This window comes from Aquarana catesbeiana, linkage group LG05, assembly GCF_042186555.1.
Source record: "Aquarana catesbeiana isolate 2022-GZ linkage group LG05, ASM4218655v1, whole genome shotgun sequence".
In the NCBI taxonomy this organism is placed as follows: Eukaryota; Metazoa; Chordata; class Amphibia; order Anura; family Ranidae; genus Aquarana; species Aquarana catesbeiana.
This window is the reverse complement of record NC_133328.1, coordinates 25,122,824-25,689,793: the sequence shown is the minus strand read 5'-3', so window position 1 is coordinate 25,689,793 and position 566,970 is coordinate 25,122,824. Positions and strand designations below refer to the sequence as shown.

Sequence of the window (566,970 nt, the reverse complement as noted above, 5' to 3'; positions counted from 1 at the left end):
GCGCTTGCAGTGCAAAGTGGATTTTCCTTTAGTAAATAACCCCCATTGACACTCTTGGGTGCAAAAGTGTGAATCGTCCCTTTCAGTGTGTGGCTGCACAAGCAATGTCTCGTTGGATCAGGAACAAACTCCAACAGACAGAAAAAATGCACATGATAATTTTTTACAACTCAGCACACCACAATGCATTTTATGTGTTTGTGGTTCGGTACGGTGCTCTCTGTATACTGCATTATAGATGCAATTTGCACCAGAACGCAAATCAAAAAAAAAAAAAAAGGAATAGATTTTTTTTTTTAAAAGGATATTTTACTAAGCAGCTCAAAAAGTGAAATTGAGATCTCACGTACACAGGGCTATTTTTTTTACCTCCCCTGAATGGCCTGCTCCTCCAAATGCAGCTTAAAAAACACACCTGAACCTGGCTAAAGCTTTGGGTTCCTGCATAGGCCTCTGTAGTTTTGTCCAGTAGATTCCACTGTGGGTGCAGGGTGGGTAAGAGCCAGGCTTAACTCTATGTAAACGATGAAAATGAGACAATACCCCAATCGCTGCACCCTATACAAAGCCGTCCGTTACATGATTAAAAGCAGCCTCAGCCAGCTCCATCTAAGCCACATCCCAACGCATTTCATCCCCTCCCCGGGGGCTTACTCAGAGAGGTCAAAGCTGTATTTTGTGTGCTTATTTGAGTTCATGTGTGTTCACGCATTTAGCGTTAATGCATTCTATTGGCCAGAATATTCATTTATTATTGTCATTAGAAGGTATTAATGCACAAATGTGCCTAAACACATCTAGCGTTAATGTACATTTATGCACATATTTTTCTGCCTAAATGCTCCTCTTTTGAACGCGCAAGTGTGCACATGTGTGTGTGTGTGTATGTGTGTGTGTGTTTGTGTGTGTGTGTGTATGTGTGTGTGTATGTGTGTGTGTATGTGTGTGTGTATGTGTGTGTGTGTGTGTGTGTATGTGTGTGTATATGTGTGTGTATATGTGTGTGTGTGTGTGTGTGTGTGTGTGTGTGTATGTGTGTGTGTATGTGTGTGTGTATGTGTATGTGTGTGTATATGTGTGTGTGTGTGTGTGTGTGTGTATGTGTGTTTGTGTATGTGTGTGTGTATGTGTGTGTGTATGTGTATGTGTGTGTATATGTGTGTGTGTGTGTGTGTGTGTGTGTGTGTGTGTGGGGGGGTTGCCTTTAAATGCTCCTGCTTCTCAACACCTGTAAATGCCTACGTGTGCATGTACACATAAGTTAACATAGAGGGACATTTATAGGTATAAAAAATCCCAAATGCCTTTAAAAGGAGCGTTTTTTGCTGTCCTGTCTGCAGGAGGCCTGAGAGTTTTGGTTTCGCCAATTTTTCGGCCAAATCAGTTTAGCTGGAATGACTCCGGTACTCACCTCTGGAGCCACCCTCAGAGCATGCGGGGAAACTTTAAAGTGGTTCTAAAGCTTAAACATTTGTTTTACCCTAATGAATTCCATGCATTAAGGTAAAAAATGTTTAGGCATCCCCCCCTCACCTCCCTCCTTTTACCTACCTGAGCCCTTATTCGATCCAGCGCTGTGCACGTCTTCTCACCTCTCACTTCCGGGTTTCATTGGCTTTGCTGGGGCACGGGGAGCCTTTAGCTCCTGCTGCTGTCAATCAAAGCCAGTGATGAAAGGGAGTGGGGGGCGGGGCCGAGTCCCGCTGTCTGTATTAACCGCTTCAGCCCTGAAAGGATTTGACCCCTTAATGACCAGGCCATTTTTTTGTGATACGACACTGCATCGCTTTAACTGACAATTGCGCGGTCGTGTGACGCTGTACCCAGACAAAATTGACCTCCTTTTTTCCCCACATAGAGCTTTGTTTTGGTGGTATTTGATCACCCCTGCGTTTTTTTTTTTTTTTGCGCTATAAACGAAAAAAGAGCAACAATTTAGAAAAAAAATGTATTTTTTGCTTTTTGCTATAATAAATATCCCCCCAAAGTTTTTTAAAAAACAAGTTGCTTCATCAGTTTAGGTCGATATGTATTCTTCTACATATTTGGTAAATAAAATTGCAATAAGTGTTTACTGATTGGTTTGTGCAAAAGTTATAGCGTCTACAAAATAGGGGATAGATTTATGGCATTTTTATTATTTTATTTTTTTTACTAGTAATGGCGGCGATCTGAGATTTTTAGCGGGACTGCGACATTGCGCCCAACAGATCCAAAACTTTTGACACTTTTTTGGGACCATTGACATTTATACAGTGATCAGTGCTTTAAAAAATGCACTGATTACTGTGTAAATAACACTGGCAGGGAAGGGGTCAACACTAGGGGGCGATCAAGGGGTTAAATGTGTTCCCTCATGTGTGTTTCTAACTGTGATACTGGGATGGGACCGACTGGAGGAGGAGGGAGATCGTTGTTCCTAATTACTAGGAACAGCAGATCTGTCTCTCCTCCCCTGTCAGAACAGGGATCTGTGTGTATACACACACAGATTCCCGTTCTGGCTCTCGTGCTCTCAATCGCGGGTGGGCGGCGGACATCGCGCCCGCTGGCCACGCACTTTGGGTCCCCCCCGCCGTGAGCTGGTCAGCAAGTGGTTAATAGATGGGGCAGCGGGGCTCAGGAGCGAGCCCGCATGAGTGCCCCCATGTGGAGCGGCTTCCCATGGGGGCACTGGACAGAGAGGAGGGGCCGGCAGGGGACCCGAGAAGAGGAGGTTTGGGGCAGGTAAATATAGAGATGTTTGTTATTTAAAAAAAAAAAAAAAAAAAATACCTTTACAATCTCTTTGATCGCAATTCACTCCAACCTTTTTCATTTATGTGTTTCTAGAATTGTTTTCTTTTTCAAAAATAATACAGTTTAAATCATGAAAGTGAAAACCCATCAGGGCTGTGTTGTATCTGTGTCAGTTTAGTATGTTTTTGTGTATATTACTTTGGTGTGTTATGTACAGTAAAGTATATGTTGATAGTTGTTTCTTCTATTGTGTTATGAAGATCCCTAATAAAAATGTAAACCTTAATAGGACACCATTCATTAGTTATTTCAATAAACAGCTCCACAGCCAGGGCCGGTCCTAGGGTCACAGACGCCTGGATGCAGAAATATTTCTGGCGCCCCCACGTGGGCGTGGTCATCTTACCAACTCCTCCCCTTTACAAATGTTTCTATGGCAATGACTCAAACACAGAGATGCTCCCCTAAAAAGTCTTCGTTACCCTGGGATCCTCCCATGATCTCTTAACAATAAAGCAAATACAGGAAGAGTGTACACTAATGAGACCTGGAGGGGAGTCTCTCTGATGCACACAGAGAGAGCTGTCTGTTAGAGAGTCTGTTAGAGAGAGCCCCCAGACATAATACAGGAGATGATCAGAGACTGCAGACATATTACAGGAGATGATCAGAGACTGCAGACATAGTACAGGAGATGATCAGAGACTGCAGACATAGTACAGGAGATGATCAGAGACTGCAGACATAGTACAGGAGATGATCAGAGACTGCAGACATAATACAGGAGATGATCAGAGACTGCAGACATAGTATAGGAGATGGTCAGAGAATGCAGACATATTACAGGAGATGGTCAGAGACTGGAGATATAATACAGGAATTGGTCAGAGACTGCAGACATGACACAAGAGATTGTCAGGGACTGCAGACGTTACAAGAGATGGTCAGAGACTGCAGACATAATACAGGAGATGGTCAGAGACTGGTCAGACTGCAGACATAGTACAGGAGATGATCAGAGAATACGAACATATTACAGTAGATGGTCAGAGACTGCAGACATACTACAGGAGACGGTCAGAGACTGAATACATCTTACAAGAGATGGTTGGAGACTGCAGACATAATACAAGAGATGATCAGAGACTGCAGACATGTTACAAGAGATGGTCAGAGACTGCAGACATAATACAAGAGATGATCAGAGACTGCAGACATGATACAAGAGATGGTCAGAGACTGCAGACATGATACAAGAGATGGTCAGAGACTGCAGACATAATACAAGAGATGATCAGAGACTGCAGACATGTTACAAGAGATGGTCAGAGACTGCAGACATAGTACAGGAGATGGTCAGAGACTGCAGACATAATACAAGAGATGGTCAGAGACTGCAGACGTTACAAGAGATGGTCAGAGACTACAGACATAGTACAGGAGACAGTCAGAGACTGGAGATATAATACAGGAATTGGTCAGAGACTCCCCAGGACAAACCACCCCGCCTACATTACTATAGACCCCCAGGACAAACCACCCCCCCTACATTAGTATAGACCCCCCAGGACAAACCCCTCCTCCTACATTAGTATAGACCCCCCAGGACAAACCACCCCCCCTACATTACTATAGACTCCCCAGGACAAACCCCTCCCCCTACATTAGTATAGACCCCCCAGGACAAACCCCTCCCCCTACATTAGTATAGACTCCCCAGGACAAACCACCCCCCTACATTACTATAGACCCCCCAGGACAAACCCCTCCCCCTACATTAGTATAGACCCCCCAAAACAAACCCCTCCGCCTACATTAGTATAGACCCCCCCAGGACAAACCACCCCCCCTACATTAGGTTAATTTAAAACACCCGGGCGGCAGCTGGAGAGGAGAGGACAGTGTGCAGCCGCGCCGCCCAGGTGGAGTGTGTCAGGCTTGGGCAGCATGTGTCAGGGAGGTCGGAGGAGGAGAACTGTCTGGAACACGTTGGGCACGGGCACGGGCAACCCCCCCCGTGACATCAGTCACGTCACTGCACGGCTGGTCTCTCACACAGAGACAGCCTCTCCGATCTAATTTCGCTCTCCTCCTCTGACGGGAGGGGGGATGGGCTTCGGCACTCGGCAGGTCGAGGCAGCGGCCAGCAGAGAGCCGTCTACGGACAAGAAAGAGGGAGGGGAGCACTCTGGCACTTCAGCGCCCCCACCTCTGTGGCGCCTGGGTGCACTGCACCCCGTGCACCGCGTCCAGGATCGGCCCTGTCCACAGCCATTGACAAAGAAAGCAAAAGCTGTATAAGCTAAGGATTTTATTAAAAAATCTAATGTTTAAAAACAACAATTATATGAATTTAAATGTATTTTATGTATTGTTTCTTTTTTTAAGTATACATAATCTGCTGCATTCAGATGAATTGTTGTCTACAATAGAACTTACAGTCTGATGTCCCTCTATGGCAGACGTCTCTTAACAAAGGGCCAATTTACAGTCCTTCAGAGTTTAGGAGGGCTGAAGTGTGGCCAGTAGGAGTGGAAAATGCCCCAGTGTCAGTAGGATTAGACAATGTCTCAGGCTTGGTGGTCAGTAGGAGGAGAAATAGTGCCCCATACTTGGTGTCAGTGGAAGAAATAGTGCCCCATTATTGGTATCAGTGGGAGGAATAGTGCCCAATCCTTGGTGGCAGTGGAATGAATAGTGCCCCATTATTGGTATCTGTGGGAAGAATAATGCCCCATCATTGGAATCAGTGGGAGGAATAGTACCCCATTATTGGTATCCGTGATAGGAATAGTGCCCCATCATTGGTGTCAGTGGAAGGAACAGTGCCCCACCACTGATTTCAGTGGTAGGAACAGTGCCCTATCATTAGTATCAGTGGGAGGAATAGTGCCCCATTATTGGTATCAGTGGGAGAAATAGTGCCCCATCCTTGGTGGCAGTGGAAGTAATAGTGCCCTATCATTGCTGCCAGTGGGAGGAATAGAGCTCTATCATTGGTGTTAGTGGGAGAAATAGTGCTCCATTGCTGGTGTCAGTGGAAGGAACAGTGCCCTATCATTGGTATCAATGGGAGGAATAGTGCCCCATCATTGGTATCAGTGGGAGGAATAGTGCCCCATCATTGGTATCAGTGAAAGGAATAGTGCCCCATCATTGGTATCAGTGGGAGAAATAGTGCCTCATCATTGGTATCAGTGGGAGGAATAGAACTCTATCATTGGTTTCAGTTGGGGTAATAGTGCCCCATCATTGGTGTTGGTGGGAAGAACAGTGCCCCATCATTGGTGTTGGTGGGAAGAACAGTGCCCCATCATTGGGGCCGTGGAAGGAATAGAGCTACATAATTGGTGTCAGTGGAAGAAATAGTGCAAAGGGCCTCAGCTTGAAGACCATTGTCCTATGGCTTTACAGGAGGCAGCACCAAACCCCTGATTGTAATACTTTTTCCATTTGTTTCCCTCTTCTGGCCAGCTCTGGACATGGAGCATAAGAACGGTAATGGAAAAGGGTCACATTTCTCTTCATATTAAAGAAAAGGTGAAATCTTGTCTCCTTCCTCTTATTTTGTTTTCTGTACAATTGAAGAGTAGCTCTGCAGATCACAGATGTCATGTTTCTTCCAAAACTCATTCATATCTAAGGTTTTAACAAAAATAATCACATGACATGGGGAGGAGCTTACACAAAAGGATGCACCTGGGCCGTTCAGGTATTCCTATCATCTGTACATGTCAATGAAAGCAGCAACTGTCAGTAACAATTATTGGGCAATGCAATTGTTCTTACACTATCAGAGCGATCTCCTGCATGACGGTGACGGTGATCTCCTGCTTGTCCGATCCCAGGAATATAGATAAAAATACCAAAAAAAATAGCGTGGATGTCCCCCCCCAAAATCCATACCAGACCCTTCAGGCCCCCAGGCACTATATACTATGAACAGCAGTATATATATTATACGGCCTGCCCTATATACTCTGCAGAAAACTGGGCCTTTGGTTTGGGGGAGCGCTTGGTTATATTGCTTTAAAACACTGTAAGACCTCACAGTTACTCTGGCACAGAAACGGGCCCTGCATAGAAATATTATATCAAAAATACTATATCAAAAATTGTAATTACATGCTCCTGTTAAACAGGGGCAGAAACATTGGGCCTTAGGTGTTGGTGGTGCCAGAACACTGTAACCCCCCCCCAGTTACTCTTGTTGGGTGCAGGAACAGTCCCTGCTGTTAAATATTATTTCAGAGGCTGCTTGCCCTCTTTTAGTGGCTTGTGAGCATCCGTCTCTTCTTGGAGGCCTTCCGGACATGATGGGTATATTTTTTTTAAACACCTCACTACACTGTATTGTATACTGTATACGAGACTGTGTATATGTGCATATTAATACACTCCCATGAGCATCATGGGAAATGTAGTTCCAAAACATCTGGGGTGCCGAGGTTTGCCATCACTGATATAGACAAAGTACACGTCGCACAGCAGGTCTTTCCTTTTAGTTTTCTTTCTCTTTGCCTTTTGTTTTTTCTCTCTCTCTCTCTCTCTCTCTCTCTCTCTCTCTCTCTCTCTCTCTCTATCTCTCTCTCTCTATCTCTCTCTCTCTCTCCCTCTCCCTCTCCCTCTCCCTCTCCCTCTCCCTCTCCCTCTCCCTCTCCCTCTCTCTCTCTCTCTCTCTCTCTCTCGGCCAAAGGCACCCTTATTAATTATGGCTCTCTAAGCAGAGCGCGCTGTGATTGGCCAAAGCATGCAGGTCAGGCGCATGCTTTGGCCAATCATTATACAGCAATGCGCTGTGATCTTGCAGTGCATTATGGGGTAGGACTTCAGCTACCTTCCCCCCAAATTTTGGGTCTCTGTGACCCCAGGTTGCCGAGCTATGACCCTCGGAGCTCGATGTTTTTTTTTTTTTTTTTTGTTCATGGCTCTGCCTCACCTGCCTCCCCTGACTGCACGTCCCTGGATCTAATCCCTCTCCGCTCCATCCAAAACCCCCAAAAAATGTAGCAGAATAAAACCCCAAACCTCCTACTGTAGCTGGTTATCAATATCATCCCTATATATTCTCTATAATATGCACAGTCAGACAACAAGTTCAAATCAGATCAAAGTCTCATCACACCCAGGCAGCAGTATTATCGGTGGAATGAAAGGACAGATACATTATCACAGAGATCTGTGGCTTTGGGAGCTTTCCAATAAATAAGATAAGAAGTTTAACGCTCCTTATAACATGTGACCAGTTGTGCAAATGTAACAAATTCAAAATTAGATCAATTAGATTGTAAGCTCTTATAAACAGGGGCCTCCTAACTCTCTTGCATTTTATTCTATTGTCTCCCTTTATATTGTAAAGCGCTGTGAAAACTGTTGGCGCTATATAAATCCTGTATAATAATAATAATTAAATATGTACCTATACAGTGGGCCCACCCTGCACTGCATGGGTTAAATGAATCCACAGGAATAAATAAAAAATGCTTCCTCCTCTTTGTGGGATCGCTCCGCCGCAGCTTCACTTTGCTGCACGACTGGTCACAGCTCTCTGATGTCATTGGGTACAATGCAGGGCCAACAGTCCTGCTTTGTACTGGAGGATTGCATGGGCACAACATGGAATGTCAGAGATCACAGGCTGCTGAGGGAGGGAGGAATAAGTTGTTTGTGGTTATCCCTTACCCCAACACTGTATCCTGGCCTAGGCCTAGGGCAGCACTTTGCAGGGGGGGAAGCACGGAAAGAGTTCCCGCCAGCTTGCGCTGTTATGCCCCGTACACACAGTCGGACATTGATCAGACATTCCGACAACAAAATCCATGGATTTTTTCTGATGGATATTGGTTCAAACTTGTCTTGCATAGACACAATCACACAAAGTTGTCGGAAAATCTGATGGTTCTGAACGCGGTGACGTAAAAAACACGTACGTCGGGACTATAAACGGGGCAGTAGCCAATAACTTTTGTCTCTTAATTTTTTCTGAGCATGCGTGGCACTTTGTGCGCCGGAATTGTCCACACGCGGTCGGATTTTGCTGTCGGAAAATTTTATAGCCTGCTCTCAAACTTTGTGTGTGCGAAATTCCGATGGAAAAAGTCCGATGGAGCCTACACACGGTCGGAATTTCCGACAACACGCTCCGATCGCACATATTCCGTCGGAAAGTCCGACCGTGTGTACAGGGCATTAGTGTAGCACCAATCTTATGGGGTGGACTGGGCTGAGAGGCAAATTAGTCTAGCGCCCCCATAAAGCGGCCGCACTGCTTCCAGTATGGGGGCGGCCGGCATTCCGCAACTGGGGGGGGGGGCGCTTCTAACTTTGACTGTCCTATCATCCTGGACCACAAACCTTCCTCGCTGTGCTATATGTTTTCTGCTGCACCATTGGCATGGTTATATCTTCTTAGTCCTCTCCATAAAATTATCAGAAAATTGTGCTTAAAGTGGAAGTTTGGGCAACACTTTTTTTTTTCATTTTGGATAGAGTAAAGGAGGGTTATAACCCCTGTCAGTTTATTTGTTACCATCCTTATTTCCCTTCACTTCCTGCCCTATAGCCAAACAGGAAGTGGAAAGGGAAATCTTTGAAAATTAAGGGAATCCATCCCCCCCCCCCAGGCCCTCAGAACTAGTGTCCCCACTCGAAAATTTCAGGGCGGGTCTTAAACAGCAAGGGGTGTGGCCTTGACGGGAAGGGGTGGGTCATATTTAAATTAGGGGGGTGCACGAGTTTAGTCAGGCCTAGGGCAGCACAAAACCTAAATACACTACTGCTTTATCCCCTTACCCATCCCCAGCCAAATGGACATTTAACCAGTGCAGTGTGGAGGGGAAACCTACGGCATGGGAACAATACCTGACTGACGGTCCTGGAAGCTGGAAATCACTGAAATAGACCCCACTACTCCAGTGATCTCCACTAGCTTCCATGACATCACTGCTCCACCTCGTCCAATCAGAGATACCTTGCATTCATTCAGAAAATGCTAAACATTCTCTGAATTGCACCCATATCAAGCAAGTAACCTCCTGTGTTCACATGTAGCAAGGCAGATCACTGTAGTAGTGCTGTCTGAATGGTGGTAGTAGTGGTGTCAGTGATTTCCAGAATCTAGAGGGATCCCACAAGTACGGTATATACATAGTAATATCCATCCTAGCTGGGGCAATTGTAACTATGTATAAAATATTGATACCTGGAATCCTATAATACATTGTATACATACAGGAAATATTATATATTACATACAGAATACATTATATAATACATTGTATTCATGTAGGATACATTACATAATACAGTACATCATATACATACAGGATACCGTATATCAGCCCTCAAAAATTCCACTCACCTGCTCGCGAGCGGAATTTGAGGACTGGCGAGGAAAGGCTGCCTGGGAGGGGGGGGCGAGCACCGCCGGCAGGTGGGGTTGAATGGGAGTCCTTCTCCCCGCGATCGCGGAGGGGAAGAGAGAGGGAGCCGCCCCGATGATCAGAGCACGGGGAGCACAGCGATAACAGCTTTCATTTAAATTGCCATGTGTTCCCTGCACTCGCTGTCGTATACAGCCCGCCCCCTAGCCAGGTACTTTGATAGACAGATCACCCGTCCAATCCCTGGAAGGGTGATCTGTCTACCAAAGTTCCCCAGCCAGGAGGCGGGCTGTATGTGACGGCGAGTGCGGGGAACACACGGCAATTGAAATGAAAGCTGTTATCGCTGTGTTCCCCATGCTCTGATCATCGGGGTGGCTCTCCTCTTCCTCTCCTCTATTTCCTTGCACAGGCAGGCTACATTGATGGGCACAGGCTCAGTGGCAGTGCATCCATAAAGGGCGCAGGAGCGCCGCCTCCTCTCTCCTGGCACTGCTCTATCACCATAGATATCTATGGTCGCCGCTGACACCCCCTATTCAGGTGTCTGGCCCTTTTTTGGGCGCCGGGCACCTGAATTACAGCGGCGGGGGTGTTTTTTGGAAGCACCTGATTAGAGTCGTAGGCTCTAATAGGCGCCCAAAAAGGTGAACAGCGGGCGCAGTGCTGTGCGGTCGCTGTTCACTCAGCTGTGTGTTAGCAAAGCGAAGGAATTCGCTTTGCTAAGACTGAACCACCTCTCAACCAATCAGGTGCTCGGGTCTGCACGTCGGCACGCTCAATTTATTTGGCACACTGTGCTCAAAAGGTTGCCTACCCCTGTTATACCATGTATTATATACTGTACTCTATATGTGTATGATGTATATGATTTTTTTTCAGTTTGTTTGCACCCCCCAAAAATTTTGAGCACCAGCCGCCACTGCACAGGCTGCATTGGTGGGCACATGTGAAGCGGCATTAATGGACACATGTGAAGCAGCATTGATGGACACAGGTAGGCTGTATTGTTGGGCACGGATAAAGTTGTTAGTATTTATTTTTATAACGTTATTCTACATAAAACATTTATGTGTCATTTCATGAGATAATTTTTTGAGGGCGTGTTTAGGGGGCGGAATTAGGGGCGGGCAGGGTCAGGGTTGGGTGGGGCAACTGGTGGCGAATAACCCTTGAGGCCTGGCTAATAGTTCAGGACTTGAAATTTTGAGCCCTGCATTATATAATACATCATATACATATAGAGTACAGTATATAATACATGGTATAACAGGGGTAGGCAACCTTTTGAGCACAGTGTGCCAAAGAAATTGAGCGTGCCAATTTTATAACAAAAAAATGTCAACTTCACACTCTCAATCTCGAAAAGGATTTTTTATAAAGTAAATGCTGTAAACTTTATAGTGAGAAATTAAAATCATGCACTTTCATGCCTCAGATCAGCCCCAATTCCTGCAACTCCACACCTCAGATCACTGTCCCCCCTGTTCATCTGCCCCACCACTGTAACCCCCTGTACTTCTGCCCCACCACTGTACCCCCCTGCTCATCTGTCCCACCAATGTACCAACCTGCTCTTCTGTCCCACCACTGTACCATCCTGCTTTTCTGTCCCCCTACTGTAACCCCCTGCTCATGTGTTCCACCGATGTACCTCCTTTCTCCTCTGCACCCCTTTGCACATCTGCCCCACCTCTGTACCCCACTGCTCCTCTGCCCCACCGCTATAACCCCCTGCTCATCTGTCCCACCAATGTACCTCCTTTCTCCTCTGCCCCAACACTGAACCCCCCCCTGCTCATCTGTCCCACCACTGTAACCCCCTGCTTTTCTGTCCCACCACTGAACCTCCTGCATATCTGTCCCACCACTGTAACCCCCTGCTAATCTGCCCCATCAATTTACCCCCCTTTCTCATCTACTCCGCCACTGTACCCCCACCTTCTCATCTGTCTTAACAATGAACCCATCTGCCCCACCACTGTAACCCGCTTTATCATCTGCCCCACCAATGTACCTCCTGCACATCTGTCTCACCTCTGTACCCCCCTGCTCTCCTGCCCCACCACTGTAAACCCCTGCTCATCTGTCCCACCAATACACCTCCTTTCACATCTGCCCCACTGCTCTACCCCCTACTTTTCTGTCCCACCACTGAACCCCCTTCTCATCTGCCCCAACACTAAACCCCCCTGCTCATCTGGCCCAACACTGAACCCCCTTCTCACCTCTTCCACCACTGTACCTCCCTGCACATCTGCCCCACCTCTGAACCCCTTCTGCTCATTTCCCTAGTGCTGTACCCTCTTCTCATCTATGATATGCAGAGTGGTGAAACACATCTACCTGTCCTGACACACTCATCCTGCTGATCCACCTCTTGCATCCAGCCCACGTGCTTGTATGGGATGTATGGGATGTATGTGATGTATGTGATGTATGTGATGTATGGGATGTATGGGATGTATGTGATGTATGGGATGTATGTGATGTATGGGATGTATGTGATGTATGGGATGTATGTGATGTATGGGATGTATGGGATGTATGGGATGTATGTAATGTATGGGATGTATGTGATGTATGGGATGTATCATACAAGCATCTGGAATGGATGCAAAATGATGAGCTCGGGTTAGGGGCATTTTCTGAAAGTGGTAGGCTTGTGTGCAGGATCATAAATTGGGCCCCCGCAGCTGAGAAAAGGTGCGGCGCTCTGCACCACAGGAAAAGTTGGGTGTGATTTTCATTGCGCTGAATACTGGCTGTGGCTTGAAGGGAGACAGAGTGCCAGGGTTCAGTAGTAAGTGACGCAAAGGTTCAGGAATAATTTCAACAAAGTTCCCCAAAGCTAAACAGTAATTCCACAAACTGTTACCTGATTGGGGTTTTCTCAATCACAGTGAAATCCCTTCTTTCTGAGATTGGTAGTGGCAACCAAGATAGTCATCTTCCTCCAGATGGTGAGCAGGGCTAGCAGGGCTGTGATTGGCTTTAGCAGTGGTCAATGACAGTCCTCCTCCTCCTGGAAACAGGGATAGCCCCCCCCCACCCCCTCTCTACCAGAACTGCACCCAATCTCTTACTCATCACAAAAGCTGACGATCGCAGCTACAGCAAAGTTAGAGGACCAAACAATGTTTCCTATCTTTTACAATGTGTGGGGGCGCAGTGCCTCCCCCTCAGTGCGGTGTGGGGAATTCTGAAATTGGAATGCATTATTGTCTCACCGACACTTCCCTGCACTGCTCTGCTAATGGGGAGGGTGTCAAGTGCTGGCAAAAGAGGCTTGGCGTGCCGCTTGCGCCATCAGTGGCGGGGGGTTGCCTACCCCTGTGGTATACATACAGGATACATTATATATTACATTGCATACATACAGGATACATTATATATTACATACAGGATACATTATATAATACATACAGGGTACATTATATATTACATCGTATACATACAGGATACATTATATAATACATTGTATACATACAGGATACACTATATATTACATACAGGATACATTATATAATACATACAGGATACATTATATATTACATTGTATACATGCAGGATACATTATATATTACATTGTATTCATACAGGATACATTATTAAAAACATACAGGATACATTATATAATACATTGTATACAAACAGGATACATTATATAATACATTGTATCTTTTCTCCATTCAAGAGGAGAAAGAGTACAAGAAAAGTATGACTTTTTTGTGTTTACAATTCTTCTCCTCTAGTAAGAAAAAAAAGTTACAATTCAGCCCCAATGTATCTTTTTCTCCTTGCTAGAGGAGAAGATTGTAAACAAAAAAAAGTTGTACAAAGAAAATAAATAAATAAACAAATACTGTAGAATAAAGATAAATTAGCTAGGACCGGGTTTGATGTAGGTGAAGGTTAGGGTCAGGGTTAAAGCCAAACGGTCATGGTTAGGGTCAAAGGTCAAAGAATCAGTGTGTCTTAGGTATCATAAAAAAAAGTGTTTTTTTCTATTTAGTAGCATAGATAGAATTGAAAAAAAAAGCAATACGAGCATTATTGTCTCTGGACCCTACTCTGGTACAAACCACAAATAACAACATACACATATGCGGTATTTCTGTAATCGTCAGAAGGAAAATTTATTTTGCGTTGTTATATGGTGGTGGGTAATGGTAATGGCAAGATATTTACAGCTAGATATTAAAAAATATCATTTTCATTATTTTGGACCAGTTTTACTTTGATAATAAAAAAAAAAAACCAGGAGACATCCAGGGCAGTCTTTAACGCAGGGCAAAAGGGGCAGCTGCCCTGGGCCCTGTCATTGCTGTGGGGCCCAAAGCAGCTGCCACTTAAGCCCTGCGCTGCCCGCAGTTTTTGCAGAGTAGCGGGGGGAGCCGATCCCCCCTGCTCTCCCAAGCGGCTACATTCATTATACAGGAGAGCGGGACAGCTGCGGGCTTCATGTGTTTGAGCCCGCTCGTCCCGCTTCTCCCTCTGTCAGGAGCTGCGGACCCTAGTGAATGACAGTGCGAGAGCGGCGCTCTGTGTTCCTCCCGCCCCCACCCCCGCCTGGCAGACCTGTGTAGCACACAGCCGAGTGAAGTTTTCTGGCTGTGTGCTGGGTCTGATAGGCTGGGACTGTGTTCGTTGCACCGCCGTGTGACCAGGTAAGAAAGAACAAGGTGGAGAGAAGGGGAAGAGGATTCATTTGTGCAGACTGCAGAGAATTGCTGGTACAGAGGTGGACATGGGGGGTACAGAAGTGAGAAGACATGGGGGGTACAGAGGTGGACATGGGGGGTACAGAAGTGAGAAGACATGGGGGGTACAGAGATGTACATGGGGGGTACAGAAGTGAGAAGACATGGGGGGTACAGAGGTGGACATGGGGGGTACAGAAGTGAGAAGACATGGGGGGTACAGAGGTGGACATGGGGGGTACAGAAGTGGACATGGGGGGTACAGAGATGAACATGGGGGGTACAGAGGTGGACATGGGGGGGTACAGAGATGGACATGGGGGGTACAGAGGTGGACATGGGGGTACAGAGGTGGACATGGGGGGGGTACAGAGGTGGACATGGGGGGGTACAGAGATAGACATGGGGGGTACAGAGATAGACATGGGGGGTACAGAGATGGACATGGGGGTACAGAGATGGACATGGGGGGTACAGAGGTGGACATGGGGGTACAGAGGTGGACATGGGGGTACAGAGGTGGACATGGGGGGTACAGAGGTGGACATGGGGGGGTACAGAGGTGGACATGGGGGGGTACAGAGGTGGACATGGGGGGTACAGAGGTGGACATGGGGGGGTACAGAGGTGGACATGGGGGGGTACAGAGATGGACATGGGGGTACAGAGGTGGACATGGGGGGTACAGAAGTGAGAAGACATAGTAGGTACAGAGGTGGACATGGGGGGTACAGAGATGGACATGGGGGGGTACAGAGATGGACATGGGGGTACAGAGGTGGACATGGGGGGGTACAGAGATGGACATGGGGGGGTACAGAGGTGGACATGGGGGGTACAGAGGTGGACATGGGGGGTACAGAAGTGAGAAGACATGGTAGGTACAGAGGTGGACATGGGGGGTACAGAGGTGGACATGGGGGTTACAGAGGTGGACATGGGGGTTACAGAGGTGGACATGGGGGGTACAGAGATGGACATGGGGGGTACAGAGATGGACATGGGGGTACAGAGATGGACATGGGGGGTACAGAGATGGACATGGGGGGTACAGAGATGGACATGGGGGTACAGAGATGGACATGGGGGGTACAGAGATGGACATGGGGGGTACGGAGGTGAACAGAGGCGGTGGGGGGGTACAGAGGTGAACATGGATGGGGGGTACTACAGAGGTGGATAGGGGGTACAAAGGTGGACATTGGGGGGGGTACAGAGGTGGACGGAAAGATATAGAAGTGAACGTGGATGGGGGTACAGAGCTGAACACAGAGGTGGATGTGGGGTACAAAGGTGGACGGAAAGATATAGAGGTGGACATGGGGGGGGGTACAGAGGTGGATGGGGGATACAGAAGTGAGCTGTGGATGGGGGGGGCAGAGGTAGACAGGGGATACAGAAGTGAGCTGTGGATGGGGGGGCAGAGGTAGACAGGGGATACAGAAGTGAGCTGTGGATGGGGGGGGCAGAGGTAGACAGGGGATACAGAAGTGAGCTGTGGATGGGGGGGCAGAGGTAGACAGGGGATACAGAAGTGAGCTGTGGATGGGGGGGGCAGAGGTAGACAGGGGATACAGAAGTGAGCTGTGGATGGGGGGGGCAGAGGTAGACAGGGGATACAGAAGTGAGCTGTGGATGGGGGGGGCAGAGGTAGACAGGGGATACAGAAGTGAGCTGTGGATGGGGGGGCAGAGGTAGACAGGGGATACAGAAGTGAGCTGTGGATGGGGGGGGCAGAGGTAGACAGGGGATACAGAAGTGAGCTGTGGATGGGGGGGCAGAGGTAGACAGGGGATACAGAAGTGAGCTGTGGATGGGGGGGGCAGAGGTAGACAGGGGATACAGAAGTGAGCTGTGGATGGGGGGGCAGAGGTAGACAGGGGATACAGAAGTGAGCTGTGGATGGGGGGGGCAGAGGTAGACAGGGGATACAGAAGTGAGCTGTGGATGGGGGGGGGGCAGAGGTAGACAGGGGATACAGAAGTGAGCTGTGGATAGAGGGGTACAGAGGTGAGCTGTGTATGGGGGGGGGACAGAGATAGACAGGGAATACAGAAGTGAGCTGTGGATGAGGAAGCAGAGGTAAGCAAAGTGATGTGCAGAGGTGACCAATAGATAGTTACTTTGCGGGAGGGAGGAGGATATGCAAGTACTGCCCCTTGTGCTGATTTTTTTCTGTGCCCTGTATGATACAAACACCTCAAAGTACACCCCCCCAATCCCTGTGTGTCATCCTGGACTCCTATCTCCCCCCTTCCCCCATTATCTTGAACTCCCCCATCTCTCCCCCCGCCAATCATCCTGGACTCCCATATCCCCCCCCCACCCATCACCCTGGACTTCTCTATCTCTTCTCCCCATCATTATTATTATTATACAGGATTTATATAGCGCCAACAGTTTGTGCAGTGCTTTACAACATGAGGGCAGACAGTACAAGTAGAATACAATGCAATACATAAGTTTACGTGTTTGTTTTGTTTTTTCGAATGTTGGGGTGGAGAGACAATTTGCATGGGGGGGCCCAAGAATTTTTTTTGCCCAGGGCCCAATCAATAGTAAAGACGGCCCTGGAGACATCCATCACCACTTACCACCAAATGAAAGACCAATGTGTCCTGAAAATAAACACCTTGATACACTAAGTAGTTGTGATGACATGTACCGTGTTACTAACACAAGTCAAAGTTGTAAAACTGGTTTCAGGCGTTAAGATTTGCTTTACCTTCGTCATGAAGCTATATGAGAGCCGACCTTAGTCTAGAAAAAACCTGCCCCCCCCCCTCCCCCATCCAGGCTTTTCCCTCTGTCTTTTGTCCCTTGCTAATGACAATCCTTGAAGTTTCCAAAATTGTTGATCCAGAAGAAGGCTGATCCAGGTGATATGGAGATGTTGGTGAAGTGTGGACAGGACTCCTGAGAGCAGCTCCATGACAGGGTCTTGTTGTATCTCCGTCAGTGAGTGGCCCTCAGGAGCCCCATACGCTGAATCTCCCCCATTCCTGTGTAGGACTTACCTCTCCTCCAGGCTGAGCTCCTACGACCCACACCAGCTGCCTTTTATACAGTTTGTACTATTCATAGCTGTGACATGTTAGCGTTCTTGGTTGCCGTGATGTTACTAAGATGTTCAATGTCTCACTGTACACAATCTATAGGAAACTTTTAAACAATGGTTAGAAGACAATGAGTGCCTACAGGGTCATCATCACTCACCTACTGTATATTAGTGACAGTGTAAAGAGTAGTCAGGACCTCGGTTACTCCCTTGTCACCTGATTATTTATTTCTACTTTGCAGTATGGTTGCCAACAAACTCATTTCCAGGAGCGGCCCTTGTTTTTTATGGATTTAACCATTTCAGTCAGTACTGGGACAGGTTCATCTAGGGGCAGAACTGCACCCCCCCCCCCCCCACTGGGTCGTAGAATGGGTTTACTGCCCTGTGTCTATTCTCTGCCCCGCTTGCTCTGCTGTGCCCAGGGCAGCTGCCCCTCCTGCCTACCCTTTGTCCTGGCTCTGATTTCAGCTGTATACCCCTTATGGATCAGAGCAATAATTGCATTTTTACTATAAAACTGTTTATTCTGCAATATCTTTGTCATTACTCAAAAGCCCCGTACACGCGATAAGATTTTCCGACAACAAAACCATGGATTTTTTTCCTCCAAAGGATGTTGGCTCAAGCTTGTCTTGCATACACACGGTCGCACAAATGTTGTCGGAAATGCGTGGAACTTTTGTGCAACGGAATTGTGTACACAGGATCGGAATTTCCGTCAACAAGTCTTGTTGTCGGAAAATTTGAGAACCTGCTCTCAAACATTTGTTGTCGGAAGATCCTATCGTGTGTACGGCCCAAAAGCGGTGTTAAACCCAAAAGCTAACATTTATTATATTGCAGCTTACCAATTCATAGATGTGCAGGCTGCATTCGGTTTGTTTTTAACCTCTTGGCGTTGACAGCACTCAAATATGCAGCCTCTCGGCGGGTGGGTCTTGGCGCCAGTGGCGGCTTGGCGGGGGGGGGGGGGGTCTTGCAGTCGGTCATCCAGCCCCGTACTTACCCCATCTAGGTTGCGGGCGGGCAGCGCTCCTACGAGCGACAGGCGGTGGCTTCTATCGGATCTTCGCCTCCTCTGCATCACAGCGGCTTCCACCATGCGTCTCCTCCTCCTCCTAGGCATCCAAAAGGATCGCCTATCCTTTCATCCAATCAGGTGACGGGTCTAAGGACCCGCTTCCTGATTGGCTGGGAGGAGGATTAGTGTGACAATAGCGAATATTTATTCGCTATTGTCACACAACTGGGTAGGCTCAGAGCGTAGCGCTCTGTGCCCTCGATCCCACCCTTTTTTTTAAGCCTATTAAAGCCTCTGGCTCTAAATCAGGTGCTTTAAAAAAAATACCCACCCCTCCATTGGAATCCATGCGTCCGGCTCCCTGCATGTATATTAGGGCACCCGTGCATCTCTAAAAGCTGGGCCACCACTGCTTGGCGGCCACACATTTGTGCGCAATATTGCAAAAACTCCTGGCACAGTTCCCGGCGGCAAATGGAAAGCTCCTGATCACTCCTTTTGATCAGGAGCTTTCCGATCATGGGACCGCCGTGACAGCCAATCATGGTAATTACATAAACCCCGCCCCGCCTCCCGGCATCCAAAACCCCTTAAAGGGTCCTGAGGTGCCGGCGCCAAGGGGTAAAGCTTTCTTTCCTTCATTTTCACCCAGGATTCTGGCCAGTAAGTCTGTTGTTTTTCAACAGAACAAGCTGTCCTGCAAATGTAGCAGTTAGGGAGTTGAGACAAACTATTTACCACAGGGATGCTTACAATACTTAGCTTTTATTTAAAACCTTTACTCCAAAGGGAATAAAAAAACGTTTGCTGTAACTGATTATAAAGTGTTAGCTGGAGTTTGGCTTCAATTTGTTAGCGTATCGAAATCTGCTAATACATCGAACACTAATACAGGAGGTGTGTGACTGGCCAGATCACCAGGTGAAAAGAGAGAGAAAAAAAGCCTAAAAATAAATAAATAAATAAAAAACAAATGCAGCCACCACATCTAATGATTGATAAGCTGAAATAAATACATTTTTGGGTTTGGGTTTAATTCTGCTTTAAAGTAATAATAGTAGTGGATTACATTCTATTAGCCATCGAGATTAATGCAGAAAGTTAGGATTTTTTGGATTTTAAGTGATACTCCCTAAATGGCTAACTAGTCCTGTTTTACCATTATCGCCGAGAGGTAAAGTGAAAGAAATCACAAATTTTGGGTTGTCACCAGAACAGGAATAGAGGAGAAATCTTCCAATAGGGACACCAGTTCTGGTGACAACCAGGGATTCAAGAGAAGCCACATCAAAGTAGTGCAGGAACCTTTTTAAAGTCGCAGAGATTTCAACGGCTTCCAGTGAAATACATGGGCTGCAGCTTGCCATGCAACTTTATGTGTCTTATAAGTTGCACAAGTGTGAATAGAGCCTAATGAAATAGGCTGAGGTTAGAAGCTGATTGGTTACTTTGCATGTGCACCAAATTCTGTGCTCCAATTTTAGTAAGCAGGTAAAATAAAACACTAATTATAGTTTTCTAGTTTTGATAGAATGGTGAAGGGTTACAGGCAGCCTCTGCTAAGTTTTTGGTCATACCTGCCCCCCACTGGAGATATTTTTCGTCACTTCCTGTCTTGGTGACCACTGTGACCAAAACAGCAGTCAAAGGGAATTCCCCATAGCCCACCATTGTCACCGTCAGGAATGCAGCCGTCGCTGGAGTCCATGTAGACACGAAGGGACTACAGGAGATCAGCGGCCCTAAGATGCAACAAAAAAAGGTGAAAAGGCAATTGGTTATGATACACAGTACCAGGCTCAGGCATGTACTGGCCATCGGGACTACCGGGAGATTCCCGGTGGGCCGATGGCTCAGTGGGCCAGTCAGGTGCGGTCCTGGAGCCGCTCCTCTCTGACAGTGCGTGATCGCAATTTCACTCCTGTCAGGAGGAGCAGCTTCCATCATATGCTGGAGAGAGCATTAGGCGTTATGCTCCCTCCAGCCTGCAGGGAGAGATAGACCAACGGCAGACTTTCCTTCCTCTCTCCCCTATCACTTGTTATCACATGACTGGAGAGAGGAACGAGAAGCTGCCTTCAAAATGGTGAGTACATGTGGGAGGGGGAGGAGAGGGAGGACACTGATGTGAAGGGCTGCTGATGGGGACTCTCTGATGGGGACTATGATGTGAAGTGGGCTGCTGGTGGGGACTGTGATGTGAAGTGAGCTGCTGGTGGGGACTGTGATGTGAAGTGAGCTGCTGGTGGGGACTGTGATGTGAAGTGAGCTGCTGGTGGGGACTGTGATGTGAAGGGAGCTGCTGGTGGGGACTGTGATGTGAAGGGAGCTGCTGGTGGGGACTGTGATGTGAAGTGGGCTGCTGGTGGGGACTGTGATGTGAAGGGAGCTGCTGTTGGGGACTCTCTAATGTAAGGGGGATTCTGTTGGGGACACTCTGATGTAAGGGGGATTCTGTTGGGGACACTCTGATGTAAGGGGGATTCTGTTGGGGACATTCTGATGTAAGGGGGGCGCTGTTGGGGACACTCTGATGTAAGGGGGGCGCTGTTGGGGACACGCTGATGTAAGGGGGACGCTGTTGGGAACACTCTGATGTAAGGGGGACGCTGTTGGGGACACTCTGATGTAAGGGGTGCGCTGTTGGGGACACTCTAATGTAAGGGGGATTCTGTTGGGGACACTCTGATGTAAGGGGGATTCTGTTGGGGACACTCTGATGTAAGGGGGACACTGTTGGGGACACTCTGATGTAAGGGGGATGCTGTTGGGGACACTCTGATGTAAGGGGGATGCTGTTGAGGACACTCTGATGTAAGACGGACGCTGTTGGGGACACTCTGATGTAAGGGGGCGCTGTTGGGGATACTCTGATGTAAGGGGGATGCTGTTGAGGACACTCTGATGTAAGGGGGACGCTGTTGAGGACACTCTGATGTAAGACGGACGCTGTTGGGGACACTCTGATGTAAGGGGGCGCTGTTGAGGACACTGATGTAAGGGGGACGCTGTTGGGGACACTCTGATGTAAGGGGGATGCTTTTGGGGACACTCTGATGTAAGGGGGATGCTGTTGGGGACTGTGATGTGAAGTGAGCTGCTGGTGGGGACTGTGATGTGAAGGGAGCTGCTGTTGGGGACTCTCTAATGTAAGGGGGATTCTGTTGGGGACACTCTGATGTAAGGGGGATTCTGTTGGGGACACTCTGATGTAAGGGGGGGTGCTGTTGGGGACACTCTGATGTAAGGGGGGCGCTGTTGGGGACACTCTGATGTAAGGGGGACGCTGTTGGGGACACTCTGATGTAAGGGCAATGCTGTTGGGGACACTCTGATGTAAGAGGGATGCTGTTGGGGACACTGATGTAAGGGGGATGCTGTTGGGGACACTCTGATGTAAGGGGGACGCTGTTGGGGACACTCTGATGTAAGGGGGTGCTGTTGGGGACACTCTGATGTAAGCGGGATGCTGTTGGGGACACTCTGATGTAAGGGGGCGCTGTTGGGGACACTCTGATGTAAGGGGGGCGCTGTTGGGGACACTCTGATGTAAGGGGGACGCTGTTGGGGACACTCTGATGTAAGGGGGATGCTGTTGGGGACACTCTGATGTAAGGGGGGCGCTGTTGGGGACACTCTGATGTAAGAGGGCGCTGTTGGGGACATTCTGATGTAAGGGGGCACTTTTGGGAACACTCTGATGTAAGGGGGGCGCTGTTGGGGACACTCTGATGTAAGGGGGCACTGTTGGGGACACTCAAAATTAAAGTGGGCCAGTCATGAGGAAGTCCAGGGCCAAATTTTTGTCCCAGTCCAGCCCTGACCAGGCTCAATGCCATTGTCACATGAACTATGCTAAAAATGAAATTTAATACAACGAAAGGAGAAATTCTTCTGGTCGAAATGAGAAGTCAAAGCCACAGGGACAGATCTTCATTAGGGATGAGCCCGATGTTTGAGTCCACCCGAACATCGGGTGTTCGCCTGTTCATCGTTCATTGTTCGCGGCAAATTGGAGCACTGCAGAACGCCCCATAATGCACTGTGAGATTGCAGTGGATTGATGTCTAATGATTGGCCAAAGCATTTACCTGACCTGCATGCATTGGCCAATGACAGCGCGCTCTGCTTCGAGAGCCATAATTGGCCAAAGGCAGGGTGCCTTTGGCCAATCATGGCTCAGGGGGACTAAGTCGACGCCCCACACTATATAAGGCTGCTTACATAGCGGTTGTGTATAGTGTGTGGACGGAGATAGATTAGGCAGGCAGGTTAGTTAGTGGCGTGCAGGCAGTGTATGTGATATATATATTCTATCTATCTATCTATCTATCTATCTATCTATCTGTCTGTCTGTCTGTCTGTCTGTCTGTCTGTCTGTCTGTCTGTCTGTCTATCTATCTATCTATCTATCTATCTATCTATCTATCTATCTATCTATCTATCTATCTATCTATCTATCTATCTATTCCGCATTTAGTGTGGACTAAATATTCAGTGTAGACTCCATATACAGTCAGTGCAGGCAGTCTAGTATATATAACACAGAGTATTGAAGTGGTTAGGGGAAACCCCGCACCACAATTTAAAAACAAAATGGTGTGGGGGTCCCCCCAAAATCCATACCAGGCCCTTCAGGTCTGGCATGGATTTTAAGGGGAACCTCACACCAAAATTAAAAGAAAATATGGCGTGGGGGCCCCCCAAAACCCATACCAGATCCTTATCCGAGCAAGCAGCCATGACAAGACAGCAAAGGGGGGGGGAACGAGCGAGCGCCCCCCTCCTGAACCATACCAGGCCACTTCACTTTAATATTGGGAGGGTGCCTTGGATTTCACCCCACAGCACCTTGTCCCTATGTTGATGGGGACAAGGGCCTCATCCCCACAACCCTTGTCCTGGTGGTTGTGGGGGTCTGCGGGCGGGGGGCTTATCAGAATCTGGAAGCCCCCTTTAACAAGGGGGCCCCCAGATCCCGGACCCCTCCATGTGAATGGGTACATTGTACCACTACCCTTTCACCAAAAAGTGTCAAAAGAGTAAAAACGACAGGATACAGTTTTGGACAATTCCTTTATTAAAAAATAAAATAAAAATAAGTGTCCTGTGATGTCCATCCATCTTCAATCACGGTGCCCGAAGGGCCTGGTATGGACTGGGCGGGGGGGGAACCGCATGCCATTTTTTAAAATGTTTTTTTATCTATATTGCTGGGAGCTAGCAATACATTACAGCTGCGAGCAATCTTAACCCAAAGGGTCTGGTATGGACTGGGGGGGACTGCACGCCATTTTTTTCAATGTTTTTTTATTATTATTGCCGGGATCCGACAATACATTACAGCCGCAAGCAGTGTTAAATGACTTTTTTTTCCTTTAGAAATGTCATTTTACTGTGGTACTGTAATAAACATCAGAAAGATGCTCTACTTTACAGGCAGACTAAGGAGACCCCCCCAGGCACGATATTTAAAGGAATATTTCATTTTTATTTTTTCACTTTAAGCATTATTAAAATCACTGCTCCTGAAAAAACGTCAGTTTTTAAAAAAATTTTTTTGCATTGATACATGTCCCCTGGGGCAGGACCCGGGTCCCCAAACACTTTTTATGACAATAACTTGCATATAAACCTTTAAAATTAGCACTTTTGATTTTTCAGGTTCGTGTCCCATAGACTTTAACAGTATTCGCACAAATTTTTTGCCTGTTCGCATGTCCTGGTGCGAACCGAATCGGGGTGTGTTCGGCTCATCCCTAATCTTCATTACCTGGGACTGTCCCTGGACTGATCCCAACTTTGATAGTACAGTAGGTAGGTGCTGTGTTTGTGACTGTCGCCTGCTGAAGGTCATTGTACTCTGAACATCGATCTTTGCCTGGGAATTATTACATTCTTTGTAAGAAGATCACAGGACAGGTAGAAGAAGACGCTACAACTTGAAGAGTTATGAAAAGAAGTGATACGCTCCAGGTGGAATAAAAGACACACTTCCGTCATCTCTCACTATATCAATGTATGATGTGGGAGAAATCCCTCCAAGTCATAAACACAGCTGTACACACATCCCAGGTCCTGAGCTGTTCCCTACCCATTTTGTGACAGCTTGGTACGACAACCCAGCCATAGGTGTATGTAAAGTCAAACCTTTTTTTTTAAAGTAGATAGAACATGAGGAAAGGTTGCGAGCACTGAACTTATTCTCTCTGGAGAAGAGACGCTTGAGAGGGGATATGATTTCAATATACAAATACCGTACTGGTGACCCCACAATAGGGATAAAACTTTTTTGAGGAAGGAAGTTTAACAAAACACGTGGCCAATCATTAAAATTAGAAGAAAAGAGGTTTAACCTTAAACTAGGTAGAGGGTTCTTTACTGTAAGAGCGGAAAGGATGTGGAATTCCCTTCCACAGGCGGTAGTCTCAGCGGGGAGAAACTATTAGATAAGCACCTGAACGACCGCAACATACAGGGATATACAATGTAATACTGACACATAATCACACACATGGGTTGGACTTGATGGACTTGTGTCTTTTTTCGACCTCACCTCGAATGTAACTATGTAACATGATATATTTAAGACTTAGGGGTGTATTTCCAAAACAAAATTCTCATAGCTGTTCATCCATCAAAGATGCGTGTATATTTACTGTGGGTGAATGGGGCAAAATTGAATGTTCTCAGGCTATATTCTCTGCAATTTGAATGTGTGAATACAGACAATACAGCATTATGGCCACTAGATGGCGGTGATTATCATATAAAATAAATATGCCCCTCAACGCCATCTAGCAGCTGTATTTTCCACATTTACACGTTCAAATTGTTGAGACTTGAGCATGAGAACATTAAATTTTGCCTCATTTGGACAGAGCAAATGTACATGCAGTTTTGAAGGAAGAACAGCTATGAAATTTTTTTAATAAATACACCCAGTAGGCTTAGTAACTTCCTCGCTACCTGATTATTTATTGCCATTTCGAGTATAATACGGCTCTCAGCTAACTGTCATTTCCAGGCATGGTCCTTGTTGTTATGGCTTTAACCACTTCAGCTCTCACACACACATACAGTGGGGACAGAAAGTATTCAGACCCCCTTAAATTTTTCACTCTTTGTTATATTGCAGCCATTTGCTAAACTCATTTAAGTTCATTTTTTTTCCTCATTAACGTACACACAGCACCCCATATTGACAGAAAAACACAGAATTGTTGACATTTTTGCAGATTTATTAAAAAAGAAAAACTGAAATATCACATGGTCCTAAGTATTCAGACCCTTTGCTCAGTATTTAGTAGAAGCCCCTTTTGATCTAATACAGCCATGAGTCTTTTTGGGAAAGATGCAACAAGTTTTTCACACCTGGATTTGGGGATCCTCTGCCATTCCTCCTTGCAGATCCTCTCCAGTTCTGTCAGGTTGGATGGTAAACGTTGGTGGACGGCCATTTTTAGGTCTCTCCAGAGATGCTCAATTGGGTTTAAGTCAGGGCTCTGGCTGGGCCATTCAAGAACAGGCACGGAGTTGTTGTGAAGCCACTCCTTCGTTATTTTAGCTGTGTGCTTAGGGTCATTGTCTTGTTGGAAGGTAAACCTTTGGCCCAGTCTGAGGTCCTGAGCACTCTGGAGAAGCTTTTCATCCAGGATATTCCTGTACTTGGCCGCATTCATCTTTCCCTCAATTGCAACCAGTCGTCCTGTCCCTGCAGCTAAAAAAAACACCCCCACAGCATGATGCTGCCACCACCATGCTTCACTGTTGGGTCTGTATTGGACAGGTAATGAGCAGTGCCTGGTTTTCTCCACACATACCGCTTAGAATTAAGGCCAAAAAGTTCTATCTTGGTCTCATCAGACCAGAGAATCTTATTTCTCACCATCTTGGAGTCCTTCGGGTGTTTTTTAGCAAACTCAATGCGGGCTTTCATGTGTCTTGCACTGAGGAGAGGTTTCCATCGGGCCACTCTGTCATAAAACCCCGACTGGTGGAGGGCTGCAGTGATGGTTGACTTCCTACAACTTTCTCCCATCTCCCGACTGCATCTCTGGAGCTCAGCCACAGTGATCTTTGGGTTCTTCTTTACCTCTCTCACCAAGGCTCTTCTCCCCCGATAGCTCAGTTTGACCGGACGGCCAGCTCTACGAAGGGTTCCGGTCGCCCCAAACGTCTTCCATTTAAGGATTATGGAGGCCACTGTGCTCTTAGGAAACTTAAGTGCAGCAGAATTTTTTTGTAATCTGTGCCTTGCCACAATTCTGTCTCTGAGCTCTTCAGGCAGTTCCTTTGACCTCATGATTCTCATTTGCTCTGACATGCACTGTGAGCTGTAAGGTCTTATATAGACAGGTGTGTGGCTTTCCTAATCAAGTCCAATCAGTATAATCAAACACAGCTGGACTCAAATGAAGGTGTAGAACCAGGGCCGTCTTTAATATTGACTGGACCCCGGGCAAAACATTTCTTGGGCCCCCCCATGCAGTTTTGCTCTCCACCTGCTATGAGACATACAATAAATAGCAGCTAGACTCAAAATCTGTTTACTAAATCAGATCAGACAGTGATTGTGATTGGTTGCCAGAGGTTACAGTGTATCATTACCACTCACTGACTGGTTGCTAGAGGTTACAGCAAACTTTTTGGCTCACTGATTAGTTGCTAGAGGTTACAGCACATGATTTTGGCTTGTTGAGTGGTTGCTAGAGATTACTGTACATCAATACTGCTCACTGATTGGTTACTGCACATCATTACTGCTTACTGATTGGTTGCTAGAGGTTACAGTACATCATTTCCTCACTGCCTGCACACCATGGACTGGGGAGGTGAGGGGGCCCATTAACAGACAGAAAACTCCTAGGGATCCTAGGACTCCTGAGATTAGTGGCAGTACTGGGGGGAGGGGAGGGTGTAATCAATGGCAATGGTTTTTTTTTTACCAACTACCAATATAAAGAGGTGTTTCAACAATGGCCACCAATGTAATAGGGGTTTACACTGACCACTAATGTAATAGGGGTTTACACTGACCACTAATGTAAAAGAAGCATTCACAGTAACCACCAATGTAAAGGGGACATTCACACTGGCCACTGGTGTGAATGAAAGGCCTCTACACCAATCACCAATGTAATGAGAAGATTTACATTGACCACCAATCTAACTGAGACATTTAGCCTGCGTTCACATTTGTGTGTGTTGGGAACACATGCAAAATTGCTTTCCTGACACCACAGAAACGTGCTGCCCTTTAGCAGATATACAGCAGTGCCATTATTTGTTAATGACACCCTTACGCATCTGCTGACATGTGCTTTGGCACCGTGTGATTTTGAAAAAGGGATAGGGACTTTCTTCCGCATTTGTAGCGCATAGAGCAGCCCATTGAAATGAATGGGCTGCCCTACACGTGACCTACATCTTTACCCTGTCGGTACACCTTTGCATCCTACAACCCCTGCTAACCTCTGCACCCCAAACCTCCCACATCCTCTCCACTCAAATCCCCCTCCCCTTTAACTCTACCTGCCTCCTCTGCTCATCTTTGCACCCACCTCCTTACATCCCCTCCTTGCTCACCTGTGCACCCCAAACTGTAATTCCTTCTTTGCCTACCTCTGCACACCCCACACTACCCTCCCCCCCCCCCCCCCCCCCCACCAATTTGCTTACCTTTGCAGAACAGGCTGATGGTAGGCTTAGTGAACACAGTTGTAGGCAGGACTTTCTAGCATGTCCCTTTACCTCCCCAGTGGGCAGTATTCAGTATAGGTGATGGTGGATATGACCTCAGGGGGGCATGATATACATATGACTACCACCTCTGTTTACATAGAATGCTGCCGGTCTGCCACTATTTACATATGAATGCTGCTGCTATTTATATATCAATACCGGTATTTACATGTAAACACAGGGTCTGCAGGTGAGTCATCTGTACACAACAATAGGGCAGAGCTGGGCAGCATTAGTAACAGAATTTCATACTGAGATATCAGGACAGAGCATGAGACTTAAACCTTAAGGGATGAGGGAATTTAAACTGGGATAGTTGGCAAGTATGAGGCAGCTGCTTTGGGCCCCTCAACAATGACAGGGTCCAGGGCAGCTGCCCCTTTTGCCCTGCCTTAAAGACGGCCCTGTGTAGAACCATCTCAAGGATGATCAGAAGAAATGGACAGCATATATATGAGTGTCACAGCAAAGGGTCTGAATACTTAGGACCATGTGATATTTCAGTTTTTCTTTTTTAATAAATCTACAAAAATGTCAACATTTCTGTGTTTTTCTGTCAATATGGGGTGCTGTGTGTACATTAATGAGGAAAAAAATGAACTTAAATGATTTTAGCAAATGGCTGCAATATAACAAAGAGTGAAAAATTTAAGGGGGTCTGAATACTTTCCGTCCCCACTGTATATACCGTATATATATAGATAGATTATACAGTGTGTATACATACACTGTATATATTGGAATATTTGTCATTACTTAAAACGGTAGTAAGCTTTTTTTTTTTTTTTTTTATGGCCCCCCTGAAGGTTTGTGCCATACTGTGCTACTATGCATATTATTACCTTTTAAACTGAACCCTCCTTCGCTGAGCTGTCTCCACTCCTGGCGCTTCTATCTTTGCCTGGTCTTGGTTCCAGGTTCGCACTCTCCGGCCATTTGAATGGCCAGGCCGTGATGACATCACTTCTGTGCTTGCGCACAGGAGTCACCATTGCGGCATGGCACTCTCTGCATCTTACATATAGTTACATAGAAGGTGAGGTTGAAAAAAGACACAAGTCCATCAAGTCCAACCTATGTGTGTGATTATATTATATATCTGAATGCAGAGCGTATTGCACATGAGCCGGTGATGTAATTGGCTGGAGCCGATGTGCATATCTACTAAATTATCCATTTCCAGGGGACCTTTAGGTCCCAAAACTTATTTTAAGCTTACCTGTAGGGCAGTGGTCTCTAAACTGTGGCCCTTTGCTTGTCTTTATCCGGTCCTTGGGGCACTAGTCCTCCCACTGACATTAACAATGGGGCATAATTCCTACCACTGACACCAGTGATGGGGCACTATTACTTCCACTGAAACCAGTGATGGGGCACTATTCCTCCCACTAACCAACATCAGGATATTTCTACTCCTATTGGCCACTGTTCGGCAGCCCCTCTAAAGTCTGAAGAATAATAAACTGGCCTTTTGTTTAGAAAGTGTGGAGACCCCTGCTGTAGGGGAAAGTTTCACTTTAGAATCTACTACCACTTTAACATAACAAGGGATTCTTTTCTTAATATTATATTTTTTATAGGACAAACAAGGCATTCTTTGGCAAGATTGTTGTGCAATTTTTTTTTTCTATGTGTAGTACCCTCTAGTGTGCTAGAATAGATTTTGTTTTTGTTAGAGTTAAAGCGGAGTTCCAGGCTTTTTTTTTTTTTTTTAATTAAAAGTCAGCAGCTACAAAAAGTTTAGCTGCTGACTTTTAATAAACAGACACTTACCTGTCTCACGGTCCAGCGATGCGGCCGCATGGAGCCTCGCTTCTCTCCCCCTCCTCTCCTGGGCGACTCCATTGATACTCTGGGCACCCGGCTGTGACAGCTTGCGGCTTCACTGCCGGGCGCACACTGCGCATGCGCGAGTCGCGCTGCGCTCTCCCAGTGGACAGGCAATCTTCGGGGACCTGTCACGTGTCACAGAAGATTGCCGAGAGGGAGGGGCCACCTAGGGGGAGAGGAGGAGACGCCTAGGCGGTCTGTAGCCGAAACCAGGAAGTGGGACAGGAAGTCCCCTTCAAAACTATGCACCCACTCCCCCCCAAAAAAAAATTACATGCCAAATGTGACATGTAAGGGGGCGAGGAATGCTTAAAGCTGAAGTTCCACTTTTGGGTGGAACTCCGCTTTAATACATTTTTCCTGGGTTGGGCAGAGATCCAGGGAGGGCTGGATGACTCACAAGCACCATCACTGAGACCCCCCCCCTACTTTTAGAACTTACTGGAAATTTCTAGAAGAATGGGAGGGGAAGAAAGGTGGAGCTGCCTGGAGTATTCATGAGGGCCCTGACCAATCCCCAACAGATGGGCTGGCAGGGGCAGGCCCCTCAAATACTCAGGGTCAGCCCAGCTGGGGGAGGAGAGTTCAGGTTGAAGCTGTTTCAGGTTGAAGTTTTAGGTTGTCGGAGGCCTTTGGGAGTAACCCCCTAGTCTGGGGGGGGTGAAATCAGGCCTTGGCTCCGGTGCGGGAGGAACCCTTCTCACGACACACGGATGGCTCCTGACTAGGGGGCATGGGAGCAAGGAGAGGACAGCAGCAGGACACTGCTGGGCAAATCTTCAGGGAGGAGGACAGCCAAGAGGGCTGGCGAGTGACACACAGTCGGGAGGACTGAGAGGCATGCCAGAGAGGACTGGGTGAGAGCGGTCTGGGATGGGTGCAGAGTAGGGTTGCCACTTTTTCTTCACGCCAAACCCGAACACATTAGCGGCGCACTGAACAAAAAAAATTTAGCATACACTATAGGATGGTAACAGACCTGGGGTACCTTTGGGCGCTCCAAAAAGAATAGTAATGAGGTGTGCATAGTGCCCCATCGCCCACCTCTCAGACCCTGTTCTGAGCCACATTCCTGTCTGAATAATGTGTCTGGGTTTCAGACAATCTGAAACCCGGACACATGATTCAAAACCTGAACTGTCTGGGTGAATCCCAGACAGGTGGCAACCCTAGTGCAGAGTCGGTCAGGAGGACTGTGGTGGAACGGACAGGAGAAAGTGACAGCTGCAGCCAGGTGGGGTGGCAGTGCCTGCAGAGGTGGTACTGGGAGCAGTAGCCACAGATAGGACAGCTGTGCACTAAGACTTTCTTTGCTACACCAAAGGTGTAAGGGGCATTTGCTACTGGTCTAGTTGAGCTTTTATTGAGCCTTTATTAGACCATCTCGGAGGGGGGCAATTGCCCCGTTGCCCCCCCTGGATCCACCCCTGCCATCCAAACAGTGTCAGCAGGTCCTGTGAGTTGCAAATCTATGAGCAAGAGTTGTGCTGGAGGAGTTGAAGGAGATCTGCAAGCAAGTTTGTGCAGGAGGCAGAGGAGCGTATATACTGTGTGTATATAGTTGTCCCTGGAAACCTTACTACACAGCTCAAGTGGGCATCCCATATTCCCTACCCCCATCCAAGTTTAATCCCCTAAATAAAACAAAAAAACAAAGCTGCTCAGACTGTTTCCTGACTCTGAAAATGCGGTGTTCCTGGCTGTGCAGGGTAGGGGAACCCATTCACCAGCGGCTCCTGCAGGGGTAGCGCTGCATATACAATCTATAGACAGAAAGACATAAAACAACTTTTTTTCTACTTTGATCAGTGTTAATTAAAAAAATAAAAATAAAATATTTCATCATCTAAATACCACATAGACCACCATAAAATCTGTGGTACTATAGATATGTGACAAGATTACAGTTTAACCCTTTCACTGCCAGTTTTGCACACGTGTTTAATCATTTTAGGCCTGAAGATTACTTAAAACCCTCAAACATTATACACCGATCAGCCATAACATTATGACCACCGACAGGTAATGGGAATATATCGTTACAATGGCATCTGAAAATTGGTGGGATATATTAGGCATCAAGTGAACATGTTGTCCATGAAGTTGAGGTGGTGAAAGGAGAAAAAAAAAATGGGCATCGCAGTTTGTTGAGTATGGGGCTGTGAAGCCCATGGTCGCCCATGTCCACAGCCAAAAGCTTCTACAATGGTCACATGAACATCAGAACTGGATTACGGAGCAATGGAAGAAGGTGGCCTGGTCCGATGAATCACATTTTCTTTTACATCATTTAGATGGCCGGGTGCGTGTGCGTCACTTACCTGGGGAAGAGATGGCACTAGGATGTGGTATAAGAAGACAAGCCGGCAGAGGCAGTGTGATGCTTAGGGCAATGTTTTGCTAGGAAACCTTGGGTCCTGCCATTCATGTGGATGTTACTTTGGTGTCCATGCCTCAATGGGTCAGGGCTGTTTTAGCAAAAGGGGGCCATACTCAATATTAGGTGGGTGTTCGTAAAGTCAGAAAGCAGACAACATGGAGAATAAAATAGTGATTGTTTCAACTTTTTATGTGACATGATACCTGCAATAAGGTTTGTCAAGCAAACATTTTCTGTCAATTTACACAGCACTTTACATATTTAGTATACATTCACATTAGTCACTGCCCTCAAGGAGTTTATAATCTAAAGTCCCTAATTTACATTCATACATACACATACTAGGGCCAATTTACCTTCCAGCGTGTCTTTGGAGTGTGGGAGGAAGCCAGAGTACCCAGAGGAAACCCACACAGGCACAGGGAGAACATGCAAACTCCAGGAGGTGACGCTTCGCGCCAGTGCCGATCCCCTCCCCCCCCAATAAAATGCAGCCTTACCAGTGCCAATTAAATGCAGCTACACCGGTGCTCATGAAATGCAGCCTTACCAGTGCCAATGAAATGCAGCCTGATCACACAGGGGCTGGGCTGGTGGTCCTGGGGTCTGGCTGCTAGGGTCTGGCTGCTGGAGGTGGGCTGCTGGTCCTGGGGTCTGGGGTCTGGCTGCTGGAGCTGGTCTGCTGGTCCTGGGGTCTGGCTGCTGGAGCCTGGGGTCTGGCTGCTGGGGCCAAGGGTCTGGCTGCTGAGGCCAAGGGTCTGGCTGCTGGAGCTGGGCTGCTGGTCCTGGGGTCTGGCTGCTGGGGTCCGGCTGCTGAGGCCAAGGGTCCGGCTGCTGGAGCTGGGCTGCTGGTCCTGGGGTCTGGCTGCTGGGACCTGGGGTCTGGCTGCTGGGGCCAAGGGTCTGGCTGCTGGTCCTGGAGCCTGGGGTCTGGCTGCAATGGGGCTGGTGAGGCATCCCAGTCAGCGAATTCAGTACAGACCCCTCTCCCGCAGTGCAGACCCCTCTCCCGCAGTACAGACTCCTCTCCCGTACTCCCACAGTTTAGACTCCTCTCCCATACTCCCGCAATGCAGACTCCTCTCCCGCAGTACAGACTCCTCTCCCACACTCCTGCAGTACAGACCCCCCTCCCGCAGTGCAGACCCCTCTCTTGCAGTGCAGACCCCTCTCCCGCACTGGCAGGTGGCACTGGTTGGCACTGGCAGGTGGCACTGGTTGGTGGCACTGGTTTGGAACTGACAGATGGCACTGGCAGGTGGCACTGGTTGGCATGTGGCACTGGTTTGGAACTGACAGATGGCACTAGTTGGCACTGGCAGGTGGCACTGGTTGGCACTGGCAGGTGGCACTGGCAGGTGGCCCTGGCACGTGGCACTAATTGGCAGTGGCAGGTGGCACTGATTGGCACTGACAGATGGCACTGGCAGGTGGCACTGATTGGCAGTGGCACTGGTTGGCACTGATTGGCAGTGGCACTGGCAGGTGGCACTGGTTTCGAACTGGCAACTGGCACTATTGGCACTGGCAGGTGGCACTGATTGGTGGTGGCACTGGTCAGCCTGCACCGAGGGATTCTGGAGCTGCGGCTGTCGGAACCACCCCAGGTCAGCCTTGTAAGTCTGCTAACTTATTTGCTAATGCTGGAAATGTGTTGGGGAGCTTGTTGGGGGTTACGGCTGGGAACGTGGAGCCACGCAGCGTGTAGCGGTGGGCCCCGCGTTCGGCCCGCAGGTGGTGGGCATTCCACCTGCCACGTCCGGTAGCACAACTAAGGGATTTGTTGGGGGGGCTGCGGGACCTAGTGCTGTGCTTCGCCAGGGGTAACGTGGGGACAACCCCGCAAGTGTCGCCCCTGTTGGTTACGGTGGTTTCCCCTTCTACAACGGGGTCAGTAGTATCCTCACCAGCGGAAGGGGCTGCAGTTGTGGAGTCAGGGGCCCAGGCTGGCTTGTCGCAGGAGGCCCTGGGAAAAGTAGATGTGGTGCGGATAGCCGACGCTGCAAAATATGAGGTCTATGTGTGTTTTTAAGGGCCGTTGGAGGGCCATTTGAAACAGGACATCCGGGATAAGATTTGCAAAGGTGAGAATGTAGAGGTCTTCTCCCTGCTGGCACTTGAAAAATTTTACCTGGATAGGGTTAAGCCCCTGGACACCTATGCCCGTACACACGGTCGGATTTTCCGACGGAAAATGTGTGATAGGACCTTGTTGTCGGAAATTCTGACCGTGTGTGGGCTCCATCACACATTTTCCATCGGATTTTCCGACACACAAAGTTGGAGAGCAGGATATAAAATTTTCCGACAACAAGATCCGTTGTCAGAAATTCCGATCGTGTGTACACAAATTCCGACGGACAAAGTGCCATGCATGCTCAGAATACATAAAGAGATGAAAGCTATTGGCCACTGCCCCGTTTATAGTCCCGACGTACGTGTTTTATGTCACCGCGTTCAGAATGATCGGATTTTCCGACAACTTTGTGTGACCGTGTGTATGCAAGACAAGTTTGAGCCAACATCCGTCGGAAAAAATCCTAGGATTTTGTTGTCGGAATGTCCGAACAAAGTCCGACCGTGTGTACGGGGCATAAGAAGGAAGATGAGGAAAGGCTGCGGTATAGGTTGATCCAGGTTGACTTTCGCCAATTGGCTGCATGCCTTTGCTATTATGGCAAGTGTCATAGGGGAGAAGAACCCTGAACACTGTTCAGCGCTCTTTTGTTGTATGGATGCGTATGGATGCCATGTATGGATGGCTCATATCGTGTATGGTGGATCCGCTTGGCTGCGATACGATGAACAGTTTCGTCAGCGCAGGGCGGTACCTCATGTTAATAAAGAAGGCTGCTATGGCCATTTGTACTCCATTTTCAAGTGTGGTCTCATTAATTGGAAATAATATTAAGAGGAGGGTTGAGTACTATGGTTGGGCAGACATAAGAAGGTTGGGAACATCTGATCTACACTAGTCAAGAGCCCTGTGCCGTAATCAGTGACTACTCAGCCATTGAAAGGACCAGAGACGCTGAACGGAAGGAAGACCGGGTGAAGGTGGAAGCCCTGTCAGCAGTGACACCACGTCGCTGGAGGGCTTCGATTTAAGGTAAGTATTTAACAATTTGCTAGTATGCAATGCGCACTAGCACATTATAACATTGCCTTGCAGGGAAAAAGGGTTTTTTTTAGTTTTTTGAGTTTGAGAGCACACCCTGTCCAGTTCCTCAGCTATGCTGGGAACTCAACCTGCTGTCCTCCAATGATCAGATTTGTCCTGACACTCACCTTCTCCGCACAGCCATTCACTGGGAAGGTCATTGTACTGTCATTGTAACCTCCCTTACTTCATCCAAAATGAAAAAAAGTTTTGCCTATAGTTCTACATTAACTGCTTGCCGACCAGCCACCTTTATTATACTGGAGCAGGTCGGCTCTCCTGCACTAATCGCCATAGCTGTACAGCGGTCCATGCATGGGAGATAGCGGGCGTGCGCGCGCCCGCTGCACACCGTGGGAGCGTGCCCCTGGGTCCGGCGGACTTGATGTCCACCGGTGACCCGCGATGGCGGTGTACAGAGGCAGAACGGGGATCTGCCAGTGTAAACAAGGCAGATCCCCGTTCTGCCAGATGACATATCAGAGGTCTTCTGTTCCCAGTGATCGGGAACAACGATCTCTGTCATGTACCAGTGAGCCCATCCCCCCTACAGTTAGAACACACCCAGGGAACACATTTAACCCATTGATCGCCCCCTAGTGTTAACCCTAGTGTTAATTATTTATACATTGATCAGTGCATTTTTATAGCACTGATCAATGTAATTAATGTCACTGGTCCCCAAAAAGTGTCGATTGGGGTCAGATTTGTCTGCCGCAGTGTCGCAATCTGCTAAAAATCACAGATCGCCGCCATTACCAGTAAAAACAATAAAAAAATAAATAAAAGTCCCTAAATCTATCCCATAGTTTGTAGACACTATAACTTTTGCGCAAACCAATCAATATACGCCTGTTGTGAATTTTTTTTTTACCATAAATATGTAGAAGAATATATATCAGCCTAAACTGATGAATCAATTAGTTTTTTTGTAAAAAAAAAAAATTGGATATGTATTATAGCAGAAAGTAAAAAAAAAAATGTTTTTTTTTTTTTCAAAATTGTTATTTTTTTTTGTTTATAGCGCAAAAAAAAAAAAAAAATGCAGAGGTGATCAAATACCTCCAAAAGAAAACTCTCTTTGTGGGAAAAAAAAGGACATCAATTTTGTTTGGGTATAACGTCGCACGGCCACGCAATTGATAGTTAAAGCGACACTATGCTATAAAGCTATGCATCATCTGCCTGTAATGATAAGAACAGAATAAAGTCACATTGTCATCTTTATTTTGTACTTGGAAAACATAATAATAGTAATTGAAACCAAAAAATACATTTTTTTTATAATACACTGTGCTTTAGCAAGTTAAATGTCATTCAGTACAGATTTATATTTACTATACTAAAAAGGAAACCTGATAAAACACAGAGGAGACATTTACAGACATTATGGCTGATCAAAATGATAAGCCAAGGTCATTGTCACGGGACAAATATTTCAAAACTGGGACTGTCCTGGTACTGATGACATTTTTATTGAACAAGGAAGATAGAATGTTTGTGTAGGTTGTTGTACTTTGCACACAAGTCTGCCTTGGAGGAATGTGCTACAACTTTTAGTATTATGAAAAGAAGTGATACGCTCCAGGTGTAATAAAAGAATGACACACCTCTGTCATCTCTCAATATATCAGTGCATCATGTAGGAGAAATCCCTACAACTCATAAACACAGCTGTACACACGTCTCAGGTGCTGAGCTGGTCCCATTTGGTGACAGTCCGGTAAAATAATCCAACCATGGGCCTGAAACACAAGGAATTTGAAAAGGCCGGCAAGAAAACTGGCCGCCAGATCTGGAGGATCGAGAAGATGGAATTGGTTGAAGTCCCAGAGCCTCTCCATGGCAGTTTCTTCGTGGGTGATGCCTATATAATACTAAATACGGTGGACATGACGCTGTATAAACTTTACAATCTGCATTTCTGGTTGGGTAAGTTTCAGAAAAAAAAATTGGCATAGATGACATTGCTGAGTTCAGTCAAGGCAACTGTTACATGCAAACTGGTGTTATTTTTGGGCCACATGTGAGCCTGTTTCTCCTATGCTGTGGATCCATAATTTGGGACTCTTATCCGTACACCTCTCTCTATGTGGGAGAGGACTTTGGACCGGGCTCACTCTTGGACTGGGTAGTGCGTATTATAATCTGTCACCTACTAGTCTACCAGTTGATAGGTTATAGATGCATTGTGGCTTAGTGATTAGTATGGTCCTTGTGCATCATTGGGTTCCTGGAATCCATTCCCACCAGGGCACTTTCTGTATGGAATTTGTGTATTGTCCTTAGAAGTTTAACTGAAAAACACTATAACATTTTTAATTTTAAGTTGTTTCATAGTTGATACAAAAGACTGGTGTGTATGTAATTTGTTTCTGCTCAATATTTTAATAAATGTTTTTTGACCCCTTTTTCTGGTACATGTTTTTGAGTTGTAGTTGGTAATATGAAATTAAATTGGTGTGGGCTTTGGTAGATCAACCAACCAAGGAGCAGCCTCCTTAGTCCAGGACAAACCAACCAAGGAGCAACCTCCTTGATCTAGGACTAGCCAACAAAAGAGCAACCTCCTTAGTCTATGATCAACCAACCAAGGAGCCACCTCCTTAGTCCAGGACCAGACAACCAAGGAGCAACCTCCTTAGTCTAGGACCAACCAACCAAGGAGTAAACTCCTTAGTCCAGGACTAACCAACCAAGGAGTAAACTCCCTAGTGCAGGACAAACCAACCAAGGAGCAACCTCCTTGGCTCAGGACTAGCCAACCAAGGAACAACTTCCTTACTCCAGGACCAACCAGCCAAGGAGCAACCTCCTTAGTTCAGGACAAACCAACCATGGAGCAACCTCCTTAGTCCAGCACCAACCAACCAAGGAGCAACCTCCTTAACCCAGGACAAACCAACCATGGAGCAACCTCCTTAGTCCAGGACCAACTAACTAAGGAGCAACCTCCTTAGTCCAGGACCAAACAACTAAGGAGCAACCTCCTTAGTCCAGGACCAACCAGCCAAAGAGCAACTTCCTTAGTCCAGACCCAACAGAATATTTTGCTCCTTTTTTCTGTCATCTTCTATAATTCTATGCCATTGTTATTTAGTTCAGGAATGTCAAACTCAAATCCAACAGCGGAATAAATCTTTAAAGCGCCTTGCACACAGGGCTTTCTACCAGCTGTGCATCCGTCCTGGTATTTTGGTGCACCCAAGAGGCACACATGCAGCATCCAGCCATGCTGCCTTCAGTCTGTCAAAGCCTATGGCAGGCTAAGGCTGGATGGGGCTGAACTTGGGTACCAGCGTCTAGGGCCCTATGCATTCAGCAGGTATTCAGGTTTTCTGCCTTCTGGGCAATTAAACCTGAACACATAGGGTCCCAAATTGCCAGGAGTGAAGCACAGCAGATAGACACTTCCCTGTGCAAGAGCACTTGTTCTGCCCCACTTTCCTGTATTTTTTATGTCTTGTATTGAACTTTATAAGATTATATATCTGTTGCTTGCTGATATGTGGCAGTTCTGGGCTACTACAACTTGTTTACTAATGTGATTTTGGTATCTTCCTCTATCTTCCTCTGTCCTCCCCTGCTGTTTAGTACTGGCTAGACCCTCCCCACTTTTTCCATGTTCCCTCAGTCAATGTTAGTTATTCACAGAGACAGGGCTTAGGAACATCATTGTCTTATTACACTTCAAAAGACTGGAAAACATCCTCTGTACTGCAATTAGCGGAAGTAAAATCGTGTTGGATTCTACTTCTGTGTCTTATTGAACAGTTGAGCTGCCTGTGGATGGTGCCAAGTTAGCAGGTGACAATACAGCCAAGACAGTCTTGTTTAACACAGGTAAATCAATGCATTAAGTAGCATTTCAAACAGAACAGGCCTAAAAGATTTATTATAATGTTTCTTTTGAGTTGGACATTCCCGGACTAAATAGTGATGGTATAAGATCATAAAAGAGTGACGGCAGAAAAAGACCAAATGGCCCATTGAGCCTGGCCTTTTTTGTTTTTCTTCTTTTTTTTTGGTTTTTGTTTTTAAAGCTGAAGGATGGGTAAAAAAAGTATTTTCCATGTAAAAATAAATTACGTATTGTTGGGTGTCTCATTACTGGCTGCTGCGTTTAGTAAAACTCTTTTTCTCATTTAGCCCGGGCACCACTCTAACTGCTGTTCTTCCGACACAGATGTTACAAGCTCAACTCCTCCATTCCAAAAATTCTTGTGCTCTTTTCACAGAATGCAAGGCATTCTGTGATTGGAGGAGGTGCTGATGAACATCACACTCTCCCCTCCTCCAATCATAGATAGCCTCACATTTTCTGGATAGAACACAAGATGGTCTGTGAATGGAGGTGTACCGTTAGTGACCCACTATGATCAATGTGGTATAGTAGAGCTGGGACACCGGCAGTTCATTGGTTACAGCGGTGCCCAAGCTGAATGAAAGTAGTTTTACTAAATGCAGCCATTAGTGGGGCATTCATAATTACATTTCAAATTCATTTATTTTTACCCCTGTCCTAAAGTGTATACACATACTTAATGTACATGCTGCGGTCCCAGTTTGCAATGTGAACAATATATCCACACAATGATGCTCTTTCAGAAAGTTTGAGTGATCCCCTAAATTACTAAAGATGCAGGCTCTCAGAATGCCATAGATCTATTCTCCAGGCTTCGTGAAATTATCTCAAAAATTGAAAATTGTATCAATACTTACCGTAATTTTTCTTTTGTTTAGAGCAACCAGAAACTGTCATTGGCAAAAAAAAAAAAATATATAATCAAATTGGTTGATTGATCAATCTATTATAATCAATTTATTATATTAACTGACCCAAATATTGATATTCTTATATCTAAATGTAATTTAGGAAGTGAATGCTCCCAGGATGAGAGCACAGCAGCAGCCATTTTTACCGTACAGATGGATGACCATCTTGGTGGATACGCAGTCCAGTATCGGGAACTTCAAGGTTATGAAAGCAACACTTTTCTTGGCTACTTTAAAAATGGAATAAAATATCAGGTATGACATAAATTAATAGACAATCCAGTCCAATATTTATATATATATATATATATATATATATATATATATTATTTATATAAAAAAAAAAAATATAACATAATTTTAAAAAGTATATATTATACATCTAGTAAATATATATATTATACATCTAGTAAATATAAACTTTACATTTAAATAACTATAAATATAAAACACTACATACAAATGTATGATATTTTTATATCCATCCAGCAGGTGGAGATTTAGGTTCCTTTTCACATGTTCATATTTTCCAGTCTCTTCTTAAAGAGGCCCTGTTACGATTCCAATTCAGGGCACAGTAAGAAGATGCTCATTAAAGTCCACCCAGCCCACTTATGTTCACCTTTACAGCACTTTTATGCTGCTTCTTATTCCATTGTACCATCCATCATATATGTACAAATGGCAGTTTCGGATTTCAGGCCATCTGCCAGTTTTCAGACCTAGCGATTGGCAGCAAAACCCAAGTACTGGATCAGGAATGGAAGTCGCATGATCACCAGCACTGGGTATTTTGCAGCAACTGCAATAGAAGATGTGCATGTGGTGTAAAAGAGCTATGTAGCGTTGTGAAGGTGTGTAAAACCAAGTTGTTGATTGGTTGTAGGAGAACCTGTCATTTTGCCCTGAGTGGGCTTCTGTTGACATGGTCAGGAAGAGCCTGCTTTGAGAGGAAATCTGTCCCTGGGCTTCCTTATCCCCAATGCACTGCTTTATTATAGATGGAAAGGAACGGAGTCCTCCAACAACACAGAATATTTTAGTAGATGAAGTATTTGAAATTCAAAATGTTGAGCTGTCTCCAAAACAGAATAATGTCATTGTTCCTCCATCAGTTCTTCTGTTTTTTTTTTCAACTACAATATACCTGATTAGCCTATACCTCGCTATTGTTCAGTTCTTGTTGTACTTTTTTATTGCTCTACTACGATCTTTCAATTGGGACATCTGTTCCAGAGACGACTGTCTAAAAGTTTTCCCTCACTTCGGAGATCTTCGGAAATCTCTCCCATGGGATACAGCTGGCAAAATAATTGATAGAGGCTATTACCATGAAAATAATTTTGGCATTATTCATACCATACTTTACTTATGAACATTGCCTAACCTTTTTTTTTTTTTTTTTTGGTTTGGATAGTTTAGAAGAGCTTTACCCAAATTCAAACATCTTTGATGCGCTTCCCCACTCTTGGCTTGCTCACAAGGAGTGGTGAAACGCGTCGATTTGGGAGAAGATAGCTCTGTATGCAGTCACTTAGCTAATTACTCAATAATTATATAAAGAAGAGTGAATATGGGGCGGTTGACTTACCTTTGCAATTCTTTAATTAGTGGAGGTTGGCTTATAAAACCCAATGGGCGGGAAAATTCTTCATGACTGTGAAAATAATTGAGTAAAATACCCTAATGTTATTTTTTTCTCAGGCAGGTGGAGTGGCCTCTGGATTCACCCATGTGGTCACCAATGATCTTTCCGCTAAGAGACTTCTACATGTTAAAGGTCGCCGGGTGGTCCGAGCTACAGAGGTGCCATTCAGTTGGTCCAGCTTTAATACGGGAGACTGCTTTATCATCGATGTTGGAGCTGTGAGTAGACAGACATATCAAAATAATTAGGTGACACATTTGAATATCATTCCAAAGTTTACAATTTCTGTTTTAAAGTGTAGCTCCACCTTTTGGGCACCATAAGACTATAAAAACTTCATCGGGTAAAACGTTTCTATTGCAGAGTGTATTTTTGTTGCTCTTAGTACAAGTTCCTTCTGCTTAAATAGCAGCTTTAAAAAGAAATTGTGTATGACTCGACTAGAAACTGTGTGCTAATGAAACCCCCGGCAATCTTCATAAACAACGGATTTCCCCGCTTACGCCAGAGTAATGGGTTGTGAGTGACATGTGAATGGTTTGCTCTACTTGGTGCAAAGCTCTGCGCCAACATTCTTTTTTGCAGAACTTCCCTTTTGTGCTCTGTACATTTTAAAACAGCCTTTCTTAAAGCGGGGTTCCACCCAAAAAAACAAAAATACCTCAAAAATTCTAAAAAACAAAAAACAAAAAAACATTTGGATATTTTTTTTTTTCACTTACCTCTAAATGCCTGTTGCTAGGTGGTCCCTCGTAGTCTGCTTCTTCGTTTGCCTGGGCTGGTGACATCACTTCCCCCTCGGCACAGGAAGGGCTCCGCTCTGCTCCCTCCCTCCTGTCAATCATCTGGGACCCATTACAGGTCCCAGGTGATTGAGCGGCCAATCACGGCACGTGGCGCCGCTCGCGCATGCGCAGTGAGTGCCAGGCTGTGAAGCCACAGCCCGGCGCCCACAGTTGAAATGCCGGCGCCGACAAGCAGAGGGGGGGGGACGAGCGGGGCTTCGATCCCCCGCATCGCTGGACCCTGGGACAGGTAAGTGTCCAATTAAAAGTCAGCAGCTGCAGTATTTGTAGCTGCTGACTTTTAATTTTCTTTTTTTTTTGACGGCCCCCCTGGGTGGAACTCCTCTTTAAGCAGGGTCCTGCGGAACCCTAGGTTTCCTCTATCAGTTGCTAGGGATTCAGTGAGCACTGAGCAATTTCTTCCTCTCAAAAATGTAACCATTCACACAATGATATTTTATATCTCATTGACATTGCTCCCAATGACCACCGAGGCAAGGATGGCATTCTTCAAAATAAAAGGGGAGTGGGAATGGGACCCAAGGTGTCTTTACCTTCAGTGAAGGAAAAGGAACAAACTGCGGTTTAACCTGATATAACTTTATTGGAACAATTAGTAGAAAAACATTTAAATCATTGAAAGGAAAGCATAAGCAATAGGAGATATTGCGTAAGGTAAACACTGACAACGTTGTCACTTAAAAACGCATGCCCATGAGCTCAGCCATATCCCAGTGATCCACACGTGGCAATCATCTCAAGTCATTAAGTGTGACTTAATATATTATGCTTACATGTGTTAAGGCGAGGTGAGTTCCAGGAAACCTTGGTAGCACAAGTCGGTACCCGTATTGTGCTTAACCACTTCAGCCCCGGAAGGATTTACCCCCTTCCTGACCAGAGCACTTTTTGCGATTCGGCACTGCGTCGCTTTAACTGACAATTGCGCGGTCGTGCGACGTGGCTCCGAAACAAAATTGACGTCCTTTTTTCCCACAAATAGAGCTTTCTTTTTGTGATATTTGATCATCTCTGCGATTTTTATTTTTTGCGCCATAAACAAAATAAGAGCGACAATTTAGAAAAAAAACGCATTATTTTTTACATTTTGGTATAATAATAATCCCCAAAAAATATATAAAAAAACATTTTTTTTCCTCAGTTTAGGCCGATCCCTATTCTTCTACATATTTTTGGTAAAAAAAAAATCGCAATAAGCGTTTATTGATTTGTTTGCGCAAAAGTTATAGCGTTTACAAAATAGGGGATAGTTTTATGGCATTTTTTTAATCATTTTTTTTTTACTAGTAATGGCGGCAATCAGCGATTTTTATTGTGACTGCGACGTTATGGCGGACATGTCGGACATTTTTGACACATTTTTGGGACCATTGTCATTTATACAGCAATCAGTGCTATAAAAATGCATTGATTCCTGTATAAATGACACTGGCAGTGAAGGGGTTAACCACTAGGGGGCGGGGAGGGGTTAAGTGTGTCCTAGGGGAGTGATTTCTAACTGTCAGGGGGGAGGGGCTGTGTGCGTGACGTCACTGATCTCTGCTCCGATGACAGGGAGCAGAGATCGAGTGACACTTGTCACTAAGCAGAACGGGGAGATGCTGTTTACAATGGCATCTCCCTGTTCGTCCTCTCTGTGAGGCGATCGCGGGTATGCCCGCGGCGATCGAGTTCACGGGACCCGCGAGCACACGGCGGCAAGTTCAAAGTAACATACGACGTTGTTACAGGAGCCGGTCGGGAACTGGTTAACCATGGACCTCCAGACTCCCTATATGCCTATAAAGCTGCTGCATTAAGTCTTTACAATGCTAAAGAAAGCATTGGTTATCTCAGACAAATAAATACAATTCTGGCTAGAATGTATTCCTGATAGTTAGTGAACAGGATAGGTTTTATTTCTGGATGTAGCACTGTCAATCATAGAGATAATAATAAAAAAAAAAAAAATGCAGCACGCTGTGATACAAGTATGCGACTTGAGTCAGGGAGAAACAATAGATCCACAACAAGCCTGTTAGTCATTCAGCACCATGTTTCCATGAAACATTAAAGATAGCACCGCATATAGTTTGGATAGGAAAATATAGGATGGCATTCTTCCCAATAACCACCATGTAAGGGGGCATTCTTCCAAATGACCGCCAATGTATGGGGGACATTTTTCTAAATGACCACCATGTAAGGGGACATTCTTCCCAATGACCACCATGTAAGGGGACATTCTTCCCAACAACCACCATGTAAGGGGGAGGACTTTCTTCCCAATGACCACCATGTAAGGGGCATTCTTACCAATTACTGCCAATGTAAGTGTGACATTTTTCCCAATGACCCCCAATGTAAGAGGGGCATTCTTCCAAATGACTGCCAATGTACGGGGGATTTTCTTAGTTAGTTTGGATAGGAAAATATAGGATGGCATTCTTCCCAATGACCACCATGTAAAGGGGCATTCTTGTAAATGACCGCCAATGTATGGGGGACATTTTTCTAAATGACCACCATGTAAGGGGACATTCTTCCCAATAACCACCATGTAAGGGGGGGGGACTTTCTTCCCAATGACCACCATGTAAGGGGCATTCTTCCCAATGACTGCCAATGTAAGTGTGACATTTTTCCTAATGACCCCCAATGTAAGAGGGGCATTCTTCCAAATAACTGCCAATGTACGGGGGGATTTTCTTCCAAATGACCACCACTGTAAGGGGGCATTCTTCCCAATGACTGCCAATGTGCAGGGGGCATTCTTCCAAATGACCACCAGTGTAAAAAGGGCATTCTTCCCAATGACCGCTAATGTAAGGGGGGCATTCATCTGAATGACCACCAATGTAATAGGGGCATTCTTCCCAATGACCGCCAAATGTACAGGGAACATTATTCCAAATGACTGCCAATGTACAGAGACATTCTTCCAAATGACCGCCAATGTAAGGGGGCATTCTTTCCAATGACTGCCAAGGTAAGAGGGGCATTCTTCCCAATGACTGCCAATCTAAGGGGGGCATTCTTCTAAATGACCGTCAATGTACATGGGACATTCTTCCAAATGACCACCAATGTAAGGGGGCATTCTTCCCAATGACTGACAATGCAAGGGGGGCATTCTTCCAAATGATCGAAAATGTACGGGGGGCATTCTTCCAAATGACCGCCCCAATGTAAGGGGGGCATTTTTCTCAATGACTGCCAATGTAAGGGTGGTATTCTTTCCAATGACCACCATATAAGGTGGACATTCTTCCCAATGACCACCAATGTAAAAGAGAAAATCTTCCCAATGACCACCTGTGTAAGGGGCATTCTTCCTATTGACCACCACACTAATGTACCTTGAGCTGTAGATATTTTAATTATTGTCAGATGTTCCCTGAGACCTAAAAGAGAATTCAAGTTTTCTCTGTGTTAAAAAGTTTGATAAAGGCTGGTCTAAAAGCTTCCTTCAGCAAGCTAGTAGTCATATTCAGCTGGGCTTGTTTTTTTTTACATAGTAGGTGAGGTTGAAAAAAAACACAAGTCCATCAAGTCCAACCCATGTGTGTGATTATATGTCAGTATTACATTGTATATCCCTGTATGTTGCGATCATTCAGGTACTTATCTAATAGTTTTTTGAAACTATCGATGCTCCCCGCTGAGACCACCGCCTGTGGAAGAGAATTCCACATCCTTGCCGCTCTTTTGTAATGTTTACATACCCCAGCATTTATAGCCACACAGTGTGCTGGTTACACCCACTTACGTTTACAGCCACCTTCAGGAATGTGTGCATTTGGAATATTGTGCTTTGACACAGTTAACTCAGTCACCTTAATCCAATCACCATGGAATGTTTCAAGGCTGATGTTGATTGCCCAAGATGGAATGGGTAAAACATTTGTGAAATGACCCTGTCACCATGGTACTAGGACGCTACGGCAGGTTTCATTCATCTGTGTTTTGGATTATGTCCCAGACTTCCCAATACCATGAAATTGGATTATGTATTTAGAGCAAGATGGTTTATTGGGTTTTGTTAGCTGGAAGACCTTATGGCCCATACTTAGAATTTTATTGACCCTTCATGTTTTTTTTTTTAGATGACATTTACCTGATGCCTCTATATTTTACTTTTATATTGGTCTCCTATACTCTTCAATCCCGAAATGACATTGTATACGTATTTCTTTGTTAAAACCTGTAAAAATTGCTTATAATACAATTACAAAAGAACAGGATGGTTTTACAAACTTTCACACTTCCCATTATGCTCTTGGCTAACCAGTATCTGCCTTGACATATTCCATGGAAATTGGATCAAGGTGACTGAGTAACTTGTGGGTCGTTGCAGTGTGGTGAGGCAGCAGAGAGCACACTAAGTTTGGTTACAATTAGCAAACTTGTATTGAAGGATCAGCTCAAAGATACAATAGCCCAATGGGAAGGCTTCGGCTGGAAACACTCAGTTCTGTGCCAAAGAGTGGAGCAGATTATGATGCACTGACTGCATCTGTACCAGAGGGCGGAATGTGGCTTGGCGAGTCTGAGCCCAATGGGGCAGGATTCCTAGGAAGGATAGCATGCCTCTATCCTGACCCTGGTTGTCCTTTCCACAACAGACAGGTAACCTCTCCCTGTCCACTCAGAAAAAGGTGTGCCAAGCCCGGGAGCCATGGTCCTAAATAGACTCTGCCTGACCCAAGATGGCTACCAGAGTCACATGGGGGAGCAGCATCCAACTGGATTACTTCCCCAGTGACCCAGGAAGCCCTAGAGGAATACGTTCCTCTTGACTTCCTCTCCCTCTGCAATGCCACTGCGGTTGAGTGCCACCTGCAGTGGAGAAAAGTGACTGCACCTGCCTACAAATTTATATGGCTATAATGGCTGGGGATTGTTCTGGACATCCAAATCTAATCGAAGAAGCCACTTGGATAAGTCATGAAACATCTTCAACATTACATAACAGGTCCAGCTGAATGTGGCCAACTACTACCCTGTTTCCCCTAAAATAAGACCTAGCGTGATTGTCAGTGATGGCTGCAATATAAACCCTACCCTCCAAATAAGCCCTTCCCTGTTTCCCCGAAAATAAGCCCTACCCTGAAAATAAGACCTACAAGGACTTTAACTAGGGCTTATTTGGGGGGTAGGGCTTATATTGAAGCCATCACCGACAATCACGCTAGGTCTTATTTTAGGGGAAACAGGGTACTAACTATAGCATGACCAGGATAAATAGGAACCTTCACATATTTTCCTCAACAAAACATATGTAGCGCTATGGACTGTTATCAGAAAGCTTCGTACCTTCCAGTGTTCTAAACATTATTTGTCCTCATGATTATTCGTGCAGCCACTGACCTCATATCTGTGTGCCGGCGGAGACAATTATGGGGCGTGTAGTCCTTTTTGAATCTGCTGCTGTGCATCCATGTACTCTAAAACTACAAATCCCAGGGATCCTTGCAATGGCCTGAAGGTTGCTGGGAGGAATGATAAAAGGAGCTTAGAAGTCTGCGCACGCTCTCTTCCTCCTGGGCCTGACGCAAGACGGACCTCTCTGTGTGACAGAGAGAGAGAGGTCGCGGCCTACCACACGGAATGCTACTTCCACCCCGAGGCCTGAGGGGCCTAGTCCTGCTACCCGCTGTCGGACATCTTGTCCCTAGCATCACTTACAGAGTCTACCCATCGGTGCGGACGTGTGGAGCAAGTCACTACAATAGGCCAAGACAGAGGATCCGTTGCCGGAGTGTTCCTGTCTAGAAGACTGCATATCGGTTTGGGTTGTTGGTGAGAGAACAAGCTGCTCAATCTTTATCTATTTACTACCACCATTACAGAACACGGTGCGCACACATCTCTACCCAAGAACACTTTACTGCATTGCTGGAACACTGTACTCAGATGCCTTAGGCCTTCACCACTTGGAATCCATTGCTTTCATCTGCAATCAAATGGATTACAGTTAACAAGCTCCAACTGGCTAGCGAAGAACAACAGGCCTGCCACGTGGAACTTTACCGCCATTACTCATAGGAAGCCTAGATATATATATATATATATGCTAACAATAATTTACAAAGCCATCCATAACTCGGCCCCCAGCTACATCACTAACCTAGTCCCAAAATACCAACCAAGCCGCTCTCTTCGGTCATCCCAAGACCTCCTACTCCTGCTCCCTTGTCAGCTCCCTTGTGAACAAGCAAACTATCGCTTGTGAAAAGTCTATCATTACCTGTATCTGTCTGACCCTTTTTTGACAATAAAGATGACATCAAGATAATTTGGAGTTCCAGTGTGCGACCAATTCCTTGTCTTGTTCGTCTTCCACGGTGGTGAGCCGAGGTCTGCACCTGTGATCCATCCTGCACCTGAGTTTGCCCGGAGCGGTGTGCTTCCCTCTGTTCTTTGCCCTTGTCACCCCCTCCCATGCTCGTCTCCAGGATTTATCCAGAGCTTCTCCCATCCTTTGGAACTCCCTACCCCAATCTGTCCGACTGTCCCCTAATCTATCCATCTTTAGGCAATCCCTGAAAATCCTTCTCTTCAAAGAAGCCTATCCTGCTTCTAACTAATACACTGTTTTACTTCCTCCATCAGCTCATCCCCCACAGCTATTACCTTCTGTATCAATTGACCCTTCCTTTTTAGATTGTAAGCTCTAACGAGCAGGGCCCTCTGATTCCTCTTGTACCAAATTGTAATGTAACTGTAATGTCTGCCCACATGTTGTAAAGCGCTGCGCAAACTGTTGGCGCTATATAAATCCTGTATTATAATAATAATAATAATAATAACACCAGCATGAGATTAGCTCTCCTGTTAAAATAGAATAAGCTGTCTAGATTACATCTGCCCACTTGTGTAGTTATCTGGAACATCCACTAGGAGGTGACTTTGGATCTGAATATAGTGCATCCTTGTGTACATAGCATTATATATTGTTTAAGCATTGTTGTGTCCTTGGGAGGAGTCTATCTGCTGAGTTGACGCTGTTATCGCGGCTCAGCGGATTTACTCCTCTCTTTGTAAAATAACCCTTTTTCCTATTTGGTTAAAGTAAAACATTTTGGAACCTTATACCACTGAGTTGCTTGATTCTTGCTCTATAGTATTAACAGGATGTCTGAATCCAGAGTGTCAGGTGGGTCGGAAGGTTCACTTGGTCATGGCCATGCAGATAATTCTCAGCAGTCCCCAAGGGGGGCGTGCTACCCTTACAAATTGTGAAGACATTTTCTTTGATTTGGCTCATTCTGCTGGCCAACTATGGACATTTTTGACTAAATGTACCTAGAGAGAGAAATGTAAGGCAAAGATGGTGTGAGGATGCCAAGAGGAATCAGAAGGCTCTTTTATAATTCAAGGAATATGAAAGTATCTCTCCATTATCTGGTTTGGTGTCGCTGTTCTTGATGTGAGGTGACCAGGAGTGGTGATGACTCAGTTTACACATTCTACTCTGTCCTGTCACGAGGTCAGCCTGTCACTGATAGATCGTTTCACTAAGCATGAGAGTAATAAACTTACCTCTATTGTTGATGATTAATGTGCTCATGGAGGAATTTTCATGCTTTACTTTCCCTTATTGAGGACAAAGTTATTTGCATAGGTTCACTCTAGATTCTTACTACGTGCATCAGAGATCATGTTGATTGATTTGCATAATTGCAAGCTTTTACCCAAGAAAACTTTTACAATTTCCTTATTCCTCAACTGCATATCTTGATTTGAAGGCCATGGAAGGGTTATGCCTGCTTATATATATTTAGTATCTTTAACCACTTCAGCCCCGGAAGAATTTACCCCCTTCCAGACCAGAGCACTTTTTGCTATTTGGCACTGCGCCTCTTTAACTGATAATTGCGCAGTCGTGCGACGTGGCTCCCAAACAAAATTGACATCCTTTTTTTTCCCCACAAATAGAGCTTTCTTTTGGTGGTATTTGATCACCTCTGCGGTTTTTATTTTTTGCGCTATAAACAAAAAAATAGCGACAATTTTGGAAAAAACGCATTATTTTTTACTTTTTGCTATAATAAATATCCCCAAAAAATATTTAAAAAACACATTTTTTTTCCTCAATTTAGGCCGATACATATTCTTCTACATATTTTTGGTAAAAAAATGGCAATAAGCGATTATTGATTGGTTTGCGCAAAAGTTATAGCGTCTACAAAATAGTGGATAGTTTTATGGCATTTTTATTGATAATTTTTTTTTTTTTTTTTTTTACTAGTAATGGCGGCGATCAGCGATTTTTATCGTGACGGCGACATTATGGCGGACACATCGGACAACTTTTGACACATTTTTGGGACCATTGGCATTAATACAGCGATCAATGCTAAAAAAAATTGCATTGATTACTGTAAAAATGTCACTGGCAGTGAAGGGGTTAACCACTAGGTGGCGCTGTAGGGGTTAAGTGTGTCCTAAGGGAGTAAATAGAAAAAAAATCCTGCGAGCCGCAATGTACCTTATGCTTAGATAATATCACTACTCAGCTGCATGTGTTGAACACGTCTCACATATCGTGCAAAATATTTTCTATTTTGCACGATATGTGAGACGTGTTCAAAAAAAAAAGAAAGAAAATAAAGAAAGCAAAAGAAAATACGCTGCACTAAAGTGTGCTATAATATACTAAATAAAAAATCAAAATGTGCGTGTGTCCATAAACATAAATGTAACTAATATAATAGATACCCCCATTGGGTGAACCATAAAAATATTGAATAATAAATATTATTATAGTGATAATAACATTAAACAAACTACTAAATAATAAACACAAATTAAAATAAAGTGTACATAAGCACACTAGGTGTAATATACATAATCCATTCAACCATACCCTAAGGTGCAGAATACATAATCAATAATCAATACAAACAGGTATGATAAAGTGAAGCAATACAAATATTATGGATTAAATGATTCCAAAAGTGCTTAGTGCCACACAATACACGTGAAAAAAAAAACAGTCCTCAATAAAACAATATAGTAAGTGATAAGTGAAATCTTGTAAATCGATAAAAAAGTGCTTTAGTGTCCAATGATGTTATATTCCAGCATCTATGGCAGATCCACAATCTCTCGCTGCATCCTGGCCCCTCCCCTACGCGTGTTCGGGGGGGGGGGGGGCATTAAATGGAGCATTAAAGCATTGAATGGGGCATTCACCAAACATTTACTGGTGATGAATGAATCCACCCAGAAGATTCCCCTGCAATGAATGTTTTGTGAAAGCCGTATGCCCTGTCTCCCTGGATTCATTACAAAAGATTCTTGGGTTGATTTACTATATTCACTTTTGATAAGAATTTTCACTTTCCTTAGTGAAACAAAGTGAAAATTCCCTTAAAGGAATACCCATTCAATTGCAAGGGAAAAAAAGAACAATGTTTGCAAATAATTGGATGATTGACTTCAGCTCAGTACTATTAACTCATTCTCTAAGCTAAGTGCAAAGAGAAATTACACTTAGGGGTTGATTTACTAAAGGCAAATAGACTGTGCACTTTGCAAAGTGCAATTGCACTCTGCAAGTGCAGTTGCTCCAGAAGCTTAGTAAATGAGGTAAACCTTCACTTTGCAAAGAATACCCAATCACATGCAAGGAAAATTAAAAAAACTGCATTTTTGCTTGCACATGATTGGATGATGGAACTTTTTCTCATTTACTAAGCTTTGGAGCAACTGCTCTTACAGAGTGCAACTGCACTTTGCAAAGTGCACAGTCTATTTGCCTTTAGTAAATCAACCCCTTAGCTTGGTGAATGAGGTGAAGTTGTGCTGACTTCAATCATCTGTAGGCTTGTGCGGTTCGTTTAGTTCCAAATCGAAATTCGATTTGGACATGTCACAATTTCCGAAATGCAATAGTAATGAATTTTAACGAATCCGAAATGATAAAACGAATTTGTGTCCGAAATTCTAATCAAATTTGAATCAAATTCGGTTAGAATTTGAAAATGCAATCAAATTTGAGATATAAACATATTGCTGACTATTGATGATGGGGGTTATTTACGAAAGGCAAATCCAATTTGCACTACAAGTGCAAAGTGCGCTTGAAATTGCACTGAAAGTGCACTTGGAAGTGCAGTCGCTGTAAATCTGAGGGTTAGATCTGAAATGAGGGGAAGCTCTGCTGATTTTATTATCCAATCATGTGCAAGCTAAAATGCTTTTTTTTTATTCTCCTTCTATGTCCCCCTCTACAGTGACTGCACTTTCAAGAGCACTTTCAGTGCAATTTCAAGTGCACTTTGCACTTGTAGTGCAAAGTGGATTTGCCTTTAGTATATAACTCCCTATGTGTATTAGGGGTTGATTTACTAAAGGGAAAAAGACTGTGCACTTTGCAAAGTGCAGTTGCCCTCTTCAAGAGCAGTTGCTCCAGAGCTTGGTAAATGAGCAGAAGTTCTGCTGACTTCTATCATCCAATCATGTGCAAGCAAAAATGCATTTTTTTTCATTTTCCTTGCACGGGATTGGGTGCTCTTTGCAAAGTGAAGCCTTACCTCATTTACTAAGCTCTGGAGCAATTGCACTTGCAGAGGGCAACTGCACTCTGCAAAGTGCACAGTTTTTTTGCCTTTAGTAAATCAACCCCTTATGCCCCGTACACACGGTCGGATTTTCCGATGGAAAATGTCCGATCGGAGCGTGTTGTCGGAAATTCCGACCGTGTGTTGACTCCATCGGACATTTTCCATCGGATTTTCCGGCACACAAAGTTGGAGAGCAGGAGATAAAATTTTCCGACAACAAAATCCGTTGTCGGAAATTCTGATCGTGTGTACACAAATCCGACGGACAAAGTGCCACGCATGCTCAGAATAAATAAAGAGATGAAAGCTATTGGCCACTGCCCCGTTTATAGTCTCGACGTACGTGTTTTACGTCACCGCGTTCAGAACGATCGGATTTTCCGACAACTTTGTGTAACCGTGTGTATGCAAGACAAGTTTGAGCCAACATCTGTCGGAAAAAATTCTAGGAATTTGTTGTCGAAATGTCCGAACAAAGTCCGACCGTGTGTACGGGGCATAAGTGTTGGAATATACGGTAGCTGTCTTTTAAAATTCTGATTTCTAAAAAAATGGAATAGAATAAAACAGAATAGAATAAAAAATAAAATAATAGAATATAAAATAATGGATTAGAGTAGAAAAGAATAGAATAAAAAAAAATAGAATTTAATTTTAATAGAATAGAATAAAAAGAATATAACTGTCTTCAGAATTTTGAAAAGAATTAAAAAAAATAAAACAGAATAGACTAGAATAGAGTAAAACAGAACAGAATAGAATAAAATGGAACAGAAAATAAAGAAATAAAATAAAAAGAATAAATTAGAAAATAAAAGGATAGAATAAAAATAAATATAAAATAAGATAAAATAGAATAAAATAAAATAGAAAGTATATAACCATCTTCTGAAATTCGTATTTCGAATAGAATAGAACCAGCTATTCTTCACAATGAATTCTCATAGATTTGATTTAAATACTTTGAATCCATTGGAAACATTTGAATCTGGTCGAAAATGAATAAACAAAACGAAACTAAACTAGTTTTGTTATGAATACAACTAAACAAAATGAGTAAATTAAACAAACTGATCTGAAACAAAACAATTTTTTTCAATCTGCACATGTCTAATTGATCATGTCCAAGCAAAAATCCTCTTTTTTTAAAATTTTCCTTGCATGTCATTGGGTATTCTTTGCGACCTAAATTTTCACAATTTTTTTTTTCACTTCATTCAGATATGCAAAAAAATTTGCTTTGCAAAGTAAAAAATTCACTTTGAAAGTGAACGTGCTCAACTCCTTTAGTAAATCAGGGTCAGCGTGTTGAAAAAGTTATTATTAAGTATAGAGCCTTTGTAACCCTCACGGTCTTTTGGTTCTCTTTTTGCAGGAAGTATACCAATGGTGCGGTGAAAAATGCAACAAGTATGAGCGCCTCAAAGCCTCACAGGTCGCCAATGGCATTCGAGACAATGAAAGGAAAGGCAGAGCTAAAGTCATTGTTGTGGAGGATGGGAGCGAGCCAAGCCCTGTGATAAAGGTAATTGGCTGCTGATAGCTATTCTGTTGGAGTGCTACCTAAAAATGTTACAGTAAGCCGTAAAAGTGAGTCCGAGGTACCATTTTTAAAATGCCAGAGAGACAGCGGCTGTTTCTCCCAGTGACGTTTTAACCACTTGCCGACCGCCGTTCGCCGATGTGCGTCCAAACTTTGGCGGCGAATATCGTTGTTATGGCAGCAGCTAGCTGCCATAACCCCGGTATCCCCGTTTTCGTGCGGCAGTCTGCTCTCAGATAAAAGTGGTCCCGGCGGCGGATTCGCCGCGAGATCACTTTTATCGGTGGCGGGAGAGGGGCAACCCCCTCCCGCCGCGATCCAGTGCCCTCCGCCGCTTACCGGAGCCGTCGGTAGCGGCGGAGGAGAACGCGTCTGTCCCCTTGTTGTGCCTGGAGACAAGTGAGGCTAAGATGGCGAGTAAGCACCCGTTATAAGTGCGAAACGCATCAGCTGATCTCTGTACACTTCTGCTGTAGTGTTTTGTATACTTTTGTGATCCAGCTTTTTACCAATAAAGGCACTTATCATCTGTCCGGTGTGCGGCTTCCAGATCTCTTCGTCTACTTCTGTAAGATGGCGCCCACTCGTCTCTATGACACTGCTGGGCGGAAGCGATGTCAAAACGCCTCTTAAAGGCACATTTTTTTCAGTGTCATTTTTTAAATTACTTTTTATTTTTTTTTATTGCATTTTAGTGTAAATATGAGATCTGATGTCTTTTTGACCCCAGATCTCATATTTAAGAGGTCCTGTCATGCTTTTTTTCTATTACAAGTTTACATTCCTTGTAATAGGAATCAAAGTGACACAATTTTTTTTTTCAAAACAGTGTAAAAATAAATAAAATTGTGTAAAATAAATAATAGAAATTAAACATTTAAAAAAAAAAAAATCCACTGTCCCGACGGGCTCGCGCGCAGAAGCGAACGCACACGTGAGTAGCGCCCGCATATGAAAACGGTGGTCAAACCACACATGTGAGGTATCACCGCGACCGGTAGAGTGAGCGCAATGATTCTAGCCCTAGATCTCCTCTGTAACGCAAAACATGCAACCTGTAGAATTTTTTTAAACGTCGCCTATGGAGATTTTTGAGGGTAAAAGTTTGACGCCATTCCACGATAGGGCGCAATTTTGAAGCGTAACATGTTGGGTATCAATTTACTTGGCGTAACATTATCTTTCACAATATAAAAAAAAATTAGGCTAACTTTACTGTTGTCTTATTTTTTTATTAAAAAAAAAGTGCGCTTATAAGGCCGCTGTGCAAATACAGTGCAAAAAAAAAGTATTGCATTGACTGCCATTTTATTCTCTAGGGTGTTAGAAAAAAAAAAACATATATAATGTTTGGGGGTTTCTAAGTAATTTTCTAGCAAAAAAACCTGTTTTAAACATGTAAACACCTAAAATCCAAAACGAGGCTGGTCCTTAAGTGGTTAAAAACTGACCTAAACTTATCAGCTCCCGCGGGCACCATGTGGCACTGGTACTGGCACCGCTACGGGTCAAGCCTCCCCCTGCAGTAGTAGCTTATTGCTATAGAGATCCATTGCTGGCTGATTGCAGACAGCAATAAATCACTTAGGGCCAGTTCACACCACATGCAGTCCAGTGCGTTTTTTTTCTGCATCAAAAATGCATGGAAAGTCAGTTATATGGTTTTCAACAGCATAGTTCACACCGGTGCTTGCAGTTCCAGAAAAAAAAGTAGAACATGCTGCCTTTTTTCTGCACTGGACTGTACTGGAACGTAAAATGCACCAAAAACGCACTGCAACACACTTGTCCTTATTTAAGGTTAAGAAAAAAGAGGGGGGGAGGAAGCACTGGACTGCATCAAAAACGCACCAAAAACGCATCAAAAATGCACTGGAACGCATCAAAAACACGCATGCAGAAAAGCACCTGGAACGCATCCGGACTGCGTTTCTATGGTGGGAACTAGCCCTAAAAGTGATCTGTTTTTGCAGAGCTGAATGGGGGTCTGGATCTGATATCCACTGACTGGATAAAACTCCCCATGATGGAAATAAAATGTAAAAAATAGAACAATAGATAAATACACAGTATGTGTAGCATCCTAATAAAAAAAAAAACATGCTAACTTTGAGTTTACCCATTCTGATATGTTACATAAAATTTGCATGAATGTGATATAATTTTAATCAACAGAATTTGCTGGCTATATGCAATAAATACATGGGGGGTGCAAATTACATACATGTTGTGTTGGGAAAAATGGCATTTATTTATTTGCGATAAAACAAAACAAGTAAATACACATATCTTTTATCTGTATATGTCCCGATAACAATGTATATATATATATATATATATATATATATATATATGTATATTTATATATATATATATATATATAAATATAAATATACATATATATATATATATATATATATATATATATATATATATATATATATATATATATATATATACATATATATTGAGACATATATATGTATATATATATATATATATATATATATATATGTGTATATACACGCTATATTACCAAAAGTATTGGTACACCTGCCTTCACACGCACATGAACTTTAAAGGCTGTCCACAAGGTTTAGGGGTGTGTCTATGGGAATGTTTGACCATTCTTCCAGAAGCTCATTTGTAAGGTCAGGCACTGATGTTGGACGAGAAGGCCTGGCTCGCAGTCTCCGCTCTAATTCATCCCAAAGGTGTTCTATTGAATTAAAGTCAGGACTCTGTGCAGGCCAATCAAGTTCCTTCACCCCAAAGTCGCTCATCTATGTCTTTATGGACCTTGCTTTGTGCACTTATCCAAATCATTTGGTGGAGGGGGATTATGGTGTAGGGTTGTTTTTCAGGGGTTGGGCTTGGCCCCTTAGTTCCAGTGAAGGGAACTCTTAAGGCGTCAGCATACCAAGACATTTTGGACAATTTCATGCTCCCAACTTTGTGGGAAGAGTTTGGGGATGGCCCCTTCCTGTTCCAACATGACTGCGCACCAGTGCACAAAGCAAGGTCCATAAAGACATGGATGAGCGAGTTTAGGTTGGAGGAACTTGTCTGGTCTGCACAGAGTCCTGACCTCAACCCGATAGAACACCTTTGGGATGAATTAGAGCGCACACTGTGAGACAGGCCTTCTCGTCCAACAACAGTACCTGACCTCACAAATGCGCTTCTGGAAGAACGGTCAAACATTCCCATAGACACACTCCTAAACCTTGTGGACGGCCTTCCCAGAAGAGTTGAAGCTGTTATAGCTGCAAAGGGCGGAGCCAACTCAATATTGAACCCTACAGACTAAGACTGGGAAGTTCATATGCGTGTAAAGGCAGGTGTCCCAATACTTTTGGTAATATAGTATATATATATATATATATATATATATATATATATATATATATATATATATATATATATATATATATATATATATATGTATATTAGTGTGAACTTGGAATGATAACAGGTAAAACGTGCGAAACTGAGACATTGCCAAAAACGAGAAAAAAAACCCACTATCGGACTCGAGGATTTAGGGAGGAAGGGGCCTTGGGACACAAGTGGTAAAATAAAATCTCACACAGAATTAAAATTTCTACTAACTAGACATAATATCAGGTTGTGTGTGCATTTTGAATATGGTAACAATCCCGGCACTGTAGGTGGGTATAGGCTTTGAATTGCTTGTAAAGACTAGTTGGTGTCCAGAACCCAGTTTAGAGGGGCCATAGATACCTCTGGCTGATCAAAAAAAAAGAAAATCTCCCGACTCCCACAATCGAGGTGGATGGAGGAATCCTCCCCGCTGTGCTATTGTGTTCTGAGAGTGGGACACCTCCATTGGCATAATACACTGATCAGCAATCACTGATGCAGCCGATTGAGAATGTTATTTGTTGATTTAAAATGGAAAATACCAAATTTGGTAACTAGATGGTGAGAATCGGTTGTATTGCCCGCTTGCACATTTTTACCTACAGGTGAGAGTATATTAAGGCTTACTTGTAGGTAAAATGAATATCTCCTAAACCTGTATGGTTTAGGAGATATTCACCTTGCATGCCACTGCTGGCGTCACCGGCGCATGCGCTCTGAAGGTCCAGCGGATGCTGCGGAAAGAGTCTCTCTGCTAGCCTGTGATTGGACGGTGAAAAGAGAAGTAGCATACCAATGAGCTCCTCTGCTTTTCCCCTCATCAGTGTGCCCAATGTTAGCATATGAGCACTGCAGCACAAATGATTGGCTCCATGAACTGCTTCTCTGTCCTCCAGTCTGAGCCCTGCTGTGCCTGGAGTTCAACTTTACAGGGCAGTGCCAGGACACCAGAATTTATATAAGGAGAGGTCAGCCATGGCATCTTATTCATTACTTTTGGTACATTTCCTTTAAGATAAGGTTACAGAAGTCTTCCCTGCATGTCCTCAGACATCCGGCTGCATGGAGTTTCACAATAGATAAATGACAATAAAAAGTTTGCTTCATAGTCTGGTGACCTTCTGAGTATAAATATGTCATCATAAGCCAAATACAGATAAATACAGGGACTTATCCCTGAGTCACAAGTTTGTACATGATGGAAATGTGATTGTGACTGCAGGTCTAATTCTGTTTTGTATATAACAATACAAACATAACCAAAAACTATAAGAAGTCAGATCATTACACAGCTTGACTGTAACCAGTTTAGGGCTCGTTTAGACTTGTGCTTGGAGGGCAATAAAAGCACCACCTAACCACCTCCTTAAACTGCAAAGGTAGCAGATAGGGGTGTTCACATGCTTTGCACATGTGGCAAAAATGATTCCCGTCACATTCAGCCGGCATTCATGCCGTTGTTCTGCAATGGTGGGGCATTTACAGGGTTTAAACAGCCGCCTGTCAAACGCCTCTGAAAAGTTTGTTCGAATTCGCAACGCTTATCAAAGGCATGAGGACTTACCCGCACATCTAAGCTTTAGAATTACAAGCTTCTAGTTTAAAGTGGTTGGAAACCCTTACATATACCCAGTGAAGTGACTGGCTTCAGGTGAGAAACAGAGATGAAAGAAATCCTCCTATATAAGTTGTACCTGTTTATTTGTAGCTCTCTCTTCTTTTCCTCTACCCTCTCTCCTCTCCTCCCCTTCCCCTATTTTCCCTTTCCCCTTTTCTTCTTCTCCTCATTCTTATTCTCCTCCTTGTCCTCATTCTGCTCCTTCTTCTCCTTCTCCTTCATCTTCACCTTCTCTTCCTTCTTCTTCATCTTCTCCTTCTCCTCCTTCTTCTCCTCCTTCTTCTCTTCCTTCTCCTCCTTCACCTGCTTCTCCTTCTCCTCCTCCTTCTCATTTTCATTCTCCTTCTCATTCTCCTGCTCCTTCTCCTCCTTCTCCTTCTCCTTCATCTTCTCCTTCTCCTCCTTCTTCTTCTCCTCCTTCACCTTCTTCTCCTTCACCTCCTCCTTCCCATTTTTATTCTCCTTCTCTTCCTTCTCCTCCTCCTCCTTCTCATTCTCCTCCTCCTTCTCCTTCATCTTCTCCTTCATCTTCTCCTTCTCCTCCTTCTTCTTCTCCTCCCCTTCTCCTTCTTCTTCCCCTCCTTCTCCTCCCCCTTCTCCATCTCCTTCTCCTCCTTCATCTTCACCTTCTCATCCTTCACCTTCTATTCCTTCTCTTTCTCCTCCTTCTCCTTCATCTTCACCTTCACCTTCTCATCCTTCTCCTTCTCCTCCCCCTTCTTCATCTTCTCCTCCTTCTCCTTCATCTTCACCTTCTCATCCTTCTCCTTCATCTTCTCCTCCTTCTCCTCCCCCTTCTCCTTCTCCTCCTTCTCCTCCTCTCCTTCTCCTCCTTCTCCTCCTTCTCCTCCTTCTCCTCCTCCTTCTCTTTTTTCTCCTTCTCCTCCTTCTCCTCCTTCTCCTCCTTCTCCCTCTTCTCCTCCTTCTCCTTCTCCTCCTTCTCCTCCTTCTCCTCCTTCTTCCTCTTCTCCTCCTTCTCCTCCTTCTCCTCCTTCTCCTCCTTCTTCCTCTTCTCCTCCTTCTCCTCCTTCTCCTTCTTCTCCTCCTCCTTCTCATTTTTCTCCTTCTCCTCCTTCTCCTTCTCCTCCTTCTCTTTCTCCTCCTTCTCCTCCTTCTCCTCCTTCTCCTTCTCCTCCTTCTCCTCCTCCTTCTCTTTTTTCTCCTTCTCCTTCCCCTCCTCCTCCTCCTTCTCCTACTCCTCCTCCTTCTCCTTGTCCTCCTTCTCCTCCTCCTTCTCCTTGTCTCTTGTCTGAGCTGTCAAACAGAGAGTGGAGAGCTAAAATGACATGCTGCACAGCTCAATGAGGGGACCATTGAGAGCTGATTGGAGGAAAGGGACCCCCTCCCCCTGCACACAGGGACAGAGCTGAGGCTTTCAATCCTAGGCTGTGTGCTGGAGCTCTGGGGCTCCCTCCCCTGTCAGAAGTGGCTCATGCTGATAATAGAGGAACCAGGCAGCAGACAGAAACAACACTTAGTGCTCTGGAATGAGACAAGTACACACTGTAGAGGGATATGCTTCATGTCTGAGGTTTAAATCACTTTAATTCCAACACATATCAGGAAATATATCTAATTTATTGATCTGGGGAGATTTCAGAAACATGCATATCATTTCTTTTATTTCCCTTGGTGTATCCAGAAAGTACAGATTGAAGACACGACATTGGGCGCACGCAGGCAATTTTGGTACTAAAATTACCAGCCACGTGATTGGTGTGCATATCCCGCCAAATCATATTTTTCTCTGGTTTTAACTGCTTTAGGACCAAAAGCTAGCACTCCAAATGTAAAACGCAATATTTTACCGAGGTCATTAATGCAAAAAGAGCTTCAAAGGACAGATAGATACAATGTTACAGCAATGTTTCATAGACACATAAAGGAGACCTCTATCTAACTATGTATCTTTCTGTCCTTTGGAACTCATTTTTTTTGCACTTATGACCTCAATAAAAATTGAGGTTTAACTCCACAGCCTGCAGTCTGTTTATATAAAACTTGTTGGACGAATATGACAATTATTCACCCATCTTTCACAATATTTTTCTTAAAGTGGTTGTAACCCTCAGACATGAAATATCAACAAAGCATATCCCTCTATAGTGTGTACTTGTCTCAGTCCAGAGCACTAAGTGTCATTTCTGTCTGCTGCCTCCTTCCTCTGCTATCTCCATGAATCTCTTCTGCCAAGTTTTCCTGACACCAAGAGAAAAATGGTGACAGGAGAGGGATCTCCAGCACACAGTCTGTGATTGACAGCCTCAGCCCTGTTCCTGTGTGCTGTGTGAAGGGGGGGAGGGGGGGCGAGACTCCTCCCCACAATCAGCTCTCACCAGGGCTGATTCAAGGATTTTTGACACCCTAGGCAAAACCTCATTTTGCCGCCCCCCCCTTGGCTTCACCATGACTCCACCCCCTTTTCCCTGCTCATGTAAACCCCACCTTTTTAATGAAGCGCCCATCAAATGCAGCCTCACCAGCGCCCATGAAATGCAGCCGCTGTGCCTCTGACACTATGTGGGAATGGAGCAGCGGCTGTCTGCTGACGCTGACACTTAGTTACTTGCTGCAGAGAGAAGAGAGTAGGAACACTAGTGGCCGGGCGCCCTATGCAGCAGGGCGCCCTAGGCGGCTGCCTAGTTTGCCTAGTGGTAGCACCGGCCCTGGCTCTCACTGAGCTCTGCAAAGTGTAACTTCAACTCCGTGTCACTTGCTTTCTGACAGCTCAAACAGGCCTTATAAATTCTGGACTTTGAACAGCTGTAGAGAAGAGAGGACTGTAGCTAAACAGGTACAACTTATGTAGAAGGATTTTTTTTCATCTCTTTGTATCACCGGAGGCCAGTCACTTCACTGGGTATACGCGAGGGTTTACAGCCACTTTAATACAGTGACTTGCTACGATCAGCTCCATCTAGTGGCCATATGCAGTATTTTTTCTTATTGCGGTATTTCAGAAAAAAAATCACATTATGACCACTAGATGGAGCTGATGATCATAGGAAATCACTGTATCAAGAGACAAATGATCAGAATTTGTCGAGGGTGGGTCAAATTTTTTGTGTAAAAAACTATATTTTATTATTTGCTCCCTTTTGGTTGGGTAAAGTTTAAGTAAAGGTTTTTTTTCCTTTGTTTTCTGTTTTTGTTAAAAAAAAAAAGATCTTATACTTACCTGGTCTGGGCAACAATATTTTATAGAGCGACCCCTTACCTCCTCTTCTGGAGTACCCCCACCAGTGCTGTCTGCAAGCCATATGCTGAGTTAGCACCTGTGCAGGCATGCTCCTGAGCCAGGCTGTGTGTATCCATAGACACACACAGCACAGCTTGGCCTGCCCTTCCCCCGCTCCCTCTTCACAGGACTTGACTGTTAATTGTGTGTAAAATAAAAACAAAAAATACAATCCTGCTGATCCTGCCAGAAATGTCATTTCTCTAATAGATTTATTCCTATGATTGTCATTTCCATTTAGTAGCCAAAAATGCAGTATATTCTTTTCATTGAGGAATTTAAAACAAACTGTACCACATTTTGGTCACTAGATGGCACTGACAATCAAAGGAATGAATCTATTAGGGAAATTACATCTGAAATTCGCGCAGCCTGTACTAACTATTCTGTTTGACATTCATCCAACATTTTTTTATAAATAGACCCCTAAGCGATGTCTTCAGCCCTGTCCAGTTCACCTCTGTGAACTACAGAAGATCCGTCCCATTTGTCATATAATAGTTTTCTTTTTTCTGGCACCCACTCTCATTTATTTTCACCTGGTGATCCTGCCAGTAACATATTTTCTGGCCTAGGGTGACAATGCTGTTCCTCTATAGATACAACACAGGGAGGGACTGTATCTATAATTGCATTACTGGCAGGATGACCAGATAAAAGGGAAAAAAAAAAAGCCTGTAAAAATAAAACGAATGCAGCCGCCACATCTAAGGACCCGTAAACTGCAATATAATATATATATATATACAGTATCTCACAAAAGTGAGTACACCCCTCACATTTTTGTAAATATTTTATTCTATCTTTTCATGTGACAACACTGAAGAAATTACACTTTCCTACAATGTAAAGTAGTGAGTGTACAGCTTGTATAACAGTGTAAATTTGCTGTCCCCTCAAAAGAACTCAACACACAGCCATGAATGTCTAAACCACTGGCAACAAAAGTGAGTACACCCCTAAGTGAAAATGTCCAAATTGGGCCCAAAGTGTCAATTATTTGTGTGGCCACCATTATTTTCCAGCACTGCCTTAACCCTCGTTGGCATGGAGTTCACCAGAGCTTCACAGGTTGCCACTGGAGTCCTCTTCCACTCCTCCATGACGACATCACAGAGCTGGTGGATGTTAGAGACCTTGCGCTCCTCCACTTTCCATTTGAGGATGTCCTACAGATGCTCAATAGGGTTTAGGTCTGGAGACATGCTTGGCCAGTCCATCACTTTTACCCTCAGCTTCTTTAGCAAGGCAGTGGTCGTCTTGGAGGTGTGTTTGGGGTCGTTATCATGTTGGAATACTGCCCTGCGGCCCAGTCTCTGAAGGGAGGGGATCATGCTCTGCTTCAGTATGTCACAGTACATGTTGGCATTCATGGTTCCCTCAATGAACTGTAGCTCCACAGTGCCGGCAGCACTCATGCAGCCCCAGACCATGACACTCCCACCACATGCTTGACTGTAGGCAAGAAACACTTGTCTTTGTACTCCTCACCTGGTTGCCGCCACACACGCTTGACACCATCTGAACCAAATAAGTTTAACTTGGTCTCATCAGACCACAGAACATGGTTCCAGTAATCCATGTCCTTAGTCTGCTTGTCTTCAGCAAACGGTTTGCAGGCTTTCTTGTGCATCATCATTAGAAGAGGCTTCCTTCTGGGATGACAGCCATGCAGATTAATTTGATGCAGTGTGCGGCGTATGGTCTGATCACTGACAGGCTGATCCCCCACCCCTTCAACCTCTGCAGCAATGCTGGCAGCACTCATATGTCTATTTCCCAAAGACAACCTCTGGATATGACGCTGAGCACGTGCACTCAACTTCTTTGGTTGACCATGGTGAGGCCTGTTCTGAGTGGAAACTGTCCACACCTAACACACCTGCTCCCCATTCACACCTGAGACCTTGTAACACTAACAAGTCACATGACACCGGGGATGGAAAATGGCTAATTGGGCCCAATTTGGACATTTTCACTTAGGGGTGTACTCACTTTTGTTGCCAGCATTTTAGACATTAATGGCTGTGTGTTGAGTTATTTTGAGGGGACAGCAAATTTACACTGTTATACAAGCTGTACACTCACTTCTTTACATTGTGTGTGTGTATTTTTTTCTTTTTACATACAATTTTCATACCTGCAGCTGTGTGATTTTACTGAGCAGAGACTTTATGGTCTCAAGGGTCAGCGACAATCCATATATTACTACAATGTTTCATCTATCTTATGTTCCCCTGGAAACAAATAATGTGTGAAATAATTTGAAACATGCAATCACTGCTCAGCGTAATTTCATGAATTCATAAACTATTAATCTCTTATCTAAATAGCTGGTCCAAAGTGCGATAAGGTTACTTTACACACACAAAGCAAAAATATTGGTAAGCACTGTCAATAGTTGAGAGGTCAAGAAAGGTTATAGGGAGATAGCAGGAGTTTGTACGCAGGTTACATGACAGGGGCAGTTCTTGAGATGTTTCTTCTGCCGGCAATATGTTGGGGCCTTCTAAAAAGTGTTGGTGCACTTAACGACAGTCCTAAAGAACCTGCATGCAGTTAAGGTTTCTTGTCAGGGTGGTATAGCCTTTTTCAGGGATGTAGTGTAAATGTGGAACAAGTACTGGGTAAAGGTGCATCAGATATAGCGGTAGTTCAGTATATCGGTGGTATGGGGTTGGTAGGGGTGCAGTGTAGGTGTGGGATAAATGTATAAAGAGGTGGAAGTACTTGGTGTCCTGTTCATAGCTAAAAGGGCTAAAAACCCTCACCAGTCATGGGGGTCCACAATGGAAGGGCCCCCTCAGTCCCTCCCCGAAGCCTCCAGTGAACAGCTGTAGTTGCGGGTGGTGGATGGATGCTCAAACCTTTCTTTAGCAGTGGAACATGTGTTGCTGGTGCAGCCACCAGTGTTCTCACCCCCCCCAGTCACAGGACCCAGTACCCTCCGGCCAGGCTCCCTGGGGTCCTGGTATGCAGAGGTCCTCTCTCTTCCTTGCTTAGGCAGTAAAAGCCTAGAACTTTCCCAGGCAGTGTACTGTAAATCCTCCTCCAGCATCTCCTGAGTCTCAGGGACTATCTGGATTTGTAGTTCAGAAAGTCAATTCCTGCGTTATAGAGATGCCGTTTTGGAATACATCTCCCATGATCCCAAGCGCTCTATGTTACAGTCTATGAGTCTTGCTTGTCTAGCTCTCCTGCTCCCTGATTGGTCCTATGCTTTGCTTCCAAAGGAGGAGTAAGCAAAGGAAAAGTCTCACACAGAGCCACAGCACAGCCAGCATGAGAAGAGGAATTTACACAGGCTGCTTTGGCTTCCAGCAAAACAGGGTAGGTGGGAAAGGCATAAGAATCGGCAGCTACATGGAACAGCTGGAAGCTGTCTACACTTGGGGTTTGTGTGGGCCACTCCGGTAGGTGGATGGGGTCTGCGAGGGATCAACCAGTCATTGTATTGGCCTGAGGCAGGATGGTGGGTGGGTCCTGGTGATAATGTGCTCCGAGCTGTGTCCTGGGGTCCCAGTGCCATCTTTGGATTACTTTTGCATGTACACTAACTCAATAAGCTAATCATTATGGTGGCATTTAGGGTTTAACATGAGACATGGTTGCATTCCCCAAGCCCCCCACCATCAAATGCCAGAATCACAGGGTGCTTCTGCTTTGTATTGAATTTGGCGCAGTGTGCATGGGTCTGCCCTCGCAGCGGTGTAACTCATTCACAGGGATCTGCAAATGGGAAGACTACAGTTCCCATCAGCCTCCATGGCAAAGAGATCCATAGACTCATAAACTGAGGCTTAGAGCTCCCTCTAGTGGCTACTGTAAACATTTCTACATTTAATACAATAACTAAAATATGGAAAATAAATTATAGAAAGTGTTTACTTGTTGGTATTTTTATTATCTCTGTTTTGCTCACAGTTTAAGCTATTGATATATATAGGCAAGAAACATTGTGTGAATATATAAGATCTTTTTGTTATCTCTTATTTCTTCTCTCTGATATGATGAAAATATCACCACGGCACGTTGGCCACTAAAATTGTCCACCATTTCTCTTTCTCAGTTCAGAATGCTGTAATTGTTTTGTCTCATAAATAAAATGAAATTCATGTATTCATAATCTAAGAATTTCAATTTCCCATCCAATGCAATGTGAAGGAGGTCAAAGTGTTGTAAACACATATAGGGGCTGAGTGATGTAATATGACTAAGCAGACTGAGGCCCTCTAGTGTTCAAAGAGCACAACTACAATACAAAGTATAAAGAATATAAAATATGCTGTTCTAATGCCATCTAGTGTTTAAATTTGTCATTGCACAACTAGACTGCAAGTAGAACATTGATGTACATCGATCTATTGACATATTATACAACATTTCATATATGAATATTATATTAAATAATAATATAATATAACATAACATAATATTAATATTAAGTATTATTATTACTCTTATGCCGTGTACACACGAGCGGACTTTTCGACCGGACTGGTCCGACGGTCTATCCGACGGACTTTCCGAACAAACGAACTTGCCTACACACGATCACACCAAAGTCCGATGGATTCGTATGTGATGACATACGACTGGACTAGAATAAGGAAGTTGATAGCCAGTAGCCAATAGCTGCCCTAGCGTCGGTTTTCGTCCGTCGGACTAGCATACAGACGAGCGGACTTTTCGACCGGACTCGAGTCCATCAGAAAGATTTTAAAACATGTTCCAAATCTAAAGTCCGTCAGATTTTCGACCAAAAAAGTCCGCTGCAGGTCCGATGAAGCCCACACACGGTCAAATTGTCTGTCGGACCAGTCCGGTCGAAAAGTCCGCTCGTGTGTACGCGGCATTATTAATATTATTACATAGCATTCATATAGTATATAGTGCCAACAGTGCTTTACATATTGCACATTTTGGGCATATTTATAAAGCATTAATCAAACATTCAGTAAACGTTCACCACAGGTATTTTAAATGACTGGTATTGATTCACCACCAGTGAATGTTTGGTGAAAATCACATTCGCTTATTTTTTAAATATGTGTGGGATCATTTGATATATATACAGTATCTCACAAAAGTGAGTACACCCCTCACATTTTTGTAAATATTTTATTCTATCTTTTCATGTGACAACACTGAAGAAATGACACTTTGCTACTATAATATCTTATACAGTACAGTAAAACCTTGGATTGCGAGCATAATTCATTCCGGAAGCATGCTTGTAATCCAAAGCACTGGTATATCAAAGCGAATTTCCCCATAAGAAATAATGGAAACTCGGATGATTTGTTCCACAACCATTTATTCATAAGTCCTTGAGTTTATAGTCCATATAAAAAAATTTTAAAGCAATGGAAGCCTCCACAAGGGGACTAGAAGCAAAATCCAACAGAAGCTACACTGTATAAAAGAGAAGAGAGGTGTCTCTAAGTGTAGCAATATGATTACATTTAATGAAGGTACAACATTTAGCAACTCACATGGTTGATGATTAAAAGTGGCATATCTAAGTATGCGGGCATCCGGGGTAAAGCTGTCCACATAGACCATCCTCTGCCCTGCCGGCTCTCACCGCTGTCAGTCTGCAATCATAACTGGGAAAACTACCCTACAGTAGAGTGATTTGAAAGCGAGGCTTGAAGCGCTTGTGGAAGGGATGACGTTGATGGCGGTGCAGAGAATGGTCTATGTGGACAGCTTTACCCCGGATGCCCGCATACTTAGATGTGCTTCTTTTAATCATCAACCATGTGAGTTGCTAAATGTTGTACTTTCATTAAATGCAACCATATTGCTACACTTAGAGGCGCTTCTCTTCTCTTTTATACTCAGCTTTGACATGACATTACTTGTATATCAAGACATTACTTGTATATCAAGACACAATTTGTTTAAAAATTTTGCTTGTCTTGCAAAACGCTCTCAAACCAAGGTTTTACTGTATATCCTATAAATGGGTCATATAATAAATGTCTTCTACATAGAGGCAATATATATTTGGGAAATTTTTACGGCTTTTATTGTTGTTATTATTAATGACATTTTTTTATTTTGTATCAGTATTTTGCATGTATTTATGGCCTGCTTCCAATTTTTCTTTGTTTTTGTCTGGATTTATAAATTCTACCTTACTCCCGGTGGCAAAGAATGTTCTTTCTTCTATTTTATTAAAGTGTTTTTCTAAGCTTTCTAAACCTTTTTTTTGTTTTGAATAGAGTAGGGAAGAATTAGACCCTCTGTCAAGTATTTATTGTTTTCTGAGCCTCCGTTGGGGAGATTCACCCTTCCTATCTGTATTGATGACCTCTAGTCTTTCAATAACGACATCTGTTCTGGGGATGATGGTCTAAGAGGGCTATTCTCTCCACCTTGGGAAATTTACTGTCACTTCCTGTTGCATCACTGGTACAGGAAATAAAGGGAAATTTCCCCAATGGTGCATAGATAGCAGAAATAAAACCCTGGCGGGAGTTTTTGCCCTTCCCTTCTTTATCCGAAACTAAAAAGGTCATTTTTCAGTTTATGTGCTTACAATGTCTTATTTATGATGAAGATTTTAGGTGCAAAACCCAAGCTGCCTGAAGGGGATGATGACACGGATCATGTGGCAGATGCCAGCAACAGGAAAAAAGCCAAGCTGCATATGGTGAGTTGAAAAGGGGTGTCAGGAATCAGAGGTAGGGATGGCCAGATCTGCATGGCTACACTCAGGAAACTGGGACCAGACTGTTTGTGCTTTAAGTGAGGTATATTTACAGTGAAACAAAATCCATCCAAACAGCAAACAGAAAAATAAGTGAACCAATAACCAAGTGACAGAATACCAAACTAATAACCAACAAACAGAAAGTCTAACAACTAACTACAGTAAAACCTTAGATTTTTTGAGCATAATTCATTCCGGAAACATGCTTGTAATCCAAAGCACTTGTATATCAAAGCGAATTTCCAAATAAGAAATAATGGAAACTTAGATGATTCGTTCCACAACCATTTATTCTTAAGTCCTTCAGTTTATTGTCCATGTAAAAAGATTATAGCAATGTGATAGGTTGGGGAACAAAGACAAGCAGGGAAAACTTAAGTTGCAGGGAGCAGATGGGAAGGGAAAACTGGGATCAGGAACAAGGGGGAGCAGGTTCAAGGCAACAGGATACAGTGTATAGCAAACAAGGCAGGAGCAGGAACAGGATAACAGCTATCAGTATCTGGCAGCAAGCAAAACACTTGAGCAAAGGGGGACTAATAGGGGAGGACCTAAATACCCTCCCAGCAGCAAGCATCAGGTGGAAACTGATTACTGGGATCAGCTGGCTGCTGGGAGACACCTGCTGGTGGACACTGGAACTACAACCCTCCGCCCAGGGAGCCACGGTGCCACCAGCCGGTGATCAAGGTCCTCAAAGGGGGATTTGCAGGATCCCGTCACCTACCTCTCCAATCCCCCCCCCCAAACACACACACACACATATAGGTTCAACCAATTACTTTTTGGTTAATATATCAATTGGTGTTGTGGCACCCTTGCCTATACTGGATACCCATCACTCTTTCTCATCTCATAAAGTTGGTAGGCATACACAAATATGTATTTTAATATTTACTATGCACAGGTGAGGTTGTGGAAGGTGCAAGCGTGATGTGGTGGTAGAAAACACACAGAGTCCAGGTGCAGTAACAAGAATATACTGTAACAGAATTCCACCAATACAAACAGGCCCAGCGGGAAAGCAACCTCACTGGGAGCACTCAGAATTTGTACCGGCAAAGTGGTAGTAGAGTGGTGGACCAGAGGTGCCAACAGCATCTGTTTTGAGGAGCGGAATGCAGCCTGGTTGGTCCGCACCCAAAGGCTTCCAGGAAGGATGGTGTGTCCTTGCGCTTTCCTTACTCCTCCAGACCCTTTCCCTGATGCTAGATACTGTCCATGACAGATGGCGGACCTGTCCCTAGTCTAGCCACTCGCAAAATTTACACCAAACCGGGGAACCATGGTCTTAAATAGACTCTGCCTGACCCAAGATAGCCACCAGAGTCACATGGGGTAGCAATTAATTGGATAGCTGCCTCCCTGTGACTAAGGAAACAATAGGGGAACTAGGTTCCGCTCGACTTCCTCCTCCACTTGTATACCGCTGCAGACGAGCGCAACCTGCAGTGGGGAAAATTAAATGCATCTTCCTACAGGGGGTGTTCTGGGAGGTGAGAGAGACTGTGGACAGAGGGTGGAGAAAAACTCAAGTTCAGCTTTAAATTCCGTACTCAGTGCCATGATCTTATTGTTAATCACAGCATATAACCAGCATTTTTATCTCACTTTCTCAGGTTTCTGATGCAAGCGGTTCCATGAAGATCACGGTGGCTTCAGAAGAGAGCCCCTTCTCCATGTCCACACTTCTGACAGAGGAATGCTTCATTCTAGATGCTGGAGACAAGATCTTCGTCTGGAAAGGTCAGTATACCAGAGATGGCCAAACTTGGGATTACTTTTTGGTCTGGTAATCGGCATGCATCCCAACAGGTCCCCTGCTATGGATAGTTTCCTTGGCTTCCAATGTAAGAAACCATTTGGTCATGGACCATCAAGAAAACTTCAGATCTCCAGCACTCCGATTACAAACAAAGACAATAGAATTACCACTAATGGTTCAGGGCCTCAGTGGGTCCTTTTTTAGAGGTGCAGGCTTGAAAGGAACACAATCATCTGGGGTACTGGTGAACTGAACTTATCTTGATGTATGTGATGCGCCATTGGTGACCTCACTGGCTGATTGGTATGGTTGTAAGAACGCACACTCGTTAACAATGGCAGTCCAGGCTTGGAGACCCATTTGAAAGCAATAGGTTTTTGAAATTGGACAGGCGAAGTGGAGGAGCTTAATGGTAGATTCCAAGCAGTATTGCTTCTCTTTTAAAGGGTCTGTCCCCCTAAAACTGATATTTCTCTAAGCACGTTTCCAAATTTCAGTGCGTCCTGCAAGTGAGTAACCAGGGCTTCTGAGAGACCAACCTTCATCCTGGCTCTCTCCAGCAAGGGGCCTTCTCCTTGGCACAGCTTCCCCCAGACCGAACAGGACAGCATCAACACACATCCATAGCTTCCCCTATCACCAGGCAGGCCAGCTCCAGGACCATTTTCAGTACACTTTGGGCCCAGACAGGCGGTTAGGCCTAACAGCAGAGCTCCTTATGGCAGCACCTCCCCAGGCCTCAGCCCAGGGAAAGAGAGAAAGCACATGGCCTGTTCCAAATATTTAAATCTTCCCCCAGCATGCACCAGTGGCCCAAACCTTCTACTGGATTGGCTGAAAGAAATATAAATATTTTTACTTGTTTATGAAATCTCCTACTATGGCCAGTGATATCAGTGACCACTATTGGTGACAGTGAGAAATCACAACCCCACTGAGTTTAGGGAAGTCCCAATGAAGAACTACACAATTAGTCTGGACTGACTACCACCCAGCTAAAAACTAAAATTAGGCCAGTAGCCCCTGTTTTGGAAAATGGGGCTACCTTTCAGTTTTTGGTAGAGGTTGAAGAGTTAAAAGTTAAGATATATGGAAGCTGTCCCATAAAATCATGAAGAGCCAGAAACGACCAATTGTATATATACCCAAAAGCTCTGTGAATTTAGCCTATATACCCACATTATTTAAAAAAGTTAAAAGATTAAAATAGAAATTAAACATTTAGAAAATATAAAAAATATTTTTTGCTGCACTTTAATTGCAGGTACTGTATATCAGGTAAAAAAAAAAAAGAAAAAATATGTAGCACCCTGGTCCTAAACAGGGCTGCTAATAAATCTAGTTGTGCTAGGTGGTAACTAGCCTGGCTAATTGGTAGGTTGATCCACTGATTCCTTTCTTAAAGTGGTGTTCCGGCCAAAATTATACTTTTTAAATAAAAATACCCCTATAATACACAAGCTTAATGTATTCTACTAAATTTAGTCTGTAAACTAAGATCTGTTTAGTTAGTTTATAGCAGTAGTTTGTTATTTTATAAACCTACAGCAGGCCGTGGCCATCTTAAGTGTGGGCATCTGAAGCCAGACTGTATTTCTTCCTGGATCTCATCCTTGCAGATCTCGCACATGCTCAGTGCAGCACAAGCAGGTTTCAGATCAGGTTTCCATAGCAATGGCAGTTTCAGAGGAAGTTGCCGCCCCTTCCCAGAAGGCATTGCAAACAGGAAATGATGCGATGGGCCGCGGCCAGGGAGGAGGAAGTGAAAAATTAATACAGCAAATATATAGTAAGTGCTGAGAAAAAAAATAAAAAAATATCCAATTTGTTTATAGTGCACAGTTTAGCGAGGGATGCTGAAGAGTTGTAAAAGTGGGTGGAACTCCACTTTAAGTCTGAGTTTGGGGTAGTCTCTCTCTTCTGTCAATAGGTGGCACTGTTGCTTTTGGCATTAGAATGATGTATTACCATAAGTTCAGGTAATGGGTAACTAGATTGTCTCAGCCAATCAGCAGGAGTTTCTTTAACCGCTGTGTATGCTGGGATAGGCTATTTATTTGGGAAGAGTCAGGTGACCGGGGTTCTTCCCGCCCGAGGCGGCAGGCTGGGTGGGTCTGTGTTGAGAATCTCCTTGTTGCTAGGCCTGAAGCCTGAGGCCTATCCAGGAGGCATGCTGGCTGCTAGGTCTGCTTAAGGCCTATCCAGCAGTTTGGGGTTCCGCAAAGGAGGAGCAGCCAAGGTAAGCTCAAAGCCTGAGGCAGAACCGCATGTGTTAGAGGCTCGGCCTGGGTGGAGCCTGATTGTTGTCGGAGGTAAAGGAGAAGCAGTTGTCACAAAGGGATGACCACTTCTGTTACCGGAGGCGAGTTTGGAAAGGATGAAGTTCTAAAGGAGTACCAGAGCAGACGTTTCACCAGCCGGGGACAGTGAAGTAGTGGGAAAGCTTCAGTGGAGACTCATCCAGGAATACAGCGGGTAGTTATGAGTAAAGCTTGAGGGAGTACGGCAGGTAGCTGTAAGTAAAGCTTGAAGATAAGTACAGCGGTTAGCTGTGGGCAGGGGCGTTGCTAGGTCTACAAAAGATCTGGGGCTAGATAGCAGTGTAGTAAAGAAAGTCATACGCTTGGGTGGGCATACACATGTATATAGAGTAATATACCTGTGTGTATATCCCCAGAGAGCCCCCCCACTTACATCAGGGTCCCCAGAGAGCCCCCCTTTACATCAGGGTCCCCAGAGAGCCCCCCCTTACATCAGGGTCCTAAGACAGCCCCCCTTTTCATCAGGGTCTCCAGAGGCCCTCCCCCTTTTTATCAGGGTCCCCAGAGACCCTCCCCCTTAAAATCAGGGTCCCCAGAGAACCTTCCCATTAGCATCAGGGTCCCCAGAGAGCCCCCCACTTACATCAGGGTCCCCAGAGAGCCTCCCCTCCCCTCCCCTTGGGGACACCTGCAGAGACTCGGGGCTATGGGCCCCAGATTAGGGGCTATAGCCCCAAAAGCCACCCCCTAGCAACGAAACTGGCTGTGGGAGAGGTTCGGGAATCCAGTGGTTGGCTGAGAGTCCAAGAAGTCTATTGAGAGACAGTGAGCTGAGCTTAAGGATCTACAGTGGGTAACTGTGAGTTAAACTGGAAGATCTACAGTGGGATACTGTGAGAGAAGTTGTTGCCATAGAAGACAGCAGTTGCTACAAGATACAGATTGCTGCATTCAGCTTAAAGGCCTCATTCTGTATTGCTGTCTGCCTAGTTCTATTTTTGTCTGTGGAGTTTACCTTAATTGCTATTGCATTTGCCTAATGGTGTCCTGTGCCCTAACCCTCTCTCCCCACCGTTCCTGTTAAGAGAAATAAAATCTCTTTGTTTATTTTACAAATAGTGACTGGCGCCCAATCTTTCCACTTTCCACCACACCCACTATGCCTAGTAACCCGAACCCTGAGGAGGAATGTCAGTTCTCCCTGGCTCTGGGGGGTCACCATCAGGCCCTTGGAAGTTGGGGAGACCGCTACAAATGATTAAAGCAAATGTATTGCTTTTCAAGAAACAAAAGTAATGCTCCTGCAAGTAGAAGCCTCCAGTAAAGTCTTTAGCACACAGCAAAGAGAGTCATCCCCCTACTTCACTTAGTGGTTTCTCCTGCCAGCCCCTACTTCACTATGAGGTGGAAGAAACCACATTGCATAGATGGGGGGGGGGGGGGCATTTGACACTCCCAGAAGTGCCAAATACTGAAAACTTTGCTGGAATACAGTGGAGTTCAGATTCAATTCAGGTATCAATATTTCTATTGCTGAAGCCACATTTTAAAATTTTTGGGAAAGTGAGTCACCTTAAAAAAAAAATAATGAAATGGTGTCTAATATAATAAATATTTTAATAATATTCTAGGCAAACATTCCAATAATGAGGAGAAGAAGACGGCACTGAAGACAGCTGAAAGTTTTATTAAGCAGATGAATTATTCCACCAATACACAGGTAACTACACTAGTCTATGAGGTTGGACATAGACATTGGAGAAAGTTGGACATGTGACCTCCTGATGTGACTGCCCCAATGTTCAGATGGCTCTATAACCACTTCAGCCCCGGAAGATTTGGCTGCTGAATGACCAGGCCATTTTTTGCGATTCGGCACTGCGTCGCTTTAACTGACATTTGCGCGGTCGTGCGACTCTGTACCCAAACGAAATTGACGTCCTTTTTTTCCCACAAATAGAGCTTTCTTTTGGTGGTATTTGATCGCTTCTGCGTTTTTTATTTTTTGTACTATAAATAAAAAAAAGAGCGACGCTTTTGAAAAAAACACAATATTTTGTACTTTTTGCTATAATAAATATCCCCATTTTTTTTCCAAAAAGCACATTTTTTCCGAGTTTAGGCCGATATGTATTCTTCTACATATTTTTGGTAAAAAAAAAAATCGCAATAAGCGTATATTGATTGGTTTGCGCAAAAGTTATAGCAACTACAAAATAGGGGATAGATTTATAGCATTTTTATTTATTGGTAAGCTGTAATATGTTATATTTTTGTTTTAGGGTTTAGATATAATTTATAAAGCACAGAGTAGAAAAAAAAATCAAGCAGTGAAAGTTGTAGAAAGGAACTTTAATTTGCATTCTCAGCATAACCTTTATGATTATTATGTCTCATTGGGTTTCAAGTCCTACTCTATAGAAGCCATGGTTTCCATACACTGCACTGATGAGCGCCAATAAAGCTGAAACAGCTGTATGAGTTTTGGAACCCATGGCTCTAAAGTATTGGTCCAACGGTCCCGGATGTCCATCTGGCTGATGGGGTGCAAAGGAATCATTTGCATGGCTCCGCCCACTGCCCCCAAAATGAGATTATATGTAAACCCTCACCTTTGTAAAACAACCTATTCAGTTTAAAATAGAAATGAACAGCAAAACATTTGTGTATAGATATAAAAAAACATTATAAATACCTTTTTTCCCCTCTGCTCTCAGCTGCATAAGGAGCTCAGAGAGGTAGGGGAGGAGAAACAGCAGCACACTGAGTTTACCAATAAATGGTTGTACAACAGGAGGGGGGAGGTGTGTCAGCACAATTCTGATCATTGGAGGAGAGCAGGCTGGGTTCTCAGCACAGCCAGAAAACTGACCACGCCGTGCTCTCAGGCCTAGTGTGGTCATTTTTTTATAGCAAAGCAGAGGGTCTGGCAGGAACACCGGGGATTTCACACAAAGGAAGCAATACAAAGAGAACAGGAGACTTTCTCATACAAGTACATACATGGTACAGCAGGCACATATCAGGAATATGGAATGACGGGGTGACATATTCTCAAAGATCGATCCTCTTATTTTTGGTATATGTGATGGAATGAGACCTGTGAATTCCTTCTATCCTAAGAAGACTTTACTGAGCTACCCATTTATTTCTTCATCTATTTATTTGCCCCAGATTATCATACTACCGGAGGGAGGGGAGACTCCGATGTTCAAGCAATACTTCAAGGACTGGAAGGACAAGGACCAAAGTCAGGGATTCGGGAAGGTGGCGACCACTGGAAGGATCGCAAAAGTAAAGCAGACTCCGTTCGATGCCAAAATTCTGCACCAATCTACGAAAATGTCCGCACAGTATAACATGATGGACGATGGGTCCGGAAAGGTGGAGGTAATCTTGGTTGCACGATCTGCAGCAAAAATGCAATTTATTTTTTGTTTTTTATAGATATAAAATATATAAATAAATACAGCTCTGTAATCACTAATATATCAGTGTAGCACCAGAGCCAGATCTAGCCTGTCTGATCTGGGGGGGGGGCAGTGAAAAAGTCTGGGGTCATAATGTCAACAGTGTGTGTGAATTATTGACAGTCTATCACACATTGTTACGACCTGAGAAACACTATTAAACAGAACCTGTGCCCCCTTATATCAGATGTCGCTATCAGAGCCCCCTTTATGTCATGACTACTCAACAAGTGCCCCCTTACATCAGGTGTCTCCATCAAGAGTGCCCCCTTACATCAGGTGTCTCCATCAAGAGTGCCCCCTTACATCAGGTGTCTCCATCAAGAGTGCCCCCTTACATCAGGTGTCTCCATCCAAAGTGCCCCCTTACATCAGGTGTCTCCATCAAGAGTGCCCCCTTACATCAGGTGTCTCCATCCAAAGTGCCCCCTTACATCAGGTGTCTCCATCAAGAGTTCCCCCTTACATCAGGTGGCTCCATCAATAGTTCCCCCGTACATCAGGTGTCTCCATCAAGAGTTCCCCCTTATATTAGGTGTCTCCATCAAGAGTGCCCTCTTACATCAGGTGTCTCCATCAAGAGTGCCCCCTTACATCAAGTGTCCCCATCAAGAGTGCCCCCTTACATCAGGTGTCTGCATCAAGAGTGTCCCCTTACATCAGGTGTCTCCATCAAGAGTGCCCCCATACATCAGGTGTCCCCATCAAGAGTGCCCTCTTACATCAGGTGTCTCCATCAAGAGTGCCCCCTTACATCATGTTTCCACATCAAGAGTGCCCCCTTACATCAGGTTTCCGCATCAAGAGTGCCCCCTTACATCAGGTGTCTCCATCAAAAGTGCCCCTTACATCAGGTGTCTCCATCAAGAGTGCCCCCTTACATCAGGTGTCTCCATCAAGAGTGCCCCCTTACATCAGGTGTCTCCATCAAGATTGCCCCCTTACATCAGGTGTCTCCATCAAGAGTGCCCCCTTACATCAAGTGTCTCCATCAAGAATTCCCCTTTACATCAGGTGTCCCCATCAAAGGTGCCCCCTTACATCAGGTGTCTCCATCAACAGTGCCCTCTTACATCAGGTATCCCCATCAAGAGTGCCCTCCTACATCAGGTGTCTCCATCAAGAGTGCCCCCTTACATCAGGTGTCTCCATCAAGAGTGCCTTCATACATCAGATGCCCCCATCAGAGTGCCCCTTACATCAGGTGTCCCCATCAGAGTGACCCCTTATATCAGGTGTCCCCATCCCCATCAAGAGTACCCCCTTACATCAAGTGTCCCCACCAAGAGTGCCTTCATACATCAGATGTCCCCATCAGAGTGCCTCCTTACATTAGGTGCCCCATCAGAGTGCCCCTTACATCCGATGTCCCCATCATCCCCATCAAGAGTGCCCCCTTACAACATGTGTCCCCATCAGAGTCCCCCTCTCCTCACAACTAACATCTGGGGGGGGGCACAGCCGACTCTAGCGACACCCTAGATCCGGCCCTATGTAGCACTCTCCTAGAGTAGTGTAGGCTGCTAGGCAAATTTAGTCTAGCTCCTCTGTAATCAGTGGAGCAGGGCTTGATTAGTCAGGCCTGCTCAGTGTCTCACAGGCTGCTGATCTGATTGCTTCCCCATGAATTTTAGAGGATTTCAAGAATCATGGTGGAAGGAAGAACAGAGGAAGCAGCCTAAATATATATGGGGACTCCAGCCAATTCCTGGGGAGGTGTGCCCAGTAGGTGGTTGGAGAATCCATGTAAAGTTACAGGCCTGAGACAAGAGAGTTCCCGGACCCAGTCCAGCCGGAGGAGAAACCTGTGAGTGGGCTCTGCCCCCAGGGCAGGGTTATTGGAGGTGCCATCTAGAGGAAATTGAGGTCCCAGCTGAGCCTTTATCTGAGGAGCCTATTTGCAAAGCCTAGTCCTGGATTCTGAATGGGTCTGTAGAAGCAGACTGGTGAGTACCAGGAGAAAGTTCAGGGAGGGGTGTCCAGCAGTCCTATGGTAGTGTGAGTCTACATCTCCCTCACTGAGAAGAGCACCTGGTGGATATTGGAAGGAGGCAACCGATGTTCCTTTGGCCGTATGAGTAGATGACCCCGGTGCTGGATGTTTTAATGACTGCGTGCAGTTTTGGTCTATTGGGAAAGTCCTAGTCACCTGTCATCATTAGTGACTCTGTGGGACATTTTTGTGAAGCTCAGTAAGACAGAGAAGAGTCTACAAAGAGTTCAGTTCATTAGTTTTGGGGTATCCCATGGTCCCTTTGCCCCATCCAAGTTCATCAGTATAATAAAAACCCAAAAAGACACCCCTAGACTGTTCCTTTTGAGCCACTGGAAGAGTGAAGAAGATGCTGCGTGCCTGGCTGTGTGTGCCCTAACTGGGGAAAGAGAGTCAATTCACCAGGGGTGCTCCTGAGGGGGTGCGCTACATCAGTATATGTAATGTTCAAATACAAGCTGTGCTAATGCCTGAATTTCATCTAGTATCAGCCTATTGCAGTCTCTGTACAGCAGAACTGGGAGACGGAGAAGCAGACATGGAGCCAATCAGTTCATGTGCTGACAAGAAGCCCACCGATAGGAGGAGAGAGCAGAGTGACCGAGAGATGAGTTCATCACTGTGCTGCTTCTCCTTTCACTGTCCAGTCACAGGCTGGGGATCACAAATCGTATTTGTCTGATTGAGAGATATAGACTTTATGAAATGTTTTTTTTATTACTAAGGGTATTCTTTGTTCTTTTGAAAGATCTGGCGCGTTGAAGCCACCGGAAGAGTCCCGGTAGAGCCCGAGGCCTATGGACAGTTCTATGGCAGGGACTGCTACATCATTTTGTACTCTGGAGCTAAAGGAACCGTCATTTATACATGGTGAGAGGAAAGAGAAATAACGTACAATGACTAGAGCTTCCAAAATGAGATCAATGGAACACACAGCAATACGGGAAACAAGGTCTAAAGCAAAATCTAGCAATATCACCCATATAAACCACACAAAAAATATAGCAGAAAAAAAATAACCACATTCATACAATCTGACGAGGAGGGAATGCTTTTATAAAGTCAAAATTTTCTTTTATTTCTTAATAAAACTCATCACTAAATGTTTTACAGTCCCTTTTGGCTTCAGGAGTTCCATGTTTTCCTCTACTTACGTCATTTAATTGTTCAGTGCTTATATTGTATTATTTAATTTGACCACTAGATGGCACTGGTGTTTTTCATTTAACCACAGTAAAAAGCATGGGGGGTCTCCAAACTTTTCAGTACAAATATTCTTACAAATAAGAATGAATAACATTGAATTTAATGGATATGTATTTTTTTAAGCTGCTTGATATGATTCAGAACAATAGAGAATGAACATCAGTAACTCAAAGCAAGGAGATTGCAAATAAAACACTACGCCTTTAGGTTGAACAAAAATATGTCTGTACTTCTTTCATCAGAGTCCCCCTTACATCAGGGTCCCCATCAGAGTCCCCCTTACATCAGGGTCCCCATCAGAGTCCCCCTTACATCAGGGTCCCCATCAGAGTCCCCCTTACATCAGGGTCCCTATCAGAGTCCCCCTTACATCAGGATCCCCATCAGAGTCCCCCTTACATCAGGGTCCCCATCAGATTCCCCCTTACATTAGGGTCCTCATCTTAGTCCCCCTTACATCAGGGTCCCTATCAGAGTCCCCCTTACATCAGGGTCCCCATCAGAGTCCCCCTTACATCAGGGTCCCCATCAGAGTCCCCCTTACTTCAGGGTCCCCATCAGAGTCCCCCTTACTTCAGGGTCCCCATCAGAGTGCCCCTTACATCAGGGTCCCCATCAGAGTCCCCCTTACATCAGGGTCCCCATCAGAGTCCCCCTTACATTAGGGTCCTCATCAGAGTCTCCCTTACATCAGGGTCCCTATCAGAGTCCCCCTTACATCAGGGTCCTCATCAGAGTCCCCCTTACATCAGGGTCCCTATCAGAGTCCCCCTTACATAGGGGTCCCCATCAGAGTCCCCCTTACATCAGGGTCTCCATCAGAGTCCCCCTTACAACAGGGTCCCTATCAGAGTTCCTCTTACAACAGGGTCCCTATCAGAGTTCCTCTTACATCAGGGTCCCCATCCGAGTCCCCCTTATATCAGGGTCACTACCAGAATACCCCCCCCCCACCCTTACATCAGGGTCCCTATCAGAGTCCCCCTTACATCAGGGTCACTACCAGAGTTCTCCCTTACTTTATGGTCCCCATGAGAGTCTCCCTTAAATCAGGGTCCCTATTAGACATGTGCACTGCCGAAAAATTCTTTTTTTTTCCTTTTCGTTTCATTCTTTTTTTTTTTTTTGTTTATCCTTATTTTATTCCTTTATTTATTCCATTATTCCTTATGATCGGCATTCGTTATTTCGGATAATTCGTAACTTCGGATAAATTCGTATTTGTTACGCTCACTAACAGCCAAATTTGAAAGAAAGTTCCAATACCTATAATTTAATAGTTTATAACTATTATTATAGTTTTATTATTATTATAAATAATAAATAATAACAATAAAAAAACTATAATAATGGTTAATCATTTAATTATAATAGAAATTACGAAAAACTAAATTATGCGAACGTTTTTCGTTCTTTCTGATTTTCGAATGTCCGTTCTTTTAGAAAATTTGTTTTGGAAAAAATTTGTCAAATAGTCTTTCGTTCATTCGGATGCTTCTGAATGAATGAATATGCTGAATTTTGACAAAAAATGAATTTGGAACTAAAAGAATTGCACATGTCTAGTCCCTATTCAAGCACCCCCCTTCCCCCACATCAGGATCACTACCAGAGCCCACCCCCCAGACATCAGGGTTCCCATGAGAGTCTCCCTTACATCAGGATCCCTATAAGAGTCCCCCTTAAAACAGAGTAACTACCAGAGTCCCCCATACACCAGTGTTCCTATTTAGGTCCCCCCACCCCCCACTTACAGTACATCAGGATCCCTATAAGAATCCCCCTAACCTCAGAGAAACTACCAGAGTCCCACTTACATCAGGGTCCCCATGAGTCTCCCTTATACCAGTGTCCCTATTTAAGTCCCCCCCATGAGAGTCATCCTTACATCAGAGTTCCTATTAAAGTCCTCCTTACATCAGGGTCACTACCAGAGTCCCCCCTTACATAAGGATCCCCATAAGAGTCTCCCTTTCATCAATGTCCCTATTCAAGCCTCCCCCCTCCCCCATGAGAGTCTTCTTCACAGAAGGGTTCCTATTAAAGTCCTCCGCTTACATCATGGTCACTACCAGAGTCCCCCCCCTTACATCAGTGTCAAAATCAGAGTCCCCCCCCCTTACGTCAGTGTCAAAATCAGAGCCCCCCCCCTTACGTCAGTGTCAATATCAGAATCCCCCCCCTTACTTACTGTTGGAGGGGGGAGGGACTGTGTATATCAGCTGAGGGCCAGGTAAAACCTTGTAGTGGGCCACATGCTGTAGTTTGGTGGCCCCTGAGCTATTAATAACGGTCAAACAAAAATAAATTCAGTTTTTCGTCAGAGTTCCCCTTTTAGATCAGGGTTCTCATCAGAGCCCCACTTTCATTAGGGTCCCCATCAGACTCACCATCAGAGCTCCCCCTTATTTTAGGATGCCCATTAGAGCCCCTCATACATCAGCGTCTCCATTGGAGTCCCCACTACATCACAGTCCCCCTTACTGTTGATTTGGAGTATCCTGTGCTGTGCCCGGGGGCCACACAGGTTTAATGATCTGAACATGTTGTGTGCTCTCTTCCTTTGCTGTGCTGTTATCAGTCAGCATCATTCCCAGCTCTCTGTGAACTACAGAGCACCTCCCCCTATGTTGCGGAGAGGAGGAGAGGGGTGATGTGTTCTGTAGTCTAAAACACGCAATGTACTAGGGTGACAACGTTGCCGCTATTTCCGCTTTTGGGGAGTGTAGGTCATTGCCATATTGTGTGCAGCATACTTGCAGATTATGGCACGCCTACCTACCTACCTACTTACCGGGGCGTCTTCCTCAAGCGATGTGGCATCTGCGACCCCCCTCGTCGCTCGAATGCCATCGCTAGCATTTTCTACTGGTCTACCTGCTTTGCCATTAGGCAGTTACTAATGAGGTAGTCCTTGTGTATGTATGCCGAATTACATCACCCTGGCACCTGGCTCCATTCCCAGCATCTGATAGCTTACTGTGCATGCACCACAGGCAATATACACAAAATAAAATACTGCTGGGAGCAAACAGAGGACTTTTTTTCTGGCAGAAGAGACTTTTTATGTCTCTTCTGCCAACATTCCTCTACCTTCCAGCAGTTGGTAATCTTTTGACTTCAGTTCTGCAAATAATGTTAGCAGAAAGTGCAGTATTTCATTTCTCCACTAGAGGTCACATGTGAGCACCCTTTTTTTTTATCCCAGATCTATGTGATGAGTTGGATTTAGTTCCTGAATGCAGAACGTTAGTGCCTTCAAATTATTCAGGTATATGTCTTTAAAAATCATCTAAGAAATTTAAAAACAGTAAAATAGTTTTAGGAATAATGTAAAGACATTTATTCAACCACAAGTACAACCATAATGTGCAGTTCAGCATTATATCCAACCAGAATTCATATTTTTATTGATCTGACTACAGTAAGCATACGTCTAATTGGTTGCCTCTACAGCTAGTATAATTAGAGATACTGATAATATTTTTAGCCTCCAGTTATAATGGAATATCCCCAACTACTTTGTAAACTGTCGATTTCCCTGCCATGAGAATAGAATAGAGGCTGCCATTGCTGATCTCTCCTTCCGGAAATGCTGACTGTCATGCTGATCCACTGGCTTCGATACTTTAGGTCAGCGGCCTGTATGAGCATGCAGATAAAAGTTTCTGATTTCGCTGACTGCATGCTTGTTCTAGATTTGGAAGCCAGAAACAGCCAATCAACTGATGTTTTCTCAAGGAGGCCAGAAGTAGGAGACCTTTTATTTTTTTCCTACACAAGTCTTTTTAAATAGGTTTTACTGGAAGATTGTAATTTCCTAAAATATAGCAACAGATAACCAGGAATATATGATACGTGTTAAGTGATCCTACTGTTTCTTCCCACAGGCAGGGAAATAAGGCCAGCAAAGATGAGATTACAATGTCCGCCTTCCTCACCGTACAACTGGACCGCTCTATGAAGGCCGGAGCAACACATGTTGGTAACTCAGGGAAATATTCTTTCTTTCTTTACTTTTAGTTTTCTTTCTCTTTCCCTTTTGTTTTCTTTCTTTCTTTCTTTCTTTCTTTCTTTCTTTCTTTCTTTCTTTCTTTCTTTCTTTCTTTCTTTCTTTCTTTCTTTCTTTCTTTCTCTCTCTTTCTCTTTTCTTTTTCTTTCTTTCTTTACTTCTAGTTTTCTTTATTTCTTTCCCTTTCGTTTTTCTTTTTCTTTATTTCTTTCTTTCTTTCTTGCTCTTTCGTTTCCTTATTTCCCATTTCCCATTTCGTTTTCTTTCTTTCTTTCTTTCTTTCTTTCTTTCTTTCTTTCTTTCTTTCTTTCTTTCTTTCTTTCTTTCTTTCTTTCTTTCTTTCTTTCTTTCTTTCTTTTTTTCTTTCCCTTTAATTTTCTTTCCTTTTAGTTTTCTTTTTTTCTTTCTTTCCCTTTCGTTTTCTTTCTCTCTTTCCCTTTTGTTTCCTTCTTTCTTTCTTTCTCTTTCTTTCTTTCCTTTTAGTTTTCTTTCTTTCCCTTTTGTTTTCTTTCTTGCCTTTTTTCTTATATATATATATATAATTATTATTCCATATATAATAGTTTAAAAAGAATGTATGTTCATGGCCACTAAAGTTCCAGTTCCCAGCAGAGCACCACATTCAGTTAACAGTTAGTTTGAATTCCATTTTGTTTTGATGAGTAATGAGAAAAGTTTCCATCCTTTACCTTCAATTTTTCTAAAAAGATGGTCCCCATTAAAGCACATTTTTAGAAGCTAGAAATGGTTTGACATGGCGGGACTTTAAAGACACAACACAAGCTTACAGTTAAAATTAAATGTTTTTGTACATCAAAAAAATCTCTCACTTAAAAACAGTTTACTATTCCCTATTAGATAAAAAAAAATAGTTGAAATGAAAAATAGTTTTTTTTTCCTCAGTTATTCCTTTCCGCAAGTTTGAAGAGTGTATACCAACAGGTAGAAGAGTAAAACCAGGGGGTAAGTCCCATCCAGGAAGCAGCGCCCCGGAAGACCCACACATGTAGAAATACACTATATTACCAAAAGTATTGGGACACCTGCCTTTACACGCACATGAACTTTAATGACATCCCAGTCTTATGCCCCATACACACGATCAGATTTTCCGATGGAAAATGTGTGATGTGTGACCTTGTTGTCGGAAATTCCAACCGTGTGTAGGCTCCATCACACATTTTCCATAGGAATTTCCGACACACAAAGTTTGAGAACAGGCTATAAAATTTTCCGGCATCGAAATCTGATCGGTTAAATTCCGATCGTGTGTACACAAATCCGACGCACAAAGTGCCATGCATGCTCAGAATAAATTAAGAGATGAAAGCTATTGGCTACTGCCCCGTTTATAGTCCCGGCGTACGTGTTTTATGTCATCGCGTTCAGAACGTTCTGATTTTCCGACAACTTTGTGTGACCGTGTGTATGCAAGACAAGTCTGAGCCAACATCCGTCGGAAAAAATCCATGGATTTTGTTGTCGGAATGTCCGATCAATGTCCGACCGTGTGTACAGGGCATTAGTCCGTAGGGTTCAATATTGAGTTGGCTCATCCTTTGCAGCTATAACAGCTTCAACTCCTCTGAGAAGGCTGTCCACAAGGTTTAGGAGTGTGTCTATGGGAATGTTCGAGTATCCAACATCAGAGCCTGACCTCACAAATGTGCTTCTGGAAGAATGGTCAAACATTCAGAAAAACACACTCCTAAACCTTGTGTACAGCCTTTACAGAAGAGTTGAAGCTGTTATATCTGTAAAGGGTGGGCCAACTCAATATTGAACCCTATGGACTAAGACTGGGATGCCATTAAAGTTCATGTGCGTGTAAAGGCAGGTGTCCCAATACTTTTGACAATATATTGTAATTGTGGATGAATCAAACTAGCGGTATTATAAAAGAACTTTATGTAAATAGAAATATCTGATGTAATACGATTCTCCCAATGTGCTTTCAAGAGCCCACATGTCAGAATCTCTATGGGACCACTCAGAGTCCTTATTAGAGTTGCCACCTCATCCCTTTAAACCCGAACACCTATTAATTACACAGGTTCTGTGACTGATTAAGGTGGTAATTAAACTCACTTATTGCCTTACCTGCATTCAGTTAGCCACAGAACCTGTGTAATTAATATGTGTTCGGGTTTAAAGGGATGAGGTGGCAACTCTATTAATTATACAGCCATTATATTATACATCTCTTCAATAGATGACACCATAGATCCTGTGTGGAAGTTATTCCTACCACCATTCTTGTGCCTTGTACTGGTGCCTGTCTGGCTGTCCTCTTGTTATGTTAACTTGTTTGGACCACCAACCATTTTTGTATGTATCTTACGTTTCGGAAGACCCGCAATCTTTGCCTCTATATTTGTATTCTCGTTTAATAAAAATACTATAACCCCTTTCGCCGAGCGTACGCAGATGTGCGTACTCAGCTTTCGGGGGTTATACCGGGATGATGCCCGCAGCTGCAGGCATCATCCCGGTACTGTTTTTTAGAGCCGGCAATCGGCTTTCCAGCGATAACAACCGATGCGGCTAATAGCCGCTCGGCTGTTATACCGGAGGAGCGGGAGGGGGGCCGGAGGAGCGGGAGGGGACCCCCCCCCATTAGCCTCTTCCCGGGCCTCCTGTTCCACCGGGAGGCCCGATCAACAATGAAGCCGTAAGCGGCTTCGTTCCAGTCTCCTAATTGTAAACACGGAAGCGACGTCATGACGTCACTTCCCGTTTACTCGGCTGCAAATGGCGCCGGTTATAAAAAAATATACAGTATTCTGAATCTCCGAAAACAGCGATCTAAATACTTTGAAGTCATAAAGAGTACCTGTCACCACCTATTTCTGTCACAAGGGATTTTTACGTCGCCTATGAAGATTTTTAGGTACCGTAGTTTGTCGCCATTCCACGAGTGCGTGCAATTATAAAGCGTGACATGTTTGGTATCTATTTACTTGGCATAACATCATCTTTCACAATATACAAAAAAATTGGGCTAACTTTACTGTTTGTTTTTTTTAAAATTCATGAAAGTGTCCCTTTTCCCAAACAGTTGCGTTTAAAATAGAGCGCTTTCTATTCATGGAAGCTATAGTACAGATTCTATGAATGGAGGAGGGGGTGGAAATAGTGGGGACTCTGTCACAGGCCCAGTGGCTCATATTAACCCTCACGCACCGGAAGATTACTAGTGTGAGGGTAATGGGGGGCAGAGGACTTCAGATTTCAACTAGGACAGCCAGCACCAGCACAAGGGACACTTCTTTTTCAATGTAAGTAATCTCCCTTGTGCTGATTTGTTTTTTTAAAAAAAAGTAACCAAACTTAGGCTTTACCATTAGAAAATCTAATTTTTTAAATAAAATTATAACCGTTTATCGCTAGCTTTACTGATAAAGAGTATAATAGGAGCATCCAGTTCCAGAAACTAACCCTGTAATATATTTCCTGTATAATAAACTGATGTCACTACCCTGCTTCACCCTCAGAGAATAGTTATTGATCACCGTGGTTCGTGTCGTCCCGTGATAAGATTGTTTACAATGAAGTAAAATGATGGGACAAAAGTAGTGACAGCAGATAGGGTAGCATTACTGTATTATAATTTGCTGTAACCGGGACAGATGGGTTATAGGTCAATAGTAAAATAAAGAGCTGTTATCTCAAACAAAACACCATTCACAAAGCTGCAGGAAGGATTTTACCATTGTTTGTTGTTTTATTTCATGATAATTTCCCAACCAAAATATTCTGTTTTTGTATTCGGTTTTCTTTGGGGGACAGGAAATGTATTATCAATGTTCGGGAATTACTTTCAATCCATGCCTACAAAACTGTATGGCAAGAATCCCTGGTTCTTAGCCCCATCCACCCCCTGTAGAGTAGGGTGACCAGACATCCCTGGTTTATGGGGTCAGTCCCCAGAAAAAAAATGTCCCTGATCACATCCCCGGTTAAAAGAATGTGTCCCAGAATTCTTTGCACCTTTAATAATGGTCCAGAGCAGCTGCAGGGTAATCCATGTTGGCAGCAATTCTGTGACCAGCCTGGAGCAGGAGGAGGGAAGGGAGGGGTGTGTCTTCTCCCGACTGTGTCCAGGGTTTTTGATGTCATATACCGATATTGCGGCTTGTCCAGACTTTGTTGCGGGATGTGACATATGGAGTATTTGCTGCCTTGCCCTTGTTTGTGATAGTGACCTGCAGTGCACACCTGGGCCTGCATTCTTGACCCAGAACAATGTAGGCTCAGGTGTAATTAAACCATACACATTTAAGTACAATTATTTATTAAAACAAAATGCACTCACATGTTATAGGGACAGAAATACAATGTGAGAAAGTTAAAAAAACTATAAAATAGGGAATGGCGCTTTTATAAAAAAGGTGTATGAGTACAGTGACTAATCTTTCTTGTTAAGGATATAAAGTGACAGGTGCTAGATATGTGCAAAAAACTGTGATCAATATGTGTATTATAATTAGAGGTCAATCACTATACCCCAATATGTGAGTGAAAAACACACAAAAAACAAGTGACATATGCATATAAATCCCATAGAGATTAATCCTTTACAATAAGGGTCTAAAGTGGCAGGTGCAAAGGTATAATAAATATGTGTAAAAAATATTATGTAAATCAATATGTAATTGAAAAAACAGCAATAGTTCACTTAACCAATCAATATACAGCCAGCTGTGTAATGTGTAAAGGCATATATAATGTGTTAATCTAGTAAAAACAAAGTAAAATGTCCATAAAGGTGACGTAATGTTCCATCCAATGTGTTAGAGAGCCTCTTTTGCAATAGGATATAGATGAAAAGTGCTAAAATTGGTGGCAACATTCCCCTTATGTGTTTGCACTCACCAAAGCGCCCTACCCCTGCAGGGGTGCGAGCGTAAAGTGTTGATCCCAAGGTACCGATATCCTTCTGGCTCCCAGCAACACGGCTCAGGGTCATCCACGTACAGGGAAGGAGGGGGAAGGAGACTCCACTATCTCCTGATTCAATGAAGTTCCCAACCAGGCATCCACATTATGTATTTCATAAAAAAGAAAAAGTAGTCCACATAGCGTAACTCCGTCTAACTCGTTTATTGAAAGTAAAAGAAGTATCCAAGAAATAGACGTTAAAAGTTTTAAAAAAGGGGAGAGGGAGCTCACAGGCTCTCGTGCTCTCCAAACAACACGGGGAAGCAACGCTACACTGAATCGCCGCTTGCGTTCTACCGGTCGTGTATCCGGATATGACGTAATGCGTGTCAAGATAGTCCCGCCTTATGCGTTTCGTCACACGGACGTCATCTGAGGCGCTCAGAGGATTTTTTTGTTAGTTCTGGATAGAGTGCAGAGGGCTTGTCAGATTTAGTGCTGTCTGTGCCCCCATTATGGAGATTCACCCTCTCTGTCTGTCCTGTTTACCATTATCATTGAAATTAAGAGTAAAAGAAAATGCCAAATTTTGGGTTGTCCCTAGAAGAGTAATAGAGAGGAAATATTCCAATGGGGACACTGGTTCTGGTGACCATGTTTGTCTATAGTACAGGAAGTGAAGGGAAATCTCTGCAATGGGACACAGGTGGCGAAAGAAACATCTGACAGGGGTTTAGCCCTCCCTTACTCTAAAATGAAAAAATGTTTTGTCTATAGTTCTACTTTAATCTTGGTCAAGGGGTCATCAGTGTCTAGCGTGAAAGATAGATCTTTGTCCCTGTTGAGGATTTTTCATTAATTCCTATCTGGTGAAACATGAGAGTAAGTCAAGGGAAACTCTCTAACAGAACCTTGGATAGCAGTAATGTAGCACCCCCTTACCTCCTAGAGGTTGTTAGGGATTCTTAGTGGTCTGGTGGGTTGATATGTCACCTGGAGGTTGGATTCTTAACTTTCTGAAAGTTGTGAGGAATTCAGCGCCAGTACTTTTGTAAGGGTTAACAGAGTTTATTTGATATGAAAAACCATGGAAGAGAAGGATACCCAAATAGGACCATACCAAGATTCCAAATCCTACTTACAGTCAATACAAAAAAGGACCTTTTATGCCAGACCAGAACTCCCTGGATAAGCCACCAGACTTCTTGCCATGTCCAAGCTCTTACTAAGTTGTTCGGGACACTCTTCCAGAAGATGAAGTTCTGCCCTGTTGCTCCAATCCAAGTTTCAGTTTCAACCCCCCTAGGAAAATCCTTCAAGTTTAAAGAACCTGAACTCAGGCCTTCCTTTTTCAAGCACGTGTGTCCTCCCCCAGGCAGCAAGTCTGCGAGGGTAAAGTCAATTAAACATACATCCTCACTGGCCAAAGCCTGAAAGAGAGAGCCCAAAGGATCTCCCAAATATCGGTATCATGCTCCAGCATACACCACTGTTTAAAAACCTCCTAGTTGTTGGCTAGGGAGATATACATTTTCCAAACTAATAATATTGGATATTTTGTACACAATCCCCAAATAGCAGGCAGAAGCAAACATTAACCTGAATCCAGGAAAAAGCCTACAGAAAGCAGAATTATCAATTCAGACTTAGGCTGACTGCAGCCCAGCAATACTAAATTTTATAATAGGGACACTCCTACTCAGGGCAGTGTTTCTCAACCTTTTTTCAGTCCAGGCACCCTGCACAATTATGGAGAATCTCAAGGCACCCCATTCTAAAATATAACAAAATGAAACAAATAGTTTTACATAATGCAGTAACATCTACAAAGCGATTTATGGGACACCCAACATTCAAAGCGATTTATTCTTCCAAAGCAAATACACTTTTACACACTCGTACTGACTAGTATTTCAAAGTTTCTCTTCTTCCTCAGTCTCTCTCCCTCATTTAGCTAATGTTACCCCAGTGCTGACAGAGAGGGGGCAGGGGAGGGCAAACAAGGATGCTGTGCAGGTGCCCGACATCCTCCTTATCAACTGATGACTTCACTGGTTGTGAGGACACCGGTGGTTGAAAGATAATGGAAGATATGGACGATATGGTGCACAATGAAAACCTGTGGCTTTGTGTAATTAAAAGGCAGGCTTCATTCACCCACCAGCTTATATATAATTCTGAGCAATTTTGTAGGCATTTTGCCAAGGCACCTCTGAAGAAACCCAAAGGCACCCCAGGGTGCATTGGCACCCCGGTTGAAAAAAGTTGGCTTAGGGCAAGGCCATTACAGTAAAAACGGACCAGCTGCATCCAAAAAAACAACTACAGAAGCTATCGCCCAACCCTCATTTTCCAGTGTGTTAACAGGAGAGAAAAGTAATCTAAAGGTGGTCTACTGTCTTGCCTGTACACCAGAACCCTATCATATTGTTATCTGTGCCCTATAGGTTCATGATTTAATATTTACCCTGCTGGAGTGAGGAATGACAGTATTGTCCACAATCTCACACAGGGTTTGCAACAACACTGACCTGTGGGCACTGCCAAAAAAAACAGAGCTCACTTTCCTGGTGTTCTGAGAAAGGGGCACTTTGTATTTTGGACTTTTTATTTAGGAAATAAAAAAAAAATAAAGAAAGAACACTTAGGAAGTTAAACATAAGCAAATTGATCTAGCACAGTGTTTCTCAACATTTTTTTTTTTAATAAAGGCACCCTTAAATTATAGACAATTTCAAGGCACCTTTTGAAAAAAGACAGTCCCGAGGCATCCCATTCTAAAATGTAAAAAACTATTCTAATAGTTTTATATAATGCAGCAACATCAACACATGTAGGACACCCAGTGTTAGAGGTGATTTTTTCTTCCAAAGCAAATTTCTGCACACTGGTATTGACTAGTATTCCAATGTTTCTCCTTTCCCTCAATTTCTTTCAGCTAATGTCACCCCAGTGCTGAGGAAGAGAGGCAGAGGAGGGTCAAACAAGGATGCTGTGGAGGCGACAGACCTCCTCATTATCAACTGAAGATATCATTGGTTGTTAGGATGCCAGTGTCTAGAAAGTCGTAATGGTGCATAATGAAAACCTATGGCTTTGTGTAACTAAAAGGAAGGTTTTATCCACCTGCTGGCTTGTTATACAGTTTTTGATCAATTTGTAGGCATTTTGCCAAGGCACCCCTGAACAAGCCTTAAGGCACCCCATGGAACCTGGGCACCCTGGTTGAAAAGGGCTTGTCACATGGTAAAAGAAAAAGGCTTGTCTAGCAGATTGCCTGCTGATCTATGCAAACTGGTCCAATATGGATCAAGCCTAGTTCTGAATGGATTTGTTTTTTTCTCAAAGTGAAATGTTGTTATGCTAACATTATCAGTAGGCTCATTCGTTCATTCTAATTGTTTTCTAGAACTGATTAAAGTGACAGGTGCCATTTGTGGTATTAACTCCAAAAAACAGATTACAATACTTCATTTTTATCCCTCATTTTCAGACTCGAGTTGTCCAAGGAAAGGAGCCTCCTCATTTGCTTGCTATATTCAAAGACAAACCCCTCATCATATACAAAGATGGAAGCTCAAGGAAAGGCAGCCAAGCTCCAGCTCCAGCAGTACGACTATTTCAAGTGCGGAAGAATTTGGGATCCATCACAAGGATCAATGAGGTAAAAAAAAAAACTTCTACATGGCATCAGTTTGATATCAATTTCAAGGTTCTGAGATCATTCAGAATTCAGTAGCAATAATTAACCTGCAGTTAACCTTCTGATATGCATTTGATCTAATTCAAGCAGGTTTGCATTTCTATAGAGCTAGGAATGCTATAAACATTTATGGAAATGCAAAACTCATTTGACGCAAACAAAAGTCAGTTGACACAGGCCCTACAGAAGATCAGGAGTAGAAAGGCAAATACCCAACATGCAAGAGTGGGGCATCACTAGAACAAAGGCGTCCCTAGGGGGGGGAGCAGAGGGGGCCCTGACCCCCCCCCCCCCCCAACATTATGCTGTGCCCCACCATGTGCCCCCCAATAAAAAAAAATTTTTTTTTTTTATACAAAAAATCAATGTCTAAGAGGGAGAGAGTCCCCAGTCAGCTCCTGCAGGTGATTCCTTCCCCCTCCCTCTGCTTGCTGACACTGCATAATGCGAGCGCTCACACAACCACGGCCGCCCGATCTGCTCCTTCCCCTGCATCCTCATTGGCAGGGAGAAGAGCGAGTTGCAGGAAGGACTCCACCAGGACTCTCAGTTACTGAAAAAACAGGCTGATTTCTCCATCCTTAGGACAGGAGAACCAGCCTGTAAATTCCAAGAGATGCCAGACCAGAGCAGTCAATAGCAGGGGCAGGACAGCAAGAGAAGGCTGGGGAACCCCACAGTGGCAGAACACCAGGGCCCGGAGGCAAGACAACCTTTGCAACCCTGATAGTTCTCCTACTGCTTTGGATCCTTATATTTTCTTGGTATGCTGGTGACATATATTTCTTGTTTTCTGCCACCCTGGGGGGGGCCCCAATATAGTAGGAAGGGAGCTCACTGCAGAACATGTGAAAGCGCCATTGTGGGGTCGTAGTAAAGGGCCCCAGGATATATATATATATATATATATATATATATATATATATATATATATATATATATATACATATATATATATATATATATAATTGCATTATATAGTTGCCCCCCTACTTTTGTCCTCTGTCCCCCCATGTGCCCCCCTTGGAGATGCCACTGCACTAGAAGCCCCTTAGATATGCTTACATGGTACTCCTCCCGTTGGTAGACTGTGGACCGGGAGCATCTACATATAGATCTGCCTTTGTTACATTTTTTACTGTGGAGGATCCCCTTGCTAAAAACCCTTTCGGAAACCCCTGCCAAAAATACTTATGCCGACATTTCACAGATTACATTAACATGCTCACTAAATTTTGGAATATATTAAATATAGGAATAATAATATGGCATACCTAGAATTTGTCACACTGGGCAGATCATCTTTTAAACCACCTACTCTATACTATAACATTTTCAGTACTAGTCTTGAAATTAAGTGAATAATAACAGAAAAGAAAAGCAGACAGTAAATATTGCGGTGTCTCCCCATAAAAGTCATTGGTATGGACATGCCACCTTGCATTGGTGGTCAGGGTAGTGTGACAGTTCAAAAGTACAAGAGTGCAGACTATGGGGCTCCAGAATATTGAGTTAGCGAGGAGAAGACTAGTACTCTGGTTTTCTACAGGCTGTGGTATTCCCAGATTGAGTTCTAGAGTCAGGAGACTTCGAAGAGCTTTGGACGGAAGAAGTCTGCAATCCAGTGTCCAGATCTTGAAGGAGACCTGCAGGCTGTGTGTGCAGGTGAGGTGTGCACTCCCGTTTTAAAGACAGGTTTGGGCAAAGCTCAGGGCTCCCTTTTGGAGGCAAGTGTGCTCTACATAGGAGACAGTACTCCATGCTAGAGACAGGATGTTTGAGTGAGTGAGAATGTTGAGGGAGCTAGAGAGAAGGAGGTCTTAGGAAAAAATCCAGATAAACATTTATTATGAAACAAAAAAAAAAAAACTCTAAACACAAATTTCCTGAATGTAAAACAAGCCATCCATCTGAGAAAAACAGTTCACTTGTTTGACTTTCTGTGTTGCAGGTTGATGCAATGCCAGCTCTTTAAATGCCAATGATGCTTTCGTCCTGAAACTACAAAATAACTCTGCCATGATGTGGATCGGAAAGGGTGCAAATGAGGAAGAGATAAAGGGAGCGGAATATCTGGTGAAATTTCTTAAGTGTAACACCACAAAAGTGCCTGAAGGGCAAGAGCCAGGTCAGTACAATTTAATAGTTGCAATCTATGAGCCTCAGGAACCTTAACGTGGTTCTAAAGGCTCAAAGTGTTTTACTTCATGCATTTTCCTTCATGCATTTTCCTTCATGCATTTTCAGTGCAGCAACCCCCCATCCCCCCCTCCCCAATACTCACCTGAGCCCCATCGCGATCCAGCGATGTGCACGAGAGATTTGGCTCTCACTCCTCACAGCAAATGAGGAGAGAAAAGGTCCAGGGCTGAGCCACGGCTCTGTGTGGAATGGACACGCAGAGCCATGGCTCGGAAGCGAACCTGCTTGGGTGCCCCCAGTGCAAGTTGCTTGCACTGGGGGCACTGGGCAGGAAGGAGGGGCCAGGAGCATCGGGGGGGGGACTTGAGGCACTGCACAGAGCAGGTAACTATGACATGTTTGTTATTTTAAAAATAAAAAAAATAAAGCCTTTAATATCACTTTAATGTCTCTGTCTATAGCCAAGTAGTTTATTTGAACATACTCCTCTGAGTTTGTTATATAAGCAGACTGTATGGTTATTCTTGATCTCTACAGATGCGTTCTGGAAAAGTCTGGGGGGTAAAAAGGACTATCAAACTTCTCCTCTCCTGGAAACGCAGTTGGATGATAATCCGCCAAAACTTTTTGGGTGCTCCAATAAAACTGGGCGCTTCCTGGTAAGTCCAATCTTCTTGTCAAACCATACTTGATTTACAGTTAGTTCTTACATTTTTGCTTGTAACAGAGGATACAATTTGTAGAGGCAGATGAAATCACAGGTGACCAAACCTACAACTGGGTAACCAGAGGTCATTCATGCCTAGAGACGCAGAGAAAAGTTAGCATGCATTCATCAAACGGACAATAATTACCTGGCATATATATAGTATCTCACACAATTGAGTACAACCCTCACATTTTTGTAAATATTTTATTCTATCTTTTCATGTGACAACACTGAAGAAATGACACTTTGCTACAATGTAAAGTAGTGAGTGTACAGCTTGTATAACAGTGTAAATTTGCGGTCCCCTCAAAATAACTCAACACACAGCCATTAATGTCTAAAAAGCTGGCAACAAAAGTAAGTACACCACTAAGTGAAATTACCAAATTGGGTCCCAATTAGCCATTTTCCCTCCCCAGTGTCATGTGACTCGTTAGTGTTACAAGGTCTCAGGTGTGAATAGGGAGCAGGTATGTTAAATTTGGTGTTATCGCTCTCACTCTCTCATACTGGTCACTGGAAGTTCAAAATGGCACCTCATGGCAAACAACTCTGTGAGGATCTGAAAAATTTTTTTGCTTTACATAAAGATGGCCTAGGCTATAACAAGTTTGCCAAGACCCTGAAACTGAGCTGCAGCACAGTGGCCAAGACCATACAGCTGTTTAACAGGACAGGTTCCACTCAGAACAGTGCACGTCCTCAGCGTCATATGCAGAGGTTGTCTTTGGGAAATAGACGTATGAGTGCTGCCAGCATTGCTGCAGAGGTTGAAGGGGTGGGGGGTCAGCCTGTCAGGCCATACGCCACACACTGCATCAAATTGGTCTGAATGGCTGTCATCCCAGAAGGAAGCCTCTTCTAAAGATGATGCACAAGAAAGCCCACAAACAGTTTGCTGAAGACAAGCAGACTAAGGACATGGATTACTGGAACCATGTCCTGTGGTCTGATGAGACCAAGATAAACGTATTTGGTTCAGATGGTGTCAAGCGTGTGTGGCGGCAACCAGGTGAGGAGTAAAAAGTCAAGTGTGTCTTACCTGCAGCCAAGCATGGTGGTGGGAGTGTCATGGTCTGGGGCTGCATGAGTTCTTCCGGGACTGGTGAGCTACAGTTCATTGAGGGAACCAGGAATGCCAACTTGTACTGCTGTGACATACTGAAGCAGAGCATGATCCCCTCCCTTCAGAGACTGGGCCGCAGGGCAGTATTCCAACATGATAACGACCCCAAACACACTTTCAAGATGACCACTGCCTTGCTAAAGAAGCTGAGGGTAATGGTGATGGACTGGCCAAGCATGTCTCCAGACCTAAACCCTATTGAGCATCTGTGGGGCATCCTCAAATGGAAGGTGGAGGAGTGCAAGGTCTCTAACATCCACCAGCTCTGTGATGTCATCATGGAGGAGTGGAAAAGGACTCTGGTGGCAACCTGTGAAGCTCTGGTAAAGTCCATGCCCAAGAGGATTAGGGCAGTGGTGGAAAATAATGGTGGCCACACAAAATATTGACACTTTGGACCCAATTTGGACATTTTCCCTTAGGGGTGTACTCACTTTTGTTGCCAGCGGTTTAGACATTAATAGCTGTGTGTTGAGTTATTGATTAGTCTACACAGGGCTGGTGCAAGGATTTTTGCCACCCCTGACTCCACCCCCTTTGCCCTGCCCATGTATACTTTACCTTTTTAATGAAGCACCCATCCAATGCAGCCTCACCAGCGCCCATCAAATGCAGCCTCACCAGCGCCCATCAAATGCAGCCTTACCAGCGCCCATCAATGCAGCCTCACCAGTGCCCATCAATGAATGTTTGCTTGCTTCCATTCATTCGGGAGTCGGTAGACAGACACAGTCCTCCGCCTCTGCAGCGCCTCTGATACTATGGGGTTGATTTACTAAATGTATTCTTTAGCATGAGTATTCTTTATATTAGGCCTAAACTGAAAGTAACCTCATATCTTTACATGTTCTACAGAGGTTCATGGACCAGTTTGTGTTCTGCTGTGATTGCTTACTACATAGCAAACCTTTCCTTCCTGCAAAACAAACCTATGCAGTATGTTAAAACATTCACTTTTTCGTTCTCCAGAAGTTGATGGGTCAACATAGTGGCGAATATTAGCCGGCAACTTGGTGAACTTCAAAATATACATTTTTTTTTATTGGCTACATATAGAAAATCCATTGAATACAACAAACAAGTTTCAGACGTTATGGCCTTAATGCTTGCTGTTTTTTCTTCTTTATTTAAAGTAGTTGTAAACCCTCCCCAGACCCCCTGTTTTTCTAACCTGAGCCCGATCGTTCCAGCGACGAGCCCAGCAGCACAAGCCACTCTCTCAGGCCTCATTGGATAGATTAATAGCAAAAGGAGCCGGGGGGGGGCGGGGCCGAGTCCTGCTGTCTGTGTCAATGGACGCAGCAGCAGAATTCGGGAGCGTGCCCACACGAGTCCCCCAATGGAAAGCGGCTCTCCATGGGGGCACTCAAGAAGAGGAGGAGCCAAGAGCGCCACAGGGGGACCCCAGGAACGAAGAAGGATCGGGGCCACTCTGTGCAAAACCCTTGCACAGAGGAGGTAAGTATAACATGTTTGTTATTAAAAAAACAAAAAAAAACAAAAACAAAGCTTTACAATCACTTTAAATGTTATTTTCTCTTTGACTGATTTTAATTACTGGGTCCCGCCTCCTTAATTTGTTTGGAAGTGGACCTTAGGATCTGTAAATGCTGTGACTTTCTGTATTTTAGTATTCTATAAGTAAAGCTATAACGGCTTAAGCGCAGTTTTGAGTCCACCCAGCTCCTTCAAATTTTCTCATTACTGTGGTCAAAAATGAATGTGAATTTGACCCCACTAATGATTTAAAAAATGAATGAACATTAAGAACATACTTACAATGAAAAATGTCAAACTAAATTCTACAATGTAGAAAAAAGTAGTGAAATATTAGAAATTCCGATGCAGCTAAATTGATAGTTTTTAATGATTATATGTCCATATTGTGTGACCTGCTGATACTGCATTTGGCTGCTGGTGAATTGTTTTAATAACATCTGTGACATATATTTGATGTAGGTTGAAGAAGTACCCGGAGAATTTACCCAGGAAGATCTGGCAGAAGATGATGCAATGATGCTGGATACCTGGGAACAGGTAAATATTGTAGGGTCAGTTGTTGACTTACTGCATACCAAATGTTCTCAAACTAAGAGCAATGGAGTCTTTTCTGGAGGGGTGCAGAAGAGCATTATGACCTTCTAGACTTCTTTGCTAGCCAAACACTACATGCTGCATAGAATTGCCTTGGTGAAAAGGGTGAATTCAGGTATAGCGGGCCTAGTCCTGTGTCATCTTTGGCATGCCGTGGAGGTGCATCTAAATGTGGAAGGACTTGCATTGAACATGTCTATGGTTTCCAATGGAGAGTATCTAAAGGCCTACAGGAGCTTAAAATTAATGCAATCCCTGTACTTGTTTTATTGCTGACACAAAGTAGCTAAAACCTTCAAGTAAAGAAGATGGGAGAGCCACAAAATTTATCAAGTCTAGAAACAATGTATTCGTTAGCAAAAAAAAAAAAAAATGGCTGCACAACCATCTGCTTTTGCTCTTGCTACTCTTGTTTGCCGAGGATCTCTTCGTTTTTCCAGACTTTCCTCAGCTTAAAGTATTTAGCCATGATAAAGGGGGCCAGCATCTACCCCCTGAAATGTGTTGGCTTTACCTGAGAACCTTACTAGCTAATGCATTGTTTCTGGACTTGTGAAACATTGTGGCACTCCCGTGGCCTTTTCTTGAAGATTCTACCTCGAGAACCTAGTAGTTAGTCATTGTACACCAGAGAGCTATCTATGTTCTTTAAACATCTCCAAACCTGTTCTGAAAACTGATTGATGTTGGGGTAAACACCACACCTTCCTATTTCTGTAAAAGTGGATAGAAGAGTGGGCAGACAGAAAAAAAGAGTGGACAGGTTGGGCACAAGGTGAACATAATGGGACAGCAGGTAGTGTGAAGAGAGTAGGTGAAAATGGAGTGGACAGAATGACTAAAGAGGAATTAGGGATTAGAATAGTTTCTTGGGCAAAATAACAGGTATAACTTTGGAACCATTGGCGTCACTAGGGTTGGTGTCACCCGGTGCCTTAAACATGGTGTCACCCCCCTTCCGCCGCAGACATGATACAAGAGATGGTCGGAGACTGTAAGAGGATACAAGAGACGGTCGGAGACTGTAAGAGGATACAAGAGATGGTCAGAGATTGCGGCCATAGCCGTACTCACAGTGGCATGGGAGACTCCATCAGCCATGGATGGAAGATGCGGGGGTCCGGTCTCTGGGACTCTGTGTTCCCATGCTCACAGTGGTGTGGTGGGAGTCTCCAGCAGCCATGGGTGGATGGTGCAAGGCAGGGTTCCAGTTTCCGGGACTCCATGTCCGTGCTACTCACAGTGGCCTGGTGGTGGGATGGCGGGTCGGGACTCAGGAGGCGTGCCCACTGCTGTGACGCTGCGCTGCCATTCATTCAAACATTGTGCCAGGCAGCGCCATGATACCTCTGACTCACTGCCCATGCGCCCGTCTGGCCGAAAATAGCCAAGCATGTCCGAGCCCAGTTGGGCTCGGACATGCTTGGCTACCAGCAACCATATTTTATGCTTGGCTTCCTGCAACCATATTTTTTAGGAATGGTTGGCACCCCTGGTTTCACCTCTGGCGGGTGTCACCCAGGTGCAGTCTGCACTCCCCCCCCCCCACCCCATTAGCGATGCCACTGTTTGGAACCAATGATTTTTCGGCTTGTAGCTCCTGCTAGGACAAACTTGTTCCTGGTTCAAGAACATTTGCTTCTTACACCTTTATTTCATGAACAGAAGCATTGAGATGTGTTAGCTAGAAGAGGTTTACGTTCCCACATGCTTATTATCTAATGGGAAGAATTTAGGAGTATATTTTTAAATACTCATGAGATGTTGAAGGCCCCCTGCTTACGTTTTGTATTGACCCGCAGACGGCTACATCCCGGAAATGGTCTGCTATTCTGTATTTTTAGGAATTCTTCTGGGACAGACAAGACCGGGATGGGATTTTTCCTTTCAGGATCACTAAGCAGGATTTTCCTAAACTCAGTAAAGGTACAAGAGACTTAAATCTCATAATTCATCTTTATTTTTTTCTTTCAGATATTTATTTGGATTGGAGATGACTCAAATGAGGTTGAGAAAAAGGAATCCTTGATAGCAGGTATATTAATATATTTTGTTTAGCTGTGTATATACTATGGGTCATAGATTGCACAAAAGAGTTCCTTAGCTCTTTAAACAAGTTAACCACTTGCCGACCGCACTATAGCCAAATGACGGCTACAGAGCGGCAGCGGTTAGTTCAGATTGAGGTAAAGAGCCAATTAACGGCTCTTTACCACGTGATCAGCTGTACACAATCACAGCTGATCACGTATCTAAACAGAAGCCGGTTATTGGCACACCTTTCCTCATGCTGACAGCATGAGGAGAGGAGAAGAGAGCCGATAACCGGCTTCTCTAAAAGGGACCTCTACACTGATAATCAGGGCACTAATAATTAGTGTCCTGATTATCAGTGCAGTCCCACCAGTGCTACCAGACTGTGCCCACCAGTGCTGCTAGACTGTGCCCACTAGTGCTGCCAATCGGTGCCCATCAATGCTGCCAATCAGTGCCTCCTCATCAGGGTCAGCTACCAGTGCCGACCTATCAGTGCCCATCAGTGCCACCTATCAGTGCCTCCTCATCAGTGCAGCCGAAAAATTACCTGTTTGCAAAATTTTATAACAAACTATGAACAAAATTTTTTTTTTTAATTGTTGGCCTTTATTCGTTCATCACTGGTGTCAGTGGGAGGAATAGTGCCCCATCCTTGGTGTCAGTGGGAGGAATAGTGCCCCATCAATGGTATCAGTGGGAGGAATAGTGCACCATTGTTGGTGTCAGTGGGAGAAATAGTTCCCTCTTCATTGGTGTCAGTGGGAGGAATAGTGCCCCATCTTTAGTATCAATGGAAGGAAGGTGCCTCATATCAAGGGAAGGAATAGTGCTCAAGAGCCAGAGAAAGGGAAGCAAAGGGCCACATCTGGCCCCTGGGCCACAGTTTGGAGACCCCCTGCTCTATTTTATTATTTTCTATTCTATTTTATTGAATTCTACTCTTTTCTATTCTATTGTATTCTACTCTATTCAATTTTATTGTATTATATTGTATTCTTTTCTGTTCTGCTCTATTCTATTATTTTCTGTTCTATTCTATTTGATTTTATGCAAATTCTGTTCTGTTCTATTCTATTCTATTATGTTCTGTTATTTTCTATTCTACAGTAGTCTATAAAGCATAGTCTATATAAGTAGGAATCAACATCTTATTTCACTTGTATTTTAAGAGAAGTGCCAACAATTGTAATGAGGTATGAAAAAAAGGGGGGGTACCTTCGTCCCAACATTTTATTACAATTTAAAATACATATATTTAAAAGAAGGAGGACAAAGCAAAAAGGCTCTATATGGTCACAATTGATGTGATACTAGAATGGTTTTACCATATGAAAACAGTTCAATTGTGACCATATAGAGCCTTTTTGCTTTGTCCTCCTTCTTTTAAATCTATGTATTTTAAATTGTGATTGTAATAAAATGTAAAAAATTTTTCTACCAATCATTGTTATCCCAAGCTTTTTGTATGGTACCATTAAAGTCCATTTCACCCTCCCCTAAAAAAACATCTTTTTTATTTCACTTGTATACCACTGTAGTTATTGCAATATGTTTCCATTTGGAATTCAAATTCACTTTTGAATTCGGATTAATTTTCAAATCCAAATTTGTTTTCAAACTCCAATTTAGATAATTTATTTCGTTATAACTTATTTCAAATTCGTTGAAATTCACTACTATTGTGATTTGGAAATTCGGATACATCTATGTCTAGAGACAAAGAAGAATACCCCTAGGTATGGGACTTTTGGAGGCACTACCACAATGCAAAAAAATAGGTATAAATCGTTTTATTAGACAAACGGTAACATCAAAAATAGAAAAATATATATAAAAGTACATGGATGCATTTGAACATGGATACAAAGTGAAAACCAGTCAGATGGTAAATGAACATATCTCCTTGGTTCAAGGAGATATGTTCATTTACCATCTGACTGATTTTCACTTTGTATCCATGTTCAAATGCATCCATGTACTTTTATATACTTTTTTCTATTTTTGATGTTATCGTTTGTCTAATAAAACGATTTATACCTATTTTTTTGTATTGTGGTAATGCCTCCAAAAGTCCCATACCTAGGGGTATTCTTCTTTGTTTCTAGCAATTACGGGATGTGGCACACCTTTAGGTTTCTCTATCAGATTCTTTTTTCCATCTATGTCTAGAGGGTATGGAGACATAAACTATTGTAAAAAAAAAAAAAAAAAGGGTAATAATAGCCAATGCTGACCTTTAATAAATGCGGACAGTCAACCTCTTATAAAACTATTTGCTATGTTTATCCTGATCGATTCACAGCCAAAAGATATCTGGAAAGTGACCCAAGTGGAAGAGACAAGAACATCCCAATCACCATTGTGAAACAAGGATTTGAACCTCCAACATTTACCGGATGGTTTCTGGCCTGGGATCCCAAAAAATGGCAGAAGTGACAGAACAAATGGACTTTAGTAACGCACTTCCAGACCTCCAAGACGAAACAATGATGTGAAATGCCTATCATTGGTTGGCTGATTTATGGCAGTCATTGAGAATATTTTTCAAGGTCAATAGCAGTTGTATTTTGCCAAGCTCTAGAGCCAGAGGTGGCTTCATTCACATACTGTAGCTCTAAAAGAAACTCATGTATTATGAATAAGTGTTTTCTACATGGGATGAAATATTGGTGGAACTCAACACACCAGTTTAACAGTTTCCCAAAAGAAAGTTTAAGTTAGAAATGTTTAAAACATGTTAGTAAATCCTTAATCAAATAGTTTTCTGTCGTGTTTTTATTTATATATGCTACATTTGAGGTATGCTTTAGTTGTCAGCGTGCTTATGTCAGCTCTCAACTGAACATTAAAGCCCCCAAATGGTTGGTCTTGTAGCTGCACATGTGTGCAACCCCGTGGAAAATTCAGATCTAAATAGAGTCTAATGCCGCGTACAGACGATCGGACATTCCGACAACCAAATGCTGGATTTATTTCCAAATGATGTTGGCTCAAACTTGTCTTGCATACACGCGGTCGCACAAATGTTGTCGGAAATTCCGATCGCCAAGAACGCGGTGACGTACAACATGTACAACGAGCCGAGAAAAAGGGCGTTCAATAGCCAGTGCGGCTCTTCTGCTTGATTCCGAGCATGCGTGGACTTTTGTGCGTCGGAATTGTGTACACACGATCGGAATTTCTGACAATGGATTTTTTTGTGGGAAAATTTGAGATCCAACTCTCAAATTTTTGTTGTCGGAAATTCCGACAGCAAATGTCCGATGGAGCCTACACACGGTCGGAATTTCCGACAACAGGCTCACAACGAACGTTTGTTGTCGGAAATTCCGAGCGTGTGTACAGAGCATAAGATGGCGCCTTCTGTAGCAGCATGACAAAGTTTCCAAGGTGAGCAAATCTTTCATTTTTGAACATCCAAGGCCATCTAGAAAGAATAGAAATGAGGATTTTAACTTAATTCATTACTCTAAAGCAGTGGTGGTCAACTTTCTTGAACAGGGGGCCTCAAGTGCAGCTCTCAACATCACTAAAGGACCGCACATAAAATTCAGTGAATATTCAGTGTCAGAAACAGCAGATACACAAAAGGATGTAGTCTAGGCAGGGCTCTCTTTAAGGCAGGGCAAAAGGGGCAGCTGCCCTGGGCCCCATCATTGTTGTGGGGCCCTTAGCCGCTGCCTCATACTTGCCAACTATCCCAGTTTAAATTCCCTTGTCCCTTGAAGTTTTAGTCCTGTGCTGTGTCCTGATATCGCAGAGTGAAGTTCTGTTACTAATGATGCTTAGCTCTGCCCTATTGCTGTGTACAGATGACTCACCTGCAGGCCCCGTGTTTATATGTAAATAACCTGCATTGGTATGAAAAAAGCGGCCGCATTAATATGTAAATGTGGGACGATCTGTGGCATTGATATGTAATAGAGACAGCATTCATATGTATATCATGCACCCCTGAGGTCATATCCATCATCACCGCTGCTGAATGCTGCCCATTGAGGAGGTAAAGGGGTATGCTTGCAAGTCTTGCCTACAACTGTGGTCATTAAGCTTAACATCAGCCTGTTGTGCAAAGGTAAGCAAATTGGAGGTGGAACCCTTTTTCAAAACAACATTGTGCTACAGTGCCATGAATTTTGGTGCATGTGAATACTCACATCTCAGCAGATGCGTGAGGGTGTCATTAACAATTAATGGCACTGCTGTGTATCTGCTAAAGGGCAGCACATTTCTGTGGTGCCAGGAAAGCGATTTTGCATGTATTCCCGACACACACAAATGTGAACACAGGCTAAATGTCTCAGTTACATTGGTGGTCAGTGTAAATCTTCTATAGTAGGTGTATGGGGTAAATCCGCGCAATGAATTGAATGTTTTAGTTATGGATATGGCTGCTGCCTCTACACATACAATACCACCTAAGTGGAAAGTATTAGAAAATGGTAAAAAAGCAGGAGTAGTATGGCGCTGCCCTTATGGAGACAAAAAATGTTTTCTTCTTTGTAGTGAATGTATTGCCTAGTGTCCTTATAGAATTGCTTCTAAAACCTGTATGTGTTCAAAAGTTGAATAAAACTGTGACTGGTGGTGAATATTTCTATTAAAAATGAAAATACAACAACTGGTGCTCCAATTGTTCAACAAAGATGCATAGTACCCTTTAAATTAGGTAATAAAGTAGTTGTGGATATGGATACAATATCATCTAGGTGGAAAGTGTTAAAAACAATACAATACCACCTAAGTGGAAAGTATTAGAAAATGGTAAAAAAGCAGGAGTAGTATGGCGCTGCCCTTATGGAGACAAAAAGATATTTTCTTCTTTGTAGTGAATGTATTGCCTAGTGTCCTTATAGAATTGCTTCTAAAACCTGTATGTGTTCAAAAATTGAATAAAACTGTGACTGGTGGCGAATATTTCTATTAGAAGTGAAAATACAACACCTGGTGCTCCAATTGTTCAACAAAGGTGCATTGTGCCCTTTAAATTAGGTAATAAAGTAGTTATGGATATGGATACAATATCATCTAGGTGGAAAGTGTTAAAAAGAAAAAAAGAAAAAAAGAAAAAAGAAAAAAAGAAAAAAAAGAAAAAAAGGAAAAAAGAAAAAAAGAAAAAAAGGAAAAAAAGGAAAACAGGAATAGTATGGCGCTGCCCTTATGGAGACAAAAAAAAAAAAAAACTCTTTCTTTATAATGACTTTATAATTCCTAAAGTGTGTGTGCCACACACACTTTCCACTTAGGTGGTATTGTATTGTTTTTAACACTTTCCACCTAGATGATATTGTATCCATATCCACAACTACTTTATTACCTAATTTAAAGGGTACTATGCATCTTTGTTGAACAATTGGAGCACCAGTTGTTGTATTTTCATTTTTAATAGAAATATTCACCACCAGTCACAGTTTTATTCAACTTTTGAACACATACAGGTTTTAGAAGCAATTCTATAAGGACACTAGGCAATACATTCACTACAAAGAAGAAAACATTTTTTGTCTCCATAAGGGCAGCGCCATACTACTCCTGCTTTTTTACCAGTGTAAATCTTCTCATTACATTGGGGCTTGGTGTACAATCCTTTCATTCACACTAGTTCCCAGCGTGAAGGTACCTCTTACATTAGTGGTCAGTGTAAATCCCCATTACATTGGTGGCCAGTGTAGAAACCCCTCTTTATATTGGTAATCGGTGAAAAAAAAATCCAAACTTGCATTTGTGGTCAGTTTCGAGTCCTCACTTACATTAGTGGTCCATGTAGAAGCCCCCTTTAAATTGGTGGTGAGTGTAAATCTCCCCTTACATTGGTGGCCAGTGTAGAAATCCCCCATTTATAAAATCCCCCATTACATTGGTTGTCAGTGTAAATTCTTCATTACATTGGTGGTCAGTGTACATTTCTCTTTTTCGTTGGTGGTAAGTGCTGAATTGCCCTTACATTGGTGGTCAGTGTAAATCCCCCTTTTACATTGGTGGTCAGTGTTTATCCCCCCTTTAGATTGGTGGTCATTGTATATTCCCCCTTACACTGGTGGTTGGTGTAAATGCTCCCATTACATTGGTGTCAGTGTAGAAATCCCTCTTTATATTGGTGGGTGGCGTAAAAATACCCCGTTGCATGATGGTCAGTGTAAATCCCCCCTCACATTTGAGCAATGTACAAAAAAAGACTGCCAATTTAATTTTTTACATTTTTTTTTTACTTTCTGCTATAATACATATCCAAAAATATATATATATAAAAAAACTAATTTATTCATCAGTTTAGCCTGATATATATTCTTCTACATATTTTTGGTAAAAAAAGAAAAAAATCGCAATAGGTGTATATTGATTGGTTTGCGGAAAAGTTATTGCATCTACAAACTATGGGATAGATTTAGGGACTTTTATTTATTTTTTTTATTGTTTTAATTGCGATTTTTAGAGGGACTGCGACATTGTGGTGGACAAATCTGACCCTAAATGACACTATTTGGGGACCAGTGACATTATTACATTGATCAGTGCTATAAAAATGCACTGATCAATGTATAAATGACACTGGCAGGGACGGGGTTAACACTAGGGGGCGCTCAAGGGGTCACAAGGGCAGTGATTGGTCACAGCAGAAGCCGATCTGCGGGTGCCGGGCACTGGATGTCCGCCGGGACACGCGGATCATTGGTAAAACTCGCAGAACGAAGATCTGCCTATGTAAACAAGGCACATCTCCATTCTGACAGGGGGAAGGGAGAGATTTTGTGTCTCTGCAAAATCCATCTCTTCCCTTAGTAAAAGCAGCACATACAGTACACAAAAAACACTGGCTAGACACACATGTAACCCTTCGATCACCCCAGATGTTTAACCCCCTTCCCAGCCAGTGTGATTAGTACAGTGACAGTGTATATTTTTAGCACTGATCACTGTATTAGTGTCACTGGTTCCCGCAAAGTGTCAAAGTGCTGCGTGCACACGACCGGACTTTCCGGCAGAAAAGGTCAGACGGAATCATTCCATCGGACATTCCGATCGTGTGTGGGCTTCATCGGACCTTTTCTTTTTCGAAAATTCTGACGGACCTAGAAATAGAACATGTTTCAAATCTTTCCGACGGACTTGATTCCTATCGAGAAAACCGTTCGTCTGTATGGTAGTCTGACGGACAAAAAACGACGCAAGGGCAGCTATTGGCTACTGGCTATTGAACTTCCTGTTTCTAGTCCCGTCGTACGTCATCGCTTTGTAAACGATTGGACTTTGGTGTTATTGTGTGTAGGCAAGTCCGTTTCAGCGGAACTCCGTCGGAAAGTCCGTCAGAGTAGAAAGTCCGCTCGTGTGTACGCGGCATTAGTGTCCGATTGTCCGTCGCTGTATCACAGTCCCGCTATAAGTTGCTGATCGCCGCCATTACTAGTATAAATAAAATAAATAAATAAAAATTCCATAAATATGTACCATAGTTTGTAGACGCTATAACGTTCACGTAAACTAATCAATATATATATTTACAAAAACATGTAGCAGAAAACATATTGGCCTAAATTTATGAAGGAATTACATTTTTACATTTTTTATTGGATATGTTTTATAACAGAACGTAAAAAATATTGTTTTTTGTTTTTCAAAATTGTCGGTCTTTTTTTGTTTATAGCACAAAAAACAAAAACGCAGAGGTGATCAAATACCAAAAGAAAGCTCTATTTGTGGAAAAAATATGACATTTTATTTGGGTAAAGCGTTGCATGACCGTGCAATTGTGAGTTAAAGTAATGCAGTGCATTATCGCAAAAAATGGCCTGGTCATTGAAGCGGGGGTAAATCTTCCAGAGGTCAAGTGGTTAAAGCGGTTGTTTAGTATGGGGAAAAAAAATTGAATAGTCAGCAGCTACAAATCCTGTTAGCTGCTGACTTATATTAAAAGGACACTTATGCCCCGTACACACGATCGGATTTTCCGACAACAAAATCCTGGATTTTTTCCCGAAGGATGTTGGCTCAAACTTGTCTTGCATACACACGGTCACACAAATCAAGAACGCGGTGAAGTACAACACGTACGACAAGCCGAGAAAAATGATGTTCAATAGCCAGTGCGCCTCTTCTGCTTGATTCCGAGCATGCGTGGAACTTTGTGCGTTGGAATTGTGTACACGCGATCGGAATTTACGACAACGGATTTTGTTGTCCGAAAATTTGAGAACCAGCTCTCAAATTTTGTGTGACGGAAATTCCGATGGAAAATGTCCGTTGGAGCCTACACATGGTCGGAATTTCCGACAACAAGCTCCCATTGGAAAATCCTATCGTGTGTACGGGGCATTAGAGTATCTATCTATCCAGGGATCCAGCGCTGTCCTCAGCTGGTCTAGTTCTTCAATAGCCTTTGGGTTCCCGTCACCGGCATCCTAACTGTGGGCAGACAGCTATGCTGCTTTCGGCCAGCTGCCCACTGCATGCAAGAGCTGCGCTTTGTGAATGGCCCCAAAGTCTTTTGGGACCCGTGACAAGTCCCAGAAGCCTGGGGGGGGGGGGGCTTCCGCTCAGATCGCCTGGTGGGAGCGGGTACCTGTCAAAACTGGGTACCCCCCCCCTCCCCCCAAAATGCTATGCCAAATGTGGGAGAGGAGGACTTAAAACTTAACTTCCCCTTTTGGGTGAAGTTCCGCTTTAAGGGTGGTTCAGGTTTGCCAAAACCATGGGTTTGAGATGAAAGAGGTTGATTGCCCAAAGAGCTTGCAATCAGAATTAAAGCACAGTTTCTAGACTAACCCCAATCTTTCCCTATGCAGTTTATCAGCTTTCCCTACACCAGCTTTCAATTCACTGGCACTATGGGGTTGATTTACTAGAACTGGAGAGAGCAAAATCTGGTGCAGCTCTGCATAGAAACCAATCAGCTTCCAGGTTTTTCTGTCAAACCTTAATTGAACAAGCTGAAGCTAGAAGCTGATTGGCTACCATGCACAGTTGCACCAGATTTTGCCCTCTCCAGTTTTAGTAAATAAACCCGTAAAAATGCTTTTAACAAGATGGGGCTGACTTAGGTAGAATTCGAGGCTAAACCTAACTAGTCTTAACCACTTGTCTACTGGGCACTTATACCCCCTTCCTGCCCAGGCCAATTTTCAGCTTTCAGCGCTGGTGCACTTTGAATGACAATTGCGCGGTCATGCAACACTGTACCTATATGAAATTTTTATCATTTTTTTTTCACACAAATAGAGCTTTCTTCTGGTGGTATTAAATCATCACTGTTTTTTTTTAATCTTTTGCTAAAGAAACAAAAAAAGACTAAAAATTAAAAAAAAAATAAATAAATAAAAATGTTTACATAGTTTGTTATAAAATTTTGCAAACAGGTAATTTTTCTCCTTCACTGACTTGGGCTGATGAGGAGGCTTAGGTGGCATTGAAGGGCACTGAGCGGTGACACTGATAGGTGGCACTGCTGGGCACTGATAGGCACTGGTAGGCAGCACTGGTAGGTGACACTGATGATGAGGCACTGATGGGCACTGATTGGCAGCACTGATAGGTGGCACTGATAGGCAGCACTGATGGTCACTGAAAGGTGGCACTGATTAGCACTGAAAGGTGGCACTTGTGGGCACTGATAGATGGCACTTGTGGGCACTGATTAGCAGCACTTCTGGGCACTGATAGGTGGCACTGGTGGGCACTGATGGCACTTGTGGGCACTGATTAGCAGCACTTGTGGGCACTGATAGGTGGCACAGATCGGGACTGATGTCTCTGTAACAGAAGCCAGTTACCGGCTTTATTCTTTTTTCCCCACACTGATCGTGAGGAGAGAAAAAGCTGATAACCGGCTTCTGTTTACTTCCTGATCAGCTGACATTGGCTCGGAGCTGATCACGTGGTAAAGGGCCCGCTGTCATTGGCCCTTTATCCTGTTCTGTGAGCAGCCAAGCAGCACGTTCACAGGAGGACATCTATTGACGCCCTCCTGGCACTGGAAGCCTGTACTGTAGCCATCATTCGGCTATAGTGCGGATGGAAAGTGGTAAAAATGCTCCCTCCCTCCTTGACATCTAAGAAAGAGATATATAATTACCTATTTTCAGGCCACTCTGGTCCAGTCATGTGACCTGGCTTCCCTGTGTCAGCCAGCAGCAGCTGCAGGGGAGAAAAGGGAGCACCGAAAATGGCTGTGCCATGGAAGCCAATGGGTGACGTCACCACTCCTGGAATTCCCAGCTGTTGATGGGTGTTCCCTCCTCTCCCATGCAGCTACCAGTGGCTGACACAGGGGATCACATTACCAGAGCGGAGCAGGCTGAAGATAGGTAAATATATACTCTCCATGGTTCTTACACAGGTTAGTCATAGGTGTTGGGAGCGGGAGAGAGAAATTTTATGACTAGCTAGGTGTAGCCTGAAATTCTACTTCAACCCCTTGGTGCCAGGAGCTGGGGCGGGGCTTATTGCCATGTGACCACCGTGATTGGCTGCCATGGAGGTCAAAATTGCTTGCGATTGGGAGTTTCCTGTGAGCCGCTGGCAGGGCGTGCAATCTCGGCACAGCACTGTTGACGCTATTGCATGTAAATATGCGGTCGCTCTGAGAGGCTTAATATTTGCGTGCACTCGGCGCCACGAGGTTAACCCAGCAAGTATTCGATCTACCAAAAGAATTGGATACTTGCAGTGGCCAGGGAGCAGTGATGCAGCGGTGTTTCAACACACGGGTTGCCAGAAAGGTAAGTATATTGTCTCTACTTTTACAGGTATAATATACAATTGACCCCGGGAGTGGCAGGGTCACTTTAAAGCCTCCCAATTCCAATTTAAAACCACATAATCTAAGCCAAATTTCCCATTTAATATATTAGTGCCAGGTCAGCAAAGGACATTATATATAAATATTACAGCACATTTAAACATGACAATGATAAACATCTTTTAACTAATATTTTAGACAAGAATCAGACTAGAATATTGATACATAAATACAGTAAAACATAACAGAAGGTAGAGGAGAGTCAATGACACAAGTGGTTTGCGGATTACCGGTGAAATGTCGTGTTTGCATTCTACGTTTAAAGTGACACCCCTCAATCCACATAGTATGTCATTGTGCTTCAGTCATGTCTTCCATTTTCCGGCTGCTTTAATAAATTATTAACCTCTCTATTGGAGTGCTCTCTGTTCTCTAATGAGGGATGACAATGCTTTATGTGCAAAAAAGCGTAAAACATATTTGCAGAAAAGTCCTGGGGCTAAATGTGTTATTTAATATTCATTGCTTACAAACTTCCTCCCTGTATCAACAGCCGCCGTCAATTATTAACCAGTGCTGATAATGGGAAGCTATAGAGAACTGTCAGCGAGAACATCTTTTGAGTTATAATTATACCATTTAACACAGAGTCATTTTTGATGTGACTTTAAAGCTGAACTCCAGCCTAATCGCCAATCTTGCACAGTTGAACAAGCTCCTCTCCTGTACTAAAATTCTTTATTCTGCAATGAAAGGTCCTTGTTCAGGTACTTCTTCTTATGAGGTGACAACACTTTGGTCCTGTCTCTGAAATTTTCTCCTGCATTGTTACCCTGTCACAAGGGCTTCCGATGGAGACTACAAGTGCACATTACACAGGCAGGGTCCACTGCCATCACCATCAGGAAATGTGTTGCTAAAGCTATTTTTGTGATTTTTTTTAAAGAACATAAATATAGGTAGAAGATGTGCTTCCCCAATTCATTAGCTAATGAACTTGTTGGACTGGTTCATGAAGCTCAGGACAGGAAATGATGTTGGCAGGAAGTAGGAGGAGGGAAAAGGACTTGAAGTACAACCATGTGCTCAAGACAGAGGAGCAGTACTGGTTGTTTTTGGAAGACTCCAAGAAGCAGTCTGGAGAGATCCTCAATAAAAGGAAGAAGACTTCATCACCAGGAAGAACCAAGTTAATTAACTGTTTAGTGCATGCCTATCACATACTTTGTACATGCTTATTTGCTAGAAAGGATAGATAGCTTGTGCATGTTGTAGACATATTTTGTAAAAATCTGTATATGTTATATTGTTTTTCCTAGATTTGTATGTGTAGTATTTTGTTTAGTAAAGCATTAATACACTACAGAGGATTTTATGCTTCCTTGCTTATACTGCAAAGCAACATTAAAAGACAAAGCAAAACAGTCAACAACAGGCTCCCATGCCCCAGCCATTGTTGTTGCTGCTTCCTCTCCCCTGCAGCTGTCTGCTTGCTGACACAGGGGGGCTGGAGCTGCGGATTATTTGATTGTTATGGTTAGGCAGGAATTCCACTTTAAGTACTCCTATCTAGGCTGAGGGCCTGAAAAAAGTTACCAATCTCTTGAATATTTTGTGAAACTGGTGGGATGTGGTTAGAGCTTTGGCTCATTAGCCTTGAAAAGCTTTGCAGTCTGGGACCCCTAGGTTCGGGAACTGGCTTAACAACCTGCATGGCATCGGCCACCTTACAAACCTATATATAAGAGCATGAATATTGTTTATAATTTATATTATGGCTTATCGTGAATAAATATTAACAAAGTTTTTGAAGCAATTTATGGAGAGATCTCTTCTGCAGCAGCTGGCTGTGCCATGTTTTCATGCTTTATTAGGTTCTTCCACAATCCTAGAGAGACGAGGTGTAAAGCTGTACAAGGAAAGGAAGAGGTTCACCTCTTATAGCTTTGCACAGGTAAAATGTTTTGGGTGAGTTCAGTAGACGTTTTGTGGTGGATGTGACTCGGAGGAGATAAGAGCATAAGGTCCCATTTCTGAAGCCCTCCATGTTGACTTCCATACATGAAGGCATTGGGGGGAAACTTCATGTTCACATTACATCTTCTGGGCCCAGACCATTAACACACCACCGGAAGCTTCTGGGCTTTACAATCAGCCAGTGTATCGTCTGGCCTTCAGCCTTTGGTCTCACTACTCATCTCAGAAAGCCTCATACATCATCGTTAACTCTGGTCTGACTCTTCCCAATGGGCACCAGATGGGACAAATGTACTGTCCTCTCTTGCTTGGTAGCCTCTTGTGTACGGCTGCTGCTTACCTTGCTATTGGCCCAACTTCCATTATCCCACCCGCTGGACCATTGGAGTTAATGGACACATACTTCACTTTCTCACCCACGGAACGTTACATCATCTTGACAAACAGAAGAGGAATTTACACGAACAGGAACAGTGTTACTTGATCTTTCAGTGCCACGGGGGCTAATATGAGTCGAGGAACCTGTCTTCAAGAGTGATAACTATCTCGGTCTCTTCCGCCCCCGTTCCTCCACTCATAGAAGCTTTACTATGGATGAAGAGTGGGTGGATGAATAAAAGGTCCACCTCCTCAAATCATAGAGCTATAGAACAGCTTATATGAATAGAGGAGTTTAGTGCAAAGGGCAGGCATGGTCAGCAGCACTCTTGATGAGTACGTATGGCAGGTCCTGAGGCTCATATTAACACCCATAGCACCAGAAGATCATGACTACAGGGATAGGTGGAAGATTTTGACTAAACCCTTTGACTAAGCCAGCAGCACAAGGCACACTTCTCATTGATTTGTAAACGCGTTCCCTTGTGCTTATTTAAAAAAATAAAACTTTTTGATTAAAGCTAGTCTTTAACGTTCATGGTTTTGTAATAGAATGCCTAAGTTCATACATACTGCACATAGGTGTGATGGTCACACGGAGGTGTAGAGGGGTAGGAGATGCACATTGAGAGGTTCGCTCTGTTACAGGGATGGAGCTAGGGATGAAAACATCCAAGGACAGACAGCTAACAAGTGGGACTGTTGACTGCAATCTATGCACAGCAACCTCCTCCCAGCTCTCTCCACCTCGCTCCTGGTGCTGGGCTGACAGGAGTAGCGATGCCTCCGTCACTGCTCCTGTCAGCGGTGGTGACCCTCAGTATGCGGCACCCGGGCACATGACCCCTGCCCCCCCCCGTTTCGGCCCTGACCACAGTGTTATCCATATAGTTCATTTTCTGTGGATTTCCTGTTATATATATATATATATATATATATATATATATATATATATATATATATATTATTTTATGTTAGTGATGTTTTGCAATTGTCTCAATCTAATTATAATGCCCCGTACACACGGTCGGATTTTCAGACGGAAAATGTGTGATAGGACCTTGTTGTCGGAAATTCCGACCGTGTGTAGGCTCCATCACACATTTTCCATCGGATTTTCCGATGCACAAAGTTTGAGAGCAGGCTATAAAATTTTCCGACAACAAAATCCGTTGTCGGAATTTCCGATCGTGTGTACACAAATCCGACGCACAAAGTGCCACGCATGCTCAGAATAAATAAAGAGATGAAAGCTATTGGCCACTGCCCCGTTTATAGTCCCGACGTACCTGTTTTACGTCACCGCGTTCAGAAAGATCGGATTTTCCGTCAACTTTGTGTGACTGTGTGTATGCAAGACGAGTTTGAGCCAACATCTGTCGGAAAAAATCCTAGGATTTTGTTGTCGGAATGTCCGATCAATGTCCGACCGTGTGTACGGGGCATAACTCTAATCCTGTACAATGCAGCTCATAGCAGCTTAAATAGAAGTATATTGGGATTTAAATAGATAATAGATTTTTTGTTTTGTAGCCCAGGTTGAATAAAGTACTGAAGGCTATAGGGCAATAACAGCTTTTCTCAATATATCAACTAAAAATGCAAGCATTAAAACATCCATTACTGGACATGAATATTTGATGTTTTTGAGTTGTTTATGTAGCATCCTGAGGTTTAGGCAGGGTTGCTCCTAAATGTATCTGCCTTGGCCAATTGTTAGGGATCAATTGAGTCCACTCTAATGCCGCCTGCACACAATCGGACATTCTGACAACAAAATCCATGGATTTTTTCCGACAGATGTTGGCTCAAACTTGTCTTGCATACACACGGTCACACAAATCTTGTCGGAAATTCTGAACGTCAAGAACGCAGTGACGTACAACACGTATGACGAGCCAGGAAAAATTAAGTTCAATAGCCAGTGCAGCTCTTCTGCTTGATTCCAAGCATGCGTGGAACTTTTGTGTGTCGGAATTGTGTACACACAATCGGAATTTACGACAACGGATTTTGTCGTCGGAAAATTTGAGATCCAGATCTCAAATTTTGCGTGACGGAAATCCCGATGGAAAATGTCCGATGGAGCCTACACACGGTCGAAATTTCCGACAACAAGCTCCCGTCTAACATTTTCCGTCGGAAAATCCGACCGTGTGTATGGGGCGTAAGTCTGGAATTGCTGCACTTCTCTCTTCTGCCACTGGGTGGCTGGGTACCCGGTGGCATTAGATAAGACAAGGGCAAAGCAAGGACAGATTAGGAGTATATGGGGTATCTCAGCCAATGGGCAGGGGTTTTCTTAAATCCCTTGGCCTGCTGGGAGAACCTATATATTTGGGTGGAGTCAGGTGATCGGGGTTCTGTGCCACCTGGACGGCTGTCTGGGTGGTCGTGTGTTGTGCTGCCCGGGCTGCTAGGCCGAGGATTGGGCCTATCCCAGGTACATCTGGCTCCTAGGCTGTCTGAGAGCCTATCCAGAAGCAGGAGAGAGTATTGCAGGGTTGGGATTGTGGCTTGCAGTCCAACCAGAAGTGACAGTTCTGCCGGCTGGAGAACCTGTCGTGGTTGGAGGTTGATGGGAAACTGACGCCACTAAGGAACCAATCACCTTGTTACCAGGGACCACAGTGAGTAACTGAAGCAAGTACCAGAGCAGTATTCTCACCAACAGGGGACGGTGAAGAATCGGGAAACTTCAGCAGGTGCCAAGCCAGGGACTCAACCAGTGGGGTAACTCTTATGGAGTATCTGGAGTGCCAAGCCAGGGACCCAGCAGGGAAGTGGGGAAGACACTTGAGGAAGATACTAACGCAAGAAGATTGGAAGAGCTCACGGATTCAATGGCAGTGAATGAGCAAGTCTAGCAAGTCTAGTGAGAGAGACTGGGAGCTCAGTGGGCTGAGTGTCTACAAGGAGTGATTGTATAAAAGTAAAGGAGTTCATTACGATTTGTGTTCGGAACTGTTCTAAGACTGTTGCCATAGGAGACATCGCTCCTACACATGCATGTGATGTCTTGCTGGATGCCTTTCCCTGCATGGCCGTCTACCTGTAGAAGTCTCCGAGTCTGCTAATTGACATTGCAACTATCTAAGGGTGCCCTGGCACTAAACCCTCTCTCCCACTGTTCTGTTCAAGAGAAAATAAATCTCTTTGCATTCAAGAAGTGTCTGGCGCCCATGAATCCACCATGCATTACACCCACCACTGCAACCCACTCTATACAGAAGGATGTCAGCTGTCCTTGGCTCTGGAGGTTCTCATTAGACTAAAGGAGACCTGGGGCCTTGCTACATTTAGATGGATTCAAGGTCAGAGTGTTCCCACCATGGAAACCGAATGAGGACACTACAATGTCTGTTGTGGACTTTGCACTTAATAAAGTGTTTGTTGTTTTTGAGTTACAGTAACATTTTATTTATTTTTTTTGCAAACAACCTGCTTTATTGTGGCCATCTGATTATGGGGGGTTGAGTGTAAAGGCTAGACGGAGGCTAGCCTGTATTTGTGGGAGGAGTCTGAGAGGGCTATTTAAGCCTCCTCCTCTGTCAGGCCAGGGCTCGTCGGCGTTTCTGGGTTCAGCAGGAAGTGGGGCCTACACGTCACTTCCGGGTCGGCTGCAAGATGGTGGCGGTGCCTCTCTTGGTGCTTCACCGGGGAGTTCGCCTGTCCACCCACCTGGTCCCCCCTCGACACCCACATTTACGGGTCCCCGCTTCTCCCGATGTTTCAGCGGGGGGGGGTGATCGTCCGCCTGCCGACTCCTCTCCCTATGTAATTCAGCTCCACGAGGGAGCCGCTTGCTAGCCAGCTCCTCTCTCCCCTTACCAGCTTGCTCCAGGGGGGAGCTGCCCGCCCGCTTCTCCAGGTGTTGAGGGGGGGGATGTCCAGCCAGCTGCCTGCTCCTCTGCATACGGCGCCACAGGGGGGGCCGCCCGCCCGCTTCTCCTGGCGATTATGCTGGGGGAAGGGAGGGGGGCCGTCCATCCATTCGTCCTCCACCCACCCTCCTTCCTTCCCCTCGGCTGCAGCTGGTTAGGTGCTGCTCGCCCGCTTCTCCCAGGGCTCGTGCAGGGGGGAAGCGGGGGGGGGCGTCCGTACATTACCTCAGATGCCGGCCGCTTCTCCCTTCATCTATCGTCCAGGTGCCTGCCGGAGCTGTCGGGGCTGCCCGCTTCTCCGGGCGCTCGTGCGGGGGGGAGGGGGGGTGTCCGTCCATTAACGTAGCTGCCGCCCGCTTCCTTTCATCCAGGTGCCTGCCAGAGCTGTGGGGCCCGACCGCTTCTCCCGACGCTCATGCCGGGGGGGAGCGGGGGGGCGTCCATCCATCATCCACGGCTCCATCTGGTCAGCGTGCTGCCTGCCCGCCGGCTTCTCCCGGCTCCCATGGGGGGGGCGTCTATCCATCCATCCATCTCCGTAGCTGGGCACAATCCTGCATAGTCGGGGGGGGCACCACTCACTTCTTCCTTTCATCCCTCTGTTCCGGACAGCGCCGGGGGAGCGACCGCCCGCTTCTCCCGGCACTCATGCCGCAGGGTGGGGCGTCTGTCCGATCATCCATCCTCCAACCACCCACTTTCCCCACAGCCCCATCTGTCCGGGGTGCTACCCGCACACTTCTCCCGGCTCTCATGCCAGGGGGGGAGGGGGTGGGCGTCCGTCCATACGTCCATCCTCCACCCACCGACTTGCCACTCGCCCGCCAGTTCACCTCCCTGGTACCACGCCGTGCATTGTGGAGGGGATTCCCGCACGTCTCCCAGTTCTCATGGCGGGGGCGCTCACCCGACTGCTCACCTCCTGGTATTCACGTGGGGCATCATGTGGGGGGATCCCCGCACGCCTCCCGGGCATCCACCGCTTCAGTCACAAGTGTTCATATCGTGGCATTTCGGCACAGATTTTCTGTCATAGCGTTCGGCCCTATTATTTCTGTCATGGTGTTTCTGCCCCAGCAGTTCTGTCGTAGCGTTCAGCACTTCTGTCATACTGTTCAGCATTTCTGTCGTAGCGTTCAGCATTTCTGTCATAGCGTTTAGCTTTTCTGTCATAGCGTTTAGCATTTCTGTCATAGCGTTTAGCATTTCTATCATAGCGTTCAGCATTTCTGTCGTGGCGTTCAGCAATTCTGTCGTAGTGTTCAGCATTTCTGTCTTAAGCGTTCTGCCCAGTATTTCTGTCATAGTGTTCAGCATTTCTGTCATAGCGTTCAGCATTTCTGTCATAGCGTTCAGCATTTCTGTCGTAGCATTCAGCATTTCTGTCATAGCGTTCAGCATCTCTGTCATAGCGTTCAGCAGTTCTGTCATAGCGTTCTGCCCAGCATTTCTGTCATAGCGTTTAGCATTTCTGTCGTAGCAGTCTGCCCAGCATTTCTGTCATAGCGTTCAGGATTTCTCTCATAGCGTTCAGCATTTTTGTCATAGCGTTCAGCATTTCTGGCTTAACGTTCTGCCCAGCATTTCTGTCATAGCGTTCAGCATTTCTCTCTCAGAGTTCTGCCATAGCATTGTTGTTATATGCGTTCAGCATTTCCGTCTCAGCGTTCTGCCCTAGCATTTCCGTCTCAGCGTTCTGCCCTAGCATTTCCGTCTCAGCGTTCTGCCCTAGCATTTCCGTCTCAGCGTTCTGCCCTAGCATTTCCATCTCAGCGTTCTGCCCTAGCTTTTCTGTCATAGCATTTTGCCCCGGCATTTCTGTCATAGCCTTCTGCCCCAGCATTTCTGTCTCGGCGTACAGTCTCGTCATTTCTGTCATAGCGAGTCTGCCCCAGGGTTCTGTCATAGCGTTTTTCCCCAGGATTTCTGTCATAGCATTTCTGGCTCAGGATTTCTGTCATGGCTTTTCTGCCCCAGGATTTCTGTCATGGCATTTTTCTTTATTCAGTCATGGCGTTTTCTGTCATAGTGTTCTGCCCCAGCATTGCTGGCTCAGCGTTCAGTCTCAATTTTTTCTGTCTCGGCATTTCCGTCATAGCGTTTCTGCCCGAGGATTCTGTCTTTGCATTTCTGCCATTAGTATTTGAGTCTCAGCGTTTCTGTCATTGCGTTTCGGTCATGGCATTTCTGCTTCAGCGTTTCTGCCCTAGGATTTCTGTCATCGCGTTTCTGCCTCTGCATTCTGTCAGAGCATTTTCTACCCCAGCATTTTCTGTCATGGTATTTCTGCCCCAGGTTTTTCTCTCATCACGTTTTCTGCCTCAGCATTTAGTTCAGCATTTCTGTCATAGCATTTTCTGTCATAGCGTTGTTGTCCTTGTGTTTCTGCCCCAAGATTTCTGTCACAACGTTTCTGCTTCAGTGTTGAGCCTCAGCATTTCTCAGAAGGGCATTGTTGTTCAGTCACGGCATATACTTCGTAGCTGTTTCATCTTCGTTGTTTGTCACATGTCTCATCATTTTGTTCATGTTTGTACCTGCGTCAGGTAGCTAGGGCTCACATGTCAGGATCTGTCACGTCTACAGATCCATACAGGCTGAGGTTTCGTTTGTTAATGATTGTTGACCACAATCTTCTCGCCCGTATAACATACATCATACGATGCACGTTCATTCACCACACCTGTACGATTACCCACTACGGTCGGTCTGTGGGTACACCAGCCCTGAGTTTTCAGTTAATTACCTGTCTCTGCGTGGCAGGTTACTCGGGCTCACTCACTACTTACACGAGGGGGAGGGGGGGCTCCATCATCAGGTTCATTCATGCGCAGTGGTCTTGACATTTCTGCTCATGTTCTCATAGGGGGCATTGTTGTTCTCATGTCTTGTTGTCTGTCATGTCTCTTGTTCATGTTCTCAGGTTGGGCTGCTTTGGCATTCATCATCCCCTTGTTGGTCCTTAAGTGGTAGGTTTGGGCAAACGTCGTCATGATTCTGGATACCACTCTCGGCCCTGATCTCTTGTCTAGGATGTGGCCTGGAAGACTGCTCAGGGACGTCAGTCCAGTCATCTTTTCCGTTCCCCAACCTGTTCCAGGTAGGGGGGTTTCAGTCACTTTGGGTATGACTGTTTCATGCCATGGGACTTATTTCCCTGGGGTGGAGTCTGGCTCTCCTTCCTCGGTTCAGGATTCAGACTCGGTTGCCAGGTCATAGGCTGAAGCACGACCCGATCGAATCAGGTGGGACCAGTACTCTGTGTCTGGCATGGTTTTCCATGTTGTCAATGCTTATTGCCATAGTGCATGGGCCTCATCCACCTACTCCATCACATCCTTCAGGTATTTAGCATTTTGAACTCCTGCCAGTTGTCCTTTGGCACTCACCCTCGCACTTCCCCATACCAGTTTGGGTAGGCCAGGGCTTGGGGGGATTTCACTGAACACTTCACTGGTGTCCGGTTGAAATTTCGATCTTCTCGGCTATCATTTTGCAGGGGCTCCTCGGGACAGCCATTGCTCCCCTTCCTCCACGCATCCTCTCTTTCACACGCAGTTCATTCTCATGTCTGGGTCGTCTCGGGCTTCAGGCTCTGTCCAATCGTTCACGGGACGTTTAGTTGTGTTCTGGGTAGCTTTGCAGGTTCTATAGGGGGTTCTGTCTCATCACCAAGTCAGGAGTCGGGGGGGTTTCTTCTGTCATAACGGACACTTATCGGATATATACTGTTGCCATCCGGGCGCGCGCTACTCCATTTGATGGATTGTTACCTTCCCTTCTTCACCTAAGTTTGTGTCTTTTTGCCCTCTTTTCAGGCATACTAACCAATCAGGCCAAGGCACACCTCAGGCCTTGGTGCGTAGGAGTATCACTTTCTCACTCGAAGACTCTGACTACAAGTGTAAAGGCTAGCCTGTATTTGTGGGAGGAGTCTGAGAGGGCTATTTAAGCCTCCTCCTCTGTCAGGCCAGGGCTCCTCGGCGTTTCTGGGTTCCCACCCACCCGTTTCCCCCAATCTTCATACATACTCATATTACTTTTTCTTACATTCAGGGTATGCCCTCTTTTCAGGCATACTGACCAGTCAGGCCAAGGCACACCTCAGGCCTTGGTGCGTAGGAGAATCACTTTCTCACTCAAAGACTCTGACTACAAATGATATGAAGAGCTGCAAGTCGGAAACTGTTATTGCTGTTAGGACTACAGTTGCTAAAGTTACAAATCCCCAGTTTGGCTGCTAATTGGGATTGAGGTGAATCTTTATTAAAGCTGTACTCCAGCCTTCCCTTCAGTCTTGCACAGTTGTACAGTGTCCTCTCCTGTACGGAAATAGCTTACTCTGCTTTCACTGCACACTGTAAGCTTCTCATAATGTGCATTGGAAACTGTAGCAAGTAAGACACAGACTGTCTCACTTCCTGGCTGCAGGATGTCCTGCATCATCTATCATGGGTGCTCAACCTGTGTCCCTCCAGCTGTTGTGGAACTACAAGTCCCATGAGGCATTGCAAGCTGCTGACATTTATAAGCATGACTCCAAAAAGGTGGAGGCATGATGAGATTTGTAGTTACGCAAAAGCTGGTGGGCCACAGAGTGAACGCCCCCATTCCTCTACAGCCTGATTGTCCTTGGCCAATCCATTTCATTCATTGGATTTCAGATCTTCCAAACATGGAGCCTCAACATCACATGTGGGCAGGGGCGGACTAACCATTTGGGCACTCGGGCACTGACCGAGGGCCCCATGCCACTAGGGGGCCCCATCAGGGTGGCCAGCCTCAGTAAAACTAGGGACAGTATGTAAAAATCTGTGTATTTTTACATCTGTCCCTGAAATGTCTGACACCGACATCATTTTGATGTGAAAATCCCGAGATTATATATGCTCCGCCTCTGCACTGCCCCCTCAGCCAATAGGAACACTCTGTATATGCCCCCTTCCACAGTGCAGATTTTTTGACACAGGAGCAGGAGATGCCGAATGCTGGAGGAGAGGGAGGCGGGGACACAGCTTGCAGTGTGGGACGGGCTGCTGCCTGATAAGGTAAGCTGGCTGAGCTTTACAAAATCGATTCTAGTCAGTGGATTACCCTGGTGAGCAGAGAGGGAGGGGGGAGGATGTGTTTCCTCTAGCAGAGCTCCTCCTGTCTCTGAGGCTATTCGATCGATTTTGTGTGTGAGAAGTGCAACGCTCCTGGAGGAAGAACATGTCCTCAATGTCTCCCCCAATCTCTACTACATCTCCCTACTCATTACCTGCCCACCATGTACACAGGCACAGTCCCCTCCTCTCCTGTATTACCACCTCCTATGTCTGTGAGCTGCTGGGGCACTACAAGTCCCAGCATGCCAGTGTGTTCAATCAGGCTGATTTTTGGATGAAATGTGCTGGTGTGTGTGTGTGTGTGTGTGTGTGTATGTGTATGTGTAATTGTGTGTGTATATACTGTACAATGGCAGTTAGTGCACAAAATTTTTTGGGGGGGCTCAAACAAACTGAAAAAAAACCCCATAAATTGCCGCCACTGTACCCATAAATTGCTGCCACTGTGCCCATCAAACGCAGCCACTGTGCCCATCAAACGCAGCCACTGTGCCCATCAAACGCAGCCACTGTGCCCATCAAACGCAGCCACTGTGCCTATCAAACGCAGCCACTGTACCCATCAAACGCAGCTACTGTGCCCATCAAATGCAGCCACTGTGCCATCAATTGCTGCCACTGTACCAATAAATTGCCAATACTGTGCCCATCAATTGCCGCCACTGTGCCACCAAACGCAGCCACTGTGTCATCAATGCAGCCACTGTGCCCATCAATTGCTGCCACTGTGCCATCAAACGCAGCCACTGTACCCATAAATTGCCGCCACTGTGCCATCAAACATAGCCACTGTACCCATCAAACGCAGCCACTGTGCCATCAAACGCAGCCACTGTGCCTTTAAACGCCACCACTGTGCCATCAAATGCAGCCACTGTGCCATCAAATGCAGCCACTGTGCCATCAAATGCAGCCACTGTGCCCATCAATTGTTGCCACTGTGCCCATCAATTGCCGCCACTGTGCCATCAAATGCAGCCACTGTGCCCATCAGATGCTGCCACTGTGCCCATCAATTGTAGCCACTGTGCCCATCAAACTCAGCCACTGTGCCCATCAGACGCAGCCACTTACCTTGTCTCGGTGGGGCCGCGGGTCAGGGCGGCAGGCGGCGAGCAGTGTCCTCCACGCTCCTCGATGTCTTCTCCTGTCGTCCCTTCCCGTCCTCTGCGATAGGCTTCCAATCACAGCGCCAGTCAGGTGACAGGTAACAGACCCGAGCACCTGATTGGCTGAGAGGCGGTTCAGTGTTAGCAACGCAAATATTCATTCGCTTTGCTAACACAACGCTTAGTGAACAGCGAGCGCCCAGCATGGCGCCCGCTGTTCACCTTTTTGGACGCCTATTAGAGCCTATGGCTCTAATCAGGTGCTTACAAAAAATAAAAATACCCCGCCGCTGTAATTCAGGTGCCCGGCGCCCGAAAACCGGACACCTGAATAGGGGGTGACAGCGGCGACCGTAGATAGATTCATGCAATGTATGAATCTATCTATGGTGATAGAGTGGTGCCAGGAGAGGGGGGGACGCACCGCCATTGATACTGTATGTGTGTGAATACTGTATGTATACTGTATGTGTGTATACTGTGTATGTGTACTGCATGTATACTGTATGTGTGTGTGTATACTGTATGTGCGTATGTATACTGCATGTGTATGTATACTGTGTATGTATACTGCATGTGTGTGTATACTGGGTATGTATACTGTATGTATACTGTATGTGTGTATGTATACTGTGCATGTGTGTCTATATGTATGTATACTGTGGATGCATGTGTGTATACTGTATGAACCAGGTGTGCCCACTGCTGCTCATCAGCAGTCGATCTAACAATCCCATGCCCGTGAAAAATGCACTTGTTGCCATTTGGAGCCATCTGATTGGTGCACTGCAGAGCTCGGCCTCGGATCAGGCAGCAGGTCTGGGTACACACCTGTGCAGTGATATCATGGCACACATCAAGCATGGCCTTTATTCATATGCCCCACTGCCCGATCTAAGGCCAGCCACAGCAGTTCACTATTCAGCTGGCTCTACAACTCACTTGGGTAGTTCAGAGGCTGCAACAAGTGGATTTTTTCTAATTAAAAGCCTTTTCCCGACAGCTGCCTGCCACACCAAGTACTAAGGTGCAAAGGTGTGTGTAAGGGGACACTGATGGAAGGTGACACTCTGGGGGCTTTGCCATGGGGTGGCACACTGGGGGGCTCTGCTGTAAGGTGGCACTCTGTGGACTGTGATTTATAGGGAGAATGTTGGGACTCTGATGTAAGGGAGAACTCTGCTGTACTCGATATGTTGTTTTGTTTGTTACTTACTCATGGTGTGACGGCCATCTGTAAGCCCGGGGGCCCCATAATCTTCTATTACCCGGGGGCCCCATGAGTTGTCAGTCCGCCCCTGCATGTGGGTGTTACCTAGTGCAGGCTGCATGCAAAGCATCTTGCCTAGGAACATTCACTCCTCCAGACTGACATTTGTGCACCAAGGTGTAGCCAGGTGCTGGGCTAGAGAGAGCGAGCAATTTAGGACTCTGTGCTGCAGCTGCTTTCTGTGCTCCCACCAGGCTATCTGAACTAACTAACACTGTTTGCTTCTGGCCAGCCGGGAGGGGACTTTAAGCAGAAGGCACTCAAGAGACTTTAGTGTATATAGGCCACACTGAATTGTGGGAGATATAGTTCAGAAGAGGAATCATGCTGTGAAATGGACTACAATTCCCAGTAAGAGACTGTTAGGAAGAGGAGGAAGGAGCTGTTTTCCAAGGTGGTAGACGGACGACTTCCTCTTGCTGTGTGGAGATCGGAGAGCGTGTGCCAATATTCATGTACGCACACCTGCCTACTATAACTCTGTGGCTTGAGACAGTGAACCGGAGTGCCGATAACCTGTGTGCAGAGCTGCCAAGGTTGCCAACTTGAGGTTGGCTTTATCGCTGGGACTGGTGAGAGGCCACTGCTGCAATTGGATTATCGCTGCTGGCAGAGACTGAAACTATAGACTGTCCATCCGCATAGAGGCTTCTATGACTGCATGCAAAGTTTAAAGCAGGGATCCTCAAACTACGGCCCTCCAGCTGTTACAGAACTACACGTTCCATGAGGCATTGTAAAGCTCTGACATTCACAGACATGACTAGGCATCATGGGAATTGTAGTTCCTGAACAACTGGAGGGCCGTAGTTTGAAGACCCCTGGTTTAAAGGGACTGTACTTATGTGCACCGCCTTAAAGACTGGGCCCCACCATTAGCCAACTGAAGTTTTAAAGCTAAGAACTGCCTACCGGATAGCTGCTTCACAAGGACCAACAGTTGTGGGATTAGTCATTATCGCTAATGCTGTTTGATACAGATACTTTTTTTTCTGATGCTGTTTATTGCTGGGTTAACTTTGCTCATTTGGTACAGTGTTGAAATCTAAGCTGCTATAAACTAGTGATTGCATTGTTAAAGTCACTGTGAGCAAACTGATTTTTCTAAGTGCGTATTTCTGTATGTATTACCATTTATCCTAATCTGTGACAATATACTCACTTTAGAATAGGAAAGAGATGCGTGGGCTTGGACTTTTTAGGCAGGATAACGTTACCGTGCCTAAATAATCCAAGCCCACACATCTTTTTCCTATTCTATCTAATCATAGGACATGGCACAGAATACTCTATAAGTATCTGCAGTACCACTCTGCGCCGATACTAAATTTCCGTATAATATACTCACTTTACCTCCAGTTGACCAGTCTCATGTTTACTCCCTGGTGCTATCGTTTAGTCATATGCAGGGTGTTTATATTTGCGCTCCCATAAGTTTTTTGTGAGAATTTTGATTCAACCAGGTGTGTCAGAAGGGACTTTTTTTCCCAAAGTCGAGACCAAAGAACACGGAACCCAATATTCCAAGCAACTTCTGCTGAGGTAACTCTACAAAGGCCTTTTGATATTTGCATTACTCCTCTCAAGAGCCAGACCTCTGCTTGCATTAGAGCTGAGGGCCCTTGAGAAGAGCAGTGAGGCATGGTACTGTAATATGTTCAGGAAGATATGTACAGCACCCTGCCAGCCCCTTCCATCAGCCATGATCTGCCTGCACTGCAAAACCTTGGTTTGAGAGTAACTTGATTTGAGAGCGTTTTGCAAGACAAGCAAAATTTTTTAATACATTTTGACTTGATATACAAGAGATGTCTTGATAAATATGAGTAGCGTCATGTCCCAACCGAGTATAAAAGAGAAGAGAGGCGCCTCTAAGTGTAGCAATACGGTTACATTTAATGAAGGTACAACATTTAGCAACTCGCATGGTTGATGATTAAAACAGGCACATCTAAGTATGCAGGCACCCGGGATAAAGCTTTCCACATAGACCGTCCTCCGCGCCGCCATCAATGACATCCCTTCCACTCTGTGATCCATGAGCGGTACAAGCCTCACTTACAGGTCACTCTACTGCAGGGTAGTCTTCCCAGGCACGATTTCAGACTGACAGCAGTGAGAGCCGGCAGTGCGGAGGATGGTCTATGTGAACAGCTTTACCCCGGATGCCTGCATACTTAGATGTTCCACTTTTAAGGCCTCATGCACACGGACGTTTTTACAGCCGCTTTTTTGAGCGTTTTTTGCAGCTTAAAAACGCCCGTCTATGTTAGTCTATGGCTTCATGCCCACCTAGGCGTTTTTGAGCTGCAAATGGCACAGGCGTTTTTAAGCTGTAAAAAAAACCCAGTACCAGTAGGTTCTGAGAGACGTTTTTCAGCTGTAAAAACACTCTAACGCTGATAAACTCTCAAAAACGCTCAAAAACGTTGCTCACCAACGTTTTTTAATGTTTTTGATCCATTGAAAAAAAAAAATTTGAAAAAATTAAAAAACGCTACCGCGGAAAAACGCTAGAAACCGCTAATAAACGCTAAAAAACACTATTGCAAAAACGTTGAAAAAAGCTGAAAAAAAGTTTAAAAAAACTCACTGCAAAGCTACTGGCGTTTTTATAACGTTATTTTAACGTCCCGTGTGCTTGAGGCCTAATCATCAACCATATGAGTTGCTAAATGTTGTACCTTCATCAAATGTAACCATATTGCTACACTTAGAGGCGCCTCTCTTCTCTTTTATACTCTGTAGCTCCTGCTGGATTTTGCTTCTAATCCCCCTGTGGAGGCTGCTATTATATGGTTACACAACCTATCACATTGCTATAATCCTTTTTATGTGGACTATAAACTGAAGGACTTATGGATAAAATACAAACATGTTTCTAGAACGAATTATGCTCCTAATCCAAGGTTTTACTGTACAGAGATTCAGTGATGACATCACCGGGTGTAATAAAAGGTATTTATTGAAAACAAAGGAAACAAACGATTTCACCAAAGGAAAGGCGAGTATATACTGCTGGGGAAGAGAAATACGGCAGTTACATTCCCCTTTTACTTTGCCCTGTATGGGCAAAAGTAAGGGTTCATTTAAAGTATATCAGTCAGGTTTGGGAATGGAGCTCTAGCGGCAGTCCAAAGCAATTCAATAGAAGTATCAAAACAGAAGTTGGGATGTTGCAGGCCATGGTAGTGTAAACCCCCTAACATCTGTAAGGGGGTCCTTGGTAGGACGTTCTGATCCCTACCAACCAATCCCCGAACAGCAGGTCTAAAAATGTGCACTGAGTCCTGCAGCTTTGTACATTCAGTGCCTTAGAAAAAGTATTCATACCCCTTGACATTTTCCACAATTCGTCATGTTACAACCAAAAACGTTAATGTATTTTATTGGGATTTTATGTGATAGACCAACACAAAGTGACACATAATTGTGAAGTGGAAAGAAAATGATAAATGGTCAGAGTTGATGGGAAGATGGATGGAGCCAAATACAGGGCAATCTTAGAAGAAAACCTAGCAAGATTGGGAGCCTGATCCCCAGTCAGGCGACCAAGAAAGTCAGGGCGTATTGGACTATTGCGGTACGATACACATGACAAGATAAAGAATATACCAATAATATAAAGATAAAAAAGTATAATCGATTTTATTGATGCACAAGACAATTCATGGTAATACATTACAACGAAGTAAAAATTGAATAAAAATCAAGAACATTGGGGTCATGATTTTACAGTAAGACAGATCATCTCAGATATCGAATTCCTCGACTAGTTTCGCGGACATAACCGCTTCGTCAGGAGGGGATCTGAAGATGGTAAATTCTGACTAAACAGTCTAAACCTAACAATTGGAAAAGAGTACAGTAAGATTTAACAGAAAAAAAAAAAAAAATATAGAAATAATGATAAAACTGTGTTACAGCATCAAGGTTAAACCATATAATAAGGATTGCTGGGGGAAGGGACAAATCTGCTTACCCATGTCCCAACAGACCCCAAGCGCAGGGCTCCTCCACCAAGGGTAATCTCCCACGGCGACCCGGGGGAGCTGCAAAGATGACGAGGATTGTATGGATAAATATATTTGTCAATTGGTAGAGTATGTTAAGTTGCCAAAAGGGGGCCAGTGATAGGTAGGGAAGAAATGATGAAAGAGTGTAAGTGTAAAGGGTGATGGGATGAATGCATGGTGCACAATTAGGGTGAAAGTAGTGCATAGGAATGGTAAGAAAATAACCAAAGAATTGGGTGGGAAAGTGTAATAGTGTACAATAAGTGAGAGACGGTGAGTGAAAGCAAAAGATCAATTAAAAAAGAAAAGGTGATGTGTGAGAAGGAAATAAAACCAAGGAAAGGGTGGAAGAAGAGAGGGAGGAAGAGGGGGGAAAAGGAAAAAAGGGGGGGGAAAGGGGGGAGGGGAAGAGGGAAGAAAAGGAAAGGGGGAAGAATCAAGAGGAATAGAGGTGAAGGGGAAGGAAAGCAGAAAATAAAATGTGGGGTGTGAAGTAATTGGGGCAATAATACCTGGTGCTAGTATAGCCATATGGAGGTGCCAGGAAAGGCACCCTAAAACAAGCCGGTAACGTGCTGGGCCAGAAAAGAGGTAGTATGCATAGCAGGTAGCGGGCGGAGGCATGATGCAGCGTATTCGCCCCTACCTGGAGTATCTAGAGGGGGTTTACCTCAGTATTTTACCACAGAGGCCATACATTTATCTTTAGAAGAAAACCTGTTAGAGAGTGTGCAAAAGACTTGAGACTGGGGTGGAGGTTCACCTTCCAGCAGGACAACGACCCTAAACATACAGCCAGAGCTACAATGGAATGGTTTAGATCAAAGCATATTCATGTATTAGAATGGCCCAGTCAAAGTCCAGACCTAAATCCAACTGAGAATCTGTGGCAAGACTTGAAAATTGCTGTTCAGATGCTCTCCATCCGATCTGACAGAGCTTGAGCTATTTTGCAAAGAAGAATGGGCAAATATTTCATATTTTGCAAAGAAGAATGGGCAAATATTTCACTCTCTAGATGTGCGAAGCTGGTAGAGACATCCCCAAAAAGACTTGCAGCTGTAATTGCAGTGAAAGGGGGCTCTACAAAGTATTGACTCCGGGGGGCTGAATACAAATGTACACCACACTTTTCACATATTTATTTATAAAATAAATATGAAAACCATTTATCATTTTCCTTCTACTTCACAATTATGCGCCACTTTGTGTTGGTCTATCACATAAATACCCAAGGCTAAGAAGCCTAATTGCTTTCTATGTCTTCCATGGCTGAGCCCTGCAAATCTGGTAAGTGGTCCATCAATACATGAAAATGATACCCATAGAGCTTCAGCATCTAATGCAATGCGAACACAACCTTTCACTGCATAGAACAGATATGAAGGTCAGACAGTAGGCTCTACAACAAACATGTCATCCAAGGATATGAACAAGAGAAGAAGAATACGTAGCTGAGATCCTACAACTGTCATGCGGTGTGTGGGAGGAAGGGCACGGTGTTGGGTAATAATGAAAATATGAGGAAGGGAAGGAAACGGCATGATACAAATAAGGAAATAAAACAAATGCATCAGATCCATAATAAACTTTGAGCTACTTCTCAGAAACATGTGACAAATGTACTGTAGCTGGCAGGGATTCAAGTCATGATTTGGTAAAGCAACAATGCTCACTGGCTAGCAATGCGACTTTACAGTTCTAAGGTGGTGCGTTCAGTTCCCTGCAATGAGCTTTGATCTTTTTAAGAATTCCTAAAAAGTCCCAATAATAGAAGAGTAGTTATACTCACCTCTATAGTGGTCCATGTCTCCTACCTTCCCTCCATTCCAGGACTGCCTCTGTAAGACTCTTTAGCATCCTACACTTTTGGGAATATCGGATGCCTGTGTTCCCCTGCCACATGTCATGGTTCCAACCTCCGACCCCTAATTCACAGCTGAGTCCTGTAGTGTTGTGATCAGAGGAAGGAACCAAGGTGAGCAGTGGGGGAAGCAGGCATTCAACACCACCAGAAGTGTGGAAAGCTGGAGCGTCTTATGAAGGCTACAGAAGAATGGTGGGAAGGTAGGAGACGTAGGCCACCAAAGACATAATCCTAAGCTTCAATTGTAGGGACCTTTCATCTGTTTTTTTTTTTTTAAACTGACCGTGTGAGTTAAAGTAGAACCAGAGGCGGCTCTCTAATTAGGCGAAATAGGCGGTGGCCTCAGGCCTCGCAGTCATAGGGGCCTCGCACAGCTGGATTGTTTACCTTATCAGAGAGCCGCCTCTTCCAGCAGCAGAGGTATCTGCCATCACACAGTCCTGAGTCCCCTCGTTTTGTTACAGGGAGAGATAACAGGCTGCAAGTGTGATGTGTGATCGGAGCTCACCTACATCTCCGGATCACAGACAGGGAGAGCCGCTCAGCATAGCCTGTTCTGACAGATCTTCCCCCTCCCCCTGCTGACCGCACAGCCAAACAGAAGAGGAGAGAGAGCTTCTGCTCCTCCTCCTCCCGCCCTCTCCTCCTGTGTCTGCCCCGCCCACTCTCCTCGGCAGTGTTCTCTGCTCTGCCTCACAGAAGGGGATGTGTGGGCGGGAAGATTCAAGCTGAAGACCAGCAAAGAGAAAAGGACAAGGGGAGTCTGATCCATCCATCCATCCATCCATCCATCCATCCATCCATTCCTCCTGCCTCCCAGTGAGTACACTGATGTAGGGGATGCTCTTCCTTCCCTTCTTCCTCCACCCCCTTCTCTTTCTTTCCTGTCCATTTTTCTTTCTTTCCTGTCCATCTTTCTTTCTTTCTTTCCTGTCCATCTTTCTTTCTTTCCTGTCCATCTTTCTTTCTTTCTTTCTTTCTTTCTTTCTTTCTTTCTTTCTTTCTTTCTTTCTTTCTTTCTCTCTTTCTTTCTCTCCTTCCTTCCTTCCTTCCTTCCTTCCTTCCTTCCTTCCTTCCTTCCTTCCTTCCTTCCTTCCTTCCTTCCTTTCTTTCTCTTTCTTTCTTTCCATTCATATTTCTTTCTCTTTCTTTCTTTCCTTCCATCTTTTTTTCTTTTTCTTTCTTTCCTTCCATCTTTCCTTCAATCTTTCTTTCTCTCTTTTTCTCTTTCCTTCCTTCCTTCCTTCCTTCCTTCCTTCCTTCCTTCCTTCCTTCCTTCCTTCCTTCCTTCCTTCCTTCCTTCCTTCCTTCCTTCCTTCTCCACCCATCCCCCTTTATTTCTCTCTTTGTGACAGCCTACCAGAATAGGTAGGATCTGTGAGAGCAGCTTCCCTGTGCAGCTCTGCTTGAGGAAAATATATCTTTATTATGCCCACTCACCTACCCCCTGTACTGTCCACTCCCCTATACTGTACACTCCTAATACAGTTCATTTTCATCCCTTGAATTATTTTTCCCATTATGGGAGTGAGTGGGGCCTCATGTCTAAGTTTTGCCTAAGGCCTCACAAAGTCTAGAGCCGCCTCTGAGTAGAACTAAGTAAGTGAGATGTTTAACCCCTGTAATATTTTTTTTTTTTTTTTGCCCTCTGTGTCCCATTTACCTTCCTTTCCTGTTCCATAGCCAAAACAAAAAGTGAGAGGAAATCCCTGAAAGTGAGGGAATCATTGGTCGTCATCAGAACTAGTGTCCCAATTGGAAGATCTTCCCACTCTTTCTATTCTGGTGACAACACAATTTTTGGAATTTTCTTTCCTTTTCACTGTTGGCGATAACAGTAAACAGGACAAATGGAGAGGATGAATCTCCTTAACCACCTGACGTCCGCGCTGTAGCCGAATGACGGCCACAGCGTGGACCTGCATTCCCGGGAGGCCGTCATATGACGGTATCCCCTGTGCGCGCCAGGCGTGCTGTGATCACCGAGTCACTGAGACTCGGCTGATCACCGATCCGAGTAAGGGGCCGGTCCCGGCCCCTTACCATGTGATCAGCTGTCAACCAATGACAGCTGATCACCTGATGTAAACAAAAGATCGGTAATCGTTTTTTTTTTTTTACTCACGCTGGCGGCTGGGATGGAAGAGGCACATCTGCCTCATCAGTGCCTCCTACTAGTGCCACCTAACAGTGCCCACAGTGCCACCTAACAGTGCCCACAGTGCCACCTAACAGTGCCCACAGTGCCACCTATCAATGCCCACAAGTGCCACCTATCAATGCCCACCTGTACTGCCAATCACTGCCACCCATCAGTGCCCATCACTGCCACCCATCAGTGCCCATCACTGCCGCCTATCAGTGCCAATCACTGCCGCCTCATCAGCATACATCAATGAAGGAGAAAAATGAGCCGTTTTAAATTTTTTATAACAAAATATAAAAAAAAAAAATTAAGTTTTTTACATTTTTTTAACAAAAAGTAAAAGCTGCAGAGGTGATCAAATACCACCAAAAGAAAGCTCTATTTGTGTTGAAAAAATGATAAAAATTTCATTTGGGTACAGTGTTGTATGACCGCGCAATTGTCATTCAAAGTGCATCAGTGCTGAAAGCTGAAAACTGGTCTGGATAGGAGGGGGGTTTAAGTGCCCTGTAAGCAAGTGGTTAACCTCTTGCCGACTGCCCCACGTACATATACTACAGGTACGTGATCTCACGCCTCCGAGTCTGCGGTGCTCACGCGCGCTGCCGAAGACCTACTTCCTCTGTGATTGGACACAGAGGGAGCCAATCAGACCCGACAATTGTTCCCGACAGAGGCAAGGGAAGATAGAGATCCTGTGTTTCTTCTAAGCAGGAACACGGATCTCTGTCTTCTCACACTATAAGCACCTCCCTCACACAGTTAGAAAGCACTCCCTAGGGACACATTTAAACCTTTGATCACCCCTGATGTTAACCCCTTCCCTGTCAGTGTCATTAGTAACATATTTTTTTTAGCACTGATCACTGTATTGGTGTCACTGGTCCCCAAAAAAGTGTCACTTAGTTTGTAGACGCTATAACTTAACCAATCAATATACGCTTATTGGGATTTTTGTTTACCAAAAACATACATATCGGCCTAAATTGAAGAAGAAATTCGATTTTTTTTATATTTTATTATTGGATGTGTTTTGTAGCAGAAAGTAAACAATAGTGTTTTGTTTTTTTTCAAAATGATCCATTTTTTTTTTATAGCGCAAAAAATAAAAACTGCAGAGGTGATCAAATGCCAACAAAAGAAATTTCTATTTGTGGGAAAAAAAGGACATACATTTTTTTTTGGGCACAGTGTCGCACGACCGCGCAAGTGTCAGTTAAAGTAACGGAGTGCCGGATCGCAAAAAATGGCCTGGTCATGAAGGGGGGTAAACCTTCCGGAGCTGGAGTGGTTAAAGAGTTGTGGCAGAACAGGGAACCCATCATATCAGGGGGCATCTGCGGGGGTTAAGCACTGTAATAATAAACACTGATCTGGGTTATTTTTTTTTACCAAACAAAAAGTTTTTTTTGTAACAAAAACTAAGAAAAACATTTTTTTTTTTTTTTTTTTTTAATATTTGCAATTTTTCCCTTTAGACAGTAAAAAAAAAAAAAAAAAAAGCCCAGTGATGATTAAATACCACCCAAAAAAAATCTGTCTAAAAAAAAAAATATCAAATTCATTTGGGTACATTGTTGCATAACTAAGTAATTGTCATTCAAATTACAACAGTGCTGAAATGTGAAAAATGGCCTGGGCAGGAAGGGGGTGAAAGAGTTCGGTCTTGAAGTGGTTAAAAGTAAAATTCCTGCCTAACACCACTGGTTGAAGGAAAGAAAATGTCTCGATCCTTACATCAACAGTCAGTGGTGATGGAGGAATGCTTCCCGCGGGGGTATTGTATTTTGACAGTGGGAGGTTTCCCAGCCATCAAAATACAATAATCGTTATAGCCGCCGGCAGTGATCGAGCAAGAAAAACTCGTCAGGCTGGTTGTACTGAAGTTGATTGATAGATGGACTTCAATACAACAAGCCTGCCCATAGATAGATCGAAACTTGGCCAGTTCCTGCCGAACCTTCCCTGTGTGAGTTAGGGTGGGAGTGGGGGCTGCATACTAAAGGTTTCTTATCTTCATACATAGAATGCACGAAGGTAAAAAACCTTCAGCCTTAAGTCTTGGTTCACACCTATGCATTGTTTAGTGCATTTTTAGTTTTGCAGAGACACATTACAATCCATTTAGCATGGTTTTCTATGGGTCATGTTCTCACCTGTAGTGAGTGTACAGCTTGTATAACAGTGTAAATTTGCTGTCCCCTCAAAATAACTCAACACACAGCCATTGTCTAAAGTGCTGACAACAAAAGTGAGTACACCCCTAAGTGTAAATGTATAAATTGGGCCCAATTAGACATTTTCCCTCCCCGGTGTCATGTGACTCGTTAGTGTTAGAAGGTCTCAGGTGTGAAAGGGGAGCAGGTGTGTTAAATTTGGTGTTATCGCTCTCACTCTCTCATACTGGTCACTGGAAGTTCAACATGGCACCTCGTGGCAAAGAACTCTCTGAGGATCTGGAAAAAAGAATTGTTGCTCTACATAAAGATGGCCTAGGCTATAAGAAGATTGCCAAGACCCTGAAACTGAGCTGCAGCACGGTGGCCAAGACCATACAGAGCTTTAAGAGGACAGGTTCCACTCAGAACAGGCCTCGCCATGGATGACCACAGAGTTTGAGTGCACGCGCTCAGCGTCATATCCAGTGGTTGTCTTTGGGAAATAGACGTATGAGTGCTGCCAGCATTGCTGCAGAGGTTGAAGGGGTGGGGGGTCAGCCTGTCAGTGCTCAGACCATACGCTGCACACTGCATCAAATTGGTCTGCATGGCTGTCGTCCCAGAAGGAAGCCTCTTCTAAAGATGATGCACAAGAAAGCCGCAAACAGTTTACTGAAGACAAGCAGACTAAGGACATGGATTACTGGAACCATGTCCTGTGGTCTGATGAGACCAAGATAAACTTATTAGGTTCAGATGGTGTGAAGCATAGGCGTGCGCAGCCTATTGCATTAGGGTGTGCACCTCAAACCAAAGCTCAAACACATGTGCGTGCGTATATATATATATATATATATATATATATATATGTATATATACAGGGCCCAATATTTCAAGGCCTGAGCTACTAGGCAGTCCTCAAGGGTTACTCGCCACCAGTTGCCCCACCCAGCCCGCCCCGCCCCTAATTCCGCCCCAAACACGCCCTCATAAATTATCTGACACTTAAATGTATTATGCAGAATTAAGTTATAAAAATAATTATATTCACAACAACTGCATCCGTGCCCACCAATGAAGGCTGCCTGTGTCCCCCATGCAGCGTTGTGCCCTCCAATGCAGCCTTGTGCCCAGTGCCCACCATGCAGCCTTGTGCCAACCAATGCAGCTTTGTGTCCATCATGCAGCCTTGTGCCTAGTGTCCACCAATGCAACCTTGTGCCTAGTGTCCACCAATGCAGCCTTGTGCCCAGTGCCCACCAGTGCAGCCTTGTGCCTACCAATGCAGCCTTTTTTCCACCATGCAGCCTTGTGCCCACCAATGCAGCCTTGTGCCCAGTGCCCACCAATGCAGCCTTGTGCCCACCAATGCAGCCTTGTGCCCAGTGCCCACCAATGCAGCCTTGTGCCCACCAATGCAGCCTTGTGCCCACCAATGCAGCCTACAAGTGCAGGGGAGGAGAGGAACAGGAGAGCCACCCAGGTGTTCAGAGCGCAGCGTGGGGAACACAGCGATAACACCTTTCATTTCAATTGTTCCCGCCACTCAACGTCATATACAGCCCCGCCCCCTGGCCGGAGAACTTTGATTGACAGATCACCCGTCACTGGGATTGGATGGGTGATCTGTATATCAAAGTCCCGGGACCAGGAGGAGGGGCTGTATCTGACAGCGAGTGTTGGCGAACACGGCTATTGAAATAAAAGCTGTTATTGCTGCGTTCCCCGCGCTACGCTCTGAACACCTGGGTGTCTCTCGCCTCCCCTCCGTGAGCGCTGGGAGATGGACTCCCATTCCACACAGGCTGCCGGCTTGCCCCCGCTCCCAGGCAGCCCTTCCTCGCCAGCCCTTAAAATCCACTCGCAAAATGCGAGCAGATTTTTTGAGGGCTGTGTGTGTGTATATATATATATATATATATATATATATATATATATATATATATATATATACACACACACACACATTATATATACAATTCAAATCAATATGAACCCTGCCTGGCTTGTCAGCAAAAAAGTAAGTGTGTGTGTGTGTGTATATATATATATAAATAAATGCACACTTACTTTTTGCTGACAAGTCAGGCAGGGACAGGGTTCATATTGAGTTGCCTTTTTATTTTTGGTCCATCGTTCTTGTGTCTGGCTGCATGCTCTGCTCAGTGCTGTCTCACTGTCTCCCCTTCACCTCACTCAGCCATCCGCATGCCGCTATCTGATTCCAGGCTGAGGCTCCGCTGAGTCCCCTGCTTCTTCCAAGGGAAGGATAAGAGAGAGGAGGCCGGAGGGGAGGCGGAGTGCAGATGTATATCACTCCGCCGCTGCCTGCGAGACCTGCGCTGCCGGAACTATAGAAGACCCATCGGCAAATGCGGCTTGATCACTCCGCCGCGGCTGTGGTCCCGGTGACTCCCTCCACCCAGCAGTGTGGCACACAGATGTTTTTGCTTGCCAGGACCACCAAAGGCAGAGGTGACATGAGCAGTAGTCACAACTATTCGCAGCAGTCACAACTAGCAATGAGAGCACAGGGATGATTAGGGTGTGCCTGGGCACACCCGGCACACCCCGTGGGCACGCCTATGGTGTGAAGCCTGTGTGAAGGCAACCAGGTGAGGAGTACAAAGACAAGTGTGTCTTGTCTACAGTCAAGCATGGTGGTGGGAGTGTCATGGTCTGGTGCTGCATGAGTGCTGCCGGCACTGGGGAGCTACAGATCATTGAGGGAACCATGAATGCCAACATGTACTGTGACATACTGAAGCAGAGCATGATCCCCTCCCTTCAGAGACTGGGCCGCAGGGCAGTATTCCAACATGATAACGACCCCAAACACACCTCCAAGATGACCACTGCCTTGCTAAAGAAGCTGAGGGTAAAGGTGATGGACTGGCCAAGCATGTCTCCAGACCTAAACCCTATTGAGCATCTGTGGGACATCCTCAAACAGAAGGTGGAGGAGCGCAAGATCTCTAACATCCACCAGCTCCGAGATGTCATCATGGAGGAGTGGAAGAGGACTCCAGTGGCAACCTGTGAAGCTCTGGTGAACTCCATTCCCAAGAGGGTTAAGGCAGTGCTGGAAAATAATGGTGGCCACACAAAATATTGACACTTTGGGCCCAATTTGGACATTTTCACTTAGGGGTGTACTCACTTTTGTTGCCAGTGGTTTAGACATTAATAGCTGTGTGTTGAGTTATTTTGAGAGGACAGCAAATTTACACTGTTATACAAGCTGTACACTCACTACTTTACATTGTAGAAAAGTGTCATTTCTTCAGTGTTGTCACATGAAAAGATATAATAAAATATTTACAAAAATGTGAGGGGTGTACTCACTTCTGTGAGATACTGTATATATATATATATATATATATATATATATATATATATATGTGATCCAGCTCTTCTGGGTAGTGAGCGCTAATGCGTGCTGCCAGCGGCTCGCTCCCGCTGTGACTATACACAGAATGGTAGTCCGCCTATGTAAACAAGGCGGATCGCTGTTCTGACAGGAGGGATGACATGGATCCTGTGTTCCTGCAAAGGAGGGACTAGGATCCATGTCTTCCCCTAGTAAAAGCACCTCCCACAATACACTAAAACACTGGCTAGGCACACAGTTAACCTTTTGATCGCACCTGATGTTAACCCCTTCCCAGCCAGTATCATTAGTACAGTGACAGTGTATAGTATTAGCACCGATTACTGTATTAGAGTTACTGGTCCCCAAAAAGTGTCAGTTAGTGTCTGAATGTCCGCTGCAATATCGCAGTCCTGCTAAAAGTCGCTGATCGCCACCCTTACTAGTAAAAAAATAATAAATAAATAAAAATTAATTTAAAAAATCCCATAGTTTGTAGACATTATGCACAAACCAATCAATATATGCTTTTTTACCAAAAATATGTAGCAGAATACATATTTGCCTAAATTGATGAAGACATTTGATATTTTACATTTTTTTATTGGATATGGTTTAAAGCAGAAAGTAAAAAAAAAAAATATATATATATATATCTAGCTATATCTAGAGATATATATATATATATATATATATATATATATATATATATATATATATATATCTAGATATATGTATATATCTAGATATATATATATATATATATATATATATATATATATATATATATATATAGATCTATATATATATATATATATATATATATATATATATATATATAGATCTATATATATATATATATAGATCTATATATATATATATATATATATATATATATATAGATAGATAGATAGATAGATAGATAGATAGATAGATATATAGATATATAGATATATAGATACATATTTATTTATTTATTTATTTTTTCTTATGTAGCACAACCCCCTTGGGGACTGCTTGGATCTACCTGCTCATCTGCACCACCATGACCCTGGGACCATTCCAACCCACCTGACACTCTGGGTTCAGACATCTTTGCAGCACCTTACAGTAACAAGTCAAACCACTCAATGAGTTTATATTTTATTAACGTTTACTGGATAACTCAAGGAAGAACTTTGTTGCACAGAGGAGGTAATAGATCAACTGAACTTTGGATAACAGTCCTTGTTCAGTAGAAGAATTCCTCTACAATAATACAAGTTAATACGATTTGGCAATAACAGTATATTATATACACGTATGTACAATGAAGTACCCCTTGCACATGACCTGAAAGGATAAGCGAGAGTTAAACATTAATCCTGGCAAGACTTCTAAAGGGGGAACCCAGACCGAGCTATTTAACTTTTAATCCTAATTAAACAAGAACGGTATGAGGGCCCTTTAAGTGGTAAAGGCAGTAATGTCCCCGTTGCAGGCCTGATGGTCGGAGGTCATTAACTGTATCCAATAAGGTGCAGCAACAAGGCACTGGTATTTATTGGAATGGTTGATGCGACAGGTGCAGGGGTAGGCAACATCGGCCCTCCAGCTGTTTTGAAACTACAAGTCCCATGAGACATTGCATGACCCTGACCATCACAGGCATGACTCCTAGAGGCAGAGGCATGATGGGATTTATAGTTTCACCACAGCTGGAGGGCCGAGGTTGCCTACCCCATAATGTACAGTGTTCAAATAGCATAGCTCCCATCTGTCCCTTATTTTGAGGGACTGTCCCTGATTTGGAACAAAGTCCCTCTGTCCCTCTTTCCTCCTCATTTATCCCTTATTTGGTCTGATCTATATAGTTGTATGTAAAATGCACTTTTTATCTTTCAAAAAGTGTTTCCCAGCACTAAACCTTTCATCTGATTTCTAAATTGCTGCATTTGTACATTTCAAAAGCCAGTATAAGGCAATAATAGAGGTTAAAAAAAAGCAATTAACAAAAAAAAATTCTCCTTTAAGAGGGCGTGGCAGGGGGGTATTTCCTATGCCTACATGCTTTTGCTAATAGGTGTCCCTGTTCCCATCTCAGAAAGTTGGGAGGTATACAAATGGAGATGCAGTAAAGTGTTACGCCAGGGTAAAGCTGTCTGTATACAGTGTCCCAGGGAAGAAACAAAGAAAGATTTGCAAAGGTGGGCAATTGCCCTCTCACCAATGACCAGACCGATTCAATGCCTTCTGAACAGCGGCTCCCGGAGAGCCGTCCTTGCAGCAGATCCACTCGCGATGATCATCCGATGCGAAGCACAAAGCGCGGGTTGTCGGACTATCAGGGTGGTGCTGGATAGATGTCTGATGATCAGCAGGCAATTATGGGCCCTTCTCGGCTGAGTTGGAATCTTGTACACCGTGTGGTAGGCCAGCGACCTCACCCTCTCAGAACAGAGAGGTCCGTCACACACCAGGCCCAGGAGGAAGAGAGGGTGGGGCGCATCTCTGGTCTCTTTTATCGCTGTTCCCAGCATTTTCTCTGATGATAGCAAAGATCCCTGGGATATGTAGTCCGGGTGCATAGTCATACGGCACAATTGTCATTCTGAGGAACTACTAATCCCACAATCCCTTTGGTTTGGCTCACGGATATGATGTCAGTTAGTGACGCTGGGCACTAGAGGGACAATACAGTACATAGAAATGACAGGGAATCGCTATGCTTTGCAATTGTAGTCCACATTGCTACACTTAATTGACTGTCTTTTTTTTTTGTTTATAGCGCAAAAAATAAAAACCACAGAGGTGATCAAATACCACCAAAAGAAAGCTCTATTTGTGGGAACAACAGGACAAAAATGTTATTTGAGTACAGCGTCGTACGACCGTGTAATTTTCAATTAAAGTAACGCAGAGCCGTATCGCAAAAAATGGCCTGGTCATGGAGGGGGGGTAAATCTTCCGGGGCTGAAGTGCTTAAAGAGGACCTAAACTATGGAAGCTGTTCCCAAAAAGAGGCAGGCAGGGGGCAACAGACCTATCACTAACCACTTCCGGACCGCCGCACGCCGATATACGTCCTAACTTTGAAGAGGGATATCTTTGTTATGCAAGCAGCTAGCTGCCATAACCCTGGTATCCTCTTCTTCAGTGGGTGGTTCTGTTTCTGATAATAGTGGTCTCTGCGGCGGATTCGCCATGAGATCACTTTTGTCGTTAGCGGGAGGGGGCCACCCCCCCTCCCACCACGTCCCGGTGCCCTGCACCGCTTACCGGAGCCGTCGGTAGCGGTGGAGGTGATTGGGTCCTCTCCCTAGCTTGACAAGGAGACGAGTGAGGGGAAGATGGCCCCCACCCGTTTCCATATCAATGCTGGGCGGAAGCGACGTCAAAACGTTACTTCCGCCCATAGCTCTTAAAGGGATATTTTTTAAAAAAATGTTAATGACTTTTTTTTTTTTAATTGCATTTTAGTGTAAATATGAGGTCTGAGGTCTTTTTGACCCCACATCTCATATTTAAGAGGTCCTGTCATGCTTTTTTTCTATTACAAGAGATGTTTACATTCCTTGTAATAGGAATAAAAGTGATAGATTTTTTTTTTTAAAAGAACAGTGTAAAAATAAAAGGTAAAATAAATTCGGCCCCATCCCGCCGAACTCGCGTGCAGAAAGAAGCGAACGGATACGTGAGTATGAGAACGGTGTTCAAACCACACACATGAGGTATCACCACGATCGGTAGAGCGAGAGCAAATAATTTTAGCCCTAGATCTCCTCTGTAACTCAAAACACGCAACCTGTAGAATTTTTTTAAACGTCGCCTATGGAGATTTTTAAGGGTAAAAGTTTGTCGCCATTCCACGAGCGGGCACAATTTTGAAGCGTGACATGTTGGGTATCAATTTACTCGGCGGAACATTATCTTTCACAATAAAAAAAAAAATTGGGATAACTTTACTGTTGTCTTATTTTATAATTAAAAAAGTTTATTTTTTCCAAAAAAGTGCACTTGTAAGACTGCTGCGCAAATACGGTGTGACAGAAAGTATTGCAACGACTGCCATTTTATTCTCTAGGGTGTTAGAAAAAAAAAAAGTATAATGTTTGGTGGGTCTAAGTAATTTTCTAGCAAAAAATGTTTTTAACTTTTAAACTACAAATCTCAGAAAGAGGCTCGGTCTTTAAGTGGTTAATATTGCCTGCAGGCTCCTTGCAGCTGCCCTTTTCCCCACTGCAGGCTTTATTATTATTAATTAACAGCATGACTATCCTCCCACACACACCGCATGACAGTTGTGGGATCTCCACTGTGTGTCATTAACTAGTTTGTTGTATAGCCTGACCCTCATGTCTGTTCTATACAATGAAAGTTTATGTTCATGCTGCATTACCTGCAGAAGGTCTTCCCATGTACTATTCTGTATGGGTAGCATTACATGCATGGACGGACCACCAGTTCAGCAAAGTGACTTTATATTGGCCCTGGACTTAAAGCAGTTTTTAAACCCAAGAGCAAACATTTATTACATTGATGGCTGCATTCGTTTTTAATTTTTTTAGGCTTTTTTTTCTTCTATTTTCATCTGGTGATCCAGCCAGCAAGTGTGTTATTTTTCAAAAGCACAAGCCCTCCAGCAGAATGCATCAGTTTACAGGGATGAGACAAACCACTTAACACTGGCGGGGGGTGAATAAAAGGATCAGCTTTTATTTATTCATGTAAAAACCTTTATCCCAAAAGGAAAAAAAAAAAAAATAAACAGTTTGCCGTAACTGTTTATAAAGTGTGAGCTGGAGTTTGGCTTCAGTTTGTTAGCGTATCTAAATCTGCTAGTACAACTAACGCTCCCTTCCTCCAAGAATGACAATGCTGCTGTCCGGTGTACCTCCGGTGCTCACTTGTGACTCACTAATACAGGAGACGTCTAACTGGCCAGATCACCAGGTGAAAACATGAAAACAGTGGGGGGGGCCAAAGAAAAGAAAACTAATGCAGCCACCACATCTAATGTTCGGTAAGCTGCAATATATTGCATTTTTGCTTTTGGGCTTAATACCGCTTTTAAGACGACCTAAACTTTAAAAGCTGTGGCAAAAGAAAGGGCAGGAAGAGGGTAGGGAGGGTGGCCGATACTGAGCATTTTCACGAATACTCGCTTTTCTCATGAAAATGCTCCCAATACTTTGTGGTGCGATTTGCGTCAATACAAAACGAATGGTTTGCAAATCGCACTGCAAAGAATCACATGTGATTTGAACAGGAATGTGGTGAGATTCCTGTCCGAATTGCATGCAATTTCCCGTCCACGGCTCCTGTGTGTGTATAGAAAAGGATAAGCGCCATCTAGTGGGCAGTTTATTAAAAATGTTATAACTCCCATTTAGGCTCGATTCACACCTATGCATGTTGCTTTTGAGCGTTTTTGGAGGTTTTTTTTTCATGCTTGGCACGTTTTTGAGCAGCGTTTTTGTAGCGTTTTTGCCGCGTTTTTGCCGCGATTTGCGTTTTGCGTTTTTTTTTTTTTTTTTTTTTTAATTTTTTTTTACAGTCTTAAAAAAAAATTACAAAAAAAAAATTAAAAAAAAAAAAAAACGGCAAAAACGCACCAAAAACGCACCAAAAACGCTGCAAAAACGGTGCACTTGCGTTTTTGATGCTTGTCCATTGAAAACCATTACATGCAAAACGCTGCTTTTTGCATGAAAAAAAGTCCCCGACCCTTTCCAAAAACGCAGAGATACAAAAAAGCATTGATGTGAACATGTTCCATAGGAACCCATGTTAAAAAATTCCCATGCATTTCTGCAAAATGCAAAATGCATCAAAAAACGCGCTAGTGTGAATGGAGCCTAATACATATCTGGTCAAATGCAAAATCTGCATAGGTGTCCCGGTCCCGCCGATAATAGCCAATCACGGCCGCTGGAGGTGCTCACAGGGCTGGAGGAGATGTATAGGCGGTCCGCCCCCAAGCTGACATCACTTCCGCCCTATACCCACGGGGTGCCAGAACTTCTCCTCCAGCCCTGTGAGCACCTTCAACGGACATGAATTTCTATCATCGGCGGGACACCTATGCAGATTTTGCATTTGACCAGATAACTAATAATTTATATTATTTTATATAAGCCAAATATGCTGCAGAAATCTCCCTCCACTGAGTCTGGCTGCAGCCATTTTAACTGCGGGCAGCCGAAGCTGCTGCCTGTTCACTTCCTGGATTTACACAGACATACACCCCAAGTTTAGGGCTGCCACCTGTCCGTGATTCACCCAGACAGTCCGGGTTTGGAATCCTGTGTCCAGGTTTCAAGCGGACTGAAACCCGGACACATTATTCAGACTGGGCTGTGGCTCCTGAAGTAGCCAAGATAGTCACACACAAATCTGTTGCCACCTGGGAGCTGCGGGCAGCTGTCTGGGTTCTGGTTCGGCATCACTGGGGGGCAGGGCAATTATGTCAGCAAGAGCAATTTGGCCACACCCACCCTTGGCTGCCACACGCTATGCGCACCACATTACTACTGTCCTTGGGGGCCACTGGAGTCCTCTTCCACTCCTCCATGATGACATCACAGAGCTGGTGGATGTTAGAGACCTTGCGCTCCTCCACCTTCCGTTTGAGGATGTCCCACAGATGCTCAATAGGGTTTAGGTCTGGAGACATGCTTGGCCAGTCCATCACCTTTACCCTCAGCTTCTTTAGCAAGGCAGTGGTCGTCTTGGAGGTGTGTTTGGGGTCGTTATCATGTTGGAATACTGCCCTGCGGCCCAGTCTCTGAAGGGAAGGGGTCATGCTCTGCTTCAGTATGTCACAGTACATGTTGGCACTCATGGTTCCCTCAATGAACTGTAGCTCCCCAGTGCCAGCAGCACTCAAGATAAGTTTATCTTGGTCTCATCAGACCACAGGACATGGTTCCAGTAATCCATGTCCTTAGTCTACTTATCTTCAGCAAACTGTTTGCGGGCTTTCTTGTGCATCATCTTTAGAAGAGGCTTCCTTCTGGGACGACAGCCATGCAGACCAATTTGATGCAGTGTGCAGCGTATGGTCTGAGCACTGACAGGCTGACCCCCCACCCCTTCAACCTCTGCAGCAATGCTGGCAGCACTCATACGTCTATTTCATAAAGACAACCTCTGGATATGACGCTGAGCACGTGACCTCAACTTCTTTGGTGGACCATGGCGAGGTCTGTTCTGAGTGGAACCTGTCCTGTTATACCGCCGTATGGTCTTGGCCACCGTGCTGCAGCTCAGTTTCAGGGTCTTGGCAATCTTCTTATAGCCTAGGCCATCTTTATGTAGAGCAACAATTCTTTTTTTTCAGATCCTCAGAGAGTTCTTTGCCATGAGGTGCCATGTTGAACTTCCAGTGACCAGTATGAGAGAGTGAGAGCGATAACACCAAATTTAACACACCTGCTCCCCATTCACACCTGAGATCTTGTAACACTTATGCCCCGTACACACGGTCGGACTTTGTTCGGACATTCCGACAACAAAATCCTAGGATTTTTTCCGACGGATGTTGGCTCAAACTTGTTTTGTCTACACACGGTCGCACAAAGTTGTCGGAATTTCCGATCGACAACCACGCGGTCACGTACACCACGTACGACGAGACTAGAAAAGGCCGGTTCAGAACCAAGCGCGGCACCCTTTGGGCTCCTTTTGCTAATCTCGTGTTAGTAAAAGTTTGGTGAGAGACGATTCGTGCTTTTTCAGACTCGTGGCTTTCAGATCGTTTTCTGCCGTTCAGTTTGCGCTTGTGGGTTTGTATCTGCTCTTCAGTGCGTGCAGTCAGTTCGTATCGGAGTTTTCTGTGCGATCTTGTCGGCTCGTTGCTGTTTTTCAGGTCGCTCTTCACAGGCCTTGCTGTTCTTCAGTGCGTTCTGTTACTTCGTTCTGAGCAGCCGACCGTTTTCTAGCCATGTTTCGTATGCGTACTCCTCGTAGAGTTCGTGCTGTGCGGGGGCTTGGTGTTGGGGTCCTGACCTTGACACAAGTCCAGTCCATGAACAAGGTGGGGAGGAGTTCATGGACCAAGAATTGGTTGCTTCAGCGTCACCAGTTCTGTCACATGCCTTTGCTCCGTGAGATCCGTGAGAATAATCCTGATGATTTCAGGAACTTTCTCAGGATGACGGACCCCGTGTTTCACCGTTTGTTGGCTTTGCTGACCCCTTATATTAGCAGGCAGGATACCTGCATGAGGCAAGCCATCACTCCGGAGCAGAGGTTGGTCGCTACCCTGCGGTATTTGGCCACAGGGAGAAGCCTGCAGGACCTCAAGTTCTCGACAGGTATCTCCCCCCAGGCTCTTCTTTGTGGACATTTACTGCTTGTGTTTGTTTGAGCTGACCCTGACAGAAATGTGTGGAGTGCAGAAAATGGCGTGATTGTGTAACCTTATACAAAGCACTGTTGGCTGTTATTTACTAAATGCAAAGACACTTTTCACTACAAGTGCACTTGCAACTGCACTGAAACTGCACTTGTAGTGCAAAGAGGATTTGCCCTTAGTAAATAACCCCCATTTTCTCATAAAACAACAATTACATCACCCCAAAAGTGTTGTAGTGTTGAGACAATAATCCACACATTCTTGATGAACAATCTTTTTAATACCTGCACAATCACATGTGCATTTACCAAAGGTTTTTCTGACAAACCAACATGTTTGTTGTATAACAATTTTTGTGGTGTTATTATCCAAAATCAAAATGTGCATTTTATAGAAAACAGGCCTGTGTAAAACCCACAAGAAAGACACAAATCTTGATCTTACAAAGTTCACATTTGGTAGAACTGGAAGGCAATATCAGACATGAGTATTTAGGAACTGTGTTTGATATTGCGTTCAGATGGGGGGAAATCACCCCTGGAAAAGCCAAATTTGGAAGATGCACACAAATTTCCCAATGCCAACATGTGCTATCTGCCATCAGGGGGGATCAAGGGACGTGTTTTGGGGGAGAAAGCCCTTCCTCACCGCTACTTTATTATTGAGGAAGGGGTTGCACCCCCAAAACGCGTCCATTGATCTCCCGTGATGGCAGATAGCACATGTTGGCACACTGTGTGCATCCTCCAAATTTGGCTTTGGGAAAAATCACAAAAACATTTCGCACATTGTAGCACACAAAAGAAGAAAGTGATTTGGAGGGGCTTTAAACTCGCCCCAAAACATCAATGATGTTTTTATATTTTGGAATAACATCATTGATGTTTTGCTTGATGTTTTCCAATTGTAAATTACACCCCATGATCTCCCCGATCAGGATCTGGGCACTTTCGGATGTGAAAGGATCTTCATCCACAACATCACGATCACCTAAAAAGAGAGGAAACCCAAAATAAATTAGGTCTAAAAAAAATGCCGCCATCCATCTCTTATCTGAGCCTGTGGTCGCAGACACTCACCTGTTGTGGTAACTACTTCCACCACGTCTTCTTCCTCCTGCTCATCTTGTGTTGGGGGATTTCCCCTTCTTCCAGAGGTGGGGGGTCTCTGGTCTCCTCGGATGAGGGGTGTCCTCTGAGTCTTTTCTCCCCTATGTAAAACAAAAATGGTATAATTAGCACACAGATATTTAATGTCAGAACTATAAAGATGAAACATTGCTTGGAAGTGGGGTACAATTGTCTATTTTAGCCGAGTTCCAACATGTAGCTTTTTTAGTGTCCTTTGTCAAGCTGCAATACTTTACCTGTTTGGTAAAAGCTTCACAGATGTAGCCCCCCCTATAGTATACAGTGGGGCACCTGTGTGGCCCCCCTAATAAAAATGGTGTTCTTGTGTCCCACACTAGTGCTCCAGTGTCCAGATGTGAAAACAGCTGCTCAGTGTCCTCTCCTTACACACAATCTAGTTTGCATTTCATTCTAGTAACAAAGCCATCTACACAACCCAATTCTTTGAAGACAAGTATAGGGCGTCAAAATGGTGGCCAAATGCATATGGCCTAAACAATGGTATTTTATCGTCCGAAATAAAAATGTTTGATCCGAACGAATAACGTGCCCATGAACATGAAAGTTGCCATTTTAAACTGTACAACAGTTCCTAAAAGCACATGGAGCAGCACGAACGTCATAAACATAAAGAATAGGAACACAGCACAACTACTTACTTTTTTGCAGCACTCTCCGGATCTTTCTGTACTGCTCATGTTCTCGTAATTTCAGGTCCGACCACCGCTTCCTGAGCTGATCTTTCGATCCTCGTACCCCGAATTTCCGGTGCAGACTCCTGACCACTTTCGCCATGATTTTGGCCTTGCGGACATTGGGGTTGGGGTAAGGCCCATACTTTCCATCATAGTCGGCCTTCTTCAGGATGTCCACCATCTCCAACATCTCCCCAAAGGACATATTTGAGTCCTTTAATCTCCTTCTGGATCGGGACGTTTCAGGCTCCGGCCTTTCCTCCTCCTCCTCCTCGTTGCTACAATTAGCACGATCCTGCTGTCTATCCGCCATGTGCTCTTCCCCCACTGCGCCGAACGAAAAGGGGCGGGGAATAGACTAGAAAGAACGTCAGGGGCGGGCGGAGTTATACGCATGCGCAGTGTGTATAAATCATAACGCGCGCGTCTTACGTACGATCTGTGAGCGGAGGAAGGAGCATCGGAGACGCCGATCGTGCTAACGAAGGTAGGATCTAAACTTGGGCCTATACTGCTTCGAAATGGAAGCCTATATTGTAACAAGATTAGGGGAGTTTGGCCTGACATTAGGCTTTGTCTTGTGTTGTGTCTTGCAGAGAAAATGGATGGGTTCAATGACCACAATTTCCTGCCCCTGTTTATTGTCAAGTACAGGGAGCTGCCCTGTCTGTGGCAAGTCAGACACCCCAACTATAATCACAAACAGAAGAGGCAGGCAGCGCTGGAGAAACTGCTGGAGTTGGTGAAGCCGGTGGTCCCCACAGCAACCATCCCTTATTTGAAAGCTAAAATTGGTGGCCTGAGGAGCACTTATCTAAGGGAGCGCAAGAAGGTCACAGATTCCCAGAGATCCGGAGCTGCAGCAGATGATGTTTATCTCCCCAGGCTGTGGTACTATGAGAGAGGGAGGGAAAATGTCTAATTGGGCCCAATTTGGACATTTTCACTGAGGGGTGTACTCACTTTTGTTGCCAGCAGTTTAGACATTAATGGCTGTGTGTTGAGTTATTTTGAGGGGACAGCAAATGTACACTGTTATACAAGCTGTACACTCACTACTTTACATTGTAGCAAAGTGTCATTTCTTCAGTGTTGTCACATGAAAAGATAGAATAAAATATTTACAAAAATCTGAGGGGTGTACTCACTTTTGTGAGATACTGTAGGCTTTGTTCTTGAGAAAACGTATTATTCTATCAAGGGAATTTAAGAATGAATTATGTTATGTTTAACTTCCAAAGAAAAAAATCTGACGGTGCCGAGTAGATTTTAATGATTGCATTTTATGATTTTCCTTTTCCTGAACTTTGTTCTTTTGTTGTCCTGAACAGCAAAGCAGTTAGAGATAAACTTAAAGGAGAACAGCAGTCTTTTTATTGTTTTTTTTTTTTTCAAAGGACATGCATGTCAAAAAGATCAGCTTAAAACGTGTTACTAAACCCTCAACAGTAAAATCAGTCTGTATATATGCAGTAAAACATGCTTGTTATATTTACTGTGGAACCCAAGGGGTTAATCCTCTACATTGTGTAAAAGGGCTGTTTGATCCTGTCTGCTCTGATCCACCCCTTCTTCCACAGTCCCCAAACTATCTGCTGATAGTACAGAGCCTTGGGGGCACTCTGCACATGCTCAGTTTGGTGTGTATTGCTATTTTTTTTTTTTTTCTTGGGAGGGTGCATGTGATCAGCACAGGGCCAATCAGCACTGTCCAGGCAGAGGGTCAGGGGTCCTGCAGCCTCAGAGGACAATCAGTGGAGAATGAAAACTCCTCCTACAAGCTTTAACCAGGCACTGATAGAAGTCACAAGACTGCTATATACTGCTGATGAGAAAAGGTAATTAGCAGTTTATATTTACTAAAATAATTTCCATGTTCTGTGTATGGTGGGAGATCAGATATAGTGAATGCAGGCTCCTGGGTTTCGTAAAACTTTAACCATATGCCGACCAGCGCGCGACGATATACGTCGGCACAATGGCACGGCCCCTTTAAGATGCGGTATTGTGGGAGCGCCCGCCACGTGCTCCGTGACCGTGGGTCCCACAGACTCGATGTCCGCCGGTTTCCCGGCGATCGTGTCACGGAGCGGAAGAACGGGGAGATGCTTATGTAAACAAGGCATTTCCCCGTTCTGCCTTGTGACATAACAGAGATCACTGCTCCCTGTCATCGGGAGCAATGATCGCTGTCATGTGAGTAGTAGCTCCCCCCCCCACAGTTAGAATCACTCCCTAGGACACACTTAACCCCTTCATCGCCCCCCTAGTAGTTAACCCCTTCCCTGCCAGTGTCATTTACACAGTAATCAGTGCATTTTTATAGCACTGATTGCTGTATAAATGTCAATGGTCCCTAAACAGTGTCAAAAGTGTCCGATGTGTCCGCCATAATGTCGCTGTCATGATAAAAATCGCAGATCGCCGTCATTACTAATAAAAAAATATATAATAATAATAAAAATAATAATAAAAATGCCATAAATCTAACCCCTATTTTGTAGACGTTATAACTTTTGTGCAAACCAATCAATATACGCTTATTTTGATTTTTTTTTACCAAGAATATGTAGAAGAATACATATCGGCCTAAACTGAGGAAAATTTTTTTTTTTTTATGTATTTTTGGGGGATATTTATTATAGCGAAAAGTAAAAAATATTGCTTTTTTTTTAAATTGTCGCTCTTTTTTTGTTTATAGCGCAAAAAATAAAAACCGCAGAGGTGATGAAATACCACCAAAAGAAAGCTCTATTTGTGGGGAAAAAAGGGGCGTCAATTTTGTTTGGGTACAACGTCGCACGACCGCGCAATTGTCAGTTAAAGCGACACAGTGCCGAATCGCAAAAAGTGCTCTGGTCAGGAAGGGGATAAAATCTTCTGGGGCTGAAGTGGTTAAAGTATGTTAGAGAACTCTGGTCAAAGCACAAAGTAACGGTTTATTCGAGTATCCCTGACATGTGATACAGTTGTACTAGGTTGTGATCCTGGCATTAGATCTGTTGATGTTCAACTTCCTTCAGCAGGGTGACAACATTATATGTTCTGTAGTGAAAACCCTGCAGTGTTGTCACCGGGGATGAGCTCAAGGTTCGGGCAGAGCTTGTGTTTGGGTGTTATGGCCCTCCTAGTTTAGGTATAGGATTCTGGGAAAATTGTGTTTGGCCCCCCTATATAGCAAGTAGAGTGTTGATTATTTTTGGCCTTATAAAAAGTAAAATATACCAGCGCAAAAAGATAATATAAAACAGATCAAAACAGCTGCTGAACACTCTAGGCAAATTTACAAAAAAAATCCCAGATAATAAACATCAAATAAGTAAGAAAAATTCATTGAAAAAAGTTCATAAAAAAAGTTCATAAGCAATCATGAGAATATGCAAATCCCAATTTCCCAATAAAGTGACAAGGTGCATTCATGAAGATTAGAAATTCCGTGCCAAAAAGTGTGACCTCCACCATAAGACCCTCTGCTGCTCCCCTCCACACCGGGACCCCTGAATCAACAAAGGGTCATAAAAGCTTTCCCCGAAGGGCAAAATCTTGGAGGATGTGGATACACCTCTTCTGAATGCAGATCACACGGATCTCCACAAAGGCTCAAAGGTCAGGGATCGCAGCATCAAATCATCAGTGTCCCGATATATGCAAATAAAACAGGAAACATCCAGTGCTCTCTGCTAGCATATATTTAATAAAATAAAAGAGTCACACTTACATAAAAAAGAGAGCTTATCCAGGAATGTGTGCGATGGGAATACGAAGTATACACTTACATAAAAGGCACTTTCATTAAGTGCCAGACAACAAGCAGCACATGAAATCATATCCAGAGGTTGTCTTTGGGAAATAGATGTATGAGTGCTGCCAGCATTGCTGCAGAGGTTGAAGGGGTGGGGGGTCAGCTTGTCAGTGCTCAGACCATACGCCGCACACTGCATCAAATTGGTCTGCATGGTTGTCATCCCAGAAGGAAGCCTCTTCTAAAGATGATGCACAAGAAAGCCTGCAAACAGTTTACTGAAGACAAGCAGACTAAGGACATGGATTACTGGAACCATGTTCTGTGGTCTGATGAGACCAAGATAAACTTATTTGGTTCAGATGGTGTCAAGTGTGTGTGGCAGCAACCAGGTGAGGAGTACAAAGACAAGTGTGTCTTGCTTACAGTCAAGCATGGTGGTGGTCATGGTCTGGGGCTGCATGAGTGCTGCCGGCACTGGGGAGCTACAGTTCATTGAGGGAACAATGAATGCCAACATGTACTGTGACATACTGAAGCAGAGCATGATCCCCTCCCTTCAGAGACTAGGCCGCAGGGCAGTATTCCAACATGATAACGACCCCAAACACACCTCCAAGATGACCACTGCCTTGCTAAAGAAGCTGAGGGTAAAGGTGATGGACTGGCCAAGCATGTCTCCAGACCTAAACCCTATTGAGCATCTGTGGGACATCCTCAAACGGAAGGTGGAGGAGCGAAAGGTCTCTAACATCCACCAGCTCTGTGATGTCGTCATGGAGGAGTGGAAGAGGACTCCAGTGGCAACTCCTGTGAAGCTCTGGTGAACTCCATGCCCAAGAGGGTGAAAGGGGTTGTAAACCCTCGTGGTTTTTCACCTTAATGCATTCTATGTAGTAAGGAGAAAAAACTTCTGTAGTGCTGCAGCCCCCATTTTACTTACTTGAACCTAGTTTTCTTCTCCCTGGGTACGAGCAGACCAGCTCTAGCTGGTGTCTCCTGTCCTGATTGGATAGATTGATAGCAGTGCAGCCATTGGCTCCCGCTGCTGTCAATTAAATCCAATGGCGCTGGGGGGTGGGGCTAAGTCCTGCTTTCTGTGTCATTAGACGCAGAAGCAGGACTTGGGAGCGTGTCCGCATGGGTGTGCCTCCGACGGAGCACTCAATGCGGGGTGGAGCTACCAGCGCCGCTGAGGGACCCCAGAAGAGGAGGTTCGGGGGCCACTCTGTGCAAAACGAACTGCACAGTGGAGGTAAGTATGACATGTTTGTTATTTAAAAAAAAAAAAAAAAGACGAGGGTTTAGTAACCCTTTAAGGCAGTGCTGGAAAATAATGGTGGCCACACAAAATATTAACACTTTGGGCCCAATTTGGACATTTTCACTTAGGGGTGTACTCACTTTTGTTGCCAGCGGTTTAGACATTAATGGCTGTGTGTTGAGTTATTTTGGGGGGACATCAAATTTACACTGTTATACAAGCTGTACACTCACTACTTTACATTGTAGCAAAGTGTCATTTCTTCAGTGTTGTCACATGAAAAGATACAATAAAATATTTACAAAAATGTGAGGGGTGTACTCACTTTTGTGAGATACTGTGTATCAATGCCACTGTATTTTTTTTTAAATTCTCTAAGTACCTTATCTCTCCCTGTTCTTTGGCATCTGCAGTGAAAGATCTGTGGGAGGGGCTTCTATTACTCTGCTGATGTATGCTCTCTAGAGTGTCTGTGTCCCGCCAGCCCTGATTGGTGCTGTGCTGGTCACATGACTAATAATACCTGTTTCAGAAGAGCAGTTCAAATTAAATTATACTGTAAATATCAAATAACAATCTTTATTGAATATTAAATGTGTATTGTTTGTGCATTAAAGAGTAATTCCACTTTTGTTGAGAAAAAAAGAGTGTTTTCGTAATTATCAATCAGCTGCTGCACCTGCAGGGCTCTAATGAGGAAGTTGCAGGGTCTGCACCCCTTTAGACGAGATTTCCCTTTGGGAGTATCTCACCAAAAATCACATTTTTGTTGCATTGCAGACTTCTGGTAAAATCAGTGAGCCAATCACACAAACAGGAAATTACATTTTCAGGGGGCGTTCTGCACACTCCAGGTCGCCATATTGCATTTTACAAAAAATCACAAATTGAAAAGCAAAGGTAATTTTTAACCTCTTGGCACTGGCGCCTCCCGGTCCTTTAAGAGGTGTATGACGCCGGGAGGTGGAGTGCGGCTTAAGATCACATGACCGCCGTGATTGGCTGTCTCGTGGTCTGAAAACTCCTGATCGCTCCTTTCGGTAAAGCGACTGAAACTGTGCTGGGAGTGCGCAGCGCGCACGCTCTCGGCACAAGTGAATTGGGGGTGATTAACACAAATATGTGGCCCCTCTGTGCTAAGGACCAGGCACCAAGAGGCCGTATGTTTGTGTACAGCCAGCGCCAAGGGGTTAACCACTTTAAGACCAGGCCTATTTTTCAAACTTGTTGTTTACAAGTTAAAATCTAGGGGCTTTTTTTGTTAGAAAATTACTTAGAAACCCCAAACATTATACATTTTTTTTTAACACCCTAGAGAATAAAATGGTGGTCGTTGCAATACTTTCTGTCACACCGTATTTGCGCAGCGGTCTTACAAGTGTACTTTTTTTGGAAAAAATACACTTTTTTGAATTGAAAAATAAGACAAAAGTAAAGTTAGCCCAATTTTTTTTTTTATATTGTGAAAGATAATGTTACACCGGAAAATTGATACCCAACATGTCACGCTTCAAATTTGCGCCCGCTCATGGAATGGGGACAAACTTTTACTCTTAACAATCTCCATAGGTAACGTTTAAAAAATTCTACAGGTTGCATGTTTTAAGTTACAGAGGAGGTCTAGGGCTAGAATTATTGCTCTCGCTCTAACGATCGCGGTGATACCTCACATGTGTGGTTTGAACACTGTTTTCATATGTGGGTGCTGCTTACGTGTGCGTTCGCTTCTGCACGCGAGCTCATCAGGACGGGGAGCGTTTACATTTTTTTTAAATTTTATTATTTATTTTACGTTTTATTCTTTATTTTTACACTGTTTAAAAAAAAATGTCTATTGTATTCCTATTACAAGGAATGTAAACATCCTTTGTAATAGAAAAAAGCATGACAGGACCTCTTAAATATGAGATCTGGGTTCAAAAAGACCTCAGATCTCATATTTAGACTAAAATGCAATAAAAAAAAAAATATCATTTAAAAAAATTAAAAAAATGAATTGGCCCTTTTAAGAGCTATGGGCAGACGTGACGTTTTGACGTCGCTTCCGCCCTGCAGTGTCATGGAGACGGGTGGGGGCCATCTTGATATGGCAAAGTACTAATGCGCTACCAACAGTGTATCAACACAAATAAAGTGCTAATTAATAAAGTGCATACATATAAAGTGCTAAATGAAAAAAGCAGCTAAACTTCTATAGTGTAACCAACACCTCTAAAAATGTATATCATGTAGTGAAGTAGCACTAATATAGCATGTCAACAAAAATAAATAAATAAATAAATAAACACAAGGAATTTCTTAGATGCTCATGGCAAATATAAACTCATATAAAAGTGTTCAAAGTCCTAATAGGTGCATCCCATAATATATATCTGAGCAATAATGCAATGAAATCCAGTAAAGTGTATCACATAAAACTAAACTAAAAGTAAATTGATTCCCAGGAGTAATCAGCATCCAAAAAAATCAGGTGACTCGAGAGAGATGATCAGTTCCAAAGTGAAAAATATAAATTAGAATAGATAACAGAAGAGACGAGGGGGATAAGGACAGGTGAAAGAGTCCAAATTAAAGATGTAAGATGGTAAACATGTCTTTCTGCAATCCTCCCCCAGTAGTGCTAGCTTCTCACCTTATAGATAGACCCCAATGGGTCTAATGGGGCAACAGTGAACGACCAGCCTGTTGTTGAAGCTTTCCTCACAAGGTCCAAGGGACCGCTGTAACTTTTTCTCTGGTCTCCACGGTCCTTTCCTAAAAAAAAGTTTCTCCCAATCCGCAAGATAGAAGATAAAAAAGAAGGCTCTCCATAGTGTAGTAGGTTTAAAGGTTCAAAAGTAATTTATTGAAAAAATCTAAAAACTCCTTTACAATAAAAATGGCAACAGCAGGCCAGGCAGCAATAAAATGTGTCACGGCCGTAACCGGAAGTGACGTCACCAAGCTCCTCCCGACTAGTCGCGTCACAACACACGTGACTTCATCAAGGGTATAGGTGCTGGGTGACGGTGGTGATCTTAAATAGCAATACTAATCATGTAAATGAACAATATGTAAATGAGGCATAAGAGCAAAGGACTCTGGGTAAGTCAGATTGGCAAAGCAAAAGACTAACTAATATAGTTACATACTCACAAGAAGTGGTATAAAAACAGATAATGGTAAAAAAAAAAAAAAAAAGGAAGAGCGACAGGCGGAAAAAAAAGAGCGAAATAGAAAGAGCAATAAAGGAAGAGCAAAAAAAGAAAAAAAAAAAAAAAAAAATATATATATATATATATATATATATATATATATATATATATATATATATATATATATATATATATATATATATATATATATATATATATGCATGATATCAATAAGCAGAAATAAAGCAATTTAAATCAAACTCGATGTTAAGACCTGGGGGGCAAAGGATTACATTCCAAATATCCATCGAGATTCGTATTTGCTACAAAAAATAACTTTATTGCTTCCTCTCTAGTGGGACTTACATTTTTCAACACCCCAAAAAGAGAGGGAACTGGGATCCTTACCATGAACTTCTGAAAAATGTCGAGAAACACTATGTTTAGGGTAACCTGACTTAATATTTTGAATATGTTCCCTAAGTCTTTTCCAGAGGGGTCTCTTGGTTCTGCCCACGTACTGGAGATTACATGAACATTCCAGTACATAGACTACACCCTCTGTTTTACATGAGAATTTAGATGAAATCTTTAATAGTATACTTTCTTTCCTGCTAATGTTTTAGAAATTTTTCTTTGACATATATTTGATGTATACTTCTTTCCTGTTGTATTAGCACTGAAATCTTCCTTTTTCTTTTTTCTAAAGGTCGTATGACAACAAGCATAGCAATTTTTGCATGGATAAGAACCCTTACCCTCAAAGAAGGTAAAGGTTTTGTTAGACGGGGGATCCAGAACATTTTTTTCTAACAGGTCAGGAAGTGTGGGAGCCCTTCTATAGACGAATCTGGGAAGTGTAGGTAATACTTGACTTAAATGGTGATCAACTGTTAGAATCTTCCAGTGTTTTCTAATGATTGACTCAAATTTCTTGAATTGCACATTGTAATTGAGAATTAATGGGATTTCAGTATAGTTAGATTCTTCTTTTTCTTTATTTTTCAAAAGATTATGTCTTTCAATATTTTTCACTTCTTCAATTTTTTGCTGTAAAAAGGATTTTTCATACCCTTTATCTAAGAATCGCTCTCCAATAAATTCTGCTTGTTGTTTATAATCAGATTCAGATGTACAATTCCTTCTTAGCCTGACTAGTTGTCCCTTTGCAATACTCAACAACCAGGATGAATGATGACAACTGTCCATAGAGAGGTAGCTGTTCCGGTCGACTGTTTTGAAGAAAGTTTTGGTCTTAATTCTTCTCTCTTCCTGCCAGATCTCTAGATCTAGGAAATTGATTTTTGATTCATTTATTTCCCAGGTTAACTTGATGGTTTTTCTCATTTCTTTCTGAACTTTGGCCAAATTGCATCAGACTCTCCCTATCTCACTTCCAAATCATAAATATATCTTCAATATAACATTGGTATAACATTAATTTATTGGGTCTGTTGTTATATATAAAATCATCTTCCCATTGTGCCATATGGAGATTAGCAACACTTGGGGCGTACTTATCCCCCATTGCTACCCCTTGTATTTGTCTCTAATAATTTTGGTCATACCAAAAGTAATTGTGACTAAGGCTATATTCTAGACACCCCAACAGGTATTTTCTTTGTTTATACTTCAAATTGCTGTATTTCCTAAGGGCCCATCTAGCAGCTGATAATGCATCTTGATGGCTAATATTAGTGTACAGTGAAGTGACGTCAGCTGTAACTAAATAGATTGGCTCCTCATCAAATGTAATTTCCTCAAGTATTTGGATCAGATGTTTCGTATCTTTCAAATAGGCTTTTGTCTGCTTTACCACTGGTTGTAGAAAAAAATCAAGGTATTCCCCCAGTCTAGCTCCCACCGAATTGATCACGATAGGTCTCCCTGAGGGATTCTCTTCATCTTTATGGACCTCTGGGAGTATATATATGACTGGTATTCGACATGTATTAGGAACTAAATATTGTGCTTCTTTTTCATTCAGAAAATTCTTTTCTTTTCCCTTCTCTATTAGTTTGCATAAATCATTTTTATAATGCAAGGTTGGGTTACTCAGAAGTTTTTGATATGTGAGTATATCGTCAAGCTGTTTCTCTATTTCCTTCTTATATTATTCTTTAGAGTGTATTACAATAGCTCCCCCCTTATCCGCTGGTCTTATAACTATGTTCTTTTTTTCTATAAGCCGCTTTATTCCTTTTCTTATTTCCATTGGGTCCCATGCCTTCTTTATCTGCATTTTATTTAAATCCTGTGTAACCATTTTTTTTAAACACATAAATATGTCCATCACTTCCGGGTGGTGGATTGAAAAGCGATCTATTCTTTAACCACTTGACATCCGCGCTATGGCCGAATGACGGCCACAGCGCGGACCTGAATTTCCGGGAGGCCGTCATGCCTCCCCTGTGCACGCGCCCTGCGGGGCGTGTGCCGAGCGTGCTGTGATCAGCGAGTCACTGAGACTCGGGTGATCACCGTTCCGAGTAAGGGGCCGGTCCCGGCCCCTTACCATGTGATCAGCTGTCAGCTAATGACAGCTGATCACATGATGTAAACAAAAGATCGGTAATCGTTTTTTTTTTTTCTACTCACGCTGATAGCGTGAGTAGGAAAAAAAGCCGATCACTGGCTCAGCTGCAAGGGACATCGGTCCCGAAGTGGAAGAGGCACATCTGCGCCACCTGCCATTGCCACCTAACAGTGCCCACAGTGCCACCTATCAATGTCCACAAGTGCCAGCTATCAATGCCCACCAGTAGTGCCAATCAGTGCCACCTAGCAGTGCTACCTATCAGTGTAACTGATCAGTGCCCATTATTGCCACCCATTAGTGCCCATCACTGCCACCCATCAGTGCCCATCACTGCCACCTATCGGTGCCCATCAGTGCCGCCTCATCAGCGTACATCAATGAAGGAGAAAAATTACCTGTTTTAAATTTTTTATAACAAAATATAAAAAATTCAGTCTTTTTTAACAAAAAAAAAAAACGCAGAGGTGATCAAATACCACCAAAAGAAAGCTCTATTTGTGGGGAAAAAATGATAAAAATGTAATTTGGGTACAGTGTTGTATGACCGCGCAATTGTCATTCAAAGTGCGCCAGCTCTGAAAGCTGAAAATTGGTCTGGATAGGAGGGGGGTTTAAGTGCCCAGTAAGCAAGTGGTTAAAGTGCTGTGTGCATAACAGTCAGGGTTGGTCATTCTTCATACATTTTTTGATATTGAGTTTCCTTGTAAACTTTTGAATGTCCACATATCCACATATATGTCCACATATGTTCTAAATTTATTAAAATTCTTCTCTGGGGCAAATTTAATGCCCCTATCTAAGGTATTAGTCTCTTCTTGTGTTAACTCAATACCACTAATATGATAATATGACTGATGATTCCATTCCCTCTTACTCTCTTTTTCTTTTTGAGCCCTGCTCTGCATCCTCTCTTCTTTCTACGCTTCCCTTCCTTCTTGTTTCTGGCCTGGGGGATGTCCTTGTCCCTGATCTTGGGGATCTCCTGCCTCCGTTTCCTCCATATGGATTTCTTGGGGGTCTCCGCTGATGTTCCTCTAAAAAATGCTGTGAGGTATAATCATGGTTATCTTGGTATCTCACATCCTGATCATGACGCATGTATGGAGTTCTATGGAGATCTATATCCCCTCTCAGAGCGTCATATCTGTTAGAGGTTGATATTGGACTTCTCCTATTTTCATAGTCATGGGGGTTACCTCCCTCCCAGTATTGGGGGTAATGTTGGCGATCCTGCCAATAAGGAGTTGGGCTTCTTCGTTCCCGATAGTGATTTCGTTCCAGAGTTCTTCTTTCCCGACATTGTTCATATTAACCAAGACTTTCTTCGAAACAGTTGACCGGAACAGATACCTCTCTATGGACAGTTGTCATCATTCATCCTGGTTGTTGAATATTCCAAAGGGACAACTGGTCAGACTAAGAAGGAATTCTTCTTGTTTATAATCAGATTCATCTGAATCTGATTATAAACAACAAGCAGAATTTATTGGAGAGCGATTCTTAGATAAAGAGTATGAAAAATCCTTTTTACAACAAAAAAATTGAAGAAGTGAAAAATATTGAAAGACATAATCTTTTGCAAAATAAAGAAAAAGAAGAATCTAACCATACATTAATTCTCGATTACAATGTGCAATTCAAGAAATTTGAGTCAATCATTAGAAAACACTGGAAGATTCTAACAGCTGATCGCCATTTAAGTCAAGTATTACCTACACTTCCCAGATTCGTCTATAGAAGGGCTCCCACACTTTGTGACCTGTTAGCAAAAAATGTTCTGGATCCCCCGTCTAACAAAACCTTTACCTTCTTTGAGGGTAAGGGTTTTTATCCATGCAAAAATTGCTATGCTTGTCATCATACGACCTTTAGAAAAAAGAAAAAGGAAGAGTTCAGTGGTAATACAACAGGAAAGAAGTATACTTATAAAGATTTCATCTCATGTAAAACAGAGGGTGTAGTCTATGAACTGGAATGTTCATGTAATCTCCAGTACGTGGGCAGAACCAAGAGACCCCTCTGGAAAAGACTTAGGGAACATGTTCAAAATATTAAGTCAGGTTACCCTAAACATAGTGTTTCTCGACATTTTTCAGAAGTTCATGGTAAGGATCCCAGTTCCCTCTCTTTTTGGGGTATTGAAAAATGTATGCCCCACTGGAGAAGAAGCAATAAAGTTATTTCTTTTAGCTAATCCGAATCTCAATGGATATTTGAAATGCAATCCTTTGCCCCCCCTAGGACTTAACATCGAGTTTGATTTAAATTGCTTTATTTCTGATTATTGATATCATGCATATATATATATATATTTTTTGCTCTTCCTTTATCGCTCTTTCTATTACGTTCTTGCTTTTTGCTCCTTTTTTTTTCTCTCGCTCTTCCTTTTTCACTCTTCCTTTTTCTCTTTTTTCTTCCCTCTCCCTCTTCCTTTTTCGCGCTTCACCCTTTTTTTTTTTCTCTCGCTCTTCCTTTTTTGCTCTTCCTTTTTCGCTCTTTTTTTTCGCTCTTCCTTTTTCGCTCTTCCTTTTCCCCCCTTTTTTTTTCTCTCGCTCTTCCTTTTTCACTCTTCCATCTTTTTTTTTTTTTTGCCAATCTGACTTACCCAGAGTCCTTTGCTCTTATGCCTCATTTACATATTGTCCATTTACATGATTAGTATTGCTATTTAGGATCACCACGGTCACCCAGCACCTATACCCTTGATGAAGTCATGTGTGTTGTGACGCAACTAGTCGGGAGGAGCTTGGTGACGTCACTTCTCGTTACGACCGTGACCGGAAGTCTTTTCATTTGTTTGAGACGTTTTTTTGCTGCCTGGCCTGCTGTTGCCATTTTTATTGTAAAGGAGTTTTTAGATTTTTTTAATAAATTACGTTTGAACCTTTAAACCTACTATGCTATGGAGAGCCTTCCTTTTTTATCTTTTATCTTGTGGATTGGGAAAAAATTTTTTCTAGGAAAGGACCGTGGAGACTGGAGAAAAAGTGACAGCGATCCCTTTGACCTTGTGAGGAAAGCTTCAACAACAGGCTGGTCGTTCACTGTTGCCCCACCTATAGGATTGGGAGAAAACTTTCTTCTAGGAAAAGACTGTGGAGACCGGATAAAAGTTACAGTGATCCCTTGAAAGCTGTGAGGAAAGCTTCAACAACAGGCTGGTCGTTCGCTGTTGCCCCATTAGACCGTTGGGGTCTATCTATAAGGTGAGAGGCTAGCACTACTGGGGGAGGATTGTAGAAAGACGTGTTTACCATCTTACATCTTTAATTTGGACTCTTTCACCTGTCCTTATCCCCCTCATCTCTTCTGTTATCTACTCTGATTCTAACAGAGTAGATAACAGATTAGATAAGTAGATTTTTCTGAAAAAAGAAAAAGGAAGATTTCAGTGCTAATACAACAGGAAAGAAGTATACATCAAATATATGTCAAAGAAAAATTTCTAAAACATTAGCAGGAAAGAAGTATACTATTAAAGATTTCATCTCATGTAAAACAGAGGGTGTAGTCTATGTACTGGAATGTTCATGTAATCTCCAGTACGTGGGCAGAACCAAGAGACCCCTCTGGAAAAGACTTATGCCGCGTACACACGAGCAGACTTTCTAGCATACTTGGTCCGACGTTCTTCCCGCTGGACTTTTGAACGGACGGACTTGCCTACACACGACTGGACTTTCCGGCAGGCTAGGTCCGCCCGTCTTTCCGACAAACTTTCGCCGGAGTTACGGCGGACTTTCAGAATGAACAGACTTGCCAACACACGGACAAGTCCGTTCATTTTGAACGTGACTCGGGTACGACGGGACTAGAAAAGGAAGTGAATCCGGTTTTATCGGCAAGATTGACACCTTGCAAGCCCCGTCATGGAGCATACCAGGCCCTTAGGTCTGGCATGGATCTTGAGGGGAACCCCCTACGCCGAAAAATCGGCGTGGGGTCCCCCCCAAAATCCATACCAGACCCCGATCCGAGCACGCAGCCCGGCCGGTCAGGACTGTGATGTTTTAGGGGCCGTGGTCAACATCACCCGGTGACCACGCCCCCTAAAACGTCACAGTCCCAGCATGCCCGGGGACTGTGACAGCATAAGGGGGCGGGGTCTCTGCCTATATAAGTCACATCGGCGCACTCAAGAGACCAGTCCAGCCGGAGAGACCGTCGTGTCAACATCTGGAGAAGAGAAGAGGGAAGAAGACAAGAAGCCAGGAGTCCGGACTTCCGCTGGCAAGAGAGCGGCATGAAGACAGCGGAGGAGCCAGCCGAAGAACTGGAACACCAGGAGAAGAGGACAGAGAGAGCGGAGAAGAACCAACCGGACGCCGGGAGAAGAGGAACCGGAGGGACCCCCGAAGCCAGAAGAAGACCCCCGTAGCTGTCTTATAAATTACTTCAAAAACCTGTGTAGTGTGCTTTATTATTGACACTTTTTCCCTAGGTGAATGGGTAGGGGTACCATGTACCCCATACTCATTCACATAGGGTGGGGGGCCAGGATCTGGGGGCCCTCTTATTATAGGTGGCTCCCGGATTCCGATAAGCCCCCCGCCCGCAGACCCCGACAACCAACGGCCAGGGTTGTCGGGAAGAGGCCCTTGTCCTCATCAACATGGTGACAAGGTGCTTTGGGGTGGGGGGCCCCTCAGGGCGTGCCCCTTCCCCAGAGCACCCACCCCCCCATGTTGAGGGCATGTGGCCTGGTACGGTTCAGGAGAGGGGGGGGGCGCTCGCTCGTCCCCACCCCCTTTCCTGACCGTCCGGGCTGCGTGCTCGGATCGGGGTCTGGTATGGATTTTGGGGGGGACCCCACGCCGATTTTCCGGCGTAGGGGGGTCCCCTTAAGATCTATACCAGACCTAAGGGCCTTGGATACCCCGCACACGCCGCAATAGGAAAATTTGTTTTCGCATACTAGCACATTATGTTAAACTTACCTTAAAACTAAGATCTTCTAGCGCCGAGATGTCAGAGTGGCAGACGCTCCCATCTTCACCCGTATTGCTTCCGGGTTCACGGACTCCGGCTCTGTGACTGGTCGGAGCCGCAATGACGTCACTCCCGCGCATACATGCGGGAGCCGCTGTTCACGGCACAGGGCTCTGAGGGAATGGCATGGGTGGCCTTCAGAATGATGTCACCGGCTGCATGTACAGTAAATATGGTGCAGATTTAGGAGATATTTTCACTGCCTATAAGTAAAAGTTAGTTATGGAAGTTTACTTCCACCTTAACTACTTGCTGACCAGCCGCCGTCGTTATACGGCGGCAGGTCGGCTCTCTTGCGCAAAACGCTGTAGACATCCAGTCCGCGGGTTGGGCGGACTCGATCCCTGGCGACTCACAATCGTCTAGTACAGAGGCAGAAAGGGGATCTGTCTATGTAATCAAGGCAGATCCCTGTCCTGACGGGGGACATGACAGAGATCTACTGTTCCCAGTCATCAGGAACAGCAGTGGCAGCTGGTGCTCAGAATTTTTTGGGGGGGCGCAAACAAACTGAAGAATTCTGAAAAAAACCCCATCAATTGTAGCCCCACTGTGCCTATCAGTTGCCGCCACTGTGCCCATCAATTGCCGCTACTGTGCCAAATCAATCGCAGCCACTGTATCCATCAATTGCCGCCACTGTGCCAAATCAAACGCAGCCACTGTGCCCATCAATTGCCGCCACTGTGCCCATCAATTGCTGCTACTGTGCCATCAAACGCAGCGACTGTGCCCATCAATTGCCGCCACTGTGCCCATCAATTGCCACCACTGTGCCCATCAAACGCAGCCACTGTGCCCATCAAACGCAGCCACTGTGCCCATCAATTGCCGCCACTGTGCCCATCAATTGCCACCACTGTGCCATCAAACACAGCCACTGTGCCCATCAAACACAGCCACTGTGCCATTAAACGCAACCACTGTGCCCATCAATTGCCGCTACTGTGCCAAATCAAACGCCGCCACTGTGCCCATCAATTGCTGCTACTATGCCCATCAATTGCCACCACTGTGCCCAATCAAATGCAGCCAGTGTGCCCCCTGCCTGCCGTCTGCACTTACCTGTCTCGTGGGACAGCTCCTCGATGTCTTCTGCCCTCCTCTCTTTCCATCCTCTGCTATGATTGGATGTCTGGCATTCCGATTATCGTACGATCGATTTGAATGCGGAATCTTTCGTACGATTTTCGGATCGTGTGTGGCGGGGCTTTACACTCCAGTCATGCTGTACAGTGACTGCAAGAGCCCGACACCTGGTTAAATCCAGGTACTTACACTGCTTGTATTAAAAAATGCATTTAATTAAGCATTAAGGATAACAGATCTGCATTTATTTGTGTCTTTTATATCTGCCGATAGAGTTCAGTTTTAAAATGTACAGCCACAAGGATAAAAGGGAAAAGGGGGAGGGGGTCATGGCTGAAGCCTTTAAATATGTTAAAGTGGTTGTAAACCTCGGACATGAAATATGAACAAAGCTTATCCCTCTATAGTGTGTACTTATGTCAATTAAGAGTAGTAAGTGTCATTTCTGTCTGCTGCTTTGTTCCTCTGCTCTCAGAATGAATCACTTCTGACAAGTTTTCCTGACACCAAGAGAAAATAAAGTGACAGGGGAGGGACCTCCAGCAAATTGACAGCTTCGGCTCTGTTCCTGTGTGCTGTGTGAAGGGGGGGGGGGGGTTGCCCCTTCCCTCCAATCAGCTCCCAGAGCTCTCCTCGCTGAGCTCTGCACAGTGTAACTTCAGCACTCCTCCCCCTTTTTTCTTTACTCTCATACAAGCTTTATAATTCAGCACTTCTACGGATGTAGAGAAGAGAATGCACCGGATAAAAAGGTACAACTTATGTAGGAGGATTTGTTTAATCTGTGTGTATTACCTGAGGCCAGTCACTTCACTGGGCATAAGGAATGGTTTACAACCACTTTAACCAATTCCGGAATGCCCCATAGCAGATATACTGCTACAGGGCAGTGCTCCTGCGCAGAATTACGTATATATATATGTGATTTTGCACTTCCACCTTCAGCAGAAGCCGATCTGCGGGTGCCGGGCACTGGATGTCCGCTGGCACCAGCCAATCGTCGGGCCAGAGACACAGAATGGAGCTCTGCCTATGTAAACAAGGCAGAGCTTTGTTCTGAGGGGGGAGGGGGGATGATGGATTTTGTGTCCCTGAAAAGCAGGGAATAAAATACATCACTTCTCTTAGTAAAAGCACATAACACAGTTTACACATAAACACCAGCTAGGCACACATTTAACCCTTTGATAGCCCTTGATGTTTAACCCCTTCCCAGCCAGTAGTACAGTGACAGTGTATATTTTTAGCACTGATCATTGTAATAGTGTCACTGGTTCCCACAAAGTGTCAGTTAGTGTCTGATTTTCCGCCGCAAAATCACAGTCTCGGTATAAGTCGCTGATCACCGCTAATACTAGTATAAAAAATAATAATCAATATACGTTTATAGGGGTTTTTTTACCAAAAATATTTAGCAGAATACACATTGGCCTAAATTATTGAAGACATTTGATTTTTTTTAATTTTTATTGGATATGTTTTATAGCAAAAAGTAAAAAAAGTTTTTTTCAAAATTGTCAGTCTTTTTTAGTTTATAGTGCAAAAAATAAAAAACGCAGAGGTGAAGAAATACCACCAAAAGAAAGAAAAAAAAATAGTAAAAAAAAAAAAAAAAAAGAGTTAAAAAAGAAAATAATTATTTAATTAATTTTTTAAACTTACTGGCCACACCAATCATTTGATTATGCTGTACTGCTCTAGTGACAGTAAGTTTAAAAAAAAAATGTGAAAAGAATTGTTGATTCATTTTTTCAAAAAAAGAAAAAAAAATAGTAAAAAAAAAGAAAAAAGTTTAAAGAAAAAAATTATTTACATTTTTTTAAAAAACATACTGATTACTTGACTGCCATACCAATGATTTGATCAATTTACTTAATTTTTCCATTTTCTAAAAAATTGTGACAAAAAAATTGCAACTTCATAAAACTCACCATGCTTCCTATTGAATTCCTTGGACTGTGTACTTTCTAAATAGGGGTCATTTGGGAGGTATATTATTTGTACTGTCCCGGGCATTTTAGGGCCTCAAGAATTGAGACAGTCCGTCAGTACACCAGGACTGATCAATTTTCAGATATAATTACCATATTTGTAGACTCTATAACTTTCCTACTGACTAAGGCTCCATTCACACCTATGCAAGTTTGCTTTTGAGCGTTTCTGCAGTGCTTTTTGCATTTTTTTTTTAACGCAATTTTACAGCGATATTGGCGAAATTAGCGTTTTTTTTGGTGCTTTCTTTTTGTTTGGCAGATTAAAAAAGAAAAAATGCAAATTGCGGCAAAATCGCTGTAAAAGTGCACTACATGCTTTTCTGCAGCTTCTCCATTGAGGCCGGGTTCACACTACTGCGAAGCAGGGCACCGCTTGTAATTTGCACAGGAATCGCAGCGCATTCCTGTGCGAATTACATGCGGTGTCTCTGGGGTGCGAATTTAGCCATGGATTTGTATGGCTTAAATCGCACTGCATTCGCACCAAACTCGTGCAGGACCCTTTTTCTTTGTCTGTACTAGAATCGATTTGCGCTGCGTTTTGCAAACCTATTTTGGGGTGTTGTTAGCTTAAAGTGGTTGTAAAGACAGAAGTTTTTTTTTATCTTCTGTGTGCAGCAGCCCCTCTAATACTCACCTGTAGCCCCATCTCTATCCAGCGATTTGCACAAGTGCCTCAGCCGTCCGGGACTTTCCTTCCTGATTGGCTGAGACACAGCAGTGGCGCCATTGGCTCCCGCTAGTGCCGATCAAAGTCAGTTAGCCAGCCAGGAGAGAGAGGGGGCGGGATCGAACCGCGGCTCTGTGTCTGAATGGACATATGGAGCTGCGGTTCGGCTCTGGTGCCCCCATAGCAAGCTGCTTGCTGTGGGGGCACTTGACAGGAGGAACCCGAGAAGAGGAGGATCTGGGCTGCTCTGTGCAAAACCAACTGCACAGGGTAGGTGAGTATAACATGTTTGTTATTTTCATACAAAAAAAAAAAAAACCGAGACTTTACAATCACTTTAACATACACTCTACAATCGGTTCGCATGTTCGCTGTGAATTCGCACCACATCTAGTGTGAACCGAGCCTGAAGTCTATTGAACCAAAAAAAGCAAAAAAAAAAGCACCGTTTTGCATTTAAAAAAGTCCCTGACCCTTTCCAAAAACGCAGAAGCACAAAAATGCATTGATGTGAACGTGTTCCATAGAAACCCATGTTAAAAATACAGTCTGGTGTTAGTGCAAGAAGCATAAAAAATGCATTGGTGTGAATAGAGCCTTAATAATAAATACTGATTTGGGGAATTTTTTTTTTACCAAGGAAATGTAGCAGACTATATTTTGACCCAAATTTTTGAATAAAGATTATTTATTTGCAAAATTTTATAACTGAAATGATGAATAACATGTTTTTTTCCCCAAAAGTTTTTTAGTATATTTTCATTTATATAGCAAAAAATAAATAAAATAAAATAACTAAAGGTAATTAAATACCTTTAAATGAAAGCTCTATTTGTCAAAAAAAAAAAAAAAACATTTAATTTGGGTTCAGTGTTGCATGGCTGAGTAATTGTCTCTGTACCAGTCTTCTACGCCTAAAAAAAAACCAAATGAAGCATAAAAACACATTAAAATGGCCAAACACATGAAAAACACATAATAGTAAATAAATATAAAAAAAAAAAAAAAAATCAACTGCTCATGCACAGATGTGAACCTAGACAAAGTGAATTGGAACAGACTTAGGTTTATTCTTTTTTTTTTTTTCAATCAAATCTTTTCTTTATTGTTTTTTCAAAATACACTAATAAAATAATAATAAAAAATAATACATTTAAAAAAAAACAGAGAAAAACACACCCAATCATATAACATTTCCCACATATTCCCTCACCCAAATAAATCACCCTAAAAAAAAAAAAAAAAAAAAAAAAAAGGTCTATTCTTAGACAACAATGTAAAAAAAAAAAAAGAAGAAAAATAAATAATATAAGACCAAAAACAACTTCCCCCCAAAGAGCTGACTTGATGGACCTCTTTGTCTATTTTTACCATCAATCTTCTATGTTCCTATATGTAATATAAACACATAAATGAAAATAGCTTCTTCCTCGCCGGTCATGAATGAAGTCTCTGTCGCTGTTCTTTCTCTAGCAAAGCTGAGACTGATTACTGTACACACCTCCCGGCCCTCCCTTTTCCTGCCCTGACTATATAACTCCAGCATTGTACATTAATCCTGCACGCTTGCTGACTGCTCGCAGAGACGTAAGCCAATTGCTCCGTATTAAACTTCTTCTGCGCCCTCCTGGATTGAGCCATGGTTCTCTATCACAAAGAGTTTGAGCACGCCGGTGCAAAATCCGGTCTGCAGATTTGGAGGATAGAAAAGATGGACCTGGCTCCGGTACCGGAGAATCTGTACGGCAACTTCTACGTGGGAGATGCTTATATTATTCTGCACACCATCCAAAAGAACACCAGCAAATTCTACAACCTGCACTACTGGCTGGGTAGGTGGCATTGAGCATTTAGCTTGCTGCAGTTTATTCATGTGTATTGTCATATAGCTTCTCCCTACTCCACACTATGAATTCTTCACCTGTCACCTGTCATCATGGAGGTGTGGTGTGTTAATATGCTTGTTGGCGTGTCAGCACTGGCTGTATACAGAGTAACATGATTTATTACAACCAAACATTCTACTACTGTGCAGAAACCTTGGGGTTGATTCGGTAATGACCTATTCATATGTTGCTGTGCCCTCATGTGCACTTATTATAGCATGTGTTAACATAACATTGTGTTGTGGCAGCCCGTTCATTATGAAGGCCACTCAAAGCTTAAACCAGCCATTCTCAACTAGGGTTCCTCCAGAGGTTGTAAGGGGTTCCTTGAGTTGGGGCTGATTGACCTCCCATCTGAAGGTGTCTGCCAAGTTCCGGGTGCCAACACCAGTTGGCAGAGCCAGCAACATGACACCATGTTTTTGCCTTGTCTGAAAGGTGGCATTCTGGCCAGCACTGTAAGGGTGGCATTCTTCCAATTGACCACCATTGTAAAGGGCAGTCTTCTCACTGCCCCCCCAATGTAAGGGGAATTCTTCTCACTGCCCCCCAATGTAAAGGAAATTCTTCTCACTGCCCCCCAATGTAAGGAGAATTCTCCTCACTGCCCCCCAATGTAAGGGGCATTCTTCTCACTGCCCCCCAATGTAAGGAGAATTCTCCTCACTGCCCCCCAGTGTAAGGGGAATTCTTCTCACTGCCACGCAATGTAAGGGGAATTCTTCTCACTGCCCCCCCAATGTAAGGAGAATTCTTCTCACTGCCCCCCAATGTAAGGGGAATTCTTCTCACTGCCCCCCAATGTAAGGAGAATTCTTCTCACTGCCCCCCAATGTAAGGGGAATTCTTCTCACTGCCCCCCAATGTAAGGAGAATTCTTCTCACTGCCCCCAATGTAAGGGGAATTCTTCTCACTGCCCCCCAATGTAAGGGGAATTCTTCTCACTGCCCCCCAATGTAAGGAGAATTCTTCTCACTGCCCCCCAATGTAAGGGGAATTCTTCTCACTGCCCCCCAATGTAAGGAGAATTCTTCTCACTGCCCCCCAATGTAAGAGGAATTCTTCTCACTGCCCCCCAATGTAAGGGGAATTCTTCTCACTGCCCCCCAATGTAAGGGGAATTCTTTTCATTGCCCCCCCAATGTAAGGGGAATTCTTCTCACTGGCCCCCAATGTAAGGAGAATTCTTGTCACTGCCCCCCCAATGTAAGGAGAATTCTTGTCACTGCCCCCTAATGTAAGGGGAATTCTTGTCACTGCCCCCCCAATGTAAGGAGAATTCTTGTCACTGCCCTCTAATGTAAGGGGAATTCTTCTCACTGCCCACCAATGTAAGGGACATTCTTCTTACCGGCCACTAATGTAAGAAACATTTTCCACACTGACCCCAATGTAAGGAACGTTCTTCACACTGCACTTCAATGTAAGGAGCATCCAGCTCACTGTCCCCCAATGTAAGGAGCATTCTCCCCCACTGCCCCCCCCCCCTCACCCATATGAGGAATATTCTTACCACCAACCACCAATGTAAGGAGCATTCTTCCCACTGACCCCCAATGTAAGGAGCATTCTTCCCACTGACCCACAATGTAAGGAGCATTCTCCCCACTGCCTTTCATTGTAAGGAGCATTCTTCCCACTGACCTAAGAAGTATTCTTTCCAGTGACCACCAATGTAAGGATCATTCTTCTCACTGACCATTAATTTATGTTGCATTCTTTCTATTGACCACCAATGTAAGGAGCAATGGCATTCCTCCCATTAAACACTAAGGGATTGGGTTAAGCATGAGGTTAGTCAAGACCCAAAACTATTTGAGGGGTTCCTCTTGATGGAAGAGGTTGAGAAAGGCTGGTGTAAACCAACAGAAAGTGTATCAGACCAAATGAATAAAGGAGTCCAAAACTGCTTTTGTGATTTGCAAACCATTTACGCTGTGTTGGGCTCCTTTATGAGTTTGGTCTGGTTCTCCTTCTGTTGGTTTGAGCTCTTGTGTTGTCCCTAGGTACCCATTGGAGGGTAGCCCTGGTTGCATGGGAGCCACCTTATCAAAGTTAGTGAGCCCCTCCAGTGTCTTTTTCCATTTTACTAAGCTTTGAATGACCCAGCACCTCTTGGATGTATCACTTTGAACAATCATTATGAATGGGATGCCAATGCACCACAATGGATGAAAAGATGTGCCTAACCCTTAACAATACAGCACACCACAACGCATCGTATATATGTTGTAGTGCGCTGCGGAGTATTAAGCTCTATCTATGCGTTTGGATGCAATTTACTAATGGCAATGCAATGCACCACACAGCACATAGAGCGGGTGCAATGCCACAGTGCCCACATGTGACGGGGGCCCTAGAGAAATAGACATTGTTCAGAGAAAGAAGCTCTACTCACTTTGAATACTTAATCATGTGCATAGGAATTTCGAAGGATACAATTATTTTGTGCTTGCATTGTACTACATTATTAAAGTACACAGAGCTTAACCTTATTCAACAACCTAAGTGAATATTTACTTTGCAAGGCAAACAGTCCTTCTATCTTTAGTAATTCTGCACTACTTCATCCGTGGAAAATGCGTCAGGATTTTTTGGTGAAAAAGTAGTTGCGGGAAAGTCTTTATAAAAACGGAACAATGTATCAGAGAACTAAATTTCATTGACTCTTGGTTGAAATATGAATACATTATATGTAAGCCGTCACCTTATTAAACAACCCATTGAGTTTAAAATAGAAACAAAGGGCAAACCATTTGTGTATAGATATAAAAAACATTATAAATACCTCTTTTTTCCTTTTTTATAAGTGATCACATTCCCTCTGTTATCAGCTGCAAAAGGATTTGTAGAGTTGGGAGAGGAAAAACAGCAATACATTAATCCTCCATGTGAATGGCTCTGCAGGATGCGTATGAGCTCAAGTCATTGGAGGACAGGCAGGCTGTTCTCCCAGCACAGCCAGAAAACTGACCACATTGGGATGAATGTGCCCTAATTCCTAGCATGGTCTGTTTGAAATAGGATAGCTGGTGGACTGGCAGGAGCACTTTTAGAGTTCTCAGCTGCATAAGGAGCTCAGAGAGGTAGGGGAGACGAAACAGCAGTACACTGGTCTTCCCAGTGAATGGCTGGGTGTGTGTGTGTGGGGGGTGTGTCGGTCTAATCGTTGGAGGAGAGCAGGCTAAGTTGCCAGCACAGCAAGAAAACTGACCATGCTGTGCTATCATGCCTAGTGTGGTCAGTTTTTAATAGGAAAGCAGAGTGACTGGCAGGAACACCAGGTGTTTCACACAAAGGAAGCAATAGAATGGGAACATGATGCCTTTTCATACAAGTACATGGTACAACAGGCACACATCAGGAATCTGAAATGCTGGGGTAATATATTCTTTAACTCTTACAGGGTACTGCTTCCTAACTCTCACACGCATGTTTCAGCTTCCAAAGGATCTTCACTGCAATACTAAAATTCCCCAGTGCTCAATCCAGCTAGACCATAACTATAATTAAAGCAGACCTTCACCCATTCTAGCAAGCTCCTCTCTCCTGCCTCTTCCCCTTCTATCTTATATATTTGGCAGAGACCCCACGGCAAGCCTGTGTATGTGCGGGAGACCCATTGCATACGCAGACATACTACTTGGTCTCTGTCAGGCCATGTAGACCTATCAGAGACTTGCAACATGTCTGTGCATGCACTGGATCTTCATTAAAGATGGCAAAAAGGGAGAACTTTGGCTTCTTGAAAGACAACGCAGGACTCCATGGTCTAGTAGATATGTTTTCTTTTGGGTCAAGTTTTAGGGAGTTTTGGGACAAGTTTTTATTGTTTGGAGGTCAGCTAGGGTGAAGTTCCTCTTTAACTGTTTAAACATTTTGGTTAAAAACAGGTTTTTGTTGTATGTGTTTGCAAAAAACCTGTGAAGCCACATTGCTGGTTCAAAGTACCTTTGCAAAGTGAGATTCCCAACTTCAAGCCCCTGGAGCCCAACCTGCAGCTTGGGGGCCCTTTGGCATTTAACGTGCAGATCTCTGTGGCCTCTGTCTGAAGTCACTGACCAACTCCTGTATCATGTCTGCAGTCTCTGACCATTACCTGTTGTAAGTCTGCAGTCTCTGACCATCTCCTCCATTGTATCTGCAGTCTCTCACCATCTCCTCCATTGTGTCTGCAGTCTCTGACTATCTCCTCCATTGTGTCTGCAGTCTCTGACTATCTCATGTTGCATGTCTGCAGTTTTAACAGCATTTTTGTAACATTACATTCACTGAATATCATGTGTGGCCCTATTGTTGATATCAGGGGCCGCACTTGAGGCCCCCCTTATATCAAGTAAAGTTACCACCACCAGTGCCTGATTAAACTCTGTAAAGGCCCTTAGGCAGCTGAAACATTGGGGCTCCCTTGTAGGTTTCTGGAGGTTTCTCATGCACATGCTCTAGTAGGATACCATTGAACTAAGAAGTGTGCACGTCGGACACTAGATGGAGATGACGATCACTACTTTACATTACAGGTACGTATGTTACACCAGAATGTTTTAAAAATGGACAACTGAAAGAAGATGAGCTTTTAACCCTTTCTTACCCCCTTAAAAGCTTCTGCGGGAGGCGGGCATTGGAGTCACGTGACCACTGGGATTGGCTGTGACATCGGTCACATAATGGGAAAGCTCCCAGTCGCAAGTGTGCATTGGAAGCTTTCCGGTACCCCCCGGATACTGTGCTGGGGCACTCACTCTTAGCACAGAAAAGTGTTTACAGGTAACATATGTCACAGGAAAAGCTATTAGAATTTATAGTTCCTGTGAAAATAAGGAGAAATTGGACAATGGAGGACTTCCCAAAACCGTCAGGGGGAAAAATAAAAGTTGAGTCAGACAATAACATTCCCGATTGTTCCTTTTCTTTGGAAGGACAATCTTTTTTTTTTTTTTTTTTTTGGAAGTCTGACCGTACTCACTGCACTATACATCCAGCCCTGCATAGTTTGAGAGGAGCCGCCGCGACAGTGAAGACCCGGAGAAAGAAGGGGTACTACTGGAGGTACTACCAAATATCTGACTTTATAGGCCAGGAAACAATGGAGAAGGAAATATAAATAAATCATCACATTTATTGAAAAACTACAAAATATACACATAATTGTTGGAAAGAGTAAAAAACATCATACATATGCATTTATGCAATTTGTACTGTGAGCCCTTGTTTCGCCGTTAGGCTTCTTCAGGATATGACCAAGGTTTAAAGACGCAACAGATAAGAGAACAAATCTCGCTATCTGAAATGAAATACGTTGACATTGAAATCAAAGATATTGCACAAACAGAGAACATCCTGATATTCTAAAAAAGCATATGTTGCATCACTCAGAGGAAACACATCAAAAACGAGCAAAAAGTGGTACCTTGAGTTGGAGTACATTGTTGTATATATCCCCATAGCCTGGGATAGGCGATGGGTTTTCAAAATTCGAAACTACGAAAAAACATGTAATGCAACTCACTAAGTATATTGTTAAAATCGCTAAAAAGCATATGGCATAGCAAAGATGTATATATAAAGTAAGTACTTACTAATCAATGAATTTCAAATTTTATGAACAGGGGCAAGTAAAGGCTTCACTACAAACATGTATGGGGCCAGCAGAGCAATATTATATGGTGTATATCTAGGAAAAGGGCCTTTATTGGGATTAGGTGTTGCTCATGGCTGGTAAAGCCTGAAAAAAACATGCTGTGCCTACAACCAGAAGATACAAAGGTGTAAGTTAATTCAATATCTTTAAAGTGGGGTTCCACCCAAAAAAAACTAGATGAAAAATCCTAAAAAAAAAATACAAAAAAACATTTGGATATTTTTTTTTTACTTACCTCTAAATGCCTGTTGCTAGGGGGTCCCTCGTAGTCTGCCTCTTCCAGTGCCTGGGCTGGTGACATCACTTCCCCCTCGGCACAGGAAGGGCTCAGCTCTGCTCCCTCCCTCCTGTCAATCATCTGGGACCCATTACAGGTCCCAGGTGACTGAGCGGCCAATCACGGCGCGCGGAGCCGCTTGCGCATGCACAGTGGGTGCCAGGCTGTGAAGCCACAGCCCGGCGCCCACAGTTGCAATGCCGGCGCCGCTGAACGGAGGGGGAGACGAGCGGGGCTTCGATCCCCCCGCTTCGCTGGACCCTGGGACAGGTAAGTGTCCAATTAAAAGTCAGCAGCTGCAGTATTTGTAGCTGCTGACTTTTAATTTTTTTTTTTTTTTTTTTGACTGGACCTTCTCTTTAATAACACCCAAAATGCTTGCGTAGAAGGAAGAGTCAGGGTAGTACTTACATGGAGTATATAGTAAGGAAGCGTGCCCCTGGGAGACAGCCGGGTGCTGTACAACAAGTCCACATATGAAAGGGAGCATTATTTATACTGGTGGATAGAGTAAACAGCGAATCATAGCGATCCCACTCTAAGAGGCGTCGACTGGCCTAAAAAAAGGGGAGAATTGTGGGTATTGTAGGCAGTGGGGCAGGTGAGCCCCTGCATTCCCTGCGCCTGTGCAGCTCGAACGCCGCTAAATACAGGAGGATTGCGGGTATTGTAGGCAGTAAGACGAGCGAGACCCACCACGCCGTGCGCGTACCTAACCCGGGTAACACAAAAAAAAAGGCAGAGAGTGAGCTACGGATATCACCGGCCGTACAGCGAGTGGACCCCGCTCCCACTGCGCACGCGCTAAACATAGGAGAACAGGAGACGTGGGTTATGGTTATGACAGTGAAGACCCATCGTTTGCCCCATTCTTCCCCTGCAATCATTCATTCTCAAAATTCCTTGTATTACGAACATAAATGCATGCGTCAGGGGCTCCTATGCATGAAAACGCCAATTGCCATACACATGTTACATTTTGCCGCGCACGCTGGAGTGAGAGCGTTACAGACCTCCTCTGTAACGATAAACTGATGACCTATAGGGCTATTAAGGCTGGGTTCACACCGCAGCACGGAGCGGCTGACAGCAGAAGTCCGGGGCGGCTTCATTCACCATTTCGACCCCTTTCATACTGAAGGCTCTTTTTAGGCGTTTTAGCGCTAAAAATAGTGCCTGTAAAGCCTCCCCAGTGTGAAAGCCTGAGTGCTTTCACCCTGGGGCGGTGCGCTTGCAGGGCGGAAAAAAAAAAGTCCTGCAAGCAGCATCTTTGGGTGGTGCAGGAGTGGTGTCCTAAACTGCCCCTGCCATTGAAATCAATGGGCAGCGCTGCCAAAGTGCCTGCAAAGCACTTCAGCAGCGGCGCTTTTTGGGGCGCTTTTAACCCCTTGTTAACCCCTTCTTTGGGGTTAAAAGCGCCCTGCTCCCGCCCATCCAGCATAAAACTAGCTGCACTTTACTGCTAACACTTGGCGGTCTAAGTATGAAAGTAGCCTTCAGATCCGACTTCAGCCCAATTTCTTGGTTGAATTCGGACCAGAAACGGACCAAATGATGTACAGGGCTCCTGTGCAACTCGCGCTGGAGCCGCTGAGGAGATGTCTGACTATTTCCTCCATTGTGTCTGCAGTCTCTGACCATCTCCTCCATTGTGTCTGCAGTCTCTGACTATCTCCTTCATTGTGTCTGCAGTCTCTGACCATCTCCTCCATTGTGTCTGCAGTCTCTCACCATCTCCTCCATTGTGTCTGCAGTCTCTGACCATCTCCTCCATTGTGTCTGCAGTCTCTCACCAACTCCTACATTGTGTCTGCAGTCTCTCACCATCTCCTTCATTGTGTCTGCAGTCTCTGACCATCTCCTCCATTGTCTTTGCAGTCTCTGACTATCTCCTCCATTGTGTCTGCAGTCTCTGACCATCTCCTCCATTGTGTCTGCAGTCTCTGACCATCTGCTCTATTGTGTCTGCAGTCTCTCACCATCTCCTCCATTGTTAAGAGACTCATGCTCACCTATATCCCCCATTGCCATCCTAGCTGGCAAGGGGGCCAGAAATACAATGAGATTGACTGTGCCGGAGTCACTGAGGAGGCCATTTGGAATTGGTAGAAGATATTAGGCATACGTAGATGCCCACACCGGTTTACTTTTAGTGGAGAGATTATGATTAAAATAAGCTCATGAACAACATGCTCCCACACAGCAAGACTTCCCTTATTTGGTATCCAACCCATGACTCAAACCATAGAAATACAGAAAGGAGCACCAGACCAAAACCAGATAAAAGAGCCCAAGATTATTGGTAATTATTGGTCAAAAAGTCATACAAAAACAGCCAACGTGTTTCAGGCCACCAACCCCCCCTTTATCTGGGCTCAACACAGGATAAAACTTGGATGGACTGCAGTTGCTGTGCAGCAATTGACTGTCAACTGCTGCCAAGTTGTTACTCCATTCTGGTTCTATTATAGATCGGTGAGGCCACCAAGCCCATTCAAGTTTCACCCTGTGTTGAACCTTGATGAAGAGGGCATTGGCTGTTTATATGTCTTTTTTACCAACAATGAAAAGTATTTTGGACTCTTTTATCTAAATTTGGTTTGGTGCTTCTTTCTGTATTTCTATGATTAAAACAAGTGCATGCCTGTCTTTGACTGTACCATATAAAGCAGTATGTAAACCCACCATTTCATATTCCTGATATGTGCCTGCTGTACCATGTTCTTGCATGAAAATGTATCCTGTTCTCTTTGTATTGCTTACTTTATGTGAAATCCCTGGTGTTCCTGCCAGTCCCTCTGTCACAAGGGCCACATGATGAGAAAAAGTAGTGGGGAGGCCTCCCTTGCACCTCGGGTCCTTGAAGCCTCTGGAGATGGAGACAGAGACTTGGTGGACACCAAGTGGCACGGGTGCCAGGGGTGTGGAGCACTGTGCAAGCCTTAGTCCGAGATCCGAGCCGAGGTCAAGTCCAGTTTGGCAACGAAGTATAAAAGGGTTAATCAGAAGAAGAATGGTTGAGATACAAGCCGGGGTCGGTTCCAATCTGGCAGCTGAGTACCAAAGGGGCAAAGAAGTAGAATGGTCAAGGTACAAATCCGAGGTCAATGACAAGCAGCAATCAAGAGTAGTCAAACAGGTTTTCAGGTCACAACAAGTTCAGACAGATCACACGCTAGCACAGGAACAAGGGGGGACTGAAGATAATCCAGCAATTTGGCAGTGTCTGGGCTGGGCTTATATAGGGAAGTTTGAGGTCACTTCCTGTGCGCCTCCTGGGCATTTCCCAGCTTTTTTCCATCAGGTTGAGGTCACTTCCTGTGCGCCTCCTGGGCATTTTCCCGCCTTTTTCCATCTGTCTTTTTTCGTCTTCTGCGCAGGTGCGGGTTGGCGCACTGAGGCGTCTTTGGCGCATGCTCAGTTGGCACGGATTTCCTCTGGTGGCAATGCACCATTGGTGCATGCGTAGTAAGCCCTGGACTCTTACACCCTATGCTTACCTATTAAAAACTGACCACACTAGTCAGGCATGCTGAGAACTCAGCCTGCTCTCCTACCATGATCAGACTTCTGCTGACACACCCTACCCTGCTCGGCCATTCTCTGGGAAGACCAGCGTGCTGCTGCTTCTCCTCCCCCAGCTCTCTCTTGCTGTAACTGCTTATAAACTATTAGCTGGGGTTCAACTTCATTAGTGGCTTTAAATCTGCTATTACATCTAACACTTCCCTTCCCACCAGACTGACAATGATGCTGTGTGCTGTGCCCCCTGTGCGCCTTCATCCAGAGTGGGGGCACTCCAATACAGGAGGTGTGGCCAGATCACCAGGTGAAAACAGAGGGGAAAGAAAGCCTAAATATAAAAAACGACTTGCAGACACCACATCTAATGATTGGTAAGCTGCAATATATTACATGCTTTGGCTTTGGGTTTATTACCGCTTTAACTGCTATGACAGGTAACATATATCACAGGAAGACCTATTAGAATTTATAGTTCCTGTGAAAATAAGGAGAAGTTGGAAATAGCACTTCAAGCCTTCATAAAATTGGCCAGTTGGACAATGGAGGACTTCCTAAAACCGTCAGGGGGAAAAATAAAAGTTGAGTCAGAGAATAATAACATGAAAACGTCAACACATAGATGTAATGCACTCTGTAGGTCCCGATTGTTCCTTTTCTTTGGAAGGACAATCTTTTTTTTTGGAAGCCTGATCGCACTCACTGCACTATACATCCAGCCCTGCATAGTTTGAGAAGAGCAGATGTGACAGTGAAGACCCATCGTTTGCCCCATTCTTCCCCTGCAATCATTCATTCTCAAAATTCCTTGTATTACGAACATAAATGCATGCGTCAGGGGCTCCTATGCATGAAAACGCCAATTGCGATACACATGTTACATATTGCCGCGCACGCCGGAGTGAGAGTGTTACAGACCTCCTCTGTTACAGACCTCCTCTGTAAGGATAAACTGATGACCTATAGGGGGCTTTAGGGCTGGGTTCACACCGCAGCACGGAGCGGCTCACAGCAGAAGTCCGGGGCGGCTTCATTCACCATTTCGACCCCTTTCACACTGAAGGCTCTTTTTAGGCGTTTTAGCGCTAAAAATAGTGCCTGTAAAGCCTCCCCAGTGTGAAGGCCTGAGTGCTTTCACACTGGGACGGTGCGCTTGCAGGACGGAAAAAAAAAGTCCTGCAAGCAGCATCTCTGGGTGATGCGGAAGTGGTGTCCTAAACTGCCCCAGCCATTGGAATCAATGGGCAGCGCTGCCGAATCGCCTGCAAAGCACTTCAGCAGCTGGCGCTTTTTGGGGCGCTTTTAACCCCTTGTTAACCCCTTCTTTGGTTGGGTTGGTCTGAGTGTGAAAGTAGCCTTCAGGTCCGATTTCAGCCCAAATTCTTGGCTGAATTCGGACCAGAAACGGACCAAAAGACGCACAGGGCTCCTGTGCAATTTGCGCCGGAGCCGCTGAGATGTGTGAACCGGTTCCATAGAGAGCTGGTCACAATCTCCTGCTGTGCGAATGGGTTGTGGGGAAAACTGCATCCAATTCGCACTAGTGTGGACCCAGCCTTAAAGTGTCACCTATGGAAAATGTAGGGTATGGAAGTTTGTTGCCATTTCACAGGCACACAAAAAATGTAAGGGTTGGGTATCTATTTACTCGGTGCAACCTCATCATAGTAGGTGAGGTTGAGGGGTTCTAATATTTATGCCTGGGACTGGTACAAAGTGATTTGTAATACAGGTACACAATAGTTATATTTTGCTGTTGCACTTAAGTTATAAGAGTTCATAGTTACATAGTAGGTGAGGTTGAAAAAAGACCATCAAGTCCAACCTATGTGTGTGATTATATGTCAGTATTACATTGTATATCCCTGTATGTTGTGGTCGTTCAGGTGCTTCTCTAATAGTTTTTTCTAAATTATCGATGCTCCCCACTGAGACCACCGCCTGTGCAAAGGAATTCCACATCCTTGCCGCTTTTACAGTAAAGAACCCTCTACGTAGTGTAAGGTTAAACCTCTTTTCTTCTAGTTTTAGTAAATGGCCGCTTGTCTTTTTAAATTCCCTTTCACGGAAAAGTTTTATTCCTATTGTGGGGTCACCAGTACAGTATTTGTATATTGAAATCATATCCCCTCTCAAGCATCTCTTCTCCAGAGAGAATAAGTTCAGTGCTCGTAACCTTTTTCTTCATAACTAATATCCTCCAGACCCTTTATTAGCTTTGTTGCCCTTCTCTGGACTCTCTCCAGTTCCAGCACATCCCTCCTCAGGACTGGTGCCCAGAACTGGACGGTGTACTCCAGGTGCGGCCGGACCAGAGTTTGTAGAGAGGGAGAATCATAATTTTATCTCTTAAGTTAATCCCCTTTTTAATGTCCTTTTCCATCCTAGATTCCCCCAGAGGTTCTCCCCCCAGTGTATAGATTGCATTCATATTTTTGGCACCCAAATGCATTTTACATTCTTCTACATTGAACCTCATTTGCCATGTAGTCGCCCACCCCATTAATTTGTTCAGGTCTTTTTGCAAGGTTTCCACATCCTGCAGAGAAGTTATTGCCCTGCTTAGCTTAGTATCGTCTGCAAATACAGAGATTGAACTGTTTATCCCATCCTCCAGATCGTTTATGAATAAATTAAATAGGATTGGTCCCAGCACAGAACCCTGGGGAACCCCACTACCCACCCCTGACCATTCCGAGTACTCCCCATTTATCACCACCCTCTGAACTCGCCCTTGTAGCCAGTTTTCAATCCATGTACTCACCCTATGGTCCATGCCAACGGACCTTATTTTGTACAGTAAACATTTATGGGGAACTGTGTCAAATGCTTTTGCAAAATCCAGATACACCACGTCTACGGGCCTTCCTTTATCTAGATGGCAACTCACCTCCTCATAGAAGGTTAATAGATTGGTTTGGCAAGAACGATTCTTCATGAATCCATGCTGATTACTGCTAATGATACCGTTCTCATTACTAAAATCTTGTATATAGTCCCTTATCATCCCCTCCAAGAGCTTGCATACTATTGATGTTAGGCTAACTGGTCTGTAATTCCCAGGGATGTATTTTGGGCCCTTTTTTTAAATATTGGTGCTACATTGGCTTTTCTCCAATCAGCTGGTACCATTCCAGTCATCTTATATATTTTACTTTTGCAGTAATATCGTGTGACATAAAAGTTTGAAACTACTAATATTTTATTCTCTAGGGCAGTGATGTGAACCTTGGCACCCCAGATGTTTTAGAACTACATTTCCCATGATGCTCATGCACTCTGTAGTGTCGATGAGCATCATGGGAAATGTAGTTCCAAAACATCTGGGGGGCCAAGGTTCGCCATCAAAAAACAGCTCTGGCTGCGAAAGGTTTAAAGTGCGCAAAAATACTATTTTTAAAGCTGGTGCTTTCACCGCCTCATCTTAGGGGAGCCATAGGTATTAATCACAGGCATAGCTTTGTACCTAAGCATTGCTTGCAGTGATCAGCAACTACAAGTCCCATGAGGCTTTGCAAGGCCGACAGTTACAAGCACGACTCCCACAGGTAGAGGCATGATGGGGCTTGTAGTTTCCCAACAGCTGGAGGGCCACCAGTTTGACACCCCTGGGGGGAAAACAATGACTGTCCCCAATTATCAATGACATCTGCTATGATGATGGTTGCATGTATCTCACCCACCGTTCTCATGGACGTACCCACCAATCTATTGGCAGCATAAAGAGCAGGCGATCTGTCCGAGAACTGCAGATGAGATTTTGTTTTTGGTATAAATGATTTCTTAACTTTATAGTAAATATTTTTATTATAGGGACGGATTTTATAAATATCTCTCAGCCGAAGTATTCCTGCCAACTATTTTGCAGGTTGTGAGATCCGCCCCGGGACTTTGGCCAGGAATTTTTTTTTTTTGGAAGAAATATGTTTGTGAGTTCTTCCTCGTCAGTTATCATCAGATGGCGATACATTAGAGGGACGCTGTAAAATGAACGCTTAGTAAGCACTTTGTGCAACAGCTTGATCAATAGATAGCCATTATAGAGGGGGATTGATGGGGGGGTCGGATGCAGCAAAAAAAGCTTTTAGTAAAGTATCATTGGTGAGTTTATAGAGAAATACAGCTTATGGCAATGGTGAGAAAAAGACATTATGGGTAAGATTTACTAAAACCGGAGAGTGCAAAATCTGGTGCAGCTCTGCATAGTAACCAATCAGCTTCCAGGGTTTTTTTTGTCAAATATTGAACAAGCTGAAGTTAAGCGCTGATTGGCTACCATCATCAGGGCTGAGACAAGGGGTGGGCAGGAGGGGCAGCTGCCCTGGGCCCTGTGGTGTCATGTGAAGTGGGGGAGGGGCACCACAAGGAGATTGGGGGGGGGATATTTGTGTTGGGGGGAGACAGAAGGTAAGAATGGCTCTAGGAGGAGAAATTTGGGGAGGTGTCCTAGGAGTGGTAATTTGGGGGGGGGATCTGTGTTGGAAAGGGGGGGGGGACAGAACGTGTGCTAGGAGGGGGGATTTGGGGGGTTTTTGCTAGAAAAAGTGAAATGGTAGTGAAGGAAAGGGATTTGTTGGGGGGGGTTGTGCCGCCACTGTGCCATCAAATGCTGCCACTGTGCCCATCGAATCCCTCCACTGTGCCATCAAATGCTGCCACTGTGCCCATCGAATCCCTCCACTGTGCCATCAAATGCCGCCACTGTGCCCATCGAATCCCTCCACTGTGCCATCAAATGCTGCCACTGTGACCATTGAATCCCTCCACTGTGCCATCAAATGCTGCCACTGTGCCATTGAATGCTGCCACTGTGACCCCCCCCCGCCCGCTCACCGTCTGCCTGGCACTTAACCTGTCTCAGTGGGGCAGCGGGTGATGGCGGCGAGCCGTGTCCTCCATGCGTCTCCTTCCGTCCTCTACTCCCATCCTCTCCTGCTGATAGGCATCCAATCACAGCGCCTGTTGTTTCAGCCAATCAGGTGACAGGTAACAGACCCAAGCACCTGATTGGCAGAGAGGCCGTTCAGTGTTAGGAAAGCGAATATTTATTCGCTTTTCTAACGCACCTGTGTGGACTGCGAACGCCCAGCATGACGCTCGCAGTTCACCTATTTTGAAGCCTATTAGTGCCTATTTCTATAATCAGGTTATTCAAAAACACCCCCCGCCGCTGTAATTCAGGCGCCCAGTGCCCGAAAAGGGGCCGGGCGCCTGAATAGGGCGTGGCAGCGGCGGCCATGGATGGATTCATGCTATGCATGAATCTATCCATTGGTCATAGAGGGGGCGGCTGGAGAGAGGGGGCGGCGCCCGTGCGCCCTTATGGACGCACCACCACTGCATCACATGTAATTCACACCGCATGCCTGTGCACATCACATGCAGTGCAAATTCAGCCATACCATTTGTATGGTTGAAATCGCATCGGATTCGCACCAAAATGGTGCAGGACCCTTTTTTTTTTTTTTGTCCACACTGGAATCGGATCTCATGGGTGTTCAGACCCCTGCCATTCGATTCTATCTGATTCCACAGTTTGCACTGCGTCCTGCTAACCGATTTGGGGGTGTCATTCACTTTATATTTACACAAAGACGAGGCTTTTTCTGACACTTTTTGTTTACATGTGAAGATTTGTATTTTCTGCTAGAAAATTACTTAGAGCCCCCAAACCTTATATATATTTTTAAAAGCAGAGGCCCTAGTGAATAAAATGGTGGGTGTTGCCATTTTGGGTAGATCAGCAGTTTTTGAAATGCTCAGACCAGCCCATCTGCAACCAACAACCATGCCACGTTCTTGAATCCCCTTTCTTCCCCATTCTAATGCTCGGTTTGAACTTCAGAAAGTCATCTTCACCACCTCTAGATGCCTAAATGCATTGAGCTGCTGCCATATGATTGGCTGATTAGCAATTTGTGTTACCAAGCCATTGAACAGGTGTACCTAACAAAGTGGCCGGTGAATGTATAAATCAATACGTGCAAAAAATTCATCAATAAGTGTAAAACTTCATCTCTCGGGAATGAATAAAATCCACACCTATGCAGGTTGCAGTTTGCGGATTCCGGGTGCATTTTGCGTTGATCGAAACACGTTTTTGATCCATTGAAGTCTATGGAACCAAAAACCAAAAGAAAGTCCCGGGCACTTTCCATAAAATGCACAGATGTGAACGTGACCCATACCCTGTCTCCCCAAAAATAAGACCTAGCGTGATTGTCGGTGATGGCTGCAATATAAGCCCTACCCCCCAAATAAGCCCTAGTTAAAGTCCTTGTAGGTCTTATTTTCAGGGTAGGGCTTATTTTTGGGGAAACAGGGTAGGCCTTTTTTGGGGGGGTAGGGCTTATATTGCAGCCATCACCGACAATCACACTAGGTCTTATTTTCGGGGAAACAGGGTAATAGATCATGTTAAATGGACTGCAGCGTGTTTCTGCAAATCTGAAAACGCACTTAAAAATGCATAGGGGTGAACCAGGCCTAAGGAAAAAAAAATGCTGCTGAAAAAATAAAAAGGCTGAAAATCCTTTCAGCTTGCGCAATCCAATGTAATCGTGCAATTACAATCCTGCAATTGTGTAAAGCGGCATGCTACTACAATATATTACTATAATCTAATAACATAAACCTGAAACTATTCTAAAGCCCCATTCACACTGCCGTGACTTGAAAGTCGCATGATTTTACAGCGACTTTGCCGCAACTTTGCAGCTGCAATTTTGCGATTTCAGGGAATGCCTGTGTAAACTAGAGGTCTATGGACCTCAACTCGCATCAAAGCTGGACCAAAGTAGTACAGGGACTACTTTGAAGTCTGTGCGACTTAAAGTCGCATAGATATGAATGGTTATCATTGGGAATCATGGAGTACGATTTGTCATGCCACTCTGATGTCCAAAGTCGCAGGAAAAGTTGCACACGTGTAAAAGATGCCTAAGTCCCCCTTTCACACTGCTGCCACTTGAAAGTTGCACAATTTTGCAGCAATTTTACCGCAATTTTGCGGCCACAATTTTGACGCAATTTCAGGGAATGCCTGTGGAAACTTGAGGTCTATGGACCTCAACTCGTATCAAAGTTGGACCACTTTGAAGTCACACAGATATGAATGGTGCTCATTGGAAGTCATAGGGTACGACTTGTCATCCGACTTTGCAGTCCCAAGTCGCAGTACAAGTCGCACAAGCGTGAAAGGGGTCTTAGGCTCCATTCACAATTGTATGACTCCAGAAGTTGCGCTGACTTTGGAGTGCAACTTTGACGCAACTTTGGATGGGTGCAACCTGGATAGGACTTTGGCTTTGACCAGTGGTAATGGACAACTGTTGCACACACGTTGCATTGTATAACATTCAGGTAGGACTTTCATGCAACTTCTGAGGGTTAACATTGAAATCTATGGCCCCTCAAGTTGCATGAAAGTCCAACTAAAGTGGTGCATGAAGTAATTTGAAGTTGCTGCAACTTTAAGTAGCGCATATATGAATGGGTATCATTGTAAAACATGGCGGAACGAATTGTCATGCAACTTTGATGTCCAACGTTGCAGGACACCTTACCCAAGTGTGAATGGAGCCTAGACATAAATGTATTCAGGGGGGTCTTCTTCAGGGATCAGTATACTGATAAAGATTTAACTGAAGCGAAAGGGTTAAAAGGCTCAAAAGAGTTGAAAGGAAAGAATTGCATTACCAATGTACCCTGGGTGCTCCTCATAACGTCTCGGAGGTGCCCGTGGAGCGAGTGGCCTGAACCCCATTTGTTGATGCGGTGGGATTTGCATGGAATGCGTCCCCTAGGTTCAGGGGTTCTCAAAACACTATGGGGAGGAATTCTGGAGAAGACAGAGTGCTATTCCATGGCATCTTGTGGTGCCTGCTTTCACAAGGTTCTCTTGGTTCTGCAATATGATCAAATAACCGGTTCCCTTTGCAATTGCACAGAAGACGGCTTGCATCTTCAACTTCCTGAAAAGCCGGCGGTGATGCAACTCTCAGACCAGGATACTTTTTGATAAGATTGACAACACAAACTGAAATGTATTTATTACAGACGTTTGTATAGCACAGTCCTTGCCCTTAAAGCGGAGTTCCCACCCGAAAAGTGGAACTTCCGCTTTAAGGAGTTCTAACCCCCCGGCATGCCACATTTGGTATGTCATTTTTTTTTTGGGAGGGGGAGGGAGTGGGTACCTAGTTTTGACAGGTACACAGCTCCCACTTCCAACCGTGCCACCTCCTCCTCTCCCCCTCCTTCCCTGCAATCTTCTAGGAGGACACGTCACAGGTCCTAGAAGATTGCTCGGCCTTTCAGGACAGCGCAGTGGAAGCCGCAAGCTGCCACAGCCGGGGGTGCCAATGTGGGCGCCGCGGAGTGGAGAGGGAGAGAAGCGAGGCTTTGAGCGGCCAAATGGCTGGACCGTGGGACTGGTGAGTGTGTGTTTAGTAAAAGTCAACAGCTACACTTTTTTGTAGCTGTTGACTTCAAATAAACTGAAAAACGAGTGGAACTCCGCTTTATGGAGCTTACAATCTAAGGTCCCTAACTCACACACGATATATACTTTGCACACACATACACTATATTACCAAAAGTATTGGGACGCCTGCCTTTACACACACACACACACACACACATGAACTTTAATGGCATCCCAGTCTTAGTCTGTAGGGTTCAATATTGAGTTGGCCCACCCTTTGCAGCTATAACAGCTTCAACTCTTCTGGGAAGGCCGTCCACAAGGTTTAGGAGTGTGTCTATGGGAATGTTTGGCCATTCTTCCAGAAGCGCATTTGTGAGGTCAGGCACTGATGTTGGAAGAGAAGGCCTGGCTCGCACTCTCAGCTCTAATTCATCCCAAAGGTGTTCTATCGGGTTGAGGTCAGGACCCTGTGCAGGCCAGTCAAGTTCCTCCATCCCAAGTTCGCTCATCCATGTCTTTATGGACCTTGCTTTGTGCACTAGTCCAAATCATTTGGTGGAGGGGGGATTATGGTGTGGGGTTGTCTTTCAGGGGTTGGGCCCTTAGTTCCAGTGAGGGGAACTCTAAAGGCGTCAGCATACCAAGACATTTTACAGAAAAAAGAGGGAAGTTGGGACTTTGACTCATTCAAAGTCCCAACTTCCCTCTTTTTTCTGTATACAGTAACGGGGTGGAGGCACCTTAGGGTGCTTCATTTAAAGTCCCAATTCCCCTTTAATATATATACCAAGACATTTTGGACAATTTCATGCTCCCAACTTTGTGGGAACAGTTTGGGGATGGCCCCTTCCTGGTCCAACATGACTGCACACCAGTGCACAAAGCAAGGTCCATAAAGACATGGGTGAGCAAGTTTGGGGTGGAGGAACTTGACTGGCCTGCACAGAGTCCTAACCTCAATCCAACAGGACACCTTTGGGATGAATTGCAGTGGAGACTGCGAGCCAGGCCTTCTCACCCAACATCAGTGCCTGACCTCACAAATGCGCTTCTGGAAGAATGGTCAAACATTCCCATAGACACACTCCTAAACCTTGTGGACGGCCTTCCCAGAAGAGTTGAAGCTGTTATAGATGCAAAGGGTGGGCCAACTCAATATTGAACCCTACGGACTAAGACTGGGATGCCATTAAAGGTCATGTGCGTGTAAAGGCAGGTGTCCCAATACTTTTAGTAATATAGTGTATACACACACATACTAGGGCCAGTTTAGACAGGAGTCATTTAATATACCAGCATATCTTTGGAGCATAAAAGGAAAGTGGACATGAAAACTCCATGCAGATTTTGTCCTGGCCAGATTTCAAACCACTGGCCCTAGTGCTGCAAGGCAGATGTCCAATAAGCCATTGTGCTACCCTTAAATATAGGGCATGTAAACAGCTGATCAGCTTGATTAAAGCTAATTTTTTGCCCCAACATGCCAGTATCTCGTATATCACTTCCAACACTTTCCACAGTAACACATACAGGAAGGTGTAGTTCAGCTTCCCTGCCCGGGTGGAGCTGTTACGGTGGCTGCTATGCAGGGAGGATAAAGGAAAAGAGGAACTCTGAGGACTCTGTAGGCATCATCAGGGGAGCAGCCATGGGATTGGATGCTTCTGCACTGGATGACCTTGGCAGCCATCTTTAGTGAGGGCAGTGCTAATAAATAGTGCAGTTGGTGTGCATTTGCAAAGTGGCTAGGTTAGGGGCAGGAATACGTTGGTGAGGGACATGGTGTCTAGCACAGGGAAAGGTTCTGGTGGAGGAGGGACAGTGTAGGGACCTTACACCTGAACTGCTACTCTATGGACCTTGCTTTGTGCACTGGTGCGCAGTCATGTTGGAACAGGAAGGGGACATCCCCCAAACTGTTCGCACAAAGTTGGGAACATGAAATTGTCCAAAATGTCTTGGTATGCTGACACCTTAAGAGTTCCCTTCACTGGATTGAAGGGGTCAAGCCCAACCCCTGAAAAACAAACCCACACCATAATCCCCCTTCCATCAAATGATTTGGACCAGTGCACAAAGCAAGGTCCATAAAGACATGGATGAGCGAGTTTAGAGTGGAGGAACTTGACTGAAGCTGTTATAGCTGCAAAGGGTGGGCAGCCTTCCCAGAAGAGTTGAAGCTGTTATAGCTGCAAAGGGAGGGCCAACTCAATATTGAACCCTACGGACTAAGACTGGGATGCCATTAAAGTTCACATGCGTGTAAAGGCAGGCGTCCCAATACTTTTGGTAATATAGTGTATACAATGGTATGCCTAAAAAAACACTAAAGTGAAAAAAAAATGAAGCACACAAAGTCAGGTGGCAACACCTATAACTCCCATGTGGACAGAAGTCGATAACTTTGTCAATGGGATCTTGCAGGGCACCCAAGGCATTTAGAGAGCCAGGGGCTGACTCCGCCTGTCATCCTCCACCTACAACTAATATACAGTACACAGCAGGTGATTTCTAATCTGTTAGAAACGGTTCCAAAGTTACAGACTTTGTTGTGATCCTCGAGAATTAATTTCTGGAGCCAGCAGCTCCAGAGGTCAGTGAGGGCTTGTTTTAAGTTGAGTCAGATTTTACTGATTGTTAAGAATATGTACCGTATTTATCGCCGTATAATGCGCACATTCATTTTAAGAGGGAAGTTTCAGGAAAAAAAGTAAACTTTAAATAAGGAACTTTGAAGCAAAATAAGGGTCAGTGCCCATCTGCAGCCTCATCAGTCCACATCAATGCAGCAGCCTCACCATTGCCATCAATGCAGCAGCCTCACCATTGCCATCAATGCAGCAGCCTCACCATTGCCATCAATGCAGCAGCCTCACCATTGCCATCAATGCAGCAGCCTCACCATTGCCATCAATGCAGCAGCCTCACCATTGCCATCAGTGCAGCAGCCTCATCATTGCCATCAATGCAGCAGCCTCACCATTGCCATCAATGCAGCAGCCTCACCATTGCCATCAATGCAGCAGCCTCACCATTGCCATCAATGCAGCAACCTCACCATTGCCATCAGTGCAGCAGCCTCACCATTGCCATCAATGCAGCAGCCTCACCATTGCCATCAATGCAGCAGCCTCACCATTGCCATCAAGGCAGCAGCCTCACCATTGCCATCAGTACAGCAGCCTCACCATTGCCATCAATGCAGCAGCCTCACCATTGCCATCAGTGCAGCAGCCTCACCATTGCCATCAATGCAGCAGCCTCACCATTGCCATCAATGCAGCAGCCTCACCATTGCCATCAATGCAGCAGCCTCACCATTGCCATCAATGCAGCAGCCTCACCATTGCCATCAGTGCAGCAGCCTCACCATTGCCATCAATGCAGCAGCCTCACCATTGCCTTCAATGCAGCTTGATCGATGCCCATCTGCAGCCTAGAGGGGACAGGGAGGGGGGCGGGACGAGCGCCGACAGATTACATACAGTGAGAATCTCCTATGATAGACAGAGCAGTGGTCCAATGGCGGCCCAGGAGACAGGACTTCCTATTACAGAAGCCGCCAAGTAAACAGGAGATTCTCACTGTATTTAATCTCACGGCGCTCATCACGCCCTCCTCCCTGTCCCCTCCGAGGCAGCTAAAATTGACGTATTGGCGTATAACACGCACACGCTATTTGCACCCAATTTTCAGCGTCAAAGTGGAGTTCCATCCAAAAGTGGAACTTCCACTCATCAGATTCCTCCCCCCCTCCGGTGTCACAATTGGCACCTTTCAGGGGGGAGGGGGGTACAGATACCTGTATATTACAGGTATCTGTACTCACTTCCGGCATAGATAGCCGCAGAATCTGCGGTTATTTACGCCACTTCCTGCTCCCTCCCCGCTGCCTGCTGGGAAACACACGGGTCCCAGAGGCAGCAGGGGCCATCCGTATTGCGCGCCGCACGGCTTCACTTCCTGATTCCCTTACCGAAGATGGAGGCGGCAGCACCCGAGGACCGAGAGATGGTTCGGCCTCGGGTGCCGACATCGCGGGCGCCCTGGACAGGTAAGTGTCCATGTTTTAAAAGTCAGCAGCTGCAGTATTTGTAGCTGCTGACTTTTAAAAAAAAAATTTTCGGCGGCGCTCCGCTTGAAAAAGTGCGTGTTATACGCCAATAAATACAGTAATTACTTTCATTCCCATACTTTGGCCATTAAAAAAAATCTTTCACAGAACTTGTTGAGAACACAAAGCTACTCATTCTTCCTCCGATATGCAAAGTGTAGCTTACACTACCTTGACCTCAAAACTTTCCTTTGAAAACAGTAATATTAAATGGAGAAGGAACTCAAAGATTTCTTAATGGTTTAGTAACAGCTGAGTATGAGCTAATGTACTCCGGTGTGCAGCAATCTCTTGTGTTTGTATGTGATATGGAGGAGGAACTTACAGTAGTTATGCAAGGTAGTCATCATTGGATACAAGTCCATTAGTAATGGAAGAGTCTTGCTTTCATCCAGAGACTCTTTCTGCACTTTTTTCAAACAGCCACGGACTGTAACTCATTAGTAATGGCCAAATTATACTTTTTTTTTTTTTTTTAATTCACCTTCAATCCACAAAAACATTTAGCATGGAAGAATTTACTGCCCAGCAGTTAGGTCAGTACATTTTGAATAAGAGGTCCGTCCACCCAATACTATAGTGAACCACATGACTGACTACTATATCACTCGTGGCTCTATTGGTGAGATCTCTGTACTGAGTCCCCAAATCTTCCCCTTCTCTGCTCATTATGAGCAACTCAAACCATCCCTGCTGGGTCTGTCTTTTTATATTATGGAAAAGCTAGAACATACAAAGGTTGAGAAGATCTTGCTGCTTGACTATCCAAGGAATATAACAATACAAGTGATGATATGTAGTCCACCAGGATCCATCTACTTTTCAAATCTCACTTTTGGGTGCACTGCCCCTTGAAGTTTTATTGGTCCATACATAGCTGCTCTTCATTGGCATAGTGTTGTAGGTAGGTGTAGGTTGACCTCCGTACAGAGATGCCACTGTCTGCAACCACCATGCAGAGAGAGTGGAGAACAGGAGGAACCACGTTCCTCTTAGACCTTCGTACACATCATCGGGTGGGCAGCTGTCCGATTGGATGCTGCTGCCCTGGATCACTTCCAAGGCCATCTTTGATGAGGGCAGCGCTTACAAAGAGCACTGGCTCACTGCGGTTGGTGCGCATTAATGCATGTGATTAGGTCAAGGACAGGAAACCGCTAGATAGGGAGAGTGTGCCTAGTGCAAGGGAGAGTATCCAGAGGAGGAGGGACAGTATAGAGATTGTTCATTAGTGGTGCGGTGTGGAAACTTCCACCACTAGTACCTTGTTGCATACTGCCTACCAGCCGCAACCTGGGCCGGGTGCTGTCAGTATCTTAGCATCGCTCTCAGCAAGTACTGCATAATCAACTGTGATGCCGTGTACAAACGAGCGGACTTTTTGACCGGACTGGTCCAAAGGACCGAGTCCGGCAGACTATTCGACCGTGTGTGGGCTTCATCGGACCTGCAGCGGACTTTTTCGGTTGAAAATCTGACGGACTTTAGATTTGGAACAAGTTTCAAATCTTTACGTCGGAACTCCTCCGGATCCAGTTCCTATCGAAAAATCCGCTCGTCTGTATGCTAGTCCGACGGACGAAAACCGACGCTAGGGCAACTATTGGCTACTGGCTATCAACTTCCTTGATTTAGTCCGGTCGTATGTCATCACGTACGAATCCGTCGGACTTTGGTGTGATCGTGTGTAGGCAAGTCCGTTCGCTGGGAAAGTCCGTAGAAAAGTCCGTCGGACCAATCCGGGCGAAAAGTCCGCCTGTGTGTACGCGGCATGAGTGTGTCTGCCAGTTTGAAGCCCTGTACAGTGTGGCTGGAACATTCTTGACCTCTCTTACTCCTACAAGTTCCATTTTGAGTGTATGTTTGTATTTGACTCTCGGTAATTCTATGGGCCAGCTCTCTAGTCACTATGCCTGATATACTTAAAATCCTTCTCCACAGAATCTTCTCAGCATATTTGTTTTTTTATCCAAAGTAGGTCTGTAGGTCTTCAACCCACTCCAATTGTTTGGGTTTTGGACTGAAATGCAGAACATGATAACATTTTTCACACACATAAATTAGACAGGAGCCAATGAATCTACCTGCATGTCTTTGGAGTGTGGAAAGAACCCCCCAATGAACATAAATATGCAAACTCCATGCAGATAGTGTCCTGACTGAAATTTAAGCCAATGACCCCATCACCATCAAGAACAGCAAGTATAATACCATTTCCTACTCCTAATGTGATTTGGAAGTAAACATTTTCCATGGCTGCCCAACCCCTCAGAGGTGATGACTTTTTTGATAAGTTTGTTTAGTTTTTTTTGTCTCTGACCCAATCCAGTACCCCAAATTGGTCCTCAGTGGCCGCATCAAACAATTCCTGGAACCACATGAGTAAAGAAAATGCTAGTTTCCTATGTACTTCTTGCTGGCAACTGAAAGATCCTGGAAAATGACGAAAGTAAACTTATTATTATACAATAAATTATGTTCAACAGAAAGCTTTCAAGTATCCTGAATGGCAGAAAGCTAGAATTTTGATGATGAGTGGTCACCCGGGTTGACTTATGTACAATTAGTGACACAGAGGGGGTTATTTACTAAAGGAAAATCCACTTTGCACTGCAAGTGCACTTGGAAGTAAAGTCGCTGTAGATCCGAGGGGGACATGCAAGGAAAATAAAAAACAGCATTTTAGCTTGCACATGATTGGATGATAAAATCAGCAGAGCTTCCACTCATTTCAGATCTACCCCTCAGATTTAGAACGACTGCACTTGCTGCACTTGCAGTGCAAAGTGGATTTGCCTTTCGTAAATAACCCCCAAAGTGTGCAACAGGTCTGCATGATAGACTTTCATCCCTTATCCTTCTTCTGCTTCTTCTTCTCCTTCTCCTTCTCTTCTTCTCCTTCTCCTCTCCTTCTTCTTCTATCCTTCCTCTTTTTCTTATGTCCTTCTTCTTCTTCTTTTGTCCCTCTTCTTCTGTTCTTCTTCTTTTGTCCTTCTTCTTCTGTCCTTCTTCCTTTTTTCTTTATTTGTCCTTCTATTGTCCTTCTTATTATGTCCTTCTTCTTTCGTCCTTCTTCTTCTTCTATCCTTCTCACTTTTTTCCTCCTTATTCTTCTTCTGTCCATCTTCTTCCTCCTCTGTCCTTCTTGTTCTTGCACTCAACCATTCGCTCTTTATTCTCTTTCTTCTTGCAAACATTCTCCTGTCTTCCTCTTGCACTCAATTCTTCGCACTTTGTTCTCTTTCTTCTAGCAATCCTTCTTCTCCTCTCTCCCCTTCCACCACTCTAGGGGGGGACTGGGCCCAGTGGCAGGGAGGCATTTTCCCTCCTCAGACTAATGTTTCTGCAAAATACTGGGCTGGTTGGAATTGGCTCAGAGTGGTGACATTCTCATTGCAGACCTTGGAACACCTCCAGTTATTGGAAGCAGTTGCGGGTCCCACAGTCACTAACAGTGCATCTTCTCCCTTTCCCTTTTCACTCCTCCTTTTTTTTCTCGCCTCCTTCTCTACCTTTGATGTCCCATTTATTCCTAGTCCTCCTTTTTTCCCCTACTTCACTTCTTCAACCCATCTTCACCTCTCTTCCCATCTCTACTTCATGTCTCCTTCAACACTTATTTCCTTTTCTTTACTTCATCTACTCATTGTCCTGCGTTTTTTTCTCTTTCTACACCTTCCTGTGTGTTTTTTGCTTCTTTTTATCTGGAAGAAATCAGCTATAAAAAAAAAAAGTCTGATTGATTTAAGAATTAGGTGTACTGCTGAAGATTGACTTTAAAGTGTTTGTAAAGTCAACTTTTTTTTTTTTTCTTAGTTTAGGATAGAGTAGGGAAGGGTTCAAACCCACATCAGACATCTATTGCTACATTTGTAGAAGGCAGTAATGGGGTCACGCCAATGTTCATAGAGTCCAGGAATTTTTTTAAATTTATGTAGCGCACTACCCCCGTAGGAGCTGCTAGTTAGTTCGTTCCTTTTCGCCAGTGTGGTTCTATTACCCCCCTCCCTCTATTGATGACACAGCAGACAGTCTTAAACAGATAAACGTGAAACTTTATTCTTTCCATTGGTGCATAGCTGAAAAGAATGTGTGATATGTGCAATCTGTATCCTCAGGAAATATGAGCTGCCTTTATAATCTTGGTTCCTGTAATGGTAGTTATAACCTTTTCCCTTGGTGAACCGACAGCGCCCCTCTGAAAGACACCTTGGGTCTCAGATTTGTAAGAATTGTTAGGCCTCACCTGCCCATCTTGACTTCCGCAATCCTCCCTGGTCGGTTCAGGAAAAGTCCCAGATAGCCCCGATCTACCGCATCCTCTTGACAGTCACTTCCTGCTCCTCATGTTCAGAACCATCCCATACGATAATGTCTGATCCATGACTCCTGGAGATTCTTTAAGTATCTTTAACCACCTCCTTTCCTCCATGGCACAGTCCTCTCCCCCACGGCACACTCCTCTCCTCCAAGGCATACTCCTCCACGGCACACTCCTCTCCTCCATGGCACACTCCTCTCCTCCACGGCACTCTCCTCCACGGCACACTCCTCTCCTCCATGGCACACTCCTCTCCTCCACGGCACACTCCTCTCCTCCACGGCACACTCCTCTCCTCCACGGCACACTCCTCTCCTCCACTGAGGGGAGAGAACCCCAGCTGCACCAACTTCTACATGATGACCTCTTCTGCCAAATCTTTTCCCATCAGCCACTCTTTGAGCATGTGACCCACAGTTTATATGAGCCTGATAGCCCCCCACTCAAATTAATAATTGGTTCAGGGTAGCCCATACAACTAACTGTATCCTGTTTCCAATTTACCTTCCCTCCAGCACCTCTCACTGGATGAACAAGGCATCACTCTCAACAGAATGCAGGTGGTCACACCCCCAATTCTACTCTGTCATTTCTCCCAACCAAATCAAACCCAACCAAGCTTAAACCAACAGGGTAATGCACTGGAATTTTTACCTAACACTAACCTTCACTAACTAGTTAGAACACACCTAAGTAGGTGGGCGCTACATATATAACCGTAAAAAAAAAAAATTCACAGGTTTACTCCCCCTTCATCAGGGCTTAAATAGTATGTAATCTTAAAATTGGCAGGACTTAATGATATTTGACTTTATGATATTTCTACCTGTATATACAGAATCAAGAAGTGGGTAATCTCAATAGCAGATCTGTGTAGCATTCAAAGTGTTCCCCGATTGGACAAGGTGAAGAGGCGTGGTGGTCACACTCTCCAACTCCTTCTATCAGAGAATGCTTTGCATTCATTCAGAAGATACAAAGCCTTCTCTGAATGTTACCCATGCCAAGCAGCCAACCTCCTGAGTTCACAATGCAGCAGGGCAGGCGCTTGGCGCAGGACCCGGAATCTAGTGGAGATCACAGGAGTAACTGTTTCTACTACAGTGATTTTCAACTTCTAGGGGTGTCAACAAGTTATGGTATATACATAGTTACATTGGTAAAAGCTGGACCAATGTAACTATGTAGAAAATATCCATATGTGGAATTATTCATTAAAGGGGTTGTAAAGGTATTTTTTATTTTTTTTTAAAATAACAAACATGTTATACTTACCTTAACTGTGCAGCTCGTTCTGCACAGAGTGGCCCCGAACCTGGTCTTCTGGGGTCCCTCGGCGGCTGTTTCAGCTCCTCCCCGCAAGCATTTACCACCTTAATGCGAGCTCCCTCGCATGGTGGTGAGTGCTTGCGGGCGCGCTCCTGTGATACAGCCGGCGGCTATAGCCGCTCGCTGTATCACTCGGCCCCGCCCCCCGGCGCGACGCGTCATCGGATGTGATTGACAGCAGCGCGAGCCAATGGCTGCGCTGCTTTCAATCCATCCACTGCAGCCAATCAGCGACCAGGCTGAGCTGCAATGAAGATGACGAGGACGAGCAGCGAAGATTCGAGGCGTCAGGTAAGTAAAACGGGGGGGCTGGGGGCGGCGGTACTGTCAAAAGTTTTTTCACCTTAATGCATAGAATGCATTAAGGTGAAAAAATTTTTACCTTTACAACCCCTTTAACTTACAGCTTAGAGCTCAAAGTACGGGGGTTCTTCAAAAAGTTTCTGCACAAAGTACGAGGGTTCTTCAAAAAGTTTCTGCACAAAGTACGAGGGTTCTTCAAAAAGTTTCTGCACAAAGTACGAGGGCTCTTCAAAAATGTCTGCACTTTTTTTAACAAGGTTATATATATATATATATATATATATATATATATAAGTACGGAAACCTTTTGAAGACCCCCATGTTTTTTAACTAAACAAATTTGCCAAATGCTCCCCTACCTACATAAAGCACTAAATAAACAGACAGTACTGGACCACTGTTCTTCCGGGCCCCATAGCAGTCAGATGGTCTGCTATAACTTTACTTACGCTCTTGAATTCAATGAAGCGGTCTTATTCAAAAAGCGGACTTCAAGTAACTTAACAAGTCTGCATGAATACATTCTTGACATGTCAAAATATATTTAAAAAGGAAACAGCGCTCAGAAGTGTAAGAAGTGAAAAAAATTAGCTGCCAACACTTATAGATCCTGACACAAAATGCTACATAAACCTTCACAAAGAGTTTATAAGCACTCAAAAAACAAGTGTAAACAAATTGTACAAATAATATTCAAATAAGATCAAAAGTAAAGGAAAATATGTCCAAGCAAAGAAAAACAGGCAGAGGCAAAAAAAACAGCGTGAAAAAAAGTATAAATAAGTTCAAATATGTGATGAATCCACACAAAAAATCTCCTAATAGGGAATTCCCAGCAGATTAATAGTGAATCAAATGCATTATTAGTGATCTAGTGCTCTAGTAGCCCACCCCGATGCGTTTCGTCACAACGGACATCATCAAACATTCTGGTAAGGTGCATCTATTCACTAGAGCACATGTTTGCGGTGAAGATCTCTCATTTTCACTCCCTTCATTTGAAATGTATTTATTTTGGAAGATTCACTATTACTCTGCTGGGAATCTCCTAATAGGACTTTCTTTTTGTGTGGATTCAGCACATGTTTGAACTATATATACTTTTTTCACGCTGTTTTTTTTTTTTTTTTTTACCTCTGCCTGTATTTTTTCAATTTTTTCTTAGGATGGACATATTTACCTTTTAGTTTTGATCTTATTTGAATATTGTTTGTATAATTAGTTTACACTTGTTTTTTTAGCACTACACTTTTTTTATGAATGTCAAAATATATAGCTACAGTACCATTTATGAAAAAAGCACCACCTTAATAATTAAAAAGCCGTCCTTGATATCCAATCTTGGCTGAAATGATGCCACCAGTCTGCTGCACGCAGGAGGAAGCATTTTCTCATTCTCCTCTCCCCACACATCAGACTGAAAACTGTAACTTTGTAGCAAGTCCCAAGGTGAGAGATTACAGCAAAGGGCTTATCTGTGTCAGGCATTTAGGAAACACGGCCAAGAATGGCACAGGCACCAGGATTTTCATGATTGTCAGCTCTGTGCCATCATATCAGTCCAGGAAGTAGATGGTGACCCTGGATGCATCCTGAACAAAGATGGCGCTGTCTCCTTTAGGTCTCCTTTAAGTGCTGTAACCCAAAGTCCTTTTTTTATCAGTATGACTTGTGTAGACTGAATTCTGATTGGTTGTTGTGGATTGTCACCCTTACGAATTAGCAGTCTTTACTGAACAAGGCTAGCAATAGGCTCAGTTTACAAAGCTAAAACACCAGCATAAACGATCATTATTTTTTTTACTTGCCAGGTATTTTATTTTTCAGATATTAAAGTGACAGGTATTTTTATTTATATCCAATGAGATAAAAAAAATACAATCACATGGCTAAAATAAAGATTATCATCTGGGCGTGTTAGCTTTGTAAATACTAAATACTACAGTCCTGTGTGCTTGCAAAGTGACTCAGTCTCCTGGAATTCTTACGAGTCATGTGACCAGAGCTTTATATATTCAGCATATATGCCGTCTGTTTATAATAAGATAGCACTAATGGAGGTCAGAGGACAGGCAGATAGCTTTTACTTTAAATCACAATGTTCCTGTAATACTTCATAAGACAGGCAACTGTAAGCAAATCCTCCAGAAACAGAAGTGTAGGGTATAAAATTCAGACATTGCGACCTAAATACACTCACCTGCCGCGTTCTTCCAGAAGCACATTTGTGAGGTCAGGCACTGATGTTGGACGAGAAGGCCTGGCTCGCCGTCTCCGCTCTAATTTATCCCAAAGGTGTTCTATCGGGTTGAGGTCAGGACTCTGTGCAGGCCAGTCAAGTTCCTCCACCCCAAACTCGCTCATCCGTGTCTTTATGGACCTTGCTTTGTGCACTGGTCCAATTAATTTGGTGGAGGGGGGATTATGGTGTGGGGTTGTACTTCAGGGGTTGGGCTTGGCCCCTTAGTTCCAGTGAAGGGAACTCTTAAGGCATCAGCATACCAAGACATTTTGGACAATTTCAGGCTCCCAACTTTGTGGGAACAGATTGGGGATGGTCCCTTCCTGTTCCAACATGACTGCGCACCAGTGCACAAAGCAAGGTCCATAAAGACATGGATGAGCGAGTTTGAGGTGGAGGAACTTGACTGGCCTGCACAGAGTCCTCAACCCGATAGAACACCTTTGGGATGAATTAGAGCGGAGACTGTGAGCCAGGCCTTCTCGTCCAACATCAGTTCCTGACCTCACAAAAGTGCTTCTGGAAGAATGGTCAAACGTTCCCATAGACACACTCCTAAACCTTGTGGACAGCCTTCCCAGAAGAGTTGAAGCTGTTATAGCTGTAAAGGGTGGGCCAACTCAATATTGAACCCTACGGACTAAGACTGGGGTGCCATTAAAGTTCATGTGCGTGTAAAGGCAGGTGTCCCAATACTTTTGACAATATAGTGTATATATCATAGTTTTTTAAATTTCCTACAGACTAAATAATATACACTGATTTGGCTTAAATTTCATCTTCAAGAAATGTAGCAGAATACATTTTGGCCTAAATTCATGAAGAAAGATTTATTTGCAAAATGTTATAACAGAAACAAAGAGAAACGTGTTTTCAACATTTTTGGTCTTTTTTAATTTATTTAGAGATAAAAAAAAACCCAGTGGTGATTAAATACCACCAAAAGAAAGCACCATTTGTATGAAAAAAAAAAAAATGTAAAAATTTCATTTGGGTACAGTGTTGCATGACCGCGCAATTGTCATTCAAAGTGTGACAGCGCTGGAAGCTGAAACCTGGCCTGGGCAGGAAGAGGGTACAAGCGCCCCGTATTGTAATGGTTAATGCCCCATCTATAATGGCAGGGGAAGAGTTTGGGCTCCACAATATTTAAAGCTTTGCCAACTTTTTCAGCTTATGCAGAAGTTAGAACAGATCCTGAAAGTTAGCGTATGCTGTGTTATGTGTATGCTGTATGCACAGACTAGGGCACCTCACTCGGGAATACTGGGCCTCTTTTAGAAGGTCTCCAGAATCTCCGGTCTGAAATGTTCTTGCAACATCTTCTTGTTTACAGCTGCTCCACATGACCCTAATATAATCTCCATAATTTTGTACACTATGCAGCCAAACATTTGTTGAAACATGACCTTCACAGCTGTATGAGAGATTTTGGAGGGTGTCCATGAGAGATTTTGGAATTCATGTCCGTTCAGCCAAAGGAACATTTAGGAGGTACTGATGTTGGATGAGAAGACTTAGCTCACAATCGGCATACCAAGTCATCAAGGTGTTCAGCAGTGGCGGGGCCCATCCATTAGGGGCGCCGGAGTGCTGCCCACTCTATCCACGGCCGCCACCCCCATGCTCTATCCTCTATTTTGACAGGACACCGCCTACCCCAATTCATGTGTTCAGGCCACTTTCAGGAATTACAGCGGTGGGGGTGGTTTATTTTTCGTAGCAAATGATTAGAGCCAGAGGCTCTAATAGGCTTCCAAATAGGGTTGGCTCGTGGCGCGGAGCATTGCGTCAGGAGCCCACCCAGGAGTTACAACAGCGTATGAATATTCGCTATTGAAACACTGATCCTCAATCCGGCATCCAGCCAATCAGAAGCAGAGACCTGGTTTCCGATTGGTCGAAAAGAGAAGAGTCCCAATGGGCCGCCGAGGAGGAGGGAGGAAACGGAAGCTGCCGCGATGCCCGTGGAGAGCAGGGGAAGGGAAAGCTGTCGCCGCCGGTGAAGCCCGGGAGAAGGGCTGCCCACCACAGTTGGGGTAAGTGCACCAGCCCCGACCGGGGGGGTTGTTTTATTTGCCGCCCCCCCCCCCAAAAAAAAAATACCTGCCGGCCGCCACTGGTGTTCAGTAGGGTTGAGGTCAGGACACTCAAGTTCCTCCACCCCAAAATCGCTCATCCATGTCTTTATGGAAAAAAAATAATATAAAAATAAGACAGAGCTACCTATTTAGCAATTGAATAATTATACTGTGCATTCATATATAACTCATAAATCTCAAAGTTCCTCAATTTATAATTCATAAATCATAAAGTGCATCTATGTACAATGTAAAAGTGCATACATAGAAATACTGATATCAAAAATATTAGAATAAAAGCAATTCCAAGAAGTGCATAAATAAATAAATCTTTATTAATAAAGTGTCTTGAGCAGAAAAAGATTCCAGGGTGTTCCCAATGCTATAATAATGGTGTATACACAGTCCTAGTTCTTCTTATGCTCCTTCCAGTGCAGTCTCCACCATACTAAATAAACTCACCAGAACCATTTGCAGGTAAGACCAGCAGCAATGCATGTAAAAATGGTTTGCAGGAATAACAATGTGTCCAGGCTTAGCAGATCTCCCTCCAGAATCACCATATACTGACACAGTACCCACACATATACCCAATAAGAAAGAACAAAAGGAGCTCATATAGCATAAAAAATGTAAAGTTTCATTAATAAAAGAACCATCACGCAAAGCACTCACACTGGACAGTGTCACAATCGATGCTAGTATATAGCACACTTAGATCTATTACCAAGCCGTCTCAAGCCCCAACCTCAAGCCACGAGTAGGGACCCAGCATGAGTGGTGAAGTCACGGCCAATGTCCTACGCGTTTCGTCATCCAATGTTTTCCAGGGGCGGAAATGGCTTTTATTCTAATATTCATTGGTTGCACAAGCACCTTTTGATATTGATATTTCTAATCGTGCACTTTTAAATTGTACATGGGTGAACTTTATGGTTTATGAATTATAAATTGAGGCAGTTTGTGATTTATGAATTATATATGAATGCACGTGTTATAATTATTTATTGGTAAATAGGTAATGCTGTCTTATTACATTTTTTCTTGTATTCTTTGATGATTACATAATAGAGATTGCTGTTGCACTTGATATTAGAACCCCCAAAAAAGAGGGGGGGGGGGGGAGAATGGAAATGAAGGGACCTTGCGATACCTTCAAAAAATAAAAAAATGTATACATAAGATAAAATCACTTATTTATTAAGATAATATTAAAAGTAACCATAAGAATATCATATATTGTTTGAAAAAAGGTATTTTTTTTCATATTTTGAGGGTATCACAAGGTCCCTTATTTTCCCTTCTTTGTCCCCTCTTTGGGGGTTCTAATATCTATGCCTGGGACTGGTACCAAAGTGATTTGTAATACAGGTACACAATAGTTATATTTTGCTGTTGCACTTAAGTTAACCACTTCAATCAAATTTCAGCTTTGCGCGCTGTCGCACTTTGAATGACAGTTGCGCGGTCATGCTACATTGTACCCAAACTAAATTTTTATAATTTTCTTCCCACAAACAAAGCTTTCTTTTGGTGGTATTTGATCACCTCTGAGGTTTTTATTTTTTGCAAAACAAACTAAAAAAGACCGAAATTTTTGAAGAAAAAAAAGTTATAAAATTGTGTTTTCTCCTTCCCTGACGGGCACTAATGAGGCAGCACTGATGGACACTGATGAGGCAGCACTGATGAGTTGGCACTGATGGGCACTGATGAGGAGGCACTGATATGTAGAATTGATGGGCACTGATAGGAGGCTCTGATATGCAGCACTGATGGGCACCAATAGGTGGCACTGATGGGCACTGACAGGCGGCACTGATGGGCACTGACAAGCGGCTGTGATTGGCACTGACAGGCAGCGCTGATTGACACTGATAGGCAGTACTGATTGGTACTGACAGGTGGCACTGATGGGCAGCACTGATGATGAGGTACTGATGAGGTTCTGACAGGTGTTACTGTAGGGCACTGATTGGCAATGTGATTAGCACTGTGGTGGGCACTAATTGGCATTGAATGGCACTTTATTGGGCACTGACAGGCGATCCTGAGGGGGCACTGACTGCCAGCTGATGGGCACCTTTTTGGCAGCTGTGGTGGCACATCTGATGGGTCTGTGCTGATAATCAATGTGCTGATTATCAGCACAGACCCCCCTCTGACAGGGAGAGCCGCCGATCGGGAAGCCAGCCATTCACCTGCTCAGCGGGGATCAGCGGACAGATTCCCTGCAAAGCAGACGGACTCCTAGTGGAGTCTGCCCCATGTGTAAAGGGCCTAACAATTTATATAGCTACTTGGCAGGGATCTTAGCAATTTGATCTCTTTTCGGTGCCCTGAAATTATTGCCCTGCCCCTCCTTCCCTGCATCTCTCCATTTCTACCGGGTCCCCAAAACCTACAACACAGTGGCAAAATGACCAGGTCGCAAAGGTGGCACTTGTGACCAGGTCCCAAGACGACAGGAAGGGGGCCGCTACAGAACAGTTGTTTTATTGGTTGAAGTAATTTTTTAGATCAAAAATATGTTGTTATGCCCTGTACACACGATAGGATTTTCTGACAACAAAATCCATGTTTTTTTTCCGACGAATGTTGGCTCAAACTTGTCTTGCATACACACGGTCAAAGTTGGTTGGAAATTCCGAACGCCAAGAACGCGGTGACGTACAACACGTACGACGAGACGAGAAAAATGAAGTTCAATAGCCAGTGCTGGTCTTCTGCCTGATTCCGAGCATGCGTGGAACTTTGTGCGTCGAAATTGTGTGCACACGATCGGAATTTCCAACAACGGATTTTCTTGTCGGAAAATTTGAGAACCAGCTCTCAAATTTTGCGTGACGGAAATTCCTATGGGAAATGAGTGATGAAGCCTAAACACGGTCGGAATTTCCGACAACAAGCTCCTATCACACATTTTCCATCGAAAAATCCTATCGTATGTAAGGGGCATAAGTGGCATGTATGGCCAGCAGAATTTGGGTTTTGGGACATGATTACCAAAGAGGGACAGTTGGGGACTACAAGTTTAATGGTAGTTTTTTTTTTTTCTTTTTTTTTTTGATTGCTGTTGTTTGTGTATAGCTGTACATTTAGATTTTTCTATAGATATGAGCTCCTTTAGTTGGCTGTTGGGTTACCAACTAGACCTGTTACAGTAGATTTTCAGCACAATGGCCAACTGAAGGAGTTTATGAGTGTGTAGGGAAATCACCATACCTGGAGGAAAGCCAGGCAAGCCCAGGGAGAACATGCAATCTCCATGCAGGTAGTGTTGTTGGTGGGATTCGAACCAAGGGCCCCAGTGCTGCAAGGTAGAAGTGCATTAGCACAAAGCTTGTTTTTAGGTAAAACCTAAAATGCTGAACATAATTTATTTTATTGCATACAGTATATTTATATCTCCTGTTTTCCCCCTAGGAAAGGAATGCAGCCAGGATGAGAGCACCTCCGCCGCCATTTTTACCGTACAGATGGACGATTATCTGGGAGGAAAGCCTATTCAGTATAGAGAGCTTCAGGGCTATGAATCCAGCGCGTTTGTTGGCTATTTCAAGGGAGGAATCAAATACAAGGTAAACTACGGGATCATTTTAAAATACAAACAACATCTTCTGTGTCTGCTAATTACGACAAAAACTTTAATACCTAACCCCAACCAAATGTCTGTTTCTATCTCTGTCTATGCACACAAGAAAAAACCTAAGATAAGTTCTAGCTCTGTTCGAAACTAAATGTAGCATTGAATGAAGTTGGGTGGGCATATTCTCGGTGGCCCCTCTGGGCCGGTAAGTGCTACAGAAGTCATCTGACAGTTTTTTTCTGGTGGCTTTTCTGGTGAGATCTCTTGGTTCCTAGGTCTGGAGACTTGCTCTTGCTACTATGGGGCCATCTCAGCTGAATTTTGTATTTATTTTATATTCTGGAAAGTGTAACGGGAGAAGTTAGGGGTGCCACAAAGATGGACAGGAACTCCTAAAAGTTCCAATTGGACCGGAACAAATTTGTAAGCTATGGCAGGAGATCTCGCTCTTGGAGTATACAAGGCATATAAGAAGCCAGGGGCTGACTAAGCCCACAGGGGTCCACCTACAAAGAAAATATTTTTTTTTATGGACTATCCCTTTATGTTCCAGCATAGCAGGATCTATTCTCTCTTACCTGAAGGCATACTGGTCTCTAGGTAAGAGTGACTAGAACAATAAAGCCCGGTAATCCCTAAGTGAATAGGGTTTATTGCTGCTTCACACAAATAACTTTTCTGTGGGTCATTAAAACATGGAACTGTCGAGTAATAACGCATACCAGCAGCTCTTCCTCTTCTCAGTATAATAGGCAAGCATTCCATTTAGCATATGTTTTACTATAAATAATGATCAGAGACCTACGGCAGCTCAAACTGGTCCTACTGGAAAAAACCTCAAGACAGCTGGTGAGGACTGGTGAGAGTAAGGGTAAAGGATAGCTGCATATAAGTATACCTTTTCAATTTTTTTTTTTTTTTTGGATGGAGTGGAGAGGGATTAGAACACCTGTCAGTTTTTATTTTGTGTTGTCCCCAAAAAAGTAATAGGTGGGAAATCTTCCAATGGGGGCACTAGTTCTGGTGACCTCTGGGTCCCCAAGGAAATCCCTAAATTTGCAGGGATTTCCTCTCACTTCCTGTTTGGCTATGGGACAGGAAGTAAAGTGGAATCTCTGCAATGGGACACAGAAAATAAAATCTGATGGGGGGGGGGGGTTAATCCTCCCTTACTCTATCCAAATTAAAAAAAAAAGTTTTGACAAGAGTTCTACTTTAAAACAAAAGTAACTTTGAAACTATAACCTCCTGCTTCTGTCTTTTTCCATCTCCATGTTTTGGGAGTTATCTCAGGGCTCCAGGACAAGATGAACATTGCTTACCTTTAGACAAGAAGTGAGAACAGGATCAGGTCAACACGGAGTCAGGAGAGGCGTGTGCTTTATTGAGTGCACTAGCCAGGTCCCACTTTGTGGATTGAGGAGCACTGACTGAGGCCCCTGTATGAATGAAGCCCACAAGCACTGTTTGCAGGCTGCAATTATGTACCTGGTGAAGAATAGAACATTGTGGAGGCCTCTCCTGCCCAACACTCCTGCAGATGGAGACAGAGAGCTTAGGTCCCAGCCGTCCCTGATTTCGAGCGAATGTCCCTCATTCGGAACAAAGTCCCTAAGTTTAGTCTGATTTATATAGTTGTATGTAAAATGCACCACTTATCTATCAAAAAGTGTTTCCCGTTGCTAAACCTTTCATCCAGTTTCTACATTGCTGCATTTGTAAATTCCAAGAGCCAGTATAAAAGAAATAGTAGTGGTAAAAAAGCACTTGAGGGTTTAACCAATCGCTTTTTTTGTACAATTCTCCTTTAAGAGGGGTGTGGCAGGGCATGTGTCCTATGCCTACATACTTTTGCTAATAGGTGTCCCTCGTTCCCATCTCAGAAAGTTGGGAGGTATGAGAGAGTGTGAGGACATGGAGTTTGACGTGTGCCAGAGTAGCTGGCTGGTGGTGTCACCTCTTTCAGTGAGTAGAGCAGGAAGTTGCAGTCCTCAGGATAGGATGCTGAAGCAGCTTGGCACCAGAGCAGGAGACGGTAGCAGGTTCAGGAAGCAGGCAGTAGTCAGTGACAGCCAGGTGGCGAGAGACCGAATTGGCAGGCAGAGCAAGTCCAGGAAGCAGGCCGAGGTCAGTAACAGCCAGGCAAAGCGGTACAGAAGCAGCAGGCAGAGACAAGTCTAGTAAACAGGCCGAGGTCAGAGTAACCAGATGAGCAAGGTTGAGGCAAAGAGCAGAGGCAAAGTCCAAGTGGAAGCTGGGTCATACACAGGTAGGCAAATACAACAGATCACTTCTCCAAGTGACATGTCCATTGGTCGGAGACGGTAAGTGGGCATGTCAATTGCTAAGTGCACGTGCTGAGCCATCAGAGAACGTCTGGTATTGCCCTTTCTCCCAGGAGTATGATAAGTCTGTACTGGTTTTCTGCTCTTCAGAATTTACCTTACAGCTGCATTCAAAAATACATTGGAAGAATATTGTTACACTGTATTTTGGCTAGTACTTATACTATAATGACTAATGCCGCGTACACACGAGCGGACTTTACGGCAGACTTTGACTTTTCGACGGACTTTACGACGGACTTTCCGAATGAACGGACTTGCCTACACACGATCAACCAAAGTCCGACGGATTCGTACGTGATGACGTACGACCGGACTAAAACAAGGAAGTTCATAGCCAGTAGCCAATAGCTGCCCTAGTGCCGTTTTTTGTCCCTCGGACTAGCATACAGACGAGCGGACTTTTCGTCGGGACTCCAGTCCGTCGGACAGATTTGAAACATGTTTCATTTCTAGGTCCGTCAAACTTTTGAGAAAAAAAAGTCTGCTGGAGCCCACACACGATCGAATTGTCCACCGGACTCCGGTACGCCGGACCGAGTGTGCGGTAAAGTCTGGTCGTGTGTACGCGGAATAAGAATTAGTCTTTGATCTGCATACAGCTGCTGAGCCATTCATTCATTTTCCGAAATCATAAATTACTACAATTCCTCTAATTTAAGTGGAAGGGAAGGGATCAACACTGTAAACAGCAGTGTGTACTCTTGTGATCTTTGTTTTTGGTCATCACAGTGATCACATGGTACAGAGCCACTCATATCATCAAAGACATCCAGTAATGGCTTTTAATGGGCACACTTTGGGTTGATTTACTAAAACTAGAGAGTGCAAAATCTGGTGCAGCTGTGCATGGAAGCCAATCAGCTTCTAACTTCAGCTTGTTCAGTTAAACTTTGACAATAAAACCTGGAAGATGATTGGCTGAGATTTTGCACTCTCTAGTAAATCAACCCCTGTCTGGCTGCAGGTTATTTCTGCAGTGATGTTTGTCAATGGTACTGCATAAATAACCCCCCAACAATCCACCAGTGATAGAATAGGAGTTATGCTGGTTTTACCAAATTTTATGTTTTTTTCTTCTTTGTGTTCTGAGTGTTTTTTTTTTTTTCATTTTGGTGTATTGTACTGTTTTTTTCTTTTAGATTGCTTTTAAGAAAAAAAAATTTTGTACTGCATATACTTATATAGAAAAATGTGCCGTGCCTACCAATACTATACAATTTTAAATACATATATATACAGTATATATATATATATATATATATATATATATATATATATATATATATATAATTTTGTTAAGGTCATGTTTACTCATTATTGACACAAGATAGAAAGCTTTTTAAGCTCCCCAGTTTATTATATTATATCGAATTGAATTGATAAGCTCGGCACACTTTTCTATAAATAATTTTTAGGGTGTGTTTTCACTTTATGGTGCTTGCGGCAGGAGTTAATTGATGTCTGTCTCGGTGAGACATTTACAGCAGATTGCATTTTACCTGATATTTTGAAAGATAATAATAATAAAAGATGGCAAAAAATAAAGTACAAAAAAAATATATAATGTCTCTTTAGATTTTTCAAGTTGCTACCTGCACACTGTTTTTTCCCGTTTGTGCAAATAAAAAAATAAATAAATAAAAAAAACATAAACAACAAAATACAACAAAGAAGTGAAAGACAAGGAAAATAACCCCCTTGGACATCATTTTTGTTACACATTTTTAGGGTATTTTTTTCCTCTTTTTAGCATACATGATCACACATGATATGAAAAAATATTTTAACCTCTTTGCACTTTTCCAGTTGCTACCTGCACAATGTTTTTTTCCTGTTTGTGTACAAAAAAAAACTTTAAAAAACAACAAAATTCAAACCAAAATAGAGAAAACGCAAGGAGAAAAAAAAAAACTCCTAAACATTTTTGTTACAAATGTTTAGTGTATTTTTTTTTCCTTGTAGCATACATTATCATGATCACACATTATATTATTATTATACAGGATTTATATAGCGCCAACAGTTTGCACAGCGCTTAACAAAATGGAGGCAGACATTACAGGTACATTACAATTTGGTACAGGAGGAATCAAAGGGCCCTGCTCATTAGAGCTTACAGATTATATGTAAGAAAACTTTTTTTTTTGCATTTTTTGTGTATTGTATTGTTTTTTTGCGGATTTTTAAAAAGAAAGTGATCGGATTCAGAATTTTACACATGTGAAAAAGCCCAAAAAAGGGAATCTTGCACTGTGGTCGTGCTTCCGTTACCCTATCTTTACATTTACATATCTCTACAGGAAACGTATACAGTGCCTTGTGGTATCTAACTGTTGCCTATTTACTCATAGAAATCTTTTTTAGAACGCATTTTAATTTCTCTACATTTTAAATATATATATATATATATATATATATATATATATATGTAGCAATAACTCACGGTGGAGCTGCTGGTTTAAAGCGGGCTTGTTACTGTCACCTTTGTTACCCCAATTTCACCAGAACCGGGTCTAGGGTCCCGTTGAGCTTAATGTAAGACAGTGTAGGCACCGGACACTTGAGTATCTTTTCCAATGCTTTAATAAAGAGTAACTGAAGGAAGTAGCAGGAAAGAGGTAGAAGAAGAGTTGCAGGGAAGTTCAAATACCTTTTCTTAGTATAGTATTAGGAATTGGAATCTTGTAGGTGAATGTACTCTCCTTTTAGAGTTGAATCTTTGCCCGCCCGGATAGGTTTCTCTCACTAACCTAGCAGCCAGTACACAGCACGAACAAAAGTGTCTACCACAGACTTGAATGGAACAGAAACCCGTACGATCCTCTGCCACAGGATGTAATGGTTTACGATGGATAGCAAACACAGCACTAGAGCCTTTAAGCCGACCCGGCAGTACTATGCGGTAAGATTACTTTAGGATACGTCCTCCAACTGAGTCACCAGGCCCCTCTCCAGACCAGCACTCTGCATGGTCCTTCCATGACGGGTCCTCCCCTGGGATCTTCTCAGTTGTCTAGCTTCTTCCCATAGGATAGACAGCCCAAGACCATTTCTCTGCCGCTGTGGTAGGCCCCAGACAGGCTTCTGGGCCCACCCACACGCTGCAGCAAAGTGGTCCTCCCGGTCGGAGGACCACGAGGTAGTACTCCTAGCACATACCTGTCGGCCAGGAGGGCCAGCAGGTGGAACGAAAAGAACCCTAAAACATGGCGTCTGTCCCATAAATACCCTCTCCCAGAATGCAACTCGGGGGACCACCTCCACCGAGTTATCTCCGGGACAGAAGAGCACTCGTGCGCTTTAACGTGTTGCCTTTCCAACACCGACCCATGGCGACAACGACACCCACAGGCACAGTGTAAAACTACATGCAACTCAGCCAAACTGGAACAGAGACAAATCTGACTATGTATGAACAGATAACCCACTAAATTTACCTATAAGCAGTAGATTGAAAATCTACCAGCGCTACATATATATTTTGTATTTTAATACTTTGACGAATTTGGAAAACCAATCATAACACCACATTTGTCTTCATTCCATCTGTTATCTGTATTTCTTTTTTCTTGTAATAACGAAGTAAGTGCTGGGAAAAGGGAACTAAAAAAAGAAAGCTTTGCTAAAGAGGAACCAATTGTAATTTATGGTTAGATATGTTTAGAACATCTACCTAAACAATTTTGTTCCTCACAGAGTGATAACATCTTATAATGAGTGCATATTCAGGATTTGTATTACCTGTAAAGTGGTTGTAAACCCTCACATATATCCAGTGAAGGGACTATCCTCAGGTAATACAAAGAGATTAAACAAATCCTCCTACATAAGTTGTATCTGTTTATCTGCAGCCCTCTCTTCTCTACAGCCATTTTAAATGACAAAGATCAAAGGCAAATTATCAGCTCCAGAAAGCAGGGGCAGAGATCTGATATCGCACACTGCACCGCATACAACAGGGAGCTGAGTGTAATCTGAGACCTGAGTGGAGGGAAAAGACACACATTCTCAGTGGGAAACATGCACAGCTGAGGCTGTTAGTCACCTGCTGTGTGTCGGCATGTATAGTCAGAAGTGACTCATGCAGATATTAAAGGAAAAAGAAAGCAGAAAACGGAAATGACACTGGGTGCTTTGGATAGAGAAAATCATACACTATAGAAGGATACACTTTATTTTTAATTTCAGAGGTTTACTACCACTTTAACTTGCTTTAGCCAAAGGACCGCTATAGCCCTGGCTTCCAGTTCTGGAAGGGCGTCCATGGATGTTTCCCCAGAACGCTGCCTCCTGTGTGCCCCTTGGGGGCGTGCATCAGGCGCATTCTGTGACCGCTGTGTCCTTTGGACACAGCTGACCACAGATCACGGTAAAGGGTGAATCACAGCAGCCCTTTACCATGTGATCAGCTGTGTCCAATCACAGCTGGTCACATACAAACAAACTTGTCGGTTATCAGCAGTCCTTTCCTCACGCGCTGTCTCTGTGTGAGGAAAGGAGAGCCAATAACCAACAAGCCTGTCAGTACTGATTATCAGTGCAGCCCCATCAGTGCAGCTTATCAGTGCTGCCTATCAGTGCCGCCTCATAAGTGCCTCCTCGTCAGTGCCCATCAGTGCCGCTACATCAGTGCAGCCTCATCAGTGCCCATTAGTTCACATCAGTGCAGCCTCATCAGTGCAGCCTAATCAGTGCCCATCAGTACAGCCTCATCAGTGTCCATCAGTGCAGCCTATCAGTGCCCATCAGTGCAGCCTCATCAGCACACACATAATTATTAGCACAGTTTTATAACAGGAAATGTTTTTTTCCCCGACTTTTCAGTTTTTTTCTGTTTGTTTAGCAAAAAAAACCCCCAAAACAATGGTGATCAAATACCACCAAAAGAAATCTGTTTCTGTCTCAAAAAATTATAAAAATGTCATATGAGTACACTGTGGCATGCCCATCAGTGCAGCCTAATCAGCGTCCATCAGTGCAACCTATCAGTGCAGCCTAATCAGCACACATCATTGAAGAAGAAAAATGTATTATTTGCACAATTTTATAACAGGAAATGGTTTTCTCCCCAACTTTTCAGTTTTTTTTCTGTCAGGAGATCTTTCAGACAGCAGTAACTCAACAGAGCAAAGAGCAGTGACCCACATGGTGGGCAAGTATTAACTGTGTGCTTTTGCAGGCTGGGCTTTGTTTAATGTTTATTTTTTGGATATGACAGGGTCACTTTACTTTCAATGTATTTTTATTACTAACGTTGCAAAAAGAATTATATCAGTTCAGTAGTATGAAACAAGACAAGATATAAACCATTTACTTAACCTTAAATCATATACTATACCAGGGATGCTCAACTACACGGCAGAGTGCATGAGCATCATGGGAAATGTAGTTTCAAAACATTTTGGGATCTTGGGTGCCAAGGTTTGCCATCACTGTACTATACTGTATATGAGATACTTAGAAACCTAACATATGTCCTTTATTTCTCAGGCTGGTGGTGTGGCGTCTGGTTTCCAGCATGTGGTCACTAACGATCTCTCTGCAAAAAGACTTCTACACATCAAAGGCCGGAGGGTGGTCCGGGCTACGGAGGTTCCCCTCGACTGGTCCAGCTTCAACAGTGGCGACTGTTTCATCATCGATCTCGGATCTGTAAGTCAAGATAATGACTGCTATTCCATGTGGGGTTAACTATTACTAATGTGGCACCCTTGTTCTAAAAGTAGGGCTACGGGTAAATTTAGTTATTCTGGGTGGTAGCCAGCCTGGCTAATTTGTAGTATTTAGTTTCCCTCCCAGTCCTGTTTAGCTGTGGTTTCTCCCTTTTGTCAGTAGGTGGTGCTGTTGCCTTTGACATTAGTGTGGTGGGCTACAGTGAGTTCAGGTTATGAATAAACATACCTTTCTCAGCTAATCAGATTAGTTGCTATGGGTGGATGTGTGTGAAACAGCGCCTGGCTGCTAGGCCTATCCGGGTGTTCAAGATTCTGCTGAGAAAAGCCTGCCAAAGATCCCGAAACAATTCTGAGAGGGATGGAGTTATAGAGAAGTACTAGAGATGACTCTTCACGGACCGGTTCTTCAAGAGAGAACTCATTCAAAAGAATTCAGTATGATGCAGTGAGAAAAGCTCAGTTACCATAAGAGACAGCCTATTCTACAAAGTACAGATGTGCTGGTTCAGTTTAAAGGCTTTTTTCCTGTACTGCTGTCTACCTTATTTCACCATTTTTGTCTAAGGAGTCTGTCAATCTGCCTGTTTGCTGATCGTTACTATTTTTGACTAAGGGTGTCCTATGCCCTATCCTCTCTCTCTCCCTCATTTTTTATGAGAAATAAACTTCTCTTTGTTCAAACATGAAAGTGACTGGTGCCCAACTTTCTTTCTTGTTCATCACCCACCATGCCTAGTAACCTGAACCCTGAGGAAGTATGTCAGCCCTCCCCACCTCTGGTAGTTACCACCAAGCTCCCAGAAAATTGGGGTAGGCACTACACTACATTGGTTTTCTTTCACTCAATGCCAAAATTCCAGGCAAATATATATATATATATATATATATATATATATATATATATATATATATATATATATAGTCACACTAGGGTAGGCAGTGTGTTACTGGCTGGGTCACCAAGTGATATACAAGAAAATGAATGCAGCTACCAAATCTAAGGTTGAATATATTACTTTTTTGTTCCTGAGTTGAGATATGCTTTAGGGCTTCAGCTAGCGAGAGGCTTTACTGTTAGGTTTACACCTGAGACCTTGTAATACTCATAAGTCACATGACACCAGGGAGGGAAAATAGCTAATTGGGCCCAATTTGGACATTTTCACTATGCCCTGTACACACGGGCGGACTTTTCGGCAACAAAGGTCCGACAGTCTTTCCGACGGACTTTCGAACGGACTTGCCTACACACGATCACACCAAAGTCCGACGGATTCATATGTGATTGACGTACGACTGGACTAAAATAAGGAAGTTCATAGCCAGTAGCCAATGGTTGCCCTAGTGTCGTTTTTTGTCCGTCGGACTAGCATACAGACGAGCGGATTTCTCGATAGGGACTGGGTCCGGCGGAGTTCCGACAAAAAGATTTGAAACATGTTCCAAATCTAAAGTCCGTCAGATTTTCGATAGAAACAGTCCGCTGAAGGTCCGATGAAGCCCACAAATGGTCGGATTGTCCGCCGGATTTGGTCCGTCGAACCAGTCCGGTCGAAAAGTCCGCTCGTGTGTACAGGGCATAAGGGGTGTACTCACTTTTGTTACCAGCGGTTTAGACATTATTGGCTGTGTGTTGAGTTATTTTGAGGGGACAGCAAATTTACACAGTTATACAAGCTGTACACTCACTACTTTACATTGTAACAAAGTGTCATTTCTTCAGTGTTGTCACATGAAAAGATATAATAGAATATTTACAAAAATGTGAGGGGTGTACTCACTTTTGTAAGATACTGTATACTTTAGACCAGCCCCCAGGGGAACAATTGAAATAATCATTGGTGTCATTGGCGGGCTGTGGTGTCCTCTCCTCCTCTACTGGAGTGCAGGCAGAGGCGGCTTCGGTGCCCACTCCTCAAGCTTCCTCTGCCGTGTGTCTCCTCTTCCACCAAAGCGCTAGGCATCCAATGTGATCGCCTGATGTTTGGCCAATCACGACCTGCCTCCTGATTGGCGGGGAGGAACTTTAGTGTGAAAATAGCAAAAATTCATTTGCTATCATCACACAACTGAGTGACACTCTAATCAGGTGCTTCAAAAAAACACCCACCCCGCATTGGAATCCAAAGTGCGGTGCCCTGATATGTAGATCAGTGGGCCAGACAAATGGATAGGGGAGGCAGTGCCAGTGTGCCTTCTATGGATGGGCCGCCACTGGTCAGTCGGAAGAATGCCCCTTACATTGTTGATCAGTCGGAAGAATTCCCCTTACATTGTTGATCAGTGGGAAGAAGGCCCCCCTTAAATCGGTGGTCAGTGAGAAGAATGCCTCTTACATTGGTGATCAGTGAGAAGAATGCTCCTTACATTGGTGATCAGTGAGAAGAATGCTCCTTACATTGGTGATCAGTGAGAAGAATGCTCCTTACATTGGTGATCAGTGAGAAGAATGTTCCTTACATTGGTGATTAGTGAGAAGGATGTTCCTTACATTGGTGATCAGTGAGAAGAATGTTCCTTACATTGGTGATCAGTGGGAAGAATGCCTCTTACATTGGTGGTCAGTGAGAAGAATGCCTCTTACATTGGTGATCAGTGAGAAGAATGTTCCTTACATTGGTGATCAGTGGGAAGAATGTTCCTTACATTGGTGATCAGTGAGAAGAATGTTCCTTACATTGGTGATCAGTGGGAAGAATGCTCCTTACATTGGTGATCAGTGGGAAGAATGTTCCTTACATTGGTGATTAGTGGGAAGAATGTCTCTTACATTGGTGATCAGTGAGAAGAATGTTCCTTACATTGGTGATCAGTGGGAAGAATGTCTCTTACAATGGAGACCAGTGGAAAGATGGTCCCCTTTACATTGGCTGTCACAAGAAATAATGCCTCCCTTACAGTGATGGTTAGAATGCCACCCTTACAGACTGCTAAAAATATCATTGGTATCATGCAGGCACCAAGAACCAGTAGGTCAATCAGCCTCACCTCACGGTGAGGCTGATTTTCAGGTTTAGGGAACCCATATTAAAAACACTTAATCGGGGGTTAGTAGGAAAACATATCTTACATTGGTGGTCAGTGGGTAGAATGCCCCCCCCCCCTTACATGGCAATCAGAATGTCACCCCCATAGACAGCTAAAAAGATCTTTGGTATCATGAAGGAACCATCATATGAGAGGTTAGTCAACCACAACCCCTTGCAACTTCTGGAGGAACCCTAGTGTTCCATGGAACCCTGTTAGAAATGTTAGGATTCAAACACCACATAGGGAACTATTGCACAATTATTGTTTAAATTAATATACTGTATATCTTTCAGTAGAACATTAAAAGGTCGACCAGAATGTGGTCAAATGTCCTGAAAGTGCTGGGGGCATTTCTAGACCAAATACTGTGTAAACGAGACCTTATTTTAGTAGATTATATTCTGAGTATATTATATTATATTGTGCTTTTTTAGCCTCTTCGGGTCAGTATCAACAAGCTTGACCTTGGATAGCCCTGACATTCTACTTGAATGTGATTGCAATATAATATTTGAATAGGAATTAAACACAGTACACAATGAGTAGAAATCAATAGTGCAGTATGAGCCTCTATGTAAACTGTGAAACAATAGAATGGAATTGGTGTAGTCTTCCACTGTTTGGGTTCCAGGTGTGGAGAGTCTAGAGTATCCACGTTTTTTTTTTGTTTTTTTTTTCAGTGGTGGTTAAACGTACAGTATATACTGATGAGATCCCAAAACATTTCATAATCCCTTTATCAACATGATTGGACATCACATTACCTGATTTTCTGTCTGTATGGGCTTTAAGCTATTAAAGAGGCTCAGAGTAAAATCCTATGCATAGGTGTGCGCAGCCTATTGGATTAATGTGTGCACCCAAAAGCTCATACACACATGTGTGTTTGTATATACACTATACAGGTATTGGGACACCTGCCTTTACAGGCACATAAACTTTAATGACATCCCAGTCTTAGTCCGTAGGGTTCAATATTGAGTTGGCCCACCCTTTGCAGCTATAACAGCTTCAACTCTTCTGGGAAGGCCGTCCACAAGGTTTAGGAGGGTGTCTATGGTGCGCAGTCATGTTGGAACAGGAAGGGGCCATCCAAAACTGTTCACACAAAGTTAGGAGCATGAAATTGTCCAAAATATCTTGGTATGCTGACGACTTCACCCTTCACTTGAACTAAGGGGCCAAGCCCGACCCCTGAAAAACAACCCCACATCATAATCCCCCCTCCATCAGTGCATAAAGCAAGGTCCATAAAGACATGGATGAGCGAGTTTACAGTGGAGGAACTTGCCTGGCCTGCACAGAGTCCTGACCTCAACCCGATAGAACACCTTTGGGATGAATTAGAGTGGAGACTGCGAGCCAGGCCTTCTGATCCACATCAGTGCCTGACCTCACAAATGCGCTTCTGGAAGAATGGTCAAACATTCCCATAGACACACTCCTAAACCTTGCAGACAGCCTTTCCAGAGGAGCTGAAGCTGTTATAGCTGCAAAGGGTGGGCCAACTCAATATTGAACCCTATGGAGTAAGACTGGGATGCCATTACAGTTCATGTAAATGCAGGTGTCACAATACTTTTGGTGTTATAGTATATATATCTATATCTATATGTCAGTAGGGCAGTGGACAGAGTCAATAGTTTTTTTTTTATTATATTATAATTTTTAAGAATTACATTTTTTAAAATAACTTTTTACAATATTATTTCTTCTTATTTTTTTCTATAATTTTTAGGAGGCACATTGGGGAGCTGTGGAGAAAAATCAGGGGTCTAAAGTAGGGTTGCCACCTGTTCAGAATTCACCTGGACAGTCCAGGTTTTGAATCATGTGTCCGGGTTTAAGGCGGACTGAAACCCGGACACATTATTGAGACTGGGCTGTGGCTCCCCAAGTAACCAAGATAGTCACACACATCCAGGACCTGCCATCCAGGACCTGCAGGTGGTTGTCTGGGGGGGGGGGGGGGGGTGATATCAGTGAGAGCAATTTGGCCACACCCACTGCTCCCTGGGGCACGCTATGTGCACCGCATTACTACTCTCCTTGGAGCACCCAAAGGTGTCCCAGGCCACTATATTCGGGTTTGGCTTGAAGAAAAGGTGGCAACCCTAGTCTAAACAGACCCTTGATGTCTCACTTTTGAGACAGAGAAACAGACACAGGTACCGATCGCTCATTCTGCATTAATTCAGAAATCCCCCAACCTGAAAGATCCCCTGCAGCAGCTGGCAGGAGAGGAGAGGGTGGAAGCCGGCAGCATGGGGGTGGGGGGGTGATGAAGACACAGGGAGGTTCTGGGCATGTTTATGATGTTTTATTCACGGCCACCTGGGAGTATTAGGTGTCACCATCCACCGTTGTGTATCCAAGATCTTCCTGTTACATTCTTCATTATATGAAATTAAAGCGGAACTAAACCCATCGATTTAACGGTTTGGAAAAAAAAAAAACGGAATGCCAGGAATGTAACGGTCACATTGGTTGTGCTGTCAACCAAACTGTCAAACCATCCAATGGCTGGTGTCATAATAACTGATCACATGTGCAGCACCCTGGCAGTTGTAGATCATACCGAAACGAATGGTCCCCATACACTAGACGCAAAATTGTTCAAAAATCTGGACCATTCGTTTGTTTTTCCTCTAGTTAATGGCCCCTGTTTTTTTTTTTTTTTTTTACAAATAAAAATTTGGTTTCGACTTTTCAGAGCCAAAAAACTGAAGGAACAGGTTGAAAAAATTCTGCTAAACGAATGACAAATTGAAAGTTTATTGTGTTTCTCGCCTGTTAAAAATGTAACTGTTTGCACTGCGCATATGTGACAAAACAAACGCAGAAACGGATTCATTTATGTCCATTGAACAAATTATCATTCGAGATTCAGCGATTACATGATGGCACCATCGCTTGCGCTCAGGGCTGAGTGCACCATCGCTTGCGCTCAGGGCTGAGTGTTCGTTATTCGAAAACGAGTTTGTGCGATTTTTCGTATAGTGTCAGGCTAACATTAGATGGAAGCTTCCTTGGCTGAAAAGGATAGGAAGGTTCCATTCTGCTTTTATAGGAAATTCAGCAGGATGGGGGGAGCCCCTCCTAAAGTGCACAGCAGGTATGCAGACCTGGGACCCTTGTTCTATGAATGGAAGCAGTGGTCCCTCTACAGAGATTTGACACGCCCCCCTGCTGAGTCAGAGCTAGATCTCTCCAATCAGCAGGGGGCATGAGCCCTGCTGATTGGAGATCTCTAGCTCTGACTCAGCAGTGGGGTGTTTCAGGCCTCTGCAGAGAGACCACTGCTTACACACAGAGAGCAAGGGTTCTAGTCTGCAGCATGCTGACAGGAAACAGGCTTTTCTATTCACGCTTTATCTCTAAATAAAATGGACTGTAAGACTTTACACACCTTATGATGCACCTGGAATGTATTCAATGGCTTTAAATTTAAATTGGGCTCTAACATTTCTTATTGCGGGGTTGATCTGTGGATGTTTGCGGTCTCCCGATTCAGCTGACCCGGTCTTGTTTTGGATTGATTGTCACGTCTCTAAGATTTTCATAGATGTCTCAGGTGGAGAAAGTTTGTTTGCACTTTAAAATAATTTTTTTTTCATTGCTTATACTGTTGTACAAAGGCTCAAGTGTTTTTTTTACCTAATGCATCCCCTAAGCCCCCCCTTGTTCTTACCTGAGCCCAATCTCGATCCAGCGATGTGCACAAGAGTAGTGGCTCTCGCCGCTGTCTCCCTCCTCATTGGGCAGATTGATAGCAGCGGGAGCCATTGGTTCTTGCTGCTGTCAATCAAGTGATGTGACAAGAAACAGGGATAGACAATAGACACAGACAGGGTTGCTCGGGAGCGAGCCCGCATGGGTACCCTGCTCTTCTATCCCACCACTGTAACCCCCTGCTCATCTGCCCCATCAATGTTCCCCCTGTCTCATCTGCCCCACCACTGTACTGCCATGCACATCTGCTCCACCACTGAACCATCTTCTCATCTGTACTAACACTGAACTTATCTGCTCATCTGCCCCACCACTGACCCTTTCTCATCTGCCCCACCACTGACCCTTTCTCATCTGCCCCACCACTGTACCTCCTGCACATCTGTCCCACCTCTGTTCTCCCTGCTCTTCTGCCCCACCACTGTAACCCCCTGCTCATGTGTTCCACCGACGTACCTCCTTTCTTCTCTGCACCCCTCTGCACATCTGCCCCACCTCTGTACCCCCTGCTCATCTGTCCCACCAATGTAACTCCTTTGTCCTCTGTCCCAACCACTGCCCCCCCCCCCCCCCCCGGTAATCTTTCCCACCACTGTAACTCCCTTCTCATCTGGCCCAGCACTGAACCCCCCCTGCTCATCTGCCCCATCACCTGCTTTTCTGTCCCACCGCTGAATGCCCTTCTCATCCCTCCCACCACTGTACTTCCTGCACATCTGCTCCACCGCTGTATCCCCATGCTCTTCTGTCTCACTACTGAATCACCTTCTCATCTGTCCTAACAGTGAACCCATCTGCTCATCTGCCCCACCAATGTACATCCAGCACATCTGTCTCACCTCTGTACCCCCCTGCTCTCCTGCCCCACCACTGTTCTCCCTGCTCTCATGCCCCACCACTGTAACCCCCTGCTCATCTGCCCCACCAATACACCTCCTTTCACATCTGCCCCACTGCTCTAACCCCCTGCTTTTCTGCCCCAGCAATGAACCCCCTTCTCATCTGGCCCATCACTGTAGCCCCCCTGTTATTCTGTCTCACTGCTGAACCCCCCTTCTCATCTCTTCCACCACTGTACCTCCCTGCGCATCTGACCCACCGCTGTACCCTCCCGCTCTTCTGTTCCACCTCTGAACCCCTACTGCTCATTTTCCCCACCGCTGTAACCTCTTCTCATCTATGATATATGTGTTATGCAGAGCAGTGAAAGGAAGCAGAGATGAGACACGTCTACCTGTCCTGGCACACTCATCCTGCTGATTCACCTCTCGCATCCAGCCCACGTGCTTGTATGTGATGTATGGGATGTATGGGATGTATGTGATGTATGTGATGTATGGGATGTATGTGATGTATGAGATGTATGGGATGTATGTGATGTATGTGATGTATGGGATGTATGTGATGTATGGGATGTATGGGATGTATGGGATGTATGTGATGTATGGGATGTATGGGATGTATGTGATGTATGGGATGTATGGAATGTATGTGATGTATGAGATGTATGAGATGTATGGGATGTATGTGATGTATGTGATGTATGGGATGTATGGGATGTATGTGATGTATGGGATGTATGGGATGTATGGGATGTATGGGATGTATGGGATGTATGTGATGTATGGGATGTATGTGATGTATGAGATGTATGAGATGTATGGGATGTATGTGATGTATGGGATGTATGGGATATATGAGATGTATGGGATGTATGGGATGTATGTGACGTATGGGATGTATGTGATGTATGGGATGTATGGGATGTATGGGATGTATGGGATGTATGTGATGTATGGGATGTATGGAATGTATGGGATGTATGTGATGTATGGGATGTATGGGATGTATGTGATGTATGTGATGTATGGGATGTATGTGATGTATGTGATGTATGGGATGTATGGGATGTATGGGATGTCACATACCAGCATATGGAATGGATGCACAATGATGAACTCAGTTTAGGGGTATTTTCTGAAAGCAGTGGGCCTGTGTCTAGGATCATAAGTTGGGCCCCCGCAGCTGAGAAAAAGTTGGGTGTGATTTTAATTGCGCTGAATACTGGCTGTGGCTTAAAGGGACGCAGAGTGCCGGGGTTCAGTAGTAAGTGACGCAAAACTTCAGGAAATATTTCAACAAAGTTCCCAGAGACTCAGCAGTAATTCCACAAACTGTCACCTGATTGGGGTTTTCTCAACACAGTTAAATCCCTTCTTTCTGAGATTGGTAGTGGCAGCCAAGCGAGTCATCTTCCTCCAGATGGTGGACGGGGCTAGCAGGACTGTGATTGGTTTTAGCAGTGGCCAATCACAGTCCTCCTCCTCCTGGAAACAGGGACCGCCCCCTACCAGAACTGCACCCAATCTCTTCCCCGTCACAAAAGCTGACGATCGCAGCTACAGCAAAGTTAGAGACCCAAACAATGTTTCCTATCTTGTACAATGTGTGGGGGCGCAGTGCCTCCCCCTCAGTGCGGTGTGGGGAATTCGGAGATTGTAATACATTATTGTCTCACCGACACTTCCCTGCGCTGCTCTGCTGATGGGGAGGGAGTCGAATGCCGGCAAAAGAGGCTTTGTTTGCCGGGGGTTTCCTACCCCTGCTATAAGGACAAGAAGACTTCAATGATGTTATCTCTGCAAGATGTAACACGTAGTATTATGGGATGTCGGTAATCCAACATGAATGTGTTAAGTAAGATGTTATAATGACACCACCCTGTACATAATCATTTGTCTACCGCCAGACATGTTATTACATAGTAATAATATCTCTCTTACTGTATTCATCTTGTAGAAACCATATTATAGACTGTAGAAACATACAGGTACTTATGTATGAAAAAGGTAAATTATTATTATTATTATTATTATTATTATACAGGATTTATATAGCGCCAACAGTTTGCGCAGCGGTTTACAACATGAGGGCAGACAGTACAGTTACAATACAATTCAATACAGGAGGAATCAGAGGGCCCTGCTCCTTAGAGCTTACAATCTAAAAGGCAAATATGCTTTTATCATTAAAAAGTAAAAGAAAAATCTCCATTTTATCTCTGCATTTATCAACTACCTGCTAAAGGTACAGGTTGTGCAGGATGCAGGTTTTCAGGACATCACAAACTGTAAACTGAGTTACTCTTCTAGTTTTTATGTTTTCTCCTGCATGTTGGTAGGTAGCCTACTTAAAGCAGAGCTCCACCCATAGGTGTGCGCAGCCTATTGCATTATCGGACATTCCGACAACAAAATCCATGGATTTTTTTCCGACAGATGTTGGCTCAAACTTGTCTTGCATACACACGGTCACACCAATCTTGTCGGAAATTCCAAACGCCAAGAACGCAGTGACGTACAACACGTACGACGAGCCGAGAAAAATTAAGTTTTGCTTGATTCCGAGCATGCGTGGAACTTTGTGCGTCGGAATTGTGTACACACGATCGGAATTTACGACAACGGATTTTGTTGTCGGAAAATTTGAGATCCAGGTTTCAAATTTTGTGTGACGGAAATTCTGATGAAAAATGTCCGAAGGAGCCTACACATGGTCGGAATTTCCGTCAGTAAGCTCCCATCGAACATTTTCGGTCAGAAAATCCATTCTTAACTGAACCATAGAAAGCTATGCTACGTTTTCTATGCTTCAGTTTGTGAATTACCAGGAAGCCACTCAACACAGAGAACTTTCCAGTCATTCACTGTCCTGTGCAACTGAGGCTGCAGAGAAATGGACTGGGAAATCTCTGTCCTCAGTCCCTTTCTCTGTCTCAAAAGTGAGAAATAATAATTAAAAAATTATATTGTAAAAAAAAATAAAACAAATATTAAAAAAATATTAAAAAACTAAATAATAAAAATATAAAAACTACTGACACTGTCTACTGCTCTACTGACACCGTCCTCTGCCCTAATGACACCGTCCTCTGCCCTAATGACAAAGTCCACTGCTCTATTGGCACCGTCCTCTACTCTACTAACACCGTCCATTGCTCTACTGACACCGTCCACTGCTCTAATGACACTGTCCATTGCTCTACTGGCACCGTCCTCCGCTCTACTGACACCGTCCACTGCCCTACTGACACCGTCCTCTGCTCTACTGACACCGTCCACTGCCCTAATGACACTGTCCGCTGCCCTACTGACACCATCCACTGCCCTACTGACACCGTCCTCTGCTCTACTGACACCGTCCTCTACTCTACTGACACAGTCCACTGCTCTACTGACACCGTCCACTGCTCTACTGACACCGTCCACTTCTCTACTGACACCATCCACTGCCCTACTGACACTGTCCTCTGCTCTACTGACACCGTCCACTGCTCTACTGACACCGTCCTCTACTCTACTGACACAGTCCACTGCTCTACTGACACCGTCCACTGCCCTACTGACACCGTCCACTGCTCTACTGACACCGTCCACTGCTCTACTGACACCGTCCACTTCTCTACTGACACCGTCCACTTCTCTACTGACACCGTCCACTGCCCTACTGACACCGTCCTCTACTCTACTGACACCGTCCACTGCTCTACTGACACCGTCCTCTGCTCTACTGACACCGTCCACTTCTCTACTGACACCGTCCACTGCTCTACTGACACCGTCCACTGCTCTACTGACACCGTCCTTTGCCCTACTGACACCGTCCTTTGCCCTACTGACACCATCCTCTGCTCTGCTGACACCGTCCTCTGCTATACTGACACCGTCCACTGCTCTACTGACACCGTCCACTGCTCTACTGACATCGTCCACTGCTCTACTGACACCGTCCTCTGCTCTATTGCCCTACTGACACCGTCCACTGCTCTACTGACACCGTCCACTGCTCTACTGACACCGTCCACTGCTCTACTGACATCGTCCTCTGCTCTACTGACACCGTCCACTGCTCTACTGACACCGTCCTCTGCTCTACTGACACCAACCTCTGCCCTACTGACACCGTCCACTGCCCTACTGACACCGTCCTCTGCTCTACTGACACCTTCCTCTGCCCTACTGACACCGTCCTCTGCTCTACTGACACCGTCCTCTGCCCTACTGACACCGTCCACTGCTCTACTGACACCGTCCACTGCCCTACTGACACCATCCACTGCCCTACTGACACCGTCCACTGCTCTACTGACACCGTCCTCTGCCCTACTGACACCGTCCTCTGCTCTACTGACACCGTCCACTGCTCTAATGACACCGTCCTCTGCTCTACTGACACCGTCCTCTGCCCTACTGACACAGTCCTCTGCTCTACTGACACCGTCCTCTGCTCTACTGACACCGTCCTCTGCTCTACTGACACCGTCCTCTACTCTACTGACATCGTCCTCTGCTCTACTGACACCGTCCTTTGCCCTACTGACACAGTCCTCTGCTCTACTGACATCGTCCTCTGCTCTACTGACACCATCCATTGCTCTATTGACCAAAACCATCCACTGTCCTACTGACACCAACCTCTGCCCTACTAACATGTCCATTGCTCTACTGACACAGCATGGTTGTTTGAGCTTTGAGGTAATGCAATAGGCTGTGCACACCTATGCTTAACAGAAAGGCATTAAAGAGGAGGAGGGGTGCTGTAGGTTGTTTAGGTTTAGGGGCATTGGGTGTAAAGGGGAGGGGGGTGCTTCTTCAGGTTGACATTCTGGGGGGAGGTTTGGGTTTAGGGGCATTGGGTGTAAAGGGGAGGGGGGTGCCCTTTTAGGGTGACTGTCTCGGGGGAAGGTTTAGGGGCATGGGTGTAAAGGGGAGTGGGGTGCTCTTTTAGGGTGACAGTCTGCAGGGAGGTTTAGGTTTAGGGGCGTCGGGTGTAAAGTGGAGGGGGGTGCTCTTTTAGGGTGACAGTCTGGGGGGAGGTTTTGGTTTAGGGGCATTGGATGTAAAGGGGAGGGGGTGTTTTTTAGGGTGACAGTCTGGTGAAAGGTTTTGGTTTAGGGGAGTTGGGTGTAAAGGGGAGAAGGGGTGCCCTTTTAGGGTGACTGTCTGGGGGGAGGTTTTGGTTTAGGGGCGTTGGGTGTAAAGGGGAGAGGGGTGCCCTTTTAGGGTGACTGTCTGGGGGGAGGTTTAGGTTTAGGGGCGTTGGGTGTAAAGGGGAGGGAGGTGCGCTAGGACTAGGATATCAGCGGGTGGGGTTAGGTTCAGGTGCGTTGGGTGTATAGGTGGGTGCACTTCCAGTAGACATAGGGTAACACCGGGGATGGGGGGGGGGCGGTATGGCATTGCGTGAGGGGGAGGGGAGAGTGCACAGACATGGTGGTAGACGGGGTTCAGGTGCAATTGACTTATAGTATTAGTGTTGCTTTTGTTTCTTCTCTAATAACGCCATCAAAATAAAGGATGAATTCTTCTCTGACAAATGAATTAAGTCGCATCTATCATCTTCCTTTAATCGGCCTGCTGTGGGTGCTTTCTTTGTGACAATCATTCTCTGTTCATGGTAATGCCTCTATGAGGCTCGCAGGTAAACATTGCTGAGCAGCAAACAATCCGCGCTGTGTTGTGATGGGTAGGCGTTGTCTGTATGCGATGTGCTGCTGACATATGAAGGCTGCAGATCATCTTTACTCTTCTTCTTCCAAAACCACAAAGTAAACGCAGACCAGTAAAGACCTCATCCAATCAGGGGGAGGCATTATTTCACTGCCGGCTAAGTTGTCTCTGAAAACAGGTCCTCGCTTGGCATCTGCAGTACGGCAGCTGTGAATTTTCAAAAGTGTTTTTCTGGCAGGTGGCTGAAAAAAACGGGTCTATCTTTAACCGCTTGCCGACCAGCCACGGTCATTATACTGCGGTAGGTCGGCACGATCCCGCGAGCCGTTGTAGCTATACGTCGGCTCCTTTAAGCGGGATAGCAGGCGCGCGCGCAGGGGTGTCGATGCTCGTGGCCGACGGTCGCGATGACCGCGGGCTACGAGCGATCGCGGGCACAAGAGGCAGAACAGGGACCTGTGTGTGTAAACAAGCAAATCCCTGTTCTGTTCTGTGAGGAGAGACAGATCGTGAGTTCCTAATAGCTAGGAATCACGATCTGTCATCTCCTCTAGTCAGTCCCCTCCCCCTACAGTTAGAACACACAGTCAGGGAACACAGTTAACCCCTTGATCGCCCCCCTAGTGTTTAACCCCTTCCCTTCCAGTGACATTTATACAGTAATCAGTGCTTTTTTATAGCACTGATCACTGTATAATTGTCAATGGTCCCAAAAATGTGTCAAAAGTGTCCGATGTGTCCGCCATAATGTCGCAGTCATGATGAAAATCGCAGATTGCCGCCATTACTAGTAAAAAAATAAATAAATAAATAAAAATGCTATAAATCTATCCCCTATTTTGTAGATGCTATAATTTTTGCGCAAACCAATCAATATATACGTTTATTGCGATTTTTATTACCAAAAATATGTAGAAGAATACATATCGGCCTAAACGGAGGAAAAAAATTTGCTTTTTTTAAAAAAAAAAAATGGGGATATTTATTATAGCAAAAAGTACAAAATATTGTATTTTTTTTTTCAAAATTGTTGCTCTTTTTTTGTTTATAGTGCAAAAAATAAAAAACGCAGAAGTGATCAAATACCACCAAAAGAAAGCTCTATTTGTAAGAAAAAAAGGACGTCAATTTTGTTTGTGTGCAACGTCGCACGACCGCGCAATTGTCAGTTGAAGCGACGCAGTGCCGTATCGCAAAAAAGGGCCTGGTCAGGAAGGGGGGAAAAATCCTTCTGGGGCTGAAGTGGTTAAAGTGTAACTTCAGTCATTTTTTCATCTTTCCATCTATTAAATCTTCTGCCCTTGTTGTTGCTTTAACTTTGCCAGTAAATACTGTACCTTATACAGCCCACTTCCTGTAATCTTGTCTGATCATTAGCCTAGGCTTATCACACCATGCACAGCCTCGCTTTCACTGTTGTGAGAGTTTATCAGGAATGGAGGGGGGATGAGTCATAAGAGGGCCAAAGAGAGCTGCAGAGCTGGAGGTGCACCTCTGTGTGTCTGTGTAAATCCAGGAAGTGAACAGGAAGCAGCTTCAGCTGCCCACAGTTAAAATGGTTGCAGCCAGACTCAGTGGAGGGAGATTTCTGCAGCATATTTGGCAAGTACAGAATGACAGTCTATAGAAAAAAATATGCAAAGTGGTTGGAGGGAAGCTTCAGAATGGCAAAGATGTTTTTATTACAAATGATGCAAGCAGACTGCAGTTCCTGATTGGGATTCAATCTATGAAGTCTGGTGAGATCAAACTCGGCAACAATTGGATTTCTCTGATGTCACTGTCACCCGCCATCCCAACCTACAGCAAAGGGGTGATGCCAAAACACACAGTGCTGGTTAAATATTGTTTGCCTTCTGGGTAAGCAGTTATTAGGGTGGCACCCGGAAGATTCGGTAAGTCGGGGCTCCAGAATAAACAGGACTTTTCTGTGGCTGGTCTGACACGTTCTTCCAATAATAGAGGCAGCACAGTAATTACTGTAGGTGTGTCCATAGACACCGGCCTCTAGTTATGTTATTTAAATATATACAGTGTATACACTCTCCCGCACACTTTACTAGGTACACCTTGCTAGTACCGGGTTGGACCCACCTTTTGCTGCATTCTTTATGGCATAGATTCAACAAGGTCTTGGAAACGTTCCTCAGAGATTTTGCTCCATAGTGACATGATAGCATCACACAGTTGCTGCAGATTTGTCGGCCATCCATAATGCCAACCTCCCATTCCACCACATCCCAAAGGTGCTCTATTGGATGAGATGTGGTGAGTGTGGAGGACATTGGAGTACAGGGACCTCATTGTCCAGTGGTGAGATGATTGGAGCTTTGTGACATGGTACATTATCCTGCTGGAAAGAGCCATCATTTTTCTTGTACGGAAGCAGAACGAAAGATTTTCATTTAATGTGTACCGTTTTCGTACATCAGAAACCAAAGACTGCGCATGATTTGAAACAATAAGCAACGAAAAAAAAAGAAAGCCTTTGTCGTACGAGAATTTTCGTACAAATTTTCTTTCATCTGTACTGATTGGCTGTGAAACAATGAGGAAAATCGGACGATCGTTCGCCCGATTTTCATTCTAGTGGGTACCAGGGGCGGCCCGTTCATTAAGAGCGCATGCCCCCCCCCCCCCCCCCCGTACATCGCCGCCTCCCCTATGCATAGGGCTGGTGCAAGGATTTTTGACACCCTAGGCGAAACCTCATTTTGCTGCTACCCCTTGGCTCCATTCCTGACTCCACCCCTTTTGCCCTGCCCATGTATACCCCACCTTTTTAATGAAGTGCCCATCAAATCCAGCCTCACCAGCGCCCATAAATGCAGCCTCACCAGCGCCCATCAATGCAGCCTCACCAGCGCCCATCAATGCATCCTCACCAACGCCCATCAAATGCAGCCTCACTAGTGCCCATCAAATGCAGCCTCACCAGCACCCATCAAATGCAGTCTCACCAGCACCCATCAAATGCAGCCTCACCAGTGCCCATCAAATGCGGCCTCACCAGCGCCCATCAAATGCAGCCTCACCAGCGCCCATCAAATGCAGCCTCACCAGTGCCCATCAAATGCAGCCTCGCCAACGCCCATCAATGCAGCCTACCAGCACCCATCAATGCAGCCTCACCAGTGCCCATCAAATGCAGCCTCACCAGCACCGATCAATGCAGCCTACCAGCGCCCATCAATGAATGTTTGCTTGCTTCCATTCATTGGGGAGTCGGGACACAGACACGGTCCCCCGCCGCCGCTGTGCCTCTGACACTATGTGCGGCTGCCTGCTGATGCTGAGACTTAGTTGCTTGCTGCAGAGAGAAGAGAGCAGGAACACCAGGTTCGGGTGCCCTAGGCAGCAGTGTGCCCTAGGCGGCTGCCTAGTTTGCCTAGTGGTAGCACCGGCCCTGCCTATCCACACGTCTGGCCCCTTTCAGGACTCCAGTGCATGGATTCCAATGCGAAGGAGCTTTTTTTTTTTTTTTTGAAGCACCGTTTACAGCCAGAGGCTCTAATAGGCTTCAATATGGGGTGGGCTCAGGTCGCAGAGTGTGCGCTCCGAGCCCACCCAGGTGTGTTACAACAGCGAATAGATTTTAACTGTTGTAACACTGATCCTCCTCCCAGCCAATCAGGAAGCGGGTTTTGTCACCGGTCACTGGATTTGCTGAAAGGACAGGTGATCCTATTGGACGCCTAGAAGGAGGAGGGGAGGAGCTAGAAGCCACCATGGAGGACACGGAGCCACTGCACCACGTTGCCTGCCACCCGCCACGATGGTGTAAGTGCTGGACTGACCGGCAAACACCGCGGGGTGGGGGGGGTTGGTTGTTTGCTCCCCCCCCCCAAAAAAAACACCAGCCGCTACTAGTGGGTACCCCACTTTACTGAAATAGCATAAGGATGTTTATCATTATTATACAGCATTTATATAGTGTCAACAATTTGCGCAACGCTTTACAATGAGAGGGAAAACAGTACCATACAATTCTATACAGGAGAATTCTTACATTGAAATCTCAACAGAAAAAGAGTTGATGAAATTTTCACTTACCTATCCAGTGCTGATTGGGAAATGGATCTACATTTCACAGGCAGATTGTTAGATTAGATTTGTGTTTAACGAAAGAGAGCAAACCTGAGCTTGGGACAATGTACACAAGCGACTTCATGAAACTTCACATCAGAGTTCCCCCTTAAAGTTAGGGGACCCCCTTCATGTCAGAAGTCCCCCTTCACATCAGAGGCCCCCCTTCACATCAGAGGCCCCCCTTCACATCAGAATTCCCCTTCATGTCAGAGGCCCCCCTTCACATCAGAGGCCCCCCTTCACATCAGAGGCCCCCCTTCACATCAGAGTTCCCCTTCATGTCAGAGGCCCCCCTTCACATCAGAGTTCCCCCTTCACGTTAGAGGCCCCCCTTCACGTCAGAGGCCCCCCTTCACGTCAGAGGCCCCCCTTCACATCAGAGTTCCCCCTTCACGTCAGAGGCCCCCCTTCACGTCAGAGGCCCCCCTTCACATCAGAGGCCCCCCTTCACGTCAGAGGCCCCCCTTCACATCAGAGTTCCCCTTCATGTCAGAGGCCCCCCTTCACATCAGAGTTCCCCCTTCACGTCAGAGTTCCCCTTCACGTCAGAGTTCCCCTTCACATCAGAGTTCCCCTTCATGTCAGAGGCCCCCCTTCACATCAGAGTTCCCCTTCATGTCAGAGGCCCCCTTCACGTCAGAGGCCCCCCTTCACGTCAGAGTTCCCCTTCACGTCAGAGTTCCCCTTCACATCAGAGTTCCCCTTCATGTCAGAGGCCCCCCTTCACATCAGAGTTCCCCTTCATGTCAGAGGCCCCCTTCACGTCAGAGGCCCCCCTTCACATCAGAGTTCCCCTTCACATCAGAGTTCCCCTTCATGTCAGAGGCCCCCCTTCACATCAGAGTTCCCCTTCATGTCAGAGGCCCCCTTCATGTCAGAGGCCCCCCTTCACATCAGAGTTCCCCCTTCACGTCAGAGTTCCCCTTCATGTCAGAGGCCCCCCTTCACATCAGAGTTCCCCCTTCACGTCAGAGTTCCCCTTCACTTCAGAGTTCCCCCTTCACATCAAAGGCCCCCCTTCACATCAGAGTTCCCCTTCATGTCAGAGGCCCCCTTCATGTCAGAGGCCCCCCCTTCACATCAGAGTTTCCCTTTATGTCAGAGGCCCCCCTTCACATCAGAGGCCCCCCTTCACATCAGAGTACCCCCTTCACATCAGAGTTCCTCCTTCATGATAGAGGCCCACCTTCACATCACAGGCATCCTATCAAATCAGAGTACCTCCTTCATATCAAAGAACCTCCTTCTTGTCAGAGGCCCCCCTTCAAGTCAAAGGCCCCCCTTCACATCAGAGTTCCCCTTCATGTCAGAGGCCCCCTTCATGTCAGAGTTCCCCCTTCATGTCAGAGTTCCCCCTTCATGTCAGGGCTCCCCCTTTACGTCAGAGGCCCCCTTCACATCAGAGTTCCCCCTTCACATCAGAGTTCCCCTTCACATCAGAGTTCCCCTTCATGTCAGAGGCCCCCCTTCACATCAGAGTTCCCCTTCATGTCAGAGACCCCCTTCACGTCAGAGGCCCCCCTTCACGTCAGAGTTCCCCTTCACGTCAGAGTTCCCCTTCACATCAGAGTTCCCCTTCATGTCAGAGGCCCCCCTTCACATCAGAGTTCCCCTTCATGTCAGAGGCCCCCTTCACGTCAGAGGCCCCCCTTCACATCAGAGTTCCCCTTCACATCAGAGTTCCCCTTCATGTCAGAGGCCCCCCTTCACATCAGAGTTCCCCTTCATGTCAGAGGCCCCCTTCATGTCAGAGGCCCCCCTTCACATCAGAGTTCCCCCTTCACGTCAGAGTTCCCCTTCATGTCAGAGGCCCCCCTTCACATCAGAGTTCCCCCTTCACGTCAGAGTTCCCCTTCACTTCAGAGTTCCCCCTTCACATCAAAGGCCCCCCTTCACATCAGAGTTCCCCTTCATGTCAGAGGCCCCCTTCATGTCAGAGGCCCCCCCTTCACATCAGAGTTTCCCTTTATGTCAGAGGCCCCCCTTCACATCAGAGGCCCCCCTTCACATCAGAGTACCCCCTTCACATCAGAGTTCCTCCTTCATGATAGAGGCCCACCTTCACATCACAGGCATCCTATCAAATCAGAGTACCTCCTTCATATCAAAGAACCTCCTTCTTGTCAGAGGCCCCCCTTCAAGTCAAAGGCCCCCCTTCACATCAGAGTTCCCCTTCATGTCAGAGGCCCCCTTCATGTCAGAGTTCCCCCTTCATGTCAGAGTTCCCCCTTCATGTCAGGGCTCCCCCTTTACGTCAGAGGCCCCCTTCACATCAGAGTTCCCCCTTCACATCAGAGTTCCCCTTCACATCAGAGTTCCCCTTCACGTCAGAGGCCCCCTTCACCTCAGAGTTCCCCCTTCACGTCAGAGGCCCCCTTCACGTCAGAGTTCCCCTTCACGTCAGAGGCCCCCCTTCACCTCAGAGTTCCCCTTCACATCAGAGTTCCCCTTCATGTCAGAGGCCCCCCTTCATGTCAGAGGCCCCCATCACATCAGAGTACCCCCTTCACAACAGAATTCCTCCTTCATGATAGAGACCCACCTTCACATCAGGGGTCCCCCTTCACATTACAGACACCCCATCAAATCAGAGTACCTCCTTCATGTCAAAGAACCTCCTTTTTGTCAGAGCCCCCCTATCACACCAGAGTATCCCCTTCACAGCAGAATTCCTCCTTCACGTCAGAGGCCCCCCTTCACTTCAGAGTTCCCCCTTTACATCAGAGGCCCCCCCATCACAACTGAGTACCCCCTTCACAGCAGAATTCCTCCTTCATGTTAGAAGTCCCCCTTCACCTTCTTCATTTCAGAGGCCCTTCTTCACTTCAGAGTACCCCCCTAACAGTAGAAGCCCCCCCATCATGTCAGAGGTCCATATAACTGTATAAACAAATACGGTCCATTTATCATCGGTATTCTTCCTTGAGTCTTGGTGTGCTTTGTGTGTTTCTTCCAGATCTGTGTAGTAATCCAGTGTGAGACTTTCCCTCTGTGTCGGAGCTTCCTGTAATAAAGACCAATCACTGCTGCTCTCTCTCCTTGAGCAGGGTGGCTGGTCTTGTTTCCACCCCTCCTGTAGTTTTCTACAGGCAGCCTGTAGTGGGTGGGGCCTGCTGGGCCCCTCCCACAGCTCTGCTCTCCGAACAGGTTATGTACAGCACAGTGATAATGTCATTTCTTCTTTTAAAAGGTGATATCTGGGTTTGCAAAAGCATTTTGTCACAATAAGTGGATTTATATCCTTGGTGGCTACTAAGGAATATATTTAAATGAACGTTTTTGGGGGCTTTTTTGCAGTCGCAGTTGAATTTTAACGTGTTCTATTGTGTATTGCAGGATATTTTCCAGTGGTGCGGATCAACAGCCAACAAATACGAACGTTTTAAGGCTGCGCAAGTGGCCAACGGAATCCGCGATAATGAGAGAAACGGGAGAGCCCAGCTCATCGTTGTGGAGGAAGGAAGTGAACCGAGCCATCTCACCAAGGTAAAGGCTACTGCTGTGCTGAATTTCATATACAGTACATGTATTTGGCAGGTGGATGGCCAGGCTTATCCAGGACACCAGGAAAGTCTATTTCCTGATAGCAAAGTGAAGCCAAGTCAGAAAGGTGCACAAAATAAGGTAATAGCAGACATATAGCAGGACTCATTTTATGTTTAAAATGGATAGCACGTTCCCTGAAATAAAGCCGTGCGCTCTGATTTTATCCCAGCAGTATTACGAAACGCGTCGAGTTCTCATGTGAACTGTTCCTTCTGACAATAAGAATGTCAGAAATCATTAAAACAGGCTGAGACAGAAGTACAGTTAAATCACACTTGTTTAGTAATAAAAGTAAAAAGAACAAACGTAGTGAAAACATAGCCAAAGTTCAGTAACCGGAACGGATAGTCAGCCAAGCCAGGAGTCAGGGATCAATGTAGTGGACCAGCAAGCAGGATCTGGAGCCAGAAGGGATGTCAGCAAAGCCAGTCTTTAAACAGGAACGCAGGAGATAGTTACTTGTGATGTTGAGCATGGCGAAGGCAGAGCTCCTCTGGACTGGACGGCTTAAGTAGGCAGGACTGAGGAGCAGGATCATCAACAGCTGAGTAATTGTGGAGAGAGATGGGAACTGGCAATTAGACGACAGCTGAACCACCAGCTCAGAGAAGGAAGGGCTGAGCCCAGCCCTGACAAGGAATTACATGCAATGGATATGAGAACTTCTTCCTGTCATATTCAGATGTGGTCATATGTGTGTCCTTTTTATCTTTGTATAATTAAACTTTAGATTTTAACTGTATGAATTTGCTGTTACCATAACGCTTTTTTAATATGTGCTCTTATAAAGTCCTTTGCTACATACACTCACCGGCCACTTTATTAGGTACACCTTGCTAGTACCGGTTTGGACCCCCTTTTGCCCTCAGAACTGCCTTCATTCTTGGTGGCATAGATACAACAAGGTGTTGGAAACATTCCTCCGAGATTTTGCTCCATAGTGACATGATGGTATCACGCAGTTGCTGCAGATTTGTTGACTGCACATCCATGATGCAAATCTCCCCTTCCACCACATCCCAAAGGTGCTCTATTGGATGAGATGTGGTGAGTGTGGAGGCCATTGGAGTACAGGGACCTCATTGTCCAGTGGTGAGATGATTGGAGCTTTGTGACATGGTGCATTATCCTGCTGGAAGGAGCCATCAGAAGATATGTACACTGTAGTCATAAAGGGATGGACGTGGTCAGCAACAATACTCAGGTAGGCCGTGGGGTTTAAATGATGCTCTATTGGTACTAAGGGGCCCAAAGTGTGCCAAGGAACCCCCCCCCCCCTCAAACTATTACATCACCACCACCAGCCTGAACCGGTGATACAAGGCAGGATGGATCCATGCTTTCATGTGGTTTACACCAAATTCTGACCCGACCATCTGAATGTTGCATCTGAAATCGAGACTCATCAGACCAGGCAACGTTTTTCCAATCTTCTATTGTCCAATTTTGGTGATCCTGTGCAAATTGTAGCCTCAGTTTCCTGTTCTTAACTGACAGGAGTGGCACCCGGTGTGGTCTTCTGCTGCTGTAGCCCATCTGTTTCGAGGTTCCATGTGTTGCGTGTTCAGAGATGGTATTCTGCATACCATGGTTATATCGAGCGGTTATTTGAGTTACTGTTGCCTTTCTATCATTTGGAACCAGTCTGCCCATTCTCCATTCACCTCTGACATCAACAAGGCATTCTCCTCCACACAACTGCTGTTCACTGGATATTTTCTTTTTTTCGGACCATTCTCTGTAAACCTGAGAGATGGTTGTGTGTGAAAATCCCAGTAGAACAGCAGTTTTTGAAATACTCAGACCAGCCCGTCTGGTGCCAACAACCATGTCACGTTCAAAGTCACTTAAATCTCCTTTCATCCCCATTCTGATGCCCAATGTGAACTTGAGCAAGTTGTCTTCACCACGTCTAGATGCCCAAATGCATTGAGTTGCTGCCATGTGATTGGCTGATTAGCAATTTGTGTTACCAAGCGATTGCAACAGGTGTACCTAATAAAGTGTCCGGTGAGTAAATTCTTGTTCTTGTTCTGAGTTTCATACACTGCTGAGGTTTGGTAGTGATCGGGAGGCAGTGATTTCTAGATAGAAGTGGGGCCCAGATCACCCCGCGCTGTGTGCGGATATAGTAGGCAGCAGCCGGGTGAGTCACCAGTCTGAGGTTTTGTCTTCCTGCCGTCTCGGTGTGTAGCGTGCCAGCAGACTCCGCTTTCGTGTTGGGAAGTTTTGTTCTCTGATACATTTTTTATGCATGAAAAGTGCTTAACAAACAAGAGAGGATCGAACGTCTTCAAAGCTGCCAATCCTAAAAGTGACAGTAAAAGCGATCTGAAACCCCAAAGCAAACATTTATTGTATTGCAGCTTTCCAATCCTCGTACACACCATCAGACTTTACGACGGGAAATGATCGATGACGGGCTGTTGGCGGAAAATCCGATCCGTGTGTACGCTCCATCGGACAATTGTTGTCGGATTTTCCGCTGACAAATGTTGGATGGCAGGTTTTAAAATTTTTCGCGGACAAATGTCTGTTGTCGGATTTTCCGAGCGTGTGTACACAAGTCCGTCGGACAAAAGTCCAAAGTACAAACACGCATGCTCGGAAGCAAGGACAAGCCGGAAGCGGGCGGTCTTGTAAACTAGCGTTCGTAATGGAGAATTAACATTCATAAAGCGGCAAATGATGAAATCTTGAAATGCAGCGCACAATTCTCTTCTTCTTTAATGGGATAATAATGAAGCTGCTTTGCTGGTGATACTGATGGAGTTATTGCAAATAGACATGTGCACACTGAAATATTTCGTTTCGGAATTGCGTTTTCGTCCGAAAAATACATTTATTTATTTACTCCCGAAATTCGTTTTTATTTATCTCGTTTTTCGTTAAAAATTGCATTCGTCCGAAAATCCAAATTAAGGTCGAATCTGTCATTGAAGGCTTATGGCGTCTGTCGAATGTTCAAAGAAGATTCGACGGAGCAGCTAAACTGTACGACGCTGTATAGATTACCTGCTCCGTCGAATCTTCTTAGAACTTTCAACAGACACCATAAGCCAAAGTACGTGTGTACTTAGTTCTAGCTATTTTACTGCTCCTCCTCTTTGGTTACAATCAGCCAATAACATTCATCATCATCATTATTTTTATTTATCTTTTCTCTCTACGTCGAATCTTTTCTCTCTATGTAGAATAATCTTGGACTAATAGAGTTAAGGTTAGGCACATTCGACCACAGGTTTGATGGACACAGATTGTTATTGTCATCATCATGTTGAATCTCTTATCTATATCGAACTGTTGTAGCAACGAAAACGAAAATAAAGCCTTTGTTTATGTCGGATCTTTCGTTTTTCGGACTCTGCACTTTCGTTATTGTTTGTTAAAACGATAACGAAAATACCTGAAATTCGGACGAAAACGAATGCACATGTCTAATTGCAAACACATTTTTAAAGGCTTTTTTTTCTAGTGATATCAAGAATAATATTATTATGTTTTTTTTTCATTTGGGCAAGTTACCACAACACCATTATCCTGTAGTTTATAAGATCAAAGATACAACTATGTTGGTGTCCCTTGTCAATTTTACATTGTATCTTTTTAAATGTAATTGCCGACTCCCAAACTGTCATTTGAAGTAAAACACATAACCAAGTATTATTCTACACAATTTTTTTTTATTGTGCCTTAAAAAAAGAAAACAAATAAAATTAGACATGAAATCTGCCAATAGAACTTAACCAAAAAGTTCATGCTTTCCATCCAAAAATATAGAAAATATACCAAATCAAATCATTTTTATTCAACCAAAAAAATAATGTCAAAGCAATAACTCCAAGGCCAATAATAAATAACACGTTATCTCCTCCGATTCCGCAACATGTCTGGTTGATGAACGGCCGTTCAGAAACTAACTGAAAAGCGCCAAATGAAAAGCGCAAATCAACACTCACCAAACTTCTACTAACACGAATTTAGCAGAAGGAGCCCAAAGGGTGGCGCTAAAGAGCTGAAAAACCACGTAGTACGTCATTACGTTCATAATTGTTGGCCAACAATTGTGTGGCCGTGTGTATGCAAGAAAAGTTTGGGCCAACGCCCTTCGGACAAAATTCCACAGTTTTGTTGGCCAACAATCCGATCGTGTGTACGAGGCTTTAGATGCAATCACCTCATTCATTTTTTTTTTTTAAGGGCTCATGCACACAGAACATTTTTTTACAGCTGCTGTTAGAGGCGTTTGATGTTTTTTTTTTTTTTTTTTTTTAAACTGCCTCTAAAAGCCCCCCCATGTTAGCTGCCTATGTATCCATGCACACATAAACTGTCAGAGGCGTTTGGAGGCATAAGCGTTTAGTGGCAGTAAAAAAAAAAAAAAAAAAAAAACAAAAAAACAGCCAGCCTGTGCTTGCAGGAGCAGTTAAAACGAGCTGTTAAAATGAAAAACGCCAGAAAACTGCTAAAAACGCAGCTAAACACAGCAAGCCACGTTTAGCCGTATTTGACATTTTTAGGCGTTTTTACATTATAGAGTGTGTTTTCAGTAAAAAAAAAACACGCAAAGACGCTAATGCAGCAAAACATGCAAAAACGCTAATGTAGAAACCCGGCTAAACGCGGAAAAAAACTGGCGTTTTTAGCGCTGCTGTAGCACTGCCGTTTTTAAAATGTCCTGTGTAAATGAGCCCTAAGGCTCTCTTTTTTTTTTTTTTTTTTACTTGGCGACCTAGCCAGTAAATATGTTGCTTTCTCAACAAAACAAGCTGCCTTGCAGATGTAGCAGTTAAAGTTGACAGACAAACCATTTAACACTGACAGGGGTGCTTACAATCATCAGCTTTTATTTATTTATGCACAAACAAACAGTTTAACCACCTCAATACTGGGCCCTTACACCCCCCTTCCTGCCCAGGCCAATTTTCAGCTTTCAGCGCTGTCACACTTTGAATGACAATATCGCTGTCATACAACACTGTACCCAAATGAATTTTTCTATCATTCTGTTCCCACAAATAGAGCTTTCTTTTGGTGGTATTCAATCACTGTTGGGTTTTTATTCTCTGCTAAAAAAAAAACGAAAAAAGAACAAACATTTTGAAAGGAAAACAAAAAGTTTTTCCTTCGTTTCTGTCAAAATTTTTTTGTAAATGAGTAATTTTTCTCCTTCACTGATGGCCATTGATAGGCTGCACTGATGGCCATTGATTGGCTGCACTGATGGCCATTGATTGGCTGCACTGATGGCCATTGATTGGCTGCACTGATGGCCATTGATAGGCTGCACTGATGGCCATTGATTGGCTGCACTGATGGCCATTGATAGGCTGCACTGATGGCCATTGATAGGCTGCACTGATGGCCATTGATAGGCTGCACTGATGGCCATTGATTGGCTGAACTGATGGCCATTGATAGGCTGCACTGATGGCCATTGATAGGCTGCACTGATGGCCATTGATAGGCTGCACTGATGGCCATTGATAGGCTGCACTGATGGCCATTGATTGGCTGAACTGATGGCCATTGATAGGCTGCACTGATGGGCACTAATAGGCTGCACTGATAGGCTGCACTGATGAGTACTAATATGCGACACTGATGGGTGGCACTGATGGCTACTGATAGGTGACACTGGTGGGCACTGACAGGCGGCACTTAAAGCAATAGGTGGCACTGGTGGGCACTGATGGGCGGCACTGATGGGCACTGAAAGGCAGCATGAAATTTGCAGCCCGTCATCCCTCTCCTGCTTCCTTCTGGGACACACACACAGATCTGAGAAGACGGCGGGACCTTTCACAAAGTGTAGTGCGACTCGCGCTTGCGCAGTAGGAAACAGGCTGTGAAGCTACAAGGCTTCACTTCCTGTTTCCCTTACTACAGATGCCAGTGCCTGCACCCGCAGCCGATTGACGAATCAGCTAGAGGTGCCGACATCACGGGATCCCTTGTGTGGGTCCTTATATTAAAAGTCAGCAGCTGCTACAGTATTTGTAGCTACTGACTTTTTTTTTTTTTTACAGACTTGAAATCCTCTTTAAGTGGCTTGTTTCATCTTTGTAAGCTGATACATTCTGCTGGAGAGCGTGTGCTTTTAAAAGCCTGGCCAGATCACCCGATGAAAATAGAAGAAAGAAAATCATTGGATCAATATAAGTGCCGGGCATCTGGAATTTCCCAAAGGCCGGTGTGGCCGCGCCGATCTACAAATAATGGCGATATACATAGTCATCTTGTTTCATGTGTGGATTGCATGCAAGGGTTGCTGAAATGAGGATGTGTTTGTCGATTGAATGTGAATGTGATCACCACATCACCACTTCCTCTGTCTACGCGAAGGCGTGTGATGTTCTCTTTTGCGGCTAACAGTCAGCTGATGACTCTGAGTTTTACTCTTTTCTCAGTTGCGTTCAGGAAACGTTTGTGACTGAAATACAATAAATGAGAACTAAAAATCGAAATCAAAAGCTGGCCGGTAGATGTACTAGGAAATCTACGGCATCAGAAACCGTCACCAGACCATTCCCTTCAATAGAAATCTTCCCATAAGATGACATGTACATGGATTGTATCTTAGTGTAGGCTCACACTTGTGCGGGTCCCGTGTGCCGTGTTTGTGTGTACATGCAGCAACCCACTTATTAGAATTTGCTGTACCTGTGGCAAATGCAGGGAAAAAATCTCAGACCCTTTTTTTTAAAAAAAAACACACCCACAGGGAACTGCATGGTATGCACGGGTTCCTGACCTGCACAGATATGAACCTAGACTCAGGCACAGGATTGTAGGGTGACCACGTGTCCCAGATTGCCCGGGACAGTCCCGCATTGCCCGGGACAGTCCCGCATTTTGCAGGTCTGTCCTGAGTCCCTTCATTCCCGGGACAATACAGTGTCCCAGAATACAGTGGGGGATCCGAGCGGTCACCGGAGATGAGGCTGAGGGACCGCCCACTGTGTGACAGCCCATGGTGGAACTTTAATTTCTCTACACAAAACATGTAACTGACACCGAGCAGCCTCACAGCCCCGCCCAGGACACGCCCTCCTTTAAGGACACGCCCTCCGCTCACACCCCCCTGTCCGGCCATAGCGGAGCCGCCGTCCCGCTGTATGACACCTCACAGCCTGCCGCTCTTATCCCCAGCCCGCCAGGCTCCCAGGGCCATCCACCCCCCGTGTACGCTTCCTGAAATGGGCAGAGACTCCGGGGGAGCGGCCCCCGATTCGCTTCTGGAACTAGAAAGGCGTGGCTAGATGGCCAGACATCATTCCAGATGACAACAGAATTTAGGCAGGAATAGAGAATTCATTCAAATTTCAAAACCTCCATTTCAGGGAGAATAGTGACACTGGGACTTGTAGTCCTTCACTTTTGGGGGGCTCACATCCCTGCATGAACCCCTCAGAGAGCTGAAGATGTGGTACCCCCACCCCCCAACTAGTGAAGAACTACTGGTCCCAGTATGAACCTGTGAAATCTATGGGGTCACACCCTTAGATCTCAGGGGTTCATGCTGGGACTTGTAGTCCTGTGGACATCTGAAAGCCCTGAGAATGGCAGAGTCCCCCTTTACATCAAGGTCCCCATCAGAGTCTCCACTTACATTAGATCCCCCATGAAATCCCCTCTCTACCTCAGAGTCCCCCCTTACATCAAAGTTCTGTCAGACACCCCTTTACATCATGTTCCCCATCAAAGTTCCCCCCTATATCAGGGTCCCTATTAGAGCACCCATTACATCAGTGTTCCCCCTTTCATCAAGTTTCCATCAGGGGATCCCTTACATCAGGGTCCCCATCAGAGTTCCCCTTTACATCAGAGTCCCCACCAGAGCCCCCCCCCCCCTTACATTGGGGTCCCTATTAGAATCCCCACTACATTAAAGCCCCCTTTACATCACAGCCTCCATCAGAGTCCCCCTTACATCAGTGTCTTAATCAGAGTTCCCCTCACGTTAGGGTCCACCTCATAGCCTCCTTTACATCATACATCATAGTCCCTACCAACCCCCCCCCCTTACATCAGAGTACCCATCAGAGCCCCCTTTATATCAGGATCCCCAATAAAGTACCCATTACATCAGAATCCCCATCAGAGCCATCCTGTGGAGCCACCCTTGCATGCAGAGACCAGAGCTGTGTCTCCCTACACTGTGTGCATCAATTGAAGCACACAGCCCAATAGCCTCAAATGAAAAGGCACTCCCTTGCCCCCTCCTGCCCCCTACCTTCTTCAAGCTAATAAACTTGCTCCAGACTCCATTGTCCACTGTTGACTCTTTCCAATGAAAACTGGAAGTTCAGGGAAGCAGCACTATCTTAAGAAAGGGAAGGCATACCAACTTGTGTCCAAGTTTCCTGTTTCAGGGTGGTTCCTTTCCTTGCTGCATCCTGTGGAGCCGCCCTTGCATGCAGGGACCAGAGTTGTGTCTCCCTACACTGTGTGCATCAATAGAAGCACACAGCCCCATAGCCTAGGGTGGCAGGGCACCCCCTTTGCTCTTCCTCCCCCCTATCTCCAAACTAACAGACTTTCTCCAGACTGCACTGTCCACTGTTGACTCTTTCCTGGGAAGACTGGAAGTTCTGGGAAGCAGTCTTCAGGAGCGGAAGTAAAGGGAAATCATCCCAACAGGACCCATAGGTGCGCCGGGCACCGCCCCCTCTCTCCTCGCCACCCCCTATATGGTAATGGATAGATTCATGCACATTCAAGGCACTGTACAGTATAATCCAGCTGTGTATTTAGCTGTTTGCCCCCCTATTCATGCGTCCGGCCACTTTCGGGTCACCGGGTGCATGAATTACAGCGGGCAGATTTTTTTTTTGCCCGGTCCCCACCACCGCTGCATGGATGCCCGGCCCCCACCGCCGCTGCATGGATGCCAGTCCCCACGGCCACTGCATGGATGCCCAGTCCTCACCACTGCTGCATGGATGCCCGGTCCCCACTGCCACTGCATGGATGCCCGGTCCCCACTGCCACTGCATGGATGCCCAGTCCTCACCACTGCTGCATGGATGCCCGGTCCCCACTGCCACTGCATGGATGCCCAGTCCTCACCACCGCTGCATGGATGCCCGGTCCCCACTGCCACTGCATGGATGCCCAGTCATCACCACCGCTGCATTGATGCCCGATCCCCACTGCATGGATGCCCAGTCCTCAGCACCGCTGCATTGATGCCCGATCCCCACCGCCGCTGCATGGATGCCCGGTCCCCACTGCCACTGCATGGATGCCCGGTCCTCACCACCGCTGCATCGATGCCTGGTCCCCACCGCTGCTGCATGGGTGCCCAATCCCCACCACTGCTGCATGGATGCCGGTCCCCACCGCCGCTGCTTGGATGCCCAATCCCCACCACTGCTGCATGGATGCCCGGTCCCCACCGCCACTACATGGATGCCCAGTCCTCACCACCACTGCATGGATGCCCAGTCTCCACCGCCGCTGCATGGATGCCCAATCCCCACCGCTGCTGCATGGATGCCCGGTCCCCACCGCCACTGCATGGATGCCCAGTCCTCACCACCGCTGCATGGATGCCCGGTCCCCACCGCCACTGCATGGATGCCCAGTCCCCAACGCCGCTGCATGGATGCCCAGTACTCACCGCCGCTGCATTAATGCCCGGTCCCCGCTGCCTAGATTGGGTAAGTGCTGGTGGACAGACCAGCGGATGGGGGGGGTTGGGGTGGTTGGGGGGTTTAAGTTGCCAGGGGGGGTTGGTTGTTTGCTGCCCTCCCCAAACAAAAATCCACCAGCCACCAGTGATAGGACCTAAGTTTCCCGTTTCAGATTGGCTCCTTTCTCTTGCAGCATTCTATAGAGTTATGCTAGAGACACACAGACAGCCCTATAGCCTAGGATGACAATGCACTTCTCTGTAAGTAAACAGTACAATATTTATGGCAATTTTTACAATCCACCCACATTCTGTAACATATTTCTAGATGGGTTGCATGTGTACAAGATATATAACTGCGACCATAAATCTGGACTCCCCAATAAAAAGGTATTTATAGCTGAACATTGCATGGAGTTATTGTGACATTGCTAAGGAATCCCTTTAATAACTTGTTAAACATCAACTGACATCGTGTGACAACTCTGAGCGCCAAACTATTATTATATTTCCTGAAATGCTTGTGATAAGAAGAACCTTTTTGTACAACGGTGAAGTAATGAAGTGCTTATCGCTGGGGAATAAATCTCCATTCATCACACTTGTGCGACTCCAAAGTTACGCAATTTCGAGTGTGTAACTTTTACACTCTCTGCCACTGTGCCGTGCATATGTATGGCGGCCCCCCCCCCCCCCCCCCCCCCAGCCAATACTTTGTAGAACCTCCGTTCGCTGCAATTACAGCTGCAAGTCTTTTTGGGGATGTCTCTACCAGCTTTGCACATCTAGAGAGGGACATTTTTGCCCATTCTTCTTTGCAAAATGGCTCAAGCTCTGTCAGATTGGATGGAGAACGTCTGTGAACAGCAATTTTCAAGTCTTGCCACAGATTCTCAATTGGACTTAGGTCTGGGCTTTGACTGGGCCGTTCTAACACATGAATATGCTTTGATCTAAACCATGGGTAGACAGCCTTTGAGAGATGGAGATCTACCTGGACAACATTGAAGAGATCAAAGATCTCCGGGGTCCAGCGCCCCCTTTTAAAAAAAATTAAAAAGCCCCCCCCGATAAAAAGTGAAGACAGTATGAAGAAAACCTACTAAAACCAATGTCACTGTAAAAACGTGAGCTTAGCCTACCTTATAAATTAGCTTTAGTAAGAAACTTGTACCTCATTAGACAAAGCATCACGTGGCCTCCCCCGGCTTGCCTTCTTCCCATACTACATCCTGGTGCCATCTCTCCCCCAGGTAAGCGCCGCACACGCACCCGGCCATCCATGTGATGTAAAAGAAGATGTGATTCATCAGACCAGGCCACCTTCTTCCATTGCTCTGTGGTCCAGTTCTGATGCTCCTGTGCCCATTGTAGGCACTTTTGGCTGTGGACACGGGTCAACATGGTCACCCTGACTACCGGACCCTTTCCCCACTGTCCATCCTGAAGGATCCTATTGTGTGATTGCAGCTGCCGGAAGGAAGGAGAGGAGGGAAGCCGGCAGCACTGCAGAGGGGGGCACACAGGGGGGCCTGGGTAGTAAGGGGAAATGTATTGTGCAGAGTGAGGGTGATCGGTAGGGAGGGGGGGCGGTACAATTACTGGAACCGATCCCCTGTATGGCTTTTTCTGTAGCAGCTGAAAGCCAGTGGGAGTGAGAGGAGAAGAAGTCGACTTTCAGCTGCTGATCACCCTCCCTGCCCACATATGATTCAGCCTGCTGCCAGGGGCCCCCCTACCGTCTAGGGCCCCCTACAGGAGGAGCGGTGGTACCACCTTATCCATGGACCTGCACGTGCATGCACACAGGAGTCACAATCGCAGCACAGCGCTCTCTGTGTTGAATGCAGAGCACCCTGTGCAAGTGGTGGTGACATCACTGGTTGCACAGAGCCAATAAGCAGGAGTGCAATCTTTAGGGTGGCTACAGTAGGGCTCCGTGGGACCCTGCAAGGCAGCGTAGCCATCCAAAAGACGGAAACGCAGGGGAGTCCATTTTCAGAGGTTGAATGCGAAGAAGTGATAAGCAGTGGCGGCTGGTGTTTTTTTTCTTCATGGGGGAACAGGGAACAACCCCCCCCCCCCGGGCTCCCCAGGGGTCTCACGGTCGGTCATCCAGCCCCGCACTTGCCCCATCAAGGTCCCGAGTGGGCAGCACTCCTAGGTCCCGGGTGGGCAGCACTCCTACGGGCGGCAGGTGAGTCTCTCTTCCTCCTCTGCATCACAGCGGCTTCTGCCGTGCATCTCCTCCTCCTAGGTGTCCAATAGGATTGCCTGTCCTTTTAGCCAATCGGGTGACCGGTCTCAGGGCCCATTTCCTGATTGGCCGGGAGGAGGATCAGTGTGAGAATAGCGAATATTCATTCGTTATTGTCACAAAAAAAAACATGTAGATTAGGGGGCCGGACGCATGGATAGGGGGGGGCAGCACCCGTGCGTCCTTAATGGATGGGCCGCCACTGGCAAGCTTAAAAAAAAGCAGGTGAACAGCAAACATTTTAAGAGCTGATGTCCACTGCAGTGTGTGTTTTTTTACTTGGAGGGTTTATTAACACTTAAAGATGATGGCTGCCTCAATGTTTCCCAGTAATTTAGAAGATTAAAATCAATGTTTGCACACTGCAGTTATTTGCATCTTTGCTTATCCTTTATAAGGTTTTGAAATCAGTAAAGTAATCATTTGCAGGGTGGACTCTGACAAAATATGAACACTCCTAGTAGGCAAATACTCCATTTATTTGAGTAGATCCGTAAGGCTGGAGCCACAAGAAGGCTGAAGAAAAGGACATCTGGGAGCTATCGGGCACTCCTATATAATGCTGATAGTGTGGGGAGTGATCTCCAAACTGGGGGCCCTTTGTTGGCCTTTATCCAGGCCTTGGGGCACTATTCCATCCACTGACACCAACAATGGGGCAACATTTCTGCCACTGACACCAATGATGGGCTATAATTCCTCCAACTGACACCAGTAATAGCGCAAAATTCCTTCCATTGACACCAATAAAGGGGAACACTATTCCTCCCACAAGCACCAATGATGGGGTAATATTTTTCCCACTGGCACCCATGATATGGTACTATTCCTCCCACTGACACCATTAAAGGAGAACACTATCCTCCCACTAGCACCATTAATGGCGTGCTATTCATCCCACTGACACCAATGATGGGACACTGTTTCTCCCACTGACACCAATGATGGGGAACAATACCTCCCAATGAAGGGGCACAATTCCTCCCACTGACATCAAGGATGGGGAACGATTCCTCCGACACCAACAATGGGACACAATTCCTCCCATTGACACCAATTATAGGGCACAATTTCTCCCACTGACACCAAAGATGGGACACAAATCTTCTCACTGACATCAGTGATGGGGCACTACTGCTCCCAATGACACCAATGGTAGGGAACTATTCCTCCCCCTAACACCAATGATGGGGTGCAATTCCTCCCACTGACACCAAGAATGGGACACTATTCCTCCTACTGACATCAAGGATGGGGAACAATTTCTCCAACTGACCACCAACAATAAGACACAATTTCTCCCACTGACACCAAAGATGGGACACAGTTCTTCTCACTGACATCAATAATGGGGCAAAATTCCTCCCAATGTCGACAACAAATGGACACAATTCCTCCAACTGACACCAGTGATGGAGCACTATTTCTCTAACTGACACCAAAGATGGGGCACTATTCCTTCCACTGACACCAAAGACGGGGCACTAATTCTTCCACTGACACCAAAGATGGGACACAATTCCTCCCACTGACACCAATGATGGGGCACTTTTTCCCGCACTGACACCAAGGATAGGGCATTTTTTGCTTCCACTAACATCAGGGCATTTTCTACTCTCACTGGCCACAGTCTGCCCCCCCCCCCCCTTTCTAAAATCTGAAGGACCGAAACTGGCCCTTTGTTTTGAAAGTTTGGAAATCACTAGAGTAGGGTGGACTTATAGCACTAAGAGCGGCCTGCACAGAAAGAAAAAGATCTTTTCATTCCACATTGCTGCAAAGCCAGTAAAAGTGGAGGTTTGGATGGTCGGTCCTCATCTCCAAGTGGACGCCTGTGCTGGGGAAGGGGGGTTCACAGGGCAGGCCTGGGGACAATCCAAAGGAAGTGCAGGTAATGGGGGCATGCAGAGGGAAAGGGGAGGATGTGGAGAGAGAACCCAAAGTGGGGAAATGCTGCCACCTGACTGAAGCATCCCAGGGGAGTGCGAGAAAAGAGCATATAAGCAAGTTGCTGAGTTATGTGTTCCTGTTTTCCTAGGTATATATAGATATATATATCTATATATATATATATATCTGACTACTGCACTGCTTTTTAATTTTGCTCTGCTGAGCTGGTATCACCTGGGAGTTAAGGGTTAACTCTGATAGCCAGGTTTTCCCGAGCATTCTGGTGGCACTGCCCTCTGCTGGGGCAAACAGTTAAATAGAAGGAACTGCCTCTGGAAGTCGGTAGGTCACTTCATGTGCGGGAAGAGAACAGGAGCTCTGCTAAGTATGTGGTTGCCGCCTTGCTTGATATCAGCCCCTTGGTGGGAACCCAGTTAGGGTTCCAGGACTCATAGACTTATACAATGCTCTGTGGACTCTAAAGACTTCCTACTAGTCTAAGATATGACTATCTCAATGGGCAGGAGCACTATGGGCACTGAGAAAGCACTTGTATTAGGAACAGATGTTTGTGATAGAACAACCTGTAATGTTTATATTTAAACAGCTTTAGTAATAGGAATGGGAACTTTGTTGGTCATGTACAATTGCCTGGTCTTAGGTTACTTGAGGACATATCTAAAGGGCTGCATGCATGGTGTAACATTTATATGGTTCACATCTGGGGACAAGACCCTACAAGAGAACATGTAGTACAAATGTTGGTGTGTGGTCAAGCTAACCAGAAAAGGCTATATTACAGTTACTAATGACTAAAGTACTAGTGTCTATGTGTATATAGCAGCCAACCAGTCGGGAAGCTGGGGTGACTTGGCATAGGTGACGGAAGGTCCTGGTAGTGAAGGAGCTTGGGTACTTAGGCTCCTTCTCTAGTGATCAATACCACAGTCTTGGGTGTCGGATTTGCAGTACAGGGCATCCTACGGATCAGCCTGTATGAGTGTACACTCCTCCTGTCCCCACCTGGACACCACCCACAACTGCAGGATATGGACTCAAACGTTGGGGCAGCGGGGAGTTCTAGTACTGCAGGCAGAAAAAATGACGGCGCATGTCAGGCACGGCGTGTGTTTACCAAAAAGGTGGGTCTCTGCCTCTCCAAGAGCTTGCAGATGGGGCTGAGCTGCAGGATGAGATCTAAGCAGGCCAGGAATGTGTTATGAGACCTCGGTGGGGTCTGAGAGGTTTTAACCGCTTGCCGACCAGCCGCCACCATTATACTGCAGCAGGTTGGCACGCCTGCGCGAATCACCGTAGGTGTACGTCGGCCGCTTTAAGAGAGATAGGGGGCCGGCGGCCACGATGTCCTCTGGCCACCCGCGATCGCACCACAGAGAGCCAGAACCGGCATATGTAAACAAACAGATCGCCGCTCCGACAGGGGAGAAGAGAGAGATCATCAGGAACAGCGATCTCTCTCCTCCTCCAGTCACTACACTCCTCCCCACAGTTAGAAACACCTTCCTGGGGAACATTTAACCCCTTGATTTATACATTTATACAGTAAGCAGTGGCTTTTTTTTAGCTCTGATCGCTGTATAAATGTCAATGGTCCCAAAAAAGTGTCAAAAGTGTCCGATCTGTCCGCCGCAATGTCACAGATCACCACCATTGCTAGTAAAAAAATAAATGAATACATAATAAAAATGCCATAAATCTATCCCCTATTTTGTAGACGCTATAACTTTTGCACAAACCAATCAATATACGCTTGTTGTGATTTTTTTACCAAAAATATGTACAAGAAAACATATTGGCCTAAACTGATGAAGAAATTTGTGCTTTTAAAACATTTTTGGGGATATTTATTATAGCAAAAAGTAAAAAATATTGTTTTTTCAAAATTGTCGCTCTTTTTTTGTTTATAGCGCAAAAAATAAAAACCGCAGAGGTGATCAAATACCACCAAAAGAAAGCTCCATTTGTGGGAAAAAAGGACATCAATTTTGTTTGGGTACAGCGTCGCACGACCGCGTAATTGTCAGTTAAAGTGACAATGGCCTGTTCATTAAGGGGGCAAATCCTTCCGGTCCTTAAGTGGTTAAAGTGGTACTAAATAAACCCACAACAGTAAAATCAGTCTGTATATGCAGTAAAGCATGCTTGTTATACTCACTGTGGAACCCAAGGGGTTAATCCTGCGCATTGTGTAAAATTTCTGTTTGATCCTGTCTTCTCTGATCCTCCCCTTTTTCCACTGTCCCCAATTAATCTCCTGATAATACAGAGCATTGGGGATACTCTGCACATGCTCAGTTTGCTGTGCATTGCTAGAGAGTTTTTTTTGGTTTTGTTTTGTTTTTGGGAGCGTGCATGTGATGAGCACATGTCCAATCAGCGCTGTTCAGACAGAAAGTCAGGGGTCCTGCAGCCTCATAGGACAGTCAGAGCAGAATGAAAACTCCTCCTACAAGCTTTAACCAATGCTCAGCCAAACACTGATAAAAGTCACAAGACTGCTAAAAAAAAAAAAGGTATTTAGCCGTATATATTTACTAAAATAGTTGCATTTCCATGTTATGTGTACTGTGAGAGACCAGATTAACTGATTTGTGTCCTCAGTTTTGGCCAACAGGCGAGTTGCCACAATCTACTAAACACTCCTAAACATGTGCTCAAAAACGCTCTGTATGAGCCCAGTGTGCATGGAGCCTAAAGCCTCGTACACACGATCGGATTTCGGCAGGGAATTGTGTGATGACAGACTGTTTGCCTAAAATCCGACCGTTAGTACGCTCCATCAGACAATTGTTGTCCAACTTTCAGCCAACAAATGTTGGATGGCAGGCTAGTAAATTTTAGGCGGACAATGGCCTGTTGTCAGATTTTTGTATCGTCTGTACACAAGTCCATCACATAAAAGTCGAAAGTACAAAAACGCATGCTCGGAATCAGTGCTCACCAAACACGACATTAGCAGAAGGTGCCAGAGAGTGGCGCTCAAGAGCTGAAATTCCTCGTAGTACGTCACTACGTTCATGTTTGTTGGCCGTCAATTATGTACAGTTTGTATGCAAGACAAGTTCCTGGCACATGCCCTTCGGACAAAAGTTTGACGCTCTCTTGGTCAATCATCGGATCGTGTGTACGAGGCTTTACTTGTTAAAAAAAAATTGAGCTCCACTAAACTTGGCCATGAAGTCATTGTCTGTCTTTAGTTGGGGGAAAATTGGGCAACGTGAAACCTCCAGACCTTTGGTGTCTTCCTTTGAGAAAAATCCTTGAGTATGACATTGTTCAGCACTGCCGGAACATTGTAGAATCTCAGCTCCTCTGTTCCGTACAATGTAACTTTCTTGAACTGATTAGATCAGGTCTGCAGAGAATTGTGGTTTTGCAATTGAATTCCTCAGCAGTGAGGTGTGATTGGATTTCCGTGTCCTCGGGTACTCTATGGTTCTCGTAAAAACAGTATTAAATACAGAGTATTTAATCTGAGTCAGCAACTCTATATTTCGTCTGTTAAAGGGAAATGCTGGAGATTAATTGTAGTGGGTAGTATGTCTATGAAGGTTGTGTCCAGGTCACGGGATATATCTGGTACTAGTTGGTCACATTTAACTGGACTTGTTCTGCGATGAATGAAGACATTTCCTAGCTTAGCCAGGTCACCTCAACATTTATAACCCAACATTTATATTCACACAGGTAGCAAAGACACCTGAATCCAATCATGGGATTGGATCCCACATGGAATGTGTCATGGTTGAAATTGATTGTCCAGGAACAGGATGGGATATGTCAGAGTTGTGGCACCACCAGTCTAGTCTGCTTAGGTGTTAATCCTTTGATCCACATGGTTGAAAGCGTGAATTGTAAAATCGACCAGGTGTTAAAACGGCATTAAATGTGAAGGACAGAAGGACAGATGGTGTGGAAGGCCCCACCCCTAATCAATGATGGCCGCTCCAGTTTGATGTAGATGCTCTTCTTCACATCTCTTGTGAACCAGTTGGCAGAATGCCCAACTGACTGTCCTCAAAAGAACGTCCAATCTTGTACTTGGGCAATCAGTCTCAGCCTTGAGACTGCCTAGAGGAGAGAGCTTGTGCAGCAGACCTCCACTACCATATTTTTGCATGGCGTTGACACTTCCCTATGAGTAAAGGCTCACACATGGTCTCCGGACCTCAGTATATTTAGAAAGAAGAAAGAAATGGCTGAACATCCAGAAATTTTGATTGCCTTTAATCTTGTTTCACAAAGATAACACCAAAGACACCAAACTGTGGTCACGTAGACGCGTTTCACACATACATCTTGTGCTTAATCTTTACAGTAATGATTAAGCACAAGATGTATGTGTGAAACGCGTCTACGTTGACCACATTTTGGTGTCTTTGGTGTTATCTTTGTGAAACAAGATGAAAGGCAATCGGAAGTTCTGGAAGTGCAGCCATTTCTTTCTTCTTTCCAAGTTTCCCACGAAGGCGGGCCGAGGCTAGCACTCTGCAAGATACTCCAATCAGCCTTATCTTTATACACCTGGAGCAGCGGTTCTTTTTCTTGTATACTAACTCAGTATATTTATCTTGAGTATATTAAATGTATTTAACTACTTGCCTACCAGGCCCATTCTGACACTTCTCTCCTGCATGTAAAACTCATCTTATTTTTTTTTGCTAGAAAACTACTTTAGAACCCCCTAAACATTATACTTTTTTTTTTTTTTTTTTGCAGAGACCCTAAAGAATAAAATGGTAGATGTTGCATATTTTTATGTCACATGATTTTGCACAGCGGTTTTTCAAACACAATTTTTTTGGGGAAAAAAAATATACAATTTAATGAGTTTGAATGAGCAAAAACACAATCTAATACCCAATTGTTTGGTAGAATATAAAATATGATGTTACGCCGTGGAAATAGGTATCTAACATATGACGCTTTAAAATTGCGTACGCCCGTGGAACGGCCCCAAACAATGGTACCCTAAAAATCGTGATGCTTTAAAAACCTTTACAGGTTACTAGTTTAGAGTTACGCAGGAAGTCTGGTTCTAGAATTATTGCTCTCGCTATACTGTTTGCGGCGATACCTCACTTGTGTGGTGCAAACACCGTGAACATATGCATGCGCTCAAGCACAGGGGGACAGGGTCACTGAAAAAAAATAATAATTTGAATTCAATTTTTAAAAAAAATTTGCACTGTTACTTTAAAAAAAAAAAAGTATCACTTTTATTGCGGCCACAATGAATCTAAACATCTCATGTGACAGCAATAGGCAGTGACTGTGACAGGTACCCTTTATGGAGAGATCTGGAGTCTATTGGACCCCAGATGTCTCCTCTTCCCTTTACAAGCATCTGTTCACACCAAGATCGGTGTGATCAGATGTTTTACCAATTTAAAAATGGCGCTGTTTACATCTGGGGAACTGGAAGTGACTAAAATGCTTGACGCTTCCAGTTTCCTATACCATAGAGATCGTTGGGGTTCTTCTGGACCTCGACAATCTCTATAGTTAGCCGGCGAAACTTCCGGCTGTGATCTCGGGTTCCCTTGTGGGGTGGAAAAGCCTAGGAAGGCAGCATAAGGGGGTGGGAGGAGGGACCTCCTCCTGCCATGTGTACAAGGATCCAGTGGTTAATGAGCCACTAGGATCACTTTTACAAAAAAAGAGATTTGGCGGCTGAAAACAAAGATACTGGGATGATGCCTGTAGCTCTGCAGGCATCATCCCGGTATAACTACTGCAACTCAAGGACATCCATAGACGTTCTTGGGCAGCAAGTGGAAAAATAAAAGCTGTTTTAGGCCCTGGTGGGTTAGATGTGTGAGTGGAGCGCATCCCTGTAATTCTGATCAGTATATATATTTATATATACACTATATTGTCAAAAGTATTGGAACGCCTGCCTTTACACGCACTTGAACTTTAATGGCATCCCAGTCTTATGCCACGTACACATGATCGGACATTCCGACAACAAAATCCTGGATTTATTTCCAACGGATGTTGGCTCAAACTTGTCTTGCATTCACACGGTCACACAAATCTTGTCGGAAATTCCGAACGTCAAGAACGCGGCGACGTACAACACGTACGACGAGCCGAGAAAAATGAAGTTCAATAGCCAGTGCGGCTCTTCTGCTTGGTTCCGAGCATGCGTGGCACTTTATGCGTCGGAATTGTGTACACACGATCGGAATTTACGCGAACGGATTTTGTTGTCGGATAGTTTGAGAACCAGATCTCAAATTTTGTGCGACAGAAATTCCGATGGAGCCTACACACGATCGGAATTTCCGACAACAAGTTCCGATCGCACATTTTACATCAGAAAGTCCGACCGTGTGTACGAGGCATAAAACCGTAGGGTTTAATATTGAGTTGGCCCACCCTTTGCAGATATAACAGCTTCAACTCTTCTGGGAAGGCCGTCCACAAGGTTTAGGAGTGTGTCTATGGGAATGTTTGACCATTCTTCCAGAAGCGCATGGAGTAAGACTGGGATGCCATTAAAGTTCATGTGCGTGTAAAGGCAGGTGTCCCAATACTTTTGGTAATATAGTGTATATATATATATATATATATATATATATATATATAAAATAAATGTTAAATTCAGAGAATCCCATGTGGAAGCTCCTGAGTTGTTCCCATTGATGTTCTGCATGCACCTCATTATTCTCTCTTCTGTACATCCATTCTTTAGATTGTTGACCATTCATTCTGCACTCAGTGACATGAGACGGGTGTTATCAGGCAAGGCACAAAGTCTGTGTTGGGTCTTGGTGTAACGGAGATAAGAGATCACTCATTACCAAACCTGTTTTATTTGCTATAATGACAGGTGGTATCCTATCGTTTATAGTAAAACTTTATGACTTTTTAAGCCAACAAAGAAGTATACATAGATAGCACCCAAGTCATTCACACCGGGTTATGACTTTATAGGTGGAGTGATGACACCTTATACCGACACTAAAAAAATGTCCTAACAGCTAACAGTCTAATGCTATCTATATTTGGGTAAACGTGCAAATGATCGGACCCACCTAATCACCCCTTTCTTACAACGCAAGTTTACTTTGGGACTCCAATCAGTTCACTTGCAGTTATAAATCCCCCCTCCCAGCAAAAATATTTGCACCCCTATCCCCCTTCCTACCTCAAATTCTCTCTCCCTAAATCCCTCTGCAAAAGAAAAAAAAAAACACCCCTCCTAGTACAAATCATCTACCCCTCAAATTCCCCCCCAATCCTCCCTTCTAGCACTAATCCTCCACACCCCACATTTCCCTTCCTAGCACAAATACCCCCCAATTATCCCTACTAGCACCCCCCCCCAAATAAAAAGGGTTCTCTCATAGCCAAATTTCCTCCCCCTCTACCATATCACCTCTTCTAGCACAGACCCCCCAAATTTCCCCTCCTAGCACAAAATTATACCCCATCCACCTCCCAACACAACCCCCCCCCCCCCCCGCCCAAATTTCCCCTCCTAGCACAAAATTATATATATTATATATACCATAGTTTGTAGACGCTATTACTTTTGCGTAAACCAATCAATATACACTTATTGGGATTTTTTTTTTTTTTTACAAAAAATATGTAGCAGAATCCACATTGGTCTAAATTGATAAGAAATTCGATTTTTTTTTTAATTAAGTGAATAATAAAAATAAAGTAAAAAATATTTTTTTTTAATTATTTTTTTTTTTCAAAATTGTTGGTGTCTTTGTTTTTAGGGGGGGGGGGGGGAAGAAAAACCGCAGAGGTGATCAAATACCACCAAAAGAAAGCTCTATTTGTGGGGAAAAAATGATACAAATGTAATTTATGTACAGCGTTGTACCGCGCAATTGTCAGTTGTAGTAACGCAGTGCTTTATAGCAAAAAATGGCCTGGTCCTGAAGGGGGGTAAATCTTCCGGAGGGCAAGTGGATAAATTGTTATTCTGGCCAATTAAACGAATTAATACCCAAGCGCTTGATGTGCCTAAATGCGTTTTATAAAAATGCAGCGTTTTTGATGCTGCTTTTCTCCTGGCAGGAGTAAGGGGATCAGGAAAGCTGGGTGTATGAGGCCTATTATCTAAGGACCCCCAATGTGTGGTAGATCCGCACATCACACACACCCTGCAACATGGATCGTGGCGTCAGATCGGGCAGATTTCTGGAAAAAGCGGATCGATACGATTTGACTTTTTTCTAAACCCCGACAGGTCCAGGAATTGGCTGTAAAGATAAAGAGGAAGTCAGTCAGTGATCGGAATCGTCACCCGAACACTCAGTGGTCAGAGATCACATTCTGAGTCTTATTTATCTTCTTCAGTTTGCTCAGCGAGGCTCCTCCATTAAATGGCAATCAATATTTATTATGGGAGCACTCCGTACAATGCAGAAGATTACTGGCCAGCTGTAGAACAAACACTGCAACAAAAGCACTTTGATATCCACCTTGAAGGCAAACAGAGCTTTATGTAGGAGCAGTTCCCATGAATGAGGAGCAGGCAGATGCTAAATGAACCGCGTCTAAAGGTACAGCCGGGGCTTGTGACCGCTAAATGCCAGGATTGCCCAAGATCATGCTAAGTGATATGCAGAGCGTACCCTGTGCAGAGTGCATGTTCTATTATTTCACATCTAGATTTTCAGCTCCACTAGTGACCTGGACAGTTTATAGATGGGCAACTCCTATCCTCATATTGATTAGTGGTTCCAAATTAATAATAACTACTGCAGAAGGGAACAGACACAAAAGATACACTCCGCATCTTTCCAAATAACTGTTAGGCTTTATTATGACGCAATTGAAGGTTTTTATACACATGATTACCTGGGTATCACATTATATTACAATTGTACTTGTATGGTGTATGTACTTGTAGGTACTTGTATGATAACAAGGGGCGTAACATAGGCAGGCTAATTCTAATCAGGACTAATCAGAATGCAAACATGTATTAAAAACATTATTAGTGCCGTATGCACAGTGAGGGCAGTGTGCAATACATACAAAATAGAATACAATTGTTTACAGAACTTACAAATTTCCTTTACAACTAGGCATAGACCAAAATACAAAATATATATTCAATGTAAATATATATATATATATATATATATATATATATATATATATATATATATATACACACACAGGGCTTTTTTTCAGCTGGAACTAGAGGGGGGAACTCAGTTCCACCACCTCTGGCTCAGGTCTTCTGCTCCCTGCTCACCTCTATCACTTGGTAACACGGAAGTCCAGCTTCTGCATTCAGAAGTGATAGCTTATCTCCCAGTAGCTCCCACAGGTTAGATCTCCTGCGCAGATCCCACTAAGTGCCGGACAGGGACAAGGGAGATACAGAACAGGTGCACCCTAGGTGGTCTCCATTTTTTCCCTGGTGACCAATCGTTGATGCTCCCTACTGCATGATCTCCCTTGCAAGTGACTGTAGTATAGTATAGTATGCTGCAACAAAGGTAAGACATATGACAGATGGTGGAGCTTTTAAGGAGGGGGGAGAAGATGAGGGCAGTGGAGGGAGGGGGTTGTATGCAGAGGGAAGAGCTACTATTTGATGCCATTTGGCAGGTATGTGTGTGTGGCGGGCATGGTTCCTGCACCTTTTCTCTGAGAAAAAAAGCCCTGTATATATATACACAGTATAGAGTATATACACTCACCGGCCACTTTATTAGGTACACTTTGCCAGTACCAGGTTGGACCCCCCTTTTGCCTTCATTCTTGGTGGCATAGATACAACAAGGTGTTGGAAACATTCCTCAGAGATTTTGCTCCATAGTGACATGATAGCATCACGCAGTTGATGCAGATTTGTCGGCTGCACATCCATGATGCCAATCTCCTGTTCCACCACATCCCAAAGGTGCTCTATTGGATGAGATGTGGTGAGTGTGGAGGCCATTGGAGTACAGGGACCTCATTGTCCAGTGGTGAGATGATTGGAGCTTTGTGACATGGTGCATTATCCTGCTGGAAGGAGCCATCAGAAGATGGGGACACTGTAGTCATAAAGGGATGGACATGGTCAGCAACAATACTCAGGTAGGCCGTGGTGTTTAAACCATGTTCAAGTGGTACTAAGGGGCCCAAAGTGTGCCAAGAAAATCCCCCCCCTCGGTGTTAGTTAGTGTAGGATTGAGCACAGTCCCTTTATAAGTCGCTAACTGCTGCTATTACTAGTATAAAAATAAATAAATAAAAATAAACAAATAAAAATAAATAAAAACTCCAGTATATATCCCATAGTTTGTAGACACTATAACTTTCACATATTAATCAATATACGCTTATTGGAATTTTTTTTTTTTTTTTTACCAAAGACATGCAGCACAACACATATTGGCCTAAATTGATGAAGAAATTTGTTTTGTTTTTTTAAATGTTATTGGATATGTTTTATAGCAGAAAGTAGAAAACATATTTTTTGTTAAAAATGTTAGTTATTTTTTTTCCATTTATATCACAAAAAATAAAAAATGCAGAGGTGATCAAATACCACTAAAAGAAATCTCTATTTGTGTGAAAAAAAATTATATGAATTTTATTTGGGTACAGCGTTGCATGACCGCGCAATTACCAGTTAAAGTAGCGCAGTGCTGAATGGCAAAAAATGGTCTTGTAATGAAGGAGGAGCTGAAGTGGTAATTGTTGTTGTTTTGCTGTTATTATTTTTATTATTGTTTTTTTGTTATTAGGATTATTTAACTTTTTAACATGTTTATGTTCTATGTTTTATAGGTATTGGGGAATAAACCGAAGCTTCGTGAAGGAGACGATAGCGATGATGTAGAAGCAGATATGACGAACAGGAAGATGGCAAAACTCTACATGGTAAGAATGTGGCAAAGTCCCGAACGTTCATGTTTGTACGGATCACTCAGATATGAGCCGCTGATGGGATGCACAATGACAGGACAATTCAGCTTCTAATGCACATGGTGAGAAGCTCACAGTGTGCAGTGAAATCAGAGTATGCCATTTCAGTCCATGAGAGGAGCCGGTACAACTGTGCGAGACTGAAGGGAAGGCCGGAGGTCCGATTTATAGAACGTGGAGGGTTCGGTTCACACTGCTGCGATGTCAGACGTCGCATGTGATTCGCACCGCACGGCTGTGCAAATCACATGCGATGTCTGTGCGATGTAAATTCTGTATGGCGGAATTCGCATTGCAGTCGGACCAAAATCGTGTAGGACCCCCCACACTTCCTGTTGTGTCTCCATGGCAGGAAGTGAAGAGAATCTCCCCAACGGGACACAAACCGTGAAAAGTAATGTAAGTGGGGTCGTGCGTGATCAAAAAGTAAATTTCAAAGCGGAGGCAAACCCATCCATTTAACCGTTCCAAAAAAAATTGCGCAATGAACACCACATTCTAACAGACGCTCCCGATGCTACCAGACAATGCCGCGCGCTCCCGATGCTCGTGCAAACAGCTCTGCCCTTAATATTCGACCTCTTCTGTAGCATCCGCCCCTTACCACGATATGACCAGTAATACACCCGCCCCTTGCAGAGTAGCACGAGCATCGGGAGCGTGCGGCAGCGTCGGGCACAATGTCCTGCTCATTGCGCAGGCGCCGTCTACAGCTGACTCACAGCTGTTCAGCTTCGGAGATTTTTGGCGGCTCCCTTGTTGTTCGTACTGCGCAAGCGCTGCGCCTGCACAGTACAGGGGAACTTTCTCAGCAGAACACCGGCGTATAAGACGACCAGTGTATAAGACGACCCCCCCTATTTCTCCATTTTTTCCAGTTTTTGCCTATACTCACCATATAAGAAGCATACCTCCCAACATTTTGAGATGGGAATGAGGGACACCTACTAGCAAATGTATGAAGGCATAGGACACGCCCCCTGCCACACCCCCTTAAAGGAGAATTGACCAAAAAAAAAGGTTAATTAAATCCATAAGGGCTTTATTTTTAACCACTACTATTCCTTTATATTGACTTTTAACATTTACAAATGCAGCAATTTAGAAATTGGATGAAAGGTTTAGCACTGGGAAACACTTTTTGAAAGATAAAAAGTGCATTTTATATAAAACTATATAGATTAGATCAAAATGAGGGACAAATGAGGGGGAAAGAGGGACATTGCTCCAAATCAGGGACAGTCCCTCGAAATCAGGGACAGTTGGGAGCTATGTAAGAAGACCCCCCCTTTCGAGGCTTCATATTTCCTTCTTGCTGGAGCTGGAGCCATACCGCGCTGAGCCAATCACAGCAAGCGATGTATTCTAATAACGAATACAAAGCCTGCTCGGATTGGCAGAGGCTGTAGCATCATCAGCCCGCGCCTCTCTGACTCTCAAAGCCAATCCGAGCAGACTACTTTATGTAGCCTGCTTGGATTGGCAGAGGTTGTTACTCCAATCCGACCAGGCTCTGTGTTCATTAATAGAATACATCGCTCGCCGGGATTGGCTCAGCGGTGTATACTGTATGTAGCCGAAGCTACATACAGTTCTACCGCACATCCACCATCCGGCGGGCGGCATTTTGTACCTGGCGTATAAGACGACCCTCGCTTTTTGGTTGTTTTTTTTTTTAAGTGTAAAAGGTCGTCTTATATGCCGGAAAATACGGTAAGTCTAATAAGCTCGAATGAGCAGGGTCCTCTGATTTCTCCTGTATTGAATTGTATTGTGACTGTACTGTCTGCCCTCATATTGTAAAGCGCTGCGCAAACTGTTGGCGCTATATAAATCCTGCATAACAAAAATAAATACAAATAAAAAATAGAACATAAAATATATATATATATATATTTAAAGCACCCCCCATACACACCCCAATTCAAACGTGCGGTGTAGGGTGCTCTCATGTATTTAAACATAAGTCACGCCACGCAGGTATCGCTGCAATCATTGGAGCAAAAGCCATAATTCTAGGACCATAGTTCATAGTTAATTCTGAAAATGTGAAAAGGAAAAAAGAGGGGCAAGTGGGACTTTAAATGAAGCATGTCAATTGAAAGTATAATAATGAATACATGTGAGTAGGTAGAATGATTGGATTTATAGTAATTTATAGTCAATAACCCCTAGGGGTAGTCCATGATTTTGATGCATACAGTACCAATAAAGTAGTATAGCTACAGACATAGTCGCATGAATTGATATATAAGCATATTTAGCAGTAACAATCATTGAAGACTCAGTAGTGCAAACAAATCAGTGGACATACATATATGCAATTCATAACAGAAATACATTAATTAAAATCGCCAATCAAAATCACAAAATCGCATGAAATGAGAAAAAAACTTGATAAAAAAATGATAAATGTCAGGAATATGATTAGGCTTGATAGGGCATCCTTAGTTTGAGAACCCGACGCGTTTCTTGGCTTCTTGCCAGTCATCAGGGGTGGGATGCATCATTTAACTGAGAAAAACAAAGGAATCTAATAAACATTGATACATGTGGAACCTCAGGCTAATAGAGAAAATTATATCAGAAATATCCAAATTGTCTACTTTGAATAGAGAAGCTACTTACAAAATAGCCCAAAAATCAAGAAGAGTTACCAGCAATGGGATCTGTTAGGGTGTGAGATATAACCGTCTCAACCGGGGTTGAGGCAGGGTACCCGACCATCCTCCCAAAATGATTGGAGGGTGGGCCGGGAGAGACCACAGCCGACTGATTCCTCCTGAGCCCTCAATATACTGGTCAATGGGTTGTAAATGGGAAAATCTGCGAAAAATTGAAGAAAAATGGGATGTGTCAAAGAAAGTGAATCTGGAGTTGAACATGTTGAATGGATGGAAAATGATGACTGAAAGAAATGTGTACTTGGTGCATCTGGGAAAGTAAATGTGTGAAAAATGAGATGATAAGGGGGAATGGAGGTAAATTGAATGCATAAAAATGCACGTGAGAAAAGATAGGGAAAGAAATCCATAGGGAATGTGTGAAGATAGAGGGTGTAGTGCGCTAGGTTAAACAGGTGAGAGGATGGGAATGTGTGTACCATAAACAGGAAAAAAGATATAAAAAATAAATACCCATGTGTTAAATAGTGGCTGCTTAACAGAGCGGTCCCTTCCTAGCGAAGCACAGGCTTGACATGTTTGGTATCTATTTACTAAACAAAACCCCATTTTTTAATATTTTACCAAAACATATTTTGTTTGCTTTAAAAAAAAAAAAAAAAAAAAAATCATGTATTTTTTTTCCTGAAAATATGCATTTGATAAATAACTGCGCTAATATTGTGCGACAGTAATGCCCTGTACACACGGTCGGATTTTCCGACGGAAAAAGTGCGATCGGATTTGTGTCGTCGGAAATTCCGACCGCGCGTGGGCTCCATCTGACTTTTTCCGCCGGAATTTCCGACAACACAAAGTTTGAGAGCAGGCTATAAAATTTTCCGACAACAAAATCCGATCGATTAAATTCCGATCGTGTGTAGACAAATCCGACGCGCAAAGTGCCACGCACGCTCAGAATAAATTAAGAGACGAAAGCTATTGGCTACTGCCCCGTTTCTAGTCCCGACGTACGTGTTTTACGCCACCGCGTTCAGAACGATCGGACTTTCCGACAACTTTGTGTGTGCAAGACAAGATTGAGCCAACATCCGTTGGAATAAATCCATGGATTTTGTTGTCGGAATGTCCGATCGTGTGTACGGGGCATGAGAAAAAATTTAACTACTGCCATTTTAATCTCCAGGTTCTCTACTATCGGAAAATATATATTATTGAGGTTTTAAAATAACTTATAGAAATGCAGAAATTATTATTATTATTTATTTATTTATTTATTTGTGCACAAAACTAAAAAAGTATCCCGCTAGACGAGTGGTAAGTCTGTAAGTGCTTTAGGAGTCCCTGAAAGAACGGCGTGTAACTGGATCACAAGCTGTTTGAATTATTTTTAAAAGCAGAAATGGTTTTAAGGCTGGAAAAAGCCAATCATAACCTAACATAACTAAACAAATCCACGTGTTGGCAGGAGTTCTGTATTCATTTCAGCACACGTGATTCCTCCAGAGCACAAACCTAGAACAAGCCAGAGAGCCTCATCGTCTGCCATGACTCACATGTGTTATTGTTTTATAAAACAGAAGACATGCAGAAAACCTCAGAGATCAGGGAGGAACATAAAAGTAAAGAAAAAAAAAAACACAACAAAGCATCGGGGTGTATTTACAAAAAAAAATTAAATTGCGGAGCTATTTATCCTGTGCATTCTTTCTGTGCAAATGGAGGTAAATGGAGGCACTTTGAATGTTTTTCATTCAAAAATTGGGACACAGTGGAGTTGATTTACTAAAACTGGAGAGTGCAAAATCTGGAGCAGCTCTGCATAGAAACCAATCAGCTTCCAGGTTTTTTTTTTTGTCAAACCTTAACCACTTCAGCCCAGGAAGGATTTGCCCCCTTAATGCGACATTGCGTCACTTTAACTGACAATTGCGCGGCCATTTTTTTATTTATTTTTTTGAAGCACATGATTAGAGCCTGAGGCTTTAATTGGCTTAAAAAAAGGGTGGGCTCTGCCCCGTGAGCCCACCCAGTTGTCAGTTGTGTGACATTAGTGAATTAATATTCGCTAATGTCTTCCTGCTTCTCCTCCCGGCCAATCAGGAAGTGGGTCCTGAGACCTGATTGGCCAGGGAGTCTTAGGGCTCTCGGCCAATCGGGTCTCAGGACCCACTTCCTGTTCCGCCAGCAGGAGAAGAAACGGCCCCGGCTCTTCCCTCGGCAAGCTGGAGTGGGGAGCAGCATCGGCCTCCTAAGGTAAGGACACTGATCGCTGCCCATCTGTCTCCCGCGAGGGGGGTTCACTGATCGCCTCCCATCCGTCTCCCACGAGGGGGGTTCACTGATCGCCTCCCATCCGTCTGCCACGAAGGGGGTTCACTGATCGCCTCCCATCCGTCTCCCACGAGGGGGGTTCACTGATCGCCTCCCATCCGTCTCCCACGAGGGGGGTTCACTGATCGCCTCCCATCCGTCTGCCACGAAGGGGGTTCACTGATCGCCTCCCATCCGTCTCCCATGAGGGGGGTTCACTGATCGCCTCCCATCCGTCTCCCATGAGGGGGGTTCACTGATCGCCTCCCATCCGTCTCCCACGAGGGGGGTTCACTGATCGCCTCCCATCCGTCTCCCATGAGGGGGGTTCACTGATCGCCTCCCATCCGTCTCCCATGAGGGGGGTTCACTGATCGCCTCCCATCCGTCTCCCATGAGGGGGGTTCACTGATCGCCTCCCATCCGTCTGCCACGAGGGGGGTTCACTGATCGCCTCCCATCCGTCTGCCACGAGGGGGCTTCACTGATCGCCTCCCATCCGTCTGCCACGAGGGGGGTTCACTGATCGCCTCCCATCCGTCTGCCACGAGGGGGGTTCACTGATCGCCTCCCATCCGTCTCCCGCGAGGGGAGTTCACTGATCACCTCCCATCCGTCTCCCGCGAGGGGGGTTCACTGATCGCCTCCCATCCGTCTCCCACGAGGGGGGTTCACTGATCGCCTCCCATCCGTCTCCCACGAGGGGGGTTCACTGATCGCCTCCCATCCGTCTCCCGCGAGGGGAGTTCACTGATCACCTCCCATCCGTCTCCCGCGAGGGGGGTTCACTGATCGCCTCCCATCCGTCTGCCACGAGGGGGGTTCACTGATCGCCTCCCATCCGTCTGCCACGAGGGGGGTTCACTGATCGCCTCCCATCCGTCTCCCGCGAGGGGAGTTCACTGATCACCTCCCATCCGTCTCCCGCGAGGGGGGTTCACTGATCGCCTCCCATCCGTCTCCCACGAGGGGGGTTCACTGATCGCCTCCCATCCGTCTCCCGCGAGGGGAGTTCACTGATCACCTCCCATCCGTCTCCCGCGAGGGGGGTTCACTGATCGCCTCCCATCCGTCTGCCACGAGGGGGGTTCACTGATCGCCTCCCATCCGTCTGCCACGAGGGGGGTTCACTGATCGCCTCCAATCCGTCTGCCACGAGGGGGGTTCACTGATCGCCTCCCATCCGTCTCCCGCAAGGGAGGTTCACTGATCACCTCCCATCCGTCTGCCACGAGGGGGGTTCACTGATCACCTCCCATCCGTCTGCCACGAGGGGGGTTCACTGATCACCTCCCATCCGTCTCCTGCGAGGGGGGTTTCACTGATCGCCTCCCATCCGTCTCCCACGAGAGGGTTTCACTGATCGCCGCCCATCCGTCTCCCACGAGGGGGGGCCACTGATTGCCACCATCCATCTTCCGCAGGGGGGGAGCAGGTTTGTTTGCCGCCCCCCCCCAAAAAAAAATATTGAGCATCAGCTGCTACTGCCCCCCCAGCAACATAAGACCCCCCAGGAACAATATATTCCCCACCAGCAACACATGACCTCTGCAGCAACAATAGATCCCACAGCAGCCAGCAAGAATAGATCCTCTAGCACACCCCAGCATCCCTATCCATTACATTGCACTGCACAAATTGTTGGTGCTATATAAATCCTGTATAATAATAATACAATTACTGTGGGGTACTACATCCAAACAGCAACAGCACTAAAATCGAATTTCATTAACCGCTTGCACAGGCAAGAAAATGGGCTTACAGGTACGTCCCTTTAAATTTGCCGCCTTTCGGGTGCACACGCCGCAGGAGTGTGCCCACGGGTCCCGGGAACTCAATGTTCTCCGGCGGCCCGCGATTGCAATGTGGAGCGGAAGAATGGGGAGATGCCTATGTAAACAAGGCATTTCCCTGTTCTACCTAGTGACACGACAGAGATCACCGCTCCCTGTGATCGGGAGCAGTGATCGCTGACATATCCTAGGTGGCCCCCCCCCCCCACAGTTAGAGTCACTCCCTAGGACACACTTAACCTCTTGATCACCCCTAGTGTTTAACACTGCATTTTTATAGCACTGATCGCTGTATAAATGACAATAGTCCCAAAATAGTGTCCAATGTGTCCGCCATAATGTCGCAGTCACGATAATCCAACGCATGCGCAGCTCGGTGTACATTGTATTGCAATCTTTATTGCAGAACAGTGCAATAAAGAACACGCCTGGCTCACAGGTTGTTTTTTTTAATTTTAGACTTTAGTTCCGCTTTGTGTGATTGTGAAGGAAGGAGATGTATAAACACCGGACTTATATAGAGCGTTCGTTCTCCGTAGAAGAAGTGACAAGCAGGAAACAGAAATTCTATTAATAAACCTCATAAAGAATGACAAGGTCAAGGATTAATACATTTTTTTTTCCTGCTCTTCATAATAAGTCGCCATTCACACAACGCGTAGCGGGAAACTCGCACCCCCCCCCCACTCACAGTTCTGTTTGTGCGATTCTCACATTGAAAAAGCGTGACGCAATTAGGGCGGCCCATTCACTTAGCTTGCTTTTACACTGATCCGATTTTGTTTCGTTAAAAAAAAGCGGAAGGAAACTGCATCCCTTTAACCACTTCAGCCCCAGGAAGGATTTACCCCCTTAATGACCAGGCCTTTTTTTTTTTGCGACACGGCACTGCGTCGCTTTAACTGACAATTGCGCGGTCGTGCGACGTTGTCCTTTTTTTTCCCATAAACATATATGTGTGTGCGGCGGTCGGCAAGTGGTTAAAATGAATGGAAACCGCATCAAAAACGCACAGAAAACCCCTAAAAAAAACGAAACGCACTTGTGGGAAGTTCTCAAGCCCAGGTTCACAGAATCGCATGACAAGTGAAATCACATTATATTCAATGGTGATCTTCTAAACAACTCAGCGCACTGCAATTTTGGAAAAGGTTCCCGGTGGATTTCAGTGCATTCAGCCCCATAGAATTCTATGTATCTCACAGGAGTCGCATCAGCATAGATAAGAAGCTCATATATGACTTTGATGGATTCAGTGTTTTTTTTAACCATAACCTCTCCTCCCTGGTCATCCCTCAGCCATCAATTTTGATACAGCTACGATTTTAGAGCCTTCCTTCAATTGATCGTCCATCCCTTTGATCGATCGACCATCCCTTTGATTGATCTACCCTTCCTTTGATCGATCAAACTTTTCTCCAATTGATCAACCCTACCATTGATTGATTGACCCTTCCTTCGATTGATCGACCCTTCCTTTGGACATGTTAACCTTTCTTGATCAATCAACCCTTCCATCGATCGATTCTTCCTTCTTTCAAATTATCCTTACTTTGATCATCGAAGGAAGGATTGATCGCTCGAAGAAAGGATTGATCGACAGAAGGAAGAGTTGATCGTTCGAAGGAAGGGACGTTCGATTCAAGAGGAAGGGTCGATCATTTAGTCAAATAAAGGGTCAAGTCATTGATCTAAAGAAGGATCGGTCCAAGGAAGGATCAAATGATGGAGTGAAGGAAGGATCAAAGCCGCTTCAGTGTGAACCTAGCTTCAGTCAGCAAGGATGACCAGGGGGGAGAGGTGAGGTTTACAAAAAAAATCAAAAACGAGCCACATTTGGGGTGCCAATTATGCTGAATGGACATCTTCTAAGGCCTCGTTCACGTAGAGTCTAGTGTACTACAGCGTTCGCCTGTACAAGGGTCGGGTTGATCACTTCTCAGCCATTCATTGGAAGCTTTGTAGTCTATTCAATGAATATAAAGCTGGTTGTGATTGGTGGAGGCAGAGGTTGTGATGTTATCTGACTGCCTCTTTGGAGTTGTCAGTAAGGACCGAGCCTCCTTTTTAGATGCGTTGTTTACAAGATAAAAACAGGTTTTCTTTTGCTAGAAAATTACTTAGAACCCTCAAACATTATACATTTTTTTTCGAACACCCTAGAGAATAAAATGGCGGTCGTTGCAATACTTTCTGTCACACCGTATTTGCGCAGCGGTCTTACAAGCGCACTTTTTTTGGAAAAAAAATACACTTTCTTGAACTAAAAAATAAGACAACAGTAAAGTTAGCCCATTTTTCTTTAATTTTATACTGTGAAAGATAATGTTATGCCAAGTAAATTGATACCCAACATGTCATGCTTCAAAATTGCGCCCGCTCGTGGAATGGCGACAAACGCTTACCCTTAAAAATCACCATAGGCGATGTTTAAAAAATTCTACAGGTTGCATGTTTTGAGTTAGACCCCTTTCACACTGGGGCGGTTTGCAGGCGTTATTGCGCTAAAAATACCGCCTGCAAACCGACCCAAAACAGCCGCTGCTGTTTGTTCAGTGTGAAAGCCCAAGGGCTTTCACACTGAAGCGGTGTGCTGACAGGAGAAGAAAAAATCTCCTGGAAGCCGCATCTTTGCAGTGGTGAAGGAGCGGTGTATTCACCGACCCTAAACCGCTCCTGCCCATTTTAACCCTATACGAGCGGATTTAACCCTCTTTCGGCCGCCAGCGGGGGTTAAAACCGCACCGCTAGCGGCCGAATACCGTGGTAAAGCAGCGCTAAAAACAGCGCTGTTTTACCGCCGACGCCCCCTACCGCCCCAGTGTGAAAGCAGACTTACAGAGGAGGTTTAGGGCTAGAATTATTGCTCTCGCTCCACCGATCGCGGCGATACCTCACATATGTGGTTTGAACACCGTTTTCATATGCGGGCGCGGCTCACGTATGTGTTCGCTTATGCACACGAGCTCTGCGGGACGGGGCGTGTTTAAATTTTTTTTTTCTCTTATTTATTCTACCTTTGATTTTTTATTTTTACACTGTTTTTAAAAAAAATAAAAATTGTGTCACTTTTATTCCTATTACAAGGAATGCAAACATCCCTTGTAATAGAAAAAAAAAGCATGACAGGTCCTCTTATATATGAGATCTGGGGTCAAAAAGAGCTCACATCTCATATTTACACTGAAATGCAAAAAAAAAATAAAAAAAAAATTGTCATTTAAAAAATAATTTAAAAAAAATGGCCCTTCAAGAGCTATGGGCGGAATTGAAGTTTTGACGTTGCTTCCGCCCTGCAATGTCATGGAGACAGGTGGGGGCCATCTTCCCCCTCACTCGTCTCCATGCCCAGCCAGGGTGAAGATCCGATCGCCTCCGCCGCTGCCGACAGCTCCGGTAAGCGGCGGAGGGCACTGGAACGCCCTCTCCCGCCACTGATAAAAGTGATCTTGCGGCGAATTCGCCGCAGAGACCACTGTTATCTTGTAGCCGGCCGAACACGAGGATACGGGGGTTATGGCAGCTAGCTACTGCCATAACAACGCTATTCCTCCTCAAAGTGAGGACGTATATCGGCGTTCGGCGGTCCGGAAGTGGTTAGTATGCATGCAGTAGCAGATGCAGGAATGCAGACAGTGTGCACTCAGATCTGTGCGTCTGCTGCTGTGGATTTTGGCATGCAGCTGTGTCCATGCAGCCTTTGCATTCACTACAATAGGCTGCCTGCATGCAGTTCCAAGGCGGATGCAGACACAGAATACAGAGGTTCAGGATGGAGGATGGGTGTCAGTGCCTATCTGAATGATGCCCAACTGACCGGTCATGTGTTTGGGATTGGATCCTGATTTTTTAGTGTCTATTTGTTGTACTCCGTCCTATAGGAAATCCTTTGCATGTTTCTACAAGCAGTATGTGAAATGCAAATATTGAATTCTCCAATATATTCAGGTCTCCTGAGTCCGGAGACAAATCCTGGAACACTTGTAGGCCTTCCTGCAACGGCTGCAGTGCTTGCAGAATTACAACTATATAGTTACAGTACAATAATAACAGAAATATTGTTATGGAACGGGAAGTAGACTTGTCCTTGATTATTTTTTTTAAATTTGACTTTCAGCCTCCCCTTCAGTCTTGCACAGTTGTAACGGTGTTCTATCAGAAAGCTGCTACCCATCAGAAAGTGCAACCTTAGCGACGTCCTGTCGTGGCCATTTTGGTACACCCGCACTCATACCTCCCAACTTTTTGAGATGAGAATGAGGGACACCTATCAGCAAAAGTATGCAGGCATAAGACACACCCCTTGCCACGCCCCCTTAAAGGAGAATTGTTCAAAAAAACAAGATTGGTTAAACCCACAAGTGCTTTTTTTTTTTTACCACTACTATTCCTTTATATTGGCTTTTGGAATTTACAAATGCAGCAATTTAGAAATCAGATGAAAGGTTTAGCGCTGGAAAACACTTTTTGATAGATAAAAAGTGCATTTTTTATACAACTATATGGGTCAGACCAAAATGAGGGACAAATGAGGAGGAATGAGGGACAGAGGGACATTGCTCCAAATCAGGGACAGTCCCTCGAAATCAGGGACAGTTGGGAGCAATGCCCGCACTTGTCCGCACTAAGCCTACAGTCGGAAGGCGGCAAGCGGACATCTTTTTACCTCCACCCGAGTCTTGCATTTCACACTTATTTTTACCAGTAAACTCAGCTTTATATAGTGAAATACAGGATTTTGAAATCCGTCAGACTGTTTTGATGTTTAATCTTAAAATCAGCAATGTTCTGTCAGATTAGAAAACCTGTGAGATCAGCAGGCTCGCCGCTGCTTTTAAAAATTCAACGTCAAAACAGTCAGACCGATTTTAAAATCCTGTATTTCGCTATACAAGCTGAGTTTACTGGTAAAAATAAGTGTGGAATGCAAAACTCGGGTGGGTGTAAAAATATGTCCGCTTGCCGCTGTTTTGTCAGATTAGACGATCCGTCAGAACGTGTAAGAGAAGTGACATTCTGTCGCCGCCATCTTACTACACCCCGCAATCCTCCATAGTAAAAATACACAGAGAAGGGGGAAAGCGGACATCTTGTTACACCCACCGGAGTTTTGCATTTTACAGTTATTTTTAACAGTAAAGTGAGTTTATATAGTGAAATACAGTACTTAGAACTCAGTCAGACTGGTTAGATGTTGAATTTTAAAAGCAGCGAACTTCTGTCAGATTAGCAAACCTGTGAGATGAGCAGGCTTGCTGCTGCTTTTAAAACAGTAGATCCCTTCCATCAACAATTGACCCCCCCCCCAGCAACATCAGACCCCCCCAGCCAACAACAATAGAGCTACCCAGCAATAATAGACCCCCACAAAGAATAGATCCCCACCAGCGACAATAGATCCCCCAGTAGCCAGCATCAATGACCCTCCAGCACACCTTGCCAAAATATTTTTTTTATTGTTGGAGGTGCTGGAACTGCGTTTCCCCATGTTCCCGCTGAAAAAAGGCCCTGTGTGTATATATAAATATATGTGTGTGTATATATATATATATATATATATATATATATATACACACACACACAGGTTGATTTACTAAAGGCAAACAGACTGTTGCAGTGCAGTTGCTCCAGAGCTTAGTAAATGAGGAGGAGCTCTGCTGACTTTCATCATCCAATCAGGTGCCAGCAGAAAAATGCAGTTTTTTTTTCTCTGCACGTGGGTATTCTTTGAGGCTTTACCCCATTTACTAAGCTCTGGAGCAACTGCACTTGCAAAGTGCTCAGTCTATTTGCCTTTAGCAAATCTACCCCATAGGGTATAGCATTTTGCACAGTGCTCTTGGAAACTCTGCCGGGGTTCTAATGTGGGCAGCACAGTGGCTGAGTGGTTAGCACTTCTGCCTGGCAGGACTGGGGTCGTCGATTCGAATCCCAACCACGGCACTACCTGCCTGGAGTTTGCATGTTCTCCCTGTGCCTACGTGGGTTTCCTCCCACACTCCAAAGACATTCTGGTAGGTTTATTGGCTCCTTTCTAACCTGGCCCTAGTGTATGAATGTGAGTTAGGGACCTTAGATTGTAAGCTCCTCGGGGGCGGGGACTAATGTGAATGTACAATAGGTGTCAAGTGCTGCATACATTTTCGGCGATATGTAAGTACCTGTAATAAAATAAATAATGCATTTTGCATTACCAGTGGAGGAAGTTTCCTTCATTTCAGTCCCAATGTATGATATCAGAGCTTCTTTTAAATATCCACTATGGGATGGATTTGCAAGTGCAGTTGCATTCATTTTTCCCAGAGCTTAGTAAATGTGGTAAAGCTTTCAGTTTCATTTAGTAAAGAATACCCAATCAGGTGCAAGAGAAATAAAAAAATAAAAAAAAAACAGCATTTTTGCTTGCACATGATTGGATGATGGAATTTAGCAGAGCTCTGGGGAAAATTAGGACAACTGCACTTGCAAAGTGCCCAGCCTATTTGCTTTTAGTAAATCTATCCCAATAGAGGCAGGTTTGGAGCAATATGGTATAAATTGGGATTCCCCTCTATCACCTTTCCAAAATACATTAAAAAGGTATCTCTATTCCCTGCCCTTCTAACTTACCCAGGACTGTTTCAGCACTGATTAACGTTTCGTGTCTTTTGTAGGTGTCGGATGCCAGCGGCGCCATGAAAGTGTCCGTGGTGGCAGAGGAAAACCCGTTCTCCCAAGCCATGCTGATTTCTGAAGAATGCTTCATCTTGGATCACTCCGCCGACAAAAAGATCTTTGTATGGAAAGGTCAGGTTTCCTGTTTAAATCATTTCCAGCGTCATACGTGACAATCAAATCATAAAGTTTTCCATTCTATTGTTACACTGAGCTGAGCGCTGACCACCAACACCGATCCAGAGGGAAGAAAAAGAATCCACAAGACAATTCAAACTATTGTGACGTCACCAGGAATATTCCAAGTAGTGGCGGTCATACTAATCCCAAAACTATTTTTAACACTATTCTGTGATGCTGGGGAAAGCCTACATTAACTTTTGTTTAAAGGGTCACTCCAACTGAAACTGATATTCCTGTTTTTGATAGGTGCTAGAGGGAGAAAGCGGTAGAAAAATTAAATTATATATATATATATACATTATCTCACAAAAGTGAGTACACCCCTCACATTTTTGTAAATATTTTATTATATCTTTTCATGTGACAACACTGAAGAAATGACACTTTGCTACAATGTAAAGTAGTGAGTGTACAGCTTGTATAACAGTGTAAATTTGCTGTTCCCTCAAAATACCTCAACACACAGTCATTAATGTCTAAACCGCTGGCAACAAAAGTGAGTACACCCCTAAGTGAAAATGTCCAAATTGGGCCCAAAGTGTCAATATTTTGTGTGGCCACCATTATTTTCCAGCACTGCCTTAACCCTCTTGGGCATGGAGTTCACCAGAGCTTCACAGGTTGCCACTGGAGTCCTCTTCCCCTCCTCCATGATGACATCACAGAGCTGGTGGATGTTAGAGATCTTGCGCTCCTCCACCTTCCATTTGAGGATGCCCCACAGATGCTCAATAGGGTTTAGGTCTGGAGACATGCTTGGCCAGTCCATCACCTTTACCCTCAGTTTCTTTAGCAAGGCAGTGGTCATCTTGGAGGTGTGTTTGGGGTCGTTATCATGTTGGAATACTGCCCTGCGGCCCAGTCTCTGAAGGGAGGGGATCATGCTCTGCTTCAGTATGTCACAGTACATGTTGGCATTCATGGTTCCTTCAATAAACTGTAGCTCCCCAGTGCCGGCAGTGACCCAGACCATGACACTCCCACCACCATGCTTGACTGTAGGCAAGACACACTTGTCTTTGTACTCCTCACCTGGTTGCCCCCACACACGCTTGTCACCATCTGAACCAAATAAGTTTATCTTGGTCTCATCAGACCACAGGACATGGTTCCAGTAATCCATGTCCTTAGTCTGCTTGTCTTCAGCAAACTGTTTGCGGGATTTCTTGTGCATCATCTTTAGAAGAGGCTTCATTCTGGGATGACAGCCATGAAGGCCAATTTGATGCAGTGTGCGACATATGGTCTGAGCACTGACAGGCTGACCCCCCTCCCCTTCAACCTCTGCAGCAATGCTGGCAGCACTCATACATCTATTTCCCAAAGACAACCTCTGGATATGACGCTGAGCACGTGCACTCAACTTCTTTGGTCGACCATGGCGAGGTCTGTTCTGAGTGGAACCTGTCCTGTTAAACCGCTGTATGGTCTTGGCCACCGTGCTGCAGCTCAGTTTCAGGGTCTTGGCAATCTTCTTATAGACTAGGCCATCTTTATGTGGAGCAACAATTCTTTTTTTCAGATCCTGAGAGAGTTCTTTGCCATGAGGTGCCATGTTCAACTTCCAGTGACCTGTATGAGAGAGTGAGAGCGATAACACCAAATTAACACACCTGCTCCCCATTCACACCTGAGACCTTGTAACACTAACGAGTCACATGACACCGGGGTGGGAAAATGGCTAATTGGGTCCAATTTGGACATTTTCACTTAGGGGTGTACTGACTTTTGTTGCCAGCGGTTTAGACATTAAAGGCTGTGTGTTGAGTTATTTTGAGGGGACAGCAAATTTACACTGTTATACAAGCTGTACACTCACTGTGTTATTTCTTCAGTGTTGTCACATGAAAAGATATAATAAAATATTTACAAAAATGTCAGGGGTGTACTAACTTTTGTGAGATACTGTGTATATATATGGGGCCTCTCGTCAGGTGGGCCTTGGCACCGGATGGCCGCATATTTGCATGAATTGGGGTAAATACAGCTGTGCTGAGAGCGCGTGCCCTACACATTCCCGGCACAGTTACCAGCGGCTAATGGAAAGTTCCCAATCGCTACTTGCAATCGGGAGCGTTCCGGTCATGTAAGCACTGTGACAGCCAATCACGGCAGTCACATGGTCATAAACCCCGCCCCGCCTCCCACCATCCTAAACCTCTTAAAGGGCCAGGAGGCGCCAAGAGGTTAAGATAAAATATGTTTCACAAAGTGTCTTTAAAGTTCTCCACTTTGTATACATACTTTCTGTAACTAGACTTATCTGGATGACAAGAAATAGGGGGTGCCACTCAAGGCTCCATCCAGGTCCGCTCCTGTAGTACACCGCTGGGAGTGCTGGCAAGGACAGAGCCCATCCCAGCTCCAATGATACAAGAAACAAAAAAGCACCGCACTTCACTGCAAGACCCTTGTGGATATGTGAAATGACAGCCTCAGCCGGGGCTCCAGCCAAGCCACACGTCCAACGCGTTTCACTCCATCCCCGGAGCTTACTCATGAAGATAGACTCCATGAAGAGGGGGGAAGATAAATGCAGCATTAGCTGCCATGTAATTAAACAAATATGAGTCAGGTGAACCTTTGTCCTTACCCCACATGGTGGAGCATGGGAAACCCAGCTCAAAAGGTAAAAATAGTGTTCAACAAAGGCTAAGCATGAATATGTAGATCAAGGACACTGAAAGCTAATAAAGGCAACAAGGCACATGTGGAAAAGAAAAGCAAAAAAACAAAACAAAAAAAAAGAAAAAGGATAAAAAAAAAGTCTGCACTAAGATACAAGTCAGATTTTGAGCATCCCCTGCAACAAAAATGTCATTTTTGGTGAGATACCCCCCAAAGGAAAATCACATCTAAGGGGATGCAGACCCTGCCACTTTCCTCATTAGAGCCCAGCAAATGCAGAAACTGATTGATAATTATGAAATCCCTCCCATTAGACTCACTCTGCACATGGACAAACTATAAGCATAGATTTGATAAAGGTCAAATTTATTGATATCAAACTGCTCTGCCAACCATAGAGTGTCCATATATCAAGTGGAGGGTGCTTAGTAATAAGGGGTATGTTACTATGTTTTATACAGAACATAATTTTTTGGACAGGAATATCAACTGTATATCCTAAGATGTAAATGGATGATAATAATTGTATTTATTTGTTGTAGGTAAAAATGCGAATGCGAGTGAGAGGAAAGCCGCAATGAAAACAGCGGAAGATTTTATCCAGCAAATGAATTACCCTAAAAACACACAGGTACCGGGTCATGGGAAAAGGAATGTCATGCGGTGATGTAATAAGGTGATAGAATGAGCAGATCGGTATCAGCAGTTAGGATACAGAAAGGGCCATGCTAATGAACTTAGGACTCCATCCCTGGACTTCATTACCATACCTGGCAACTTGCCAGCATTCATCCACAGATTCCAGCTTTTTTTGCTTAGGTTGCTGGCTTGTTACTGGTTCTGCTCAGTTCTCCAACTTCTTGCTGATTGACAGGAGTAACAGCAGTATCACTCCCGCCAGGCAGAGCAGGGACTGGGATAGCTGTGGGAGCCTGCTGAGAACAGATCTCCTTTTCAGCATAGGTGTGCGCCGCCTATTGCATTAGGGGTGTGCCCCCCCCAGAGCACAAACACACACGTGTGTAAATTATCAGAGCAGTGGACGGTGTCAAGAGAGCAAAGATTGGTGTCAGTAGTTTTCACTTATATTATTATTTATTATTATTATACAGGATTTATATAGAGCCAACAGTTTACGCAGCGCTTTACAGTATAAAAGAAAGACAATACAGTTATAATACAATAAGATACAAGAGGATTAAGAGGGCCCTGCTCAGAAGAGCTTACAATCTAATACCATTTATTTATTATTTTTTACAAGAATATTTTTTTATTCTTTTTCTTACAATTTTTTAGGAGCCCCATTTGGTGAAATATCAAAGGTCTAAACAGACCCCTGATGTCTCACTTTTGAGACAGAGAAAGACGCTGAGGACAGAGCTTCCTGTTCATTCACAAACTGAAGCATAGTAAACAGAGTTTATTCTTGGAAAAGAAAGAACGTAGTTTACTATGCTTCAGTTAAGAACGAACATAGGAGCGATCGGTACAGATCACTCACTGTATTCATTCAGAAAAGGAAGGGACCGGTAAATATTTCAGATGTTTTATTTACCTTCCCCAGCTTTCCATCCTGAAACGTCCCCCACTGCAGCCAGCGGGAGAGGAAAGGAGGGAAGTTGGCAGCACTGCAGAGAGGAGACAGGAGGTGCCAGGAAAGAGGGGGGGGATCACATACCTCCCAACATTTTGAGATGGGAATGAGGGACAACTACTAGCAAATGTATGTAGGCATATGACACGCCCCTTGCCACACCCCCTTAAAGGAGAATTAACCCCAAAACAAAGTTTAATTAAATCCACAAGGGCTTTTTTTTTACCACTACTATTCCTGTATATTGGCTTCTAAATTGTACAAATACAGCAATTTAGAAATCAGATGAAAGGTTTAACACTGGGAAACACTTTTTGAAAGATAAAAAGTGCATTTTATATACAACTATATAGATCAGACTAAAATGAGGGACAAATGAGGAGGAATGAGGGACAGTCAGGGACAGTCCCTCGAAATCAGGGACAGTTGGGAGGTATGGAATCAGCACTGCACAGGGTGATTAGGGTGTGCCCAGGCACACCAGGCACACTCTGTGTGCACGCCTATGCTTTTCAGTATGGGCACCTGCTAGGAAATTAGGGTGGATTATCCTCCTTCTGGTTTACCATGTGACATATCACATGACCAGAGACAGGAAGAAGGAGAAGCTGCCTGAACTCCCGAGAGAGCGCCACTCTGAGAAAGAGGTCTGTAAGAACTTATGTACATGTAGGGTGGGGGGGGGGGAGACAAGCCCCCCAGAACTCCCCTCTACCCCTTAAAGCCCCTCACCCTTACCTCCCTCAGGTCCCTTTAGCATACCTCCCAACATTTTGAGATGGGAATGAGGGACACCTACTAGCAAACATAAGTAGGCACAGGACACACCCCCTGCCACACCCTCTTAAAGGAGAATTAACCAAAAAAAAAGGTTAATTAAATCAACAAGGACTTTTTTTTACCACTACTATTCCTTTATATTGGCTTTTCAAATTTACAAATGCAGCAATTTAGAAATTGGATGAAAGTTTTAGCGCTGGGAAACACTTTTTGAAAGATAAAAAGTGCATTTTATATATAACTATATAGATCAGACCAAAATGAGGGACAAATGAGAGGGAAAGAGGGACAGAGGGACATTGCTCCAAATCAGAGACAGTCCCTTGAAATCAGGGACAGTTGGGAGCTATGCCTTTAGCACCCCTCCCTCCTCTCAGATTCCAGGCAACCCCACCAGCTGCATATACTAATTTTTTTCCCCCCACTTTGAAAGTAAAAAGAAGAAGCCTTGGGGCTGATTTACTAAAGGCAAATAGACTGTGCACTTTGCAAAGTTTGCAGTTGCTCCAGAGCTTAGTAAATGAGCAGAAGTTCTGCTGACGTCCATCATCCAATCATGTGCAAGCAAAAATACTGTTTTTTCTTATTTTCCTAGCACGATTGTGTATTCTTTTTCTAAGTGCACCTTTGCTTCATTTACTAAGCTCTGGAGCAACTGCCCTTGCAGAGGACAACTGCACTTTGCAAAGTGTACAATCGATTTGCCTTTATTCAATCAACCCCTATGGGTAAGCACCAAGTCTTAACTCCCGCAGTTACACACCTTTAGTAAAGACCTAAAGAGTTGGAGGAGAGTGTCCCGGGCATGAGGAAGGAAACATCAGAGAAAGGGGGCAGCAGGAGTGGTGACCAGGGAATAAAAATGGAGTCACCAGGATTTCTCTACATACTATGGCTATTCTCATGTAATCTATCAAAAACGTTTCATATTTTTTAATTATAATAAAATAGAAAAATGGCATTTGCTAATTATTTCATATTTCACTATAAAGCTTTCTTTTCAAATAAAAAAAATAAATAAAATAAAAATAAATCAGAAATCAGATCTTGCTTACGGTTGTCAGAATATCTGCTTGTCTGCAGTGCCACCTAGTGGTGAGTAACCCTAACAGCTCTTACTGAGTTCCTACTGTAAACCAGTGTTTTTCAGTCTAGGGACCCTTTAGATTTGTGCACAATCCCAGGACACTCCAGATTGGGGGCTCGTTAATACCAGGAGGTGCGTCCGAACCCCCCACGCTTTTTTGCACGTTCCCACATGTCGCATTTTTTTAATGGCTGCTCTATGCATGTAAAACACGCAAAAAGGTGCCAGCGTGATTTTAAAATCCGTTTTAGCAGACACGAGCGTGCATGCATTTGCTAGATGAGTGGGGGAGTCATTAAGAATTATTGTCACCCTCGCGTGTTTGCAAAAGGCAGCACATTTTTGTGCGTTACGGAAATATGCGCAGTTTTTCACGCGTTACTGGACTGCACCTGATGTGAACAAGCCCTAAAATGTAGTCTGAGTTCAGTGATCTGTAGGTTGTAAATCTCCCCCCCCCCCAAAATCCTCCCTTCTAACACAACTCCCCCCAAATCCCCCCTTCTAGCACAAACACCCTCCACCCTCCAACCCCCCCCATCACAAAATCCCCCCTCCTAACCCAACCCCCATCACGAAATCCCCCCTCCTAGTACAAACACCCTCCAAATCCCCCCTCCTAACCCAACCCCCCATCACAAAATCCCCCCTCCTAATCCAACCCCCCATCACAAAATCCCCCCTCCTAATCCAACCTCCCATCACAAAATATCCCCTCCTAGCACAAACACCCTCCAAATCCCCACTCCTAACCCAACCCCCCCCATCACAAAACCCCCCCTCCTAACCCAACCCCCATCACAAAATCACCCGTCCTAACACAAACACCCTTCAAATTCCCACTCCTAACCCAACCCCCCATCACAAAATCCCCCCTCCTAGCACAAATTCTCATCACTACAGGAGTAATGACAGGAGGACAGAGCTGGGAGGTGGTATTGGCAGTGAACCCCCCCCCCCCCCTTCTCCCTTCTGTCTGTATACAGGAGTGAACACAAGATTGCTTGGAGATCTGACTGTACAAGGTTTTATTACAGCCCCCCCCCCCCCCCCCCCACACACACAATTTCTGCTGCCTGGACAGGAGCGGTGTGGGGAGAGGATAGTGTGTGTGTGTGTGTGTGTGGGGGGGGGTTAATCAACCTTTGTACAGTCTGATCACAGAGCGATCCTGTGTTACCTCCTGTTCACAAAGAGAAGAGGCTTTCTGTTTTGCTGACAATAATACAGATAGCAGGAGGGAGGAGGAGAGAGCTGGGAGGAGGTGCAGGAGGGAGGAGGAGAGAGCTGGGAGGAGGTGCAGGAGGGAGGAGGAGAGAACCGGGAGGAGGTGCAGGAGGGAGGAGGAGAGAACCGGGAGGAGGTGCAGGAGGGAGGAGGAGAGAGCTGGGAGGAGGTGCAGGAGGGAGGAGGAGAGAACCGGGAGGAGGTGCAGGAGGGAGGAGGAGAGAGCCGGGAGGAGGTGCAGGAGGGAGGAGGAGAGAACCGGGAGGAGGTGCAGGAGGGAGGAGGAGAGAGCTGGGAGGAGGTGCAGGAGGGAGGAGGAGAGAACCGGGAGGAGGTGCAGGAGGGAGGAGGAGAGAGCTGGGAGGAGGTGCAGGAGGGAGGAGGAGAGAACCGGGAGGAGGTGCAGGAGGAGAGAGCCGGTGCAGGAGGGAGGAGGAGAGAGCTGGGAGGAGGTGCAGGAGGGAGGAGGAGAGAACCGGGAGGAGGTGCAGGAGGGAGGAGGAGAGAGCTGGGAGGAGGTGCAGGAGGGAGGAGGAGAGAGCCGGGAGGAGGTGCAGGAGGGAGGAGGAGAGAGCCGGGAGGAGGTGCAGGAGGGAGGAGGAGAGAGCCGGGAGGAGGTGCAGGAGGGAGGAGGAGAGAGCCGGGAGGAGGTGCAGGAGGGAGGAGGAGAGAGGCGGGAGGAGGTGCAGGAGGAGAGAGCCGGTGCAGGAGGGAGGAGGAGAGAGCCGGGAGGAGGTGCAGGAGGGAGGAGGAGAGAACCGGGAGGAGGTGCAGGAGGGAGGAGGAGAGAGCTGGGGGGAGGTGCAGGAGGGAGGAGGAGAGAGCCGGGAGGAGGTGCAGGAGGGAGGAGGAGAGAGCTGGGAGGAGGTGCAGGAGGGAGGAGGAGAGAGCCGGGAGGAGGTTCAGGAGGGAGGAGGAGAGAGCCGGGAGGAGGTGCAGGAGGGAGGAGGAGAGAGCCGGGAGGAGGTGCAGGAGGAGAGAGCCGGTGCAGGAGGGAGGAGGAGAGAGCCGGGAGGAGGTGCAGGCTGTGCTCTCTCTCCTCTCTGTGCACATGAGTTTACACAAGGATTGTGCTCTGACTGTGCTGTTACCGCGGCACCCCTGAGGACTCTCTGTGGCACCCCGGTTTAAAAACATTGCATTGTACAGCACAATGGCCACTTTCACTCTCCCATCTCACTATCTTCCCCACTCTTTCTTTTACCCCTGTTTGTCACGTTTTTGTCTTTTTTTGTTTGTGAGTGTATACACGTTTTGTCACTGTGTGGCGAGTAGGGTGTGGGTCCTCGGGCCTACTCTGAAAGTCTTGGGAGGGGGTGGACATAGGCCTTCTGGCTTGCTTCGCCCTCTCCTTTGAGGGGTCTCCCTTCGGGGGAGCCCCCCTGTACTTGGGTTGGTCTGCTTCGGCAGACCTTCCAGTTGTGGGGGTCCGCCTGGTTTCGGCTAGATGGACCCTTTGTCTGAGTACCTCAGTCCCTGTCTGGAGCCTAACGCCCCGGGGGATCAGGGTAAGGTCCTTTGCTAGTGGAGGACTCTGTACACCCGTTGCACGTTTTTGTGTTTCACTCTCTATGTGTGGGCACTTTTTTTTGGCACCGGGTGGAAGTTTTTGAGGTGTGTTTTGCACGCCACTGGCTTTTCGATAGAAAAAAAAAAAAAAAAAATCCTCCTTATCTCCTCCCCCCCTCCTCATCTCAATAATCTCTCCTCATCCCCCCCCTCATTCTCATCTCCATAACCCCTCCTTCTGCACAGGCAAAGAGCACAGGAAGTTATCAGCTCACAAGATTTCTGGCAGGATCAGCAGGTATTTTTTTGCACTTATTGAGCAGACATAACAAAACACTTCCAATGGTCTATGTAACAGGCGAAAAGGGAGTAAATAAGAGACGTTTACTTTTGGGCTTTACATACACTTTATGCTTTCCCCATTGTATACATTTTTCCAGATTCAAGTTATTCCAGAGGGAGGGGAAACGCCAATCTTCAAGCAGTTCTTCAAAGACTGGAGAGACAAGGATGAAAGTGACGGCTTCGGAAAGGTTTACGTCACCGAGCGGATCGCTCGTATTCAGCAAGTGGATTTTGATGCATCAAAGCTGCACGATTCTCCTGAAATGGCGGCTCAGCACAACATGGTGGATGACGGATCCGGGAAGGTCGAGGTAAAAGCATTTCAGTTTGATTTAATGAGATATGCAGTAAAAAGATTATATCATTTTTAAAAGTCAGCATATTGCAGACTTCTCAGGACTGGCTGTGTGTGCTGTTATTCAGTGGTATTCTCTCCCTGCTCATATTTGTAGTTGTATTCTCTCCCTGCTCATATTTGTAGTTGTAGTCAGTTGTATTCGCTCCCTGCTCATATTTGTAGTTGTATCGTATTCAGTTGTATTCTCTCCCTGATCATATTTGTAGTTGTAGTCAGTTGTATTCTCTCCCTGCTCATATTTGTATTTGTATTCAGTTGTATTCTCTCCCTGGTCAAATTAGAATTGTTACCCCCAGGCTGTAAAGCCCCTCCCAGAGGCTGACATGTATCTTAAATGAGCATAGGGTTAATACCTAAAAGGGGGGTAGCGCTATTGTTTAGGACTTTAACCAATTCCCATCCTGCCGGGTGGGCCTTTCGTCGATCCGGTGGACGACCTCCTGGATCACACCTCGCGCGGGGCCATGCTGCGGCACAATCTGTCACCGGCTGTGTCCGATGATCAGTGTAGTGGCTCGTTGCCGGTACCATGTGACCATTTTCAGCAGGTCACATGACAGTTGTAAACAATAGATGGCTTATATTCCAGACATCCATTGTGTACATTTGTGTTGCTAGCTGTGATTGGTCAATGTGATCACATGGTACAGTCAGGGCCAATCACAGCCCATCTATACCATGTGAACAGCCCTGGCCAATTATAGCTAATCACAACAAAATAAACACAATGAATCAGTTTAATTCATTAAAATGCTTGCTTATAGGTATGAAATTCACAACTATAAGCAATTATAATGTGTAAAAAAAAAAAAAAAATCTTGATCACTTCCCCAGAGTAGTACAATGTTACTATGGTAACATTATATTGCTTTGGTCACAGTGGGGTTGATTTACTAAAGGCAAATAGACTGTGCAGTTAGCAAGCAGTTGCTCCAGAGCTTAGTAAATGAGTCAAAGTTTCACTTTGCAAAGAGTACCCCTCTTTGCATCCAGTTTAAAGCTGAATGTATCTATTGTACAGTAGGCAGAGTCCGAATGCATTAAATAATTAGCAAAGTGTCCAGTGTCCATGAGCTTACACATCTGAATACATTGTACAGCGTGTTTATTGGATGTATGGACAACCTGCACTGCAGAGGGCTAACTGGAGGTGATCTCAGACAGTCCTAATTGCAGTGCTTGGACCCCCCCCCCCCCCCCTTCCTATACAAGGTGCCTAATTGCTTATGTCTTGTTATTTTCTTTTCCTTAAGGTCTGGCGTGTGGAGAGCAATGGACGAATCCCAGTAGACCCGAGCACATACGGACAGTTCTATGGAGGGGACTGTTACATCATTCTCTACACTTATCCAAAAGGCCAGATCATTTATACCTGGTGAGTTCCATATATGATACACCCAATATACACAACACAACTCCACTGTAGTACAGATCAGATTATTAATGAGAAGGGAAATGATAAGATATTTATTTTCACCAGAAGCAAGGCTCTAACAATCAATAATCAATATTTTTTAATTTTTATTATTTATTTTTATTTGATTATTTGTATTATTTTTGTTAAATTTTTATTCAAAAGTCCATGATTGCAAAAAAAAAAAATATTGTATTCTGATATCTGTGTGGGTTTAATACATTTTAAAATAGAGGTCAGTATACAGACTCCTTTTTCATTTTCATGTGGTTTTAGTTACATTTTTTACACGTTTACAGGGCAGCAAAAGTGATCATGTTTTCCATTTATGTAGTGATCACTAGGGATGGGCCGAACGACCCCCTGTTCAGTTCGCACCAAAACTTTCGAACATCACGAAAGTTTAGAACCGAAAAACAAACCCTATTGAAGTCTATGGGACCCGAACTAGAAAAATCAAAAGTGCCCATTTTGAAGGCTTATATGCAAATAATTGGGCATACAGTGGTTATAGGGGTCTGGGTAATGCCCTGGGGAACATGTATCAATGAGAAAAAAGTTTGTAAAAAACTTCATTTTTAAATGAGCAGTGATTTATTGATGCTTAAAGTGTGAGCATAAAAACGAAAAATTCCTTTCAATATAGTGCCTGGGGGGGTCCCCTTGGTCTACTTGTAAAGTGGCACATCTGTACTGTGTATAGAAGCTGCTGCAGCAATAATTGAATTTATAAAGCCAAAAAAATGAAATTTTCCCTGCAAGCTTTCTTTATTTTGTAAGCAATGGCTTGGGGAGCCAGTCTGTATGATGAGGCCACAATGTAGTGCACTGGGAACAAGATTAGAGATTTTTTGGGTAAATTCTGGTGTCTCTTCCACAGACTTTGGACAGAAGTAACAGGTGTGAAAAATTGGTCTTTGGGTGTCGGTGGTGCCTTCACACCGTAACCCTTTAAGAGGTACTCTTGATGAAAGCAAGAACTGGCCTTGCTGTCAAAAATTGCAATAAAATGCACCTGTCAAACGGGTGCGGAAAATTGGTCTTTGGGTGTTAATGGTGCCCATAAAACCTACATCAAAACATTCTTCCAGATGAACACCCACAACGCTAGGCAGCCTAGAAGTCCTTCAGAGATTCCACATCCCAAAAACACTTAATCAGCGACATCAGAATCAGGGGCTTCATAGCTGCTGGTAATCCATGACTGATTCATTTTGATAAATGTCAGACGGTCCACGGAGTCTGTGGTCAGACGCGTTCTATTATCAGTAACAAAACCTCCAGCATCACTAAATGCCCATTCAGAAAGCACGCTGGATGCATTGCAGCCCAGCAGCTCAAATGCATACTGGGCAAGTTCTGGGCAGTGGTCTATTCTCATGACCCAGTAAGCCAGTGGATCGTCAACTGGAAAGCTCTCCATCTCTGTTTTCGCCCCTAGATAAACAAATAATATTAATACTAATAATAATAACACAAAAAATATGTAAAGGGCCCCGTCCCACCATGCTTACGGGCAAATGCGAACGCATACAGTACTCCCGCATGCATATGTAAAATGTGAACACACAACACATGTGAGGTATTGTCACGAACGTCAGAGCGAGAGCAATAATTCTAGAACAAGACCACCTGTCTAACTCTAAACTGGTAACCTGTAAAAGCCTTTAAATCGTCGCCTATGGAGTGAATTTTAAGCACCGTAGTTTGCCGCCGTTCCACAGGCAGATACAATTTTAAAGCGTGACATGTAGGGTATCTATTGACTCAGCGTTACATCATGTTTCATATTATACAAAAAAACTGGGCTAACTTTAGTGTTATGTTTCTTTTTTTAATTCATAAAAGTGTTTTTTTCTCCAAAGAAATTGCGTTTAAAAAAATGCTGCGCAAATACAGTGTGACATAAAAAAACTGCAAAGCCCATCATTTTATTCTATGGGGCCTCTGCTAAAAAAAAAACATATATATAATACTTTGGGTTCTAAATTATTTTTCAAGCAAAAAAAATGTGATTTTTACATGTAGGAGTGTAGGAGCGAAGTGTCAGAATTAGCCCGGATAGGAAGTGTTTAAGGGGGGGGGATTCTTTTCTATACCCCCTGTATCTGTGTAGTATATTTACATTCCAATGTTCCTCTTTCTGCTTATTCCTTTTGGATACAATAATCTGTCTCTTTAACAAATGTTTGCGCTGCATTAACCGCCCCTGTGTTTATTTTGTTCAGGCAAGGAGCTCAGTCCACTCGGGATGAATTAACCACATCAGCTTTTCTTACCGTGCAGCTGGATCGCTCTCTGGGGGGACAAGCTGTCCAGGTGGGTTTTGATCTCAGCTGTACAGCAGTACTCCAGAGCTTGCAGCTATAGTGCATACAGGTCTATGTGGGAGGGTGATGTGAGGTCACATACATGCACACATTGCTTTTCACGTGCAAATGTTTGGCAGATGCCTGCAGTTCCCCCATGTGGTCAGTGAACACTTCTTTTTAAAGCGGTATCAAATCCAAAATACTCTATATTACCAAAAGTATTGGGAAACCTGCTTTTACACGCACATGCATTTTAATAGCATCCTAGTCTTAGTCCGTAGGGTTCATTATTGAGTTGGCCCACCCTTTGCAGCTATAACAGTTCAGCTTTTCTGGGAAGGCCGTCCTCAAGGTTTAGAAGTGTGTCTATGTATATGCTTGACCATTCTTCCGGAAGCTCATTTGTGAGGTCAGGCACTGATGTGGACGAGAAGGCCTGGCTCGCAGTCTCCGTTCTAATTCATCCCAAAGGTGTTCTATCGGGTTGAGGTCAGGACTCAGGTTGTGCAGGCCAGACAAGTTCCTCCACCCCAAACTCGCTCATCCATGTCTTTATGGACCTTGTTTTGTGCACTGGTCCAAATCATTTGGTGGAGGGGGGATTATGGTGTGGGGTTGTTTTTCAGGGGTTGGGCTTGGCCCCTTAGTTCCAGTGAAGGGAAGTCTTAAGGCCTCAGCATACCAAGACATTTGGGACAATTTCATGCTCCCAACTTTGTGGGAACAGCTTGGGGATGACCCCTTCCTGTTCCAACATGACTGCGCACCAGTGCAAAGACATGGATAGGGAGTTTGGGGTGGAGGAACTTGACTGGCCTACACAGAGTCCTGACCTCAACCCGATAGAACACCTTTGGGATGAATTTGAGGACTGCGAGCCAGGCCTTCTCGTCCACATCAGTGCCTAACCTCACAAATGCACTTCTGTAAGAATGGTCAAACATTCCCATAGACACACTCCTAAACCTTGCGGACAGCCTTCCCAGAAGAGTTGAAGCTGTTATAGCTGCAAAGGGTGGGTCAATTCAATATTAAACCCTACGGACTAAGACTGGGATGCCATTAAAGTTCATATGCGTGTAAAGGCAGGCGTCCCAATACTTTTGGTAATATAATGTATATTTAAGCTTACCAATCCTTAGATCCTGGATTCCATTTATTTTTTCCCTCTGTTTTCACCTGGTGATCTGGGCAATAACACACCTCCTGTATTAGAGCCTCCAGTCCGGATAAAGGAGCACATTGTCAGTCTGGGGGAGAGGGGAGAATTGGATGTACTAGTAGATTTAGATACACTAATAAATTGAAGCCAAACTCCAGCTCAGACTTTATAATCAGTTACAGCAAACAGTTTTTTTCCTCTTTGGATAAAGGTTTTACATGAAATAAATAAATGCTGCTCGTTGTAAGCACCTATGTCAGGGTTAAATGGTTTGTCTCATCCATGTAAACTGATACATCCAGAAGAGAGCTTGTTCTTTTGAAAAACAACAGACTTGCTGGCTGGATCACCAATCGAAAATGGAAGAAAGAAAGCCTAAAAAATAAAACTAATGCAGCCACCACATCTAAGAATTGATAAACTGCATTATAACACATGTTTGCTTTAGAGTTGAATTCCAGTTTTTAACTGCTTCAGATCCGGGCCGTTGTAAAATGACGTCAACAGCGCGGATCTAAATTGCCGGGACGACGTCTATTGACGTCGTCCCGTGCATGAGCGGCCTGCGCGCCCCCTGCAGGGCGCGCGCAGCGCGCTCGGTGATCAGCGAGTCTATGAGACTCGCCTGATCACAGATCAGAGTAAGGGGTTGGTCCCGACCCCTTACCACATGATCAGCTGTCAGCCAATGACAGCTGATCATGTGATGTAAACAGAGCCGGTAATCGGCTATTTTTCCTCCTCGCGCTGACAGCGCGAGGAGGAAAAAAAAAACCCGATCACCGGCGGCCGTGATCGGGACATCAGTCCCGATCACGGCGATCTTCTGACACAAGGCAATAGGCAGCAGTGCTGCCTACCAGTGCCCACCAGCGTCACCCATCAGTGCCCACAGTGCCAACAATCAGCGCCACCCATCAGTGCCCACAGTGCCAACAATCAGCGCCACCCATCAGTGCCCACAGTGCTACCCATCAGTGCCCACAGTGCTACCCATCAGTGCCCACAGTGCCACCCATCAGTGCCACCCATCAGTGCCCACAGTGCCACCCATCAGTGCCACCCATCAACACCCACATCAGTGCAACCTATCAGTGCCCATCAGTGTCACCTACCAGTGCCCATAAGTGCCCATCAGTGCCACCCATCAGTGCCCCCCCATCAGTGGTACCTATCCGTGCCACCCATCCGTGCCACCCATTCGTGCCACCCATCCGTGCCACCCATCCGTGCCACCCATCCGTGCCACCCATCTGTGCCACCCATCTGTGCCACCCATCCGTGCCACCCATCCGTGGCCATCAGTGCCGCCTTATCTGTCCCCATCAGTGCCGCCTTATCTGTCCCCATCAGTGCCGCCTTAACTGTGCCTATCGGTGCCACCTTAACTGTGCCCATCAGTGCCGCCTTATCTGTGCCTATCCGTGCCCATCAGTGCAGCCTATCAGTGCCCACCATTGCCACCTCATCAGCGCATATCAATGAAGGAGAAAAATTACCTGTTTGCAAAATTTTATAACAAACTATTAAACATGATTTTTTTTTTTTTTCAAAAATTTCCATCTTTTTTTGTTTGTTTAGCAAAAAATAAAAATCCCAGATGTGATCAAATACCACCAAAAGAAAGCTCTATTTGTGGGAAAAAAATGATAAAAATTTCATTTGGGTACAGTGTTGTATGACCGCGCAATTGTCATTCAAAGTGTGACAGCGCTGAAAGCTCAAAATTGGTCTGGGCAGGAGGGGGGTTGAAGTGCCCAGTAAGCAAGTTGTTAAGGAGCATTCAGAAATCCTTTTAATAGGGAAGGTATTGATCACATATTTTATTAATAATTGCTGTGTTCACATTTTTTTTGTCAAGTTCACTTTTTTTTTTTGTCAAGTTACTTTGCTGTATTTGTTGCAGTAAATTAAGATATTTGTTAAATAGCCACTAGAGGGAGCTGTGTCTCTGATTCAGTTGTATTCAACTGTTCTGCTTAAAGCGTTCACCATTGTAGAAAAAAATGAAAAGGTGAATACATATTTCTCCCCTGGTGTTCTATAACCACAAACATTGTTTAGAAGAACTCTACACTACTCAGACTGCGAGACGCCCCCCCCCCCGTGGTATTTGTGAGATTCTGGTATATATTGATCAGGCCCCTCTGTGGCCAGGCCCCGGGAAATAGATTAGGCTCCTTTCACACTGCCGTGACCTGAAAGTCGAGCGACTTGCGGTGCAACTTTGCCAGGCGACTTCCTGGAGACTTGAGTACTACTTCGATAGAAGTGCAGAATAGAAGACAATAGAAGTCGCCTTGAAGTAGCACAGGAACTCTTTATGAAGTCTGAGGGACTTCAGTAGTGCTAATTAAGAACGCTCTCATTGACTAACATAGGATTTCACGTCATGCGACTTGGGGCTGTACAAGTCACATGATAGAGTTTAAAGGAGCGAGGTTGGGACTTTAAATGAGACGTGAGTCTCCATCCCTGTGCATACTGAAAACAGGAGGAGTGGGACTTTGAGTGAGGTGTGCAAAAAAGGCCAAGGGATCCGTCACCGTGTAACAAACCATTTATTGATAGACAATAGCCTAGTGGGACAGTGTTATTCCAAGATGTGCAAAAAACAGTCAAGTATTGTACATATACATCCTTATATCTACATGGTAAATATAAATAACAAAACCCAAATGATGCAGGGCAAAAAATAATTGAAAGGTTATAACATCCATAAAATGCAGAAGTTCACAACATAGGTATGTGGAAAACTGTGGGTATGTAACCCTAGTAAAAAGTGATATGGTGCATGTGGTAAGCCCGACGCATTTCGTGTATCAGACCCTCTTCGGGGGCAATTAGGCACCAACATCTAAAAGCAAAAAGAAAAAATGTAGTAAGGAAAAAAGAGTCTGAATGGGTGAAAGTTGATTGTGCATAAGGAAGAGAAGGTATGCATATAGGAGAAGCAGAGGGCCACCATTCCCAGATGTATACTCACTTGGCAGAGGAGTGCAAACTCCATGGGTTCCACAGTCACAGGCCACCGACTGAATCAGGTCCGGGAGCTGAGGGAGGAGCACTCAGACAGGGGGAGAGAGAGAGCGCCGGGTGCACACAGAGAGTCCCCATAGAGTAGTATGTCCATACTGGTATGTGAGGAGGGGAGTGAGTCTGTAGTAATGATAAAAAGTAATGTGTATAAGGTATGCTCGTAGGCTAATAAGAGCCCCCAATCACATGATAGATGGATAGATGAGGGGCAGGTGGGCCTGGAGGCAGCCCAATCCCCCTTAGGTGTATCTCTCCTTCCAGTGTGCGGGTTTATCAGCCCTCTGACCCTCCCCCGATCAGTATTCAGTGCTGAAGATACAGAATAGTTATAAAATTACAGGTTATCTTTCCTCCTGTCTCCTCGCAGTAACAGAAAATTGTTCTGAAAAGCGCCAAGGTCAGAAAACAGCTGGAGAGGTTACATTGTATTTTTCCATGGTTGCAGGGAGGAGAAGCAGTGGAATGTATCAGTCCCATCGCTCCATTATTTGTATATACTTTTTCAGCAATCCATTTAGATTTCCAGGGAAAAAAAATGTGTATAAATCTATTGAGGAGGAAGCTGCCAGGGATGGAGGAAGAAGCTGTCGGAGATGAAGTAGGAAACTGTCGAAGATAGAGAAGTTAGCTGTCGGATGGAGGAGGAAGCTGTCAGGGATGGAAGAGGAAGCTGTGGGGGGTTGGAGGAAGATCGGGGATGGAGGAAGAAGCTGTCGGGATGAAGGAGGAAGCTGTCGGGGTTGGAGGAGGAAGCTGTCGGGGATGGAGGAATAAGCTGTCGGGGATGGAGAAGGAAGCTGTCGGAGATGGAGGAGGAAGCTGTCGGGGATGAAGGAAGAAGCTGTTTGGGGATGGAGGAGGAAGCTGTGGGAGATGGAGGAGGAAGCAGGAAGCTGTCGGAGATGGAGGAGGAAGCTGTCAGAGATGGAGGAGGAAGCTGTCAGGGATGGAGGAGGAAGCTGTCGGAGATGGAGGAGGAAGCTGTCGGAGATGGAGGAAGCTGTCGGGGATGAAGGAAGAAGCTGTCGGGGATGGAGGAGGAAGCTGTCGGGGATGGAGGAGGAAGCTGTCGGAGATGGAGGAGGAAGCTGTCGGGGATGGAGAAGGGAGATGGAGGAGGAAGCTGTCAGGGATGAAGGAAGAAGCGGTTGGGGATGGAGGAGGAAGCTATGGGAGATGGAGGAGGAAGCAGAAAGCTGTCGGAGACGGAGGAGGAAGCTGTCGGAGATGGAGGAGGAGGCTGTCGGGGATGGAGGAGGAAGCTGTCGGAGATGGAGGAAGCTGTCGGGGATGGAGGAGGAAGCTGTCGGGGATGGAGGAGGAAGCTGTCGGAGATGGAGGAGGAAGCTGTCGGTGATGGAGGAGGAAGCTGTCGGAGATGGAGGAGGAAGCTGTTGGAGATGTAGGAAGAAGCTGTCGGGGATGGAGGAGGAAGCTGTCGGGGATGGAGGAGGAAGCTGTCGGAGATGGAGGAGGAAGCTGTTGGAGATGAAGGAAGAAGCTGTCGGGGATGGAGGAGGAAGCTGTCAGGGATGGAGGAGGAAGCTGTCGGAGATGGAGGAGGAAGCTGTCGGGGATGGAGGAGGAAGCTGTTGGAGATGGAGGAGGAAGCTGTCGGGGATGGAGGAGGAAGCTGTCGGGGATGGAGGAGGAAGCTGTTGGAGATGGAGGAGGAAGCTGTCAGGGATGGAGGAGGAAGCTGTCGGAGATGGAGGAGGAAGCTGTCAGGGATGGAGGAGAAAGCTGTCTGGGATGGAGGAGGAAGCTGTCGGAGATGAAGGAGGAAGCTGTCGGGGATGGAGGGATGAAGGAAGAAGCTGTCGGAGACGGAGGAGGAAGCTGTCGGAGATGGAGGAGGAAGCTGTCGGGGATGGAGGAGGAAGCTGTTGGACATGGAGGAGGAAGCTGTTGGAGATGGAGGAGGAAGCTGTCGGAGATGGAGGAGGAAGCTGTCGGAGATGGAGGAGGAAGCTGTCGGGGATGGAGGAGGAAGCTGTTGGGGATGGAGGAGGAAGTTGTCGGAGATGGAGGAGGAAGCTGTCGGGGATGGAGGAGGAAACTGTCGGAGATGGAGGAGGAAGCTGTCGGGAATGGAGGAGGAAGCTGTCGGGGATGGAGGAGGAAGCTGTCGGGGATGGAGGAGGAAGCTGTCGGAGATGGAGGAGGAAGCTGTCAGGGATGGAGGAGGAAGCTGTCGGAGATGGAGGAGGAAGCTGTCGGGGATGGAGGAAGAAGCTGTCGGAGATGGAGGAGGAAGCTGTTGGACATGGAGGAGGAAGCTGTCGGAGATGGAGGAGGAAGCTGTCGGGGATGGAGGGATGAAGGAAGAAGCTGTCGGGGATGGAGGAGGAAGCTGTCGGGGATGGAGGAGGAAGCTGTCGGGGATGGAGGGATGAAGGAAGAAGCTGTCGGAGATGGAGGAGGAAGCTGTCGGAGATGGAGGAGGAAGCTGTTGGAGATGGAGGAGGAAGCTGTTGGACATGGAGGAGGAAGCTGTCGGGGATGGAGGAGGAAGCTGTCGGAGATGGAGGAGGAAGCTGTCGGGATTTAATCTGTGAAGTGCAGTCACAGGTGTATCTCTTGAAAAACAAAAACAGAACATTCCATAGCTCAACTCACCAACCAGTGAGCCAACTGACCAAATTAACCTGTCCAACAGTCTGCGTTAAAAATGGGGGTTTAGTTAGCACGCATTTGCAAACGCATGCATAAGCTGCAAGGCCTCTTCACGGCACCCTGTGTATTGCTTGCAGTCCTAACGCTACTGAATGTATAAGCGTCTCCACAATGGAAGCACATGCATGAAATGGATAGATGAGGGGCAGGTGGGCCTGGAGGCAGCCCAATCCCCCTTAGGTGTATCTCTCCTTCCAGTGTGTGGGTTTATCAGCCCTCTGACCCTCCCCCGATCAGTATTCAGTGCTGAAGATACAGAATAGTTATAAAATTACAGGTTATCTTTCCTCCTGTCTCCTCGCAGTAACAGAAAATTGTTCTGAAAAGCACCAAGGTCAGAAAACAGCTGGAGAGGTTACATTGTATTTTTCCATGGTTGCAGGGAGGAGAAGCAGCGGAATGTATCGGTCCCATCGCTCCATTATTTTTATATACTTTTTCAGCAATCCATTGAGATTTCCAGGGAAAAAAAATGTATATAAATCTATTGACTACAACCTTTCTTTTTCTGAAATAAATAAAAAGAATTAAAAAAAAAAATCTATTAACTACATTGACAAGTCTATTTTTAAATTTCTCTAACTATAATTTCCACCTTTATTTTAATATCACACATCCTTTCCACACCAGATGAAATTTCATATTAGGCTGCAACCCGAGTTCAGTAGGCGCCGACGGGGCCATGATTACACTAACAGTGAACCGAAGACTCAGAAAATGTTGTCTCGTTCTCCAGTGTAAACCTGGATGTATAATTTCAAGTAACACATGGATTTGTGATATGATGTGGAGTGTCCACAAATTTTTTATTTATTTTTTTTCTAAATAAAGGGGAGTATTTATAGAAAATTCACAGAGCTATTCAACCTTTGAAACGGCATCTACAGTGGCGAAAATAATAATTTGATCCCCTGCAGATTTTGTATGTTTGCCCACTTACAAAGAAATGAAGGGTCTATCATTTTTATCATAGGTGTATTTTAAATGATAGAGACAGAATATCAACCAAAAATTCAGAAAAAATACATGATACAAATGTTATAAATGGAGTTGCAGTTCAGTGAGTAAAATAAGTATTTGATCCACTACCAACCAACAATAATTCTGGCTCCCACAGACTGGCTACAGTAGGTGTTCATGTGGTACACAGATTAGTTCTGTCAATTTAAGAAGAAGCTCCTAATGACAACTCATTATGTGTATAAAAGACATCTGTCCACAGAATCTCTTTCTTCCATTCAAACCTCACCAATCACCATCATGGGCAAAACCAAAGAGCTGTCAAAGGACATCAGGGACATGATTGCACAAGGCTGGAATGGGCTACAAGACCATCAGCAAAAAGTTTGGTGAGAAGAAGACAACTGTTGGAGCAATTATTTGCAAATGGAAGAAATACAAAATAACCATCAATCGCCCTCGGTCTGGAGCTCCATGCAAGATTTCTCCTCATGGGGTGAGGATGATCATGAGAAGTGAGGGGTCAGCCCTGAACTACACGGGAGAGGCTTGTGAATGATCTCAAGGCAGTTGAGACCATAGTCACCAAACAAACCATTGGTAACACAACACACCACCAGGGATTGAAATCCTGCAGCGCCCGCAAGGTCCCCCCCTTTAAGAAGGCTCAGGTACAGGTCCGTTTGCCAATGAACATCTAAATGATTCAGAGAAAGATTGGAAGAAAGTTCTGTGGTCAGATGAGACCAAAACTGAGCTCTTTGGCATTAACTCGACTCGCCGTGTTTGGAGGAAGAAAAATGCTGACTATGACCCTATGAACACCATCCCTACAATCAAGCATGGAGGTGGAAACATTATGCTTTGGGGCTGTTTCTCTGCTAAAGGTACAGGCCAACTTTGCCACATTGAGGGGCCAATGGATGGGACCATGTATTGTAAAATCTTGGATGAGAACCTTCTTCCCTCAGCCAGAACACGGCTGAAGATGGGTCGTGGATGGGTCTTCCAGCATGACAATGGCCCAAAACATACCGCCAATGCAACAAAGGAGTGGCTCAAGAAGAAGCACATTAAGGTCATGGAGTGGCTTAGTCAGTCTCCAGACTTTAATCCTATAGAAAATTTATGGAACGAGATGAAACTTAGAGTCGCCAAGCGACAGCCAAGAAACCTTAAGGATTTAGAGAAGATCTGTAAAGAAGAGTGGACCAAAATCCCTCCTGAGATGTGTGCAAACCTGGTCACCAACTACAAGAAACGTCCTAACTCTGTGCTTGCCAACAAGGGTTTCTCCACCAAGTACCAAGTCATGTTTTGCTTGGGGATCAAATACTTATTTTACTCACTGAACTGCAACTCAATTTATAACATTTGTATCATTTGTTTTTTCTGGATTTTTGGTTGATATTCTGTCTCTATATCATTTAAAATACACCTATGATAAAAAATGATAGACCCTTCATTTCTTTGTGAATGGGCAAACATACAAAATCTGCAGGGGGTCAAATCATTATTTTCCCCACTGTACATTTGTTCTGTGCTAATGGTGGCGAAATCTAATGTTACCAGGCTATTTTCTCTCCAGGCCAAATGTTTTTCATTTATACAGAATAGAGTGAATCAGAAAATACTGCATTATGGCCACTAGATGGAGTTGATGGTCATAGGAAATAACTACTTACTTAACGTACAACTAAACGCTCTGAACTATTTTTAATCCTTATGCTGCTAGCCTTATTAAATAGATAGGAAGGTATATTATATTTGCACGTTTTTACCTTTTTTTTTATTTTACATTTCTTCAGTTGCTTCCTGGATTCTGGCCTAGGCCAAAATGATGTCACATATCCCAGCCAGGAGTCTTCGGGAGAGGAGGAGGGTTCTATCTAAGCTTAGCACACCCTCCTGCATGCATGCCTAGGCTAAGGGCAGATGGATTCCAGAAAGTAAATGCTACATGAATCATCTGCCCTTACTCAAGATGGCTGATGCTAGAAATGCGTGGGGGGTGCTTTTTCAAAATGATTTCTCAACAAAATAATGCACAGAGACGTGGATGGAATGGAGAGTTTGCTTTGAATAATAAAAATGTATTAAATAGAGTTTCAGTTTGTGGCACTCAGATACAGTTTAGTTCTGCTCTAACCGCTTTATTCCAGTAGTACGCAAATATGCTGCCTTTCGCCGGGAGGAAGCATATTTGCATACCAAAATGTAAACAAACCAGTGCCGAGAGCGCGCTCCCTGCACGCTCCTGGCATAGCTAACGGCGCCTTAACGGAAATGTGAGCGCTGTGACAACCAATCGCAAAGGTCACATGATCATAAACCCCACTTCCTGGCATTAGAAAACTCTTAAAGGCCAAGAGGCGCCAACATTAAGGGGTTAATATAATCGTCAGCTCCATCTAGTGGCCATAATGTGGTATTCTCCTGATTCACTGTATTCTATATGAATGAAGAAGATCTGACCTGGAGAGAAAATAGCATGATAACATTCAATATTGCCCCCCGTTCACTCAGTACATGTACTTTAACAAGACTAAAAGTGCTGCAATTTTTTTATAAATACGCCCCTTTGAAATTTGGAGGCCATTGTCATAGCTTTGTTTGGAATTCTCAGATTGTTAATGTATTGATGCATATTAAGGAATGTATATCTATATAATAATATCACAGGCTTATAGTGTCCTGTTTTTAGACTTGGAGAAGGATGACGTTATCCATGTTTCCTCTTACAGGTCAGAGTGACTCAGGGGAAGGAGCCGGCACATTTGCTCAGCTTGTTTAAAGACAAACCTCTAATTATATACAAAGAAGGCACCTCCCGTAAGGGCGGACAGGCACCTCCGAACGCCGTGCGACTCTTCCAGATCCGCAGGAATTTGTCCTATATCACTCGGATTGTGGAGGTAACCGGGCACTACACACAATATAAAGTCAGTGTTGGACAGTATGACCAGCCAAAGGTAGCATTTCAGTTATGGATGGGGTTTGGTAGGTTCTCTCTCTCCTGTTCAACTCTTATATCTCTTGGGGACTTCAGCTGTGAGATCTTTCCGCTGATGACCCCTTCTCTACCTTCTGGTGAGTAGGACCCCATTGGGACAGCATGCAGGAGTCAGCGGATGTGGGGATTCAAAGAGATATCACCAAAGATATACAAAGCTGTTCTATGACTTTACCGTTTTGGGGGGATTCATCTGTTATGACAATTTCATATAATGAAACAAGAGTGATTGCCAAATATAACCATAGTAATGATATTAAAATCTATTATCTTCTACCTGCCATGTATTCTCTGTCATCTTTCTTTATTTCTATTCCATTATCTGTCCCTGCCTGCTATCTGACTATTTACCAATCTATTTCTCTATCTATCTATCTATCTATCTATCTATCTATCTATCTATCTATCTATCTATCTATCTATCTATCTATCTATCTATCTATCTATCTATCTATCTATCTATCTATCTATCTATATATCATCTTTTTATCTTATTCAGTCTTTTTTGTATCTGCCATCTGTTTCTATCAGTTATCTACCTCTCCCTTTCTATGCTGTTATTCTATCTGTCTGTCTATCTGTCTGTCTGTTGGTCTATCTATTGGTCTATCTATCTATCTATCTATCTATCTATCTATCTATCTATCTATCTATCTATCTATCTATCTATCTATCTATCTATCTATCCACTGTATATCTAATCAACCAATCAATCTATCTATGTATCCATATCTAATCTATATCTATTTATATCTAATCAATCAATCAAGTAAGCAAGAAATCAATCTGTCGGTCTATCTAACGGTCTGTTTATATATTTATCTACTGTATATCTAATCAATCAATCAATCAGGCAATCTATGTATCCATATCTAATCTGTATCTAATTAAGCAAGCAAGAAATCAATCTATCTATCTATCTATCTATCTATCTATCTATCTATCTATCTATCTATCTATCTATCTATCTATCTATCTATCTATCTATCTATCTGTATAGCTAATCAATCAATCAGGCAATCTATGTATCCATATCCATATTTAATCTATATCTATCTATATCTAATCGATCAAGCAAGAAATCTGTCTGTCTATTTATCTACTGTATATCTAATCAATCAATCAATCAATCAGGCCATATATGTATCCATTCCTAATTTATATCTATTTATATCTAATGAATCAATCAAGCAAGCAAGAAATCTATCTATCTATCTATCTATCTATCTATCTATCTATCTATCTATCTATCTATCTATCTATCTATCTATCTATCTATCTATCTATCTATCTATCTATCCTCTGCTCACATATCCTCTTGGAAGGTTCTCTGTACTCCGGTTTCCAGACACGCCTCTGAATATGTTCCTGTCACATTCTGTTTGTAGGTGGATGCAGATTCATCTTTGCTGAATTCCAATGATGCGTTTCTTTTAAAACTGAAGAACAATTCCGGGTATAAGTGGGTGGGAAAGGGAGCCAGTGAAGAAGAAGAGAAAGGGGCAGACTACATAGCCGGAGTCTTGAAATGCAAAGCTTCAAAAATTTTGGAAAGACAAGAACCAGGTTTGTATGTCTCTGTATATCTTTATAACAGATTCTTCCTATCTAAAGGAAACCTATCCACTTTTCATATTACTACTTAGGGATGAGCAAAGCAGTCTGCCTGAACCTGGATTCTCAATGAATGAAGACAGCCTGCAAATGTAAATTACAGTCTATCATTATTATTATTATACACGATTTATATAGCGCCAACAGTTTACGCAGCACCTCCCAACTTTTTGAGATGGGAATGAGGGACACCTATCAGCATAAGTATGCAGGCATAGGACACCCCCTTAAAGGAGAATTGTACAAAAAAACAAGATTGGTTTAACACACAAGTGCTTTTTTACCACTACTATTCCTTTATGTTGGCTTTTGGAATTGACAAATGCAGCAATTTAGAAATCAGCGCTGGAAAACACTTTTTTTGATAGCTAAAAAGTGCCTTTTATATACATCTATATAGATCAGATCCAAATGAGGAGGAATGAGGGACAGAGGGACATTGCTCCAAATCAGGGACAGTCCTTCAAAATCAGGGACAGTTGGGAGCTATGCATTCACCAAAAATGCCAGTTCATTTTGCCCGGCAAACCAGGCTGCTTTGTGGACTATAGATGGGCCTTAGGGAACCCTTACTGTGCCACTCTCCTTCTATAACCTACCAACCTTTGCTCTGTAAGAGCACCACATTTTTGGGGAATTACATTGCTCTGTGGACCACCTATGGAACCCTTACTGCTCCACTCTTCTTCCATAACGAACTGACCTCTTCTCCGTAAGATCATTTAATCTATTGGGAATTACATTGTGAAGTTGCAGTTGACCATCGTATAGAGAACCCAACCCTCTGTGTTGGAATATGCCCAATAAAGGGAAACTGATCAATTTTATTAGTGTGTAGCTCTTTTCTTCACTTAACATTCTCTCTTTACATGTACTACATATACTTTTTGCATTTTGCATCTGTGTAAATTAGAAGACTGAGCCACCATAAGGTAGGAAAATTAAACTTTATAAATTCTCTGGCAGTGGTTTCACTCAGTTGGGCCTTGTACAGTATTAGTAAGTATAACCCCCAATTGGCATACCTTTATTCATCTACTCAGATCCTTGACAAAGGTAGTGCAGTCCTTGGTAGTCTTTAAAAGGCTATATTGTAGAAACTTAGAGGGGTTGGTGAAAAACCCGAATAGGTAGTAGAAGTTCTGACAGTTCCTGGATGGATGCTTAGACTTTCTATGCACACGGCAGGCTGAAGTAGCTTCCATTACAACAGAAGTCCCAGTGGATCAGACCAGTGCATATTCTTGTGTTATCTCCAGCTCTTATCCTTAGTAGGGATGGGCCGAACTGACCCCTGTCCGGTTCGCACCAGAACTTTCGAACACCGCAAAAGTTCGGACCCAAATAACGAACCCAATTAAAGTCAATGTCAGTGCCCATTTTGAAGGCTTATATGCAAGTAATTGGGCATACAATAGTTACAGGGGTCCAGGTCCAGGTCCTGCCCTGGGGGACATGTATCAATAAAAAAAAAAGTTTGTGAAAAATGTTATTTTTAAATGAGCAGTGATTTTTTGATTTTTAAAGTGAAAGCCTAAAAATTAAAAATCCCTTCCAATATAGTGCCTGGGGGTCCCCTTAGTCTACCTGTAAAGTGGCAGATCTGTACCATGTCTAGAATCTGCTGCAGCAATAATTGCATTTATAAAGCCAAAAAAAAAAGACATTTTCCCTGCAAGCTGCCTTTATTTTGGTCAGCAGCAGCTGGGGAGCCAGTGTGTGTGTGATGAGACCACAATGTAGTGCAGTGGGAACAAGATTCAAGATTTTTTTGGATACATTCTGGTGTCACTTTGATTTTGTATAGAAGTAACGGGTGCATAAAAATTGGTCTTTGGGTGTCGGTGCTGTGCTGTCCCTACTCTAGCTGCACACTATGCAAAGCTGAATGATGGTCCTCCTCACTACACTCACACTATCCCTAGACTGACACTAAACTAATATTCTACACTGACAATTGAAGAAAAATAGCACAGTATCGCACACCAACTAACTAATAGCACTGAACAGAGCCCTGTTCTATCTCTCTTCATGCCGTGATCACACTGAAAATGGCTGCCCATGAAAGAATACTTTTATACTGTGGGCTATGAGCCATGATTGGATAAAGCCATGATGACAGTGTCCAATCATGACTCTGACAGTGCTCTGTGCCCTAATTGGCTGAAGCTTTCACTGCTTCAGCCAATCAGGGCTTGCAATACACTGTTCAGCGCCGCAATGCATTGTGGTCAGTTCGGGGGGCTGAACAAACGGTTGAACGACTGTTCGTCGAACGTCCGAACAGTGAAAGTTCGGCCCGAACTTATGCTCAGGTCGAACCATTTGCCCATCCCTAATCCTTAGCAGGGATGGTGCGGATTAGGTCCTCAATCAGGTTTAGTAGCTCTCACTTTCAACTCCAAAAGGCTGAACCCTCGGGGCCTGGATCTCACTCAGGGTCTCCAAGTCATGTCACAGCCTGCAGGCAAAGATACTTCAACAAACTTGAACCAGATATTTATACCATGACTCCCTTTCCCACCATTCTATAACCCCTATTCCCAAAACTAACTGCCAGATAGGCAATATCTAAGAGCCCAAAATACTTACCTAAAATACTTACCTAAATCCAATGTGGTGGGTGGAAAACCCAAAAAGGTAGCGACAGTTCTGAGTTTCTGGATGGATGCTTAGACTTCCCATGCACACAGCAGGTTGATACAGCTTCCATTATAACTGAGGTTCCTGTGCCCTCTCTGTACCAAGTTGCTGCCTACAGCAGTCAGACCAGTGGACACTCCTGTGTTATCTCCAGCTCTCTCTTCCTCAGCAGGATAAGTATGGGTTAGGTCCTTAATCAGATTCAGTAGCTTCCACTTTCAACCCCAAAAGGCTGAGCCCTCAGGGCCTGGATCTCACCCAGTATCTCCAAGTCAGGTCACAGCCTGAAGGCAAAGATCCTTCAACAAGCTTGCACTAGATTTTTAAAGCTGTTCTCTGGACATCACTCCCTTTTCAACCATCCTTTACCCACAAACTAACTGCCAGTTAATACGCACCTAATTACATGGTTATGTGAGTCCCAAGACTTCTTTCTTCCTACAGCAAAGTGGGAGGCAGGGGCGTTGCTAGGTCCGCAAAAGATTTGGGGCTATAGCCCATAGCAGCGGTCACCCACCTTTTTGCAGGCCCAGGGGGGAGCATGCCCATGGTAAGCAATGGGCAATGGCTGGTGTTGGCGCTTCAATGTGGATTGTCACTTGCCATGTCGCCTGCCACCAGATGTGGATTGTCACTTGCCACTGTCACATGGCACCAGATGTGGATTGTCACTTACCAACTGATGTGGATTGTCACTTGCCATGCCAGTGGCAGTGAGGGTAGGAGAGTGGTGACGCGGGGCAGGCAGTGAGAGATGATGTCATCTCGCTGCTTCTTGCTGCCCCTCCGACATTGAAAAGGCCCGCACTGTGAGGGCGAAAGAGCGCTGATGTGTGGCGGACGGAGAGAGATGATGTCATCTCTCTGCTCCCCACTGCACCTCGCTCCCACATTGAAGAGGCCCGTTTGTGAGGGCGGAAGAGCGTTGATGTTGAGCGGGCGGAGAGAGATGATGTCATCTCTGCTCGTCCACCTGCTCGCTTCTCTCCTCTCATCCGCCTCTCTCATGTAGCACGCCCACCACAGCAGTGACCAGCTGGTTAGGCAGGGACCCTGCGGCAAGAGACTCGGGGCTATGGGCCCCAGATTCAGGGCTATAGCCCCAATAGCCACCCCCTAGCGACGCCACTGGTGGAAGCGTCTTTCTTTAGGTGTTCACATCATTGTCTGAGTGACATAGACATTTGCCATTGGCTGTCCAAGAGTGAGGGGCCTTCTTAGGCTCCAAAAATGCAGCAACATGATGACAATTGGAATTGTCATCATTATTACATGATGACAATTGGATGACGATTTGGAATTACAATGAGGGGACAGCAGGAACACAGACTGAAACAATAGATCAATGGTCTCTATACCTGGGAGAGGCAACTACTAGGGACACATGTAAAACCAATAGTTCCGCGCTTAGGTAAAAGAAGGAACTGCTGCCCCCCAGCACAGAATCGCACCAATGTGCAATTCCAAAAAGATTAGAGTCAGAAAACAGGGGTGATTGGCGCTGTTCCACTAAAATCAAAAAGACTAGTGTGGTATATCAAGTGAACTGTGACACAACCCACGCATAAATAACAGTGTGTAAGATAAAGACAAATTAAGTGAAAAAAACTGAAGTATGTGCAACACCTGCCCTCATGAAAAAGTGCAGCGTGTATTCGCTCCTTGGTGAACCAAAAATAAATCAAGATCTGGGTGAATCAAAAAAATTGTTGGAATGGAAAGGAATTCCCAAACAAACTATCAAAAAATCCTTAAAATCATATATTAATCGTAATAAACATCAATAGTGCATAAACTAAAAAACGGTAGTGTATAAATAAAATTGAAATCTATAATCACAAATGCACATAAGAAAATTAAAAGTTCATCATAAATCTAGAGTCCACAGAAATGTCCCACAGAATATAAGTAAATTGTAAAAAAGGCCTGTGGTGCAAAATTCTTCATAAGGTGCAAATGGTGAGTCTTTTAAAATTCTAGCAATGATCTTAATGCCGTGAAGTCCTCCTGTCATCCAAAACGCCCCCCAATGTGCCCTCACTCACCGAAGGGGGACACCCCTGCAGGGGTATCTGGTCTGTCAGCTGTATCTCGCAGCTATGGTCCTTGGTAGGGGCTCCTATTCGGATCTCCACTCTCGGTGTCCGGGCTGGCTCCAATCAATCTCCACAAGCACATCCATAAAAAATAAAAATGAATCCCATCGCGTAATTCCGTAAAAAATAAAAAGGCTTTATTGAATGTACTAAAATCAGACTAACACTGTCCTGCTGCCTGGTTCGCAGTCAGGCTGTGTGGGAGAAAACAGTGCGGTGTGGCGTGCGTTCCACCGCTCGTTCCACACCCGGAAGCAAAAGCAATAGGACAAGACGTATGCGTATCACTTGGCCACGCTGGCCAAGTGATACGCATACGTCTTGTCCTATTGTTTTTGCTTCCGGGTGTGGAACGAGCGGTGGAACGCACGCCACACCGCACTGTTTTCTCCCACACAGCCTGACTGCGAACCAGGCAGCAGGACAGTGTTAGTCTGATTTTAGTACATTCAATAAAGCCTTTTTATTTTTTACGGAATTACGCGATGGGATTCATTTTTATTTTTTATGGATGTGCTTGTGGAGATTGATTGGAGCCAGCCCGGACACCGAGAGTGGAGATCCGAATAGGAGCCCCTACCAAGGACCATAGCTGCGAGATACAGCTGACAGACCAGATACCCCTGCAGGGGTGTCCCCCTTCGGTGAGTGAGGGCACATTGGGGGGCGTTTTGGATGACAGGAGGACTTCACGGCATTAAGATCATTGCTAGAATTTTAAAAGACTCACCATTTGCACCTTATGAAGAATTTTGCACCACAGGCCTTTTTTACAATTTACTTATATTCTGTGGGACATTTCTGTGGACTCTAGATTTATGATGAACTTTTAATTTTCTTATGTGCATTTGTGATTATAGATTTCAATTTTATTTATACACTACCGTTTTTTAGTTTATGCACTATTGATGTTTATTACGATTAATATATGATTTTAAGGATTTTTTGATAGTTTGTTTGGGAATTCCTTTCCATTCCAAAAATTTTTTTGATTCACCCAGATCTTGATTTATTTTTGGTTCACCAAGGAGCGAATACACGCTGCACTTTTTCATGAGGGCAGGTGTTGCACATACTTCAGTTTTTTTCACTTAATTTGTCTTTATCTTACACACTGTTATTTATGCGTGGGTTGTGTCACAGTTCACTTGATATACCACACTAGTCTTTTTGATTTTAGTGGAACAGCGCCAATCACCCCTGTTTTCTGACTCTAATCTACTAGGGACACATGACTTAAGTGAGTAAAAGGGGTTGTATGGGTGGAAGGGGGTTTAGTTTGCCCAAAGATGGGCTTTTACAGTGCAATCTGACCAAACCCACCGTGCAAGTCAGAACGTGTTACATTCTGGCTGGCTGATAGTATACAAGGGGAAACTCTACTGCACAGTTAAATAGAAGAGACTTTGCAAAACAAGTATAGATTTAAGCTTCTAGGGAGCACAACCATACAAGGTCAACAGTTAATGATCGTACTTCCTGCTGGCATATATTGATTTTTTTTGGAATTGCCCTTTCCTTCCTGAGCTGGTGACAACACAAAAAGTAAGTCTTTCCAATAGAGGAGACAGCATTAACAATTCTAACCATTTCTCTCTATCCCAAAGTTTCTTCTTGAGTTCAACTTATATAATTATATAATTTGTAATAAAAACATCTTTGTCATTCTGAAGCTTCCCTCCAACCACTTTGCATATTATTTTATACATACTGTGATTCTGTACTTGCCAAATATGCTGCGGAAATCTCCCTCCATGGAGTCTGGCTGCAATTATTTTAACTGTGGGCAGCTGAAGCTGCTGCCTGTTCACTTCCTGGATTTACACGGACACACAGAGGCACACCTCCAGTTCTGCAGCCCTGCAGCTCTCATTGGCCCTCTTATGACTCATCCCCCCTCCCTTCCTGGCAAACTCTCAAGAGAGAGAGAGGTGTGCATGATGTAATAAGCCTAGGCTTTTTACCAGACAAGAAACAGGAAGTGGACTGTAGAAGGTATTTTACTGACAGACAAAAAAATGTTTTACTATCCAAAATTAAAACAGCAAGGGCAGAAGATTTAATAGATCAAAAGATGAAAAAATGACTGAAGATCTGCTTTAAGACACATTGTATCTTTCTACTTTACTTTTGGCAGATGAGTTCTGGAGTGCCTTGGGAGGTAAAAAGCAATACCAGACATCACCTCTATTGGTCTCCCAGCTGGAAGATCACCCAACTCGGTTGTTTGGCTGCTCCAATAAGACTGGGAGATTTGTGGTAAGTTCAGAGCCATGAAGTAAATATTTGCAATAAGCTCACATTAATGAATTCTTTATTTTTTTATTTTTTGGAACAAATGGGAAAGAGTTAAAATTTTCGTCAGGGTTTTATTTTGTCTGTGACTGCATTGAGGAGATGTTGCATTACTTCTTGTCTTTGAGAAACCTGTATAAGATATGGGGGGGGGGGGGGGTAGCCAAGGCACAGAGAGGAATAGAAATATTGTCAGTTGTTTTAACTAGGGTTGATACCAAAATTCAGGTGGTGTTATATTCGGTGGTTTCTGCCAGTAATGGGTCAAAGGATTCTCCAAGAGTTGCTTCAACTTTGTATCTGTTCCTGCTGAATTTTTGGATTTTTGGATTTTCGTTTTTCGGATTTTCCTTTCTAATTTTCGGAACTTTCGAATTTTTCGGATTTCGGAATGTCCAAATTCCGAATTTTCGAATTTACGATTTTTCGAATTTACAAATTTTTCGAATTTTCGAATATTCAAGCAAAAAAAAAAAACGAATGAAACGAAAAAGAACACATTTTTCGGCAGTGCACATGTCTAGTAAATACCCAACAGAGAGAATCACATGCTCCACAGTGTGAAAACCTTAGGATTTTAATAAAATATTGATAAAATTACACTCACGTATCAATAAAGAACAGCGCTGTTTAAAACCAACAAACATCCGAATATACCACACTTCCAGCTTACTTTTGGGGACCGGTGGAACGTGATGACGTCACAGCAAGCTCCGTCCTGCTTTGAAGATTAATTCTTCCCTTTCAGCAGTAACTTCACGCGGACTTTCATTAGCATTTGACATTTGGAATTGTCGTTTTTCTATTTAGTCACAATTTTCATTTAGTGTTTTTTTAGCGCAGCACATTTTTGTGTACATATAAAAAATATAACATACATAAAACTAATTAAGGCTCATAAAAATGTATAAATGCATCTCAATAGCATGCCCTTAATTGGCAAATAATAATTAAAAATTTCAAACATTTTATTTAGTATTGCAACAATGACTAGCATCATGTTAAAAAATACATATAAAACACTACTCAACAAAGCATAAGGGCCTGTTCAAACCAGCGACCGCTGGCCCACTTTGCTTTGTGCACTGGTCCAAATCATTTGGTGGAGGGAGACTATGGTGTGGGGTTGTTTTTCAGGGGTTGGGCTTGGCCCCTTAGTTCGAGTGAAGGGAGCTCTAAACACGTCAGCATACCAAGACATTTTGGACAATTTCATGCTCCCAACTTTGTGGGAACAGTTTGGGGATGGCCCCTTCCTTTTCCAACATCACTGTGCACCAGTGCACAAAGCAAGGTCCATAAGAACATGAATGAGTGAGTTTGGGGTGGAGGAACTTGACTGGCCTGCACAGAGTCTTGACCTCAACCCGATAGAACACCTTTGGGACGAATTAGAGCTGAGACTGCGAGCCAGGCCTTCTCTTCCAACATCAGTGCCTGACCTCACAATTGCGTTTCTGGAAGAATGGTCAAACATTCCCATAGACACACTCCTAAACCTTGTGGACATCCTTCCCAGAAGAGTTGAAGCTGTTATAGCTGCAAAAGGTGGGCCAACTCAATATTGAACCCTGTGGACTAAGACTGGGAGGCCATTAAAGTTCATGTGTGTGTAAAGGCAGGTGTCCCAATACTTTTGGTAATATAATGTATACACCCTACATATTCTATAGGAGATCATTCACACCACATGCTCCGTCTCCTGTGTTTCTCCTTTCTGAGATTTCTTGCTTCATGTGCCAGAGTAGCATGTGATGTATTTTATTGTTTGTAACTAATGTACCAACATGTACCCTAGACTCTATGCTCACAAGCTGTGCTCTTGTTCTAAACTTAAAAATTAAAGACAAAAACTGAAAATGAATTCCATTGTCTAAGTTGCACCGTTCATTTCTAGATTGAGGAAGTACCTGGAGAATTCACGCAGGATGATTTAGCAGAAGATGATGTTATGCTGCTGGACTCATGGGAACAGGTAGGAGAACAAAGTACATTTGTGAACAAAAAACTAATTAGCATTTTTGATTTGCATTTTACATGCAATCATTTGCATACATAAGCCCTTTGATTAAAGTAAGGGAGTTAAATAATATGGAACGGTAAGAATATCCCATCAAGCTGCTAAAAATGCAGAAGAAGAGCACCTGTATATGACCAACCATGGACCAGCCTGTAAGATGCCAACCGCTTGTCCCACCAGTCCAGCATTGGTGGACAGTGTCAGGCTCCCATACAACTACTCGCCAAGTAAAAACACTTACACACTGTGTATTGACTAACATCTAGATCAGCCTTTCTAAACCCTCTGAGGAACCCTTGAAATTATTTTCAGGTCTTGGAGAAAACTTGCTAAAATAAGTTTGTTGGCAGTTAATGGGAAACATGCTTCTTAGGCTGACCATACACGGTTCAAATCTCGGCCGGTTAAGCTTCTCCAGCCCAACCTCGCCCTCCCCCCCTCTAGGAGAAGACAATGTCCCAACAGGAGGGATTTCTGCATCAACACTGTTTCTTTCCTGCAACCCCAGAAAATTTGCTCCGTGTAAGGACAGCCTTACATTGGTGGCCAGTCGTAAGAATGCCTCACTTACAGTGGTGTTCAAAATGCCACTCCTACAGACTGCCAAAAAGATTATTGATGTCATGAAGCCAAGTGGTGTTGGACCCGGAACTATGCAGGAACCATAAATGGGAGGTTAATCAGCCACAGGTCAGGGAACTCCTAGCAAACACTGAAAGCATTTTCAGAAGGAGGTCAGCATTGGCAGCCTCCATATATTTAACCCAGAAGAACAATGCAGAGCACCACACTCAAGAATACATAGTCCAAAGGTGTTTAATTACAAAATAAACATGCAAAGATAGCCAACTTATTTCGGGGACTGGAAGTGTCCCCTTTATCAGGGTTTCCGTTGTTGAATATTGTGAATAATGCGGGTCAGTGTTTTTCAATTCAGTGGGGATCGGCATCCTGGGGGGAGGGGAGGGTGGCTGTTTTTTTTGGGCTCGGCTGGGGTACTGTGTACACGGGACCCTTTTTGCCTTGGATTAGAATAATGAGTTGCCATGGTGTGGGCAGGTTTGCCTCCAGCACCATAACAGCCATTTACCAAGGCCATGATGCATGGCATCATTCATTGCAATGGTGTTGGCGGCTGGCTGCCTGCAACATGGCAATGCGTGACGCTGATCCAGGGCAAGAAGTATGCAGGCCTGCCCCCAGCATTCAGGAGAGGGCAAAAGTCCACCACCTCTAGACCTGTTCCGCCTCCTGCCCTCTGCCAAAAGATAGGGCCCAGATGTGAAGAGGGGCAGTGTGATTTGCGGGCTCTGCGATGGGGGGACTATGTGATTTGGTGGGGGGGTTCTGTGATGGCAGGAACTGTGTGATTGGATGGCTCTATGACAATGGCGTCTCCAGCTTTCAAATTTAGGGGGGCACATGGGGGGACAGGGACAAAAGTAGGGGGGCAACTATAAAATGCATATATATATATATATATATATATATATATATATATCCTGGGGACCTTTACTACAACCCCACAACGGGCCCTTTCACATGTTCTGCAGTGAGCTCCCTTCCTACTGTATTGGGCCCCCCCCCCAGGGTGGCAGAAAACAAGAGATATATGTCACCAGCATATCAAGAAAATATAAGGATCCAAAGCAGTGGGAGAACTATCAGGGTTGCAAAGGTTGTCTTGCCTCCGGGCCCTGGTGTTCTGCCACTGTGGGGTTCCCCAGCCTCCCCTTGCTGTCCTGCCCCTGCTATTGACAGCGCTGGTCTGGCATCTCTTGGAATTTACAGGCTGGTTCTCCTGTCCTAAGGACGGGAGAATTCAGTCAGTTTTTTCAGTAACTGAGAGTCCTGGTGGAGTCCTTCCTGCAACTCGCTCTTCTCCCTGCCAATGAGGATGCAGTTGAAGGAGCAGATCGGGCGGCCGTGGTTGTGTGAACGCTTGCATTATGCAGTGTCAGCGAGCAGGGGAGAGGGGAGGAATCACCCGCAGGAGCTGACTGGGGACTCTCTCCCTCTTAGACATTGATTTTTTGTAAAAAAAAAAAATTTTTTTTTGGGGGGGGGGGGCACATGGTGGGGCACAGCATAATGTTGGGGGGGTCAGGGCCCCCTCTGCCCCCCCTAGGGTCGCCATTGCTCTATGATGGGGGGACTATGTGATTGGTGGGTTTTGTGATGGGGGAACTGTGTGATTGAATGACTCTATGATGGGGGAACTATGTGATTGGTGGGTTTGGGGTCTCTATGATGGGCTGACTATGTGATTGGTGGGTTTTGTGATGGGGGAACTGTGTGATTGAATGGCTCTATGATGGGGGAACTATGTGATTGGTGGGCTTTGCGATGGGGGAACTGTGTGATTGGGGACTCTATGATGGGCTGACTATGTGATTGGTGGGCTTTGTGATGGGGGAACTGTGTGATTGGGGACTCTATAATGGGGGGACTATGTGATTGGTGGGTTTTGTGATGGAGGAACTGTGGGATTGGAAAAAGGATATAGCCCCAGGGATATTGCGGGCACAGAGAAACATGCAAATAGGGTACACCAAAGATTTTTACTCCATCTTTGGTGTACCCTATTTGCACGTTTCTCTGTGCCCGCAATATCCCTGGGGCTAAATCCTTTTTCCATATATTTTTCTTGAGGATGTGACACAGAGTTTTTGGTCCTCCAAATATTCCTGGTTGGTTTCTACTTCTTCTCTCCTCCTTTCTTTATGAACTGTGTGATTGGGGACTCTATGATGGGGGGACTATATGCTTGGTGGGCTTTGTGATGGGGGAACTGTGTGATTGGGGACTCTATCATGGGCTGACTATGTGATTGGTGGGCTTTGTGATAGGGGGACTGTGTGATTGAGGACCCCATGATGGGGGGACTATGTGATTGGGGACCCCATGATGGGGGGATTATGTGATTGGTGGGCTTTGTGATGGGGGAACTGTGTGATTGGGTGCTCTATGATGGGGGGACTATGTGATTGGTGGGCTTTGTGATGGGGGAACTGTGTGATTGGGGACTCTATGATGGGAGGACTGTGTGATTGGGGGAGTTTCAGTTGTGAGGAGAGGACTCTAGGATGGATGGCCTCTGTCATGTGGGATACTATGATGTGATGAGGACCACTGATGTATAGGGGGGACTCTGGTAAGATGGGGGAACTCTGGTGTGATAGGGAGACTGTTATATGAAAGGGGAACTCTAATCAAGGCAGTTGTGCGCTTTGTCCCTGGATCAGGTTTTCCATTGAGAAGAAACATTTAAATTTTTTACATTTTAGATGGGGCGAGGGCTTGAGATTTTGCGTGCTTTTAAAGGATGTCATTACTGAAAGGTTGGGAAACACTGATGTAGATGATGGAGAGATTACGTAAAAAAAAAAAAAAAAACACTATATTTATATGCAGCTCTCCTTGAAAAATCTGAATACAGTATAAGTTCCCTATTGGCCGTGGCGACTGTTCTCCACACCGTCCTCAGATGTATTATTGAACGCTATCAGGTAGCTCCTTACCGTGATTCCATAAAAGAGATGATAACACTTTCTACAACGTGCGGATACTTGTACATTGCTTTTCAGCTGCCTTTTCATTCCTGAAAGTAGAAATTATCGCAGGATGAGAATCGATTGTAAGGCACGGCCTTCATAACGTTCTTCTCCAAGGTCAGTCCCTGCTGATGTGAAATCCAAAAGAGGTTCAATGGCATTTTTTTTTTCTCTTTTCAGCTATTTCTGTGGATCGGAAAAGATGCTAATGAAGTGGAGAGGAAAGAGTCCCTGAAATCAGGTGAGGATTTTATACTGTACTGCGGGTGTCCCGCTGTCACCACTGAAGAATACATCTGCTTGGATTTGGGCTAAATGAGGAACAATGAGAAGAAAGATCACAAAGGAACAATGAACAGGGGGCACTGTGTTTTTCATTTAAAATACTTCTAGCGGTGGGAAGTGACATTTCTAGTTAGTCTGACTGCTTAGCTATCATTCTCACCCTCTTTACAACCTCCTTTAGATTTTCCAACAACTATCTAAATTTAGATATAACATCCTTCACTTCTGGGAGGGCTTTCCGCAACATTTTGAAGCCTGTCTGCAGAAATTTGCCAAAACAGCAGATAAAGGATGAAAGTGCCACAAGTTTGTACTTAGGTGGTCTTTTATTAAACATTCATTGGACGAATGCCACAAGCATTTGCCCAGCCTGCATAAATTTTCCCGTAGTTTTCGCTAATATAATTATTTCCTATGATCTTCAGTTCCATCTAGTGGACAAAATGAGCTATTTTAGAATACAAATACCGCATTTTGGCCACTAGACGGAGCTAACGATCATACGAAATAAGCGTACTAGAGAAATGGCAGAACAAGTTTGTGCAGGCTTGGTGAATGTGACATTTGTCCAACAAATGTTTTATAAATAGATCCCTAAGTCCAGTACAAGTTTATTTATCTTGACATTAGGTCAGAAGATATATCCAACACGTTTTGAGGGCTCACAACTCCCCCTTCATCAGGGCTTGAGTGCTGGCAATGATTGGGGTGTACTGGACAATGATTGTATAAAAGAAGGATTGGAACGATCGCAGGTTGCCAGTATAGTAGCCAATACAGGATGAGAATTCCAGAAGTTTGTGCTGTTTGTCTGGCGACCGGCAATCATTCTAATCCTTGTTTTTTTACAATTGTTGTGCAGTATTCCCCAACCAAACCTTAAGCTCATCCCTAATCACAACATTCAGTCCCCAACCCCCAACAAGCAATGATATTAGGAGGTCCAAGTGATGCCAGAGCTCCTGATATCCACAATTGTTCTGGTTGTGGCCAAGAGTCACAAGTATCTGGCAGGACATGTGTGGTTGACTTTTATTGTCAATCATGTTTTCCGCTGTCATTTTGCCAGGTACACAATTGTGTCCACTGACCGCCACTGTAACAACACACTCTTCCAATAGACACTACTGTACCTGAGCACTCCTCCGCTGACTGCCACTGTACCTGAGCACTCCTCCGCTGACTGCCACTGTACCTGAGCACTCCTCCACTGACTGCCACTGTACCTCGGAAAGTCCTCCACTGACCGCCACTGTACCTGAGCACTCCTCCACTGACTGCCACTGTACCTCGGAAAGTCCTCCACTGACCGCCACTGTACCTGAGCACTCCTCCGCTGACTGCCACTGTACCTGAGCACTCCTCCACTGACTGCCACTGTACCTCGGAAAGTCCTCCACTGACTGCCACTGTACCTGAGCACTCCTCCACTGACTGCCACTGTACCTGAGCACTCCCCCACTGACTGCCACTGTACCTGAGCACTCCTCCACTGACTGCCACTGTACCTGAGCACTCCTCCACTGACTGCCACTGTACCTGAGCACTCCTCCACTGACTGCCACTGTACCTGAGCACTCCCCCACTGACTGCCACTGTACCTGAGCACTCCTCCACTGACTGCCACTGTACCTGAGCACTCCTCCACTGACTGCCACTGTACCTGAGCACTCCCCCACTGACTGCCACTGTACCTGAGCACTCCTCCACTGACTGCCACTGTACCTGAGCACTCCTCTACTGACTGCCACTGTACCTGAGCACCACTCCACTGACCGCCACTGTACCTGAGCACTCCTCCACTGACCGCCACTGTACCTGAGCACTCCTCCACTGACCGCCACTGTACCTGAGCACTCCCCCACTGACTGCCACTGTACCTGGGCACTCCTCCACTGACTGCCACTGTACCTGAGCACTCCTCCACTGACCGCCACTGTACCTGAGCACTCCTCCACTGACCGCCACTGTACCTGAGCACTCCTTCACTGACTGCCACTGTACCTGAGCACTCCTCCACTGACAGCCACTGTACCTGAGCACTCCTCCACTGACCGCCACTGTACCTGAGCACCCCTCCACTGACCGCCACTGTACCTGAGCACTCCTCCACTGACCGCCACTGTACCTGAGCACTCCTCCACTGACCGCCACTGTACCTGAGCACTCCCCCACTGACTGCCACTGTACCTGAGCACTCCTCCACTGATTGCCACTGCATCTGAGAAGTCCCCCACTGACTGCTATTGCACCTGCACACTTCTGATCTTGAATGCACTTGTCCACTCCTCCACTGACTTCCGCTGCACCTGTGCACTCCTCCACTGAGTATTGCTGCACCTGCACATGCCACATTGACCACCACTGCAACTGTGCACTGCTCCAATGACTTCCACTGCACCTGTGAATTCCTCCACTGACTGCCACCGTGCCCCCATGCACTCCTCCACTAACTGTCACTGCATCTCTTTTCTTTATTGACACTCCTCTGCTGAGTCTGACTGCCAATGAAAAGGGGTAAACAGTGTACTCCCCCACTGTCTGCCTCTCTACTGGTGCCCTTTCCCACTGACTACAGCAGGGTCGCCATGTCAGGTGGCTTATAAAGTGCATAGGTGGGTGCCAGAAAGTGTCCTTCTAAAAAAATAATTCTCTTCCAATAATATATATATATATATATATATATATATATATATATATATATATATATATATATATATATTATATATGTTACAAAAAAAAGTATTTCTCCCCTTGGAAGTCTTCAATACAGACAATTATTTAGCATTTTTTTTTTATTGTAATTAATTTAGATCACTTTGCTAAAATATTTTGATGATCGGCACTACCTCAGTTTGGCCTGTAGATGACACTGTTACAGTTGCAATAGGTTACTGGAGAGCATTGCTTTGGAGGGAAAATGTTTCTATTTGCTGTTATAAGGATGCAATGATGCTCATTTGCATTAGGGTGCATTAGGGTAGCCCATTGCATTAGGGTGTGCACCCCAAAACTGAAACGTGCGTAGAGCAGTGGACAGTGTCAGTAGGGCAATGGACATTATTGTATTTTTTATTATATTTTACAATTTTATTTTTATTATTATTTTTTTTACAATTATTTTAGGAGCTAGGATACGTGGCTTTGGTGAAATATCAGAGGTCTAAACAGAGGAACTCTGCACCACACTGGGTGATTAGGCTGTGCCCAGGCACACCTGGCACACCCTGTGCACACGCCTATGGTTTCTTCTCTGCTTTATCAAAGAGGCATTATTATGTCAACTATCATTTCACAAACCGGACCAAAAAAGTTCTAAAAGTCTTTTTATTGTCTACTTTCAGCTAAGCAGTATATTGAGACAGATCCATCCGGGAGAGACAAGGGAATCCCGATAATCACAGTCAAACAAGGACACGAACCCCCGACCTTCACCGGCTGGTTCCTGGCCTGGGACGCTAACAAGTGGCAGTAATGAAGACTTGCTCGGAAATCTGCAAGCATGGGGACCTTTCTTTTTTTATACTTTTTTTTTTTAAATATTTGCTTTTAAGAACTAACGCAATTCAAATAAAGACATTTCAAGTGCAATATGAGGGTTAAATCTAAATTATAATTAAAATCCTACTACTTTTTGTTTTTTTATGGCAGACTATAGAAATAGAAAGGTTACCACTCTTGTATCCAAGTCCGGCAGACTCCACTGCGTGTGCCGGCTCGGTATGAAGAGCCCATCTTGGTTCTGTGTAATCAAACCGGAAAAGAAAAGTCCCAAACGCTGCATTCCAGACAAACCCAGTAGTGCTGCAAGTTGGAGCAGCCTCAGCCAAGCCTTGTCCAAACCCCAATAAAGCCACTCTCTGACGCATTTCACCCCACCCACTTGGCTTAGTCATGATAGGGTGAAACGCGTTGGAGGGGCGTGGCTTGGACGGGGCTTGGCTGAGGCAGCTTCAACTCGTAGTACTAAAGGGTTTGTGTGGGGTGCAGTGTTCAGGACTTTTCCTTTTCCTGAATATTGAAATAGTTAAACATGTATACTTCGTATATTGCCTTTTATGTTCCCTTTTTTAGAAGAAAAAAAAACTGTCTTACTACTCGACAAATTCATTAATTCGGAAATATCCGAATTAACAAAAACCCGTTTAATGAAGTTTTTCTGAATATTCGTAAATTTGAATATTCAAAAATTAGAAAATTCGTAAATTTGAAAATTCGTAAATTTGAAATTCAAAAATCCGAAAACCTGAAAATGCAAAAATCTGAAATAATAACTAACTAATAAAAACCTAACTATAACTAACTATTAAATTATAGGTATTGGAATTTCCTCTCAAATTTGGCTGTTAGTGAACTTAACGAATACAAATTTATCCAAAAGTTACGAATTACATAGAAGGTGAGATTGAAAAAAGACACAAGTCCATCAAGTCCAACCTATGTGTGTGATTATATGTCAGTATTACATTGTATATCCCTGTATGTTGTGGTCGTTCAGGTGCTTATCTAATCGTTTTTTGAAACTATCGATGCTCCCCGCTGAGACTACCGCCTGTGGAAGGGAATTCCACATCCTTGCCGCTCTTACAGTAAAGAACCCTCTATGTAGTTTAAGGTTAAACCTCTTTTCTTCTAATTCTAATGAGTGGCCGCGAGTCTTGTTAAACTCCCTTCCGCGGAAAAGTTTTATCCCTATTGTGGGGTCACCAGTACGGTAAAATTATCCAAAATAACGAATGCAGTATCTAAACGAATGGAACGTAACAAATTAATAATAATAAATAATAAGAATAAAAACGTTTTATTATTACTATTATTATTATGTATTAATAATTTGTTCTGTTCCATTCGTTTAGATGCGGCATTCTTATTTCTGATAATTCGTAACTTCGGATAAATTTGTATTCGTTACGTTCACTAACAGCCAAATTGGAAAGGAAATTCCAATACCTATCATTTAATAGTTAGTTATTATTAGTTAGTTAGAAAATCTGAAAGAATAACTTTCTTATTTTCGGATTTTCGAATCTTGAAATTTACGAATTGCGATCATAATGAATGACCCGAAAAACAAAACAAAAAAAAATGAAATGAAAACAAACAAATTTTTCGGCAGTGCACATGTCTTCACAGGATGAAGAGCTCTGCACGTTCTTTTGTTTTTTTTAGTTTTATTTTCATACATCTTATTTTTGATATGGCTACCCTACTGCGAGAATCGGCACTGCCAAATCTGGTGCTCTTTGGTGCGGCACTGAAAATTGCACAACTTGTAGCGGCATTAAAGACTTTTCATTTTTACACATCTTTTGTCTTTTGTATCTTTTTAGGTTTGGGGTTTTCTGGGGGGGGGGAGTACAGAGTTTTGCTGATGTTTGCATTGTACAAAAAAAAATAAAATAAAATTCTCAGAAAGTAATATGAGAAATAAGTGGTGTTTGTGAGTTCTCTATGGCCGCTCTGTCATTGGATGAAGTCAAATCGCATTTTCAGGAGGACATCAGAGGTGCCAGTCAGAGGATTGTGCTCAGTACAGGGTACATTTCAGGGGGCTGGGGGTGGATAAAGTAGATCTAATCTATAAATGGATGATATTTAGTTTGCTACACCAGCGTTTCTCAGCGTTTTTTTTTTTAGTCGCAGCGCCCTTTAACCACTTGCCCTCCGGAAGATTTACCCCCCTTCAAGACCAGGCCAATTTTTTTTTTGCTTTTTTTTGCACTGCGTTACTTTAACTGACAATTGTGCAGTCATGCAATGTTTTACCCAAATAAAATTGATGTCATTTTTTTTTTTTTTTTAATAAAATAGAGCTTTCTTTTGGTGGTATTTGATCACCTCTGCAGTTTTTATTTTTTGCACTGTAAACAAAAAAAGAGCGTAAATTTTGCAAAAAAAACCCCAATATTTTTTACTTTCTGCTATAAAACATAGCCAATAAAATGGAAATCTCAAATTTCTTCATCAATTTAGGCCAATATGTATTCTGCTACATATTTTTGGTAAAAAAATAAAATCACAATAACTGTATTTGATTGGTTTACACAAAAGTTATAGCTTCTACAAACTATGGAATATATATATTTATATAGATAGATAAATATCTATATATAGATATATATAGATATATATATAGATATATATCTATATAAAGATAAATTTATATATTCCATAGTTTATATTTAGATAGATAGATAGATAGATAGATAGATAGATAGATAGATAGATAGATAGATAGATAGATAGATAGATAGATAGATAAAGATATTTATATATATCTATATCTATAGATATAGATATATATATAGATATATATAGATAGATAGATAGATATATCTATGTGCACACTGTATATATATATCTAGATATATATATATATCTAGATATATATATATCTAGATATATATATCTATTTTTTTTTAAACTAGTAATGGTGGTGATCAGCGACTTATAGCAGGACTGCGATATTGTCACGGACCGTCTGACACTAACAGACACTTTTGACACTTTGTGGGAACCAGTGACACTAATACAGTGATCAGTGCTAAAAATATGCACTGTCACTGTACTAATGACATTAGCTGGGAAGAGGTTAAAGTACACTTTTTTTTCGTTTAGGACAGAATGGAGAAGGATTAGAACAGCTGTCAGTTTTTATTACTGTCTGGGCCCCCCTGATAAGGAGATTTACTCTTTCTCTGTCTGTCCTGTTTACCGTTATCATTGAAGGTGAAAGTAAAAGAAAATCCCTAATTTTGGGTTGTCCCCAGAAAAGTAATGGAGGGGAAATCCTACAATGGGGACACTAGTTTTGGTGGCCTGGGGTTACCCAAGGAATTCCCTTAATTTGCTTGGATTTCTTCTCGCTTCCTGTTTGGCTATGGGACAGGAAGTGAGGGGAAATCTCCCTAATGGATGGTAAAAAAAAAATCTGACAGGGGTTATAACCCTTCCTTGCTCTATGCAAAATGGAAAGAAAATGTTTTCCTATAGTTCTACTTTAAGCATCAAAGGGTTCACTGTGTGCCTAGCCAGTGTTTTTGTGTACACAGTGCGGTGTTTTTATTAAAGGATGTGCTTTGCAGGGAAAGAAAATCCATCACATCCCTGCTGACAGGACGGAGCTCTGCATTGTTCACATACAGTATGCAGAGCTCCGTCCTGTGCCTCTCCTTTACGATCAGCGCGTGCCAACTGTCATCCATTGGCCGACCCCTACCGATCGGCTTCTACTGTGACTGATCACAGCAGAAGAAACGCGCGTGCGCCCCCTATGCGGAATTGCAGAATCATGTACTGTCTATATATAGATATATATATTATATATAGGAGATTCTGCACAGAACAGCCGCCCTGTAGCAGTAAATCTGCTATAGGGTAGTATTTAAGTGGTTAGAAACGTGCAAAATCCCGAGGCACTCCAGTCTAAAATATAAAAAAAAAATTATTGTTGCATATCATTAGGAAACCTGAGCCTGGGACAATGCACACAATCGCCTAGATTAATTAACTTCAGATCAGAAGCCCCCCTTCAAAGCAGAGTCCACCATCAAAACAGAGTCCCCCCTATAGATTAGAGGTCCCTCTAAATATGAGAGTCTCCCATCACCGAGCCACTAAATACCGCCTTGATGAAATTAACAATCAGATCCCCCCTTCCCATCAGAGTCCCCCCTTTCCATCAGAGTCCCCCCTTTCCATCAGAGTCTCTGCTTTCCATCAGAGCCCCCCCTTCACATTAAAATCCCCCCATCTCATCAGAGTACCCTCTATGCAAGAGAGCTCCCATCACATCACAGTCCCACCATAACAGAAGCCACCCATCCTAGAGTCCTCTCATCACAACAGAGGTCCCCCCCCCACAGTCACAGAGCCCACCAATCACATAGTCACCCTATCAAAGAGCCCCCAAGTACAGAGTGACCCCATCACAACCCCCCTAATTACATGGTCCCCGCTATCGCAAAGCCCCCAATTACATAATCACCCCACCAAAGAGCTGCAGCAGTCACAGAGTCCACCAGTCACAGTCACTCCATCAAAGAGCCCCCAAGCACAGATTCACCCCATCATTCCTCCTAATGTGTCCCTCATTTTGGTCTGATCTATATAGATGTATATAAAATGCACTTTTTATCTATCAAAAGGTGTTTTCCGGAGCTAAACATTTTATCTGATTTCTAAATTGCTGCATTAGTAAATTCCAAAAGCCAATATAAAGGAATAGTAGTGGTAAAAAAAGCACTTGTGGGTTTAACCAATCTTCTTTTTTTTTGTACAATTCTCCTTTAAGGGGGCGTGGCAAGGGGTGTGTCTTATGCCGGCATACTTTTACTGATAGGTGTCCCTCATTCCCATCTCAAAAAGTTAGGAGGTATGCATTTGTCTGCAGCAGCATGGCATAGGGAAGGAGGTGGAGCAGGTCTGGAGGAGGCAGACTTATGTTCATTCCTGAATGCTGGGGGCAGCCCACCACCATAGATCAGCATCATATGTTGCCATGGTATGGACAGCCTGGAGACCAACACCATAGCATCGAATGACGCCATGTGTCCTGATCCCAAAATAGGGGTCACCAAACTTTCTAAATAAAGGGCACGTTTACTGTACTTCAAACTTCATGGGGCTGGGCTGTGGCCAGTGAGAGAAGAAAATACCCCAGAATTATTAGGAGTGAAAAGATTACATAGCACATGGGGTCAGCAGGAGGAGGAATCACGCCCCATCATTGGTGTCAGTTGGAGGAATAGTGCCCCATCATTGTTGTCAGTTGGAGGAATAGTGCCCCATCACTGGTGTCAGTTGGAGGAATAGTGCCCCATCATTGGTGTCAGTTGGAGGAATAGTGCCCCATCACTGGTGTCAGTTGGAGGAATAGTGCCCCATCATTGGTGTCAGTTGGAGGAATAGTGCCCCATCATTGGTGTCAGTTGGAGGAATAGTGCCCCATCACTGGTGTCAGTTGGAGGAATAGTGCCCCATCATTGGTGTTAGTTGGAGGAATAGTGTCCCATCATTGGTGTCAGTTGGAGGAATAGTGCCCCATCATTGGTGTCAGAGGAAGGAATAGTGCCCCATCACTGGTGTCAGTTGGAGGAATAGTGCCCCATCACTGGTGTCAGTTGGAGGAATAGTGCCCCATCATTGGTGTCAGTTGGAGGAATAGTGTCCCATCATTGGTGTCAGTTGGAGGAATAGTGCCCCATCACTGGTGTCAGTTGGAGGAATAGTGCCCCATCATTGGTGTCAGTTGGAGGAATAGTGCCCCATCATTGGTGTCAGAGGAAGGAATAGTGCCCCATCATTGGTGTCAGAGGAAGGAATAGTGCCAACAGTTTGTGCAGCGCTTTACAATATAAAGGGAGACGATACAGCAACAATACAATTCAATACAAGAGGGTTAGGAGGAAATAGATAGTGGTTTTGTATTTAAAGAGGAACTGCAGTCTGCTCACATGATTTGTAATAAAAACAGCTTTGCCATTCTGAAGCTTCCCTCCAACCACTTTGCATAATATTTTATATATACTGTGATTCTGTACTTGTTAAATATGCTGCAGAAATCTCCCTCTACTGAGTCTGGCTGCAACCATTTTAACTGTGGGCAGCTGAAGCTGCTGCCTGTTCACTTCCTGGGTTTACACAGGAGGCATACCTCCAGCTCTGCAGCTCTCATTGGTCCTCTTATGACTCATTCCCCCTCCTTTCCTGGCAAACTCTCACAGAGAGAGAGAGCTGTGCATGATGTCATAAGCCTAGGCTAATGACCAGACAAGAAATAGGAAGTGGGCTGTAAAGGGTATTTACTGTCAGAAAAAAAAATGTTAAAACAACAAGGGCAAAAGATTTAATAGATGGAAAGTTGAAAAAATGACTGAAGTTCCACTTTAAGAGTAAAATATAATATATATATATATTTATATATATTTTTATATTGCAAATTATTATGCTTTCTGTGCTCATTTTCAATCATCAGGTGGCGTTCTATTTTCCTTGTCATGGGTTTACCTGTCTGTTTTTAGATGCCTTGCTGAAAAAAGGCATGTATACTATACTTAACAGCTCAAGAGGAAATCTATACACACAGCTAAAGAAGTCAGAGTAGTGACATTTCTCCCCTCTATTCAGAAGTAGCTGTAAGAAGTTTCAATTAGAGAGAAATAATCAAAAAGGAAACAGCTCCTGCTGTGCTCTCTATTTAGATAACCTGTAATGCTCTGTGAATCCAGTGTCTGCACTCTGTATTAAATGTTTTTTGTAAATCGTAAAAATATAATTAATGTAAAATTTAAGTTAAACTCCTTTCTCTTTAAAATCCGTTAAATGAAAGAAAAGAAAAGCAAAGATTGCTTAGCTTTCAGAAGTAACTGAAGCTTGCTAATTCCCTCTCAACCGAAACAACATTTGAAGCAAAATGTTAACATTTACAATTGGTATTTGAGTCTTTCATAAATACAATGTAATTATGAACGATCAGTCCTCACCTTAAAGCGGATGACCTTTTAACTCCTCCCTGTGGATGCGCGAATCCGATATCCTTGATTGACAAGCTACTTTGTAACAGTTATTAAAGGTGAAGGGATTTAGTGTTTACAGATGATTTTAAGTCTAGAATGTAGATTCAGCACCACATTGAAAGAGATATATTGTTGTTTGTATAGCTGCATTGAAAATGGTGCACATTTACGCAATGATGGCCTTACAAAGTGGCCATAATTAGGTCAGGCAGCTTGCTATAAAAAATAGTATCCACTTGAAGACCAGGCCTATTCTGACACTTTTTTATTTACTAGAAAATTATTTAGAACCCCCAAACATTATATATACTGTAAGTCAGTGTACAGTATATAATACAGTGTATTGAAGTGGTTAAGAGGAACCCTATGACAGATTTAAGAAAAAGAAATGACATGGGTCCCCCCCCAGTCCATACCAGGCCCTTTGGGTGTGGCATAAATTTTAAGGGGAACTCCAGGCCAAAATCTTTTTAAAAATTGGCATGGCGCCCCCCCCATCCATACCAGACCCTTATCCGAGCAAGCAGCCTGGCAGGCCAGGATAGGGGTTGACGAGCGAGCACCCCCCCTCCTGAATCATACCAGACCGCTTGCCCTCAACAAAGCACCTTCTCTCCATGTTGATGGGGACAAGGGCCTCATCCCCACAACCCTTGTCCGGTGGTTGTAGGAGTCTGCGGGCAGGGGGCTTATCAGAATCTGTAACAAAGGGGCTCCCAGATCCCAGCCCCCCCCCCTATGTGAATGGGATTTCTAAAAAAAAAAAAAGTGTCCCGTGATATCCATACATCTACAATCAGGGCGCAGACAGACCCGAAAAATAGAAAAAAAAAGCTCCACCTTGATGGGAGGCATCCCGTATTTTTTGGGCCCGTTGGCGCCGTGATTGAAGAAGGATGGACATCGCGGGACACTTTTTTTTTTTTTTTAATAAAGGAATTGTCAAAAACTGTCTTTTGTGTTTTTTACCCCAAAGCACCCTCCCCATGTTGAGGGCATGTGGCCTGTTCAGGAGGGGGGGGGGGGGCGCTTGCTCGCCTCCAGGCTGCATGCTTGGAGAAGGGTCTGGTATGGATTTTGGGGGGGACCCCAACACCAATTTTTTTTTCATTTTGGTGTGGAGCTCCCCTAATAAACCCATACCAGACCCGAATGGCCTGGTATGGACTGGGGATGGAACACACTCCGTTTTCTTCTTGATTTTTATCCATATTACCAGGAGATGGCAATATATTACAGCCGCTAGCAAGTTTTTTTTGTTTTTTTTTAACACAGGTAATGTTTATTGAACAAACTGTACATTACACTTGAGAATGCAAGATATATGTCACATACAGGAGCACATGAAAACAGGATATATGATTCATATTGGTATAAAGTCAAAAGTACATTTTTGTCAGGGCCTATTATTATTATTATTATTATTCAGGATTTATATAGCGCCAACAGTTTACGCAGCGCTTTACAATATAAAAGGGAGACAATACAGTTATAATATAATACAATACAATACAATAGGATTAAGAGGGCCCTGCTCAGAAGAGCTTACAATCTAATAAGCCTAGCGTTGTCTATATGGCTATACATCCATTTTAGTTTATAGAAGAAAAAGAAGGAACCCATTCCCAATCTCTACTGTTTGTGTAAGCGCCCCTTGAACCAATGTAGCTTACATATTAGTGAGTCCACCCCACCTGGGAATCAACTTGGTCTCGGGACATTCTGTAAGAAAGAGGGGGGGGGGGAGGTCAGAGGGGGGAAGTCGGAAAAGTAGGGGAAAGAAAGGAGGGGGGTTGGGGGAAAAAGTGGTCAGGGGCAAGGGGGAGGAGGGGGGGGGACAGGAAGAGCCCTCCATGGAGAATATTAAAGTAGTATGACAAATGAAGCCACAAGAAAAATGAAGAGAAAGGGAGAAAAATTGTGAAGAAAGCAGGAAGAAGTAGAAGAATATTCGACCCCACTTGTAAACATAGAACTCAACACCGCCACATGCCAGCGTCTCCTGTAACTAGGGATAGGGTCACCACACCCGCCACCAGTCAGCAGGTCCCCTAAGAGAGAACCTCTGAGTGCAATCACAGTGCTAGATGTCTAGCCTCCACCCAAGCCGCCCATATTTTGTCAAATTTCTGGGGGCAATTTCGGCCCATGTAGGTGAATTTATATAGCGGTAGTACCGTATTTACCTGGGCTCACCACGCCTATACCGTAGGGGGTCTGGTAGCTTCCATCGAAACAAGATCTCTTTCCTGGCATAATAAGCTGTATAAAACACAAACATTTTGGTATACTTAGCAGTTGCCAAGTTGTCTGTAATACCCATAAGGAACACAAGCAGGTCTACATCTAGATCCAGCCCTGCCACTCCATTTATATCAGCCACTATTTCACGCCAATAGGCCTGTAGGACCAGGCACGACCAGACCACGTGAAAGAAAGTCCCCACTGACTGTCTCCGCTAGGAAGTTTAAATTACATTTTTTCTTTTAGAAATGTCATTTTGTTACGGTACTACTATAAACATGAGCTACTTTAGAGGCAGAGGGGACCCCCCAGACACGATATTTAAAGGAATATTTAAATTTTTTGTTTCACTTTAAGCATTCTTAAAATCACTGCTCCTGAAAAAACGGTCGTTTTTAAAACTTTTTTGCATTGATCCATGTCCCCTGGTGCAGTACCCGGGTCCCCAAACACTTTTTATGGCAATAACTTGCATACAAGCCTTTAAAATTAGCACTTTTGATTTTTCATGTTTGTGTCCCATAGACTTTAACAGTGTTCGCACAAATTTTTTGCCTGTTCACATGTCCTGCTGCGAACCGAACCTGTGGGGTGTTCGGCTCATCCCTATTTCTTATATACTATATGGTCAAACATTTGTGGATATCGGACCATCACAGCTATATGAGCTTGTTGGACATCCCATTCCAAAACCATGGGCATTAATACAGAGTTGGCTTTTACCCTTGTGGCTATAACAGCCTCCACTCTTCTGGAAAGGCTTTCCAAAAGACCTTAGAATAGGCCTGTGGGAACTTGTGTGCATTCAGCTAAAAGATTATTTGTGAGGTCAGGTACTGATGTTGGTTGAGAAAATCTGACTCATAATCAGCATTCCAACTCAGTAGGTGTTCAGTATAGTTGAGGTCAGGGCTCTTTGCAGAACACTTGAGTTCCTCCACACCAAAGGGCGCAGCAGATTTAGATGGACTTGACTAAGAAACTAGAGTTGAATTCCAGCTAACACTTTTTAAGCCATTACAGCAACAATTTTGTTTTTCCTTTTGAGATAAATGTTTTACATAAATTAAATAAAGAAAAACTCATTCTAAGCACCCCTGCCAGTAGTAAAAGGTTTGTCTCATCCTCTAACTTCCATTTTTGTTGGACAGCTTGGTCTACCAAAGAAATATATAAGGAATCCCAGAAGGCCTCCTCAAAAGGAGGAGCCAAGCTTAATAGAGCCTGAACTAAGCTCTACTTGCCTACATTCCCAGCTCCACCCACCTGTCTCAGCCATTAGATGATACAACAAGAACTATTGCTGGTTGTGACAATTTTGGTCAAATTTGCTGGGTTAGACAATGGCCAGATCGGAATATGAAAAAGAAACAACAAAGTCTAAAAAAACAAAAACAAAACAAATGCGGCCACCACTCCTAAGGAAATACATATATATATATATATATATATATATATATATATATATATATATATATATATATATATATATATATATAATGTTAGTTTTTGAAACAAAGAAAGAGCAGGTGAACACCAGAGAGTATATAATATATAATTAAAATATGACAAAGTTTATTAAAGAACCATACAAAGGCCGGTTAAAAAAAGGAGCAGCCACCAAAAGTCTCAAACCCAGCAAATTTGACCAAAATTGTCACAACCAGCAATAGTTCTTGTTGTATCATCTAATGGCTGAGACAGGTGGGTGGAGCTGGGAATGTAGGCAAGTAGAGCTTAGTTCAGGCTCTATTAAGCTTGGCTCCTCCTTTTGAGGAGGCCTTCTGGGATTCCTTATATAGTGTGTGGGGCTGAGGCTCCAGGTCTTGCTGACCAGAGATTCCTAAGACAAGGAGGTTCTGCTGGAGGTGCTTCTTGCTCCCTCCTTTTGGAGGAGAGGCTGCAGAGGGGTCCCCATATCCAAGGTCTGGAGGAACAGTGGGCCTGCATGGCAGAAGGAATAGGATTCTCTTAAGAGCTTAAACTGAGGTTGGTGCTTCTCTTTATCCTTCCCTCCGAGGCTAAGGACATGCTAGTGGCAAACAAGGAGAACAAACCTACCTTATACCAATGCATTCCTCGGCTGAAGGTATTCAATTTATCTAATCCCTTTTTTTGAAACTTTTACTGTTTCTGCAATTTTCTGGACTATGTATGTGCCTTCATGTGGACTGTATGTTCTTATGGCTGACGTCATTAAATAAAAGAAAGTTACTTCAATATCTGACCTCCTTGTGAATATTTAAGAGAGTGAAGCCAATGCCTGGATGGGGAAATGAGAGAAGTGAATGTTGGTGTGGACCTGACTGCAGAGTCCTGAAAGCTTGTGCTTGGACATTATGTGTAAGTACTCCTAATAGTGAGGTTGTCAGGACCTGAGTCTGAACCTGAGACCTCTGCCATGTCTAGTGATGTGTCTTCTTGCTGAGCCACCTTGGTTGCTGGACAGCTTCCTGGACAATCACTTGGATAATCTTGCTTCCTCGAGAATCTTAAACTCTTTGCTCCTCCCATGAACTTCCTATTTAAGCCATTTCTCTGCACTTCCTGTTTGCCAGATTATTGTTCTCTCTCCAGCCAATATCTCCCTCTTGTCACTCCAATAACTTCTGTATTTTCGCTACCACTCGTTACCAACCCTTGACCTGTTCCCAACCAGCCATCACTTGTTACCGACCTTAGGCTTATTTACTGACTACGTTTCTACTTGACCCCAACCTACTATAACTGCTACTGAATCCCGGTTTGCTCACCTTCTGTTGGGGTGATCCCGAGGGCTGTGACCTGGTACTAATAGGCATCTCCACCATCAGGAGCTCTGGTGAATACCAGTAAGTACTCCTCCGGTGAGCCCACATCATCTGCCAGTGTGACCTGTTTGTATACCTATCCTGCTCATGAGTGAGAGTCTCTCTACTGCTATAGCTACTGGTTTCTGAGCCTGACCCCTGACTGTGACAGACGTGGTTATTCATGCACAGTTGGGAGGATGGCATGGGGACAGTACAGGTGACAGTACAGGTTGGAAGGAGAACCTGAGGGGCCCTGGAACCTGTGCATTTGGGGGGTAGCCCAGCTGCCATGTACTGGGCAGCCTGGGTACCACCCACAGGAACTCAAATGAAAACCTTTCACCGGCAGGGTTCCGAAGAAACAGAAAAAGCTACAGCCTGTACCATCTGTTTACTAGTGAAATGTCTGTTCTTGGTAGTCTGATTCAAAATGATCTGATCCTGAATGTGAACCCGGCCCGATCCTTTCTACCCTCAACATTTCATTATTTAACACCAAACAGCACGCTCCACCGGGAACAAAACAAACTTGAGTCATACAGTTTTCCTGAAAGACCACTTTAAAAGAACAAACTGTCTACCTTTGTTGTTGTTAACTTCTATACACCGTCAGACTCCTCGAGGCAAAATGAAAAGTTTTCTTACATTTGACAGATTCATAAAAATGTGTTTTTCTTTTACTGACAGTTTAACCACAAAACTTGATTTATGGACTGTCCGAAAACTGCTGAATCACAGACAAGATCTGGCGTGAAAAAGTTTTGAACACTTTTCTGTACGTTGTCTTCAAAATAATGGTAAGAATAATAAAAATAGTAAGAGATCATATTATAATGCATAAAACTAAACTTCAAAAATCTTTATTAAAAAAAAAAGTACAGTAAGAAATGCTGTGAAGTAAGAATGCTTTCAAAAATATAATTTTTTTAATTGTTTATTTTTATCAATTTACAAAATGCAAAGTGAGCAAAAAGAAAAACGAAATCAAATAAATATTTTGGGAGACTACTCTTTGACTTTAAACCAGTATTAATTCTTACACTTGCACACTTTGTACACTTCTACAAAGTCAGCGATTTTGTAGGATTAGAGTCAGGTGTATGATTAACCAATTATACCAAGCAGGTGCTAATGATCATCAATTTCATATGTAGGTTGATTTACAGTCATTAACTAAAACAGAAACAGCTGCGTACGAGGCTTAAAACTGGGTGAGGAACAGCCAAACTCTGCTACTAAGGTGAGGTTGTGGAAGACAGTTTCATGTCACAGGTCATACATAGGGTTGCCACCCGTACGGGTTTCTCCCGGACAGTCCGTTTTTTTAATGATGTGTTCGGATTTTCATCTGCCCTAGACCCAGACACATCATTCAGATCGGACTGCACCAAGAGTGACAATTCTGCTCAGCTCAGTGGATGATGCGTGTCTCCCCTCCCCCGCTGTCTCACCATTAGCTGCGCAGTGTGAGCCCACCCTGCACTAATGCTGAGTGCAGGGGAATCCGAACTTTGGCCGGGGACTCAGCCTAGCCTGGCTACTCAGTACAGTGTGCCCACACTGCCTGCCACTGATTGCATGCCGGAGGAAGCCACGGTGGCCCGGACAAGGGGGAGGCAGCTGAAGAATCTGTGTACTTGATACTGCAACATCACGCTATGCCTCAGTCTCTCTTGATAATAAGACCTGCCCAAAAGCAGTGAGGAGGATGCGCCCATATCTATTGCCAGTCGGCTTCTTTTCTATGGCAGCAGCACACCCCCTTTCCATACAAGAGAAACACACTTTCTCCCAGGCACAGGCTCCTCTCAGGCTGGATCAGGAATGTAGCTCCTCCTACAGTTAGGCGGAGCCTACACTGCAGGTCCGATCACTGCTTCCTGCCAAGCAGACATCAAGGCTCACCCCAGAGTAGACTGAAGATAACAGAGCATGGATGCCAGACTGCATATTCTCCTTCCCTGAGTCCCAACCTGTTCTGCCTTCCAAACTGTAAAGCCCCGTACACACAATCAGACTTTCTGACGGGAAATGTTGGATGTGAGCTTGTTAGCGGTAAGTCCGACCGCGTGTACGCTCCGTCGGACAATTGTTGTTATACTTTCCGCCAACAAATGTTGGTTAGCATGTTCTCAAATTTTCTGCCAACAAATGTGTGTTGTCAGACTTTCCGATCGTGTGTACACAAGTACGTCAGACAAAAGTCCAAAGTACAAACACGCATGCTCTGAAGCAGAAGCGGTCGGTCTTGTAAACTAGTGGTTGTAATGGAGAATTAACATTCGTGACGTGGCAAATTATGAAATCTGGAAATGCAGCGCACAATTCTCTTCTTCTTTAATGGGATAATAATGAAGCTGCTTTGCTGGTGATACTGATGGAGTTATTACAAACAAATTTTCAAGGGTTTTTTTTTTCTAGTGATATCAAGAATAATATTATTATGCTTTTTTTTTTTTTTTTTTATTTGTGCAAGTTACCACAACACCATTATCCACTAAACAAAGATACAACTATGTTGGTGTCCCTTGTCAATTTTACATTGTATTTTTTTAAAATGTAACTGCCGACTCCCAAACTGTCATTTGTAGTAAGACACATAGCCAAGTATTATTCTACACAATTTTTTTATTGTGCATTAAAAAAATAAAAATAAATAAAATTAGACATGCTATCTGCCAATAGAACCAAAAAGCGCATTCTAAAAATATAGAAAATATACCTAATCAAATCATTATTATTCAACCAAAAAAATAATGTCAAAGCAATAACTCCAAGGCCAATAATAAATAACACGTTATCTCCTCTGATTCCGAAACATGGCTGTTTGACGAACGGCCGTTCAGAAACGAAATGAAAAGCGTGAAATGAAAAGAGCGAATCAACACTCACCAAACTTCTATTAACACAAAATTAGCAGAAGGAGCCCAAAGGCTGGCGCTAAAGAGCTGAGAACCCACGTAGCGCGCCTAGTAGGTCACTACGTTCGTAATTGTTGGCCAACATTTATGTGACCGTGTGTAAGCAAGACAAGTTTGAGCCAACACCCTTCGGACAAAATTCCACGGTTTTGTTGGCGGAAAGTCCGATCGTGTGTACGAGGCTTATGATTCTGTGCTGTAAACCTGTTCTTCACCTTGCAGTGCAGGTTTACTGAAAGAGAAAGTAAAAATCTTGACTATGCCATGAATATGCTGAGACTTTTCAGGTTCACCATGGATATATTCCACATACACACACTATCTTATTAAATATCATTATTTTTGACAATGTGGAACACTTCTATGTAGAACCTGAAAAGTCCCAGTATATTCCTGACATAGACAAACTTTTGAGCATAAACAGCAAGAGACATGGTGCTGGAATACAGCAGGTGTGTAATAATAAAAAATCCACCCTTGCAGTGCTTGGGAGAAATTGCCACTTTTACTTATATGTTTCCATGTTCCAGCCAGCTGCAGTGCTCTGGGGAGCTACAGTTCATTGAGGGAACCATGAATGCCAACATGTACTGACAACATACTGAAGCAGAGCATGATCCCCTCCCTTCGGAGACTGGGCCGCAGGGGAGTATTCCAACATGATAACGACCACAAAAACACCTCCAAGACGACCACTGCTAAAGAAGGTGATGGACTGGCCAAGCATGTCTCCAGACCTAAACCCTATTGAACATCTGTGGGTCATCCTCAAACGGAAGGTGGAGGAGCGCAGGGTCTCTAACATCCCACAGCTCCATGATGTCGTCATGGAGGAGGGGAAGAGGACTCCAGTGGCAACCTGTGAAGCTCTGGTGACCTCCATGCCCAAGAGGGTTAAGGCAGTGCTGAAAAATAATGGTGGCCACACAAAATATATTACATATTATATATTACACAATATTGACATTTTGGGCCCAATTTGGACATATTCACATATGCCGTGTACACACGACCGTTTTTTCCGTCGGAATGAACGCTGACGTTTTTTTTCGATGGAGTTCCGACGGAGCTCCGCTGAAACGGACTTGCCTACACACGATCACACCAAAGTCTGATATTTTAGAACGTGATGACGTACGACGGGACTAGAAAAATGAAGTTCAATAGCCAGTAGCCAATAGCTGCCCTTGCGTCGTTTTTGGTCCGTTGGAATAGCATACAGACGAACAGTTTTCCCGATAGGAATTGATTCCGTTGGAAAGATTTAAAACATGTTCTATTTCTAGGTCCGTCAGAATTTTCGAAAGAAGAAGTCCGATGAAGCCCACACACGATCGGCGGAATGTCCAATGGAATGATTCCGTCTGACCTTTTCTGCCGGAAAGTCCGGTCGTGTGTATGCGGCATTAGGGGTGTACTCACTTTTGTTGCAAGCGGTTTAGACATTAATGGCTGTGTGTTGAGTTATTTTGAGGGGACAGCAAATTTACACTGTTATACAAGCTGTACACTCACTACTTTACATTGTAGAAAAGTGTCATTTCTTCAGTGTTGTCACATGAAAAGATAGAATAAAAGATTTACAAAAATGTGAGGGGTGTACTCACCTTTGTGAGATACTGTATATCCCATAGTATATAGGCGCTATAACTTTTGCGCAAACCAATCAATATACGCTTATTGGGATTTTCTTACCAAAGACATGTAGCAGAATACATATTGGCCTAAATTGATGAAGAAATTTGATTTTTTTACATTTTTTTATTGAGTATGTTTTATAGCAGAAAGTAAAACATATACAGTGCCTTGAAAAAGTATTCATACCTCTTGAAATTTTCCACATTTTGTCATGTTACAATTAAAGACGCAAATGTATTTTATTGAGATTTTATGTGATAGACCAACACAAAGTGGAAGGAAAATGACAAATCGTTTTCAAAATGTTTTACAAATAAATATCTGAAAAGTGTGGCATGCATTTGTATTCAGCCCCCTTTACTCTGTTACCCCTAACTAAAATCTAGTGGAACCAATTGCCTTCAGCTATCACCTAATTAGTAAATAGAGTCCACCTGTCTGCAATTTAATATCAGTATAAACACAGCTGTTCTGTGAAGCCCTCAGAGGTTTGTTAGAGAACCTTAGAGAACAAACAGCATCATGAAGGCCAAGGAACACACCAGACAGGTCAGGGATAAATTTATAGAGAAGTTTAAAGCAGGGTTAGGTTATAAAAAATATCCCAAGCTTTGAACATCTCACAGAGCACTGTTCAATCCATCATCCGAAAATGGAAAGAGTATGGCACAACTGCAAACCTACCAAGACATGGCCGTCCACCTAAACTGACCGGCCGGGCAAGGAGAGCATTCATCAGAGAAGAGCCAAGAGGTCCATGGTAACTCTGGAGGAGCTGCAGAGATCCACAGCTCAGGTGGGAGAATCTGTCCACAGGACAACTATTAGTCGTGCTCTCCACAAATCTGACCTTTATGGAAGAGTGACAAGAAGAAAGACATTGTCGAAAGAAAGCCATAAGAAGTCCAGTTTTTGCAGTTTGTGAGAAGCCATATGGGGGACACAGAAAACATGTGGAAGAAGGTGCTCTGGTCAGATGAGACCAAAATTGAACTTTTTGGCCAAAAAGCAAAACGCTATGTGTGGAGGAAAACTAACACTGCACATCACCCTGAACACACCATCCCCACCGTGAAACATGGTGGTGGCAGCATCATGTTGTAGGTATGCTTTTCCTCAGCAGAGACAGGGAAGCTGGTCAGAGTTGATGGAGCCAAATACAGGGCAATCTTATGCCGTGTACACACAGTCAGATTTTCCGACAGGAAATGTTCGATGTGAGCTTGTGGTCGGAAAGTCCGACCGTGCGTACGCTCCATCGAACATTTGCTGTCGAAATTTCCACCAACAAATGTTTGATAGCAGGTTCTCAAATTTTCCACCAACAAAACTTGTCGGAAAGTCCGATAATTTTATATATATATATATATATATATATATATATATTTATATTATGATCTTGTTCTTTTTTTAATTCAATGAACCTTCCTCTTCATTGCGATGACATTGTTTATTTTTTTTGTTACCATTATAAAGCGTTTGTGGAATTGCTGGGTAACGCCGCTTATTTCTAAAACAAACAAATAGAAAAAAGAGAACTAATCTTATTTCCGAGACATCTGACATCTGATCAGAAAGCAAAATATTATTTTATCCTGACAGCAGTAATTGAAAGGTCACCTTCTCGTAGGTCTGTTTATTCTCTTATTAGACCCGAAAATAGCTGCAAAGGAAGCTGATTAGATATTTCCTAGCATAATGCAATCAGAGGACGGCGGAGGGTAGCGGTTATTTTTCCCCTGAGCAAACTACTTTTGCTGGGTTCTAGTTTTCTCCTGAGGTCAGCACTTGTAGAATTGAAGAAGTGACAGTTCTCATCTCTTCTGTTGTTTTGTTGAAGTTTAAAACAATTGTTTGAAAATAGTAATTGCAATCGCTGGGATCCCCATCTGTCTTCAGGGCAATTCAATGCTGTTTCCTTACTGCGGGTTCCTGTTTTTCGGTTACTGTTTTTGTTTTTGGACTGTATCTATAGAAGTGTTTCTCAACCTTTTTTCAGTTGCTACAAAGTATCCCGGGGCACCCCAGTCTAAATATAAAAAATGTAAATGTTTCTGATCAATGGGAAACCCCCATCATGTCACACTCCACAAACACAGCAGATTCTCTCCCCATGACAGGGTCCCCCCCCCCCATCCTACAGTCCTCCTCACATCATATCAGAGGTTTACATTTACAATAACATAGTCCCCCCCATCATAGAGTCCCCTCCTATAATACAGTCCCCTATTACAAAGCCCCTCAATCACACAATCCCCTGTCACAGAACCCCCAATCGCACAGTCCCCTATCACAGAACCCCCAATCACACAGTTTCCCTATCACAGAGCCCCCCCCACCCCAATCACATAGTTTCCCCATCAAAACCCCCCCAATTACACAGTCCCCCCATCAAAGATCCCCCCAAAATCTCACAGTTCCCCCATCACAGAGTTTCCCCAATCACACAGGCCCCCCATCAAAAAGCCCTCCTCTCAATCACACAGTCCCCGAGTAATGAGCCCCCCCAATCACACAGTTTCCCCATCACAGAGGCCCACAATCAAACAGTTCCACCATTACAGAGCCCCCCAATCACACAGTCCCCCCATCATAGAGCCCCCCATCGCACAATTCCCCTATAACAGAGTCCCCCAATCAAACAGTTTCCCCATCAAAGAGCCCCACAATCACACAGTTCCCCCAACACAGAGTCCCCCAATCACACAGTTCCCCATCACAGAGCCTCCTAATCACACAGGCCCCCCTCCATCAAAGTGCCCTCCTGTCATACAGTCCCCCATTACAGAGTCCCCCAATCAAACAGTTTCCCCATCAAAGAGCCCCACAATCACACAGTTCCCCATCACAGAGCCCCCTAATCACACAGTTCCCCTGTAACAGAGTCCCCCAATCAAACAGTCCCCCCATCAAAGAGCCCCACAATCACACAGTTCCCCCAACACAGAGTCCCCCAATAACATAGTTCCTCATCACAGAGGCCCCCCTCCATCAAAGTGCCCTCCTGTCATACAGTCCCCCATTACAGAGCCCCCCAATCACACAGTCCCCCCATCATAGAGCCCCCCCATCACACAGTTCCCCTATAACAGAGTCCCCCAATCAAACAGTTCCCCCATCAAAGAGCCCCCCAATCTCACAGCCCCCCATTACAGAGCTCCCAAATCATGCAGTTCCCCATCAAAGAGCCTCCCAATCTCACAGTTCCCCTATCACAGAGTCCCCCCCAATCACGCAGTCCTGCCATCACAGAGTTCCCAAATCACAGAGTTCCTCTATCAAATAACACCCCAATCATGCAGGTCCTCCATCAAAGAGCCCCCCAATCACCCAGTCCCCCCATCACAGAGTCCCTGATCAGAAAGATAACTTCTGCATCTTGGTCATGCATGCACAACTGGACCCTATCTGCTGTCATTAGGTCAGTGCCTCATACCTCTCTATTATGCATAGTGCTGAATACCTCTTATTACATTAAGCCTCTTACTGATGTTGTATGGGCTGCCTCACTGATGTACATGTTTATGTGTGCTTGGGATAGTAGGTTGAATGGCGTGAGAACCCTAGGTGGATTTTCCTTGGTACCATGTTTAAGTGTGGGCAGTGTAGGGTACAAATTAATCTGGCAGCAGGGCTTCACGGTGCTGGTAGAAATGATTTATTTGATTTCAGTGTATCACCCTCTAGTGTTCTACTAGTGTGAGTGCAGGGAAATGTATGGCTGACTCATGCTTAGGCCTGTAAATCTGTAATTGGGTCAGGGTTACTAGAGATCAGGGCTGGATGACTCATACAGGCAGCTCTCTGGTGCCTCCCCCTACTTCTGGAAAGTTGGAGAACATTCTGGAAGCTGGAGGGAGGAGGCTAGGAGGGTTGTTCAGCATATTTAGGGGACCTTAGCCAATCCCCAGGCTATGGGCCTGGCAGGGGACTAAGTAAGCCCTTAAATATGGATAAGTCATACCAGCAGGGGAGTCAGTTGGAAGGTGGAGATGCAGTGCTGAGGAGACTGTCGGTGGCCCTTGAGGCGGACCCCCTAGTTGGGGGGGGGGGGGCGCTACCTCGGGCTAGGGCTCAGGTGCTGGCTTGGGAGGATCCTGACAACAGGAGAAGCTTGGAAGGAGTCTTCTTAGAGGGGCAGCGCGAGCAAGAGGACAGTATGAGTACTACAGCACGGTGCTGGGACCTACAAGGGAGGGGGGACTGACACATGTAGCAGGTATCCCTGGAAGATAGTGATGTGCTTAAATCTTCCATACCTTTTCCTGGGAGATCTTCAGAGAGTCAGTAGAGTAGACTGGTGGAGAAGCAGCCAGGTGGGCTAGCATTTCCTGCAGTGGAAGAGCAAGGTAGTCTGAGGTACTCTGGGATGCAGTTCACAACACATTGTGCTACTTTCTAAGGGACCTAGCCTGTAAGGGGCTGTTGCTGATCTAATAAAGACTGTTAGTTACTAAAGGAGGAATAAATCAGAGCTGTACAGACCAAGGAAAAGGAATCAACTGGGGATGTACAGAGTATGCACACTGCAGCTCAAAGGAGCTCAAAGAAGCGGCTCCTACAGGCTTTTGAGCTCTTATTTTTTCTGCCTGCAAACTCCCCTTCCCTTCATGTTAGCCAATGTGACCATGCACACTATGGCTTTTTTAGGCGTTTTCAGGCATATGCTCCTATAGGCAGAATAAAAACCAACCAAACTCGTGTTTTTAAGAGGAGTTAGTGCCACAAAGAGCTCAAAAAAGCTCAAAGAAGCTCGAAAACGCGTGAAAACGTTTGTTACAGCTTCTTTGTTTTTTTTTATACAGTGGTTAAGAAAATATTATCTAGGAGGATTTGTAAAAAAAAAAAAAAAAAAAAAAACTGCTCATGCTCAAAGAAGCTCAAAGGAACTTGAAGAAGCTCAATAAAAAACGTGCACAAGAGCAAGAAAAAGCACAAGCCTTTCAAGGGGAGGGAGGAGCGGGTACCTGTTTTTTACAGGTACCCTGTCCCCACTCCTGGGAGACCAGGCCGCGGCAAAGTACATCAGCAGCTCAGTCCCCCTCCTCCCTCCCTTTCTGCCGGCCCAGTAAGAGAGCGCAGCGAGCTTCGCGCATGCGCAGTAGGGACCCTAGCCGTGAAGCCAAAAAGCTACACTGCCGGGATCCCTTACCAGCAATGGTGGTGGCAGCACCCTTCTAGCCGATGGAAACATCGGCTGCGGTGCCGACATCGCTGGACTCCAGGACAGGTAAGTGTCCGATTGTTAAAAATTTTTTAAAAAAAAGGGGAGGGGAAGGCCGGAGGCCAGGTGGGACTTTAAATGAGGCAGTAGACAGATTGGAGTAAGATAAAAAATGTGTACAAGTTTATTGGTAGAAAATTCTGGGTAGACAACACATGTAAAGGGTTACGTGTGCATACGCACAAACCATAGCCTACATGAATGCATATGTATACAGACAGTCAAAGATAGTGTGTCTAACCATATATAACTGTAGCAGATGTACACTGTACAATAAATACATATATCTGTACTGGGGAGCACAAAACACATGATGTAAAAAGTGAGTATAAAAATAGAATAATGAGATACATCAAAACATTAATAACTGTCAAATCCAATTAAAAGCCCAGTGGCTGCATCCTTGGTGTCCGACGCGTTTCTGTGAATACACTTCTTCAGGGGCGGATGCTACAGGATTTCTGAAATTACAAAGTATGAAACCATCAAAGAGTAGAAATAAATACAACCAGAAAGGACAATGTGTCAATTTCTGGGTACTCACAATGTAACCAGACTGTGGTACAGGGCAGGGACTGGGCAGGGAAAAACCCTCCCCCGGAGCTGGGGTGGCAGGCAATCCAGCGCAAGACAGGCACACACCGGCATCATCCCCAAAGCACAACCATCCTCTGAAAAACATAGCCAATCATTGGTGGGATGGTGGACCTAAAGTGGATAAATGAATCCATGGAGAAGGTCACAGTGCTGACACTCAAGAGTAAGGGGAGTAGGGAGTTGTAGTATGTTCATAGAGTGTTACCTTGAGGTGCTTGAGACCGAGGCTGACCAACGCTATGGCGTCTGCACTAATGTGGAAAGCAGAGGAAGGGAAAATGTGCCTGGGGCGATGCCTAATATGCGTCTCGACCGCGCCGGTGATTGCCGCCGACGTCACGCTGGCAGGCCGGCAGTACGTGGGGCGGGGACCCCTGCTCAACAGCAGGGACCCGCCCAGGCTGACGTCACTGCGTACAGCTACGCCGACACCAGATGGAAACCTATGCGCCCGCACAACGGCGCCAACTAGTGACGTCATGTGCGGGAGCACTGCGTGGCGCCGATGCGGTGTGTGCACCCACCCGATCCCCCACACCAAACCAGCCCAAAACAAAGGGGCGGACGTGGGGGGGATGGGGAAGGCACGCAGAGCGCATCACAGCTCCGGGAAAAGAGCAACCCAAAGCCCAGAACCCAGCCACCATGCTGGATTGTGTAAGGTGCGCCCAAAATTGGAGCAACATATAGTTGCACACAACTATGTGTGTGGACCATTGAGGTACACTACCACACATAAAAAACCCCAATTATAGCCAGCAGGGGAAAACTGCCTAGCAACTGTCTACTGCCTCCATCCCTGTTAGAGTTTAATGGAAAAGGTTGGGACTTTAAATGAGGCGTGGGGCTGTGCCTCCATCCCGAATGCAAGAAAAAAAGGGGAGGGGAAGGCCGGAGGCCAGGTGGGACTTTAAATGAGGCAGTAGACAGATTGGAGTAAGATAAAAAATGTGTACAAGTTTATTGGTAGAAAATTCTGGGTAGACAACACATGTAAAGTTACGTGTGCATACGCACAAACCATAGCCTACATGAATGCATATGTATACAGACAGTCAAAGATAGTGTGTCTAACCATATATAACTGTAGCAGATGTACACTGTACAATAAATACATATATCTGTACTGGGGAGCACAAAACACATGATGTAAAAAGTGAGTATAAAAATAGAATAATGAGATACGTCAAAACATTAATAACTGTCAAATCCAATTAAAAGCCCAGTGGCTGCATCCTTGGTGCCCGACGCGTTTCTGTGAATACACTTCTTCAGGGGCGGATGCTACAGGATTTCTGAAATTACAAAGTATGAAACCATCAAAGAGTAGAAATAAATACAACCAGAAAGGACAATGTGTCAATTTCTGGGTACTCACAATGTAACCAGACTGTGGTACAGGGCAGAGACTGGGCAGGGAAAAACCCTCCCCCGGAGCTGGGGTGGCAGGCAATCCAGCGCAAGACAGGCACACACTGGCATCATCCCCAAAGCACAACCATCCTCTGCAAAACATAGCCAATCATGGGTGGGATGGTGGACCTAAAGTGGATAAATGAATCCATGGAGAAGGTCACAGTGCTGACACTCAAGAGTAAGGGGAGTAGGGAGTTGTAGTATGTTCATAGAGTGTTACCTTGAGGTGCTTGAGACCGAGGCTGACCAACGCTATGGCGTCTGCACTAATGTGGAAAGCAGAGGAAGGGAAAATGTGCCTGGGGCGATGCCTAATATGCGTCCCGACCGCGCCGGTGATTGCCACCGACATCACGCTGGCAGGCCGGCGGTACGTGGGGCGGGGACCCCTGCTCAACGGCAGGGACCCGCCCAGGCTGACGTCACTGCGTACAGCTACGCCGACACCAGATGGAAACCTATGCGCCCGCACAACGGCGCCAACTAGTGACGTCATGTGCGGGAGCACTGCGTGGCGCCGATGCGGTGTGTGCACCCACCCGATCCCCCACACCAAACCAGCCCAAAACAAAGGGGCGGACGTGGGGGGGATGGGGAAGGCACGCAGAGCGCATCACAGCTCCGGGAAAAGAGCAACCCAAAGCCCAGAACCCAGCCACCATGCTGGATTGTGTAAGGTGCGCCCAAAATTGGAGCAACATATAGTTGCACACAACTATGTGTGTGGACCATTGAGGTACACTACCACACATAAAAAACCCCAATTATAGCCAGCAGGGGAAAACTGCCTAGCAACTGTCTACTGCCTCCATCCCTGTTAGAGTTTAATGGAAAAGGTTGGGACTTTAAATGAGGCGTGGGGCTGTGCCTCCATCCCGAATGCAAGAAAAAAAGGGGAGGGGAAGGCCGGAGGCCAGGTGGGACTTTAAATGAGGCAGTAGACAGATTGGAGTAAGATAAAAAATGTGTACAAGTTTATTGGTAGAAAATTCTGGGTAGACAACACATGTAAAGGGTTACGTGTGCATACGCACAAACCATAGCCTACATGAATGCATATGTATACAGACAGTCAAAGATAGTGTGTCTAACCATATATAACTGTAGCAGATGTACACTGTACAATAAATACATATATCTGTACTGGGGAGCACAAAACACATGATGTAAAAAGTGAGTATAAAAATAGAATAATGAGATACATCAAAACATTAATAACTGTCAAATCCAATTAAAAGCCCAGTGGCTGCATCCTTGGTGCCCAACGCGTTTCTGTGAATACACTTCTTCAGGGGCGGATGCTACAGGATTTCTGAAATTACAAAGTATGAAACCATCAAAGAGTAGAAATAAATACAACCAGAAAGGACAATGTGTCAATTTCTGGGTACTCACAATGTAACCAGACTGTGGTACAGGGCAGGGAAAAACCCTCCCCCGGAGCTGGGGTGGCAGGCAATCCAGCGCAAGACAGGCACACACCGGCATCATCCCCAAAGCACAACCATCCTCTGCAAAACATAGCCAATCATGGGTGGGATGGTGGACCTAAAGTGGATAAATGAATCCATGGAGAAGGTCACAGTGCTGACACTCAAGAGTAAGGGGAGTAGGGAGTTGTAGTATGTTCATAGAGTGTTACCTTGATTGTTAAAAATTAGCAGCTACAGTATGTGTAGCTTCTGACTTTAAATTTTTAAAGGGGCGGGCCGAACTCCTTTTTAAGCAATCTATAGATCTGACAAAACTAGAGAGAACATGCTGTCCTGGAAGGGGCTGGGTGTGTGTGATAAGAACTATGAGCAGGTAGGAATATACAAGGTGCATAAACAAAGAACATATACTGTATATATATATTTTTTATATTTATTCCCAAACATATATACTGTATATGTATATATACAGCATATATAATTATAATAATATATGCTGTATATAGATATATGTATATATATCTATATACAGCATATATTAGTATAATTCTATAATATAAAAAACGGAATTATTATACATATATATATATATATATATATATATATATATATATATACACACAGTATAAGGGCTCATGCACACAGGACATTTTTGCAGCTGCTTTTAGGGGCGTCTGGCGTTTTTTTTTTTTTTTTTACTGCCTCCTCCATGTTACCCTACAGTATCACTTTTGTGAGATGTGTGCCCATGCACACATAAACTTGCCGAGGAGTTTAAAGGCATAAGCATTTTGGGGCAGTAGAACAAAATGACTGCCTGTGCGTTCAGGAGCAGAGGCTGTTGACTGTAAAAATGAAAAACGCCGCTATGCTCGGCTTAATGCTTTAACAAGCTTTTAGCCGCCTTTATCTGCGTTTGGCGTTTCTAGGCGTTTTTCAATTATACGGAGTGTTTTTACTGTAAAAACGCTAACGCGGCTAAAAGTGCATAAACACCTGTAATCAGTATTCAAAAACGCGGCTAAAAGCGCGTTTTTAGCGCTGTTTTTTCCTAGCAGCAGCGCTGGCGTTTTTAAACGTCCTGTGTGCATGAGGCCTAAAGCATAATGCATACATAAAGAACCTTTAACAACTACAAACCTATTTTTACAGTTGAAGGAATAAAGATGCCTGAATATGAGATACTTTGCAGGGTCAGAATAGAGTTCCATGTTTCTCTTGTGGGCATTTGAACATTGTGTGGCCTAAAGTGGATACCTGTGAAGTGTGTCTGTTCACTAGCTCAAATAGAAGGTTGGTTCACCATTCCAAAAAACAATAAGGGGTGTCTGAAGATTATAACAAACAGTGCAGCTTTGACTAAAGTTAAACCCTGCCCTTGTTATATGTGTAGGCCATTTACATACCTCCTGAAGTCTGACTGGACTACTCCCAGGACGTTGCTAAGAGAGGCCTAGTCATTACTGCTCACCTTCACCATCGCAGGCGTGAGATTTTCCTCTGATTCAAACCCCATCACATGCTTTTTCTCTCCCCTGATGCGGTAGCTCTGAGCTCAGCATTTCAGAGCTCACTCCTATGATGGTGGAGGTGAGCAGTAATGGCTAGGCCTTGCTTAGCAACGTCCTAGCAAGGTCCAGGGAGCATTCCAGTCAGGCTTCAGGAGGAACATAAATGACCTTCACCTATAACAAGGGTGTGGGGAGGTGCAGTGAGGTGCGGCCGCAGTAATTACATAGACTCTGGTTGTAGAGAGAAGACCTTGTATTAATGCAGAATCCAGTAATTCACAAACAAACCTGGCAAAAAGGCACCCAAATGGGAATAATCACAACATGTAATAGCAATGTGCAGCACAGCAGGTCTCAGATGTGTCGACAGCGCCTGCCTTGACCCTGGCCAGTCTGGACCCAAACAGGGAGGTCATCAGGTAGGATGGCGTGCCCCCATCATTTCCTTACTCATCTGGAACCTCTCCCTGCCACTAATCTCTCTCTCTGTCAGAAGGAGGACCTGACCCTACACTAAGGTGACCAGATTTTCAAAATGAAATCCGGGGACATATTTTTATTTTTATTTTTTTTTATTGGCAAATGGTAAACTATTTTATAAGCATATTTTCCCCAAATGATATATGCAGTGTATGTGGTATGTGTTTATGGAATGATTGTATGATATATACGTTATTTCTCACATTCCGTCCATGAGATACAAAAAAAAGAAAGATACTTCTTAACACTGTCCAGAGTATTGTGTACATTACAGGCCTCCTCTCAGACCACCGTCCAGAGCACTGTGTACATTACAGGCCTCCTCTCATACCACCAGAGCACTGTGTACATTACAGGCCTCCTCTCAGACCACTGTCCAGAGCACTGTGTACATTACAGGCCTCCTCTCATACCACCATCCAGAGCACTGTGTACATTACAGGCCTCCTCTCAGACCACCGTCGAGAGCACTGTGTACATTACAGGCCTCCTCTCATACCACCATCCAGAGCACTGTGTGCATTACAGGCCTCCTCTCATACCACCGTCCAGAGCACTGTGTACATTACAGGCCTCCTCTCATACCATCATCCAGAGCACTGTGTACATTACAGGCCTCCTCTCAGACCACCGTCCAGAGCACTGTGTACATTACAGGCCTCCTCTCATACCACCAGAGCACTGTGTACATTACAGGCCTCCTCTCAGACCACCGTCCAGAGCACTGTGTATATTACAGGCCTCCTCTCAGACCACCGTCCAGAGCACTGTGTACATTACAGGCCTCCTCTCAGACCACCGTCCAGAGCACTGTGTACATTACAGGCCTCCTCTCATACCACCGTCCAGAGCACTGTGTGCATTACAGGCCTCCTCTCATACCACCATCCAGAGCACTGTGTACATTACAGGCCTCCTCTCACACCACCATCCAGAGCACTGTGTACATTACAGGCCTCCTCTCAGACCACCGTCCAGAGCACTATGTACATTACGGGTCTCCTCTCATACCACCATCCAGAGCACTGTGTACATTACAGGCCTCCTCTCAGACCACTGTCCAGAGCACTGTGTAGGCCCCCAGTGTGCACAATCCTACCCCCAGTCTGCACAATCCCCCCCCCCCAGTCAGCACAATCCTCCCACAGCCTGCACAATCCTCCCCCCAGTCAGCTTAATCCTCCCCCAGTTTGTAAACCCCCCCTCCCAGTCTGCACAATCCCCCCCCTCTAGTCTGCACAACCCCCCCCCCCAGTCAGCATAATACTCCCCCAGTCTGCACAACCACCCCCCCAGTCTGCAAAATCCTCCCCCAGTCTGCACAATATTTCCCCAGTCTGCACAATCCCCCCCGCCCAGTCAGCACAATCCCCCCCCCCCAGTCAGCACAATCCCCCCCCCCAAGTCTGCAAAATCTTCCCCCCAAGTCTGCAAGATCTCCCCCCCCCTGCCCAGTCAGCACAATCCCCCCCCAGTCGGCAAACCCCCCCGGTCTGCACAATCCCCCCCCCCTCTAGTCTGCACAATACCACCCCAGTCAGCATAATACTCCCCCAGTCTGCACAACCCCCCCCCAGTCTGCAAAATCCTCCCCCAGTCTGCACAAACCCCCCCCCCCCCCGCCCAGTCAGCACAATCCCCCCCCCCCCAGTCGGCTAATCCCCCCCCGGTCAGCACAATTCCCCTCCCCCAGTCAGCACAACCCCCCCCCCAGTCTACAAAATCTTCCCCCCAAGTCTGCAAGATCCCCCCCCTGCCCAGTAAGCACAATCCCCCCCCCCCAGTCTGCAAACCCCCCCCCCCTCGGTCTGCACAATCCCCCCCCCCCCAGTCAGCACAAGCCCCCCTCGGTCAGCACAATCCCTCCCTAGTCTGCACAGGGGGGAGAACAAAATGAGAAGGGAAAGAGGCAAAGCAAAGAGGTCTGGTGAGAGAGGAGAGCTGTTAGGGCCTCAATAATATATATATATATAATGATTGGGGGTTCTGAGTAATTTTCTAACAAAACAAAATGATGATTTTTACATGTACCTGCCTGGAGTTTGCATGTTCTCCCTGTGGCTGCGTGGGCTTCCTCTGAGTACTCTCCTTTCCTCTCACACTCCAAAGCCATGCTGGTGGGTTAATTGGCTCCTGTCTAAATAGGCCCCTAGTATATGTATGTGTGATTGTGAGTCAGGGACCTTAGATTGTAAGCTCCTTGAGGGCAGGGACTGATGTGAATGTACAATATTTACATGTAAAGGGCTGAGTAAATTGAGGGAGCTAAATAAGTACCTGAAATGAATAAATAAATGTAGGAGAGAAATGTCAGAATTGGCCTAGCAGGAAGTTGGTAAAAAAGTTAGTCTTTACAAATGCTTTAAAGTAAACTTGTTACTTTGCATGGCATGGTCAAGGCACAGGTTCACTTTAAGCTACCTAATGGCAGTAGATAGGGTCCAGATGTCCATACATCTTGCACTTTCTTGAAGATGAAAGATGTTTCTACAAACATGAGGGTTTGCATTGAATGAGGAAGGGGCTTTGACTGTCCCTGAGGAAAGGATAGTGAATGACTGGAAACGTTCAACCCAGCTGAAGAACTTTACACTGAGCAGTCAGACTCTCAGCCAGAGGGAATCATGGAGGGTCATGAAGAGTAGAGACACATATGTTCTCTAAAGGCGCCATTGATGATAACCTTATCCCTGTGACAGGTTTGCTTTATATCAATGACCTATTGAAACAACACAGGAGCCTTGACCTGTCAGGTCATGTTAGGTTACTGAATAGAACTGATGAGGTGTACATACATTTTAAAAGGACAAAGGCCATAATTTGGAATTATCCATGACAGGAACATCAGATTATGACCCGGAAGACCACATAATGGAGCAGGATGTCAAAAAAGTCTGACTTAGACTGGTCATGGCATGGCATTAAAAAGTTTGAGAGGAGTCCATGCATCTGACCATAAAGCCCTAAAACAATCACACAGCTGTATACAGCTCTATTCATTGTCTTTGTGGAAACCAAGACAAGGATAGAGAGAGATAAAGAACTAAATCAATCCAATGAAACAGAAAGACAAAGGAACAATGGACAATGACCAAATGACCACCAAGGAATGGTAGAGGGCAACAGTATTTAAAGGGATATTATTAATGTCCCTTTTTCAAAGTTTTTTTTTTGGATACATGGCTATTCATATAATGGCACAGATATAGGTCAACTATTGACCAAGAGAGGTCCTTTTCTATTTGGTTTGCTATTACCATTAGCATATGTATGGGAAAGAATTGTTCTAGTTAGATGCTATTAGTCGTCATTGTGCAACTTCTTTGTCGTGCCCATAATCAGGAAGCATGGAGGGGTGCTGAAAAGCCAGTGCTAAGACAATGGATATATGGTATTTGAAGGCCTTGTATAACTGACATTGGAGTAGTTCCAGTAAGTCAGCAGCTTAAGCTTGACCATACACGGTTTACATTTTGACTGATTCCTGTTGGATCAGCTGAAATTCAAGTCATGGGTGTGTAGGTGGATGCAGTCTACTTTTTGCACTGTAGGTGGCACTCTTCCACAGCGGCACTGCAGCTGGAGAAGAGGTCAAGGGGAACACAGCTCCTCTATGGTTCACTGGGGATGCACCCGATTGGATGTTGATGCCCCATGTGACTTCAGCAGCCATCTTGGGCCAGGTAGATCTTACTTAAAGCCCTGGCACCCAGTCCCCTCCCGCTGCTTGTAAAACCAATCAACAACCTCAACAGCTGCTATTATTGTTCTTACGGTGCAGGGAATTTCCAGCTGAAAAAGATGATATCTGAATGATGCCTGCAACTGCACCCATCATTCAGATATCTCCACTCAAGGTCAAGGACGTCATATGACGGCCCTATATTCCTGCCTTGGGCAGGAAGTGGTTAATGCATAGAATGCATTAAGGTTAAAAAAAAAAACCTGGCAAAAAAAAAAAAACCTTGTACGTTTAGAACCACATTAAGTCTGACAGTGAGCATCCTCATCCAGAAAACCCTGTGGCCAATATCTCAACAGTGACCACATACAGTTACTAACCAACGGAGAGACATAAGAATACTCATACTTTAATATCATATGTTTCCAGTAAGGAAAACCATGGCTAAGGGCTCTCTTCCCACCACTATGTGACAATTTTGGGTGCCTAAGTGGCCAACCAGCATGTATCGGCTCTGTCACGTGGAAGGAAGGGGAGTGAGTCACATGCTCTATAAACCCGGAAGTACCGGGTATTTTTCTTTGCTCTTGGCAGCAGAAAAGAGCAAGAGGGAAGTGACAGAGGTAAGTGTGAGCAGCAGGTGGAAATACCTTTATAGCAGGGGCGCCGCCCCCCTAATCCATGCGCCTGTATCTACATGCAGGGCGCCAGACGCATGGATTTCAGTGGGGTCTTTTTTTTTTAAGCCCATGATTAGAGCCAGAGGCTCTAATTGGATTCAAAAAAGGGTGGGCTCGGGGGGTGCAGAGCCTTGAGCCCACCCAGTTGTGTGACATTAGCAAATTAATATTCGCTAATGTCTTCCTGCTTCTCCTTCCGGCCAATTGCCGCGGGGTCTCAGGACCCACTTCCTGTTGGGCCAGGAGGAGAACCAAGGGCCCGGCACTTCCCATGACGAGCTGAAACAATATGGAGTGAGGAGCAGTCTAAGGAGCCACTAATCGCCCCCTTCACGTCTGTCTGAGGGGGGAGGTGGGCGGTCTTGGCAGTGCGAGTAGGGGGAGGGCAGATTTGTTTGGTGCCCCCCACCCCTCCCCAAATATTGAGCACCGGCCCCCAGTGCTTTATAGTGAATCCTATAAATATTTAAAAAGCTGCTGCAGACCCAAAAAACAATATCTCACAATGTCTGCGCCTATTAATACCATTTCTACACGGTGGAACTTAAACGCTATAAATACAAAAATAAGGAAAACTGTTTACCTAAGAGTTAATGAGATACGTGATGATAAAATATAAGAAAAATGTGTTAAATCACAATAACCAATACAGATCCAATTAATTACATGGCGGTAAACCACCACCAATTCAAAACCAAGACAATTTTGTCTATTAACATGCGGCTGATGTATCCCAACAGGCACTTAGGACAAACTGTGGAAACTGTATGTGTAGAGTTGAAGTTATTATGTAAAAATGTTAAAATATATCAATGTTTGAGTGCAAATTTGGTATAATTAGAAGCCTGAAATCACAGAAGGAGCTCTGATACACTGTATTCATTATTCTCTAATATATTCACATTTGCAGAGCCTGTGAAAACAATTGTTATTCCAGATAGGACGTCTCAACTAAACGTTGTAACTGTTGCCAACAATTACAAGTCATTGTTGCCTGCAGTCCTCCATGCCTCAAAAGGTGGGTGTAGAACTAGTAGATTGCACAGGATACTTTCACATTAGACGTCTCTTCTCAATCATACACCAAGTATCATCTACCTGTGTTCAGCAAACATGAAACTGCACCACCGTGTGAATGATAAATACAGGACTGAACATCAAAGTCCAAATCCAAGATTGAGCACTGGGGTGGGACTAACCACCTGCAAATGTATTGGTAAGGATCTCCAGCTCATTAGAGAAGCTTTTGGGAAGTCTCCAGTTAGTGGGTGGCTATGCGTGTAATTGCATTCTAACACCACTAATTGTTTCCATCCTATTGTCCCATCTCAGGGTTGTCCAATATAAGCCACTTAAGCTGCCGTTCCCGCTAGACAGAAGGCAATCGTACGGGGCTGTAATGTAATGGGGCTGTTGGAAAACTTTCATTCGATCCCTGGATGCAGCCAATCCATGCATTTTATTTCTACAGCAGAGGAGTTCCCACTGTCAGAATACATTGGGACAGCTGGGAGGATTCCTTTATTCATCTTAAAGCGGAGTTCCACCCATTTAAAAGTCAGCAGCTACAAAAAGTGTAGCTGCTGACTTTTAATAATCAGACACTGACCTATCCTACGGTCCAGCGATGCGGGCGTACAAAGCCCCGCTCCTCTCTGCCTCCTCTCCGCGGTGCCGGCACTCTAAATCTGGGCGTCTGGCTGTGGCTTCACAGCCGGGCACGCACTGCGCATGAGCGAGCCGCGCTGTGCGCTGTGAATGGCCGGGCAATCTTCTGGGACCTGTGACGTGTCCCAGAAGATTGCAGGGAGGGAAGGGGGAGAGGCGATCTTCCTGCGGACGCCACGGGCCAATGGCCGGGCAATCTTCTGGGACCTGTGATGTGTACCAGAAGATTGCAGGGAGGGAGAGGAGAGAGGTGATCTTCCTACCGACGCCGCGGGCCAATGGCTGGGCAATCTTCTGGGACCTGTGACGTGTCCCAGAAGATTGCAGGGAGGGAGGGGGAGAGGTGATCTTCCCCGCTCCTCTCTGCCTCCTCTCTGTGGCGCCGGCATTCTAAATCTGGGCGTCTGGCTGTGGCTTCACAGCCGGGCACGCACTGCGCATGAGCGAGCCGCGCTGTGCGCTGTGAATGGCCGGGCAATCTTCTGGGACCTGTGACGTGTCCCAGAAGATTGCAGGGAGGGAAGGTGGAGAGGCGATCTTCCTACCGACGCCACGGGCCAATGGCCGGGCAATCTTCTGGGACCTGTGACATGTACCAGAAGATTGCAGGGAGGGAGGGGGGAGAGGTGATCTTCCTACTGACGCTGTGGGCCAATGACCGGGCAATCTTCTGGGACCTGTGACGTGTCCCAGAAGATTGCAGGGAGGGGGGAGAGGTGATCTTCCTACCGGCGCCGCAGAGCCAGGGGAGAATGTGAAAAATTTGGCATGTCAGGGGCTCACCAGCCAGTCTGACAAAAGTGGAAAACCAGCATCAGATCGGCTCCCGATCAGCGCTCTCAGCCATTGACTGAGAACGCCGACTGGAGTGTTCTGGTGGAGGAGGCCGTCCTCCTGTCAGAACACAACAACTCAGCATGAGAGATCAGTGTACTAACATCTGATTGTTAGTACAGTGGCTCCTACTGGAACTGTAATACAAAAAAGAAAGCCATTGCCCCCCCCCCCCCCCACCTATAACTGGCGATTGCAGCAAGTAGCATTGGAAGGCAACATATGTTAGAAAAAAGCCAAGGAAAAATCCAAGAAAAACTCCAAGCTCACTTACCGCCTAGCCTGTGGACAACCAAATTAACAGTATGTGTTAAAAATGTTTTTAACGCATACTGTTAGACAGGTTAATTTGGTTGTCTGCGGGCTGGTCGGTAAGTGAGCTTGGAGTTTTCCTTGGATTTTTCCTGCTGGAACTTTTTCCTTCAACCCCATAAAAACCACATGGTGTGTACCAGGCTTTACTTGTGTGGATGAGGGAATATGTACATATTTTTTTTGATCAGCCTCTTTGCTGATTGCAAAATAAAAGGAATTGTCTATGGCCAGCTTTAGCGATGGATATCCATTATCCCATTCGATCTCGGATATCGTCCTACAGTATATAAAGTCTAAACTGCATTCAATGAAATTAATTAATTAATTTTGCATGCACCGTAGTCTGTTTCTGTTTCTGGAACCCCATTTGAAATCAGCTGTGAAGTGTTAGTCCAGCCCAAATGGTCTGAAGAGGACACCAGACGAAAGAGTCCACGATGTTAATGTTGGTGCATAACAAGAAAAACGTGAAACAGTCAACGCGCTTCAAGGGCTCAGTGATCTGATCCTTCTTCAGGGCTCCAAAACAGATACAAAACTGGTTGTAAGAAAATACATTTCTGTATCAAAAATCTGAAGTTATGTCCAAATAACCATTTTATATCTGTTCTGTAGCCCTAAAGAAGGGAAGAAGAAGAAGATCTTTAAAACCCCTAAAACCGTTTTATGATTTCTCCAATACATCCAGAGACCTGCTTAAACAATCAGGGGGAAACAGCAGAGGGACCCCCCAGGCAGTGTTCACTACCAACAGCTAAGGGGAGTTCTGGCGGGTGACAGAGCGCAGGATACTAGGGGCACTCCCCATTACTTGGGAGGCAACACTCATACCCCTGGTAATGGGGCTCCATTGTACAAGTCCCAGCAGAGGCATGGATGGAGCCATTGTGAGTCTGATGGATGATGTCCTAGATCAATCAGAGTGTGGCTTCCACTGCCCATAGCATAACAAGAGAAAGAAAAGCTTACAGAGTCAGCATTGGAGGCTATTTCTGCAGGGGTTGGATAGCCAGCAAGTTAGATGAATGTTTGGCACTCCCTTGGGGGAGAGGAGCCTGAGGGGGGATTCACCCTGCTTCCAGAGCTGCGCGATTAATCGTTCAAAAATTGCGCGATTCAACCCCCCCTTGCGATCCTAAGCCAGCATTTCCATGATTCTTTGTAACAAGTGCAGAGCCGTTCCCTGCTCACTCACAGCTGTCAAAGAAAAAAAAAACATCTGGCAAATGTTTATCAACATTGGTCAGCTCTGAGAGATACAGCGGAACCTTGGTTAACGAGTAACGCGGTTAACGAGCGTTTTGAAAGAAAATCCTGACTCGGTTTGCGAATGTTGTCTCACAGAACGAGCAGAATTCAAGCTAATGTAGTACCGCATTTGGCCAAAGGTGCGGGGGCGCCGGTGACACTCAGAACGGTTCGGAGCTGTTGGGAGCCGTTCAGAAATACTCGGAATCACTCGAAAATACTTGGAAACACTCGGAAATACTCCATTCCCCAGTGTTTTCGAGTCTTTCCGAGGGTTTCCGGGTTCAGCTGAGCTGTCCCTGAGTATTTCCAAGGCTCTCCGACGCCCCCCCCACCTCTGGCCACATGCGGTATTGCATGCAATAGAAGTCAATCCGGAACTAATTATCTTCGTTTCCATTGACTTCTATGGGGAAACTCGCTTTAATATCCAAGTGTTTTGGATTACAAGCATTCTTCTGGAAAGGATAATGCTCGCAATCCAAGGTTCCACTGTAACTATAAACATTGTACCATTTGATTCTTTTAGATCAAAGGGATGAATTTCTGTCTGCAAATAAGGTCAGTTTAACCACTTAAAGACCAGGCCTGTTGCTTACTTGTTGCTTACAAGTTTAAACCAGTATTTTTTGCTAGAAAATTGCTTAGAACCCCCAAACATTATATATAGATATATATATCTATATATAGATATATATATCTATATCTATATATAGATGTATATCTATATAGATATATATATCTATATATAACGTATATATTTTTTTTTTTTAGGAAAAAAAGGAGCAATTTTACTGAATTTAACGGTATCAGAAAGAGACGCAGCAACCAAGATTTTATAAAAAATAATTTATTACAAAATTTGTTAAAACAACATTGATAAAACCATTAAGAGCAAAAGCTCATGTATAAATATAAGCCGTTGGCCAAGCTATGTTCTGTCAAGAGGTTGATGCGTTTCACAATCTGCTTCCTCAGGACCGTTACATCTTAACAGACAACAGTAGGCCTATCCAAAAGAAACACAACAAAATTAATTAAATCCAAACATACAAGGTGAACAGCATATATTTTTTTTTTTCGCAGAGACCCTAGAGAATAAAATGGCGGTTGTTGCAATATCTTATGTCACACAATATTTCCGCAGCGGTCTTTTAAACGCGTTTTTTTGGGAAAAAATACACTTTAAATTGGTTGTATACCTCTTTAGCATGTTTTTACCTACAGGTGAGCCTATAATAAAACTTACCTGTAGGTAAAATTAATATCTCCTAAACCTATACGGTTTAGGAGATATTGACCTTGCATGAAGCCGCTGACATCAGCGGCGCATGCTCTCTGAAGGTCCGGCGGATGCTGCCAGAAATCAGAGCACCTTGCTGGAAAGAAGACTCCCGTGCGCATGCACGGGGGTGACATCATCGCGGCTCCGGCCACTCACATCGCCGGAGCCGCGAACCTGGAAGAAGGCAAAAAAGTTCCCTCGGCGGTGACCGGGAGATGTTGCGGGGGCTTTGATCTAAGGTAAGTATTTCATAATGTGCTAGTATGTGGTGCATACTAGCTCATTATGCCTTTGCCTTATAGATTTTTTTTTTGTTTGTTTTTTCTTCTGGGTATACAACCGCTTTAACCGCTTCCCGACCGCCGCACACAGATGTAAGTCGGCAGAATGACACAGGCAGGCAAGTGGGCATACAGATACATCCCTTTCAATTTGCTGCCTTTCGGGAGGGTGCCCGCGGGTCCCTGAAACTCGATGCTCTCCGGCAGTCCGCGATTGCGGTGTGGAGAGGTAGAACGGGGGGGTGCCTAAACAAGACACTTTCCCATTCTGCCTTGTGTAATGGCAGAGATCTACCGCTCCCTATGATCGGGAGCAGTGATCGCTGTCATTTCCTAGGTAGCCCCTCCCCCCCACAGTTAGAATCACTCCCTAGGACACACTTAACCCCTTCATCATCCCCTAGTGGTTAACCCCTTCCCTGCCAGTGTCATTTACACAGTAATTAGTGCATTTTTATAGCACTGGTCGCTGTATAAATGACAATGGTCCCAAAATGGTGTCAAAAGTGTCCGATATGTCCGCCATAATGTTGCAGTCACGAAAAAAATCGCAGATCACCGCCATTACTAGTAAAAAATAAAAATGAATAATAAAAATGCCATAAATCTATTCCCTATTTTGTAGACGCTATAACTTTTGCGCAAACCAATCAATATACGCTTATTGCGATTTTTTTTCCTCACAAAATATGCAGAAGAATACATATCGGCCTAAACTGAGGGAAACATTTTTTTTTTTAGATATTTTTGGGGGATATTTGTTATAGCAAAAAGTTTATTGTTTAAGTTTATTTATTAAAAAATATTGCTTTTTTTTTTTCAAAATTGACGCTTTTTCTTTGTTTATAGCGCAAAAAATAAAAACCGCAGAGGTGATCAAATACCACCAAAAGAAAGCTCTATTTGTGGGGAAAAAAAGGACGTCAGTTTTGTTTGGGTGCAACGTCGCACGACCGCGCAATTGTCAGTTAAAGCGACGCAGTGGCGAATCGCAAAAAGTGCTCTGGTCAGGAAGGGGGTAAAATCTTCCGGGGGGGTGAAGTGGTTAATGAAGTAAAAAAAAAAACACGTAAAGTTAGCCCAATTTTTTAAAATATAAAATGTGAAAGATGATGTTATGCCGAGAATCGTGATTCTCTACCTGCTTCCAAGCCAAACCTGTTTTTTGAGAGCTTGTTGTAACCCCCCTATTGGCAGCTTTGGGTGAAACCATTGTCATCAATGGACATCACTCTCCATCAGAGCTCCAAATAGCGATAAAAACTTGGTTGGGGTTCTAATCCTTCCCCACGTTATCCAAAGCAAAAAAAAAAATGTACACTTTTAAACACAAAAGTCACCCATTTCTTCAGGCTATTTAATGTCTATGGATTGGTAAAGACAATGGACATCTGTCTATGAGCACCTCCAAAAACAAACCCCTTGCAATAGCAGTAAATGCAAGATAAACACCATCAAGGTAAGCACACAATGAAGGCTTTAATTGAATGACAATACTCCCAGCTCAGGGGTATAGATTATCCAGGTCTCTTGTTGACAGTGATTTACACCAGATAGTGGTGACAAGGACCTCAATTATCACATGACTGCAGGATCCGAAAAGAAAGGCAATTTCAAAGTTCTCACACATTTAAATATTTAATTACAGCTAAAACCTGTAAATCCCAAGATAATTAGCATTTTCCTGAGACGAAACCCAAATAGTTTCCAGTAAATGCTTACCATGCACACCTCTCTATAATAAACAGAAACGTGTGAATTGTCCTATTATATAAATGGATAAATACGAAAAACCACGTCTAGTCTGAGCTTCCCGAAATCTGCGTATTATTGACAAGCTGTAAAAACACGCAAAGAGATGATTTATCACATATACCTGTATATATTTATTTATCTATTTAACATTAGGGGACATTATTAGAATGGAAATTTTAAAGCTGATACAAGGAAGGCTACAAAATATTAACTATCTTTCGTACCTGCGAAGAATGTTGTCTTATTACGAAGCAATTAAATCTTGCTATGGCAAATTTATTTAAAAAAAAAAAAATGTTTTATTGAAAAAAAAAAGTTTATACAGTATTAAAATTGATCTTGTTTTTTTCTGGATTAAAAAGGAAAGATTAGAACATCTGTCAAGCTTTGATTAATATACACTATATTGTCAAAAGTATTGGGGCGCCTGCCTTTACATGCACATGAACTTTAATGGCATCCCAGTCTTAGGCTGGATTCACACCTATGCAGTTTTAGTGCTTTTTGCATTTTGCAGATTTGCACTAGAGTCCATTTACCATGGTTTCCTATAGAACACGTTCTGCAGCGCAAATCTGCAAAATGCAAAAAGCACTAAAAATGCATAGGTGTGAATCCAGCCTTAGTCCGTAGGGTTCAATATTGAGTTGGCCCACCCTTTGCATCTATAACAGCTTCAACTCTTCTGGGAAGGCCGTCCACAAGGTTTAGAAGTGTGTCTATGGGAATGTTTGACTATTCTTCCAGAAGCGCATTTGTGAGGTCAGGCACTGATGTTGGACGAGAAGGCCTGGCTCGCAGTCTTAGCTCTAATTCATCCCAAAGGTGTTCTATCGGGTTGAGGTCAGGACCAGTCAAGTTCCTCCACCCCTAAACTCACTCATCCATGTCTTTACTGAACTTGCTTTGCGTACTGGAGGAGGAGGGAGATCGTTGTTCCTAATCACTAGGAACAGACGATCTGTCTCTCCCCCCCTTGACAGAACGGGGATCTGTTTGTTTACACTGACAGATCCCCAATCTGCCTGTTTCTGGAGCTGGTTGGCTCCTCCCCCCCGCTCGTGAATAAGCGCGCGCACCCACAAATCTCTGTGTACGCCCCGACATACAATTACGCACAGGGGAACCAACTTGCTGCAGTACAACTGCGGCGGGCGGTTGGTAACTAGTTAATACTCTGGTCAGTAGAATGCATTTACATTCAATCACTATACGCGCATAATGTGCAAAACACATCTTTTAGCGCATTTTTTATGTTGCGTTTTCCGTCCAGAAGTTTTGTCATTCAGAGGGGCTTTTTCAGGTGCCCCATGTGCACGAGGCCTAAAAAAAAAACCTTCATCAAATTTTATTCAAATCTCAGAACTTTTGCCAAAATTTGGGCAAAATGAAAACTCTACATTTCACTAGCCCCTGTTTATGTGTATGCAAAAACAGGAGCATTTTCAGGAATAAACAAATTAGACTTTCCTGAAAACAAATTTTTATATTTACTGCATACATGCTGACTTTTTGTCTTTTTTTTTTTCTAGTCTTAAACAACAGGGGGCAGCAGTTTGAGACACATAAGAAAATGGAAGTAACCACTTTAATAAAATAGTAAGACTGTAGGTGGTAGGCACATGGTGATCTTCCTTTTTAATTGAAATACTTAATTGTGTTATTGCCTATAGAAGGGGGGTGAGGAATGGTGGCAGAAACTCCCTCACACCCCCCAGGTGGCAGATCAATTGCGTAGAATCCCCTTCCATTCTCGTACTTCCTGCTTTGGTACCATCAAAGGTAAAAATGCTATTGTCTCAGTCTGGTGCTCTGAGGAGACCCACTTTTTGTGTATTCTTGTTGAATACTGTCTGCCTACTGATGGGTATTACAGCTAGAATCAACAAAGTAGGGGTAGGTATAATAGCTCAACATGGCTTCAGGCTTGCATAGATAATTGGCATGCTTCTGACTTTTGGGAAGGGGTCGCGAAGACCAATTGAAGTCTTTTTTTTTTTTGTTTTTTGTTAGTGCTTTGGAACCATATCAAACTGGACTGGACCACACCCCGCACACAGTTTTTCGAACAATACCACTCACACTTCCTAAAGCTGGCCATAGATGGATCAAAAATTGTGGTTGGTCCCTGCTGAATCAGCCAAATTTCGATCCATATATGGCTGTTCAACAGAAGTTGATCTAACAGTTGACTTCTGTTGAATGGAAATGTTGGAAATTTGTTCCTAATAAGTGGTCTGCATTCGGTGAGCTGCAGTACTGATCAGTGTATTCTGAAAGCAGAAGCGTTCTGCTGTTGAAATACAATAGTGGGTCCAGCACTCTTGTATGGGTGGGGGGATCGTTTTTTTTTTTTTTTTCGATCAGCTTGCAGTGTTATTCATTGTAGCACTGTGCAGGGGGCGTGTTTGTATGTGGTGTTCCAGATCTCCAGGTTGCCAGCACAGAGCCATTTGATTTAGTTCTAAAGCTGGCCATAGATGGTTCGAATTTTGGCCGGTTCAGCAGGGACAACCAGCATGCTGGATTTCTAGATTGCGATTATTGCCAGTGGTTATAGCCTCTAACAATAACCATTGTGTTCTCCTAGCAGGGACTGCTCTCCCTGCCCCCACCAGGAGAACACAATAGCTCCACGGGAGGAATTCCCCCCTCAACACTGAGGGCCAGTTCACACCACATGCAGTCCAGTGCGTTTTTTTTTTCTGCATCAAAAATGCATGGAAAGTAGGTTATATGGTTTTCAATGGCATAGGTCACACCAGTGCTTGCAGTTCCAGCGCATTCTAGTTCCAGAATTGTTTTTTTCCTTCACTGGACTGTAGTAGAATGCTGTAAAACGCATCATAAATGCACTGGAATGCATGTAAACGCACCAAAAGCGCTCTGGAACACACTGTTCTTATTTAAGGTTAAGAAAAATAAGAGGGGGGGGAGAAATGCACTGGAGTGCATCAAAAACGCACAAAAAACACATCAAACATGCACTGGAACGCATCAAAAACGTGCCAAAAACACACATGCAGAAAAGCATCTGGAAGGTATCCGGCCTGCGTTTCTATGGTGTGAACTGGCCCTGAATGTGATTTTCTTTCCTGCAATCCGTGGTTGCAGGAAAGAAAATTGTATTATCAATGGCCCGCCTAAAGCAATAACATGCTAAAGCACGGACTGCATAAATGTAATAAAATACATAGAAACATAGAAGAGTGATGGCGGAAAAAAAGAAAAATAGCAAGTAGCCAATAGAGTCTGTCCTATTTATTTTTTTCTTTTCAATTATAATTTGTTTATTTTATGTTATTTTTATTTTATATATATATATATATATATATATATATATATATATATATATATATATATATATATTTTTTTTTTTTTTAACTTAAATAAAATAATACTTTCAAAGATTAGTTTTGAAGTTTCCTTTGGCTAGTTTGAGGTCATGTTCTTATTCTTAGCTTCATTCTGAAAATATTGCCCTCCCGCACTTTATTCACACCCTTAACATATAATTTCTGTTGGGATTTTAAATTTAATAATTAAAATAAAAACTTTAAAGGGGAACTACATCGCATTTTTTTAATATTCGAAGTCAACTCTCCCATCCATTCGCATTTCCATGCTTTATTTTGCTGAGAAATCATTTTGAAGCACCCCCCCACAAATGTATGTAGGATCTTGATTTGTGCAAATGGGTTCACTCACCTATAAAAAAAAAATCTTATTATTATTAAGTATAGGAAGAAGAATTATTATTATTCTCTAAGGGATACCTTTGTGTGATTTGTTTTTTTAATCTCTCCAAGTCGTACTTCATTTAAATTTCTCATCTTCTTTCCTTATTGCTAGTAGTAGTAAGTAGAAGCTATAGTTTATGTTATTAGAAATTATACCATGTTGCATCATATGTTTTTTTTTTTTACAATAAGGAACTAGCGTTTCCAATAATTGGCGGTAATGTACAAAGAAGTGTGGAATGTGGACTGGCTGTATATCAGCAGTGACATACTGTACTGGTTACATGTACACAAGAAGCTTCCTGCCTTTCCCTTCACATTACACATTACTCTGCCCTTTCACATGGAAAATCTGTTGACTTTCAGTGTAATTAACAACTCCTCTGTTCTGCCCCTCCCCCAAATCATTACATAATGAGCTGTGAATCTCATCCACACCACTTGTTCCCTTCCCATCACCTGCAATCAGTAGGCAGAAATGTCTAGATGCAGCAAAGTCCCAGTGTCAATACAGGCAGATACTGTATAGAAAACACAGATAATGCAGCTCTGTAATCATTAATACATCCTTAAAGCTGAATTCCAGGTATGGCAGATTGGTTGGTATGTAAGAATGAATGTTCCATATCTGTTGGATCCCTGCGGGAGCTGAAAATCACTTTAGCAGGCATCACTACTACAGCGATCAATAATTGCTTCTAGTTCCCATGCCAAGTGGCTGCCCTGCTGCTTACTGAACCCAGGAGGTCACCTGCTCAGCATGGGTGCCAGAGAACTCTTTCCATTTTCTCAATAAATGCATCTCCACCCCGTCCAATCAGAGAACGCTTTGCCTTGATTGAGAACATGAAAAGTGTTCCCAGAATGGCGCCTATGGCTAAGGAAGTTGTTTGGAAAGCTACAGAACCATTGCAACATTACAGAAGTCCAACTGAATTTGACTAACTACTATAGTTTCATAGGTTACATTTTTTCAATAGAGTTCCATAAGATTCTCTCTTCCAACAGAGTTCCATTGGATTCACTCTTTCAGTAGAGTTCTATAGGATTCAGTTTTTCCACAAAGCTCCATAGGATTCTCTTTCTATAAAGTGCCATTGATATGACACTTTACATAGAGATCCATCAGACTCACTATTTTATATAGCATTCCATAGGTTTCACCCCCTCCATAGAGTTACATACGTTTCACTCTCTCCATAGAGTTCCATAGGTTTCATTCATTTCATTGGTTAACTCTTTCCATAGGAATTAAATATATGGAACTCTATGAAAAGAGTGAAACCTTTGGAACTCTGGGAGGAATTAAATATATGGAACTCTCCCAGAGTTCCAAAGGTTTCACTCTTTTCATAGAGTTCCACATATATAATTCCTCACAGAGTTCCAACGGTTTCACTCTTTCCAAAGCGTTCCATAGATTTCACTCTATAATTTTTCAAAGGTTTCACTTTTTCCATAGAGCACCATAGGTTTTACACTTTCCATTGAGTTCTATAGGTTAAGTCTTTCCATATAGTTCCATAGATTTAATTCTTCATAGAGTTCCAAAGGTTTAACATTTTCCATGGACTAAAATTGACTAACTACTATAGTTCCATAGGTTACACTCTTTCAATAGAGTTCTATAAGATTCTCTCTTTGCACAGAGTTCCATTGGATTCACTCTTTCGGTAGAGTTCCATAGGATTCAGTCTTTCCACAGAGCTCCATAGGATTCTCTTTCTATATAGTGCCATTGATTTGACACTTTCCATAGAGATCCATTGGACCCACTATTTATATAGAATTCCATAGGTTTCATTCCTTCCATAGAGTTCCGTAAGTTTCACTCTCTCCATAGAATTCCATAGGTTCATTCAATTCATTGGTTAACTCTTTTCATAGATTTCCATATATTTAATTCCTCACAGAGTTCCAATGGTTTCACTTTTTCCATAGCGTTCCATAGGTTTCACTTTTTTCCATAGAGTTCCATAGGTTTCTCTTTTTGCATAGAGTTCCATAGGTTTCACTTTTTCCATAGAGTACCATAGGTTTTACTCTTTCCATTGAATTCTATAGGTTAACTCTTTCCATAGCGTTCCATGGGTTTAATTCCTCATGGAGTTCCAAAGATTTCACTCTTTTCATGCAGTTCCATAGGTTTCAATTTTTCCATCGAATTCTATAGGTTAACCTTTTCTATAGAGTTACATAGATTTCATTCTTCATGGAGTTCCAAAGGTTTCACATTTTCCATGGACTGAAATTGACTAACTATTATAGTTCCATAGGTTACACTCTTTTCATAGATTTCCATATATTTAATTCCTCACAGAGTTCCAAATTTTTCACTTTTTCCATAGCGTTCCATAGGTTTCACTTTTTCCATAGAGTTCCATAGGTTTCACTTTTTCCATAGAGTTCCATAGGTTTCACTTTTTCCATAGAGTTCCCTAAGTTTAATTTTTTCCATAGCGTTCCATAGGTTAACTGTTTCCATAGAGTTCCATAGATTTAATACCTCATGGAGTTTCAAAGGTTTCACTCTTTTCATAGAGTTCCATAGGTTTCACTTTTTCCATAGAGTTCCATAGGTTTCATGCTTTCCTTTGAATTCCATAGGTTAACCATTTCTTTACAGTTCCACAGATTTCATTCTTCATAGAGTTCCAAAGGTTTCACATTTTCCATGAAGTTCCATAAGTTTCTCTCTCTCTATAGAGCTCCATACTTTATGTAGAGTTCCAGAGGTTTCTCTCCTTCTATAACATTCCATAGGTTTTACTGTTTCCATAGTGCTTCATAGGTTTTAAGCTGGCCATAGACGGATCAAAATTTCAATCCACCTATGGCCGTTCCTACTAGAGAGGAGTCAATCTCATGATCAACCTCTCCCTAATGGGCTTGTTGGATCCAGATCCAAATCCAGATAAAAAGAGCTTTTAAGCCTGGTACACACAGACCAAATATCGGCCAGCATTGGCCGGTTCAACAGAAACCAGCCCACATTCGGCACGTGTATACAGCAGCCTGTCTGACAAAATCCAAAGCCAGTCGAACTTCTGGCTTTTGTCGAACGGGCATGCGAAAAACAGCTGACAATCGGCGTCCGATCAGCCAATGGATGCGTGCGCCGACCGGGGTGTTCTGGTGGTGGTGGTGGGGGCAGTCCCCCTGTCAGAACACAAAAACCCAGCGGTGAGATTGTTGGACTAACATCGCATAGTTAGTACAGCGAGCTCCTCAGTTTTTTCTCATAGTGTGTACCCCACATAAAACCCACCTCTCCAAAGGCTTGTATTTCTTACTAGGCTCTTCAGATGGCTTCCCCGCTGTACACTATGGTTCTTTCCCAGTGGCGGCCCGCCCATAGGAGGCGCAGCCCCCCCCCCCCCCCCCCCCCCAAGCTACTCACCATAAAAAAAAAAAAATAAAATAACGGCCCTTTAAGTGTGTGCGGGATGCCGGACACACAGATGTATGGGAAGCAAGATGTGCTGCAATCACTGAAAATAAAAAACATGAATTAAATAATGGCCCTTTAGGTGTGTGCAGGGCACCGGACATACAGCTGCTATGGGAAGCCTGATGTGTTTGCAATCACATGATTGCAAACAAGAAGCTCTATTGACTTCCTTTATAGAGTCCTCGGGGAGCAGAGCTCTGCGCCCTGAACACTCCCTCTGTATCATTGTCCCTGCTGTGGTGTGTTATTGGCGGGTCCTGTGTCTTCACTTCCGGCTTCTCTGACTCATCCCGGCCGGTCTGAAGGTGGATGGAAGGCGACTTGTTGTGAGAGCTGTGGGTACGAGGGGGGGGGGGGGGGGGGGGCGACATCTGATGCGAAGGGGGACTCTGATGGGGACATCTGATGTAAAGGAGAACTCTGAAGGGGACATCTAATGTAAAGTTGTCCCCATCAGAGTCCACTTTTACATCAGCTGTCACCATCAGAGTCCTCCTTTACATTAGATGTCACATAAAGTGGGACTCTGATGGTGACATCTGATGTAAAGGAGGACTCTGATGTGGACACCTAATGTAAAGGAGGACTCTAATGGGGACATCTTATGTAAAGGAGGACTCTGATGGTGACATCTAATGTAAAGGAATGCTCTGATGGTGACATCTGATGTGAAGGAGGACTCTGCTTGGGACATCTAATGTAAAGGAGGAGTCTGATGGGGATATCTGATGTAAAGGAGGACTCTGATGGGGACATCTGATGTAAAGGATGACTCTGATGGGGACATCTGATGTAAAAGAGGACTCTGATGGGGACATCTGATGTAAAGGAGGACTCTGATGGGGACATCTAATGTAAAGGAGGACTCTGATGGGGACATCTAATGTAAGGGAGGACTCTGATGGGGACATCTAATGTAAGGGAGGACTCTGATGGGGACATCTAATGTAAAGGAGGACTCTGATGGTGACATCTGATGTAATGGAGGACTATAATGGAGACATCTAATGTAAAGGAGGACTCTGATAGTGACATCTAATGTAAAGGGGGACTCTGATGGGGACATCTAATGTAAAGGAGGACTCTAGATGTCCCCATCAGAGTCCCCCTTTATATCAGATGTCACCATCAGAGTCCTCCTTTACTTTAGATGTCACCATCAGAGACCCCTTTACATTAGATGTCCCCATCAGAGTCCTCCCTTACATTAGATGTCCCCATCAGAGTCCTCCCTTACATTAGAAGTCCCCATCAAAGTCCTCCTTTACAACAGATGTCACCATCAGAGTCCCACTTTATGTGACATCTAATGTAAAGGAGGACTCTGATGGGGACATCTGATGTAAAGGAGGACTCCAATAGGGACATCTAACGTAAAGGAGGACTCTGATGGTGACAGCTGATGTAAAGGGGGACTCTGATGGGGACATCTAGAGTCCCCCTTTACATTCAGTTTCCCCATCAGAGTCCCCCTCTACATCAGATGTCATCATCAGAGTCCCCCTTTACATTAGGTGTCCCCATCAGAGTCCATAGTGTACAGCAGGAAGCCATCTGAAGAGCCTAGTAAGACATACAATCCTTTGGGGAGGTGAGTTTTATGTGGGGTACACACTATGAGAAAAAAACTGAGGAGCTCGCTGTACTAACTATGCAATGTTGAAATGAAATGGGAGGGCCGATTTTCTAAACAAGGGGCTAGTTTACTGTCCTTCAGATTTTAGGGTGTCCAGACTGTGGCCATTGGGAGTAGAAAAGATCCTGATGTCAGTGGGAATAAACAATGCCCTGTCTTTGGTGTAAATGGAAGGAATTGTGCCCCATCTTTGGTGTCATTGGGCCTAATTGTTGTTGTCATTGGAAGGAATTGTGTCCCATTCCTGGTGTCATTGGTAAGAATTGTGCCTCAACATTGGTGTCATTGGGCCCAATTGATGGCGTTATTGGGAGGAATTGTGCTCCATCGTTGGTGTCATTGGGAGGAACTGTGCCCCTTTATTGGTGTCAGTGGAGGGAATTATGCCCCGTTGTTGGTTTCAGTGGATGAAATAGTGCCCCAGAGGTGGGATAAAAGCAAGCAAAGGCCTCATCTGGCCCCCAGGCCCCAGTTTGGAAACCACTGGGCTAGATGATGCTGGGCATCATCCAGCCAGGAAATGAGGTGGGTTCCATGCGATTTGCTGCAGCTTCTTATATCTTTACAAATTTCTCTAGCATGTTGATGAGGGGTGAAAAAGAGAAACCAGGGAAAATATAAGCATTATAATATATATATATAATTAAACTTCAGCCTTACCATTGCTATGTTTAGAAGTCCTTTGATACAGGTCTGTTTTTAACACACTTTATTTTTAGCACTGACTGATCTTCTATTCAGCTGCTTATTACAGATTATATCAGGATTCTGGGGGTTATGTTGGCTGGAGCTGTCCTCACAACAAGTGGTCATGTCAACCTCAAAGCCCAACACATCATAGACTGATAATTACCCTGGAAAAGGAGACATCGGAAGGAGAGAGAACTCTGAACATTGACAACAAGTAACATTTCACACTTCCACACCGTCCGGAGTCTGCATTGTTATTGTGAAGATTGCTGAATGTGAGAAGAGTCACCAGACATTGTTATCAGAATGTAAAATGTTATTACCTAAAGTCCAGAATTTATTTTTTGGGTTTTGAAGAACCTATCATTTTTTTTTCTTTTTTTTTTTGCTGTTTCAAAAGAAAGGCCTTTTTTCCCCTGGTGATCCTACCAGTAACACACGTGCTGTCCTAGGATAACAACGTTCACTCACTGCACTGTATCTATGGAGGTGGAGCGTTGTGACCCTAGGCTCTACAAAAAACATACTTGGGGGTGTCAGGAAAAGCCCTCTTGCAAACATCCCAGCAAACTAAAGTTTAAAGGAATGCCTGTGCACAGAAGCGCCATCCGGCGCTCGCGCGCAATAGCGCCAATAGCGCTAACGTGCGTACGCGCATGCGCAATAACGTGCGTACGCGCGTGCGCAATAGCGCCAATAGCGGCGCCCTGTGACAGCACTTGGCGCCAAAGGGGCTATTTAAAGAGGACTGTTCCACTGCTGTCTTGCTGTCCGGTCTACAGCGTTCCTGAAGACCCCTTGTGCCCTGTTACTTGCATTTGCTACCTGATACCTGTTGGACTGTTCCTGACTACTCTGTTTGCTGCCTGCCCTGATCCCGGCTTTTGGACTTTGACTACTCTGTTTCTGCCTGCCCTGATCTCAGCTTTTGGACTTTGACTATTCTCCCGGATTTACCTTCTGTACCTGATCTGCCCGTCTGTGTTTGACCCGGCTTGCCTGCACCCTGCTGTCTACATCCTGCTGCTGGACTACAAGACACCTCCCTGCTGTCTACATCCTGCTGCCGGACTACAAGACACCTCCCAGCTGTCTACATCCTGCTGCTGGACTACAAGACACCTCCCTGCTGTCTGCATCCTGCTGCTGGACTACAAGACACCTCCCTGCTGTCTACATCCTGCTGCCGGACTACAGGACACCTCCCAGCTCACTACCTGATTCAGCTCTCTGCTCCAGCCTTCCAGTCAGGCACTTGTGCCCCTTCGCACTCCCGAGCCCCTGTCATCACTACCAGGGGTTCCCAAGTCGGAGGTATACGAGAGGCCGTTCCCTGCATTCCGGGCTCCACCTACCAGGTACGTGACAGGGGGGCACACCCTAAAATGCTTTACATTCAAGATGGTGCTGCTATAAGACCAAAAACAGTACAAAACAGATTACTGCGCACACATACAAAAATTACATTTATCCTGTAAGGCTAGTTAAAAACACCTGAACATATTCAAAAATACGGGGGGGGTTTGGTCACACTATATGGTCATATAGTGCTAAGCCCACTTTCTGCGACAAAGTACCCCGAATTTATGTTTTTTGTATATTGTATGGACCCTGACCAGGTCTCTTGGGCTGGAGCACCCCTCCCCCTCTTCATAACCTCTTATTAGTGGCCACCAGTGCATAGGAGGAATCCCTTCAGTTATCCCACATAGAGGAGTTCAGCTCCCATGGTTGAGACAAAGGATCTTTCATTCTATTACTAGTGTAGGACCCACTAATTCGGGGTACTTTGTCCCAGTAAGTGGGCTTAGCACTATATGACCATATACAGTCAGGTCAATAAATATTGGGACATTGACACAATTCTAATCTTTTTGGCTCTATACACCACCACAATGGATTTGAAATGAAACGAACAAGATGTGCTTTAACTGCAGACTTTCAGCTTTAATTTGAGGGTATTTACATCCAAATCAGGTGAAGGGTGTAGGAATTACAACAGTTTGTATATGTGCCTCCCACTTTTTAAGGGACCAAAAGTAATAGGACAGTTGGCTGCTCAGCTGTTCCATGGCCAGGTGTGTGTTATTCCCTCATTATCCCATTTACAAGGAGCAGATAAAAGGTCCAGAGTTCATTTCAAGTGTGCTATTTGCATTTGGAATCTGTTGCTGTCAACTCTCAATATGAGATCCAAAGAGCTGTCACTATCAGTGAAGCAAGCCATCATTTGGCTGAAAAAACAAAACAAACCCATCAGAGAGATAGCAAAAACATTAGGTGTGGCCAAATCAACTGTTTGGAACATCCTTAAAAAGAAAGAACACACCGGTGAGCTCAGCAACACCAAAAGACGGAAAACAACTGTGGTGGATGACCAAAGAATTCTTTCCCTGGTGAAGAAAACACCCTTCACAACAGTTGGCCAGATCAAGAACACTCTCCAGGAGGTAGGTGTATGTGTGTCAAAGTCAACAATCAAGAGAAGATTTCACCAGAGTGAATACAGAGGGTTCACCACAAGATGTAAACCATTGGTGAGCCTCAAAAACAGGAAGGCCAGATTAGAGTTTGCAAACAACATCTATAAAAGCCTTCACAGTTCTGGAACAACATCCTATGGACAGATGAGACCAAGATCAACTTGTACCAGAGCGATAGGAAGAGAAGAGTATGGAGAAGGAAAGGAACTGCTCATGATCCAAAGCATACCACCTCATCAGAGAAGCATGGTGGTGGTAGTGTCATGGCGTGGGCATGTATGGCTGCCAATGGAACTGGTTCTCTTGTATTTATTGATGATGTGACTGCTGACAAAAGCAGCAGGATGAATTCTGAAGTGTTTCGGGCAATATTATCTGCTCATATTCAGCAAAATGCTTCAGAACTCATTGGACGGCGCTTCACAGTGCAGATGGACAATGAACCAAAGCATACTGGGAAAGGTACCAAAGAGTTTTTTTAAGGGAAAGAAGTGGAATGTTATGCAATGGCCAAGTCAATCACCTGACCTGAATCTGATTGAGCATGCATTTCACTTGCTGAAGACAAAACTGAAGTGAAAATGCCCCAAGAACAAGCAGGAACTGAAGACAGTTGCAGTAGAGGCCTAGCAGAGCATCACCAGGGATGAAACCCAGCGTCTGGTGATGTCTATGCGTTCCAGACTTCAGGCTGTAATTGACTGCAAAGGATTTGCAACAAAGTATTAAAAAGTGAAAGTTTATTGGATGATTGTTAATCTGTCCCATTACTTTTGGTCCCTTAAAAAGTGGAAGGCACATATACAAACTGTTGTAATTCCTACACCGTTCACCTGATTTGGATATAAATACCCTCAAATTAAAGCTGAAAGTCTGCAGTTAAAGCACATCTTGTTTGTTTCATTTCAAATCCATTGTGGTGGTGTATAGAGCCAAAAAGATTAGATTTGTGTCAATGTCCCAATATTTATGGACCTGACTGTAGTGTGACCAAACCCCAGTATTTTTGAATATGTTCAGGTGTTTTTAACTAGCCTTGCAGGATAAATGTAATTTTTCTATGTGTGTGCTGTAATCTGTTTTGTGACCCTAGGCTACTCTCAATAATATGGACCACAAAGAACTTCACTTCTGATGTTCAAAACCTACAGAGGTTTTTGCAGTTCACAGAAGATAGCCTATTAACATTGTTTGCAATTTCAGTTTGGCGCACTAGAATTCACATTGGAATTAGGGTTGCCAGTTGCCACCTCATCCCTTTAAACCTGAACACATATGAATTACACACCTTCTGTGGCTAATTTAATGCAGATAAGGCACCAAGGGAGTTTAATTACCACCTTAATCAGACACAGAGCCTGTGTAATTAATGTGTTCAGGTTTAAAGGGATGAGGTGGCAACTCTAATTGGAATAGTGGCTGAGTCAACATGCAAACGTACTTAAAAATGGGAAAACTAATGAAGCCACGACATCTAAGGGCTGGTAAGCTGCAGTTTTTTAAATTTCTGTATTTGGGTTTAGATATATTTTAAGCCTTGTTTCTCCTTATGTCATTGACCTTATATGGCCATGTGCCCAAATTAGTTCAATGAAGTTATGAGCATCCCAACCCGGGGAATCTTGCACCCACAGCTTCTTGGCCCAAAAATAACATCTAACTTCTGGGTTTGGACGATCTTGAATCCAAGCCTGAACCCAAGCTCATCACTAAATATAGACTGGGGAGTAAATACAGGGGGTCGCAATTGCAAACCGGTCCCATGCTCCAGGGAAGCATGTGCGGCTCCCCTGTACACCTGGATAGGAGGGACGGTAGGGGCGGCATATAGAGGAACCGATGCCTTCCATTTTCCTCCTGCAGCCTCTGAAAGCCTGCTTCTCCTCCTCTCCCCCCCCACCGGCATTCAGCGGCTGCAGGAGGAAAATGAAGGGGATCAGTTTCTCTACATGCAGCACCCTACCTCCTCTCTTATCCAGGTCACTTGTCTGCTGCTGCCCCTGTGCACTCCCCTGGCCCCTCCTTCATCCCACCACAGCGCTTCCGGCTTCCACCCTCCCCTCTCCTGCCAGCTGCTGCAGAGGATGTGTCAGGATGGGGAACGGGGAAGGGGCCAGTAAATATGCAATTTATCATCCCCTTCCTTTTCTGAATAGACTGATTCAGTGATCGGTACCGATTGCTCCTGTGTCCATTCATAATAGAAGCATAGTAAACCGTGTTTAGTATGCTTTGGTTTGTGAATTAACGGGAATTTCTGTACAGAACTATTCCTGTCCATTCATTCTGTGCAGCTGAGGCTGCAGAGATGGTGATCGAGGGCTGTGTGCTCAATCTTTATTCTCTGTCTCAAAGGTAAAACATCAGAGGTCTGTTTGGACCCCTGATATTTTACAAAAGCCCCCGAGCAGGGCTCCTAAAAAAATTGTAAAAAAAAAATTGTTTAAAAATAACCACAATAAAATGATTAAAAAAACAAAAACAAAAAAATAAAAAAAAATAAAAGTACAGAAATAAAAAAAAAACAACTACTGACACCAGTTTCAGAACTACCAATGTTGCAAAGGTTGCATTTGTGACTGGGTCTTGGCTTTCCACCACTGTGGAGGGGTCCCAAGATGGCAGGAAGGGGGCCTGCTACAAAACATGTGAAAGGACCCTGTGATGGGAAAAAAGGGCCCAGAGATCAGTGGCAAGGGTCCCGGGCTCAGAGGGAAGGGTCTTGGGAGTCAGGGGGGCCATTCATGGTTTCTTGCACCGGGGCCCTGAAGGTTCTAGATACGCCTCTGAATAAAGATAATACATATTGGAGGAGTTCATGGTGCCATAGGCCTATTTTAGGTCAGTGATGTCACAGGCTTCCTTGGTCCTTTGTGTATGTTAGCTGCAGGCAGGGAATCTCTTGCTCACCACTCATTGGCCCAGCAATGACAGCTAAAATCCGGGTTTGGATAAGCATTGGTTTGAACTAAACCCAAGACCGAACTCAAGGTCATCACCATATACTTTGGAGGAGTCCATAGTGCTGATATCTTTGGATTGTACTTGCTAATTATCCTGGTGAAGAGGCTTTACCATATACCAGGAAAGCGAGTTGGATGAGTGGTAGAACAGTTTCATCTTGATCTGCAACCCAAAGGCTGGTCTGGCGTTATAGAATGCTGGAGACAGTTCTATACTTTCTGTGTAGACTCGAGTTGTGTAATTCTGTTTACCAGGAATTGTTTAAGGAGAGCTTCCTGCTGTGAGCCCAGTGTAAAGTTTCTGTGTGAACAATGAAAAAAATACTGAGATTCATCCTACAGGGATAAGCCAATTCAAGTGTAAAATATGAGGACAACATGTGAATAAACAAAGTTTATTTATGTTACTTTCTACTTTGTCTGCCCATTGTTAAGGGATATATCATACCTCCCAACATTTTGGGATGGGAAAGAGGGACACCTACTAGCAAACTTATGTAGGCGTAGGACACACCCCCTGCCACACCACCTTAAAGGAGAATTAACTTTAGCTCCTCCACCATGATGAAAACAATATATTGAGCTAAATAAATCTCAGGGCTATGTTTAGCTGTGGACAGAGTCAGGAACAGAGTGGAGGAATAAGGAAGCGGTAAACCCAAAAACAAAAAAGGAAAATATTGCAACTTACCAGATGTGCAGATGGTGTTACCAGGCCACAAGGCTTAGCTACTGTCTTGCACCTTGGCGCTTTATTTTTTCATTACGTTTATTTTTATGTCTTTTTCACTCACTGAATGGTAGGGTGTAGATCCTTGGATCTGTCCTAAAGTCTAGCAGGGGTGTGGCCCTTGGGTTCCTTCCTCCCTTGCCTTTGGGATCTCTCTTTTGAAGAGCCCCTAACCTAGTACTCAGTGATTGGCTTTGGCTGATCATGGGGAGAGGGGTCCGCCAGGCCCTTTGGCTACCCTGTTAGTAGCCTTGTGCCCCAAGGGGACAGGGATGGGTCCTTCCTCTCGGGGGGGGGGGACCATAGGACACACCTTAGTGCACTTACACTATAATGTCAAAGGTATTCGTACACCTGCCTTTACAAACACATGAATTTTAATGGCATTCCAGTCTTAGTCCGTAGGGTTCAATATTGAGTTGGCCCACCCTTTGCAATTATAACAGCTTCAACTCTCCTGGGAAGGCCGTCCACAAGGTTTAGGAGTGTGTCTATGGGAATGTTTGACCATTCTTCCAGAAGTGCATTTGGGAGGTCAGACACTGATGTTGGATGAGAAGGCCTGGCTCGCAGTCTCCACTCTAATTCATCCCAAAGGTGTTCTATTGGGTTGAGCTCAGGACTCTGTGCAGGCCAGTCAAGTTCCACCATCCCAAACTCACTCATCCATGCCTTTATGGACCTTGTTTTTTTTTTTTTACCCCTTTCCGACTGCGCTATAGCCAAATGGCGTCCTCCCGGAACCATGCCCCCCGCGCACTCTGTGATCCACTGTGTCCTTTGGACACAGCTGATCACAGATTAGGGTAAAAAGCCAATCACAGCGGCTCTTTACCATGTGATCTACCATTGTGTCCAATCACAGCTGATTGTGATGTAAATACACTTTTTGGGTTTCTGGCATTCCTTTCCTCATGCTGTGACAGCGTGAGGAGAGAAGAGAGCCGATAACCGGCCGGTGAGAAAGGGGACATCTTTACTGATAATCCAGGCACTGATCATCAGTGCAGCCCCAACAGTGCCCATCAGTGCTGCCTATCAGTGCCCAATAGTGATGCCAATCAGTCCTGCCTATTAGTGCCCATCAGTGCCATCCAACACGGTGCCCATCAGTGCCTCCTCATCAGTGCAGCCCACCAGTGCAGCCTATAAGTACCCATCAGTGCTGCTTATGAGTGTCGCTTCATCCGTGCCCATCAGTGCAGCCTCATCAGTGCACATCAGTGCAGCCCACCAGTGCAGCCTATAAGTACCCATCAGTGCTGCTTATGAGTGTCGCTTCATCAGTGCCCATCAGTGCGGCCTATTAGTGCCCATCAGTGCAGCCTCATCAGTGCACATCAGTGCAGCCCACCAGTGCAGCCTATAAGTACCCATCAGTGCTGCTTATGAGTGTCGCTTCATCAGTGCCCATCAGTGCGGCCTATTAGTGCCCATCAATGCAGCCTATCAGTGCCCATCAGTGCAGCCTCATCAGTGCACATCAGTGCAGGAGAAAAATTACCTGTTTGCAAAATGTTCTAACAGAAACTAAGAAAAAAGTTTTTTTTGGTTTCTTTTTAAAATTGTTGGTCTTTTTTTTTCATTTGTTTAGCAAAAAATAAAAAATAAAATATTAAATACCACCAAATGAAAGCTCTATGTGTGTGGAAAAAAATGATAAAAATGTTATATGGGTAGAGTGTTGCATGACCGCGCAATTGTGATTCAAAGTGTGGTGACAGCGCTGAAAGCTAAAAATTGGCCTGATCAGAAAGAGGGTAAAAGTAGGCAAGTGGTTAAAGTTAAAAATTGCTTTTAGCCCACGTTCACATCGGGCTAATTAGGCATGCGATTTGACATGTCAATTCGCATGCCAAATCAGCGACTATTGCCAGCAATGGCACTCATCCGAATCGTTACGACCCCAACTTTTCGGAGCCGTGCTGATTCCTAAAAGTAGTTCCTGTACTACTTTTGGTAACTTCGGGGGGAGATTTGAATAGACATCTGTGCATGAACCCATACAGATCTGTGTCAAATCGCCCCCCGAAGTTGGACTGCATTGCCGGTTTGAAATCGAGTTCAGCTGAATTTCTAACCCACATTCAGTGTGAACCTAGGCTTAAACATTTTTTTTTTATCCTTTTAGATATTTTCTCTTGTTCGCAGCACTTTCGGTCAGGGAGTGTGCATAGAGGCATTGCCTAACCCCCCAACATCATTATTCTTTGTGCACAGCCATTATCCTTTTGGTGCAGATCAGACAACCAGCAGTCAATCATGAGCTAATGGAGGAGCAGCTATCTCTGTCTGTATGTGCATGCGCAAGTCTTTCCATGTGGCTGCAGCTCCGGTCAGGAGCGCACATGTAGGGGTGTCTGTGCTGTAGCTCCAGGTAGACCGTGCAAGGCCACATGGCCACCCCACAGAAGGAAGAGTCCCCTACCAGCATGACAATGACTCAAAACATACCGCCAAGGCAACGACGGAGTGGCTCAAGAAGAAGCACATTAAGGTCATGGAGTGGCCTAGTCAGTCTTCAGACCTTAATCCTATAGAAAATGTATGGAGGAGCTGAAACTTCGAGTTGCCAAGGGACAGCCAAAAAACCTTAAGGATTTAGAGAAGATCTGTAAAGAAGAGAGGACCAAAATCCCTCCTGAGATGTGTGCAAACCTGGCCACCAACTACAAGAAAGGTCTTACCTCTGTGCTTGCCAACAAGGGTTTCTCCACCAAGTACTAAGTCATGTTTTGCTTGGGGATCAAATACTTATTTTACTGGCTGAACTGCAACTCAATTTATAACATTTGTATTATGTTATTTCTGCATTTTTGGTTGATATTCTATCTCTATCATTTAAAATACACGTATGATAAAAATGATAGACTCTTCATTTCTTTGTAAGGGAGCAAACTTACAAAATCTGCAGGGGAACAAATAACGACCCCCCCCCCCCTCCTCCATTGTACATTACCCTGAAAAGAAAGGTGTGCAGCATTTCTCACAGCACGTAGTATGGCTTACAGATTACAAATATGTAATGGGGTTTAATAACACTTTAATCCACACACAAGCCATAAAAATATTTCTGTGCTAATGTCTCTTTTACAACACATGCAGCTAGTAAAATGTACAGAAGTTTTTTTCCGCACGTGACCTGAGCACATAGCAACACCCAGCTCCATACAAGTTTAAACAGCTCCTGTTTATCTGTCTCCAAGAGACCGGCTTTTCTGCCACCAATCCGAGCCTAGCGATTTCCAGCAAGGCGGGGCCGGCACGCTGCTAATACTGTGCGTCCGTCAACTGCAACCGCATGAGAGATACCATAATTGCTATGTGCTACAAAGGGTGCAGACTGTGCTGCTCCCTCGTCCATTGTGACACACAACAAAGCCTGGAGGGGGGGGGGGAGAAAATAGACATGGGTGTGAGGTGACCCGGCGCGGCAGATCTGACCGTTCCCGCACGTACAGCCTCATCCAAGAAATAATCCTTCTATTCGCTCTCCAATACGCTACTGTGCAAATTAAAGAGTCATAGAAAGTCAGCTGTGAATTCCTAGAATGCAGCTTCTTGTAAAACTGTTCACGATCCCCCCCCACCCCCCCCATGTGCAGCGTTTTTAGGATCGTGGCGGACGTGCAATTTTGTAGCAGCAATTAATCGCTGCTACAAATCTCCAGTGATTAATTACCATAGTCGCTAAGAAGCGATTTGTTGCTGCTACAAGTTCAACAAGTTCTACATCATTAGCTCTGCTACAAATTGCTCTCCATTGATTTGTAGTTCAGCCAAAGAGATGAAAGTGTGATTGTTGCTGGTGAGCTTGATGTTGCTCAAGCTCCATAGCAAGGAGCAAAACAGCTGAACAATGGGGTCCCTTGGCAAAATTGTCATTGACCTTAACCATTTGCCCCATGGAAGATTTTACCCACTTCATGACCAGGCAATTTTCTGCTATTCAGCACTGTGCTACTTTAGCTGGTAATTGCATGGTCATGCAATGCTGTACTCAAACCAAATTTTCCCCACAAATACAGTTTTCTTTTGGTGGTATTTGATCACCACTGGATTTTTTATTTTTTATTATATAGTATGGGGGTTATTTACAAAAGGCAAATCCACTTTGCACTACAAGTGCACTGCAAGTGCACTTGGAAGTGCAGTCGCTGTAATTCTAAGGGGTAGATCTGAAATGAGGGGAAGCTCTGCTGATTTTATCATCCAATCATGTGCAAGCTAAAATGCTGTTTTTTATTTTCCTCGCATGTCCCCCTAGGACAGTGATGGCGAACCTATGGCACGCAGAGCCATCTCTGTGGGCACGCGAGAGGGTCCAGATTCACGGCGGGGAGAACACGGCAGCAAGCAGCGGCGAGGTGCAGGAAATTATCTGCACGAGTGAGTGGGAGGCCCACATGCTCCACGTGATAGGCGCCTGACAGCGCGGGAAGGAGAGAAGAGCTTCACTGTTTAATCTTATGGCCGAAGAGGGGAGCAGCATCCCAGGCACCTTCCAGGGCCTGAACTCCTCAAACCTCCTTCAACAGTGAGGCCCGGAAAACAGACTGACTGTGGGCCCCGAAGACGAGGACAGGCGAGAGGCGCAGGCTGTGATCGAGCAGCTGGATGGAAGAGAGCTAGAGGTCTCCCTTTCTCTCAGCTTTCCTCTTTTTCAGTCCCCCCCCTGTGTCCCCCTCTTTCTGCCCCCCTCTCTCTCTGTCCCTTCTCTCTTTCTTTCTCTGTCCCCCTCTCTCTCTCTCTCCCTCTCCTCTCTCTCTCTTTCTCTGTCCTGTCTCTCTCTCTTTCTCCCTGTCCCCTCTCTCTCTTTCTCTGTCCTCTCTCTCTCTCTCTCTCTGTCCCCTCTCTCTCTCTGTATCTCCCCCTCTCTCTCTCTCTGCCCCCTCTCTCTTTCCCCCCCTCTCTCTCTGTCCCCTCTCTCTCTTTCTCTGCCCCCCCCTCTCTCTCTCTCTCTGTCCCCCTCTCTCTCTTTCTCTGTCACCTACCTCTCTCTCTGTCCCCTCTCTCTCTCTGTCCCCCCTCTCTCTCTCTCTCTCTCTCTCTGTCACCTCTCTCTCTCTCTGTCCCCCCTCTCTCTCTCTGTCCCCTATGTCTCTCTGTGTCTCCTCTCTCTGTCCCCCTCTCTCTCTCTTTCTCTGTCACCTTTCTCTCTCTGTCCCCTCTCTCTCTCTCTGTCCCCTCTCTCTCTGTACCCTCTCTCTGTCTGTGTCTCCTCTCTCTCTGTCCCCTCTCCCTCTCTCTGTCCCCCTCTCTCTCTGTATCCTTCTCTCTCTCTCTCTGTGTCCCCTCTCTCTCTCTCTCTGTCCCCCCTCTCTCTCTCTCTCTCTCTCGCTCTCTCTGTCCCCTCTCTTTCTCAGTCCCCCCTCTCTTTCTCTGTCCCCTCTCTCTCTGTGTTCCCTCTCTCTGTGTTCCCTCTCTCTCTCTCTCTGTTCTCTCTCTCTCTCTCTCTCTCTCTCCCCTCTCCTTCTCTCTGCCCCCCCTCTCTCTCTGTCCCCCCTTTCTCTCTGTATCCTCCCTCTCTCTCTCTCTCTCTTTTTCTCTGTCCCCCCTCTCTCTCTCTGTCCCCTCTCTCTCTCTATCTCTGTCCCCTCTCTCTATCTCTGTCCCCTCTCTCTCTATCTCTGTCCCCTCTCTCTCTATCTCTGTCCCCTCTCTCTCTTTCTCTGTCCCCTCTCTCTCTTTCTCTGTCTCTCTGTGTCCCCCCTCTCTTTCTCTCTCTCTGTCCCCTCTCTCTCTCTCTGTCCCCTCTCTCTCTTTCTCTGTCACCTCTCTCTCTCTCTCCCCTCTCTCTCTCTGTCCCCTCTCTTTCTGTGTGTCTCCTCTCTCTCTCTGTGTCCCCTCTCTCTCTCTCTGTCTCCTCTCTCTCTCGCCCCCCCTCTCTCTCTCTCTCCCCTCTCTTTCTCTGTCCCCTCTCTCTTTCCCCCTCTCTCTTTCTCTGTCCCCTCTCTCTCTCCGTCCTCTCTCTCTTTCTCTGTCCCCTCTCTCTCTGTCCCCTCTCTCTCTCTCTCTCTGTGTTCCCTCTCTCTGTCTGTATCCCCCTCTCTCTCCCCTCTCTCTCTCTGTCCCCTGTCTCTCTCTCTGTCCTCTCGCTCTTTCTCTGTCCCCTCTCTCTCTGTATCCTTCTCTCTGTCCTCTCTCTCTTTCTCTGTCCCCTCTCTCTCTCTGTCCCCCTCTCTCTCTCTGTATCCTTCTCTCTCTCTCTCTCTCTCTGTCCCCTCTCTCTCTCTGTCCCCTCTCTCTTTCTCTGTCCCCTCTCTCTCTCTGTCCCCCCTCTCTCTCTCTGTGTTCCCTCTCTCTGTCTGTATCCCCCTCTCTCTCCGCTCTCTCTCTCTCTCTGTCCCCTGTCTCTCTCTCTGTCCTCTCTCTCTTTCTCTGTCCCCTCTCTCTCTCTGTGTCCCCCCCTCTCTCTGTGTCCCCCCCTCTCTCTCTCTGTCCCCCTCTCTCTCTGTATCCTTCTCTCTCTCTCTCTCTGTCCCCTCTCTCTCTCTGTCCCCTCTCTCTGTCCCCTCTCTCTCTCTCTTTCTCTGCCCCCCTCTCTCTCTCTCTCTCTCTCTCTCTCTGTCCCCTCTCTCTCTCTGTCCCCTCTCTCTCTTTCCCTGTCACCTCTCTCTCTCTGTCCCCTCTCTCTCTCTCTGTCCCCTCTCTCTGCCCTCTCTCTCTCTCTCTCTCTTTCTCTGTCCCCTCTCATTTTCTCTGTCCCCTCTCTCTCTCTCTGTCCCCCCTCTCTCTCTGTATCCCCCCTCTCTCTCTCTCTCTCTGTCCCCTCTCTCTCTTTCTCTCTCTCTCTGTCCCCTCTCTCTCTTTCTCTGTCCCCTCTCTCTGTCCCCTCTCGCTCTTTCTCTGTCTCTCTCTCTCTTTCTGTCCCCTCTCTCTCTCTTTCTGTCCCCTCTCTCTCTCTCTCTGTCCCCCCTCTCTCTCTCTGTCCCCCCTCTCTCTCTGTCCCCTCTCGCTCTTTCTCTGTCTCTCTCTCTCTTTCTCTGTCACCTCTCTCTTTCTCTGTCACCTCTCTCTCTCTCTGTCCCCTCTCTTTCTGTGTGTCCCCTCTCTCTCTGTCCCCTCTCTCTCTCTGTGTCCCCTCTCTCTCTCTCTCTCTCTGTCTCCTCTCCCCCCTCCCCCTCTCTCTCTCTGTGTTCCCTCTCTCTCTCTGTCCCCTCTCTCTCTCTCTCTCTCTCTGTGTCCCCCCTCTCTCTCTGTGTCCCCCCTTCTCTCTCTGTGTCCTCCCCCTCTCTCTCTGTCCCCCTCTCTCTCTCGCTCTCTCTCTCTCTTTCTCTCTGTGTCCCCTCCCCCCCTCACACACACACAACCTCTCTCTCTCCCTCGCTTTCTTTTACACACATCCCCTCTCTTTCGCGAATTGCCGTATTGGCACTTTGTCACACAAAACCAACTTATTTATTTCAGTTTGGGCACTCGGGCTCAAAAAGGTTTGCCATCACTGGCCTAGGCCATCTTTATGTAGAGCAGCAATTCTTTTTTTCAGATCCTCAGAGAGTTCTTTGCCATGAGGTGCCATGTTGAACTTCCAGTGACCAGTATGAGAGAGTGAGAGCGATAACACCAAATTTAACACACCTGCTCCCCATTCACACCTGAGACCTTGTAACACTAAACGAGTCACATGACACTGGGGAGGGAAAGATCCTAATTGGGCCCAATTTGGACATTTTCACTTAGGGACGTACTCACTTTTGTTGCCAACGGTTTAGACATTAATGGCTGTGTGTTGAGTTATTTTGAGGGGACAGCAAATTTACACTGTTATACAAGCTGTACACTCACTACTTTACATTGTAGCAAAGTGTCATTTCTTCAGTGTTGTCACATGAAAAAATATAATAAAATATTTACAAAATTGTGAGGGGTGACACTAATGCAGTGAATAATGTTAATAATATACACTGTCACTGTACTAATGACACTGGCAGGGAAGGGGTTAACATCTGGGGCAATCAAAGGGTTAACTGTGTGCCTAACCATGTGTAAAGTGTTCACTGTGTGGTGCTTTTAGGGAAACAAAAACTGGCACATCCCCGCTGTCAGAAGAGAGCTCTGTGTTGTTTACCTACACAGAGCTCTCTCCTGTCACTTACTCTGCTGATCGGCTGGTCCCAGACATAAATCATTGGCCAGGAACTGATGATCGTCATGTGCTGGAGCCAGTGACAGCCCCCAGCCGATAATGCAAATCACGTATTTATACAGTGTGCAGTGGTTAAAGCAGAACTATACTCACCTTCAGTCCAGCAATGATGCATCTCGGGAACTCCCTGCCGCCAACTGACCTCTTTGGGTGGCCAGCTTCCAGGTCTCGATCGCCGGCTGCTTTCATTGACTGGGCCAAGATGACGTCACTCTCGAGCATGTGCGGGAGTTCAGTCAGCTTTGGCATTGCTGCATGAGCTGCACGTGCAAAGCAGCCATTCAATTTATTCTGGTGGCTCACTTCACTTGGGTACTGACCAGTGGCAGCTGGTACTTAATATATTGGGGGGGGGGGTTGGCAAACTAACACCAGACCCCAGATGATGTGTCTTTAGACGAAACGTGTCGGGATGAGCCCTGCTGATGTCATTGCGTTACCCACAAACTTCAGTTTTAAGCGCTTGATCCACTTTCTAAATGTCATGCTATTTTGAACACTTGAAAGATTTGGTCTGACAAGTTGGCTGCTTCTGAAGACCGCTTCTTGGTGACATCTCTTGACCAATTGGATTGCCTTACAACTTGATCTGGAACCCAGACGTGGAGGTCCCATATTTTGGTGGTTGCACCATAAGCCTTGTTGACTCACTGAGCATATGCCCATTTGAGTCCTCCCACTCCGGTAAGCCTCCTCACTAACCGGTAGTGGTTCTATTGTCTGTGTCCTCACCTCAACATTGATGCCACGTGGAATCCCATTTCTAGTTACACACTTTGTTTTCACCGTTTATTTAAAGACTGCTATGTTTATGTTTTAAAACAACTTTTGTATGATGGCACATGGACTTTAGTTTGGGTGTGAATTTCACATCTCATTTTCATTATTATTAGTTTTTATGGTAATTGCACAGTGTACATTAGTTTGTATACATATGTATTTCCATGTTTTGAGCGCTGCACATAATTTCATTTTTTACTAACACCAAACCCCCCACCCCCGCGGGAGACAGCCGCGAATGCCGCGATTGGACCCCTCCTGTGATCGCACCCCCCCTCCCCGCCGTTGATTCCCCTCCCAGGCGAGCAGGAAGTGTGGCCTGAGACACGATTGGCCAGGGAGTTCTAAGACTCCCTGGCCAATCGAGTCTCAGGAACTGTTCCTGATTGGCCGGGAGAAGAATCAGGAAGACAATAGCAATAGCAATTCGCTATTGTCACACAACTGGGTGGGCTCATGGCCCGAGCCCACCCTTTTTTTAAGCCAATTAGCGCCTCAGGGTTTAATCATGTGCTTAAAAAAAAACCCCATTTGGAATGCATCCATCCTGCATCCTGCATGCAGATTAGGGACCGGACGCATGGATTAGGGGCACGGCGCCCCTGCGCCCCGTATGGATGGGTCGCCACTGGTGCTGATGTCTATATTGTCCATCCAAGCCTCGTTTATCAAATGTAGTTGAAAGATGCTACACTCCTTAGCAGCCTATATGCTACAACAAGATAGAAAGCAGCCTTGGCCACCTCTGAAGTGTTTTACCCCATAGGGCTTAGTCATAGAGGTGAGGAACTCCATCAATTCATTGCTGACATGTCACAATATACATCAACAGTAGATTTTTTCTGAAAAGCTCCACCTTTAATCCTTAAAGCACAATCCTTGAGCTCTAGTCTAGTGATGTTGCCTAGTTCGAGATGAAGTCATCAGTCTTCTGCAGGCAAGAGGAAGCAGTAACCCCCCATCCTCTGGACAGACTTCAATATTGTAGCTTTCTAGCGAATCACAAGGTGAGAGGCTGCAGAAGGGGCTGATATGTGTCAACATTTATGTACGCAAGAAGTACAAATGTAACAGGATTTACATGATCGTGTCATCTCTGAGACGGTATCTCAGTCCAGGAAGTAGATGGTGGCCCTGGATGATGCCTGTGTATCCATTACTAACACAGGAGCTGCTTTTAATGGCAGGTTCTCTGTTCTGCCACTACTCTCTTAACAGCTCGATCCCCACTGACACACTTGGTTGTAGACTAAAAGCCATATACATCTGTGTTAAGAATTAGTAAGCTACCACTCTATAATGAGGCAAAGAAACTAGACCACAAGCAATTTGGTGATAGAATAACTAATTGTATTGCGGCAATGCAATTAAACGAGGTATAAATCATGAAACAGATAATTACACAAACTTAAAGGTGCTATAATAGATGAATGGTCAATGGCCCACTAACTGGCACTCCAAGGATTATAGAAAAGTCAAATTGACCTATAATAGGTGAAACAAGAGTCTCTATAATGGCATCAACTAACTTGGAAGAATGAAAAGGGTCCTTGTGCGCATACAACCCCAATTTAGGGTGGGCATATGCTTTTCTAGTGTTGGGGTACCCTTGAAGGTAACTGAAAGTACCTTCTTTTAGTGGGGCCCTTCTTTAGGCGGTGCATATGATCTGTGCGTTTTGGAGTCTGTGTAGAGAATGGCATATAGGCTGCTAAGTAGGAGCAATCTCTATTTGGGTCAACGGTGTGTAGCGAGCATGTAGGTCATATAGTTCAGCTAGTCTGGTCACAATGGCTTGGTGATCAGCAGGTTCCAGAAACCAGGACCAGGATCCTCACACAGGGTGCAGTCTCTCAGCTACGATCCAGGAGACGCAATGACTCTCGCTCTCAAGCTCAGTTTTTTGGGCAATTTTGGCAGACACAGAATGCTGGTCCATCCTCTCTTCCCGATGTAGGTGGACAGGCACAGCAGCAGGGCCGCATGGCTTCCCTTCTTGGCTCTGGTCCCTCAGGCTTAAGGCCTGTACACAAGCGATTGTACGTACGATCTGATCGTTAGTACACAGCTTTCATTTTGAAATTTTCCGAAGGGACAAACACAAAAAATTTTCTCGTACGACACCAGATCATATGATTTTACCAGATCGTATGATTTTTGTCCAAAAATACAATACAAATACATGACATCACTTCCGAATTTTTATTCTGTCATATGAGAATTTTCGTACTGTAGTAACCCATTCGATACAGAGACTAGTGTGCAAAAAAAACGGACGATCTTTCATCCAATAATCTCATTGTGTGTACTGGACTTTAGAGCACAGACGCCAACTACAGGTCCGCACTCTTCTCTCTCCTCATTGGACTTCCTCGATTTGGAACAATTTTGTTTAGGAAAACAGTGAAGCTCTCCATCTCCAGGTGCAGTGACTTGTGGGAACTGAAGTCCACAGCTTGCCAGCCTCCATTAGCAAGTGTGATGCAGCGCCCCTTTAGGAACCTCAATTCCCAGTGTCCTTTGTAGCAGGGAATTTAACACTACACAAAACCATTTCACACTATATAAAACCCGCTCCTGTCACTGCTCACAGCAGGGGAACAGGTAATAACATACGATAGAGGAGAACCAGTGGCAACATAGGATAGAGGAGAACTGCCACCAACGCTCTCAGCCTGCTGCTCTGTACCACAGCTGGTAGAACAGTGGCCAGGGGAGGGGGGCAAGCAGTGTGGAAGGAGCCTGGGGCTGCACCCCGGCTACACCTGAACAATGGTGCTGTCCTTATGGAGAAAAGAAAATAGAGTAAGGCATGGTCAGGAGGAGTACTGTGATCTCTGTAAGAGGTAATAAATGCTTGGAGCAGTGGCGGCCCGTCCACAAGGGCGAAGGGGACCCCCCCCCCAGCCTGCACCATCTGTGTGGCTGTGCACTGTGCAGGGCGCTGGACCAACAGGTCTCTACCAGGTCCATCACCCCCTCACAAGCACATGATCACTGTGCAGGGCACTGGACCAACAGGTCTCTACCAGGTCCATTACCCCCTCACGAGCACATGTCCACATCCTGAGGCCTCAATTGGCTAGTTTCATATTGTCCTCAGGGCACAGAGTACTGCGCCCCGAACTCTTCCACCCTGCCATACCATTGGCATCGGATTTCTGGCTTCCCAGGCCAATCCGGACAGGAAGACCCAGAACCCGGAAAGAAGACTGGGTCAAGACAGAAGCCGTGGCTCCGGGCACCAGGGGAGCTGTGACAGCTGGAGGGCTCCACACATAGGGGTGAGTGTGGACCTGGAGGGGCCCGCACCCCCCCCCCCAAATCCTCCAGCACCAGCTGCCACTGACTTGGAGTATTATACTTAAACACTACTGCACTTAACATAAATTACATCTGATGCTACCTCTACTGTAGGGGCAGCTTGCAATACACCAAGGTTTCTCCATTATCAGCTATACTTGTCAGTAGCTGATTTCATGCCTAAAATAAGATGTAGGAGTTTAAAAAGCTTGGCCTTCAATTTCAGCTGCTCACAAAACAACGTAATTTCTTTTTTAGAGGTTCGGGTTTATATGCGCGAACAAAGCAGATTCAATGATTTGCATTCATCCATTGCAGTCTTGGTGGATGTAACCTTACAGTGACCTCCCGTGGCCTCAGTCACGTTCTTCAATGAGAACGAGACATTCTGATCCTTCATTCTTTCATTGCACATCTGCGCTCTGCAAAATGAATACAGACAGAGCCAATTCCTCCGTCAGCTGCAATCCGGAGACATTCGGCAGGCTTGGAAGTGAATTCTGATCTTGTGTTTTTTTTCGTGACTGTTGCTAGAGATCCGTAGGCGGAAGCGGAATTACAGACATACTCCAAAAATGTAAAAGTGGTTATCAAATATTATTGCCTTTATACTATACTTCAAATGTTTCTTTGTTTTTTTTTTTTTTCTGTAAAGCCAATCTGGTTTCTATGACAGCCTCCAAGTTGCAAGAAAATTGTGATTGTTTTACTTAGGTGAGCTTTAAAGTGATTGTAAACCTCAGACATGAAATATGAGCAAAGCATATCCCTCTACAGTGTATGCTTGTCTCAATCCAGAGCACTAAGTGTAATTTCTGTCTGCTGTCTCCTTCCTCTGCTATCAGCATGAGTCACTTAAGGTGGCGGGGTGAGCTCCAGCACACAGCTTGTAATTGAGAGCCTCAGCTCTGTTCCTGTATGCTCCTCCAATCAGCTTTCACTGAGTGCTGCAGAGGGTAACTTCCTGTCCCCGCCCCCTGCTTTCTGAAATCTTAGACAAGCTGTATAAATCTTTCACTGGATGAAGAAAAGAGAGGGCTGCACATAAACAGGTACAACTTATGTAGGAGGATTTGTTTCATCTCTCTGTATCACCTGAGGCCAGTGACTTGAAGTGACTGGTGAAGTGATTTGGGCTTCAAATCTAAACCAAACTTATATCAAGTAACGTCCCTCCAGACAATTAACAATTTCCACCAGATTGGTGACCACTGACACAATGGTGTTTTTGGCTGTCTGTAAAGGGGGTGATTCTTCAAACTGACCACCAATGTAAGGAGCATTCTTCCCAAAGACCACCAATGTAAGGAGCATTATTCCTACTGATCACCAATGTAGGGAGCATTCTTCCCATTGACCCGCAATGTAAGGGACATTCTTCCCATTGACCCGCAATGTAAGAAACAATCTTCCCACTGACCACCAATGTAAGGAGCATTCTTCTCACTAATCACCAATGTAAGGAACATTCTCCCCTTTGATGACCCATGTAAGGAGCATTCTTCCCACTGATCACCAATGTAAGGAGCATTCTTCCCACTGATCACCAATGTATGGAGCATTCTTCTCACTGATCACCAATGTAAGGAACATTCTCCCCTTTGATGATCCATGTAAGGAGCATTCTTCCCACTGACCACCAATGGAAGTAACATTCTCCCCCTTGATGACCATTGTAAGGGGCATTCTTCCCACTGACTCACAATGTAAGGAATATTCTTTCCACTGACCACCAATGTAAGGAACAATCTCCTCCTTGATATCCAATGTAAGGGACATTCTTCCCACTGACCATCAATGTAGGAAACATTCTTCCCACTGACCCCCAATGTAAGGAACAATGTCCCCCCTGATGACCATTGTAAGGTGCATTCTTCCCACTAACCACCAATGTAAGAAACATTCTTCCCACTGATCACAAATGTAAGGAACATTCTCCCCCATTGATCACCCATGTCTGGAGCATTCTGCCCCTTGATGACCAATGTAAAGAGCATTCTTCCCATTGACCTGCATGTAAGGGACATTCTCCCCCTTGATCACCAATCTAAGGGGCATTCTTTCCACTGACCCCCAATGTAAGGAACATTCTTCCCACTGACCCCCAATGTAAGAGACATTCTTCCCACTGACCACCAATGAAAGTAATATTCTCCCCCTTGATGACCATTGTAAGGGGCATTCTTCTCACTGACCCACAATGAAAGGAATATTCTTTCCACTGACCACCAATGTAAGGAACAATCTCCCCCTTCATATCCAATGTAAGGGACATTCTTCCCACTGATCATCAATGTAGGAAACATTTTTCCCACTGACCCCCAATGTAAGGAACCATCTCCCCCTTGATGACCAATTTAAGGGACATTCTTCCCACTGATCACCAATGTAAGGAAAATTCTCCCCCTTGATCACCAATGTAAGGAACATTCTTCTCACTGACCACAAATGTAAAAAGCTCTTCTCTAATTGGTCACCAATATAAAGGAACGTTACAGTTTTCACTGTCTGTGTTTCTTTTTTGGCCATTATTATCACTTCATTCTTATTACTGAAAACAGTGTTGCCCTAAAGAACATCTCTTTTATTTATTCTTCTGTATCAAGTTACTGTCCACACTAATATACTGTGAGCTGTAGAAATAATACAACCTAATAACATAATATTATTTGAAGGGTTCTTCTGTGTTAAAAAGGTTGAGAAGGCATTCCATTACTATGGAAACAGATTCATCCTCCAACCCAACAATTATGGTTTGCATAGATAAGTGATATTTTTTCAGATGGAAGACTTGACCTCTGCATTAAAGACTACAGAAGAGAAATTCAGATCCACATGGATGTCATGTATGTACGACCTCATCTTCCTGTATGAATAAATGCCAAACTTTTTGCAGTTCTGCTCAGCCTGTCTCATTATTCGGGAACTCATCACACTTCATAGTAGCAACTTGACATCAGTGTTTTCCAACACAACTTTCTGGGTCACCTGGCTGTTTCCTGAAAAGTTACATTGTAACGATGAATAAGATACAAACCCATCTAGTTCAACTGATAAAAAAAATTGAATACAACCATATACATAGAAACATAGAAGAGTGACAGCAAAAAAAAAAAATCATATAGTCCATCAAGTTTGCCCCATTTCCTGGGAGGAAGACCTGTCCCAACACTGGAAACTAGACACTTGGCACAGGCATTTCTCCCAATCTTACAAAGGCATCCTCAATTCCCGCCTCATGGAAGCTAGTGTAAAAGTGCTAACTAGATGGTACCTAGTCCCTTCGAAGCTGGCCAAAATATTTCCATCGGTATCACCCCTCTGTTTTCGGGGATGTGACCAAAGAGGTGATATGCTCCATATTTGGTGGACATGCCCCAGAATACGTCAGTTCTGGTGCAAGATCTTCTCATGGATCAGCAAAATCACCACAATCTCTGTCCAGTTGTCCCCCCTCATAGCGCTTCTCAACTTCCCAGTGAAGGAGGCCTCCAAGAATACACAACGCCTCATTTACTTTATCATCCTAGGAGCCAGGCTTACACTGGCCAAAGCCTGGAAACAACCATCTATCTCAACACTCCCAGCAAAAAGAACGATCTCCTGGATTATGAACCAAGAATAATCCTGGCAAGTGTAATCCTGGATCGCTCGGACAAATTCAAACAAACAAATAGATTAGCATCAGGGGCATACTGACCATTGAGCCACTCGGGCACTGCCCGAGGGCCCTGGGCCACTAGGGGGCCCCATCAGGGTTGCCAGCCTCAGTAAAAGCAGGGACAGTATCTGTCTCTGAAATGTCCCTTACCGACATCCCTTTGGTCTAAAAATCCAGAGATTATAGCTGCCCCACCTCTCCAGTACCTTCTCAGCCAATAGAAACATGTCTGTGTATACTGGGTGTACATGTATGTGTATACTGTGTGATTGTATGCTGTGTGTGTGTATACTGTGTGGCCCCATAATCTCTGATTGCCTGGGGGCCCCATAATTTCCTATTGCCTGGGGGCCCCATGAGTTGTCAGTCCGCCCCTGATTAGCAGACAGCTAAACTATTTAGAGGCAAGCTCTGCATGTGTGGGGAGGTGGTGTGTGCTTTTCCTCCAATCAGCTGTCTCACAGTGTCTAGCAAGAATCCACACCCACAAGTGAATCAGGAAAAAAAAATTATAAAGATAAAGACAGCAGATATACATGTAAAACTTATGTAGGGAGATTTGTTTCATCTCTGTGTATCATCTGAGGCTGTTCATTTCACTGGGTATATGTGACAGTTTACATCCACTTTAAGTGACTTTGAACATGGCATGGTTGTTGGTGCCAGACGGGCTGGTCTGAGTATTTCACTGCTGATCTACTGGGATCTTCACACACAACCATCTCTCGGGTTTATAGAGAATGGTCCGAAAAAGAGAAAATATCCAGTGAGCGGCAGCTGTGTGGAGGAAAATGCCTTGTTGATGTCAGAGGGCAGAGGGGAATAGGCAGACTGGTTGGAGATGATAGAAAGGCAACAGTAACTCAAATAACCACTCGTTACAACCAAGGTATGCAGAATAGCATCTCTGAATGCACAACACATCAAACCTTGAAGCAGATGGGCTACAGCAGCAGAAGACCACACCGGGTGCCACTCCTGTCAGCTAAGAACAGGAAACTGAGGCTGTAATTCACACGGGTTCACCAAGATTGGACAATAGAAGATTGGAAAAATGTTGTCTGGTCTGATGAGTCTCGATTTCAGCTGCGACATTCAGATGGTAGGGTCAGAATTTGGTGTACATGAAAGCATGGATCCATCCTGCCTTGTATTAATGGTTCAGGCTTGTGGTGGTGGTTTAGAATAAAATAATGTTCTTGGCACACTTTGGGCCCCTTAGTACCAATTGAGCATCGTTTAAACACCACGGCCTACCTGAGTATTGTTGCTGACCATGTCCATCCCTTTATGACTACAGTGTCCCCATCTTCTGATGGCTCCTTCCAGCAGGATAATACACCATGTCACAAAGCTCCAATCATCTCACCACTGGACAATGAGGTCACTGTACTCCAATGGTCTCCACACTCACCACATCTCATCCAATAGAGCACCTTTGAGATGTGGTGGAACGGGAGATTCGCATCATGGATGTGCAGCCGACAGATCTGCAGCAATTGTGTGGTGTTATCATGTCACTATGGAGCAAAATCTCTGAGGAATGTTTCCAACACCTTGGTGAATCTATACCATGAAGAATGAAGGCAGAAGGGGGCCCAACCCGGTACTAGCAAGGTGTACCTAAGAAAGTGGCCGGTGAGTGTATATACCCTATACTGTATACTGGATATAATTCGGCTAACTTAACTGCTTTGTTTTTTATTTTTCATTCACGAAAGTTTATTTTTTCCAAGAAAATTGTGTTTGAAAAACAGCTGCGCAAATACAGTGTGACATAAAATATTACCGCCATTTTATTCTCTAGGATCTCTGCTAAAAAATATATTTATAATTTTTGGAGGTTCTAGGTAATTTTCTAGCAAAAAATACAGATTTTAACTTGTAAGCAGCAAGTGTCAGAAAAAGGTTATGCCCCATACACAAGCGGAAATTCCACCAGCAAAAGTCCGATGTGAGCTTTTGGTCGGAAAATGCGACCGTGTGTATACTCCATCGGACTTTTGCTGCCAGAATTCCAGCCAGCAAAAGACTGAGAGCAGGTTCTCTATTTTTCGGTCGGGAAAAAGTTCCTATCCGAAAATGCGTTCGTCTGTATGCAATTCGGACGCAAAAAAAAACACGCATGCTCGGAAACAATTCGACGCATGTTTGGAAGCATTGAACTTAACTTTCTCTGCTCATCATAGTGTTGTACATCACTGTGTTCTTGACGGTCGAAAGTTCAGAGAACTTTTGTGTGACCGTGTGTATGCAAGGCAAGCTTGAGCGGAATTCCGTCGAAAAAACCGTCCAAGATTTTTCCGATAGAAATTGCGCTCGTGTGTACGGGGCATAAGGTTCCGAGGGGTTAAAGCAGTATTCCAAACTCAAAACCAAAAATGTATTAGACATGTGCAATTCGTTTCGTTCCAAAATTCCCTTTTTTAACAAATTTTTGACAAATTTTAGAATTTTCGGGTTTTTGGATTTTTGAATTTACGAATATTCTAATTTACGAATATTTGGAAAAATTTGTTAAACGGGTTTTCGTTAATTTGCATATTTCCGAATTAACGAAAACCTGTTTAACACATTTTTTCAAATATTCATAAATTCGAATATTCGTAAATCCATAAATTTGTAAATTCTAAAATTCTAAAATCTGAAGTAATAATTAACTAATAATAATAACTATTACTAACTATCAAATTATAGGTATTGGAATTTCCTTTCAAATTTGGCTGTTATTGAATGTAACAAATACAAATTTATCCGGAGTTACGAATTATCCAAAATAACGAATGCCGCATCTAGACGAATGGAACGTAACAAATTAATAATAAATAATAATAATAAAAAGTTTTTATTAATTTGTTCCGTTCCATTTGTTTAGATGTGGCATTTGTTATTTTGGATAATTCGTAACCTCAGATAAATTTGTATTCGTTACGTTCATGAACAGCCAAATTTGAAAGGAAATTACAATACCTATAATTTAATTGTTATTATTATTAGTTAGTTATTACTTCAGATTTTCAAATTTTCGGGTTTTCAGATTTTCGAATTTACGAATTTATGGATTTACGAATATTTGGAAAAATCCTCTAAACAGGTTTTCCTTAATTTAAAAATATCCACATTTTCGAATTCTCTGATTTTCTTTCTTATTTTCGGATTTTCAAATCTTCGAATTTACGAATTTTCGAATTTACAAATTTACGAACGATCATAACGATTGACCCGAAAAACAAAAATAGAACAAATTTTCTGGCAGTGCACATGTCTAAAATGTATTATATTGCAGCTTACCAATCATTAGATGCAGTGACTGCATTCGTTTTCTATTTTTTTGTAGCCTTTTTTTCCCTCTGCTTTCACCTGGTGATCTGGCCAGTAACACACCTCCTCTATTATAGGGCGTACACACGGTCGGACATTCCGACAACAAAATCCTAGGATTTTTTCCGACGGATGTTGGCTCAAACTTGTTTTGTCTACACACGGTCGCACAAAGTTGTCGGAAAATCCGATCGTTCTGAACGCGGTGACGTAAAACACGTACGTCGGGACTATAAACGGGGCAGTGGCCAATAGCTTTCGTCTCTTAATTTATTCTGAGCATGCGTGGCACTTTGTCCGTCGGATTTGTGTACACACGATCGGAATTTCCGACAACGGATTTTGTTGTCGGAAAATTTTATCTCCTGCTCTCAAACTTTGTGTGTCGGAAAATCCGATGGAAAATGTCCGATGGAGCCTACACACGGTCGGAATTTCCAACAACACGCTCCGATCGGACATTTTCCATCGGAAAATCCTACCGTGTGTACGCCCCATAAGAGTTCACCCCGCTCTGGATGAAGGTGCACAGGGGGCAACTTTGGACAACAGCATTCTCTGTTGGGGGGGGGGGAGTGTTAGATGTACTAGCAGATTTAAATACACTACCAAATTGAAGCCAATCCTCAGCTAATACTTTATAAGCTGTTACAGCAAACCGTTTTTTTTTTTTACCTTTTGGGATAAAGGTTTATATATAAATTTAAAAAAACGCTGATCTTTGGAAGCACCTCTGCCAGTATTTATTGATTTGTCCCATCCATGTAAACTGATACATTCTGCTGGAGAGCTTGTGCTTTTGAAAAACAACAGACTTGCTGGCTGCATCACCAGATGGAAATAGAATAAGGAAAGTCTAAAAAAAAGAAAACTAATGCAGCCATCGCATCTAAGAATTGGTAAGCTGCAATATAATAAATGTTTGCTTTTGGGTTTAATATCAATTTAACTCATAACTGGCCTTTTTTTTTTTTTTTTTTGCACGGCGTCCCCTTTCCATTCTGAACCCATTTATTCATGCAGCAAGCCCACTTTGAACTGACAGCTTTGACAGTTGCAGCGCGGACAGAGAGATGGCGGACGATTTTTTTTTTTTTTTGGCACATCTGATGAAACATTTCCCTCTAAGCCGTTGGCTTTAGCGTTCTAATCTGACCACATACATTCGGGTCCGATCGTTTGATTTCCACTTCCAACTGAAATGTACATCCGCTTATCTACAGATGTCACCGGATCCGGCCTTGAGTAGCCTGTTAGACCCGAGAAAATCGGATAAAAGAATGAATTTAAAATTAAAAGTAAATCAAGAATTTGCATTTTTTTTCTTTTATCCTTCTAAAATAAAAGATAAAATTTGGATTCACACCTCTGCCAGACAGCGCAACCAAGAGGGTGACACCAGAGAACATATTGGTGTCACCACCCTGCTCACTGATTGGACAATGAAGGAGGAGAAATGCACATGTGCTTGCAACAGAACCTGATTGGCCCCGAGTGTTTCTACTCCCTCTACCAGCGCTGCTGTGCCAGGAAGCTGATACCAACAGATTCAGGTTCTTTTGCTAAATGAAGGTAAAATATATTTAACTGTTTTCAAAGTGCATTTAAAGCACAAAACGTTTATTGTAATACATTCCTCTATGGAAGAGATCTGCAAACTTTCTAAACAAAGGGCCATTTTACTGTCCTTCAGGCTTTAGGGGGGCTGGATGGTGGTCATCGGGAGTAGAAAATGTCCCAGCATCAGTTGGAATTGTGCCCCATCATATGTGTCATTAAGTTGAATTGTGCCCCATCTTTGGTGTCACTGGGTCCCATTGTTGGTGTCATTGGGAGGAACTGTGCCCCCATCGTTGGTGTCATTGGTTGGTGTCATTGGTAGGTATTGTGCCCCATTGTTGATGTTATTGGGAGGAATTGTGCCCCATTGTTGGTGTTATTGAGAGGAATTGTCCCCCATCATTGATGTCATTGTGCCCCATTGTTGGTATCATTGGGAGATACTATGCCCCATCGTTCGTGTCATTGGTAGGAACTGTGCCCCATCCTTTTTTTGTCATTGGGAGGAATTGTGCCCCAATATTGGTGTCATTGGTAGGAATTGTGCCCCATCCTTTGTGTCATTAATAGGAACTGTGCCACATCATTGGTGTCATTGGTAGGAATAGTGCTCCATCATTGGTGTCATTGGTAGGAATTGTGCCCCATCATTGGTGTCATTGGTAGGAATTGTGCCCCAAAATTGGTGTCATTGGGAGGAATTTTGCCCCATCATTGGTGTCATTGGTAGGAATTGTGCCCCATCATTGGTGTCATTAGTAGGAATTGTGCCCCATCATTGGTGTAATTGGGAGGAATTGTGCCCCATCATTGGTGTCATTGGGAGGAATTGTGCCCCATCATTGGTGTCATTGGTAGGAATTGTGCCCCATAATTGGTGTCATTGGTAGTAATTGTGCCCCATCATTGATGTCATTGGTAGGAATTGTGCCCCATCATTGGTGACATTGGTAGGAATTGTGCCCCATCATTGGTGACATTGGTAGGAATTGTGCCCCATCATTGTTGTCATTGGTAGGAATTGTGCCCCATCATTGGTGTCAGTGGTAGGAATTGTGCCCCATCATTGGTGTCACTGCGCCCCATTGTTGCTATCATTGGGAGATACTATGCCCCATTGTTGGTGTCATTGGTAGGAATTGTGCCCCATCGTTCGGGGCATTGGTAGGAACTGTGCCCCATAATTTTTTTGTCATTGGGAGGAATTGTGCCCCATCGCTTGTGTCGTTGGTAGGAATAGTGCTCCATCATTGGTGTCATTGGTAGAAATTGTGCCCCATCATTGATGTCATTGTGCCCCATTGTTGACATCATTGGGAGGAACTGTACCCCATCGTTGGTGTCATTGGGAGGAATTGTGCCCCTTGTTGGTGTCAGTGAAGAAAATAGTGCCCCAAGGGCTGGATAAAAGCAAGCAAAGCAGTTTGGTGGCCACTGCTCTATAGCCACAGATGATTTAAATACACTTTGTGTGCACCAAATGCCTCTGCAAACCCGGATATTACCTTAGAAAAAGTAGTAGTGACATTGTCACTGTGATGTACATAGGCTGGGAAAAGATCAAAGCAGTGGGAGGGGCCCAGTAGACTCCACCCACCACAGGCTGCCTTCAGAAAACTACAGGAGGGGGCGGAGACAAGACCAGTCCACCTGCACAAGGACAGAGAGCAGCAGTAAGCGGTCTTTATTACAGGAAGCTCCTGCACAGAGAAGAAAGAGAGGCATGGAGGGGCTTCTAGATGACATTCTCACTGCCCATATAGCTAGATAGATCAAAGATTGTTTAAAATCTAGTCAACTTTTCCAAGTCCTATAACATTTTGATTCCAAATCTTTTTGTATGTATATTAGTTCTTCCATTAATCTAATTCTGTCTACTTCCCTGAACCAATCCTTTATTATCGGTATTTTCTTTGATTTCCATTGCTTTCGGGATTAATGCTTTTGTTGCGTTTAACAGGAATGGGGTAATTGCTGCTCTATAATTTTTCCTAGAGTCACCTGCTGCATGGAACAGGCACTGCCAGGGGTCTTGCCCGATTTCAACCTTACTTATCTTCTTAACCACTTCAACCCCGGAAGGATTTGCCCCCTACCTGACCGGGTCATTTTTTGCGATACGGCACTGCGTCCTTTTAACTGACAATTGCGCGGTTGTGCGACATTGCACCCAAACAAAATTTATGTCCTTTTTTTCCCCACAAATAGAGATTTCTATAAACAAAAAAAGAGCGACAAAAAAAACACAACATTTTGTACTTTTTGCTATAATATCCCCAATTAAAAAAAAAAAAAAAATGTTTCCTCAGTTTAGGCCGATATGTATTCTTCTACATATTTTTGGTAAAAAAAAAAATCGCAATAAGCGTATATTGATTGGTTTGTGCAAAGGTTATAGCGTCTACCAAATAGGGGATAGATTTATGTCATTTTTATTATTCATTTTTTTTTTTTTACTAGTAATGGCGGTGGTCTGCGATTTTTATTGGGACTGCGATATTTCGGCGGACACTTTTGACACTTTTTTGGGACCAATGGCATTTATACAGCGATCAGAGCTTAAAATAGCCACTGATTACTGTATAAATGTCACTGGCAGGGAAGGGGTTAACACTAGGGGGCGATCAAGGGGTTAACTGTGTTCCCTGGGTGTGTTCTAACTGTGGGGGGATGGGACTGCTTAGGGAGAGGAGACTGATCGGTGTTCCTATATACTAGGAACACACAATCTGTCTCCTCACCCCTGACAGTGGATCATCTGTGTGTTTACACACACAGATCCTCGTTCTGGCTCTGTCAGGAGTGATCGCGTGTGCCCGGTGGACATTGCGGCCGCCGGGATCGTGCATCGACTCCTCAGCACCGCGATGGGAGCACACCCCCTATACCCCTTAAAGCAGCCGCCATACAGCTACGGCGATTCGCGCAGGGGAGCCATTCTGCGCGGGCGGTCAGCAAGCGGGTAATTAAGTGCAATACTTCATCCCAATGGGGCTGAATCAAGGGGCATTGCCACCATATATGGGCATGGGTTCCCAATTCCCCGCATTCCCTCCAACACAGAGGTGATGCCTCAGAACTGATTTTATACAATTTTGATGGAGCATAATACCACTTAGTAATTTGTAATTCATTTCTTTTGTCGTTGTGTCCGTAGAAGTGGAATGTATATAATCAATAACTTTACGTTTCAATTTTTCTGATAAGGGCTGGTTCAATTCCATTTCCCAACTTTCCAAAAGATACAAGTTCTAAAGTTGGGTGGAACTCCGCTTTAATGTTCTTCCCGGCAAGCCCGGGAACCAATCAGACGGTTCGTGCGGCTGGCCATAGAGGTGAACAGAGACCAGATCATCTCCGATCACCTCTATGATCTAGGAGGACCGGAGCGACGTCATGACATCACTTCCAGACTAAAGCGAAGAAAACTTTTTTTTTTTTTAAAGCAAAAGATATTTTTTTTGTATTTTATCTTTTGCTTTCAAAGGTACAGGAGAAATTTGGGGTCTCATAGACCCCAGATCTCTTCATTTAGAGGACCTGTCACCCCTTATTTTTATTATAACGCATGTTTACATTCCTTGTAATAGGAATAAAAGTGATTAAAAAAAAAAATAAAACATGAAAGGAACAGTGTAAAAAAAAAGAAAATAAATAAGAGAAAAAAAGAATGTGCACAATTTAACATGTTAGTCACCCATTTACTCAGCATAACATCATCTTTTATATTTTACCAAAAAAATGGGTTATATATTGTATTATTTTTTGCATTAAAATGTATTAAAGTGTATTTATTCCCCAAAAAATTGTGTTTGAAATACCGTGTGACATAAAAATACTGCAACGGTCGCCCCCTTTTAATTCTCTACGGTCTCTGATAAAAAAAATATATACAGTATCTCACAAAAGTGAGTACACCCCTCACATTTTTGTAAATATTTTATTACATCTTTTCATGTGACAACACTGAAGAAATTACACTTTGCTACAATGTAAAGTAGTGAGTGTACAGCTTGTATAACAGTGTAAATTTTCTGTCCCCTCAAAATCACTCAACACACAGCCATTAATGTCTAAACCGCTGGCAACAAAAGTGAGTACACCCCTAAGTGAAAATGTCCAAATTGGACCCAATTAACTATTTTCCCTCCCCGGCGTCATGTGGCTCGTTAGTGTTACAAGGTCTCAGGTGTGAATGGGGAGCAGGTGTGTTAAATTTGGTGTCCTTCATACTGGTCACTGGAAGTTCAACATGGCACCTCATGGCAAAGAACTCTCTGAGGATCTGAAAAAAAAGAATTGTTGCTCTAGTTAAAGATGGCCTAGGCCAGGAGTCTCAAACTGGAGGCCCTCCGGCTGTTGAGAAACTACAAGTCCCATGAGGCCTTGCAAGGTTGAAAGTTACAAGCATGACTCCTTCAGGCAAAGGCATGATGGGACTTGTAGTTCCGCAGCAGCTGGAGGGCCACCAGTTTGAGACCCCTGGCCTAGGCTATAAGAAGATTGCCAAGACCCTGAAACTGAGCTGCAGCACGGTGGTCAAGACCATACAGAGGTTTAACAGGACAGGATCCACTCAGAACAGGCCTCGCCATGGTCGATCAAAGAAGTTGAGTGCACGTCCTCAGCGTCATATCCAGAGGTTATCTTTGGGAAATAGACGTATGAGTGCTGCCAGCATTGCTGCAGAGGTTGAAGGGGTGGGGGGTCAGCCTGTCAGTGTTCAGACCATACGCCGCACACTGCATCAAATTGGTCTGCATGGCTATCATCCCAGAAGGAAGCCTCTTCTAAAGATGATGCACAAGAAACCCGGCAAACAGTTTGCTGAAGACAAGCAGACTAAGGACATAGATTACTGGAACCATGTTCTGTGGTCTGATGAGACCAAGATAAACTTATTTGGTTGAGATGGTGTCAAGCGTGTGTGATGGCAACCAGGTGAGAAGTACAAAGACAAGTGTGTCTTGCCTACAGTCAAGCATGGTGGTGGGAGTGTCATGGTCTGGGGCTGCGTGAGTGCTGCCGGCACTGGGGAACTACAGTACATTGAGGGAACCATGAATGTCAACATGTACTGTGACATACTGAAGCAGGGCATGATCCCCTCCCTTCAGAGACTGGGCCACAGGGGAGTATTCCAACATGATAATGACCCCAAACTCACCTCCAAGATGACCACTGCTTTGCTAAAGAAGCTGAGAGTAAAGGTGATGGACTGGCCAAGCATGTCTCCAGACCTAAACCCTATTGAGCATCTGTGGGGCATCCTCAAACAGAAGGTGGAGAAGCGCAAGGTCTCCAACATCCACCAGCTCCATGATGTCGAGTGGAAGAGGACTCCAGTGGCAAACTGTGAAGCTCTGGTGAACTCCATGCCCAAGAGAGTTAAGGCAGTGCTGGAAAATAATGGTGGCCACACAAAATATGGACACTTTGGGCCCAATTCAGACATTTTCACTTAGGGGTGTACTAACTTTTGTTGGCAGCGGTTTAGACATTAATGGCTGTGTATTGAGTTATTTTGAGGGGACATCAAATTTACACTGTTATACAAGCTGTACACTCACTAATTTACATTGTAGCAAAGTGTCATTTCTTCAGTGTTGTCACATGAAAAGATAGAAGAAAATATTTACAAAAATGTGAGGGGTGTACTCATTTTTGTGAGATACTGTATATTGTTTGGGGGTTCTAAGTAATTTTCTAGCAAATTTTTACTTGTAACCAAAAGGTGCCAGAAAAAGCCTGGTCCCCCCCTCATCAGGACCTGGTACCGTGTGTACTGGACGGATATAATTGGAGGGTAATTAGTATGTTCTTTGCAGATGTCGGCTTCATCTTGTATGGTAAGTTCTTGTTATTCTCCCAATATATAGAAGGTGTTTCCAGTGCTAATATCATTATCATGGTATTCCACCCCTTCAGCACTAAATATAAACTGACTTAATAGGGACGGCGTGGTATGTACACGATGTGATATGCACATGTACAATTATCTTTACTGGAGATTGGAACAGAAGGGTGTTGAGAGGTTCACACCCAGCATACGGGTGTGTCTGTGGAATCATTCTGGATGGCGTTATGGTTCAGTTAATTTCTTACTATCCAACACAGAAGATAATATTATTACTAAAGGAGATCTGAAAGCACACATTTAACCACTTGAAGACCAAGCCTTTTCCTTTTGTTTACAGGTTTAAATTAGTATTTTTGCAAGAAAATTACTTAGAACCCCCAAACATGATATATATTTTTTAGCAGAGAGCCTAGAGAAAAAAAATGGGGATTGTTGCAATATTTTATGTCACACTGTATTTGCGCAGCCGTCTTTTGAACGCAATTTAAAAAAAAAAAATACACTTATTTACAAGTGTATTTATACACTTGTATATTGTGAAAGATGATGTTACGCCGAATAAATAGATACCCAACATTTAAAATTGCAAAACTTGTGGAATGGCGACAAACTACTGTACTTAAAAATCTCTATAGGAGACGCTTTAAATTTTAATACAGGTTACCAGTTTAGAGTTACAGAGGAGGTCTAGTGCTAGAAATATTGCTCTTGCTCTAACAATCACGGCAATACCTCACATGTGGTTTGAACACCATTTACATACGTGGGCGCAATTACGCGTGCGTTCGCTTCAGGGATGGGGGCGCTTAAAAAATGTTTTTTTCTTATTTATTTTTACTTTACTATTTTTTAAACCGTTCCTTTATTTTTGTTTTGATCACTTTTTTTCCTATTACAAGGAATGTAAACATCCCCTGTAATAAAAATAAGCATGACAGGGCCTCTTTATTGTACAGTAGTTTTTACTTCTATTATTTATTATTTTTTACAATAATATTTTTTTATTATTTTTTTATCATTTTTTAGGCGCCCCATTTGGTGAAATATCAAAGGTCTAAACAGACCCCTGATATCTCACTTTTGAGACAGAGAAAGGGACTGAAGACAGAGCTTCCCGTTCATTCACAAACAGAAGCATAGTAAACATAGCTTCAGTTAAGAATGAACACAGGAGCGATCGGTACAGATCACTCGTCTTCCTCAGGGGAATCTGCCACGTGTCATCACATGTAGGGGAGGGGCCAGGACGGTGGAGGAGACAGTCTCATGCTTGTCTGAGCAGACTACTGACACACATAGGATTTGAAGCTACCCGGAATAGGATTTTTACTACCTTATGTATTTTATAGTCTGGTGCAGCTGTGCACAGGCACTTGATTCACCTTCACATGAGGTTGTTTTTAACCGCTTCCTGTCCGGCCTATAGCAAAATGACGACCGGGCGATGGTTCAGTTATCCTGATTGGGCGTCATATGACGTCCTTCAGGATAACAGCCGCCGCGTGCCCTGTGTGTGCACCGATCTTGGTAAAGAGCCTCCGTCAGAGGCTTATTACCACTTGATCAGCCATGTTCAATCACGGCTGATCGCGATGTAAACAGGAAAAGCCGTTGATCGGCTTTTCCTCACTCGCATCTGACAGATGCGAGTAGAGGAGAGCCGATCGGCGGCTCTCCTTATGGGGGGGTCTGCGCTGATTCTTTATCAGTGCAGCCCCCCCGCTGATGCCCACACTGGACCACCAGGGAAGCGCCAGGACCACCAGGGAAGGGGGCAACATGTGGATGGACAAGTATGTACCCCATGGCCATCCACATGTGCAAAAAAATGCCCAATCTGTGCCAATCAGCGCCCACAAATGGGCACTGACTGGCACCATTATGTAACAAATGACATCAGTAATGCCCAGCAATGCCACTCATCAGTGCCACCTATCAGTGCCCATTAGTGCCCATCCGTGCCCCCTATCAGTGCCACCCATAAGTACCCATCAGTGCCGCCTACGAGTGCCCATCAGTGCAACCTATGAGTGCCACTTACCTGCGCCCATCAGTGCCACCTATGAGTGCCCATCAGTGCTGCCTATCAGTGCCCATCATCAGTGCCTGTCAGTGCCACCTCATCAGTGCCACCTCATTGGTGCCACCTCATCGGTGCCCATCAGTGCCGCCTTATCAGTGCCCGTTATTGAAGAAGAAAACATACTTATTTACAAAACATTTTAACAGAAACAAAGAAAAACTTGTTTCTTTTCAAAATTTTCAGCCTTTTTTTATTTGTTGCGCAAAAAATAAAAATCGCAGAGGTGATCAAATACCACCAAAAGAAAGCTCTATTTGTGGGAACAAAATGATAAAAAAATTGTTTGGGTACAGTTGTTGTATGACCGCGCAATTGTCATTTAAATTGCTACAGCGCTGAAAATTGGCCTGGGCAGGAAGGTGTCTAAGTGCCTGGTATTGAAGTGGTTAACCACACCTGATGCCAATTGTAGCTTAGGGCTTTTTTAGGGTAGCTCGCAGGATTTTTTATTTATACAGATCACTCGCTGTATTCATTCAGAAAAGGAAGGGACCAGTAAATATTTCATTTATGACCAGGTACACCCGGCACACTCTGTGCGCACGTCTATGACAATTGCTGACTTGGCAAATATTGGTCAAAATTTAGTTCAATTTCAGAGTGAATGGACCTTCCCGGACAAAAACCATATTCACTGTTAGAAATACATTTGTTCGAAAAAAAAATTCCATCCTGCTCCTTCAAATTTTCAAAAATGATTGTCAGTTTGGCCACACCAACCAATTCTTTTGCTGATTCTGCTACTGGTGAAACCCCATCAGTGTTACCTCAGCCTAGAGAACAGCAAATCTTCAGGCGTACAAAGCAATAAGCCCTGCCTGCACATGTGATCTGTTAATACACCTATTATGTAATACTAATAACAATAATACTATTATGTAGCTAATTTCTCCCCAGGGGAGTAGAGCACTTTGGAGAATCTGGTAAAGTAATATCATACTGTAATGGCTAATGTACACCGCAGGCTTCAATTAAAACATGTTCTTCAGTGAGCTTCTGGGACTGCAGCAGGGAGTGAATGCTGGAGAAGTGCCCACACTCCAAAGAAACAAGAAGATTAAACAATAAAAAACCTTATACATTTATATTGAAGGCATACTCCTCCTCTCTGAGTGTCTTTTCATGTTGCTCCATGTCTTGGGTGTAGCATGAAACATGGTCACATTCCTCAAGCCACTTACCTGAATTGCAGGGTGCTCCTTCCTGGGGCATCCTGTTTTTTATTTATTTATTTTTTATGTAGTATGGCCATGCCTGTCTCCATGTATCATCCATTCACAGATCCATTCACAGGGATCTGCAAATAGGAAGATTATGAGGGCCACTTGCTACCACAGCAGAAGGACTCACAGACTGCGCCAAGTGCTCTGACATCACCGCATGTGTGGTCCTTGGCTTCTCCCTACAGTCCCGTAATAGAAGGTTCAAACCCCCATACAGAATTGGGGCTGAGGGTTAACAATGCAGGAGCCTGGGCATTGCAATGATGATGGCTTATTTCTTTATTTTATTATTGTGACTATTTCTGCACTGAAATCTTAAGCAGTGTTGTCAGCTCTGCCGAGTTCTCCTCTGTGGGCTATGTGATGAAAAGCTAAAGCGACCCCCCCCCCCCCCCAACCTTTCTCAGCCCTCCTCAACCAGGATTCTTCCAGAGGTTGCCAAGAGTTCCTTGAGAAAAGAGCACTGGTAGATAGGGAGTAATAAAACCATTTTCTACTAGAACCTACACTGACTGCCAATTTAAGGATTCACTTCTACACTGATCACCACTCCACAGGTTACTTCAACACCAACCACCACTGCATGTGTCACTTCAACACCAACCACCACTGTATGGGGACTACCACTGTATGGGTCACTTCCACACCAACCATCACTGTATGGGTCACTTTAACACCAACCACCACTGCATGACTTCTACACCAACCACCACTGTATGGGTCACGTCCACACCCACCACTGTATGGGTCATGTCCACACCAACCACCACTGTGTGGGTCACTTCCACATGAACCATCACTGTATGGGTCACTTCTACTCCGACTACCACTGTATTGGTCACTTCTACACCGACCACCACTGTATGAATAACTTCTACCCCGAGCACCACTGTATGGGTCACTTCTACACCGACCACCACTGTATGGGTCACTTCCACACCAACCACCACTGTATGGGTCTCTTCCACACCGACTACCAATGTATGGGTCACTTCCACACCAACCACCACTGTATGGGTCACTCCCACACCAACCACAACTGTATGGGTAACTTCCACACCAACCACCACTGTATGGGTCATGTCTACACCATCCACCACTGTATGTGTCACTTCTACACCAACCACCACTGTATGGGTTACTTCTACACCAACCACCACTGTATGGGTCACTTCTACACCGACCACCACTGTATGGGGGAAAGGTCACTTCTACACAAACCACCACTGTACGGGTCACTTCTACACCGAACACCATTGTAAGGGTCAATTTTATGCCAACTACTGCTGTAAGGGTCACTTTTACACTGACCATCAATGTACGGGTCACTTCTACACTGACCACCACTGTATGGCTAACTATTGCAAGGACCACCTCTGTACGGGTCACTTCTACACTGACCATCGCTGCATGGGTCACTACTACACCAACCATCACTCTATAGGTCACGTCTACGCCGAACACCACTGTATGGGTTACTTCCACACCAACTACCACTGTATAGGTCACTTCTACACTAATTGCAACTGTACGGGTCACTTCTACACTGACCACTACTGTAATGCCGCGTACACACGATCGCACATTCCGACAACAAAATCCATGGATTTTTTCCGACGGATGTCGGCTCAAACTTGTCTTGCATACACACGGTCACACAAATCTTGTCGGAAATTCAGAACGTCAAGAACGCGGTGACGTACAACACGTAGGACGAGCCGAGGAAAATGAAGTTCAATAGCCAGTGCGGCTCTTCTGCTTGATTCCGAGCATGCGTGGAACTTTGCATGTCGGAATTGTGTACACACGATCGGAATTTACGGGAACGGATTTTGTTGTCGGAAAATTTGAGATCCAGATCTTAAATTTTGTTTAACGGAAAATGTCCGATGGAGCCTACACACGGTCAGAATTTCCGACAACGAGTTCCCATCGAACATTTCCCGTTGGAAAATCCACCCGTGTGTACGCGGCATAAGGGTCACTTTTACACCGACTAACACTGTCACTACAATTCTCACTGTCTGTGTTCCTATTTTGCCATTATTATTATTAGTTTATGATTTTTATAATCATTAGGTAAATCGTTCATTTATAAGTCTCCACAACCTACTGATCATGGGAATGTATCATAAACTGGAGGTCTAATAATTGTCGTAGGTTTTCCCTGAGGCATGAAAGCTATTTCAAGGGTTCCTCTATGGTAAAAAGGCTGAGAAAGGCGGCTCTACAGGCTTGGCGTGATTGTTCATGTTTAGGTTAGCGCTGGCCAGCAGCACAGATGTCCAAGGGTGGTGGGATTGTGCCATTGTTTCGGTATGGGGAGCTGCGGGGGTGGGGGAGGGGAGAGCTATTAAATGCCAGGTTTCAGTGAGAAGTTTCTGCTGGCACCATGCTATGATAACAGTGTAGATAAGTAAGATTAAAATGTAATGTAACCTCTTTATCATGTAGCAGAATAGTAAAACAATAATGAGACAACAATGCAGATAATAATAAAGTAAAATAAACAAACAAGGAAACAAAGTTACTTTTGTTGCTCCTATGTGTTTACTGAGACATTAAAGTGAATTATCTAAACTTAGGACAATGCAGACAAGGCAAGATGTGGATCCAAAATGACTTGTAATCACACGTTCCTTTTTGGAGGGAAGGCGACATCCGACAAAAGGGACATCAAGATAGTTAAAGTGAAAAAAGCAACAAAGGAATTAAGTGATCTGCGATGACATTCAGGAAAAACATTGCCTATGTGACAAATGCCATTCACTACACATTGGGAGCAATGCTATCGGTTCTTCTAGAGTACACATTCTCAGTTATTAGAGTAACATGTAGTCTTCTTGATTATAGTAATTTTCCCTAAAAATTATTATTATTATTTTTTTAATGAATGTATCTTTAACCTCTTGCTTACTGGGCACTTAAAACCCCCTCCTGCCCAGACCAATTTTTTAGCTTTCAGCGCTGTCACACTTTGAATGACAATTGCGCGGTCATGCTACACTGTACTCAAATGAAATTTCTAGAATTTTTTTCCATAAATGGAGCTTTCTTTTGGTGGTATTTAATCACCACTTGGGTTTTTATTTTTTGCTAAACAAACAAAAAAAGATAGAAATTTTTGAAAAAAAACAAAAACGTTTCATAGTTTGTTATAAAATTTTGCAAACGGGTAATTTTTCTCCTTCATTGATATTCACTGATGAGGCTGCACTGATGGGCACTGATGTGCTGCACTGATAGGCACAGATAAGACAACACTGATAGGCACTGATGGGCACTGATAAGACGGCACTGATGGGCACTGATAAGACAGCACTGATCGGCCCTGATGGGTGGCACTGATGGGTGGCACTGATGGATGTCACTGATGGGCACTGATAGGTGACACTGATTGGCACTGGTAGGTGGCACTGATGGGCACTGGTAGGTGGTATTGATAGGCAGCACTGGTGATGAGGCACTGATTGGTGACATTTTATAGGTGTCAATGTGGGCACTGATAGGTGACACTGTGGGCACTGATAGGTGACACTGTGGGCACTGATGGGTGGCAGGCCCTTTTAGCCCTCTTGTATTTCATTGTATTGTAACTGTACTATCTACCTTTATATTGTAAAGCGCTACACAAACTGTTGTCGTTATATAAAACCTGTATAATAGTAATATTCATTTATTTGTTTATTTTCATTTTGTATTTCTATTTATTACATTTTTATTGAAAGAATTTTATACAAACAAAAAAACAGAGCCAAATATAGGATCTGATATTCACAATGCAACATACTTATCTTACACCTCAAGTTTCCAAAAGGAAGAAGGAAGAAGGGAAAAGAGAAAAAAAAAGTAAAAAAAGAGAGAAGAGGAGAGAAGTGGCTATTTGTAAATCAGCCATGCTGAGCATCTGCTGTGAAAAAAATCAATTATCCGCGGCTTTACCGCCCACCTAAACACAGAAATGCGGCCACTCATGGCTGTACACAAGCAGCGACGAAAACTAAACAGCACGTTGCATTCAGTGGGAAGTCCTGCCACTAAATGTGCCCCATTCAAGTGAATGGGGGGCGCACTGCAACCTGCCCTTAAACCGTGTACAATGCACGCGGTTGCAGCATTGTGGGTCGGCATTTCGAGGGTTAATTCAGGCAGTCAGGAGGCAAGCAAAACTAAATGGCACGTTGCATTAAGCAGGCAGTACTGCCGCCAAATGTGACCCATTCAAGTGAACGTGGGCGCTCTGCAACTGCGCTTCAACTGTGTACAATGCATGCGGTTGCGGCGTGGTGGATCGGCATTTCGAGTGTTAAATCAGACAGTGAGGAGGCGACAAATCAGCTTCTCATCCCCTGTCAAATGCACTCTGAAAAACGATCCACCAGGTATCTCCTTTCAAAAGAAAGGCAGTAATAGCCACACTTTGGAAACAGGCCCTTAATGCATTGGGATGCGATTCAAAATAAATGGCAGTCCAATGTATAGCACTGCAATGCATGTTAAATCGGACCTTCAGTAATTTTTTCAACTTTTCATCTATTAAATCCTCTGCCCTTGTTGTTGTTTTAACTTTGGATAGTAAAACATTTTTTTTTTCTGCCAGTAAATCTCTTATACAGCCCACTTCCTGTTTCCTGTCTGGTAAAACGCCTAGGCTTATGACATCATGCACAGCTCTCTCTCTCACTCTTGTTAGAATTTGCCAGGAAGGGAGGGGGGATGAGTCATAAGAGGGCCAATGAGAGCTGCAGAGCTGGACGTGTGCCTCTCTGTGTCTGTGTAAATCCAGAAGGTGAACAGGCAGCGGCTTCAGCTGCCCACAGTTAAAATGGCTGCAGCCAGACTCAGTAGAGGGAGATTTCTGCAGCATATTTGCCAAGTACAGAATCGCAGTATATATAAAATAATATGCAAAGAGGTTGGAGGGAAGCTTCCCAATGGAAAGGACATTGATATTATAAATGATGTGAGCAGACTGCAGTTCCTCTTTAAGTGTTTAACTACAAGTTACTGCAACGTGGAAATTTATATATCCAGCCTTTAAGAATTGTACTGATAACATTTCTTCAACACCATCTCCTACAGAGAATGAATTTTAAATCATTTGTAAAATCATTTCGACCCAGTGGTGGCTGGTGCTAGAAATTTTTTTGGGGAGGCATGAACAAACCCCCCCCCTATGAATGTAATATGTAAACATGATCAACTTCACACTCACAGCTCCCCGGCTCTCTGGTCACATCTCAGTCCAAAGAAGTGGGACAGGTGACCAGACGGGTCCACCCGGCTCCATTGGTGGCCGGCCAGGTAGACGAAGATGATGATGGGGCTGCTGAGCAGCTGCCCGATGAAGTCGGTGAGCACCAGGCCGATACACAGCAGGAGCGAGTGCTTCCTCTTACTCTCCTTCTGCCAGTACGATGAGGGACCCGCCCAAGACCAGTGATCCGGTTTGTAGTGTTCGATGTGGATGCACACAGATGATGATCATGGGGGCTCCGCTCTCTCTCATTTAATCAGCACACATCGCCAGCGCCCGGGATTCCTCCCCATCCACACACCGCTCCGGGCTCTTCCCAATCTACAGGATCTGGTGTCCTCTCGGTGTGCAGGCCCTGCCAGCGCTGGAATTCTGGTCCCGTTTGCAGTGGCGGCTGGTGCTTCTGGATCTCCCTGTACATCCTCCCCCCTGCCCGGCCAATACGGTCGATTCTGCTCTTGGCCAATTGGGTCTCAAGGGTCAGGACCCGCTTCCTGATTGGCTGGGAGGAGATGCAGGAAGACAATAGCCAATATCAGTCCCCTATTATCACACAAGTGGGTGGGCTTGGGGCGCAGTGCTCTACGCCCCGAGCCCTCCCTTTTTTGAAAATCAATTAGAAACTCAGGCTCTAATCATGTGCTTCAAAAAAGAAAATAACCCATTGAAATCCATGCGTCCGGCATGTAGATTAGAAGCCTGAGGCATGGATGGGAGGGGGCGCCCCCTATGGACAGGCCACCACTGTTTTGACTAATATCTTCCCATTTATCATCAGTAATTGCTTGTTAAAGTGATACTTATTTTTTTTCTCCAAAAATAACCTATACACATTCACTACTTAATGACCTTGTAATCTATTTTTCATTAAATTGTTTATTAATGTTTTTTTTTTTTGCGTCCTCCACGAGCTCCTGAACCTCTCTTTTTCCCTCTCAATTCCATTTGTTTGGAACGAGCAGTGTATGTTAGTTGCGGTCATGTACACTGCTCTATGCATTGAGCATCTGTGGGGCATCCTCAAACGGAAGGTGGAGGAGCGCAAGGTCTCTAACATCCACCAGCTCTGTGATGTCATCATGGAGGAGTGGAAGAAGACTCCAGTGGCAACCTATGAAGCTCTGGTGAACTCCATGCCCAAGAGGGTTAAGGCAGTGCTGGAAAATAATGGTGGTCACACAAAATATTGACACTTTGGGCCCAATTTGGACATTTTCACTTAGGGGTGTACTCACTTTTGTTGCCAGCGGTTTAGACATTAATGGCTGTGTGTTGAGTTATTTTGAGGGGACAGCAAATTTACACTGTTATACAAGCTGTACACTCACTACTTTACATTGTAGCAAAATGTCATTTCTTCAGTGTTGTCACATGAAAGGTAGAAGAAAATATTTACAAAAATGTGAGGGATGTACTAACTTTTGTGAGATATAGTATATAATGTACTCTATATTGTCAAAAGTATTGTGATGCCTGCCTTTACACACACATGAACTCTAATTGCATCCCAGGCTTGGTCCATAGGGTTCAATATTGAGTTGGCCCACCCTTTACAGCTATAACAGCTTCAGCTCTTCTGGTAAGGCTGTCCGCAAGGTTTAGGAGTGTGTCTATGGGAATGTTCGACCATTCTTCCAGAAGCTGATATGGGAGGTCAGGCACTGATGTTGGACGAGAAGGCCTGGCTCGCAGTTTCTGCTCGAATTCATCCCAAAGCTATTCTATCTGATTTAGGTCAGGACTCTGTGCAGGCCAGTCAAGTTCCTCCACCCCAAACTCACTCATCCATGTCTTTATGGACGTTGCTTTGTGCACCGGTCAAAATTATTTGGTGGAGGATGGATTATGGTGTGGGGTTGTTTTTCAGGGGTTGGGCTTGTTCCAGTGAAGGGAACTCTTAAGGCGTCAGCATACCAAGACATTTTAGACCATTTCATGCTCCTGTTTTTGTGAGAACAGTTTGGGGATGGCCCCTTCTTATTCCAACATGACTGCACAAACAAGGTCCATAAAGACATGGATATTAAACCCTATGGACTAATACTGGGATGCAGTTAAGGTTCATGTGCATGTAAAGGCAGGCATCCCAATACTTTTGACAATATAATGTAAGTGCACTAGGTGTGCCATATGGTCCCCTCCTGAAGAGGAAGGACCCATCCCTGACCCCCTGGGGCACAAGGTTACTGATAGGGTGCAAGGTACCCTGGTCTACCTAGCCAAAGGGCCTGGCGGACGCCTCTCCCCGAGATCAGCCAAAACAAATCACTGAGTACTAGGTTAGGCTCGCTTCACATGTTTTTTGAGGCATTTTGCATTTTACAGAAATGCAGGGAATTATTTTAACATGAGAGCCTATGGAATACGTGGACCCGCATCCAAAACGCAAGTACCACGTTTTTACTGCCATTTTGACGCAATTTTGTTGTGATTTGTGTTTTGCAATGTTCTTTTTTTTACATTCACTGTATATAACTGTTTGCTAAGGAGGGGGCCAGGAAGCTGGCCACCGCGCCCTTAACAAACAATAAATCATCAGCTGTCAGCGGGCTTCCCCACTGACAGCTGAATGTAAAAAAAAGAATTGATGGCAAAAAAAATTTGTGAAAAAAAAACTGCATGGGGTCCCCTCCAAGTCCACACCAGGCCCGTGGCTCTAGTATGGATTTGGAGGGGACTCCCACGCCAAAATGTAAAAAAAAAAATGGCATGGGGTCCCCCCAAAATCCTTACCAGGCCCTTATCAGAGCATGCATCCCGGCAGGTCAGGAAAGGGAGGAGAGGAGCTCCCCCCTCCTGAACCATACCAGGCCGCATGCCCTCAACATGGGGGGGTGGGTGCCCACCCCAGTCTGCAGGCAAGGGGCATTTCGGAATCTGGAGGACCCCTTTAGCAAGGGGGCCCCCAGATCCCAGCCTCCCCCCTATGTGAATGAGTATGGGGGACATTGTACAAAAAAGTAGTGCAGTGTGACAAAATATAGTAGACAGTTTTTGACTTCTTTTATTAAAAATATCTTCTTCTTCCCAGCTTCTTCCTCCATGTTCTCCCGTATCTTCCTCCTCCTTCTCCCGCTTCTTCTTCCGCTGTTTCCGCCGACGACACCGATGCTGCGTCCTGCTGATCTGTCTGTGCCAATGTCAAGCATTTCTTAGATAACGATGAGGGCGTGGCCATCAGATGACGTCATCAAGAGGCCCCACCCCATTGTGACATCACAAAGCCATCATGCCCCAGGAGGTGACGTCACAAGGGGTGGGGCCGCCAGATGACATCATCTGATGGCCACGCCCCCATCGTTATCTAAGACATGCTTGACATCGGTGCGGACAGATCAGAGGGACGCAGCATCGAGGAGGGTCGACGGCGGGAGCGGTGGCAGAGGAAGAACACAGGACAAAGAAGACAAGAGGAAGAGCGGAAAAAGAAGCAGGAGAAGGAGAAGCCTGGAGGAGGAAGATGCTGGAGAAGATGGAGGAAGAAGCGGGAAGAAGAAGATATTTTTAATAAAAGACTTGTCAAAAACTGTCTACTGTATTCTTTCATACTACACTACTTTTTTGTGGTGAATGGGTAGGGGTACAATGTACCCCATACTCATTCACATAGGGAAGAGACCAGGATCTGGAGGCCCCCTTGTTAAATGGGGCTTCCAGATTCCGATAACCCTTGCCAGGTGGTTGTGGGGGTCTGTGGGTGGGGGGCTTGTCTGGAAGAGGCCCTTGCCCCCATCAACATGGGGGCAAGATGCACTGGAGTGGGGGGTGCGGAGCCCCCCTGCCACAAAGAACCCCCCCATGTTGAGGGCATGCGGCCTGGTATGGTTCGGGGGGGGCACTCGCTCGTCCCCTCCCTTTCCTGACCTGCTAGGCGGCATGCTCTGATAAGGGTCTGGTATGGATTTTGGGAGGACCCCACGCCATTTTTTTTATTTTGGTGTGTGGGGGTCCCCTCCGAATCCATACTACACACAAGGGCCTGGTATGGACCTGGAGGGGGTGGACCCCACACTGTTTTTTTGCGGCAATTCTTTTTTTTTAGATTCAGCTGTCAGGGGGATGCCCCCTGCCAGCTGATGACTCATCGGTTGTTAAGGATGCAGCAGCAATCCTAGCAACCAGCTATATAGAGTGTAAAAAAATGCAAATCGCTGCAAAATCGCTGTAAAAACGCATCCAAAAATGCAAAAAGCACTGCAGAAAAGCTCAAAAGCAACATGCATAGATGTGAATCGAGCCTCAGGGGAGCCCCAAAAGACAAGAGAGGAAGGAACTACAGACTAAAGCCTCATACACACGATCGGATTTTCCGACGGGAATTGTGTGATGACAGGCTGTTGGCAGAAAATTTGACTGTCTGTATGCTCCATCGGACAATTGTTGTCGAATTTTCCGCAGACAAATGTTGGATGGCAGGCTTTAAAAAAGTCCAAAGTACAAACACACATGCTCAGAAGCAAGGACGAGCCGGAAGCGGTCAGTCTTGTAAACTAGCGCTCGTAATGATGAATTAACATTCGTGACGTGGCAAATTATGAAATCTCCAAATGCAGCGCACAATTCTCTTCGTCTTTAATGGGATAATAATGAAGCTGCTTTGCTGGTGATACTGATGGAGTTATTGCAAACAAATTTTCAAAGGCTTTTTTTTTTCTAGTGATATCAAGAATAATATTATTATGCTTTGTCATTTTTTAAGATCAAAGATTATATAGTTTTTAAGATCAAAGATACAACTATGTTGGTGTCCCTTGTCAATTTTACATTGTATTTTTTTAAATGTAACTGCCGATTCTACAACATGCCTGGTTGACGAACGGCCGTTCAGAAACGAACTGAAGAGCGCAAAATGAAAAGGGAGAATCAATACTCACCAAACTTCTACTAACATGAAATTAGCAGAAGGAGCCCAAAGGGAGCGCAAAAGAGCTGAAAAACCACGTAGTACTTCGCTATGTTCGTGCTTAACGTTGGCCAACAATTGTGTCCTGTTTGTATGCAAGACAAGTTTGGGCCAACGCCCTTCAGACAAAAGTCTGAGGAAAATCTGATCGTGTGTACGAGGCTTTAGACTGGGATGCCATTAAAGTTCATGGGTGTGTAAAGACAGGTGTCCCAATACTTTTGACAATATAGTGTATATGGTATATATATCAATATATGCTATATTTACAGTATATCTATACATTATTTTTTATACCAGAGCTTAGTGTCACTTTAACCTAAAACATTGTTATTGCCCTCTTAGCTTTACAAGATGAATAAAATAACGTGGCACTGCAAAGGAAAAAAAAAAAAGGATCAGATAGAATTGTGCTTCTACGCATAGCGGTCATATTTCAGGGACAGAAGCAGCAACCATTGCGTTTTTGTATATCTGTGCGAAATTCCTCAACATGGAATTAAACAAAACAAAACCAGCAGCTTGGGGTGCTAAACCTTCTCCAAGTGCCAACACATCACACCTTGCTGAACAAATGTATCTGGAGAAGTGGCATATGGGCCGTGCTAACTGGATGGCGGGACACTCAGGACCAGTTGTCAGATGAACGACTTCTCAAATCCTCAGACATGCTTTCAGGGGGCTCGTGTCGGTGGGCTGGGTTTTCCCTACATTTGAAATACGTATTAAGTGAATAGAGCCGCTATTGTGGCACAGTGGGGCAGGCTTCTCAGGGTTAAAACATGTAGTGAGGGGTGCAATGGTGGGTGCGCATACATTTTTGCATGTGCCGTTTAGCCCATTGAAATGACCTGCATGTTTAGCTAAAATCATCTCATTCCACCACCCATTTCAGAACCCCCCCCAAATTTTCCACTTCCAGCACAAATACCCCCAAATCATGCCTACTACACAAATCCCCATCCCGAAAAAAATTCCCCACCAGATTACCTTTTCTATCACAAAACCTCAAATCCCCCTGTAAACATTTTTAAATCGTCGCCTATGGAGATTTTTAAATACCGTAGTTTGTCGCCATTCCACGTGTTTTAAAGTGTGGCATGTTTGGTATCTATTTACTCGATGCAACATCATCTTCCACATTATCCCAAAAAATTGGGGTTCCCTTTTTATACCCCCCCCCTCCTTCTTTCCCACTGTTCTTCCTGCTTTGCCGTTTTGCTTCTCGTTTGTATAACAAAAAGGGATCTACCTTGTACAAAACTCACAGGGGAGACAGAGACTCAAGCACCTGGTCTTCCGGGTCCTTTCTATGTATACATATCCGCTTCCATTGTTTGTATATTACGGCTTGCACTGTGTTGCATTTTAATGGAACATGTTCCCAAATAGCATGTTCATATCTGTGATTTCTGTACTTATGTTGTTCTGAAATAAAAAAATTGGGGTAAATATTTTATTGTGTTTTTATTTTTGTTCCATGAAAGTGTCTTTTTCCCCCCATAAAAAAAAAAAAATATTGCGTTTGAAAGACCTCTGCGCAAATAGTGTAATATAAAATATTGCAACGAGTCTCATTTTATTCTCTAGGGTCTCTAAAAAAAAAAAAAAAAAATGTATGTATGTATATACACACACATACATACATTTTTTTTCTTTTTATGTTCGGGGTTATACACATATATATATATATATATATATATATATATATCTCAATCACACACATATACATATATATATATATATACATACACATATACACACACACACATTTATTTGTTTTCTTGTAAAAAAAAAAAAAAAAAAAAAGTATATATATATATATATATATATATATATATATATATATATATATATATATATATATATTATTTTTTTTTATTATTTGAAGGTTCTAAGCAATTTTCTAGCAAAAAAAAAAGTACAGATTTTAACTTGTAAACAAAAAGTTAAAAAAAAAAAATGCCCGGCCTTCAAGTGGTTAAATCTATAAACTTTTGCTGTTACAATGTATCTAATTCAGAAATCCTTAAAGGAATATCCCGTCCCTTTCCACCCTGACATTGGTGACCCCCCCCCCCGGCAGTCTGAAGCCCCCAGTCCCCGCCTTCCCCGGCCTCTATCTCCGCACACATCGCCGGTAAATCCCCGGTAGAGCCCGGCACCGTCCGCCATCATTCATCCGCAACTCCTTCCCGACACCAACAGGTGGAGCGGAGACCAGGAGAAGCTCAGCGCCGCGAGCAGAAATACACTCTCAGCCAATCAGAGGCGGCTACTGGCCAGGGAAGATAAGGGCGAGGACGCGCCCCGCCAATCAGAAGAGGGGAGGGCGTGTCCTGGCGGGCAGTCACTTGTCTGGTAATGTGCCTGCTCGCAGTCTGTGGCTGGCAGCGGCTGGAGGGGGAAGCGGAGCGATGCGGTCTATCTGCAGATAGCAGGCACTGCACCATCGCCAGCAGGTGGGTCCTTATTGATCTCTGATCGGCTGATCACTAATGATTATTCATCATTTGCATGCTGCTAGGAAATTGGGGGGGTGCATGCCCTTTAATTAGAAAAAAAAATAGGGGTGATTAATATAATTTGTGGGGTACAAATACTTATTCGCATAAGTTGCAGCAGTTTTTTGCATGGAGGATCGCATTGCACTGGGAGCTGTCTGCAGATCACCTGCTGGTTTCCAGTGGCTGGTGCCCATTGCAGACTGGGTGGGGGTGGGGATTGTAGGGGGGGGTCATGGTGTGCAATCTTTAGCTGCAGCTTTATTGAACTCTGTGGGTGGCCCATGGCACTGCCATACCAGCTATGCCCCCCCCCCCCCACCCTCTGTCTGCATTGTAGGTCTGATATCAATAGAATACAAAATATCGACATACCAATACAAGAATAACATTGTAACAAATGCAACTCCTTTGAGGATATTTATTATCACAGCTGCCTGAACCCCCCATGACCCCCCTTCCCCGACTGGTGATCTGGTGCTGAGTGTGTAGGATCAGCCAACACCCCTTTTTCCTGCAGGCATTCTGCGTTTCGCAAGCTGACTTTGCTCGGTGCACAATTCCACTTTCGCCGAGCGGCAGGCGTAATCATTGACAAAGACCAACCCCCCCCCCCCCCCCCCCAAGGGCCTTACTGTCAATCAGAACGCATGTATTGTGGTTACGCCGTGCTGCGTCTGACACCTATCGCCCTCTTAACTTGTGGTGACATCAGCTATTAGTAACCGCGAACGTGTTAAAAAAAAAAAAATCGCAGGCGGGTGTGCTTAACTTAAGACGTTTTGTATAGGGATTTGGCTGGAGGATGGGATACAATTGCAGGAGACGGGTTTACGGGGCGGCAACTGGCACCTCATTTTTTTTAATAAGCCCTTTCTGCGGTTATTTGGGCGCACTTTGGCTTTTTTTCTTTTTTTTAAACTGCTTTAAGTTTGGATTGAATGGTTCTTGAACTCTGTTTACTCCTGTAGAAACTTTCACCTAGTTGCAGAATATGGTGCGGCGCACTTTAGCATTCCAGCAAGTGGTTATATATATATATCAAATCTTAAGGGCTCGTTCACACGTGAGCCACTGTTTTACTGCCCCCCTATCATAACCACCCCACTTAACCTAATACAGTAGCCAAAAGGAGTTATACACGTGCCGCAAAAAAATTATACTCCATAGTACTCAGTGGCGGCTGGTGCGCAAATGTTTTTTTTCTTGGGGGGGCGGCAAACAAACCTGTCCCCCTAAGGTTCTAATTACGTGCTTAAAAAAAAAAAAGGGGGGGAGAAAACCCATTGAAATCCATGCATTCGGTGCCCTGCATGAAGATTAGGGTGTGGGTACATAGATTGGGGGGGCTGTGCCCCTTATGAGCGCCCACCGCTGGTAGTTCTGTCCGCCGTGAATGGGGCTGCTCGGCACCGTAACCACATGCAATGCAGACAGTGGGGTGATGATCACCTTCCTCTGAAAAGTGATCTACCGTGTATTGCTTATCATAGGGGTGGCAAGGGCTGCCACCAGTGTAAATGAGCCATAAATGTTTATTTAGGGCTCATTGATACCGCAACCCCTCTGTTCAATGTGCAGTTCCACATGCGTTTTTCTATGTGTTTATGGTGCATTTTCAGTGCACTTTCCGCTAACGCATTTGCGTTGCGTTGCATTTTTATAATGTGTTATAATGCGGTGACATTTTACATTCACTGCAATTGTTTTGTTTTGCTTTTTTTTTTAAATTGTTTTGCCTTTATGTGTGTTTGTGTGCATTTGAATGCATTGCACTGTGCTGAAAAAAAATATATAGCATGCTGTACTTTTTTATTTTTTTTTTTCAGCCCTGGGCAAAAGCAACGCAGCGCAACAACACGCTGGTGTGAACTTCATTTATAGGGAACCAGTATTTTTTGTTTGCCATGCGTTGAATGTGTTCACAAATGCACCCAGCTCATCTGGTCTGATATACCCTTAGGCATTATTATTCTTTTTTAATTTTATATAATTTTTTTTTTTTTTTTTTTTTAAACCCGTTGCATTTACAAGTGTTTGCGATGCGTTTCAGCACGATTACATGCAGGAAAAAATGCAACATGCTGTTTTTTTTGTTTTCTGATGAACATGAAAGCACCTCAGTGGTGTAAACTAGGCTCATTGGAATACATTCAATACTTTTGCATGTGCGTTTAAGAAAAAAAAACGTTTGCCTGCATCTGGTATAGAAGAGCCCTTAGACAGGCAAACAAGGAATGAATGAATAAATTGCATGTCTTCGACTTATTTGTAAAGATTGTTTCACATATAATACCCACATTTTATTATAGAAGTGGGATTGGAAGAAGCTAACAAATTAGCAGGGAATGGTAACATTGTAATTGGCTACATCACACCGCTAGGTTTGTACTTTTTTTGTTTTACAAAGCCCGGCTATATGAGGTTTGTTTTATTTTTGCAACAATGTATAAATCAGAAATATATAATATTGTTAGAATGATCTTGAGTGAAAGAAATCTGTTTACATGAATAGTGATTGACGTTCGATTGAACGTTGTTTGTTAGTGTTCTTTACTATTATTTTTGCTTTTTTGTTTTCTAATGGTTTGGAGACTTTTATGATTCTGATGATCCTCTTGATGTGATAACATTTCTTGAATGTCATTCTGGTAAAGTACAACTAAAGGCCAAAGAGTTGTAACACCTGGCAGTTATTTTTTATCATCTCTGTCCCCTTAGGGAGATTGCATTTTACTTTCTGCTAGGTTTACACCTATGCTTTTGGGGTTTTTGGAAAGGGGACAAGGACTTTTTTTTTTTTTTTTTTTTTTTTGTAGAATCGCATACCCCAACCCCCCCCCCCCCCCCCCCCCGAAAAAATCACTTGGAAAATGCATTAACCACAAACTGCATAGGTGTGAGTCTTGCAGACAAAACCAGAAGTGAGAGGAAATCCCTCCAAAGTGAGGGGCTTCCAGACGTCACCAGAACTAGTGTCCTCATTGGGAAATGTCCCCTCCCCTTTTTATTTTTTAATTTGAACTCAGTAATGATGATAAAACAACGTAAAGCTAGACCCTAGGCATCAAAACTTTCATTTTAAAATAGAACTATAGAGCAAAACTCCTTTTTTTTTTTTTTTTTTTTTTTTTTTTTTTTTTGCTATTGGGGAGATTTACATTCACTTCCTGTCCCATAGCCAAAACAGGAAGTGAAAGGAAATCCCGGCAAATTAAGGGAATCTTTTAGGGCTCACCCAGGTCACCGGAACTAGTGTCCCCATTGGAAGATTTTCCCTCTATTCCTTTTCTGGGGACAACATTTTTGGGATTTTCTTTTACTTTCAATGATAATGCTAAACAGGGCAAGTAGAGAGGGAGAATCTCTTTTTAATAGGTTTTTTTTTTTTTTTTTTTTTTTTTTTTTTATTGCTGTCTGTTACCCTGACAGGTGACCTATCCCCTCTCCACTCAAAAACTAGAGAAAAAGTTTTGCCTTTAGTTATACTTTAAGTTGGGAATAATTTAGATTGATATCTCCACTCACAAGACGTGCTGGTAGGTTAACTTTTGTTCTTGGCCAAATTACCAAATTATGGGTGAATGTATGCAAGATAAGGATCTTAGATTGTAAGCTCCTTGAGGGCAGAGACTGATGTGAGTGTACAGTATGTAAAGCTCTGCATAAACTGATGGCCCTACATGAATGCTCCTCAAATACTCCATAAATCTCCTACTCATTATGGGTCTGCAAGGGGTTTCAATGCTGGATTTTAGTCTAGGGATCAAGAAAGGTGGTTTTACTTACCTGGTCCTCTGCAGACCGGTCCACATAGCCTCTTCTCCCCTATGCTTTGGTGGTTGTAGGTTCTCTAAGGTCATAAAGCCCAACATGGAGCTCATGCAAAGCTCTGCATACATTTATGGCCTTTCATAAATACCCATAATAAAATTTTAAATATCCTACCCATTCTCAGTCTGCAAGGGGTTTAAATGCTTGATTTAAGTCTAGGGGTTAAGCAAAGTAAATTTACTTACCTGATCCTCCGCTTCTCCTAGGCTGAGAGTCCCCATAGCCTCTTCACCTCTATGCTTCGGTGGTCATAGGTTCTCTAGAGTCATAAAGCACAACGTAGAGCTCATAGCCCTGCATTGGACATGGGGGCACAGAGTGGTTCACTGTTGGAGTGTAAATGAGTTGAGGAGAGTGCTAACTGCCAGGGGGAGTAGAGGATAGGGCAAGCTGGACTGCTTTTTGTGGCCCCCCAAACCAGAATTTAATCCTTGCAGTTGAGGGGGGCAGCCCAACCAAGAAAAGTGTTTAGTAATGGAACTGTGTGATGTTCTTTAAAGTTCTATATTTACTGATTGCCTTTTTTTTTTTCATTTAGGAAAACCTCTGGACCAGATACAGATTGTGTTTTGTTAAGCTTTTTAAAACCCTCTTCAAAATGGGGAATGGACTTTCAGAACAGACTCCTATCCTCTCGGGCATATCACCGTTTCAAGCATTGCACATTGCGATCTTGGGTTTGGACTGTGCCGGGAAGACCACTGTATTATACAGGTTACAGTTCAATGAGTTTGTCAATACTGTCCCCACCAAAGGATTTAATGCCGAGAAGATCAAAGTGTCCCTGGGCAACTCTAAAACTGTGACGTTTCACTTTTGGGACGTGGGGGGTCAGGAGAAGCTGAGGCCCCTCTGGAAGTCGTACACTAGGTGCACGGATGGGATTGTCTTTGTGGTGGACTCTGTTGACGTCGAGCGGATGGAGGAGGCCAAAACGGAACTGTATAAAATCACTAAGATCTCTGAGAACCAAGGAGTCCCCGTCCTGATCGTTGCCAACAAGCAGGATCTCCGGAACTCTTTATCCTTGTCAGAAATCGAAAAGTTGTTAGCGTTAAATGAACTCAGCTCTTCCACACCGTGGCACCTTCAGCCCACGTGCGCCATCATTGGCGATGGACTACGGGAAGGGATAGAGAAGCTCTACGAAATGATCGTTAAACGGAAGAAGATGCTGAGACAGCAGAAGAAAAAAAGATGAACCCTTTTTGAGGTCTTTGCTGAATGACAAATGCGAAGGCCAAGCCCGTCAAAACCTTGGCATTGCCGGGTTTGAGTTGGATGCCTGGGCCGCCTGGTGTTAAGTTCCATTCCATCTTTATTTAAAGCTGCGCAGAGCTTATTCCTTGGGAGTTCTGCAAATCGAGCAACAAGTTGTAGTGTGTCTGAGTTTTGTAACACCGGGAGATCATGGCGTCAACGACTTTATCACCATCTAGTCGTTGAGCGTGGGTAACTAAATGTTCACTGGGTGTTAGAAGCAGGATGGTGCCTTCTGCAAGACGGGAAACTTGTCGCGGGCATAGATATTCAGTTTCCTTGGGGAAAACTGGGCATTTGAGGTTGCTTGCCCCACTCTTTACCTCCCTTCCGTTTTATCAGACTGAAATACAAGAACTGTGACTATATTGGCAACTATGGATGGCTGTCTGTTCAATACAGGTCTTCATTTTAAGTCATCTGGAACTATACATGCAGTGCATGATGGATTCTGATCTTTTCCTTGTGTGTGTTTTTTTTTTTTTTTTTTTTTTTTTTGTTTTTTAATACATTCTTGTTAGTGACATCACTGAAAATGCTGTGCATTATCCAGTATTGTATACCTCCATTACATATGGACTTTTTAGGTTCTAAAACATTTAATTTCATGAAATCTGTTTTAAAACTCTATAGTCTGGTACAAGAGCACAACTTTTTGGTAGGGCTTGTTTAGTAACAGGACAATGAACCGTGTGTGATAATCCGAACTGGGACATGGTCCTCCAGCTCCCTGGGCAAGGATCCAGAACTGCCCCCCACCCCCCACCCCCCCCCACTGTTAATACATGCCAAAGAATGGGTGTACCACCCTGCATCCATTCTTTGCCCCTTTGCTTCGCTGTGTCTGGGGCAGTTGTCCCTGCTGCCCGCCCCTTGTCCCAGCATTGATTATAATCTATGACAAACCAATCGGGAGTAAGGGAGAGCGGTGAGACCGAATTGCAAATTCGTTTTTGTGAGTTACTGTGCACTGCCATTCATACCACAGACTTTCCAGTACGTATTTTTTTTACATTTTGTCTTGCTTTGGGAGCCAAATTCAATTTGTTTCAGGTAGTAATCCAGGTACAGTACAGCTTCACCTTTTTCATGACCCACATAGTTGAAGACAGGTTTGCCTAACTAATGCCCTGGCGGAATAATCTTTCTTAGTGAGTGGATCTGTGGTTGTGATGCATTGATGGCCTTTTCACTATGGGATGATTATCTCCTTCGAGGACTTTGTTAGACAGCTAAAGTATAAAGCTTAGGGGTTCATAGATGACGCTGCTAATCTTAATCTGGTTTTATTATGGGATTTTTATTTTAGATACTTGAAATGCATAATGAGGAATTCTGAAATATTACTTCTTAAAAGGTTAAAGATCAAATAACTCTAAATTTAGGCTGTGTAAGAAGTAAGCTATATTGGTAGCATCCACTTGACGTTTTTTGGCTTGAGGCCCATTGACACCATTGCATTAATGCATGGTTATAAGCGTTACATGCATTGGGGCGACACGTTGCCTTTCATTCTGAATGGTAAACCAATGCACCTTTACATTGGATGTATGTTGCGCTGCTACAAATGATGCATGCACCGTTTTGTTGCGTTGGTTGCCCACTCATTTTGAATGAGCTACCTTATCGCAATGCATGTGGTCAATGCACCATGATGGTTTGAATGGACCCTTAAGGTTCTTTCTTTGGGGGGAACAAAGCATGATAAGGATTAAAACCTTTTGTTGCCCGGTGTAATGCCATTTTGAGAGACCTATGGTCATTTTTATTTTACTGGGCCTGGAAATGCAGAAAATTCTCCCCACTAAGGACAAATGAGTAAGACAGGGGAGTTAACCCTCCCTCATTCTAAAATAACTAAAAACTTTATACTAAAAAAAAAAAAAAATCTACTTCAGAGGTCTCCAAACGTTCTAAGCAAAGGGCCAGTTTACTGTCCTTTAGGGGGGCCGACTGGCCACTGGGAGTAGAAAATGCCCCATCATTATTTTTAATGGGAGGAATAGTGTCCCATTCTTAGTATCAATAGGAAGAATAGTGTCCCATAGATTGTGTCAGTAAGGGAAATGGTGCCGCATCATTGATGTCAGTTGGTGGAATAGTGCCCCAAGGGCCAGATAAAGGCAAGCAAAGGGCCACAGTTTGGAAACCACTGATCTACTTTATAGTGTATGTAAAGACAACACTTTTTTTTTTTTTTTTCTTTTAATTTTGGGTAGAGCAAGGTTAGACTCTTCAATTTGTTCTAAATTTTATAGTTTCACGAGAAAAGGAAAATTCTTCTGTGGGGACAAATATTCTGATGACAACTCTCTACAGAAAATTTTCTCTCTTCCTGTTGTGTCTCCAAGACAGGAAGTGATGGAAAATTTTCATAGCAGGACACAGATGGCAAAAAATTGCCCTTATAGGGGTTCTAACCTTTCCCAACTGTATTCAAAATTAAAGAAGTAAAGTTTTGGGCTGTACATACACTTTAAGCTGCAGTAGGCGATATGAAACGACAACCATTTTCTCCAGTCAGCACTGCTTTGAAGCCCAACAGATACGTGGCCGTGGATGGTAGAAGATAGCTTTCCTTTGGATTTTGTTGGATCTGTCTTTGCTCATGTTCTATAGTCTGTGTTATTTTAGGTCGCCTGCAAAGTCCTGGCCCCCATTCACTTTTGAGCATAGCCTGGTGATTTAAAGGTTTTTCTATTGTTGTGCAGGAACACATTTTCAGACCATCCCATTAAAGTCTAAAAGTAAAATGCGCACTTCTGACCCAGAGAAGCTCATGTCCCTTTTTTTTTTTTTCTTTTTCTTAGAGCTTCACACAACAGGTGATAAGAAACACAATGCTCAGGGCCCATTAAGAATAATGGGATTCTTCATCTTGAGCATTGTTGCACTTTGGGAATTGCATGACAAAATGTTCTTGTACATGGAGGCTTATGTAAATGTAAGCATTTACTTCTGCTGTGAAATGACTCTGTGGATTAATCAGGATAGCACAGGGGGGTGTCCTACGAAGCAAAGGGAAAGGAACAGCAGGAGTGTGACTGAAATCAACGGTCAGGAATAGGTTAGCTCACATTCAAAAGCTTTCTCTAGAACAGTGGATTCCAAATTGTCCAAAGAAAAGGCAAGTTTACTGTCCTTCAGGCTTTGGCTAGTGGGAGTAAACCTTGCCCCATTGTTGAAAATCATGAGAGGGCTAGTGCCCCATAGTCGGTGTCAGTTGGAGGAATGCTGACCCATTGTTGGTATCGGTAGATAAAATAGTGCCCCAGGGGCCAGAGAAAGACAGGCAGAGGGCCACAGTTTGAAGACCACTGTCTCCAAACCTCAGCCCGGGGGTCAGATGCGGCCCCTTACTTGCTTTTGTCCAGACATAGTTCCTGACACTGACCCCAACACTGGGGCATGATTCCTCCCATTGACACCAGTGGTGGGGCATTAATCCTCCCATTAACACAATGATGGGGCACTGTTACTCCTAATACCAATCATAGAGCTTTGTTCACTCCCACAGGCAGGACATTTTTATATCCCACTGGCCCCAGTCCAGCCCCCCTAAAGTTTGATGGACTGTTAACTGGACCCTTGTTTAGAAAGCTTGGAGACCCTTGCTCTAGAAGAACAGTCTGCCTTTTTTGGGCCACCTCTTCATTAATATGTTACTCCCGTTTATACTTGACTAGACTTCCTGGAGAATTGTGAAAATCATTTTTTATGTATGACAGGTCTGATTACGGAACTTGTGAAAGTCCTGATGCTGCATGATCTATTTCTTTTAAAACAAGCAAAACAATTTAGGGAAGAACAAGTTGCATTCAAATATCAGACCAAAATTAAACTGTCTACCCCTTTTCCACAAAAAATAAGAACCTTGATACCTGCCAGATACTGAGTCCCATGGCCTCTCTGCTGCTTTCCTACTCAATACTTTCATGTGTCGAGATAGCAGAGCGGATGGTTTGGCAGCCATCCAAGCGAAGTTCGCGTCACATGGAGTCTTGAGTAGTTGAACGTCAAACATTTTGTACAGCAAGTCTGTGAAGGTTCTCATTTTATCCAGGTCATCGTATATCTAGTAAAAGTTGGTCACATTCAACTGGACTTGTAATTTTTGAAGACGGTCGTTCTGTAACTGATCCAAGGCACTTCTTTTTAGATTTGAACTGAGGAAGTGGCTTGGATAAGCTAGGAAATGTCTTCAGCATTACAAGTCCTGCTGAATGTGACCGACTGCTACTAGATATTTTGTACAGCAACAAGATAAATGTTGTGGATTGGGTACCAATATCTCCAAAATGATTCTTGAGCTAGACTGCAGATCTGTCGTTCTGCCATTTAGAAGTTGGCAATGGACCTTGGGAGTTTCCCTTTTTTTAAAGGATATAAAACACTGCTTCCAAATTTTTGTATTTTCTACTGAGCAAAGTATTTTTTTCTAGAATAGGAAGTCGAAAAAGTCTATTGTCCTCACCTGCTGGTTTCTCTTTATTTTACCACACATGTTTGAGTAGCGTGTGAAGCCTGTTACCTCTGGCAGGAGTTTTGCCGTTTACACTTTTGGCGAGCCTGTCAGACTTTGTCATATATAATTTTTTTTTTTTTTTTTGTCATCTGGTAGCATTGAACTGTCCGACTGCCTTTTTATGCTTTTAAAGAGTAAACACATCACGTCAGACTGTTTGCATGTTGCATATTTGCATTCCAGCTGCCACTCTTTTAAGGTAGAACTTGCACTTTAATGTTTTTTTTGGGGATTATTTTTTTTTTTTATTATTATTATTATAACTCTTGGCAGCTGAAAGAAATGGACACTGGACAATAGGAGGGGAATGGATTGGCTTCTGGCAGAGCTTCTGTTTGTGTCTTTGTATGTTACCTGTCTTAGTGACTCAAGTCACTGTTCCAGTAAAGTTCATATTTATAAAACTTTGAACACTTTTCTTCGGCTTCAATAAACAAGTCTAAAGATGGTAATGGTGTCTTCTGTTTATTATTGAAAGGAAATGAATGATCCTCCTATTTTAAAGAAAATATAGACTTTTAATAAACCTTTTAGCTTCATTAACCACTTGCTGCCTGCCCACAGTGCATTTACTTAGGGAGCTACAGCCAGGTTCGCCCAGCACCCCTCTGGGGCATGCAGCAGCTGGGGTATCATGTGATCGCTATGACCAATCGTAGTGATCACGTGATATTAAGACTGGGTTCACGCTATCGCCGCACGTGGCTCACAGCAAGGGTCCGGTGCATCCTGGTTCACTGTTTCAGGTCTGATTTCAGCCCGAATTTTTTGGCTGAATTCAGACCTGAAACAAATCAAGACGCACAGTGCTCCCATTCAAATTCGCAGCGGAGATATGTGAGCCGACACCATAGAGAATTAGTCACGGCCATGGGCTCGGCGTGTGCCCCCTAGAGATCTTAAAGGGACCGACTTACAATGATGGAAATTCGCCCAGGAGAGCCAACCTGCCGCAGTACAAGTGGTTAAACGCAAAATGAAAATTGTGGCAAAAACGCACAACACGCTTTTCTGCAGCTTCTCCATTGAAGTCTATTGAACCAAAGAAAAAAGCACTGTTTTGCGTTTAAAAAAGTCCCTGACACTTTCCAAAAACACAGTGGCTGAAAAAAAGCATAGCTATAATGTGTCCCATAGGAAACCATGTTAAATAGACTGTAGTGCGTTTTCTGCAAAAAGCACCAAAAAAAAAAAAAAAAAAAAAAAAAAAAAGCATAGGTGTGAACCAGGCCTAAACACACTAACAAAAATGCTTGAAAAAAGAAAAAATTCTACCCAAAATATACTGACCCTGACACTAGTCTCGATCAAACCTGCAAAGATGCTATGGGGTTGATGTGCATAATATGGTGCAGCTCTGTATAGAAACCCATCGGCTTCTAGTTTTTGTTGTCAAAGCTTAAATGAACAAGCTGAAGTTAAAAGGTGCTCCAGTTTTAAAGGATAAGTTTACTTTTTGGAAAAAATAAATAATGCACATTTTTTTTTTTTTTTGCAGGTAAAAATGTGCATTTATTTTATTTTTTTTGGAGCCTGTAAAGCATTGCACCAGTGTTCTGTAGATTGTTGGTCCCATCAGGGCTGGTGCAAGGATTTTTGACAACCTAGGCAAAACCTCATTTTGCCCCACCCCTGACTCCACCCCCTTTGTGCTGCCCATGTATGCCCCACGTTTTTAATGAAGCACCCATCAAATGCAGCCTCACCAGTGCCCATCAATGAATGTTTGCTTGCTTCCATTCATTCGGGAAGCGGGACACAGTCCCTGACACTATGTGCAAATGGAGCGGTGGCTGCCTGCTAATTCTTAGACTTGGTTGCTTGCTGCAGAGGAGAGAGTAGGAACACCAGTGGCTGGGCGCCCTAGGCAGCAGTGCACCCCAGGTGTTTGCATAGAGGTAGCATTGGACCATGCAGATCTTCCAGTATGACTGGGAATCATGAGTCCTGGGTCCCCGATCATTAGTTACGAGACTCTTGGTGAGAGCCTGAGCTCTGTGCTGGGAGTGCGCTGTGCAGCCCAAATGAACTATTTTAAAGTAAATGTAAAATGGAGTTTTAAATAAAGCTAGGCAAGTCGAGCAAGTTCACCAATGTAATATAACATATTTTATTTTCTTTCTCTTGCTGTCCCTGGAGGGCTGCATGGAAATCCTCCAAGGTCTGACAAGTTCAGATTTCATTTTGGAGAAAAGCAATTTGTGACCTCATTACTCTGTGTGCGTGTGGTTAAAAAAAAAAAAAGCATTCTGTCATTTGTTAACGTTCACCTATCATTAGAAGAGCACAGGGGTTGCCATTGCTGATTTACTTGTGTAGCCGGTTGTCTGGCTTCAGTACTTTTCTCATAGATCTGAAACAAAGCTGTTGCTTTGAGTGACAGGAGAGTGTCAGAGTTCCTTATCTCTGTACTTGTTCTGGGTCAGTGACTTGGAAAGCTTTGAAACCAAACCCTCTGTGAAAACCAGCGACCTCCTATATTCTCCTATGGCAGGTGTACCTTATTATAATGTGCATGCTTCCTATGCTACCTGATGGTCTGCAAGGGACTCGCACAGGGCTTTTCTTCTCCTCATAAAATAGGTGCAGGAACTCCAATCATGATCCCCTAAACCCCCCCCCCCCTTCCTTCCCTATCTACATACTCGCCCTCCAAATCGAATAGTGGGTGCAGTCTAATTTCTAATAGTGGGAGGGTCTTAAAGGGACATTAAATAGCAGGAGTGTGTAGTACAGTACATAGTCAATGCAGAGTTCAGAGATGCACTACATACATAGTGCAGCATTTAGGGGTGCGCTACCTACAGAGTGCAGAATTCAAGGGTGCGCTACCTAGAGAGTGCAGAATTCAAGGGTGCGCTACCTAGAGAGTGCAGAATTCAAGGGTGCGCTACCTAGAGAGTGCAGAATTCAAGGGTGCGCTACCTAGAGAGTGCAGAATTCAAGGGTGCGCTACCTACATAGTGAAGAATTCAGGAGTGCGCTGCATACAGAGTGCAGAATTCAAGCGTGCGCTGCATACAGAGTGCAGAATTCAAGCGTGCGCTGCATACAGAGTGCAGAATTCAAGCGTGCGCTGCATACAGAGTGCAGAATTCAAGCGTGCGCTGCATACAGAGTGCAGAATTCAAGCGTGCGCTGCATACAGAGTGCAGAATTCAAGCGTGCGCTGCATACAGAGTGCAGAATTCAAGCGTGCGCTGCATACAGAGTGCAGAATTCAAGCGTGCGCTACATACAGAGTGCAGAATTCAGGGCTGCGCTACATACATAGTGCAGCATTCAGCGGTGCGCTGCATACAGACTGCAGCATTCAGGGGTGTGCTACCTAGAGAGTGCAGAATTCAAGGGTGCGCTACCTAGAGAGTGCAGAATTCAGGGGTGCGCTACCTAGAGAGTGCAGAATTCAGGGGTGCGCTACCTAGAGAGTGCAGAATTCAAGGGTGCGCTACCTAGAGAGTGCAGAATTCAAGGGTGCGCTAGCTAGAGAGTGCAGAATTCAAGGGTGCGCTACCTAGAGAGTGCAGAATTCAGGGGTGTGCTGCATACAGAGTGCAGAATTCAGGGGTGCGCTACATACAGAGTGCAGAATTTATGGGTGCACTATATGCAGAATTCAGGAATGCGCTAACTACAGAGTGCAGAATTCAGGGGTGCTCTGCATACCGAGTGCAGAATTCAGGGGTGCTCTGCATACAGAGTGCAGAATTCAAGGATGCGCTGCATACAGAGTGCAGAATTCAAGGGTGTGCTACATACAGAGTGCAGAATTTATGGGTGGGACTGAGTAATACCAAGTTCCAGCTGAAAAAAATAGCCCTGGACGTGCACATCTAAGGAAAGGGTGGGATTCTCTTTTTTCAATCACATTATATAGGAAACAAACAAAAAAAATGTCAATCTTTCTTACCCCTCCCTCTGGCCCTTTTATACCTTTACTTATACTCAGGGGCGTAACTAGAACCTGCAGGGCCCCGGTGCAAGGAACCATGAAGGGCCCCCCTGACCTTTGATCCCGGGGCCCTTACCAATGATTCTGGGGTCCCTTTCTAGCATTGCGGGGCCCTTGATTATGGTCCTGCAGCAGCACCCCTTCCTGACATCTTGGTAGGGTTGCCACCTTTTTTTCAAGCCAAACCCAAAGACTTTAGCAGCGCACAGCAAATTCCTTTTTGTAGTATACACTATACATATATTTTGTGATTAAATAACAATTCTAATTGCATATATTTAAATCCACAGAGTTCCCCTTTACATCTGAATATGCAGAGTTTCCCATTTACATCTGAATATGCAGAGTTTCCCATTTACATCTGAACTTGCAGAGTTCCCCTACACTGTAAGGGTCCCCCCTTACTGTGCAGACTCTGATATAAGGGAGAACTCTGGGGACTTTGATTTAAGGAAGAACAGTGAGAACTCTGATATAAGGGGGTCCTTGGTAACTGGAGCCCCCACTTACATCAATGTCTTCAGCATTCCCCTTTTAGTCAGGGTTCCCAGAGCCCCTGTTACTTAAGAGTCTGCAGAATTTTAATTTTCCACCCATTGTTCTGTATGGGGAGGTGGATGTAAATGGATATGTTTACATTTACACCTGCCTGGATCTGATCCAATGAGAACAGATGGATGGAGATCCATTCACCATCTGTCTACTGGATTGGATGACAGTCAGACTGGTCCATAGAGAACAGTGAGCTGCGTCCCTGTCTGCCCTGTGCAAGTGGAGCATACACGGACCTGTCATCCGCCTGCTCAGTGGGGATCAGCGGAGAGATCCCCTGCTGAGCAGGCAGATCCGCCTTTGTAAAAGGGCCCTAAGGGGGAGCTCTGTGGATTGTAATGTAAAGGGGAACTCTGATGTAAGGGGTGCTCTGGTAACCCTGATGTAGGGGGATCTCTGCTCATCAAAGCCCCACTTACATCAGAGTCCCCCTTTACATTACAGTCCACAGAGCTCTCACTTACATTGGTGTGCTCAGAGGGTGGTGAGAGCAGAGAGGAAGGGAGGGACACTTCACTCAACATAAATGGAGGCTTGGGCCCTGGAGTTTTGCCAGTACTGTGGTCAGCAAGCAAGGCCTACTAGCCTGTGCTATACATACACACAGGCTGGCAGAGCATGCTGAGGCTTGTAGTGCACCACACCAGGTAAACCCCAGCGGGCTGCTGTGTTGGTAGAGGGGCTCTGGAGGTGACAACACTCTCTCTATTGACTGACCCACCTGTGTGCTGCTTTGCTTTCAACCACTGAGATGTTTGATTAGGAAGGAAGGCTGTCCTGGAGAGCTGTGGATCCCCTGTGGAGGTTTGCAGCATCCATGGTAAAAGCTGTCCTTCCCTCCATGATCTAGCAGCTTGCCGACTTTTGAACTTTCCATTTGAAAGGCACAGAATTGCCGGGGATTGGAATGTGGGCAGAGCCACGGGTGCACACACACACACACACACACACACGGGAGGAGGAGAAGAGCCTGCTCACTCTATCTCTTTCCTCTCCTGTCCCTGCGAGGAGGGAGGGCGGGCTGTTAGCAAGTATGGGGTCTGTGCACTGCAGTGTGAGAGAGAACCCTGGAGCCGTATCCCGGGCTTTTGGGCCCCCCCACAGTGGCAGAACTACAGGGCCCAGTCGCAAGTGCGGCTGCTGCGACCCTGATAATTCCACCACTGCTTATACTTTCAGACACTTTATTAACAACTTGCCCTCCAGAAGATTTATTCCCCCCCTTCATGACCAAGACGGTCGAAAAAATCCGTTTGTCTGTATGCTAGTCCGACGGACGAAAACCGACTGGCTATCGACTTCCTTATTTTAGTCTGGTTGTACATCATCACGTACGAATCCGTCGGACTTTGATGTGATCGTGTGTAGCCAAGTCCGTTCGTTCGAAAGTCTGTCAAAAGTCAGTCGAAAGTCTGTTGGAAAGACCGTCGGACCTTTGATGCCGACAAGTCCGCCCGTGTGTACACGGCATAGGGCCCCATTCACACTTGGTCACTCCGAAAAGCAAAATGTGAGATGCGCTTGCAGTCTCATTATTTCTTAACTGCACATTTTTTCTTAATGGCACCCCAAATGCATTGCGATTTTTCAGCGTCCATCACGCAACAAAGCTTGTTTCTTCAAACGCGTCTGGCTTACTGCCAAGTGAATAGGCTGCTTTGTGGGTGACATGCGTACACCCCCATCTGCTGACTCTGCAGTTTATCCACTTGCTTACGGGGCACTTTTACCCTCTTCCTGCCCAGGCCAATTTTCAGCTTTCAGTGCTGTCAGTCTTTGAATTGTAAGCTCTAAGGGGCAGGGCCCTCTGATTCCTACTGTATTAAAGTGTATTGTATTTGTACTGCCCACCCTCAAGTTGTAAAGCGCTACGTAAACTGTTGGCGCTATATAAATCCTGTATAATAATAATCATTACGGTCATGCAACACTGTACCCATTTTTATCATTTTTTTCCCCCACAAATAGAGCTTTCTTTTGGTGGTATTTAATCACTACTGTGGTTTTTACGTTTTTCTAAATAAACAAAAAAAGGCCTAAAATTATGAAAAACAAACAAAACGTTATTCACATTTAGTTTTAGTAAATTTTTCTCCTGTACTGATGTGCGGTGATGAGACTGCACTGATGGACACTGATTAGGTGGCACTAATGAGGCTAAACTGATAGGCGGCACTGATTGGCAGCACTGAAGGGCACTAATAGGCGGCACTGATGGGCTCTGATTGGCGGCACCGGTGGGCACTGATTGGCAGCACTGATAGGTGACAGTGGTGGGCACTGATAGGCAGCACTGGTGGGCACTTTTGGTACTGCACTGATAATCAGGACACTGATAATCAGTTCCCTGATTATCAGTGTAGATGTTAGACAAGTGCAATTTGTTTCGTTCTGAATTTGTTTTTCAACGAATTTCAACAAATTTGTTATTTCGAAAATATCCGAATTAACGAAAAACCCTTTTAACAAATTTTTCTGAATATCAGTAATTTTGAATATTCCAAAATTCATAAATTTGAACATACAAAAATTCAAAAATATGAAATAATAACTATCTAATAATAAAATAACTAACTATTAAATTATAGGTATTGAAATTTCCTTTCAAATTTGGCTGTTAGTGAACGTAACAAATACAAATTTATCTGCAGTTACGAATTATCCGAAAAAACAAATGCATTATCTAAACGAATGGAACGTAACAGATTAATAATCAATGAAAACTTTTTATTATTATTTTTGTTATTCATTTGTTCCGTTCCATTCGTTATTTCGGATGGTTCGTAACTTCGGATAAGTTTGTATTTTTTACATTCACTAACAGCCAAATTTGAAAGGAAATTCCAAAACCTATAATTTAATAGTTAGTTATTATTAGTTAGTTGGTAATTCTTTCTAATGTTCAGATTTTCTTTCTTATTTTTGGATTTTTGAATTTTCAAATTTACGAATTGCGATCATAACGAATGACCCGAAAAAAAACAAAAAACAAAAAACAATGCAATGAAAACGAAAAACGAACAAATTTTTCAGCAGTGCGCGTGTCTAGTAGATGTCCCGTTCACACGAGCTGGTTATCGGCTCTCCTCTTGCTGTCAGCGTGAGGAAAGGAGTGTCGAGAACTGGCTTGTGTTTACATCGTGATCAGCTGTCATTGGAAAAGAGCCACTGTGATTGGCTCTTTACCCCGTTCTGTGATCAGCAGTGTCCTAAGCACACGGCGATCACAAAGCCCTGCCACCCACGCGCCGCAGCCGGGGGACGCGTTGGAAGCGCAAACACGGGAGGACGTTGTATGACCCATCTCCCACCAATGTGCGATCTCGCTGTAGCCGTAATTGGGTAAAGTGCGTTCAGGAAGTGGTTAAGGGGGGCGGTTGGGAGCAGTAAAAATGCGCCTCAACGGTGTGATTTTCCTGCCTCCCTAAGTGCAAGTGTAAACAAAGACTAAATAAAGAACTCTGGTGTTGGGACTTGCAAAGGTGAAACCAGGGAAGGCAAAATATGAGCAGATTAAACTTCAGCTTTTAACTGCAAACAAATTTTATGAACCTTCAGACTTATCCGTGTAAAGATTTTTGTTTTGTTGAGAAGGAAAGCTAATTATAATTTTATTGTCATATCTTGGTGAGCAGAACGTTTTGTACCCGAAGGAAAATTTTTTTTTTAATCTGCTCTGTAGAAGTAAAGTGGAACAGGATAGTAATTAATATCGCTGACACTATATAAAGCCGCATCCTTTCTCCTTCAATTCAGAAGATTACAAATTCTGGGACTTAAAGGGTCAGTCCACCTAGAATTATCACATCAGATTTTTGGTGAATACTTGGGGGGGGGGGGGCGGTTAAACCCCCTGACAGTCTCTTCCATTGGTGAGCGAGCAGTGGCAGCTGGTGCTAAACTTTTTTTTTTTTTTTTGGGGGGGGGGTGGGAGGTGGCAAACTTTCGGAAGTGGGCTGTATAAGGTAATTACTGGCAGAAAAAAAATGTTTTACTATTCGAAAAATGCCTCCGATGAGTCTGCGCGTGCGCATTACGCAACGTCACTCCAGCTGATATGTTGATCAGCTGGCGTGACGTCAACATGGCGCATGCGCAGATTGCCGGAGGCGAGGCGGAATCGGACAATTTCATTCTCTCTCGGCGCTTAGCATATCATCGTATACGGTCTCCGACGATCTGCGCGTGCACCGTGTTGACGTCACGCCAGCTGATCAAGATGTCAGCTGGAGTGACGTTGCGTACGGCGCATGCGCAGACCCAATCGGAGGCATTTTTTCCAACAGAGGGCATTTCTCGATAGAACACCAGGAGGCGCCGGGGCTAAGGGGTTAAGGGCGGCTACACTCTTCCTCCACAGATACAGTGGAAGAATGAGTGTAGCGGCCCAAAGACAGGAAGTGTAGAATAATGAGGTGAAGATAAAGGAAGAGAAAAACCTAAAAAAAAAAAAAAAAAAAAACGAATGCAGCCACCACATCTAAGAACCAATAGGCTTCAAAAATATTAAATGTTTGTTCTTGGGTTTAGATACATTTTAAAGATTGGAAGCTGTAGTATATTACATTTTTTGTTTGTTAGTTTAAATACACTTTATACTAATTTTGAATATTCAAAAATTTGTAAATTCGAAAATACAAAAATTCGAAAATCTGAAATAATAACTAACTGTTTAAATTATAGGTATTGAAATTTCCTTTCAAATTTGGCTGTTCGTGAACGTAACGAATACAAATTTATCCGAAGTTACGAATTATCCAAAATAACGAATGCCGCATCTAAACGAATGGAATGTAACGGATTAATAATCAATAAAAACTTTTTATTATTTATTATTCATTTTTTCCGTTCCATTCGTTATTTCGGATAAATTTGTATTTGTTACGTTCACTAACAGCCAAATTTGAAAGGAAATTCCAAAACCTATAATTTAATAGTTAGTTATTATTAGTTATTAAATTCAAAAATTAGAAAGAATTACTTTCTCTTTTTTTGTACTTGGATTAGGGTGAGTAAACATTGATAAAAGATCAGAGTGGAGTAATGAGATGTTTTATAGACTGACAATGACGGGGCATGTTCGATTTCTCAACGACGAGAACAACTTCCAGTAAAGTGCTTTGTCTTTCATTTGTGGTTATTACGTCGGCTGATTGTGGTTGTGGCTCCATCCGAGACATTACAGGTAAATTGCTGCAGCAATCAGGGATCTTCTGTCTAATCGCCACATAATATCTGCCCTCGGGTTTTCTGTCTATGAACTCACGGTATGGCAACACAGGCATTGCAACTATAAATACAGGAAGGTTAGCAATCCACTGCGGTCACAGAGAATAAAGATTATTTGTCCTGTAACAATATTAGATATACTGATCACTGCTTATCAGAAGGCTTCATTCACTGCTTGCCAGAGGATCTTAGTCACTGCTTACTGGAAGGTCACCATCACGATCACTAGAGGGTCTTGGTCACTGCTTACTGGGGGATTCTGGTCACTGCTTACCAGCGAGTCTCAGTCACTGCTTACTGGAGGTTATTGGCCACTGCTTACTGGAGGGTCACCAGCACTGATCACTAGAGGGTCTTGGTCACTGCTTACTAAAGTGTCCTGGTCACTGCTTACCAGAGGGTCTTGGTCACCGCTTACCAGTGGGTCTTGGTCACTGCTCACCAGAGGGCTTTGATTACTGTTTACTGGAGGATCCTTGTCACAGCTTACCAGAGGGCCTTAGTCACTGCTTAGCAGAGGGCTTCAATCACTGCTCACCGGAGGATCCTAGTCGCTGCTTATCGGAAGGCCCCATTCAGTGCTTGCCAAAGGGTCTTAGTCACTGCTTACTGGAAGGTCACCATCACTGATCACTAGAGGGTCTTGGTCACTGCTTACTGGGTGAATCAATTCAATATTCCAGTCGCACACGTTCCCGGACAAACGGCATAGAGCATTAATGGGTGCTGTAACGATTACCAGTTGGGTTCTGGAAGCATCAAACAGAAGTACATCTTCGCCAGCACACCATGGATCAGAAAACAAGGTTGTCCAAAGAAGGTTTTTTAATCGAAAATGGTCACATCACAAGGGGGGTGCAACGTTTCGGGGCCGCGCAGGACCCCTTCGTCAGGCAAGTGATGGGGTGCACAGTGAAATACAACATATATATATAGTGGTCACCAATAATGAGAACAACAAGTGCAGAGTGAGAGAAATAGTCCCCTCCCCCTCCCATTGACGTCAATCTGACGTCAGAATCCCGCCAGGATCATTTAATAAACATAGTTCGTATAGATACTGCATAATCATAACCATACTGGTAAACATACAATGATATAATGCCAAGTGGCGTCAGTAACTGTCATGAATTGTGTGCGATCGGCAAAGATTGCCGATTCCGCCCGCTCGGGGTACACTGTTGCCTAGGACCCAGCGACTGTCAGTCAGCTGGAGGTCCAGGGAGCCAATAGCATGGCGCCGCGTGTGTAGCGCATGCGCCCGGCTCGCTGGCAACCACTGGATACGAAGGACGCCTGGCCGCGGGGCCGCCGTCGTCACGGTAACCCGTGACGTGCGGCCGACGCCATATATGGTAACCAAGGGGAGGAGGGAGCGAACGGGGAGAGGAGAGAGGGGAAAGGAAAAGCGATAAAGCGGGGAAGAGCAAGTATAGGTGCTGAAAGAAAAAGTGTGTAGGTGAAGAGTAAAGGAAAGAGATGCCGTGACAAGAACAAAAGAATGAAATGTAAAATAGAACGGAATAAAGTGTATGAGAGTGACATGTCAGGGTGAAAGAAAAAAAACATACAAGGGGGGAGGAAAGAAAAAGGGGACCAAAAGGGGGAAAAAAAGGGGGGAAAAGGGAGGGGAGAAAAGAGAGGAAGAAAAACAAAATAAAATCAAATAGATGGAATATAGTGAATAAAGCACAGTGTGCAAGGGAATATAAGACAAGTAACAGTGCGTAGGGCAAGGAACAATATTAACAATAAAGGAAAGGAAAAGAGAAGGAGAAAGGGAAGGAAAAAGGAAAGAGGGAAAGAAGGAAAGAAGGAAAAAAGCAGAAAGAAAAAGAAAAAAGAAGAGAGAAAAAAAGGAAAAAAGAAAAAAGGAAAAAAGGAGGAAAAAAAGGGGGGGAAAAAAAGGGAAAAAAGGAAAAAAGAAAAAAGGGAACAGAGGCAAAAAAGGGGAAAAAAGAAAGAAAAAAGAAAAAAGAGAAAAAAAAGAAAAAAAAAAAAAAGGAAAAAAAAGAAAAAAAAGAAAAAGAAAAAAGGAAGAAAAGAAAAAAAGAAAAAAAGAAAAAAAAAAAGAAAAAAGAAAGAAAGAAAAAAAAGGAAAGAAGGAAAATGGGGGGAAGAAAAGGGGAAAAGAAAGGGGAAAGGAGCAAAAAGGAGAAAAAAAGGAAAAAAGAAAAGGAAAAGAAAAAAAGGAAAAAAGGGGGGAAAAAAGGGGGGGGGAAAGGGAAAAGAAGGATAAGGGAAATAAACAAAAGGAAGGGGGGGGGGGGGGGAACTAAGAAGAAAGAGAGGAAGGGAAACCGAGGGGAAGGGGAAAAGAAGGGGGGGAGTGAGGGAAAGGTGAAATCAAAGAGGGGTGGGGGAGAAAGGAGGGAGAGAGGAGAAGAGGAAAGAGAAAGAAGGAATCTGGGGATATCAAGTGTGATTGCCAGCGGGAGCCCGAGGGCTAGAAATGCCCAATCAATGTAATTCAGCTGGATAATGCCCAATAAATGTAGTTGTGAATACGGTAACAGACTCATTGTCATAAATACAATAATATAAAAACAAAAAAGGTTAGAGTGCCCGCTGGATGATTATCACTGATAAATGCCAGATGTATAAAAGAAATGAGAAAGCAGAAAAAGATCCCCAAAGGGGGAAGTAGTACCAGGTATATATAAACATACAAGGTAAATAAACATCCGATGAATAATTGCTAGACTGATATCAAGATGATCAAAATTGCACATTTTACATCGTAATGATAACCATGTCCTGGATGGGAAAGAAAACATACATGTGAAACAATCATCTTTCATCAATAAAGCATGTAAATGACAAGTTAGTGTTGAGTCCCCCAGGGTGCACCGTGCCCAAGGTGTAAATCCAGTAGGCCTCACGGCGTAGAAGTAACAGATTTCGGTCCCCTCCTCTATGGGGAGGTTTGATGTGCTCAATCACCATCCCACGGAGCTCATGTGTTTGATGTTTAGCTGTTACAAAGTGTAATGCCACCGGTTTGTTGGGATCAGCCTGTTCACCCTTCTCAGTTTTGGCCAGGGCGACCCTGATGTCGCTTCTGTGTTTCTGGAATCTTTTCTTAAACGGGCCAACAGTCTTACCCACATACGATAATGCACAGGGGCATTTCAGCACATATACGCAAAAATCGGTATTGCAGTTATAGTATTCACGTATCGGGTAACGTTTACCCATACGTGGGTGTGTGAAATGTGTGCCGCAGATGAGTGAGTTGCACACATTACAGTTGTAACATCTGTAGCAACCTGTTTTCAGCGAGATTTTGGGTAATGTCTTGATGTACTTATGTCTGGGATCAGCTTGTATGAGATGGTCACGCAGCGTTCTACCCCGTTTATATGCTATCATGGGCCTGGCCTTCGTAGTGGGTCCCAAGGATCTATCAGATAATAGAATATTACGGTTGTGTTCAATGGCGTGTTTGATCGTGCCAGACCCTTGATTGAACGTGTGTACGAACAATGGACCGGTGACAGGGTTAGGGGTTCTGATCCGTCTTTTCTGGGCTTTGTCCAGAGCTTGGTCAAGTACCATCGTGGGGTATCCACGCTCCAAGAATTTGTTATACATCATCTCGAGTTGCTGTTTTTTGTCCTCCTCATCGGAGCAAATGCGTAGTACCCTGGCAAATTGCGAGATGGGTAGATTTCTGCGTAGGTGTTCGGGATGTGCACTCTGAAAGTGGAGCAAGGTGTTTCTGTCTGTGGGTTTTGAGTATAAGGATGTTGTGATGGTGCCATGGTTGTTGGTGATGAGCACATCGAGGAATGGAATGCGTTCACAGGAGAATTCGGGATTGAATACAATTCCTGGAAAAATACTGTTCAAAAAGTCTACAAATGTGCTGAACTCATCACTACTTCCCGACCAAATAAGGAAAATATCGTCGATGTACCTCATCCATTTTATAACATGCTTGTGAAAGAGGGGGGATGGGTAGATATGTCGTTCTTCAAGGTAACCCACGAATAGATTGGCAAACGAGGGTGCTGCTGAGCTCCCCATGGCCGTGCCACGTATTTGTGTGAATGTCCTTCCCTCAAACTTAAAGTGGTTATTAGTAAGAATAAATTCAAGACACTCGAGGATATATCCACATGGTACCCCAGGGAGGTTATGTTTAGTACAGAAGTGTTCAACGGCCCGCAGGCCGGCAGAGTTTGGTATACAAGTGTATAGGGAAGATATATCCATCGTAGCAAATTTCCAATTGTCCTGAAAGGTATGGAAGGGTCTTAGCTTCTCGAGGAAATCACTTGTATCACGTGTATAGGCGGGTAAATCTTTGACAATGGGCTGCAAGTAGAAATCAATGACTTGAGCCAATGGTTGAGTGATGGCCCCCGTACCGGATACTATGGGTCGAAACTTCAATGGTGTGGTGCCTTTATGGATCTTAGGTAATCCATAGATGACAGGCATACGGGGGTGGGCATTATACAGAAAATTGGCCACTTCATCGGTCAGCCAACCGCCCGATCGCCCTATGTTGATTAGATGTGACAAGGTATTCTTGGCACTTTCAGATGGATCCCTACTCACTACTGTGTAGCTAGTGGAGTCGGCCAACAGGGAGAGCATACCCTTGCTGTAATCACTGTAATCCATAATGACAATACTTCCGCCTTTATCGGCGGGTTTGATAATAATGTTCTTATCATCTCTAAGTGATTTGAGTGCAGCAAAATCATCGGAATTTAAATTGGTGTATGTTCTATTTGAGTTTTTGTGGGATACATCATGTTTAATCGTCCTGATATAGTTCTCAATAGAATGAAAATGTCCAGGAGGTATGAATTTGCTTTTCAATCTGAAAGGAATCGGTGTGGTTCTATCGGCTGTGGTCATGGTGGGTGTCCCCGGTTGTGTGTGGAAAAATTGTTTAATTTTTAATGTCCGCTCAAACTTGAACATTTCAATCTCAAAGTCAAATGGGTTCAGTCTATTGGTAGGGCAAAAAGATAGGCCCTTAGATAAAAGTTTGGACTCACCATTGGTGATGGCTCGTGAGGAAAGATTGATTACCGGGCACGTCTGGATCCCCGTCGTCCGCTGCTGCGAAGAGGTGGTACAGATTGTTCTCTTGATGCCCCTCCTGGATCTGCGTTTCCACTGACTTTTGGAAAAAGGGTCTGATGAGCTGCGTTCGTAGAGGAGGTGGCGCCTGTTGCTATTCCAGCCTCGCTGTCTGATGAAGGATTTTCGGTGGGGCGATCGCTCTCAGATGTGGGAGGTTGGTTGTGTCTCCTTGTGGTATCGGTGCGTGGGCGGAGCCTTCTCCTGGGACGTGTGGCTCCTGTGACCCAAGGGTAAACTCGACCCTCCTGGTAATCTTGATTAACAAGTCTCAGTTTGTCCCTCTTGACCTGTTTCTGCTTCTCAGAGTAAGCCAATATCTCACTGTCGATATTGTGTAGTGCGTTTGCAAATGCGTCGTTATCCTGGATGGGCACTGTCAGTGTGGATAGTTCCCTGTTGACCTGGCACAGTTGAACCTTGACTTCCTCAATAACAATAAGCATGTAATTGAGCGAATTTTGTGTGGAGACCTCACACCACTTCTCACAGAATTCACGTTTGTGACGTCCGATGGTAGGTTGGTTCTTGATGCGGAAACCTCTTGGGATCTTCTTTGTCCTGTAGTATTCGGATAGCGTCTGCCCGTGTAGTTCGAGGTCGATTTGTCTTTTCCTTAATCGTTTAATTTCCCGGTGGATATCAGAGGTAGTGTCAGTTCCGAACGCCTTATTCTCGTCAGGAGGAAACAAAATGGCGTCTATCTCTTCTTGGCTGTAGATACAGCCGGGCGCCCTGTTGAATTGGGAGGATCCCGTATCATCGGATGCCATCAGTGTCTAAGCAATTTTTTCAATCGGATGAATTGGTGACAACCGTGTCCCGTATATGTCGGGCACGAAGGTTAATGAACCCCACGTTTGGATTAAAAAACCTTCTTTGGACAACCTTGTTTTCTGATCCATGGTGTGCTGGCGAAGATGTACTTCTGCTTACTGGGTGATTCTGGTCACTGCTTACCAGAGAGTCTCAGTCACTGCTTACTGGAGGTTCTTGGCAACTGCTTACTGGAGGGTCACCATCACTGATCACTAGAGGGTCTTGGTCACTCTCACTGCTTACTGGAGGATCCTGGTCACTGCTTACCAGAGGGTCTCAGTCACTACTTACTGGAGGTCCTTGACCACTGTTTACTAGAGGGTCTTGATCACTGCTTACTGGAGGGTCGTGGTCACTGTTTTCCAGAGGGTCCTGGTCACTGCTTACCAGAGGGCAGTGATCGCTGTTTACTGGAGGGTCCTTGTGACTGCTTACCATAGGGCCTCAGTCACTGATTACCAGAGGGCTTTAAAAGCTGCTTACGGGAGGGTCCTTGTCAGTGCATACCAGAGGGTATTGGTCACTGTTTAACGGGGGTCTGGGTTACTTCTTACCAGAAGGTCCCAGTCACTGTTTACTGAAGGGTATCAGTAGCACTTTACCAGAAGGTCTTGCCCACTGCTTACCAGAGGGTGCCAGTCACTGGCAGGCAGTAGTGATGGTCTATTCCAGCCATATTCAACCAGGGTTCCATGAAACTCAAGGATTCCTCCAGAGGTTGCCTATGGGTTCCTTGAGCTGTGGCCAATTGACCTCCCATCTGGACTGGATATTTCCAGGTACAATGCCACTTGGCAGAGTCAGCGGCATGCTACCAATGGTCTTTTTAAGCTGTCTGTAAAGGTGGAATTTTGACCCTGACTGTAAGGGCATTCTTCCCACTAACCACCAATGTAAGAGGTATTCTTCCTATTGAATTGATTTTAGCATGGGTTCCCTGAGATCTGAAAATTATTACAAGGGGTTCCCTTGGGGTACAAAGGTTGAGAAAGGCTGGCCTAATGAAAAAAATATGATGATTCATACATTTTCAATCCCTCTGAATATTTATGTGCATTAATCTACACTATATTATCAAAAGTATTGGAACGCCAGCCTTTACACCCACATGAACTTTAATAGCATCCCAGTCTTAGTTTGTCGTGTTCAATATTGAGTTGGCCCTTTGCAGCTATCATAGCTTCAACTCTTTTGGGAAGGCTGTCTACAAGGTTTAGGAGTGTGTCTATAGGAATGTTTGACCATTCTTCCAGAAGCGCATTTTTGAGGTGAGGCACTGATGTTGGACAAGAAGGCCTGGCTCACAGTCTCCGCTCTAATTCACCCCAAAGGTGTTCTATCGGGTTGAGGTCAGGATTCTGTGCAGGCCAGTCAAGTTCCTTCACCCCAAACTTGCTGATTCACACTATATTGCCAAAAGTATTGGGCCACCCCTGCAAATCATTTGGTGGAGGGGAGATTATGGTGTGGGTGTTGTTTTTCATGGGTTATGCTTGGCCCCTTAGTTCCAGTGAGGGGAACTCTTAAGGCGTCAGCATACTCAGACATTTTGGACATTTTCATGCTCCCAACTTTGTGGGAACAGTTTGGGGATAGCCCCTTCCTGTTCCAACATGACTGCGCACCAGTGCACAAAGCAAGGTCCATAAAGACATGGATGAGCGAGTTTGAGGTGGAGGAACTTGGCTGTCCTGACCACAACCCAATAGGACACCTTTGGGATGAATTAGAGTGGAGACTGCGAGCCAGGCCTTCTCATCCACCTCAGAAATGCGCTTCTGAAGGAATGGTCAAACATTCCCATAGGCACACTCCTAAACGTTGTGGACAGCCTTCGCAGAAGAGTTGAAGCTGTTATAGCTGCAAAGGGAGGGCCAACTCAATATTTAACTCTACGGACTAAGACTGGGATGCCATTAAAATGAATGTGTGTGTAAAGGCAGGCGTCCCAATACTTTTGACAATATAGTGTATCTATAATACTTACTGCCACTCTACAAAGAACAACACAGTTTTGGAAGCTATGCAATCATGATTTACAGATTCTCTATGGACTGGTCAAACCTGAAAATTTTTATTCATTATAAAAAAAAAATAATAATAATTCACCTTTTGGCTGATCACTAGTCAGTGGTGAATGTCAGGAATGAATAAAGGACTAGTTTGCTGCATGGTAGGAATTTTGTAAATATCCAGCAAGCAAAGAGAATTTCACCCTCCACTCATTGGAATCGCCACTGGAGCGTATTTTGTCATTTTTGCTCCTCGCCGATCCATAGCCTCTACACCGCTTTGTATAAACACGCAAAAAGCCGCACAATTCATCCTTCTTGTACCATAAGACTTGAATAGAAACAGTGTATACATTACAAAGTTACTTTGTTATCTCCTTTGCCTCCACCCTCCCTCTCCATAGTAATTATACCGTAGGTAACGTGCCGCCTCTCCGCTAATTGGCTTTAGCTTCCCATCTCCTGTTTATAGGGTATTATATGTTTACCTAACAGCTGTTGAAATGTAGAAACTGCTAAGAGACTAATTTAATTTGACTTCAACAAGGGCGACGCATGCACACCTTGTTGTGGCTGATGCACTCATTAATGAGACATAAAGTGATTTTCACAAATGTACATCGCTGCAGCATCGGAACGCACACCGTCTCTCGACTGACGGCTAATTATTAAAATATTAAGAAAAGTGTGATTTTCTTACTCTAGGAATAGAGCTTCGTCTTAGCACTGAGCTGTATTAGATGAGCACAGGATATAGATGTACTGTATTATAATACTTCTGGACCAGAGCTGAGCAAAGAGAGCTCTATAGCTCAGGGGCCCCCACCTCTCTAATCCCTATGCCAGTTTCTCTATAGATATAGAATACATTGATTACATAGCAAGAGTATAGAGGTTATGCAAACTATATACAGTCATGATGTCCAATAGGACGAAACACGTCGGGTGACGCTCCTGGAATCATTGCTTACGTCCTATTTTATATACAAGCTTGTTTTATTGGATTTGCTGTAAGTGTAAACCCCCTTTTTTTTTATACCATTAAAGGTCATACAGTATCACACTATGTGAGGAAAATCTGTTTTTCATGCATACCATATGATGTGATCCATCGCAATGCTTGGGAGCCTAACTTTGGATGCCTGACATACCCTGTCTTTCATCGGGTGGAATTCTTTTTTACCATTATTCCATTGGCGTGAGATCCCGTTTGAGGTCATTCCCTCAAGGCTGCCTGTTTGACACGTGCTATATGGTGTGTGTGCCCACCGAATTTGGTAAGCGTGAATATTTTACCACTTTGATTGTATCTTCAAGATCCATTCCAGACTACACAAGAAAGACTTTTCACATTTATTTTGGTTATATGGACTTTCCATAGATGTTTTCATTTTCACTTTGGAACCGTTTTATGTTTTGTTTGTGTTTATCTTTATTTTTTCATCTCTGGATTCACATGCTGTTCACTTTAGCGCCACACCAGGGGCGGACTGACCATTCGGTCGATCGGACGCCGACCGAGGGCCCGCAGCCAGTAGGGGGCCCGGGAGACATGCTCGTCGGATCTAGGGGTATGCTGCTGGGCGTGCTGCGGTGGAGCCGTTCTGCCGACTGCCGCGGGGGGGGGGGTGCGGGGGGATGAGGCGGGCATCTCCTCTTTCAGTTTGGGATGCAGTGAGGGGAGTGGGAGGCGGCGATCAGCAGCTCTATGGTGCTCGCAGCATCTCACGGGGACTTGTATTTCTCCTCCAGATTGTAGAGTGGAAAGGGGAGGGGCCTCTGACCCGGGCAGCTACAAGTTTCACTCTCTGCTTGTACGCTGTTGCCGACTGCTGCCCGGGTCAGAGGCCCCTCCCCTATCCACTGTACAGAATCAGAAGGAGGACTACAAGCCCCAGTGAGATCCACAGGCACCATAGAACTGCTGATCACCACCTCCCACCTCCCCCTTGGGTTGGAGGTGCACAGCCAGGTACAGGGGAACCTCTGGGGGGGTTAAGTCTGGGGACCCTGATGTATGGGGGGTTCTCTGGGGACCCTGATGTATGGGGGGTTCTCTGGGGACCCTGATGTATGGGGGGTTCTCTGGGGACCCTGATGTATGGGGGGGGCTCTCTGGGGACCCTGATGTATGGGGGGGCTCTCTGGGGACCCTGATGTATGGGGGCTCTCTGGGGACCCTGATGTATGGGGGCTCTCTGGGGACCCTGATGTATGGGGGCTCTCTGGAGACCCTGATGTATGGGGGGCTCTCTGGAGACCCTGATGTATGGGGGGCTCTCTGGGGACCCTGATGTATGGGGGGCTCTCTGGGGACCCTGATGTATGGGGGGGGCTCTCTGGGGACCCTGATGTATGGGGGCTCTCTGGAGACCCTGATGTATGGGGGGCTCTCTGGAGACCCTGATGTATGGGGGGCTCTCTGGGGACCCTGATTTATGGGGGGCTCTCTGGGGACCCTGATGTATGGGGGGGGCTCTCTGGGGACCCTGATGTATGGGGGGGCTCTCTGGGGACCCTGATGTAAGGAGGAGGCTCTCTGGGGACCCTAATGTAAGGACGAGGCTCTCTGGGGACCCTGATGTATGGGGGAAGGCTCTCTGGGGACCCTGATGTATGGGGGGAGGCTCTCTGGGGACCCTGATGTATGGGGGGCTCTCTGGGGACCCTGATGTAAGGACGAGGCTCTCTGGGGACCCTAATGTAAGGACGAGGCTCTCTGGGGACCCTGATGTTTGGGGGGGCTCTCTGGAGACCCTGATGTATGGGGGGGGCTCTCTGGGGACCCTGATGTATGGGAGGGCTCTCTGGGGACCCTGATGTATGGGGGGGCTCTCTGGGGACCCTGATGTATGGGGGGGCTCTCTGGGGACCCAGATCTTTGGGGGGCTTTCTGGGGACCCAGATCTATGGGGGGCTTTCTGGGACCCTGATGTATAGGGGGGCTCTCTGGGGAGTTGACCCTGATGTATGTGGGGCTCTCTGGAGACCTTGATGTATGGGGGGGCTCTCTGGAGACCTTGATGTATGGGGGGGCTCTCTGGGGACCTTGATGTATGGGGGGGGCTCTCTGGGGACCTTGATGTATGGGGGGGCTCTCTGGGGACCTTGATGTATGGGGGGGCTCTCTGGGGACCCTGATGTAAGGGGGGTTTCTCTGGGAACCCTGATGTAAGGAGGGGGCTCTCTGGGGACCTTGATGTAAGGAGGGGGCTCTCTGGGGACCTTGATGTAAGGAGGGGGCTCTCTGGGGACCCTGATGTAAGGAGGGGGCTCTCTGGGGACCCTGATGTAAGGAGGGGACTCTCTGGGAACCCTGATGTAAGGAGGAGGCTCTCTGGGGACCCTGATGTAAGGAGGAGGCTCTCTGGGGACCCTGATGTTTGGGGGGGCTCTCTGGAGACCCTGATGTATGGGGGGCTCTCTGGGGACCCTGATGTATGGGGGGGGCTCTCTGGGGACCCAGATCTATTGGGGGCTCTCTGGGGACCCAGATCTATGGGGGGCTCTCTGGGGACCCAGATCTACGGGGTGCTCTCTGGGACCCTGATGCATGGGGGGGGCTCTCTGGGGAGTGGACCCTGATGTATGTGGGGCTCTCTGGAGACCTTGATGTATGGGGGGCTCTCTGGGGACCTTGATGTAAGGGGGGCTCTCTGAAGACCTTGATGTAAGGGGGGCTCTCTGAAGACCTTGATGTAAGGGGGGCTCTCTGGGGACCCTGATGTATGGGGGGTTTCTCTGGGGACCCTGATGTAAGGAGGGGGCTCTCTGGGGACCTTGATGTAAGGAGGGGGCTCTCTGGGGACCCTGATGTAAGGAGGGGGCTCTCTGGGGACCCTGATGTAAGGAGGAGGCTCTCTGGGGACCCTGATGTAAGGATGAGGCTCTCTGGGGACCCTGATGTAAGGGGAGGCTCTCTGGGGACCCTGATGTAAGGAGGAGGCTCTCTGGGGACCCTGATGTAAGGGGAGGTTCTCTGGGGACCCTGATGTAAGGGGAGGCTCTCTGGGGACCCTGATGTAAGGGGAGGCTCTCTGGGGACCCTGATGTAAGGGGAGGCTCTCTGGGGACCCTGATGTAAGGGGAGGCTCTCTGGGGACCCTGATGTAAGGGGAGGCTCTCTGGGGACCCTGATGTAAGGGGAGGCTCTCTGGGGACTTGTTTACATAGGCAGACCACAGTTCTGCCTCTGTTGGAAACGATCGTCGGGGCCTGGCGGACATGGGGTCCTCTGGACCCGCTGGTTAGCTCTCGGTGTGTCCAATCACAGCGCCAGCAGGTCAAACAGCATGCAGACCCGCAAGTGCAGAATCAAGTACCTGTACATGATTCTGCTCACAGGAGACGCAGCCCTGCAGTAAATGTATGTGGTTAAAGTGAGTTTATTTTTCTTTCATCTTTAAACATTTATTTTGAACATGAAGTAGAGAAATTCTGTGACCAATGCATGTAATGTAGCAGTGCAATATATACGTGGGGCTTTGTGAGGGTGTGGCTTGTGTGTGGGTGGGTGGGGACTAAGGGGGCCCCATGAGCCCCTATTGCCCGGGGGCCCCATGAGTTGTCAGTCCGCCCCTGCGCCACACTTTTGTTTCCCATTTTGTTTTGCACTATACTTCTAGTGGCGTGTTGGCTGCTTACCCCTCCTCTATGCGCAATTTTCTTTTTTTATCTATATACAGTCATGGCCAAAAATATTGGCACCCCTGCCAGGGGCGCTGCTAGGTCTTCAAAAGATCTGGGGCTAGAGCCTATAGCAGCAGTCACCAACCTTTTTGCAGGCCCGTGGGCACGTTGGTGGTAGGCAATTTTTCGCGGGCAAGGGCTGGTGTTGGCGTTTCAATCATCATGGCACCATGGTTGATATAGTGTCAGGGTGATTGAAGTGCATTGTTTCTATTGTTACATTCTAATTTATAAAAAGTGGTTCAACTCACCATAGGAGCCCTGGGCTTGTCACTTGCCACATCTCCTGCCACCAGATGCATCATGTCACTTGCCACCGTCGCCTGTCACCAGATGCAGCTTTTTAACTTGCCACCATCACCTGCCACTAGATGTGGATTGTCAATGCCACATCACCTGCCATCATTTGCAGATTGCCAGGTCACCTGCCACCATTTGCAGATTGTCAATTTCCACATCACCTGCCACCATTTGCAGATTGTCAATTGCCACCATTTGCAGATTGTCACTTGCCACGATTGATTGGGCACCTCAACCCCCCCCCCCTGCTGTCTGACGATCTACCGGCACTAACTCCATCAGTGGCGGGGATTGGTGGACACATCGAGGATCGGCTGGCACATCAGGGATCGGTGACACATCGGGGATCCACTGGCACATTGGGGATCGGCAGGCACATTGGGCAGGGTATCAGGCTGCAGCGGGCATCTGGCAATGTCTCCTGTGTTTTCTTCCCTTCCGCCGTGCGTCTCCTCCTCACCTCATAGGCATCCAATAGGATCGCCTGACCTTTCAGCCAATCGGAAATGAGTATTAGACCCGCGCTTCCTGATTAGCTGGAGAGGCGATTCAGTGTTAGAAAAGCAAATATTAATTTGCTTTTCTAACACACCTGGGTGGGCTCCGAGCGCAATGCTCTGCGCCCCGAGTCCACCCTATTTTGAAGCCTATTAGAGCCTATGGCTCTAATCAGGTGCTTCAAAAAAACACCCCCGCCGTTGTAATTCATGCGCCCAGTGTCCTGAACGGGGCCGGACTCATGGATAGGGGGTGGCCGCGGCGGGCGGGCGGGGATAGATTCATGCTATGCATGAATCTATCCATTAACCATATGGGGGGGGGTGGCGTGGATAGAGGAGGCAACCCCTTAATGGACGGGCCACCCCTGGTTCCTGTGTCCACTGTGCGCAACATTGTCAAGAAGTTTACAGCCCATGGCACTGTAGATATTCTCCCTGGATGTGGACAAATAAGAAACATTTATCAAAGATTGCAACGAAGGATTCTTCGAATGGTGGATAAAGAACCTCGATCCACTCCCAATTCAAGCTGACCTTCAGGTACAGGGTACAACTGTGTCAGCTCACACTATACGTCGCCATCTGAATGAAAAGGGGCGCTGTGGTAGGAGACCCAGGAGGACCCCACTGCTGACACATTTTATGTCACACTGTATTTGCGCAGCGGACTTTCAAACACAGTTTTTTTTGGAAGAAATACACTTTAACCACTTGCCTACCAGCCGCCGCAGTAACTGCGGCAGAATGGCGCGGCTGGGCGAAACGCCGTTATGTAACGTTGCTTCGCCCTGTGGCCACTAGGGGCTGCTCGCCCCTGAACCTCCCGCGATCGCTGGTGACACATGGAGAACCGGGATCTGTGTGTGTAAACACACAGTTCCCGGTTCTCTGAGGGGAGAAGAGACTGATCGTCTGCTCATACAAAGTATGAACAGCGATCTGTCATCTCCCCTAGACAGTCCCCTCCCCAATTCAGTTAGAACACAGAGAGGGAACACAATTAACAGTTAGAAACACACACTAGGGAACACAAGTAACCACCTTGATCGCCCCCCTAGTGTTAACCCCTTCCCTGCCAGTGACATTTTTACAGTAATCAGTGCATTTTTATAGCACTGATCGCTGCCAATGGTCCCAAAAATGTGTCAAAAGTATCTGATGTGTCTGCCATAAAGTCGCAGTCCTGATAAAAATCGCAGATCGCTGCCATTACTAGTAAAAAAAAAAAACATAATAATAAAAATGCCATAAAATTATCCCCTATTTTGTAGACGCTATAACTTTTGTGCAAACCAATCAATATATGCTTATTGCGATTTTTTTTTTTTTTTTACCAATTTTATTTTTTTACCAAAAATATGTAGAAGAATACATATCGGCCTAAACTGAGGAAAAAAAAAATTATATATTTTTGGGGGATATGTATTATAGCAAAAAGTAAAAAATATTGCTATTTTTTCAAAATTGTCGCTCTTTTTTTGTTTATAGCGCAAAAAATTAAAACCACAGAGGTGATCAAATACCACCAAAAGAAAGCTCTATTTGTGGAAAAAAAAAGGACGTCAATTTTGTTTGGGTGCAACGTCGTACGACCGCGCAATTGTCAGTTAAAGCAACGCAGTGCCGAATCGCAAAAAGTGCTCTGGTCAGGAAGGGGGTAAAACATTCCGGGAATGAAGCAGTTAATGAGTTAAAAAAAAGAAAACACAATAGTTACCCATTTTTTTTGTATAATGTGAAAAATGATGTTACACCGAGTAAATAGATACCTAACATGTCATTCTTTAAAATTGCGCACGTTCGTGAAATGGCGACAAACTACGATACTTAAAAATCTCCATAGGCGACAGGTTACCTGATAGGGTTGAAATAATGACTTAGAGTTCCACTTTAATTGTTTCTGTTTTTTTCTTACCTGTGTACGTATCAATTGTTCTATTTAAATTGTTTGTGCTCCTTTCTTACCTGTGTACGTATCAATTGTTCTATTGAAATTGTTTGTGCTCCTTTCTTACCTGTGTACGTATCAATTGTTCTATCAATCTGTATCTAGATGGAATTTGGAACTGCTGAATAATCATTACATGTTCGCTGATGAGAAACTCTTTGTACCTTAACCTCATTTGGTAATGCCGATAAGATTACTGCTTTTGGAACTGCCTATAAAAGAAGTAAAGGGAGCAGTCCTTTTTGGGATGCTCAGAACTGTGATACAGACATACCTGACTCCGTGTCATTATTCTTATAGAAGCAATAATTTGGCAAAGCAATATAAACTTAAGCAACTTGTTTAAAAGTTGAACCTAACATTTTGGCGCCCGAAACAGGGACTCACCGATGATACTACAAGAGGTGGACGAACGCGGCTGACGGAACAAAAAGACAGGCATTCCAGGAACCACAGATCAAAAAAAAACCTGCGCAGGTAAGAAAAAGCTTTATTTTTCTTATATTCTGTGCTCCCCTGATTTGTGCCTATCCGTTCTGTCAGTTACGGTTCTCCTGGTTTTAAAACACCAGCCTCTGTAGTGGTGAGTCTAGAATTACTGCATATTTTAGTTTATATTGCTGGAATTATTTGTTTGTTTTGTTATCTGTGTTTGTCTTGTCTGTCTTGTTGAGAAAGTGAATGAGCCTTGTCAAGGATGGTATGAGTTAGAAGGGGATTGCCGAACTAAGCAACGGAATGCGCCTTACCTCACACGATTGGGAACCTGAGGGCTTGTGAGCTTGGGGGTCTGAGGCTTATGCTTAACCTCACATCTAACTCATAAACCATAGACGGGTTGAGAGTATAAGCCCTGTCTGCTCCATAAAGCAGGGATAAGAGTGTATGAGAGGGATTCCCAGATACGGGGAGGGAATAAGGTCTCAACAAAGTCCCGAGATCTAGTCGGATACCTGGCCACTTAAAGGAATGCTTGTATATGTTGTAGCCGCATTTTTGTATATATTGTAGCCGCATTCTGGTTTGTTATTGGGCTAGCATATAAAGTAATTATTTATTATTGGGCTAGCATATAAAGTAATTCGGTTTCAGAAATCTCATTCCGGAGAGGTTTCTAGAATTCTAGCACCCTAGGAGGAAGGCAACGAGGAACTAGTGTAACTTAGCTGGTTTGCTATTGGGCTAGCATATAAAGTAATTATTCATTCTTGTATATGTTGTAGCCGCATTATATTGTACACTAAGTGTCCCACACGCTACCTAGGCAGGACTGTTAGAATGGGCCAGAGGAACACAAAACCCCGTCAGGGAATTGTGGCGCACTATACGGTGCCACAGATAATTAAGAACATTTATGGGAAAACCGAAGCACAGGACTTAAAGGATGTCCTTCGTAAATTTAAGGTGAAAGGAGCAGCGGGCTTAGACCCGGATGTATGGAGTGAAATAAAAAGGGACAGACAAGGAGAGGTGTTAGAGAAGCAATGGATGCGTCAGGTTCAATGCTTAATTAAGGTCTCAAATAGAGCGAAAGAAGAGGGGTGGAAGTATAATCCAGATTGTGATGGTTGGGATATGAAAGATAGAAGAACAAAAAATGTCGAGGCTCCCAGCTCAGCCATCCCACCCCCATACACTGACGTAGAACGCAAACCACACAAGATATATCCGGTACTTGAGGGGAGAGGATGGGTTTGTCAGGATTGTGGAGCACAAAACCCAGAATGGGCAGTAGAATGTGTGCATTGTGGGGCACAAAAACCTCATCCAGAAACTGTAGCTCCCGTACGCACTGATACACGCATTGTTCAGGTAAACAATCCAGAATTTGGACAAGCAGCCCATCCAAATGCCCCGCCTACTGTCACTCGTAGAATGCAAATAAGGACTTGGGCACCATGGTCGGCAGACACCCTTATGGCATTAATACAGAGCGCCCCAGACCCGGTAGCAAAGCCAGCTGCTTTTTGTAGATTTGTGACACAGTTAATGAATACACATGAAGCGACCTGGCAGGATGGGGAGGATCTATGCAGACACAAAATGACTCTGACCCTGTTTAACCAGTTTATGACAGAAATAGGTCCACACAGACCTGCAGGACAAGTTGATGGGGATGGCAATTTAGAGACAGGACATGTCAGACATATAGACTCAAGGGCCCCTTTTATTGCTAGATTAGAAGCTTTTTGTCAGGCAAAACAACAGGAGAGGGGGTCCATATCACCCATGAAGCAAATGCCAGGACAGACTGTATCGGAATTTTACTTATCTATGGAAAGTATGATGGCAGATGAGGGATTGGACTTGGCCCTGCCAGTCACAATCCGAGCCTTCAATAGACAATTTATGGAGGGATTAATTCCACAGATAAGTGAGAGACTGAAAGCCTGCACACCAGAGTGGAGGGCAACTAGAGATAGAGGGACGTTGTTACAAAAAGCGCAAGGCATAGAGGCGGACTTAGCAGAAACCAAAGGGAGGAAATCTCATGCTATCAACGCACTCGGGGGTCCCCAAGAGCAAGGTAGAGGTTCCTTTCGCAAACCCCTTACCTGTCACTACTGTAACAAGATTGGTCACATCAGACGCAACTGTAAGAAAAGAATAAGGGATGAAGGAGAGGAAGGTGTTGATTCTCCAGTTAATCAGAGAAGGAACCAGCCCAGGGACAACAAAAATAGTCATATCAGGCAGCAGGGAGATGGTCCACGAGCATGACTCACCCCGGTTTTAGAAAAATCCAAAACAACAATGCTTAAGACAAATATAACGGTTGGTAATAAGAAAATCTCTTGTTTAGTCGATACAGGAGCTTCACGCTCGTTACTTTCTGACTCTGAACTACTCCCTGGCCAAAAATCACCTGACACTTTACTAATAACTGGATATGATGGCATTTTAGCCGACGCCCCGCTTACAAAACCTCTGAAAGTTAAAGTAGGAAACCACATGTTCCTTTCACGCTTTCTGGTATCCAGAGGAGCCCCCACTAATTTGTTAGGAGCTGACATTTTGCAGAAAATAGGAGCTAACATTACCTATCACCCAGATGGCACTGTCACCTTAGCTATAGGGGATAATCAAGAACACATGGAGATGTGTAACCTGATACAATACCTAGAGGAGGAATCGGAATTGTCCGGCACACCTCCTTCAGACTTAGATCAGATTTTGTCGTCCCTTCCAGGAGAACTATGGGAAAAACATCCAGCTGATGTTGGACTTTTGCCCATACCTCCGGTTACCCTACAGCTGATTCCAGGAGCAGTGCTTCCCCAACAAAAGCAGTATCCACTTAGTGCACCCCAAGAGACGGCCATAGAAATGCAGGTCCAATCCTTCTTAAAAAGTGGAGTTCTAAAAGAGGTAAAATCACCGGCAAACACTCCCTTGTACCCGGTTAAAAAGAAATCAGTAGCCGGTAGTCCAGTTAAGTATAGAATGGTCCAAGACCTTAGAGCGGTCAACAAAATACTAGCCCCGATGACACCTTTAGTACCCAATCCACATACATTACTGTCACAAATACCATCAACCAGTATGTACTTTACGGTTATAGATTTAGCGAATGCTTTCTTTTCCGTCCTGGTTGCTGAAGAATGCCAACTTTGGTTCGCATTTTCAATCAAAAATCGGCAACTAACCTGGACACGCCTACCTCAGGGTATGGCGCATTCACCTACCTTGTATTCGCAAGCATTGCAAACGGTGTTGGGAGAATGGGTACCACCAGATTCCTGTGTATTGTTACAATATGTGGATGATTTATTGTTATGCTGCCCTGACAAAGAAACTTGTTTGGCCACCACCCTTAATTTGTTGCGATTTTTGGCAGAAAAAGGTTGCAAGGTTAATAAGAAAAAGTTACAAGTGTGTCAGGAAAAAGTTATCTTTTTGGGACATTGTATATCACAGGGTACGAGACATCTCACTGAGGAGAGGGTTCAAGTGATAAAGGGAATGTTACCCCCACGGAATTTCAAACAATTGCGTATGTTTTTAGGTATCGTGTCATATTGTAGACAGTGGATACCACATGCTAGCGCTTTGATGCAGCCATTATACGATTGTTTGAAAATTGTACCGTATGTGCTTACAGAAGTAGCTTATGAGTCGTTTATCACTTTGAAAAAGTTGTTGATTTCTGCCCCGGCTATTGGTATACCAGATTACACCAAGATATTTAATCTGTACATTGCTGAGATCACTGGACACGCCACAGGTGTTCTGACACAGGCACATGTAAAACAAAGACCAGTCGCTTACTTTTCAGCAGCATTAGATCCAGTATCTAGAGGTTCACCGTCTTGTGTACGGGCGGTAGCTGCAGTGTCAATTATCATAGATAAGTCATCAGAGATTGTTCTAGACAATCCAGTCGTAGTGCATACCACACATGACATACATGCAATCTTGTCTCAGGTACAGCCCAAACACATTTCAATGGCTAGGCAATTAAGATTACAGTGTACTTTACTCTTACCTCCAAATGTTACTTTTCAGCGCTGTACAACCTTAAATTTGGCCACCTTTTTGCCTCTTCAGTCACCAGATTTGGCAAGGGGGAATGATAGTACTAATAGTACTAGTGAGAAAAGAAATAAGGACACTGACACTCTTTTGTTTAAACAAGTAGATGAACACGATTGTTTTCAGCTCATGGAACAGGAGACAATGGGATTCCCACACGTTACAGATACACCAATTTTAAACGCTGAGTACACCTTGTATATAGATGGTAGTAGGTTTGCTGATGACAAGGGTAAATATCACACAGGGTATGCTGTAGTGACTGATACGCAGGTAATTGAAGCACAGGCCTTACCAGCCCACATGTCAGCACAGGAAGCAGAATTAAAAGCTTTAGAACAAGCCCTAGAATACTTAAAAGAACGAGAAAGGAATATTTACACTGACTCTGCCTACGCTTATGGTGTAGCGCACGATAATGGCCACATATGGAGGGCTAGAGGTTATCTGACAGCAGCAGGTACACCTGTAAAACATGGAGAAGGGATTAAGAGAGTCCTGAACAATCTTCAAAAGGTTAAACGAGTAGCCATTATGAAGATAGCGGCACACACGAGCGCAAAAACAATTGAGGCAAAAGGAAATGCATTTGCAGATTTGACTGCAAAACAGGCAGCTCTAGGGGAAGGAAGCCCTGAGACCTTAGCAGCGGTAGAGGTGAGTATCCCAGAACCAACATGGCAGCAGCTGAGTAAATTACAGGAGCAAGCAGGGGAGAGCGAGAAAGATAAGTGGGTCAGGATGGGAGCAGCACCAGACCTTGACAATGTATGGAGGGAAGGAGGCAAAATATGCCTGCCTGCCTCTCTGTACCCAGAAATGGCAGCGGCAGTTCACCTACCCACACACGTCAGTTCCAATTCCATGTATAGGATTGTGAACCAAGGATGGCTCGCCCCTGGATTCAGTAGCACTGCAAGAAACTACTGTGCAGCCTGCCAAATCTGTCTCCTGAATAACCCAGGACAGAGAGTAAAAACCCCACGAAAACACCAGGTCCGGGCCCAATACCCCTTCCAGAGACTGCAAATTGATTACATACAAATGCCTAAGAGCGGCCCTTTTGAATTTGTCCTCGTGTGTATCGATTTATTCTCAGGTTGGCCCGAAAGTTATCCAGTAAAATCGGCTACAGCTAAAGCCACAGCTAAGAAACTGATCACTGAGTTAATACCTAGGTTTGGTCTTCCTGAAACCATAGAATCAGATAGGGGGACACACTTTACAGGAGAAATCATGCAGAATGTGATGACCATGTTAGGGGTTCAACAAAGTTTTCACACCCCTTACCACCCACAGAGTTCAGGATCAGTGGAGAGAGTAAATGGGACAATAAAGTTAAAAATACAAAAAGCCATGCAAGAGTTAAACAAGCCTTGGCCAGAATGCCTGCCTTTGGCTTTGTTCTCTATAAGGTACACTCCAACAGGAAAGACAGGATTATCCCCATATGAGATACTTTTTGGGAATGCACCTAGATTGGGTTTATACTTTCCACAGAGTATGCAATTGCAATGTGATAGTTTGACTGCATATGTGATACAATTACAACAACGTCTAACTAAGATCCACAAAAGTGTGTATTCTTCTCTTCCAGACCCTAATTCAATAACAGGTACACATACTCTGCTACCAGGGGATTATGTATATGTGAAGAAACACACCAGAAAGACATTGGAACCCAGGTTTGAAGGTCCTTACCAAGTACTCTTGACCACAGCCACCTCAGTAAAGCTGGAAGGAAAACCTACCTGGATACACGCATCACATTGCAAGAAACAACCCGAGAAAACAACATGATGAAATATCTACTTACAGATTTTTTGTTGAAGATTGTTGTTTTACAAATATATGCATGGACTCCTGGTATTAATGTACTTGAAGTAGAGGAAACAACAACTTTCGAATGGGCTATAGATGATCCTAAAGTAGCAAATTATTATTGACAAAGGTAGACTAGTACATCTTTCCTCACAGATACAACAGGATACTGCACCACATTGGTGGGATATATTTAGTGGAATGTCTTCTACAGCAACCAATACCTTTCACTGGTTGTTAAGTCCAATGGTAATTATTATTCTAATATTAATATCACTTACAATCACGAATATATGTGTATACAGGAAAATAAATAGGAAAATTAGGAGAATAGACAGGGTATACTGATAAGTGTGTATTGACATCACCCTACTCCTATAAAACTCCTCTTCTTGAATTTTAAGATGTTGGTAATACCTAGGGGGATGGGTTCTACCCCTCTGACAACTCGCGGTCAGGGAAAGGACTCTGGGGAAAAACTGACTAGAACTTATTCATGAGGACCCAGGGGGAAGGAGAGGATGATGTCAAAGGGGGAAATTGATAGGGTTGAAATAATGACTTAGAGTTCCACTTTAATTGTTTCTGTTTTTTTCTTACCTGTGTACGTATCAATTGTTCTATTTAAATTGTTTGTGCTCCTTTCTTACCTGTGTACGTATCAATTGTTCTATTGAAATTGTTTGTGCTCCTTTCTTACCTGTGTACGTATCAATTGTTCTAGCAATCTGTATCTAGATGGAATTTGGAACTGCTGAATAATCATTACATGTTCGCTGATGAGAAACTCTTTGTACCTTAACCTCATTTGGTAATGCCGATAAGATTACTGCTTTTGGAACTGCCTATAAAAGAAGTAAAGGGAGCAGTCCTTTTTGGGATGCTCAGAACTGTGATACAGACATACCTGACTCCGTGTCATTATTCTTATAGAAGCAATAATTTGGCAAAGCAATATAAACTTAAGCAACTTGTTTAAAAGTTGAACCTAACATTACCTGTTTAGAGTTACAGAGGAGGTCTTGCGCTAGAATTATTGCTCTCACTCTAACAATCGCGGCGATACCTCACATGTGTGGTTCGAACATCGGATACATATGCGGGTGCCACTTACGTATGCGTTCACTTCTGTGTGCAAGCACTGAGAGGTGGAGCACTTTAAAAAAAATCCTATTTATTTTAACTTTTATTGTTTATTTTTACACTGTCCCTTTTTTATTATTATTTTTTTTTTAATTCATCACTTTTAATAGATCCCTTGTAATAGAAATAAGGATGACAGGTCCTCTTTATTGAGAGATCTGGGGTCAAAAACATTGTTTTTTTTATATTATTTTTTTATTTCAGGTACTTATATAGCGCCATTTTTTGCAGCCCTTTACAACTACATTGTACATTCACATCGGTCCCTACCCTCAAGGAGCTTACAATCTAAAGTCCCTAACTCACATTTACACATACTAGGCCAATTTAGACAGGATCTGATTAACCTCCCAGCATGTCTTTGGAGTGTGGGAGGAAACCGGAGTACCCGGAGAAAATCCATGCAGGCACAGGGAGAACATGCAAACTCCAGGCCGGTAGTGTCGTGGTTGGGAATTGAACCAGTGACCCTTTTTGCTGCTAGATGTAGGTGCTATCCACTACACCACTGTGGGGCCCTAATATTTTGACTTTAAGGAAAAATATTTTCTTTGTGCCTAAAAAAAACGGAAGTGACATCGGAGGTCGCTCTAGTCCTCCGAGGGCATGGAGCCGAGTGGGGGGCCATCTTGCCCCCACTTGACTTCCTGCCCAGAAAACGGTCGCATCTAATTGTTTCCTGGATGGCTCTGGTAAGCTCAGAAATGACCAGGAAGCGGCAAGGGGGGGGGGGGGGGGGTTTGGGGAGGAGCCAGGAGTGCCGCCGGGGGACCTCAGAAGAGGAGAATCGGGGCTACTCTATGCAATACTATTGTAGAGAGCAGGTAAGTATAACATGTTTGTTATTTGAAGCAGAACTCCGCCCAAAAATCCCTCTCCTGAGCTCAGCCAGAGGTTTGACACACCCAGTTCTCTGAAAGCCGAGCAGGGAGGATGCAGACATGTAGTGGAGAAGGTTTCACAGCACCCGGTCTGTGCCGCCCACTCCACTCCACCCCTCCCCCCACCTGCTATCTCCATGCAGAGCAGGGATTATTATTGTCCCGCTGTGTCAGGTATTGTATATCAGAACACAGAGCTCTGATCTCTGCCTCCCACTGGTATAGGAACAGTGCGCTGTCAATCAATCCCGGGAGGCGGGCCATCAGCGCTCAGTGTTCTGATATACAATACCTGACACCGCGGGTGATCACTGCTGGGTCATACAAGCGATTTCTAATAATAATCCCCACTCTGCACTGGTAGTGGTCCCTGACAAGCTGTGCTGGTGGTCCCTGACAAGCTGCACTGGTGGTCCCTGGCATTCGGCTCTGGTGGTCCTTGACATTCGGCACTGGTGGTGGTCCCTGACATTTGGCTCTGGTAGTGGTCCCCGACATTTGGCACTGGTGGTCCCTGACATTTGGCACTGGAGGTGGTCCCTGACATTTGGCTCTGGTGGTCCCTGACATTTGGCACTGGTGGTCCCTGACATTCGGCACTGGTGGTGGCCCCTGAAATTCGGCTCTGGTGGTTCCTGACATTCGGCACTGGTGGTCCCTGACATTTGGCACTGGTGGTCCCTGACATTCGGCACTGGTGGTGGCACCTGAAATTCGGCTCTGGTGGTTCCCGACATTCGGCTCTGGTGGTCCCTGACATTCGGCTCTGGTGATCCCTGGCATTCGGCACTGGTGGTCCCTGACATTCGGCACTGGTGGTGGCCCCTGAAATTCGGCTCTGGTGGTTCCTGACATTCGGCTCTGGTGGTGGCCCCTGACATTCGGCTCTGGTGGTTCCTGACATTCGGCTCTGGTGGTCCCTGACATTCGGCTCTGGTGGTCCCTGGCATTCGGCACTGGTGGTCCCTGACATTCGGCACTGGTGGTGGCCCCTGAAATTCGGCTCTGGTGGCCCCTGACATTCGGCTCTGGTGGTTCCTGACATTCGGCTCTGGTGGTCCCTGACATTCGGCTCTGGTGGTCCCTGGCATTCGGCACTGGTGGTCCCTGACATTCGGCACTGGTGGTGGCCCCTGAAATTCGGCTCTGGTGGTTCCTGACATTCGGCTCTGGTGGTGGCCCCTGACATTCGGCTCTGGTGGTTCCTGACATTCGGCTCTGGTGGTCCCTGACATTCGGCACTGGTGGTTTGCATTTATAAGGCTGTAACCTCTCATACTGTGTGTTATGTATGGCTTGCTGGCTGCAGAATCAGGAGTTTGATTTATGTTGAAGTGGGCGAGTTCACATTTACATGTACAAGCCTCCTGTACCTCCCACATTCACTCCCATCCCAAGGATTCATGGGAAATGTAGTCTGATTACAGTTAGAGAGAGAAGAGGATATGATGCAATCACTGTTCTAACACCTCCTACCTGCCAGAAAAGATGATGCATTTTTTGATACCCAAAACTGACTTGCTGAAAATTAAATCGGTCATATCTCTTAAACGGTAAGGCATTTCGCAAATTTAACTGTTTAGTGTTTTGTGTGTGGGGGGTGTGCTAATGGGGGATTTTTGGAAAATCCCGGAGTTCTGCTTTAACTGCTTCCCACCTGGCCTATAGACAAATGATGGGCAGACCAACATTTGCCACTCTGGGTGGACGCTATATAACATCCTCCCGAAAATTCACCTTGCTCGGGCCCCCACGGGCCAGGCTGTGGCGTGATCTGTCACCTGCTGTCTCCACCGGACACAGAGGATGACAGATCAATATACCAGCCCGCTGCCGATACTATGTGATCGCTGTGACCAATCACAGCAGATCTCGGGACAATTGTACACAATGGATGGCTTCCATTCATTGTGCACAATTGTGTTGCTCGCTGTGATTGGTCACAGTGATTACATGGTACAGACAGGGAAATTCACAGCCCATCTGTACCATGTGATTAGCTGTGGCCAATCACAGCTAAAAACAACAATTTCACCATTCAGTAAAAATGGTTGTTCATAACACTGATAGTCACGTTATAAGAAATTATAATGTGTAAAACAAAAAAAAAAACCCTGATAACCTCCCCAGAGTAGTACAGTGTTACTATGGTCGCAGTATGCACACAAAAAAAAATCATAAAAAAGAAATAAATGAAATAAAAGAAAATATTTTTAAAAAATTATTATTTTTTTTTAAAACATACTGTCACCAGTCAGTGTCCCTGATCACCGCCACACCAGTCATATGATGATACTGTACTTCACAGATGACAGTATGTAAAAAAAAAAAAAAAATTGTACAAAAAAAAAAAAAAAAAATTAATTTCTTAATTTTCCAAAAAATTGTAACAAAAAATTACAACTTCAAAAAACTCGCCATGCCCCTTATTAAATACATTGGACTGTCTACTTTCTAAAAAGGGGTCATTTGGGGGATATTGTACTGTCCTGACATTTTCGGGCCTCAACAAATGAGAAAGGCCGTCAGTAGATCAGGATTGATCAATTTTCAGATATACAATACAGTATATCCCACAGTTTGTGTACTCTATAACTTTCCTACAGAATAAATAATATACACTGATTTAGGTTATTTTCACCAAAGAAATGTAGTAGAATACATTTTGGCCTAAATTTATGAAGAAAGATTATTTATTTGCAAAACTTAAAGCGGAGTTCCACACAAAAATGGAACTTTCGCTTTTCGGAACCCTCCCCCCCTCCGGTGTCACATTTGGCACCTTTCAGGGGGGAGGGGGGTGCAGATACCTGTCTAAGACAGGTATTTGCACCCACTTCCAGCATAGACTCCCAGTCTATGCCTCTTCCTGTCCCCACCGCGCTGTCTGCTGGGAATCACACAGCTCCCAGGAGAGAGCGGGGACCAGTTACGATGCGCAGCGCGACTCGCGCATGCGCAGTAGGGAACCGGGAAGTGAAGCCGCAACGCTTCACTTCCTGATTCTCTCACCTACAATGGCGGCGGCAGCTGCCGAGAACCGAGAGGGTCCTCGGCGTCGCCTGCCGACATCGCTGGACCCTGGGATAGGTAAGTGGCCATTTATTAAAAGTCAGCACCTGCAGTATTTGTAGCTGCTGGCATTTAATATTTTTTTTTTTTGCCGGTTTAGGTGGACTCCCTCTTTAATAACAGAAACAAAAAAAAAAAATTCCCCACATTTTTGTTTTCTTTTGTTTATCCTTTGTTTAAAAATAAAATCCCCAGTGGTGATTAAATATCACCAAAAGAAAGCTCTATTTGTGTGAACAAAATGATACAAATGTCATATGGTTACAGTGTAGCATGACCGCGCAATTGTCATTCAAAGTGCGACAGCGCTGAAAATTGGCCTGAGCAGAAAGAGGGTAAAAGTCCCCAGTATTGAAGTGGTTAAAAAAAAAAAGAAACTTTAGCATCACTTTAATTTTTTTCTTTTATATCTGCCTGACATACATTAAAATGCAGCACTACATTATGAATCGAGCCCCCAGCGGGTTGTATTGTCCATTCTGTATAGACGGGTAAAATCCATTTGTGCAATCTGAGACTCATGAGATCCTACAGCCGCCTCTTCTGTGTTTACATCAAATATTTGGCACCTTCCCCCACATGGCTATTAAATAGCAAATTACCGAACGTGACGTCCAAACTTCATATACAAAATATCTTTAGGTGATGAAAGGTTACAGCCTTGCATAAACATGTTAATGAATTGTTGAGCGGAAGCCCCGGGGAGACCCAGTGTGGAATGTGCGGTATGGGTGACACCGGTCCTCACCAGTCCTATATCTGTACAGTGTGTATACAGGGAACAGCTGGTCACAGTGGCATGTTGGGGCTTCTGTGGAATTTTACAAGCCATACACGATCCCTGGACAGAGTTCTGCACCTGCCTAAGAAAAACATAGGAACTGAGAACTCCCACCCACCCAAATGTAAGAGGTGACTCTGCCGAAGAATCAGTCCATCAGTTACAGATGACCTTTATTTTGCTTACGGTGGGGAAAATAATGATTTGTTCCCCTGCCGTATTTTGTAAGTTTGCCCACTTACAAACAAATGAAGGGTCTATAATTTTTATCATAGGCGTATTTTATATGATAGAGACAGAATATCAACCAAAAATCCAGAAAAAACACTTAATACAAATGATATAAATTGAGTTGCAGTTCAGTGAGTAAAATTAGTATTTGATCCCCAAGCAAAACATGACTTGGTAGTTGGTGGAGAAACCCTTGTTGGCAAGCCCAGAGGTCAGACCTTTCTTATAGTTGGTGACCTGGTTTGCACACATCTCAGGAGGGATTTTGGTCCAATCTACTTTACAGATCTTCTCTAAATCCTTAAGGTTTCTTGGCTGTCACTTTGACAACTCAAAGTTTCAGCTCTCTCCATAAGTTTTCAATAGGACTAAGGTCTGGAGACTGGCTAGGCCACTCCAAGACCTTAATGGGCTTCTTCTTGAGCCACTCCTTTGTTGCCTTGGTGGTATGTTTTCGGTCATTGTCATGCTGGAAGACCCATCCACGACCCATCTTCAGTGTTTTGCCTGAGGGAAGAAGGTTCTCATCCAAGATTTTACAATACATGGCCCCGTCCATTGGCCCCTCGATGCGGCAAAGTTGGCCTGTACCTTTAGCAGAGAAACGGCCCCAAAGCATCATGTTTTCACCTCCATGCTTGACTTTAGGGATGGTGTTATTAGGTTCATAGTCAGCATTTTTCTTCCTCCAAACACGGCAAGTCGAGTTAATGCCAAAGAGCTAAATTTTGGTCTCATCTGATCACAGAACTTTCTCCCAATCCTTCTCTGAATCACTTAGATGTTCATTGGCAAACTTCAGATGGGGCCTGTACATGTGCACGGACCCCCCGCCCAGACCCCTGAATATCCATTTAGTTATACAGAAACTCATGCTCTGACCTCGACCTAGAACCCTCCATACGAATTAAATCATATTCTTGACGCTTCGAAGTAGCTAGAACCCCCTCTATATCAACGTTCATACCATAATCTAGGTCTAACCCCAATTGCTCAAGAAGTACTCAGAGTCTATGAAAACCAACAAGCTCTTGATTCAACGGAAATAGGGTTCTCTCTCAATGTCTCGCTGTTAGATGATACATTGATGTCAATAGCCTAAAAACTAAGATGTTATCGTACCTTATCTATTGAGATATCATTTGTACTAAGTGTTTCTGTAATACACCCCATTTTGCTTGTTCTCTCTTATTTACAAAAAAAAAAAAAACCTTATGGAAAAAATAGAATTAAAAAAAATAATAGAATAGAAAGTATATAACCATTTCCCAAAATTCAAATAGAATCAATTCTAATTTGAAAAGAATAGAATAGAAAATAACTGAATAGTATAGAAAAAAACAGAATAGAATAGAACGAATATAACCATCTTCCGAAATTCAAATTTTTAATAGAATAAAATTGAATAGAAAAGAATAGAACAGAAAATAATAGAATGGGGAATAATAGAATAGAAAAGAATAAAATAGAATAAACAAAAAAAAGAATAAAATTAAAAAAACTGAATGGAATAGAAAGAATATAACCATTTCCGAAAACTCAAATAGAATCAATTCAAATTTGAATAGAATAGAAAAAAAAGATTAGAATAGGAAGATGGTTATATTCTTTCTATTCTATTCTGTTGTTTTTTCTATACTATTCTGTTATTTTCTATTCTAATCTATTCTTTTCTATTCTGTTCAAAATCGAATTGATTCTATTTGAATTTTGGAAAATGTATATATTCTTTCTATTCTATTCAATTCTATTGCTTTTTTTTTAATTCTATTCTGTTGTATTCTATTCTTTTCTATTCAAATTTCAGAAGATGGTTATATTCTTTCTATTTTATTCTATTTTTTTCTATTTTATTCTATTCTTTTTTATTCTATTCTATTTGTTTCTATTCTAATTTATTCTATTCTAGTCTGTTCTTTTATTTTTCTATTCTATTTTGTTCTGTTTTACTTTATTTTTTGTTCTTTTCTTTTCTATTCTATTCTATTTTTTCCTATTCTATTCCTTTATCTTCTTCTTCTATTTTATTCTCTTAGGAAATTGGAAAACAAATCGAAAACTTTTCAAATTTGAAAAAGATTCCAAATTGATTTGAAAACTATTCTGTGCATAAAGGTGAAAAACCTTCTTACCTGAGCCCAATCGTTCCAAGGACAGGGACGAGCACAGCAGCTCCAGCCGCTGTCAATCAAATCCAGTGACACGGGTGCCAGGGGGCGGGGCCAAGTCCTGCTGTCTGTGTCAATGGACGCAGCAGCAGGCCTCGGGAGCAAGCCTACCAAGTGCCCCCTTGGAAAGCGTCTCTCCGTAGGAGACGAAGAGGAGCCAGGAGCGCCGCTGGGGGACCCCAGAAAAGGAGGATTGGGGCCACTCTGTGCAAAACTAACTGCACAGAGGAGGTAAGTATGACATATTTGTTATTAAAAAAAAAAAAAAACACAAAGCTTTACAATCACTTTAACTAAACAAATTTATGTAAGTAACGAATCGAAACAAAACCAAAACACATTTTTTCGTTCTGCACATGTTTACTTTCATTTTTATTTTGCACCACAGCGCAGTTTAGACCTTTTTGCCATTAACAACAATGGCAAATAAAAAATACAGTTTATACAGTCACTGGTGTAACATTTATAGCCGATCTGATATATACAAGTTCATAGGTGTGCACACAGGGTGTGCCAGGTGTGCCTGGGCACACCCTAATCACCCCGTGTGGCGCAGATTCCCCCTGTTTAGACCCCTGATATTTCATCAATAAAAAACTCCTAAAAAACTGCCCTACTGACACCAATCTCTGTGGGGTGCAAACCCTAATGCAATAGGCTGTGCATGCCTATGCACCAGTTACTTCCTGGTTGATGTGCATGCAGCACGATGACATCACCCAGACTGACTCCGCCCAATGCGTTTCTTCACAGTCACGTGACCTCTTTTTTTTTTTCGGAATTATTATTGTGTTCTGTATAATTTGTACAAACAAGAGGTTATCATACAGAATGCAAATAGTTTTTTTAAAATTGCTTTTAAAGGGGTTGTAAACCCTTGTGTTTTTTCACCTTAATGCATCCTATGCATTAAAGTGAAAAAACTTTTGTCGCTGAGCAGCCCCCCCCCGTTTTACTCACCTGAGCCCTTCGTTCCTTCGGCGGAGACGCGCTCTACCTCTCTGCCCGGGGTTCTCGGCTCTTGATTGGATAGATTGATAGCAGCGCAGCGATTGGCTCCCGCTGCTGTCAATCAAATCCAATGACGCGGGGGGGGCAGGGCCGAGTCCGGCATTCTGTGTCTATGGACGCAAACGCTGTAATCGGGAGCGCGCCCGCACGGTAACCCCCATGGGAGAGCGCTTCTCCTAGGGGGTTTGCCAATGCGGGGAGGATCCGCGAGGGCGGTTGGGGGACCCAGAAGACGATGATCGGGGTCACTCTGTGCAAAACAAACTGCACAGTGGAGGTAAGTATATGTTTGTTATTTATTTCTTTTTTTAAAATGAGGGTTGGGGGTGGTTATGTTTGTTTTTGTTTTTTTTTCCTCTTTCCGCCCACACCCCCCCTTCCAGTGAGAGAGGTAGGATACAAGGCTTGGGGGGGGGGGGGGGGTATTTAGCTCATTTAAGAAGGAAATGAAAGGAGGAGGAAGATAGATAAAATTGTTTTTTTTTTTTTGTTTGTTTGTTTTGTTTTTAAGTAGAATAAAAGAGGTATGGTAGAACATGGAAACTGTACCACGGAGAAATAACAAGGCATATGTGTTGATATTTGTCAATGTGCTCCTAAATGGAGATGTTTGTTTTGATATATTGTCTCAATAAAGATATTTAAATAATAAAAACCCCTTTAATAAATGTTTTTTTAAACGGTGAAAAAAAAAAGCAAAAAACAAAAAATCAAAACAACGATGGCAAAGCATTTCCATGCGGTGTGGAAAACATTTGCTAGATGTGTTTAGGGTGCCATGAACAACGATGGCAGCGTGAGAAATGTGCCTGGAATCACAGGTTTCCCGCACCGCAGTCGGTGCAAACACAGGCCCATAGAGTTTGACAGGCTGCCGGCAGCGGGGGGTGGAGCGCGCATCTGTGCCCTCTGTCCACACCTAAACGCCCAGTGTGCCAGGTGCCAGCAATCTGTTGTCAGGCAAAGACAAAGAGCAGCTATTTTATCCTTCATCAGGATATTTTGTGCACCCGTATTCTGAACGCCATCGCACCCTAAGTGAACCTAACAAGAGACTTCCAAAGTCTGTCTTGTGACACGAAAAGTGTAACCAGAGATGAGCCCCCGATCAGGTAGGACTGTTGTGGAATGCGTTTTCTTGTTGCGTCCTGTCTTACACGAACATTAAACGTTCCTCATAACGTGCCGATCGCTAATAAAGTGTAAGTGGAGACTGCGGGTGCTCATTAACTCCGATGCCCCGAGCAACAGAATGACAAGTCCCTCTCCAGGTAATAGATCACGCAGCAAGGTTCTAGAGCCGGGCTATTAGGGGTGTTTGTTAGAGATCTGGAGACAGATAATAAGGGAGATGTTTACAGTCTAAAAATTTCTCGGAAAGTAGCTCAGTACTATTAAACTCCTGCAGCATCGCGGAGTGTTCCTTTAATTCTCGGGACCATGAAATGAGATTATGTTTGTACTATAAATAAACATAACAGCGCATTCGGGAGAAATGATTGTGGATTTTCAGGTTGTAGTGCACATCAATTTATTTATGTTAAAAAATTGGGATGGAATAATGTTTACTGTTCTATGAAGGCTCCGTTTACACCTTGCCAATGTGATGGCACATTTGCATGTATTGTTTTGCATTTAGGCCAACCCATTCATTTCAATGGTTTCCCCTATGCTGGAGAAATGTGCAAAAATATGTGCCTGACCTTTTTTTTTTTAAGAAAAAAAATCACGCCACGCCAAAACTCTTTTTGTTTTTGGGTTTAAAGTGTTTGTAAAGGTTAAAAAAAAATGTTTTAACCACCTCCCGCCCACGCTATAGCAGAAAGATGGCTACAGTGCGGGCCTTAATTGCCGGAAGGGCGTCCATGAACATCCATGTCCATGTACGTCCTCCTGAGATTGCGCCGCCTGCGGGGCGTGTGCGGCATGCTCTGTGATCAGGGGAGCTGCCCACCTTAATCCATGCGCCCGGCCCCTAATCTAAATGCAGGGCACCGAATGCATGGATTCCAAGGGTGTTTCTTTGGGGTTTTTTTTAAGCACGTGATTAGAGCTGGAGGCTCTAATTGGCCTCAAAAAAGGGTGGGCTCACCCAGTTGTGTGACAATAGCGAATTATTATTGGCTATTGTCTTTCTGATTCCTCTCCTGGCAGTTCCTGTGACCCAATTGTGAACCAAGAGTCTTAGGACTCCCTGGCCAATCGTGTCTCAGGACACACTTCCTGTTCGCCCGGGAGGAGAATCAATGACCCGACTCTTCATTGCCCCTGACTCCAAAGGTAGTGCCCTAATCGCCACTGCCATCCTGTCCATCTCTTGCGGGTGTCGGGCCAATGGCTGCGCTGCTTTCAATCCATCCACTCTAGCCAATTAACGGCCAGGCTGAGCGCCGAAGAGGACACCGGGGGTGAGCGCAGCAGGTTTATGGGCTCAGGTAAATAAAACGGGGGGGGGGATGGGGGGGGGGGGCGGTATTGTCGGATGTTTTTTCACCTTAATGCATAGGATGCATTAGGGTAAAAAATTGCGAACCTTTGCGAACCTTTAACCAGTTCAGATCCGCACTATTGCCGAATGACGGCAACAGCGCGGACCTGCTTTGCCGGGACGACGTCTATTGACGTCGTCTCGTGAATGAGCGGCCTGCGCGCCCCCTGCAGGGCGCGCGCGGCATGCACGGTGATCAGCGAGTCTATGAGACTCGCCTGATCACAGATCGGAGTAAGGGGTCGGTCCCGACCCCTTACCACCTGATCAGCTGTCAGACAATGACAGCTGATCATGTGATATAAACAGAGCCGATAATCGGCTATTTTCTCTCCTTGCGCTGATAGCGTGAGGAGGAAAAAAAAGCCGGTCACCGGCGGCCGTGAGAGGGATATTAGTCCCGATCACGGTGATCATCTCTGCCCCCTGCCAGTGACACCTAGCAATAGGCAGCAGTGCCGCCTACCAGTGCCCACCAGCGTCACCCATCAGTGCCCACAGTGCCACCCATCAGTGCCACAACAACAGTGCTGCACATCAGTGCCACCTATCAGTGCCCATCAGTGTCACCTACCAGTGCCCATAAGTGCCCATCAGTGCCCCCAATCAGTAGTATCTACCTGTGCCCATCAGTGCCACCCATCCGTGCCACCCATCAGTGCCCATCAGTGGCCACCAGTGCCACCAGTTTATCAAAAAATAAAAATCCCAGCTGTGATTAAATACCACCAAAAGAAAGCTCTATATGTGGGAAAAAAAATGATAAAAATTTCATTTTGGTACAGTGTTGTATGACCACGCGATTGTCATTCAAAATGCGACAGCGCTGAAAGCTGAAAATTGGTCTGGGCAGGAGGGGGATTTAAGTGCCCAGTAAGCGGGTTAGCACCGGCTGCCACTGATCCTCAGACTGATCATTGAGCCGGAGGAGTGACTAGCATTGTGTCTGGCTGCTGGAGCACCTACTAGGGAAAGAATATTGGGACCAAATCTGTAGGCCCTTTAGGGCTGAGGGGTTCAATCATAATTGTTAGCAGAGGTTACCTGAAATGGGAACATTATTTTAAGGATTCCTCTTTGTTAAAAAATTTTGACAAAGGCTGGTATAGGGGATATTTTGGAGTGTGGTTGAATAAAAAAGTTTACACACTTTTGCCCATATAGTGAGTGTGCAGGTCAGGTGTCCACAAACTGTTGTCCACACAGAGTATAGGCTACTGAGGATGGAGAAGTGTAAACCCAGGACCCTGCATTCATTATATCAGGTCTCCAACAGTACACAGAACATGGAAATGCAATTATTTTAGTAAATATAAACTGCTAAATACCTTTTCTCATTAGCAGTATATACGTAGCAGTCTTATCACTTCTATCAGTGTCTGGTTAAAGTTTGTAGGAGGAGTTTTCATTCTCCCCCGATTGGCCTATGAGGCTGCAGGACCCCTGACCCTCTTTCTGGACAGTGCTGATTGGTCCTGTGCGGAATACATGCACCCTCCCAAAACGAAAAAAAAAACAAACAACAACTCTCTAGTGATGCACACCAAACTGAGCATGTGTAGAGTGCCCCCAAAGCTCTGTTCTATCAGGAGATGGATTGGGGACGGATCAGAGAAGACAGGATCAAACAGCCTTTTTACACAATGCGGAGGATTAACCCCCTTAGGTTCCACAGTGAGTATAACAAGCATGCTTTACTACATATACAGACTGATTTTACTGTTTAGTAACACTTGAACCACTTGCCGACCAGCCGCTGCAGTTTTACACGGCTGGGCGAAACGACGTTATGTTACATAGCTTCGCCCTGTGGCCACTAGGGCCTCGCCCTCAGAGCCGATGCGAGTGCCCGGCGGGGCGGGATGACGGCAATCGCTCATGACACACTGAGAACCAGGATCTGTGTGTGTAAACACACAGATCCCGCTTCTCTGAGGGGAGAAGAGACTGATCGTGTGTTCATACAAAGTATGAACAGCGATCTGCCATCTCTCCTAGACAGTCCCATCCCCCCTTCAGTTAGAACACAGAGAGGGAACACAATTAACCCCTTGATCGCCCCCTAGTGTTAACCCCTTCCCTGCCAGTGTCATTTTTACAGTAATCAGTGCATTTTATAGCACTGATCGCTGTGTAAATGACAATGGTCCCAAAAATGTGTCAAAAGTGTCCGATGTGTCTGCCATAATGTCGCAGTCCCGATACAAATCGCAGATCGCCGCCATTACTAGCAAAAAAAATTAATAATAAAAAACTACCCCCTATTTTGTAGACGCTAAAACTTTTGCGCAAACCAATCAATAAAAGCTTGTTGCGATTTTTTTTACCAAAAATATGTAGAAGAATACGTATCGGCCTAAACTGAGGGAAAATTTTTTTTTATATATTTTTGGGGGATATTGATTATAGCAAAAAGTACAAAATATTGTGTTTTTTTTCAAAATTGTCGCTCTTATATAGTACAAAAAATAAAAACCGCAGAGATGATCAAATACCAACAAAAGAAAGCTCTATTTGTGGGAAAAAAAAGGACGTCAATTTTGTTTGGGTGCAACGTCGCACGACCGCGCAATGGTCAGTTAAAGCGGCACAGTGCCGAATCGCAAAAAGTGCTCTGGCCAGGAAGGGGGTAAAACCTTCAGGGGCTGAAGCGGTTAAGGTATACCAGTTGCTTTGCTCTGAAAGGGTCTGCTTTAAACTTTAAACAATTTAATTGCTGCATTGCTACAACCCGTCACCGACTCCACGCCGAGGCAGCTGACAAATAATATGACGTGACAAAATCTACAGACAGGGAGCGAACCTGAGAAAGACAGCATAGGAAATGAGAGGGTGGATGTCCGGAAAAAGACATCATAATTATAGGTCTGGGCAGCAAGTAATGAAAACAAAGGGAATGTGAGAAACAGATAAAAAGGGAGCCCTGACTGGCTGCGGAGAGACCTCTGTATAATATTGTTGCTGTTACTGCCGAACAATTCTGAGAGTAAAGAAGAAGAAAAAGTACTTCCTTCCTGCATGGCAGATAACGGCTTATCAGATAATCAGAGGAAAGTACAGAAAGAATTCTAGAGAGTACAGGAGACGTTTCTGAAAATGAAGAGGGTCATATTTCCAGAAAGTGTTTAATCCAAAGTGAAATCGATGTCAAGCATCGTGTGAGATTAAATTCTAAACCCACGTTTTTTCGGATCTGTAGACTAAAGCTACCCAGCAGGGGAGGACTATGGAACATCTGGCCTCGGGGGCAAAATGCAACCTTACAGCTCATTCATGGTAGTGAGAGACAGTGAAACAAATAATGTACAGTGAGGGAAAAAAGTATTTGATCCCCTGCTGATTTTTGTACGTTCTCCCACTGACAAAGAAATGATCAGGCTATAATTTTAATGGTCGATTTATTTTAACAGTGAGAGACAGAATAACAACAAAAATATCCAGAAAAACGCATTTAAAAAAAGTTATAAATTGATTTCCATTTTAATGAATGAAATAAGTATTTGACCCCTTCGCAAAACATGACTTAGTACTTGGTGGCAAAACCCTTGTTGGCAATCACAGAGGTCAGACGTTTCTTGTAGTTGGCCACCAGGTTTGCACACATCTCAGGAGGGATTTTGTCCCACTCCTTTTTGCAATTCCTCTCCAAGTCATTAAGGTTTGAAGGCTGACGTTTGGTAACTCGAACCTTCGGCTCCCTCCACATATTTGCTATGGGATTAAGGTTTGGAGGCTGGCTAGGCCACTCCTGCACTTTAATGTGCTTCTTCTTGAGCCACTATTATGTTGCCTTGGCCGTGTGTGTTGGGTCATCATCACGCTGGAATACCCATCCACGACCCAAGGTCCTCACCCAAGATTTGATGGTACATGGTCCCGTCCATCGTCCCTTTGATGAGGTGAAGTTGTCCTGTCCCCTTAGCAGAAAAACACCCCAAAAGCATAATGTTTCCACCTCCATGTTTGACGGTGGGGATGGTGTTCTTGGGGTCATAGGCAGCATTCCTCCTCCTCCAAACATGGCGAGTTGAGTTGATGCCAAAGAGCTCGATTTTGGTCTCATCTGACCACCCAGTTCTCCTCTGAATCCTTCAGATGTTCATTATCAAACTTCAGACCGGCCTGTACATGGGCTTTCTTGAGCAGGGGCACCTTGCGGGCGCTGCAGAATTTCAGTCCTTCATGGCGTAGTGTGTTACCAATTGTTCTCTTCGTGACTATGGTCCCAGCTGCCTTGAGATCATTGTCAAGATTCTCCTGTGTAGTTCTGGGCTGATTCCTCACTGTTCTCATTATCACTGAAACTCAACAAGGTGATATCTTGCATGGAGCCCCAGACCGAGGGAGATTGACAGTTATTTTGTATTCCTTCTATTTGTGAATAATCGCACCAACTGTTGTCACCCTCTCACCAAGCTCCTTGGCGATGGTCTTGTAGCCCATTCCAGCCTTGTGTAGGTCTACAATCTTGTCCCCAACATCCTTGGACAGCTCTTTGGTCTTGGCCATGGTGGAGAGATTGGAATCTGATTGATTGCTTCTGTGGACAGTTGTCTTTTATACAGAAAATAAATTGAGATTAGGAGCACTCCCTTTAAGAGAGTGCTCGCTAATCTCAGCTCGTTACCTGTATAGAAGACACCTGGGAGCCAGAAATCTTGCTGATTGATAGGGGATCAAATACTTATTTCACTCATTAAAATGCAAATCGATTTATAACTTTTTTTGAAATGCGTTTTTCTGGATATTTTTGTTGGTATTATGTCTCTCACTGTTAAAATAAACCGACCATTAAAATTATAGACTGATCATTTCTTTGTCAGTGGGCAAACGTACAAAATCAAATAAATATATAAAACATTTTCTATTGTCAATTTCAAATTTTGTATCTTACTTTTAACTTTTCTTGCCAAGTTTTTTTTTTTTTATATTGCAAATATCTTCAAAAGAGTGGAAATCCCTGTAGAATATGTAAGAATGAAGGAATAAAATAAATATCTGAATGACAATGACGGCAGACGGTAGTTAAATGGAGTCTAGTGAAGCTGTAATCTTCAGCATGGGAAAGAGAATTGTAAAGCCACCAATCTCGGTGTTTGTAATTCTGCTGTCTCTTGTGGTCCCGCGACCTCCATTCTTCATCATCTTTGCATGGCAATGCGCTGTCTGCACAGGATGTAGCTGTTGGTAGACGATAATGTTGAGTGAAGGGCTGGACTATGGAAAGCCGCAGGGTTGCTGGGCTGAGAGTGCTGAGTTCTCACGAAAGAAGTCGGCTCCTTCTTATAAATTCGAGAAGAGCAATTAGGGCATATAATCCGAGCCGATGACCCTCTCCCATACCATGGTTTCACTTGCATTTCCATTACCAGCATGCCCAGTCAATTTATAGTTCATGCCAAATGTTTTGTGTAGTTTGTGTCCATGCTGCTTTGTTGGGATGGCTGGAGAGAACTGCTGCAAGGCCGAAATGCTAACCATTAAGCCACTGTGCTGCCCATTGAGGAGGCACCTACTTCCTGTAAAGACAGCCAATCACTGCAGGCTGTTTCTATGAACAGTCGGCCTGCCAGATCACTGTCAACCTGGACATGGCTTATTTCTATCTAGCTATTAATCAATACACAACAGTGGCGGCTGGTGATCAAAATTTTTGGGGCGGCGCAAAAATTCAGAAAAAACCCATCAATTGTAGCCTCGCTCTACCATCAATCACAGCCACTGTGCCCATCAATTGCTGTGCCATCAAACGCAGCCAATGCGCCATAAAATGCAGCCACTGTGCCTATCAATTGCTCCCACTGTGCCCATCAATTGCTGCTACTGTGCCCATCAGGCCCGGACTGGGACAAAAAATAGGCCCGGGCATTTTAGACTGAGCAGCCCGGGGGGGGGGGGAGAGGGGCGCCGCTTTGCGGCGGCGGTTGATAATGGGATCTGGGGTTCCAGCACCTTGTAACTCTGGACCCCTTTACATCACACAGCACCCTGCACCTCTGGACCCCTTTACATTACACAGCACCTTGTACCTCTGGACACCTTTACATTACACAGCCCCCCACAGCTTTGGACCCCTGTTTGTTACACAGACACCCCCCCCCCACAGTTCTGGACCCCCTACATGTTACACAGACCCCCTACAGTGCAGACCCCCTCCCTACAGTCCAGACCCCCTCCCTACAGTACAGACCCCCTACCTACAGTGCAGACCCCCTCCCTACAATACAGACCCCCTCCCTACAGTGCAGACCCCCTCCCTACAATACAGACCCCCTCCCTACAGTGCAGACCCCCTCCATACAGTGCAGACCCCCTCCCTACAGTACAGACCCCCTACCTACAGTGCAGACCCCCTCCCTACAATACAGACCCCCTCCCTACAGTGCAGACCCCCTCCCTACAATACAGACCCCCTCCCTACAGTTCTGGACCCCCTACATGTTACACAGACCCCCTATAGTGCAGACCCCCTCCCTACAGTCCAGACCCCCTCCCTACAGTACAGACCCCCTACCTACAGTGCAGACCCCCTCCCTACAATACAGACCCCCTCCCTACAGTGCAGACCCCCTCCCTACAATACAGACCCCCTCCCTACAGTGCAGACCCCCTCCATACAGTGCAGACCCCCTCCCTACAGTGTAGATCCCCTCCCTACAGTGCAGACCCCCTCTCTACAATACAGACCCCCTCCCTACAGTACAGACCCCCTCCCTACAATACAGACCCCCTCCCTACAATACAGACCCCCTCCCTACAGTACAGACCCCCTCCCTACAATACAGAACCCCCCTACAATACAGACCCCCCCTTCAGACCCATAATGTACCTCAGATCAGCGCGGGACTGCATGTCGGGTCCCCTCCCCCTGTGTAGACATAAAGGTGGAGGGGGAGGGGGCTTCACTCTGCTCGGCTGTGTGAGACAGCCGACCTGAGACTGATCAGAGCCGCGGCCACCAGGCCAGACAGAAGGATCGTTGCGGGTCCCGGCCCCTGATGTGCCGACGGGTGCGTGTCACTCGAGTGCGACTCCGAGGCTCGCACGCACCCACCCCCCACTACACAGTGCAACTACAGTTCACAAAGCGCCTGTCACTGGCGGCCTGCCCCCCACTTAGTACGCCATTGGCGGAACATCAGCGGCTGATGTTAGAACACCGGTCCTGCATGTCAGAACCCGTGGCTGACTTTGCATGTCCCAGACATGCAGCCCAGCGGCCCCCGGCCCTATGGCCAGTCCGGGCCTGGTGCCCATCAATTGCTCCCCCTGTGCCCCATCAAATGCAGCCACTGTGCCATATCAAATGTTGCCAGCGTGCCCCCCGCCGGCCCGCCGTCTGCACTTACCTGTCTCGGTGGGACAGCTCCTCAATGTCTTCTCCTGTCCTCTCTTCCCGTGCCTGGCGTCCAATCACAGCACCTGTCGTTTCAGCCATTCAGGTGACGGGTAACAGATCCGAGCACCTGATTGGCGGAGAGGCGGTTTAGTGTTAGGAAAGCGAATATTCATTTGCTTTTCTAACACAGCTGAGTGACCTGCGAGGGCCCAGTATGGCGCTTGCAGGTCACCTTCTTTGATGCCTATTAGAGCCTATGGCTCTAATCAGGTGCTTCAAAAACATCCCTCGCCGAAAAGGGGCCAGGTGCCTAAATAGATGGTGGCAGCGGCGGCCATAGATAGATTCATACAATGCATGAATCTATCCATTGGTACTAGAGGGGTGGCTGGAGAGAGGGGGCGGAGCCCATGCGCCCTTAATGCACGGGCTGCCACTGATACACAAATGAATCAGGCTGGCCATACACGGTTCGAATTTCCAGCCGGTTCAGCAGGACCATTAATGGGCAGGCTTAATTTACCAAGTTATAACTTGAGTACAACTAGGGTTACCACCTGTCCGAGATTCACCCGGACAGTCCGGGTTTTGAATCATGTGTCTGGGTTTCAGTCCGCTTATAACCCGGACACGTTATTCAGACAGGAATGTGGCTCAGAATGGGGCCGAATAGGAGGGTGAGGGGGCACTATGTGCGCCACATTACTATTCTCTTTGGGATGCCCAAAGGTGTCCCAGGTCTGTTACAATTCTATAGTGTATGCTGATAAAAAAAAAATTACTGTGCGCTGCTAAAGTGTTCAGGTTTGGCGTGAAGAAAAAGTGGCAACCCTAAGTACAACCAGCCTGCTGGATTCTCTTGCGATTATCGCTAGCAGCTGCTATAGCCGCTAGCAATAATCACTGTCTTCTCCCTTAGGAGATGGCTTCCCCCGCCTGCTCCCGCCCCCCCTGGGAGAAGACAATGGCCCAGCAGCAGTGTTCATTTTGACATCAAATTTCGATTTAGTTTTAGTTAAAGTCTTTGGACTAAAATGCCATTTTAGTTTTAGTCCTATTTTAGTCATATGAATTGTTTTAGTTTTAGTCGTATTTTAGTCGACAAATCTCCAGTACATTTTAGTCGACTAAAATCGAATGGGTTTGAGTTATTTAAGCCATTCTCTAGAATTGCCAAGCCCATTATATACTCCTGGAGTAAAAATCTAATAACATGTTATTATTTATGGTATTAGGGTTGGAACACTCACTGCAGACACAGATTTAGTCGTTGCGATATATAACGTCTAAATAAAACCAAGTTTCATAAACAAACAAATATATTGCTAAGTACAACTTTAAAATATAAAAAAAAAAACAAAAAACTGAAAACTCTATTGGCTGTAATGCCATTGTACATATTACCTGAATATATTACCAACATAACACACTGGGGCGGCGTCGGCGGTAAAACGCCGCTATTATTAGCGGTGTTTTACCGTCGGTATGCGGCCGCTAGCGGGACGGTTTTACCGAGAACCGGGACACACACATCCCGGTTCTCTCAGGGGAGAGGAGACAAATTGTGTGTTCATACTAAGTATGATCACCGATCGCTCTCCTCCCCTAGTCAGTCACAACCCCCCTACACATAAGGGAACATAGTTAACCCCTTGATCGCCCCCTAGTGTTAACCCCTTCCCTGCCAGTGACATTTATACAGTAATCAGTGGCTATTTTTAGCTCTGATCGCTGTATAAATGTCAATGGTCCCAAAATAGTGTCAAAAGTGTCCGATCTGTCCGCCGCAATGTCGCAGTCCCGATAAAAATCGCAGATCACCGCCATTATTAGTAAAAAAAAAAAATAATAATAAAAATGACAAAAATATATTCCCTGTTTTGTAGACGCTATAACTTTTGCGCAAACCAATCAATATACGCTTACTGCGATTTTTTTTTTTTACCAGAAATATGTAGAAGAATACATATCGGCCTAAACTGATGAAGAAATTAGTTTGTTTTACATTTTTTTGGGGGATATTTATTATAGCAAAAAGTACAAAATATTGGGGTTTATTTACTAAAGGCAAATCCACTTTGCACTACAAGTGCACTTGGAAGTGCAGTCGCTGTAGATCTGAGGGGGACATGCAAGGAAAATTAAAAAAACAGCATTTTTGCTTGTACATGATTGGATGATAAAATCAGCAGAGCTTCCCCTCATTTCAGATCTTCCCCTCAGATCTACAGTGACTGCACTTCAAAGTGCACTTGTAGTGCAAAGTGGATTTGCCTTTAGTAAATAAACCCCATTGTGTTTTTTTTCAAAATTGTCGCTCTTTTTTTGTTCATAGCGCAAAAAATAAAAACCACAGAAGTGATCAAATACCACTAAAAGAAAGCTCTATTTGTGGGAGAAAAGGACATAAATTTTGTTCGGGTGCCACGTCGCACGACCGCACAATTGTCAGTTAAAGCGACGCAGTGCCGAATCGCACAAAATGCCCTGCTCAGGAAGGGGGCAAATGTTTCCAGGGCTGAAGTGGTTAATAGGATAGAAAAGGTTCGCTTTTTTTTCTTTAAAAAAAAACAAGCATGTCATACTTACCTCCTCTGTGCAGTTGGTTTTGCACAGAGTGGCCCCGATCCTCCTCTTCTGGGGTCCCTCAGCGGCGCTCCTCCTTTTCTCAAGTGCCCCATTGGAGAGCACTCGTATGGGCGCGCTCGTCCCTTGTCCTGCTGCTGCGTCCATTGACACAGACAGCAGGACTCGGCCCTGCCCCCTGGCTTCCGCATCATTGGATTTGATTGACAGCAGCAATCCAATCAGGACACGAGACACCGGCTTGAGCGGGGGTGCTTGACTCCAGCGCAGGAACGATTGGGCTCAAGTAAGTAAAAGGGGGGGGGGGGGGCTCTGGGGCGCAGATGCACTACAAGAGGTTTTTCACCTCTTGTGAAAAACAACAAATATAAAAAAAAATAATTAGAAAAGCCTTTTTCTTTTTTTTCTTTCAGCAGCTTAGTAGATGCCCCCTACATATTCTTATGTGGTAGTGCAGTGTTAATTTTGACATCAAATTTCATTTTCGTTTTAGCCATAGTCTTTTGACAAAAATGCCATTTTAGTTTTAGTCATATTTTAGCCGTTGCAATTGTTTTCATCTTAGTCGTATTTAGTCGGCTAAAATAATATTAATTTAGTCGACAAGAATATTTTAGTAGACGAAATTAACACTGCCCGGCAGGAGGGATTCCTAAGTCAGCCTTTCTCAGCCAGGGTTTCTGCAGAGGTGGCTAGGGATTCCTTTGTCTCTCAGATAAGTAGTCATTAATACCCAGATAGCAAGCAATTGAGCTACAAGTTTGAAAATGACTTGCTAGGCTATTGCTAGACTTGCCAGGCTTTACAAGTTTGTTGCACAATTGCAGCAAGTCCGCATTGCATGACTCCAGATCAATTTTCTTTGCAAGTTCTGGTTCAGTTATGTTGTGCAATAGTCATCCCACCACTGGGGGTCGCTGTGGCTGAATTTCCATGCTGTAGACCAGTGGTCTCCAAACTGCGGCCCAGGGGCCAGATGTGGCCCTTTGCTTGCTTTTATCCGGCCCTTTGGGGCACTATTTCATCCACTGATACCAACAATGGGGCATAATTCCACCCCACTGAGACCAATGAAGGAGCACAAATCCTCCCAAATACACCAACAATGGAGCACAATTCCTTCTAATGACACCAACAATTTGGCAAAATGACATCAATGATGAGACACAATTCCTCTCACTAACAACGATGGGGCACTGTTTATTCCCACCGACATTGGGACCTTTTCTACTCCCATTGGCCACAGTCTGCCCCCCCCTCCACCTGACACTAGCGATGGGGCACATCTCCTGCCACCGACACCAAAGAAGGGAAGAAGGGGCATAATCCCCCCCCCCACTGAGACCAATGAAGAGGCATAATTCTTCCCAATGACACCAACAATTGTGCCCAATAACACCAATGATGGGGCACAATTCCTCATTGGGCCCAATGACACAGACAATGGGGCACGATTCCACCCAATGACACAGACAATGGGGCACAATTCCTACCACTGACAACAACGATGGGGCATTGTTTATTCCCACCAAATTCGGGACCTTCTCTACTCCCTATGGCTACAGTCCGGCCCCCCTAAAGTCTGAGGAACAGTAAACTGGCCCCCTGTTTAGAAAGTTTGGAGACCCCTGCTGTAGACTTGCAGAGCTCTTGCTGTAGACTCACCGCTGCAACTTTGCTCTTGCTAGAGACTTGCCACGCAAATTTGCTACAAATTGGAAAAGTGGCAACTAGAACTTGTGCTTCAAGTGCTTTACAAGTGTACAGTGTGCCAGTGAAAATGTGCCGCAAGTTAACAGACTTACAATTCATTTAACACTCTCACAAATTTGTGGCAAGTTATCCTTTCTATCTGGGTACCAATACTCTTTTTAGTTGTTTGCAATTGGGACTACTTCCCAATGACTACTGGTGTAAGGAGCATTCTTCCCAGAGACCATCACACTACTGTGCTTTGCGTTATAGATAGAATAATTATTAGCAGGTGTTCCCTGAGAATTAAAGGTTGTTTCAAGGCTTCCTCCGTGTATAAGTGTTATTACTGGGCCAGTAGTTGAATGGGATCCACCTCTCGGGGTCTTATCCTTCTCTACAATTTTCCACAGATAATAAGTACTATCATGTAGTGCTAAAAAAACAGATTTAAAAAAAAAATACTTTAACCGCTTGCCGACCAGCCGCCATCATTATACTGAGGCAGGTCGGCACGATCCCGCGAGCCATTGTAGCTATATGTCGGCTCCTTAAAGCGGGATAGCAGGTGAACGCACGCGCTGCACTCGGGGGGGGGGGGGGTTTGCGATGCTCGTGACCGGCGGTCGCGATGTATTAGGATGCTCCCACTCTGGATGAAGGAGCACAAGAGGCACAGCAGACAGCAGCATCATCAGTCTGGGTGGTGTTAAATGGATAAGCAGATTTTAAATAACAAATTGAAGCCAAACTCCAGCTCACACTTTATAATCAGTTACAACAAACATTATTTTTCTTTTTGGGATAAAGGTTTTACATGGATAAATAAAAGCTGATCATTTTAAGCATCCCTGCCAGTGTTAACCACTTCAGCCCCGGAAGGATTTACCCCCTCAATGATCAGGCCATACTTTGCGATATGGCACTGCGTTACTTTAACTGACAATTGCACGATCATGCGACACTGTACCCAAATTAAATGCATGTCTTTTTTTCCACACAATTTAGGCCACTTTGTATTCTGCTACATATTTTTGGTAAAAAAAAAATCCAATAAGCGTATATTGCACAAAAGTTATAGCGTCTACAAACTATGGGATATATTTAGGGATTTTTTATTTATTTCTTATTTTTTATTAATTGGGCATCCCAGTCATATGCCCTGTACACACGGTCGGACTTTGTTCGGACATTCCGACAACAAAATCCTAGGATTTTTTCCGACGGATGTTGGGTCAAACTTGTTTTGCCTACACACGGTCGCACAAAGTTGTCGGAATTTCCGATTGCCAACCACGCGGTCACATACACCACGTACGACGAGACTAGAAAAGGCCAGTTCAGAACCAAGCGCGGCACCCTTTGGGCTCCTTTTGCTAATCTCGTGTTAGTAAAAGTTTGGTGAGAGACGATTCGCGCTTTTTCAGATTCGTGGCTTTCAGATCGTTTTCTGCCGTTCAGTTTGTGCTTGTGGGGTTTGTATCTGCTCTTCAGTGCGTGCAGCAAGTTCCGCGTGACTTTAAGTAGTCATTGTATTCTTGTTCATTCGTTACTGGTTTTCAGGTCGCTCTTCACAGGCCTTGCTGTTCTTCAGTGCGTTCTGTTACTTCGTTCTGAGCAGCCGACCGTTTTCTAGCCATTTTTCTTATTCGTACTCCTCGTAGAGTTCGTGCTGTGCGGGGGCTTGGTGTTGGGGTCCTGACCTTGACACAAGTCCAGTCCATGAACAGGGTGAGGAGGAGTTCATGGACCAAGAATTGGTTGCTTCAGCGTGACCAGTTCTGTCATATGCCTTTGCTCCGTGAGATCCGTGAGAAGAATCCTGATGATTTCAGGAACTTTCTCAGGATGACGGACCCCGTGTTTCACCGTTTGTTGGCTTCGCTGACCCCCTATATTAGCAGGCAGGATACCTGCATGAGGCAAGCCATCACTCCGGAGCAGAGGTTGGTCGCTACCTTGCGGTATTTGGCCACAGGGAGAAGTCTGCAGGACTTAAAGTTCTCGACAGGCATCTCCCTCCAGGCTCTGGGGATCATTATCCCAGAGACCTGTTCTGCCATCGTACAGGTCCTGCAGAAGGAGTATATGAAGGTAAGATTTTTATGCTTTAATATCACATTTTATTGTATTGAATGTTTGCTAATATATTGTATTTCTTCCCTCATTCCCTAATTACCATGATTGTAATATGCTGTGAATGTCCCCTTTGTCCTCATGCATGCTGGATTTTTATGTAATTATTATTTTATGTGATATAAAATAAATGATACACTATATAATCGCCCTCACCAATAGTGTGATCAAATAGCAGCGCTGCTATTTGATCACACTATTGGTGAGGGCGATTATATAGTGTATCATTTATTTTATATCACATGAGTTTTTGATTTTAAGCAGCTGCTCAGAGGGAGGGGCTCACCCCATAAGCGCAGTGTTTGGCACACAGAAAGGGGCGTATCATCTGTGTACCATATCAGCAAATTATTATTTTATGTCCTTCATACATATTTGCCCTTCAATAACCTCTCCAGCATAGTGTCTCCTGCCCCTATATTCACCTCATGTAGTCACTTACAATGTATTTTATCAGCTCCATAGTAGTGCTTTACCCCAAACACCCCCTAAAATGTTTGGAAATGTTATTTTTGATTTAAATTCAGGCAGAGTGCCAGAGGCTTTTTTTTGTGGTGTCCCCAAATTTTTTGTAACCCTCCCTCCCCCAACTGCTAAGTCAGCTGATCCCAATTCGCTATCCTCAATCATCTATATGCTGACTTTGCCAAACCCATACACACTATACCCATCTCTTTACTGGTCAGATTTATGGATGAATTCCCCAAAGCATGTACTGCAAGAGCCTGCCTGTATACTTTCCAATGGTACTGTTTAAAGTTTTTGTATCCTATTATTATCTTGATAGGTAATAGCAGAATGTTCAAATGTGCTCAAATGTGTACAGTGTGTATTTATATCTTTGTATTATGACACTTCTTACCTGTCCAGTGGGCTGCCAATAGTGTAACTAAGGAGGGGCTGTTCCAAGTAATACCCTGTATTTAGGCATTCATCTCTCAATGAAGTGAAGAGGGTTACCTGTCCAAGAGTTCCCCCCCCTATAATGTTAGAAATGGCCCATGAGAGGGGGGGAGGGGGAATATGATAGGTGTACCTTATACTTTGTTGTTGTTAAATTCCCCTTAGTAAATGCTATCTGGAGGTTGCCCCATAATGTTTGTGTATAATCTGCTTGCCATGTATCTTTGAAAAAATAGTAATGTTTATTGTTTTTTCCTCAACAGTTTCCTTCAATGCCACAGGAATGGCAGACTGTGGCCTCCCACTTTGCCCAGCGGTGGGACTTTCCTAACTGCGGAGGGGCAATTGATGGGAAACACGTCCACATCGTCCCACCACCCAACTCGGGGTCGTACTATTATAATTACAAGGGGTTTAATAGTATAGTGTTGTTGGCGGTGGTGTCGGCTAATTACGAGTTCTTGTATGTGGACGTGGGGAAGAATGGACGGATGTCCGATGGTGGAGTGATCGCCCAGACGGAGTTCTACAGGCGTCTCCAGAATGGCAGCTTGGACTTGCCACCTCCAGAGGACAATGTTGAAGGTCTCCCATTTGTGTTCGTTGCTGATGAAGCATTTGCGCTGGGGGACCACCTGATGCGGCCATTCCCGATGAGGACCCTCACCCCGGAACAGAGGGTTTTTAATTACCGGCTGACCAGAGCCCGAAGAGTGGTGGAGAACACATTTGGAATCCTGGCCAGCCGGTTCCGATTATTTCTGACACCCATCCATATGGCGGAGTATAAACTGAACCATATAATACTTGCCTGCTGTGTTCTCCATAATTTTTTAAGAAAACATTCAGCCAACTATGCTGGCTCAGTTGGGCCTGAGGCCGGAATCCCAAATTCATCAACACTGACGGCGCTTGAAAGTGGCCGTCCTGGCTTGCCCTCCCTGAATGCCCGTGATGTCCGGTTACGATACCTGGAGTTCTTTGCGGGTAGGGGGGCTATCAATATGCCAGACAATCTGTGACACCTTTTTCAAATAAAAAACAACCAAAAGAAATTCTTGGTGGACATTTACTGCTTGTGTTTGTTTTAGCTGACCCTGACAGAAATGTGTTGAGTGCAGAAAATGTCGTGATTGGGTAACCTTATAAAAAACAGTGTTGGCTGGTACTTCCTAAATGCAAAAACACATTTCACTACAAGTGCACTTGCAACTGCACTGAACCTGCACTTGTAGTGCAAAGTGTATTTGCCCTTAGGAAATAACCCCCATTTTTGCCTAAAACAGCAATTACATCACCCCAAAAGTGTTGTAGTGTTGAGACAATAATCCACACATTCTTGAGTAAGGCACTTTTTATACCTGCACAATCACATGTGCATTTACCAAAGGTTTTAAAAACAAACCAACATGTTTGTTGTATAACAATTTTTGCAGTAGCATTATCAAAAATCAAAATATCCATTTCAGATAAAACAGGCCTGTGTAAAACCAACAAGAAAGCCAAAAAACTTGAACTTACAAAGTTCACATATGGTAAAACCTGAAGGCTATATCAGACATCAGTATTTAGGAACTGGGTTTGATATAGCGTTCAGATGGGGGGAAATCACCCCTGGAAAAGCCAAATTTGGAAGATGCACACCAATTTACGAATGTCAACATGTGCTATCTGCCATCAGGGGGGATCAAGGGACGTGTTTTGGGGGAGCAAGCCCTTCCTCAACTCTACTTTATAATTGAGGAAGGGGTTGCACCCCCAAAACGCGTCCATTGATCTCCCGTGATGGCAGATAGCACATGTTGGCACACTGTGTGCATCCTCCAAATTTGGCTTTTCTAAACATTGAAAAAATTTTGGTAAGATTGGACCACGATAAAACAGGTGATTTTGTGGGGTTTAAATTCGCCCCAAAACATCAATGATGTTATTATTTTTTTTAATAACATCACTGATTTGTTGCTGGATGTTTTGCAATTGGAGATTACACCCCATGATCTCCCCGATCAGTATCTGGGCACTTTCAGATGTAAAGCGTTCTCTCTCCCTCACATCACGATCACCTAAAAAGAGATAAAGAACAAAAAAAAGGTCTAAAAAATCTGCCACCATCCATCTCTTTTACCTGAGCCTGTGGTCGCAGACACTCACCTGTTGTGGTGCCAATCTCCACCACATCTTCTTCTTTCTCCTGCTCAGCTTCTTGGGTTGGTATTTCCCCTTCTTCCAGAGGGGGGGTCTCTGGTCTCCTGGGATGAGGGGTGTCCTCCGAGTCTTTTCTCCCCTATGTAAAACAAAAATGGTATAATTAGCACACAGATATTTGATGGCAGAACTAGAAATAGGAAACATTGCTTGGAAGTGGGGTACAATTGTCTATTTTAGCCGAGTTCCAAGATGTATATTTTTTATTGCCCTTTGTCAAGCTGCAATACTTTACCTGTTTGGTACAAGCTTCACAGATGTAGCCCCCCCTATAGTATACACTGGAGCATCAGTGTGCCCCCCCTAATAAAAATGGTGTTCTTGTGGTGTTCTTGTGTCCCACACTAGTGCTCCAGTGTCCAGATGTGAAAACAGCTGCTCAGTGTCCTCTCCTTACACACAATCTAGTTTGCATTTCATTCTAGTAACAAACCCATCTACACAAACAAATATTTGGTCCCCAAAAATGTGGGAAAATGCATATGGCCTAAACAATGGTGTTCTAGAGGCCGAAAGAAAAATGTTTGATATGAACGAATAATGGGCCCATGAACATTAAAGTTGACCTTTTTAAACATTACAATTAATAAAAGCATATGGAGCAGAACGAACGTAATAAAGACAGAAAGAATAGGAACACAGCACAACTACTTACTTTTTTGCAGCACTCTCCAGATCTTTCGGTACTGCTCTGGCTCTCTCAACTTCAGGTCCGACCACCGCTAAGCTGATCTTTAGATCTTCATACCCCAAAATTCCTCTCAAGACTCCTGACCACTTTCGCCATGATTTTGGCCTTTCGGATGTTGGGGTAAGGCCCATATTTTCCATCATAGTTGGACTTCCTCATGATGTCGACCATCTCCAACATCTCCCCAAACGACATATTTGTGGCCTTAAAACGTCTCCTTCTGGATCGGGACGTGCCTGGATCCGGGCTTTCCTCCTCCTCCTCCTCCTCCTCGTTGCTAGAATTAGCACGCACCTGCTGTAACTCCGCCATCATGCTCTTCCCCCACTGCGCCGAACGAAAAGGGGCGGGGAATACACTAGAAAGAACGTCAGGGGCGGACGGAGTTACACGCATGCGCAGTGTGTATAAAGCGTAACACGCGTGCGTATTACGTACGATCTGTGAGCGGAGGAAGGAGCATTGGACGCACCGATCGTAAGAATGAAGGTAAGAGACAAACTTGTGCCTATACTGCTTCTAGATTGAGGCCTATATTGTAACAAGATTAGGAGAGTTTTGTCTGACATTAGGCTTTGTCTTGTGTTGTGTCTTGCAGTGAACATGGATATCTTAATGAAAGACAATGACTTCATGTCAGTATTCATAGATATGCTAAGTGATCTGCCCTGTCTGTGGGAGATTACCCACCCCCATTTCAAGAACCAAGCAAAGAGGAAGGCAGCACTGGAGCAATTGTGTGAAATTGTGAAGCAGGTGATCCCCACGGCAGACATCACTTATTTAAAGATTTTCATTGGTGGCCTGAGGAGTACATATCTGAGGGAGCGCAAGAAAGTCCTGGATTCACAGAGATCTGGAGCAGCAGATGACATCTATGTCCCCAGGATGTTGTACTACGACAGGCTGCACTTTCTGGCAGGCCAGACTGAACCCAGGTCATCCCTCTCCAGTCTTCCTTCCATGCTTCCTTCCCCCCTGGCTGAGGCTTCTAACGCCCAACCTGGGCCTTCCAGGCCGCATGTGGAGGAGCCCAGATTGAGCCAGGTATAGCATTCCTCTAAATATTTCTGCTTGTACAATCAATGATGTTAACTAGATGTTAGTTGGGAGTACTAATTTAGGATTGTGATTGATGATGCAAAAACTAAAACCATGTCCCTTTTTCATACACAGGGAAGTCTCAGCCAGGTCTGCAGGTCCCTCCACCCCCCCTGAAGACAGAAAGTGGCAGTAGGAGGAGTACCCTAGAGGAGGCTGCTATAGCATTCTTTTGGAGGGCTACAGAGGTCCTGGGAGCACCCCACACCATGGAGGAGAACATTGCTGCCTTCATAGCCTATAAAATGCAGAGGATGGAGGAGGGCCAAAAAGCCATGTGTAAGGCCCTCATATCGGAGGCTCTGGAGAAAGGTATGAGGGGCCAAATTACACCTCACACACATCTTTGGGATGGTCCTTCTCCTCCTCCTGCAGGTCCTCCTCCTCCTCCTCCCTCTCCTCCAGGTCCCCCTAGTCCTCCTCCAGGTCCCCCCAGTCCTCCTCCTCCTCCAGGTCCTACTCCTCCTCCTGCCACATCTCCAACTGCACAGCCACAGCCCGGAAGGAAGCGTGGAAGGAAGACCAGACAGTGATTGCCCTGGGTCCAGTCTGGTCAGCCAAAAAATGCAGCCTCTTGTGGTACCACAGCCTGGGGACACAGATGTCATCTGCTGCTATCCGAGTCTCTGTGAATCCCGGACCAGACTGCCCTCCCTTAGATATGGACTCCTCAGGCCACCAATTTTGATGTTGAAGAATTGATGTCTGCCGTGGGGGTCCCAGGCTTCGCTAATTTCTCCTGTTGATCCAGTGTTGCCTTCCTCTTTGTTTGGTTCTGATCCCTTAATAAGGGATTTTTGTTTTGAATTATACTCTCCTATGTGTTTTACTTCAAAAATGACAGTTGGTTTGTGAGGATTCAGGTACATTTCAAATATACAATGTGAAATGAACAAGGGACACCAACAACAAACAATCTCCTTGAGATTAAATAATAAAAGGTATCAATGGTGTTGGGGTAACTTGACACACAAAACACACACAAAAATATTCTGGAGTAAAAATAAAAATTACATTGAACAAAGATCAGCCCTGGAAAAAATCCAAACATTAAAGAAAAAAAAAGGCTTAAAATCCAAAAAAAAAAAAAAATTTAAAAATATAAAACTGTCAGATGTGACAACTAATAACAATATATTCAGGGAATCCCACTAAAAAAACACAAATAAAAGTTTGTGAGAAGTGTGTGTGAATATGAGCAGCAAAACTACTTAATTCTTGTCACATTATAAAGAAGAAGAGAGTGCGCTGTATTAAACCATTTTTAACATTGCAGCGTGACGAAAGTGCTGTATCCATTGCGAACGCTAAGTTTACCAGAACGAGCTGTCCCGTGTTGGAATTTCTTCTGAGTATGCGTGGCACTTTGTGCGTCGGAACAGGCCACACACGGTCGGAATTGACGCGATCGGATTTTGTTGTCGGAAAATTTTATCTCCTGCTCTCCAACTTTGTGTGTCGGAAAATCCGATGGAAAATGTCCGATGGAGCCCACACACGGTCGGAATTTCCGACAACACGCTCCGATCGGACATTATCCATCGGAAAATCCGACCGTGTGTACGGGGCATTAGTCCGTAGGGTTTAATATTGAGTTGGCCCGCCCTTTGCAGCTAAAACAGCTTCAACTCTTCTGGGAAGGCTGTCCACAAGGGAGTGTGTCTATGGGAATGTTTGATCATTCTTCCAGAAGCGCATGGATGAGAAGGCCTGGCTCGCAGTCTCCGCTCTAATTCATCCCAAAGGTGTTCTGTTGGGTCAAGGTAAGGACTCTGTGCAGGCCAGTCAAGTTCCTTCACCCCAAACTCGCTCATCCATGTCTTTATGGACCTTGCTTTGTGCACTGGTGCGCAGTCATGTTGGAACAGGAAGGGACCATCTCCAAACTGTTCCCACAAAGTTGGGAGCATGAAATTGTCCAAAATGTCTTGGTATGCTTTGTGTTCCCTTTGCAGCCCATAGCACCCCAATCAAAAAAAATATTGTGCATCTGGTGGTTTAAAACATTTGCTGTTGAATGGTGAAGTGCCTCCTATACACTGATGATCAGTTAGTTGGCCCTTACATTGATGGTCAGTACAGAAGTGTCTCCCTAAATTGGTGTTCATTGTGGTGCCCCCTTACATTGATGGTCAGTACCGAAGTGTCTCCTTACACTGGTGTTCGTTCTGGTACAACCTTAAATTGGTGGCACTAGTCAGTGGGAAAAACACTTCTTACATTGATGGTTAGTGACGACATGCTACCACATATTAGTGGTCCATGGTGAAGTGCCACTTTACATTAGTGATCAGTGAATGGCCCCTACATCAATGTAGTGCCCCTTGTCATTGGTGAAGTGCCCCCTCCTACATCGGTGATCAGTAAAGGGCTCCCTTACATTGGTGGTCATTGTAGTTTCCTCTTACATTGGTGGTCAGTGTAGTGTTTCCTACATCATTGGCCAGTGTAATGTCCTCTTACCTTGATGGTCAGTTTAGTGTCCCCTACAATGGCGGTCAGTGCAGTGCCCTCTTACATTGGTGGCCAGTATAGTTTCCTCTTACATTGGTGGTTACTGCAGTGTCTCCTACATTGGTGGTCAGTGTAGCACCCTCCTTACATTGGTGGCCAGGGGTAACATATATCTTACAATGATGGTGAGTGGGACCATTATACCTTTCCAGTTTGCAAGACCTCTGTAACCTCGGTCTGTGCAATAAGTAATTCAAACTTTTAATTTTAACATTACGAAGCTGGCTATAAAAGATTCTAAATTACATAATTTCCTGGGCCTGTCTTCTCCTGGCATCCCGGTACTTGGGTTTGAATTGTGTAATCTTAGCATCAACTGACTCGACAGAGAGAGAGAGAGAGAGAGAGAGAGAGAGAAGACCACTGACATAATCTCTTCATATCTCTTCCACTACCTTGGACTGGTTGGAAGGTCATTGGCAGGCCAATGCAGGGAAATTCTTTCCATAGCTGCTTTGTATTATCTGAAGAGAAGAGAGGAGCTTTCACTTTCAGCATTTGCTCTCTGCAAGGGCAACTAAAACCGGCAGAATGAGGACAAAAAATACTCAGCCCCTGCACAGGCCTCACTGCACCTGTCAGTTATGAAATGCAGAGGAGGCGTTTTTTGATATAGTCAATATTTTTTTGGCCTTTAAAATAAAAAAGCGCTCACCGGCCACTTTATTAAGTACACCTGTTCAATTGCTAATTGGTAATTTACTATATGTTCAAAAACTGTACTCAAGCAGGTGGCTTAACGGACAAATTACTGAAGTTTGAAGTTATAACTTCCAACCAGTAATTTCACAGTAAATAGATAAATAATAAATTATTATCTTATAACATATGGTATAATAATATATGATTTAGCTTGATTATAACAGTACCTTTTCAGCAGCAGAAGTTTCTTATTCTCCCTCTTAACTGCGTGAGAAAAACATGGGATTGTGGGCTGGAAGGGAGCATTTGTCGTTTAGACACATTCCCCCTTCTATGACACTGCAGTGAGAGGAGAGCCTCCACTGCCGCATTTTTATTGGACAGCATGGGCCAATGGTACTTAAACATTGGCCCAAGAGTCCAAGCTGTCCATTGAGCTCAGTGCCTATGACAAGAAGTGAGGAGAGGCACTGTGAGCTCATCCTCACTATCTGCTGCAGAGTGTGCCAGCTTGTATTTAAACTGGCCGCTCTCTAAGTAGCTTCTGACAGGCTACGCAAGGAGCCCCGTATCTCCGGAACTGTAGGTCGTAGGACTTATGCCCCGTACACACGGTCGGACTTTGTTCGGACATTCCGACAACAAAATCCATGGATTTTTTCCGACGGATGTTGGCTCAAACTTGTCTTGCATACACACGGTCACACAAAGTTGTCGGAAAATCTGATCGTTCTAAACGCGGTGACGTAAAACACGTACGTCGGGACTATAAACGGGGCAGTGGCCAATAGCTTTCATCTCTTTATTTATTCTGAGCATGCGTGGCACTTTGTCCGTCGGATTTGTGTACACACGATCGGAATTTCCGACAACGGATTTTGTTGTTGGAAAATTTTATATCCTGCTCTCAAACTTTGTGTGTCGGAAAATCCGATGGAAAATGTGTGATGGAGCCTACACACGGTCGGAATTTCCGACAACAAGATCCTATCACACATTTTCCGTCAGAAAATCCGACCATGTGTACAGGGCATTAGGCTACCTACCCCTCAAAGTTGGGGTCTCTGTCACCAAGCTACGACCCTTGAAGCTTGATTTTTTTTTTTATGTTCATGGCAGGTGAGGCTCAGTTTCCTGACACTCTGTTGACCTGAAGAAGTTGCTTGGAGAAGATACAAGAAGTCTTCATCATTACAGAACATGTCCATTTCTTGTGAGCAACTAATACTAGATAGTGGAGGAAGAGTTTTACTGCTGTGTGGGTGGGAGAGGACTGGGAACCTTGGCTTGAGGGCAAAACACAACCAACCAGCCTTTTCATGGTAGGGCTAAATGAGACTATAATCATATACCGTATATACTCGAGTATAAGTCGAGGCCCCTAATTTACCACAAAAAATTGGGAAAAATGTATTGACCCGAGTATAAGACGAGGGTGAGAAATGCAGAGGGTCAACAATGCCCATCTGCAGCTGCATGCCTCCCTGTGTCCTGTGCAGCCTACCTGTACCCTGTGCATGTGTCCTGTACATGTGTGTCCTGTACATGTGTGTGTGTCCTGTACATGTGTGTCCTGTACATGTGTGTCCTGTACATGTCCTGTACATGTCCTGTGTGCATGTGTCCTGTGTGCATGTGCAGCCTACCTGTGTCCTGTGCAGCTTCCCTGTGGCGATCTCCATCCTCCCTGTGGCGATCTCCATCCTCAAACGGCGGCCGGCGTGTGATGATAGTGTTCGGCGGCCATTCCACAGTTCAAAAGCCTGGCCTCCTCCTCGTCTGTGATAGGCTGACCGCTGACTGCCTATCACGGACATTCTCTCATTCTCATACCATGGACGAGGATGAGAGAATGTCCGTGATAGGCTGTACACTGACAGCTGTTCAGCCTATCACAGATGAGCAGGAGGTGCGGCTTTTGAAAGCTGCAATAGCCGGCAAACACTATCATCACACGCCGGCCGCCGTCTGCCTGCATGACACGCTGATCATGCAGACAGACGGCGGGGACTCGAGTATAAGTCGAAGGGACACTTTCAGCCCAAAAAAAAGGGCTGAAAAATTCGACTTATACTCGAGTATATACGGTAGGTTATGGGTATAAGTAGGAACTAAAGGAATCATAAAATCCTCCCACCGGATAATGGTTGCCACCTCATCCCTTTAAACCTAAACACATATTAATTACACAGGTTCTGTGGCTGATTAAGGTGGTAATTAAACTCACTTGGTGCCTTATCTGCATTTAATTAGCCTCAGAACCTGTGTAATACATAGGTGTTTGGGTTTAAAGGGATGAGGTGGCAACTTCACACCGGATCAGTGTGTAGGCTCAGTTAAGAAATTTTAACTGTTTTAGGCTCACCTGCCTCCCCTGACTGCACATTCCTGCCCCCATCATACCAGGTGTGGTACTGTACAACCAGCTATTCCTACCATGAGGCCAGAATGAAGCTCATCCTTCTATCTTATGGTGAAGAGGAGAGGGGAGGCCTCTGTAGTCCTGTCCTATCTTGATACACTATGGGGAGTTAATGGCCGGATCACCAGGCAAAAATGAATGCAGCCAGCACATCTAGGGACTGGTAAGCTGCAATATATTACATTTTTGTTCTTGGGTTTTGTTATACTTTAACTCCAAAAATACAGATTTGGCTTGCACAAAACAACATTCGCTCTGTGAAAGAAATGAGTCCAGATCTGACAGAGTCTGTATCTTTTATCCATGCCAAGAACAAGACAATGTAGATGGAATGAAGGCCCCTCATACAAAAGAAGGACATTTGAGGGGTGCGCGACGACAGCCTTCCCCAGAACAAAAGCAGATCCTTAGGAAGCAGATTAATGAGCTCTGCTAATCAAACCCTTGTTTGCCACATTGTTTTATTTCTGGGCTCAGTTCAGTGGATTTTTCTTTTTTGTAATCCTCCACCAGTCCCTGTGTAATGAAATCTCTGCGAGAATCTCCACGCAAGATTAGAACGAGTAAATCCATCTGACGAGACGGAATGGTAGCAGTGTGAAGGAGCAGCTGATTAATCAGCGTGTTTTTTTTGGGGGGAAGATGCGCATAATTACATGAATTTCCATGCAAATACCCTCACCTGCTCCCGCTCGCCTAATTGACAGTGTGAAGGCCCTATACAATGCCGCGTTTGACCTATATTTTCAGGCGCTGGTAAGCCTGATTATCTCTTGTGTGGGAAAATGTTGCAGAGAAACCAAATGTGTTTGCTGGTGGGAGGTAAATATAGATTATTCAGATGTTGCTCTGTTTTGGTGGTGTCTTGGCACACATGGGGGGGGATGAGGCTCATGTGCACATCTGCATGATAATGGGCTGGCACCTACTTTTTTCTTTAAAGTGTATCTCCAGCCAAAACTTTTTTTTTTTTTGTATTCAGTAGAACTCTTTAGAGCAGAGGTCCTCAACCCCCCAGGCCGCGGACCGGTGCCGGCCATGGCCAGGCAAAACGGAACGGGGCGGGTGGTGGACAAGCAAGCCAGCACAACCGGCACTGCCACCCTCCAACCACCAGAGGATGCCTGCTCCCTTTTCCCTAGCACCACTACTCCCTTCCCTCTCTGTGGTCATGTCAGCGACACGCGGGAAGAAGAGGAAGAGAGATGAGGAGAAGAAGGAGAAGGGAGGAGAGCTGGGCCAGGGACAGGATCGTCACAGAGCACTGCTAAAGACCTCTACACCACTACGGTCTATAGGAGAGAGAGACCACTATGTCCTAGGGGCCTTCATACTGAGCTGCTTTCAGATGCCAGGCTGCAACCCCCCCATCCCCGATGACAGGCTGCATCCTTCGGTTGAGGATCGCTGCTTTAGAGTTATAATAAGTGTCAGTTTCCTGACACTCTGTTGACCTGAAGAAGTTGCTTGGAGTAGATACAAGAAGTCTTCATCATTACAGAACATGTCCATTTCTTGTGACCAACTAATACTAGATAATGGTGAAAGAGTTTTACTGCTGTGTGGGTAGGAGAGGACTGGGAACCTTGGCTTGAGGGCAAAACACAACCAACCAGCCTTTTCATGGTAGGACTAAATGAGACTATAATCATACAGGTTATGGGTATGGGTAGGAAGAACTAAAGGAATCATAAAATCCTCCCACCGAATCAGTGTTTAGCTCAGTTAAAGCTTTTGAAAAAAGGAGGTATTCGTATGCCTTACGTTGTAGTTCATCATTGGGTGGAACCATGGAAATCGATCCCTTATGCCCTATCAGCCAGATGCGCATCCAGAACCGCTGGCGCAACCACAACCTAAAATTTTAGGGCCATATATTCCAAACTGCATGCAACTGTTTTAGACTTTTTGTCCATCATCAATGCAGTGTATGGAAACCATGCCTTCTATGGAGTAGGGCTTGGGACCCAACAAGACAATAAAACCAACGAGAAGGGACTTCTGCAGGCAGGGTTGGTTCCTTATATTGTGGCTGATTGACCTTCCATTTAAGAGTGCCTGCAAGGTTTTGGAGTCTACATCACTTGGCAGAGCCAGTGGCATGACACCAGAGACCTTTTTAGTTGTCTATAAAGGTTGGCAATAGTACTGCCACTATAAAGGGGGTAATTCTTCCAAATGACCACTAATGTAAGGGCATTTTTCCAACTGTGCACTGCTTCGGGAAAGAACCCGCTAATCTACAGCGGCCCCTCTGGGGGTAGCGCTACATTTTTTTGTTATTCGTTGCTGTTTTTTGCACATTTTGAGCTGTTTGGCATCCTGTTGTTTTGCTATTTATTAGTTATTGTTTGTCTGTTCCCAGTGTAAACCAATCAAATCATAGCAGTCATTTTCCTTAGCCAGGTGACAAGTGAAAACACTTCCTTTCTTCTAGAGTTCATATAAGGTCCCTACTGCTCACTGTCCGGATGCATTTCCCTACTGCTAGTAACTTTTCGTTCTGGACAGTTTTCCAAATGTTGCGCCAATAACTAAATAAACCTTTGTACACAAACAGTGACAAGACGTGACTCATTGTTTAACGCAGGCAGGAGTTCTGCAACTTCCTGCTAAATATAAACTGTATGACGCAGGTATGTTAGGAGGTCATCCATAAAATAATTTGTGCCTTGCGAAATCTGTGTCATTGTATATTTGCTATAATAACTCCAGCTGTGTCAGCTTTAGCACCGAGAATCTGTTGTGTTTGCAGAGTAAGGCCGGCCGTACATGGAACAAAATTTAGCTGGTTCAGCAGGGGCCAGCTGAATTTCGATTCATGTATGGACATCCTGGTTGTACAGAAGTCTATCTATTGATCGACTTCTGTACAACCAACCTATCAGGTTTTTTCCAAAAAAATAGCCGGCAATATAGCCGGCAATACTGATCATTGTGTTCTCACAGCGAAGAAGACTCCCCACCATCAGAACACAATAACTTTCTATTTTTTGCTCACTTTTGGTATAATAAATATACCATTTTTTTGTTATATAAAAAACAGTTTACTATTCTTCAGTTATGACTGGACACAGGAGCGATTGGTACAGATCACTTACTGTATCTCTTCAGTTATGAATGGACACAGGAGCGATCAATACCCATCACTTCCCGTGTCCATTCAGAAAAGGAAGGGGCCAGTAAATTACATATTTTCTGGCCTCTTACCCCACTCTCCATCCTGTCCTGAAAGCATCCCCTGCAGCAGCTGGCGGGACAGGGAAGGGGTGAAGCTGGCAGCACTGCTGGGGGAGGGGGGGCGGAGGGGAGCACACAGGGGCCCAGGGGCAGCAGGAAACAAGTAACCTGAATAGTAGGGGCGGTGGGAGCGGCATATAGAGGTACCAATGCTCTCCATTTTCCTCCTGCAGCCGCTGAATGCCAGCGGTAAGGAGAGGAGGAGAGGCTGGATTTCAGAGGCTACAGGAGGAAAACGGAGGTCGTCGGCTCCTCTACATGCTGCCCCTGCCACCCTTCCTATCCAGGTGTAGAATCAAATATGACAGGAAGCTGCACGGGCACCCTGAAGCATGGGGCTGGGTCGCAATAGTGACCCCTACAGTTACGCCTTTAACTCACAATACAATAGGTACACCTTCAGTGTCTCTTACAAGACTACTTCCTCCTCTCCTCTTTCTTTCTCCATCGCTGTGCCCCAAGGTTCTGTTCTTAGGCCTCTCCTATTCTCAATCTACATCTCCTCCCTGGTTCAGCTGAGAGCCTCCCATGGCTTCCAATACAATTTCTATGCTGATGACACCCAAATCCATCTCTCTATCCCTCAACCTACTCCATCAGTCTCCTCACGTACCACTAATTTACAAGGCATATCAGTCTGGATGTCACACCACTTCCCCCAATTGAATCTACCCAAAACTGAGCTCATAATATTTCCTCCCCCAACTTCTCTTTCAAGATTGATGGCACAACCATCAACCCGTCCCTTCATGCCAAGATTCTAGGGGTAATCCTGGACTCTGAATCTGTCCTTTCAGCCCCAAATCTAATCACTGTTCAAATCTTGCCACCTCAACCTCTGCAACATCTCCAAAATACGCCCCTTCCTAACCAATGACACCACAAAGACACCACCCTTCCTAACCAATGACACCAAAAAGCTACAAATCCACTCCCTGGTTATCTCTCGCCTCAACTACTACTTTTCTTTACATAGGCTATCCCCCCCCCCCCCCCCCGTCCATCATGAATGCTGCTGCCAGACTCATCCACCTTACAAACCGCTCAGTGTCTGCTACCCCTCTCTGCCAATCCCTCCACTGGTTTCTGTTCACCCAACTAAATTAAAAATACTAACAACAACCTCCAAAGCCATCCACAACTCTGCCTCCAGCTACATCACGAACCTAGTCTCAAAATACCAACCATAGGCTGCTTTCACACTGAGGAGTTTACAGGTGCTTTAGCACTAAAAATAGCGCCTAAAAAGCGCATGTAAAGCGCCTCTCCTCTCACTCCAGTGTAAAAGCCAGAGGGCTTTCACACTGGATCGGTGCGCTGGCAGGACGCCAAAAAAAGTCCTGCAAGCAGCATCTTGGAGGCGCTGTAGGAGCGGTGTATACACCGAGGGCAGAGCAGAGAGCTGTGATTGACAGTCAGCAGCTCTCTGCCCAGGGAGCTGTCAGAACCGAGAGATCGGCGGTTTTCGATTGCTCAGTTCTCAGTGTAGAGGCGTTGGAGAACAGATGCAGCATTGGACCGACGCTGCATCCACCTAGGTAAGTATGAATCTGAAAATAAAAAACATATTTCTCTTTTGACATAACATGGCTCTAAAGCTGGTCATAGCAGAAACCAGCTGAGATTGGAAACCAGGCATGGGTAGGCTGAATGTACCACGTTGATTGATCAATTGGTACAACCAACCTGCCAGACAGTGGTGGCCGGTGGTAATTTTTCTTGGGGGGGGGTGGCAAACACATACACCCCCCTCCCTCTGGTCGGTCGGGTCCGGAGCACTTACCCCATCTATGGCGGGCAGCGCATCACCCAGGCGGCGGGCATCACGGGCGGCTTCCTCTTCCCCTGCAGGCATCACAGTGGCTTCCATCTCCTTTCTCATCCTTGGCGGCCAATCGGAGCGCTTCTCCTTTCGGTCAATCAGGACAGGGTCTCAGACCTGCTTCCTGATTGGCAGGGAGGAGGATCAGTGTTTCAATAGAGAATATTCATTCGCTATTTTAACACACCTGGGTGGGCTCGTAGCGCAATGCTCTGCGTCTGAGCCCACCCTATTTTGAAGCCTATTAGAGCCACTTCAAAAAAAAAAAAACAAGACAAGGAATTGGTCGCACACGCTGGAACTCCAAATTATCTCGATGTCATCTTTATTGTCAAAAAAGGGTCAGATACAGGCAATGGTAGACGTTTCACAAGCGATAGCTTGCTTGGTTGTGAACAAGCAAGCTATCGCTTGTGAAACGTCTACCATTGCCTGTATCTGTCTGACCCTTTTTTTACAATAAAGATGACATTGAGACAATTTGGAGTTCCAGCGTGCGACCAATTCCTTGGGTGCGACCAATTCCTTGTCTTGTTCGTCTTCCACGGTGGTGAGCCGAGGTCTGCACCTGTGATCCATCCTGCACCTGAGTTTGCCCGGAGCGGTGTGCTTCTCTCTGTTCTTTGCTTAAAAAAAAAAAAAAAACACCCGCCCCTCATTGGAATCCATGCATCCGGCGTCCTACATGGGGGCCAGACACATGGATGGGGGGGGGGGCGCGCCCGTGAGCCCTTAATGGTCGGGGCTGCTCCTACTGCAGGATCTTACATGCGATAATCACTTGCAACTGGTATAGCTGCTAGCAATAATCACTATCTTCTCCTGGTGGGGATGGCTCCCCCGCCCGTCTGCTGGGAGAATACAATGAACCGGCAGGAGGGATTCCCCTGTCAATGCTGACATTATTGATGGGGGAATCAAGCAAATTTCTTTCCTGCAACCCAGGATTACTATTGCGACAACACATCATCAGTAGGGTAAATCTTCAATACCTATGTGAGAAATAAAACGCTACACACCCAATCGCAGTCTTCGATGTTGTAAACAAAACCTCCTCCTTATTCCAAAACCCCGCTACAAAACAAAGGGAGAACGAAGATTCGCAGTCCAAGGACCACGGCTATGGAACGCTCTACCTACTCACATTCGCATGGAAGAAAACCATCAGGCCTTCAGAAAGAAACTCAAGACCTACCTCTTCTAAGAAGCTGCACAACACAGGACGGATCTAGCGCCTTGAGGCGATTCAGTTTTCATTTACAGCGCTATACAAATCATTCATTCATTCATTCACCTCGTATGGCCGCTTAAGAAAGGAGACCTGGACAAAGTGAAAGGTTTCCTTGACCTGGAGGCTAGTGCAGATCCTTATAGTAGCATTACCTACTACAGTGATTTACAGCTTTCCATTGGGATGGCACCACCAAATTGCCAGACCTAATCTTCAGCTTTAGCTTCTGCACAGGTACACTTCATGACATTGCTGAGATAAGACAGAACCCACTTCAATGGACAGGTTTATTATAGCCCACCATGGCTGTTCATCTCCGGACCCCAGAGTCCTTTATTACCCAACGTAAAGTCTTCTGAAACATACCAGGGTAAGGAGTAGGTTATGACCTCATTACAGTTGCTGGTACATCTGAGATGAACATACAAATTCCTCACATTGTTTGCATGACCTCTCCGCAGTACTCTGATGGCCTGCACTGTATATCTGTCATTCCTTAGAGCTCATTTGGAAGCTTTATGTTTTAGTGGCTGTGAATAATTCAGGGCTGGTCTATGGGAAAGGCAAAAGGACGAGAAGGACACAGAGGAGAGCCCTCCACACCTTCTGAGAAAATGACACTTGGTAAACTTTGTTCAGACTGTGAATAGCAACAGAGTAGAACACGGTGATTTCCAAAGACTAACACAAAGAGACCAATAAAAGAGGCCGTAAATCTTCAATATTACCATTTTCAGGCAAGGCCTTGCCCAGGTCATTTTATTGTGTTTTCATTGCTGTTTGAAGGTCACTTTTCAGGTTCTTCAAAAGCATTTATAGGATTAGCTATGGATATACCTCACAACTTTACAAATTAAAGTATAACTAAAGGAAAATCTTTTTTGTTTTGTTTTGGATAGAGTGGAGAGGGATTAGAACCCCTGTCGGTTTTTATTGCAGTCTGTGCCCCCATTAGGGAGATTCACCCTCTATTTGTCCTGTTTACCTTTATCATTGAAAGTGAAAGTAAAACAAAAATCCCAAATTTTAGGTTGCCCCCAGAAAAGTAGTAGAGGGGAAATCTTCCATTGGGGAAGACCTCCAAAGACCTCCCTTAATCTTCAAGGATTTCCTCTCACTTCCTGTTTTGGCTACGAGACAGGTAGTGAATGGAAATATCAGCAACGGGACACAGATGGCGGAAAAAAATCTGACAGGGGTTATAACTTCCCCTTGCTTTATCCAAAATGAAAAAACAAGTGTTGCCTATAGCATAGCTTGCAGCTGTCCCTGATTTCAAGGGACTGTCCCTCATTTCAAGGGACTGTCCCTCATTTAGAACAAAATCCCTCTGTCTCTCTTTCCTCCTCATTTGTATTTGTGAGGTCAGGCACTGATTTGGATGAGAAGTCCCAGCTCACAGTTTCCGCTCTAATTCATCCCAAAGGTGTTCTATCGGGTTGAGGTCAGGACTCTGTTCAGGCCAGTCAAGTTCCTCCACCCCAAACTCGTTCACTGGTGCGCAGTCATTTTGAAACAGGAAGGGGTCATCCCCAAACTGCTCCCACAAATTTGGGAGCATGAAATTGTCCAAAATGTCTTGGTATGCTGATGCCTAAAGAGTTCCCTTCACTGGAACTAAGGGGCCAAGCCCGACCCTTGAAAAACAACCCCACTCCATAATCCCCCTTCCACCACATGATTTGGACCAGTGCACAAAGCAAGGCTTATAAAGACATGGATGAGTGAGTTTGCGGTGAAGGATCTTGACTGGCCTGAACAGAGTCCTGACCTCAACCCGATAGAACACCTTTGGAATGAATTAGAGCAGAGACTGTGAGCCAGGCCTTCTCGTTCAACATCAGTGCCTGACCTCACAAATGCGCTTCTGGAAGAATGGTCAAACATTCCCATAGACACCCTCCTAAACCTTGTGGACGGCCTTCCCAGAAGAGCTGACGTTGTTATAGCTTCAAAGGGTGGGCCAACTCAATATTGAACCCTACGGACTAATGCCCCGTACACACAGTCGGATTTTCCGATGGAAAATGTCCGATCGGAGCGTGTTGTCGGAAATTCCGACCGTGTGTTGACTCCATCGGACATTTTCCATCGGATTTTCCGACACACAAAGTTTGAGAGCAGGAGATAAAATTTTCCGACAACAATATCCGTTGTCGGAATTTCCGATCGTGTGTACACAAATCCGACGGACAAAGTGCCACGCATGCTCAGAATAAATAAAGAGATGAAAGCTATTGGCCACTGCCCCGTTTATAGTCCCGACGTACGTGTTTTACGTCACTGCGTTTAGAACGATCGGATTTTCCGGCAACTTTGTGTGACCGTGTGTATGCAAGACAAGTTTGAGCCAACATCCGGCGGAAAAAAATCCTAGGATTTTGTTGTCGGAATGTCCGAACAAAGTCCGACCGTGTGTACGGGGCATTAGACTGGGATGCCATTAAAGTTCATGTGCAGGCGTCCCAATACATTTGGTAATTTAGTGTATATAAAATGCACTACTTATCTATCAAAAAGTGTTTCCCATTGCAAAACCTTTCATCCAATTTCTAAGTGGTGGCATTTGTAAATTCCAAAAGCCAGTATAAAGGAATAGTAGTGATAACCAATATTTTTTTTGTACAATTTTCCTTTATTATTATTATTATTATTATACAGGATTTATTTAGCGTTTACACAGTGCTTTACAACTTGAGGGTAGACAGTACAAATACAATACACTTTAATACAGTAGGAATCAGAGGGCCCTGCTCATTAGAGCTTACAATCTAAAAGGGAGGGTCAAGAGATACAAGAGGTGATAACTGTAGGGGATGTGCTGATGGAGAAAATAAATGTACAGTTGTTCGGTGGGGGAAGGATAGGCTTCTCTGAAGAGATGAGTTTTCAGCAATCGTCTGAAAGTGGACAAAGTAGGAGAAAGTCTGACAGATTGGGGTGGAGCATTCCAGAGGATGGAAGAGGCTCTGGAGAAGTCCTGAAGGCGAGCATGGGATGAGGTGACAAGGGAGCTAGAGATCAAGTGGTCTTGGGAGGAGTGAAGAGAACGATTTGGTTGGTATTTTGAGACTAGGTTAATGACGTAGCTGGGGGCAGAGTTGTGGATGGCTTTGTAAGTTGTTAGTATCTTGAATGTAATTCCTTGGTTGAGTGGCAGCCAATGCAGGGATTGGCAGAGGGGTAGCAGACGCCGAGTGGTTTGTACGGTGGATGAGCCTGGCAGCAGCGTTCATGATGGACTGAATGGGGGATAGCCTATTTAGATGTAAGCCTAAATGAGGAGGGAGTTGCAAAAGTCGAGGCAAGAGATGACCAGGGAGTGGGTTAGAAGCTTTGTGGTGACATTGGTTAGGAAGGGCTGTATCTTGGAGATGTTGTGGAGGTTGAGGCGGCAAATTTTGGATAGCGATTGGATGTGGGGTCGAAAGGTTAGTTCGGAGTCTAGGATTACACCTAGGATCTTGGCATGGGGGGACGGGTTGATAGCTGAGCTGCCTTTTTTGACAGAGAAATCAGGGGTAGTGCATTGTGGGGGGGGGGGGGGGGTGTACCATGCCTATGTTCTTTTCTAACAGGTGTCCCTTGTTCCCATCTCTGAAAGTTGTGAGGTATGCCTATAGTTTTATTTTAAGAAAGGGGGACGACACTGACACAAAAAAGATTTGTGGTGCTCTGCGGTAAAAAGTGAACGCACTGAATGCACTTTTTATTTTGTGTGGCTCCATTGCATTGAATATTGAGCTTGGCTTAAAGAGGCAATATTTAGGAGACTTTCTTGGTATTGAAGGTAGAACATCATACACTGCTAATATGTTACATTTATCAATGACTTGTGTTACAACCAGGGTGCCCATACATGGATCGAAATTCATCTGGTCCTTGCTGAACTGGCTAAATTTCGATCCATGTATGGCCAGTTTAAGGAAGGGGTTAGCTGCTTGTGGTGCTATCCCCGTAGGAGCTGCTAAATTTTTGGGTCCCCCTTTACATGCACAGCCAGGCAACAGAAACTTTCAGCATGCACTCAGGAGACAGAAACCAGTCCAAGGGCTTTGTTTTTAGTTTATTGGGGGAATAAACTTGGATGGGACGATATGGGATGCCCAGAACTGTAGTTTAATATAACTTGAGGACTTTCAACTGTCTCTGGTGCCACAAATAACACGGCTGTCGTCCTGTAGAATGTATGGATCAGCTGTACTTTTAAAGAAACAGGTTCAACAACACTGAATGCAGGTGCTTTCCTTCTGTGGAAACTACCAAGGCTTCTCCTTGAAATCCCCAAGCAATAGGTGTAAGGGTAGTTATACAGTCCCACTCTAGATAGCTAGCTGGGTATTATAGCACCTGGCTGCTTCTCTTCTATAGGCTCTGGGGTGTAGTACTTGAAGCTACTCACTCAGTCCCTTTAAAAGATCCTGTAGCTCATGTGGTGACTCCTGAACAGGCCTCCTCCTGGACAGGTCCCAATGGCTCCCAGGGTGACTCAGCTAAGCCTAGCTGAGCCTGAAAGGGTGTGACGCTTCCTCAACTGCTGCTCTCTCTCTTCCTCTCTCTTGTCCCTTCTGGCTCCTTCTGCCTGGAGGCCGAACTCCCCAGCACAGGAGGCCTCTCCCAGTCCACTGGACCCTGGATTCTGCTCTCACATGGCCAAGCCCCAGAATACTTATGGGCTATTTCTGCACCTTCTGGGCCATCCTTCAGACAGAACCTTCAGTGGTAGCTCAAGCTATGGACAGCAGTGAGACACCATATGGAATGTTCCAGGCCAGCAAACTTTAGCCTTAAAGTGATTGTAAAGGCTTGTTTTAAAAAAAAAACATGTTATACTTTCCACCTCTGTGCAGTTGGTTTTGCATAGAGCAGCCTGGATCCTCCTTGGGTCCCTTTCTGCTGCTCCTGGCCCCTCCCTCGTATTGAGTGCCCCCTTAGCCAGCAGCTCTCTATGGGGGCACCCGAGCCGAGTCAGAGCTTCGTGTATCCATTCAGACAGGGAGCCCCGACCTAGCCCGCCCCTCTCTCCTCTGATTGGCCGCCTGACTTTGTTTCAGAGCCAATGCCGCTGTGTCTCAGCCAATCAGGAGGAGTGTCCCGGACTGCTTAGACACTTGTGAACATGGGGCTCAGGTAAGTAATTAGGGGGTGCTGGGGAGGCTGCTACACACAGGAGGTTTTGCATACAATGCATTTAGATAAAAAACCTTCTGCCTTTACAACTCCTTTAATACACAAGGGGATGCAGCAGCAGTAGTAGACACTAGGATCCTGCATACAGGTCTGTGCTCACAGTGTCCCTGGATACTTGGATGTCAGAGTAAGGAAAGGGATGGTCGGCACTCAGGATGACATCCAAAACAGTATTTCTTTATTAAGTACATGACTAAGCCATGACTAAGGACTAACATGCGAAACGCGTAGGATGTTTTACAGCTTTGTACATGTACTTAAAGTGTTTGTTAACCCCCAAAAAAATAAAATGGATCCTGCTCCTTTAAAGCATGTTATATGACACAGTGCTTGTCCTGTGTCATTTGGCCCCATGTAACACTTACAAAACCTGGCTGATCCTGCCAGTTTCTCCCCACCCCTCTGTAAACTGACCACGGTGTATAATGGCTGCTGAGACCAGACACTGTGGTCAGTTTAGTTGCCTCTGTCATCAGCAGCCTGTTATCTGCTCTCCTCTCTGCACCTGTGTCCTCCTCCCCCCTCCGCTCTCTGTCAGTGTGTGAGCCACCCCTCCCCCCTCCTGCTGCTCTCATAACACTAACCTGTATACACCATCAGAACTGCCTCCTATTGCAGTGTCCCCCTCTGTGATTGATTTATAAATATAAATGCTGTAAATACCTCATTTAGGAGCCAAGATCACATGACCAGCCAGCTCTATCCTCCTCTCCTCCAGACTGACATCAGCAGAGGAATCTCAGCCCCGCCCACTGCATTTCTCAGAGGAGAAAAGAGAAAGCTGGCCAGTCATGTGATTGCAATCTCAGCAGTGAAATTAGGTATTTGTAGCATTTATTTTTATGAATCACACACAGAGAGGGATACTACAATAGGAGGCAGTGCTGATGGTGTATATAGGTTAGAGTGGCTTAACAACCACTTTAATAAAGAAATACTATTTTGGATGCCATCCTGAGTGCCAACTATCCCTTTCCTTACTCTGGTACATTGGAGATGTCAGCAGCCTCAAGGTCTGATCACCGGGTGGAGCTTTTATGTGGAAGGTTGACGTGCCTATACACTTGTTTTCCTTGGATACTTGGATGCCACATTCGAATATCTGAAAACTTTGCTTTCCAGACCGTATCCTCAGAAGAAAATACCTTGTATAACTGCAGCAAGTCTCAGCAAGTACCCCCCCCCCTCAACTCAGCAGAAACTGGGACATTGGTGAATAATAATAATAATAATAATAAATAACACAGGCAGATTTTCAGCTGGGCAGAGGCCCTTCAGGCTGGGAACTTCTCCTGGACAAGAACAGAGCTGCCTCAATCCCCAGTCTATTTATGCACTCTGTAACCACCTACTGGGCACGATTCCCCCAGGGATTGGCTGAGATCACATAAATATTCAGACTGCTGGTTTGCATCCTCCCGTCCCACTATATTCTGGAATCCTCCAGAAGGCAGGGGAGAGCAGTCAAACCTACAGCCTGCAGAACCCAGAACAGCCCAAAGCAATCACAAACTGCTCTACTGATTACAGCAGAGCCAAGCAAAACTAAATTTACCCAACTTTCCTAGCAGCCTATCTGGGAAGGTGCTACACCAGGATCCAGGCAACGTCTACAAGTCTCATAAAAAAGAAAAGAACTGAATGCCTCTTTGAATAACGATCTGTTCAATCCCACGCATATGATGTGGTTATTGCATTGTATTGTAGCCACATCACATATAATATTCACACTTTGCATATACGGACTTGTTCTATACATGTTCATCCATCTCTGAATTATTGCAAAAAGCGTGACTGGCTTTTCAATCTTTTTATTTTGCACCACGGTAAATCTTTTGACTCATTCTTCTCCCATGAATCAATAAAGAAGGAAAGAATTCATCAACCCACAAAAAAAAAGAAAAAGAAAAAACCTGCAACACCTACTGTACCTTCAAACGCATAATGACAAAAATAGTCTGCGAGGAGCAGAACAGAATGTGTTTGTAAAGCACTGAAGATACTCATGTGTCTTATACTGTATAAATATATATGGAAGCTATTTGAATTTGAGCTCAGACATCACCCCTGTTCTATTGTGTTTGTGAAGCGGGTGCTCATTGCGGGCTGCTTAGGCAATTTTATTGAAAGGGGATTTTTTTTGGCGGTTATTGCTTATCTTCAGATGCAATAAGATAAAAAGACAGGAGGGTTCGCCTGTGCGGGAGAAAAGATTACTATAGATTTTCTTCATTCTAAATGCAGCATTCACAGGGAATTTTACCTTCTATGTAGAAAAAGAAAAATGCTTTGAATGACTTGTAGTGGGATTTTTTTGCTGTACTATGGAATGTAACTGTTTGACACATGACCCGGGGTCCCCATATACTTCAGTGTCAGAAAACAGCGGCAGAGGTGGCCAGATCTGTGTGGCTACACTCAGGAAACTGGGACCAGACTGTATTTGCTTTAAAGTGATTGTAACGTTCTATGCATTAGGATAAAAAGCCTCCTGTGTGCAGCAGCCCCCCTAATACTTACCTGAGCACCCCCTCGATCCATGCACAAGTGCCTTGGCCATGCCTTGGCTGAGACACAGCAGCGGGAGCCAATGTCAAAGTCAGTTAGCCAATCAGGAGAGAGAGGGGTGGGGCCGAACCGCAGGGAGCTGAAGCTCGACTCGGGTGCCCTCATAGCAAGCTGCTTTGCTGTGGGTGCACTCGACAGGAGCGAGGGGCCAGGAGCGCCGAAGAGGAACCCAAGAAGAGGAGGATCCGGGCTGCTCTGTGGCAGGAGACAGTGGCAAGTGACAAGCTCAGGGCTCCCACCGATTCTGCATTATGGTGTGTTGAAGAATTTCATTTTATATTACAATGTAATAATAGAAATAATGCGCTTCAATCATCCTGACACCATAACAACCATGGTGTCGGGATGATTGAAGTGCCAACACCAGGTGTTTGGAGTAAAGTGGGCCGGTCTGGATGAAGTCCAGGGCCAATTTTTTGTTCGAGTCCAGCCCTGGGCAGAGCACTCGCTGCCATACCCACACAGCAGACTGCCCGCCCACCATCTCCGTGGCCCCCCCCTATTGCTGCAGACAAATGCCATGTCAGGACAAGAGACAGAAACTGCAGGAGAAAATCAGCTGTCAAACTGACAGCCAACAGCATGAAGGGAAGGAGCTTTCTGCGGTGAGCAGAGACCCCATGTTGGAAAAGGCATTGCTGGAGGCATGACTGACACTGTAAGCAAGTAAGTGGCAACGCCATTGATCCCATCCCCACCACCACTGCCTCTGACTAGGGATGAGGTCGATGTTCGAGTCGAATGTAAGTTTGACTCGAACAGCGAATATTTTTTGGGCGTTCGCCGGAAATTTGAGTGCCGCAGAACACCCCATAATGCACTGCAAGATTGCAATGCATTGCTGTATGATGATACACAACTCCAACGAGGCAGGATGTCCTCCAGGGGGCAGCTTAAGGGCAGCCATCCTATTGCATCACACAGCAGAGCTCCGCAGGTGCAGGGGGCTGCTGACTCTCCGCTGACTTTTAAAAGTTTCTTGGTGTGGGCCTTTTTCGACACGTGCAGCAGATCACATCATTGCTGCTTGCAACCTATGTCTGAAGTGGATCAAGCATGGCCAGAACGGCAGCCGCTTGGGCACCACATGCTTGACCAGACATATGACGACCTGCCTTGCAGTCCATTGGCAACAGCGCTTGAAAGACCCACATCATAGAAAAAGGCAGACTTCTCCTTGCTCCTCATCTGGGATCTCAAATTATACCTCCAGTCCTCTCAAAAACCTGCACTGAGAGGAATGAAGGTATAGCAGTAGGTGTCACAAGTACTTGCAGCCAATCTGCTAGCAGTACACCACCAGTTGATTTCAGCAGTCAAATTTCCCTACCCCAGTTGCTGAACCGTAAAAAGAAATTCGTCCCCAGCCATTCACATGCTCTGCGTCTAAAAGCTAGCATGGCCAAATTGCTAGCACTGCAACTGCTGCCTTTTCAGCTGGTAGACTCTGCCCCCTTTCGTGAATTTGTGGAATGTGCTGTACCACAGTGGCAGGTTCCAAAATGGCATTTCTTTTCACGTAAGGCCATTCCGGCTCTCTACCATCATGTGAAAGGCAATGTTTTGGCCTCATTGGACAGGGCAGTCAGCAGTAAGGTTCATATTACTGCTGACTCATGGTCCAGCAGGCATGGGCAGGGATGTTATCTTTCCTTCACGGCACACTGGTAACTCTGCTGGCAGCTGGAAAGGATGCATGACAGGGTTCAGTGTTGTTGGAGCTTGTTCCGCCACCACGCCACCAAAAAGCTAGTGGTGATTTTGCCACAGCTCTCTGCTCCACCCCCTCCTCTTCTTCTTCCTCTATGGCCTCTTCTGCAGAATTGTCCTCTGAACCAGCAGTGCTCCATAAGCGTTCAACGAGCTACGCAAGCAGTCAAGCTAAAAGATGGCACTCAGCAGTTGAGTTGGTCTGCGTAGGGGACAGGAGCCACACTGGGGCAGAGATTCTGACAGCTCTGCAGGGGCAAGCTCAGGGGTGGTTGACGACACGCCAGCTTCAGCCAGGAATGGTTTATGCAACCATGGCACCAACCTTCTCTCCGCTCTCCAACAAGGACACTTGACCCATGTTCCATGTTTGGCACACGTCCTGAATTTGGTGGTGCAGCATTTCTTGACCAGGTACCCAGGCTTACAAGATCATCTGAGGCAGTCCAGAAAAGTCTGTGGTCATTTTCAGCCGGTCCTACAATGCCAGTGCTCAGCTGGCTGACATTCAAAGGGAATACAACCTGCCCACCATTCGCCTCATTTGTGACATGCCTACCAGGTAGAACTCAATGTTGGCAATGCTGCAGTGGCTGCACACACAGCAGAGGGCCATCAATGAGTACCTGTGCGAGTATGGCACCAGGACAGGGTCAGTGGAGCTTGTTTTTTTTTTTCCATGCCAGTGGCTACTGTTCAAGGATGCATACACTGTCCTGTCACCATTTGAGGAGGCCACAAGGATGGTGAGCAGCGACAATGCATGCATCAGTGACACTGTCCCTCTAGTCTTCTTGCTGGAGCACACGCTTCATGGAATCATGGACAGGGCACTTGAGGAAGAACAGCGGGAGGAAGAGGAGGACTTCCTTATCCTCTTAAGGCCCCCTTTATCCATATAGCATTCCTGCGGGGCCGCCAAACACACAGGAAGAAGAGGAGGAGGAGGATTGTGTCAGCATGGATGTAGAGGATAACACGCAGCACTCTTTAAGGGATGGTTTTCAGTCCCCAGAAACCCAAGGAGTTGTACGTGGCTGGGAGGAGGTAGTTACGGATCATGTGATCCTTAGTGACCCAGGGGACTCAGAATTGAATGCCTCTGCAAACTTACGCTGCAAGGCCTCCCTGATTACACAAAGCCTGCGAAAAGACCCTAGGATTTGTGGTATTAAGGATCATTACTGGCTGGCAACCTTCTTGATCAACATTGCAAGGGTAAAGTTGCAGAACTCATCCTGCCTTCGCAGAGGGAGCAGAGGATGAAACATCTTCAGGAGGCCTTGAATAAACGTTTATGTAATACCTTTCCAGACACTTGGAGGGTCCCATTTCCTGGTGCTGGACAATGTGTTTCTGAGGCTTCGTTCGGTCAAAGGAAGAACGGTGGAGAAGATGGCCAGCTGACCGATGCCTTTTAACAATTTTTCAGTCCTCAGCGTCAAGGTCTGATAAGTTCAAGCAACCATCGCCAGCATCTGCATTGTATGGTGCAGGAATATGTAGGGGCAAGAGCAGACTTGGAGATCTTTCCAGAAGAGAATTCATTGGGTTACTTGAGGATGGACCACTGGCCAGAACATGCTCAAATTTGCAATCGAGCTACTGGCCTGTCCTGCATCAAGCATGCTTTCTGAATGCACATTCAGTGCTGCTGGAGGGTTTGTAACGGATCAAAGAGTGCGCCTGTCCACAGACTCCGTTGGTAGGCTCACATTTATAAAAATGAATCAGTCCTGGATCAGCAGCTATCAAGCACCTGATGCTGATGTATCTGATTGAATTTGCTATGGATCTGGGATTATTATTATTATTATACAGGATTTGTATAGCGCCAACAGTTTACGTAGCGCTTTACAACTTGAGGATAGACAGTACAAATACAATACACTTTAATACAGTTGGAATCAGAGGGCCCTGCTCCTTAGAGCTTACAATCTAAGAGGGAAGGTCAAGAGATACAAGAGGTAATAACTGTGGGTGATGTGCTGATTGAGAAGATAAATGTACAGTTGTTAGGTGGGGGCCAGATAGGCTTCTCTGAAGGATCCCTTGAAGACTGCCTATTCTGACTATCCTATTCCTCCTGAATTTTGATGATGCTAGCTTCCAACAATATTTTTGGTTTAGGACACCACCAACACCCAGTGCCAAATTTTTCTGCCCCTGTTTAACAGGGGCATGTGATTACAATTTTTAAAATAATATTTAACAGCAGGGCCCGTTCCTGCGTCCAACAAGAGTAACTGGGAGGGGTTAGTGTTGTCGCACCACCAATACCTAAGACCCAATTTTTCTGCAGAGTATATAGTGCAGCCTGTATAGTATATTTACTGCAGTTCAGAGTATATAGTGCAGTCAGTGTAGTATATATAATACAGTGCAGGGTATATAGTGCAGTGTACAATATATAATATAGTGTATTGAAGTGGGTAAGGGGAACCCTATGACAGAATTAAGAAAATAAACGGCATGGGTCCCCCCCCCCCCAGTTCATACAAGGCCCTTTGGGTCTGGTATAGATTTTAAGGGGAAATCCACAAGGGCGGACTGATGTACAGGTACGTCAGTTTGTGCAGAAGTGCCATTCTGCCGTCGTATATCGGTCGGTCGGTCAGCAAGCGGTTAAAAAAAAAGTGTCCTGCAATGTCTATCCATCTTCAATCATGGCACAGACAGACCCGGAAAATAGAAAAAAATGAAAATACTCCGCCTCCATGGGTGGCGTCTCGCCGACTTCTGTTTATTTGCTGTGACAGCTCTTATATAGGCAAGGGCGGGGCCACCCGGTGACGTAACCGAGTGACCCCACCCCTTCTGACGTCATCTGCCTTCAGAGGGGGGCAGGGTCATCCGATTAAGTCAGCGGGTGGCCCCACCCTTGCCTTTATAAGAGATGTCACCGCGAATAGACAGCAGTCAGCGGGGCGCCTTTCGTTTTTTTCTTCTATTTTTCGGGTCTGTCGGCGCCATGATTGAAAATGAATGGACATCACGGGACACTTTTTTTTTTTAAAAAGGAAATGTCAAAAACTGTCTCTTGTCGTTTTTACTTTTCGACACATTTTTTGGGTGAATGAGTAGAGGTACAATGTACCCAATACCCATTCACATGGGGGGTGCGATCTGGAGGCCCCCTTGTTAAAGGGGGCTTCCAGATTCTGATAATTCCCCCACCCGCAGACCCCCCCCCAAGCACCCTCTCCATGTTGAGGCATGTGGCCTGGTATGATTCAGGAGGTGGGGCGCTCTCTCACCCCCTTTTTTCCTGCGGCCTGCCAGGTTGCATGCTTGGATAAGGGTCTGGTATGGATTTTGGGGGGGGACCCCCACGGCATTTTTTTTTTACATTTTGGCGCGGGGTTCCCCTTAAAATCCATACTAGACCTGAAGGGCCATTTTTTTTTTTAATTTTGCCATGGAGTTCCCCTTAATCCGGTCTGGTATGGACTGGGATCCGGCAATACATTACAGCTACAAGCAGCTTTAAATTACTTTTTTCCTTTAGAAATGTCATTTTTCTGCGGTACTGTTATAAACATGGGAGAGATGCGCTACTTTACAGGCAGACTAAGGGGACCCCCAGGCACGATATTTAAAGGTATATTTCATTTTTATTGTTTCACTTTAAGCATTATTAAAATCACTGCTCCTGAAAAAACGGCAGTTTTAGAAACTTTGTTTTGCATTGTAATGCCGTGTACACACGATCGCACATTCCAACAACAAAATCCATGTTTTTTTTTCCGACAGATGTTTGCTCAAACTTGTCTTGCATACACACGGTCACACAAATGTTGTCGGAAATTCCGAACGTCAAGAACGCGGTGACGTACAACACATACGAGGAGCCAAGAAAAACGAAGTTCAATATCCAGTGCGGCTCTTCTGCATGCTTCCGAGCATGCGTGGAATTTTGTGCGTCGGAATTGTCTACACACACTCAGAATTTCCGACAACGGATTTTGCTGTCGGAAAATTTGAGATCCAGCTCTCAAATTTTGTTTGTCGGAAATTCCAACAGAAAATGTCCGATGGAACCTACACACGGTCAGAATTTCCGACAACAGGGTCCCCAAACACTTTTTATGGCAATAACTTGCATATAAACCTTTAAAAAGAGCACTTTTGATTTTTCACGTTCGTGTTCCATAGGCTTTAACGGTGTTTGCATGTTCGCACAAATTTTTTTGTCTGTTCACATGTTCTAGTGCAAACCGAATTGGGGGGTCTTTGGCTCATCCCTACCTCTGACTAACCCCCCTCCTCACCACAATATCTGCCTCTGTCTGAACCCCACCACCGCTGCCTCTGACTGAACCCCCCCACCACCACCACCACATCTGCCTCTGACTGAACCCTCCCTCCCCATCACCACTTTCTCTGACTGAACCCCCCTACCACCACCATCACTGCTGCCTCCGACTGAACCCCCTCACCACCGCTGCCTCTGACTGAATCCCCCTCCCTATCACTGCTGCCTCTGAACCCCCCTCCCCATCACCACTGCCTCTGACTAAACCCCCCACCACCACATCCACTGCTGCCTCTGACTGAACCCCCCCACCACCACCGCCGCCTCTGTCTGAACCCCCCTTACCACCACAGCTGCATTGGATGAAACCACCCACCACCACCACTGTTGCATGTAAGTCTGACTTCCTGATACATTTAATTTTAGCTTTAATTGTCATGATATAAAATAATGGATGTGGGGGCCTTTTGGTGGGTGTGATTTTTTTGGGGGGGGCAGCATTTCATTCTTGGATCCAGGCAGCACAATGTCTTTGGCCAGCCCTGACCAGAGGATACTACTATGGATAGGATAAAGCGTACGTAAAGCCAAAACCTTGCTTCTTTTAGTTTTGGATAAAGTAGAGAACCACTGCTGGCAGGGGAAAGGCTTTTCTACCCCGGCTGTGGATACTTTCTAAAGAAAACAAACTGTAAAGCTGGCCACACACTGTTAAAATTTCAGACAGTTCCTAATAGATGGCATGAGATTCGCTAAATGGGTGGCCCTGTTTGCTCCTCCTGCCTGACATCCTACAATTGAAAACTTGAAGGAGCCGGGCGGAACATTGTTGGTTCAGCAACTGTATCAGGTATCCTGACGGACGTCAGAATACAACAGCCCTGCATTGAGGATATGCCTCCATAGGCGTGCACACAGGGTGTGCCAGATGTGCCTGGGCACAACTCAATCACCCCATGCGCATTGCCATTATCGATCTACGTCTTGGCTGAAAGATGGGAAAGATCTCCCTCTTACCGGCTCTGCTATAAGACAACTTACGCATTTCGCTTTTACTGTGCTGGCAGGGAGATCAATGTGCTGGGGCCATAATGAAGACATACGCACACATGTGTGCATTTAAAATTTAGGGTGCACACCCTAATGCAATAGGTTGCGCACATCTATGTATGCCTCACTCTCACATTGCCCTGCTGAACTCGGCAGTTGTGGTCCCTGGCTCCCACTAAGAGTCCAAGAACCATGGGGGGAGGGGGCTACCGATGGGATGGGGGGGGGTGATTAACAGTTCACTCTTTGGACGTACCTAGTATGTCCAAAGAGCTGAACTAGTTAACGGATATGTAAAGATTTGTTTAAAAAAAAAAAAAAAACATATCATATACTTACCTCCTCTGTGCAGTTGGTTTTGCACAGAGTGGCCCCGATCCTTCTCTTCTGGGGTCCCTCAGCGGCGCTCCTGGCTCCTCCTCTTTCTGAGTGCCCCGTTGGGGAGCCGCTCTCCCTCAAAGGGCACTCGTGCAGGCACGCTACCATGTCCTGCTGCTGCGTCCATTGACACAGATAGCAGGACTCGGCCTCGCCCCCGGCTTCCGCATCATTTGATGCGCTGCTATCAATCTATCTAATCAGGATCTGAGGCACCAGCTGGAGCTGGTGTGCTCGTCCCTGTCACTGAAAAGACCAGGTTCAGGTAAGTATAACAGGAGGTTTTTCACCTTAATGCATAGAATGCATTAAGGTGAAAAACCTCAATGGTTTACAACCCCTTTAAACTAGCTACCTAGTTTCTCCCTGTCTGCACTGTGCCGGCATAAAATTATACATAAAATACATAAAACTATTTTTCAGAAATAAAAAACTGATAATTGACATGTGCGTATGTATTCACCCCCGTTGTTATGAAGCCCATAAAAAGCTCTGGTGCAACCAATTACCTTCAGAAGTCACATAATTAGTGAAATGATGTCCACCTGTGTGCAATCTAAGTGTCACATGATCTGTCATTACATATACACACCTTTTTGAAAGGCCCCAGAGGCTGCAACACCTAAGCAAGAGGCACCACTAACCAAACACTGCCATGAAGACCAAGGAACTCTCCAAACAAGTAAGGGACAATGTTGTTGAGAAGTACAAGTCAGGGTTAGGTTATAAAAAAATATCCAAATCTTTGATGATCACTAGGAGCACCATCAAATCTATTATAACCAAATGGAAGGAACATGGCACAACAGCAAACCTGCCAAGAGACGGCCGCACACCAAAACTCACGGACCGGGCAAGGAGGACATAAGCACAGAGACCTAAGGTAACCCTGGAGGAGCTGCAGAGTTCCACAGCAGAGACTGGAGTATCTGTACATAGGACGACAATAAGCCGTACGCTGCATAGAGTTGGGCTTTATGGCAGAGTGGCCAGAAGAAAGCCATTACTTTCAGCAAAAAACAAAATGGCACGTTTTGAGTTTGCGAAAAGGCATGTGGGAGACTCCCAAAATGTATGGAGGAAGGTGCTCTGGTCTGACGAGACTAAAATTGAACTTTTTGGCCATCAAAGAAAACGCTTTTTCTGGCGCAAACCCAACACATCACATCACCCAAAGAACACCATCCCCACTGTGAAACATGGTGGTGGCAGCCTCATGCTGTGGGGATGTTTTTCAGAAGTTGGGACTGGGAAACTGGTCAGAGTTGAGGGAAAGATGGATGGTGCTAAATACAGGGATATTCTTGAGCAAAACCTGTACCACTCTGTGTGTGATTTGAGGCTAGGACGGAGGTTCACCTTCCAGCAGGACAATGACCCCAAAACACACTGCTAAAGCAACACTTGAGTGGTTTAAGGGGAAACATGTAAATGTGTTGGAATGGCCTAGTCAAAGCCCAGACCTCAATCCAATAGAAAATCTGTGGTCAGACTTAAAGATTGCTGTTCACAAGCGCAAACCATCCAACTTGAAGGAGCTGGAGCAGTTTTGCAAGGAGGAATGGGCAAAAATCCCAGTGGTAAGATGTGGCAAGCTCATAGAGACTTATCCAAAGCGACTTGGAGCTGTGATAGCCGCAAAAGGTGGCTCTACAAAGTATTGACTTTAGGGGTGATGAATAGTTATGCACATTGACTTTTTCAGTTATTTTGTCCTATCTGTTGTTTGCTTCACAATAAAAAAAAAAAATCTTCAAAGTTGTGGGCATGTTCTGTAAATGAAATGATGCAAATCCTCAAACAATCCATGTTAATTCCAGGTTGTGAGGCAACAAAACACGAAAAATGCCAAGGGGGGGGTGAATACTTTTGCAAGGCACTGTATGTTAATAAAGGGAAACTGACTTTGTCTCCATTTCATCCCTTTGAAAATGTTCAAATAAGTTTGCAGTCCTGTGAATATGCCTGCTGCAGAGAAACAACTAGAAAGGCAAGAAATCATTTTTTAATTTAAAAAAAAAAAAAATATATATATATATATATATATATATATATATATATATATATATATATATATATTTTTTTTTTTTTTTTTTTTTCTGTATCTGTGCGAACGTGGACACATAAACAGATAGTGGGTGGGGGGCTCAAATTTGACTGCAAAAGTGGAAATACACTTCAACATAAATTAACAAACAAAGTTAAATAAATGAATTCAGTTTAGTAAATTGATCCATGTCCAACATTTTAGTTCCTCTCGATGTTTCATTTGCACATTTAGCCGTCTAGATGGAGCTTTCCTTTAATTGCATTTTCCCATTGATTGAAGACAACTCCCTTTTTTCTCAATGCTGCAAAGCCATCGCTTGGACCGGCTCCAACTCTTTGCTGAATTCATTCTGTCTCTTCAGCACATTCTAAAATTATAGCTACAGAGAACAGTGTTATGATGACCCTGTAACACGTATGACCCAGATAGAAAAACGTTTTATTATTCTCCAGCTCATCGATGTAAAAGTGGCTTCGCAATATCCCGGCCCCCCTTCTGGATCTAAAACGGGGAAAAGAGAGAATTATTCAGTAATGCTGCATGCATTGTGTATGGTACTGCTAGGATCTGAAAGATACACTACGAAAATACAGCATAGAGGTACAATGCTCAGCATAAAATGACTACACCCCTTTTGAAAAGTAAGATTTTAATCAATATTTCAATGAACACAAGAGCAATTTCCAAAATGTTGACAAAACTGAGTTTTAGAGAACATTTGTTTAGCTCATTACATAAAAGTAAGGTTAATAATATAACTTAGGTTACAAAATCTTCAGTTTTACTCAAATTAGTTGATGCAAAAGTGAAAACACCCCACAACATAAACTACAGCATCTAGTATTTTGTAGGACCTCCATGATTTGTAAGGACAGCACCAAGTCTTCTAGACATGGACTGAACAAGTTGGCAACATATTACAACATCGATCTTTTTCCATTCTTCAAGAACGACCTCTTTTAGAGCCTGGATGGAGAGTGATGCTCGTCTCTTCAGAATTCCCCATAGGTGTTCTCCGATTGGGTTCAGACCAGGAGACATACTTGTCCACTGAATCGCTTTCCTGTTCTTCTTCAGAACTGCAACCGTGAGCCTTAGATATGTGTTTTGGATCATTGTCATGTTAAAAAAGTGCACAATGACCAAGGGCACGGAATGATGGTAACATCTTCTCTTTCAACATAGAGCAAAACATCTGTGAATTCATGATACCATCAATGAAATGCAGCTCCCCGACACCAGCAGCACTCATGTAGCCCCACAGAAGGACATGGCCACCACCATGTTTCACTGTAGGCAACATGCATTTTGCTTTGTACTCCCCACCTTTGCGACACCATACAGATTTGAAGCCATCAGTTCCAAAAACATTTTTCTTGGTCTCATCACTCCAGAGTACAGAGTCCCAGTAGTCTTCTTCTTTTTCAGCATGGGCCCTGGCAAATTCTAGGTGGGCTTTGTTGTGCATGGGCTTTAGGAGAGGCTACCTTTGTGGACTACACCCATGCATGCCATTCCTCTGCAGTGTATGCCGTATTGTGTCACGGGAAACAATCACCCCAGTTTGGCTTTCTAATTCTTTAGCTAATTGCAGTGAACTTGCATGGTGATTTTCTTCAACCCTTCTCATCAGAAGACGCTCCTGTCGAGGTGTTAACCTCTGTGGAGGGCCTGGACGTCTCTGTGAGATGGTTGCAGTTCCATCGTTGTATCACTTTTGCTCCAGTATTCTGACTGATAAGTAAAGCTTTGCTGATCTTCTTGTGTCCTTCACCTTTCTTGTATAAAGAAATTATTTTCTTTCTCAGGCCTTGTGACATTTCTCTTCCATGTGGTGCCTATACTGAACGCATGAAATGGGAGGAGTTTTCTTTGTTAAGAAACGCTCTTTTTACTGGACACCTGTTTAATGAATAATTAGACTTACCTGTAGGTGAATTCTTGTAAATTAGGATTTTGTTGTCTAAAATTTAGCTTTGCTCCAAAGACATTCTTTGGGGTGTATTCATTTTTGCAACATGGTCTTGAATTAATTTTTTAGGGAAAATACTTGTTTGTGTGCGCAAATGAACAAATCTTGGTTGCAATCAATGGCCCGCATTTGTGGGAGTATTTTGTAGTACGGTTTCCCATAGAAGATGTTGATCCTAAAAGGAAAGTAAAGGTTTTCTGACAAATCTGTTGAAGTGTAGACATGTGCAATTCATTTAGTTCCGAATTAGTTTTTTAACTAATTTTTGACAAATTCGTTAATTTTCGAATTTCAAAATTTTCGAATTTCCGAATTTCGAAATTTTCGAATTTTTGAATTTCGGATATTGGAAAATTCGACATTTTGGAAATTCAAAATTCGAAAATTGGAAATTCAGAAGTTCGGAAATTCGAAATTTGGAAGTTCGAAAATTTGAAATTTAGGAAATTCAAGAATTCAAAATTAGGAAATTTGAAAATTCAAAAATTTGAAAATACAAAAATAAGAATGAAAATCTGAACATTCAAAAGAATGAAAATCTGAAAATTCAAAAACCCGAAAATCTGAAATAACTAATAATATTAAATTATAGGTATTGGAATTTCATTTCAAATTTGGCTGTTAGTGAACGTAACAAGTACGAATTTATCCCAAGTTACGAATTATGTGAAATAACGAATGCCGCATCTAAAAGAATGGAACATAACAAACTAATAATAATAAATAAAAATAATATTAATAAAACCTTTTTATTCTTATTATTTATTATTAATTTGTTCCATTCCATTTCTTTAGATGCGGCATTCATTATTTCAGACAATTCTTAACTGCGGATAAATTCGTACTCGTTACGTTCACTAACAGCCAAATTTGAAAGGAAATTCCAATACCTATAATGTAATAGTTAGTTATTATTAGTTAGTTATTATTTCAAATTTTACTGATTTTCTTTTTTTCAGGTTTTCGAATTTTCGAATTTCTGAATTTTCGAATTTCTGAATTTCTGAATTTTCGAATTTCGGATTTTCTGAATTTTTGAATTCCGAAAATTCGGAATTCAAAAATTCGGAATTCAAACATTCGGAAATTTGGAAATTCGGAATTCGAAAATTCGAAATTTCGAAATTCGGAAATGTGAAATTCCGAATTTTCGGATTTCCGAATTTCCGAAAAAAGCAAAAAAAGAATGAAACGAAAACAAACAAATTTTTTGTCAGTGCACATGTCTATTGAAGTGCACTCATTTATGCGTAGCACTGTACACACAGTGGCGGCCCATCCATAAGGGGCGCAGGGGCAGCTCCCCCCTATCCATGCGTTTGGCCCCCTAATCTACATGCGGGGCGCTGGATGCATGGATTCCAATGTTTGTTTTTTTTTAAGCACATGATTAGAACCTGAGGCTTTAATTGGCTTCAAAAAAGGGTGGGCTTGGGGCGCAGAGCACTGGTTTGATCGTCGCCTAGTATGTAATCTGACACTTGCGGGTCTGGGGCATGCACGCGTGCCGCCGGTGACCCGCGCAAAAAATAATAACCGCAGAGGTGATCAAATACCAAAAAGAAAGCTCTATTTGTGGGAAAAAAAAGGACAAAAATGTTATTTAGGTACAGCGTCGTACAGTTACGCAGTGCCGTTTAGCAAAAAATGGCCTGGTCATGAAGGGAGTAAACCTTCCGAAGATCAACCGGTTAAAAATCATTTTAGGCCTAAAGATTACTTAAAACCCTCCAAAGCAATAAATATTTTCTGAAAGCAGAGATCTCAGGGAATAAAATGATAGTAGTCCAAAATGCAATCTTGGTGCGAGAGTTCATTAAAGCGGTGTTCCACTCAAAAGTGGACCTTCCGCTTATCCGTCTCCTCCCCCCTCCGGTGCCACATCTGGCACCTTTCAGGGAGGAAGTGGGAGCAGGTAACTGTTTTTGACAGGTACCGTTCCCCACTACAGGGAGACAGGGCCGCGGCCCCGTCTCTCAGAAGTTCGGCCCCCTCCTCCTTCCTCCGCCGCCGGACCAACTAGGCAGTGCAGCGCGCTTCGCGCGTGCTCTGCAGGGACCAAGCTGTGAAGCCAAAAGGCTTTACTGCCAGGGTCCCTTACCAGGAATGGCGGCTGCACCCGACAGCCGATCCGAAGATCGGCTGGGATGTCGACATCGCGGGCTCTCTGGACAGGTAAGTGTCCTAATAATAAAAGTCAGCAGCTGCAGTATTTGTAGCTGCTGACTTTTAATTTTTTGTGGGGAAGGGCTGGACCTCCTCTTTAAAGCGGACCTTCAGTCATTTTTTCATCTTTCCATCTATTAAATCTTCTGCCCTTGTTGTTGTTTTAACTTTGGATAGTAAAACTTTTTTTTCTGCCAGTAAATACCTTATACAGCCCACTTCCTGTTTCTTGTCTGGTCATTAGCCTAGGATTATGACATCATGCACAGCTCTCTCTCTCACTCTCGCGGGAGTTTGCCAGGAATGGAGGGGGGATGAGCCATATGAGGGCCAATGAGAGCTGCAGAGCTGGAGGTGTGCCTCTGTGTGTCTGTGTAAATCCAGGAAGTGAACAGGCAGCAGCTTCAGCTGCCCACAGTTAAAAATGTTTGCAGCCAGACTCAGTGGAGGGAGGTTTCTGCAGCATATTTGGCAAGTAGAGAATCACAGTATATATAAAATAATATGCAAAGTGGTTGGAGGGAAGCTTCGGAATGGCAAAGATGTTTTTATTACAAATTAGATGAGCAGACTGCAGTTCCTCTTTAAGTATGACATTTCAGTGAGGCCTGGAATGCGAATGGAAGTATGGAAAGATAATGAAGGGCCGGGCATGACAAGGTGGAACAGTGAGACAACTTAGGGTTAAGGGGAAAAGGAAGTAAAGGGGAGGAGGTAGAAGTTAACCCAGGGGGTGGAGTGATATAAAAGGTAGAGGCGAGGTTTGTACAGGTGTGAGGGAGACAGATCTAGGAAGAAGTTGGTGGGGAGAAGTTGAGCAGCAGCATGGCGGACATTGATTTGTTATTGGCACGCTTGCGAACGGTGGCGGCGACGAAAGGGCCGGAATGGCTACAAGCCCAGGTAGCGGCTTTGATATCTGACGAGGCAGGGGGGGCAGGCGCCGGGGGGGGAGACGACGCCACGCGCTAGGCGGTCCCGGCCGCCTGAGCGTTTTTGTTGGAATTGTTCCCGGTGGTACTGGCAGTGGAATTGTGGGGTAAGGCTTGGCGGAACTTAAAGATACGTTTGAACTGCGACAACATGGGGGTGGTTCAGGTCGACAATCGGCTATCGGCATCATCACAGCCGGTAATACGTTTGCTGCGCCACCTCGTGTTGCGGTGTTTACAACTTAATGTTTTTATCTATGCTGTTCATATCCCGGGAATTGATAATACGTTGGCTGACTCCTTGTCTCGGTTCCAGTGGGACAGATTCAGGGAGCTGGCTCCTGCTGCGGAAACGGAGGGGATTCCTTGCTTTGGGAGATGGTCTTGGAGTCGCCGTGGGATGGATCAGGAAATCGGTGAGTGGGTCGACATGGGCGGCATATAATAAAATGTGGACATAGTGGTTAGAATATACACAGCTGGCGGGTGCCGAGCTGGGAGGGCCGGACTTGAGGCTGTTAGTGGTGTATTTTGTGTCAAGACACATGGAGGGAGGAAGGTCAGTGTCCGCGATTGAGCGGAAGCTGGCGGGGTTGGCTTTTTTATTTAAGCTGCAGGGCTTGACTGATTTTACCAAGGATTTCTGGGTGAAACAGGCGCTAAAAGGTTACAGGAAGAGTCATGCAAAAAAGGATTCGAGGAGGCCGGTGTCCTTTTCAATTCTGCAGGTGATATGTACAAAACTGGGTGTGGTGGGCTCGTCTGGTTATGAGGAAATTTTGTTTAAGGAGGTTTTTTCCATTGCATTTTTTGGAGTGTTTCGGGTGGGGGAATCGGTGAGTCCGGCAAAATGAGTAAAAGCGGGTTTGATGATACAGGATGTGGAAGTCAAAAGTGATAGGGTGTTGCTGAAGTTACGCAGGTCTAAGACGGATCAAGCAGGAAAAGGGGTAAGGGTGCAGCTGTTCACGTTGCCGGGTTCGATAATTTGCCCGATTAAAGTGGTTGAGGAATTTTTACAAATTCGCCCAGTTGGGGAAGGGCCGTTGTTCGTGCATGGGGATGGGACCTTTTTATCCAGGTTTCAGTTTGTTACAGTGTTCCGGAAATGCCTTGGGGCGGCAGGGTTGAATGGTAGACAATTCGCCTCACACTCCTTCCGCATCGGGGCGGCTACAGAGGCTGCCAGGTGTGGGTTGGATGAGGCAGCAATTAAGAGGATTGGGAGGTGGGAATCCAGGAGGTTTCGGTCTTATGTGCGCCCTCAGTTGTTACCTGATGATGTATAAAAAAAAAAAAAAGAGAATGAAGACATAAGCTAATTACATGCCTGATACTAAAGGGGTGGGGGCAGCACATATGTATTCAATTTTCTGTTGTGCTTTGTCTTTTCAGATGGTGGTCAGCCACGCCTCGTCTGGATCTTGGGGCACTCTTACGTTTTTTAGGGTGCCAAGAGGGGGGACGCTAGACCGGAAGGCAGGCAACTGGGGATTTCAAGGAGGGAGGCATGTATTCGATGGATAGGATTTCCAGGGATGGGTTGGGGCAGAGTTGTGCCGGAGGTTGAACGCTACGCTCGACTTGATCGGCCTCCTGATGTTTTGGTTTTACATGCAGGAGGCAATGACCTGGGGGTCCGATCCACCAGGGAGCTGGTGTCGGCTGTGAAGTGCGATTTCTTGGCACTTCGGGTGGCCTTCCCGGGAATGATAGTGGTATGGTCAGATATAGTAGCACGGAAGTCCTGGCGCATGGCACGGTCTGTGTCTAGGATTAATAAAGCGCGAATCAAGGTGAATAAGGTTGTGGGAAAATTTGTTGTTAACAATGGGGGATTGGTAGTGAGACACATGGAGTTGTAGGTTAACGTGGGGATGTACCTAAGGGGAGATGGAGTGCACCTTTCTGCGGTAGGCATTGATTTATGGGCACTTGGCATTCAGGATGGTATTGAGAGGGCCTTGCGGGTGTGGAGGGGCCCTTAAGGCTAAGGGGTCATCCTTGTGGGCTGTGGCGGTATCTTTGGTCTCTGATGGTGGTACAAAACAGAGGGGATGGAAATGGTGGGGGGCTTTTCAGTGTTATGTGCCCCTCTGGTGTGTTTTTACAGCGGAAGGGTAGGCTGAATACGAAAATGTTTACACTGCGGGAAGGGGGTTTTCTCCGAGCTGTTAATACGGCTGGAGGCCTGGTATGGTAAAATATGATACCGCAGTGTACTGGTGATGGTAAAAAGTTTTAAAGTGGAGAATGTGAAGTTCGGGGTGCCATCAGAAGACCAAAAAGATTGGGAGGTGATAAAACTGTCGATAAAAAGGGTTGTACATAGTTATACATATGTTGATTAAAAAGTTGGTTTTATAGTTTATTAATAAAGGAGGCTGCTATGGCCATTTTTTTACTACAAAACTCCTGTGTGTGTGGTCTAATTTATTATAGATAAGAAGGGGAAAAAGAAAGAGGTTATCAAGGAAAAGAAGGGGTGATGGAAAGTTGGGGATATCGGTCTTGCACTGGTCAAGTATATAATACACTAAAGGTAATTTTGGGGCTCACGAAAACAATATATCACCCATTTTTTGGTAACATATAAAAGATGAGGTTGCGTACAGTAAATAGAAAACCAACATGTCAACACTTAAAATTGTGTGCTCCTATTAAACAGCTACAAACTTTGGTACCCTATATTTTCAATAGGCTATCCTACGGGTCATCAGTTTATAGACATGTGCGGTTCATTTCTAATTGATAGTCTGACAAATTTTTCATTATTCGGAGATTCGGATATATCGGAATACCCGAATTACAGTAAACAAAGTTTACCGAATGCTCCGAATAACGAAATTCGTCCAAATTTCCGAAACTCAAAGTGAAATTCAAATCGAATTTTAAATCGAATTCCATTCGAGTTCGAACTGTAAACAGATTTCTGAAATCAAAGACTGTGTGTGTTATTAGAGTACCATTTTTCGAAATTATGCTGTTTTTGTTAAGCCGGAGGTGATTTAAAGAGTCATTGTAATCATTTGATAAATATTTTTCTGTTTGTTTGTTCACTTTGCCGCATTCGTATCGAAACAAATAAAACATTTTCCATTCGACCGATTTGAAATTTATCGATTTGAACGGATTGAAATGAAAAAAAGTCTATAAATTCGAAGAAAATTCGAAAGAGAATAAACGAATTCCGAATAAGAATTCACAACACAAATCCGGAATACCAATTGAATGAATCAACCAAATTTAACGAAACAAAAAAACTAGATTAACAAATCCAAAATGAAACAAAACAATTTTTTTTCGTCATGCACATGTCTATCAGTTTAGACGTACCTATGAATAATGGGCCTAGAATTATTGCTCCCATTCACATGTACAGCAATATGTAACATATTTCGGGAGGGAGGGGGGGGGGAAACAAACTAACGCCATCCACCCCCCACCCCACCCCCCCCATGGGAGACGAACGGCAGACAGGAAGGCGGCGATTGCTGCAAGCACACCAATGACTCCCCGGGCAGTAGACGGATGAAAAGGCGGCGACAGAGATTAACCTTAACACAGGAGACAGGGGTAAAGAAGAGCCGGGCAATTCTCCTCTCCGTTCTCCTCCGGGCTGAACAGGAAGTTTGTCCTGAGACACGATTGGGAGTCCTAAGACTCCCTGGCCAATCGGGGCTCAGAAGCTGCTTCCTGATTGGCCGGGAGGAGAATCAGGAAGACAATAGCTTATATTAATTCGCTATTGTCACACAACCGGGTGGGCTCAGGGCGCAGTGCTCTGCGCCCCAAGCCCACCCTTTTTTGAAGCCAATTAGAGCCTCAGGCTCTAATCACGTGCTTAAAAAAAAAAAAACCCCCATTGGAATCCATGCGTCCGGCGCCCTGCATGTAGATTAGGGGTCAGGCGCATGGATCAAGGGGGCGGCACCTCTGCTCCCCAAATGGAAGGGCCGCCACTGAACATGTGTAGTGCAATGACTTTTTGTAGGAGCCTCCAATGCATGGGTTTGCATGGACTTGTATGTTGTGGAGGTGGGGGTTCAAAACTTTTTTTTTTTTCGTGGTGGGGTTAAATGCTCTGGAGTAACTCGATTGTTTTACACTTTTTTTCATAAAACTTTTTTTTTTTTTAGCACATAGGGGACCAAAAGAAGTAAACTTATAAGGCCCCGGGATGTAAAATGTCATTTTATTCTGTACTGTCATTCTAGTTTGTACATCTGACTGACAGGTTCACTTTTATTAGACTGTATATTTCTTCCAGCCGCCGCAATGCTGCCCATAGATAAAATGCTGACATGACATTACCATGCTGGCACGCCGAGACATGATTGGCCATTATGTAGAAGTGAATTACAGAACGTACTGTGAACAGGGCTTATCTTCTCTGGCAGAGCCTGTTCTGGGCACGGCCCTCTGTAATTAGCAAATAAAACCCATCAGGTTATGTGTAATCTGGTTAAAGTTGCAACATGTATTGTGAAGGAAATCCGGAACAATCAGTAACTCATTGAATTTTATAGGCAGTAAAATATTTTATACGTCTGTCAGGGAGACTTTGGATGCCCTACGGGAGATGAGAAAGGGTGAAAAGCCTCTGCTTTCTAGGAGGAAACGTCATATCCTTACCCAGGAATTCCAATGTCTCTTCTCATCTACTGCTTCTTTATGGCATTCTTTTACTGGAGCTTTAAATCTGACCAACAGTCTTCCATTCAATCTTACACAGTTATACAGGATCCTCTCCTGGACTGACACTAATGATTTAGCATAAATTCTTCCTCTGACACCGACAATGGGGCAGGGGCACTATTCCTCCCAGTGACACCAGCAATGGGGCACTATTCCTCCCAGTGACAGCAGCAATGGGACACGATTCCTCCCAGTGACAGCAGCAATGGGGCACTATTCCTCCCAGTGACAGCAGCAATGGGGCACTATTCCTCCCAGTGACAGCAGCAATGGGACACTATTCCTCCCAGTGACACCAGCAATGGGACACTATTCCTCCCAGTGACACAAGCAATGGGGCACTATTCCTCCCAGTGACACAAGCAATGGGACACTATTCCTCCCAGTGACACAAGCAATGGGGCACTATTCCTCCCAGTGGCACCAACAATGGGACACTATTCCTCCCAGTGACACAAGCAATGGGGCACTATTCCTCCCAGTGACACCAGCAATGCTCCGCTATAAATTGATTTGCATTTTAATGAGCGAAAAAAATATTTGACCCCCTTCGCAAAACACGACTTAGTACTTGGCAAAACCCTTGTTGGCAATCACAGAGGTCAGACATTTCTTGTAGTTGGCCTACCAGGTTTGCACACATCTCAGGAGGGATTTTGTCCCACTCCTCTTTGCAGATCCTCTCCAAGTTTTGAGGCTGACACTTGGTAACTCGAACCTTCAGCTCCCTCCACATATTTTCTTTGGGATTAAGGTCTGGAGACTTGCTAGGCCACTCTAGGGCCTTAATGTGCTTCTTCTTGAGCCACTCCTTTGTTGCCTTGGCCATGTGTTTTGGATCATTGTCATGCTGGAAGACCCATCCACGACCCATTTTCAATGCCCTGGCTGAGGCAAGGAGGTTCTCCGATTTGATGGTATGTGGCCCTGTCCATCGTTCCTTTGGTGAAGTTGTCCTGTCCCCCTAGCAGAAAAATACCCCCAAAGCATAATGTTCGATGGCAGGGATGGTGTTTTTGGGGTCATAGGCAGCATTCCTCCTCCTCCAAACACGGCAAGTTGAGTTGATGCCAAAGAGCTCGATTTTGATCTCATCTGCCCACAGCACTTTCAACCAGTTCTCCTCTGAATCATTCAGATGTTCATTAGAAAACTTCAAATGGGTCTGTACATGTGCTTTCTTCAGCAGGGGGATCTTGCGGGCGCTGCAGGATTTCAGTCCTTCGCGGCGTAGTGTGTTACCAATTGTTTTCTTGGTGACTATGGTCCCAGCTGCCTTGAGATCATTGACAAGATTCTCCCGTGTAGTTTTGGGCTGATTCCTCACCATTCGCATGATCACTGAAACCCCACGAGGAGAGATTTTGCATGGAGCCCCAGACCGAGGGAGATTGACAGTTATTTTGTGTTTCTTCCATTTGCGAATAATCGCATTAACTGTTTTCACCCTCTGACCAAGCTGCTTGGTGATGGTCTTGTAGCCCATTCCAGCCTTGTGTAGGTCTACAGTCTTGTCCCCGACATCCTTGGACAGCTCTTTGGTCTTGGCCATGGTAGAGAGATTGGAATGTGATTGATTGATTGCTTCTGTGGACAGGTGTCTTTTATACAGGTAACAAGCTGAGATTAGGGAGCACTCCCTTTAAATCCCCAAAATCTTGTTTATTTCACTCATTAAAATGCAAATCATTTATAACTTTTTTGAAATGCGTCTTCCGGCATATTTTTGTTGTTATTCTGTCTCTCACTGGTAAAATAAACCTACCATTAAAATTATAGACTGATCATTTCTTTGTCAGTGGGAAAACGTGCAAAATCAGCAAGGGATCAAACACTTTTTTCCCTCACTGTAGCTGCGTTTGTGAATGAACAGGAACTCTGTCCAGAGCTATTCCTGTTCATTCATTCTGTGTAGCTGAGGTTGCAGAGAAAGGGAGAATCTGTCATCAGTCCATGTCTCTGTCTTGAAAGTGAGACATCGGACGTCTGTTTAGACCCCTGCTATTTCACCAAAGCCCCCTAAAAATGTGTAAAAAAATAATAAAAACGAAAATTGGAATATTGTAAAAAATTAAAAAAAAACACAATGATAAAAAAAAGAATAAAAAAAATTAAACAAAAATAAAAAACTACTGACATCAGTGGCGGAACTACCAGGGTCGCAAAGGTCGGACTTGCGACTGGACTCTGGCTGTGGGGAGACCCCAAGGTGGTAGGAGGGTGGTCCGCTGCAGGACCATAATAAAAGGGTCCCACAATAGGCATAAAGGGCCCTGGGATCGGTGGGAAGGGCCCCGGTCGGGGGCCAGGTGGGGCCTTCATGGTTTCTTGCACCGGGGCCTTGAAGGTTCTGGTTACCCCTCTGAGTATTGACATTAACACAGTTTCTCCACCCCAAACTTGCTCATCCATGTCTTTATGGACTTTGCTTTGCACACTGGTCCAAATCATTTGGTGGAGGGGGGATTATGGTGTGGGGTTGTTTTTCAGGGGTTTGGCTTGGCCCCTTAGTTCCAGTGAAGGGAACTCTTAAGGCATCGGCATACCAAGACATTTTGGACAATTTCATGCTCCCAACTTTTTGGGGATGGCCCCTTCCTGTTCCAACATGACTGCACACCAGTGCACAAAGCAAGGTCCATAAAGACATGGATGAGCGAGTTTGGGGTGAAGGATCTTGACTGTCCTGACCTCAACCTGCTAGAACACCTTTGGGATGAATTAGAGTGGAGACTGTGAGCCAGGCCTTCTCGTTCAACATCAGTGCCTGACCTCACAAATGCGCTTCTAGAAGAATGGTCAAACAGTTCCATAGACACACTCCTAAACCTTGTGGACAGCCTTCCCAGAAGAGTTGAAGCTGTTATAGCTGCACAGGGTGGGCCAACTCAATATTGAACCCCACAGGTGTGCGCAGCCTATTGCATTAGGGTGTGCACCCCAAAGTCCCAACACACATAAATGCCACCTTATGTCACAGGAAGGGGGCTCTGGTGGTGGGAGGCAGTCGATTGGGAGCATATTATGGTACACCCTAAATACTGGTGTAACGTGTTCCTAAAGTTGAACCTAGACTTTTATATAATGGGGGCATTTACACTGGCCACTGGCACCCCCGACCACCCACCTGGTGCTGCTTCTGGATAATGCTAATGCACATGGGGTGATTAGGGTGTGCCCAGGCACACCGGGCACACCCTGTGCGCACGCCTACGTTGAACCCTATGGACTAAGACTGGTATGCCATTAAAGTTCGTGTGTGTGTAAAGGCAGGCGTCCCAATACTTTTGGTAATATATTGTATGTAGAGATAGGGCAGTGCAACACCTATTCATTTTTCGATTTGTTGTTGGATGTGGGAAGACATTTGGTGTTTGTGGCAGCTTCAGATCTCACTGAAGGTGATTTTGGTAATAAGATAGCGGCAGAGCAGGAGTTATTATACTTACACTTAATACTTGTTTCTTTTTCACCTTCTTTTTTAGCTCATGTGCAGTGCAAATTTCTAAATAAACTCAAAGCTAAACTTTCTCTTTCTGTTCCACTGACTCAGTACTTTGCCTGAAGCCAGGAAATGAGGACAATACAAGCACCGCACCCTACATGGACAAACAGCAGTCTTTTCTGGAACAATAAGGTGACCCACATTGCTTTCAGAGTTCACGTCTTGTGCTAATATCCGAGTGTCGAGTGTAACAGATCAAAGACAAACCAACTTTCTACACTGCTATTATGTAATGGACAAAAGTGGATTCTTATGGGCTAATGGGTTTCAGGTAACGGATGTCATCCGTATTCCTTTACGTGACGCTGGTGGTGACATCTCCTGATGTTGGTGGTAACTGTGTGTTCTGTGGTTTGTTTACAAGGTATTAAAGCTTTGTTCCTATTATGTAACCTGAGAGAGCCGGTGACATCAAAGTCTTTTAGGCTGTCACTGTGTACATAGTGTTGGCATACAGGTGGTAAAAGTTCTAAACTAGTAAAATTGGAGCCTCATATCCATACCAAGACATTAGGGCTATAATTGCCGGGTACCCCAAGTACAAGTGATGCATAACAATCTCTTCTACTGGCTCAAAGGAACAGTCTAGGGGTGTAATTTTTGGGGGGTTTTATTGAAACATTGAACTTGGATAGGGTGGAGAGCGCATGGGATACCCCAAAACTGATGAAATGAACACTGATCACTCTGGGGACTCCTTGTCTAGCTTGCTGAACTGTGCAGCAAGTTAGCAAGTCGGTTGAATTAGATGGACTTGTGTCATTTTGTGTCTTCCAATGATGGGCACTGATAGACTGCTCTGATGGGCACTGATAGGCAGCACTGATGGGCACTGGTAGGCGGTACTGATGGGCAGCACTGATGGGCACTGGTAGGTGGCACTGATGGGCACTGATAGGCAGCACTGATGGGCACTAGTAGGCGGCACTGATGGGCAATAATGGCCGCACTGATGGGCACTGATGGACACTGGTAGGTGGCACTGATGGCCACTGATACACAGTACTGATAGGCAATACTGATAAGCACTGATAGGTGGCACTGATGGGCACTTGTAGGCGGCAGTGGCAGCCCGTCCATACAGGGCTCCGCCCCCCTAATCCATGCGCCCGGCCCCTAATCTACATGCAGGGCACCGAAAACATGGATTCCAATTAAGTTTTTTTTTTTTTTTAAAGCACATGATTAGAGCCCGAGGCTCTAATTGGCTTCAAATAAGGGTGGGCTCAGGACGCAGAGCACTGCGCCCTGAGCCCACCCAGTTGTGTGACAGTAGCGAATTACTATTCACTATTGTCTTCCTTATTCTCCTCATGGCCAATCAGGAAGCATGTCCTGAGACCTTATTGGCTAAGAGGAGAAGCAGTCCTGTTGGAGGAGGAGGAGGGAGGAGACGCACTGCAGAAGCCGACGTGATGCCGAGGAGGAGGAGACGCAGGGGAAGCCGCCGCCCACTGCCGTCGGAGGAAGCGCTGACCGTGACCTAGATGGGGAAAGTGTGGGGCTGGAGACCGACCAACGGGAGTGGGGGGAGGCTGGGTGCATTGTTTTCCACCCCCCCCCTCCAAAAAAAAAAAATATACCACCAGAGCCACCACTGGTAGGCAGCACTGATAGGTGACACTGATGAGGAGACACTGATGGGCACCGATTGGCAGTACTAGTGGGCACAGATTTGCAGCACTGGTGGGAACTGTTGGGACTGCACTGATAATCAGGACACTGTTGTGGTTGAGTTCCTTCACCTATTTTCTGAGAATAAAAGCCCCGACGGTAGGTGTAACATTACTCAATCTACACAAACATAAAGATCACATATTCCTTATTAAAAAAAAAAAATATGTCAAAGACTTTGTTCCAGTCCCAGAAAAACGAGTGACAGCTCTTTTCTTATATCTCGTTATGAGAACGTTAGAAGGACAAAACTCACATCTACTCAACTTTAAAACACCCCAACATTTAAGGAAGACCATTAAGAAGTCCACGTGAACATGTGTTTTGAAGCTGAAGATGTTTAAAGCCTCTATAACATTTGCATCTGCAATGAGAGGTTTCTGAAATCCCGTACATGCTCGGAATATAATAGCATGGGAGGATTTTTATAGCGTTTTGATTGCCGGCACAGAAATAACCCAACAATCGCATTTCCATTCTACTCAGACAAGTTTTACTAATGTGTAAATTACAATATTTGCCTGTCAGAGCTACATTTTTTTCCAGTTCGTAAAAACCTTGAAAAGTTATAAAATCAAAAGTAAAATCAAATAGCAAAAAGCAGACAGACTTATAAAAAAAATAATTATATATGAATAAATAATTGGTCCACCAGGAGCAAAATTGTTCACTTTAAAGAGTAACCCCCACTTTTGTTTTCGAGAAAAAAACATTCCCCTCTGTTTGATCGATGGACATTGCAGGGATTTTAACAAACTTTGTTGCAGATTCCTACCTTTTGTTATTCTGAAGAAATAGCTGTTTATTTGTCTGTGTCCATGTGCAAAGTGAATGGGAATGAGAGAGATTTTATAATTATCAATGAGCTGCTGCACTTGCAAGGTTCTAATGAGGAAAGTGTCAGGGTCTGCCTCCCTTTAGACGTGATTTTTCCTTTGGGAGTATCTCGCCAAAAATTAATTTTTCACTGTAGGGGGTGCCTGACCCCTACTCTACATGCAGGGTGCCAGACGCATGAATTCCAATGTGTGTGTTTTTTTTTTTAAAGCACATGATTAGAGCCTGATGCGCTAATTGGCTTCAAAAATGGGTGGGCTAGGGGCGCAGAGTGCTCTGCGCCCCTAGTCCACCCAGTTGTGTGACAATAGCGAATTAATATTCGCTATTGCCTTCCTGATTCTCCTCCCAGCCAATCCCGGCCCAGGAAGCGGGTCCTGTGACCCGATTGGCTGAGATGAGATGCAATCCTATTGGCCACCGAGGAGGAGGAGGGAGGAGACGCAGGGGAAGCCGCGCCTAAATTGAAGCCGAGGAAGGAGGAGACGCATTTGTGAGGTCAGACACTGATGTTGGATGAGAAGGCCTGGCTCCCAGTCACCACTCTAATTCATTCCAAAGACCTTCTGTCGGGATGAGGTCAGGACTCTGTGCAGGCCAGTCAGGTTTCTCCACCCCAAACTCGCTCATCCATTTCTTTATGGACCTTGCTTTGTGCACTGGTCCAAACCATCTGGTGGAGGGGGGATTATGGTGTGGGGTTGTTTTTCAGGGGTTGGGCTTGGCCCCTTAGTTCCAGTGAAGGGAACTCTTAAGGCATCAGCATACCAAGACATTTTGGACAATTTCATGCTCCCAACTTTGTGTGAACAGTTTGGGGATAGCCCCTTCCTGTTCCAACATGACTGCCCATCAGTGCACAAAGCAAGGTCTATAAAGACATGGATGAGCGAGTTTGGGGTGGAGGAACTTGACTGGCCTTGCTTTGTGCACTGGTGAGCAGTCATGTTGGCACAGGAAGGGGCCATCCCCCAAACTGTTCCCACAAAGTTGGGAGCATGAAATTGTCCAAAATGTCTTGGTATGCTGATGCCTTAAGAGTTCCCTTCACTGGAACTAAGGGGCCAAGCCCAACCCCTGAAAAACAACCCCACACCATAATCCCCCCTCCACCAAATGATTTGGACCAGTGCACAAAGCAAGGTCCATAAAGAAATGGATGATCGAGTTTGGGGTGGAGGAACCTGACTGGCCTGCACAGAGTCCTGACCTCATCCCGATAGAAGGTCTTTGGAATGAATTAGAGTGGTGACTGGGAGCCAGGCCTTCTCATCCAACATCAGTGTCTGACCTCACAAATGCGCTTCTGGAAGAATGGTCAAACATTCCCATAGACACACTCCTAAACCTTGTGGACGGCCTTCCCAGAAGAGTTGAAGCTGTTATAGCTGCAAAGGGTGGGCCAACTCAATATTGAACCCTACGGACTAATGCCCCGTACACACGGTCTGACTTTCTGACGAGAAATGTTGGATGTGAGCTTGTTGGCTGAAAGTCCGGCCGTGTGCATGCTCCATCGAACATTTGTTGGCGGACTTTCTGCCAACAAATGTTAACTAGCAGGTTCTCAAATTTTCCGCCAACAAAACTTTGTTGTTGGACTTTCTGATAGTGTGTACACAAGTCTGTTGCACAAAATTTCCAGCATGCTCAGAAGCAGAAGCGGTCGGTCTTGTAAACTCGCGTTCGTAATGGAGAATTAACATTCGTGACGCGGCAAATTATGAAATCTAGAAATGCAGCGCACAATTCTCTTCTTCTTTAATGGGATAATAATGAAGCTGCTTTGCTGGTGATACTGATGGAGTTATTGCAAATGAAGTTTCAAAGGCTTTTTTTTTTTCAAGTGATATCAAGAATAATAATAATAATAATAATAGCGCTAAATGAAAAAACGCAAAAAGAAAAGCGCAAATCAACACTCACCAAACTTCTACTAACACGAAATTAGCAGAAGGAGCCCAAAGGGTGGAGCTAAAGATCTGAAAATCCAAGTAGTACGTCACCACGTTCGTAATTGTTGGCCAACATTTGTGTGACCGTGTGTATGCAAGACAAGTTGGAGCCAACACCCTTCGGATAAAATTCCACGGTTTTGTTGTTGGAAAGTCCGATCGTGTGTACGAGGCATTAGACTGAGATGCCATTAACCAGTTCCATATCGCCGTATAGCAAAATGATGGCGGCAGGAACCCTTCGTCCCTCCGGGCGGGCGTCATATGACGTCCTCGGCTTCCCAGCATTGTGGAGAGCGTGCGCGCACTCGCCGCATCACTGGGGGCCCGATGCGCGTGCCCGGCGGCCGCGATGTCTGCCGGGCAAACACGATTGCTCATCACAGAGCAGGGACGTGGACGTGTAAACACACAGATCCACGTCCTGTCAGGGGAGAGGAGAACTGATCGTCTGTTCCTTGTACAGAGGAACACTGATCGGTCTCCTCCCCCTCATCGGCCCCCTCCCCCCACAGTTAGAATCACTCCCTAGGACACACATTTAACCCCTTCAGCACTACCTAGTGTTAACCCCTTCCCTGCCAGTCACATTTATACAGTAATTAGTGCATTTTTATAGCACTGGTCGCTTTATAGATGTCAATGGTCCCAAAATAGTGTCAAAAGTGTCCGATCTGTCCGCCGCAATGTCACAGGCAGGGGCAGACTGACCATTGAGCCACTCGGGCACTGCCCGAGGGCCCTGGGCCACTAGGGGGCCCCATCAGGGTTGCCAGCCTCAGTAAAACCAGGGACAGTATGTATAAATCTGTGTTTTTTTTACACCTGCCTGTGTATACTGTGTGATTGTATGCTGTGTGTTTGTATACTGTGTGGCCCCATAATCTCTGATTGCCTGGGGGCCCCATAATCCCCTATTGCCCGGGGGGCCCCATGAGTTATCAGTCACAGTCGCGATAAAAATCACAGATCGCCGCCATTAGTAGTAAAAAAAAAATAATAAAAATGACAAATCTATCTCCTATTTTGTAGATGCTATAACTTTTGCGCAAACCAATCAATATACGCTTATTGGGATTTTTTTTACCAAAAATATGTAGAAGAATACGTATCGGCCGAAACTGAGGAAAAAAATATTTTTTTTAAAAAAAAAAGTTGGGATATTTATTATAGCAAAAAGTAATACATTTTGTGTTTTTTTTTTCAAAATTGTCACTCTTTTTTTGTTTATAGCGCAAAAAATAAAAAACGCAGAGGTGATCAAATACCACCAAAAAAAAGCTCTTTTTGTGGGGAAAAAAAAACTATCAAAATTTAATTTGGGTACAACGTGGCATGACCGCGCAATTGTCGTTCAAAGTGTGACAGCGCTGAAAGCTGAAAATTGCCCTGGGCAGGGAGGGGGTGAAAATGCCCGGTATTGAAGTGGTTAAAGTTCATGTGTGTGTGTGTAAAGGCAGGTGTCCCAATACTTTTGACGATATAGCGTATATTCCAATGAAAGTGTTGGGGCCTGGAGTTCAGCTTTAATGTCCCCTCGTACCAGAACATAAGAAAAGTGTTTATTGCTGCCGCCAGCTTTGTCTCCAGTCAGTGTATATATGTGTTTATATCCCACAAGAGACTGCGGTGCCATTTATTAGAACGGACACAAGTATAAGCCATGGGTCGGTTTACGTAAGGGCTGCCTTGACAAAGGGAAGGGATGAGTTTGGCCGTTCTTTGTGACCATACTTGGTAGTGATGGAGCCTGCAAAGTGCGTAGATTCCTCTCTTTCCCCAGCTGCGTTTACACTTGTCTAATCCTGAGCAGAGCCCGTGTCCTGGCCCCTGTCCAGCCTGTTCTTACACCAGACAATGGGTACTAGAAAAGCCTGCGTTGGGTTCTGCAGCTCCTTACTGTTTGAGCCAAGTTACTAAGGTCACATTCAGGGCCTCACCTTCTTGCAAGCTTGCAGGCTCAGTGTGTAACCATTCATTAGCAGATGGAGGCATTGAAAAGAACAAGCTGCCTCTGGACCCGTCGGGGGGGGAATCAATCTCACTCAGGCCTGGAAACAATAGTGACAAAGGCGGATTGACATGTAAAGCGCCGGCACATAATGAAATGTATCTGGTAGGGCGAGCCAAGTAGCAGCCAGCTAATTGTAAGTTCTGGGGCGAGACCCATTCAGAGAAAGTTCACGACGTGCATGCAAAGCTGTGTGTAGGCTGTTGTAGAGTATGGAAGAGCCCTGGGGGCCATCCTAAAACATATTAAACAAAATTCTGATTTTCAGAAGTCAGAATTCAGTCATTTATTGTGAAATTTCTATTAATTTTATAGTTGGCCCATATACCCGTGGGCAGGTGCAGTTGGTTTTCTTTACTGCAGGTGGCGCTCGATTGCAGTGGCAGTGCAGGAGGGGAGGAAGTCTGAAGGAGCATGGTTCCTCTATGGTTTCCTGGGTCACTGGGAGGGTGGTCCAGTTGGATGCTAACAACCCATGTGACTCTGGCAGCCATCTTGGGCCAGCCAGAGCCTATTTAAGACCCTGGCTCCTGGGTTTGGCACACATTTCACATGTAGACAGTGTAGATGGAGGTGGGGGAGTGAGGACGCGGGCTGGGGTTAGGGATTAGGTAGAGAGGCCTAGTAACCCCTAAATATACATTTAGATGTGTGAAGCCTCCACCTCTCATGATTTCTCTCGCCTCCCCTTTGGGGAATAATTATGATACATATGGTTGTCATGATAAGGTTTTAGGATACACACCTTTTATATGTGTCTGTAATGCCGCGTACACACGAGCGGACTTCTCGTCGGACTGAACTCCGAAGGACTTTTCAACAGAGTTTCAACGGAGCTCCGACGAAACGGACTTGCCTACACACGATCCCACCAAAGTCTGATCATTTCGAATGTGATGATGTACAACCGGACTAGAAAAGGAAGTTCAATAGCTAGTGGCCAATAGCTGCCCTTGCGTCGTTTTCGGTCCGTCGAACTAGCATACAGACGAACGTTTTTTTCGATAGGAATCGAGTCCGTCGGAAAGATTTGAAACATGTTCTATTTCTAAGGTCCGTCAGATTTTTCGACAGAAAAGGTCCGATGAAGCCCACACACGATCGGAATGTCCAACGGATTCGTTCTGTCGGACCTTTTCTGCCGGAAAGTCCACTTGTGTGTACGCGGCATAAAAGTACTAATGTTGTGTTATATATGAGATCTAAATGTTTTCTTTATTTTTGTTTGCTTATCTTATGTGCTGTATTGTACTTGAACTTTTTTTCTAAAATGAATAAAAAGAATGTATATAACACTACAGGTGACATTCAACCACAGTGGCAGTGCAGGAGAGGAAGAAGTCAGCAGGAGCATGGTTCCTCTATGGTAGGGGTCTTCAAACTACGGCCCGGCCTCCAGCTGTTGTGGAACTACACATCCCATGAGGCATTGTAAAACTCTGACATTCACAAACATGACTAGGTATGATGGGAATTGTAGTTCCTGAACAACTGGAGGGCCATAGTTTGAAGACTCCTGCTCTATGGTTTCCTGGGTCACTTGGACAGTGACCTGGTTGGATGCTGACAACCCATGTGACTCTGGCAGCCATCTTGGGTCAGCCAGAGTCTATTCAAGACCCAGGCTCCTGGGTTTGGCACGCATTTAGCGTGTGGACAGTGTAGGGACTGGTTACCCAACTGTCAGGGACAGTAATAACGGTAGGGAAAGGTTCCTGATGAGTAGGTAAAGTATAGGGGCTTGCCACTCCTCCTAGAAACCTCCCCACTTGGGCCCAGACAGCCAGGCCACATTCTGCCCCGCAAGACAGACACTGTCAGTTTGGCTGAGACCTGCCCCGCTACACGCTGTGACATCCACGAGTGTTCCCAGTTGGGCTTCCTTCCTCTGGGTTGTTGTGAACTGTTTACTTTATCTCAATAAAAGTTCTGCAATTACCTCTTGACTCACTGTTACCGCACCATGCTGCACCCACCCACATACTTACGTGAGTACCTTTTGAAGTTACTAAGCCAGAGATTTCCATAATACACATAGGAGCATTAGGAGGATGATGAAGGGGTTGTAAATGGCAGTAGAGCGCTCACCTGTTGATGTCACAACTCCTGATTGGCTGCATGCACTTTGCATTTCCTCTCTTTGTCCCTCTGATTGGGTACCGCAGTGTGTCTCGAACTCTCTTGGTCTCCTACCCAGTGAGTCTTCATAAGTTGATTGCCATTGCCCCCCCAAGAGTTTAAATAAACTGTGTCCTCTGTCTTAATTGTCTTTTTAGGGCTGATTGCCCTCTGTACTCTCCCCTGATTGGTTGCCCGATTCCTGGGTCATGTAGCTGTAATAACTAGGGAGGGAAATGCCAGGATGTGTCACTGGGTGACTCCTAAGAAGGGAATCCCCACCCCACCCCAGCTCAAGCCCACTCTTGCCTCCATCACAACCCTCACTGTCCCCTTCTGGCTGGTATTGTAAATTATTCTTGCAGCAGGCTAGAGATTTTAACTAAAGAGCTGGTAAATTCTGCAAAAAAAAAGGCTTCTCTAACTAAAACCTGGCAAGTTCCAAGGCTTTCCCATATAGATAATCCAGTGGAAATCTATTCAGTCAAAGCCAAAGTCCAGGTTTCCCCTCCCCCAATTACACCCCTTTGCCCCTTGGGGGCTCCCCTGGCAGTGATTTATGCTTTTTTTTTCATTTTCCTACTTACCCTTTTTGGATTCTTAAGGCCAGGTATGTGATGTGCAGGGTCTTCTTCCTGTTTCCCCTTTTCTCTGGTGTATTTTACCTATGCAGGGGGAGGGGCCTTAACAAATAACCAGAAGGTGTAAATTTGGTATTAAAACATTAGAGCAGATATATTAGAAAGGCATTTAATGTGTAAAGCAGACAGCTCTGAAGGCCCCCACCCTTGTTCAATGATGGCTTTTTCAGTTTGCCATAGATGGCACACTTCTTGTGAACCAGTTGTCCATCTTCCTATGTTGAGCCATTCGTTTGTTGAGAGGTTGTTTTGTCTCCCCAATGTTCAAGTCTTTGCATTTCTCACTATACAGTCAATGGCGACCCTAGGGGGGGGCCAGAGGGGGCCCTGACCCCCCCAACATTATGCTGTGCCCCACCATGTGCCCCCCCCCCCCCCCCCCCCCCAAAAAAAAAATTTTTTTTTTTTTTTTTTTTTTTTTTACAAAAAATCAATGTCTAAGAGGGAGAGAGCCCCCAGTCAGCTCCTGCGGGTGATTCCTCCCCCCTCCCCTGCTCGCTGACACTGATTAATGCGAGCGTTCACACAACCACGGCCGCCTGATCTGCTCGAGCCAGCGAGTTGCAGGAAGGACTCCACCAGGACTTTCAGTTACTGAAAAAACAGACTGATTTCTCCCATCCTTAGGACAGGAGGACCAGCCTGTAAATTCCAAGAGATGCCAGACCAGAGCTGTCAATAGCAGGGGCAGGACAGCAAGAGGAGGCTGGGGAACCCCACAGTGGCAGAACACCAGGGCCCGGAGGCAAGACAACCTTTGCAACCCTGATAGTTCTCCCACTGCTTATATTTTCTTGATATGCTGGTGACATATATCTCTTGTTTTCTGCCACCCTGGGGGACCCCAATACAGTAGAAAGGGAGCTCACTGCAGAACATGTGAAAGGGCCCGTTGTGGGGTCGTAGTAAAGGGCCCCAGGATATATATATATATATATATATATATATATATATATATATATATATATATATGCATTTTATAGTTGCCCCCCTACTTTTGTCCCTGTCCCCCCATGTGCCCCCCCTAAATTTGAAAGCTGGAGACGCCACTGGATACAGTATAGCATATACTAAGTTACTTTACCAATGTTTGGGTTTTGGGTCTTTTGAATTTAGAAGCTTCAATCTCGGTGTATTACATGGCTTAAACGACACAGGGATGTGATGGTGGCTCCACAATTTCCACACCTCCCATCTTGTTCTTAGTCAACATCTGCCTTACCATGGTGATTCGATCAAGGTATTTTTCTTAAATACTGTATGTTAGAACTGAAGAAGTGGCTTGGAAAAGCTACAAGTTGTCTTCATCATTACTAAACAAGTCTAGTTGAAAGTAACTAAATACTTCTAGATAGTGGAGGAAGAGTTTTAATGCTGTGTGGAACCTTTGGCTTGAGAGACAAACACAACCAACTAGCCCTTTCATGGTAGGGCTAAATGAGATCATAACCATACAGGTTATGGTGAGAAAGGTCTAAGGAATCGAAAAACTCCTCCAACCGAATCAGTGCATAGCTCAGTAAAGCCTTCTTAGAGCAGGATGTGGGTGGGGCCAGCTCACCCGTACACACATTGGGGTACTTTTCTCGTGCACGCGCTCATCAATGCCTGGACTAGACGGGGCCGTGTTCACATGTAAGTCATTTGCGGGTCCACATTAAGGCGGAACCCTGGCTTAGATATGTAGCTGTAAGACCTTCACATTCTCTCTGTAAACATGTAGTCCTGTGTCACTACACACCTTTGCCCCGTGAATGTTACATTTAGGAGGGACACTGCTGAGCCTATGCCCTCTCCACCAGTACAGCGCATCTCTGCCATCTCACCCTCAGTGACAAAATGGGGTCCCGCCATGCATTAGCACAGACCTCATGCATGCACATAGTAACTCTTCTCTTTTCTCTACCATGTGGCTAGATACCTGGGGTCTCTGTACTGTGGGCTTAGTTATGGTTACTGCTCGGGGAACTGACCACTAGAGAGGGAGCCAGAACACTGACCCTCTCACTACCAGGGGACCTCTTCATGCACCCCTTTGAAAGAACTTCAGACCAAGCTTTTAAACAGTTCAAGAACTTTACTAAAGTTTCTGCCTCATTACATACTGCAGTCCCAACACAACTTTTCCCAACTATCTAAGAAAATTCTGGCTGTCTAGGTGTTAGTTTATAAGTGGTAAAAGTTCTGAAGAGGTAGGTTCCCATGCAGGCAATGTGCTGGTAGGTGCAGCTTCCATTTTCTCGGGTGAAAACACCGAATTGGCATTAACCCTTACCCACCTGGGCAGCCCAGAATCTCTAATTAATAACTCCCCTTTGTAGGCATCTGCCTTCAAGGAGGTATTTACATATCTTACTTGTGAGTTCTATCACATATCCCAAAAATAAGAGCATCATTCCTCACTTCAGGGCAGTGGGCAGAGCCATGCAAATCAGTTCTTTATGTTCTATCAGCCACATACGGATCCAGAACTGCTGGTACAAAAACAACCCAATACTTTATAGCCATACATTTTGAAATGCCAACAACTGTTTTAGGCTTTTTGGACATCATCAATGCAGTATATGGAAACAATGTTCCTCCCTTTTGTATAGCATCTAGTCTAAGAGATGATGGTACACCCTCTGTGGGGGATAATTCAGAACCTACTTTATTGTTCAATGACACGTAGCTGTTCTTCTGTTCAACCATCTTTTTCCAGATGATGTCAATCTAGATCTAGGAAGCTTTGGTGTGACTATTTGGGAGAGGTTCAAGTTAGGACTTTTTGATAAAAGGCAGACATTCCCGAGACAAGGCACCACCCAGATGTCCCTTTGTCTTGGGCATTTACTATCCTCCTGATGAAAACACTGAATGCAGAAGATTATATGACATCATAGAACAGGGAATGATACACCATTACAGAGAACACTTATACTGAGTTTTACAGTTTATGGATGTTTGGGGCTTAGACATGGTGAAAGATGTGGTAAGCTTTAAGGTATATGACAGTCACTGTTGATTAACCCTTAAAATGCATAGAAGATATGCTTCTAAACTGATTAGGACCACTCTCTCTGCCAATCCCTCCATTGGCTTCCACTCACCCAACAAATTAAATTCAAAATACTAACTAAAACTTACAAAGCCATCCACAACTCGGCCCCCAGCTACATCATTAACCTGGTCCCACAATACCAACCTAATCGTTCTCTTCATTCCTCCCAAGACCTCCTGCTCTCTAGTTCCCCATCTCCCACGCTCGCCTCCAGGACTTCTCCCGAGCCTCTTCTATCCTTTGGAATTCCCTATACCAATCTGTCCGACTATCTCCAACTCTATCCACTTTTAGGCGATCCCTGAAAACATTTATTTTCAGAGAAGCCTATCCGGCCCCCAACTTACAACTGTACTTTTATTTTCTAATAATACAAACAGAGATTTCAGTGCTATTACCATATGGTCCACCATCAGCAGAGCTCACAGGTGCCTGATCCACAGTCGCCCATCTGAGAGTAATAGTCCATAAAGATGATCCGCACAACCGCTATTGCTCTAAAATCTTGCTTTTTATTCAGGAATGAGTATTTGAGTTAAGCACGCAGATTAGTGCTCTAGTATTTTTTTTTGGGGGGGGGGGGATTTTTGCTGATACATAATGCTCATACATCTCAGGATGGGGGGGCACAATTTGGCATGTTCGCCCTGGGCTCTAGATGACTTTGTCCCAGCATTGCTGATACTGCTAAGGTGGTAATGATAAGGGAAGACCCCCCCCCCAAAAGAAAAACTTACATCAATATCTACAGAACAGTAGCAGGTAAGAGTCTACAATGCGGTTTTCTATAATCATTGCAATGTATGAAGTTCACTTGGAAGAAGGAGGCCGTCTTTGCAGTTTATTCCACTATAGATAAACCTTGTATTTGGTTTGAGGATTACAGGCAGCTCTTCTGGCAGCGCTGTCTCGTGTCATCCGCAGTGTGTCTGTGCTGCAGTCTCTGTGGATTTGGTCTGCCGGTGACGTCAGCACAGATCTCCCATGTGTGTCACCTGCCAGGCCGCCCCAGCACTCTCTCCGCAGCTGAGAAAGCAGAATGGATCGGTTTACAATGTATCCATTGCTGTACAAACACTGCTAAGTAGCTGACACTGATTGCACTTGTCACCGGGAGGTCTCATTTCCCCAATACAGGATCATTTCACTTCTATGTCCTCAGCAGCAAGGAAACATTTCACTGACACATACTGCAGTACGGGGCTAAACGTCAATTAAAAGCTCGTTTATGTCAAAGATGCTTTCATAACAGTCACGGAAAAATACGCAAATGTCTCTGGATTGTATCAGGGCAGAAAAGTCATCAAATAATGGCGGCATTGTGGAGGAGGGGCACTTTTTAATCCCTGGTAGGGATGAGCATGAGAGTTTTTTTGGTTAGCAAATTTTCAGCAAAATGTCCTTTTTGGCTAAGTATGGAAGTCCGACCGCCCCATAGCAGATTTACTGCTACAGAGTGGCCGTTCTGTGCAAAATCACGAATATATATGTAGCGGAATTCCAGGCCTCCTTTGGTCTAATGAGGACCTCCAGGGCCAGAGTTAGCTGACATCCTTCTGTATGTATTGGGTTGTGAGGCATAGTGGGTGCAAAGATGGTGAAAGTCATTGGGCGCCAGACACTTCTTGGATGTAAAAGAGGTTTTATTTCTCTTAACAGTCCTTTTTTGTATTTTTGGGCGGAGAGAGGGTTAGGGTCAGGACACCTTTAGATAGTTGCAAATTCAATTAGCAGACTCCAAGACTTCAGTAGGAGGACAGCCATGCAGGGAAAGGCCTCCAGCAAGAATCCACATCTTCATGTACAGGAATGCTGTCTCCTATGACAACAGTTTTTAACAGTTCCTAACACAAAGTGTAACTGTTCTTTCAGCGTCACTACAACTTCTCCTTGTAGTTCTTCCATACACTGAGCTCCCAGTCTTTCACTAGACCCACTGATTTACTGTCACTGAATCCCTTGAGCTCCTCTAATTTTCACGGTGGTATCTTCCTCAAGCATCACCCCCGCCTCTCTGCTGGGTCCCTAGCTTGGCACTCCAGATACTTCTCAAGCTTCACCCCACTGGCCTGCTCGGTCCCTGGCTTGGCACACAAGGCTGCTCTGCAAGCGTCACCTCCACTGGCTGGGTCCCTGGCTTGATTCTCACTGAAGCTTCCCAATTCTTCACCGTCCCCGGTGGTGAGAATACTGCTCCGGTACTTGCTTTAGCTACTCACTGTGGTCCCTGGTAATAAGGCGAATAGTCCCTTACTGGGGGCTTCCCCTCTACCTCTGACCTTGACAGGTTCTCCGACCGGCAGAACCGTCACATTTGGTTGGACTGCAAGCCGCAATCCCAAACCTGCGCTGCTCTATTGCTTCTGGATAGGCTCTCAGACAGCCTAGCAGCCAGGTGTGCCCGGGATTAGTCCAATCCCCGGCCTAGCAGCCTGGGCAGTACAACACATGTCCACCCAGACAGCCGCCCAGGTGGCAAAGAACATCGATTACCTGACTCCACCCAAATTTATAGGTTCTCCCAGTAGGCCAAGGGATTCAAGAAAACCCCTGCCCATTAGCTGAGATAGCCCACAGACCCATAACCTGACTTTGGGTTGCCCTTCTAGTACCACCAAGTACCCCGCCACCTAGTGGTAGAAAAGAAAAGTGCAACAAGGCCAAACTTAGGGAGAAGTCAATGGATCTCTATCAATCAACCTGGATAACTACTCCTGGCACGTAAATTTGTGAGGACCCCCCTGCCTAAACTACAGGGTGCTACATATACGTGATTCTGTACTTCTGGCCATAGGCATGTGCAGGGGGTGTGCCAGGTGTGCCTGGGCACACCTTAATCACTCTGTGCGGTGCCGATTCCCCCTACTGCCCAGGATCCCCCCCATGTTGCACTCTCCCACCACAGTGCTGCTGCTGGTTTCCCTCCTCTCCCCCCGGCTTCTGAGGGGGATGTTTCAGGATGGAGAGTGGGGGAAGGGGTTAATCAATATGTAATTTATCTGCCCTTTCCTTTTCTAAATGAACACAGTGATCATACTCACTCGCTGTGTTCATTCATTGCTGAAGCATGCAAACTGTGTTTACTATGCTTCAGTCTGTGAATGAAAGGGAAGCTGCTCAGCACAGAGCACTTCTCATTCATTCACTGTCCAGTGCAGCTGAGGCTGCAGAGAAAGACATGTGTTTGAGTTTTGGGTGGGGCACACCCTAATGCAATAGGTTGCACACACCTATGCTTCTGGGTATGTGGGAACGCGCCACTTGTGCTGTGAATAGTCACAGCAGAAGCTAATAAGTGGGTGCTGGCCAATGCACGGATCGTGAAGGGAAGAGGCTGGACTGTAGACATGTGCGGTTCAATTCGTCTCAAATTAAAATTCAGCCGAATTTTCATTATGCGGAAATTTGGATGTATCCAAATTTTAGAATAGTACCGAACTTAAATGAATCCGAAATAACAAAATTCGAATTCGGATGAAATCCGAATTCAAATAGTTTTCGAAACGTTTTGGAATACTTTTCGAATTCAAATAGTTTTCAAATTCGAATTTGAAAAGTTTTTGAATTCGAATCCTTTTCGAATTTTCGAAGAGAATAAATTATTATTTATTCTTTTTGGAAATTTGAAAACTTTTCGAATTCGAAAACTATTCGAAATTGATTCAAAAACGTTTCAAAATCGATTCAAAAACGAATAAACAAAACGAATCCTGAAAACGAATTAAACAAATTTAACTAAACTAATTTATGTAAATAACGAATCGAAATGAAACAAATTTCTTTGTTCTGCACATGTCTACTGGACTGAGCTCTGCATATGTAAACAAGGCAGAGCTCCGTCCTGGCAGCAGGGATGTGATGGATCTGCAAAAAGAGAATCCATCACAACTGCAGAACCTTTTTCGGGGGGGGGGGGGGGGCATCATTTTAAAATCAACCATGCTCTGCCCCTTTTCAATAAAGTCAGAAGGGGAGGGGCTTAGTCATTATAACATAAAGAGGCATAACCCTCCCCACTTCCACTGCCACATTTGGCACTTTGGGGGGGGGGGGGGTGTACCTGGTTTTGCCATGGCAATCTGAGCCATGGTAAATATACAATTAGGCAATTGATCAATTACAAAAAAAAAACTACACCTGCATGGTGCAGCATTGGCTTAAACCAGTGGAGATTTTACATTCTATATGGACACAAGAGCATCTTTATGCTCCATATAGCTGCTTTTGTACCCATATAGATGCTATTGTGCCCATATATTATTATTATTATGCAGCATTTATATAGCGCCAACAGTTTGCACAGCGCTTAACAAAATGAAGGCAGACATTACAGGTACATTACAATTTGGTACAAGAGGAATCAGAGGGCCCTGTTTATTAGAGCTTACAATCTAGGAGGGAGGGTGAATTGATACGTATGAAAGGTAATAGATGTGGGGGATGAGCTGATGGAGAAAGTAAAACAGTGTATTAGTTAGAAGCAGGATAGGCTTCTTTAAAGAGAAGGGTTTTCAGGGATCGTCTAAAGATGGATAGATTAGGGGGCAGTCGGACAGATTGGGGTAGGGAGTTCCAAAGGATGGGAGAAGCTCTAGAGAAGTCCTGGAGGCGAGCATGGGAGGAGGTGAGCTAGAGAGCAGGAGGTCTTGGGATGACCGAAGAGAGCGGCTTGGTTGGTATTTTGGGACTAGGTTAGTGATGTAGCTGGGGGCAGAGTTGTGGACGGCTTTGTAAATGATTGTTAATACTTGAAATTTTATTCGTTGGGTGAGTGGAAGCCAGTGGAGGGATTGGCAGAGATAGGTGGAGGACATTGAATGGTTGGTAAGGTGGATGAGTCTTGCAGTGGCATTCATTATGGACTGAAGGGGGGATAGTCTATGTAAAGGTAATCCAATGAGGAGGGAGTTATTATTATTATTATTATTATTATTATACAGTATTTATATAGTGCCAACAGTTTACGTAGCGCTTTACAACTTGAGGGTAGACAGTACAAATACAATACAATTTGATACAGTAGGAATCAGAGGGCCCTGCTCCTTAGAGCTTACAATCTAAGAGGGAAGGTCAAGAGATACAAGAGGTAATAACTGTGGGTGATGTGCTGATTGAGAAGATAAAGGTACAGTTGTTAGGTGGGGGCCAGATAGGCTTCTCTGAAGAGATGAGTTTTCAGGGATCGTCTGAAAGTGGATAAAGTAGGAGAAAATCGGACGGATTGGGGTAGAGCATTCCAGAGGATGGGAGAGGCTCTGGAGAAGTCCTGAAGGCGAGCATGGGATGAGGTGACAAAGGAGTTTGAGAGCAGGAGGTCTTGGGAGGAGCGAAGAGAACGATTAGGTTGGTATTTTGTAACTAGGTTAGAGATGTAGCTGGGGGCCAGGTTGTGGATGGCTTTGTAAGTTATAGTTAGTATCTTGAATTTAATTCGGTGACTGAGTGGCAGCCAATGGAGGGATTGGCAGAGGGGTGTAGCAGACGCTGTGCGGTTTGTGTGGTGGATGAGCCTGGCAGCAGCGTTCATGATGGACTGAAGTGGGGATAGCCTATTTAGAGGTAAACCAATGAGGAGGGAGTTGCAGTAGTCGAGGCGGGAGATGACCAGGGAGTGGATTAGAAGCTTTGTGGTGTCATTGGTTAGGAAGGGGCGTATCTTGGAGATGTTGCGAAGACAGAGGCGGCAAGCATTGGATAGTGATAGAATGTGGGGTCGAAAGGTTAGTTCAGAGTCCAGGATTACACCTAGGACCTTGGCGTGGGGAGATGGGTTGATAGTTGAGCCGTTGATATTGACAGGGAAATCAGGGGAAGTGGCAATTGAGGGAGGAAATATCATGAGCTCGGTTTTGGATAGGTTGAGTTTGAGGTAGTGATGTGACATCCAGGCTGATATGTCTGCTAGTAAGTTGGTAATGCGTGAGGAGACAGATGGAGAGAGCTGGGGGGTGGAGAGATAGATTTGGGTGTCATCAGCGTAGAGATGATATTTAAAGCCGTGGGAGGCAATCAGTATTGCAGGGAGTTGCAGTATTCGAGGTGAGAGATAACCAGGGAGTGAATTAGAAGCTTGATGGTGTCATTAGATAGAAAGGGGCGTATTCTAGAAATGTTGCGGAGGCTAAGGCGGCATGATTTGGATAGGGATTGTATGTGGGCCTGAAAGGACAGTTCAGAGTTTAAGGTTACTTCTAGCACCCTGGCATGTGGGGACGGACTGATAGATGTGCCATTGATCTTGACAGAGAAGTGTGGGGAGGGGGCACGTGGGGGAGGAAATATTATGAGCTCAGTTTTAGATTTAGATTCAGTTTGAGGAAGTGGTGTGACATCCAGGCTGATATGTCTGTTAGTAAATCGGTGATGTGTGAGGAGATTGATGGGGTAGAGAGATAGATTTGGGTGTCATCAGCATATAAATGGTAGTGGAAGCCATGGGAGGCTATCAGCTGACCCAGGGAGGGCGTGTAGATCGAGAATAGTAGAGGTCCAAGGACAGAACCTTGGGGGACCCCAACGGTAAGAGGTGTTGGAGAGGAGGAAGAAGAGTTGTAAGTGACATGATGTTGCTGCTGTGCCCATATAGATGCTCTTGTGCCAATATTATATATAGCTGCTGTTGTGCATCTATATGGGTACAATAGCAATTTTATGGGCACAAAAGCATAAAGTTGCTATTGTGTCCATATAACTCCTATTGTGGCCATACAAATGCTACTGTCTCCTATTTTGCCCAGTGACACTGACCTTGCAGCACTGCTGTGCATCCTGAGGGCCGCCGCTACCAGGACTCGAAGTGATCAGGAGGCGGAGTGATATCAACAGCATGCTGGAAATTCCAGCCGGAACTATGGAAGAGGCATCGACTTATGCGGCTGACAGAGGCCTCCGCAGAACTGCTGCCTCTGCAGCGCTGTGGCATCGGATGATCGGGGGTGAGGGAGGGACGGTCTCTCAGACAGTGAGTCAGATTTTAAAAAGCAGCAGCAGTCAGCAGAGCAGACTCAGAAAAAAAAGTCTGCGGCATCCACGGTGGACCCTGCAAGGACGGCTCACAGACACCTTTGTCTGTGTGCGGACACCTTGCCAATTCCAGGGAGAGGCACTTGCCCCCCCCCCTTGCCCCCCCTTGCGGACGCCCATGCACATGCCTTAGTAAAAGCAGCACACACAGTACACATAAACACTGGCTAGGCACACATTTAACCCTTTGATCGCCCTAGATGTTTAACCCCCTCCCAGCCAGTGTCATTAGTACAGTGACAGTGCATATTTTTAGCACTGATCACTGTATTCATGTCACTGGTGCACACAAATTGTGAAAAGTGTCAGTTAGTGTCAGATTGTCCGCCGCAATATCGCAGTCCCGCTATAAGTCGCTGATTGCCACCATTACTAGTATAAAAAAATAAATAAATAAACCCGTAGTTGCAGGAAAGAAATTTGCACCGTGTATGGCCTGCGTAACCATTCAGGATCCAGAGGCAGGAAAAAAAAAAAAAAATCAAGATGTTTGTGCCTCTGGCTTTTGCACAATGCCTTGTTGATAAAACCTTTGATACATATGAAGGATATTGATATGAAGGATTATTTTTATAGGCCTGACACAATACAAAACTTGTTATTGATGTGTTTGTCTGTTATCATTGTCTGTACAAATACCGCAGAGTGAAATGGATCCCACCCATTCCCCACTCCGGGGCTGCAAGGAGCCTTCATCGCATTATCTTCTCCACCACATGTGGGTACAAAGATTATTCCACCACATGTGGGTACAAAGATTACTGCTAGTCCTGGACAACAGCAAAAAAAAAAAAAAACCCACATGGCATTTTCAAATTTTACTAATCAACCTTGAAAATATCAATTCTGACAGTTTTACTTGTTTATAAACAGGGAATGGTAATGAGCAGAGGGTTTTTTTTTTCAGAAATTGATTTCACTGAAGAATCGACAATTTTATTGTCTGCAAATTCCAACAAACTTGAAACTCTCAATTTCACTTATTGAGCTGCTTAGCAGAAATATGAGTTGCTTAGGCAAAAAAATTAAACAAATAAATTCATTGTTTTATCTGTAGAAGGTGTGGTTTTTTGTGTGTTATTGGAGTCGTTTGGTTTATTATTTTCTTCTATTTGTATTTATTATTTCATTGTATTTGTTTGTTTTTGTTTTTTTTTTTTTTGTTTCTTTTTGTGTATTTCATTATTTGTGCACTGTCACTTTCCATTTTCAGGCCCCATTCACAAATAAATGTAGCAGAAATTAGCGTTTCTGCCCGCACTTCTGCAAACATGCAACGTGGTTGCGGTGCCATTATTTTTTAATGGCACCCCAAACGCGGGTAGCAATTTTTATCGTGTTTTTATTACTGGAGAATTCACAAAAACGCGCAATGCAAAACATACTTGGCTCATGTCTGAAATTTGGTACATGAGCTTCTTTTAGTGCGTTTTCGAAGTGGAGGGAGGTCCGTTCAAATGAATGGGGACACTCCAAAAATGTGCAAAAAAAAAAAAAAAACGGCAAATACGCAAGACCTAACAATACTGGGGGATGGCATTGGGGGTGGGAGGTTTATAAAAGTTCAAGTTAAAAAAAATAAGGGGTCTATTTAGAAATTATTTCACCCAAGATTCTTTCAGGTGCCACCAGGCTTTCTAATGAGCCCTATGTGAAAGCTGTGTGAATCTTACGTGAAAACATTAATAAATAAAACCCAAAGTAAAAAAAGCTTTCAAAATGTAAATTTGTCTCCCAGGTAGTGAGGGAGTAAATTCTGGAGTTCTACTTTAACTGGGGGAACTGGTGAGTAGGGAAGGGGCGTTTTTTGCCATAGGAAAAGGTTCAGGAAAATTATCTTCCATAACCCTTCGAAGCCATTCAAAGCTCATTGCGTCTTTAAAAACCAGCAACAACCAATTAAATTCGAAATTACGGGGAGATGAAAACTCTCAGTTTCACTCACCCCTGTTCGCAAGTGTGCAAACTGAAGCAATGCGAATCTTATGCTTGGAGATATTTCAATTGTAAATAAGAGAGGGGTTTTTGGGGACTTTGAGTGAGGCACAAGACATGTGGTAGGAGAAATTAAGTAAATTAAATACTTATTTACTTAATTTCTCCTACCATGTATCTTGTGCCTCACTCCAAGTCCCAAAAAAACCCCTCTCTTATTTCCAATTTAGGGATGGAGGTGCACGTCATGTAAAGTCCCATTACCCTCTTGAAGGCCTCTTGAGCCCCATAGGGAAAGAGAGCCTTGACTGATGGGGGCATGGCCAGATGCCGGACAAGGTGGTTGATGGCAATGATTGGTGGAAACAGGGGGGATGGGATGGGCCTGAGCTCAGAAAACGTTTGCCCCCAGGGAATACTGGGTCTTTTGAAGAAGTTGATGGAAGAGCTGCCCACCCTCCCGCCCCCATTTTTCTCCTTTATGGTATGTCACAGCTTGCTGCTGTTTCTTGACCTTGCCAGCATTTAAATTTGCTGTAATGGGCTATGCCCTTGATGAAAAATTGGAAGTAGGCTGTCTGACCAGCACTTATGGTAAGGACAGGCCCCCCCCCCCCTTTGGAATTGAGTGCTCACGGTACGACTATGACTGGCACTGGTTAAATGTGTTCACATGTTATATGTTGAAATTTAATAAAGCTGTGGCCTTGCCCTTTCCAACCTAATGGTTGCAAGTGTTTTATTTAATGGGGTGAAAGGGCAAGGGTGGTGGGGGGTTTTCTGATCCCATTACGTTACATTTCATTTGTACCTAGGCCCATTGCGCCTCAGCAGTCATGCTTTCTATATTTCAATTGTACACATTGTGTAGATTGTAATGACACCGATACCTACCATGTGATTGTAAAGGAACAGGCTCCTACCATGTGATTGTAAAGGAACAGGCTCCTACCATGTGATTGTAAAGGAACAGGCTCCTACCATGTGATTGTAAGGGAACCGACATCTAGCATGTGATTGGAAGGGAACCGACATCTAGCATGTGATTGGAAGGGAACCGACATCTAGCATGTGATTGGAAGAGAACAGGCTCCTACCATGTGATTGTAAGGGAAAAGGCTCCTACCATGTGATTGTAAAGGAACAGGCTCCTACCATGTGATTGTAAGGGAACAGGCTCCTACCATGTGATTAGAAAGAAAAGGCTCCTACCATGTGATTGGAAGGGAAAGGTTCCTACCATGTGATTGGAAGTTGAACAGCACCTAACGTTTGAGTGAAGGGGACCGGCACTTACAATGTAAATTGTAAAGAACTGACATCTAGCATGTGATTGTAAGGGGACAGGCTCCTACCATCTGATTGGAAGGAGACAGGCACTTACCATCTGATTGGAGAGGGACAGGCACCTACCATGTGATTGGAGGGGCAGGCACCTACCATGTGATTGGAAGGGGATGGGCGCCTACCATGTAATTGGAAGGGGAAGGGCACCTACCATGTAATTGGAAGGGGAAGGGCACCTACCATGTGATTGCAAGGGGAAGGGCACCTACCATGTGATTGGAATGGGAAGGGCACATACCATGTTATTGTAAGGGAAAAGGCATCTACAATGTGATTAGAAGAAGAATCTACCATGTGATTGGAAGGGGCCAGGCACCTACCATGTGATTGTAGGGGACCAAGCATGTAATTGGAAGGGGACAGGCACCTATTATGTGATTGTATGGGTACAGGCACCCACCATGGGAGCATGTGATTGCAAGGAGACGGCATCTGGCATATGATTGTAATGGGACAGGCACCTATTCTGTGATTGGGAGGGGTCAGGCTCCTAGAATGTGGTTGTAAGGGAACAGGGATCCACCATGTGATTGTAATGGGACAGGCACCTAGCATGTGATTGTAAAGAAACCAACACCTGTGTTTGTGGCTACAGTTTATAAACTGTTTTACACTGACAATATGTTATAGTTCTGGTTGTCTTGGATATGTTTGCAGAATGTTTAGAGTGAGAATTGTCTTTGGCTCTCTATTCTGTACAGAAAAATAAATAAACCATTGACAACAGAAAGTTCCCAACTTGCACCACCTGAGACCGTCATGGAAGAATAGAGCTGTTTTCACATCATAAAGCCACAGTAACATTATAATGTCAAACGGGTTGACACTATAAAAAGACCTGATGAACCGGCCCAGCACAGCCGGGAAATCTGCCAAAAATGCTGTACTTGATTTTAAATTGCTCGGGGAGCACACATGTACTTTTATTAAAATAAGCCTACTGGGGACATAAAAGGACATGTAACCTTTCACCAGTTTTCAGGAACCTTCAAGGTTTCTTCTGTGTGGCATCCCTGGATTTATAAATTTGTAACCAGCCCCAGAGGGAATCTATAGCCGCATTTTGCCAGGACCAGTGTACAGCCGGGCATTTTCAGGAATGGTTTACCATACCGTCCGTGAGAATGTAAACATGTATCTAAATCTAGAAATGCGAATATATCATATGTTGGATCAATGTAAGTATGTATGTGAGATCCCTATGGAAGCACCACTACCCCAGTGATCTCCACTAGCTTCCGAGCCCCGTGCGTTCTCTGATTGGCTGAGGTGAAGAGGCGGGGCAGTGACGTCACAATCTCTACATTGTCCAATCAGAGAACACTTTGCCATACGTAAACTTCAGCTTTAACCAGTTCCCGGCTGCCCCATACCATGGCGGTCGCTGTGCGCAGGATGACACATATATATATATATATATATATATATATATATATATATATATATATATATATATATATATATATATAGGTAATCCTGCACTTCCAGGTCTGGGGCGTGCACGCGCACTGCCTGCTCCCGCTGTGATCACACACAGCGGGAGCCAGGGCTTTTTTTCATGGGGAACTTGGTGGAACTCAGTTCCACCACCTCTGGCTCAGACCCTTTGGTGCCTGCTCACCACAATCACTTGTAAACACAGAAGTCTGGTTTCTGTGTTTACAAGTGACAGCTCTGCACTCTAATGCAATCCTGGTATTTAATGCCCCTTCAAGACCCTCCTACTGTTTTCGGGAAATTTGACTGAACACACCCACTATTTGATATGATTTGGAGGGTGTGTGTAGGGGGAGGGGTTTTGTGGGGCCATGGTTAAGTTCCAGCACCTATTGTTTGAGAAAAAAAGCCCTGGCGGGAGCTGATCTGCGGGTACCGTGGACTCGATGTCCGCCGGCACCCGCTGATCCTTTAATACACAGCCAGAACGGCAGTCTGTAAACAAGGCAGATCTGCGTTCTGTTGGTAGGGGAGGCATGGATCCTGTGTTCCTGCAACCCTGTGGAGGTTTAAGTTAGGTCAGGGGAAGGTTGCAAAAAGAAAAAGTGCACTTTGTTTTAAAGCACACCAATCCTTGAACCGATTCGCGCCTAAGGGTAAAACAAATATCAATGCCTAAGCACAATTTTGCAACTTTGACACGTGTTAGTAAAACCGTACATATCATCACAACTACTTTTTGCATCCAGGTGGATTATACCTTACTTTTTTCAGGACAAATTGGGCTTTCATTTGGTAGTAAATGGTAATGGATATCTCCTGATTTTTTTTTTTTTTTTATCAAAAGGAAACTGGCCCAAAATAGTAAAAAAAAATTAAAAAAAAAAAAAAAAAAATATATATATATATATATATCTGTATATTTCTTGCTACTACCATAACCTATCACCAAAGAACAACCTAAAATAAATTTTCCTGCTCCTGACGATCAGTGCGCATTTTGCTTCTTTTTTTCCTACCTAAATCACACTGACACTCATGCCGCGTACACACGAGCGGACTTTTCGACCGGACTGGTCCGACTGACTTTTCGACGGACTTCCGACGGACTTTCCCAACGAATGGACTTGGCTACACACGATCACACCAAAGTCCGACGGATTCGTACGTGATGACGTACGACTGGACTAAAATAAGGAAGTTCATAGCCAGTAGCCAATAGCTGCCCTAGCGTCGGTTTTTGTCCGTTGGACTAGCATACAGACGAGCGGACTTTTCGATAGGAACTGGGTCCGGCGGAGTTCCGACGTAAAGATTTGAAACTTGTTCCAAATCTAAAGTCCGTCAGATTTTCGACCGAAAAAGTCCGCTGCAGGTTCCGATGAAGCCCACACACGGTCGAATTGTCCGCCAGACTCGGTCCGTCGGACCAGTCCGGTCGAAAAGTCCGCTCGTGTGTACGCGGCATAACTGACACTGATATTTAAAAAAAAATATTGACCCTAAACTTGAACCAAACACTAACCCCGGCACAGACCTACATCAAACCTTGATCTAGGTATTTTTTTGTATTTTATTTTTTTGTTATTATAATTTTTTTTTCTTTCCCACACATTTGTTTTTTTTTTTTTCTCTCTGCAAGGAAAGATATGATGTAACTCTCTCCTCCATTCACAGAGACAGAAAACATGGGGACGGGTTTCACAGCTGTGGTAGGCAATCAGAGGCTATCACAGTGATCAGGTGACCCAGAATCGTATGTTCCGGGTCCCAATCATTAGTACGGGGGCTCGCGGTGAGACCCCAGTCTCTGTGCTGAGAGCTCCCCGTGCAGCGTTCTCTCAGCACAAAGGGAGATACGCAAATATGAAACCCAACAGAAAAAAGCCCAGTCCAGTAGGGCCGCATATTTGTGTGAGGTTATTATTTTTTTCTGGCAGCATTTAAGTATACAGTAGGATCCACTTGTTCGTTTTGACCAGAGATCTTCTTTATTATGGCTACCTTCTGTCTTATTTCAGGCACTGGGGGCTGGTGCTAAGGCAGAGGGCTCGCTGCCTTCCTGGTTTAAATCAAAACAAATGTGCAAAATTCAAAATTCTCAGGCCGTTCTTCCAGGCCGCCTCTGGGTGAGGAAGGACAGATAAACGTCTGGGTGTAGATGCCGTCTGTGCCCCTCCGATAAACAGATCATTTACTGGAACCAGTGACTGGGGAAGATGTAATCTGTTCCAGACATCGGGTCTGGCAGATGAATGAATACTGCAGAAGAGGCGTATTCACATATCACATACAAGGGTTTTGAACCCTTGGAAATACACTATATTACCAAAAGTATTGGGACGCCTGCCTTTACACGCACATGAACTTTAATGGCATCCCAGTCTTAGTCCGTAGGGTTCAATATTGAGTTGGCCCACCCTTTGCAGCTATAACAGCTTCAACTCTTCTGGGAAGGCTGTCCACAAGGTTTAGGAGTGTGTCTATGGGAATGTTTGACCATTCTTCGAAATGGACTAAGACTGGGATGCCATTAAAGTTCATGTGCGTGTAAAGGCAGGCGTCACAATACTTTTGGTAATATGATTTATTTCCAAGGGTCCTTCTGCAATATTCATTCATCTGCCAGACCCGATGTCTGGGGCAGATTACATCTTCCCCCAGTGTATTTTGGATTGATCATGCTATATATGTGCAGCTTTCAAGAGACCCTGTCACCAGTTTACAAATTGCCAATAAAAGCACAAAAAAATCAAGTATTTTATCCCTTTCACTAATTGAGTAATTTACTTCCTCCAACCCCATAACAGACGGTCTGTGGTTGCAATGCTCTACAGGCCTCAATGCAAAAATGTATTAAATTCTAATTATTGTGCAATATTTGCAAAACTGTTTATCAAGCCCATATTTTTAGTAAAAAATATACAGTAAAGTTATATTTTATGTAAACAAACTCAAATTTTGTGATAAAATATAAAGGATAAGGTTGAGCCAAATAAATCCATACCAAACATGCCAAGCCTTAAAATTGCATATGCATGTGTAATGGTGAAAAAAATATGGTGACCAAAAAGCGTAACTCACTTTTGTTGAGAAAAAATAAACATTCCCCTTTGGGTGATCTGTGTAAATTGCAAGGATTTTAACAAATTTTGTTTGCAGATTCCTACCTTTAGTTATTTTTAAGAAATCCCTGTGTGTTTGTCGGTGTCCATGTGGTAAGTGAATCTAATGGGAGTGGTTTCTTAATCATCAATCAGCTGCTGCACCTGCAGGGTTCTAATGAGGAAAGTGGCAGGGTCTGCATCCCATTAGATAGGATTTCCTATTGGGAGTATCTTTCACCAAAAAATGACATTTTTGTTGCAGGGGATGCCAGAAATCTGACTTGTATCTTAGTGCAGACTTCTGGGAAAATCAGTGAACCAATCACGCAAGCAGGAAATTACATTTCTGGGGGTGTTTTGTACACCCCCAGGTGGCGCATTTATTTTAATTTATTTAATTCGAACTTCGTTTTTTTATTTTTTATTTATTTTTTTATTAACTTTATCAGTTTCACATGGAGGCTAATGAGTTTGTTTTATCCGCTTGTCTAAAAGGATATTTATAAATGAAACTTGGCAGACAAGTCGAGTTTAAGTGCATGCATGGTGTTTTAAAATTGTACTTTATTTTTATTTATTTTATTAGAGTTTAGATTCGTTTTTTTTTTTATACACCGCTCCTTTGAGCGCCTCAAAGATGCTGCTTGCAAGACTTTTTTCATCATCCCACAAGCGCACTGCTCAAGTGTGAAAGCACTTGGGCTTTCACACTAGAGTGACAAAAGAAGCGCTTTACAGTCGCTTTGCAGGCGCTGTAAAGCGCCTCGGTGTGAAAGTAGTTTAATGCTGCGTACACACGACCGGTTTTGCCGTCGGAATAAACTCCGAAGGTTTCTCCAGACGGAACTCTGACTGAATTTCATTCAAGCGGTCTTGCCTACACATGCTCAAACCAAATTCCGACCGTCCAGAACGCGGTGACGTACAACACTTACGTACGATGGGACTAGAAAAAGGAAGTTCAATAGCCAATAGCTTCCGTCTCGTACTTGCTTCAGAGCATGCGTCCTTTTTGGTGCGTCAGAGCAGCATACAGACGATCAGTTTTCCCGATAGGAATTGGTTCTGTCGGAAATATTTGGGACATGTTCCATTTCTAGGTCTGTCAAAATTTTTGAAAAAAAAGTCCAATGAGGCCTACACACGATCGGAACAGACAATGAAAAGCTTCTGTCAGACTTTTTCTGTCGGACGTTCCGCTCGGGTGTACGCGGCTTATGTGTCATTTCTGTCTGCTACTTCGTTCCTCTGTTATGAGTCCCTTCTGACAAGTTTTCCTGACACCAAGAAGTGCACAAAGCAAGGTCAATATTCATGGATGGAACGAGTTTGGGGTGGAGGAACTTGACTGGCCTGCACAGAGTCTGGACCTCAACCTGATAGAGCACCTTCGGGATAATTAGAGTGGAAACTGCGAGCCAGGCCTTCTTGTCCAACATCAGTGCCTGACCTCACAAATGCACTTCTGGAAGAATGGTCAAACATTCCCATAGACACACTCCTAAACCTTGTGGACAGCCTTCCCAGAAGAGTTGAATCTGTTGTAGCTGCAAAGGGTGGGCCAACTCAATATTGAACCCTACGGACTAAGACTAGGATGCCATTAAAGTCCATGTGCGTGTAAAGGCAGGTGTCCCAATACTTTTGGTTATATAGTGTATATTTGCCTAATTACTCCTAGTTGCACTGTTGATACATTCAGCTCCTGCGAAACAAAAACTTTTACTTAAGAGCCTCCTGGGAAGCGCCGCTGCAAATCAATCAAATATTGGACTTTCTTTGGAGTCTATTAATAAGTGAGGAGCGTGTTTGTTTCTAGGAGAGCTGAAGTGTGACAGTACATTGTCTTCCCGGGCTGGGGACTCTAGCTATGTTGGGATGAGGTCATGTGACTCTTCCTTCGTTGTCGCTCCGTGTACTTCCATTGTCTCTATCAGTACAGGATGTGCGGACTACGCCTGGCTGCACATGTTTAGCACACTATTCTATGGCAGGAACAATCGTTTTTTGTTTTTTTTCTGGGACGGTAAATATCTGTCGTCTTCAAAATATTGAAAGGAAAGAAAAACAGATCATTGTTGGTGGGAGCCGTGGAACGCGCGAGAACAATGCGCGGGCCTTTTCAAGAATATCTTATGAAAGAGAAGTATTTTTATGGTTATGTCGTGCCTTTCTCGCAGAACTCTCTGCTCTGCAAGGATCAGATCTCAGGCGCTTTCTGTCAAGTGGTATGATTAGCAGAGTGCATACTTTGCATTTTTAAAATTTACTTGCTCACCCTCTCCAAACTCAGAATTCTCATGAAATCAGACAAAAAGGCGATAAACAAACATGCAGGAATTGTATTATATAGCATGCTTAGATTATTTATACAATATAATAATATATATTATAATATACTGTATATATGTTTAAATATGCAGTATACTATATTTTTAAAAGTATTGGGACGCCTGCCTTTACACCCACATGAACTTTAATGGCGTCCCAGTCTTAGTCTGTAGGGTTCAATATTAAGTTGGTCCACCCTTTGCAGCTATAACAGCTTCAACTCTTCTGGGAAGGCCGTCCACAAGGTTTAGGAGTGTGTCTATGGGAATGTTTGACCATTCTTCCAGAAGAACATTTGTGAGGTCAGGCACTGATGTTGGACGGGAAAGCCTGGCTCGCAGTCTCCGCCCTAATTCATGCCAAAGGTGTTCGATCGGGTTGAGGTCAGGACAGTTAAGTTCCTCCACCCCAAACTCGCTCATTCATGTCTTTGTGGACCTTGCTTTGTGCACTTGTGCGCAGTCATGTTGGAACAGGAAGGGGCCATCCCCAAACTGTTCCCACAAAGTTGGGAGCATGAAATTGATTCCTTAAGAGTTCCCTTCACTGGAACTAAGGGGCCAAGCCCAACCCCTGAAAAACAACCCCACAACATAATCTCCCCTCCACCAAATGATTAGGACCAGTGCACAAAGCAAGGTTCATAAAGACATGGATGAGCGAGTTTGCTCTTCTAGAAGAATGGTCAAACATTCCCATAGACACACTCCTAAACCTTGTGGACAGCCTTCCCGGAAGAGTTGAAGCTGCAAAGGGTGGGCCAACTCAATATTGAACCCTACGGACTAAGACTGGGATGTCATTAAAGTTCATGTGTGTGTAGGCATCCCAATACTTCTTGGTCTGTTTTGTGTTTCACTGGTTTCAGGGTTGACTGCTTCCCCCTGTCTGTCTGGAAAGGTTCTGGAACATATTCGGCTGGGAGAGTCATATCAGCGGCTGAATATTTATGCAGCCCTGGCCAATCCCTGGGAAGATTTGCCCAGATGGTTGCTGGGAGGAAGCATAAATTCCCTGAGACTTGGAGCAGAGGGGTTCTTGTCCTAGAGGAGGGGAGCCCAGTCGCCTGGGGGGGATACTGCACTTCTGGGCATGCCTACCATGTGTCTGCTGCTCATAGAGGTCCCAGCTGGACTAGTTGGGGAGGGCTTATTCTGCTAAATCCTGCAAAGCAGGGATAAGAAACAGAGAGATCTGTTAGTAAAATCGGCACACATCGCACATTGTTAGGCCCGCATTTAACCACTTGATCGCTCTAGATGTTAACCCATTCCCAGCCAGTGTCATTAGTACAGTCATAGTGTATAGTATTATTACTGATCACTGTATTAGTGTCACTGGTGATGTCAGTAGCAGTCAGTCAGTTCCCCTGCATCAGTTAGTGTCAGATTTTCTCCTGCACTGTCCCAGCTATAAGTCACTGATCACCACCATTAGTAGTTAAAAAAATAAAAAGTTCCATAGTCTACAACTATAGTTTGTAGAGGTTATAACTTTCAAGCAAACCAATCAATATCCATGTAGCGCTGGTAGATTTTTTAATCTACCGCTGATAGGTAAATTTTGTGGGTTGCTTGTTAGTTGAAGCTAGATTTGCCTCTGTTCCAGCTTGGCTGAGTTGCATGTAGTTCCACACTGTGCCGGTGGATGTCGTCATCATGGGCTGGTGTTGGAAAGGCAACGTGTTGAAGCGTATGAGTGCTCCTCTGTCCCGGAGACAACTCGGTGGAGATGGTCCTCCGAGTTGCATTCTGGGAGAGGGTATTTATGGGACAGACGCCATGTTTAGGGATTCGTTTTCAGCCACCTGCTGGCCCTCCTGGCCGACAGGTATGCATTAAGAGTACCACCTCGTGGTCCTCCATTCCGGAGGCCCACGTCGATGCAGCGTGTGGGTGGGCCCAGAAGCCTGTCTGGGGCCTACCACAGCAGCAGAGGAATGGTCCTGAGCTGTCTATCCTGAGTGAAGAAGCTGGACAACTGAGAAGATCCCAGGGGAGGACCCGTCATGGAAGGATCATGCAGAGTGCTGGTCTGGAGAGGGGCCTGGTGACTCGGTTGGAGGACGTATCCTGAAGTAATCTTACTGCATAGTACTGCCGGGTTGGCTTAAAGGTTCAAGTACTGTGTCTGACATTCATCGCAAACCAATACATCCTGTGGCAGAGGATCATACGGGTTTTATTCCAAACAAGTCTGTGGCAGAGACTTTTGTTCGTGCTGCGTACTGGCTGCTAGGCAAGTGAGAGAGGCCTATCCAGGCGGGCAAAGATTGAATCCAACAAGGGGAGTGCATTCAATTACAAGTGTTCAATTCCAAAGAATGTTCTAAAGAATACTAAGGAAGGGTATTTGAGCTTCCCTGCAACTTTCCTTCTGCCTCTTTCCTGCTACTTCCTTTATTACTTGTTCAATAAAGCATTGGAAAATATACTCAAGTGTTTGGTGACTACATCGTCCAGAGGTAAACTCAACGGAACCCTAGACCCGGTGCCGGTGAAACAGAGGTATCGAGAGTGAAGGTAACAGCCCGCTTTAAACCAGCAGCTCCACCGAGAGTTAGTGCTACATACAGTACACTTTTTTGGGATTTTTTTTTTGATACCAAAGACATGTAGCAGAATACATTGTGGCCTAAATTGATTAAGAAGTTAGATTTTTTGATTGGATATGTTTTATAACACAAAGTAGAAAATGTTGCTTTTTTTTATCATTTTCAATTTTTTCATTTATATAATAAAAATTAAAAAAACGAGTGGAGATCAAATACCAACAAAAGAAAACTCTATTTGTGTAAAATGAATGAAAGACATTTCATCTGGGTACAGCGTTGCATGACCGTGCAATTACCAGTTAAATTCGCACAGTGTCGAATAGCAAAATATGCCCTGGTCATGAATGGTGTAAAACCTTCCGGAGCTGAAGTGGTTAATCTGGTGCCTCTGTTCTGTAGTAATAACTTTGCTCTCCAACCATGATATTGTAGTTGTAGAACGGTGTCTGTGGGTTGGAGTTACCCGTCATCTATTCGTTGTCAGAGGTGCAGGAAGTCCGCGGTTTAATCTGCCTGTCTAAATGAGCTGTCAGCATTGCCAAGCCTATAATTCTGTCAAGGGTTGCTGGCCTCAGGGTGCTCTAAAGATTGTTCGTTATAACATCTACTTACTGAAGGCAAGCTTCTTTTGAACAATCACTGAACAATTGTACATGATTTAAGGTTCTTATTTATCCAGGTCATGGTATAACTCATAGTAGTTAGTCATGTTCAGCAGGGCCTGTTCTGCAATGTTGAAGATGTTTTGTAGCTTCTGTAAGCAACTTCTTCAGTTGATAGGAACATACCCCACAAGGATAGGGATAATGTAACTAGACTGGGGTTGTTCCACAACTTTCTCACCTCCCATCCTGATCTTGGACAATCAACATCTGCCTTGACACATGGTGACTGGATAAAGGCAGCCTTTCTCAATCAAGGCTCCTCCAGAGGTTGCTAGGGGTTCTTTGAGCAATTAACAATTTGCGCCTCTCAGATAAGTAACTACTGAAAACAATGATCTTTTTAGCTTGTTGGGTAGGTGCAACGTGGTGTGGCAGGCAGTAAACACACAGAGTCCTACCTTTCAAAGAATGTTGTATTAAACAGTCAGTCAACAGCATAATGGGTATGGCGGGAAGCTCCCCGTCCCGTGCCATTTTCCAGCATACAGCTAATGACAGGGGTCAAAAGACTTGGGGATGCCAACAGCATCTGCCACAAGGAGCGAAGTGAGGCCTGGTTGGTCCACAGCTAAATGGAAAGCTTCCTGCAGAGGTAGACCCTGCTTTCTCCTTGCTCCATTGGAACCTTTCCCTACAGCTGCCACTGTCCCTGTCAGACAGGGAACCTGTCCCTAACCTGTCCACTCACATAAAGGACACCAAACCCAGGGGAAAGAGTCTTGAATAGACTCTGCCTCACCTAAGATGGCCACCAGTGTCACTTTGGGCAAGTGCATCCAACCGGATAACTGACCTAGTGGCCAAGGAAATCATAGAGAAACATAGCTTGTCTAAATGAAAAAGTTGTGCTCAATAATCACTGGTATACAAAAAGTCCAAACAGTGATCTAAATAGTCCAAAAGATCAAGTGTGAAGACACAACAAAAAAGTATTGAATTAAAGTGCTTTGTGCAAGGTGTATCCAATGATATCCTCCACCATGTGACGTCACTAACATAAAGTCAGGATGTGCTCTTAACCTACAAGATGGTCCCTATATTAAAAAGCGTGGTGACTGGTCAGTGTATCCTTGGACCTGGACCGGTTTCGTCACGATTGGACTTCTTCCGGGGCACCACAATATGTACCAAACAAAACCAGCCAAGCCTCGTTTTCACACATGGGCATGCTGTGCATTAATCAAGCCTCACTCTGAGTGAAACATGAAAACCTCATGTCTCATTCGTAACAGTGGAAGTGGTGGTCCAACCAAGCCTCATTATCATATCAAGGCTTGCAATAATAGCCGTAACTAAGGCAGCAGCTAACACTCTCATCTATAACGACGGAATTGCACAAAAAGAGAGGAACCCCCACTCCTGGATGTGACGTCACAGCGGCCATAATGTACCCAAAAGGGGAAACGGCTCAATAACAAAATTAAGTTTGCCTAATAAATAAGTAAATTAAACATATACTAATTTCTCAGAATACAAGGCATGGCTGGTAATGTATATGATCAATAAATTACTTCCCTCATAAGTACACTACCCATAACTAATATTAAATTATTAAAAATCCCAACAACTATTCATCATAAAAAATCAGTCCGTCCGTCGTTATAGATGAGAGTGTTAGCCGCTTCCTTAGTTACGGCTATTATTGCAAGCCTTGATATGATAATGAGGCTTGGTTGGACCACCACTTCCACTGTTACGAATGAGACATGAGGTTTTCATGTTTCACTCAGAGTAATGCCGCGTACACACGGGCGGACTTTTCGACCGGACTGGTCCAACAAACTTTCCAGTGGACTTTCGATGGACTTTTGACGGACTTCCGACAGACTTTCTAACGAACGGACTTACCTAAACACACGATTACACCAAAGTCCGACAGATTCGTACGTGATGACGTACACCGGACTAAAATAAGGAAGCTGATAGCCAGTAGCCAATAGCTGCCCTATTGGGTTTTTGTCCGTTGGACTAGCATACAGATGAGCGGATTTCTGGGTCCGGCGGAGTTACGACGTAAAGATTTGAAGCATGTTCCAAATCTAAAGTCCGTCAGATTTGCGACTGGAAAAGTCCTCTGAAGGTCCGGTGAAGCCCACACACGATCGGATTGTCCGCCGGATTTGGTCCGTCGGCGTCCGTCAGACCAGTCCGGTCGAAAAGTCCGACCGTGTGTACGCCCCATTAGGCTTGGTTACTGCACAGCAAGCCCATGTGTGAAAATGAGGCTTGGCTGGTTTTGTTTGGTACATAATACGGTGCCCCGGAAGAAGTCCGATTGTAACGAAACCGGTCCAGCGAGGATACACTGACCAGTCACCGCGCTTTTTAAACCTTTTTTCTGTTTGCTGCAGCTTTTATCTTATGCACCATTTGTCTAGGCGCATTGTTTTTTTTTACAATAAATACCTTAAGAAGGTTTTACATTATGGGAAGCCCCTTGTTTGTTTTTTTTGGGTATTGCTGGGTTGCCATGATGATCTAATTTTATTGCGGGAGGAACGGTTGGAGAGACATGTACTGCATGCACTACTTCTTTATGGACAGCTAACAGCTAGTATATATCCTTTAACCTTCCATAATAGAGGGTCCATCTTGTGGGGTAAGAGCACATCCTGACTTTATGTTGGGGACATAACATGGTGAAGGATATAATTTCATATACCTTGCACAAAGCACTTTAGTTCAGTACCTTTTGCTGTCTTCGCACTTGATCTTTTGGACTATTTAGATCACTGTTTGGACTTTTTGTATATTGGTGATTATTGAGTGCAAATTTTTCATTTTTTTCCATTTTACTTGTATAATATCTCACATTGTATTGTTGCTGCTTTTTTTTAGGTTTTATTTTTTTTCACACAAGCGCAGTATTGTTTTTTGTCTTTTTTCTGATAGCTTCTCTAAACTTCCTCTGCCATCTGCATTGCCACTGCAGATGAGCGCCACCTGCAGTGGAGAATATAAACTGCATCTGCCTACATGCTGCTGTAATGAGGGGGGTATCCTTCCCATGACCATTAATAAAAGGAGCATTCTTCCCTGTGATTATCACGTTAATGTACTATGAGCTGTAGATTAGAGTAATTATTAGCAGGGGGTTCCCTGAGACCAGGAAAACTTTTTCAAGGGTTCCTCCATGTTAAAAAAAAGGTTGGATTAAGGTGTCTGTACTGCCTGTGGGGCTAGATATGTTGGGGTATCTTCCTGACACTTATTGGAACTGAAGAAGTGGCTCGGGGAAGCTACAAAATGTCTTCAACATTACAGAACAAATCCAGATAAATGTGCCAAACTACTACGTGCTATCTCTCGTGCTGTGTTCAAAGAAAGGGGAGAGATGATAACAAGTGGCTCCCATATCGATCCATCATGGCTTTTCCATTTCCTTGTTTCTATTGAGGTTGGAGTATCTGCACTGGCTACTAAAATGTGAGAGAAGGCATCGAGCGGGAGCATGTGGCATAAATTCCCATCTGAAGTCATTCAGTTTCTGGCACTGAAGGTGGAATAAACCTTAGAAAGCACTAATCGTGCATGTAGACACGAAATGAGCATCATCTTATCCAGTTGATGTCATTCAAATGAGGCCATGGGTGTATGCCAGTGGAGCACCTGCAACCTCTTCTAGTGTTAGAATCAAAGGGCCTTGATCACTCTTTTGTCTCTCTAGCCAGTGGTAGAGGTTTCTGCAGAGAACATACACCATCCAGCCATAACTTTGTGACCACCCACCTAATATTGAGTAGGGCCCCCTTTTGCCACCAAAATAGACCCTTTTTTCGCCAAAACCCTGACACATTGAGGCATGGACTCCACTAGAGCTCTGAAGGTATGCTATGGTATCTGGCACTAAACCCTTAGTAGCAGATCCTTTTTTGTCCTGTATAATGCAAGGTGGGGCCCCCATAGATCGGATTTGTTTTGCCAGCACATGCCACAGAATCTCGATTGGACTGAGATCTGGAAACCCAAATTCAACAGTCAACACCTCGTTGTGTTTTTCAAACCATTCTTGAACTATGTTTGCAGTGTGGCAGGGCACATTATCCTGCCGAAACAGGCCACTGCCATCCGGGAATGCTGTTTCCATGAAGGAGTGAGGGGATGTACTTAGCAACAATTTTTAGGTAGATGAGACTTGCCAAGTAACATCCACGTCAATGGCAAGACCCAAGGGTTCTATGCAGAACACTGCCCAAAGCATTGCGCAGCCTCTGCCGACTTGCCTTCTTCTCAAACTACATTCTGATGCCGGAAAGTAACAATATGGGTAGGTGACAATGACGCAAAGGCACCAACATCCCTGTACATAGTTGTAGGAAAAAAGGAGATTAATTTGGCGGGACTTTAAGGGTGCCAGCAAAAAAGAAATATACATAAATTCAATCCATGATAGGATTGATTATGATGATTATGTATATTTCTTTTTTGCTGGCACCCTTAAAGTCCCACCAAATTAATCCCCTTTTTCCTACTACATTTTGGTGCCATCTTTTCCCCATGGAAATGGTACACAGCAACCGGCCATCCACATGATGTAAAAAAAAAACATGATTCAATAGACCAGGCCACCTTCTTCCATTGCCCCATGCTCCAGTTCTGATGCTCACATGCCCATTGTAGGTGCTTTTGACTGTGGATTCGGGTTAGCATGGGCACCCTGACCGGTTGGCAGTTATGCAGCCCCATACACAACAAACTGCGCTGCCCATTTTTTCTGCTTTCAACACATAAACTTCAGAGACAACATGTTTTCATAATGCCTAATATATTCCCTCTGACCTTCAGATGTCATCGTAACGAAATAATCAATGTTTTTCACAGTGTTAGTGGTCATTAAAAGAGAAGTATGGTCAAAGCTTTTTTGGCCTGAAGAATGCCATGCAGCCATGGAGTGCATGTAGACAGGAAGTGACTGCTAATAGGCTGCTGGATATCAGCAGTACTGAAACGCAACAAAGGATGAAAAAAAAAGTGAAAAAACAATATTTTATTAAAGAAACGTTTTTACGGGATAAACTTGAAAAGTAATATGCAGTACGAAGGAAATACCATTCAGTTTTGGTTTACATCTACTTCAAAGTGTATATAAATCCAAGAGCAACAATGTAATGCATTAGTTTTCTCTTTTTTAAAGTTACTACACTGTACCTTTGGAGGAGCAGTGTTGTCACCCTAATGCCGTGTACACACGAGCCGACTTTATGGCAGACTTTGCCTGGCGGACTTTTCGACGGACTTTAGGATGGACTTTCTGAATGAACGGACTTGCCTACACACACTCCACCAAAGTCCGTCGAATTCGCACGTGATGATGTACGACCGGACTAAAACAAGGAAGTTCATAGCCAGTAGCCAATAGCTGCCCTAGAGTGGCTTTTTGTCCGTCGAACTAGCATACAGACGAGCAGACTTTTCGACCGGACTCGATTTCGACGGATTGATTTAAAACATGTTTCAAATCTAAGTCCGTCCAACTTTTGAGAAAACAAAGTCCGCTGGAGTCCACACACGATCGAATTGTCCGAAGAAATCCAGTCCACCGGGCAAAGTCTGCCGTAAAGTCCACTCGTGTGTACGCGGCATAAGGCAGAAAGTGTGGTAGGATTACAATACCCTCCCCCCTCTTTCTTCTTCATAATATAGAGTGGATGTGTTCTGTAGTCCACAACAATAGCTGGAAACAATGCTAACTGATAAGAGTCAGGAAAGGCAAGAGGCACAGGAAGTTATCAGCTCACACGATTTCTGGCAGGATCAACCAGTTTTTTTTTTTTTTCACTTATCGTTTAAAAAAGACAAAACTATTTAGATAGAACATTTCACACACCGAAATGAGCAAGTAAGAGAAGTGAATTGTTTGGATCTACAACCACTTGCCGACTGCAATATGTATATATAATGGGGTTTGTAAGTGGTTTACCGGGAAGATATCAGCCATAACCCTGGTATCATTTTTTGCAGCCGGTGGTGTTTTTCGGGCTTACTGTTTTCGTCGATTCGCCTGAGGAACGATCCGATGGGGCGGCTGGCTGCTGCCATAGACGATCAAAGAGTTAATACTCTTTGATTGCCTCTATGGCCTTGGAGGGCCGAAACAGGGTCATGATGTCACTTCCAGTCCAGGCTGGAAGAATACATTTTTTTTTTAAGCAAAAGATCAAATTTTTTTTTGATCTTATGCATTTAACCACTTGAGGTCCGGGCCATAGCCGAATGACGACCACAGCGCTGACCTCAATTTCTGGGAGGCCGTCATGGGACGTCCTCCCCTGTGCGCGCGCACTCGCGCGCATCCTGCAGGGCGCGCGGTGCGCACGCTGTGATCACCGAGTCACGGAGACTTGGATGATCACAGATCCAAGTAAGGGGCTGATCCCGGCCCCCTACCATGTGATCAGCTGTCAGCCAATGACAGCTGATCACATGATGTAAACAAAAGATCGGTAATCATTTTTGTTTCTCCTCACGCTGTCAGCGTGAGGAGAAAAAAAAGCCGATCACCGGCTTATGTTAAAGGGACATCGGTCCCAAAGAGGAAGGAGTCACATATGCCTCATCTGTGCCTGCCAGTGCCACCTGCCATTGCCACCTGCCAGTGCCCTATCAATGCCCACAAGTGCCACCTATCAATGCCCACCAGTGGTGCCAATCAGTGCCACCTAGCAGTGCTGCCATCACTGCCACCCATCAGTGCCCATCACTGCCACCCACCAGTTCCCATCACTGCCACCTATCGGTGTCCATCAGTGCCGCCTCATCAGCGTACATCAATGAAGGAG

General features: G+C 44.6%; 3 protein-coding genes and 1 long non-coding RNA gene across 5 annotated transcripts; all 4 read left to right on the top strand.

The window, feature by feature from the left end:
- Window positions 1-37,606: 37,606 nt before the first annotated feature.
- Window positions 37,607-104,463, top strand: LOC141144136 (scinderin-like). Its single transcript, XM_073629534.1, is given in 17 exon segments — window positions 37,607-37,952; window positions 40,897-41,051; window positions 42,501-42,662; window positions 55,179-55,328; window positions 70,155-70,247; window positions 71,927-72,053; window positions 75,965-76,053; window positions 77,508-77,723; window positions 80,545-80,666; window positions 84,893-84,983; window positions 93,389-93,559; window positions 95,550-95,556; window positions 95,559-95,726; window positions 96,278-96,399; window positions 99,535-99,612; window positions 101,644-101,704; window positions 104,009-104,463. Coding segments are annotated over 17 exon segments (2,139 nt in total). The 5' UTR covers window positions 37,607-37,759; the 3' UTR covers window positions 104,143-104,463.
- Window positions 104,464-170,840: 66,377 nt separating this feature from the next.
- Window positions 170,841-525,941, top strand: LOC141144134 (scinderin-like). Of its 2 annotated transcripts, XM_073629532.1 has the most exons (16): window positions 170,841-171,138; window positions 206,878-207,032; window positions 214,879-215,040; window positions 235,760-235,909; window positions 260,536-260,628; window positions 274,057-274,189; window positions 277,411-277,499; window positions 283,506-283,721; window positions 285,022-285,143; window positions 287,411-287,501; window positions 298,076-298,246; window positions 299,733-299,910; window positions 306,835-306,956; window positions 308,890-308,967; window positions 312,747-312,807; window positions 316,196-318,154. In XM_073629532.1, exons 1-16 carry the CDS (start codon window positions 170,946-170,948, stop codon window positions 316,324-316,326), a joined length of 2,145 nt encoding a protein of 714 aa, XP_073485633.1. In that variant the 5' UTR covers window positions 170,841-170,945; the 3' UTR covers window positions 316,327-318,154. The 2 variants fall into 2 exon arrangements, with proteins under 2 accessions (XP_073485633.1, XP_073485634.1); XM_073629533.1 differs by lacking the exons at window positions 312,747-312,807; window positions 316,196-318,154 and adding an exon at window positions 525,900-525,941.
- LOC141144135 (uncharacterized) lies at window positions 327,441-333,229 on the top strand. The gene is made up of 3 exons (XR_012244355.1): window positions 327,441-327,701; window positions 329,092-329,201; window positions 331,856-333,229. It is a non-coding gene; the product is annotated as an uncharacterized lncRNA (long non-coding RNA).
- On the top strand, window positions 413,514-423,740 carry ARL4A (ARF like GTPase 4A). Its single transcript, XM_073629530.1, has 2 exons — window positions 413,514-413,627; window positions 418,042-423,740. The coding sequence occupies exon 2, from the start codon at window positions 418,102-418,104 to the stop codon at window positions 418,702-418,704; it is 603 nt and encodes a 200-aa protein (XP_073485631.1). The 5' UTR covers window positions 413,514-413,627; window positions 418,042-418,101; the 3' UTR covers window positions 418,705-423,740.
- Window positions 525,942-566,970: the final 41,029 nt, after the last annotated feature.

Bases quoted from the DNA above. Each gene is read 5' to 3' on its own strand.
- ARL4A (XM_073629530.1), top strand. From the start codon at position 418,102: ATGGGGAATGGACTTTCAGAACAGACTCCTATCCTCTCGGGCATATCA.
- LOC141144134 (XM_073629532.1), top strand. From the start codon at position 170,946: ATGGTTCTCTATCACAAAGAGTTTGAGCACGCCGGTGCAAAATCCGGT. The intron at 277,500-283,505 runs GTACCGGGTCAT...ACATTTTTCCAG, and splicing joins ATTACCCTAAAAACACACAG to ATTCAAGTTATTCCAGAGGG. The intron at 299,911-306,834 runs GTTTGTATGTCT...TACTTTTGGCAG, and splicing joins TTTGGAAAGACAAGAACCAG to ATGAGTTCTGGAGTGCCTTG.